Source organism: Anabrus simplex, chromosome 2 (genome assembly GCF_040414725.1).
Source record: "Anabrus simplex isolate iqAnaSimp1 chromosome 2, ASM4041472v1, whole genome shotgun sequence".
NCBI lineage: Eukaryota > Metazoa > Arthropoda > Insecta > Orthoptera > Tettigoniidae > Anabrus > Anabrus simplex.
The window spans coordinates 132,927,416-133,504,131 of NC_090266.1; the positions used below are offsets into that span (position 1 = coordinate 132,927,416).

Sequence of the window (576,716 nt, forward strand, 5' to 3'; positions counted from 1 at the left end):
GATTAACTCCTCGGAAAGTACATTGATTTCCTCTGATATCTCATTAAGATTATAAATCAGGTTGCATTTTTGATCAATATTTATAAAAATGTTTTCCAAAATATTCAATAGATTTCCTTTCTTACATAAATGGAGAATTTGAAGGTCTTGTTGTATGCCCGTGAATGTATGATTGGTATCATCCATATGAGAACCGAATGCTGAGAATCTGCCGTACTTGGACGCATTAGCATGTTCATTATACCTTATGTTAAAATTGCGGCCTGTCTGTCCAATATAACTGGCGGAACACTGCTGACACTTCAATTTGTAAACACCTGATTTCTTAAATTTGCTATTGCCGCTATTGATAGTGTGCTAATTAAAGAAAAGATGGGCGTTGTTATTGGTTATTTTAAAAGAAACTTTCACATTAAGGAATAATCTACTTAAATACAGTAACTTGAGTGGGCAAGAGATAGATAATTTTATTAATATTTTGGAGTTTGTCACCACTAATAATTACTTTACCTTTAATGGCCAAATATACAAACAGGAAGGTCTTCAGTGATGAGCTCTCACATGAGGGAAGCAGGACATAATTTCACATCCATAGACAATACCATTACTGCAGGTTGCGGGAAAGTTACCTGACGAATTTCAAACGTAAATAACTCTGCAATGCAACAAGCCATTTAAAGATTTATTGTTCAGCTGGAAATAGTAGTGTTTGAAATTTGCGTCATTCATACACACTAGGTTTTGAAAATAATGTCATCCAAATGCCGACCATCCTGTTCGATGCACCTATGAAGCCTCTCGATGAAGTTCTGCATGACTCGCTTGAGCAATTTCTTGTGGTATTGCCTAGATTTCTTCAAGGACGGCAGTTTTCAGGTCATGTAGTCTTTGTGGCTTGTGTCGGAGGACGCGATCCTTCAAATATCCTCAGAGAAAGAAATGGCATGGGGCGAGGTCAGGGGAACAGGCTGGCCATGGAACGTCACCCCCTAAGGAGATGAGACGTCCTGGAAACGTTTCTCTGATGAGACCCATCGATGCCCTGGCTGTGTGTGCAGTGGCACTATCTTGTTGGAACCACACAGCAGGATTACCTAAGTGTCGGCTGCAGGAAGTTGCGTAACAGCTATACATAACGATCCGATGTTACTGTTACAGTTCTGTCCTCTTCAAAAAAGTTAGGGCCTACAAATCCAAAGTCAGCGACGGCGCACCGAACAGTAACATGCTCGCTGTGGAGGGGTCACTCATGGATCTGTTGAGGATTGGTTGCGGTCTAGTACCGAAAATTTTGTATATTAACGTAGCCTGACAAATGAAAGTGTGCTTCATCACTTGCCAGGACACTGTTGTCAGCTGCTACAGCTTCCAGGATAGTCTCACAACACACTCTGCAGTTGGCCCGATCACGTTCACAGAGTTTCTGAACATCCACCATTTTGTACGGATGGAACTTCATGTCTGCGTGTAAAATCCTCCTTACGGTGCGATCCGAGAGTCCCAGAGCACGTGAATGCCTATGCACCGAACGTTGAGGAGATTGCGTAACGGCGTCTCACTGCACAGACAGTCTCTAGTTTTCGGACACGACGAGGCCTACAAGGCGGCTTCGTTTTCACTCTCGAACCACTGTTTCTCAAACTATTCACCCATAACAGATGGTGTTCCTGCTCGGAACTTTCTTAAGTGTCTGTGAAACAAACGCTGTGTTGTGGCAACAGAGTCGGCATTTTTTAAATAAGTCTCAATCACGAAACCTCTTGTGTTCACCACTCCACGCCATGCTAGTGACTGGCTGGCTGACTGACTAGCCTGGACGAGACAATGCACGTGTTCTCCACGGCCAAGACCGCGCGCACCACAACAATAACACCTGTTTGAAAGCTGTGGCCAATACAACCTTTAGTTTGCTCCAATCTACTGCGCAACAAAATTGTGAATGGCTTGTTTCATTGCTGAGTTATTTACATCTGAAATACGTCAGGTATTTCTGCTGCACCGTTTTATCAGAATAGGTAAAGGTAAAGTAAACTCGTGTCCTCATCCCGAGGTGGTGCAGCTCTTTTCAGGCACACCCACATTGGAGGTGAGCTAAATGTACCATTTCAACCACATACCAGCCCTCCTGCCATTCTTAAATTTCTGGCAGTACCGCGAATCGAACCCGGGCCCCCGAGGACGGCAGCTAATAACACTAACCGTTACGCCACGGAGGCGGACATAGGTAAAGGTAAACTAATGAATGAATTAGAAAATTTATACATCCTTTTAGACCAGGTCTACAATAAAAATAAAAATCTGAATGATGTTACCGATGTTAGCTTACTGCGCATTTTGAACTCGAAACAAATTCTTAAATATTTTTAAAAATCTTTGTACTGAAAAGCTCCCACTACCTCGCAAAACACTACGCCCTCCCCAGCCGCCCATAAAAACTCCCCCCCCCCCAGCCAATAGCACACACTTTCAAAGCTCCGCCTACCCCCTCTTCCCCTCCATGTTCCCCATCCTTACCTTTACACCGGTACAATACTAGAAGTAAAAGCGCCAGGCAGGCAGGCACAGCCAGAGCATCCAGGCACGCCCAGCACAATTGAAGGAGTAAGTAACACGCACACGGTGACCTCGTTCAAGTTTAGCTGTCTTGCATCACAAATCTAATTCTTCCATACCTTTCTTCACATTACAGATAATTTTCAATCATACTCCAGAAGTTATGATCCAACACCTAGCAACTGTGTTGAACGTCAATATTTGAATCTATGCTGTATGATTGGTTTAAGCTGCAGTCAAATTCGACGTTGAAATTGCTGTTATGTGTTTGTTGGACGAATCCAGCTTGCTGTCATGTGTTATGAATTGAACGAACAACAAATTCTCGAAAAAGCTTAGCTGGAATTGTTGCTCGACTACGAAGGTGCAACTGCTGTTTGAGATTGTAGCTTGAATGGTGACAGAGATCCATTTTAGTCATAGACATTCTACACTTCACAATAGATAAGAAAGGAATGACCAAATTCTAATTTTAGAAAAGTTTCTTTTACCATTAAGTTTTCTTTCATTAGTAATAATTTATACTAACCATCATTTTAGATGTTTTTATTTTATCAATTTTAGGATTCCATATAAGTACGAAATAATAAGAATTTTTAAATCTTTAACATATAAGGATCGTTCAGGATCAAGACAATGACTTTAAGGTTTGAGTCAAGGCTGATGATGCCCCTGAAGGAGGGCGAAACATGTACCGAATAAGACTTAATAATATTATGTAAATCTTTACTACAAGAACATGTTTTGTATTGAAAAGGTGGTCTTAATAAACGTCAAATTCAATACGGACCAAACATGAGAATTATCACATGTAACATTCCTGTTGGGTCGAATGCAGTGAGTTGTGTTCAGTGGTACCATCAGACCGAAGTTTAGTCACCTTGGGTGAGATTCAGGGTGGTGTGATAGGGCCGCTTCTGTATACAATCTCTATGCTGAATCTACCAAGTTGTATATCTTCTACTATGGCATGGTACACTGATGACATCACTGTTTACAGGACCATTTTGCAATGAGAACGATGTAAATAGGTTAGTCAGATCTTGATAATGTGGCTTGGTGGTGCAAAATAAATAGAATGTCTATAAATGTACAGAAGTGTAATTCTTTTGTCCGTGGTGAGAGTTCATTCCATAGCTGAGAAAAACAATGAAGCAAATTTGATAAGATGCTGTTCTTGCAAGTGGAGGGAAAAGGTGCACACCTCGACCTCTTTGAGATTTGACATTGGTATGGCCGATACTGTTGTACAGGCTTCCTTCCTGGCACCCGTCTACAGTAAAGAGCATGATGAAACTAGAGATAGTTCAACGCTGAGCAGAATGACTAATTGCTCAACACAGTCATTTAAATACAGCCAGGTCACTGCCCCCCCACAACAGCTCTCTTGTGAACAGATATTGCTTTTCTGTAAAAATCCCTCGCAGGTAACATTCACATCAACCCTTCCAGCAGCTTACAGCTGAACTACCATTCCGCTCAATGTGCCCCTTTTCCCTCCACTTGCAAGAACAGCATCTTATCAAAGTTGCTTCTTTATTTGTTTTGCTCAGCTATGGAATGAACTCTCCCCACAGACAAAAGAACTACCTACTGAAAAATTTTGTAATGAGGTAGAAAGAATGTACATATAACAAAACCTTCTGTACACATCATTTTCTACTATGTGATGATGCTTGTTGTTTAAAGGGGCCTAACATCTAGGCCATCAGCACCTAATGATACGAAATTAGACCAAATGTAATGACAATTTAAAAGTCCAAAATCATTCACTGACTAGAATTCAAAACATGATGACAAAGAATGAATGGATGGATATGAATTTAAAACAATGAGTGGATCCAACGTGTAATGCCCCATTCACAGAAACTGGTGATAAACAATAAACCAAGGGACTTCTTCTACAGCACATTCCTGAATCGATGATGCTTGTAGTCTACAGGGGTCCAAAATCCAGGTCATCGGCCCCTCATAATGGTACTTATCACTAGGAAAGTAGAACTATGGTGTTAGGCATGTTGCAGTACTAATCAAAAGTAGCGTAGACTCTTGGTATTCCACACATTAGGGTACCACTCACAGGTAATTTAACGCGCACATGTAACATAGACCTATGGTGTTTCTCACATGGCAGCGCCATTTACAGGCAATGCTAACCTATGGTGTTCCTCACATAGGTGTGCTAATCACAGGGACTCGTACTATCCCGTTGTGTTCCTCAAATAGTGGGTACTAATCATAGACAAGGTAGACCCATGGTGTCACTCTCAGAGTGGTACTAACCACAGGTACTCTCTAAAATTACCCTGATTCACGCACTGTCGCTAGTAATCACAAACCTATTGTCTACCTAACATAGTGGTATACACGCAAGTAAAAGCGACCCACGGTGTTCCCCGCGTGGTGGTACTAATCACAAGTAGTCTCATGGTTCCGATTCGATCATCCCCCTTGGTTGCCCCTTACGAGAGGCAGAGGATACCGTGGGTGTATTCTTCGCCTGCGTTCCCCACCCACAGGGGGATGAGTGTTTGGTCCGCGAGAGCTATTTTATTTTGCTCAAGTCCACCGGCAAGCCAGTTAGGAGCCCCCTACCCGCCACATGGGACACACCACGTGGGAGTATCACCTCTTCCCCTGCTACGCCAGCATAGTAGGTTCGTGGTTTCTACTATGTGAATGTTCAGTATACATGGGAGGATGGATGAAAGTTTATGCGATCCAAAGTGAGTAGGTCTCTTTGCAAGTATGAATGAGTCGGCCTAGCCGAAGTGTGTGTGGCGATTCAAGTGATTGAGTGTGTGAGAGTAGAATTACTTGAATGTTGAATGGGTCGTGTTAATATTATGTAAATAATATATCTATGTAAATACAGTAATTGTACATAAGCAGTGATGTATGGCCTTTCTCCATTCATTATCCATGAACTGTATCTATGAGGGCGAATCAAAAAGTAAGTTACACTTCCAAGTTATGGCCTTTTATGAAACCACCTACACATAGGCAACATGGCTGTGACAACATACAACGTAAGTTCACTTTTTCACAAGTCCCCAAGAGACTGTAAACATTTCTCAAAACGGTCAACCAACTTTTCGATTCCGGATGCGTAGAAATCACCTCCAACACTATGTAACCACCTGGAGACAGCTGCTTTCACCTTCTTATAGTTTCGGAATAGTCGCCCGAGATCCTTTTTCAGCTTACTGAACACATGATAATCACATGGCGCTAAGTCTGGACTGTATGTTGCCATACCTGCCACTTGAATCGCTGCAGCAGTTGGGATGTTTGGCGTACCATGTGAGGGGTTGCATTATAGTGCACAAAATCACCAGCTCGCTGTGGACGATTATTCCGAAACGATGAGGAGTTGAAAGCAGCTGTCTCCACGTTGTTACATAGCAATGGAGGTGATTTCTATGCATCTGGAACCGAAAAGTTCGTTCCGAGAAATGCTTACAATCTCTTGGAGACAGTGGAAAAGTGAACTTACATTGTATGTTGTCATAGCCGTGTTGTCTATGCGTAGGTGGTTTCATAAATGGCCATAACTTGGAAGTGTAACTTACTTTTTGATTTGCCCTCATACAATTTGTGGAAAATAAATAATAATAATAATAATAATAATAACAATAATAACAACAATAACAACAACAACAACGTTCAATTGCTTCTGAGAAAAGTTTACATGCATGGAATTGATGCAATACCATGTGCTCATATTTATTTTTCTTTTTTAGTGACTGTACATAACACACATCCTTGCATCTAATACAGAAGGATGGGAGATGAGAATTATGTGGGTAGAATAAAAAGTAACACAAAATTTCTGAAATAATGCCCGTGGCAGGTGTATTTATTTAGTACAAGTCACATATAGTAAAATGTGCTTTTCCAGCTATGTTGATTTATTAAATTGAATGCACATTCTCTTTCACAATAATAGGTTCACATTTTATAAAATTACCATCATATCGCACGTGGAAACAAATGATGCACGTTAAATTAGGAACGACCCTTTCTATCCTGATTTAACTCCAAAGAAAATTTTCATCATAAAATGGAAATGAACCTACATTCATGAAATTAAATGCAGTGCTGTACATGGTAGTAAAGTGGTTGTTTTGGAAGACAATGGGACTGTGCAAGTCAGAAATGTACAGGCAGGGAAAAGCCATACCTGAATAATACAGGAATAGTTGAATGAGAATTATTAATAAAGGTAGAGAAATTCAAAGGCACAGAAGAGGGAAGTTATTTCCCTCATGCTCATTACGGCAAGGGCAATCATATTTTTGTACAAAATTGCAACATTTTAGGTTGATTTCCTAATTATGAATGATATTTACATATGATGTGTCAGAATAGAGGAATGAAAGCTGCTTCATTCTGATGGGATTTAGCCATAATGATAGTCTTTCCTACTATATTACTATAAAATAACCTATGAACAATTAATGGAAGTACAATATTTGTAGCTGCAAGCAAACATATAAGTGTAAAAATATTCACAGGGCATCTTCCCTATTAAAAAAGGTCAGTGATAGACTTGCATTTAATGATTATGAAAATATAGTTATCTACAAATATTCACAATACAGCTCCATAAAAAAACCCTCTCCAATTAGCAGATGGAAATACAATCCAACATTATGAAAATATAACTATCTACAAATATACATATATAACTTCTCTTTAACAAAATAATACATGACTAATTCCAGAATCACATTCAACTTCTTGCCCCATTCTAAAAGGTTCTGTAATTAACTCACAACCATTCAACAAGTTTGGAACAATAATCTTGTAATGGAATTTTTATTAATACTGAAGAGTTAATGCAACTGTATTATACACTCATTGTAGACCGACTGTTGACATAAAACTGATGTCCAGACACCAGCAGTGTTATGACGTACAAACCAGCAGCAATCCAGCAGTTGTAGGCATTCTGTAACATTGACGACATGAAATAAATAAATATTGACTTTTGAGCTCCGAGAAACCAGCTTAACAACAATTAAATATACAGCATTCTCCCCTCTCTCTTTTCTGTGTATTTCCATGAAAGTGTACAGTTAAGGATGAGTGAACCTTAGCATTTAACACTGTATGGTGATTCAGTAAAACCTGTCTTAAAAGGGCCCTCTGTTAAGCGGAAAATTGCTTTTAACAGAAAATTACCTCAGTCCTCAATTTGGACATAATATGTAATGCGAATCACTCTAGATTAAGTGGAAACTGTCAAATATGAGAAAAGGAACCAAAACATGTCCTTAAACAGAAAATTTCCAATTCTCCTAGTGGACTGTTTAGCAATATTTTAACCATCTTATACATACTACATAGCCTGTAATACAAGGACAGGTACTGCATATGGCAGAGTACATCCTTCTTTCCCAGTCTTTGTTTTGAGGATTAGCTGCTTGATATTTTCTTTGGCCGATTCGACCGCCCAGACAATCCACTTTCCAAATAGTACTCTACTGTACAAACAGCTATCATCTGTGGTTCAGTAGTTCTCACTACAGGAAAAAGGGGGAGAAACGACAGTGCAGACTGAAGACTTACGAAGATATCAAAAGTTCAAAGGAGCTGCAGCAATTCGCCCCACGGCGCTGGTTGAAATTTCTGAGGATCATCATCATAATTTATTCGTCAACCTAATATAAATATGTCTTTTGGAATATCAATTGTGTCTTCTCGAGTGGCTGATTAGTCCAATTCTAGACCTACAGACTCTACTGCAGTGATAGCACACACTAGTAGTAGCAGCATAGGGTCGAAAGAGAACACCTTTCTTTGGTTTTGCTTGTTCTTTCCTGCAATTCAGTCTCTCTGATTCTACGGAATTTTATTCTCTCCTGATCAAAATTTTTAACTCCACCATATACAACTTGGTGCCATTTTGCCCTATCATTTGGTTCTACAGTAGTTTCCCAGTTGATATTTGACATTTCTCCAAATTGCATTTCAAAATATCCTGATGTCGTTTTAGCTGCCCTCCATGATAACGCAGTCCATTCTTCAGTTGGGAATATACGATTTGCTTTGAGAGGAGTGTTTTTGGCATGCGACTGATATATCCAGACTAGCATAGTTGATTCCTTATTATCTTCGCTCCATGCCTGTAGTGTTGAATTTCACGAGAATACCGACGTTTGCCACTTAATTTTCAATAGCCTCTGCAATCATCATTGATGGTATCCCTTCAGGCATTGCAGGTGTCTTCTATAAGTAGTCCAAGTCTTGCAGCTGCAAGTAAGTGTTGGAATTATGACAGCATTGTAGACATTGAGCTTTGTTGTACCACTTATATCTAGATTCCTGCATGGATGCGGATATCCGCAAAGTTAGTGTCTTGTTGGATCTAAACTATGTGGCAGCGGGGATAATTTTGCTGATAATTTATAAATAATGATGTTTATTGATTTTCACTATGCTCTAGAAATCTCGACAAGTCAGTATTTCATGCTGTTATTTTTGGTTTTGGTGAGGCGACCCTTGGTACTGGTGTGGAAGAATCTTCTTTTGCTACTGCTTCCCCCCCACACCTGTGGGGTTGCGAGTGTGAACTGCATTGCACAGGTGGATTTGGACCCTGTTTTACGGTCGGATGCCCTTCCTGACGCCAACCCCATATGGAGGGATGTAATCACTATTGTGTGTTTCTGTGGTGATTGGTAGTGTGGTATGTTGTCTGAATATGATGAGGAAAGTGTTGGGACGGATACATACACCCAGTCCCCGATCCAGAAGAATTAATTAGAAGCGATTAAAACCCCCGACCCAGCCGGGAATCGAACCCGGGACCCTCTGAACCGAAGGCCATTACGCTGACCATTCAGCCAACGAGTCAGGCTTGGTGGGGAAGAATGATGGTATATAAAGAGCAAAATTCCTAAGAACGATGAATGAAGTAAGACAAAGTGGTACTGCCATCGTGTATTGATTTTATAATGCCCCATTTTTAGGAACCAATGAGTAGGATGAATTGAATGCCGTTGAGAACTGTTACAATAGGTGCTTTCATTTTGACATGCATTTGCCACTTGCCTTTATTTTCAATGCCTAAATCCACCACATTTTGTGGAGAAAACATTACATTTTTATTCCATTTTAGCTGGCTGAAATGAGGAATTATTAAAAAAGAAAGCAATTTTTACAAGCCCTGTTGTCTTATCAGCTAATTCTTTCCTTTATTTTCTTTAATTAATAACAAAATTATTAGCGGGAATAAGCACAAAATGTCGTTCGTCACAGCTAACCGATTTGTATAGTGGCACAGCAAGTAGTGGAGACTATGTGCTGTGAGGAAGGGTAGCAGTGGTATATGTTTTAGCCAAGGTCATAGACACAGGTATGATTCACCCGCTTGTCGTGGGCATTCGTCAGTCTGGCAATCTCTTTAGTGTCAGTTAGTTTCTTAGTGTGTAGTCAGATATTAAACGATTTTTAATTGCATTATCACACCGTACTTCTATTTAATTGTAAAACATGTGTAATGGTGTTCCTTTGGAGAAAATTGTATTGTACAGTATTGAACCGAAATCTCAAAAAGCTATTATTACCACACTTAAGTTGGTAAACTGTCACCCTTTACCTCTCTGTCAAAATTCGCTCGGAGAGCATAAAAAACTTACCACTTTGTAGTTTTTTTCCAGTTTCGATGTATATAAACCCCTCCTTCCCCCGGGGTCACTATATGCCACAAACCCGGGTACTTTTTGTTGTCTGTACATTTTTTGCCCCCTTACTTCTAACTGCCAATCGCCGCTACTCCTAAATCTACGTAAACACATATCTAGTATGGGACAGGATATCGGAATAAATACACTTAAAGTTATGATGTAATAATAAATGCTGTCATGTATTAATTTACAGTCCGGTAGCAGATACTGTTAACAGTTCCCTGATACCTGTCGCTTCGCTATCAGCCGTGTGCAACGTAAGCAGCTTCCAAACTGGAGGCAAGTATCTCTCCGAGTGTCCACACGTCAAGTTATCTGCCGGTCAATATAGTAGTTCTTGTGAAGTCTGTATGTTATATTACCCTACGTGACAAGCACAGTCAACATTGCCTAGTGGTTTGGTGATCATTACTAAGTGAATATTTTTGCAAGTGTTCAGTCTAAGGTAAACGTATAATTATGGATCAAATATCCCACAGAGTAAAACTAGGCAAATATACATTACTGCGCGAAACAAAGTTTAAATCGTTGATGTGGCAGAAATTTAGTTATGTTTCTGACGGTAACGAGAAAGTGAAAGATGTAGTAGGGTGTTTTATTTGCAAGAAAGTGTATCATTACACAGGACATAAATCTGGAACTTCAAACTTAATAAAACACAAATGTGAAGGTAACGAAAAGAGCATAGTTAGTTTTTTTACTTCTAAAACAGGTATCAAGAAACCAGACATTTCATCGAATTTGAAGACACTTGCGACAAAACAACTGAAGTTTTGTGTCTAAAGATGTTATGCCTTTTGAGATTGCATCAGGGGACGGATTCACAGAATTAGCACAGTTCCTTATTGATGTCAGAGCAAAATACAGAGCAGTAACTGCTAAAGAGTTATTACCTCACCCAACAACTGTATCAAGGAATCTGAGGGTAACCGCTGATCTTCTTTGAGAAAGCGTATTGAAGGAGATACACAGTATATTTAGTGATATTGGAGGAGGAATAACATTGGAACTATGGAACGATTCATATTGCAAATGAAGTTACTTGGGCATGACTATACATTATATTGCTGATGGTAAACTTGAAGATCGTGTATTGTGTACCAGAGAGTTGGACAGTGATACAAAGAAAACCGGAGAACGTATCAAACTTGAGCTCGTAAAATAATATTGCGATTGATCAATTTATCTAGTGCCATGGGCAATATTGTATTTGCGACAAACAGAGGCTGGAATATTATAGCAGCTCTTCATCAGAGTTAAAGAATTTCATGCTCAGCACACATACTCAACACTGTGTTGGAGCACACAACAAGCGGTGATGGTGAAGTGTAAACAAGTGATGTGCAAGGATTAGTAAGTTCTTGTCTAGCGCTCACAACTTTCTTTAAAAGATACGGCCTTCAAAATCGTTTAGAGAAGTCTTTGAAAGGTGATGTAGACACACGATGTAATAGCAAACTTTGCAGGTTTGACTCCATTGATTCGCAGTGGATTAGAATGCTTGAAGTTCTAACCAAAAAGAATCATGAAAACTGATAGACTGCATAAAAAAAATGTTAGATGATGTCAGTGGCTTCCTAACACCTTTCAAAAATGCATCTGATGAACTGGAGTCTTCAAAAGCACCAACCCTTTATTTGACTATATTGTGGAAATTAAAAGTGCAATCGTTTCTGGAAGAAAAGGAGGATAATCCCAAGTTAATTTGCAGTTTAAAGGGCTGAACAAGATCTCTTGACTATCAAGTGGGAAACAACAGCAGTGCATAAGCTAGCTCCCTACTTACACCCTAAGTACAAGAATATAAAATTCCTCAGTGAAGCGGACAGAGACGAAGCGAGATCTGACACTAGGAAGATCAATGCAACAGGAAGTAACCAGCTCCAAGTTGCAGAAAAGTCCTACTCAGAGCCTCCAGCGAAGAAGAAGAAGAAAAGTAAGGGATTTTTTAGTGAATTTGAAAATTCGTCTGACGAACAAGCAATAGACACTAGTGCTACAGTGAATGAAGTTTCGAGGTACAATAATGAAGAGATCAAGTCCATGGACCTACATGATTTGATTACTTGATGGCGTGAACATGAAAACCAATATCCTCATCTTTCCAAACAGATCTATTTTATCCATTCCATTTCAGCAACTAGTGCTCCCTCGGAGAGAGCTTCTCCACTGCAGGGCAAATAATGCGAGATCGGCAGACGTCTCTCATACCAAAATCAGTTGACATCATATTCCTGAACAGCGATCTTCCACGCTAGCCAGGTAACTGCATAATTTCTTTCTTTCAATAACACAATTTTTAAATACAGTACTGTGTACAGGTAGCCTTATTGCAGAACTAAACTGAATATGAACTACAAAACAAAAATTCCATCGGTGGAAATTATGTATTATACATAGTTCACGACATTTCATAGATTTTGATTGTGCTATTCACAATATTTTTGTGGGTTATTTTATTCTATAGAGTATTAGAGTATTATGTACCTTTGGTTTTCATTTTGAATTCAGAATCCTCTTGGTCACTCACAGTTTGTGAACTGATGTGTTGAAAAATATATATAGACATTAAGGTAGATTATGTAAAAAGGTTTGTTTCCAGGTATAGTTTCACTTGACTTCGCAAATATTTTAAAAACATATCTGGAGAGTTTCTTTGTAAGCGCCGATGTTAAAAAAAGGTACCTCAGATTGTCATTCAAGTTTTGCAGCAATATTTCATGTTATCTTATAACAGGGCATGGTTTTTAGGTTTTAAACTGTTTTGTTCATTGCTAGCCTGTTTGAATACGTTAAAAGATTTATGCATTTCAATACATTGGCTGCAATATAGTTAAATAGTTGCAATATCCATGGATAACCATTCGCGGATGTGGATGAAGGTAGTGCGGATGCGGATAATATTTTGTATATCCGCGCAGGGCTCTATTTATGTCATGATTATCAAAGACTCTGTTTGGTGACATTCAAAACTGGCACTGGCACTACCACATCTTATGTGATATTGGATTTCTGTATCATTGTTTGTACAGTGTTAAAAGGTGGCTGCCAAGATAAGGAAAATAATTTATAATCCACAAAGTTTGATCACTAATTATTGTGATATTTGGAGTATTCATATAAGCAATGAATTTCAATGGAGTATTCTTATTAGAATTTGATGAAGTTTGGTATAGGATTCGAGTCTTAGCAATATTAAGCTTGATAATAATCGTATGGCCTCAGCTACCGTGTGCAGACATTTCAATTTGACGCCATCTGGCTGTCTGCTCGTCAATTTAGACGTTCCGTTTTACTCTAGGCCCCCACTAGATGGCAGACCGAGTAAACCGAAACTCTCTTGGGCGTCTATGGCTGAGATTTAATTAATTTTGTCGGGTAAACACCAAATGTGTCACCAGAGATCTTTTACATGCCGACATCGTACGACATGGAGTGTCGAATGGACCTTTTTCCGCCCTTCAAAAATCCGACTACCTCTGCCGGGTTTGAACCCGCTATCTTGGGATCCGGAGGCCGACACTCTACCGCTGATCCACAGAGGCAGCTATTAAGCTTGATAAACATTTGGGATAGTTTGCAGATCAGCTAAAATAACACTGTTCATCTTCATACTGAAGTTCTACAACCGTCACCGAGGACACTTTGGACTTAGCTCACAGTCTGCTAATATAAAACAGATTTCCGTCAGTTCTGTATGCATTTTATACTCCCGATGGCAGTTTATCATTTACAAAGTGGAGCACTGGTTCTTGCAAATACTGAAAATAATGTTGGGGCAATTACACAGCCCTGCCTGACTCCAGTTGTGATGCAGAAACGATCCCAGAAATATTACTGGAAAGAACAGTAGGTAACATGCCATCATCATGCAGCAGTCTCAGTATCTGAATGAATTTGTCTGGACATCCAATCAGAGATAAGACTTTCCAAAGAGCTTCTCGATTAACGGAGTCAAAAGCCTTAACAAGATCTATAAAATCCATATACATAGAAGAGTAGATTTTGTTCTCTAGATTCTTTTTGCATTTGTCTTGCAATGAAGATCATAGGGCCTACATCCATTGTGCTTCAATTGGGCCTAAATCCACACTGTGTTTTTGGTAGATATATTTCAGCTAAAGGCAGTAGACAATTGGACAATACTCTAGAGATTATTTTTCCTGTGACAGAGAGTAAGTATATTCCTCGATAATTGCCACACTGGGTTTTATCACTATTTTAAAGATGGTGATGATGAAAGTACCCCGTAGTTCCGCAGGGACTGTTCCTGTGTACGAAATTTTGGTAAATCAGCATTTGTGTATACTCTAGTAGTATAGGGCCTCCTTTCTTTAACAGCTCTGCTAGAATTCCATCTGGTCCACAGGCCTTATTATTCTTCAGCAGTTGAATGACCTTTCAGATTTCTTGAAGAGAAGAAACTTCACCTAAATGATCTTGAGTTGGTTGTCATGTGTTACAATCAAACACATTTACTTCAATAGGCAAATTCCTATTTACGAGGTCTTGAAATTGTTCTTTCCAACATGAAGCTATTGAGTCAGGATCTTTGGGAACTTGAGTACCATCCTTGGATTTCATACAGTTCAGACCTTTGGTAGAGGGACCATAAATAATTTTAGTGGCGCTGAACAAGGCGCTGGTGTTGTTCTATGCGATGAAATTATCTGTTACTTCTATTTGTGGTTTCTTAATCTACTTATCTGTGAGGGGTGCAGGGAAAGGATATCATCTTCTTTCTGTGGGGACATGGTAGCTGTGTGCTGGAATGATTCCGCCCCCAAGTTGTTTACGTCGCACTGGCACAGATAGGTCTTATGACAATGAGAATGAATGCATGCTAATAGCAGAAAAGGGAATAAATGGGTAGTAAGGATTCAAAGAGCACTTTATAAGATTTCATTTTTATTGATAAAACATAACATAACCTACACAAAGGTCTCTGTTTTGAATCACTGCCTAAATTCATTAAATTCAGTACTGATAAATATAACCTGGCCCACATTCCAGATGTACTATGTATCATAGTAACCACCAGTGGGATTCCTTAATAGCCAATGAAAAATCTTCAGGGCTGGCAAGAGCTCAACTTTGGTCTACTGTATAAAAAGTACAGCTATTTCAAAGAAGTCTTGTTCAGTCTGGAGGAAAAACTGACTGGCAAATAAAGTGTTCTTCAAATTTACTCACATTCCAATTGGGAAATATTTTACAGCCACTAAAATCTTACTAGTTAGCTCTGTAGTCTACAAACAAATTTTAGTCTGTCCTGAAATCATGAAAATGATAAGTAGATAACACTTCATTTTAACAGAAATAGGTCAATATCACAACTTCTTGATATTACAAATTTAAAGATAAGCATAATGGAAGAATAATTACAATCATGTTAAAAAATTTAAAGATAATTACAGACTTTTACTTTACTAATAGCACACTCCAAATATTTAACACCATTATGTATGTATATTTCTTTTATTTTACGAAAGGTATATACAAAAGCCATTATAGAAACATTAAGGCCTGGCACAATATTGTAAAAATGAAGCAGCACTTACATCCTGATGGAATGATGCAGTCAGGGGCAGCATGAAAGTGTAAGAAGACATATAAATAATTGATCCAAACACAGAAAAAGCTAGATAGAAAACCACACAGGAAAGAAATTAATGGAGGGCAAAAGTGAATGTATATTTTGATAGCCTACACAAAGTAAACATCGTTTCTGGCACAGTTTAAAATCAAAGAATCCTTCCGTTTGTCCTTCCGCCCATCATTACAGACTGTTATGCCTTTCAGAATTCAGCTGCAAGCCTATGTGAATTTACCAAATGGCTTCACAATCCTCTATTTGTAACTAGCTCTGTGGCCATGTTTAGTTCAATACCTCTTAACCTTAAATCTTTAGAAACTGAAACTAACCACAGTCGTCTTGATCTCCCTCTACTTCTCTTACCCTCCATGACCAAGTACATTATTTTCCTCTTTCATTCGCCTCACATGACCCCACCATCGAAGCTGGTTATGCATACAGCTTCATCAATCAAGTTCATTCATAACACTGCATATATCTCCACATTCAGAGTACCCTCTTGCCATTGTTTGAACCTGTTTGTACCAGCAACTTATGAATCAGAAATCCTGAGTTCACCCAGCTTTCACTCCTGTACAGCAAATGTTGTTCTGAAAACAGGCTGATGTAAAGACAGTTTTGTCCAGGACCTGACAGAATACTGTTGATCACAACTGCAAGCTCACAGCATTAACTTTGAGATAATCAATAGGGTAAAAATAAAATCACAGTGGAGAATTGTAAAGAGAGCAGGAGATACAACGTAATACAGCAGGGTTAAAATTGGTTTCAAAGTAAAATAGGATTGGTATTGAGTTTGACTGAGGTACCTTCTGATTGAATGCAGTAATTACATCAATCTTCAAGCAGTGAAAAAGAAGGTGACCAAAATCCAGTGTGATTTTAGATCACAATGAGGTTATAACCAGCAGATCTTCAGTATACTCTAGGTAAGTCAGAAATACTATGAAAGGGCCAATGATCTTTAAATAACAACACCGAGCTCTATAGCTGCAGTCGCTTAAGTGCGGCCAGTATTTGGGAGATAGTGGATTTGAACCCCACTGTCGGCAACCCTGAAGGTGGTTTTCCGTGGCTTCCCATTTTCACACCAAGCAAATGCTGGGGCTGTACCTTAATTAAGGCCACGGCCTCTTCCTTCCCATCAAATACTTCGAGAGGAATAAACAGCTATGTTTCATGGACATAAAGGTATAACAAGTACTAATAATAATATTGTGGGCTTTATGTCCCACTAACTACTTTTACGGTTTTCGGAGATGCCGAGGTGCTGGAATTTAGTCCCGCAGCAGTTGCTTAAGTTCATGAAATGGGCCCAAAATGTCAATTTTCAATTTATCTTTTATTTAATAGTAGAATTTATTGACAATATGTTCCCAAAGTTTCAAGGATGAAATTTCATCCAAACTGCCTGAAAAATAATAATTAAATATGTGACGCGACCTTACTGCCACGCCCACTTTTGAAGCATTACTTCAATACTAGCTCGGTGAAGAATGATTTCGTGGATTTCTTTCAAGCAAACTTGCACGGGATACATCTAGAAGGCTGTGATGCATACTCTTTGGTTTTTTATATCGTCTATGATTGTGTTCCGCATCTTAGAATCAGTACTAAACCAGCTGCTTTGTTTATGAAGAAGCAATAAATTCTTGTTTTGCGTTCTGCTACTGATGGAGATTTATGCAAGTGTTCGATTCTTTCATCATTCAATAATGCTATGGTCACAAAGAGTGTATAGAAGACCGGATAAACTGATTTTGCAGAAGTTAGTGAACGCAAGACATGAGAAACAAACCAGGAATGAGGTTAGGTCCGAAGTAAGAACTGTATTGGATACATATTTTACATGGTGTAAACAGATGAATAACCCATTCGTAATCTGTGCCTCATTAGCTGCTGTAAATATCTACAGGATCAGAGGGATAATAACCCCTATATCCACAAGCAGAGGCTTCCATAATGTATCCTAGATGTTGTCAAGCCCACTTACAGGTTTCTGGCCGATCCTGAACTTCTCAAAACGTGTGTTCTTGGCAAAGCCCAAATCCAAATGAATCTCTAAATTGACTCGTAACGAAACGATGCCCTAAAACCACATTTTCATCTGCTAGAGTTATCGGAATTGCAACGTATGATACAGTTCTTGTATTTAATGGTGGGAACTTAGTGAGGATGAAGGTATTAGAGAGAATGGGCTTTAAGGTAGGAATTTTCACTCAAGACATCTTGAGAAAAATAGATTTACAGCGCCTCTTTGTGGCTGAAAAGTCAGTTGAAGACCTGGTAAAGCAAAGAAGGCAGAAAACAAGAAACCAAAAGAGAAGTCTTGAAGGAAAGGAGGACACTTAGTACAGTTCTGGAGCCTTTTAATAAACAGAATTGCAAGGAAAAAGTAAGATCAACTTTAAAGTGCATTTTCTCAGAATCACCATTTCCGTTATTAAAGTACTCCTTTCTCAGAAACTGGAAAAGATAGAGCCATGAATTTTAGCATCCCCATTGCTGTGTGTATAACAAACATATACACAGGGCCAAATTTTAATATCATTCCTGTACGCTGAGATATACAAGAAAAATAGATTTTTATTGGATATTTTTTTCAGTTTACAAAATAATTATACATAAAATTAAATATCATTGTATTTAAAAATGCTTCTGTGGAGCTGTTTCTATACATACTGAGGTTACACTGTACAATTTTCCTGACAATTTGTTGAAAAGTGTATGAGAAAATGGTACCTTTGTTGATCACAGGGTCATAAAATTTATACATTGCAAAATGCTTCAATTTAATTTTGCTTAAGTTATGAAAAATAGTGAAGAGATGCACTTAACCATTCTTAACCTCTGTACTAAATTTCAATTATGTACCTTACAAATTATCGATTTGGTGAATGATTATATTTGCACATCTTTTTCATGCACGTCCCCCTTTAACGTGCCAGTAAATCTACCAACATGAGGCTGACGTATTTGAGCACCTTCAAATACCACCGGACTCAGCCACGATCGAACCTGCCAAGTTCGGGGTCGGAAGGCCAGCGCCAAAACCGCCTGAGCCACTCAGCTCGGCTATGATAAGCATCATGGAAAATGTTTGAGCTGTAATGTTCCAATTGTATAGAGACATTCCCAGATTTATCCCCTAATCCTGAAAATCTTTCTCGGGATGAAGAAATGTCGCTATTCTCAAAACATCATTTGATCCTTTTGAGAAAGTTTCTATTTACACAGAGTCGGTACACACCATTTTATGAACAATTCGCTCTATGTTGGTATTCCTGAATCTTAGAGTGTTGAGACGAAATAAAACTGGCCTGAATCAGCTTTCCTATTGGATGGCTGTCTATGGGAGAAACAATCGTTCCTTAAATCAACACCCGTCACCTAGAGACTGCCCCAGGATTCTTACTTATAGACACTGCAAAGCAGACATTGACAGGGAACTAGAATCTTTTCAAATGAAAGAGTTGGTCCTATGAGAGGAATACATGATATAAAAACTTTTTTTTGTTTTGTAGTTAGCCCCCATTTAAACCCCTTAAGGGTGAAAATGCTCTCAGATATCTCCACATCTTAAGACATAGAAGAGCAATCATTGTCTGAAATTTCAACCCATTACGGCAAACAGTTTTGGAGGAATGAATACTTTAATTTTTGGGGTTTAACCTCCGTTTCACTCACTTTTTCAAATACTTTAATTGTGAGCACTTCTAAGATATAAGGGCAACATATGAAATTTAACTTTCTACATTAAGGGGTGTCAGAGATGCAGCGATTGGTCAGCTAGTGCTATTCGACTCAACATTTTAATTTCTTAATTTTTAAAATTTATACATGAACATTTTCTGTTTTTAGCATTTTTTGCACAGTTCTTGAGTTAAAAATGAATTGAGTGAGACTTTTGCATCAGGACAGGTGCTGGAGTTTATTCATAATTTACCATACGCAATGAAATTAGATATATAGATAGAACATACAGTAGATGTGCAATGTAGATACTGTAACCTTTCGTGGTATCAGTACATCAATAGACCATAATATTCCCGCAACATGACGTTAAAAATGGAACACCTTGGATGAGGCCTTCGACCGGGCGCGGCGCCGAAGACCCCTTCTCCCCTACTAGCGTTACAAGGCACTAGCTGAGCCGGTAGAGACATACGGGTCGCAGTCTGTCCTTACTGGGCAGTAATCTAATAATTTACAGTAGGGGAATCATAATAATGAGAGGAATACTATTTACCTATGAAATGAGAAGAATGAATTACGTTTCTTTTTTTAAAAAAAAATTTAATGCCTGAGAAAACACGTAGATAATTTATACATGGATATGCCACCATATTAAACATATAAATTAGACACCGTAAATTTCTTGAGTGTGTAACTGTCCTCTCTAGTCCTTTCCCTAGAATTGCAATTCACTCTGAAGATATTCAAACACATTATGCACTAGTACCGTTGTACACAGAAATAATTGGATGATGGCGTATCTTGTATTACTCGCCTTATTTACATTATTACACTATATATTCAAATACCAAGTCGTCGTCCTATCGGCGAGAATTAACATTAGCTATCGAATGAACCAGGTGAGGCGTATTTGATATACGAGCTTGTCTAAAATACCTGAAAGTCGTCTCACTTATTAGAAAGAAAAACACCTATCTCGCTATCTCATGAGATAAACAAATAATACACATCGTATGTTCCAATGGGATGTCACTTAAATATATACACGAATTCGACACTCGTACAACGATGATGATGATCCTTAAATGAATTATATTTAGCGAAACAGAAAACAATACAGTGTTCAAATACATATCACACCTGTGGATAGAAGACAATAAATACACTCGACATTTACAACATAAATCACGGACCCGGGCATCCGCCCGTAGCTGGTGGCATCAGCATAACTGCCTCTGGTGCTGATGAGACATGAACTCATGTCCCATGACAATTGTGAAGTGTGACTTCCACTCTGAAAATCCCTAGTCGTTTAAATTACATAAAGAAATGGGGGAATTCTCTCATTTATTGGAATTGTAAGTCTAACCAACGGTGTTTATTTCTGACTGGTTGCATGTAATATCGATGCCGGAGAGAAAGAGAACGAGCCCTCTAACACTAAGTTCCTCTCACAGCGGTGATAGTATTTCACATCCCTCCTTACCTGGTCGGACTTTAAATCTCACCGGCCAGCTGTTTACACTGTCCTCACCCTGCGCTTTCACTTTCAACACAAGGGAACTCAGTCCCGTTATCTAGCCACCTCGGCATTTCGCTTTAAAATATCATTATTCACTGGATGCCACACGCATCAATTAAACACATCGGCTTGCATCTAGCCTACTTTATACCATTAGCACGGGATAAACAACCTTGCGCATACTTTGCTTATATTTCATCAACACCGCATTCGATCCATTCCTTATTGGCTATAGTAGCTCGATCTCATTTCTCGGCATAACCAATACACGCATATTTTGGAAGAAAGAAAGGCCCTAGCATTCGGGACAAAGCATGCTAACACTCGCGTTCTAAATAAATTCACACATTATCACACTTCACTTGTCATATCGAGGTTTCTTCTTCACCATACTTAATTTATACAAGGGGGTGACCTAACACATTACGTGAAGCATCTACTACAGAAAACCTTGAAATTTCTAGATGACTCATATTACTCGTATCTTTTTATCGATGGTACATGGAATGATTTTCAAGAATATTAAATAATCCCTTTTAATTCCCATAGTGCTCCACGGTAAATCAAATCTAAGGTCTTAAATTATCATGCATGAATTCCCATATTGAATAAAGAAATACGGTCCCCGACCGTGAAGACACATAAACACTAGCCCTATCAATAACTACTGCCATCCCTTTGAGGACAACGAAATCCTACCCTACATTTCTAAAGAATCTGCATGCATTAAATATTTACATTTTTACAGGAAATAGACTTTCAAATATTTTCACAATACTCATCTGCCTGGATCACCCCACAGCTCACCCAAGAAGGCACATCTAGTCGTTTAGTCGTCCATTACGACAGTATCAGCAACCTGGAGTCCGGTGTTCGGCTGCCGCTGGGTGGATGGCATGATGTCTTGGGTCCCCGTACACTGTAGGCAGTCCTTGAGGTTCCACGGCGTCTTGGTTATGTACGGACCTCCTGTTGATTCTCTTCTCCCTCGGAGACTGACGTCACTGGCACACAACACAATGAGGGGATCTGACTTAATTATAATCGTGATAACTGGCAACACATTATAATTTCTATGATCAGAGAGACTCATAGGCTCGAGTCCTCTAACCAAGCACCGGTAATGTTTGTAGCCCGTTGCTTTCCCTATTGGCTGTCTATCCCACTGTCGGCAGTTTAGGCCCTAATTATCACGTTCGCACTTTCACTGTTATTAGAAGTCCCAAAGCTACCCTTACGAACGTGGTTTGACCTTGCCTAATTCAGCACTAGTTTATATGGGAGTACAGATTAGCAACTACGTCTGGGATTTTTTTTCTTGACCGATATCGCCCTGAGTTTACGCGTCGCCACTGAGCCGCACTTTCTCCTACACCTGATCATCCATCATTATGTGGTTACTGGATCTCCCATGTTATTTCTTCGGCAGTTAATACACTCGTGAATTTACTTACACGATTTCACAGCCTACTAGCGTTTGATTTGCGTTCTCTTTACTCATATATTCGTACACATAGGCACTCTGCATATCATATGACCGTCATGGTTAGGGTTAAATACCGCACTCTGTTAGTATCAATAAATCTTCACTTCACTGTTACATATTCATATCACTGATAGAACTTCAGCTACATAAACACTATTCAAATGATTATTGACTGGTCACACTTTGTAGCACTGAAGCAACGAATACTGAAGAATCACTCACATTAGGTATCACCTCACTATGCCACTGGCAGAATAGAACAAGATGCTTGCCTCAGTTCGCACCCTCTTTTATCATGAAACGTGTCGGACTCGAAAGAGAGGGTAAGACTCCTCCTACCTGCAGAAAGCGGTCCGGTGGCACGTGGTTTCCAGGATCGATCAATGCATCAAATTAAAGCTCAATTGCGCGAGTTTCTACTGATCACTTATCATTTTGATCACTTCACGCGTTTTGCTTTAATCTCGAAAGCGTCCTTTGATATCCCAGTGAGGGAGGGGCTTGCAATTTGGCGGTTCCGTGGCTTCGGTCACCCTAACAGCTTTCTCCAGATGGTGAACACCTGTGGGATGTCCACAAACAGCGTAGATTATTCCATTAGAATCATGTAAAGGACTTCTTGGTGTCAAAATTTTCTATAAAATTCGCCGCTTTTAATGAACCTTGAGTCATGAAAATCTGCCTTGTAGTATGCGAGTTATGATAATTACTCTCCTGAAAACAATTGAAGACAGGTCTCTGGCAGCGGTGTTTTCGCGGGAAAAGGAGCGGAAAAGTGGTATTTGCCAACGCTGGGCACGACCTCCGTGACCTACTTGCTGTGGGAGTGTTTCTTTCTCTGTCGCGCCTGAGTGAGAGCGCTTCTGGCCGGAGGCGAAAATATGTCTCGGTACAGTACTTACGCGCAAAGAGAGTTTGGTGTGTGGGGCTGACAGCTCGCCACTCGCACCCCGTGGAGGGTGGACGTGCGCTGACTTCGGCGCTAATTAACGTATGAAAGCGCGGAAAACGGCATATTTGAGCGGCGGAATGCCACAATATAGTCTTGATGATGTGATGAACGGTCACATCACTTTGGCACGAATGTGACAAAAGGGTATTATTTAGCAGTGTGCTGCCAGCACTTATATTGAGCATACTAGTGTGTATCAGTCCATTCCAAAATTAAAGGTTTTATATTCTTTAAGTGTAAAAATAAAAATAGAATGTACATCGCAACTTGATTTATTCAACATTACATAGCAGGAGATTGGACATAGAGCACCCATGTTAATAAAAGGCAACAGAGAGGCAACTTCCGTATCAAAAAAAAAAAAAAAAACTTTTTGAATCAACTGTAAGGGAAAAACTAAAACTTGACATAGAAGGTATTCTTACATTTTACACAAACACAGTTTCCTCTCAATGTTTTGCACTTGCTCTTTCATTAGAAAGAGCTTTACTTGTAGTTGAGTAAATGTGAAAAATGTTTTAGTGAATGTGTTCTCTCCCATGTAATTACAGCAGTTATGAAAGAAATGGAATTAACTGATTCATCTGTATGAGAGCTCCAACCACCACCATACAGTTTTCTTTAAGTTCTTCCTGTTCTTGTAAGGTTCCTAATTTGGAATTAAAGTGAAGACAATTCAATTCAGTAATTTTAGATGTGAACTGATTGAAACCCAAGTACACAAGAACCTCGTTTATCCGGATTAAGCGGGACCGGAATTGATCCGGATTATCGAAAATCCAGATAATACAGAAAAAACAACACATACGGTACATGTTATATAATCTATTAACATAATTTGTACAGTAATACCTTTTTTCAATTGTACAAAAAAAATATAAGAACACTTTTTGAACATTTACGATTCTGTTTTATGCTCCAAAATAATGTGAGTTTTCTTCCTGTTTTACATTTGTATAGCGTTTGCGCGCAGCACGATCACTAAGACGTTTTACCAACAACAGTTCTGCCAAAGTGGTTTCAATGAAGGATTCTAAATACGCCATCAGTTTGTTCAGCATAGCCCTGGTGTAGGCACTCCACTCACTCCGCTTGCTGTACACGGAAGCTCCGCAGCCGGTGATGCTCTTATTTTTAGTTCACGGGATTGCCGATAGAAGCGTCCTTTATGATCTGCCAGCGATCTGGGAACTGTTGCCAACTGTTAAGGAAATATCCAGCGAACTGCTGTGAAATTTGTTTTAGGTTACAAACACTAAATTACTTTTTTTCTTGCCGTGCGGGCACTATGCGCCGCGGCGATAGTTATGAGTCTCTTGAAGGGAGTGTGGCCCCCGAAGGGGGCCACTGTTCTCATGACAGAGCTTGGCCTGGATTTGGAAAGATAGGTTACAGCTACTAAATTATATATTTTTCTTGGTGTGTTTCTTGCTGCGTTTTTATTCTGCGCGGGTTGGTAACGGAACCAGCGAGTTACGAATTATGGGAATGACGTCATGTCGGCCCATGGCCGTGCTCGTAGCTGGCCGGCCAATGGTCAATGGCGCATGAAAACTTTTGTTGTGTTATTAAAGTAAATATACACTTTTGGGCGGGTTGGTGGGTCCCTGGCATCGGTAATGAACACATCTCTCTTCTAAAAGGATTTTAAGGTACAATTCATATATATTTCTTTGCGAAGTTGTGTGTTATATACTGGAGTGCCTATGGTAGGGCGCTACTCTTTGTTCAGCTGCATTGTTGCCTTCCCATGAGTCATTGTTTCTTCTGATGGAGCACCGGTTTCATTTTTGAATTAATAGTGCTTTGCATTCAGAAGAGCGTGGGATCAAATCCCACCTCGACCGTCCTGGGAATGGTTTTCCATGGTTTCTCATTATCAATTCCAGGCAAACGCCAGAACGGTACCTTTGATAGACCGTGGCCGAATTACTTCCAATTCCTGTCCTTAACAATCCTTGCGGAAAAGACATTCAAGAAGACTCGACACCGTAAAAGAAATACTGTAGGCCTACGAGTAAAAATAAATTTTATTTTTGATCCGGATAAACTGGAGATCCAGATTAAGGGCCGGATAAACGAGGTTCTTGTGTACACTGTATTGTGAATATATTGAAGAAAAATAATTTGCTGGGCAAAGACATAGTATTGTCAGCAGTTAATACTAATATAAACTTTTGTGATGTGGTCAAGATGAGAAGAAACATTTTTTGCAAAATTGAAGAAACTGGCCGCCAATTAAATGATACTGGTTGTTGCATTCTCCCATACCCTTCACAACAGCATATTCTCTTCCAGTAAATTTTGAACACATTATTTATAAAATACTTCCAGAACTCCTCCCCTTTGAAACATGTGACCTTGCCGCGGTAGGGAGGCTTGCGTGTCCCAATGAAGCAGGTAGCCGAGCTGAAGGTGCAACCATACTGGACGAGTATATGTTGAGACCAGACCAACAAATGGTACATCGAAAGTGGGGAAGCAGCCTTTCGCAAGTTGCAAGGGCGGCAGACTGGATGATTTATATGGGCTTGTAATCATATTTAACATGGCTTAGCTGTATTGATACTGCTACACGGCTGAAAGTAATGGGAAACTAGAGCTGTAGCTAACACGCGAGTTAGGTCGACGCTAATTAGGAACTAATATTTAGAGGCCCCATGAAGAAAAGAAGAACACCTGAGTACGGTATATGCAGCTCTCTCTGTATGAACGATGTACTGATGACCTGGGTAAAATATTCCCCTATTCGGATCTCCAGATGGGGACTACACGAGAGGGGGCCATCATCAGCAAGATGGATACCGACATTCTGCGAGTCTGAGCATGGATTGTTAAAACTTTGATCGTTATGGTAGATTAGAAAATGTGAAAAGGGAAATTGATAGACTAAAGTTAGATGTAGTTAGTAGAGGCAAAGTACGTTGGCAGGAAGAGCAGGATTTTTGGTCAGGCAACTACAGAATTATTAACACAAAATCAAACGGGGGAAATGTAGGAGTTGGTTTAATAATGAATAAGAAAATGGGGAGCAGGTAAGATACTACAACCAGCATAGAGAAAGAATTATTGTTAAGTTAAGACACCAAACCAGTGCCTAGCACAATAGTACAGGTCTATATGCCTACTAGTTCAGTGGATGAAGATGATGATGATGCTTGTTGTTTAAAGGGGCCTAACATCGAGGTCATCGGCCCCTAATGGTGCGAAATGAGACGAAATGGAATGACAAATTGAAAGTCCAAAATTCTCCACTGACCAGAATTCAAAACGTGAGGACGAAGAATGAATGGATGGATATGAATTTAAAACAATCAGTGGATGCGACCCGCAATGCCTTACATTCACAGAAACTGACGTGAAACAATAGGATTACTGACCAAGGGACTGCTGCTATAGCATAACACTGAATCGATGATGCTTGCTGTCTAAAGGGGGTCCAAAATCCAAGTCATCGACCCCTCATAACGGTACTTATCGCTAGGAAAGTAGAACCATGGTATTTGTCATGTTGCGGTACTAATCAAAAGTAGCAGAGACTCGTGATATTCCACACATTATGGTACTACTCACAGGTTATGAAATTCGACATATAATACAGACCTATGGTTTTTCTCACACTGCGGTGCCATTTACAGGCAATGCAACCCTATGGTGTTCATCACAGAAGAGTACTAACCACAGGGACCTGCACTATCCCGTGGTGTTCCTCATATAGTGGGTACTAATCGTAGGCAAGGCAGAACCATGGCAGCTATCATCCCATGGTCCTGCTCATACGGTGGTACTAATCACAGGTACTGCAAAAGCCGACCGCACGGTGCTCCTGTGTGCTACTAATCGCAAACCTATTTGATACCTAATATAGTGGTACTACGCGCCAAGTAAAAGCGACGCATGGTGTTCTCCGCGTGGTGGTACTAATCACAAGTAGTTTCATGTGTCCAAGACAATCATCCCTTGGTCACTCCTTTTAGTCGCCTCTTACGACAGGCAGGGGATACCGTGGGTGTATTCTTCGTCTGCGTCTCCCACCCACAGGGGTTGGGAGTTTGGTCCACGAGATGTATTTTATTTCCCACAAGTCCGCCGGCAAGCTGGTTAGGACCCCCCTATCCGCCAGCGTAGTAGGTTCGTGGGGATGAAGAAGAAATCAAAATATATATGAACAGAGAAGATTTAATACAGTCTGTAAAAGGTGATAAGAATCTAAATTGTGGAGGAAGACTGGAATGCAGTGGTAGGTCAAGGAGGAAAAGGTAATGGAGGCAGAGAATTCGGACTGGAGAAAGGAATGAAAGAAGTCGTCTGGTGGAATTCTGCACAGATCATAATCTAATCCTTGTTAACACTTGGTTCAAACACCGCAGATGATGGCTGTACATGTGGAAGAGACCTGGAGACACGAAGATATCAAACAGACTTCATTATGATTAGGCAGAGATTCAGAAACTAGGTGTTGGATTGCTAGACTTTTCCAGGAGCAGAGGTGGACTATGATCAAAACTTGTTGTTCATGAAATGTCATCTGAAGATGAAGAAACTGAAGAAAGGAAGGAATGCAAGGAGATGGGATCTAGACAAGTTGAAAGAAAAGAGTCTGAGGGATTGTTTCAAGCAACATGTTACAAAAGTACTAAATGAAAAGGCTGAAGAAAACACGCAGACAAAGAATGGACAGTCGCGAACAATGATATCATTAAAGCTGCTGAAGAACGGCTAGGATGAAAGGAAAGAACAACTAAAAATCAGTGAATAACTCAGGAGATACTAGACTTTATTGACAAACAACAAAAGTACAATAATGCAAAAAAAAAAAGTGAAAAAGGCAGAAAAGAATACAGGCGATTAAAGAATGAAGTAGATAGAAAGTGCAGTACAGCTAAGGAAGAATGGCTGAAAGAGAAGTGCAAGGATGTTGAAGGTTGCATGGTTCTAGGAAACGCAGATGCTGCATAGAAAATCAAGGAAACCTTTGGAGGAAGGAAAACGAGGTCTATGAATATTAAGAGCTTTGATGGAAAACCACTTCTAGGGAAAGAAGGCCAGGCAGAAAGATGGTAGGAACATATCCAACAGTTGTATCGAGGTAAAGAAGTAGAGGACAGGGTTTTGGAACAAGAACCTGTTGATGCTGATGAAATAGGAGACCCAATTTTGAGGTCAGAATTCGACAGAGCTTTGAGGGACTTAAGAACACGGCACCAAGAAATGATGACATACTCTCATAATTACTGACGGCCTTAGGAGAAACCATTATGGCGGGGTTATTACATTTAGTGTGTAAGATATATGATACAGGTGAAGTGCCATCCAATTTTTGGCAGAACATTGTTATACCCATTCCCCCCAAAAAAAGCTGGTGCTGAAAAGTGTGAAAATTACCGGAACATTAGGTTAATATCTCATGCCTGCAAAATCTTAACATTATTATTTACAGAAGAATGATGAGACAAGTTGAAACCGAGTGGAGAGATCAATTTGGCTTCAGAAGGAATGAAAGAACACATGAAGCAATCCTTACTTTACATTGATCTTGGAGTACCGAATTAAGGAAGACAAGCCCGCGTACATAGCGTTTATGGATCTAGAAAAGATATTCGATAATGCTGAATGGTCCAAGCTATTTGGGATTCTTAAGGTGTTCGGGATCAGATACCGAGAGCGAAGAATTATCTATAACCTGTACAAACATTAGCATGCAGTGATCAGAATCGAGGGCTTTGGAAAAGAAGTAACAATCCATAACAAAGTGAGGCAAGCCTATAGTTTGTTCCCCCTCCTTTTCAATCTTTAGGCCTATATAGAACAGGCGGTAATGGAAATCGAAACCCTGAGATTTGCCGATGATGTTATTTTATCTAAGTCTGCAGAAGATCTGGAGAATTTGCTGAATGGTATGAACAGAGTGTTGGGGAAGGAGTACCAGATGGAAATACATAAGCCCAAAACAAAAGTAATGGAGTGCAGCAGAACAAAGTCAGGCAATGCAGGAAATATTTGATTATGAAGTCTATGGGTATTTTTTTTTTTTTTTTTTTTTAATGCTATTTGTTTGGGGCGTCGGCCCATGTGGATCTTTTGACCTTACTGGCACCATATTGTATGAACCTGCATGTACTTGGAATGGCAGTTTTGTGGAATGTTGTGTGTGAGGAAAGGAAGATTAAGGATGTCACAAACACACAGGCCAGGGATATTAATCATTACAATTAAAAACCCCTGACCCGGCCGGGAATCAAACCCGGGACTGCCAGGTGACAACTGGACGCGTTGCCCCCTACGCTGCGGGGCCGGACATGAATATTGTCACTTGCGTGGTAAAATAACTACCGTATTTACTCGCGTATAAAATCCCATTGCATGTAAGACCCTCCCCCATTTTTTGGGTCAGGAAAAAAGAAAAATAATTTTTGCCACGCATATTACACCTGAAATACAGGTAACCAATGATGCATGTTACTACAGAGTTCCTTTTACTAGGCACTGTATAATGGGAAATGATCAGATTGCTATTTTTGATATGGTATTCCGTACACATTCTTGCATTAAATATCAGGAGTGTACGGTACGAATTACTGTTACCGTAGATTACTTTGTGAGTGACAGCACAAGGAACTGCATTCTTTCATAACACTCCGGTGGTTGCGCGAAGTAAAGTCACGTCAGTGGTCGCGCAGATCACAATTGTGATCCGTACTTTCTTTGTGATATAAGGCTATTCTGTGCTATTTATTCAATGAATATGATTATGCATTGTGAAAAGAACTTTATTTTATGCACAATATAATATAATTATGCATGCATTTGTAAGAAATACCTGAAAAATTACCGGACATCTTAATTTGCCTCACTCCCTCCATAATGTTTTTGAGGTATCTCACTGCCTGGTGCATTCAGCCATCAATTTATATTCTCATAGTCATCCATTTTGTACTTATATGCCAATAATTAATATGAACTCATAAAACGGAGTAGATATATGCACATGAACTGAGATTAGACACCGTAATAAGAAAACAAACAAATTCAAAAGAAGTCACGCTAGTGGTCGCACGGATAACAGTTGTGGTCCACAAGAATAAATTGCTTTGTAACGCAACAACTATCAGTCAAGGTTAGCAGACTACTGCATTATCAGAGAGGGGATAGGGCGTGAGGAAGGTACACAGATGCTGAAGGTCAACAGTCATAAAAAAAAAAACAGGAGCGAAAAAATTAACGGCTGGATCACTATTGTGATCCGCACGACCACTGGAGTGATAACCAGCACAAAGGTTGTGGCTAGCTGGTGTAACAAAAATAACTCAAAACCTGCCCCAAGGCTGCTTTCCAAGCCAACCAGTCGGTATCTTCGGCTCTGCGGTGTAGGGGGCAATACGCCCGTCTGTCCTCCGGCGGCCCCGGGTTCGATTCCCGGCAGGATCACGGGTTTTTAATTGTAAACGATTAATATCCCTGGCCTGGGGACTGGTTATTTGTGTCGTCCTTAATATTCCTTTCCTCACATTCAACACTTTACACTACCGCAATTTCCAAATACACGCAGGTTCATAACATATGGTGCAAAGTAGGGCAAAAGATCTTTCTAGGTCGACGACCCGAATAAATAGCATTTAAGAAAAGAGCCCGCCAATCACCTGAGCCATCCCTCTCACACTTGCTTTTGTCAATACGCTTTATCAGGCAATGGTCATTCAGTCAAATTACACTAACCGGTTGGTAGTCAAGGAATGTTACGATATCATTGGAATTAGTTGTGATAACGTTAATACCAGTAAGCATACAAGTTATTGTGATTCTTTTAAACTAAATATTCTTAAGTTGTCTGATAAGAAGGGTGTGCGCGGTGCCGCCCGTGAATTCGCTGTTCAACCAAACATGATCTCAGATATTGGTGAAAACAAGAAAAACTTATGGTCGCAAAAAAGACTGTTTGATCTTCTTGCGGACCGCAAACGGGAAAATATTTTGAATTGGATAAGAAGATCTTCATGTGGGTACAAGAAACAAGGAACAGCAGCAACAGCTTGTCTCATGAAATGCTACAAATTAAGGCACGTGAAATCGCAGAGAGTTATGGAATCAGTGGAAATGGGTAACAACAGGTAAATGCAATTTATTTTTATTTAGAAACTGTCTCCCCTAATAATAATGAATCTAGTTTTAGTTTTAAAAGAAGATTATCCCTAACGGTATTTTCCGTTCATTTTAGACGCAGTGAACATGAAATTAGGCGTACCCCTACAACGCGCGGATACTTGCCGCAATTGTGGTAGATTTATAACAGGCTAATATTGTATAATGGTCCATAATTATACTTTCTGAAACCTGAATAACACTTTTTCTGTTCTGAAATATATTTTCCAGGACGTTTGTATGTACAGTATAGTTATTTATTGGATACTTTGATAGGTTTTATATTTTTGAGATAAGCGCGTATAAGACCATCTCAATTTTTCAGCATTAAAAACAGGATAGAAAACGGGCCTTATATGTGAGTAAATATGGTAATAATGGCAGATGTAAGGACAAAATGCAGACTAGCACAAGCAAGGAAGGCCTTTCGTAAGAAAATAAATTTGCTCACTTTGAACATTGATACAGGAATTAGAAAGATGTTTTTGAAGGCTTTCGTTTGGAGCGTGGCATTGTATGGAAGTGAAACATGGACGATAACTAGCTCAGAAAGAAAGACAATAGAAGCTTTTGAAATGTAGTGTTACAGAAGAATGCTGAAGATGGGTAGATCGAATCACGAATGAAGAGATACCGAATCAAATTGGTGAGAGGAGAACAATTTGGCTTAATTTGGTGAGGAGAGATGAAATGAAATGGCGCATGGCTTATAGTGCCGGGAGTGTCCGAGGACAAGTTCGGCTCTCCAGATCCATATCTTTTTTGAGTTGACACCCGTAGGCGACCTACGCGTCATGATGAGGATGAAATGATTATGAAGATGACACACACACCCAGTCCCCGTGCCAGCGGAATTAACCAATTATGGATAAAATTCCCGACCCTGCCTGGAATCGAACCCAGGACCCTGTGACCAAAGGCCAGCAAAATAACCATTTACCCATGGAGCTGGACATGAGGAGATATAAAATGATAGGGCACATCTAAAGACACCCAGGACTTGTTCAGTTGGTTTTTGAGGGAAGTGTAGGCGGTAAGAACAGTAGGGGTAGACCAAGGTATGAATATCAGAAACAGATTAGAGCGGATGTTGGATGTAGTAGTTACGCAGAAATGAAAAGGTCAGCACAGGATAGGGTGGCATGGACAGCTGCATAGAACCAGTCTGTGGACTGATGACTCCACCAACAACATTCCAGTACTTTAATACAGGATGTATGAAAATGTTACAGAATACTTATGGGCATAATTAACTCAATCATTTAAGGGAGGACCCATCATCCATTTTTTCCTGAATTGTTTGGTTAATCACCAGGGGTAACTGGTTCATACCTTGTACGTCCTGCAATGTAGTGCACTGAATTCGTAAAAGAACGTTAGTGGTGAAGAGTGCTAATACTGGAATTCAAAACTCCCATGAATCTGTATGGGTACATAGAAAAGTTCAGAACCTTTACTAGGGAATGGAGTACCTACAGACATGAACGCACGACTGAAGACCACATGCTACCTGTTGTTTATGTGTGTTGTGCAGTTGGCAAGAAATAGAGAATGTACTGTATAACTCAAAACATAGGGGAGGGAGTGGACAAGTGGGGCATTGGGAAGGAGAAATTTTCCTGTAAGATTTCACACTACAAAAATGAAATAAAAATATTAAACCTTTGCAGTCCAATTTTCTGTTGCATGTTCCAACAGTCTGGTCCAAATGAATTTTGCACATTTTTACCTAGTCAGATGAAACTCAGAACTTTTATTAGTAACTATAATTATATCGATATTATGATTATTATATTCTATAAACATGAGTCTAGTGAGTTATTTACAGCTTTACAAAAAAGTCTAACGTCTCTAGCAAACCATTTGCAGTGGCGGAAGGTCCCCATTTGACCTCGGCAATATGTCTCTTAGTGCTGTCCAGGAAATTGAACCGATGCAGGGACTAATGCCCTTCGAAGCCCTGAGGATACGCTACTGTCACTTATAGCTTGTAATCTTTGGTGGTATGGTATCTCTTGAAGCACTGGCCAACATGCATACGCAGTTTCCTATCGTATATCTCACAGATTAAGTTAGTTTCTCTTTTTCCACAGGGGACATTTCGCTTTGAGCACACCATTCAGTCTTTGTGCTTTCCTTCAGGATGTTGAATTATTATTTGGAATAATTTTATAGAGTTTGCTCTTCAGTCGTCATTCTTTGTCAGCTGCTGGAGGTTGCTCTCTGGAATTTCTGCTGCCTTCACGATAGTCACCAACCATTTCCATTACAAGCTGTCGTCAGAACTTTGTGATTCATGGGCTTGATGTTTCTCATCTTGGAACATTCCATATACAGTATGTAGGCATTGATAATGCAGATCTCCACGCCCCAGAAAAACAACATTCTCCACCGTCTCATGGAGAAAACAGTAGCTGGAAGCTAAGTGGTCACCAGTGTCGACACCACCCATGTGTTCTGTATAGTTGATTATACCACTGGGCTTTTCCACAACTTCTTCCCTTTGGTTTTCCTTTATTTTCCTCCTGACGGTCTCTGATGATGATGTGCTCCATGTGCTGAGCATAGTCACTACACATTTGTCATGCCAGACCAAAATTATTATACCGTTATACTAGTCTCTGATGATATGCTCCATGTGCTGAGCATAGTCACTACACATTTGTCATGCCAGACCAAAATTATTATACCATTCTTATGGTATGCCACTTTCTCACCTCTCTTCAGCTTTGGCTTCTTCATTTGTGAAGGAACATCTTACCTGTTAGGCATCAGTGTTGCAGTGAGGTGACAGTTTACACTAAGAAGTTCAGTGACTAGTGTAGAAGCGGTTTGTGAAAATGTGATGACGAGTTACATCAGGCCACACTTCTCTCAGGTTCTTGTACAGATGAAGCACAATTCTAGACGTAAAGGGAAGGTCAGGTTTGATAATGCTTTCCGTCATCAATTTTGCGTGCTAAGTCACAAAGGATACAAGGTATCCACAAAGAGAGTCCACCAAAACATACACACGGAGCCCCCGCTTAGTTGGTTTCTTGGGGTTGTAGATTATAAGGGATATTCTTCCCTTGAAACCAACAACAGATTCATCAACTGACAAGTTTGGCCCAGGTATGAAATATTCCCTACATTTACTGTCAACATATTTTAGAAAATTACTGACTTTCTGGTTCTAAGGCTGGTACCTTGATTTTGAGTGCTTTCTAAATGGAGCATCCAAAAATTTGTAAAAAACGTTTCCTGGTGAAAATTTCACTGAAGAAAGGCACACGACAAATTCTTTAGACCAGTAAGCTTTCATCTCTAGCAAATGAACAATTCCCATACTGATAATTAGGCCTAAGAATGCCCACATGTCTTGTTCAATTATATCCACCCAGTCATGGTTAATAAGAGTATTTAGACGAGTTTTTCTTACTAATTTAATTTCTTGCATAGGAATTAGTTTCCATAATAATTTTTGTCGTCAGTGCAGGAGTGAAAAATAACAAAAAATTGAAGTGGGGTGATGCCGCTAGGAGGAACCTGCGGTCCTCTAATTTTTTGACCTAATGAATAACTTAGTCTAGGAGGCTCAGTATCATGAAATGTTACATTGTAGTAAACACTACTGTCATTTGCATTCTCATTTCTACATGCGGAAGTATTTTCAGCATCACTGTTCCTCAAATTATCAACACTGTCCTGAGAAGCGTCACTGCCATGTGCCGTATCCCTTCCTCCACCCCAGCCCATTACCTTCGCGCGTTGTCTTTTTTTAGCAGTCACTGGAACTTCTCTTCTGAATGTTCAAAAACACTATATGATGGTCCGGGATCATTTCATACTACTTTTTTTTTTTTTTTTTTTTTTTTTTACGCATAGGTCCTGTAGCTGAAGTTTCACTTGCAATGATGGATTCCGCTCCACATTAATCTTCACTTGACAGTTCTCTAAAATCTTTGTCTAATTCAAAGAAATAATCGTCAATGCTGTCTAAATAAACTTGCATACGTTTTAATATCGCAATTTCAACCAAGAATATTCACCTTCACAGATAAACACGCCTAGTACAACAAGTGTGCAGCACTACTCAATGTACACACAGCTGATAGGCCCCAGATAACCATGACGATACACGGCTACATATATCTCATATTATTTCCACGGAGATAATAGAACGGCTTCCATTGTACACAAAAATTTGCTCTAGAAACTCCAGGGATATCGATCAACCTCAATCAGGTCAAAGAACTTCAATAAACAACTTCTCAAGTAGAAGGAAACAATGTCGAGGTGATCTCAACGTTGGACCAGGTACTATAAACCATGATGTAAAGGTCACCTTGACGTTGGACCGGAAAAGGTTAATGTACACAGACTATGTAAGATACATATATAAGTAAGAGAAATCAATTATCTCTAAATATATTTCCTCAACAGCCTAAGGACTCTAAAGCTGAGCTGTAAAGACCTGGCCTGTTATGTCAGGAGATCTAAATAACAAAGGGGTGTGTGGCATCAATAGTGGTGGACATTTTGGATTTAACACCTATTGTAACACAATGATAACTATCAAAGTAGAATGTATATATAACATCATATGTGCTTTTCCATTTTGGTTCTAGGTTACACTTAACGGCTGACAATAACCCAACTGTCGGGTCGAAACTAGTCCCATTTGCATATGTATATAATACAGTAGTTTGTATAACAATTTGGTACTGATTAGGTGGAACTAAAACACTTGCCATAGGCATAAGTGTAATAGACTAATATAACTTGGAAACAATATTCTTTAACCCATGGGTAAGTAATGCAAATATTATTATTATAATTTGTGAGGTGATTCCAGTTCTTTACACATATCATTTATATGGAAACATACAGGTCCTACTCTTATTTCTCAGAGTTCTATTTTCTAGAAATTTAGCCACCAATTCAACCACTCTTTTGTCTTTATTACAAGATATTAGAATCATTCCGTATTGACTGTTTTCACTTTACAAAGGAAATCTATTATGTCCTCCTATTCAATATACATATACGGTATCTCCATCATTAGATGGAGTATTATTGACACACTTTTTCTGGATAGATTTACACCCTGGTGCAGAATCTGTAGACCTCGGCAATCTTAGAGATTCGTACTGGCAACCTCTAAAACACAAACTATGAATCGCTTATGCATCACTGTGCGACATCTGGTGTACACTTTACGTACTAGTATTGTTGTTGTTTACACAGCAAAGCCGAACTATAGAATTCATGCTAGGAACAAGATTCGCATTGAGAAATGTTATATAATGTGTGTGTGACACAGTTGTTGGCTTAAGATAACGGTTTAGAAACTTCATATCCATCGATCATATTATTGATTCAATTCAGATTTAATTTCCATTCAGTTGGCAGCACTACCGGAACCGGGAGAGCTCCCTCCTTACTCCAACTCGTACACAAATCTATCCAGAAAAAGTGTGCCGATAATAATAATAATAATAATAATAATAATAATAATAATAATAATAATAATAATAATAATAGTCAAACATGTTTCAACTCGTTTGAGCCATCTTCAGTGAGTCCATCTGATCTCCTGAATCTAAAATATCTGCTATATCTTGCTGGAATCCTACAAGTTGAGCTTCACTGGAACAACCTTTCCTAAACCCGAACTGACTTCTATCAAACCAATCAGTAATTCTGCAAACGTGTCTAATATAATCAGAAATAATGATTTCCCATCACTTACAAACAACACACGTTAAGATGACTGGCTTGTAATTATCCACTTTATGTTTGTCACCCTTTCCCTTGCACACAGGGGCTGCTATTGCAACTCTCCATTAATTTGGTATTGCTTCTTCACGCAAACAGTAATCAAATATTTCAGATATGACACTATACCCCAACCCATAGCCTTTTTTATGCAATCCCAGTATCAGTCCCACCTTCTTTCCTAGCTTTCAACTTTTGTAGTGTTTTGTAAATGTCTTTATTATCATCGCTAAATTTCAATAATTTACCAGTAATAGTTGCCTCTTCTATATGGATAGGCCTATTATCCCTATGTTCAAGTACCTTTGCATACTGCTGACTGAGTACTTCTGACTTCCAGAATTCCTCGCATATACACTCCCCTTGTTCATTAATGATCCCTGGAATGTCGTTACGAGAATCTGTTTCTGTGTTAAAGTATCTAATATATCCTTCCATTGCTGCCAATTATGTTTGCCATCATGCTATCCTTAGTTAATTTTATTTGCTGAATTCAGTTTCCTTGTGAGTTCCTTCATTATCTCCTTACTCCCACAACCATTCTGAACTATTTATTTCTAATGTGCACTTCCTTCTTAATCTCTTTACTTCCCTGTTATAATATAATGGGTCCTTACTATTCCTTACCACTTTTAATGGTACATACCGTATATGTTTTCACACTCCTCATCAACTGCTTTAAGTCCATCCCATAGGCTGTTTAGGCTCCTGCTGGTGAGATGTAGTGTTTACACTGCACTATGTCTTCTGGTATGGGATAGAGCAATTTATGCCGGGCTGAGTGGCTCAAACGATTAAGGCGCTGGCCTTCTAACCCCAACTTGGCGGTTCAATCCTGGCTCAGTCCGGTGGTATTTGAAGGTACTCAAATACGACAGCCTCACATCGATAGATTTACTGGCACGTAAAAGAACTCATGCGGAACTAAATTCCGGCACTTCGGCGTCTCCGAAGACCGTAAAAGTAGTTAGTGGGACGTAAAACAAATAACATTATTATTATTATTATAGAGCAATTTGTTACTTTCAACATTCCTTATGCAGCCAGTTCCTGTTATGAATGGTGTGAAAATATCGCTCATAGGGTCGGTTGGTGCATGCATTTTAGTGGGCTTGGCAGGCTGATATGCACTAGCAACTACCGGCTCGGTGAGGAAAGCAACGGGAAATACCTCACTCGTCATTTCCCAAGTACGCTTCTTCAGTGACGCCTAGGCTATCTATTGATAGCTTTCAGTGGAACCGTGGAGGATCAAACCAGCCTTTGGGCTGAATACCCAACATACATACATATTATCAGCACACTTTATCTTGGTGCATTTGTGTACAGAGGTGAGGAGTAAGGAGGGAACTATCCCAGTTCCGATAGTGCTGTCAACTGAATGAAAATTAAATCTGAATTAAATCGAGAATATGATCGATCGATATGAAGTTTCTAAATCGTTATTATCTTAAGCCAATAACTTTGTCACATACACATTATATAACGTTTCTCGATGCGAATCTTGTTCCTGGCATGAATTCTATAGTTTGGCTTTGCTGTGTAAACAACAACAGTACTAGTACGTAAAGTGTACGCCAGATGTCGCACAACGATGCTTAAGCGATTCATAGTTTGTGTTTCAAAGGTTGCCAGTACGAATCTCGAAGATTGCCGAGGTCGACCGATTCAGCACTAGGGTGTAAATGCACCAAGATAAAGTGTGCCAATAATAGGCTGTTTACATTTTTATATACCATTTTCCATGGATAGGCCTCATAATTTCTTTTCAAAAGTTCTCCCTTTTCCCAATTGTCAGGCATATGGTATTGCTTAATAGTCCTACTTTTACAACTTTCCTTTCTAACATTTATTTTTAACTCTCACAAAGCTTCATGATCACTTATACCATCTATCACTTCAGTTTCCCTATAGAGCTCATCTGGTTTTATCAGCATCATGTCTACAATATCTTTCCCTCTAGTTAGTTCAATCATTTTCTGATTCAGCTGTCCTTCCCATAATAACTTATTCACCATTTGTTGGTCATACTTTCTGCTGTTCGCATTCCCTTTCCATTTAACGTTTGGTAGGTTCAGATCACCCGCTACAATAACATTCCTCTCAGTGTCGTTCCTCGCATAGCTGATTAAGCAAGCTGACCGCGACGTGACTATCACTGCACAACCATTTGCTCGGTTTAGTGAGTGCTCTGTAAGAAGAAAATCCTTACTGGACAACTGTAAAACTTAATGCACATTTGTGGGCAGTTCCTTTTATACTGTTAACCAGAATTCCTACTCAAATGTTTCACATTTCTGGAAAGTGCAACCTGCAGTCCTTAGGGCATGAATCGAAACGAAGAAGGGCCTAGCAGATACAATTTGTTAAACATCGAAAAGTTCATTATGACTAGAATGTATAAAATAAATAGTGATATTTACCTCAACTTCAACAGATGACAAACAATTAATGTAATTCACTGATACAGAACTAGATCGAAATTAATGTTCTCTTACCTTACCAATACCGTAGCCTACGATACGACATGGACTGATAATCACGTTATTTGATCCTTAAAAGAACAATATCAATCATCATCCAATTCCACGTATTCTAACCCCGCCCCCATCCAAAATCTTTGGACGAGGAAAACTCGTATAAAACGATGACAGGGAAGACATTAATTCTTTCACATGCAATGAAACTAGAGTCATCAAAGTGTCTCGAATGCGGGCACGCTATGGTAGGCCTACATACTTATATACTGTATACAAATCTATTCGGATGAATCCAAAAACTCACCATATCGTAACCATCATCAGCATGACGTAAAAAATCATTCATATCGGTAAATTTTGCCTCTTCGTCCACTCCAGGAAGATCTTCGGACAGAGCAACGCTTCTTATTTTATAGAATATTCCCATTAGTACCTGTAAATAAATAAAATTAATCTACAAGAAAACACACAAGGCTATTTCTCAAACAATATCAAAATCACCGAATTTCACACACCAATTGGAAAATGCCCCATACGCTGATTATTAAACCACACAACGATAATTTTGGACCACACACTTTCATTTTTATACAATTAAATTTTCTTTCCTAGAGCAAAGAGTTGAGAGTGTAAACTAGGTCGAGCAGGTCCAGTGTTACAACCTTCCTTCATCTGACAATCATGTGATCCTGATCACATGTGATGAGAACCTCCGTCATAACTACGTGAGAGAAACGAGGGAGTCGGCAGGGATCTAAACAGTTTACATACTTGTTTATTAAGCATGTATGAAGCTGTCTACTCTTTAGGACCACGTTTTTATTAATATTACTTTTTTTTTCGAGTTTAGAAAATCATAATACTGCCTCACAACGAAAGCAACATTTCTAATAATTCAGAGGATACATCTCTGCATCTTTCCCTGAATGTTATACTGCTCAACTGCCTGTGCACTGTGGCCGGATACTTTGCTGTTAACATGGTTGACAGATTAGGTGAGAAAATATAAAGATGTGTTTAATGTGTGCTAAAATGTCATACATTTGAAGTACACTGGTAAGTAGTATTGTGGATATTGTTAATAATTTGCGCAGCGTGACAGGTTTGTTTAGTTTGGATGTTGTGATTGACATCAGCGTTTCTGGTATCACCTAGGATATTCTCTTCTCGTTCCTGTATCTGTCATATGAATTTACATAGTTTTCTTTATCTGTCTTTTGATTTCAGTGAATAGTGAAGCCAATGCTCGTCGAATTGCTATGGTTGAGAGTTGCTTCGGGAGTTCCGGTCAGGTAAGTTTTTCAGAAAAGGAGAAAATGTTTAGAATATAGGTTATCCTATGTCCCGGACATCGTATATTTTTCATTTTCTTTCGTAACTTATTGTTCGTTTGGTGTTATTTGTAGCTTTATCTTCAAAAAAATTTATCTAGTGGTAAAAATGTGGTTGTCCCTGTGAGAATTCGGCGTATTACTAACAGATTCTGTCTTAGCCTTTAGGTGTGCCTGGGAGAGTTTTGGTTGGGGAAGGAGTTCTCACCAAAATGTGCAGAAAGAAACCAAAAGCCAGACAGTTCTTCCTTTTCAATGACATTCTCGTTTATGGTAACATAGTCATCAACAAAAAGAAAGTAAGTACCGTAATTTTAATGCAGAATATTTTATGGTACTTATAAATTGTCATCACCTCAACAGAATAACTTATATGATAAAACTAAGGAAACTTGCGTCGTAGGTTATCGACATATTGTGAATTTTCAGTAAGAGAGTAGTGTTAAAACCTGACTGTAAGGCTGTTCGACGGAGCACTTGTCTAAAGATTCACTGCTAGCTAGCTTAATTTTTAAGCTGTGTGAGTTGTTAAGTGGTAGTCCAGCAGTAACATGAAAACATTACAAAATGTGGTCTGCAGTAGTTCCATTCAGATGGGTCGTTCCATTCAGATGGGTAGGGGAATGCAGGGTATGATATGAAAGGTGCGGTATTAATCCGGCCTGGGGGCCACTACATTTGTAATGTTATAAGTGAGTGGAAATTAATGCAATCTTACTTGGAGAGCGTCTGAGAGGAGAGATGTGTTCATTGCGATGTCCAGGAACCCACTATCCCGCCCCAAGAAGTACATTTACTTTTATAACCTAATTAAGATTATTACACGCCATATTAATTTCTCAACTAGCTTCTTGTATTCGCATTGGCCAATGTAAAGTGGCACGTGATCTCCTTCCCGTGAAGGAACTTAATCATAATGCGTTACCAACCGCAGCACAATAAAAGCGCGTCTTCCGTCCAGACCAATAGTCTTTCCTCACGAAACTAGGGGCCTAACGCCGCTTCGCGGCTTCTAACCGTCCAGACCAATGGCCTTGTCCTTGGCAGGAATCCTAACTATCCAGACCAATGATTTTGTCCACGGCAAGAATCCTAACCGTCCAGACCAATCGTCTTTCCTCACGCAACTAGAGGCCTAATGCCGCTTCGTGGTTTCTAACCGTCCAGACCAATGGTCGTATCCACGGCAAGAATCCTAACTATCCAGACCAATGGTGTTGTCCACGGCAAGAATCCTAACCGTCCAGACCAATCGTCTTCCGTCCAGAGGCAAGAATCTAATAATCACCACCACCAGCTATCGAAGCATGCATAGTTCCTAACTACAGAGGTTGGCAGCACTGAGCACCGCTAGAGAACATCCTTTCCGAGTAGGCCGTGAGCGAGGAAACAAACGACAGTTGCTATGCGTGGGTTGCCCCCGGGCTGGACTAATGATAAAGGTGCATCAGTCTGATTGTTTAGCTGGCAACTGAAACAGCAGCATAGTTACGTACATGCACTGTGTATTCTTAAGTAAAATAACTTTATGTAGGCTACTTATTAAGTGCGTGCATGCATGCAAGAAGATACAAGACTATTTTTTATTATGTAGGAGGTGAACAAGTTCATAAACATTCAATAACTGAACGAGTTTGTGTCCCGTAGCTGTGAGTTTGGCATTTGGGAGGTGACGTGTTTGAACGCCACATTTGTCAGCCCTGGAGATGATTTTCTCACCAGGCAAATTCTGGGTCTGTACCTTAATTAAGGCCATGGTTGATTCCTTCCCAGTCCTAGCCCTGTCCTCACCCATGATAATCACAAAACCTGTCTGAGTTAGTGTGACATAAAACCGGGAGCAAAAAGAAAAGGTTTTGTTATGACCGTATATTTTATGTGAAAGTGTTCAAATTAGCCTAATTGGTAAAATGATTCAGTGTTGTTTAAGTTCTACAGATCAGAGGTTCAAATCCTGAATCTCTTCAGTTTTATTTTCTTGGTCCTGTCTTGTGATTCAGAAAATACTGGAATAAACTCAGTAATGGTAGTTGGGATTCAAGAGGACAAATTGGGGCAAATATTCATTTATAGGAAGGGGAGTTAGGGATTGGAATAACATACCAAGGAAGATGTTCAATAAATTTCCAATTTCTTTGAAATCATTTAAGAAAAGGCTAGGAAAACAACAGATAGGGAATCTACCACCTGGGCGACTGCCTTAAATGCAGATCAGTATTGATTGGTGTACTTCTGTTTCCAGGACACCTATCTCTGCTCCAGTTACAAATTTTTGGTTACATAATCCAAAGTACTACAGATACCTCAGAAAATGATCAAAACCAAGAGAATTGGCCACGCAGTTTGGGTCGTGCAGCTGTGATCTTGCATTTGGGATATAGTGAAGTTCGAACCCCACTGTCGGCAGCCTAGAAGATGGTTTTCCTTGGTTTCCCATTTTCACACCAGACAAATACTGGGCTTGCACTTTAAGGCCATGGCCGCTTCCTTCCCATTCCTAGCCCTATCTCATTATCGCCATAAGACCTATATATTTTGGTTCAACGTAAAGCAAATTGTAGAAAAAAGTTAAAAAGATCTACCACAGGCTCTGTGGCTGCTGTTTGTACGTCTGTATGATGTCATGTATGACGTGTTAGAAAGTTGAGGTTTGCAATCATGGCGGATAATTCAAAGGGACGTGTAGCGTCAGCTAAATGTATAAATTAATTTTTTCTGTTTGAGACGACATAACACTGTCTACAGGCACTAAATTTGGTTAATACTTGACTAGCTGGTTCATAAAAGAGACATTAACAATCCAATATGATGCGGCTGATGTGACGTGACTAAAACTTGACGAGTATGGGGTACGTCCAGTAAGTACGAAAAGCATTGGTCTTGTTTGGTTAGGTCTGGCTTGTGGCAAAACTATTGGTCTGGGGACAAGCAGAGGGGGTCTGGGGGCGTAAGCCCCAGTTTAGGGCTGCAAAGTGGCCAACAGGCCTCTAGCATCCCTTATGAAAACAATTGTGATCCACCGAAAACCACTGATAGTGTTAGGTTCTGATAGGTGCGACAGCATTGCTAATTGAGCGACTGTTGTTGGAAGTACACTTTTGGTGATCACATCACGAATGGGAAAGCAACACTATACATATGGATTATATTGCAGTCACTGAGACAGGATATGAATTTATGGGTACTCACCGTAAGTTGGCACAGGAGTGGACAGAAGATGGACTTCTTATGTTTGCGTAGTTGTATTCCCTCTTAAAATAATAATTATCAGTATGGATGCAGCACTGAACAGGAGTTTCAATTGTTTTGGCTAGTTGTACTTCCTCTTAAAACAATAATCAATACGAAGGGCGACTGGGCAGAATATCAAATTTTTTTTCTCAGTTGTACTTCCTCTTAAAACAGTAATCACCACCATCACAGAGCTGAACACACAAATGGATTATTCTCGTCTAGTTGTACTTCCTTTTAAAACAATAATCACCACTATCACAGAGCTGGAAAAATGACTCGATTGTTTTCGTCTAGTTATACTTCCTCTTAAAATATTAATCCCCACTATGACAGAGCTGGACTACAACTGGATTGTTTTTGTCTAGTTGTAATTCCTCTTAAAACATTCACCACTATCATAGAGCTGGACACACGACTGGATTGTTTTAGTCTAGTTGTACTCCACCTTAAAACAATAATCAGCACCGCTGGTAATGAAACTCGTGATTTCATTTTGATGTATTTTTGTTCCTCTTAGAAGTTAAGTCGGCAACAGTTGAGAGAGAGACGACAGAGTCATCTTTTGGGGTAAATATTAATTACTTTGCAATGCCATCTCTGTTACTGGTAATGTACTATCTGCATCTATATATACATCGTTTACACAGGTAGGGACCCTTTTCGGAGGCAGTCCTACCCAGGGAGTGGCGCCCCTGCCTATGTGAGTCCCAGATCACACTAACCTGGTGTGTAACATCTGGTAAGGGTCCCAGCTCAGGGTTATGAGTGAAGACCTCAACGACTTCTACAGCGGAGAAGGTGAACTTCGGTACGGTGGAGATGGCGGAAGAGGCAGCCCTGTATTCAGGGATTAATACGAGTACAACCTGCTTCCTTGCAGGTTGAGGTGACTGGACACCAAAGGCTAAGGGAGAAAACCCTGAAAGAAAATCTCCGTCTGTGTTAGGCTCAGCAGGTCAACAGAGGGATTACTGAAGAAGTTGCTTTCAAGAATAATACGAGCCTTGGATGTAGGAATTCACGACGACGATATCAGTTTGGTGCGAATGACGGTTTACAACCCGATGTTACACCAGCTACCCAAACCAAACGAAGACAAAGTATCAGAGTGGGAACATTAAATATCCTGACATTGACAAACAAAACTGAAGAGCTGGTCGACCTCATGGACAGGAGGAAACTTCTGATCATGGGCCTCCTGGCTCAGTCCGGTGGTATTTGAAGGTGTTCAATTAAGACAGCCTCGTGTCAGTAGATTTACTGGCACGTAAAACAACTCCTGCAGGACTTAATTCTGGCACCTCAACGTCTCTGAAGACCGTAAAAGTAGTTCGTGGGACGTAAAGCAAATAACATTATTATTGATCATGGGCCTGAGTGAAACAAAGTGGAAGAAAACTTGGAAAATGAATATCAGATTGGACTATAGTCTCTACTGGTCTGGAAATGAAGTAGAGTCTAAGAATGGAGTAGGATTTTTAATACATAAAGACATAGATGCTTGTAGTGAAGTTGACTTCGTCAGTGAAAGGATAATTAAATTATCTGTGAACTTAAGAGGAGAAAAAGTACAATGTGATCCAAGTCTATGCTCCACAGGTAGGATGCTCGAAAGGGGAAAAGGCCAACTTCCTTAATAACTTGGAAGAACACGCTGAGTATGACAATCTAATTGTAATGGATGATTTTAATTCACAAGTTGGCTCACAACGAACAGGATATGAATCCATACTGGGCCGTCATGGAATGGGAAGCAGAAATGAAGAGGGAGAATATATGCTAGATCTATGCATGAGAAACAACCTGTTAGTGAGTAACACTTGGTTCTAGAAAAGGGACTCCCATAAAATCACAAGATATAGCTGGGATGATAAAATAGGTACAGTAATAAATTATATTCTGATAGATCAAAATGTATGGAAAAATGTCAATAATATTAAGGTCATTCCAAGTGAAGACCAAAAATAAAAACTTGGCGACTAACCGAGCCAAGTGTAAAGGAAGAATTCAGGGAAGGTGTCTGCAGGTTGTTGCCAAGAGAAGAACTGAAATTGGTAGGTGAAGAATGGTATACTCTAAAGAAGGTTGTGGTTGGTACAGCAGAAAAAGTATTTGGACAACAGAGTCAAATAAGGAAACCTAAAGAAACTGCCTGGTGGAATGATGATATTAAAAAGGCTATCAATGACAGAAGTGAAAGAAGATCCTTATATCAAGCAAGGATGCGGGGAGATCAACATGAAATAGAGGAGAAGCTGTCACTTTACAGAAAGAAAAAATTACAGGTCAAACAGTTGGTTGTAGCTGAAAAGCAGAAATGCAAGGAAGATCTGGCTACCAAAATAACGCAGAATGGAAATAAAAAACTGTTATACAGTATTGTTAAGAATAGAAGAACTCAAAATGAATCTATCCAATCTGTAGAATTTCCTAATGGTGAGGTGACTGGGGAAATAAGACCAAAATATTACAGGAGTTCCAAAGGCACTTTGAAACTTTGCTGAACTGTTATGAAAATGTCACTCCAATGGATGACAAACCTTATGATTTTGGCAGCACAAATACCACTAGTCTGACATGGTTGGAAGTAGAGACAGCAATATCTAAGCTGAAAAACAACACATCAACTGGATCAGATGAATTAAGTGTTGAGATGATCAAAGCACTAGGAGAGGTAGGACAACAGTGGATGTACAGGGTACTAAATAGAATCTGGAAAGAGAATGTAATACCCAATGACTGGAAGCAAGGAGTCATCATCCCATCGTTGAAAAAAGGTGATAGAAAAAAATGTAGCAACTACAGAGGTATAACTCTGCTGTCACATGGCATCAAAATCTACGAATCCATCCTTGAGAGCAGGATTAGAAAATATGTTGAACCTACACTTGAGGAGGAACAACATGGATTTACACCTCATAGATCAACTATAGACCTCATTTTTGTCACCAGAATGCTCTACGAGAAGTATTGGAAGAAAGGTAAAACACTTATAACTGTTTTTCTGGACATCGAGAAAGCATATGACCATGTACCACGCAGGCATATGTGGGAATGTTTGAGACATAAGAAGGTGCCCGATGACATAGCAAGAGTACAACGATTATGTGACGAAACCAAGTGTTGAGTCCAGGTCCAGGATGGAAGGTGAGGTTGGTTTGAAACGAAGAGTGAAGTCCAGCAAGGAAGTTGTCTTTCACCACTTCTTTTCATAATCATAATGGATGAAGTTTTAAAAGTGGTTAAGAGAAAGGATCCAACAACTAATGCCCTGGTTTTTGCTGATGATGTAATGGTACGGGGTGAGGCAGAAGCGGAAGTAAAAACTAGACTAGATCTCTGGCATGAAGCTTTTACAACCTTAGGTCTCAAAATCAGCAAAACGAAGACATTTGGCTTGGTGATGAGTAGAAACTATCCAACTGTTCATCTAAGAATTAGAGATGAGGAGATGGATATTGTAGACAACTTCCAGTATTTAGGTAGTGTTCTGTCATCAGACAATACCGTACATCAAGAGATTAGTAACAGAATACAAAAAGCTTCCAAATTCTATCACGCTGTACGTCAAATACTTTGGGATGAAACATTTCCGGTAGTTTCCAAGATCAGCGTGTACAAAATATATATAGTACCTATATTGACGTATGGCCTGGAAGCAGCAACACTTACTGGACCAACAACAGAAATTAAGTTCCTCGATTCTTGTCTACAAAAAACAAAAATGGATAAAATAAGGAATGTGGATATCCGACAACAGCTTGGATTGGAAAGAAGCTTGCTGGAGACTCTAGAAGTGAAGAGATTGCAATGGTATGGTCACATTAAAAGAATGAAACCTCACAGGACTCCTCGAACATACTTTGACCACAATGTTCCTGGGCAGAGACCAAGAGGAAGACCTCGTGATGTTTGGGAAAAACAGATAATGAAGGACCTTGAAATTAGAGATGTGAACTGGTGTCGCATATATGAGCAGCATCTGTGGATGGATAGAACAAACTGGAGGAGGCTCGTACACAACCGCACCCGGCTTGCTGGAGCGAAGAAATGATGATGACGCCTCAATTCATCAAGTAACTTGTTTGCTGAGTGAATAAGCTGTTGAACTACGGAGTTAAAGATCGCTGGTTCAAGACGGCTGGTTGCCAGGAATTAACAGGTAAGTCAAATTAGTTTAATATGCAAATATGTAAGTGGAATAACTACGTATTCATTGGGTTAAGTGGATACCGGTGATGTACGGGTGGGAGGTCTTCTCCTTTTCCTATCGCTTTTCCCACGTGTGGGGTTGCGGGTGCGAACTGCGTCGCACAGGTGGATTTGGTCCTGTCCTTCCTGCTGCCAACCCTATTTGGAGGGATGTAATAATTACACAACCCAGTATTTTCAAACTATCTTAACTAATTTTGGGTCGCTGAACACGAATCTGTTGTCTGTTTCTATGTATCACGTCACGTTTTCTCGCAATAGGTATAACAAAGTAAGAGATAGACCTGGATATTGCATATAAAAAGTACTGGAAAATGTTGATAATTTTGGAAATATTTATAATTTTTTGTATTATTATATATTTTGAAATAGTTGATTATTGTCTTGAATTATTATATGCAATGAATAATTACTGGGTATAAAATTAAAATGAAATATTTAGCATTTATTGTAATATAATACTGATTTACACAAAAACACGTAAACAAACAACTCTGAGGCAATGAAAGCAATTTATTTTGATAATTAAACGTGATTTACAAGCAAACAATGCAACTTTTATTCTGTATCTTTATGAATTCATAAATGTGAACAAGATAAACTTTAACCCTGGAACCAGCAAGCGGTTTACCTTCAAGTGGCAAGCCTTTAGGCGAGTTTTGCAAGCAACTTTAAAAAAATTAATTAAAATGTTTTTCAATGAATTTTTATGTATAACAAGTCATTTTATTCAGAAAAGGATGAAGAATACTATAGTAGGAAATTAAACTTAACAATTTAGTATCCTGAAGCAGTATGGGCGAAGTATGCAACACGCACTAAGTATTCCAAAATAATCCGAAAGTTCTGGGCATCGTGTACGTAAAAAGTAATATTATATGATGATTTTACTATATACAAAATTTGCACAATTTTATGTTGATTAAAAATATGTAGAAAGGTTTCACTGCATTGAAGTATTGTAAAGTAAAATAGAACTGAAATAATACAAGTACATCACACCAAAACTAGAGTCTACTTAGTCAGATTCATCCTTGCTACCTTCGGGGTGGCTCCTCTTTCTTCCTGCTGTCATAAGCCTCCAAAAATGTTCTAATTTATGGTAGTACTCTTGATGGACACCACAATTACATCCTGGGCACAAGAAGTGGGTGCGTGACACTTCTTCTGCAGTCGAACAGACAGGGCACAACCGGGTTCTTTCCTGGGAGGCGTACCAGCTGATGTCCCATTTCTCCTGAAGGTCCAGGTGGAATGTTTTGAAGAGTTTCATCTTGAAGACCTTAGACAATACTAACCATAAATTCCTCATGTTCAAGGGGTCTGTCGGTGTTCAAACTATAGAGTATGTAGGCATCAAAAATTACCATTACCAACAGGTTATAGAATATTTCTTTCCAGTCAAAACGTTTTAGTGACATGACTTTAGAAGAATATGGAAATATTTGTGATTTTGAAGTGCACCACAATTTTTCAATGTTGTTATTAGGGTTCAGACCCATATTTATAACTAGAGAAATGAATTTTTTCCTTTCTGATACTGTAACCTCAACCTATCTTTGCAGACGAGAATACGGACTGACCCATATTTCCGGAATTCGTTTTAGTTCGAATAATTTCCTGTGTGTATTTATTAGTTTCAGTCGCTAAAAGATTCCAGATAACACTGGAGAAAAACAGTATCCTTTTGGATTATTTTGGAATACTTGGTGTGTGTTGCATACTTCGCCCATACTGCTTCATGATAGTAGAGGAGGACTGTTTCTCGGAGAGCAATTTCGTGTACCTGCGTTTCGAACTTTGAACTTCTCTTCCACTTTTATTTCTGGCTGTGGAGGATAAACTCTTGTCCACTTCAGTTCTGTTTGGCCAACTGCATTACCGTCATTTTTTATTATCATTATTATCATCAGTGGCTGGTTCATTGTGTTCCATATCATCGTGAATATCAGTGTTGAAATCACTTAACCTAGGCTCATATAACTCACCACTACTTTACGAATTATTGTCAAAATCATCGTCAAGTCCTTCTAAAAATACACGCCACTATCACCTTCGCCGCCCAGATCAAACAATTACGAATTTCACTACTTCCTGACAATTCACTCATTTTGCGCCAAGAAAGCTAATGCACAACGGACAACCACAGCAAGCACAACAGAATGGCCGTCTGCAAAGAGTTCTAATTTTTCCACGTGTATACTGCACATTCTGTCACACAAAACTACTTCAGAATTGTGCTGTATTTATAGAGTAGAGTTTCCTCTTCAACATGATGCAAGATATGTCCTAAAGATGTTGAGTGTCAAGGCGCTATCTTGAAATTAGTCAGCGCTGGCGTAATGCATGTCCATAGAGACTCTGTTGGTTGAATAACACGGAAATGAGTCGCGATCACGACGACTGCCGGTTCCAGGGTTAATAGTCCTAGATGTCCCCTTGGAATGAACACTTGGCTCCCCAGCGCCTTACTGCATCAAACTCTTTTCAAACACCAGCAGTAGTCGGCCATCATTGGTTCATCCCACCTCCCCTGGTATCTTTTTTCTGCCTCCTTGATGTCCTAGTGGAACCTCTCTCCCATCTCTTCACTAATAGCCCCAAGATTTTCCGGAAAATGATCGAGATGAGAATGAAGGAAGTGTAGTTTCAGACTCAGTTCTACACCCCAACTCTTTCATATCATCCAACATCGTTTTCTCTATTGTTTCGTATTGTTCATCCTTTCCATTTCGTAGGAACTGCGTTATGACGTCTCTTATTGAATTCCATGCAGAAGTTCCACGGCATTCATCGTCTGTTCAGAGTTTGTCTTTCAGAAGCTTTCTAATTTGTGGTCCATTAAAAATGCCTTCCTTGACTTTTGCATCAGATACATATGGAAATTTGCTTCAATGTACTTGAAACAGGGACTACTTTTGTCCAAGGCCTTAATGAACTGCTTCACGATTCCCAGTTTGATGTGTAGCGGTGGCAAAATAATATTTGTGAGTCAACTAAGGCAACATTTGTAACATTTTTAACACCAGGCATCAAAATTTGTCTCTTGGGCCAGGAAGGTGTAGACCAGCATTCATCCCTAGCTCTGCTGTCACATTCACATAAATAACAAGGGTATTTAGTGTAGCCTGCTTGCTGCCCTAATAGAATACCACACACCTTCGTGTCACTACACACATCCCACCAGTGCTCATGACTTTTTTAAAATCTAGAACAGTATATATTGTGATATAATTTTCTTTTAGTGAAACGGAATGTGCCACAGGAATCAAAGCTAGAATGTTTCTGTTATAAAGTAGTACAGCCTTCAAGCAAACAGCAGCCGATTCGCTGTTACCACAAAGCAGCATTGTGCCACAGTGGCACATTTTCATACAGTAAATGGCAAATAACATGAAAACTAGATGTGATACAATAGAACCAATGACATTTCTAAATTCAGGAGACCTTATTTAGCTACAATCACGTATCAGATGCTTTGCCACAAAAATCATGCTGGGTAGTGTTATTGCGTGTTTCTGTGGTGGTTGCTAGTGTAGTGTATTGTGTGAATATGAAGAGGAGAGTGTTGGAACAGACACAAACTCCCAGTCCCCGGGCCAGAAGAGTTAATCAGAATCGATTAAAATCACCAACTTAGCCGGGAATCGAAGCCGGGATCCTGTGAACCAAAGGCCAGTATGCTGACCATTCAGCCAACGAGTCGGACTGAAGAGAGAGAGTAAAAGGGGAAAATTCTTCAGTATCATTTAATTCCTCCTCTGCGAACCATGTAACCTTGCCGCGGTGGGGAGGCTTGCGTGTCCCAATGCCGCAGGTGCAACCATATCGGATGGGCATCTGTTGAGAGACCAGACTAACGAATGGTTCATCGAAAGGGGGGTAGCAGCCTTTCGGTAGTTGCAAGGGCGGCAGTCTAGATGATTGACTGATACGGCCTTGTAATAATACTCAACATGGCTTAGCTGTGTTGATACTGCTACACGGCTGAAAGCAACGGGAAACTACAGCCGTAACTAACTCCCGAGGACATGCAGCCCTCTCTGTATGAATGATGTACTGATGATGGCTTCCTCCCGGGTAAAATATTCCGGAGGTAAACTAGTCCCCCATTCGGATCTCCGGGTGGGGACTACACGAGAGGGGGCGATCATCAGGAAGATGGATACTGACATTCTGCGAGTCAGAGCGTGGAATGTTAGAAGTTTGAATCGTTGTGGTAGGTTAGAGAATCTGAAAAGGGAGATGGATAGGCTAAAGTTAGATGTAGTTGGTATAAGTGAAGTACGTTGGCAGGAAGAACAAGATTTTTGGTCAGGCGACTACCGAATTATCAACACAAAATCAAGCAGGGGAAATGCAGCAGTTGGTTTAATAATGAATAAGAAAATAGGGCAGCGGGTAAGCTACTACGACCAGCATAGTGAAAGAATTATTGTCGTCAAGATAGACACCAAACTAATGCCCACCACAATAGTGCAGGTCTATATGCCTACTAGTTCAGCGGATAATGAAGAAATCGAAAGAATATATGAGGAGATAGAAGATTTAATACAATATGTAAAAGGTGACGAGAATCTAATTGTGATGGGAGACTGGAATGCAGTGGTAGGCCAAGGAAGAGAAGGTAGTACAGTAGGAGAATTTGGATTAGGACAAAGGAACGAAAGAGGAAGTTGGCTGGTTGAATTCTGCACTGATCATAATTTAGTGCTTGCCAATACTTGGTTCAAACACCACAAACGACGGTTTTATACGTGGACGAGACCTGGAGACACTGGAAGGTATCAAATAGACTTCATTATGATCAGGCAGAGATTCAGAAACCAGGTGTTGGATTGCAAAACTTTCCCAGGAGCAGACGTGGACTCCGACCACAACTTGTTGGTCATGAAATGCCATCTGAAGTTGAAGAAATTGAAGAAAGGAAAGAATGCAAAAAGATAGGATCTAGACAAGTTGAAAGAAAAGGGTGTGAGGGATTTTATCAAGGAACATGTTGCACAAGGACTAAATGAAAAGGCTGAAGGAAACACTATAGAGGAAGAGTGGAGAGTCATGAAAAATGAAGTCAGTAGGGCTGCTGAAGAAATGTTAGGAAGGAAGAAAAGATCAACTAAGAATCAGTGGATAACTTGGGAGATACTAGACCTGATTGATGAACGACGAAAATACAAGAATGCTAGAAATGAAGAGGGCAGAAAAGAATACAGGCGATTAAAGAATCAAGTGGATAGAAAGTGCAAGGTAGCTAAGGAAAAATGGCTGAAGAAGAAGTGCAAGGATGTTGAAGGCTGTATGGTCCTGGGAAGGATAGATGCTGCATACAGCAAAATCAAGGAAACCTTTGGAGAAAGGAAATCTAGGTGTATGAATATTAAGAGCTCAAATGGAAAGCCACTTCTAGGGAAAGAAGACAAAGCTGAAAGATGGCAGGAGCATATCCAACAGTTGTATCACGGTAAAGATGTAGATAATTTGGTTCTGGAACATGAAGAGGCTGTTAATGCTGATGAAATGGGAGACCTAATTTTGAGGTCAGAGTTTGACAGAGCTGTGAGTGACCTCAATAGGAACAAGGCACGTGGAATTGATGACATTCCCTCTGAATTACTGACTGCCTTAGGAGAAACCAGCATGGCAAGGTTATTTCATTTAGTGTGTAAGATGTATGTGACAGGAGAAGTCCCATCCGATTTTCAGCAGAATGTTGTTATACCTATTCCCAAGAAAGCCGGTGCTGACAGGTGTGAAAACTACTGCACCATTAGTTTAGTATCTCATGCCTGCAAAATGTTAACACGTATTATTTACAGAAGAATGGAAAAACAAGTTGGAGCGGAGTTGGGAGAAGATCATTTTGGCTTCGGATGAAATGTAGGAACACGTGAAGCAATCCTGACTTTACGTCTGATCTTAGAGGATTGAATCAAGAAGGACAAGCCCACGTACATGGCATTTGTAGATCTAGAAAAGGCATTCGATAATGTTGATTGGACCAAGCTATTTCTGATTCTGAAGACGGTAGGGATCAGATACCGAGAACGAAGAATTATCTACAATCTGTGTAAAAATCAGTCTGCAGTGATAAGAATCGAGGGCTTTGAAAAAGAAGCAGCAATCCAGAAAGGAGTGAGGCAAGGCTGCAGTTTGTCCCCTCTCCTTTTCAATGTTTACATAGAACAGGCAGTAAAGGAAATCAAAGAGAAATTTGGAAAGGGAATCACAGTCCAAGGAGAGGAAATCAAAACCTTGAGATTTGCCGATGATATTGTTATTTTATCTGAGACTGCAGAAGATCTCGAAGTTGCTGAATGGTGTGGATGAAGTCTTGGGTAAGGAGTACAAGATGAAAATAAATAAGTCCAAAATAAAAGTAATGGAGTGCAGTTGAACAAAGGCAGGTGATGAAGGAAATATTAGATTAGGAAATTAAGTCTTAAAGGAAGTAGATGAATATTGTTACTTGGGTAGTAAAATAACTACGATGGTGGAAGTAAGGAGGACATAAAATGCAGAGTAGCACAAGCAAGGAAGAGCTTTCTTAAGAAAAGAAATTTGCTCACTCCAAACATTGATATAGGAATTAGGAAGATGTTTTTGAAGACTTTCGTGTGGAGCGTGGCATTGTATGGAAGTGAAACATGGACGATAACTAGCTCAGAAAGAAAGAGAATAGAAGCTTTTTGAAATGTGGTGTTACAGAAGAATGCTGAAGGTGAGATGGATAGATCGAATCACGAATGAAGACATACTGAATCGAATTGGTGAGAGGAGATCGATTTGGCTAAATTTGACGAAAAGAAGAGATAGAATGATAGGACACATCTTAAGACACCCAGGACTTGTTCAGTTGGTTTTTGAAGAAAGTGTAGGTGGTAAGAACGGTAGGGGTAGACCAAGGTATGAATATGACAAGCAGATTAGAGCAGATGTAGGATGCAATAGTTACGTAGAAATGAAAAGGTTAGCACAGGATAAGGTGGCATGGAGGGCTGCATCAAACCAGTCTATGGACTGATGACTCAAACAACATCATCATCATTCAATTTCTCCCCACCTGAAACCCCTCCTACCCAGGAGATCCCGTAAGTATGTTGTTATAGCTGTGCTGGTGAAGTCTGGCCTTGTTCCTACTTTAGTTCCGAATGAGTTGGTTTTGGTGTAGGTAGTTAGCTGGAACCTTTGTTCAAACGTGATGACAGTCTGTAGCCCTAAGACTGATTATTGTGGTTTCCCTTTTCCACATGAGGCTAACACTGGATTATACCATAAGGCCATGACTGCTACCTTCCCATTGTTGCCAAAAACCTGTACATGTTAGTGCTTAGCCTACAAGGAATACAAGGCCTGCCCAATAGCTACTCGTAGCTGTCCGCCCTGTGGATACTGTATTTGCCGCTAGAGGCGCTGCAATTCAACCTCACATGAACACCTCGGTTGGCGGTATTTCTACACGTTGTAAGCTTACTGGTGACGTCGTATTGTTAAAATTACATAAAATAAATTTCATTGTAACGCCCGTATAGTCGTACATATACTTTTTGAGGTTAAATCAATATTTTGTTTGTCATCAACAATTTGAATGTTATGCTCTGAACAATCTAGAACATTCTCACTATTTTAATTGACGTATTCGGCGGTACGAATTATTTTAATGTGTTATTTTGTCCTTGTCATTTTGTGCTTTTTCTTGAATATTTTACGGCTGAGAATGTCTACAAGTTAGACGAAACATGTCCCATCATATTTAAAAAAAATGTTGTTTAAATAATTAGACAATAAAAATTTTGGTATTGTAAAGGTGGAATATTGATTTAACCTCAAAAGGTATTGTTAAAATGCGTCAGTTATATTACAGTGGTGTACTGTTGCGTACCGTTTTGTAAACAAGGCTCTAGAAATGTTCCTGGAACTAGTTTTCATGAATTCCCTTGCCGAGAGCCAACTACAGAATTATGGATTAAAGCAATAAACAGACAAGGTATGGTACAGTAAATACGCAGACCATGTAACGGAAAAATTAGGTTACTTATTATTATTGCTCCTGTTCTGATGATAATATTATCTTCGAAATAAATCTTCTGGCCCGAGAGATGTGTCACAGTCTAGGAAGCCCGCCTCCCTCTTCAGGGGAGGAATGAAAATATTTAGTAGTTACGTGATCCGTCAACATTAGCACATTATTTGGGAAGGTATAAGCAATGCCAGACTCCTTAGGTGTCAAGGGCATCGTACCGTATTTCCCAGCATAATCGTCGCCACCGCGTAATCATCGCATCGTTTATTTTCAATACAAAAATCGGACTTTAAACATTTAATCGCATAATCGTCGCACGTCCAAATTTTGTTCACCAATCTGGTTAAAAGTTAAATGGAACTGCAATGTAAGCTGCACATGAATGCGCAATTTAAATACGTGTATGGTTTATGGGCAATTTGGCAACAGAGTCACATTTGCGAGATGTTGCACAACGTGTAAATAAATAATACCGGTATATGTACCTCGCATGGCTTACCGGTAGTCTATCGGCAGTTTGACAACGTGGTCGCGAGACAGTGTACAATTTATTCACCACCTACATATTACGAGTTCTCATTTGAAATACGTAAGGCTGTAAGTTATCGCTTATCGGCAACGTCGCCAGGAAATACCGGTACCAACACACACTTGTCTTCTAGTAGACAAGATGTCTGATAGAATTCTGCGTTATTACAACCACCTGCCCCCGGCGCAACAGTTGCGAAGGACCTTGGCCTAGCAAGCGACCACTGCTCAGCCCGAAGGCCTGCAGATTACGAGGTGTCGTGCGGTCAGCACGACGAATCCTCACGGCCGTTATTCTTGGGTCTCTAGACCGGGGCCGCCATCTCACCGTCAGATAGCTCCTCAATTGTAATCACTAGAGACGGGAATTATAGGCTCGAATAGGTTAGAATGCAGACGTATTTGAAGAAGGCGCAAGTGTAATGTAGCCGCTCTACAGTTATGTCGGGGAATTCCATAAATTTTTGGGGTTTTGTTTGTCCAGACCGATAATATATATGCAAATCTCACCGCAGAACCGTCATGCGGGTAACATGCACCTGCGCCTTGGTTAAATACGTTTGCATTCTAACCTATTCGTGCCTATAATTCCCGTCTCTAGTAATCACGTAGGTTGAGTGGACCTCGAACCAGCCCTCAGATACAGGTAAAATTCCCTGACCTGGCCGTGAATTGAACCCGGGGCCTCCGTGTAAGAGGCAGGCACGCTACCCCTACACCATGGGGCCGGCTCCTGCGTTATTGCGCACGAAGTGAAATCCAAGATGGTAACGCAGATTTCCACGAAATTATTCAGCTCACGGTCAGCCGAATTATTTACGATGTCTCAGTTGTCATCGCTAGACTCTTACCTTACTACTACGTCATAAGTGTCCAGGCATGGGGATGAAAACTTTTACCCAAGCAGTCAAGATAATTATTATCCAATGGTATTAAAGTTTTATTTTATAAACTTGTCAGTAATGTAATGTAAAATCATCAATAACTGGGAAGAAATATTAACCTAATTACTGTATGTTTTAAAGAAATTGAAAAAAATGAATGTTTGTTACTGACGTCTCGGAACACGGTCAACTACAGTAGATCTACACCGCGCTAGCTAGAGCGATGTATGAAGACATCCATGCTCCGGTTTGCGAGCTTTGCGCAATCGCACTAGTGTATCGCAACCAGTGAGCTCAACTGATAACAAATTGCTGCATGCTTCCTTGCTGCCTAACAGTACTGACCGCTCTGGAATGGACAGATCACAGATGCATTTATTTGTTTGTGACTGACGTGATTACTGTAGACATGTGTGCGTGAGAATTTAAGTTTTTAATTTGTGTTTTGGTGTGTTTGTAGAAATAATTTGTTTTAATAGTGAACAATTTCGGAAAGTCATTTATATTGCAAAACATTGTGTGAAGCATTTATAAGCGATTATGGGTAAATATAGAAACTATTCTGCGGGCTTCAAGCTAAGCGTAATTGCCTTCGCTGAACAGCACGGGAACAGAGCTGCAGAAAGAAAATTTTCAGTGAGTGAAAAGTTGGTGCGTGACTGGCGGAAATTAAAAAACAAGCTAAAAAGCACAAACCCTTCTAGACGCACGTTTAGAGGTCCTAAAATGGGGAAGTTTCCTACAATTGACGAAGAAGTGTTTATGTACGTCAATGAAATACGTAGCAATGGCTGCAGTGTACCATATGAAATGTTACAAATTAAGGGACGGGAGGTAGCGCGCAAACACAACATAACTCAGTTTAAGGCAAGTCGTGGGTGGATTAAGGGGTTCATACGACGACACAATCTGTCAGTGCGAAGGAGAACAACACTAAGGCAAAAGTTGCCTGTTGATTACACGGACAAGATTGTAAATTTTCACCAATGTGTCATACGTTTGCATCACTCCAGTCTTTTTTGATGTGCCTTGCAACAGCACTATTGTGCTAAAAGGATCACGGAGTGTATTAATGAAAACCAGCAGTAGTGAGAAGTTGCGATGCACGGCAATGCTAGCCATTACAGCTGACGGAAGAAAGTTGTCACCTTACATCATTTTCAAGAGGAAAACGATGCCTAAGAATATACAGTTTCCCCGTGGAATTCATGTACGAGTGCAACCAAAGTGTTGGATGGACGTAGAACTCATGCTGGACTTGGTTAAAACTGTGTGGGATAGAAGACCCGCTGCACTACTAAAAGAACCAGCTCTGCTTGTTTTAGATAGTATCCGAGATTACCTCGTGAACGAAGTGCAGCAACTTCTCAGTAAAAATAAGACACGACAGATAGTCAATCCTGGTGGCCTAACACCTGCTTTGCAGCCACGAGACGTATGTATTAATAAACCCTTTAAAACCACTTACGTTGATTTTACGAGTGAATGTTGAGCGGCGATCAGTAATTGACGCCTGCTGGAAATATCAGGCGTCCACCCTTGGACATGTTATGCTCGTGGGTGATGAAGAGTTGGGATCTTATACCACCTGAACTAGTCTCCAAGAGCTTCAAAAGGACTGGGATTTTGAATGCACTAGACGGATCCGAACATGACGCAGTGTGGCAGAGAGGCGAAGAATCTGATACTGGTATTAACAACGGCGAGGAAGGCACATCAGATACCGAAACCTGGGATAGCAGCACAGAAGATTTGGAATAAATTGTGTACCGGTAAGTCGTATTTCACAACAAAGCGATAATTTTTTGCAAGTGTAATATTTTAACTTTAATACTCAAATTAATGACAATTAACTTAATATGTTCATTTTTATTTTCAGGTTGGAAAAACGTTCGCCAAATTGTTGCGAATAATTATGAATTTTGTTTCAGACTATTTTAATTATTTTGATGTATAAACGCGATTATTACGTGTATCTTAAATTTGTATCAAATACAATTTAGTTATGCATTTTTTGAGTAATACAAATACTGGTATTAAATATTCTTCGTATAATGGTCGCACCCTACTATTTTTTCGAAAATTTTGGTATAAAAAGTGCGACGGTTATGCCGGGAAATACGCTATTTGACGCAAATATTGGAGTAGGTACCCGAGGACTTGAAGGTTCTCTCATACTTTCATTATATTTCCATGGTATACTCTATATGTACCTCACACTGAGAATTGCCAGTGTCGAAACTGTGATTTGAACCTTGGAATATTCGAAGAGTGCAGCTGCCCAATCTTATCACGGGGCGTAGGTTAATGTGATTGTCTACGCAGGAGAAAGAGAGGAATAGTTATGGAACGTAAAGGGACATAACGTATAAGTAGTACCTTTTTACCTTTCACTTGAACCCTTGAACTTTAGAATTATGGGTTCATACTTTTTCGTGAAAAATAACCACCAAGCTCGATAGCTGCAGTCGCTTAAGTGCGGCCAGTATCCAGTATTTGGGAGATAGTAGGTTCGAACCCCACTTTCGGTAGCCCTGAAAATGGTTTTCCGTGGTTTCCCATTTTCACACCAGACAAATGCTGGGGCTGTACCTTAATGAAGGCCACGGCCGCTTCCTTCCCACTCCTAACTCTTTCCTGTCCCATCGTCGCCATAAGATGTCTGTGTCTGTGCAACGTAAAAACTAGCAAAAAAGAAATCCTATTCTACAGTGTGGGAAAAGTGATCATCCTGAGGAACTAAGCAGAATAATACTGCATAAGTTTCTGCGCCGTCTGTCACTAATTACACTAATGGCATGACAGATGAGTAATTCCAACATAAATGGTCCGTTATTGGACATTATAAATTTTCCAGCTAACTCATTCCTGGTTGCCATAGGTTGGGCTCATCAGTTGGAGAAAGCCACTAGAAACCTAGCACACGAGGGCGAAACACTGGCAAGCAGGAATGAGTTAGCTGGAAAATTTATAATGTCCGATAACGGACCATTTATATTGGTATTATAAATTTACTCATTCAGGACAAATATTTCAGATTCCCTATGGTAATCAACATCTATATCATGACAGATGAGTATCGCCGAGAATACTTCTTGAGAAGAAAAACAATTTATGAGAAGAAAATATCAAGGGAAATGGTTAAAGTTCCTTTTCACTGAAAATCTATGGTGCAGTGGTAAAAATATCTAGTACAGACCTTATATCCTTTTAAACGCCAGACATAAATTTCGACAGTTATGTGTTTTATCCGAAATGAAAATCCACAGCTGAATTGAACTCCTAGGAGTAAAAGGTGACCATTGATAATTTTCTACTTCATTCTGCTCAGTAACGTATATAATATACAGTAAGTATAGCGTAGAGGTAAATTTGTGCTGGTTTAAACTCCCGTTAGCAATGCTAGTGAGTGCTGATGTGAGGTGGTATACTAACGCTGCAGTGGTCAAGACGCGCACTGCCAGGCGGACACTGTTTCTGAAGAGAGCACTACGAGTGAGCAGGCTTTGTATTCCTTGTAGGCTAAGGTTAGTATAACATTAAACTGCTATAAAATATTATTCATTAGTATGGGGTGGGTTCAATCTCAACTCAGTCTGATGGTATTTGAAGGTGCTCAAACATGCTATCTAGCCTACTGTATTGGGGTGTTTGGTGTTTTTTCTTTTTCTTCTTTTTCAAAACATTCATTATTGTGCATATATTATTGTTAGTATTAAGAAATCGCTCGACAACTCCTATACTGTTGGCATATTTCAAAATATGTACTTGTACAGTCTATGGAAGCTAAATAAATAATAGATTTAGTGGAATCATTAAAAGAACTACCGTTGAGCAAAATTTCTGGCCCTCAGGGTCTCGGAAAACCATACAAGTGTCAGCCTCGTGGTATGGGATTAGCGTCCGTGCTTCTTTCCCGGACGCTCTGGATTCAATTCCTGGCCAGTCTGGGGATCGTAATTCTGGACTAAGATCTGAAACTGGTTCATTTAGCCCCGTGAGACTTTCTGAAGAGCGGTCTGATATGGCAGGCAGGTACATTGTCAAGAAAGCGGTATGACTGAGGGTGTTATGTTGACTGGATAGTACTCCAGTTTCTGCTGGCCATTTGGTTGGGCAGCTGCCTTCATAGCAGGTCAAGGTCCTGAATAGGGTCGTGGTCGTATTATTATTATTATTATTATTATTATTATTATTATTATTATTATTATTATTATTATTATTATTTTATTATTATTATTATTATTATTATTATTTTATTATTATTATTATTATTATTATTATTATTTTATTATTATTATTATTATTATTATTATTATTATTATTATTTAAGTTCTCTTAAAATGACAATAACTGTAATATACTGTTGTGTAGAACTTCAAATTACTTCAGCACCTGTCTTTGTAGCTGAGTACACTAATGTGCAAGTGATTGTAGGATCAGCAAGTGGTTCATCCCTAGGCCACCAGGCTATTCTCAGTTCTGTTTTTTTGAAAGCCTAGAGCAAAGCACCCGAAAGATTTTGTTTCTTTGCCCTCAATCGGCTTAAATCTTTCCTCATATTTTTAATATGTAAAAAATGCTTTGACTTAACATGTCCATATCGTTCAGCATAACAATTTTCTGTATTATGTTCTCCTATATTTTCACATGTTTGTTTCCCCATTAAGTTTAAATTACTTCTTAAGCTTTCTCAAAACAGAAATTCTTTCACATGAATACCTAACTCTCGTAATTCTTGAATTGATGTTGGTGCTTGTTGAAAATATGTCTTTCGACATCTGGAAGAGTGTTTTGAATAATTAGTATAAGTAAATTTTGCTCTGTTCTTTCATAATTTAAATCATAATCATGCAACACTATTTTATCTACGAAGTCTTGCAATAATTGATTTTTACTTTGGAAATAGGCTAATTTCAGCCCTTCTCAATTCTTCTAATTGTCTCTTCCAAATTAATTCTTTAGGATAGCCTCCTTTTATTTTTTCCAAAAATCTACACCCTCATTAATAATTTCATGAAAAGGTTATTAACCTCTCTTGTGCCTTATTAAGAACATTTAAATGTATTTCTTTCTACAGGCATAATTGCACTCTTGATTACTAGTAACAATTCCATGTTTTAAAATGCTATTTATTCGGGGCGTCGACCTAAGAAGATCTTTTGCCCCACTTTGCACCATATGTTGTGAACCTGCGTGTATGTGGAAATGGCGGTAGTGTAAAGTGTTGAATGTGAGGAAAGGAACATTAAGGACGACACAAACACCCAGTCCCCAGGCCAGGGATTTTAATAATTTACAATTAAAAACCCCTGACCCGGCCGGGAATCAAACCTGGGGCCGCCGGGTGACGGGCAGATGCGTTGCACCCTACACCGCGGGGCCGGACAACAGTTCCATTAGATAATTAAATAATTCCTCCATATTATTCCCATTACATGTCTGAAATTTTGCGCACCAATCTCCACATACTTGCAACCTTGCCTTCATTCTAATGCTATTTATGATTTCCCCTTTTATTATATTTTCACATGCTGATACGAGAGGCAGGGAACAGGGTCAAGAAAGCAGTATGGCTGAGGGTGTTATCACGTTGACTGCGTAGTACTCCAGTTTCTGGTTTCCGTCTGTTGTGAAATGGGCCTTACTTGTAATTCAGATAATTGAGAAACTATGTTTACTTGCCACACCTCAGATATTCTTGCCCTGTTTTTAAGGAAGAATAGTTTCAGTTCTTCCTTCTTTTCTTGGTACCATAGAAATTTCTTGCAATTCTTCATCCCTTATCTAACCAAGTCAAAGTGATTCCTTTTTTATGCTTGTGAATTAAACTTTAATTTAAGACTATTAAACTACTCAAGACCAGGTTATACATAATTCATTTTACTTAAGCACCTATGAATTGGAGGTATTCTCTTCCTTGGCCGATGCACCATTCTATAATACAATTTTTTCAATAATAAAATATATAGACTAGTTATGTAAACTACCTAATTTCTTAAATCCATGCAGGTGGCAAAGGAAGGTACCAGGTTTATTGGGTGGCCAAGTCAACGCAAAGGGGTTTCCCATTAGAAATTGTGCTGTGTATGACCCCTAAGCTGCGGCTTAGTTGAGCAGTCTTGTCACAGACACCAGTGTGATGAAGATGGCAACGCATCACGAGTTAACTGACTTTGAATGTGGGATGCTCATTGGTGCACGGCGCATGGGTCATAACATTGCTAAGATTAAATGCGAATTTGGGTTTTTGAGGTCAACAGTGTTGAGGGTGGATCTTCATTATCGCAGAGAGAATGTTAACAGCTCCGTAAACCGCTGCACAGGAAGAACGCAGGTGTTTAACAAACGAACATCACGTTGCCTCTGCAGAACCATACTGGGCGCTCGGGCTACTGACAGTCAGATCACCACCCAGTTGAATGTTGGGAGTCAGGAACCAATTTCTACCAGGACTGTTAGGAGGCAACTGCACTGCATAGGCTTCACCGAATCTATTAATGAAACTATTTTAAAATATTTTATGTTATGTCTGCATTGTCAATACACTTTTAATGATTGAAAATTATTTATTCTATCATACATGTTTCAGGAGCAATATGTCATTAAAATAGTATTGACAAGGTGGACCCAATATAAACTATTTTAAGTAGTTTCGATTTAGACAAGTAAATACAGGATCACATAAAAAACCTATTTTGGTTAAGTTTATCAATAGGCTTCACCAGCCGACGACCAACTCGTGTCCCTCGACACAGAGCTGAACGTTGTGCATTGGCCCGCGAACATCGGCAATGGACTATAGAACAGTGTTTAGTTGTATCAAGTTGATGGGCGCATGAGAGTGTGGCATATGCCCCATGAAGCTATGGATCCTGCGTGTCAACAAGGTTGTGTCCAGGTGGATGGTGGCTCAGTTAGGGTTTGGGTGGCGTTCTTATGGTCACAATTAGGCACCATTGTCCGGCTGCAGGGAGCACTGACAGATGCACTTTATGTGGACATTCTTTCAGACCATCTGCATCCCTTTCTGGCTCTAGAGTACCCTAATGCAGATGCCACATTTCAACAGGACAATGTGCCATGTCACAGTTCTGTGGTGACATGCAGGTGGTTGGAGGAGCACGCCAGCAGTGAAGTTACGACCATGGTTTGGCCCTCCAGATCCCCCGATCTTAATCCATTTGAGTATTTATGGGATGCTGTCGATGCTGGTGTACGCTTCATGAACCCTGCACCAACTACACAAGACCAATTGCGGGTAGCAGTGCGAAATGCGTGTGTCCAGATCCCTCCAGAACGATTGCAACACCTTGTAGAGTCAATGTCTCGCCGTATTACTGGCGTTTTAGGGCTTGCGGTGGAACAAATCATTATTAACATCACATTCAGTGTCTTCTCATGAGTTTTGGCCACTCAGTGTAGCCTATATAAAGTTTAACCACACACATGTTTATTTGGGAACAAAGGTAAATAATACGATAAAGAGAGTGTTAATGTGTATGTGAATAATGTTGATTAAAAAAATGTTATACCTTTCCTAACTCTTAAAATAAATGAGAGCTGGGCTGAATGGCTCTGGCGGTTGAGACGCTGGCCTTCTGACCCCAACTTAGCAGGTTCGATCCTGGCTCAGTCCAGTGGTATTTGAAGGTGCTGAAATACGTCAGCCTCATGTCGGTAGATTTACTGGCACGTAAAAGAACTCCTGCAAGAGGACTAAATTCCGGCACCTCGGTGTCTCCGGAAACCGTAAAAGTATTTATTGGGACGTAAAGCAAATAACATTATTATTAAAATAAATGAGGAAAGGTCATAACTAAACCTTTCCTAACATTGCTTACATTAGCTAGCCACAAAGGAGCCGTGAATTGGTCAGAGGAGCGAGAAAATGAAAGAATACTGGGCCAACAGGAAGGCTCAAGAGGCTGCTAAGAACACAGTCCAGTACGCTAAAAGGGGCATATGACAACAAAAACACAGCCAGAACACAAGCACCGTGGTCCGCAGATGGCCTAAACGCAAAGAAAAAAATTAGGAAAGGACCTAAAGAGCGTTACTAACATGAGACTGATTTCACCAATATGAATAAATTTGTTTTAATAAAGGAAATTTGATATTTTTCACCAGCAGCATCTGCTTTTTTGATTTCTGTAATGATTGTAAATACCGGTATGTAGAATACTCAATAAAAAGGGAGGACATTTTAAATTGAGTTCACATTGCATTTTCTTATATACAGGTTGGGCTATATTTTGTACTCGCATGCCATGTCATAAAGACAATTCTACACTGATTCCTAATGAGAAAGGGATTGTGTCACATGTTCCTCTACAGACATTTACTTTAATTCCCATATATGAACCTAGAAGTAGTTTATTATTGTCGTGATAGATCAAAAGAACGCACATCCATCTAATTTCATAACATGTAGCAATATGGCTTCAATAATAAGTTAAGAAAGATTGTTTATTAAAATAAAAGATAAAAGATAAAAATACTACACAGCCACATAACTGTTTCTGACACTTGCAAACACCAGTCAGCTCATATTATTTAAGAGTTAAGGAAAATTTATCTCAAATTCTTAACCTGAATAACTCATTCTCCCTAGGAATCAGTTTGATTTTCCTGTTTAGTCCTGCCTTCAGATCAGTTTTGTCTTCGTTTTCACTTTCATATAATATACCTTTGTTAATTGCCTTTCAGCAATGCTTTTCCCTGTATGTGTTTGTTATTCCTCCTTCAATGATTGTGTAGCCTTTTCTTTCTGCAACTTTTGACTTGCTGAGAAGAGCAAGATGTTCCTTCAATAAGCTTACACAATACATCTGACTGTCCTCTGTCACTGCTTCTGAGTTATCACTATCTGGCTTTTTCAGAAGTGGCTTTCATGGCCGCAGATCTTAAAATCACAGGAATAGAATCAGCTTTCGGGGGATTAGACCGTGTGCATTTGCAGTTTCGCCCAGACGTGCCATTTTGGCTCATTTCTGGTCTGGGCGGCGTTCTCATGGTCGCAATTAGGCCCCATTGTCCTCCGGCAGAACCAAAGTTTTATCTGTGATAATGAAGAATTGCCTCTTGGAAAAAGAACAAACAATGTGCTTACAAAAAGTAACATTCACTATTTACTAAAGCAGAAGTAATAGCAAATGCTATGTTTTATCCACGAACCTACTACGCTGGCGTAGCAGGGGGAGAGGTGATACTCCCACGTGGCGCATCCCAGGTGACGGATAGGGGGGGTCCTAACCGGTTTGCCGGCGGACTTGAGGGAAATAAAATACCTCTCGCTGACCAAACACACTACGCCCTGTGGATGGGGGACGCACCTGTAGAATACACCCGCGGTATCCCTTGCCTGTCGTAAGAGGCGACTAAAAGGGGCCAAAGGGGCTTGCAACTTGGGAGTGTGGATTGGCGACCACGGGGCCCTTTGCTGAGTCTTGGCATTGCTTCCACTTACTTGTGCCAGGCTCCTCACTTTTGTCTATCCTGTCTGACCTCCCTTGGTCAACTCTTGTTCTTTTCCGACCCCAACGGTATTAGAGCATTCGAGGCCTAGGGAGTCTTTCATTTTCACGCCCTTCGTGGCCCTTGCCTTTCTTCGTCCATTACTTCATCTTTCGAAGCGACGGATCCCTTATTTCTTCCTCTTTTCTCTCGCTCTTTACCCCCTGTGGGTGGGGGACGCAGACGAAAAATACACCCACGGTATCCCCTGCCTGTCGTGAGAGGCGACGAAAAGGGGCGACCGAGGGATGATTGTATGAGAACCATGACACTACTTTTGATTAGTACCATCACGCGGGGAAAACCATGGGTCGCCTTTACTTGCGAGTAGTACCACTATGTTAGGTCTAAAATAGGTTTGTGCTTAGTAGCAGCTGTGAGAGGGTCACTGTGGGTTTCCAGTACCCGCGAGTCGTACCCATGTGAGCAACACCGCGGGTCTGGGCGTTGCTGTGAGTTGTACCACTATATGAGCGACACCGTGGGTCTGCGTTGCCTGTGATTAGTACCCACTGTGTGAGGAACACCACGGGATGTGTGGTTAGTACACCTAGGTGAGGAACCTCATCGGTTTGCGTTGGCTATGAGTGGCGCCATTGTGTGAGAACACCATAGGTCTACGTTACCTGTACGGCGTACAATACTTGTGAGTAGTACCATCATGTGTGGAACACCGTGAGTCATCGCTACTTTTGATCAGTACCCCAACATGACATATACCATGGTTCTACTTTACTAGCGATAAGTACCATTTTGAGGGGCCTTAGACCTGGATTTTGAACCTCTTTAGACATCAAGCATACTAGATTCAAGATTGTGCTTTATAAGTGGTCCCTTGGTCAGTAATACTACTATATATGATCTTTTTTTGAGTTGGATCCACTGTTTTTTGTTTTGTTTTTTCTGTTTTTTTTGGTTCATGTCCATCCATTCATTCTTTATGACATTTTTTATTTTTTTTGGTCAGTGGATGATTTTGAACTATTTGTTGCAATTTCATTTCGTACCATTAGGGGCCGATGACCTCGATGTTAGGCCCCTTTAAACAACAATCATCATCATCATCGCTATGTTTTATGCATGCTAGCTGTTATATTTCTTGTAGTATAGACACCGTAGAAAATTGTATGGGACTCATAATTAAAATAAAAATCAATACACAGGTGGAACCTTAAAGATTTTTATTTTAATTGTGATCTCAGTTCAATACGGGCAAATAAGATGAAGTTCCTCACGTTTAATGGGACTCATAAATCGGTGTCCAAACTACTGCTGTGTATTCTAATTTGTTTTGAAGTAGACTGTTTAATTATAATTCTAAAGCATATCTATCAGCTAAATGATTTGAATTGGGATTAAAATAACCAAAATCTTATTTGTGTGGTAAGTTTTTGTATACATTTACAAAAAAAAAAGTATTCTTCTTTTTCCTCTTCTTTGCAAATGGGTCACCCATGACCACGTGGAATCAACATTTCTCTGGCCTTTCTTCTTGTCTAGTAGTTCTTTATACATACCGTAACGATTGTGCAAGTTTCTGTTCTCCGACCATTTACCTTGTGTAGTTTCCTGTTGTTCCTTCAATACCCATGTTTGGACTATAATTCTGATTTCATTCAAATCTGGTAGGTTTGGTGAACCTAATTCAATAAGGCCGTTCTCCATTAGTTTATACCATTTTGGTCTAGTGGCCTTGTTTTGCAAATTTGTACATTTTATGGGAAACTGGTAGAATCCATTCTTTCAAAATACCCTGTAAAATGGATTCATCGCAGTTGCTTCATACAGGGTGGTGCACGAATACTTGACACATTTATTTTTGGAATAACTTTATTTTTCACAGAACACTAATGAAATTTTAAACACAGGTAGCTTGGACCCTGGAAATACATTTCACTATATCGCATGTTCAGTGTGGCCTCTACTGCGGCGGACAACCTCTTTCAGACGAGTGCGCATGTTTCTGACGACTTTGTGGCACAGGTCTCCATGAATCTCACTGCAGAACGGCAAAATCCAAGCGTGCATTTCCATGTGGCTTTGAGGTCTTGAAGCAAAGAGTTTTTCTTTCAACTAGCCCCATTAAAAGAAACCACAAGGATTTAAATCTGGACTTAAAGGAGGCCAGAAGAATCCGCCATTATTGTTGTACTGTGGGTAACGACGAGGCATTACACGATCCCCAAATACTCCCCTCAAAAACTTAAGAACATCTTGCATAAACCACTGCGGGTATGAATAGGGAGTTCTGTAGCGAGAAGTTGAGGCATGAATTTATTCTCCAGCATTTCCTTGTATCGCTGTGCATTAACTGTCTGACTGAAGAAAGAATGGTCCAATTAACCCATGACTTGGCAGAGCTACCCACTCACTCACTTTTTCCCCATACGTGCTTTTTTTCATGAATGATGTCTGGTTTTTCTGTAACCCGAAATCGCAATTTTGTTTACTAACTGCCCCGTTGAGATTAAAATAGGCTTCATCAGAGAACAAAGTGTTAAACAGTACTTCATCTTTACGTTGAGTCCATAAGGTGTACTGCAAACTCTTCTGTCTGTGAAGATCTGTTAACTTGTGTAGTTCAGTCATTTTGTACGGGTACAACTGAAGGTCACCGTGTAACATTCTTTGAACTGAACGGCGCGACATACCACTTCCTCCTGAAGCTCCCCTTGTTGACTTGTTTGGGCTGCATTGCATGGCAACCCTCAGCGCAGCGATGTTTTCAGGAGACCGAACTGCTGGTGGTCGCTTTTAATCCTTCTCACTGCCTTGTTTTTCAAAGTTTCTGTATAATAGAAGGATGGTGTTCCTTGCTGGTGCCCACCTAGTCTGAAATACAGCTCGAATCCTTTGTATCGCTGCAACACTTTTTGATTCGCAATAAATGATAACTCTTTTGGCGCGCAGGTGAACGGAGAGTCGGCCGTGGTCGGCCATGGCATAAAGCTCACTGGAATGCAGGCACTCGGATACAAAGCAGCAGTGTCACCTCTACAGTTATTTCCATCAAACAGGGAAGGTGTGAGCAAAGTTTAAACATGGTACATAAGTTTCATTTTATATTTGCTTTTCAAATGTGTCAACTATTCATGCGCCACCCTGTATATGTGATTTTGGAAAGATGTGTCTTTGAAAGTGGATCAGTTCTGTTTTAAATTGGGCTAGAATTTGTCATAGATTGAGATTGCTCTACTGAAATATGTAAAAAAGGGACAGTACATTTTAAATATATTGTAAGACAGATAGCCAAAATTTAAAGGTTTTATCATTGTAGCTGAATTACAAGTTTAATAACTTTAAGCTATCAAGTCCAAAGTTTTTCATTAATTTTCAACATTTGACTTCATTCATACACTGCTGTTTGTATAAAGTGAAACACCAAGACCGAGAGCTGTGATCAGTGCAATTTATTCCACATGTTAGGGACATGACAAGACACAAATGATTACAGTTACAGAACTGTACATGCACGGTGGCCGTGAGAATTCAGTACGGCGTAACGCCACCACGCGCTGCAATCAGAGCCGCTAGACGTCGTGGCATGGAATCAAAGAGCGTCTGAATATGCTGCTGGGGAATACTCTGCCACGCGGTTTGTAGGCACGTCCATAAATCATCAAGAGTGGCTGCAGGAGGACCTGAACGAACAAGTTGCCTTCCGAACATATCCCAGAAATGTTCATTGGGTAACATATCTGGCGAAGGGGCAGACCAGGGAAACAGTGGTATCCGTCGTTCTTCGAAGAAGGCTTGCACATTCCTCGCCACATGCGGCCACATCTTAGCGTAGGTCCCTATCTCCTACCCACCCATTAGGATCTAGAAATCTCACTCCTATTTTCTCACATAGCCATTCCATAGTCTCATTTAAATCCCCAATTACCCTCCATTCAGTATCCCTCCTACACAGTATCCCACTGATAACAATAATTGTTTCCTTAAACTTCTTCCGAGCTGCCGTAACCAGATCCCAAACATCTCCAGCTATGTTAGTACCAATTCCTGCTTGCCTTACATTGCTGGTAACAACATGGAAAATTACCACCTTCTCTTTACCCTCCTCTTTCCCTTCTATTTTCCTCAACATCTGCCTTAACCTGATTCCTGAGTAACAGTCTACCCTGCTTTTCTTTCCTCCACATTATTTCCCCACATGCCTGAGAGTTGACTCACCCATGACAAGAGCCTCAACCCCACCCTCATTCCTGATCCCTTTATTTTCCTGACACCTTCAGAGTTCACTTCCTCCTCCTCCTCTCACTACCCTGTTCCACCTCCCTCTTCGTATTCAGTGCTCTATGTTTTCCTTTCCTATTGGTCCCTTTTCTCTTGCCCTGCTTCACCTCTGTATCACTTTTCTGATCTCAATCTTCCATCTGCTGATCTACCTGCAGTGACTCATACCGATTCCTCACCGATACCTCTCCTGGGCCTACTTCCTGAGGAAATCCCTTTACCCTTGTTGTCCTTGACCTTAAGACGTTAGCCCATCTGTCTTTCACAACAACTCCCCTTCCATCACTTCCCTCTCCCTTACCTCCCCTATCCTGTACATTGAGAGAGACTTCACTAATGTCTTCCATTACAAGTCTTCCTTAAGCTTGCTATCTCTTCCTTCATACTCCTTAGTTCCCACTCACATCCACTGTCCTTACACCTACCTCTCTCAGCCATTCTTATATCTCTTCTAAAAAATGTGAAATAATATGAAAATATCAACAGAAGTAAAATAGCATATTCTATTAATAAAAGTAGGTGTATATGTCAGACAAAGGAAGTACATACTACACAAAGATTTCATGATAATAATACAATCAGAAAACAAACTCTCAGAATAACTACACTACAGTTATACTAGTTAATCGTATCCTAATTATAAAATACTAGGAATAAGAGGCGAACTATAGAAATGTACAAATAAACTAAATATGTATAATTCTGTACAAATTATTATTATTATTATTATTATTATTATTATTATTATTATTATTATTATTATTATTATTATTATTATTATTATTATTATTATTATTACTTGCAGGCAGAAAAGGCAAGCAAGATACTAATAGGATTAGTTATGCTACAATTCTAAAATGCAGCGAAGCCTTTCCTAAATAATAATTATTATTATTTTATCCTACTATGCTTTGATAGAAATGTTGTATGGAAGGGAATCTTTATGTGTTGTCGAAGTAGTTTCTGTGGTGGAAGTTTTCAGATTAAATATCTTAAATAATTTATTATTATCTGATTTGAAAGTTTGTAATAATGTTGGCAATTGCTCTATTAAAGGACTTTTTATATCGATCGCATCATTCAGGTTTTTTTCCTTATTAAAATATATATATTCAAATATATATATTAAAATAATTTAACAAGGAAAAAACCTGAATGACGCAATCGATATAAACATGCCAAGGCCCAACGCCCCGCCTACAGTCTCTTCCCCTACCCCCACCCCGACAACAGATAAGAACTCCTCGCCACATGATACGCCAATGTCTAACGCCCCGTCTAATATTTCTTCCCCTAAATCCCCTACCCATCCTCCACAACAGCTTTTCCATACGTATAACACAAGGAGTAGAACCACAACAGATAATAGTCACCGTAATGTAACAAAGTCCACAAGGTTTCGTAGTAGCAGTCAAAGGGGTAAGTGAATATATACCATCATATCACTGTAAAAGCACAATAACACAACATTATTCACGTAAATTTCCTTTGTTACAGACGCACCATCATTCAAATATTATGAATTAAACAAATCAACTCCTCAAGATTTTGGATTGACATACCTTTTGATTAAATACTTCATAAATACAAACTACTACCAATGGAAAGTCTGATCATGAAAACAAGACTAGTTCAATGAAACTAACTAATTCAATATTTTACTGTCCAAAACTATTAAATTACTGTAGCAAGCTTCAAGATTAAAACAAGAAGCTGAATTCCAAACGGATCCAAGATTTTAATTTTAAGACACCAATAAGTTTTAACTACGACTCAAGTTTTAACATAGAAGTCAAATTACAATTGTTTTTAATAAACTAGAACTTTGAGGAAACAATTTTAGCCAAATTTTCAACATTTGAAGACACTGTGTTTTGGATGTCAGTATCTTTAGAATTAACGGTTATTCCAATTTTAGTATAGTCATTCATATTGTTAAACTATTAATGTGTTCATAAATTCCTATGTTTATATATTTTATTACTTTATTGTTAGAATTATAATTAAGCACAAATTTGTCAAAACTAATCAAATACGACAGGTCTTAACCTTGAGACGATTATATAGGCTGAGGATGCTTGAAATTCAAGCGAAACATGTCCCTATAAAACAGTGTTGTTGTATTATGATCTAACAACATAAAACCAATTGTATTGAAAAGGTGGAAAATAAAAAATCACAATATTGTAAGCTTATTATAACAAATTCAATACGGGTCTAATCATGAGATTGGTTACATGTAAACTGTGCTTAAACGTAAATGTTTATTATGTTAGGGCAACAGATGTAAATAAGACAAGATTCTTCACCATATTGCTGACTAAACAAAGGACCAACATGGTCTCTAGGTAATCTCGCAGCCGGTCTGGAATACGAAATACTTTGTGGTTATTTGAAAAATAAATCAGATTTGTATATACCTTCAGCTACTTTTCCTTGCCATTTCATAGTTTAAATATTTGTCATAATGTGTGATAAGATTTTGTAGACCCTCTTCATTGGAATCTTATTGTATCTTATATCAGAACCATTGTTTCCACTTGATAAGGTAGTGAGGAAATGCTTGTTTTAGAAGAATCTCTTCGGCTGCAAGGAAACATGGCCATTATTAGATGCGAGATTATATTTCCAGATGCAAGAAGACATTTATTACATGCAAGGTTAGGTTTGTAAGGAAAGTTAATTCAGTTGCCAGCCAAATGATTATACAAGAAAACAATTATTATTATTATTATTATTATTATTATTATTATTATTATTATTATTAGTGTATGGTAACATACACAAAACAATACAAAGATTAAATATACTTGAACAGTAAGCACAAACTATTAAATACAAAATGACAAGATATACACATTATAACATTGAAAACAATCATGCAAGCAAAAGGGTTCAAAGAGTTAGATCTAAATTCTCAAGCCAATGTGTGGCCTCAGCAGAAGCCACCACATAGTCCTGACTGGATCCAGCAAATGCCCTTCCATTGCATTCGGTGACAATATGGTCGATAGTCTGCTTAACTGCACCATAGTCACAGGCTGGAGAAGATCTCGCACCCCATTTAAACATCATTGATCCACATCTCCCGTGGTTAGTACGGACTCTGTTGAGGATACAATTGAATGTATTATAATAACAAGAAAACAATTTAATATCCACTCTAACACTGCCTCTGATGGAATAAAAAAATCAGCCACCCAAGCAAGCACGTAGCATGCAGCTGCCGACGATGTGGGCGATGGTTTGCTGTGAGACACCCCAGTTGCATTCCGGCGACGTTATGTAGTTCCTCTTGTAGAGCGAGTCCCTGCATCTTCCATGGCCTGTCCAAACTCTGTTATGTGTGACCCATTGCCTGTGCGGTAGCAATTTGCGCACCAGAAAAAAATGTTGTGAAGGGACAAGTTTGTTGAAGATTCCCTGTGGTCTTACAAAACTTTCACAGTGTTAACGTTGTTGCGAGTCATGTCAGCAGCATCACGCAAAGGTGGCTGGCGTGACTTCAACCTTTGAAAATTGAGATCAGGGATGTCTTCTTGCACCTGGTAGTTGGAGGTTTTTGTAGATTTTACGGTACTCTCTTAAAAGGGTGTTCGATCTGCGCAAATCGGGTGGCATTATTCCCGTGAGATTGGCGCGGATCTGATTGTGCCAGAAATATGGTGCATGCTTTTGTTCAGCTGTGTATCAACATATTGGGCATATGGGCTAATAAGCCATACAGTAGAACAGTACTCTGCACTGGAATAAACCAGACCAAGGGCAGAATGTTGTAGAGTGCTTGCAGAAGCTTATGGTTTTTTTTTGTTGGCCAGTCTGTTATTTAAATGGAAGCATCACATTTCTGTTTTACTTGCACTAGGATTAAGCCTCAATTTCTTAAAATAGACCTCTAGAGTCGACAGGTCCCTTTTTAAGCTTTCTCTCTGTGCTCTGACTGTTGCCTGAGCACACCCAGAATCTCTTGTCACTTAGCATGTTGTTGATAACTTGATTGATAGTTCTGCGGGGTATGACTTTAAGGAGCTTATAAGTCATAACAGACTGTGGGATGGGTTTAAAGAAATTGCTGAGGAATGCGAAAACAGGTTTGTACCTTTAAGGGTGATAAGGAATGGTAAAGACCCACCTTAAATAGAGAAATAAAGAGACTAAGAAGCAGGTGCAGACTGGAAAGAAATATAGTTAGAAATGGCTGTGGAAGTAAGGAGAAATTGAAGGAACTTACTAGAAAATTGAATCTAGCAAAGAAGGCAGCTAAGGATAACATGATGGCAAGCATAATTGGCAGTCATACAAATTTTAGTGAAAAATGGAAGGGTATGTATAGGTATTTTAAGGCAGAAACAGGTTCCAAGAAGGACATTCCAGGAATAATTAATGAACAAGGGGAGTGTGTATGTGAGGATCTTCAAAAGGCAGAAGTATTCAGTCAGCAGTATGTAAAGATTGTTGGTTACAAAGGATAATGTCGAGATAGAGGAGGAGACTAAGGCCAAAGAAGTAATAAAATTTAGATATGATAACAATGACATTTACAATAAGTTACAAAAGTTGAAAACTAGAAAAGCAGCTGGAATTGATCAGATTTCTGGGGATATACTAAAGACAATGGGTTGGGATATAGTACCATATCTGAAGTACTTATTTGATTATTGTTTGGTCGGAGGAGCTATACCAGATGAATGGAAAGTTTCTATAGTAGCCCCTGTGTATAAAGAAAATGGTGATAGACATAAAGCTGAAAATTACAGGCCAGTAAGTTTGACATGCATTGTATGTAAGCTTTGGGAAGGCATTCTTTCTGATTATATTAGACATGTTTGTGAAATTAATAACTGGTTCGATAGAAGGCAATTCGGTTTTAGGAAAGGTTATTCTACTGAAGCTCAACTTGTAGGATTCCAGCAAGATATAGCAGATATCTTGGATTCTGGAGGTCAAATGGACTGTATTGTGATTCACCTGTCTAAAGCATTTGATAGGGTGGATCATGGGAGAATACTGGCAAAAATGAGTGCAATTGGACTAGACAAAAGAGTGACCGAATGGGTTGCTATATTTCTAGAAAATAGATCTCAGAGAATTAGAGTAGGTGAAGCTTTATCTGACCCTGTAATAATTAAGAGGGGAATTCCTCAAGGCAGTATTATTGGACCTTTATGCTTTCTTATATATATATAAATGATATGAGTTAAGGAATGGAATCAGAGGTAAGGCTTTTTGCGGATGATGTTATTCGCTATAGAGTGATAAATAAGTTACAAGATTGTGAGCAACTGCAACGTGACCTCGAAAATGTTGTGAGGTGGACAGCAGGCAATGGTATGTTGATAAACGGGGTTAAAAGTCAGGTTGTGAGTTTCACAAATAGGAAAAGTCCTCTCAGTTTTAATTACTGCGTTGATGGGGTAAAAGTTCCTTTTGGGGATCGTTGTAAGTATCTAGGTGTTAATATAAGGAAAGATCTTCATTGGGGTAATCACATAAATATGATTGTAAATAAAGGGTACAGATCTCTGCACATGGTTATGAGGGTGTTTAGGGGTCGTAGTAAGGATGTAAAGGAGAGGGCATATAAGTCTCTGGTAAGACCCCAACTAGAGTATGGTTCCAGTGTATGGGACCCTCACCAGGATTACCTGATTGAAGAACTGGAAAAAAATTCAAAGAAAAGCAGCTCAATTTGTTCTGGGTGATTTCCGACAAAAGAGTAGCGTTGCAAAAATGTTGCAAAGTTTGGGTTGGGAAGAATTGAGAGAATAAAGAAGAGCTGCTCGACTAGGTGGTATGTTGCAGGTTATAAACTTCATTTTCCTTGTCCGTATTGAAGATCTACTTGTGGTACAATTCCTTTAGTTTTGCCAATTTTATTGTATTGAAAAGGTGGCAATTGGCAAAACTAAAGGAATTGTATCATAAGTGGTATGTTCCGAGCTGTCAGCGGAGAGATGGCGTGGAATGACATTAGTAGACGAATAAGTTTGAATGGCGTTTATAAAAGTAGGAAAGATCACAATATGAAGATAAAGTTGGAATTCAAGAGGACAAACTGGGGCAAATATTCATTTATAGAAAGGGGAGTTAGGGATTGGAATAACTTACCAAGGGAGACGTCAATAAATTTCCAATTTCTTTGAAATCATTTAGGAAAAGACTAGGAAAGCAACAGATAGGGAATCTGCCACCTGGGCGACTGCCTTAAATGCAGATCAGTATTGATTGATTGATTGATTGATTGATTGATTGATTGATTGATTGATTGATTGATTGATTGATCGTCATACCTTCTCTCCAGACAGTATTGAAGGCAGCAGTGAGGTCTATAAATGCAGCAGCTGTTTTAAGCTTATTTTGGAACCCTGCCTCAATATGTGAAGTGAGCAATAGTACTTGATCACAGCAGCTGCGACTTGGTCTAAAACCTGCCTGATCTGCGGGAATGTGTGCTAAGAATGTGGGATTAATTCTCTTAAAGACAAGACTCTCTTACAGTTGTAGCAGCACCTGAGAAGAGCTATCGGTTGATAACTTTCAAGTCTATTGGTGGATTTTACCAGTTTCAGTTGCCTTCTTGAATTCTGGTGGGATTTCTCCAATGTTTAAAATGTCCGTAAAGAACTCTGCCAGCCATCTCTTGGCATTCTTACCCACGTGTATGAGGAATTCTGGATGAACTCAGTCTAAACCAGGAGCTTTACCGGACTTCAGGTCTTTCAGTAAGGCATCTATTTCATCAAATCTGAAGGCACGAGAGCAGTCTGATTTGTAAGGTGGTGTTAATTTCAGAGCTCAAAGCTTTACATGTTACAAATTTCATGTTTGGTCCATACTGAAATGTACATCAGTTTAAGATATTACCAAAATTTATTGGGATCAACCTATTCAATACAATTGAGTTTCCAAAGTTAGGATTTACATCTTATTACACTAAAATTTGAAGGGAGATGTTTCACCCTTTATAAGGGCATCATCAGCCTTTTTACACTCATACCTCAAAGATAAAAATCAGGATCCTGATTGTCATGGTAATAAATATAAAAATGAGAATATAAGATTGGAAATGAGTATTATACAATGTGAGAAATTGTTATGAGTTCTTAAATAATTATTTACAGTTGAAACTTCATTTAAAATTTTTATGAAGAAAAGGTTGAAGTTGGTATGATATTACACTAGTAATTTAATATATTTTATATTTTAAATGAAGTTTCAACTGTAAATTATTATTTAAGAACTCATAACAATTTCTCACATTGTATAATACTCATTTCCAATCTCATATTCTCATTTTTATATTTTTTACTATGACAATCAGGATCCTGATTTTTATCTTTGAGGTATGAATGTAAAAACTGATGATGCCCTTATAAAGGGCGAAACATGTCCCTCCAAATTTTAGAGTAATAAGATGTAAATCCTAACTTTGGAAACTCAATTGTGTTGAATAGATTGATCCCAATCAGTTTTGGTAATATCTTAACCTGGAGCTCAAAGCTGCCGTTTAATGAACTGTGTGTGTTTCTTATCTGCTGGTACTCTAGATGTTATAATGATATAAGACGTCATTCGATCAGGTGTCACCATATGCTGGTTTTTAACAACTGGTGCGCTTTCTCTCAGTTTTCTAAGGATGCTCCATGCCTTTTTACTGGAGTGAGTGAAGTCCATATTTCCTACAGTTTCAGCCCATCTTTGCCTTCGGTTAGCGTCCAAACTTGATAGGAGATCGTCAAAAACATGTAAGTCTCCACTTTGTTGGAAGTCATTGTAAAGTGCCTCTTTCTCTGTGCTCCAACCGGGGAATGATAAAGATGTTGATTCCCATAGGGAACCTGAAATATTTGTTCCAAATGAGTAAATTTATAATAACCAATATAGTTGGTTCGTTATTGGACATTATAAATTTTCCAGCTAACTCATTCCTGGTTGCCAGCCTTTTGCCCCAGCGTGCCAATTTGGGCTCCTCAGTTGGTAAATGGCACACCCACCAAGACGCATGGCTAGTGCATACCGTGGATGAAGTCTCTCATAGTGCATTGGCACTGCCGGTGGCTCAAAGTAGCCTACGCAGTGGCCTCCACGGTATAGTAGAAATTGGCATCTCAATCCCAATTGTAAGATCTACACCGCATGCCCCGTGGAATTTTCGGAAAGCTAATTGGGATATGTTGTCTGCTGAGCTCGATAGGTCTCTTTGCTGGATCCAGCTGAAGCATCAAAACTATGGAAGTTTTTTAGGTGCAGTAATGTCAGCAGACAAGAAAAGTGTGCCGAGAGGGATTACATGCTGGCTGTGAGGGAAGTTCCCAATCACTTTTCTTGTGATGCGCAGAGGTTAGCCGTTTTCATTACTTTTGGCAAAACAAATCAGGATTGGTATCTCTACCCCATGCAGCTGATTGGAAGGTGCCATGATCTTTGACATAAAAAACTAGATGAAGATTGTTGACTTCATCCCATTCTGAGAGTTTAACCCCGCATTCATTGCTTTTATTACTTCCATGACTCATGGTGGCTATTAAAATCACCCACATAGACCCCAGGATGTTCAATAGTTGATAGGACAGCATCGGCCCGAGATGTGTTGGGCGGTTTATAAGTGTTGACAAGGATGACATTATTCAGCAATATTGTTACACTGGGGATGTTTTCATCTGTACTTTGGGACAAAAGTGAAGCTCTTTGGATGTTATTCCGAGCATATGTAGCAACACCAGAGATATCATGGTAGTCACCCCAAGAGCTGCATAACCTGCATTGCGACCCCTCTTGTGGAGCTATTCTTCATTAGCAGTATGCGTTTCCTGAATGACAGCAGTATCTCACTTTCGAGAGGAGGTCACACTTGGCTTTGCTGTTACTTTCAATGTTGAGTTATAAAATACGGATGGAAGGTCCAATGTTTCTCCTTAAGGAGCTCTGAAAAGAGTTGTTTCCATTAGGTGTTCTTGACATTATATGATGGACAGGAGATCTCTTCAGATAGACAGGCTGCCGGAACATTGTTACCTATGTAGCACCACCTGGGGATCGCGTATAGGTTACTTTAAGGTTGTACCTACTTACGCGAGCAACATCAACTCCCAGTTTGAACAGTAACATGGGACCTCATATTGTCATGAAGCAACAAAATTTCAGCAGACAGAGGCTGTGGTGTTTAATCTGGGATCACCTTTCTCGCGGAATTGGGCCTAAAATAAAGATTTCCCAAAATTCTATCTTGAAATGTGTGGAAAATGTGACATTGTGAAAATTGTGTACATTGTGTTTTTACAAATGTTGGTGTCTGCCACACATTTGATGGTTACAGGCAGCTGGCTCAAGTTTTGTATCGTCGTTCAAGTTCTCGGAGCTTCCCTTGATTAATTTCACCCATTGTTGGACTTTGCCATCGCTCTTAAGTATTGGGGCCATACACATCACAAATGTTGTGATAAATGTCCACTGAAGTTGTATTTCTTGCGGTCAAAAACAAGATGAAACTTTTTTCACACACTACTCATCGCTCCATCAGGGTAAACATTTCATTCACGTAGTATGAAGCTGGGACTTGATACACATATGTAGAATTATGAACACTCAGGCTTTCAAAAGATTTTGACAAACAGTCCATACTTAAAAATTATCCTTTGTATGTGTGTATTGTAGAGAATTTTTTAGTTTTGAAATTTTTGAAGTGTACATTCCAAAGTATATACATTAAACAACTTACATAATAGTGCCAAATTAATTGCACTTAGTTTCAAATTTTTTGTGGTAAAACCTGCAGTCGAGTTATTTGAGTGGCAGGAATAAGTTGTCTAATTTCTTTATATATTGTGAGATGCGTCATGAAATTTGAATATTAAAAAAAGCCAGTCTTCGTACAATTTTGATAGAGTACTTTGTTTCTCTTCTTAATGACATTGCCTTTTAAGTTCACTTGATAACTTAAATATTGCTTAATTGTCTTCTCCTTTCTTTGCAGTACAACAAGCAGCACATAATTCCCCTAGAAGAGGTTAAACTTGAGTCGTTAGATGATGATGGCCGTAAGTATATACACACACGCACATATATATGCTCCTAAGATGCTTAAAAATCTCTGGATGAAATATGACTAATTATTTAACACATTTAATTTTTTTTTTTTTTTAGAATTTCGTAATGGGTGGTTGATCCGTACAGCTTCCAAGTCTTTTGCAGTATATGCAGCTACATCCACTGAAAAGCAAGAGTGGATGGCACATATCAATAAATGTATTGAAGATCTGTTGAGGAAAAGTAAGTCAGTAACAGTTGTTGAAGGGATCCAGAAGGACTAGTTTTGTGCATAACCTGCTGGTGAATTACTTCTTCACTTTTATTCATAGTTTAAGGGTACTGTACGTTTTCTTTGCAGCTAATTCCTTCGTAGTTCTTACTAAATATTTTCATCTAAATTGACTAATAATAGAAAAGGAAAATGGTGGGATCATTTAATTTAGAACGGAGATAGCAGAAAGAAATTTCAGGCAAATACTAAGTTTTGACATTGGTGGGAATGATATAATAATTTCTAGATAATGCATGAGAATTTTTTAAAATTAAGTAATTATATATTTGACGGGCAGTAGTGCATTAATGAACAATAATGTGGTGTGTTTAATATCTGTACCATGAAGGACATTCCAGGGATCATTAATGAACAAGGGGAAGGTATATGCGAGGACTTGCAGAAGGCAGAAGTATTCAGTCAGCAATATCTAAAGGTGTGTTGTTGTTTGAGTCGTCAGTCCACAGTCTGGTTTCATGCAGCCCTCCATGCCACCCTATACTGTGCTAACCTTTTTATTTCTATGTAACTACTGCACCCTACATCTGCTCAAATTTGCTTGTCATATTCATACCTTGGTCTACCCCTACCGTTCTTACCACCTACGCTTCCTTCAAAAACCAACTGAAAAGTCCTGGGTGTATTAAGATGTGTCCTATCATTCTATCTCTTCTTCTCATCAAATTTAGCCAAATCGATCTCCTCTCGCCAATTCGATTCAGTATCTCTTCATTTGTGATTCGCTCTATCCATCTCACCTTCAGCATTCTTCTGTAACACCACATTTCAAAAGCTTCTATTCTCTTTCTTTCTGAGCTAGTTATCGTCCATGTTTCACTTCCCTACAATGCCACGCTCCACTCGAAAGTCTTCAAAAACATCTTTCTAATTCCTATATCATTGTTTGAAGTGAGCAAATTTCTTTTCTTAAGAAAGCTCTTCCTTGCTTGTGCTAATCTGCATTTTATGTCCTCCTTACTTCTGCCATCGTTAGTTATTTTACTACCCAAGTAACAATATTCATCTTCTTCCTTTAAGACTTCATTTCCTAATTTAATATTTCCTGCATCACCTGCCTTCGTTCGAATGCACTCCATTACTTTTGTTTTGGACTTATTTATTTTCATCTTGTACTCCTTACCCAAGACTTCGTCCATACCATTCAGCAGCTTCTCGAGATCTTCTGCAGTCTCAGATAAAATAACAATATCATCGGCAAATCTCAAGGTTTTGATCTCCATTCCTTGGATTGTGTTTCCCTTTCCAAATTCCTCTTTGATTTCCTTTACTGCCTGTTCTATGTAAACATTGAAAAGGAGGGGGGGACAAACTGCAGCCTTGCCCACTCCTTTCTGGATTGCTGCTTCTTTTTCAAAGCCCTCGATTCTTATCACCTTCAGAATCTTAAATAGCTTGGTCCAGTCAACATTATCGAATGCCTTTTCTAGATCTACGAATGCCATGTACGTGGGCTTGTCCTTCTTGATTCAATCCTCTAAGATGAAACGTAAAGTCAGGATTGCTTCAAGTGTTCCTACATTTCTTCTGAAGCCAAATTGATCTTCTCCCAACTCAGCTTCAACTGTTTTTCCATTCTTCTGTAAATAATACTTGTTAACATTTTGCAGGCATGAGGTACTAAACTAATGGTGCGATAGTTTTCACACCTGTCAGCACCGGCTTTCTTGGGAATAGGTATAAGAACATTCTGCCGAAAATCAGATGGGACTTCTCCTGTCTCATACATCTTACACACTAAATGGAATAATCTTGCCATGCTGGTTTCTCCTAAGGCAGTCAGTAATTCAGAGGGAATGTCATCAATTCCAGGCGCCTTGTTCCTATTTTGGTCACTCACAGCTCTGTCAAATTCTGACCTCAAAATTGGGTCTCCCATTTCATCAGAATCTACAGCCTCTTGTTGTTCCAGAACCAAATTATCTAGATCTTCACCTTGATACAACTGTTGGATATGTTCCTGCCATCTTTCTGCTTTGTCTTCTTTCCGTAGAAGTTGCTTTCCATCTGAGCTCTTAATATTCATACACCTAGATTTCCTTTCTCCAAAGGTTTCCTTGATTTTCCTGTATGCAGCATCTACCTTTCCTAGGACCATACAACCTTCGACATCCTTGCACTTCTCCTTCAGCCAGTCTTCCTTAGCTACCTTGCACTTTCTATCCACTTGATTCTTTAATCGCCTATATTCTTTTCTGCCCTCTTCATTTCTAGCATTCTTGTTTTTACGTCGTTCATCAATCAGGTCTAGTATCTCCCAAGTTATCCACTGATTCTTAGTTGATCTTTTCTTCCTTCCTAATATTTCTTCAGCAGTTCCGCTGACTTCATTTTTCATGACTATCCACTCTTCCTCTATTGTGTTTCCTTCAGCCTTTTCATTTAGCCCTTTTGCAACATGTTCCTTGAAACAATCCCTCACACTCTTTTCTTTCAACTTGTCTAGATCCCATCTCCTTGCATTCTTTCCTTTCTTCAAATTCTTCAACTTCAGATGGCTTTTCATGACCAACAAGTTGTGGTCAGAGTCCACGTCTGCTCCTGGGAGAGTTCTGCAATCCAACACCTGGTTTCTGAATCTCTGCCTAATCATAATGAAGTCTATTTGATACCTTCTAGTGTCTCCAGGTCTCGTCCACGTATAAAGCCGTTGTTTGTGGCGTTTGAACCAAGTATTGGCAAGGACTAAATTATGATCAGTGCAGAATTCAACCAGCCGACTTCCTCTTTTGTTCCTTTGTCCCAATCCAAATTCTCCTACTGTATTACCTTCTCTTCCTTGGCCTACCACTGCATTCCAGTCTCCCATCACAATTGAATTCTCGTCACCTTTTACATATTGTATTAAATCTTCTATCTCTTCATATGTTCTTTCGATTTCCTCATCATCCGCTGAGCTAGTAGGCATATAGCCCTGCACTATTGTGGTGGGTATTGGTTTGGTGTTTATCTTGACGACAATAATTCTTTCACTATGCTGGTCTTAGTAGCTTACCCGCTGCCGTATTTTCTTATTCATTATTAAACCAACTCCTGCATTTCCCCTGTTTGATTTTGTGTTGATAACTTGGTAGTCGCCTGACCAGAAATCCTGTTCCTCCTGCCAACGTACTTCACGTATACCAACTACATCTAAATTTAGTCTATCCATCTTCCTTTTCAGATTCTCTAATCTACCACAACGATTCAAACTTCTAACGTTCCACGTTCTGTTTCGCAGAATGTCAGTGTCCATCTTCCTGATGATCGCCCCCTCTCGTGTAGTCCCCACCCGGAGATCCGAATGATGGACTAGTTTACCTCCGGAATATTTTACCTGGGAGGAAGCCATCATCAGTACATCATTCATACAGAGAGGGCTGCATGTCCTCGGGAGTTAGTTACAGCTGTAGTTTCCTGTTGCTTTCAGCCGTGTAGCAGTATCAACACAGCTAAGCCATGTTGAGTATTATTACAAAGCCATACCAGTCGATCATCCAGACTGCTGCCCTTGCAACTTCCGAAAGGCTGCTACCCCCCTTTTGATGAACCATTCCTTAGTCTGGTGTCTCAACAGATACCCGTCCGATATGGTTGCACCTGCGGATCGGCTATCTGCTTCATTGGGACACACAAGCCTCCCCACCGCGGCAAGGTCACATGACTCGCAGTGGAGGATCTAAAGGTAGTTGGATATAAAGATAGAGAAGGCGACTAATACTGGCGACATACTGAAATTTACCTTTGATATTAAAGACATTTATAAAAATAATAATGCTATTGGCTTTACGTCCCACTAACTACTTATATGGTTTTCATATTGCCAAGGTGCCTTAATGTAGTCCCACAGGAGTTCTTTTATGTGCCAGTAAGTTTACTGACACGGGGCTGATGTATTTGAGCAAATTCAAATGCCACCGGACTGAGCCAAGTTCGAACCTGGCAAGTTGGAGTTAGAAGGCCAGTGTCTGAACCGTCTGAGCCACTCAGCTCAGCCATTCATAATAAGATACAAAAGTTGAAAGCTAGAAAAGCAGCTGGGATTGCTAAGATTTCTGGGGATGTATTAAAGGCTATGGTTTGTGATATAGTGCTATATATGAAATACTTATTTGAATACTGTTTGCGTGAAAGCGCAATACCAAATAAATGAAGAGTTGCCATAGTAGCTACAGTATACAACGGAAAGGGTGACAAACATAAAGCGGATAATTACAGGACAGTCAGCTTAACATGTATTGTTTGTAAGGTATGGGAAAGCATTCTTTCTGATTTTATTAGATACATTTGCAGAATTACTGATTGTTTTGATAGAAGGCAGTTAAGGTTTAGGAAAGGTTATTCCAGTGAAGCTCAATTTGTAGGATTCCAGCAAGATATAGCAGATATTTTTAGATTCAGGAGGTCAAATGAACTGGCTTATCCAAGGCTTTTGATAGGGTAGATCATGGGAGATTACTGGCAAAAATGAGGGCTATTGGACTAGACAAAAGAGTGGTTAAATGGGTGGCTACATTTCTAGAAAATAGTCTATGAAAATTAGGGTAGGTGAAGTGTTATCTGATCCCGTAATGATTAAGAGGGGGGTCTCACAGGTCAGTATTACTGGACCTGTATGTTTCCTTATATATATGTAAATGATAAGCGTAAAGAACTGGAATCGCAGATAAGGCTATTTACCAATGATGTTATATAGAGTAGTAAATTAGTTGCAGGATTGTGAGTGACTGCAGGGGGCTTAAACAATATAGTGAGATGGGCAGCAGATAGTCATATGAATGTAAACAGGATGAAAAGTCAAATTGTAAGTTTCACCAAGAGGAAGGGTCCTCTCAGATTTAATTATTGTGTTGATGGAATGATAGTAACATAATGGGGAACAATGTAAGTACCTGGGTGTTAATATAAGGAATGATCTTCATTGGGGTAACCATATTAATGCAGTTGTTAAGGAAGATTACAGATCTCTTCCCATGGTTTTGAGGCACTTAGGGGTTGTAGTAAGGATTTAAAGGAGAGGGCATGTAAGTCTCTGGCAGTACCACAGTTACAGTATGGCTCCAGTGTATGGCACCCTCACTAGGACTACTTGATACGAGAACTGGAAAAAATTCAAAGGAAAGCTGTACAAATTTTTCTGGGTGATTTCTGACAAAGTTGTACTGTTACGAAAACGTTGCAAACTTTGGGCTGGGAAGATTTGGGAGTAAGGAGTCAAGATGGTAGACTATGTGGTATGTTTGTTAACGAATATAGCATTAGTGGTTGTTCCTCCTAATCAGTACAATGCAAAATTGCTACACAGTTATATATTAAATATACACATGGTACTGGTGATAAGAGGTATAGAACTAAATGAGGCCACAACACTAGTTGCAAATCAAGGATTGTGGCGACGTTTAGTAAATTCTCAGAGGCTTGCAGACTGAACGCTGAAAGGCATAACAGTCTATAATGATAATGTATGTATGTATGGTACTGGTATGGGACCCTCACCAGGATTACTTGATTCAAGAACGGGAAAAAATCCAAAGAAAAGCAGCTTGATTTGTTCTAGATGATTTCTGGCAAAGTTGTAGTGCCCAACAACAATAAAGGTGTTTTAATTTAATCCACCTATTCAATACTTTTATTTCCACTTATAGTGGTTACATAAATAGACTCACAGTTAAATGGGACATGTTTCACCCTCAATTACGGGCATCTTCAGCCTAAAAACAATCAAGAGTACAACTAATATTAAAAGTGGAAGCTAAAAGTTTAGCCAGTTGTTAAAATTCGGGACATAAAAATGTGAAAAATGATACAATATATAAAGATGCTAATGGAAACACTGTCAATGATTAAACTAAAATCTTGTCGGAGACTAAAACTTCTTCCATTAAAATTCCAATTAAAATGTTAGTGGAAAACCAAAGTGGTAATAATATAAAGCCAACGACATGAGGGCGTGAACATAAGCATAAACATGATTGTCATAAATATAATATGTCCAAGGCCGCTGATGAAATTCGTCAGCATGAAGTGAGACAGAAGCATCAGTTGAAAAATTGTAAGTGGCCCTTAGCACCGTAGGTAATACTATTGGCTGAAACCTTGCCAGGAAATGTCAGTAGATACTGAAATAATGTTTTCTGTAAGAGAAGGAAAAGATGAAATAAGAAGTTGAACGTAAGGAGAGAATTCGGATTACAAAAATTGAAACAGATGAGGACTTGCATGTTAGTTGAAAGTTATTTGTTATCTACTGTTGTGTTGGTTGCTGCCCTTCTGTTGGCTCTGAGTCTGGTGTTGTAACTGTGGGGCAGTGAACTCGGAGGGGAAGGAATAGGGGAGTGTGGAAGGGAGGAGAGGATGGGTGGAGTCAATTGTGACGAGGCTGACAAAGGGGCGGAGTCAACCGTATTGCTGGAAGTAGGCTTAATAGCTGTAGGTATGGGAGGAGTATTAGAGTATGAAGAATTAAATATATTAGGTATCCTAAATTTATTCGAACTAACTGACTTTAATAATTTCGGCATTAAGATTTTGTTGCTTATTGTACGTCTGATCTAAATAGATATATAAGCTTTCTAATTCGTTCAACATTCTCCCTTTTTCTATGTTTCTAATTATCGCTAGGTCTTTCTATGGATTCAAATCTGTGACCAGTCTCCCTCATATGCAAACTCATCGCTGAGTATTTCCTATGTTTTTCTGCGTTAACGTGTTCCATGTATCTTGTCATAAAACTTCTCCCAGTCTGTCCAACATATGAAAAATTACACTGAGTACATTTGAGTCTGTATACTCCTGATCCCAAATAACGATTTTTATCATAATTAACGTTTTTACGATTAAAGAATATGGACTGGTTAATATTAGTAGTACTGAAAGCTATATTAAAATTATGTTTCTTGAATAAGTTAGTAATCTGGTGTATAGCTGGATTTAAAAGTGAATGTAGCATACTCAGTTTTTTGTTTTTTTCTGGTATCAGATTTGTGGATAACTTGTTCTTAATTTATTGATTAATTTGTCGATCATTTCTATTTTGAAACCATTTTGTTTAGCGAGGTACCTAATATAATTTAATTCTTTTTTCAAATTTTTGGGAGATAGAGGGATTCTAAGTGCTCTATAAATCAGACTGTGAAAAGATGCTTGTTTATGTGAATTCGGGTGCAAAGAAAAATTGTTTATAGTTGTAGATGATTGTATCGGTTTTCTAAATATTTGGAAATCAAAAGTGTTAACCTTACGCGTAACTGTTACATCTAGAAAATTCAATGAGTTATCGACTTCGTCCTCTTTCGTGAATTTCAAATTAGGTTCGATTTCATTTAACTTATTTAAGATATCTTGACTATTAGTGACATCTTTGTTTATGATTACAAACGTATCATCTACATATCTCAACCATCAATTCCTTTAATTTTTGCTATTATTTCATTGTGTTCGATTGAATCCATAAATATGTCGGCAAGGATGCCCGATATTGGGTCACCCATTGCTAATCCATTCTGTTTATAAATATTATTGTTAAATGAGAAGTAGTTATTGTCTAACACGAAATTTAACAATCTAGTGAATTCTTCTACTTCCATTTTACTAAGATTACTGTGTTTACAAATATTATCATGAATGATATTAACAGTTTTATCTGTCGGAATATTCGGGAACATATTCACTACGTCAGCTAAAACTAGTATACAAAGTCATTTAAAATATTGACAATACTACATTAAAACTGTGATAGCATAATAGAATAGAACTATCTCATCGTCAGTCTAAAAGCATGCGTCTGAAACTAAAACTAGATCTTCATCTTTCTAGAACGTGTAGAACTTGTATATTCTCGAATATGTAATTCCAAGACAGTCACAAAAGATCTTGCCTAAAGCTAAAGTTTGTGTGTTCAAACTGAATAAAGATGATTGCATTTGTACAAGAATATACGTTTTTGAGTGAGTTCTGAAATACGTAGTTGGTGCTATCGTAAATAATATAATTGGTGAGTGTGCAAAGTTTGTCAATAGAGACAGTTATAAAATAAGGCATTAGCTGAATCGCTGCTTAGAATATCATAAAGGTGAACTGAAGATAACCGTGTAGTCACGTTGGATGTAAGGCCCTTTTGTAGAGAGTACTAGATAGTTTAATGGACCGTCATTTCTCTGGAATTAAATGAAAAGGAATTTTTTTAAAAAAATCCCTGCAAGAGCTAAAGGATCCCCTATTTAGCTGGACTAGAACTAGTAACTAACCAACTAAACCCATGGCACTACAGCCCTGAAGGGCCTTGGCCTACCAAGCGACCGCTGCTCAGCCCGAAAGCCTGCAGATTACGAGGTGTCGTGTGGTCAGCACGACAAATCCTTTTGGGCGTTATTCTTGTCTTTCTAGACCGGGACTAGAACTAGTACTTACATGTAAATCTAGATGTTATACACGTCCTCCTGATACGGCAGTGTTAGCTTGTCTGTTGGTCCTCCTCCTAGAGTTATATGTATGTGTTAGGGACGATGGGAAACATACAGTGGGTGGGGTTAAGGAACGTGGAGGGGAAGAGGGGGGGGGGGTAGGTGGAGCTTTATGCGTCAGAGCTGTTAAAGTAGGGGATCTGTTATGATTGGCAGGAGCGGGTCTGATATTTGGAGAGCTGGAGGGAGTCTTTGAATGTATAGAACTGAATATGATATAGATGTTGATTCCCATAGGGAATCTGAAATATTTGTAAATTTATAATACCAGTATAAATGGTCCGTTGTCTGACTGTTAGGTCATCAGCCCAGAGGCTGGTTGGATCCTCAAATCGCACCACCAAAGCTTATGTGGTTATAACGAAACCCAAAAACCAATGGCAGCACCGAAATGAGGCGTACTAGGCAAGATGAGGAGTGAGGTAGTTTGCCATTGCTTTCCTCACTGGGTCAGAAAGTACTATTGCAGTGTGACTGACCCTATGAGCAGCACCTTTCATAACACTCAGATGCACTAGTCATGCTCTGAATGTCATTACACAGCACTACCCATACCCCAGCAACTTCCATATTGTCACAGCCATGGATGTTGACTGGGACTTCGGTGGAAGCTACAATTTGCTCTGGCCTGTGTCAAGAGATGGATGCAAAAGTACTGTATCCATCAAGAAATGACAGCAGGCAGAAAATGGTCTGTTATTGGACATTATAAATTTTCCAGCTAACTCATTCCTGGTTGCCAGTGTTTCGCCCCTGCGTGGTAGGTTGGGCTCATCAGTTGGTACCTAGCAAACCCACCAAGACTCATGGCTAGTGCATACTGTGGAGGCCACTGCCTAGGCTACTTGGATCCACCGGCAGTGCCAATGCACTATGAGACTTTGTCTCTTACCAAAAATTGATGTTGCTTGGCGAATGCAATGCATGTTTTTAAATAAGCTGTTTACGCTTCACAAACTTGGCAAACATTCCTTTAATGACTAAACGATTCCAAACAACCGTTCTTTTTTCCCAGCATGTTTTGGTCTTTTTAGGACAAAATTCACGCATAATGCATATTTTGAAGATTTTGGATTTAATAGCAAATATTTGGATGTTTATATTACACAATGTGAATTTTTTCTGACTTCGGCACATGATTTGCATGATAGTGTCTTTTATGAATGTTGGTTTTCAGAATTTGAGACCATTTTTCGTTATACAGTATGTCTATTATTGAGAGGCGGAGATAATGTATTCCTGGCAGAATGTCTGTTATTGAGAGATGGAGAGAATGTATTCCTGGCATCCTATCTGACAACCAAAGTTAGTACATACGGTAGAGGTCCTATAAACCAATTAACCAAGCACTTTCTTATCTGTTGCTTGACTAAACAGTGACGTAAGGCGGAAGGCCCCCACGTTGATCTTTGTAATTCTTAGGAATAAGATGTCTCAGTATAAATTGCTATAAAGATATAAATTGAACCATAAATTGTGCATTGCTAAATTATGGCTCATTTTTCATCTCTGTTAGACGAACAAAACAAAACTTATATCACACTTCTGTGATGCTGCATTGCTGTGATAGCACCATACAAATCTTGGTTTTGCATTGACCCCGCTTCCGTTGTTATCCTGAAATTTCCTAACTGGAACTCTCACTTGTCACACATCTTTGTTATCGCAGTGAGCAATCATTAGCAGTTGTTGAAGAATTCATATGCAATCATCGCACGGAGAAGTAGCTGCGGAAGCTAGAGAGAAACTGAACATAGTGATCCATTCAAATCTTGATTTTGAATTCGTCAAGCTTATAAAAGACGTATTGAGGAAAAAAATGCAAAGACGTACAATTTGACCTCACTTTGTCCCAAATGTCCTCAATTAAGTATGCACCTGTAGCTTCTTACGGTGTAAAAGGGTCATTTTCTGTGCTTAGAATTTGCTGATAGACAAATAGATGAGCTTAAATAGTTGCAGAAATTAGTTGTTGCACAGTGTTTCAAAAAGAGCTGAACTTGGATAGTTTGTATTTTCCAGTTCATTGTGAATGTTTTGCCATATGATAGTGCATGAATGCATACATGTTTTTAGATTTGATAGTGCATGGAAATCTAGTCGTCACCATTGTTTTGCTCTTGTCCACACTGATTTTCAAACCATTCTTCTCAGTATTGTCATTTAAAGTCTCTAGTTGGATTTGCACTTCCCTATTGTTGAATCTCCAGATCAGTATGTCATCTGCAAACAACAATATTTTCATATCCCTTCCATATCTTGCCTTTGCTTCTTTTAGAATTCATCCATAACCATTATTAACATTAGTGGAGACAATACACTTCCTTGTTTTAGTGTAGTTTGGTTTCTAAACCAGTCTGATCTCCCCACTGGAGTCTGGACACAACTTGAACAATTCTTATACATTGCTCTCACCAGTTCCCTTGGTTGTATTCCACATCCATTTCTTTCCAGGGTTTCCTACACCTTTTCTCTGTTAAGACTATCGTATGTCTTCTCTAGATCAAGGAATACCATCACCATATCTTTTACATATTCCCACTGTTTTACCATCAGTAATCTCATGGTAAATACAGGCTCTGTCAAAATACATACTACTCTTCTTCTAAATTTCTTTTCACCATTCCTCTCATCCTCCTTTCTATTATCTTCTACAATATTTTGGCTACTTGTGACAGCAGTGTAATTCCTCGATAATTGTCATATACCTTCCTGTCACCTTTCTTAAATACTGGTATTATTACACCTTCACACCAATTATCAGGTACTTGCTTTTTTTCCTCCACATACACCTTAGCAGCCTATGTAATCAATGTTGACGAATATGTCCTGCTACCTTTCTCATTTCCACACATATTTCATCCATCCCTGCTGCTTTTCCTGTTTTCATTTGTTTAACAGCCATTTCCACCTCTGCCATTGCAATATTGCTCTCCATTTCTGGATCCTCCTGGTTTACCACTACACACCATTCTGCATCATTTCTCACATTCAGGAGTTTATCAAAATACTCTTTCCACCTATTTTTTTATCTCCTCTGGGTCTGATATTACATTTCCATTCTTTTCCTTGTTTTGTGTAGATTTTTTCTTCTCTCTTGTTTTTTATCAATCCATAAACATCCTTTTTTCATCATTTTCATCCTCTTCCAACTCTTGTGTGAATCTCTCCCAACATTTTTTGTTTACATTATTTACCACTTCTGTACACTTAATTTTCTGATACTTAATTTTACTTCCTTCTTTCCTATCTCTATTCTATTCTTGCCATGCTTTCTTCTGTTGTTTAACAACCTCCTTCACCTTTTCATTCCACCAAGGTGTCTCCTTTTCCTTCACTCTCACCATAGTTCTGCCACAAATCATCTCTGCACAGTTTACAAATGTGTGTTTAAATTTGGTCCATTCCTCTTTTACACTTTCAATTTCTGATATAGGAATGTGCTGTTTTAAACCCTCCTGAAATTTCTCCCGAGTTCTTTTATCTTTTAATTCCCATACTTTTATTTTCTCCCGTCTCATTTCTTCTACTCTCACAATATTACCTATTTTCAGTTTTCCTTCCACTACTCTCTATTCTCCATTAAATGCCTCACCTGGTAGTGCTGTTAGGTCCGTTAATAATTTACGATTTATTTTCTCAACCAAAAAATAACTGTTTTTGTCCATCTTTCACCCTAGCTATATTTAGTGATCTTTCTAATATTCTTTCTAAACCAGGTGTTACCCACAGTTATTCCATTTCTTTCACAAAAATCAATCAACTTATCTCCCTTGCTGTTTCATTCTCCATATCCAAATGGACCAATCACTTTTTCTTTACCACTTCAGTCATTTCCAACCTGCGCATTGCGGTTTCCCTTGACTATCACTTCCACATGGGTGCTTACTTCCTTGAGTGTCTCCAAGAATTCCTCTGTATTTTCCTCACTGTTTCCAGTTGGGGGTGCATGAATTTGGATGAAATCTTTCACTTCTTCCGTCCTCAGTCGTAGTCTGATTATTCTATCACTAACGTAGTCTACCCTATCCACATTTTTATCCAGGATTTTGTTAACACCTACTCCTATTACATTCTTTGCCTCGCCACCTCCACTCCAGTATAGGGTGTACCTTCTACTCATCCTCCTCACTCCCTTTCCCATCTACTTGACCTCATTCAGTCCATCATTGCAACATTCTCCCTCTCCATAAAATCATTCAACTCTTTTGATTTTCCTGTCGGGGTCATGTGTTGTTGTTTGAGTCATCAGTCCATAGACTGGTTTGATGCAGCTCTCCATGCCACCTTATCCTGTGCTAACCTTTTCATTTCTACGTAACTATTGCATCGTACATCTGCTCTAATCTGCTTGTCATATTCATACCTTGGTCTACCCCTACCGTTCTTACCACCTACACTTCCTTCAAAAACCAACTGAACAAGTCCTGGGCGTCTTAAGATGTGTCCTATCCTTCTATCTCTTCTTTTCGTCAAATTTCGCCAAATCGATCTCCTCTCTCCAATTCGATTCAGTATCTCTTCATTCGTGATTCGATCTATCCATCTCACCTTCCGCATTCTTCTGTAACACCACATTTCAAAAGCTTCTATTCTCTTTCTTTCTGAGCTAGTTATCGTCCATGTTTCACTTCCATACAATGCCACGCTCCACACGAAAGTCTTCCAAAACATCTTTCTAATTCCGATATCAATGTTTGAAGTGAGCAAATTTCTTTTCTTAAGAAAGCTCTTCCTTGCTTGTGCTAGTCTGCATTTTATGTCCTCCTTACTTCTGCCATCGTTAGTTATTTTACTACCCAAGTAACAATATTCATCTACTTCCTTTAAGACTTCATTTCCTAATCTAATATTTCCTACATCACCTGCCTTCGTTCGACTGCACTCCATTACTTTTGTTTTGGACTTATTTATTTTCATCTTGTACTCCTTACCCAAGACTTCATCCATACCATTCAGCAACTTCTCGAGATCTTCTGCAGTCTCAGATAAAATAACAATATCATTGGCAAATCTCAAGGTTTTGATTTCCTCTCCTTGGGCTGTGATTCCATTTCCAAATTTCTCTTTGATTTCCTTTACTGCCTGTTCTATGTAAACATTGAAAAGGAGAGGGGACCAACTGTAGCCTTGCCTCACTCCTTTCTGGATTGCTGCTTCTTTTTCAAAGCCTTCGATTCTTATCACTGCAGACTGATTTTTATACAGATTGTAGATAATTCTTCGTTCTCGGTATCTGATCCCTATCATCTTCAGAATCATAAATAGCTTGGTCCAATCAACATTATCGAATGCCTTTTCTAGGTCTACGAATGCCATGTACGTGGGCTTGTCCTTCTTGATTCGATCCTCTAAGATCAGACGTAAAGTCAGTATTGCTTCACGTGTGCCTACATTTCATCTGAAGCCAAATTGATCTTCTCCCAACTCAGCTTCTACTTGTTTTTCCATTCTTCTGTAAATAATACGTGTTAAAATTTTGCAGGCATGAGATACTAAACTAATGGTGCGGTAGTTTTCACACCTGTCAGCACCGGCTTTCTTGGGAATAGGTATAATAACATTCTTCCGAAAATCGGATGGGACTTCTCCTGTCTCATACATCTTGCACACTAAATGAAACAACCTTGCCCTGCTGGTTTCTCCTAAGGCAGTCAGTAATTCAGAGGGAATGTCATCAATTCCAGGTGCCTTGTTCCTATTGAGGTCACTCACAGCTCTGTCAAACTCTGACCTCAAAATTGGGTCTCCCATTTCATCAGCATCAACAGCCTCTTCATATTCCAGAACCAAATTATCTACATCTTTACCTTCATACAACTGTTGGATATGCTCCTGCCATCTTTCTGCTTTGTCTTCTTTCCGTAGAAGTGGCTTCCCATCTGATCTCTTAATATTCATACACCTAGATTTCCTTTCTCCAAAGATTTCCTTGATTTTCCTGTATGCAGCATCTACCTTACCCAGGACCATACAGCCTTCGACATCCTTGCACTTCTCCTTCAGCCATTCTTCCTTAGCTACCTTGCACTTTCTATCCACTTGATTCTTTAATCGCCTGTATTCTTTTCTGCCCTCTTCATTTCTAGCATTCTTGTATTTTCGTCGTTCATCAATCAGGTCTAGTATCTCCTGAGTTATCTACTGATTCTTAGTTGATCTTTTCTTCCTTCCTAACATTTCTTCAGCAGCCCTACTGACTTCATTCTTCATGACTCTCCACTCTTCCTCTATAGTGTTTCCTTCAGCCTTTTCATTTAGTCCTTGTGCAACATGTTCCTTGAAACAATCCCTCACACTCTTTTCTTTCAACTTGTCTAGATCCCATCTTTTTGCATTCTTTCCTTTCTTCAATTTCTTCAACTTCAGATGACATTTCATGACCAACAAGTTATGGTCAGAGTCCACGTCTGCTCCTGGGAAAGTTTTGCAATCCAACACCTGGTTTCTGAATCTCTGCCTGATCATAATGAAGTCTATTTGATACCTTCCGGTGTCACCAGGTCTCGTCCACGTATACAGCCGTCGTTTGTGGTGTTTGAACCAAGTATTGGCAAGGACTAAATTATGATCAGTGCAGAATTCAACCAGCCGACTTCCTCTTTCGTTCCTTTGTCCCAATCCAAATTCTCCTACTGTATTACCTTCTCTTCCTTGGCCTACCACTGCATTCCAGTCTCCCATCACAATTAGATTGTCATCACCTTTTACATATTGTATTAAATCTTCTATCTCCTCATATATTCTTTCGATTTCTTCATCATCCGCTGAACTAGTAGGCATATAGACCTGCACTATTGTGGTGGGCATTAGTTTGGTGTCTATCTTGACGACAATAATTCTTTCACTATGTTGTTCGTAGTAGCTTACCCGCTGCCCTATTTTCTTATTCATTATTAAACCAACTCCTGCATTTCCCCTGTTTGATTTTGTGTTGATAATTCGGTAGTCGCCTGACCAAAAATCTTGTTCTTCCTGCCAACGTACTTCACTTATACCAACTACATCTAACTTTAGCCTATCCATCTCCCTTTTCAGGTTCTCTAACCTATCACAACGATTCAAACTTCTAACATTCCACGCTCCGACTCGCAGAATGTCAGTATCCATCTTCCTGATGATCGCCCCCTCTCGTGTAGTCCCTACCCGGAGATCCGAATGTGGGACTAGTTTACCTCCGGAATATTTTACCCGGGAGGGAGCCATCATCAGTACATCATTCATACAGAGAGAGCTGCATGTCCTCGGGAGGTAGTTACGGCTGTAGTTTCCCGTTGCTTTCAGCCGTGTAGCAGTATCAACACAGCTAAGCCATGTTGAGTATTATTACAAGGCCATATCGGTCAATCATCTAGACTGTCGCCCTTGCAACTATCGAAAGGCTGCTACCCCCCTTTCGATGAACCATTCCTTAGTCTGGTCTCTCAACGGATACCCATCCGATATGGTTGCACCTGCGGCTCGGCTATCTGCATCATTGGGACACGCAAGCCTCCCAAACTTCCACAATTAGTTGGTGAACAAGTTGCGTCAACTGTTCACCCCCGTATTTAATCATCTCAGCTGAAATGTTATCACTTCCTGGAGCCTTATTATTATTCAAGTACTTAATTGCCGTCCTCACTTCTTCTATAGATGGTACAGGCACTGGTTTTAAATCTAGGCTAGGATCCTTCCAAGGCTGCCCATCGTCTTCTTCCAATCTCACCGTCTCTGCAGCCACATTCAACAGTTCACTAAAGTATTCCGCCCATCGGTCAAGAATCCGGTCTGTTCCCCCAATCATGTTTCCTTCTTTATCTCTACAGAATACAGCATGTGGTTGAAAACCTTTCTGTATGTCCTTTATTTTCCCATAGAACTTCCGTACTTCTTGCATATCATATTGTTCCTCCAAATCTGTCTTCTTTCTCCTACAAATTCTGTCTGCCTCTTTCCTCTTCTTCCTAAATTCTTCTACATATGTTCTTGTTTTCCTGCTAAACATTTTCTTCCTTGCTTCATTTCTTTCCTCAACTGCTCTTCTGCAATCATCATCAAACCATCCTTGCCTTTCAGTCTTTACCTCCGCTCCTAGTACTTCATCCGCAGTTTCCTGCAATGCATCCCTCAATAAAATCCACTTTCCTTCGATGTTTTCCACTGCCCAGCTTCGTTGTTTAGCCTCCAATTTCTTCTCCATCCTGCATTCATATAGTTGTGCAGTTTCTTTATCTTTCAATTTTGAGACCATATATCTCCTTGGAGCTTTCCCTTTCTTAGCAGATCTGTACGTTGTAATACGTTGCCTGTACGTTGCCTGTATTTTACCCGTACCAAGTAATGGTCCGAATCACAATCAGCTCCCTTACAACTGTCAACTTGTAGTATGTCAGATGCATGTCTCCTATCAATTACTGCATGGTCTATTTGATTAAAGGTGACACCATCTGGTGAACACCAAGTGGCTTTCCGTATATTCTTTCTCTGAAACCATGTACTCTTCACCACCATCGAGTTTCCCATGGCAAAATCAGTTAGCCTCTGTCCATTATCATTTGTCTCATCATGCAAACTTTCCTTCCCAACAGTCTCCCTATAGGCTTCTTCTTTACCCACTTTAGCGTTGAAATCTCCAAGTATGATTTTTTACATCTTGTCTTGGGATGCATTCTATTTCTTGTTCCAGTTGTCCATAGAACATATCTTTCTCTTCATCCTCAGCCTCTTCTGTAGGTGCATACACTCACACAAGGGTGATATTGAAAAAGTGGGCCTTCATCCTTAGAGTGCATATTCTTTCATTTATAGGTTTAAAATTCAAAACTGCTGACTTACATCTGTCATCCACTAGGAAGCCTATTGTACCTCTGGCTCCGCCACTATGCAGAACTGTATATCTACCACTTCTAAAAACTCCATTTCCTTTCCATCTGACTTCCTGAATTGCTGCTATTCTAATATTATATTTCTCCATTTCTTGTTTTAGATTGTTTAGGGCTCCTGGTTTATTCAGGGTTCGTACATTCCAGGTTGCTACATACATATCATATTTCCATTTGCATCTTCCATTTCCTCGCGTGGGTCGTTTACCATTATCATCAGTCCGGCTATTCTTGTCTGTGAGTTTTGTAACGAGTTGTTTTTCCGATATAGGGTTGTTAGCCCCGTGATTAACCCCCAACCTGGAGGACCAGGGTATCCCTCTTAGTCTGGCCTATCACCTTTGTCCTGTCCGGCTTGGGTGGCCCTACCAGGAGCTTATGCTCCCGCCGGCATAGCTCTCAGGATCACTTAGGCGCGCAAGCTCCCACATCGCGACAAGATGAAGATACCAGCGTGGGAGAATAAATATATATATATAGAAATAAATAAATCAACTAGGAAATTAAACTGAACTCACCAGTATTTACAGACGATGGTGAAAGTGATCTCCTTCAGCTGCAATACAAGCTTCACATCTTGTAATGAGATTTCAAAACACAGTTTGTAGTTCATGGACACCGATAGAACGCACAATGTTCCTAATTTCAGTTTTTAATTCTTCTGCAGTTTGAGAATTACTCCTGTAAACCTTTCCTTTATGATTTCCCCATAGATAAAAATCACATGTGCTTAAATCAGGCGAATGAGGGGGCTATAAACCTTTACTGATGATCTGATCATCATCGAACATTTCCCGTAACCGTCGCATAGAGCTACGCGGCCGTATGGGCCGTTGCACTATCCTGCTGGAAATAGCTGTACCCTTTCTCTTCTTCAGTCAGTTCAGCAAAGAATGGTTCCAGAATGTTGTGAATATAACTTTGCTTTCTAGATACTGTAACACCTTTGAAATCAAAAATAAAGACCCAACTAACAGTATCAAAAGAAATCTTAAAACATTACTAAAAAATACTCATTTTCTTCTAAATGAACAAGAAACTGCAAAACTTATCGCAATGAACCCCAGATTACCGACCGCCAAAGCCTACCCGAAAATTCACAAAGACAACGTCCCAATGAGACCTATAATAAACTACGGACAGAGTCCAACTTACAAACTGTCACAATTCATCCAAACATTCCTTAAAAAACACTATGTATTTTTAGCCAAAAATCATTATGAAATTCAATAGACTTCTGTAATATCACAAAAGAAATAAAAATCGAACACCATAAATTAGCATCATACGATATAATAAATATGTACCCAAACAAACCCACACCAAAAACCATAAAAATAATAGAATCTAATCTTAAAAACCACAGCAGACTCAGTATCCTTGAAATAGAAGAGTTCATAAAATTACTCCATTTCGTTATCAGTAATAATTACTTCAAATTTCATGATACCATATATCAACAACAAGGCTTACCAATGGGATCCCCAACACCAGGCATACTAGCCGAAATCTACATAGATTACTTAGAACACCAAGAAATCAATAAAATAGACAATATCTTTTCTGGTGTAGATTTGTAGATGATATCTTTGTCATAATAGACAATAGATATACTAATGAAACCAAAATATTAGAACAATTAAATGAAATAGATCCGCACATAAAATTCACCATGGAAACAGAAAACAACCATACTATAAATTACCTAGACATATCTATAACCAGGCACGAAAGTCATTTATCATATAAAATATACAGAAAGCCCACACATACGTCCAACACAATAAAAATAGATTCCTGTATTGAATACTCCTGTATTGAAAAGGTGGACCCTTTTAAGTTTCCTATCTCCCATTCTCAGTTCAATACGGACAAAAATGAAATTCTTAGATTTAAATCCATCCACCCTGACGCGCACAAGAAAGCAGCATACCATAGTATGATATATAGAGCTTTTAATATACCACTAACACAAGAAGAACTAAACAAAGAACTTAACCTGATTCACGAAATAGCCAGACAAAACAGATACAAAAAAGAAATGGTCAACAAAATCATATACAAAATAAAAAATCAACCCAAATCAAAACTGATCAGAACTGACGAAACTAAGAAAGACTACGTACTATTCACTTTCAACAACACCCACATATATCCTATAACGAACATTTTCAAGAAACAAAATCTAGAAATAGCCTACAAAACTACATATAACAATGCCAATATCCTACACAACTCCAAATCCATCAATAATAATAATAAATACAGTCACTCAGGAGTATATCGTATGAAGTGCAATAACTGTGAAGCCAGTTATATCGGACGTACTGGGAGGAACTTTCAGATACGTTACAATGAACATATCAATGCAATAAAACACAGTCATTTCTCAGCTATAGGCCAACACATTGAAGACTTCAAACATAAATTTACAAACATTGAAAATGATATGCAAATTCTAAGCACTAACCCCAAGAGCCCCTTACTCAATATAATGGAAGAATTTATATCAACCTAGATCAATACGCCAACCCAAGCTTCAGTTTAAATGAAATTACGGACAAAGTTAACATTCTTTTCGAATTAGTCATCCCGTTCCTAAAAAACAATTACCTAAAAGAATCAAAAAGTAAGACCCGATACACATAAAATAACCGCCAGAAGACACCCCCCACTCCAATCCTACTTCCCCAAAAGCTGCTCCTCCTGCCCCTCCGAACTTCCTCTCCGCAGCCACAAGCAGCAACTTCAGACAAACACGGAACAGTGCTCGACGTGCTGCCGAATAACACACATCAAGTGCATGCACACCCATTCCAACTTCAAAACAAACTTGGCAGACGCAACATTTCTTACACTTTATTTCTATTTACAGATATAAAATACGTCCAACAACACAAAGTGAAGAAAGAAGCTTTCACGCTAACAAAAAAACACAAGATATGTTGAAATCAAGTATTATAATTTATATTGACATTTGACAACATTATAACAAAGGGTAGCACATCGCCAAATCAACTTCTTATCTGCATTTATATACCGCATTTTATGGTCAAATCAGTCTTAGCATAAACTATAAGCTTTGTGTATATATCGACAAAGTCCCGCACTAAACACCGGACAACTACCTGATTTCAACATAAGTGTTCATATTACTTCAAGAAACTCAGACTATTATACCACCAGTAGATGAACACGGCTGATCATATAACATAGTCGTATATACAACACACCGCAATAATTAATCTGTACTTCAAAATGTTTTATTCATCTAACCATAAGTTTTAATGTGGAAAAGTGGACACTTTATAATTCAAGAATATTGTACATTTAACATAATATATCACCTGTGCACATAATAGTATTGCAAAGTTTTAATTCTCATATTGATTAACATAGACGAAGATAAGACGAAAAACATTTGCAAATTGATAACGTTGTTTTATCCACACTATATGACACCTATATAATTTAAGAAAAACGTATTTTAACATACATCATTCATGTACATATAGTAATGTTAAGTTTTAATTATTTTAATTATCATATCAGTTATTGTAGACGAGTATTTAAACCAGAACAATTGTAATGACTATGTTTTCGCCCAAATCATATGACATTCTTATTGTGATGTTTCAATTGCATATTGTGATTATCAGCTGAAGATGACCTTCACAAGGTCGAAACCGGTACTGTAGAACAATGGTGTGTAAATATGTATTGATTAGGTGGAAGCTTCTAAACTTCATATTTATGGTCAGAAGTAATCGTGTCCTGAAAAAATATCGGGACCGATAATTCGTCGGGCACTGATAGCGCACCACACACCCACCTTCACATCGCGCAGAGGTCTCGGCTGTAAAATGTGCGGGTTGTCTGTATCCCAGATTCTATTGTTCTTTGAAGTGACATATCCACTCAAATGAAACCAGGCTTCGTCGCTCATAAAAAGAAAGTTCGGATCCACAACACCGTCGTGGACACTATTTATTAGCCAATTGCAAAATCATATTCTTGCATTGAAATCTGTAGGTGGTATGTTATGGACTGAATGAGTTCGATAAGATCGTAAACATAACGATTTTGTTGCATTACGTGCTGAAGAAGGTGAAATGCCACTTTCCTGAGCTAATCTCCGAAGCGACTTATGTGGACTGACCTGGAGTCTTGCCTGTATATCTTCTAACCTCTCTTGTGTGAGAGCTGTTCTCCTTCACTGGTTGCTTACGGAACCAGTACTACGCCACTTGTAAACGAGCTGATGCACGTAACGTTTTGATGGTACTGTCGCACCGGGAAATTGTCTACGGAATTTTCGAAGGCACCTTTTAACTGGTTTCTTCTTCTTGTGCAAATAACACTCGACCAAAAATATTCTTTGCTCTATAGTGTATTTAACCATCGTGATAATAACCTCACAACACACCTTAAAAGTCCAATATTTACTAACTGAGGGACAGAGTGCTGAACAGTTGCACATTGCAGTGAACACTTCTTATCTTGCCGTGTTGACAGAAGCCATATGGCGCTCGCTCGGGACTTCCCACGGCATGTGAGAAGAACTGTAAATGTAATGTATTGAATAGGTGGAAATAAACAAAAGATATTATCCTATATACAGTTTATGAAACTTTCAATACGGACGAAAAATGATTTTCATCACTTGTAATGTGAGAAGAAGTCGGAACACTTAAAATATTCCGCCTGTATATTGTCATCTTATGATAATGATTATAGTATGAGAAATGTGCACATAGAAATGAAGTATGGTGATATTTCTAGAATGCTGTTTCCAAATGTGTGTAGGGGAAATTTGTCTGCCAAAATGTCTGGAACATTTGAAAATAGTTTGTCAGATTTTATTGAAAAGCACTCATAGGTTTAGAAGTATATTAACTGACAGTGCTGGAGGGTGATGTTCTCTCTCAGGCAAGGAGATGTGTTTAGGTCTGGTGTGAAGCAGGTGAGAGGGGAGCAGTCGTTGTCTCTAAGAGAAACTGTACTGGCATTCATCTTAGTGCAGAGAATGAAAAACCATTCTCAGGACTGCAGACTGTGAAACTAGCCCACCGCCTCCCGAATGCAGAGCTGTAAAGCCACGGTAAAGTCGTAGCCACAGTTACCTGAAGCTGCTCTGCTCAGTAACAGAACCAGTGATTCGCCAGAGAAAAATCTTGCCATTAAAAATATGAAACTGAGTATGCTATATGCGATATACATTTGGAAATCTTTGTGATGTTATCAGACTGCAGTCATAAGAATACGATTGAGTGTTTTAATTGAAGTATACATTTGTTGTATGCTTAGTACTGCTTCCTTAAGATCAGCATCCACCTTCCTCTCCTATATTATGATACAGGATCTCTACAAATGACTTAAAATCTGTATTTTGTTCTGTTTTTGGAGCCTAACTGCGTAGTGTATTAATAGCTTGTCTTGTTATCATCTCAAGCCACTAGACGGTAGCACTACATGTTGTCACTGCTACTCTGCATGGTAAGTGGGGAGAGTTTCCACTATTATCATATTAAGCTATTTGGTAAAGCACTATAATTCAAACTGCATTGAATTAGATAGCTTATTAATTCACTAATGCACATTAAACATCCCCTAAATAATTTCCAAATCAATTTAAAATACAAAACTACCGTTGCTGCTGCTGCTGCTACTACTACTACTACTACTACTAGACTACAAGTGCAGTTCGCAAAAGCCAATCACCAGAACTTGACATAATGGAAAGTTACTGATGAAACAAGCCAGCTGGCATAATGCCAATGACTGTGCATTGCACCACATTGCACTCCTCGCTGGACTCTTGAGGTGAGAAAAGCATAAGAGGAGTACTTCATTAGGATAAGTTCTAAGATTTCAACAATTATTACAAGGGTGTACACCAAATTGTGAACATAAATGTTTTTACGCTTGCTACTAATATTCATCAATTATGATGATGGTGGTGATAATAATTAAAAGTGTGATTTGTTAGAATGTGATGTTCTTTCAAGAACAGAAGATATCGTTCTGTTTTTAATTAATGGTATCTTTTTCAGGTGTTGTATGTCTACCCCTTAGTCCCGTTTCCTGATAAGGGGTCAGGAATGATGTTTTATGGCATGGTTTTTATGCCTGGGGATGCCCTTCCTGATGCCAACCTCAGTTGAGGAGCTAATGAAGATGAAAGTGACAGTGAATGAAATTGGGCAAGGAGGTGGAAGGAATTGGCTGTGGCCTATAAATAGAAACTGTCCCGGCATTTGCCTGGAAGTGAAAATGGGAAACCACAGAAAACCATTCTCAAGACAGCTGACAGTGTGGTTCAAACCCACTTGCCTCCCAAATGCAGAGCTAGGCTCCATAGCCGTTGCACATTAACACACGCAGCCACTCCGCTCGGTACCTTTTTCAGGTATAATGTGTTATTTGTTTTCTTTCTGAGGTATTTTCTAAATTTATTTTGTCCTGAATTAGTTTCTGATAGACTGAAGAAATTCACATTTATAGATTAACTAAATCAAAAATAAGTAAAGAACTGGAATCACAGATAAGGCTTTTTGCAGATGATGTTATACAGTATAGAGTATTAAATAAGTTACAGATTGTGAGTGACTACAATAAGACCTTAACAATGTTGTGAGGTGGACATCAGCCAATGGTATGATGATAAACAGGATGAAAAGTCAGGAGGAAACGCCCTCTCAATTTTAATTACTTCGTTGATAGGGCGATACATTCCAGCCCAGAATAAAGTATACCGAAACTTGACAATGCTTAATCACGAGAGAAGCAGGCATGCAGGTGTTCCATCAGGCTCCAGTTTGACCTTTACTTGACACCGAAGTAATCACACTGGTCAGTGGACGACAATGGCTACAAGTGTGCTACAAACCGTATTTGATGTGGAGCATTACTTCCAATCATATGAAATGATCAATTAGCAGAAACAAGTGTAAGGATTTTGCTCAAACATTTTCAAGAGGAATTCAATATACCACCTCGCATGAAGCAAACACTGCTACAGCTGGTCCAAAAAATAAATGTACCAGATTTGTTCCGTGCCAACGAAAGGATCGTCCATTGGAAAACGCATATACACATTTCCAAAACCACCCACATCATCTCCTTACGACCTGATTACATTGGCGTGCAATGTTTCCCCGGTTATGGTGAAAATGCATGGTTCATATGGAAAATGATGTGCTGATTTTGAAAACACCAACTGTTTAGCTGTGACACGTACACATTTTATGTACTTAGATATTTTATATATATATATATATCGATCTTTGAGATTTAATGTAAACTAGCTGATGTACCCGTGCTTCGCTACGGGATTCTCAGACAGACTGACTTGGTGGTTTTCCTAACTGAATTCAACATAGGTCATTACAAAACGTCAGTAGGAATGTAGGGATTGAAAGCAATGTTATCATATAAAATACTCGATCAAATGAAAAACCGCACATTTTCTCACTTTCAACGAACAGTACCGATCTAAGAGTCCAAAGTTCCAGAGATGGAATAACCAGGTCTCAGACTGCCGTGAACCCTCCTCTGTCATTATTCCGTTAAATATGCGCACTACTCATTCCAATCAGTGCCTCAGTGTAGGGATTGAATACCTCAAATACTGTGATGAACCAGTGTGTTACGTACCAGATATATCAGGAAATGTATGAACCAGAGGAATGGCATGCTAAAGAAGAAAGTTATCTAACTCCCCAGCTACTTCCCGCCAATATACAGGCAGGCTGTTACAGTCGGTACGACCAGGCGAGTTGCCCGTGTGGTTAGGGGCACGCAGCTGTGAGCTTGCATCCGGGAGATAGTGGATTCGAACCCCACTGCCGGCAACCCTGAAGATGGTATCCGTGGTTTCCCATTTTCACATCAGTCACACCAGGCTGTACCTTAAAGCCAAGTTTAAATCTAAGAATTTCATTTTTGTCCGTATTGAACTGAGAATGGAAGATAGGAAACTTAAAAGGGTCCACCTTTTCAATACAAAAATGTTATAGTTTATTTACAACATATATTTACACTTGGAACTAGTTTCGACGCTGTTTGGCGTCATCTTCCTCCTATAGTATGAAAACTGTTCTTAGATTTAAATGAAGCAGCCAACCAGGCAAAGTCGGTAGCCTATCATTACTTGGGCTTAAAAATCAAAATTGGGAAAGTAGGCAAGGATATAGCATTTATCAAACAGTGCATTACACAGAATTTAACCCCTATTTTTTTGAAAAGCGTCACGAAACAACGTTTTGTTCCTCCCCATCAACAGGATGTTCAGGTTAGGACAAACAAACTTTGGTTAGAAAATGAACTAAAATTTCTCTATAAGAAAAAGTCGTTTTTAAATCATCGCTTATATGAAACTCACTTAGAGGCAGCCACCTTACTCTCAAGTGCTCAGTGGAATCTTTTTCAAGACGAAGTCCAAATCAAGTTGTTCAATATTTTGTCCAAAAAACAGATAACACTAGAGAAAAAACTTGAAGCACTTAAAAATAAGGTAAAACACAGCAACTCCCCTCCAAAACCTAACAGCAAGCCTAAACTCGCTAATGACACTCTACAACAATTCCACCCACCAGTAATTAATCTTTCCACCACCAACTTAGATGAGGACGATATAAGAATTCTTTCGAAAGGTCCAAAGCACAACTGGCCCTGTTTCAACTCGGCCCTTACAGCCTCCAAACTCGTACTTGAATCAGAAGTTGCTATCAGCAAAATGCCATATGAACTACAAGACGAACTCAGAATGGACGTAAAAAAACAATTAAACAAAGATTTTTTCTCAAAAAATCGCACTGCGACCCCTATCACCAAAATCAACAAAGATTCCCTTACTGAAAGAAAACAAATTCTCAATCTTAAAAAGAAAGTCAAAGACAACCAACTCATCATTACAAAGGCCGACAAAGGCAACACAACAGTCATTATGGATAAAACAGATTACATTCAAAAAACCAAATTTTTTTTAGATAATGACTCCTTTTCGATAGTTAAGAAGGACCCAACACAATCAATTCAAAGACAATTGAAACAAATTCTAAAGAGCACATCTTTTCTCCTCACTGAACAAGAAAAACAAAAGTTAATTACTATGAACCCAGGCCTACCAACAGCTAAAGCACTACCCAAAATCCACAAAACCGTTGTCCCTATTCGACCCATAATAAACTACAGACCAAGCCCCTTATATAAATTATCTCAATTTATCCAACAATTTCTTAATAAACATTATAAATTCTCATCAAATAAATCCATCAGGAACACTGTAGAATTAGTGAACAAACTAAACAGTTTCAAGCTTCAACCATATCATTCAATGCACTCCTTTGATATAGTCAACATGTATCCCAGTATAAAAACCGACTCATTATTCCTGATCATCGAAAAGAACTTACTTTCTAACAATCAACTAAGTAAACTAGAAGTTCAAGACTTTATGACCATATTAAGATTACTAATTAACAATAACTATTTCACATTCGATAAGATCATTTACAAACAAGATGGTTTGGCTATGGGTTCACCAGCCTCAGGAATTTTAGCAGAGATCTACCTTGATTTCCTAGAGCACACCGCCATTGACAATAACATCAAATTTGCTAATATCCAATTCTGGGCTAGGTACGTAGATGACACATTTATAATCCTAGATGAACGCTCCATAGACGCGCCATCCACCCTCAAAAACCTTAATAACATTGATCATGACATTAAATTTACCTTAGAATCAGAGATAAACAACTCCATCAACTTCCTAGACCTAACAATCAATAGGCACCCCTCTTCGTTCACATATAGTATCTATAGAAAGCCCACTCAAACGGCCACTACTATAAGAAATGACTCACTACACCCCCAAACACACAAAGCGGCTACATATAATAGCTTAGTAGACCAAGCATTCAAAATTCCGATGTCAAGAAAAAACTTAAATAAAGAATTGAACACCATTCGCTCTATAGCAAAATTTAATGGATATAATGAATCCTTTATTGAAAGAATAATCAACAAATTCAGACACCGCCCAAAAACCACCCTAATAAAAGACAATACTAACACTGCCACGTTTTCCACATTTACCTTCAATAAAGAAATTTACAACGTCACTAACGTTCTTAAAAAACACAACGTTAAAATAGCCTTTCGTACTAACAATAGAAGCACAGAGATCCTACACAACTCTTCATCAATAAATAAAAGTAGTCCTTTTTCTAAATCAGGTGTATATAGGTTTTCTTGCCAAGACTGCAAAAGTTCTTACCTAGGGCAAACAGGACGCAGCTTTAAAATCAGATATGCAGAACATGTCAATGCCATAAAACACAACCGTTTTTCCGCGGTCGGCCTACATATAAAAGAATTTAAGCACAACTTTACTGAAATAAATCAAGATCTTGAGGTATTAAATATTCTAAACAAAGGTTCTTTCCTAGACGTCACTGAAAACCTCTATATTCATTTAGACCAATATTTAAGTCCCAACCTAAACTTAAATGATATCTCAGAGAAACCAAAGATCCTATTCGACTTTCTCATTGAATTTTTCAAAAACATGAATATCCCGAAAAACAGATCTGTCTTTCACATTATGCATAATACTTTGTCACGCCACACACTTTCACCACATCACCCTCCATATTTCCCCTCCTTCCACTCCTCCTCCCCTACCGCTCCTTCCCTCTCCCCTCCTAATCCAACAATGGCCGCTCCCCAGACCTAAACTATCCAACACGCTCTGTTCCTCTTCATCTCGCGCCATAGCTTTACCGCCTTATGTCCCGCAATAAACATCATAGAAACCTGCCCCCACCCTACACGTAACGCTACAACAATACACAACAAATACTGGCACAGTCAACCTCCAAACTCTCAGAAAACGTATTCCTTAATACCAATTCTATATTCTTGTCAAGCTGAATACCGGACCTGTGAAGATTACAAGATTATTTTGTGCATCTACAGAATGGTGGTGTTAATGAAGCTATGTAATATAGAGAGAGACTTTCAAAAGGTGGTTAAATGAAGAAGTTATATCATGTTCAAGATCATGCTTTCACGTCTCTGCACAGTATTTAAAATACAATTTACCGTTGGTCTTTATAGATATTGTTGAGAGTGAAGGAGAATTTCCTGTTGTATATGTTTATCGGGAACTCAAGGGAGACTTCATTAGTTAGTCGGAACATAGAAAAAATGATGAACTCTTCTCAGAAGATCTCTTAAGGTTTCACCTTACTTTTTCCTGCCTGCTGGCTCTTCAGAAGTGTGTGCGCGTGCATTTTGTATTCAGGAATCATTCAAGGCAAATATTTTCGCACTGCAAGATGTGTGGTTAAGGTTATTTTTGTAATATGTATAACTTTTGCTTTCTCAACGATTCATTTGTTTCTATATTCGTCCCTGTTTTTATCTCCTCGTAAGATGTGTATTGTTTAATGTAACACCTTGTGTAAAAAATTGGGTTAAATGAAGAAGTTATATCATGTTCAAGATCATGCTTTCACGTCTCTGCACAATATTTAAAATGCAATTTACCGTTGGTCTTTATAGCTATTGTTGAGAGTGAAGGAGAATTTCCTGTTGTGTATGTTTATCAGGAACTCAAGGGAGACTTCATTAGTTAATCGGAACATAGAAAAAATGATGAACTCTTCTCAGAAGATCTCTTAAGGTTTCACTTTACTTTTTCCTGCCTGCTGGCTCTTTAGAAATGTGTGCGCGTGCGTTTTGTATTCAGGAATCATTCAAGGCGAATATTTTCGCACTGCAAGATGTGTGGTTAAGGTTATTTTTAATATTTATAACTTTTGCTTTCTCAACGATTCATTTGTTTCTATATTCGTCCCTGTTTTTATCTCCTCGTAAGATGTGTATTGTTTAATGTAACGCCTTGTGTAATATAAATGTCTACATGCTAGCCTATTTCCCACATTTTGGCTGAAGATGATGCCAAACAGCGTCGAAACTAGTTCCAAGTGTAAATATATGTTGTAAATAAACTATAACATTTTTGTATTCAAGCCAAGGGCGCTTCCTTCACACCACTATTCATTTCCTAGCCCATCGTCGCCATAAGACCTACCTGTGTTGGTGCGACGTCAAACAAATTAAAAAGACCTCGGTACGCTGCAGTAATCCTATATATCGGGGATGAGAGGAAACAGAAGACAAAAAGCACATCACAGCAAACAATGGTCAATGTAATGTTATTGTTGATAAAGTTTGAGCTTTCTATATTGCAGGCCTTCCAATTAGTTTTCTTTCGACTCTGTGATATTAGGGTGTCCTACAAAATCATTTATATCGTAGACTGTAGTTCCTTATTCTCAGACTTTACATACCGATTTTCACTAAATTCTGTTTACCCATTTTCTCGTGACTCGGCGCTGATATGGACTTAGTAACAAAAATCCAAATTCATGAATATCTCTGATTATATGCGGTACAGTAACAATGTATAAGACATAAGTGATCGGAAATTTAATAACTTCTTACGTAACTACTACTAACTTACGACATAACTAAAGTTATGTTAGTTATGTAGTATTCATCAATACGACCACTAATAACATAAATAACTTATTTGAGAATTACATTTCAGGCCTTCCCCTAAACTACCATTTCACTCAACGTGAATAAAATAATTTATAGCCTAGATTGCAGTGGTTCATCACCCGACATTACATACCGATTTTCATTAAATTCTATTCAGCCGTTTTCTATTGATGCATGTACATACATACCTGCAGACAGACAGACCGACAGACAGAAATTACGGAAAAGTAAAAAATGCATTTTCTTGTTACTGTGGACATTATTTTATATATCGATTACATTTCAGGCCTTCCCCTAAACTACCATTTCACTCAGTGCGAATAACATTATTGATAGCCTAGATTATAGCGACCTATTCCCCGACTTTGCATACCAATTTTCGTGAAGATACGACCACTAATAAAATAAATATTTGACAATTAAATTTTAGGCCTTCCCCTAAACTACAATTTTTCTCAGCGTGTATAGCCTATATTGTAGCAAATTATTTCCCATCTTTGTCTAGCGATTTTCATTAAGACACGACCACTAATAACATAAATATTTGAGAATTAAATTCCAGGCCTTCCCCTAAACTACCATTTCACTCAGCGTGATTAAAATAATTTATAGCCTAGATTGTAGCGGTTCATCAGCCGACTTTACATTCCGATTTTCATTAAATTCTCTTCAGCCGTTTCCTCGTGATGCGTGTACATACATACACACAGACAGACAGAAATTACGGAAAAGTAAAAAATGCATTCTCTTGTTACTGTGGACATGACCGATACAGAAATACCATTATTTTCAAATTCTGAGCAATGTACAGACAAAACTCTTATTTTATATATATAGATTTACGGAAATTTGAATTCATTTCCTCATATATCCAAAATGTTTAGTAGTCATTATACTACATGAACATTGCTAATATTAATGTGTAGAATTCAGTGGAAAAGAAAATACTAATGCTTTATCATGTGTTGTTGTTTGAGTCTTCAGTCCATAGACTGGTTTGATGCAGCCCTCCATGCCACCCTATCATGTGCTAACCTTTTCATTTCTACGTAACTATTGCATCCTACATCTGCTCTAATCTGCTTATCATATTCACACTTTGGTTTACCCCTACCGTTCTTACCACCTACACTTCCTTCAAAAACCAACTGAACAAGTCCTGGGTGTCTTAAGATGTGTCCTATCATTCTATCTCTTCTTCTCGTCAAATTTAGCCAAATCGATCTCCTCTCGCCAATTTGATTCATTATCTCTTCATTCGCGATTCGATCCATCCATCTCACCTTCAGCATTCTTCTGTAACACCACATTTCAAAAGCTTCTATTCTCTTTCTTTCTGAGCTAGTTATCGTCCATGTTTCACTTCCATACAATGCCATGCTCCACACGAAAGTCTTCCAAAACATCTTTCTAATTCCTATATCAGTGTTTGAAGTGAGCAAATTTATTCTCTTAAGAAAGCTCTTCCTTGCTTGTGCTAATCTGCATTTTATGTCCTAACTTCTGCCATCATTAGTTATTTTACTACCCAAGTAACAATATTCATCTACTTCCTTTAAGACTACATTTCCTAATTTAATATATCCTGCATCACCTGCCTTCGTTCGACTGCACTCCATTACTTTCGTTTTTAACTTATTCATTTTCATCTTGTAGTCCTTACCCAAGACTTCGTCCATACCATTCAGCAGCTTCGAGATCTTCTGCAGTCTCAGATAAAATAACAATATCATCGGCAAATCTCAACGTTTTGATTTCCTCTCCTTGGATTGTGAATCCCTTTCCAAATTCTTCTTTGATTTCCTTCACTGCCTGTTCTGTGTAAACATTGAAAAGGAGAGGGGACAACTGCAGCCTGCCCCCACTCCTTTCTGGATTGCTGCTGCTTTTTTTTTTTTTTCGATTATCACTGAAGACCGATATTTATATAGATTGTAGATAATTCTTCAGTCTCGGTATCTAATCCCAATCACCTTCAGAATCTTAATAGCTTGGTCCAATCAACATTATCGAATGCCTTTTCTAGATCTACGAATGCCATGTATGTGGGCATGTCCTTCTTGATTCAATCCTCTAAGATCAGACGTAAAGTCATGATTGCTTCATGTGTTCCTACATTTCTGCTGAAGCCAAATTGATCTTCTCCCAACTCGGCTTCAACTTGTTTTTCCATTCTTCTGTAAATAATACGTGTTAAAATTTTGCAGCCATGAGATACTAAACTAATGGTGCGATAGTTTTCACACCTGTCAGCACCGGCTTCCTTGGGAATAGGTATAACAACATTCTGCCGAAAATCGGATGGAACTTCTCCTTTCTCATACATCTTACACACTAAATGGAATAGCCTTGCCATGCTGGTTTCTCCTAAGGCAGTCAGTAATTCAGAGGGAATGTCATCAATTACAGGTGCCTTGTTCCTATTTAGGTCACTCACAGCTCTGTCAAACGCTGACCTCAAAATTGGGTCTCCCATTTCATCAGCATCAACAGCCTCTTCTCGTTCCAGAACCAAATTATCTAGATCTTCACCTTGATACAACTGTTGGATATGTTCCTGCCATCTTTCTGCTTTGTCTTCTTTCCCTAGAAGTGGCTTTCCATCTGAACTGTTAATATTCATACACCTAGATTTCCTTTCTGCAAAGGTTTCCTTGATGTTCCTGTATGCAGCATCTACCTTTCCTAGGACCATAAAACCTTCAACATCCTTGCACTTCTCCTTCAGCCAGTCTTCCTTAGCTACCTTGCACTTTCTGTCCACTTCATTCTTTAACCTCCTGTATTCCTTTCTGCCCTCCATTCTTGTATTTTCGTTGTTCATCAGTCAGGTCTAGTATCTCCTGAGTTATCCACTGATTCATAGTTGATCTTTTCTTACTTCCTAACATTGCTTCAGCAGCCCTACTGACTTTATTTTTCATGACTGTCCACTCTTCCTCTATTGTGTTTCCTTCAGCCTTTTCATTTAGCCCTTGTGCCACATGTTCCTTAAAACAATCCCTCACACTCTTTTCTTTCAACTTGTCTAGGTCCCATCTTTTTGCATTTTTTCCTTTCTTCAATTTCTTCAACTTCAGATGGCATTTCATGACCAACAAGTTGTGGTCAGAGTCCATGTCTGCTCCTGGGAAAGTTTTGCAATCCCACACCTGGTTTCTGAATCTGCCTAATCATAATGAAGTCTATTTGATACCTTCCAGTGTCTCCAGGTCTCGTCCACGTATAAAACCGTCGTTTGTGGTGTTTGAACCAAGTATTGGCAAGGACTAAATTATGATCAGTGCAGAATTCAACCAGCCGAGTTCCTCTTTCGTTCCTTTGTCCCAATCCGATTTCTCGTACTGTATTACCTTATTACAAGTGATGAAAATCGTTTTTCGTCCGTATTGAAAGTTAATGTATTGAATAGGTGGAAATAAACAAAAGATATTATCCTATATACAGTTTACGTATTACCTTCTCTTCATTGGCCTACCACTGTATTCCAGTCTCGCATCACAATTAGATTCTCGTCAACTTTTACATATTGTATTAAATCTTCTATCTCTTCATATGTTCTTTCGATTTCCTCATCATCCGCTGAGCTAGTAGGCATATAGACCTGCACTACTGTGGTGGGCATTGGTTTGGTGTCTATCTTGAGGACAATAATTCTTTCACGATGCTGGTCGTAGTAGCTTACCCGCTGCGCTATTTTCTTATTCATTATTGAACCAACTCCTGCATTTCCCCTGTTTCATTTTGTGTTGATAATTCGGTAGTCGCCTGACCAAAAAACCTGTTCTTCCTGCAAACGTACTTCACTTATACCATCTTCATATAACTTTAGTCTATCTCCCTTTTCAGATTCTCTAATCTACCACAACGATTCAAACTTCTGACATTCCACGCTCTGACTCGCAGAATGTCAGTATCAATCTTCCTGATGATTGCCCACTCTCGTGTAATCCCCACCCGGAGATCCGAATGGGGGACTAATTTACCTCCGGAATATTTTACCCGGGAGGAAGCCATTCATACAGAGAGAGCTGCATGTCCTCGGGAGTTAGTTACGGCTGTAGTTCCCCATTGCTTTCAACCATGTAGCAGTATCAACAGAGCTAGGCCATGTTGAGTATTATTACAAGGCCATATCAGTCAATCATCCAGACTGCCGCCCTTGAAACTTCAGAAAGGCTGCTACCCCCCCTTTCGATGATCCATTCCTTAGTCTGGTCCCTCAACAGATACCCATCTGATATGGTTGCACCTGCAGCTCGGCTATCTGCTTCATTGAGACACGCAAGCTTGCCTACCGTGGCAAGGTCACATGGTTCGCAGGGGAGGAAAATACAGTGTATGATTAAAAAAAGGAAAGTACTGTACAGTATGTCAATAAAAAAAGATAAAAATAAGGGTGATCATTTTTGGTGCACGATATATGTGGGGATTTGTGTGCGGAAGATAGTATTCCCAAAAAACGTAAAAGTTGCAATAGGTTATTGAAACAAGACAACTACTAGGCGAGTTGACCGCGCGGTTAAGGCCGTGCAGCTGTGAGCTTACATCCGGGTGATAGTTGGTTCGATCCCCACTGTCAGCAGCCCTGAAGTTGGTTTTCCGTGGTTTCCCATTTTCACACCAGGCTGTACCTTAATTAAGGCCACGGTCTCTTTCTTCCCTCTCCTAGGCCTTTCCTATCCCATCGTCGCCATACGACCTATCTGTGTTGGTGTGACGTAAAGCAAGTTGTTTGAAACAATGCTACAGGCTTTTACATCGCACCGACACAGATAGGTCCTACGGCGACGATGGGATAGGAAGGGCCTAGAAGTTGGAAGGAAGCGGCTGTGGCCTTAATTAAGGTACAGCCCCAGCATTTGCCTGGTGTGAAATGGGAAACCACGGAAAACCATCTTTAGGGCTGCCGACAATGGGATTCGAACCCACGATCTCCCGGATGCAAGCTCTCAGCCGCACGCCTCTACGCGCATGGCCAACTCGCCCGGTTGAAACAAAGCACCTGGCATACTTACCCTATTAATTGTCACAGCCTCCAGTCTCCCAGCTATTCTTGCGTGCATCATTTGGGTCACCATCCAATCCTGCATCATCCTGACTTTGATTCAACGCATTTGCGATGCCTATCTTCAAGAAATTCTTCACAATAATGTCTGTCGACACCATAACCCATGCCTGCATAACCCAATCACACACGAGTGCAGCTGACGGTATCTTTATTTTGCCTGCTGGCGTCAGCTCATGCTCCCCACCTGCCATCCATTTGGCGTAGAATTTACGTATGTTGTCCTTGAACGGGTTGTTGATGGAAATATCTAAGTGCTGCAGACAATGTGTGAGTCCACAAGGAATTAAAATGAGGTCAGTTTTCATTTCCTGAAAACGTTTCTTCGTTTCTTCCATCAAGGGTCTGCACAAACTGTATACTACTAGCATTGCTGAACGACGAAGTAATGCGCCTGGCCGTGCTCCCCACACCGTACGGACCCAGTCCTGGACAACAGCTGTATCCATCCATCCTTTCTCTTGAACCCGTACATGAATGCCTTTGGAAAACTTGGCTGTAGGCACTGTTTCTCCTTTGGAAATAATGTACGGTGGCAATTTTCTTCCGTCTGCGGTTATTGCTGGCATGACAATGCAACACTGTTTTTTACACCCAGTTGACGTACAAGCACGCTAGATTCTCCCTTCTTGTTGATGGTTTTTTTGCATGGCATGTCAAAGTTTATCGGAGTGTGATCTGCATTGCCAATTTGAGACAAGTGGTAATTGTTTTTCCATCGCATTGGTATCACATATAATGGGGTTTGAGGGATGTTCCACCATTCAACACAATGTAAAAATATTTGAAATTTATTAAGCGAAGACCAGTTTCGACCCCCTTGGAGTCATCATCAATTCTTGTAGAATAATTAAATCAAAGGGAATCTGATAACAATCTTCATGAGGATTGCCTACATACATCTCAATAGGTGGACATAAAACATAATGACAAAATTATATACACAATGACATGAAACGCTTGACACTTTAAAAAAGTTCTTGGATCTGGGTTAAAAATACTGCTGTGTGTTTGTAGAACACAGAACAGACTTGTTGGTCTTGTTTCAATCAACTTGAAAATATATGAACTAGTTGAAATATACACATTGACATGAAACGCTTGGCACATTAAGAAAGTTCTTGGATCTGGGTTAAAATTACTGCTGTGTGTTTGAAGAACACGGAACAAACTTGTCGGTCTTGTTTTAATCAACTTGAAAATATATGAACTAGTTGAATTAAAACAAATTTGACAAAGAAACATCCGACAAAATAGAAATTGCTTTGCTCTAGGTCACGTAATCTTGCAGTGCTTTTGTACAGTATGGATCAAACTTGTTGGTCTTGTGGAGAGCTGATGTTAAGAATGATTGGTAGATTAAATTATCTGAGGATTTGGGGGAACATCCTTCATTATGGAGCATCTGCTTTTGAAGTTGAAGCTGTAATCTACTATTGTTGTTGATGTAGAATTCATGATGGTATGGCTTTTGTTTATGGCATCGTGTCATTAAAGGTGGATGTCTGAGGAAAAAGAAAAGAAATGAGAAACTTATCTGTGTGTTCAGGTTTGATTGTAAAGTGATTAGAATAGTACTTACTCACCCTTATTCCCGCTCACATTGACCTGCCGTTAGAAGAGTAGGATGCGGTCTGTTCGACTATGTTGGTGTGTGTGTGTGGTGCTTATTGTTGGCTAGGTGAGGGGGGGGAAAGGCCGGTGGCTTTCTTTGGGTTGATTGAGGTGTGGAGGGGGTGTGCGAGAGTGGGGGAGTGATTCGTTATCATGCCGTTCTGCCTAGATATGTCTCGAGATGGGGGGATGTATGGCCTTGTAAAGAATCTTTGTTTTTTCGGTGCAGATTATGATTAAAATTGACTTGTTGGTCTAATGATGTGTAAAACATTTCCTTGATATTGAATAGAGGTTCCTTTTCCATAGTTTCAGTAATTTGTAGGTCCTTGTCTATATCGGAAAATTGATAATTGGACTCGTGCATGTGTAGACCCATGGCTGAATGTCGGTTATGTTTGACTGCATTAATATGTTCAATGTACCTGGTGTTAAAGCTCCTTCCTGTCTATCCAATGTAGCTTGCTAAACAAGACTGTCACTGTAATCTGTAAATGCCTAATTTGCCAAACTTGTCCGATTTATTCCCAGTCCCTGGATTGCGGAAATGAAAACGATTGTTGTTGGTTGTCCTGAACGCTATTTTACCCCGTGTTTTTAAATAGGTTGGTTATTTGGTAAACAGAATCGTTGTTGAAAGTGAAAACTGAAAAACTGTCGTTTTGCTTCTTTTCTTTCATAAGAGTAGATTTAGGTTTGTTTTGAATTTTAGATATAATTTGGTCGATGAACCTTCTGTTGTAACCATTAGAATAAGTTATTGCCCTGATGGTGTCTAGTTTTTTTTTTTTTTTTTGGTAGGAACGAAATAATGGAATATTAAAAGCCCTGTGGACAAAGGTACAAAAGGCTGCTTTTTTATGGGAGCTAGAGTGGATGGAGAGTTGTTTTATAGTATTGATAGTTTGTGTAGGTTTCCTGTAAATGCCATAAGAGAGGGAGTGTTAATCTCTTGTGACTGCTAAGTCCAGAAAATTTAGATAACGGTTGGATTCTGTTTCTAATGGGAACTGTATGTGGGGACTCAGTTTGTTCAATTCCTCAAGAATGGTTAGGCTGTTGGTGTGTCTTCCATCTAAAATTGTGAAGGCGTCATTGACAAACCTAGTCCAGAAAGAAATTTTTTAAATTTTGCTGATAGGTGTATGTTCCAGGTGGTCTAGGTAAATGTCTGCCATGATGCTCGATGCGATCCAAGAACTTTCTTAAAGTGCAGAGAGTTTCATGACGTGTGTATAATTTGTCATTATTTTTATGTCATCCTATTGATATGTATTCAGGCAATCCTTATGATGGTTGTTATCAGATTCCCTTTGATTTAATTATTCTACAAGAACTGTTGATGACTCCAAGGGTGTTGAAACTGGTCTTCACTTAATAAATTTCAAATTTTTTTTACATTTTGTTGAATGGTGGTACATCCCCTCAAACCCTACTATATTAGTTACACGTCACCACGGAACTGAAAATCATAACTTACGATATGATAGTATGGCCAACCAGGCACACAAGTATGCGTAACTAATATTTAAATCTTAGGAAAAATATAACGATCATTAGCAAAGATATCACCTTTTTGAAAGAATGCCTTCTCAATAATTTAACTCCTAGATTTATAAAAGCCTACGACATAAACATAGGTCAGCATTCCAAACACGAAACACCCATAATAAAACCAACAAAATTTGGCTGAAAGAAGAAATACAGTTCCTTTACAGGAAAAAAAAAAATTTTTTTGAACACTCAGCTGTATGAGGCTCACTTAGATACAACTCGCAGCCTTCCTCCAACTTATTGGGACGATCTTCTCAGACACACACTTTCCGTGACAGAAAACATTGTCGCTAAGAAACTAGACAATCTCAGCAAGAAAATAGATAACCTCAAAAAAGCGCATGTCAGTAATAATCTGTATACATCACCTAAGTATAATAAGAGAGGTATCACACCAGACTCGAACACTAGCATTGAAATATCCATTGAGCATACGTTCAATCCCCCAATCGTAAGTATTTCTGTAACATCTTTCAATGAAACTGAAATGGAAATATTAAGCAGAGGTCCAAAATTCAATTGGAGTCCGCAATCCAGATACGCGGAATTAAACACCCTGGTTGCAGAAATGGAACACGCGATTAGTAAACTCGTTAAACTCCAATAACGGACCAACTACATCGGTATTATAAATTTACTCATTCGGGACAAATATTTCAGGTTCCCCGTGGGAATCAACATCTGTATCATCTGATGGCCAGGCAGGCATCAATTTTTGGAAATGAGACAAAGTCTCTCATAGTGCATTGCCACTGCCAGTGGCTCCAAGTAGCCTACGCAGTGGCCTCCACGGTATACACTAGCCGTGCGTCTTGGTGAGTGTACTATTTACCAACTGATTAGCCCAATTTAGCACACTGGGGCAAAACGCTGGCAACCAGGAATGAGTTAGCTGGAAAATTTATAATGTTCAATAACGGACCCATGCCATTGGTATTATAAGTTTACTCATTCGGGACAAATCTTTCAGGTTCCCTATGGGAATCAACACCTATATCATCTGATGGCCAGGCAGGCGTCAATTTTTGCAAATGGGACAAAGTCTCTCGTAGTGCATTGGCACTGCCGATGGCTCCAAGTAGCCTATGCAATGGCCTTCACGGTATGCACTAGCCATGCGTCTTGGTGGGTGTGCTATTTACCAACTGATGAGCCCAATTTAGCACACTGGTTCGAAACGCTGGCAACCAGGAATGAGTTAGCTGGAAAATTTATAATGTCCAATAACGGACCAACTACGTTGGTATTATAAATTTACTCATTCGGGACAAATATTTCTGGTTCCCTGTGGGAATCAACATCTATATCATAGTAAACTCCCCACACAACAAGAAGAAATTAGATATGTAGCCAGAAAAAGATTAACAAAACTAATTAACAACCAAAAAACAAATCTAATAATAGCTCCAACCAACGCCAACAAATCGGCCAATTAAAAGTGAAATTAAAATCTAACATTCTCATAGTTACACAAGTGGACAAAGGAAATAATTGAAACTTTTACTTAGGAACACTTAATTTATTCTCAGTGAAAAATATTCCAGTAAATTAATAAACATGAACCTCAAGCTTCCAACAGCAAGGGCACTCCCCAAAATCCATACAGAAAACACCTCTGTAACACCAGTAGTTAATTTCAGACCCAGACCTACCTACAAACTAGCTCAATTCATCCAATGATTTCTCAAACACTATGTCCTTCGAGCAAAAACTTCCAATAAAATCACATTAGAATTTTGCAGCAACACCAAAAACCTCAATTCAATCTTATCCTTCAGTAGCATCCTTTGACATCAAGAATATGTACCCGAGTATTCCTTTAGACGAGACCATTTCCATCATACAAAGGAACCTGCAACAACATATTAAACCGAGTAAACTTGAAATAGAAGAATTCATTAGTCTGGTTAAATTTCGTGGTGTGGGTTACTGTAGTCACATCCTACTTCGTGAACCATGGGCAATGGCTGAGTGGCCTAGTAAGTGGTCCTGAACGTCGGGATACCAGTTGCTATGGAATGGGAGTGGCCATCCCGGACACATTCTGAATCATGGCCCTCCATGTGCTCAGGCAGCTAGGTCTATAAAATCCAGCATGGTTCCTAACCCGCTAGAGGACAGACCCTCATTTGGACTGTGTAAGTAGGGTAGCATCCTGCTTCATGAATTTACCAAGCTCAGAATATTTTAAGCAAGCCTCGGACCTATGGGAATAATGGAGTCTCACTCTCATTTGACAGGCGAGGGACTCCTTGGAAACAACTTGGTGAACGAAATGGAATTCGATGGGGAGCTATCAATATTAATGTGGCTTATGGAAGAAAGAAAGAAAGAAAAAAAGAAAGAAAGTAAGTAGAACTGGCTGAGTCAAAGAGGATGCATCTGCATGTACTAGGAGCAAGTGATATTTGGGTAAGGGGAGAAAACGAGGGGATTTTTTGATGATACAGTTCACCATCTGATCTGTAGTGAACTAAGTACCTCTAGGCCTAGGAAAGAGAAAGTTAAATATTTCTGCAAATGAGTAAGGGTAGAAAATCTTCAGGATATAGAAAGAGAATGGGTGGCATACAGGGATGCTGTAGTAGGAACAGCAAGGGAATGCCTACGAATAACTGTGTGTAAAGATGGGGGGGGGGAAAAAACCATCTTGGTGGAATGATGAAGTGAGAGCAGCTTGTAAACTTAAAAAGAAGGCTTATCAGAATGGCTCCAAATAAAGGCCGATGTAGATGAAAGAAACAGAGGGCCTATGACCTTCGATGTTAGGCCCCTTAAAACAACAATCATCATCATCAAGAAAGAAACAGAGCAAAACAAATCGTTGTTGAACCCAAAAAAGAAGTTTTGGGAAGATTTTGGTAATAACCTGGAAAGGCTAGGTCAAGCAGCAGGGAAACACTTGTGGACAGTGATAAAGAATCTTAGGAAGGGAGGGAAAAAGGAAATGAGCAGTGTTTTCAGTAATTCGGGTGAACTTATAACAGATCCCAGGGAATCACTGGACAATAGGAGGGAATTCTTTGAAAATCTTCTCAACGTAAAAGGAAATCTTCATGGTGGTGTTGCAAACAACCAAGTTCGTGGGGAGGAAGAAAACGATGTTGGTGAAATTACGCTTGAGGAAGTGGAAAGGATGGTAAATACACCCCATTGTCATAAAGCAGCGGGAATAGATGCAATCAGACCTGAAATGGTGAAGTACAGTGGGAAGGAGGGATGAAATGGCTTCATAGAGTAGTAAGATTAGCATGGAGTGTTGGTAAGGTACCTTCAGATTAGAAAAAAACGGTAATTGCACCTATCTATGAGCAAGGGAACAGGAAGGATTGCAACAACTATCAAAGTATCTCATTGATTAGTACACCAGGCAAAGTATTCACTGGCATCTTGGAAGGAAGGGTGCAATGAGTGGTTGAGAAGAAGTTGGATGAAAACCAGTGTGGTTTCAGACCAGAGACAGGCTAGGCTGTCAGGATCAGATTTTCAGTATGCGCCAGGTAATTGAAAAATGTTACGAGAGGAACAGACAGTTGTGTTTATGTTTCGTAAATCTACAGAAAGCATATGACAGGGTACCGAGGGGAAAGATATTCCCCATACTCGGGGACTATGGAATTAAGGGTAGGTTATTAAAATCAATCAAAGGCATTTATGTTGGCAATTGGGCTGCAGTGAGAATTGATGGCCAGAATGAGTTCTTGGTTCAGGGTAATTACAGGGGTTAGACAGGGCTGTAGTTTTTCACCTTTGTTGTTCGTAGTTTACATGGATCATCTGCTGAAAGGTATAAAGTGGCAAGAGGGGGTTCAGTAAGGTGTAAATGTAGTGAGCAGTCTGGCTTATGCTGACGACTTGGTCTTAATGGCAGATTGTGCCGAAAGTCTGCAGTCTAATATCTTGGACCTTGAAAATAGGTGCAATGAGTATGGTATGACAATTAGCCTTTTGAATACTAAATTGATGTCAGTAGGTAAGAAATTCAACAGAATTGAATGTCAGATCGGTGATATAAAGCTGGTATAGGTAGATAATTTTAACTATTTAGGTTGTGTGTTCTCCCAGGATGGTAATATAGTAAGTGAGATTGAATCAAGGTGTCGTAAAGCTAATGCAGTGAGCTCGCAGTTGCGAACAACAGTATTCTGTAAGAAGGAAGTGAGCTCCCAGACAAAACTATCTTTACATCAGTCTGTTTTCAGACCAACTTTGCTTTACAGGAGTGAAACCTGGGTGGACTCAGGATATGTTATTCATAAGTTAGAAGTAACAGGCATGAAAGTGGTAAGAATGATTGCTGGTACAAACAGGTGGGAACAAGGGCAGGAGGATACTCGGAACGAGGAGATAAAGCCTAAGTTAGGAATGAACTCGATGGATGAAGCTGTACGCATAAACCGGCTTCAGTGGTGGGGTCATGTGAGGTGAATGGAGGAGGATAGGTTTCCTAGGAGAATAATGGACTCTGCTATGGAGGGTAAGAGAAGTAGAGGAAGACCTAGACGACGATGGTCAGACTCTGTTTCTAACGATTTAAAGATAAGAGGTCTAGAACTAAATGAGGCCACACCACTAGTTGCAAATAGAGGATTGTGGTGACGTTTTGTAAACTCACAGAGGCTTGCAGACTGAACGCTGAAAGGCATAACAGTCTATAATGATTAGGTATTTATGTAATAATTATTTTGTTTTTAACGGAATAATACATCTACAATACGGCCTCCCAGTGGGATCCCCCGCATTGAGCATTGTGGCAGACATTTACCTAGACCACCTGGAACATACACATATCAGCAAAATAAAACACATTTATTTTTGGACTGGGTTTGTTGATGACACCTTCAGAATTTTTGATGGAGGATACACCAACAGCCTAACTATTCTTGAGGAATTGAACAAACTGAGTCCCCACATACAAGTTCCCATTAGAAACAGAATCCAACCATTCTCTAAATTTTCTGGACTTAACAGTCACAAGAGATCAACACTCCCTCTTATGGCATTTACAGGAAACCTACGCAAGCTATCAATACTCTAAAACAACTCTCAATCCACCCTAGCTCCCACAAAAAAAGCAGCCTTTCATAGTTTTGTCCACAGGGCTTTTAATATTCCATTATCTCGTTCCAACCAAAAAAGAAAAACTTATTCTAATAGGTATAACAGAATGTTAATCGCTCAAATTATATCTAAAATTCAAAACAAACCTAAAATATACTCTTATTAAAGAAAAGAAGCAAAAGGACAGTTTTTCAGTTTTCACTTTCAACAACGATTCTGTTTACCAAATAACAAACCTATTTAAAAACACAGGGTAAAAATAGCGTTCAGGACAACCAACAACAATCGTTCTCATTTCCACAGTCCAGGAACCGTGAATAAATCGGTGAAGTTTGGCAAATCAGGCTTTACAGATTACAGTGACAGTCTTGTTTAGCAAGCTACATTTGACAGACAGGAAGGTGCTTTAACACCAGGTACATCGAACATACTAATGCAGTCAAACATAACCGACATTCAGCCGTGGGCGTACACATGCACGAGTCCAACCATAAATTTTCTGATACAGACAAGGACCCACAAATTATTGAAACAATGGAAAAGGGACCTCTACTCAATATCAAGGAAATGTTTTCGATATTGTTGGACCAAAAAGTCAATTTGAATCATAATCTGAACATATCCACTGAAGAAACAACATTCTTTACGAGGCCATCCTTCCCCTCATCCTCGAGACATATCTAGGCAGAACGGTGCAACAACAAATCGCTCCCCCGCACCTCAACCAACCCAAGGCAAGCCACTACCCGCCCCCCCCCCCCCCTCTCCCCGTCCCCCTCTCCTAGCCAAGAATAAGCACTACACACACAAACACAGTCCAACAGAGCGCATCCTACTCTTCTTACGGCAGGTCAACGCGAGCGAAAACAAGGGTGAGGAAGTACTATTCTAATCACTTTACAATCAGACCCGAACACACACATAAGTTTCTCATCTCTTGTCTTCTTCCTCAGACATCCACCTTTAATGACACGATGCCATAAACCTAAGCCATACCATCATCAGTTCTACATCAAAAACAATAGTAGATGACAGTTTCAACTTTAAAAGCAGATGCTCCATAACGAAGGATGTTCCTCCAACCCCTCAGATAATTTAATCTCCCAATCATTCTTAACATCAGCTCTCCACAAGACCAACAAGTTTGATCCATACTGTACAAAAGCACTGCAAGATTACGTGACCTAGAGCAAAGCAATTTCTATATTTGTCGGATGTTTCTTTGTCAAATGTGTTTTATTTCAACTATTTCATATATTTTCAAGTTGATTGAAACAAGACAGATAAGTCTGTTCCATGTTGTACAAATACACAGCAGTAATTTTAACCCAGATCCAAGAACTTTCTTAAAGTGCCAAGCATTTCATGTCATTTTGTATATAATTCGTCATTATGTTTTATGTCAACCTATTGAGATGTATGTAGGCAATCCTCATGATGATTGTTATCATATTCCCTTTGATTTAATTATTGTACAAGAACTGATGATGACTCCAAGGGAGTCTAAACCAGTCTTCGCTTAATAAATTTCAAGTATTTTTACTTTGTGTTGATTGGTGGAACATCCCTCAAACCGTATTATATTAGTTACAAGTCAACACGGGAATGAAAATCACAACCTATGATTGCTATCACATGGCGATGAAAATCGATGATTTGTCGCTGAAATCGCTTGGCATTCTCTGACAGAGAGATGTTCGCCTTCGCAGACGCAATCTCTTTCGTGTCATGAATCTACAGATTCACCCCCCGCCTCACTTACCGATCCAAACAGCCGATTCCTCCTTTAATCGCTAGTTCTTGCACTTTGAAATGTAACATCTCGTGCGAGATACTAAAGCCATCATTTTGCAACTCTGTAACGTAATGAAGCAACTAGTCTTCCAACTCAGGAAACTTACCAGTTTTCGGCCCTCTGAATGCCTTACGTGTTCGGTTGGCGGTATCTAGTGCAGTTTTTAACCCAGTCACAGTAATTCTCCACCGGCAACTCTGTTACCATGTTCATCAACATATTTTACCATTTTTAATTTATACCCAGCCATATAACTCCCATTTTTATCCATAACTTAAAGATCGACCTACTTAAGAAAACTTAACTGCCGGGCTGAGTGGCTCAGACGGTTAAGGCTCTGGCCTTCTGGCCCCAACTTGGCAGGTTCGATCCTGGCTCAGTCCGGTGGTATTTGAAGGTGCTCAAATATGTCAGCCTCGTGTCGGTAGATTTACTGGCACGTAAAAGAACTCCTGCGGGACTAAATTCCGGCACCTCGGCGTCTCCGAAAACTGTAAAAGAGTAGTTAGTGGGACGTAAAACAAATAACATTATTATTATTATTATTAAAACTTAACTGAGGAACAACAATGAAATGTGAAGAGAGAATAGTGGTACTTGTTGATCATACAACAGATGGATGATACCTAGTACTGTTATCACTTAACTGCCTGGACAGGGAAACACTCCCAGTTAACGTGATGAGCTCTGCCGGATGTGTAGCGAAAAGCATATTCACAAAGACAGATGAGTGAGAGAGAGATGGCTGAGTGTGACGACTGCCTAGGAATGCGGCCTTGGGGCGGGGGTTTGCGAGTTAAATATTTTTGTTACAACAGCTAACCTCAACCATTCTGCTCGTAGAAAGAAATGCAGCTTCTTCTTTTACTGTCACATACAAAGTACCGTAAGAGCAATTGGTACATTGGCAAATACGGTATTCAAAATTCTCGGAGTGTTGGGTGATTCGACAACACAAGACCAACATGATGAAGGGAAGTAATAAGTCATGTCAGCACTGATAACCTTGAAGAGAAGAATGCCAAAGCATATTTTCTCACCAAAATATCTGAGGAAAGAAAATGTAAGGTAAACACAGCCCCAGATAAATATATCTTAGCATAGTACCACCAGGGTGTGGGTTACTGTAGTCACATCCTAGTTCGTGAACCATGGGCAATGGCTGAGTGGCCTGGTAAGTGGTCCTGAGAGTCGGGATACCAGTTGCTATGGAATGGGAGTGGGCATCTTGGACATATTCTGAGTCATGGCCCTCGTTGTGCTCAGACGGCTAGGACTATACAATCCACCGGTGGTCCATAACCCGTTAGAGGAGAGATCCTCACTTGGACTATGTGCAAGTAGGGTAGCATCCTGCTTCATGAATTTACCAAGCTCAGAACAATTTAAGTAAGCCTTGGATCTATGGGAGTAACGGAGTCCCACTCCCATTTGGCAGGCAAGAGACTCCTTGGAAACAACTTGGCGAACAAAATGGAATTTGATAGGGAGCTATCAATATTATTGTGGCTTGTGGAAGAAAGAAAGTAGAACTGGCTGAGTCAGCAAAGAGAATGCATCTGGATGTGCTAGGGGTAAGTGGTATTCGGGTAAGGGGGGATAACGAGGAGGAGATACAAGATTATAAAGTGTACATGACGGGTGTTAAAAAGGGAAGGGCAGAGTATAGGGTAGGTCTGTTTATCAGGAATACTATTGCACGCTACATAATTTCTGTTAGGCACGTAAATGAGCGAATGATGTGGGTAGATTTGGGATTTGGAGGAATTAGGACGAGAATTGTCTCGGTGTATTCATCATGTGAGGGTGCAGATGAGGATGAAGTTGACAAGTTTTATGAAGCACTGGGTGACATCGTAGTCAGGGTCAACAGCATAGACAGGGTAGTGCTAATGGGCAATTTCAGTGCGAGCGTTTGAAATAGAACTGAAGGATATGAAAGGGTGATTGGTAAATGTGGGGAAGATATGGAAGCTAATAGGATTGGACTTCTGTGCTAGTATGGGTTTAGCAGTTGCGAAAACATTCTTCAAGCATAAAGCTATTCACCACTACACCATGGGAGGCTAGGGGTACCAGATCCATAATAGACTATATCTTAACAGACTTCAAATTCAGGAAGTCTGTTAGGGATGTACAAGTTTTCCGGGGATTTTTCGATGGTACAGACCACTATCTGATCTGTAGTGAACTATCTCTAGGCCAAAGATAGAGAAAGTGAAATCTGTCCACAAACTAATAAGGGTAGAAAATCCCCAGGATGAGGAAATTAGACAGAAGTACATGGATATGCTCAGTGAGAAGTTTCGATCAGTAGACTGTAAGCATATTCATGATATAGAAATAGAATGAGTGGCATACAGGGATGCTGTAGTAGAAACAGCAAGGGAATGCCTAGGAACAACTGTATGTAAAGATGAGAAAAGGCGAACATCTTGGTGGAATGATGAAGTGAGAGCAACTTGTAAATGCAAGAAGAAGGCTTGTCAGAAATGGCTCCAAAGAAGGGCTGATGCAGACAGGGAACTGTACATAGATGAAAGAAACAGAGCAAAACCAATAATTATCGAATGCAAAAGGAAGTTTTGGGAAGATTTTGGTAATAATCTGGAAAGGCTAGGTCAATCAGCAGGGAAACCTTTCTGGACAGTAATAAAGGATCTTAGGAAGGGAGGGAAAAAAGAAATGAACAGTGTTTTGGGTAATTCAGGTGAACTCATAATAGATCCCAGGGAATTACTGGCGAGGTGGAGGGAATATTTTGAACATCTTCTCAACGTAAAAGGAAATCTTCCTGGTGGTGTTGTGAACAGCCAAGTTCATGGGAAGGAGAAAAATGATGTTGATGAAATTATGCTTGAGGAAGTGGAAAGGATGGTAAATAAACTCCAAAGTATCAGGAATAGATGAAATCAGACCTGAAATGGTGGAGTATAATGGGACGGCAGGGATGAAATGGCTTCATAGAGTAGTAAGATTAGAATGGAGTGTTGGTAAGGTACCTTCAGATTGGACAAGTGCACTAATTGCACCTATCTATAAGCAAGGGAACAGGAAGGATTGCAACAACTATCGAGGTATCTCACTGATTAGTATACCAGGCAAAGTATTCACTGGCATCTTGGAAGGGAGGGTGCGATCAGTCATTGAGAGGAAGTTCCATGAAAACCAGTGTGGTTTCAGACCACAGAGAGTCTGTCAGGAACAGATTTTCAGTACGTGCCAGGTAACTAAAAAATGCTACGAGAGGAATAGGCAGTTTTGTTTATGTTTCGTACATCTACTGAAAGCATGTGACAGGGTACCAAGGGATATGTTCGCTATACTGGGGGACTATGGAATTAAAGGTAGATTATTAAAATCAATGAAAGGCATTTATGTTGACAATTGGGCTTCAGTGAGAATTGATGGTAGAATGAGTTCTTGGTTCAGGGTATACTTACAGGGGTTAGACAAGGTTGTAATCTTTCACCTTTGCTGTTCGTAGTTTACATGGATCATCTGCTGAAAGGTATAAAATGGCAGGGAGGGATTCATTTAGGTGGAAATGTAGTAAGCAGTCTGGCCTATGCTGACGACTTGGCCTTGATGGCATATTGTGCCGAAAGCCTCCAGTCTAATATCTTGGAACCTGAAAATAGGTGCAATGAGTATGGTATGAAAATTAGCCTTTTGAAGACTAATTTGATGTCAGTAGGTAAGAAATTCAACAGAATTGAATGTCAGATTGGTGATACAAAGCTGGAACAGGTAGATAATTTTAACTATTTAGGTTGTGTTTGTTCTCCCAGGATGGTAATATAGCAAGTGAGATTGAATCAAGGTGTAGTAAAGTGATTTTGCAGTTGCGATCAATAGTATTGTGTAAGAAGGAAGTCAGCTCCCGGACCAAACTATCTTTACATTGGTCTGTGCTCAGACCAACTTTGCTTTACGAGAGTGAAAGCTAGGTGGATTCAGGATATCTTATTCATAAGCTAGAAGTTACAGACATGAAAGTAGCGAAAATAATTGCTAGTACAAACAGGTGGAAACAATGGCAGGGGGGTACTCAGAATGGGGAAATAAAGGCTATGTTAGGAATGAACTCGATGGGTGAAGCTGTACGCATAAAGCAGCTTTGTTGTTGGGGTCATGTGAGGTAAATGGAGGAGGATAGGTTACCTATGAGGATAATGGGCTCTGTTATGGAGGGTAAGAGAAGTAGAGGGAGACCAAGGCGATGGGGTAGGCTATAGAACTAAATGAGGCCACAGTACTAGTTGCAAATAGAGGATTGGGGCGACATTTGGTAAATTCATAGAGGCGTGCAGACTGAACGCTGAAAGGCATAATGGTCTATAAAGATGATGTATGTGTGTATAGTACCACCATAGTCTTCAGTTGATTTTCTTTTTTCATTGTTGTTGGAGTGTTTGCTGGTTTTTAAGTGTTCCTTAATGCTGTGTATAGCGATATGTTAATGATTCGAAGGACTAAGACAGTGGTTTAGTGGAAAACCGAAATCCATGCCATTTGGTTTTCCCATGGTTTGGCATGAACCAGAAAATCATAATGATGACTTCTGTCAGTACAATGTATCGCGGTACAACAAAGTTAATCCCGTTACAGTGCCACCAAAGCAACTAGGGGATGTGGAGCATTTAAGTTCATCTGAGTCTACAGAACATTTTGAAGCTGATGAGGATTTCCTCCCTCTCACTTCAGAAGACAGACCGCAGCTTTTTACTCAGGCAGAGTTGAATGATTTCGTAAGGCTTTGGTCTTACCAAGGAAAAGAGTGAGATTGCAGGATCAAGAATGACAGAATAGAAAATGGAAATGCTGGCACCAGGAGTGGTCTTTGCTTGGTACAGGAACCGAGAGGAAGAATTATGTAAGTTTTTAAATATGGAAAAATGGGTAGTTTATTGCCGTGACATATTGGGTTTAATTCTTCACTTTGGTGGTGCAGATTATGATAGTAATGACTGGCATTCATTTATCAGTGCATTGAAGAGAAGTCTGAAAGCAGTGTTACTACATAATAGAAGCAAATTTCCTTCGATTCCCATTGGGTATTCTGTTTTTCATTAGAGAAACTTAATTGTTTCTAGAACAAACTGAAATTTTTGGTAACTACCAGGAACATCAGTGGCTATTGTGTGGAGACCTAAAGGTAACATCTCTCTTGCTAGACCAGCAACCAGGTTACACAAAATATCCTTGCTTCTTGTGTCTTTGGGATAGTAGAAGTAGAGATAAACATTAAACAACAGAAGAGTGGCGTAAGAGGGAAAGTTTAACTCCTGAGGAGAAAATTGTAATTCTTGCTAGTCTGGTTAATCCTAAAAATATACTACATCCCCCTTTGCATATCGAACTTGCGATAATTAAGCAGTTTGTTAAAGCACTGGGCAAAAGTGGTATGTGCTTTGAGTATTTAAACTAAACTCTTGTCAGAAGCTAAAATGAAAGAGGAAGTATTCCATGGACCACAGATTAGGCTCCGTATGAAGGACATTGCATTTTCGATTAACTTTTGGGAAACGACGTGAACTAAAGACAGTTGTGAAAAATATGATGAAACGTTTTCAAGCTCTCGGTTGCAATACGAGTTCAAAACTAAATTTCTTGAACAATCATCTGGACTATTTCCCTGATTATTAGGGAGCCCTAAGTGATGGAAAGAAGATACCAGGGACAATGGAACATAGCGATGTAGACTGACTACTGCTGGTCCACAAACCTACTACGCTGGCATAGCAGGGGGAGAGGTGATACTCCCATGCTGCGTGTCCCGGGTGGCAGATAGAGGGGTCCTATTACATGTCATATACCTCATGTTTTATCTGTATTGAAAGTTGTTGTAACTTAAAATCCAATGAAAGTATTTATTAATCCACCTATTCAATACTTTTTGTCCTCTTATATGTTGTTACAAATACAATCAATCATTTATAACTTTCGGGACATGATTGTTTGTATTTGAAACCACATATAAGTGGACAAAACGTATTGAATAGTTGGATTAATAAATAATTCCATTGGATTTTAAGTTATAGAGGGGTCCTAACCAACTTACCAGCGGATTGAGCGGACCAAACACACAACCCCCTGTGGGTCGGGAACGCAGACGAAGAATACACCCACGGTATCCCCTGCCCGTCGTAAGATGTGACTAAAAGGGGCGACCAAGGAATGATCGAATTAGTACCATCATGCGGGGAACTCCATGGGTTGCCTTTACTTGGGAGTAGTACCACTATGTTAGGTACACAATAAGTTTGTGATTAGTAGCAACAGTGTGTGAATCAGGATGTGTTTTAAAAAGGTACCCATGAATTGTACCACTACATGCGGAACATCACGGGCTTACGTTGCCTGTGATTAGTACCACGATATGAGCGACACCATGGGTGTGCGTTGCCTATGATTAGTACCCACAATGTGAGGAACACCATAGGCTTGTGTGGCCTGTAAGTGGCGTCGCAATGTGAGAAACACCATAGGTCTGCCTTACATTTGCATATTACATTACTGTGAGTAGTACTATAATGTGTGGAATATTGCGAGTCTACGCTACTTTTGATTAGTACCGCAACATAACAAATACCATGGCTCTACTTAACTAGAGATAAGTACCATTATGAGGGCTCAATGACCTGGATTTTGGACCCCTTTAGACAACAAACATCATCGACTCAGGATTGTGCTTAGAAGCAGTCCCTTGGCCAGTAATACGATGGTTTCTGGGAATGTGGGGCATTGTTGGGCCGATCCAATGATTGTTTTAAATTCATATTTATCCATTCATTCTTTTTCATAACATTTTGAATTCTGGTCACTGGATGATTTTGGAATTTTAAATTGTTATGTTTTGTCTCATTTCGTACCATTAGGGGCCGATGACCTAGATCTTAGGCCCCTTTAAACAATAAGCATTATCATCATCACCATCATCATCATCATCATTACTGCTGGTGCTTGAAAAGGGAAACTAAGCAACATGGCTATAAACGTCAATCAACATAACCCACCTTCCAGGCAAAGAAAAATAATTTTTCTTCAAGCCTTCTTTGTAAAGGTCTGTTTTATGATGTACAAGGTCTTTCTTCTATTTTCCAGTGCACTTTACTAAAAACTAACTTTCATGACGTTAGTTTTGTATACTGTAAGAAATCTGGACTCCGCGCCGAATTCAGTGTGTCAAAATTATTTACAATCACCTATAACATCTCAGACTTTGGAAGAAAGTTTATTTTGCTGGCAAGTCATTTACAGTCTCCTATTTTTTTTTTTCCAGATCTTTAAGGGGTGTCAAAATTTAGCAAAATATGACTAAAATTGTGATATTTAATGAAATGATGAGGCTACTGTGAAAAATCCTTAAATGACATGTCTTTTACAGGTCAGTGGTGGTTGTGATTGTTCAATCAATCAATCAGTAAATACTGATCTGCATTTAGGGCAGTCGCCCAGGTGGCAGATTCCCTATCTGTTGTTTTCCTAGCCTTTTCTTAAATGATTTCAGTGACATTGGAAATTTATTGAACATCTTCCCTGGTAAGTTATTCCAATCCCTAACTCCCCTTCCTATAAATGAATATTTGCCCCAATTTGTCCTCCTGTTTTCCAACTTTATCTTCATATTGTGACCTTTCCTACTTTTAAAGACGCCACTCAAACTTATTCGTCTACTAATGTCATTCCATGCCATTTCTCCGCTGACAGCTCGGAACATACCACTCAGGCGAGCAGCTCGTCTCCTTTCTCCCAGTTCTTCCCAGCCCCAACTTTGCAACATTTTTGTAATTCTACTCTTTTGTCGGAAATCACCCAGAACAAATCGAGCTGCTTTTCTTTGGATTTTTTCCAGTTCTTGAATCAAGTAATCCTGGTGAGGGTCCCATTCACCGGAACCATACTCTAGTTGGGGTCTTACCAGAGACTTATAAGCCCTCTCCTTTACATCCTTACTACAACCCATAAACACCTTTATAACCACGACAAATGTGGGCCACACTAGAAAAAGCTAAATCTACATTAGCAGTATAGTGTATGGCTAAGAAAAGACCTGTGGCAATTTGGATTATTAAACAAAGACCGAGGAGTGATCCGAAGTTTCATCAAGCGGAGATGTTTGAGGGGGCAGGCAGATCTACTAAGGCGTTATTGGCAATTTTAAAAAGAGGATGTGTATCCTTGACTTACAATCCCATTTATGTGATTACTCCAATGAAGATCTTTCCTTATATTAACACCCAGATACTTACTGTGATCCCCAAAAGGAACTTTCACCCCATCAATGCAGTAATTAAAACTCAGAGGACTTTTCCTATTTGTGAAACTCACAATCTGGCTTTTAAAACCGTTTATCAACATACCATTGCTTGCTGTCCTTCTCACAACATTGAGGTCATTTTGCAGTTGCTCACAATCTTGTAACTTATTTATTACTCTATAGAGAATAACATCATCTGCAAAAAGCCCACCTCTGATTCCACTCCTTCACTCATATCATTTATATATATAAGAAAACATAAGGGTCCAATAATTCTGCCTTGAGGAATTCCCCACTTACTTATTACAGGGTCAGATAAAGCTTCACCTACTCTAATTCTCTGAGATCTATTTTCTAGAAATATAGCAACCCATTCGGTCACTCTTTTGTCTAGTCCTATTGCACTCATTTTTGCCAGTAGTCTCCCATGATCCACCCTATCAAATACTTTAGACAGGTCAATCGCGATACAGTCCATTTGACCTCCAGAATCCAAAATCCACGAACCTGCTACGCAGGCGTACCAGGGGGAGAGGGGATACTCCCACGTGGCGCATCCCAGGTGACGGATAGGGGGGTCCTACCTGGCTTGCCGGCGGACTTGAGGGAAATAAAATACCTCTCGCGGACCAAACACACTACCCCCTGCGGGTGGGGGACGGACATGTAGAATACACCTGCGGTATCCCCTGCCTGTCATAAGAGGCGACTACAAGGGATGATTGAATTAGAGTCATGAAACTAACTTACTCTTGATTCGTACCATCATGCGGGGAACACCATGGGTTGTATGTACTTGCGAGTAGTATCACTAAGTTGGTACGAAATAGGTTTGTGATTAGTTGCAGTAAAAAGCCTGGCCTGGTGGTTTCCAGTACCCGTGTGAGCAACACCGCGGGTGTGGGCGTAGCCTGTGAGTTGTACCGCTATATGAGTGGCACCGTGGGTCAGCGTTGCCTGTGATTGATACCGACTATGTGAGGAACACCACGGGAATACCGGCGCCCGTGGCTAGTACACCTAGGTGAGGAACCTTACCGGTTTGCGTTGGCTGTGAGTGGCGCCATTGTGTGCGAAACACGATAGGTTTGTGTTACCTGTACTAAGTACAATACTTGTGAGTAGTACCATCTTGTGTGGAACACTGTGAGTCTTCGCTACTTTTGATTAGTACCCCAACATGACAAATACCATGGTTCTACTTTACTCGCGACATGTACCATTCTGTGGGACCTTAGTCATGGATTTTGCACCCCTGTAGACATCAAGCATCATTGTGCTTTATAAATGGTCCCTTGGTCAGTAATACTATTATTCACAACCTTTTTTTTTGTGTCTGATACACTGTTTTTGTTTGTTTGATTTTTTTTTTTTTTTTTTTTTTGTGGGGTACATATCCATCCATTCATTCTTCATGACATTTTTTTATTTTGTTGAGTGGATTAATTTGAACTTTTGGTTATTTCATTTCGTACCATTAGGGGCCGATGACCTCGGTGTTAGGCCCCTTTAAACAGCAGGCATCATCATCATCATCAGAATCCAAAATATCTGCTATATCTTGCTGGAATCGTACAAGTTGAGCTTCAGTGGAATAACTTTTCCTAAAACCAAATTGCCTTCTATCGAACCAGTTATTAATTTCGTAAACATATCTAATACAATCAGAAAGAATACCTTCGCAAAGCTTACATGCACTGCATGTCGAACTTACTTGCCTGTAATTTTCAGCTTTACGGAGCTTGATAGCTGCAGTCGCTTAAGTGCGGCCAGTATCCAGTATTCGGGAGATAGTAGGTTCGAACCCCACTGTCGGCAGCCTTGAAGGTGGTTTTCCGTGGTTTCCCATTTTCACACCAGGCAAATGCTGGGGCTGTACCTTAATTGAGGCCACGGCCGCTTCCTTCCCACTCCTAGCCCTTTCCTCTCCCATCGTCGCCATAAGACCTATCTGTGTCAGTGCGCTGTAAAACAACTAGAAAAAAAAAATTCAACTTTATGTCTATCACACTTTCCTTTATACTCAGGGGCTACTATAGCTACTCTCCATTCATTTGGTACCGGTATAGCTCCTTCAACCAAACAATAATCAAATAAGGGCCTGTACTACGACTGTCAGATAAGCAGCCAGATATGTAGGCTGCGGTTTTGCACACTAGAAGTTAAATATTTTCTTGTGTACTACCAACGTACACTGACTGACAGAGCAAATGCAACACCAAGAAGGAGTGGTCAGAACTTTATGCCAATTGCAGGGTAGACTGACGTCACTGAGGTATGTTCATGATGTGAAATGCGCCGCTGTGCTGCGCACGTAGCGAACGATAAATGGGACACGGCGTTGGCGAATGGCCCACTTCGTACCGTGATTTCTCAGCCGACAGTCATTGTAGAACGTGTTGTCGTGTGCCACAGGACACGTGTATAGCTAAGAATGCCAGGCCGCCGTCAACGGAGGCATTTCCAGCAGGCAGACGACTTTACGAGGGGTATGGTGATCGGGCTGAGAAGGGCAGGTTGGTCGCTTCGTCAAATCGCAGCCGATACCCATAGGGATGTGTCCACGGTGCAGCGCCTGTGGCGAAGATGGTTGGCGCAGGGACATGTGGCACGTGCGAGGGGTCCAGGCGCAGCCCGAGTGACGTCAGCACGCGAGGATCGGCGCATCTGCCGCCAAGCGGTGGCAGCCCCGCACGCCACATCAACCGCCATTCTTCAGCATGTGCAAGACACCCTGGCTGTTCCAATATCGACCAGAACAATTTCCCGTCGATTGGTTGAAGGAGGCCTGCACTCCCGGCGTCCGCTCAGAAGACTACCATTGACTCCACAGCATAGACGTGCACGCCTGGCATGGTGCCGGGCTAGAGCAACTTGGATGAGGGAATGGCGGAACGTCGTGTTCTCCGATGAGTCACGCTTCTGTTCTGTCAGTGATAGTCACCGCAGACGAGTGTGGCGTCGGCGTGGAGAAAGGTCAAATCCGGCAGTAACTCTGGAGCGCCCTACCGCTAGACAACGCGGCATCATGGTTTGGGGCGCTATTGCATATGATTCCACGTCACCTCTAGTGCGTATTCAAGGCACGTTAAATGCCCACCGCTACGTGCAGCATGTGCTGCGGCCGGTGGCACTCCCGTACCTTCAGGGGCTGCCCAATGCTCTGTTTCAACAGGATAATGCCCTCCCACACACTGCTCGCATCTCCCAACAGGCTCTACGAGGTGTACAGATGCTTCCGTGGCCAGCGTACTCTCCGGATCTCTCACCAATCGAACACGTGTGGGATCTCATTGGACGCCGTTTGCAAACTCTGCCCCAGCCTCGTACGGACGACCAACTGTGGCAAATGGTTGACAGAGAATGGAGAACCATCCCTCAGGACACCATCCGCACTCTTATTGACTCTGTACCTCGACGTGTTTCTGCGTGCATCGCCGCTCGCGGTGGTCCTACATCCTACTGAGTCGATGCCGTGCGCATTGTGTAACCTGCATATCGGTTTGAAATAAACGTCAATTATTCTTCCGTGCCGACTCTGTTTTTTCCCCAACTTTCGTCCCTTTCGAACCACTCCTCCTTGGTGTTGCATTTGCTCTGTCAGTCAGTGTATTTTAACGATGGTATTGTAATGCGGAAGATGTAGTAACATTTTTATCGGGTTGGTAATAAGGTTACTGAAAATATGGTGAAATTTAGCGTGGTGGTATACGTGTTCCCTGGTGTTTTAGTTTGTTTAGCTTTATTCCTTTTGAAATTGTATTACTAGAATCCAATATCAGACTCATATTAAGCTATAATGTGGAAGTTCAGGTCAAAAACAGAATTAGGACTGAAATCTACACATACGAAGAAATGTTAGAATTAATTTACTATATAACGAAACTGAAGCTGTTATAGAAAATAATCAAACTAAACCCCATGGCACTACAGTCCTTGAAGGGCCTTGGCCTACAAAGCGACCACTGCTCAGCCCGAAGGCCTGCAGATTACAAGGTATTGTGTGGTCAACACGACGAATCCTCTCGGCCGTTATTCTTGGCTTTCGAGACTGGGTCCGCTATCTCTCCGTCAGATAGCTCCTCAATTATAATCCCGTACCCTGAGTGGACCTCGAACCATTCCTCAGGTCCAGGTAAAAATCCCTGACCTGGCGGGGAATCGAACCCGGGGCCTCCTGGTAAGAGGCAGGCACGCTACCCCTACACCACGGGGCCGGCTATAGAAAATAAAAAGACTGAAAATGTAACCTGGACGCAAAAGTTGAGATTCAGGCTATGTATCTTTTTTTGTCTAGTAGTATTTACGAGGATGCGCGTTACGGCGAAAGTAAAGGTTATATTCTTAATTAATGCCACTGATGCAGCGTAGGATCATTAATTTTATTATTAATTCAATTTTTGTTTGGTCATTGAATAAGTAGGTAGTTAGTTAGTTTCTTTTCAATATAATGTGAGATTAGTAACTGGCAAGCGTTTATCTCACTTTAGTGTAAATACTTTCAGTAGCAAGTTGTTATAAAGTCAAAGAAATATAACCTCCTAAACATCCTCATTCGACGGACAAATCGTCATGAACTACGTTGCATATACCTTTACTCCATATGTGCGTCGCGAATAGATTTGGAATAGAACACACGCTTTTGACACGCATTCTGATGATTAGGAAATGTGTACGATCGCCTCTAGTACCCTACCGACTAACATTTAAAGGGTAAAAAAATGTTGGACTATTGGGACTCGAACCCACAAAGAACTGCATAACAGAAAACGATGTTGCCCTAATGACCATGGCTATGCATAAAACTTGCTGTTCACTTCCTTGTGTGCAAGTCATATAGTCAATAGAAACAACAACTTGCTAACTTAGGAAATCTTCAAGGATTATGTGATAGCTGGACAGAAAGCATGACATACTTTATAAATATATACATAGATTACATTGTAACAACTTAATTTCGTACAGGATCATGCAGATGTAGATTCATCTTGATGTGTAGCCATTTGATTCTTACAGTAGCGTCCCCGATAGGAGCGAAGTCCCAGATAAGAGCGTTAACTGCCGCTACAACTTCAGCATAGCTAACCTCGAGAATATTTTCCCAGATTGTACATAAACGAAAGTCGTAGTACGCGTTTTCAAGCGAACTTCCAGATAAATGTGCAAACTGCCACATAAATTTAAACCGCACTTTTATCTGGCTGTCATAGTACAGGCCCTAAGTACTTCAGATATGGTACTATATCCCAACCCATTGTCTTTAGTATATTTCCAGAAATATTATCAATTCCAGCTGCTTTTCTAGTTTTCAACTTTTGTATCTTATTGAAAATATCATATGTAAATTTTTATACTTCTTTAGCATTTGTCACCTCCTCTATCTGGACATTTTCCTTGTAACCAACAATCATTACATACTGCTGACTGCCTTTTGAAGATCCTCACATACACACTAAAAGAAAAACAATGAAAGCATCATCTTTAAAAGAACTGGATGCTGCGTTATTCACGTGGTTTCAGCAAAAGAGAGGCGTAGGTGTACCTATTAGTGGTCCTATGATAATAAGGCAAGCGCAAATTGTTCTCGATAAGATGGGGCTCACCAGCGTCCAATGGTTGGCTACAGAGGTTTTTTCAATCAATCAATCAATCACTACTGATCTGCATTTAGGGCAGTTGCCCAGGTGGCAAATTCCCTATCTGTTGTTTTCCTAGCCCTTATATCCTCCACATGCTTGTTTATTTATATTGCCGCGAATATGAATGTCAATATGTTTTATTTAGGTGCAAGGCATTTATACCACACAGTGAAACTTGATGTCATAATGGTGGTCTGGTTCTACTCAAGCGGATACAGTATATTTAAACTTTTGTACATTTAGACACATTGTATGTGCATTGCACGACAGAGCCACATTATCGAGATCTGATTGTAACCTGTTTACGTCCTCATTTCTAATGGCTCTTTAAGCGATGGTGTAATGAACGTACTGCGCCAAAGTAGACGATAAACACTTTCGTAAATGCAGCAGAAATATCCTGTACAGAAGCGACCCTATCATATTACCCTTAATCACAACCAAGGCGACTGACCTGGCCCTACTGAACACAACAACTGTGTACGACAAACTAAGAATGAACTCGGCCACGCCAGCATTTTACCTTGAATGCCATACTTGGTATGTTTTAACAACGGTCGTTGATAAAGTACCTGATTGTGACGTTACCGATACACGATATTCTTTGTTTTCCATTTTCCTGTATACTCCTTGGTTAACAGGAGAAAATCCTTGGTTAACAGGAGAAAATAGAAGAAAGTTTAAACGTGATGTTAATCAATTTGATACATTGTATACTGCTACGGAAGTGAGAATTATTCACTCTCTTAAAACCTGTAGGTACGCGCGTAGCGTAAGCAATATGATGTAATATTGTGGTGACCGTGATAGGATGTGTGTTCTGATGTAATATTGTGTCTGGAAGGAAGACTTTGTTTACATCATGGAGCAAGAATTGGAAAGTTCATTGAAGTTATAAAAGGTTATACGTATGGCTTTTACAAGACAATTGGACATTCTACAAGGAGATATTGAGGATTCAAATCATGAGGAGAGAAGAAGAAATGTTCAGGTGTCATTCTCTTTGCTGCAAAAGAATAATGAAGATAAACTTTCGATAGACAGTCAGATCTTAAGCTTGAAAATAGACATCGGGCAGGAGGACTTGGAAGACGAATGCCGGATTGCTGACGACTATCAAAGAGAGTTCCTGGACGCGGAGGTAAGTGCAAGTGAAGACTTAACCTCCAAAATTAACTTACCTGATACGGAGAGTGCCAGTAGGGTGGTAGGGTGACCAAACGTCTTAATTTATCCGGATACATCCTCCTTTTTAGACCATTGGCCGTGGTCTGGTGGATTATTTTAAAAACCCAAAATGTCCTCTGTTTTTAGTGAATCTGCTTATTTTGGGATAATCTGTTTTACTACTTCGTTTTTACAATTATTCTTAATTACGCGACGGCATCATAGATATTGCATCGATAGTAATAGAAATAATGCGATTGTAGATATACAGTACATATGATTATTCTGTACATGCCTTGTATTGTGTTAATATATGCTATTTACCACTCTGTACTGCAAGCTTTACCTTCAGATCACTGCTATCTTAATCTGTGACGGCTGGCAACGTTTCAAGCGACAGGTGATCACCGGAATTTGAAGGAAGCCTATTTTAAACGGACAGCTTTGAAAATTGATATTGATTATTGTGATGTTGAAGAATGTATTTTGTATTTGCAAGCTAAGTCTAAATCATTTCAAATTGATGATGTGAAATATTTTGATGAGTTCTGCAATTCGAAATAATTCCTAAATGAGAGTAGTAATGACCCTTGAAATAACAAGTTACCTTGTTGTCAGAAATGGACAAAATATTACAATTCACGTAAGTCGGTTGCAGTTTTAAAACTTTCAGAATATTTTTTCTAGAGCAGGGCACAATGAAAATGTGGAAACACTAATTTTATTGATCTTAGCACAATGTACTGATAACAGGAACCATTTCAAAGTAGAGTCTGTGAACATTTTATTTTGGTTCAATATGATCTAAAGGAATGCTTGTATCTTTTTTAGTATACATTAGACACGCCAAAACTCCTGAAAGCAAATCCATCGCCAGAAAAGTACAAGCAAGGCGTGTAAATTAGCTTCATTGTTTAAATTTTATAAGAATTTACAGCATAATATGTAAGAGGAAATTTATTTTATGTTTGTGAAAATTAGAATATATATCTAAATTCAAACTCTCAACGGAGGATTTTTGTGTTGTCCTTTTCTCCAGCATTGTTCTTTTTAAAACAATTCTGTCCTCTTCTTTATCTCTTTGCATCTGGCCACCCTAACCAGTGATGGTGAGGATATGGCAAGTAGTCAAATTTCAAACTCCCAACGTTGGAACTTACAAAATTTGACGGAGAAGTTGGACAGTGGTTAAAATACTGAGGTCAATTCGAAATAAATGTAAAGACCGACATATTATACCAGAAGACAAATTTCAGTATCTAGTGCAGCTACTGCGTGCTAGAAAACTAGTGGAAAGTTTTCCACCTATTGGTGAAAAATATTGCAAAGCAAAAGAAAGTCTGAAAAACAGATTGGCAGGGAATATCTGCTGTTGAAGTTTGTTATAGAACTGTTGACTTTAGTGTTGAATTCTTCCTCTGTCAGTGGTACCAGTTAATTGTATAGCTTATACGACAGTTTTAATCTCAGATACAGTCATTGGAAGCACTAGGTTTTACCTCTGATCAATGTGCTTCGAACATTAAGTTGAGTCGTGTTTACCTGAGGAACTTCTCAGGGCTTGCCAAAGAAGACCAAATTTTGTAACTATAGGGGACTCTAAAGACAGGTTAGAAAACATCATTCAATTTCTAAAGCTACAAGTAGAATCAGAAGAAAGGGTTTGTTTGGCTGTAGCAGGTTTTGGTATGTAAGACTATTCTAGCATGTCGTAAGCCTGCAACAGCCAATATACTTTCTCAATTCCTCCTTTAACCTGGGGGCTTACGCCCCCAGAGCACCTTTGCTTTGCTGGAATAATAATGTACAATGCAAACATTATTTACATTCCACAAAAAAATCACCCATTAATACTTTAATGGAGAGGAGAGTACAGTACATCGGCAGTGCACCAAGGGAAAGGTAAATTTAAACAGGAACTCCGCCAGGTAACCTACGAAGTGGTTTTTCTCCTTTCGTTCCAAATCCTGGAATTGAGTGGCTTCCGCGTTTCATTTGTCGAGACCTGTTTTATATTTCTCGAGTGTGAACAGACGGCCTATCATTAGGCATCGCCCTCCTTTTGCCTCTGTCCACGTGCCCACTCTTCCGGCTGTCAATAAACCGAAGGGGGTGGTGAACTCGTTAATGTACGTAACCTTCGTCCTTGAGTTAATCATAATATGTGTTCCAGCAGGCTGAAATGATAACAGTTTGTGGCAATACCTAACCTTTGATCACTGCCAGCAGCATATAATACTCACGTCTTTCAACAGGAGCAACAAAAAACGCTTTTGCAATTGCCCCTTTCCACACCTCCAAACACTCACTGACCCTCAGTATGTCGACCTTATTGGCACTTAAATATCCCAAACTTGCCTCCATCGATTTCGACAACACCTGGACCATATATTTTTTTCTTATTGGCTTCTACCCAAGCAATGCGCGACAAAAATTACTCCAATCAACAATTGAATAAGGAGAGACATGGCATTCGAGAATTAAACATTGAAGGAGAAAACCTAAGTGGTGACAGCAGTGCAGCAGAAAACTTTAGATATGAGTTTAAGCGCATAATTCAGAGATACAATTTCATTCCAAGTCAAGTGTACAATGCCGATGAAACTGGACTTTATTGAAAGTGCTTACCCAGTAAAACATTAGCAGCTGCTGAAGAGGAATCGGCTCCTGGTAAAGCTCTAGTAAAGAGCGCATTACCATCTTGTGCTGTGCGATTGCTAGTGGTGACCGTAAATTAAATTGAGCTGTTGTTGGTAAAGCAAAAAATCCGCGTTCTTTCAAAGGAACAGTGACGAAATATTTCCCAGTAGATTGTCATCACAAATCTGCATGGATGACATGCGATATCTTCAGGACTTGGATCCATAATAAGTTCGTTCCGCGGGTTCCAGATATCTTGGCCTTCTTTTTTCTTGATTATGCACCCTCTCACCCTGTTGATGCAGAGTTGAAATCAGAAGATGGAAACATTTTTGCTTCCTATTTGCAACCTAATGTAACTTCATTAATTCAGCTGATGGACCAAGGCGTCATGCAATCTTTAGGACGCATTATAAGCGGGAACTGCTAGGCCTCTTAACTTTCTGAAGAAACATCGATGATTGACTTCTGGAAAAAACTCGATCTTAAAGAAGCGCTTTATCTTGCCCAGAAATCATGGGATCTAGTAACCGCTCAGAACATCACTCAGTTATGGAGAAAATTGTATGTTGACGTCAACGGTGAACGGTTTGCTGTTGAGAGAGCTCTTGCATTATTGTAGTGATAAAGTAGTTAAACTCTATTGAAATTGTTTAAATTTTATGTGTGTGTGTTCCATTTAGTGCTATTTACATATTGGTGTTTAGTACTTGTTGGTAGAAATTGGGAGTAATATTTATTTGAATTTTATAACAAGTAATTCATTTGGTGTGCAGTAGTTTACATTTTCTAGGTTAAGTTAGGCTAGCTAAGTGTACCTTGTTCGAATTTTAGGTTTAGGAAATACTTAAGGTAATATTAACTTTTAAAACAATATTTTTTAATATCTGTAGGTTCGTTGGTACAATACTTACAAAGGCAGATTATCATAAAGAGTTGTAACTCATAGTCCTCCTCTGCGAACCATGTGACCTTGCCGTGATGGGGAGGCTTGCGTGTCCCAGTGATGCAGATAGCCGAGCCGCAGGTGCAACCATATCAGATGGGTATCTGTTGAGAGACCAGACTAACGAATGGTTCATCGAAAGGGGGGTAGCAGCCTTTCGGTAGTTGCAAGGGCGGCAGTCTAGATGATTGGCTGATATGGCCTTGTAATAATACTGAACATGGCTTAGCTGTGTTGATACTGCTACATGGCTGAAAGCAACGGGAAACTACAGCCGTAACTACCTCCTGAGGACATGCAGCTCTCTCTGTATGAATGGTGTACTGATGACGGCTTCCTCCCGGGTAAAATATTCTGGAGGTAAACTAGTCCCCCATTCGGATCTCCGGGTGGGGACTACACGTGAGGGGGCGATCATCAGGAAGATGGATACTGACATTCTGCGAGTCAGAGTGTGGAATGTTAGAAGTTTGAATCATTGTGGTAGGTTAGAGAATCTGAAAAGGGAGATGGATAGGCTAAAGTTAGATGTAATTGGTATAACTGAAGTACATTGGCAGGAAGAAAAAGATTGTTGGTCAGGCGACTACTGAATTATCAACACAAAATCAAACAGGGGAAATGCAGGCGTTGGTTTAATAATAAGAAAAACCGAGCTCGATAGCTGCAGTCGCTTAAGTGCGGGCAGTATCCAGTATTCGGGAGATAGTAGGTTCGAACGCCACTGTCCCTGAAAATGGTTTTCCGTGGTTTCCCATTTTCACACCAGGCAAATGCTGGGGCTGTACCTTAATTAAGGCCACGGCCGCTTCCTTCCAACTCCTAGCCCTTTCCCGTCCCATCGTCGCCATAAGACCTATCTGTGTCGACGCGACGTAAAGCAACTAGCAAAAAAAAATAAGAAGAAAAAAAGGCAGCGGGTAAGCTACTACGACCAGCATAGTGAAAGAATTATTGTCGTCAAGATAGACACCAAACCAATGCCCACCACAATAGTGCAGGTCTATATGCCTATTAGTTCAGCGGATGATGAAGAAATTGAAAGAATATATGAGGAGATAGAAGATTTAATACAATATGTAAAAGGTGGCGAGAATCTAATTGTGATGGGAGTGCAGTTGTAGGCCAAGGAAGAGAAGGTAGAACAGTAGGAGAATTTGGATTGGGACAAAGGAACGAAAGAGGAAGTCGGCTGGTTGAATTCTGCACTGATCATAATTTAGTCCTTGCCAATACTTGGTTCAAACACCACAAACGACGGCTGTATACGTGGACGTGACCTGGAGACACTGGAAGGTATCAAATAGACTTCATTATGATTAGGCGGAGATTCAGAAACCAGGTGTTGGATTGCAAAACTTTCCCAGGAGCAGACGTGGACTCTGACCACAACTTGTTGGTCATGAAATGCCATCTGAAGTTGAAGAAATTGAAGAAAGAAAAGATCGCAAAAAGATGGGATCTAGACAAGTTGAAAGAAAAGAGTGTGAGGGATTGTTTCAAGGAACATGTTGCACAAGGACTAAATGAAAAGGCTGAAGGAAACACTATAGAGGAAGAGTGGATAGTCATGAAAAATGAAGTCAGTAGGGCTGCTGAAGAAATGTTAGGAAGGAAGAAAAGATCAACTAAGAATCAGTGGATAACTCAGGAGATACTAGACCTGATTGATGAACGCTGAAAAAACAAGAATTCTAGAAATGAAGAGGGCAGAAAAGAATACAGGCGATAAATGCTGGTAAATGCAGCACGGGTGAAGTTTAAGAAAGCGGAGATTGTTATTAGTGGAATACTGTGTAGGAGGGATACTGACTGGAGGGTGATTGGGGATTTAAATGAGACTATGGAGTGGATATGTGGGAAACTGGGAGTGAAATTTCTAGATCCTAATGGGTGGGTAGGAGATAGGGATCTGCACTCGGATGGCCTTCATTTAAACCGCAGTGGTACGTATAAGTTAGGAAATTTGTTTGGAAGGGTAATAGGGAGGTACATTCAGGGAAACGGGATGGCCTAGGGAGCGGTGATAAGGGAACAGGGAACTGGAAATCAAGTAGGGATGACATAAAAGTGTTAGTGTTGAACTGTAGAAGTATTGTAAAGAAAGGAATAGAATTAAGTAATTTAATAGATATATATTTACCAGATATTGTAATAGGAGTTGAATCATGGCTTAGAAATGATATAATGGATGCAGAAATTTTCTCACGGCACTGGAGTGTGTATCGTAGAGATAGGATAGGAAAGGTGGGAGGGGGAGTTTTCATTCTGGTGAAAGAAGAATTTGTAAGCTACGAAAAAGTTAAAGATGAGACACATGAAATTCTAGGTGTAAGGCTCATTTCTAAAGATAATAGGCAACTTGATATATTTGGAGTGTACAGATCGGGAAAGGGTAGCACTGATGCGGATTCGGAATTATTTGATAGGATAGTCAGCTATGTGGGAAACGACATGGAAAGAAATGTGATTGTAGCGGGAGATCTGAATTTGCCAGATGTCAATTGGGAAGGAAATGCGAACGACAGGAAGCATGACCAACAAATGGCAAATAAGTTAATATGGGAAGGACAGCTGATTCAGAAAGTGATGGAACCAACCAGAGGGAAAAATATCCTGGATGTGGTGCTGATAAAACCAGATGAGCTCTATAGGGAAACTGAAGTAATAGATGGTATTAGTGATCATGAAGCTGTTTTTGTGGTAGTTAAAAATAAATGCGATAGAAAGGAAGGTCTTAAAAGTAGGACTGTTAGGCAGTACCATATGGCTGATAAAGCAGGCAAGAGGCAGTTTCTAAAAAGTAACTATGATCGGTGGAAAACGGTAAATAAAAATGTAAACAGACTCTGGGATGGGTTTAAAGAAATTGTTGAGGAATGCGAAAACAGGTTTGTACCTTTAAGGGTGGTAAGGAATGGTAAAGACCCACCTTATTATAATAGAGAAATAAAGAGACTAAGAAGGAGGTGCAGACTGGAAAGAAATAGTTAGAAATGGCTGTGGAAGTAAGGAGAAATTGAAGGAACTTACTAGAAAATTGAATCAAGCAAAGAAGGCAGCTAAGGATAACATGATGGCAAGCATAATTGGCAGTCATAAAAATTTTAGTGAAAAATGGAAGGGTATGTATAGGTATTTTAAGGCAGAAACAGGTTCCAAGAAGGACATTCCAGGAATAATTAATGAACAAGGGGATTGTGTATGTGAGGATCTTCAAAAGGCAGAAGTATTCAGTCAGCAGTATGTAAAGATTGTTGGTTACAAGGATAATGTCGAGATAGAGGAAGAGACTAAGGCCAAAGAAGTAATAAAATTTACATATGATAACAATGACATTTACAATAAGATACAAAAGTTGAAAACTAGAAAAGCGGCTGGAATTGATCAGATTTCTGGGGATATACTAAAGACAATGGGTTGGAATATAGTACCATATCTGAAGTACTTATTTGATTATTGTTTGGTCGAAGGAGCTATACCAGATGAATGGAGAGTTGCTATAGTAGCCCCTGTGTATAAAGGCAAGGGTGATAGACATAAAGCTGAAAATTACAGGCCAGTAAGTTTGACATGCATTGTATGTAAGCTTTGGGAAGGCATTCTTTCTGATTATATTAGACATGTTTGTGAAATTAATAACTGGTTCGATAGAAGGCAATTCGGTTTTAGGAAAGGTTATTCTACTGAAGCTCAACTTGTAGGATTCCAGCAAGATATAGCAGATATCTTGGATTCTGGAGGTCAGATGGACTGTATCGCGATTGACATGTCTAAAGCATTTGATAGGGTGGATCATGGGAGACTACTGGCAAAAATGAGTGCAATTGGACTAGACAAAAGAGTGACTGAATGGGTTGCTATATTTCTAGAAAATAGATCTCAGAGAGTTAGAGTAGGTGAAGCTTTGTCTGACCCTGTAATAGTTGAGAAGGGTGTTCCTCAGGGCAGTGTTATCGGACCTTTATGTTTTCTTATATATATAAATGAAATGAGTAAAGGAGTGGAATCGGATGTAAGGCTTTTTGCGGATGATGTTATTCTCTATAGAGTGATAAATAAGTTACAAGATTGTGAGCAACTGCAACTTGACCTCGAAAATGTTGTGAGATGGACAGCAGGCAATGGTATGTTGATGAACGGGGCTAAAAGTCAGGTTGTGAGTTTCACAAATAGGAAAAGTCCTCTCAGTTTTAATTACTGCGTTGATGGGGTGAAAGTTCCTTTTGGGGATCATTGTAAGTATCTAGGTGTTAATATAAGGAAGGGTAATCACATAAATGGGATTGTAAATAAAGGGTACCGATCTCTGCACATGGTTATGAGGGTGTTTAGGGGTTGTAGTAAGGATGTAAAGGAGAGTGCATATAAATCTCTGGTAAGACCCCAACTAGAGTATGGTTCCAGTGTATGGGACCCTCACCAGGATTACCTGATTCAAGAACTGGAAAAAATCCAAAGAAAAGCAGCTCGATTTGTTCTGGGTGATTTCCGACAAAAGAGTAGCGTTACAAATATGTTGCAATGTTTGGGTTGGGAAAAATTGAGAGAAAGAAGAAGAGCTGCTCGACTAAGTGGTATGTTCCGAGCTGTCAGCGGAGAGATGGCGTGGAATGACATTAGTAGACGAATAGGTTTGAATGGCGTTTATAAAAGTAGGAAAGATCACAATATGAAGATAAAGTTGGAATTCAAGAGGACAAACTGGGGCGAATATTCATTTATAGGAAGGGGAGTTAGGGATTGGAATAATTTACCAAGGGAGATATGCAATAAATTTCCAATTTCTTTGAAATCGTTTCGGAAAAGGCTAGGAAAGCAACAGATAGGGAATCTGCCACCTGGGCGACTGCCCTAAATGCAGATCAGTATTGATTGATTGATTGATTGATTGAGTGGAAAAGAATCAAATGGATAGAAAGTGCAAGGTAGCTTAGGAAGAATGGCTGAAGGAGAAGTGCAAGGATATCGAAGGCTGTATGGTCCTGGGAAAGGTAGATGCTGCATACAGGAAAATCAAGGAAACCTTTGGAGAAGGGAAATCTAGGTGTATGAATATTAAGAGCTCAGATGAAAAGTCACTTCTAGGGAGAGAAGACAAAGCAGAAAGATGGCAGGAACATATCCAACAGTTGTATCAAGGTAAAGATATAGATAATTTGGTTCTGGAACATGAAAAGGCTGTTGATGCTGATGAAATGGGAGACCCAGTTTTGAGGCCAGAGTTTGACAGAGCTGTGAGTGACTTAAATAGGAACAAGGCACCTGTAATTGATGACATTCCCTCTGAATTACTGACTGCCTTAGGAGAAACCAGCATGGCAAGGTTATTTCATTTAGTGTGCAAGATGTATGAGACAGGAGAAGTCCCATCCGATTTTTGGCAGAATGTTGTTATACCTATTCCCATGAAAGCCGGTGCTGATAGGTGTGAAAACTACCGCACCATTAGTTTAGTCTCTCATGCCTGCAATATTTTAACACGTATTATTGACAGAAGAATGGAAAAACAAGTTGAAGCTAAGTTGGGAGAAGATCAATTTGGCTTCAGAAGAAATGTAGGAACACGTGAAGCAGACTTTACATCTGATCTTAGAGGATCGAATCAAGGAGGACAAGCCCACGTACATGGCATTCGTAGATCCAGAAAAGGCATTCGATAATGTTGATTGGACCAAGCTATTTAAGATTCTGAAGGTGATTGGGATTAGATACCGAGACTGAAGAATTATCTACAATCTATATAAATATCGGTCTTCAGTGATAATCGAAAAAAAAAAAAAAGCAGCAGCAATCCAGAAAGGAGTGGGGCAAGGCTGCAGTTTTCCCCTCTCCTTTTCAATGTTTACATAGAACAGGCAGTGAAGGAAATCAAAGAAGAATTTGGAAAGGGAATCACAATCCAAGGAGAGGAAATCAAAACGTTGAGATTTGCCGATGATATTGTTATTTTATCTGAGACTGCAGAAGATCTCGAAGTTGCTGAATGGTATGGACGAAGTCTTGGGTAAGGACTACAAGATGAAAATGAATAAGTTAAAAACAAAAGTAATGGAGTGCAGTCGAACGAAGGCAGGTGATGCAGGATATATTAAATTAGGAAATGTAGTCTTAAAGGAAGTAGATGAATATTGTTACTTGGGTAGTAAAATAACTAATGATGGCAGAAGTTAGGAGGACATAAAATGCAGATTAGCACAAGCAAGGAAGAGCTTTCTTAAGAGAATAAATTTGCTCACTTCAAACATTGATATAGGAATTAGAAAGATGTTTTGGAAGACTTTCGTGTGGAGCGTGGCATTGTATGGAAGTGAAACATGGACGATAACTAGCTCAGAAAGAAAGAGAATAGAAGTTTTTGAAATGTGGTGTTACAGAAGAATGCTGAAGGTGAGATGGATAGATCGAATCAGGAATGAAGGGATACTGAATGGAATTGGTGAGGGGAGATAGATTTGGCTAAATTTGACGAGAAGAAGAGAGAGAATGATAGGACACATCTTAAGACACCCAGGACTTGTTCAGTTGGTTTTTGAAGGAAGTGTAGGTGGTAAGAGCGGTTGGGGTAGACCAAGGTATGAATATGACAAGCAGATTAGAGCAGATGTAGGATGCAGTAGTTACGTAGAATTGAAAAGTTTAGCACACGATAGGGTGGCATGGACTGCTGTATTAAACCAGTCTATGGACTGATGACTCAAACAACACAACTCTTAGTAACTGCCGCAACATTTCCGATATTTCGTATAGATATCCGTTCAAACTATCACGAAAGTAATAATTTATTAAATTAAATAACACGATTCACCTGTAAACTTCGATTTAAAAAGAAGTTAAAGAGAATACACGGTAATTTCTCTGCATAATTACGGTACTTAACGGTTTTTGGTTTGTTGAAGTTTCTATTAGAATTGTTGACGATTGTTGCTACATGCACATGGTAGTTGTGTAAATAAATACAAAATCAGCTGATTACTATATTCCGATAATTTGTAGTCTTAGTTCCCTGCATACTTTGTACTTTCCACCTTTGTTTTTAATCAAGTAAAAGTTAATAATCAAATTCCTATATCCCAATAATATTGCTGTTTAACCCCCGACGTAGTTTTGACAGAAATTATTGTAGACAACCTCATATTTTTCAGCATCTAAGGACACTTTAATTCTCCATCCCGCGTAGTAGGGTAAGCAATAGTAATCCACCAGCGGTAAAAATTCATATAACCACATTTCAGCTGAGAATTGTAGTGTATATAGATACAGTATATTTAGATAGTTGCGTATCTTGCCTGCTATATTCGTGTGTATCTTTTGTGTGAATCTAATAGAGCATAGTACTAATAATAACCTGTCTAAGCATTTAGCTTTGTTCGTAATCTTTGAGTACAGTAGTTCTTGCAAATTTCAAACTTGCAATTTTCATTTCTGTTTATGCTTAGTAGTGACATACTGTACCGGTATTGTAATTAGGATACGTCTGAATGCAGTTTAAACTTATTGTAGTGTACTGTACAGTAGTATACAAGTAATATCTTATTAGAATTTAGCAGGCTTATTTTATTTTTGTAAAATATTTGTATAGTACCGGTATAGTAGAGGTATCTGCAGAAACTCTTTTACTAAAACGCTGTTGCTGTAATTAGGATAGGCTTAATTGCAGTTTAGATTTGTGTAATTCTTCTGTATGCCTTTCGGTTTTCAGTAATTAACAGGATAAAAATAGAGTTCGACTAAGTAGTATTGTAGTGTAGTCGTATATTAATAACCTTATTGTTGTGTGATCTTTGAGTACTATCCCAGATAAAATATCACTCCGTTAATTTTTTTGCACATAAGTTATTTTATTTTTCCTTTTATTTTGATATTTTTCTGTAAAGAATGGCTAAGGAGTTGAAGTGTAGGGACTGTGGGTGTGGCGAGGCATTGAGGGGTATGAGGGAGGAGATGGAGAGTTTGAGAGAGATAATTAGGATTCTCATGGAAGACAGGAAGAAAGATAGGCCTCCCTCAAACAATGTACAGGTTACAGTAGGTGTACAAGGGGGAGAGGAAGGAAAGGGGGGAGTTGTAGAAGATAGGTGCTCTAATGTTCTAAGGGGACGGAGATTGCAGGCTAAGGGCTCTATTCAGGATCAGAATTCAGGACAGGTACCTGTGCGAAATCGGTACGAGCCACTCCAGGTACAGCAACAGAGGGAAGATGAGGAACAGGGATCTGTTGATGAGATGTGTGGAAGTAGGAGGAAGGGAAAAGGTAGGAAAGGGAAATGTAGAGTAGAAGATAGGAAAAGACAGGTGAAACAGCGTCAAGGGAAGGAGAAAAGGGAGGAGGAAGTAGCTTCTTCAGCTATCAGGAAAGATAGGGCTGACCAGGAGGGGAGGGGATCAAATGAGCTGGGTAGTGTTGAGGCTCTGGTCATGGGGGATTCCATCGTTAGACACGTGGGGAAAGTGTGTGGAGGAAAGGGAACCAGGGTAGAATGTTATCCAGGAATTAGGTTGAGGCAGATGTTGAGGAAAGTAGAAGAGAGGGTGGAGGGGAAGGGGAAGGTGGTAGTGTTTCACGTTGGCACCAACAACGTAAGGCAAGCTGATATAAGTACCAACATAGTTGGCGATGTGTGGGATCTGGCAAATCCAGCACGGATGAAATTTAAGAAAGCGGAGATTGTTATCAGTGCAATTCTGTGTAGGAGGGATACTGACTGGAGGGTGATTGGGGATTTTGGAGTGGGTATGTGGGAAACTGGGAGTGATATTTCTAGATCCTAATGGGTGGGTAGGAAATGGGGATCTGCGCTCAGATGGCCTTCACTTAAACTGCAGTGGTACGTATAAGTTAGGAAATTTGTTTGGAAGGGTAATAGTGAGGTACATTCAGAGAAACGGGGTTGTCTAGGGAGCCGTGATAAGGGTACAGAGATCTGGAAGTCAAGTGGGGATGACATAAAAATGTAAGTGGGATTGAATCAAGGTGTCGTAAAGCTAATGCAGTGAGCTCGCATTTGCGATCAGCAGTATTCTGTAAGGAGGAAGTCAGCTCCCAGACAAAACTATCTTTACATCGGTCTGTTTTCAGACCAACTTTGCTTTACGGGAGCGAAAGCTGGGTGGACTCAGGATATCTTATTCATAAGTTAGAAGTAACAGACATGAAAGTAGCAAGAATGATTGCTGGTACAAACAGGTTGGAACAATGGCAGGAGGGTACTCGGAATGAGGAGATAAAGGCTAATTTAGGAATGAACTTGATGGATGAAGCTGTACGCATAAACCGACTTCGGTGGTGGGGTCATGTGAGGCGAATGGAGGAGGTTAGGTTACCTAGGAGAATAATGGACTCTGCTATGGAGGGTAAGAGAAGTAGAGGTAGACCAAGATGACGATGGTTAGACTCGGTTTCTAACGATTTAAAGGTAAGAGGTATAGAACTACATGAGGCCGCAACACTAGTTGCAAATCGAGGATTGTGGCGACGTTTAGTAAATTCACTTAGGCTTGCAGACTGAACGCTGAAAGGCATAACAGTCTGTAATGATAATGTATGTATGTATGTATGTATGTATGTATGTATGTATGTATGTATGTATGTATGTATGTATGTATGTATGTATGTATGTATGTTGAACTGTAGAAGTACTGTAAAGAAAGGAATAGAATTTAAGTAATTTAATAGATATATATTTACCACATATTGTAATAGGAGTTGAATCATGGCTGAGAAATGATATAATGGATGCAGAAATTTTCTCTCGGAACTGGATTGTGTATCGTAGAGATAGGATAGGAACGGCGGGAGGGGGAGTATTCATTCTGGTGAAAGAAGAATTTGTAAGCTACGAAGACGTTAAAGATGAGAAACATGAAATTCTAGGTGTAAGGCTCATTTCTAATGATTATAGGCAACTTGATGTCTTCGGAGTGTACAGACCAGGAAAGGGTAGCGCTTATGCTGATTCAGAATTATTTGATAAGATAATCAGCTATGTGGGAAACGACATGGAAGGGAATGTGATTGTAGCGGGGGATCTGAATTTACCAAATGTCAGATGGGAGGGAAATGCGAACGCCAGAAAGCATGACCAACAAATGGCAAATAAGCTAATATTGGAAGGACAGCTGATTCAGAAAGTGATGGATCTAACTAGAGGGAAAAATATCCTGGACGTGGTGCTGATAAAACCAGATGAGCTCTATAGAGAAACCAAAGTAATAGATGGCATTGGTGATCATGAAGCTGTTTTTGTCATAGTTAAAAATAAATGTGTTATAAAGGAAGGTCTTAAAAGTAGGACTATTAGGCAGTACCATATGGCTGATAAAGCAGGCATGAGGCAGTTTTAAAAAGTAACTATGATCGGTGGAAAACGGTTAAAAATGTAAACAGCCTCTGGGATGGGTTTAAAGCAATTGTTGAAGAATATGAAATCAGGTTTGTACCTTTAAAGGTGCTAAGAAATGGTAAAGACCCACCTTATTATAATAGAGAAATAAAGAGACTAAGGAGGAGGTGCAGATTGGAAAGAAATAGTCAGAAATGGCTGTGGAAGTAAGGAGAAATTGAAGGAACTTATTAGGAAATTGAATCTAGCAAAGAAGGCAGGTAAGAATAACCTGATGGCAAGGATAATTGGCAGTCATACAAATTTTAGTGATAAATGGACGGATATGTATAGGTATTGTACCAGTAAAACAGCCCAACTTTATGAATTAATGTTAAAATTTGCATGAAGTAGCTCTCAGGGCAATACTGGGCGATTTCTAGCTAGGGCTTGTTACAGGAGGCAGGGTCCTATCTACAAGAAAATTTTAATTAGATTGAATAATAGTTTGTTATTCAGAAAATGCATTTTAAAGTGGACATCGCCTTATTGTTGATAGTTGCTGTCTTCAACATCGCCTTTTGATGACCCGTGCTCCCAGTTCACCAGGCTGAACGGGGCTGGAACGCGTTCTGGAAGTTGCCGATATTACGTTGAGATAAGGCTGGATCACCCAGGTTGGTTTGATATGGGTTTGAGTCTTGAACTTTCGACGTTCTGGATGATCTCCGATGATGTTGCGGGGTAATCACTCGTCACATAACTTACACGAGTGTCCAAATTTACACAGTCCCCCAGCACTTTGGTTTAATAGCACTGTTTCATTTAATGTGGTTGGGATATGCCTTCGAATTCACTCTTAACTCTGTAGATAGAATTTTCAAGTTCACTAAAGGTGAAGATGCGGGTAGCATCGAGATTGGAAGAAAATAAGCACGGTTCATGAATAGAAATAATGAATCTGAAAATTGTTGATGCACTTGGCACAGTTCATGGTGATTTTCCACTAAATAAAGTAGCACTTGACATTGAAAGAAATGTATGACTGCTCTAGAGTTTATCAAAGACACTGCTGTCAGTCATGAAATAATACTAAACATTTTTACGAAGAAATAAGGTTGAAGTGAAAAGCACAGTTCATTGTTAGGTGCACTTGACATTAAATAAAATAGGTGACTGTTCGAGAGTTTATGAAAGACACTGCTGTCAGTCACACACGAATAATTTACGCACTGTTCAGAAGTGAATACACAATTTTGTTTGAATTGGATAAAGAACACAGTTTGAGTTCGGAGTGAAACCTTGGGGTCGTAGCACACGATTATGGTAATCACTTGCATTAACATTCATGTGAAAGTTCAAACACTTTCATAAATACCTTTTTTTATTAACGAAATTACACTGACTGAGATTAAACGAAAATGTCACAGTTAATACTATAACGTAGTAGTGTGACATTGAAATTAATGATATGTGTTCAGAGATTAAGCTCTGCTGACTGATATTTAAAAAGAAATATCACAGTTCATAGTATATCGCAGTAATGCCACATTGAAATTAATGTTGATTCTGAGACTGTTTCACACAGGTAACGTGGTAATAAACTCAGTTCTACAAGAAGAAATTAAGTTATATCGAGAAGTTTCTACATGCGCACAGAATATAAGTTCGACTTGACTGTTGTTACCTAAGTCCAATACACGACTTTTCATAATCAGAGTTCAAACACGCGCACAGATTATAAGTTCAGCTTGATTGATAGACTCAAAGTCCATTATAAAGACTTTGTTGTACATTTGAGTTCACACGTGCACAATTTATAATTTCAAAACGCCTGTCAGATTTTAAGTTCCACATGAAACCTTTGAATGTTCGAAGATAGCCTCTGTCAACACTTCGACGAACACTGCAGCGTGGAGAGTCAGACTGGACACTCAGCTATGACTGTGTGATCAGGGTAAAGTGAGCTCTTTTTATATTCAGTTTGGGGCTCCTACGTCATCAGATAATGTGATCTCTTTGAGGCTGATTATCTCGAGAATCCCTCGACGGATTTTCTCGAGATTCACAATTTGGGACGTTCATGTTATCCTCTTCAGAATGACATATCGCTCAAGTCGTTGTGATTATTATTATAGAACTTTTAATTTTTTTCAGTCGAATGTTCGCGAAGGCGTGACGTTCATATCCAGAACGTACCAGGCCATGCAGGCTACACGTGGCGTCAGGCGGGTAGTCTATACTGTCCCTGCAGCTACGTCACACACTCAGCAATCGCTGGCTCGCCTGCTCGCTCCTACAAACGTAAACAAACCAAGTTCACTCTGAACGTCTTGCGCGACGAGGAAGTACAATTAATAGTAAAAAAATATGGCATGTACGTGTCGTAACCGGTACAGTAATTTAAGGCAGAAACAGGTTCCAAGAAGGACATTCCAGGAATAATTAATGAACAAGGGAAGTGCGTATATGAGGATATTCAAAAGGCAGAAGTATTCAGTCGGCAGCATGCAAAGAATGTTGGTTACAAGGATAATGTCCCGATAGAGGAGGAGACTAATGCTAAAGAAGTATTAAAATTTACACATGATAACAATGACATTTACAATAAGATACAAAAGTTGAAAACTAGAAAAGCGGCTGGAATTGATCAGATTTCTGGGGATATACTAAAGACAGTGGGTTGTAATATAGAACCATATCTGAAGTACTTATTTGATTATTGTTTGCTTTAAAGAGCTATACCAGATGAATGGCGAGTTGCTATCGTAGCCCCTGTGTATAAAGGAAAGGGTGATAGACATAAGGCTGAAAAGTACAGGCCAGTAAGTTTGACATGTGTTGCATGTTAGCTTTGGGAAGTCATTCTTTCTGATTATATTAGACATGTTTGTGAAATTACTAACTGGTTCGATAGAAGGCAATTCGGTTTTAGGAAAGGTTATTCCACTGAAGCTCAACTTGTAGGATTCCAGCAAGATATAGCAGATATCTTGGATTCTGGAGGTCAAATGGACTGTATCGCGATTGACCTGTCTAAAGCATTTGATAGGGTGGATCATGGGAGACTACTGGCAAAAATGAGTGCAATTGGACTAGACAAAAGAGTTACTGAATGGGTTGCTATATTTCTAGAAAATAGATCTCAGAGAGTTAGAGTAGGTGAAGCTTTGTCTGACCCTGTAATAGTTGAGAGGGGAGTTCCTCAGGGCAGTGTTATCGGACCTTTATGTTTTCTTATATATATAAATGAAATGAGTAAAGAAGTGGAATCAGAGGTAGGGCTTTTTGCAGATGATGTTATTCTTCATAGAGTAATAAATAAGTTGCAAGATTATGAGCAACTGCAACATGACCTCGATAATGTTGAGATGGAGAGAAGGCAATGGTACGTTGATAAACGGGGTTCAAAGCCAGGTTGTGAGTTTCACAAATAGGAAAAGTCCTCTGAGTTTTAATAACTGCGTTGATGGGGTGAAAGTTCCTTTTGGGGATCATTGTAAGTATCTAGGTGTTAATATAAGGAAAGATCTTCATTGGGGTAATCACATAAATGGGATTGTAAATAAAGGGTACAGATCTCGGCACATGGTTAGGAGGGGGTTTAGGGGTTGTAGTAAGGATGTAAAGCAGAGGGCATGTAAGTCTCTGGTAAGACCCCAACTAGAGTATGGTTCCTGTGTATTGGACCCTTACCAGGATTACCTGATTCAAGAACTGGAAAAAATCCAAAGAAAAGCAGCTCGATTTGTTCTGGGTGATTTCCGACAAAAGAGTAGCATTACAAAAATGTTGCAAAGTTTGGGCTGAGAAGAATTGGGAGAAAGAAGACGGGCTGCTCGACTAAGTGGTATGTTGCAAGTGATAAATATCATTATTAATCCATATTGAAGATACTGAATGTAGGATGCTAAAGGGTTTTATTGTGTCACCTATTCAATACATATACATTTTTTTTAAACACTTAGGAATTTATTATTATTTCCTATTGAGACATGTTTCGCCCTTCATTGAGGGCATCATCAGTCATAGTACCTTCTCAAGGCAAAAATCAGGTACCTGATTGGTAATTAAATTGTAAACACTAAGATACAAACTTAAGATGTTACAATGGGAAAGTCAAGAAAAAAAAAAAAGAAAAACATGTTCAGTGATAATACAGTTAAACAATATATGTTTATAGACGCAGTAGTCGGCACCAATGCGTAAAATCACAGGGTATTTAGCAGAATCCAGCAGTGGTGGTCTGAAGAATAATCAACGCTACTCTGTTATGAAATCATAGGAAATTATAAAGTTTATACATATATTTACATGGAGACAGATAAGGGAGAAAGGGTATAAAGTGTCTAGCATCAATGTTCATATACATATATTTACATGGAAACAGTTAGGGAAGAAAGGGTATAAAGTGACTGGCGTCAATGTTCATACACTAATTACTGCCGTTGGTTAAACGATTACAGGTTGACAGGGTAACTATACAGTAATTTTACGATAACCAGTTGAACAGTTGAGAAATTACAAGCTTATAGTATATATTTACAAGGGAGCAGCTTGGGGAGAAAGGATACAAAATGCCTGGTATCAAGTGAGTCCTGTTGTTTTAACCGTTTGGCCGCTGGTTGACGATTGCAGCATTAACACTATCAGTAATATGCAGAGTGGTCCAACCTCAGTTCATAACCATAGGGGGCAGGGAAAACTATTCCACCGCTTATTCAAGAATGTCAAATGAGGTTCTATAGGCGTAGTTATACTGGAAGTTGTCTGGTTGAAGTCCCGGGTTCATGAATATGGCTCAATAAGTACGTTGAATTTGGTTGGCATGGATGGAGACTCAATGGGTGTCATTGAGTACACAGTTTATTATGAATGGCAACAATGATGGCAGTTATTTTTTGATAATTGTATTTTTTAGGGAATATGTTGTGGGTTAGAATCTTTCACTTTTAGTTCTGTTAACTCCCCTGCGAACCATGTGACCTTGCCGCGGTGGGGAGGATTGCGTGTCCCAATGAAACAGAAAGCCGAGCAGCAGCTGCAACCATATCGGATGGGTATCTGTTGAGAGACCAGACTAAGGAATGGTTCATCAAAAGGGGGGTAGCAGCCTTTCGGAAGTTGCAAAGGCGGCAGTCTAGATAATTGACTGATATGTCCTTGTAATAATACTCAAAATGGCTTAGCTCTGTTGATACTGCTACACGGCTGAAAGCAACGGGAAACTACAGCCGTAACTAACTCCTGAGGACATGCAGCTCTCTCTGTATGAATGATGTTCTGATGAATGGCTTCCTCCCGGGTAAGATATTCCGGAGGCAAACTAGTCCCCCATTCGGATCTCCGGGTGGGGACTACACGAGAGGGGGCTATCATCAGGAAGATGGATACTGACATTCTGCGAGTCGGAGCGTGGAATGTTAGAAGTTTGAATCGTTGTGGTAGATTTGAGAATCTGAAATGGGAGATGGATAGACTAAAGTTAGATGTAGTTCGTGTAAGTGAAGTACGTTGCCAGGAAGAACAGGATTTCTGGCCATGCGACTACCGAATTATCAACACAAAATCAAACAGAGGAAATGCAGGAGTTGGTTTAATAATGAATAAGAAAATAGGGCAGCGGGTAAGCTACTATGACCAGCATAGTGAAAGAATTATTGTCGTCAAGATAGACACCAAACCAATGCCCACCACAATAGTGCAGGTCTATATCCCTAATAGCTCAGAGGATTATGAGGAAATCGAAAGAACATATGAAGAGATAGAAGATTTAATACAATATGTAAGGTGATGAGAATCTAATTGTGATGGGAGACTGGAATGCAGTGGTGGGCCAAGGAAGAGAAGGTAATACAGTAGGAGAACTCAGATTGGGACATAGGAATGAAAGAGGAAGTCGGCTGGTTCAATTCTGCACTGATCATAATTTAGTCCTTGCCAATACTTGGTTCCAACACCACAAATGATATCTGTATACGTGGACGAGACCTGGAGACACTGGAAGGTATCAAATTGACTTCATTATGATTAGGCAGAGATTCAGAAACCAGGTGTTGGATTGCAGAACTTTCCCAGGAGCAGACGTGGACTCTGACCATAACTTGTTGGTCATAAAATGCCATATGAAGCTGAAGAAATTGAGGCAAGGAAAGAATGCAAAAAGATGGGATCTAGACAAGTTGAAAGAAAAGAGCGTGAGGGATTGTTTCAAGGAACATGTTGCAAAAGGACTAAATGGAAAGGCTGAAAAAAACACAATAGGGGAAGAGTGGATATTTATAAAAAATGAAGTCAGCGGGACTGCTGAAGAAATATTAGGAAGGAAGAAAAGATCAACTAAGAATCAGTGGATAACTCGGGAGATACTAGACCTGATTGATGAACGACGAAAATACAAGATTGCTAGAAATGAAGAGGGCAGAAAAGAATACAGGAGATTAAAGAATGAAGTGGATAGAAAGTGCAAGGTAGCTAAGGAAAACTGGCTGAAGGAGAAGTGCAAGGATGTCGAAGGTTGTATGGTCCTAGGAAAGGTAGATACTGCATACTGGAACATTAAGGAAACCTTTGGAGAAAGGAAATCTAGGTGTATGAATATTAAGAGCTCAGATGGAAAGCCACTTCTAGGGAAAGAAGACAAAGCAGAAAGATGGCAGGAACATATCCAACAGTTGTATCAAGGTGAAAATCTAGAAAATTTGGTTCTGGAACGAGAAGAGGCTGTTGATGCTGATGAAATGGGAGACCCAATTTTGAGGTCAGCGTTTGACAGGGCTGTGAGTTTCCTAAATAGGAACAAGGCGCCTGGAATTGATGACATTCCCTCTGAATTACTGACTGCCTTAGGAGAAACTGCATGGCAAGGCTATTCCATTTAGTGTGTAAGATGTATGAGAAAGGAGAAGTTCCATCCGATTTTCGGCAGAATGTTGCTATACCTATTCCCAAGGAAGCTGGTGCTGACATGTGTGAAAACTATCGCACCATTAGTTTAGTATCTCATGGCTGCAAAATTTTAACACGTATTATTTACAGAAGAATGGAAAAACAAGTTGAAGCGGAGTTGGGAGAAGATCAATTTGTCTTCAGAAGAAATGTAGGAAGACATGAAGCAATCCTTACTTTACGTCTGATCTTAGAGGATCGAATCAAGAAGGACAATCCCACATACATGGCGTTCGTAGATCTAGAAAAGGCATTCGATAATGTTGATTGGACCAAGCTATTTAAGATTCTGAAGGTGATTGGGATTAGATACCAAGAATGAAGAATTATCTACAATATAAATATCGGTCTTCAGTGATAATCGAAAAAAAAAAAAAAAAAAAAAGAATGCAGCAATCCAGAAATTAGTGTATGAACATTGACGCCAGTCACTTTATACCCTTTCTCCCCTAACTGTTTCCATGTAAATATATGTATAAACTTTATGTATATGAACATTGATGCCAGACGCTTTATACCCTTTCTCCCCTATCTGTCTCCATGTAAATATATGTATAAACTTTATAATTTCGTATGATTTCATAATAGAGTTGGGTTGATTATTCTTCGGACCACCACTGCTGGACTCTGCTAAATACCCTGTGATTTTACGCATTGGTGCCGACTACTGTGTGTATAAATATATATTGTTTAACTGTATTATCACTGAACATGTTTTTCTTTTTTTTTTTCTTGACTTTCCCATTGTAACATGTTAAGTTTGTATCTTAGTGTTTACAATTTAACTACCAATCAGGTACCTGATTTTTGCCTTGAGGAGGTACTATGACTGATGATGCCCTCAATGAAGGGCGGAACATGTCTCAATAGGAAATAACAATAAATTCCTAAGTGTTTAAAAAAAATGTATATGTATTGAATAGGTGACACAATAAAACCCTTTAGCATCCTACATTAAGTGGTACAGAGTTCGATAGTTGCAGTCGCTTAAGTGCGGCCAGTATCCAGTATTCGGGAGATAGTAGGTTCGAACCACACTGTCGGCAGCCCTGAAGATTGTTTTCCGTGGTTTCCCATTTTCACACCAGGCAAATGCTGGGGCTGTACCTTAATTAAGGCTACGGCCGCTTCCTTTCCCCTCCTAGCCCTTCCCTGTCCCATCGTCACCATAAGACCTATCTGTGTCGGTGCGATGTAAAGCAACTAGCAAAAAAAGAACCTTTAAGTGGTATGTTCCGAGCTGTCAGCGGAGAGATGGTGTGGAATGACATTAGTAGACGAATAAGTTTGAGTGGCATATTTAAAAGTAGGAAGGATCACAATATGAAGGTAAAGTTGAAATTCAAGAGGACAAATTGGGGCAATTATTCATTTATAGGGAGGGGAGTTAGGGATTGGAATAACTTACCAAGTGAGATGTTCAATAAATTTCCAATGTCTTTGAAATCATTTAAGAAAAGGCTAAGGAAAACAACAGATAGGGAATCTGCCACATGGGCAACTGCCCTAAATGCAGGTCAAGATTGATTGATTGATAATGAGCTCGCCGACAATTTTCTTGGATTCACTGATGAAAACGAGGGCTTGATGATCAAAGATATCCTGAAGACTATTGAAAATAACATTCATTTTGTAGAAGTGGATGAAAGTAACATTGAGGAGTTGAATCATACTGACGATGTATTGCCTGGGCATCACATTTTAACTGATGATGAAATAGTAAATAAAACCGCGAACAGGAACTCGGCAGTCAGCTGCGAAGTGACGAGTGAAAATGAGGGGGATGGGGAACAGGAGTGCGTCCCAAACCATCGCGCACCGCTTCAGACCGCACTGGAGTCGGTTGAAACGTTAATGGAAGACAATACAGATTTTTCAGACATTCTTGTAATTAGAAAGCTCAGAATGGACATGAAGAAGAAAATAAGTTGTAGGAGAGTGCAAAGAAAAAGTAACTGATTTTTCTTTAAAGCAGGTTAAATGACACCAGGTAAATTATTTATGGTCTGCTGGTAATTTAGGTGAATATTTCATAATGTATTGTTATAGCTTTGACTACATTTTGGTTTTAAAGAAGGTTTAATGCACTGCATTTTAAGGTTATATGATACGTATTTTATGTACTTTAAAGTCTATAGAATTAGTAGTATGGATTATTCGTTTTTTTTATTTATTTATTAATTGTTCATCCACTGGCAGCCCACAGAACTACTTCCATAGGACGAGTCACACGTGCCTCTTGACGCACACCAGCAAAGTACAGTACGAGACATCGGTGACTCGTGACGCACTCACACTTCATGTCAACAGTGTAACAATAGCAGTGAACGTGTGAACTGAGTGGTATGTTTCAAGCGGTCATTGGAAAGATGGTGTGGAATGACATTAGTAGACGAATAAGCTTGTATGGAACTTTGATTGATTGCTTGATTGATTGATTGATTGATTGATTGATTGATTGATTGATTGATTGATTGATTGATTGATTGATTGATTGATTGATTCTGGAGAGAGGTGGCTTCTACTGTATCAGATTTTATAAAATATTTCAACAGTATTTCAACAGCAGTATTTTATGACTGCACAGGCAAGCTTCTAAAGATCTTTCAAGGTTCGGTTCCATCTATGTTTGCAAATGTTTGTTTTTCTTTTATGGAATTGATACATTCCCAACAACTGGAGGTCCGACTAGCACAACTCTGTGCAGTTTGTTGTATCGCAAAACCTTGTTCCAAACATAGAATGTATTTCAGTCCAAATTAACACACGTCCCATCTTAGACCAGAATATTCTGTTTTGCTGAAGAGAATCTATACATACTCCTGTGTGCAAGGTGTATTTTATAAAATACAAAATATGATTTTATAACTATAAGGTTCTTAAAGAGGTAATGATAGAATTGGCTGATGATGATGATGATGATGATGATGATCTTCAGTCTGTCGAAATTAAATTATGAATAAATTTATGAACTTCCTGAAAAAGAAAATGTATAACAGAATTATATCTGAAAAAGAACCAACTTCATTTTCAGGTATAATTAGTTAAGTTTTGACAGACTGGAGAATCTAACAATTATAAATTAAGTAAGTTGAATCTGAAAAGAATGGCTTCGGATATCACAAAATATTATTTTTTCATGTTATTACCTTTAATTACGAAGGCCATGAACTCTGATTTAGCTTCATCAGTTTGATTTCACTTCAGATATCTTCCACTTAGCCCTCGCATGCTGCAGCTGTCGGCATACATCTGTCTCCCTCACACATTTTCACTGAATATTGCAGGCATGGGGGAGAGCCACCACTATTCTCGTGCACTTGCTTTTCTCTAGGTTGTCATTGTCATATACAGAGAGAACCATGGAAAGGAACACTCAATAGAATAAACACAATGACAGGCCAGTAGGGGAAGGAGGAGTCTTAATCTCATTGTTTGTCCCTTTCCATTGCTTTTCTATGGAGTTACCTTGAAAGAGACTCCTATTTCTTTGTGAATAGTTATAAAATTGAAATAATTGCAAGTATTTTTTGTGTATTGCTGTCTTATGTGTATGTCTGCCTAGACTTCTTCTCTGTAATTTTCTAATTCAGTTTGGTTTCTGTCTATTTCAACAGCAGTATTTTATGACTGCACAGGCAAGCTTCTAAAGATCTTTCAAGGTTCGGTTCCATCTATGTTTGCAAATGTTTGTTTTTCTTTTATGGAATTGATACATACAGACGGAGTAAACAAATTCAAACATGTTTCGGCTTGTTTGAGCGATCTTCAGTGAAAAATAAGGGGGGTTGAAATAATTTACATAATACAAGTTAAAAATGCCAAAATAAGGCGGGTTGAAATAATTTACATAATACAAGTTAAAAATGCCAAAAAACATAATGAAGGAATAAATGAAAAACAAACAAAAGAGAGCCTAGACAGAAACTAAATTAGCACAAATGGATACAGATGGAAATGAACAATAGGTGCACATGGTGAGGTTGCGGACCTCATAGTTTACAAAATATTGCTTTTGTAACAATGACAAAACAGGTTGAAATCACTGTTGAAAGTTCAGGCAGAATCATCCTTGTAGAAATCCATACTGTTTAGCATCAGTAAAATATTTTTTGAAAAAATAAAGAAAAACAATGACCCTTCATGCATGACAACATAAGGCAGATTTACAATCAACAGCACTTGTTTTCTTAATTAAAAAAACCATCATTACCTGAGTCTAGGTTTTATAAATATCTATCTTCATCTGTTTCAGGTGGAAAGAAGGCTGTTGAAGTACATGCTGCTGTTTGGGTACCTGATTCTGAGGCAGCTGTTTGCATGCACTGTAAAAGGACTCAATTCACAGTGCTCAATCGACGGGTTAGTTCAACCTCTATACTAGCTGTATTTGAAATAGGGTAATATTGCGCCCCAAAAGAAAGATATGTCAGACTTAACTGGAGACCCATCTTTGTCGCCAACTTGAGTAATTACGTATGAAAATCACTTCACATTACCAAAACAACTAGTACCTCATTGCAAGAAGCAGTAATGGAGATTCATTTACCTGAATACATTATTCAAGTCATAAATAGAATGGTTCAAACATGCAATAAGATAAACACAAGTGGTCATTGGATATAGAGAAGTAGAAAAGGAGACAACAATGAACATGAAAACACAGTTTACAAAGGTGAAAAAATGAGAGTATCCTCCTAATTCAATACATCATATATTCCATCATTAGACGGAGTAAACAAATTCAAACATGTTTCGGCTTGTTTGAGCGATCTTCAGTGAAAAATAAGGGGGGTTGAAATAATTTACATAATACAAGTTAAAAATGCCAAAATAAGGCGGGTTGAAATAATTTACATAATACAAGTTAAAAATGCCAAAAAACATAATGAAGGAATAAATGAAAAACAAACAAAAGAGAGCCTAGACAGAAACTAAATTAGCACAAATATACAATATTTACATCATTATGTGGAGCAACAAACAACTTGCTGCGACAAAATTCACTGAAACAGGTGTTAATAAAAAATAATAAATGAAACAAAAAAACTGTGTTAACTTAAGAAGAAAAGAAATGAAAACGAATGATACAGATGGAAATGAACAATAGGTGCACATGGTGAGGTTGCGGACCTCATAGTTTACAAAATATTGCTTTTGTAACAATGACAAAACAGGTTGAAATCACTGTTGAAAGTTCAGGCAGAATCATCCTTGTAGAAATCCATCACATCAAATTGGTTAGGAGGGGAGCGGGAGCAAAAATTCTTTCGAAACCAAGTCTGATATAACGTGCAGGCGAAAAGCCTCTGACAAGGAAAAACACCGATGAAATTTAAAGCTTTAGAAACAGCAGTATTCTCAATCTCTTTTTTTTTTTTTTTTTGCTAGTTGCTTTACGTCGCATCGACACAGATAGGTCTTATGGCGACGATGGGACAGGAAAGGGCTAGGAGTGGGAAGGAAGCGGCCGTGGCATTAATTAAGATACAGCCTGGTGTGAAAATGGGAAACCACGGAAAACCATTTTCAGGGCTGCTGACAGTGGGGTTTGAACCTACTATCTCCCGAATACTGGATACTGGTCGCACTTAAGCGACTGCAGCTATCGAGCTCAGTCTTCTCAATCTAGCGGTCTCTTTCTTGATTATTGTTTCTTAATGTTGGCTGGTTGGTTTGCCTTATTATAAAGGGTCGGAAGGGCCACGACATAAAATTGAGAAGCTGTGTTAGGTGGATGACAGAGACATGGTAAACTGTAAGTGACCTAGTGGAAACCGTCATTGAAGTTCCAATCTGTAATGGAAAAAATGTGGTTGTGTGAGAAACGTGGGCTGATAAGTAAAAAGTGTGGAATGGGTGTGTAGAAAGCTTAAATTTACGATGTTTCGCAAGGTGGTTGTCCTCTTGAATGGCCTGGCCTTCTCAAAGTAACGGTCTTGTTCGCGCGATCGAGTGTATTGTTGGTTCAGCTGTTTTTGCAAGGATGGAAGGAGCAGAGGGAGAAGTGGTAGTGCAGGTCTGGTGTGAGGAGGGGGGAGTGGTGGTGAGATGGAGGTGGGGTTAGTTTGTGTTATCGAATTTCTGACAAATATATGGAATGAATGATTCAAGTAGAATGTTCTTTTTCACGTTGACTTCATTTAAATTGTGAGAGGGGTTCATAAACTGATCTAAATCGATATGGATGCTCTCAAGGACGTTGAGCAAGGTGCCTTTTTGCTCATAATGCAAGATCTTAAGATCTTTATCTATTGAAGTGTAGTCTTGCCTGGGATGCTTTATGATGTTCACTCATAGCTGAAAAATGATTATATTTGGGAGCGTTGCGATGTTCGGCGTATCTTATGAGAAAATTGCGGCCTGTTTGACCATTATAGTTGGAATTACAAGATTGGCATTTTAATTTGTAAACTCCGGAGTTCAAATATTTGTTGTTAATGTTGTTATTGTTGACAGTGTTTGGATTGAAAATGAGTTTGGAGTTGGTGTTGGAGGTTCTATATGCTATTTTGATGTGTTTCTTAAAAATATTAGAAATTTGGTAAATGCTACTGTTATTGAAAGTGAATGTGGAAAACTTTTCTTTAGGAGGGGAATCTTTTTCTTGGGTAGTCCTGGGTCTGCTCTTATATCTATTGATGATTCTGCTGACGAAGGTTCTACTGAAACCATTGTGGTCTGCAATATTGTAAATAGTATTAATTTCTTTTTTTTGCCATTCTTGTGGGATAAAGGAACAGTTAATGCTCTGAGGACCATGCTATTATAAGCTGCTATTTTATGTATGTCTGGGTGCACAGAGGTTTAATGGATGGTATTGATGGTGAGGGTGGGTTTCCTGTATATATTGAAGAATAAAGTGTTGTTGCTGTTGTGCATAATGGTTAAGTCCAGGTAATTAAGAGCATTATTGTTTTCTGACTCTATGGTGAATTTTATATGTGGGTCAGTGGAGTTGAGAAATTCAAGTACTGTGCTGTTGTTAGTAACATGGGAGTCTAAGATAACAAACGTGTCATCTACAAGGCTTGTCCAGTGTTGAATGCCGTTAATCTTGCCAATGATGAGAGAATGCTATAAATGATCGATGTAGATATCCGCAAGGATTCCTGAAGCTGGTGACCCCCTGGGAAGACCTATCTGTTGGTAAATGACCTTATTGAAAGTGAAGAAATTGTTGTTCAAAGTAAACTGCAAAATCCGAACAAATTCATCTATTTCGCCTATACTTAAATTGCTGAATTTGGAAAGATTGTTCTCGATCATTTGTACGGTGCTCTTAACAGGGACGTTAGCATACATGTTAGTAATATCAAAAGAATGAAGAATGTGGTGTTTGAATAAATTAAAGTTGCAAAATTCTCTGGAGTTCTTTACTGATGTGTTGGCTTGAAAACGATAGTGTGACTTGAGGAATTTGTGAATGAACCGAGATACCTCATAGGTCGGACTGTTTCTGAAATTGATAATGGGTCTTATGGGGATGTATGGATTTTGGGTAGCGCTTTGGCTGTGGGAAGCTTTGGATTCACGATAATCATTTTGGATTTTTAAGGTCATTAAACAGAAATGAAACGTTCTTAATGATGGTTTTTAGGTCACATTGTATTTTATTAGTTGGATTTTTCTTAGAAGTTATGAAGTTGTCTGCAAAAAATGTGTGTGCTTTATTAACATAAGTCACTTTTGTCCATGATTACGGTAGCGTTCCCTTTGTCGGCTTTTGTTATTATTAAGTCGTCGTGTTTGACTTTTTTCTTTAGTTTGTTTACTTTAGCTATGTGCTCTGTGTTGGGTTTAATGGTTTGTTGTTGATTAAGAATGGAAGATAACTTGCGTTTGACTTAATCTCGGACCTCTTCTTGTATGTTACTTATCAGCCCACGTTTCTCACACAACCTCATTTTTTTCCATTACAGATTGGAACTTCATTGACGGTTTCCACTAGGTCACTGAACAGTTTACCATGCATCTTTCATCCACCTAACACAACTTCTCAATTTTATGTCGCGGCCCTTCCGACCCTTTATAATAATTCCAAATGGAAACTCTAAATTCCCATGGAGGGAATTAGATATTTTTCCTCCAATAGAGCATATCAAAAATCAGATCAAAATTAGATGTATGGCTTTTCAGGCATTTGCTCTATTAACCAGCATTTCATCTTAGGTCTGACACATCCCACTCTGACGAGTCTAGTGTCAGACCTAAGACGAATTGCTGGTTAATAGAGCAAACGCCTGAAAAGCCATACATCTAATTTTGATCCTTTATAATAAGGCAAACCAACCAGTCAACATTATGAAACGATAATCAAGAAAGAGACCCCGCTAGATTGAGAAGATATTGAGGATACTGCTGTTTCTATAGCTTTAAATTTCATCGGTGTTTTTCCTTGTCACAGGCTTTTTTGCCTGCACATTATATCAGGCTTGGTTTCTAAAAAAATTTTTGCTCCCGCTCCCCTCCTAACCAATTTGATATGATGGGTTTCTACAAAGATGATTTTCTGCCTGAATTTTCGACAGTGATTTCAACCTTTTTTGTTATTGTTACAAAACCAATATTTTGTAAGCTATGAGGTCCGCAATCTCACCATGTGCACCTATTGTTCATTTCCATCTGTATCATTTGTTTTCATTTCTTTTCTTCTTAGGTTAACACAGTTTTTAGTTTGTTGTTATTTTTGTATTAACACCTGTTTCAGTGAATTTTGTCGCAGTGAGTTGTTTGTTGCTCCACATAATGATGTAAATATTGTATATTTGTGCTAATTTTGTTTCCGTCTAGGCTCTCTTTTGTTTGTTTTTCATTTGTTCCTTCATTATGTTTTTTGGCATTTTTTAACTTGTATTATGTAAGTTATTTCAACCCCCCTTATTTTTCACTGAAGATCGCTCAAACAAGCCGAAACATGTTTGAATTTGTTTACTCCGTCTAATGATGGAATATATGATGTATTGAATTAGGAGGATACTCTCATTTTTTCACCGTTGTAAAGTGAAAACCGTCAATACGGATTCTAATATCTTGTAATACATGAAAACACAGTATAAGGACAATCTTCATATCTACGTACATAGGTGGTTTGAAAAGTTCTCGGAATGTACCAGAATTAAGTATATTACCTCGGTGGAACTGCTTTTATTTTTCAACATAGTCTCCCTGTAGACTAATGTATTTGGTCCAGCAATGTTCCTATGCCTTGATCCCATCTCGAAAATGAGATTCCTCCAGTCCTGCAAAATACCTCTCCAATTCGGTTGTCAATTTTTTCCTTGTAGAAAATCTCCGTCCACCGAGGAAAATTTTCAGTTTGGGGAATAGATGAAAGTCTAATGGTGCCAAATCAGGTGAATAAGGTGGATGTGGCAACAATTCGTACCCCAGTTCATGAAGTTTTGCCATGGCAATAACACTTGTGTGCGGCGAAGCGTTGTCCTGATGAAAGATGACCTTTTCCTTGCCAAACCAGGCCTTGTTTCACGTATCTTTTCCTGTAGTTGGTCTAGGAGGTTTGCATAGTATTGCCCCGTAATTGTTTGGCCAGTAGGAAGATAATCTATCAACAGAATGCCTTTTGCATCCCGGAAAACTGAGTCCATGAACTTTCCGGCCGAACGCACTGCCTTTGCTTTCTTTGGTGGTGGTGAATCAGCATGTTTCCACTGCTTTGCTGTTTTGTCTCTGGGGTATAGTAGTGGACCCAAGTTTCATCTGTAGTCACAAACCGGCGCAAAAAATCTTGTTGGTTGCACTGAAAACGGGCCAGACTTTGTTTGGACATTTCCAATCTGGTGGTTTATTGTCCAATGTCAAGAGCCGCGGCACCCATCTTGCGGATAATTTTTTCATACCCAATTCTTCGGTTAAAATATAATACACCCATTCAGAAGACATCCCTACAGTTTCAGCAATCTCCCGCACTTTCAGTCGACGATCCTCCATGACCATTTTATGCACTTTTGCGATAAATTCTGGGGTCGTAACACTTTTTGCCCGTCCACTACATGGATCATCATCCAAGCTCTCCCGACCAAATTTAAACTTGCTGGTCCACTTGGCAACAGTTGAAAATGAAGGAGCAGAGTCCCCCAGTGTGTTCTGAAAGTCGGTATGAATTTCCTTTGCTTTCATACCTTTCTTTACAAAGTTTTTAATCACTGCTCGAATCTGTTTTTTCCTTGTCACAAATGACTACGCGTGAGCAACAACAAAGAGTCATCACTACCACACTCCTGCAGCTAGAGCACTGACGCACCACGTGTTCACTCACGAAGGATGTGTGATTATTGCGCGGGAACCTCATTGCTCTTGCACTGACATCTAGCGGTGATTCCGAGAACTTTTCAAACCGTCCTCGTATACTACTGTCTTTAAATAGATAAGACTCCCTCTTCATCAGTCCAGTTCTTTTGCATTTTTTATGAACTTTAATATCTGCTCTGCAGGGTCAGTATGTGTGTGGCCTTCAGTTCACAAAATAGTGAAAAACATCCCACCATATAAGGTTGGCATCCTTAGGAAATGCATCCAGAAGCTTAAGATGTGTCCTTCATTCTGCCATATGATATAAATTATGGTATTCCTAATTAAGGCAATATTCGAGCCAGCTCAAGGAGAGGGGGGGGAGGGGAGAGAGAGAGAGAGAGAGAGAGAGAGAAGGTTATTTGTCACCCAAGTTGTCACAGCCAAATAACTTGAGATGCAAACTATGCTGATTTTCATATTCTTAAATGATAGTAAGATGCTCATAAAACACAGTGCTACATTTTCTAGTGGAAAGAACTGAGATATCAGTACCAAATTCATTTTCTTTCTTACAAATGGAGCTATAATAATAAGGACTGGAAAATTTAGCATTTACGATAACTGCAAATTTTTGTTTTATGAGTTAAAAATCAGTTCGTCTATAGTTGTGAAGTGTGGTTAAGCATTGTTACCAAAATTTAAAATGTTACAGAAATGAAATTTTGACTCAAAATGAGAATTTAACAAATACATGCAATATTGTACTTCATTATAAATTATCATCATTTTCATTTCCCGTTGTCCAGCTCCTGCCAGATCAGCGTGTTGATGGTATACTATCACTCCTTTTTAGGCTATTGTTACGATGAGGTCGCCACTTCTACACTTCCAAAGTGTACTTAAATATAAAAGTGCTATTTTATTTGCAAAAATCATGTTTTTCAATAGAAAAATGGGGGGTGAAAATGGGGCATTTTGTTTTTCTATTTATTTTCCAAATTCCAGCCAAATCCGAAAGGAAGCCGTTTGTTGCTGTAGTAAATTTTCTTGAAGCAGGAAATGCTAGAAACTGCTCCCATGCGGCTCTGGATGCACTATGAATGTACTGTGTACTGTATGATAGGTACTCAGTTGTTGATATAAGGAAAGATCTTCATTGGGGTAATCACATAAACAAGATTGTAAATAAAGTTTACAGATCTATTCATGTGGTTATGAGGGTATTTAGGGTTGAGTAAGGATGTAAAGGAGTTGGTATATACAGTAGAACCTCGATAATTCGAAATCGGTTAATTCAAAATCTCGCCTAATTCGAAGCAGCTCTCATTCCCGGAAACATGAGGTATGGTTTTGCATGCTATTTAAGTCGTTTAATTCAAAATACGGATATTTCATAATTCGAAGAACAATGTCGGTCCCATTACCAAAATTCAGACTTTTAATTCAAAACTGCCTTTACATTTTGAAAAAAACAATTAATATTTTACAGAGTAATTTAAATTCAAAATTTCTCCGCGTCATGACAGAACGCGTCTTCCTGAACGTGAAGGGGTAACTTTGCGCACTTTCACCTATTTCGGCTTGTCTACAGTGTTCGAGCGGAATCATAATTATTTTGTATTCGGCGATTTTAGGAACGGCACAATATCACGTAGCAGGCAGTGTGCAGAGTGGTAGAATCCGCGAACACTGGCGATGCTGACAGTTGGCCAGAAAGTATGGCTTATAGCCTACAATCAATTTGTATGCACCAAAAATGCCAATGCCGATGAAACTGCATTGTTTGTTTGTTTTATTTTTTTAAATGCTGAGGCCAAACGGACTTACAGTTTTAAAGCAGAGAACTGCCAGCCGGGAAATGTACTGTATTGCTATGCAGTGCACACTGCACCCGGAAGCGAGATACTTCCTTCCCCTGTCATAGGAAAGTTCGAAAAGCCACGATGTTTTAAGGGCGTCGGGCATTTTCCATGCCAGTACAAGGCATCTAAAAATGCAAACAGTATTGTAATCCAAAAGATAAAGCATTTGCACAGGGGAGCCAGCATAATTTTTCCTCGTCTTTGAATCGTGTTTTTCTTCCCGACGTTGCGTGGGGTTATGTTTGTCATTGTTTTATACAAGTGCATTATTTGAATAATGTAAATGCACCTTGTTGGATAAATTTTTGAAATACGGTAGTATTTTCCATGGCATTTGAAAAGTTTAAACTGAGAATCAAGGTGATTGCATGTATTCATGGGTCTTGGAAGTGCCATGGCTGGAAATCGTACAAGTATAGTCACTGTAGTGTTGTAATATGGACAGAAGCGAGAGACTTTCTCCCCTCATCATAGGTAAGTTTGATAAGCTGCAATGTTTTAAGGGCATCGGGTACATTCTGTGCAACAAAGAGAAGAACAAGGCATCTAAAATGCATACAGTACAATAATCCACTGAATAAAGCACTTGCACAAGGGAGCCAGTATAGATTTCTCCTCGTCTTAGAATAAAGTTTCCTTTCTTTTGATTTCATTGCGTGAGGTTATGTTTGTCAGTGAGTTAGCCTATCCAAGTGCATTATTTGATTACTGTAAATGCACCTTATTGGATTCATTTTGGAAATAGTTTTTTCCATGACATTAAAGATCTTTAAACTGTGAATCAAGGTTAATTCCATGCATTAACGGGTCTTAGAATATATAGTGACGCCTCAGGGGTTGGCATTTCCGAAGTATGTGTTGGCGGTTAATTCGAAATCACGTAATTCAAAGTCCGATTTTTGCATCCCAACGACTTCGAATTAATGAGGTTTTACTGTATGTCTCTGGTAAGACCCCAATTAGAGTATTGTTCCAGTGTTTGGGGCCCTCACTAGGATTACTTGTTTCGGCAACTAGGAAAAATCTAGAGAAAAGCAGCTCGATTTGTTCTGGATGGTTTCCGACAAAAGAGTAATGTTATGGAAATGTTCCCAGGTTTGAACTGGGAAGACTTGGGAGAAAGGAGACTAACTGCTCAACTAAGTGGTATATTTTAAGCTGTCAGTGGAGAGATGGCATGGAATGACATTACTAGACAAATAAGTTTGAGTGGTGTTTTTAAGAGTAGGAAGGATCACTAGACAAATAAGTTTGAGTGGTGTTTTTAAGAGTAGGAAGGATCACAATATGAAGATGAAGTTGGAATTCCAGAGGACAAATTGGGGCAAATATTTGTTTATAGGAAGAGGAGTTAGGGATTGGAATAATTTACTGAGGGAAATGTTCGTAAAATTTCCAAAGTCTTTGCAATTATTTGAGAAAAGACTAGGCAAACAACAGATAGGGAATCTGCCACCTGGGAGACTGCCCTAAATGCATATCAGTGGTGTTTGATGATGTCGTGAAAGTGTTCATCAGGGACAGTGCTCCATACATTTGTGCAATGCAGGGCACAGCACCTCAGCTTAGCTTAGTTGGTAATTGTTGGGTCTCAGTGGTGTCTGATTTGAATCATGTGGTAACAGTGGTGAAGTCTGTATTTTTAAATACAAGTATTTACACTTCATAATGTCTCAGTATGGAAATTCAAAGGAAACAAAAAAATTTCCTTCATATGTTTTTAGTGGGTGGATCTGTTTGTTTCATGCTGTGTTGTATTTAACTGGGTACTTTAAGTTATTATCACGTTTTTCAAGTTACCTGATATGAAAGATTATAACAACTGTGGCGTTAATTACCCGAAAGATCTGATGGGGAAGTGCATGCATAGTCTTCATTCACTTATAGTTTTTGTCAAGGATAGTTGAGCTTCCTGGCAGTAGGTATAAAATGCCTTTCGGTGTGGCGAGCCCATCGTAGCATGCCTATATGGAGAAAGCAGATATGGTGCCTCGGAAAAGGTTAGGGCGTCCCCTGCTAAAAGCGACGCGCAGCTCTTTGGGTTCTGGGAGAACTGTGAGAAGTGGGCAAGCAGCAACAAACTACATCAAGATTGCGATGGTAAAGACAGAAGAACTGGTTGACTTCATGAAAGAAAAAGATATAGCCATACTTGGACTATGTGAGACCAAGAAGACAGGTATAGGAGAGATTCCTCTGAAAGAAGGATACAGGCTGTATTACAGCAGAGGACCAGAAGCAAAAAATGGAGTGGCCATCATACTTCGAAAAGAAATCCTACAAAATGCGTCAAAATAGGATGAGACTCCAGTTTGAAAATGGCATGAAAGATCTATTCCAGTTGTATGCGCCACAAACGGGTTGCATAGATGAACATCTAGAGGACTTTTTAGAGGAAGTGGAGAGAAAAATGGAAGATAAGGAAGTGCTATTGATGGGAGATGTTGTAGGGCCCTTTGGATACAGAAATGTAAATCCAGAAGGCGAGTTACTGGATTTTTGCATGAGAAACCAAATTATTGTTGGAAACACCTGGTTTAGGAAGAAGAACAGTGAAGATTACAAGGTATGGTTGGGGAGACAGACGAACAAAGACCATGATTGATTTTATAATCATCGATAAAGAACACCGGAAGAACCTTTTAGATGTTACAGCCATCCCTGAAGAAGCCTTTGGTGGAGATCATAAAGTTGTGATAGGAAAACTGAAAGTGGGAAAGATTGTAAAACCCCATTAAGATGAGAGAAAAGAATTAAAGTATGGAAGTTGAAGGAGAAAAGCATACAAGAAAAATTTCAAGGGGAAATAATACTCTTGGTACCCAAGACAGAGATGGGGAATGTTTTAAGGAAGCGCTGGTTGGATGTGCAGAAAAGGTGTGTGGTAGAACATCAGGAAATATGAAAGACAAAGAGAAACACTGGTGGAATGATAGATTAAAGTGTAAAGTGAAGGAAAAGAAAATGGCATGGAAAACATCTAAGACTGAAGAAAGTAGAAGAAAAAATGTGGAGGCAAAGAATTTGACCAAGAAAGTAGTGGAGGAAGAAAAGAGGAAAAGCTGAGCCTTATTCACACAGAAATTGAGAGATGATATGCAGGGCAGCAAGAAATTATTGTATTGTATCTTAAGAAACAAAAAGAAGAATTTTAAAGGGAGATAATGCCCTTGGTGCCCAGGACAGAGATGGGGAATGTTGAAGATGAATGGAAATTGTGAAGGATGAAGATGGCATAATATTAACAAAGCCAGAAGAAATAAAAAATAGATGGAGGGAGTATTTTTAGAAGTTGTTGAACATTTGAAATAATGACAGTCATTCAATAGACCAACAGGAATGGCAATTAGTTGGTGAAGAAATGGATAAAGAAAGTACAATGAATGAAATTAAAGTAGCAGTAAGAAAGATGAAGAATGGAAAAATAGCTGGAATAGACAAAATTTCAGTGAAGATGATAAAAGCAGCTGGAACTGTAGGCCTGCAGTGGACATATCAAGTTCTCAGGATTATCTGGGAGAATGAGGTCCCTGAGGATTGGCAAAAAGGAATAATCATCCCAATTTCCAAGAAAGGCAATAAGAAAGTATTGGAGAACTACAGGGTAATTACTCTGATATTCCAAGTTGCTAAGATAATGGATAGGATCCTGGAAAGTAGGATAAGATTGAGGGTTGAAAATCAGATACAGGAAAATCAGTTTGTTTTCAGAAGTGGAAGATCAACAATAGAGCACATTTTCATTATGAGACAACTAATGGAAAAGCAATGGGAGTATGGAATGATATGGTGACGACATTCATTGTCCTTGAAAAGGCATATGACAGTGTCCCCAGGACTAAAGTTTGGGACAGTCTGTTGCAAAAAGGAATTGTACAGGGATTAATAAAAATGATCATGTTAGTGTACAAGGAATGTTGTAGTTGCATGCAAACACAAGTTGGCTGGACAAGTTGGTTCATAATCACTAATGGGCTGAAGCAGGGAAGTGTTCTATCACCAATCCTGTTTACAATAGTAATGGATGACATCATGAAAACAGCAAACGCAGCATATGGAGGAAGAGAAATGAACATCATATTATTCGCAGATGATATTGTGATTTGGGGAGAAGAGGACATGAATGTTCAAGAACAGTTAGATGTGGTGAATGGAAAGATCGAAGAATGTGGATTGAAAATAAGCGTAGAAAAGAGTAAAACTCTTGTTATGACTAGAGGGGAGAAAGAAGGGAAAGGTCACATTAGACTTGCAGACAAGCCCCTGGAAATAGTGGAGACATTCAAATACCTGGGGAGTGAATTAATGGAGAATGCTTAACTGGATGCTGAAATTAGTAAGAGGATTCAAGCTGGAAGCTCTTTCTATCATAGTGTGAGAAACATGTTACGGGACAAAGATGTGCCAATGGAAGCAAAGGAAACTATGTACAAGATGTATTATATACCCATAACAACTTATGGAGCAGAAACTTGGACTATGATAAAGAAGGCTGATAGTCGAATACAGGCAGCCAAAATGAAGTTCTTGAGGAGTATGATACAGAAGAGACAGAATAAGGAGTGTGAAAATCCGGGAAGAAATTGGAGTGGAAAAAATGAACGATAGAATGGAGAAGAGCCGACTAAGATGGTTTGGGCACATAAAGCAAATGAATGATGAAAGAATGCCAAAAAAAGTGATGGAAATGCAAATGCAAGGAAGGAGAGACCACGGACGACTACGATTGAGATGGAAGGACACAGTCCAACACGAGAAGGAAACCTGGACTGGAACACAGTGTTGGAGGAGTAGTGGTGCAAAGACCGAAGAAAGTGGAGAGGAACCATATTTGCCCCTACCCGGCCACAGCTGGATAATGGGAAATGATGATGAGTTGAGCTTCTTACTCAACTGAGAGGCCTCGGTATCCAGCCTCTCATTTGCTGTACCCAAAAGTTTACAAGCTTCAGGTAACTTTTTCTGCAATTTGTGAGGGGAATTATTCTGCAGCTGTAGTTAGATTTACTCCTTTGGAGCAAGCTTCGTGCAAAGACATTTTTGTCAAAGCAGCTTATTCTTCATACAGCAAGCTGGAGACTTCGAAAGTCAAAGACACCAACTGCAATAATTTTGTTGCTGGGCTGAGTGGCTCAGACAGTTGAGGCACTGGCCTTCTGACCCCAACTTAGCAGGTTAGATCCTGGCTCAGTGCGGTGGTATTTCAAGGTTCTGAAATACGTCAGCCTCGTGTCGGTAGATTTACTGGCACGCAAAAGAACTTCTGCGGGACTAAATTCCGGCACCTCGGCATCTCCGAAAACCGTAAAAGTAGTTTGTGTAATGTAAAGCAAATATTATTATTATTATTATTATTATTATTATTATTATTATTATTATTATTATTATTATTATTATTATTATTATTATTATTATTATTATTATTATTGGAGTTTTATAAGCTGTGTATCCTAAAACTCTCATCTTGAATAATTGAAAATCAGCTGAGCTTGAGAAACTGTTTGGTGCATAAATTCTTTCACAAAAGGAAATCTGGTCTGGTTACAGTTCCCTTGGAGATGCAATTCAAAATCAGCTGAATGAAGGTGTGAAATGTGACATGTTTCCATTAACTGAGGTGCAGTCAGAGTTCTCAGCATTTGCTGAATTTTGCTTTGATTTATGTAGACCCAAACAAACAATGTTAACAGTGAGCTTGTTTTATTTGATTATAGCACAGTGGTTATAAACAGAAAGTGTAACTTGAATGAAAGCAATGCAAAACTTCTTACAGTAGTTTCATTTGAATAGTTAATTTTCTTGTGGATATGAGCATCCTGATTTGTTGTGGACTCCAACAAACAATGTTGACAAGCATGTTTTATCACATTATAGTGCATTGGTTACAGGGAGAAGGTTCAACCTGAAGGGAAGCAATGCAAATTTCTTAAAGTACTTTCATTTGAACATTTAACCTTTCTGTACATTTGAGCATTTATTGTGTTATGTTCTGTAATCATTCAGTTTTAGAAGAAAGGAATGCTACAAGTACTTACTTGATTTTTTAAAAATAAATGCTGATTCTGATTATTTTCATTAAAAAGAAGATGCTAATTTTTCCAGTCCCTACTAATTAACAACACTGGCACGAAAGTTCAGATTGTTACGAGTTCAAAGGTGTATCATCTGCATTTATCTTCATATTAGTCCGTATTGATATAATTACAGTAGATAGACAAATCAATAGATATTTATTTATATGTGTCTGTATATATACATAAAACAATGATAAAACTTATGCATTAAAATTTGGGTGATATGCTCATGAGTTGTGTTGTGATGATTGATGTATCCTAAAAGAAGTAAAATTTGCATCGGTGACATCACAACGGGTATAAATTCTAAAAATTAAAATTACTTGTAATGACATTCACATGGGATAAAATAGTATATTGATGAATGTCAATAATTCATCCCATTTCATTAGTTGACTCCGTGAAAAGTGCGTCTATGAGAATTTGAGCATTTACGTAATCATGAATGTCACACGAGTACTGTCAATTGAAACCCATAAATTGGGTAATAAGATGATGCTGAGGAGAAATTTTCAGTTTTTCCTTGAGAGAACTCCAATATAGTTGATTGCCTGTGTTTAATTTGTGAACTTCTATTGTTTTCCAGAAGTTAGAAAACGGGGTGTGGTTAGTTTACATTTGTAGAATCTCGTAGCTGTATATGAATTTGTGAATAGTGCCAATACAGGTTGTTGAATATAATATCTCCGGTAGCACTGTCACTGCTGATTGTACACAGCATATGCTTGAATTTTGTTTCTATAGTACATTTAAACATTTAACTACTTTCCTTCCACAACAATGTACTGTTTCTATAGTTTCTACAACTTTCCAAATCTGAATTTCCACCATTCCTTCCTTCCTGTTTTAAAATAATGGATGACTTCAGATGCACACGATCTGAAGAAGGACAACGCAAGCCAATATATGGTGGTTTCATGTATACCAAGCATAGAACTGCCAAAACTGGGATAGTGTGGCATTGCTGTTTACGTGCAAGTGTAATTCATTGCTAACAGTGGCGCATGGTGGGACCAGAATCATAAAGGGACCTTCAGATCATTGCCATACTGCTGATTGGGGAAGAATTGAAGCACAAAAAGAGTGTATTGAGTCTATGAAGGAAACAGCAACAAGTACTTCCAGAGAACCAGTTTCCTCCATTCTTCAAAATAAATTGCAGAGAATATCAAGTGAAGGCAATGTAAAACTACCAAAAAATTAACCATTAAAAGGACATTGCACTTCACTAGGAGAACACATCTACCTCCAGGACAGACATCGATCAACGAACTGAATGCCATAGCTGACAGTTACACTAAAACCTAAAAAGGTGCTAGATGGCTCTTACATTTTGAACCAGATAGTGAAGAAAAAATTTTAATTTTTGTAACTGTACTAACAACAGTAGGCCACGCACCACATGCCACAGCGAAAGGTTAACTTCATGGGCATTGAATTGCGAATGTCTACCAGCTGCAAATTAAGAACATGCCAGTTATTTAACCATATCTTCGTGTGCCGTCCTTGATTCAACTATTGATAATGTCCAACAGAGGAACTTTTCAGCATTTTCATGATATTTTAACAAGCACTAATGGAACATTTTAACATGATGCAACGCATTTTAGAGCCTGATTTTAATTTTGTCATATTTTACATGTTGTGCACGTAGTACATCTCAGATATTTTTAACACTTTTAACCATTTGTGTGTGTTTGTATATTTGTTTTAGTTACTGGATGTGTTTGTACTGTTTTGCATTAAGGCTGATGATGGCCAGCCAAGGCCGAAACTAGTTCCCAGATAAGAAACGTAATGTAAACATTGCATAATATACAACCTGTCTGAAAAGTTCGGTGAATGGTCACCTAGGTTGTACACCATGCTAGTTCAGACGATGCACTCACGCATACACATTGCAAGACATGACACCAAGTGCCCCCTATCGGTCAACTCAACACGGTTAAACGGAGTTGAGCGCTGGAATACATCGCACGGAGTCAGTGTGAAGACTCTTGTCATTGTACAATGGAGTGCAAAACGGAGCAGCGCGTCAACATGAATTTTTGCTTCCACCTAGGCAAAACGGCAACGGAAACACACACAATGTTAATGCAAGTTTACCACGCTCAAGCAGTGAGTAGAAAGTGCGTTTTTGACTGGTTTAAATGCTTTTGAGATGGAAAGGAAGGTGTTCAGGATGAGGCGCGTTTGGGTCGACCAACCACAAGCACATCTCCAGACAACATGGCAGGATTTTAAAACAAACGTTTGTAGTTCACCAAAAAATAAGCTAAAATCAGGAGAAATTATTCAATTATTTCTCCTGATTTTAGCTTATTTTTTGCCATTTCAGCTTAGTTTGTTACTGGCTGGAAGTCTTTTCGCGTTGGCCGCTTTCAAATGAAATATCGACGTTGATTAATGCGAGAAATCCTTGCAAATATGCAATGTTTATGGAAACCTGTTTATTACGGGTACATCGATTGTCAGTCTCTCATTCTCGCATGCTATGTTCGTGTTCGTTCACATCAGTCTTGCCAATTCTCGAGATATAAAACACTATTGTTTGTAGTTGTACTGGTAGCATTCTTGATTGTTATTAGAAGTGTTATTGAATTTAATGTGTGATTATGTGAAAGCCATTATATGTACAAAGCTACGGAATCGGACTGAGAGAGTTGGCACCGTGCTGTTAGAGGCACATAGCTGTTAGCTTGCATTCGGGAGGTAATGGGATCGAAACCCCACTGGCGGCAAATTCTGGGGCTGTACCTTAATTAAGGCCATGGCTACTTTATTCCCACTCCTAGCCCTTTCCTATCCCATCGTTGCCATAAGACCTATCTGTGCCGGTGTGACGTAAAGCAGATTATAAAAAAGCAACCTAAGGAATTGGCATAAATGTTGAACTGGCCAGGGATTTGTACATAGATGAAAGAAACAGTGCGAAACAAATAGTTGTTGAATCCAAAAAGAAGTCGTGGGAAGATTTTGGTAACAACCTGGAAAGGCTAGGTCAAGCAGCGGGGAAGCCTTTCTGGACAGTAATAAAGAATCTTAGGAAGGGAGAGCATTTTTCAATTACCTGGCGCATACTGAAAATCTGATCCTGACAGCCTCTCTGTGGTCTGAAACCACACTGGTTTTCATCCAACTTCCTCTCAACGACTGATCGCACCCTCCCTTCCAAGATGCCAGTGGTACACTAATCAGAGAGATACCTCGATAGTTGTTCCAATCCTTCCTGTTCCCTTGCTTATAGATAGGTGCAATTACTGCTTTTGCCCAATCTGAAGGTACCTTACCAACACTCCATGCTAATTTTACTACTCTATGAAGCCATTTCATCCCAGCCCTCCCACTATACTTCACCATTTCAGGTCTAATTTCATCTATTCCTGCTGCCTTATGACAATGGAGTTTATTTACCATCCTTTCCACTTCCTCAAGCATAATTTCACCATCATCATTTTCCTCCTCCCCATGAGCTTGGCTGTTCACAACACCACCAAGATGATTTTCTTTTACATTGAGAAGATCTTCAAAATATTCCCTCCACCTCTCCAGTGATTCCCTGGGATCTGTTATGAGTTTACCTGAATTACTCAGAACACTGTCCATTTCCTTTTTCTCTCCCTTCCTAAGATTCTTTATTACTGTCCAGAAAGGTTTCCCTGCTGCTTGACCTAGCCTTTCCAGGTTATTACCAAAATCTTCCCATGACTTCTTTTTGGATTCAACAACTATTTGTTTCGCTCTGTTTCTTTCATCTACGTACAAATCCCTGTCTGCCTCGGCCCTTGTTTGGAGCCATTTCTGATAAGCCTTCTTTTTACGTTTACAAGCTGCTCTCACTTCATCATTCCACCAAGATGTTCGCCTTTTCCCATCTTTACACACAGTTGTTCCTAGGCATTCCCTTGCTGTTTCTACTACAGCATCTCTGTATGCCACCCATTCACTTTCTATATCCTGAACCTGCTTACTGTCTACTGTTCGAAACTTCTCACTAATCATATCCATGTACTTCTGTCTAATTTCCTCGTCTTGGAGATTTTCTACCCTTATTCGTTTGCAGACATATTTCACTTTCTCTACCCTAGGCCTAAAGATACTTAGTTCACTACAGATCAGATAGTGGTCTGTATCATCGAAAAATCCGCAAAAAACTCGTACATTCCTAACAGATTTCCTGAATTGGAAGTCTGTTAAGATATAGTCTATTATGGATCTAGTACCCCTAGCCTCCCATGTGTAGCGGTGAATAGCCTTATGCTTGAAGAATGTATTCGTAACACCTAAACCCATACTAGCACTGAAGTCCAGCAAACGCTTCCCATTCCCATTAGCTTCCATATCTTCCCCACATTTACCAATCACCCTTTTGTATCCTTAAGTTCTATTCCCAACTCTTGCATTGTAATCGCCCATTAGCACTATTCTATCCTTGCTGTTGACCCTGACCATGATGTCACTCAATGCTTCATAAAACTTGTCAACTTCATTCTCATCTGCACCCTCACATGGTGAATACACTGAGACAATTCTAGTCCTAATTCCTCCAACTGACAAATCTACCCACATCATTTGCTCATTTACATGCCTAATAGAAACTATGTTGCGTGCAATGGTATTCCTGATGAAGAGCCCTACCCCCGACTCTGCCTTTCCCTTTCTAACACCTGTCAAGTACACTTTATAATCTCCTATCTCTTCCTCGTTATCTTCCCTGACCCGAATATCACTTACTCCTAGCACATCCAGATGCATTCTTTTTTGCTGACTCAGCCAGTTCTACTTTCTTTCTTCCATAAGCCCCATTAATATTGATAGCTCCCCATCGAATTCCATTTTGTTCGCCAAGTTGTTTCCAAGGAGTCCCTCGCCTGTCAAATTGGAGTGATACTCCGTTACTCCCATAGGTCCGAGGATTGCTTAAAATGTTCTGAGCTCGGTAAATTCATGAAGCAGGATGCTACCCTACTTGCACATAGTCCAAGTGAGGATCTCTCCTCTAACGGGTTATGGACCACCGGTGGATTGTATAGTCCTAGCCGCCTGAGCACAAGGAGGGCCACGACTCTGAATATGTCCGAGATGCCCACTCCCATTCCATAGCAACTGGTATCCCGACTCTCAGGACCAGTTACTAGGCCACTCGGCCGTTGCCCATGGTTCACGAACTAGGACGTGACTACAGTAACCCACAAACATGAACCTATTATTATTATTATTATTATTATTATTATATATAATTCGCTGGGGCCATCAAGGACCACGTTAAGTCTTGTTGCATTTGACACTGAACTTGGCCTTCTTTAGAGCCCAAATTTCCCTCATTCTTTGTGAGTGGGCCTGCTTACGCTCCTCTGTCCAAGGGGCACCGTGTCTTCTCTTCGGTTGCTCGTCTCGGTTTAGCCCGTTCGTCAATATTTTCTTGCGGAAGAGATCTCTGTTAAGGGCGTCTTCAGCTGAGATATGTAGCATTTGCAGGTCATCTTTGGTATTTCTAAACCAGGGAATTGTGGTTTTGGGGTTTGAATAAAAAAAGTGAAATATTTCTTTAGTTAACTTTCTTTCGTCCATTCTTTTCAGATGACCGTAAAATCGTGCCCGTCTTTTTCTGATTGTGTCGGTAATTTTGTCTATTTTGCTGTAGACTTCCTTGTTGGATCCCTTTTGATGGATTCCATTTCTGTACTTTGATCCCAAGATTCCTCTCACAATTTTGCGTTCTCTTTTCTCCAGTTCTTCAAGGAGTCCTTTGTTGGCATTTAGAGACAGGGTTTCGGCTGCATGTAGGACTACTGGCTTCAGAACTGTTTCATAGTGACGTATCTTGGTGTTTTGGGAAAGGCATTTTTTTGTTGTAGATTGTGCGGGATGTTTGGTAGGCAATTTCCAGTTTGCGTACTCGCTCCTGAAGTGCTTCTTTGTCCAGTCCATTTTTCATGATGATCTCACCCAGGTATTTGAATTTGTCTACTCGGGTGATGTCCCCATATTTTGTATGGAGTTTTGGTGGAGCCTCTTTGATGTTAGTCATTACTTCTGTTTTCTCAAACGATATCTGCAAACCAGTTTGTTCGGCAATTTCCTTTAAAATTTCAACTTGAGCTCTAGAGGTTTCTATGTCGTTTGAGAGAACAGCAATATCATCGGCAAATGCTAAGCAGTCTGTTGCGATCCCCTTGGATTTGGTTCCTATTCTCAATGGACTGTAGTTGGTTTCCTGTAATCTCACCCGCCAGGTTCTGATGATCTTTTCTAGAACACAGTTGAAGAGTATCGGGGATAGCCCATCACCTTGTCGGACTCCTGTTTTGATGTCAAAGGAATGCGAGAGACATCCATGGAACTTCACCTTGGATTTTGTATCGGTCAGGGTGGCTCTAATTAATGCCAGCAGTTTCAAATCAACTCCAAATTCATTTAAGATGTTTAGCAGGACTTCCCGGTCAATGGAGTCGTATGCTTTCTTAAAGTCCACAAAGACAGACACATACTGCTTGGACCTCAGTGCACAATATCTGATGATCGTTTTGAGATTTTGGATCTGTTCAGCTGTTGAGCGACCTTTTCTGAACCCTCCTTGGTATTCACCTATTTGATGTTCGACTTGTGCTTCCAAACGCTCCAGGATGGCAAGTGATAGAATTTTGTAAGTCACGGGTAGCAAAGATATTCCTCTGTAGTTGTTGATGTTCTTCATGCTGCCTTTTTTGTGTAATGGATGGATCAAAGCTATTTTCCAATCTTCGGGTAGGGTCTCCTTGATCCAAATTTCTTCTATTTGCTTTTGCAAGATATCAAGTGATTCCTCTGGGGCATATTTCCATAGTTCTGCTACTACTGAGTCTTCCCCCGGCACTTTGTTATTTTTGAGACGGGCAATGTGGCGCTTGATTTCATCTCTGTCTGGTGGTCTGGAATCTGGGTACCTGAGTAAGGGTTCCTTGGTCTCAATGGCGCTTTGCGGTTTAGAGCAATTAAGTAAATTCTTGAAGTAGTCTGCCAGAATGCTGCAATTTTCTTCATTTGACGTCGCCAGTGTGCTGTCCTTTCACTCAAAGCATAGAGATGGTGGTTTATAGCCAGTGAGTTTCCGTTTGAAGGCTCTGTAGTACTCTCTGCTTTCATTCTTCCTAAAGTTTTGTTCTATCTTTTCAATGAGAGATTTTTCGTATTTATGTTTCTCAGTTCTGAACACCCTAGCTGCTTGGGCACGTTGGGTTTTGTAGGTTTCCCAATCATTTTCTGATTTCGTAGAGTAGTACTGTTTCCACGCATTGAGTCTTTCTTGGAGGACTGATTCGCAGGTACCATTCCACCAGGCATGCTTTTTGCTTCTCTTGATTTCTGCAACGTCTTTGGCGGCCTCAACAAGGAGACTTTTGGCGTTGTTAAAGTCACAGTCATTTGGTCTAGCCTTCTCCTGGAACTCCTCGACCCTTTGCCGAAGTTTATCATTGTTGAAGCGTGTGATCTGTTTGGTTGTCTTCCTTGTGTTTGCGGGAATTGGTTTGAATTTGATAAGAGACATATAATGATCTGAGGCCACATTGATGCCTTTCTTTACCTTGACATTCATAATCTCAGGGCTGTTTCTCCTGGAGATTGCAACATGATCAATTTGGAACTCTCTGAGAGCTTAGACGGGAGAACGCCAAGTCATTTGCTTTCTGGGTAGATGGCGAAAGTGGGTCGACATGACCTGCAGGTTGTGATTTTCGCAAATGGACACCAGTCTTTTGCCATTGGGATTGGTTTTTTTGTGAGCAGGGTAATTTCCTATAACTTTCTTGTACTTCTGTTCACGACCTAGTTGGGCATTGAAGTCACCCAAAAGAAGCTTGACATGGTGTTTTGGGATTTTGTTTAATTTTTCATCCAGTAGGTCCCAGAAATTATCAACTTCGTCTGGATCAGACTTGTTCTTATCGTTTGTAGGAGCATGTGCGTTAACTAGAGCGTAGGTTTTGTTCGCGCATTTAATTGTGAGTATAGACAATCTGTCATTCACTGGTTCGAAATTTGCAACCGATTTAAGGATGTTGGTTCTAACAGCAAACGCGGTTCCAAGCATCACAGCTCCATTGAGGATTCCTCTTTGCGCTTTGCTCTTGAAAAATCGGTAGCCTTCGGATTCAAAAATCTCTTCATCTGGGTACCTTGTTTCCTGTAGGGCCATTATGGATATCTGATTTTCGTGAAGAGCTTTGGTGAGGGTTTTCAGCTTGCCAGTTTGTGTAAGTGAATTTATGTTGAAAGTTGCTAGAAAGGTTTTAGATTTTGGCCTGAGTTTTTGACTCTTCGGGGTACACCGAGATGCTCCGACTCGTCTCTTGCATGATGTCGAGTCTCCCCCAGAATCCGAACGAGACTCGTGCGCCGCGGCGTTCACGACGAGGGATTTATCCGAAGATTTACCCCCTGGGGTATGTTTCTTGAAATGTTGTGCCATCATGCTTTTTGACTTGACTTTGCTTTGGACGGGTACCCATCCTTTTACAACTAGGGTTGTTAGCCCTAGAGGTTGCCTCAAGATGTTTTCTGGCTTCTGGTCATTTACCAGTCTTCGCCATAACCCTGGCAAGGGACCAGTTTTTTTTTCACGGTGGTATTTTATTTCCCTACTACTCTCTGACTCTGCTATCGGCAGAGCCAGCGAGCTTCCCCAATTCCAATGGGACGCGCCCGATGGAGGTAACCGGTAAATCCCCACACGGGTATTATTATTATTATTATTATTATTATTATTATTATTATTATTATTATTATTATTATTATTATTATTATTATTTATCACCATCATCTCACCCTACCTGTGGGTTTTCTCGAAGATGTTACCTTATCAAAATCAGTCCAAATAGAGAATTCACTCCTGTTGTCATCTCTTTCCAGAACTTGTTCACCATCATCAGCGTTAGCTATAACCTGCCTCGTTTAATTTTGACAGCAGATCGTTTGCACGCTTCTTTGCTAGTTCCACTGCAGTCTTGTCTGTGAATGCCAGTATCATGAACCTAGGATCGAGGAACGTACATAAGGCAATCGCTTTGTTGTACTCTAGATTTTTTTTTTAGTGACTCCCTCACATAATTTGTCTACAATGCCAATTACTGTTTCACTGAAGTGCTCAATTAACAGTTTTCACCAAACATTTTTGAAGCCATTTGTCAAAATATGTACTGTGGGGCGAGTTTGCCATCCGGTTAGGGGTGTGCGGCTGTGAGTTTGCATCTGGGAGATAGTAGGTTCGAATCCCACTGTCGGCAGCCTTAAATGTGGTTTTCCGTGGTTTTCCAATTTCACACCAGGCAAATGCTGCTGTGGCTGTACCTGAATTAAGGCCACAGCCTTTCCTATTCTATCGTCGCCAGAAGACCTATCTGTGACGGCGCGACGTTAAGCCACTGGCAAAAAAATAAGTACGTACTTGGCTGGCTGTTACATAATTATGGCCACTCATTATGGGAGTAACCTCTTCATATGGTTGGAGAACTGTACAAAGTTCTTTACAAAATGTGTATTCCTCTTGTGAAAGGACCGGGATGTCTCTATTTATGAGAGCTATTGAAGTTTTAATTGCATCCTCCAATTCACAAAACCTTTTGTAACATATGGTTGGTAGAATTCCACCTTGTGGGGATTTCCTGGATAAGTTTCTTGGGATGAAAAGAACCTATGTTCTTCTGTGCTGTCTGCAGCTTCTCCATGCCCACTGTGTTTCTCTTAAAATATGCCACTACATGTTTTACTTTCTCCAGTAATAATTGTATCTGTTTCAATGTGTCCTGGATGGTCAATTTTAAGGTGTGTGCATGACGGGGAAAGTGCTTCCATTGAAGTTCATTTACAACAGCATTTTTTATATTAGATGCGTTGTCCGTTACGACTGCAATTTTTTCGGAGAAATGATATCTGAAATACACTTAATTTCAGCAGCTATAATAACACTTGTGTGGCAGTGAGGCAAAATTGAACATTCCAGCAACACTGACTCCAGTTCGAAATCTTCATTTATGAGTCCAGGAGTCTGTAGTGAAACAGACGTTGGAAGCCGACATGAAATGTTGACGAGCAGCCGTCATACACTGTTCATATGCTGCTGGAACAAGTGATGACGAAATAGTCTTCCTATCAGGCAAAATGCAGGCAGGGTTTAATCCAGTACAAAACACTGCAAAACCTTGTCTTCCCCTATAGGAAAAGGCTGAAAATCCATTGTAAACAACTGTAATAGTAGCTTATCCAGCTTCTTTTTCTGTACATCACTCACTTTTCTTTGCACTGGTAAAAATGATGTCAGCAACTGTTGCTTCACTGCTTCACAGGCTGCAGGTAATGATGAAGATTCAGGAGGAGGATGGTTGTAGGAGGTGGCACTTGCGATGGCTTTCCAGGACCTGTTATTTGAGTATTATGAACATTATCAGACCCACATCCACTGATAGAATTTTGAGAGTTTTACATGGAAGTATTTATTGTTGGGTGCCTTCTTTCATTGTGTTTCTTCAAGTTAGAAACTCTTCCCCTGTAACTAAATTTTTGCCCACGTAAATCACATCAGGCAGATTTATTTACATCATCTGTGAAAGTGAAATAACACCACAGAGGGCTAATCTTCTGTTGTTTACTCATCATGCACAGCACAACGTTGAACACAAAATATTAGCAGGAAAGACCACGCGGAACTATTTCAAGAAATTACGCGACTGTGTGTATTACCACTTGTAAGCCTAATAAAACACTCTTGAGAGAACTAATGAATATCTGTAATGCTGTAACCGGCTGACAACATTGCAGGAGTGTCGGTACTGACTCTAAACGGTTACAAAATTATCACTCGCACCTGCGCAGGAGTGCACGTTTAAGACTAGCTGCCATGCTTGCTTGCAGTCTCACATCCGTTAACCAATCAGGAGCTCCCTTGGTTTTGCTGAGACAGTTAATTTTGTGTTAGGGTTATGGATGGAACATAATATTTCTGGAACAGCTTACTGCGATGGAACAGAATACAGTATTATGATACGATAGGTAACTCCCATCTGTATTAAAATTTTATTTTACCAGAAAGGAGTATCATTATTAACCACTAGCTTGGGACTTGTTCTTTGGATAAACAAATGTTTAGTTTACATGCTAAAGACTGTTTAATTATTGAACCAGTTTAATAGATACACTTTTGATGAATGTGATTTTAACCAATGGTACTTGTTATGGACTACCCCTAATAATAATGTCAGAATGCAACTTTTTACATTTTGAAAACCATTTGGCACCACACTGGACATTGAGAACAAAGCAAATGCCTGTATTTGATCAGAAAATTGTGGTTGGTTTTTTTATCACTGATTTACCTGCAATGCAGGCAGCTTGAAAAATGTTTAGGGATACTGGGAGGCCGTGGAGAGAAGGGTGGAGTTTAGTTTCTTTCTTAATACAATGAACCATTACCATCTGAAGTAGGTAGTCTAATAACAAAAGGAACCGGGCATGATCCTTTGTAGCAAACTAGACATAATTGTCCTTTAATTATTTGTGAAAACTGTAATATGTCCTACCGAGCGTGTTAGGGTAGTCTTGAAGATGGTTTTCCATGGTTTCCCATTTCCACGCCAGGCAAATGCTCGGGCTGTACGTTAATTAAGGTCACGGCCGCTGCTTTCCCAATCCTAGCCCTTTCCATCCTTGCATCACTATAAACCTTTGGTGTGTTAATACGACATTAAACCACTAGGAAAAGAAGAAAAACCTGTCTACTATGTATTCTATTTATGTTCCTGTTATTTTGCTTTTATCAGTATTGTTGTTTGCTTTATTATATTTTTCAGCATCATTGTCGCAAGTGTGGAGCAGTTGTTTGTGGACCATGCTCAAACAAAAGGTTTCTTCTACCAAGTCAATCGTCCAAACCTCTACGGGTATGCCTCAATTGCTATGACACACTGTCCCGAGCCAAAGCCCAACAGAATAATGTCAACATGAGTGATACGTCTTTTCCTAAAGGTGAGCTTAATTGCTAGTCAAATTAGTTGAAATCCTTGGCTCTTTTTGCTGCAATCGTACATGTTTTTCACATTTTTCTTTTCATGGAATTATATATATATGGAAAGTGCTTAATGTTCTAGTTTTACTGTTTCTTTCATGATTGTATTCGTCATGATCTGAAGCCTAGGGCGTATCTTGATGATTGTAAGTTCCTGTCTTGATCTACTCTGTTTAAATTTAAGTGTCAGTTTTGTAACAGAAATGAAATGTGCAATGTTTGTTAGTTATCGTCTTCTCCTAAAGCTTTCACTATTTTTCTATTTATCATGTTGCTATCTGCTTGCATTCAGGAGATAGCAGGTTTGAAACTCACTGTCAGCAGCCCTGAAGATGGTTTTCCATGGTTTCCCATTTTCACACCAGGCAAATGCTGGAGCTGTACCTTAATGAAGGCCATTGTCGCTTCCTTCCCACTCCTAGCCATTTCCTATCCCATTGATAACGTAAGACCTATCTGTGTCAGTGTGTCATTAAAAAATAATAATTCTTAACAAGGATCTTCCAATGATCTCTTACAAATTAGTTTCATTGTCAATTTTATTATTTTCATAATTTTATTTTAGTTGTAATTCAGGTTGTGAGATGCACACGTTTGATGTTTTCTGTACCTATCTGTTTTGTTTGTTGTGGTTCTTTGCTGAAATATTCTCGTGTTTTGTATATTGCCCATTAATTTTGATCATAAACTTACTCATAGCATATTTACTTTTTACTACTTTGGAACTATTTGAATATCATTCACATAGCTTAGACATTAATTCCTATTTTTTTTCTTTCTTTTATTTCTACCCTCGATATTGCAGTTGCTTCCTGTATAATCATTTTGAAAAAGGTGAAAATGTACAGTACTCTCAAATTGCTTCTATAATTTTTTTTGTGTTAATTTTATTCTTTTTCTTCATTTCAGTATACCATTATTGTCATGTTTCAACACATTTTTCTCTTTGGAAATGTTTGTGCAGGATGCATGGTCTCTTAAGTATTACTCTCCCTAGAAGTACTTGGTGTTGTATTAACTAATGGTGAAAATCCTACACTAGATATTAGCTTGCCAGTTTGTCATAATATGCTGAGGAAAACTGAAGTAAAAGGGGTAGGACAGTTCTTCATTAGCAGTTGATTCTGATGATTGTGCCAGCAAATGAATTAAATTACCACTTGACGAGGTATTAAGGTAAGTGTGTGTTTTACTTGCTAGCATACAACACCATCAGAGGTGCCAACTATTACGGGTTGTCCGTAATTATTACGGATTTCATTTCATGATTACGGCATTACGGTCAAAGGGAAAATTATTACGGAAAAGCGACATTATCACGAAAGTCATTTTCTACGAAGAAAAGAAATAAAGAAGCAAATATGTTCAATCCTTTCCAGCTTGTCTGATAAATCCTCCTCGTTTCATTGCTTGTGAGTTGGCAACGATACTTATTCGATCGTAAGCGTTGTGAAATTCATTGTGTACCGAGCTCGATAGCTGCAGTCGCTTGAGTGCGGCCAGTATCCAGTATTCGGAAGATAGTGTGTTCGAACCCCACTGTCGGCAGCCCTGAAGATGGTTTTCCGTGGTTTCCCCATTTTCACACCAAGCAAATGCTGGGCCTGTACCTTAATTAAAGCCACGGACCCTTCCTTCCCACACCTAGCCCTTTCCTGTCCCATCGTCGCCATATGACCTATCTGTGTCCGTGCGACGTAAAGCAACTTGCAAAAAAAAAAAAAAAAAAAAAAAAAATCATTGTGCGAATGAAGGAGTTACTCTGCTCTTTTCCTGAACAAATCCTTAAGAAATGTATTTACAGAATTGAAAGCCGCATTAAGGACATGTACACTGGAATCGTTTATGGTTCAGAAGACGAAAATGTCATCACAGGAGGAACGGATGTTTCAAGAATAATTACACTGCAAACAATCTGCTGGATGCGAAACAAGTTACAAAGCATATTTTATTATTAAATTAAAAGGTACTGTGCAAATGTTATTTCGTAATATGATATACTTAATAATATATTGTGTCGGGAAGGAAAAAGGGGGTATTATCTTCGAGAATGGAGGACATGCTCTGGACTTAAACTCGAAAATTTTTGAGGGGCGGAGGGCGATTACTGATAACCCACTTCAAAAGTTGGCACCTCTGCACCATCAAATATTGTTAATTGCATATGATAAATATCATTATGGATCCGTATTGAAGATACTATACTGTAGGATGCTAATTAGTTTATTAATAATATCACCTATTCAATACATTAAAATTTTAAACAATTAGGATTTTATCATTATTACCATATGCATGTGAGACATGTTTCGCCTTTCATAGGAGGGACTTCAACCAGATAGCTTTTTCAGTTTACGACTATGTTCCTGAATGGGGCCTCATTTGGCAATCTCTCAAAGTGCTGGATGTTTTTCCTAGCATTCCAAATAATGTAATATTTGAATTTTGAAGTCAGACCACTGCTGCTAGACACCATGTAGTTACCTTGTCACAACTGGTGATCATCAGCCAACGGCAGAAATAGAGTTATACACATTGGTGCCGGACATTTGTAGGCCTATTCTTTTTCCTTAGACTGCTCCCATGTTAATATGTTAGTATAAATCTTAGTAATTACTTTTCCTAACATTTCCAATAGTGTATAGTGTCAAAGTTTCATGTCGGACCACTGCTGCTGGACGCTGTTATGTGCCTTACACAACTAGCAATCAACAGCCAACGGCTGATAAGTTGTAATACACATTAATACAGAGTATTGTACCTTTGTCACAACTAATGATCAGCAGCTACGGCTGATATTGTGGTGTTACGCATTGGTGCTGATTACAGTAAAATGAAAAATGTGAAAGGTCCACCTTTTCAATACAATGAATGTTTATTGATGTGAGTATATATCACATAATATTTACTCGTATCTTTTTCCTTAGACTGCTCCCATGTAAATATGTTAATATAATATAAATCTTTGTAATTACATTTCCTAACATTTCAAATATTGTAGTGTCAGAATTTCAAATCGGACCTCTGATGGACGCTGTTATATTCCTTACACAAGTAGTAATCAACAGCCAACGGCTGATATGTTGTTATTCAAATTAATACCGAACAGTGCTTTTCTTGTTAGACTGCTCCTACTGTAAATATGATAATATTAATTCTTAGTCATTATAATTTAATTATAAATCAGGTACCTGATTTAACCTTGAGGAGGTACAGTGACTGATGATGCCTTGTATGAAAGGCGAAACATGTCTCACATTCATATGATAATGATAAAATCCTAATTGTTTAAAATTTTAATGTATTGAATAGGTGATATTATTAATAAACTAATTAGCATCCTACAGTAAAATATTGTTAAGTCGAACAGTTCTGTCATATTTTCTAATTTGAATGTGGGTCAGTACCATTCCTTTGGTGTTGCTGATTGAGGATTCAGTCCGCCGTTTGGTTGTTCTGTGGGGTATACAGGGTTATTCACCTAACATGTTACACGGAAATAACTTCTAAACCATTAAAGATATCAGCATTCTGTTTTCATATTCGTAAATGGCACCCAGGGTCTTGTAAAATAACGTGCTACTTAATCTCATGGGATGATTAATAACAGAGATATTGATACTAACTCCATATTTTTAAATGGAATGGCACAAATTGATATAGCCAGCGTAAAAGTTCAACTGCATACAAGTTCAAATATGTAAGTATTTTCAAAATCGCACAGTTACTTTTTGAGATCGATAAAAACTGTATTTGGGCTTTTGCGTGCCGCATCAGACAGCGTGCTGTTGACCAAGGACGTATTGACACGCAAGCTGCTTCTTGACATTGGTTCCAGCCACAGAATGGTTACCAGGCATGTACTATAAACATAATGTGCTGTACCGTAACATACCCTGGGTGTGCAACGTTATGGTATAACTGGCAAACACACAACGGGGGAGGGAGATTAAAGTTGTTTTGTTTCCTTTTGTTTTGACATCCCTTTGTAATAGGTTGCGCTCAGTTTAGAGTCGTTTCCCACGGATAGGAATGGGAAGGATTTGGAAAGGACATCGGCCATGGCCTATCCCAAAGGTACCTATCCGACATTTGCCTGGTGTTGAACATGGGGAACCATGATCATCACTTTCAGGTTGGGCGAGGCAGGACTCGAACCTGCGCTCTTCCGTATGCTCGCCACTTCAGTCACGCTTGAGCTCCGCGGAGATTAATTCGTGTCAAATAAATAAATAATGGTGTTGCTGTCATCACACCATGATCAGCTCTGAACATCCCACATAATAAGTCGAGTTGTTTGTCTCCTAATATCTAACCTATCTCAACCCAAGTAATCCAGCATTGGTAACACTGCTCCTTCGCCTGAAATAACCCAGCACAAAACGAGGTGCGCTTTGTACTACACATACACCCAAGCAAACGGGGCTACACGACCAAGCTGTCAAAGCCCCGGAAATGAAATAACAACAAATAGCCACTCCTCTCCGCAGCCTGTAGAGTTTCTTAATCGCGTGTAGCGGCTAGCATTCGTAGCTGTCGCCGCAGTGGTCCGGGTTCAATTCCCGGCTTTGATAAGCAATTTAATTCTGATTGGAGGGCTGCAACGAGGTACACTCAGCCTCGTGAGGCAAAACTGAGAAGAGGTGGGTTCAATACCCATCTCAGCTATCCTGGAAGTGTTTCCATGGTTTTCCACCGCTACTCCAGGCAAATGTCGGGATGGTTCCTTACTTACGACAACGGCCGCTTCCGTCCCAATTCCTTACCTGAATTACAAATACAGTACACTACTACAAACACCAGAATAACACAGGTTATCAGACACATTCTAACAGACATACAGTGCGCGCACACGCGGAGACACACACACACACACACACAAGCATATGGGGCTACATGACCACGATGTCCAAGCCCCGGAAATGAAATAACAACCACTATTCTCTGTATCCCTTCGAGTGTCTTGATTACGTACATCTGGAGAGGAACCCGAACAATAAGATGCATTACTGGAAGTGCGACCGTATAAGCATTACTGTTCTGGAGTAGACTTAGGGTTTGAAAATGTGGATGTTGTCATGCAATCGCAGTGTGAATGATGCACGTCCTGCAAACAAATGGAAATAGTAAGGTAAGGTAGTATAGCTGCTATTAGAGGGCGTAGGAGTGGAAGGTCTTGTCCGCCCTGTCATGGAAATAGTAAGGTAAGGTAGTGTAGCTGCTATTAGAGGGCGTAGGAGGGGAAGGTCTTGTCCGCCCTGTGTCGCACAGGCCTCGTGTTACGTACAGTAGAGTTTTGGAGTACGTCTGGAGTACTTACGCAATGCCCTACACAAACCAAGAGAAACTGGACATGCTTCTCCTGTACGGAGAGTGTGGAAGGAGTTCTAAGAGAGCTTCGCAGCTGTATGCTGAGAGGTATACCGGCCGGGATCATCCGTCACATATGATAGTAAGACGCCTTTGCCGCAAGTTGTTGCAGAACGGACACTAGAATAATAATGTGAAGAGAAACAGGAGCACACCAGCGACAGGGGAAGAGAAGGCAATAGATGTCTGGCGGCTGTCTCCCATAATCCATGTACTACCTCATACGCAATTGTGCGTGATGCTGGGATAAGCCAGGCAAGTGTTCATTCGCATTTTACATTGACTTAAGTTTCATCCCTATCACGTATCTTTGCATCAACAACTTGATGAGCAAGATTATGGACAACGTGTGGATTTCTGCCGTGCTGTTCTTTTGCGAGTACGGGATGACGGAAACTTCCTGCAGAGACTTCCCTTCACTGATGAAGCGACCTTCAGCAAGCATGGAGATATCAGTCTACAGAATATGCACGATTGGTCTTGTGAGAACCCACACTTGCTCAGGCAGGTGGATCGTCAGCAGCAATAGAGTGTCAGTGTGTGGTGCGGGATAATCGGTGACCAGGTAGTAGGGCCATATTTTCTTGAAGGTACTTTAACGGGGAACAGATATGTCGAATTTCTATCAGAAGTGTTACCAGTTCTCATGGAAAACGTACCCATTAACATACGACAGGATATATGATTCCAGCACGATGGGTCTCCTGCCCACCATTTGCTTGTGGCCCGGCAAGTCTTAAACGAGATATTCCGCAGTCAGTGGATTGGACCTGGAGGTGCCATCAGGTGGCCAGCACGGTCACCTGATTTGACACCGCTGGACTTTTTCCTCTGGGGTACGTGCAAGGAAATAGTCTACGCACAAGCTCCAACAACACCACAAGATCTCAAGCAACGTATCATCGTAGCATGCACTGCAGTATTGAGGGAAACTCTTCGGTCTGTGACATCATCCCTCACAACACAACTGCAAATGTGCATTGTTGTTGATGGTCAACATTTCAAGCACGTAATTAAATAGACACATTGTACAGTATATGCGAATCACTGAGACGCATGTGTTCAAACATTACCTAACTCGTATCTTTATTGTTGTGATAATTCAGCCTCCAGTCAATGAACAATTGGCCACGAGTGGCTTTGCCACATAAAGTACTGAACTCGTTGCCAACGCGGTCTCTACATACAAAATGTTCGCCTTATAACAATTACACTGACGAGAAGTTATGTTCCCGTGCCTACGTCCTTAAGATCATTTCCAATGAAGTCTACCGCGGACATTATTCATTTGCTTTTCTAGAAGGAGCTTTTCCGGTGTTTTGTGTTATGTTTATTTCTCAACTCATACAGTAGTATGTACTGTACACTAAAACCAGTGATAATTATAGCTTTCGTTATGTTCCTTTCAAGCCTAAGTACTTATTTTATTCCTTTTAAACACATCAACCCTTCCTGCTCTGTCATGAGTTCGCCTGTCATACACACTTTGCAAACCCATCACATGTGTACGAGGTGCTTACATGCCTGGTATCCATTCTATGGCTGAACTCACTTCCAGGAAACTGCTTGCGCGTTAATGTCCTTGCCTGACTTCACGCCATCTGATGCTGCATGCAAAACCGTGCATGCTGTTCTTATTTATATCTCAAAAAGTAATTGCCCAATTTTGAAAATAATTACACATTTGAACTTGTACGCAGTTGAACTTTCATTCCAGTTGTATGAATTTGTGCCATTCTATTTAAAAATATGGAGTTAGTATCAATATCTCGGTTATTAATCACCTCGTGAGACTAAGTAGTACATTGTTTTACAAGATCCTGGGTACCATTAACAAATATGAAAACGGAATGCTGATATCTTTAATGGTTTAGAAGTTATTTCCGTGTAACATGTTAGGTGAATAACCCTGTATATTGGAACCTTATCGGGCGGTTGGCTGATATCACCCATGCAAGGTTCTGCCACACTCGTCTCCTTGCTTTCTCTCTAATCATACAGCTTCATCAGGGTCATGCTCTGTTCCAGTTAAAATAAATTGTATTAACTTACAGGCTTAATGGCAGGAGAAAAAAAATGCTTTACACCACTGCAAATGAGAACTGCTAAGACAAAAAAAAAAAAAAAAAAGTTTAAAACTTGGTGAAAATGTGAATAGAATCAAGCAATGTGCTAGAATTTGAATGCAGTAATCGCGAATGCTCAGGGTAATCTCAACTCTCCCTCTGAAACCGGGAGAAAATCTTACAAAAAATTAAGCCATTTGAGTGGTTATGCCTAACCTCTAACATTCACACATCAAGGCCTGAAAATCTGAAGTCAGTCACAAAGCAATGAACCCAGGACATATTGAACACAGGCAGGGCAGAACCAGCTTCAGGCACAACAAATAAAATACAAAGACAGTACACAAAACAAATAACACTTGATGAAAACATATGTGTGACCACAAGATCACCATGTGTGAGTACATTCAACCCCCTATGGGTGGGGGATGCAGACGAAGAATACACCCACGGTATCACCTGTTTGTCGTAAAAGGTGACTGAAAGGGGGTGACCAAGGGATGGTGGATTTAGAACTATGAGATCACCTGTGATCAGTACCATCATGCGAGAAACACCATGAGTCAACCTTACCACAATGTACCACAATGTACCACAATGTGAGGAACACCGTGGATCTGTGTTACCTATGAGTGGTGCCAGTATGTGAGGAACACTATAGGTCTGAGTTACCTGTGAGTAGTACATTGGGTGGTGTGAATAAAAATGAGCACGCACTCTTTACTCGCAAATTTTGAGCAGGCACTCGCAATGAGGTGAATAAAAACCGCCTGTTGGAAGCAGTGACTCACAGCAGACCTGTGACCTTGAGCACACACTCCAGTCGCTCGAGTAGCAAAGTGGGCGCTCCAGATTTTGTGAATAAAGATAAAGCAGGCACTCTTTCCGGTAAACGCCTGCTCATGTTTCCTTGAGCTAACTCAGTAGGTGTCTCAAAATGATAGTGTCAAGTTCAATAGCATGGCAGAGGTAATGGTGGTGGTTAATTGGAAAAGAAAATTATATAAACTTCGTAGAGAATCATCTCAACTTGACTACAGAGTGTTATATAGGTCCAGTAAGGAGCATGCTGAAGAGCCTCCATAGCTCTCACGGCAGCATGCCGGCCCTTCACCTTTGAGTTCCGTGGTTCAAATCTCGGCCACTCCATGTGGGATTTGTGCTGGACAAAGCGGAGGCGGGACAGGTTTTTCTCTGGATACTCCAGTTTTTCCTGTCATCTTTCATTCCAGCAACACACCCCATATCATTACATTTCATCTGTCAGTCATTAATCATTGCCCCGGAGGAGTGCTACAGGCTTTGGCAGCCGGCACGATTCCTATCCTCACCGCTTCATTCACTCCATTCCTGACCCGGTCAGATGACTGGAAACAGGCTGTGGATTTTCAAGGAGCATGCTGAATGGTTAGCGGAGCATTTCCTTGGGCACTCCAAAGAAACAAGAGGTGGTGCACTAACAAATGAAGAAAAAAATGTAAATCTTCTTGCGTTATGTTGGTGACCCTGGGTTTCAGAGTGGAGTTGGTGATGATATCTCAGAGAACTGTGTCAAAAACATTTTCCTAGGTTTTGACATGAACAGAAATGAAAGCAGATTATTATATAAAATTCCAACAAATGTTGCTTAGATGCAGGAAGCACGGGCTAAGTGGCAAGAACATTTGAGCTTCCCTTATGCTGTCGGAACTGTAGACTGTACTCGTGCACACATTTAGAAGTCACATGTTCGTGGGAATGACTACATTTACAGAAAATGCGTCCCTAGCATTAATGTATAGGCCACTTGCAATGGAAAGGAAGAATTCAACCAGTGTACATGTATCACGGCCTGACTCTGTCTATGACTCCCGAATTTGGAGGAACTCCGATGTTTGCAGAGTTATGACGCCTCTGTAAGAAGTCGAAGGGATGACAACTTCTGCAGATCTTACAACTTGCTTACGTCACGCCGACACAGATAGGTCTTATGGCGACAATGGGATAGGAATGGCGTAGAAGTAGGAAGGGAGCCACCGTGGCCTTAATTAAGGTACAACCCCAGCATTTTCCTAGTGTGAAAATGGGAAACACGGAAAACCATCTTCAGTGCTGCTGACAGTGGGGATCGAACCCACTATCTCCCAGATGCAAGCTCACAGCTGCGCACCCTTAACCGCACGGCCAACTCATCCGGTCCTGCAGATCTGGCTTCTTAAATTTCATTCAATTGTCAATATATTATTTTCATCATAATTAATGTTTGTTATTTACGTTATGGGGCTACCATTTTCCTCAATTTATTAATGTCGTAATATTCAGGCTATGATTTCCTACCTTTCAGACGGCCGATGGTAGGGTTATTCTCCCCCTGCATCAGATTCATCAGCTGCTTCTCCCATTATTTTAAAGATATGCATTTGTTTCTCGTACGTTTTAATTCTACTTTATATTTGTCTTGTTTTCATGTTTTGTAATTTTTTACCAACAGTTGTTGGACGGAAATTCTTCTTCTCCTTCTACAGCTTTTCACACCTCTGTGGAGTCCTGGGTGCGAATTGTGTCGCACATGGGGATTTGGCTCTGTTTTACGGCCGGATGCTCTTCCTGGTGCCAACCTTAGATAGAGGGATGTAATCACTATTGCTTGTTTCTGTGATTGTTGGTAGCGTAGTGTGTTGTGCGAATATGAAGAGGAAAGTGTTGGGACAAGCACAAACACCCAGTCTCCGGGCCAGAAGAATTAATCAGAGGTGATTAAAATCCCCGACTCAGCCGGGACCTTCTGAATCGAAGGCCTCAATGCTGACCATTCAGCCAATCAGACCATTGTTGGACAGAAATGTTTAAGTTAAATTTAGCGAGTAGTTCACAGTGAACTGCATTTATTGCACTTGTTTTCTTGTGCTTCTTATCCGGTAACTGTGACTTTGAAAACATAATTGTATGTTCCTTTAAAATGGAGATAAAAGCGGACTGGAATTCCACACTGTCGTCTGCCATGTTAAGCATTGAACTACCCGGAAGTCATTGAAGTGTTATCACAGTCCAAGGTGGTATATACATGGCACGTGCACGACCTTGATCAGTGACACTGAGTGGCTGCTCCAGACACTCGAGTGTACGCTGTGCTTCTGCTCTGTATTTTTATTCACCGCAAATGTGGACTGGAAGCTCATCAGCAGGGAGACACTCAGGCACTCAGCGAGCACACGCTCACTCGCTCACTCATTTTTATTCACACCACCCATTGTCTGTGTTTATTACCGCTATGTGAGGAACGCTGTGAGTCTACGGTACTTGTAATTAATACCGTTAAATGAGAATCACCATGGTTCCTACATTACCAATGATTAGTACCACTATGTGAGGGGCCAGTGACCTGGATTTTGGACTCCTTTAGACAACAAGCATCATTGATTTACGATTTTGCTTTGGGAAGCAGTCCCTAATTCAGTTTAAAGTTACTTTATAGGAAGGTGGGGCATTGCTGGTGGGATCCACTGATCGTTTTAAGTTCATAATCATTGTTCAATTTTATTACAAGTAACAACTCTCATTATTGTTCCGTATTGAAGATGACGCTAGGCATAGAATCTCAAGGATAATTTAATAAAACTACCTATTCAATACTTTCCACGTTTAATGTGGTTTGAATCTACATGAATTTATGTAGACTTATCAGGTCAGGTACATGTTTCACTCATTATTTGGGCATCTTCAGCCTGTAGACAACCTTTAGGTCAAGGTTTAGGACCTTTTTAACCATATATAGTATAATGTACGAACGTTAATAAGCTCTTAAAACGGACATTCTAACATTCACAACAACGTTCTTGACCAGTCTATATATAACAATCAGTTTTAAATCTCCACTAGTCTTTGACAACACATTTCAACATTAGTTATGTCAAGAACATGTAAATGAAATATGTGGGTCAAATAAGCCCCAGTATCAATATCCTCTTTTCTCAAGACTTATGATAGAGGAAGAAGATCCATTTTAGTTTTGGACATATTTTTTAGTTAGAATAGGACCGACACATTTTAATTGTGTTAAAACACCATTAATTTATGTTACCCACAGTTATGTTTTCTTCACATTTTTAAAATTATTATCCTGGCATGTTAGTCTTAAGAGATTATTAACATTCATATATTATACTATATATGATTAAATAGGTTCCAAACCTTGACCTAAAGGTTGTCTACAGGCTGAAGATGCCCAAATAATGGGTGAAACATGTACCTGACCTGTTAAGTCTATATAAATTCTTGTAGATTCAAACCACATTAAACGTTGAAGGTATTGAATAGGTGGTTTTATTAAGTTATCATTGAGATTCTATGCCTAATCATTGTATTCTAGTCAGACTTTCGAATTATTTTAACCTTCAATATTGTGAATTGGCTCTGCTGATTATTTTAAATTCATATTCATTTGCTCTTCATCATGTTTTGAATTCTGGTCAGTGGATGAATTTTCAACTTTAATTCTTACATTTCACCTCATCTCACACCATAAGGAGGCAATGACTTAGATGTTAGGCCCCTTTAAACAACAGTTATCATCATCATCATCATCATCATGACTACATCCAGGATAGCCCCGGACTTCAACCGACAGTCTTCCACTATCGCACTTGGGTCCATGAAAATCCTACATAATTTAATAGAAATGGATGAAAAGGGCTCCTACTGTGAACGTTCACGATCAGCCATTAGCTACGTTGTATTGGATGACTGTGTCTTCCTACATTTGAGATATTTAAAAAAGATTCAAGTCTACCTCTCCTTGTTTACTTCCCCCACCCCCACCCCCTCCTTCCTCTACAGGGGTTCCATTTGCACACACACACACACACACACACACACACACACCGTGCAAATTGCTTTTAAGAGCTGAGTACCGTGCTATCCTCTGTAAACTACACTTTCTATGGCATACGCTCGTGAAGATACTATTCATCATGCAATTATAGCGTATCTCCCAATTACTAAACTTCCAGGGCTCTATTACTGACCATCCATGGTTCCTTCCAGTGATTGCTGTCACAAAGGAACACTGCATTAAAGAAATGTCTCCTACGGTCAGTTATACCGCTGGCATACACAATGATATGGGGAATGAATATTTCCTGACACTGAATTATGGCACGGTCTAAATTTTAAAATTCTCATACTTTTCTGACCAAGCTTGATAGCTGCAGTCGCTTAAGTGCGGCCAGTGTCCAGTATTCGGGAGATAGTAGGTTCGAACCCCACTGTCGGCAACCCTGAAGATGGTTTTCTGTGGTTTACCATTTTCACCAGACAAATGCTGGGGCTGTAACTTAATTACGGGCATGGCCGCTTCCTTCATACTCCTAGCCCTTTCCTGTCCTATCGTCGCCATAAGACCTATCTGTGTCGGTGCGATGTGAAACAAGTTGTGAAAAAGAATAATTTTCTGAGTTACTTTGAACTTGTTTGTTGGCACTATTATCGAAATATCTAGAACACCTGGTCTGTTGTCTGTTAGTAAGCAAACAGCGCAATTTATCATATGAATATCACTGATTTATTTTTTAAACTGGCACAATAATTATCTTGGTTTTTAATTGTGTCTTATTTACAGCCAAATATTGATGTTCCTCTTAGGATCTGCTTGGCACATATCTCATATTTGTTTCTTCTTGTACTGTTCATGGTTGTTATGATCATAATAATATAATAATAATATTTTTCACTGACAAGAAAATTCCTCAAAATTCACTCGTGAGTGCGCAGTTTCAACATGAAGAATACCGTACTGCTTTGAAATAAGTATATGAAGGGTGTAGGGTTCGTGTTTAACCTGCTAATTTTGCCACAGTGAATAGTTGTGATGGAGCAGAAATAGAATTTGGCATACATAATAACCCAAGACGATAATCCACACAGTGGGCAGAATCCAGTGGAAGCATGAATATAAGCTAGTGGAGGTCCAAGTGGATGGTACAAGAAATGTGAAAGGTCGCCAATATTAGCTATCCACACAAGGAAGCCTGGTTTCATACCAAACCTAATTTAGTCACACAAATTAAACTGAATACAAACATTATAAGGTGTGTAAAACTCGGAGAGAAAGCAAAAGGGAGAAAAACTAACCTCACAGAGATAAACAAACTTCCAAAATACAAATGTATTCACATTCTCAAAACAACAGAATATCCACTTGCATATCACGGGATAAATCAGGTATAGTATTATACCAGGAATGTCTGTACTTAGCTGTCTTGGAGAGCATGGATTTACACGAAGCGTGTACGATCCATGCTTGGAATGTATACAAAGAGCGAGGTTTTTGAAATGAACTTTTTAAATTGAACTGTTTGTTTATTTATAAAAGAAGATAAGATGCATATCAGCCGGAGTTGGAAAAGAGAAGTGAATGACTTTTGTGTTGTCCCTCGCTGCTGGTACTCCTTTCCCACACCATAATTCAGCTGTTTGTACCATGAAAAACCAAACCAAACCTCATGGCACTTAACGCCCTTGAAAGGGCTCTGGCCTGCATATTACGAGGGGCCGTGTGGTCAGCACAACGCATCCTCTCGGCCGTTATTCTGGGCTTTCGAGACTGGGGCCGCCATCTCACCATCAGATAGCTCTTCAATTCTAATCACGTAGGCTGAGTGGACCTCGAACAAGCCCTCAGGTCGAGAGAAAAATCCCTGACCTGGCCGGGAATCGAACCCAGAGCCTCCAGGTGAGAGGCAGGCGCGCTACCCCTGCACCACGGGGCCGGCTGTCTGTACCATGGGCCCACGTGAATTCCCACGACGACTAGAAGTTTTGGAATTTCTGGCAGATTGCAGACTGTCTGGGAGTCTTAAGTTCCAGGGTTCACTCATTCGGTAGAACTGTGTACACTCGACTGATTATTGGTCCAGTTTGAAATTAAATTGAGTGGTTTGGATGGTTCCCATGAAGGGAGTAAAGGAATGTGGTTATACCATGTAGAATGTGAATAGAATATATCACAAACGCTTCTTTACTATAACTGCACTATGAAAACAGAGATTGAGTGTTAATAGGATCAAACTTGCATTCAAAAGCAAAATTCACTTGAATCAGTCTGTAAAGATTTTCAAAAGAAACATTTCACTTGGCACAGTTTGAAAATAAATCATTCACTTAGCACAGTTTTGAAAACTTCACTGGGCACAGTTTTAAATAAATTCAAAATAATGATTCACTTGTGCGTTTCACAGTACACGAAGTAAGAGGACACAAATGCATAAGAAGTTTCGTTACATCCTACTATTGTCAGAATTATTTACAAGTCGGTGAGACTACAACATGTCAAGTACAGACGTACGAATTTAGTTCCGTTCACACGCTATTATAACATGACACTTGATATTTACATAATGTGCATTTTGTTCCATTCACACGTGATAATACGGGGTACTTATTCCACTGAGAGCACTTTGTTGTGTCTAATAGTACAGATAGTATTGTCATGATCTTCAACCACTTGTACGAGAAAGTAATTTCTCTTTACTAAAGCTGCTTGGTTGAGTCTATTCAACTCTAATGTAGAATAAATGTTAATCAGCTTTCTACCTGTATTTACGAACTCCTAGTCTTATGCACTGTCATAAAGACTAAGTCAACATCCCCACTCGAAGGAAGAAATAAAGAATTTCAATTACACTTGGAAATACACGTCCTATGATTAGCACTCAACATTCAACTAAGTTTGAATTCACAGTTCCAGAATCTAAGTTCAGTTGCACAGTTCTAGTATAACCTGAAAAATGCAAACCTGACGTACACTACTCAAAATATGAACTGGTAGAAAATATTAAGTCATCTTTATACGATCGATTTCTGTCGAAGTTCACAGTGACACACTGGTAGAATTCTGTCATCGACCATCCTACAGTCAGCCAGCGTGGCTAGGCTGTGGAATCGCACACTATCGTGTTGCCTGGTCCTCAATTTATACAAATCAGGTGGTCGCATCACGAGTTTTCCCTATAATTTCAGCTTGCAATAACTTTGCCAATTTCCATGGATTTGCTTGAGACTTGATAATTATGCATAGTTTAGCATTGGCTACACGGTGATGTAGAGACATGGAAATCTTTGAAAAAATAATAGATTATACTCATAAAAACAATAATAATGATATGGTAATAATTGGGGGAGATCTAAATTTGCCTGAAGTTGAATGGAAAGGAGCTGCAAGTGAAGCTCATGAACAGAAACTGGCAAATAAGTTAATTTGGGAGGGAGGATTTACACAAGTAGTACAAGAACCGACTCGTCTCAATAACTTACTAGATGTATTCTTGGTTAAACCATGGGAAATTGTTGATAAAACTGAGGTAATTGAAGGAATAGGAGACCATAAGGCTGTAATAATGGATGTAGGACTCATACCAAAAAGGCTTAATAAGAGGGTTACACAAGACAAGAAATTGTACAGAAATACTAAAGTTGATGAATTTGGGACTTACCTTAAATCACAATTCAGTTGTTGGATAAGTGAAGGGAGTAACGTGGATACACTTTGGGCTAAATTTAAAGGAATTATTTGGGAAGGAGAGAAGAGATTTGTACCTGTTAAGAAGGGTAAAATGACCTCAGACCCTGTTTATTATACAAGGGAAATAAGAAAATTAAAAAGAAAATGTAGAATAGTAAACAGGAAAATCAAAGAGGGTAGGGAGAGTAGAGAAAATAGAAAACAGCTAATGAGGGAACTGAATAGAGTGAAAAAGGAAGCAAAAGAGAATTATATGAATGGCATACTTCAAGAGGGTAATGACCACAAAGGGAAATGGAAAAAGCTGTATTCATATATCAGGAATCAAAAAGGAAAAGGAGTCCAAATTCCTACAATGGTGGGAGAAGGGGGTGAACACTATTTAACAGATACTGAGAAAGCAAACCTATTTAGTAGGGAATTTAGAGATTCAGTAGATGATTGTCAAGAGTTGGAAACCGAAACAGAAGATAGAGAGGGAGAGAGACAGAGGGAAACAAGAAGCTTCTCATTCACAAACGAAGATATTTTCAGAGAAATCCAACTGCTTCAGCAAGGAAAAGCTGCAGGAAGTGATCAAATTACTGGGGAGGTATTAAAGACAATGGGGTGGTACATAGTGCCTTATTTAAAATTTCTCTTTGACTATGTCATAAATAATAGTGTAATACCAAAGGAATGGAAGGAATCTATAATAATACCAATTTATAAAGGAAAGGGTGATAAAAGGAAACCAGAGAACTACAGACCAATCAGCCTGACCAGTATAGTTTGTAAAATTCTGGAGAGTTTAATATCGAAGTACATCAGAGGGATATGTGATGATAAAAATTGGTTCATGAGGAGCCAGTATGGATTTAGAAAGAAATTTTCTTGTGAGGCACAACTGGTGGGATTTCAGCAGGACATATCAGATCAGTTGGATTCAGGAGGTCAGTTAGATTGCATAGCCATAGATCTTTCCAAAGCCTTTGATAGAGTGGAACATGGAATATTGTTAAAGAAATTGGAGGGAATAGGATTGGACGTAAGGGTTACACGTTGGATAAAAACATTTCTAAATTCAAGGGTTCAGAAAGTCAAAGTAGGAAATAATGTATCGCAGGAAGAGAAAGTTTGGAAGGGAATTGCACAGGGTAGTATAATCGGTCCGTTACTTTTCTTAATATACGCAAATGATTTAGGGAACAATATAACATCAAAAATAAGATTGTATGCAGATGACATAATTGTTTATAGAGAAATAAACAACATTGAGGATTGTTCAGAATTACAAAGGGACCTTGAAAGTATCCAACAATGGGTTGAAGAAAATAATATGAAGGTTAATGGAGGCAAATCAACTGTTACAACTTTTACAAACAGGAGCCTTAAAACTGAATTTGAATATACTTTGGATGAGGTAGTTATCCCAAAAGATGGCAAGTGCAAATACTTAGGTGTGAGATTTGAAAGTAATTTGCACTGGAAGGGTCATATTGATGACATTGTTGGGAAAGCATACAGATCATTACATGTCATAATGAGGCTACTTAAAGGATGCAACAAAGAATTAAAAGAAAAAAGTTACTTGAGTATGGTTCGTCCATTATTGGAATATGCAAACAGTGTTTGGGATCCTCACCAAGAATACCTAATAAAAGAAATAGATAGTGTGCAGAGGAAAGCAGCAAGATTTGTAACAGGGGATTTCAGGAGAAAGAGTAGTGTATCAGAAATGTTAAAGGAACTTGGGTGGGAAACTTTAAGTAAGAGAAGGGAGAAAACTAGACTTACAGGATTATATAGAGCCTATACAGGAGAAGAAGCATGGGGAGATATCCGTGAGAGGCTTCAGTTGGAAAATAATTATATCGGCAGGACTGACCACAAATATAAAATTAGAAGGAATTTTAGCAGAAGCGATTGGGGTAAATTTTCATTCATTGGGAAGGGTGTGAAGGAGTGGAACAGTTTACCAGGGGTAGTGTTTGATCCTTTTCCAAAATCTGTACAGATATTCAAGAAGAGAATAAACAGCAACAGAGAAAATAAATGAAGTATTAGAGGGCATTCGACCGGTGCAGGTTATTGTAAATAATAAAAAAAATGTGTGTGAATAAATTAATTCCATCCCCTGGTCTAAGGAGTTTGGACAGCCAAAGTAGGGGACTGCCTGTAGGGGTGAAGTACAGTGGGGACTTCGAGGGCCCTGGGACCGCTACGGTAGCTGTGAAGGCCCTTCAGGAACTCTGAAAAGTGGTGGCAAAAGGGGCTCTGCTTAAGACGCAGCAGGTCGTTATGCTACTCAGGATCCAGAACGGGTAAAAAAAAAAATAGTAAATAAATAAATGCAATGTAAATATTAATGTTATACCAGTTTTATAGTATCATTTGAAGCAATTCCACATACTGTATATCAGTTGACTATATTTGTAAGTAGTACAGGAGATATTATAATTAGAATTTTGTAAACAATATAAATTTATTAAGGATGAGCTGTGTGTTTAATAGAAAACATTGTTAGCGTAAATTGTATAATATTGTATTATAGGAAAAATTTTCTTCTCTTGTTAATTTAATATTTAGTGCTTGACAATAATGTATTTTAGTGTACCATTTGCCACCGAGGTAGACACCTCATTTGCAAATAAAGAGATTTTGATTTGATTTGATTTAGTCCAAATCATGCTAATTTTATTTATTGAGTTATCAGACGTGGTACTAAGCCTGGCCTTGACCTACCAGCACCGAGCTCGCTCCTCGCTCACCAGCTTCGGTCGGCTAATCTCGTGCGTAGCGGGTATTTAAAACTTTAAATACTTCGAGACGGGGTGCTGTGTTAGCGTTCCTTGTTCAGTATGCAAGAATATACAACAGCAGTCTGAATCAGTGAACCCACACAGGAATGTAGATGTAACAACCATTAGCAAAGGGATATTTTCATCCGGGAGATAGTGGGTTTGAACCCCACTGTCGGCAGCCCTGAAGATGGTTTTTCATGGTTTCCCATTTTCAAACCAGGCAAATGCTGGGGCTGTACCTTAAGGCCACGGCCGCTTCCTTCCCACTCCTAGCCCTTTCCTATCCCATCGTCGCCATAAGACCTATCTGTGTCGGTGCAACGTAAAACAGCTAGCCAAAAAAGAAAAAACCTCATTACAGATTAGGTACATATTGAAAGTCAAATTGAAAGACAACACACAAAGGACGACAGGCGTCCAGATAGTATCATTCTCAAATAACACCAAAATTTGTAAACAGGATAACTTCCCAACCATTTTTACACTAGAAGTAAACATTACATCAAAGAGGAGGTAACGATGCAGAAACAAATATTTAGAATCATACCAACATCGAAAATCGAAACTCAAAAGAAGTTTAAAGATTAGAAATACAATCCCAAGGAATAAGGTGGAAAAATATTTACAGGGTATCGCAGTGTTTCAAATCCTCAGATCTGCACAAGTGACAAAAAGGGGAACAAGGGATATAAGATCCTTCCACATGAATCGTGGACGAAAATAAGTGACGCAGAAGGCGTTGTAGAAATGCCCTAATTAAATAAGTTAATCATTGTTCTTTCACATAACCTGTCATTTTAAACGGTGAAGTGTAGAGCATAATTTTTATGCTTCCAATACCAAAATTTAGTTGATACCAGTACTTCAATCACAATAACTGCTATAATGTCTGAAGCTTCCCAATTAGTACTATTATGGAGCAGTAGTCCATCATAACAGGAAAAGTGCGGGGTAAAAGGGGAAGTAGAAATACGTAAGCACTCGCAGCATGTCGAGAACTTGCCAGAACCGTGTAATAAGAATTGGGTGGTTGTGGTGTCATCTGATGTGAAGCACAGCTGATCCAGAGGCAGTACGTAGATGGACGTGACGGAATGCAGAGGCCTAAAGTGGAACAGCAATGAGCAGAAAATGCATCAGAGGTGAGTCGAACATATTTCAGTAGCAGTTCTTGAATTATTCAGAACACGGTTCTTTTTTAGTTATTTCACGCTAATAGCATTCAGTGTGTATCACTACCACACAAAGCAAAATTACGTTACACGGACAAGTCGCCCAAACAACTGGTTGAAGAGTCTTTTCTGGAGGAGGCACACCATCCATTAAGTAATGAACCCCGAAACAATAGAGCATCACAAGCTCCATCCCCGCTACAAATTCAGGTTACCCCTTTTCCCGGGTTATTACAATAGAAACAGTGCAACCAGTAGGTAGCTCTGTGTTCTTAGACGCAAATTGTATGGCGTGAAACATGATTTACTCACTGTATAATTAATGAGACCTCCAGCATCCTTTCTGGTTTCAGGTTATTCCCCATTCTGAAGTAGATAATGGAGGGCTAACATCTGCCTTTCTGGAAAATTTCAGATGGAGTTAATGCGTTACTTCTCAGTACTTAAATTTTTAATGCTGAATCTGGTGTAAATTTTTATGATAAATCTGAATATTGCTGTTCTGGACTTTTATAATAGTGAAATATGATGAGATTTGGAAATAATTGAAATGTCGGACTTTTATAATAGTTAAATATGAGATTCGGTAATAATTGAAATTCCAGGTTATAAATTTCATCTCCTTTGTCCGTATTGAAGATCTACTTGTGATGAAAATTCTTATAATTTTGTTAATTACCACGTATTCAATACAATAAAAACGTAGTACAAAATTACATATTTATTAAGATGTTTATATAGTACATATTTCGCTCCTTTTTCATGAGCATCATCAGCCAACTATTATTCACTTAAGGTTGTATAAGATCATGAAACAATTCTTTTGGATTAAGATTATTCCTATAAAACTAATTGACAAATCTTATAATATTTTACAAGTCATATAACAATAAAATTATGTCTTTAAGTTAAAACTTTTTGTCTAAAATCTATCTAAGTCTAACATTTTATTGACGAAACTCATCTGGTGAACATCTTTTAAATTGTTTAAAAAATAAATAAAAAATAAAAAACTTTTGAGATCTGGCTAATTGTATTGATTCATGTTGCTTAACTTGTATGATTGTCGTTAAAACTTCGTAAACTATATTGACAATTTTCTGCAGTTGATGATTGTCTATGTTATGGACATTTGACTTGTTCTCGTTGCTGGAGTAACATTTATACAAATGTATTGGCATTAATTTTATATTGTCAATAGGATAATATTGTTCGTGAACAAACTTTCTAATGTGATATTGGATTTAAAATGTTCTCGTATGTTCCAAAATGGCTTGTTGGTATATATATAATGAAAGATAAAAAATTATATGTTTATGGTTTTGATTATAATTCTGTATAACTTCTTATTGGAAGGATTGTCACTTACTTTTCTCTCTGCTGCGTAATTTGTTTTTTGCTAGGGGCTTTACGTCGCACCGACACAGATAGGTCTTATGGCGACGATGGGATAGGAAAGGCCTAGGAGTTGGAAGGAAACGGCCGTGGCCTTAATTACGGTACAGCCCCAGCATTTGCCTGGTGTGAAAATGGGAAACCACGGAAAACCATTTACAGGGCCGCCGATAGTGGGATTCGAACCTACTATCTCCCGGATGCAAGCTCACAGCCGCGTGCCTCTGCGCGCACGGCCAACTCGCCCGGTACGCGTAATTGTTTAGTGTTACTCCCAGCCTCTTGAGAACTACTTGTTGTTCTGTTTGCACTTCTTGTATTATATGAGTGAGTGTGGATGAGTTTACGTTTTGGCAGGGAGTGGGAATGGGAAGTAAGGTAGGCGGTGCATTGATAGCTGCAGTAGATTGTGGAGGGGATTGTCTACGAGAAGTAAGGGGAGGAGTTGAGTTTGTTTGCGTCAATAAGCCATTAACTTTTGTCGGATTAAAATGTTTATAGAATTTATTTATATCTGATTTAAGCATTTATATTAGTTCCGGTAATTGTACTAAGATGGGGTTCTTTATTTCAATTTCGTCATTTAGGTTTTTAATTTTTGTTGTATTGTTGATCTAAATGAATATATATGTTTTCCAATTCCATCATTTCTTTTCCTTTTTCTACTCTTCTTAAAATTTTTAAATCCCTTTCAATAGTTGTAAAACTGTGTCCAGTTTCTAGCATGTGTGCACCCATTGCAGAATGTTTCTTGTGTTTGGCTGCATTTACATGATCGAAATATCATAAAGCTTTGGCCAGTTTGGCCAGCCTACGAAAAATTGCATTCTGTGCACGCGAGCCTATATATTCCAGATCCTTGATATTGATTACTATTACTATTTCGGTTCGTGTTTTGGGTTTTGAAGGCAATGTTAATATCTCGTTTTTTGATGGTATTAGTGATTTGGTATATAGCTGGGTTAGTAAATGTGAAAGTTGCAAATTTGGATTCCTTATTTTCATCTGGTATAAGATTAGTGGCCAATTTTATTTTCACCTTATTAATGATCTTGTTAACCATTTCTATTTTATAACCATTATTGAGTGCCAGATCCTTTATGAAATTAAGTTCTTTCTTTAAACTCTTACTTGTTAGTGGAATTTTTAGGGCTCTATAAACCAAACTCAAAATTGCTGCCTGTTTGTGAGAATTGGGGTGGAGTGACTCGTTTTTAATCATTATTGGAGTAAACGTCGGTTTTCTATAAATCTGGAAATCAAATTTATTTCCTGCTCTCTTTACATTTATATCTAGAAAACTTAGCGAATTGTTCCTTTCATCTTCTTTAGTGAATTTTATGTTACTGTCTAATTTATTTAAAAAATCCAAAATATTATCACTATTGTTCAGTTTACTATCTATTATAACAAACGTGTCATCCACGTATCTCAGCCAAAGGTTTAGTCCATCTATGTTATTCAAAATTTTAACATGTTCCAAATGATCCATATAAATGTTAGCTAGTATACCTGATGCAGGGTCACCCGTTCCCAAGCACATTTGATGATATATCTTTTGATTAAATGTGAAGTAATTATTATTTAAAACAAATCTCAATACATTTATGAATTCTTCTATTTCACACCTACTTAATTTGCTATGATTGAATAAATTTAATTTGAATATATTAATGGTTTCATTGATCGGTATGCAAGGGTACATGTTAGTTATATCATATGAACACATTTTATGATGTGGTTGCAGTTCGAATTTATTAAGCTTATCACAGAATTCTATTGAATTGTAGAATTATTGTAAAATTTATAGTGCTTTTTAAAAAAATGATGTATAAATTTAGCTTATAGGTTGGGCTATTCACGCAGTTGATTATAGGTCGCATAGGTATATTAGCTTTATGGACTTTGGGCATGTTTCTGGCTGTCAGTATCTTGGGATTCATATTTATCAGCTTCTGACACTCTAGTTCATTAAAGAGGAAAGACGAATTTTTAAGCAATTTCTTTAGATTCCGTTGAATTTTGACTGTAGGATCTTTCTGTATTATCGAATAGGCTCCATTTGAAAAAAATTCTTCTGTTTTCTTAATGTAATCATACTTATATAAAATAACTGTAGTTTCCCCTTTATCAGGTTTGGTTACTGTTATATTGCTTTCGTTGATTTTAGTCTTTAATTCTTCGATTTGTTTAGTGAGGTCGGGATTTAAGTTGTTATTTATTTCTTTTACTAAAGTTGGAAGTTTCATTTTAACCTCGAATCTTGTATCATTTTGCGATTCTAAAGGCAATTTTCCTATATTAGATTCTACTTCAGCTACAGTCGTTATTACGTCTTCTATTTGATGATGGTTAGGCCAATTAAATTTTGATCCTTTATTCAGTAAGCTCATTTCACTATCCGTAAAGGTGATACCTGACAAATTTACAGTGGTTGGGATGTTTTTAAGGTCTGAGTTAGTCTGTTTTATTCTTGTATTACGTTGTTCGGATTTTGTTTTGTTCTCTCTTAAATGTGATATTTTGTTTTCTATAGTTTTTTGTTTCTTTTCTAATACACCAACGAGTTTCTCATTAGTAAATTGTTGTACTGATTGCCATTCTAACGGGGTTAAAAGCTCAGATTTCTAAGTGTGTACGATAAAGTTGTAAGTTTAAAAAAGACTTTTTTCTGTAATGTGTTTTTATCTCGCTCTTTAGCCAGATTTCGTTTACTTTTTTTTTTTTTTTGAGTGTAAACATCATCAAATAGAAGACGTAATAACCACTGTAGCTGAAGTAGAATCTAATATAGGAAAATTGCCTTTAGAATCGCAAAATGATACAAGATTCGAGGTTAAAATGAAACTTCCAACTTTAGTAAAAGAAATAAATAACAACTTAAATCCCGACCTCACTAAACAAATCAAAGAATTAAAGACTAAAATCAACGAAAGCAATATAATTTTTTTTTTTTTGCTAGGGGCTTTACGTCGCACCGACACAGATAGGTCTTATGGCGACGACAAAGCAATATAATAGTAACCAAACCTGATAAAGGGGAAACTACAGTTATTTTAAATAAGTATGATTACATTTAGAAAACAGAAGAATTTTTTTCAAATGGAGCCTATTCGATAATACAGAAAAATCCTACAGTCAAAATTCAACGGAATCTAAAGAAATTGCTTTAAAATTCGTCTTTCCTCTTTAATGAACTAGAGTGTCAGAAGCTGATAAATATGAATCCCAAGATACTGACAGCCAGAAACATGCCCAAAGTCCATAAAGCTAATATACCTATGCGACCTATAATCAACTGCGTGAATAGCCCAACCTATAAGCTAAATTTATACATCATTTTTTTAAAAAGCACTATAAATTTTACAATAATTCTACAATTCAATAGAATTCTGTGATAAGCTTAATAAATTCGAACTGCAACCACATCATAAAATGTGTTCATATGATATAACTAACATGTACCCTTGCATACCGATCAATGAAACCATTAATATATTCAAATTAAATTTATTCAATCATAGCAAATTAAGTAGGTGTGAAATAGAAGAATTCATAAATGTATTGAGATTTGTTTTAAATAATAATTACTTCACATTTAATCAAAAGATATATCATCAAATGTGCTTGGGAACGGGTGACCCTGCATCAGGTATACTAGCTAACATTTATATGGATCATTTGGAACATGTTAAAATTTTGAATAACATAGATGGACTAAACCTTTGGCTGAGATACGTGGATGACACGTTTGTTATAATAGATAGTAAACTGAACAATAGTGATAATATTTTGGATTTTTTAAATAAATTAGACAGTAACATAAAATTCACTAAAGAAGATGAAAGGAACAATTCGCTAAGTTTTCTAGATATAAATGTAAAGAGAGCAGGAAATAAATTTGATTTCCAGATTTATAGAAAACCGACGTTTACTCCAATAATGATTAAAAACGAGTCACTCCACCCCAATTCTCACAAACAGGCAGCAATTTTGAGTTTGGTTTATAGAGCCCTAAAAATTCCACTAACAAGTAAGAGTTTAAAGAAAGAACTTAATTTCATAAAGGATCTGGCACTCAATAATGGTTATAAAATAGAAATGGTTAACAAGATCATTAATAAGGTGAAAATAAAATTGGCCACTAATCTTATACCAGATGAAAATAAGGAATCCAAATTTGCAACTTTCACATTTACTAACCCAGCTATATACCAAATCACTAATACCATCAAAAAACGAGATATTAACATTGCCTTCAAAACCCAAAACACGAACCGAAATATTTTCTTCAACCACAATAAAGTTAATATAAATAGTAATCAATATCAAGGATCTGGAATATATAGGCTCGCGTGCACAGAATGCAATTTTTCGTAGGCTGGCCAAACTGGCCGAAGCTTTATGATATTTCGATCATGTAAATGCAGCCAAACACAAGAAACATTCTGCAATGGGTGCACACATGCTAGAAACTGGACACAGTTTTACAACTATTGAAAGGGATTTAAAAATTTTAAGAAGGGTAGAAAAAGGAAAAGAAATGATGGAATTGGATAACATATACATTCATTTAGATCAACAATACAACAAAAATAAAAACCTAAATGTCGAAATTGAAATAAAGAACTCCATCTTAGTACAATTACCGGAACTAATAGAAATGCTTAAATCAGATATAAATAAATTCTATAAACATTTTAATCCGACAAAAGTTAATGGCTTATTGACGCAAACAAACTCAACTCCTCCCCTTACTTCTCGTAGACAATCCCCTCCACAATCTACTGCAGCTATCAATGCACCGCCTACCTTACTTCCCCTTCCCACTCCCCGCCAAAACGTAAACTCATCCACACTCACTCATATAATACAAGAAGTGCAAACAGAACAACAAGTAGTTCTCAAGAGGCTAGGAGTAACACTAAACAATTACGCAGCAGAAAGAAAAGTAAGTGACAATCCTTCCAATAAGAAGTTATACAGAATTATAATCAAAACCATAAACATATAATTTTTTATCTTTCATTACAGATGTACCAACAAGCCATTTTGGAACATACGAGAACATTTTAAATCCAATATCATATTAGAAAGTATTTCATCAACAAGTTTGTTCACGAACAATATTATCCTATTGACAATATAAAATTAATGCCAATACATTTGTATAAATGTTACTCCAGCAACGAGAACAAGTCAAATGTCCATAACATAGACAATCATCAACTACAAAAAATTGTCAATATAGTTTACGAAGTTTTAACGACAATCATACAAGTTAAGCAACATGAATCAATACAATTAGCCAGATCTCAAAAGTTTTTTATTTTTTATTTATTTTTTAAACAATTTAAAAGATGTTCACCAGATGAGTTTTGTCAATAAAATGCCAGACTTAGATAGATTTTAGACAAAAAGTTTTAACTTAAAGACATAATTTTATTGTTATATGACTTGTAAAATATTATAAGATTTGTCAATTAGTTTTATAGGAATAATCTTAATCCAAAAGAATTGTTTCATGATCTTATACAACCTTAAGTGAATAATAGTTGGCTGATGATGCTCATGAAAAAGGAGCGAAACATGTACCATATAAACATCTTAACAAAATTATAAGAATTTGTATCACAATAATTGAAATGTCGGAACGAAAGTCGCAGTTGGTAGTGGTATTTTCACTGCTCTTGGAATGTTTGTCTACAGGTTTCTTTTACCCCACTCTGAGACTGAGGTTCACGTTCTCCTGTTCAAACTCCCTGGCTAGGAACACCCATTTCAATTCTTTCCCTTCCCTCGTCCACTTCTTTGTCTTGCTCCAAGATGTGGCTTGAGGTGGCACGCTAAGAATATCTCCACTTCAATTCTGTGTGCTGTACTCTCTCTGAAGTTGCACAACATCTCATAATACACCTCCTGTTATGCTCCTCATGGTTGCAGTATTTAAGTTGCAAATTCATAGAAATACATAAACCCTGTCCAATATCACTCAATACATTGGGCTCACTTCAGACACTTGTGTTTTCCAATAGATATCCAATTCTTTCCTTTTGTTGGGGCGGTTTGGACAAGTAAAATTTAAAAAAAAAAAAAAAAAAACACATTCATTAAAACAGACTAATATGGTCATATAAGTAATGAAAACAATATATAGCAATCGAGATCTGTTCATATAAGTAATAAGGGCCTTTGCTGGTGGACCTAGTGTTTACAGTCCACTATATCTTCTAGTATAGGCTAGAGCAATTTTGTTACTTTCATTGATCTGTCTCTGTCTTATACTTGGCTTTGACAATATGAAAGTGACTGAGGTATGAGCGATGCTAGTAATGCCATTCCTTATGCAGCCAGTCCCTGCTATGTGGTGTGAAACTATTGCTCATAGGGTCGGTTGGTGCATGCATTTCGGTGGGCTTGGCAGACTGATATGTAATAGCAACTTCTGGCTCAGTGAGGAAAGCAACGGGAAACTACCTCACTCCTTATTCCCCTAGTACGCCTCTTCAGTGATGCCTAGGCCATCTATGACAGCTGATGGTGGAGCTGTTGAGGATCCAACCAGCCTTCGGGCTGATGACTAAACAAACATACATACAAGTAATGAAAACAATATATAGCAATCAAGGTCTGTAATACTAATTAATAGGACGGTGAGCATTGGATGGTGGGAGAATTTTGAGTGTACGACATAGATTTGTAAAGTATTGCACTACATCATTTCACAAGGGCATGACACCTCTTTCTCTTTCTCTGAGTCTGACTGATGTAATTTCAGAATTCCATTTGAGAAATTATAGTGACCTGGAAAATTTTTGCTAAATTTACTTTCATTTCTCTCATATTTGTCAGGTATACTTTAACAGTGTATCTGGTACCCCATGTTGTGGAAGAATGCAGTATGCAGAATTTAGGATGATATGCAGTAGGTTTTCCTCTTCAGTAGACAAAACAGGCTCTTGGGGTGTTTCCTATTTACCTTACTATCTAGAGTTTACTTAGGAATTTGGTACAGCTCAGATGCTTTCCTGTTTTAGAACTTCCATGCCTGTACAGCCCTGATAGCAATCTCAAGCTGTTCTATCATTATTGCCTTTGGGCTGCACACCAAACTTTTATAATTTTGCAGCACGTCTGATTTCACCCCTACACACCCCCTTTTCCATGAAACATTAAATAGTGTAACGACTACCAGCAACAGTAGACTCGGTTACAGACTCCCAGATCAAGTAAGTCGGTTTACAACAGTTGCGACTTTTCTCATTCACTTGTCAGTTGCTACTGACGGCACATTAGGTTGGTGACATTCAACACGTACCATGAATGTGCAGCTCCACAATTTGAACAGCAATATACCTAAAGCGTGGGACGTAATTCATATGCGCCTAGCAGCTGTCAACCTAGAAAGGTAAATACACTGCTATTGTCTGACCGAGCTTGATAGCTGCAGTCGCTTAAGTGTGGCTAGTATCCAGTATTCGGGAGATAGTGGGTTCGAACCCCACTGTCAGCAGTCCTGAAGATGGTTTTCCATGGTTTCCCATTTTCACACCAGGCAAATGCTGGGGCTGTACCTTAATTAAGGCCACGGCCACTTCCTTCCTATTCCTAGGCCTCTCCTATCCCATAGTCGTCATAAGACTTATCTGTGTCGGTGCGACGTAAAACAAATAGCTATTGTCTGAAATCATCCTGCTGTCCAAAATCACCTCATTCGACGGTACTAATTACTTCCCATGTAATTAAATGACTGATGTTCTGATGTTTTCGTGACTAATGAGTGAATTATTTATTTTTATTACAAAGACTACAAAAATTGATGTTGAGCTATTGAAGTATCACAGAGTATATGATTGCAGGGAAGTAAGTGCCTTATGACATACAGACATTTATACAAGATTTTGAGATGCAACACACTTTGTTATATCGATTGTGAACAAGACAAGATACAGAAGAATTGAGCATGATAAGTTTGTGCATTAGAAAGTATTTGTGTTATTTTAATGTTTTTTAAATGCTATTTGTTCTGGGCTTCGACCTAGAAAGATCTTTTGCCCCTACTTGCACCCTATGTTAGAAACCCGCGTGTGTTTGGAAATTGTGGAAGTGTAGAGTGTTGAATATGAGGAAAGGAACGTTAAGGACGACACAAACACCCAGACCCCAGGCCAGGGATATTAATCATTTACAATTAAGAACCCCTGACCCGGCCAGAAATCGAACCTGGGGCCGCCGGGTGACAGGCGGACCCATTGCCCCCTACACCGCGGGGCCAGATTATTTTAATGTTTAAAAAGCTTTCCTAAAGTTGATTTTACTCGCCTCTAAAATACATATATGAAAAAAGTTTTGCATCACTCACTATACAAAAGTTCTAAGGCATTCCATGCAATGTTGATGTGATACTGCAGACGTAATACATCTGCCAGTTTATTGACAATAAAAACCAAACTAATCACGTCAACTATAAGCTAACAGAAACACAAATCACTTTTCTTGAGGTAAGCCCACTGTATAGCAACCTCATTCAGTAAAGAGTCGCTTGCACCCTATGTGGCATGCTGCCCACGAGTTCACTTAACCACTCATTCTTCAGTGGCAGTCCTGCATAACTCCCGTAGATTTCGTGGTGGGGCAGGACGCGTTTGCACAGCTCTTTTCATTTGATCTCAGGCATGTTCCATGGGATTCATATTGGGGGAAATGAAGGCTCATCCAGTCGGGCAATACCAGCTTGATTGATGAAATCATTGAATAAGTTTTAAGAGTGTTTGAGTAAACTCCATTACAGTATTTAAAAGCATTCTTTATTTCTGTGTTTTTTTTGTTTTTTTTTTTTGTTTTTGTTTTTGTTTTTTTGTTTTTTGGGAAAGGGTCATGTTTTGTCTCTATTTTGGAGATATCTTCAGCCTACTAACAAAAGAGTGTAAGATTCATGACATTCCTAATGAACTTCCGCAACAAATAACACATCCAAAATTTCTAGAGTTAAACATAACTCTGTCAAATGCACAATTTAAACATGCACTTAAACAGTCCTACTTACATTAGAAAATGTATTTGTATATATAATGTTGTGTCTTCAGAGATGACGTAATGTTAAAATACAAGATTTTTTAATAGACCCTTACAATGTCCAATAAGAAACGTTGAAAGATAGTCCAACACTTGGCTGAGTGAATGTATGAGTCACGAATGTACGACATAAAAGCTTACGATCAAATCAATCAATCACTACTGATCTGCATTTAGGGCAGTCGCCCAGGAGGCAGTTTCCCTATCTGTTGTTTTTGTAGCCTTTTCTTAAATGATTGCAAAGAAATTGGAAATTTATTGAACATCTCCCTTGGTAACTTATTCCAATCCCTAACTCCCCTTCCTATAAACGAATCATCTTCTTCTTCTTTAGCGTTTGTCCCGCCTGGTGGCAGGGTCCGCTGTGTGGATTCGTTGTGTCCATTTAATTCGGTCACGGGTCATGTCAGGATGTAGTCTTACAGCTTTCAGGTCGTTGTGCACTGTATCGATCCATCGCTGTCTTGGTCGTCCCTTGGGCCTCTTTCCAGCGACTTCCAATGTATACGCTGACTTTGCCAGTGTATTGTCTTCTAAACGCAACACATGTCCAAACCAGCGCAGACGGTTTTCCCTGGATCGGTGCAACACCAAAGCGTTTCCTAATATTGTTGTTTGAAATATGATCCAGTCTAGTGATGCCAGCTGTCCACCTAAGCGTCTTTGTCTCCATGACGCTTAGTCGACGTTCTACCTCCTCCGTAGCAGGCCAACACTCAGTGCTGTAGAGAGCGACGGGACGGATAACAGTCCGGTAGATCTTAGATTTCAGATGGTCCTTCATCCGACGGTCGCAGGTGACGCCCGTTGTCATTCACCACTTCAGCCAGGCTGCGTCCATCCTTATGTTGACCTCATCAGTAAGTCTGCCATCGTCAGAGAGTGTGGAACCAAGATATTTAAATTTCTCTACTCGTGGTAGATGTTCACCATCAACGTGGATAGTTTCAACTTCTCGAGGATCTAATGTCATGTACTCTGTCTTCTTTTTGTTGACGCGCAAGCCGTATTGTGCTAGTCGGTTGTTCCACTCTTCTGTTTGGCGCTGGAGATTAGACTTATTCTCAGCAGCCAACATGACATCATCAGCATGGAGAAGTGTCCATGGTATTGGCTTGTGCAGGTCTGATGTAACAGTGTCCATCACAAGAATGAACAGCCTTGATGTACTTCTACAGTGATGCGGAAATCATCGGACGCTCCTGCGGCAACTTGAACATAACTCCTTGGTTCTACGTAGAGCATCTGTACCCACTTAACAAGATGCTCTGGAATGCTATGTTCTCGTAGCGCTAACCAGATTAGGTCATGTGGCACCCGATCAAAGGCCTTCTCAAGATCCAGAAAAGCGAGATGAAGAGTCTTATGTTTTTCATGGTGTTTCTCAACTAATAGCCGTGCAGCGTGGATTGCATCTGTTGTGCCACAATTTTTCAAAAATCCAGCTTGGTTCGTTGTAAGTTTGGCTATCTGGCGAATCCTTTTGTCGAGAATATGTTTGAAGATCTTCATCGCCTGGCTCAGAAGTCTGATCAGGCGGTAATTAGAACAATTGGCAGGACTTCCCTTCTTCTTGAAGATTGGTACGGTAATGCTCCGTCGCCAATGTGATGGTATTTGACCTTCTTTGATGATCTGATTGAAAAGCTGTGTTAGCCATATTGCCGCATCCCACCATTCAGAGCATGAGGACTCTGCCGGAAGATCATCGGGGCCAGTGGCTTTCCCTGGTTTCATCTCCTTCAGAACAGCCTGAACTTCCGTGCCGTCAATTTCATTCACTGGGCCTTCAATAGTGGAGGTGGTTAGGATTGGTGGGTGGGGAAATTCTTCTGTAGAAAGTTTCTCAAAATAGCTCCGCCAGCGTTCTCGCGCTTTCTTCCAATCGACCAGCAGGTCACCTTTTTCGTCATTGATGCCGTAAAAACATTGGATGTCTTCCGTTTTGCGGTGCCTCGGTTTGAGTAGCCTGTAAATGTGTCGCTCGGCTTCGCGTGTGTCGAGTTTTGTATATAGGTCTGCATATCACTTTACTTTTGTTACAGCAATGACCTTCTTCGCCTCACCACGGGCTGTTTTGTAGGCATTCCAACGAGATGGTGTTTTATTTGAAAGAAACTCATGGTACAGCGGTTTCTTCTTCTGCACTGCATCTTTTAACATCATCATTCCAAAGCCACATGTCTTTGTCAATCCTACGTCGTCCTGTTTTAGTTCCAAGAATAGAGCGTGTGGCTTCATGACCGGCGTCTTTCAGTTTAGTCCAGCTCTCTTCAACCGTGGTGATTGGTGGCACTGTAATTTTTGTAACAATGTCGGCCTCCTTCTCCTTGTAGCACCACCATTTGATTCTTTTAGGCCCATTTCCGGGTAAGTATTCGGCTCTTGGTGACTTAATCCTTAGCTTACAGATGACAGGTCGGTGTTGCATCGCGATGGTTTCGTAAGGGACAACTTTTGTATCTAGAACAACTTTGAAATTCCGTCGTCTCACAATGAGTTGCATTGGAGCCACTGTAGTATGTGATTAGATGAGTATCATGCTTTTTGAACCAGGTGTTCATGAGTTTCTGCATAATCAAGAATTCGTTGGCCGTCGCTGTTCTTCTCTCCATATCCATGTCCACCATGGGCAGTGTGGTCTCCTTTCCTGTGTCCAATGTGTCCATTCAGATCACCGGCAGCGATAAGGTAGTCTCCTGGTGGCACTTCAGTAGTCTTCTCATCAAGCAGTTCCCAGAAGGCATCTTTTGTTTCCGCGTCTAGGCTGGTTTGTGGAGCGTAGGCACTGAAAAAATGGACCTTCCTTCTATCCGCGACATATACGATTTTCATCAATCGATCATCGTAGCGTTGCACCTCAGAGACAGAACCATCAAATTTTGCGGATATAACAATGCCAACACCGTTAGTTGTTCTTCGGGTTCCGTTGTATATGAGTTCGTATCCACACCCAATGTCGCGTGACTTTTCTCCGCTACATCTTGTCTCCTGCACCGCGCAGATGTCTATATGCCTTCTTTCAAGTGCTGTGGCCAATTCACTGCTACGACCAGACATAGTCCCGATGTTCAGTGATGCTATACAGAGTGTGGGGGCTCGCTTGTTTAGCCGTCGCCGCCCGTGCGACGGTAACCCTTGCATACTTTTCGTGCTGGCTGGGCCCTGCCAACATGCGTCGCTTTTAGCGGGGTATGTCCTAGCCGTGGTTCCGATTCCATGAGACAACATTTCCATAAAGATGTAACGGTATGTTTTTACGGCCGGCTTGTCATGGAGGCTGTTACCAAGCATTTTAGAGCTGCTGCCAGCAAGTAGTTAGGCCGCTCCTGACCTGGAGAACAGACGCCTTTTGTAACCGCTCCTCTGGAGAACAAACGCTACGTTCCTCTCTGCATTAACTCCCAGAAAGATAGTGCCTCATCTGCCAACTACACCGTACCAATGGTCTCCATCTCCGCCGAAGTTGCCATTAAGGACTTTGAAACACTTCCATCACTGATGAAAGTTATTTCTACTGTGGCCTGAAGACCATGAAAATACAACCAGGATTGTGAGTCCTGGAGGCAGCTCTTCCACTCTCTCTGCCGTTGGGAATCTGAAACTCCTATTCCGTCTTTGAGACTGTTGGCCAGGTTTCACCTAGTAACCCTAGGGAGGGGCCCTTACAGGGTACTACCATCCTGAGCCAGATGGATGCAGGTTTTTTAATGAGGTGTTACTCCTCCCCCTCCTCCTTCCCCATCACTTGCGAGATGGGGCCCCGGACTTGGGACCGGCCATGGTGTAATTCCTTCCTATAAACGAATATTTGCCACAATTTGTCCTTTTGAATTCCAACTTATCTTCATATTGTGATCTTTCCTACTTTCAAAGACACCACTCAAACTTTTTAGTCTACTGATGTCATTCCACGCCATCTCTCCACTAACAGCTCAGAACATACCACTTATAATACCAATGTAGTTAGTCCATTATTGGACACTATAAATTTTCCAGCTAACTCATTCCTGGTTGCCCCAGTATGCCAAGTGTGGCTCATTAGTTAGTAATTGGCACACCCACCAAGACATGGCTAGTGCATACCGTGGAGGCCACTGCGTAGGCTACTTGGAGCCACCGACAGTGCCAATGCACTTTGAGAGACTTTGTCTCGTTTTCAAAAATTTATGCCTGCCTGGCCATCAGATGATAAAGATGTTGATTCCCACGAGTAACCTGAAATATTTGTTACAGATGAGTATATTTTCAATACCAGTATAGTTGGTCTGTTATTGGACATTATACATTTTCGAGCTAACTCATTCCTGGTTGCCAGCGTTTCGGCCCAGTGCGCCAAGTTGAGCTCATCAGTGGGTAAATGGCACACCCACCAAGACCCATGGCTAGTGCATACCGTGAGGCCACTGTGTAGGCTACTTGGTTCCCTATGGGATTCAACATCTTTATCATCTGATGGCCAGGCAGGCATCAGTTTTTGAAAATGAGACAAAGTCTCTTAGTGTGTATTGGCACTGCCTGTGGCTCGAAGTAGCCTACGCAGTGGCCTCCACGGTGTGCACTAGCCATGCGTCTTGGTGGGTGTGCCATTTTCCAACTGATGAGCCCTTTCTCCCAAGTCTTCCCAGCCCAAACTTTGCAACATTTTTGTTACGCTTCTCTTTTGTCGGAAATTACCCAGAACAAATCGAGCTGCGTTTCTTTGGATTTTTTCCTGTTCTTGAATCAAGTAATCGTGGTGAGGGTCCCATACAATGGAACCATACTCTAGTTGCGGTCTTACCAGAGACTTTTATGCCCTCTCCTTTATATCCTTACTATAACCCCTAAATACCCTCATAACCACGTGTAGAAATCTGTACCCTTTGTTTACAATCATATTTATGTGATTACTCCAATGAAGATCTTTCATTATATTAACACGTAGGTATTTACAATGATCCCCAAAAGGAACTTTTAACCCTGTTTATCATCATACCATTGCCGACTGTTCATCTCGCAACATTATTGAGGTCATTTTGCAGTTGCTCACAACCTTGTAACTTATGGATTACTCTGTACAGAATAACATCATCTGCAGAAAGCCTTATCTCTGATTCCACTTCTTTACACGTATCATTGATACATGTAAGAAAATATAAAGGTCCAATAATACTGCCTTGAAGAATTCCCCTCTTAATTATTACAGGGACAAGTAAAGCTTTGCCTACTCTAATTCTCTGAGTTCTGTTTTCTAGAAATATTCAGGCCTGGTTTTATCAACACATGTTAGTACTTAACAAGGTGTTAAATCATTTTAACATACGATTTAAGAAAATTTGTGTTTCATCAACAACTGTTAACATTAACATATGTTAAACTACATATTAAAGTTAACATCAGCCACTTCCAATGTTAAATGGCTAACATTAGCATTTAGCAACCTGTTCCAAAATGGCTGCTGTGAATCTCCCTTTAGATGCGGACTTGGTCTATTTAGATCTTTTACACAATAATCCTGATCGAAGAAGAGTTCAGCGACGTAATGGCTTTGAAAATTTGACGGATGCAGAATTTCTTCAGAGATACAGGTCATCGAAAATAGTCGTTGCTAAGGGGCCTGACGAAATTTGAGTGAGGTTGGAATATCCTACGAAGAGAAACTTACCTCTTTCTCCAATGTTGCAGGTAGTGATAAAATTACAATTTTTTGCTGCTGGTTCTTTTCACATAATGGTCAGAGACAATGCTGGAATATCTAATGCCACTGTTAGTCGAGTTTTTTATCGAGTGTCTGCAGCAGTAGCATCCATGAGGAGGTATGTAACATTCAGTAGAAGAGCGTCAGCAAATTAACCGCGACTTCTATGAAATAAGCCTTTTTCCTGGGGTGCTAGGTGCAATAGATTGCACACATGTAAGAATTCAATCACCTGGAGGCACTAGGGCCGAAAGATATGTAATCGGAAGGGGTATTTCTCTGTTAATGTTCAGGTGATTAGTGACCCTAACCTCCAAATCAGGGTTTTGATGCTAGGTGGCCTGGTTCTGTACACGACAATACAATATTTAATAACTCCCATATCGGAGCACAGATTGAAGTGGGGACAATTAACTAAGTGATTTTGTTAGGTGATGGTGGATACCCGCTAAGAAAGTATCTGTTAACCCCATTGAAATCCTCCCGGACTTTCTCCCACGCCTCGGCCATTTCTTTTATCGTCAAGCCATCAGTGTGCTTGCACTGAAAAACTTATATATATTTACTAATAATAATAATAATGCTAATTGCTTAACGTCCCACTAACTACTTTTATGGTTTTCGGAGACGCCGAGGTGCCGGAATTTTGTCCAGCAGGAGTTCTTTCTACGTGCCAGTAAATCTACCGACACGAGGCTGACATATTTGAGAACCTTCAAATGTCACCGGATTGAGCCAGGATCGAACCTGCCAAGTTGGGGTCAGAAGGCCAGCGCCTCAACCATCTGAGCCACTCAGCCCGGCAAATATATATATATATTTACTAACTAATTCAATTAACAACTCTTTTTCGAAGGAGGAAAAATTAGAACTACGACTCCGTTTCACTTCACGCGCCATATTTAACAGCTGTACTCAAACAAAAGCGCATCGGAGCGCGCTGTAAAACAGCATGTTCATACCACTGCCTCCTTGATTCGCACCAGTTCGCAATAATGGGAGAGTTAATAGTTGATTAGTTAACATTTCACAAGAAAAGTTTGATGAAACGCAAGAAACCTAACAAGATGTTAAAATTTTAACTCCGTATTAACTAACTACTTGTTAGTATATATTTAACATGTGTTGATGAAACCGAGCCTCAGTCACTCTTTTGTCAAGTCCAATTGCACTCATTTTTGCCAGTAGTCTCCCATGATCTCCCCTATCAAATGCCTTAGAGGGGTCGATCGCAATACAGTCCATTTGACCTCCTGAATCCAGGATATCTGCTATATTTTGCTGGAATCCTACAAGTTCAGCTTCAGTGGAATAACCTTTCCTAAACCCAAACTTCCTTCTATTAAACCAGTTATTAATTTCGCAAACATGTCTAATATAATCAGAAAGAATGCTTTCCCAAAGCTTACATGCATTGCATGTCTGTCTGGCCTGTAATTTTCAGCTTTATGTCTATCACCCTTCCCTTATACACAGGAGCTACTGTAGCAACTCTCCATTCATTTGGTATAGCTCCTTCATGCAAGCAAAAATCAAATAAGTACTTCAGATATGGTACCATATCCCAACCCTTTGTCTTTAGTATATCCCCCGAAACCTTATCAATTCCAGCTGCTTTTCTAGTTTTCACCTTTTGTATCTTACTGTAAATGTCATTGTTGTCATAGGTATATTGTTATACTTTTATAGTATTAGTCACCTCCTCTATCTGGGGCATCAAAGTTGGTGAAACTCCCTATAGCTGGTTCACACCTGAGCCTCGCTCTGACTAGTTTCTCGCCACACTACTGCACGTGTTGTTATGTTTCCTCTTGCCCGGTGGAAATTGGCTAGGGGCAGTAGTGTGGCAGCATTGCTATTAGTAGGGAAGGGGAAATAGCTTGGCCTATATGTAGAACGGGAGTGTGGGATGTTTGTTTTAGAGAAGATAACTTCAAATTAATTTTTCGTGACGACAGAAGCGACGGTATCTGTTCATATAACAGATTTTTGTTCTCTTGTACGTCATTCAAATTTTTATTATGAAAATATATATATTCGTAATTTCTCATCAGGTTCCCTTTGCTCACTATTTTTTTAAATGGTCATATCTCTATTTTTGTCAGTATACTGGTGACCAGTATCTCCTATATGGACACTCACAGCAGAATACTTCTTGTGTCTGTTGGCATTGACGTGTTCGAGATATCTAGTTTGAAAACTCCTACCCGTATGCCCCATATACGTGACCAAGCTTTGATCGCATTTAAGTTTATAGATTCCTGAATCTAAGCAATTCTCTTCATTGTAATTTACACTGTTATGGTTATAAAACATATGACCATTATTGTTCTTTGTTGAAAATGGGACTTGATAGTTGTGTTTCTTAAATACTCTTGTGATTCTCTGGTGTTAGTTTTATGTTGTTCTTTATTTTTACTTTAATTGTAATTTTATTCATGGTATTACCACTGAACCCATTCATAATGGCTCTCTTCTGTATGTACCGTAATTTTTTTTCTCTTTCCGTATGAAATAAAGGTAAATTGAAGGCTCTATAAACCATTCTGAAATAAGCAGCCCTCTTATGACTCCCAGGATGTAAAGAATCATTTTTAATGGTCACCGGAGTAAACGTATCCTTTCTATGTACTTTATAAGAGAACTTACTGGGTTCTCTCTTAACGGTCACATCGAAGAAATTTAAAGCATTGTTCTTCTCATTTTCAAGTGAAAATTTTATTCTTTCATCTAATGAATTTAAAAATTGTAAGATATTGTTACTATTGTTATGTTTATCTATTATTACAAGGGGTCGTCTACGAATCGTGTCCAAAAATCCAATCCGTGAATATATCCAATTATTTTGCGGTGTTGTAGATGGTCTAAATAAATATTGGCTATGATACTCGAGGCTGGAGTTCCCAGTGGTAATCCCTCTTGACTACAAATAATTTTGTTGAATGTAAAATAGTTGTTTTTTTGTGACGAACTCTAAATTTTCATAAATTGTTCAATTTCTAACTTCCCTAGGTGACCTTGAGTAGTTAAATTTGTTCTAATAATATCTATTGTTTTACTTGCCAGGATATTTTCATACATATTAGTTACGTCATATTAACATAAGTAATGATGTGGCAGAAGTTTGAAACTTTCCAAACTTTTACAAAAATCTACTGAATTTATTATTGATTTATTGTGAAACCTATAGTTGTTAGAAATCTGTGTATAAATTTGGAGATTTTATACATAGGACTGTTCTTACAGTTAATACTCTGTGTATATAGGAACGATTATATCGAACAGAATATTAGATTTTTCATTTATTTCATTAATATTATGATTAGGGTTAAAGTACTGTTCTAAATGAATGTAACAGTTCTCCAATATGTTGAACATAGTGCCCTTCCTATCCACTTTTAATATGCTTAGATCTTGGTCAATTGATGTAAAATTATTTTTTAAGTCTGCCATGTATTGTGCCATGGCAGAGAAACGATTTTATGTTGAAACATTGACATGTTCCCTGTATCTTACTGAAAAATTGTGTAATGTTTGTCCTATATATGTACTTTCACAGCTATTGCATTGCAGTTTGTGGACACCTGATTGAGAAAACATTAATTTCATTGATAGTACCTGTATTAAAGAAATTGGAAGAAATATTATTTGTTTTAATAGCTATATGTTGGTATGTTTCTTGAAAATATTAGTAATTTTATGTATGTTTATATTATTGAACGTGAAAGAGGAGTATGTTTTTATGTCTATTGATTGTCTGTTTAAAGTAGAAATTTGACGGTTTTTGTTGTATTGATGATTTTATTGATAAATTGTGCATTATACCCATTTATTTAGCTATTGATCGTGTAACATTTAGTTTATTTGAAAGTCTCTTTTAGATAGTGGGTTGGTGAATGCTCTATTTACCATACTATAATATGCTGCTTTTTTATGGGATTGGGGGTGGAGAGAATCATTTTGGATTGTACTAACTGTTTGAGTTGGTTTTCTGAAGATACGATACAATAGTCAGTTGGGATGTCTAGTAATACTTAAATCTAAATAATTTAGATTCCGTTGGCATTCAGATTCCAGTGTAAAATTTATATGTGGATATTAGGGCATTGAAACTGGATAGGGTATTGACCGCATTTCCAAGGTCTTGATTTAATATAGCCAGATCATCATCCACATAGCGAGGCCAGTAGCAGATATTATTGAATAAGGGTTTGTGTAAGATCTTTGTGTATTCTAAATTATCTAAGTAAATGTTTGCTAATATCCCTGAGGCTGGTGATCCCATAGCTAAACCATTCTGTTGGTAAATGACATTAGTAAAACTGAAGTAGTTGTTATTTATGACCCAATATATATGTGGTCGAAACTAGTCCCAGTTTTATAAGACATTATACAAGCTAATGGTATTGAATAGGTATACCCTTTCTACCCTTTGATAGTGATCAATTGTCAGTATGGACCATAATGAAATTCATAACTCAAGTATGGTGCTTAAAGGATACCAGATGAATATACCCGTAGGAAGAACTATTTACTTCCAAGCCGGGCTGAGTGGCTCAGACGGTTAAGGCGCTGGCCTTCTGGCCCAAACTTGGCAGGTTCGATCCTGGCTCAGTCCGGTGGTATTTGAAGGTGCTCAAATACGTCAGCCTCGTGTCGGTAGATTTACTGGCACGTAAAAGAACTCCTGCGGGACTAAATTCCGGCACCTCGGCGTCTCCGAAAACCATAAAAGAGTAGTTAGTGGGACGTAAAAAACAAATAACATTATTTACTTTCAATGCATGCTTCTGTCGTGGATTCGATAGAATCTGACATAGGAGGAAACTGTGTCTGGATATCAGTATATGAAACAACCGATTCATGTGGTTGATACATTGCGAATTTCATAGTGGGTAAATTGTGTCCAGAAGAACACGGCAAACCTTATTTACTTTCGTACAAGGTGCGAAAAAAACCAACCACGCTACAGTTGCAAGATTTGTTAACGATTCCCAGCGACTTTCGTGGCTTAGTGAATCAGAGAGTGATTGTTACAAATTGCGCCTTTTAGTCACAGATGCAGCTTTGTGTATGTTGAAAGTTGGTCAATCTTTTTGAGTATTTATTTCCAAATCTCATCAATGTTACATGTTTGGCGCATGGATGGCATCGTATTGCTGAAGTGATACATACCCTCTTTCCATCTGTCAACAAAGTAATTTCAAATGGGAAAAAACTGTTCCTAAAAGCAAAGGCTCATGCACAGTTGTACAAAACTCATCTGCCTCAGGTTTCTCTTCCATCGGAACCTGTTCTCACAAGATGGGGAACTTGGTTATCGGCAGTATTGTTCTACCAGAAGAACTTTAATCAAGTGAAAAATGCAGTTAAAAGTATTGATGATAGTCACACTGCATGTGTTCATGAAGCAAAGTGCGCTTTTGAATCTAAAATTGTATACTGTATAATGATATGTTTCACCATGTGCATTATTTGTCAGTTTCATAGGCGATTAAGGGCCTAGAAACTTGCGGTGCACCCCTACACGAATCCCTTCAGTTAATTCAGAACACCATTAGTTCCTTAAATGGTGTTCCTGGTGAAACTGGAGAAACAGTTAAAGGAAACTCAGTGCAGTGTTGGACTCAACCCCGGGAATGAAGAAGAATCCATAAACAACTACATAATTGGAATCGGGCTGTCTCTGTCAGAAGAATGTTCCGAACAGTCAGTAACAGTGTAAACGTATTCCCCAGTTACATCTGTCGGCATAGAATGATCATTTTCAACGTATATATTCATTCTGCCCAACAACAGAAAGTCATTGACCACTGAAAACATTAAAAAACTATTGATAACCAACTGCCATGTATAATTTTGCAAGGAATGAAACACGAATATCAGTTTAACACAGAGTTAAAATTAAATAATGCGTTTCATAAGTGTATTTTGCTTTAGTCCTAGTGCATATTTCCATGCATATTTTCAACATTTTTAGTGCATATGTGCATGCATATTTTTGGAGTTTTTAGTGCATATGAATCCAGGCCCTAGTCATCAGGTGTCGGACATATGTGGTATTCATGTGTGAAGAGAAATTTGCGCCAGTTTTTCATAGTCCATTTTTGGTGATTTTTTGCCCATCTGTATCATTTAGCATGGTGTCTTGGTTTGAGGGATGGGCCTCTCCATGGCCGTCTAGAATACGGAGAGGTATTGTGGAGTCTGTTTCACACAGTTTGGTTGGACACGTGCCTCCCGGTGGTCTTCCATAAAGTTATTGTTAATCATGGTGGCAGTGTGCTCGAGGTTCCTGCGGGCTAGAAGTCGCTGATACTGGTCCTCTACCACAGTTGTTTCCCTTGGGCGACCAGTGCGGGGAAAGTCGTGAACACATCCTGTATTTAAAAACTCTTCCAGTTCCGTACCACATCGCTCTGGCTCACTGCTATTCGCCTCGCAACGTCTCTTGTTGGCATAAAGCAACACTCCATGTGCGATCAAACGTTCATCGTCTTGTAATCGCAGAATGTCCATACACAGATTACAAAGGCCCTATACTGTTGTATGAATGAAAGTACACATGTAACTGCCTCACTGTCATTCAACAAAATAGGTTTTTTTAGAATTTGCTTTTGTTTTGCACCGACACAGATAGGTACTGTGTAGAGATGAGAAGAATGCAAGAATGAGGAATGTGGCCTGCTAGCAAGAACTTCCTGTTCTTCCCAGACAGATCGATTCTTATCTTCTCGTATCTGCTACATGAAAACATTGACTCACACTTTGCAGTTTGCTGGATTACAACTGACACGAGCGAAGAGCTGCCAGTAGAAGATAATTTGAAGTCGCCTGGGTAGTAGCGGAGTTGCTATGGTAACCATTGCGTCACTGGCACTGCTGGTGAAAACCCCTTCGCCCCGTGCCTCACCGGGCATGTGCATTCTTCTGATCTCCCAACAATATTATGCTAGCAATGGGATAAGAAAGGCCTAGGAGTGGGAAGGAAGCGACCATGGCCTTAATTAAGGTACAGCTCCAGCACTTGCCTTGTGTGAAAATGGGAAACTACGGGAAACAATCTTCAGGGCTGCCAGCAGTTGGGTTGGAACCCACTATCTCCCGAATGCAAGCTGATAACTACGTGACCAAAGCTGCGTGGCAACTTACTCGGTGAAATAGGTATGCTTGCGATAGAAGGGCCTATATGCAAGTTTGTTTATGATGTTCAGATATTTCAAAGGATGAGGTGTTTTGCATCATGTCAAAAAGGGATGTATTTGTGGCATACAGACGTGATGCATAACATTTTTTTATATTAGGCTACATTTCTGAAGAAATTTGTGTGTAGTGTGACATTATATGGAAGTGAAACATAGATAATAATTGATATAGAAAGATAAAAGAATGCCAGCTTTTTAAATGGGATGTTGTGGAAGAACATTGTAATGTGAAATGTAGATTCACATAAATGAGAAAAGAGATTGAATGGATACATGTTGAGACAGTCAGGTCTTGTTCCATTAATTTTTGATAGAAGTGTAAAATTTAAGGTTAAGGGGAGAGTGAGAGGCAAAGCATGAAAATGTTCTTATTATATAAATGCCATTGGTTTCTGGTGCAGTAAGGATCTCGTGCAGGAAAATATTCCAACATCGTGGTATCTCTTACAATCTACTGCCGTTGAAGATATGTTAAACAGTTGTTGTTGTTGTTGTTATTATTGTTATTATTGTTATTATTATTATTATTATTATTATTATTATTATTATTATTATTATTATTATTATTATTATTATATAATTGAATGTTGGATGTGTAGGAAAGCAATTGACATTGCACAGTTTGACAGATTCTAGGAAGAAAAAACACTAATGAAAGTTTTGTAATCTCCCTTTGCATTTTAAATGAAGCAGAATGCCCGTACTGCTCACACTAACAATTTGGTTTTTGCTAGACTCACAAAATTGTTTTGTTGGTCAGTTTGTACCATAACAGAAGAAAGTAAAAGTTCAGTGGTACTATGTAACATATTTTCAAGGGAAGAAATTCCACAACATATTTAATCTCTTTTAAAGATTTTCCTTGTGATTTGCTTTTACTATTAACTCGCTTCTCATGGATCGTATTATGAAGTTGTACTAAATGGATCATGTATTTTCATTGAGATTAACATCTACTAATGTGGATATTTCCTTTATTTCTACTTTCCTTTTTTAAAACTTGGCTCTCTTTGAGAGCTATCATAATTGGGTATGGACCTATAAGTAGGGATGGTGTTCACAGTTCTGATTTTGGAGAACTGTCTATAGTTAAGGGTATAATAGTAGACTCATGGTGTTCTTGGGGCTGCAGCAAAATAGTGATATGGAAAATACAAATTTTGGTTTTAATCCTGCTGTCGAAGGCTTCATGATCAGTCCTAAATAAATACATTTAATGTGAAGCTTTATAAAAAGGAGAAATGATGGAACATAATCGATCACTTTCATTCTTACAGCAACTGACTACTTCGTAAATGCAGACCAGTCATCAGATTCTGAATGATCCCATTGATGAGTTTAATGACAGATTTCAGCTTTTGGACAAACTTCATCAGAAGTTTGATCTCTTATGCCATTTGGATTCAGACCAAAAGAGATTCGGCTCGCTGATTTCAAATATCTGGCATATGATAAAAAATACAGAGGTATTGTCAAATTTTACAGGATGATAGTTGTAGCATGCTTTCAGAATCCTAGTAAATTTGCAGTTCAACCCTTTTTTCCATTTGAACATATGTTCTGCACCTACCCCCATAATGACTTAGCAAACAAAGTATGTGATCCTAGCTCTCGCTTAACTGTCTATGGACAACCCATCATACCCTAACATATAAACTTTTAAATACTCTTCTAGATATTACTGTAGTTGTTGCCAGCATTCCCCTATTTCATTGCAGTTGAACCACAAACATTTATTCACCAAGGATGTGTCCACTTACCTTCATCTATGTAGCAGCCCTTTTGTTTTAATGTGGGCATTTGTGGCTGACACCTAATAGCAAACTGTAATCTTCTGGGCAGTTAGGCCTACTTGCACATGTAATTAGTGTCCATATTTTACCTATGATATTGGGACACTCAAGATAGTCTGGCTGTTGTTGGATTGACCTCCTATATAGGTGGATACATCCTTGTTTTATGTGCGGTCCATCGTTCACAAGGAATGGAACTGTGACTAGGATGCTGCCTGATATGTTTGAGAGCTGGTGTCATACCCTGTTAAAGTATAGGCATCTTTTTCCTCGCTGCTGAAGTTCTATTTTTAAATACCTCCCATTGTAGGTAAGCAGGGAATCAAAGATCATTGATTTGAATTCAAAGCTGTTGCCCAGCTGGCAGATTCCCTATCAGTTGTTTACTTAGTCTTTTGTTAAATGATTTCAAATAACTTGGAGTGGTAGCTATAACATGGGCCTCCTCAAACTTGATATTTTGAATAGGTAAGTGCATCTCATTTGCATCTGATTTAGTCTTTGTTTACTGTCGCACTCCTTTATTCTTGTGTTTATACTGCACTTCATAATTCATATTACACAGTTTCACACAAAAGCAATGAATGTGGTTAATATGCTGAGCTGGAATGAGATTCCCATGAGTCCTGAACTGTACATAAATTTCTGTTAGAAACAGTGATGAAAACAATTATTATAATGTAATCAAGTATGTGTACTTAGTTTTAAAATATTTATTATTACCTGTATTGATGCTGAATCTCTTGATGTATGAACTTGATGAATTACGCATGAACTGAAATTATTTAGTGTACAAATACTTGGTGTGTTAAGAAAGCTACTGCTGTTGGCATAGTTACACATAGAGAGAACTTTTAAAAGTAATATTAAAGGCCATGGCAATGTAAAAAAATTATCCTACAAGAATGTCAGGCACAAAAAATTCTTATGGCAAGGATTATTCTGAAAAATTTAAGCATTGATTAGGATACTTTGATGGCACTTAAACAGCTTTGTTGATTGCATCAGTTGATAATGATAAAGATGATTTTCTCCAGGGTGCACTGATCTTCCTGAGGCCAATGTAAGAAAACAGTTTACCTTTAGATGCCAACTGCGAAAGCCTATACTGGTATACTGATTGAATATTTTTCGTCCAAAATGGATCCAGCTTGCTGTCATAACTTGTCTTCTTCATTTGATATGAAAGCCAGGATGTCACACCAAATTGTTTTTCTAAGATACGATGAACTGTGCAGAACAAGCAGAGAACAGGGAGAGTCTTTTTTTACATAGCGTTAAATTGGGTTGTCCAGAAAGTTCTGAGGCTCTGATGAGCAATTGAATTAGAGATATCTTTTTGGCAAAATGGTGCTGTGGCCTGCTCGACAAATGTAATATTTCAGTATGGTACATGACTGCGATGTCAGACCTCATGCTGGCTTCGTAACAAGTGAACACAGGATGGGTAAGACATGAGATCACTGTATGTTTGATCACAGCCAGATTTTCAGTGCCATAAGATAGGCTATTCCATCTCCAATTATGGCTGAATTTATCCAATGATACACTTTGTTTGTAGGTTTGACTTTAAATCCTAAATTATTTAAAATTAAATTTACACCTATATTTGTAGGGATAAACTTAATCTTCTTTCCACAGCTTTTTTAGGACTAACTGCTCATTAATTTCAGTAGCCCAATAATTTACATCTAATTCCCTGTTGATGTAGTATAATATCATGGTTATGCTTGAGTAAGGAAAGGAATAGTTCAACACTTGTAAACATGTCAGTTTTATGTGGGTTTTTTCATGTAGTTGCAATATTACCCTAAGAATGTTGTGTACATAAACAGTAGATACCTGAACTGGTATGTTGGTTTATCTAGTTTACAACCGAAAGGCCCATTTGATGCACCGCTATTGTTCCCTGTAGTGTTGTGATGTCTGCAGTGTACTTCAAGCATTGCTAAGATACATACTCTTTGGTTCCTGCATTTCAGTTCCTTAGTGACAGTTGACAATGTGCACATCGTTATTATGGCTCCAAGAGTGGAGACATCCATAGAAAAGCACTCAGATAAGCAGGTTTATCAATGTGCCAAATAGCAAAACAATGTATTGTTTCTATAGGGGGTGTGTGATACGCCCTTCACTGCCAAACGACAGCAGGTAGCAATAAGGACAGACCACGACCAGAACAACCTCGTTAAGCAACTAAAAGTGATGATAAATTTGTCAGAATTACTAGTAAGAGAAATAGGTTCAAATCAATGCTACAAATTTGTGCAGAATTGGTAGAAATGAACAAGAAACAAATATCTGATTGAAGCTGGCTTGAAAGGGTGTATGACAACAATGAAACCCCATCTGAAGCCCATAAATAAAAAGAACCTCAAGTGGGCTAGGAAACATTTTAATTGGATACATGAAAAGTGGAAGAAAGTGTTATTCACTGATGAATCGAAGTTCGAGGTTTTTTGGAAGCAGGAGGACATTTGTTCACCGTTTGAAGGTGAAAAGGTGGCCCAGTAGTGCGTTCTACCTACAGTTAAACACAGTGGTGGCTTTGTTACGGTTTGGGGGTGTTTTGTAGGAGATAGAATTAGAGACGTTGTGAAAACAGAAGGATGTATGGATCAGAAGCACTATCACCACATCTCATTGTAATGAGTTGGCGGGGTAGTATGATCAATTAACACTAGACTGGTAGCTCCAATACTAAGATTTGTTAGCTACGCACTAAACTACACAAGACTACATAAAACGTTTGCTCATAACACAAACTTACACAGTTCGCGCGCTCTCTCCCCCTTAGTTTCTCACTTGTTCTCACACTACTCAGTTTTACACCCACACGCAAGGTCCTACGTCGCCGACAGTCCGCACTGTAGCACACTAGACCGATAACCACGGCAGTTCACTTACTTCACTACACTGGCAGTTGCTCACGACTGAACCACACCAACTTCTAACTCAGTCTAACTCTCACTAATTCCAGGCAGCTTGTTCCCCTCTTATATATCTGCGCTGGCCCTTCGAGAATAGTCCAGATGCTCGATGGATCCAGGAATCTCACGAGATGGAACACTCCAGATTAATCGTGGAGTCATTTCCGTACTCCTCTGTTACGGGACCGTGACAAAAGCGAGTGGGGCTGGCCTAGCACTTAAGTGCTGCTAGTGATTGGCGCAGTTGAAGTGTAAGGGGAGAGTCTATACGGTGCCAGGCCGGGCCCACTGCCAGTTGGCATGGCGGACGCTATGACCATTACACTGCCCCCTCCTCAAGGCTGCTCGTTCCGAGCTTCTCTACGATACGGTGCCAAGCGATCCAGGTGAACAACCATCATCTTCCCTCGGGGAGGCCGCCGGATCCGGTAGACGACGTCGTTGATCCTGGTGACGATTGTATATGGGCCTTCCCATTGTGGCTGCAGTTTCGGTGACTTCCCTTTCGACCGCACCAGACGGTACAGCCACACTCTGTCACCTTCTTGGAAACCCGCAGAGTGTGCGAGCACATCGTAGCGGGCTTTCATCCGGTCGCTGGCTACTCTTAGATGATGTCGGGCATAATTGTGGATGTCGTTGAGCCGATAAACCAACTCCCATGCATAGGTTGCTGCTGGTCTGGTGCAGACCCGAACATTAGATCGCAAGGCAGGCGGAGCTCCCGTCCGAAGACCATGTTGGCAGGCGTCATGCCTGTCGTCCCATGGGTGGACGCTTGATAGGCCATCAAGAAGAATGGGACCCTCTCGTCTCACTCCTTCTGGTGCGCTGAAACCAGCTTCCTGAGGTGCTCCTCGACGGTTTTCACAAAACGTTCCACCATACCATCTGACTGAGAGTGGAGAGGTGTCGTACGTGTCTTCCGCACTCCTAAGCGTTGCAGAACCTCTTGCATCAACCTGGACTCAAAGTTTCTGCCTCGGTCGCTATGGAGTTCCCTTGGGACACTGAATCGACAGAAGAAGTTCTTGACCAAGACGTCGGCCACTGTCGATGCCTCTTGGTTCGGGATGGCGTAGACCTCCGGCCACTTGGTGAAGTAGTCCATAGCCAGGAGTAGGTAACGATTCCCGGCGTCAGTTTCGGGGAATGGTCCAGCGACATCAATGACGATCCTCTCAAATGGTGCTCCAACGTTGTACTGCATCATTTGGCCCCTACTCCTGGTACGTGGGCCCTGGCTCGCCGTGCAGATGTCGCACAGCTGGCACATCCTCTCAACATCGTTCCTCAAGTGCACCCAGTAGTAACGATGTCGGGCACGATCTAGCGTCTTATTTACTCCCAAGTGGCTGGCAGTAGCGCCCGCATGAAACTCAGTCAGCACCTCTTTTCTCATGCTCCTGGGGATTATCAGCTGTGCAATGTGCTTCTTTCCGTCAGTTGATTCCCATGTGTGGGTAAGTACCCCGTCACTAATCATGAGAGACGACCACTGGGCCCAGTACGCCTTATAGGTTGGACTGCGTTCGGTGATGTCTTTCCATTCCGGCCTCTGCCCCGACTCTACTTCTCGTAAGATCAGCCCGATGTCGTCCTTCAGCTGCTCCCTCCTGAGGGCGTCTCGATTCCATCCTTCAGGGGCAGTGGCCCTCACGGCCCGGACGTCCACGATGCCTGCCTGTCTCTCCACTTTTTTGGCAGTGTGTACAGTTCGCAGGGCACGGTCTTCTTGACAGAGCGTGGGCATTGCAGTGTTTCTTTCCTTGTCGGTGCTTGGTGGTGAAGTCGTACTCCTGAATGCGTTGCACCCAGTGAGCTGTCTGTCCTTCCAGGTTTCTGAAGCTTAGGAGCCAGGTCAGTGCGGAGTGGTCGGTGCACAGGCGGAAAGGCTGCCCATACAGATACTTGTGGAAGTGCTCCAAGGTCTTCACAATGGCCAGCAATTCCTGACGTGTCACACAGTAATTTCTCTCAGCTCTTGAAAACATCTTGCTGAAATAGGCGATCACCTTCTCCTGGCCGTCTTGCGCTTGTGACAGTACCCCACCAATTCCCACGTCACTGGCGTCTGTATCGACGATGAACTTCTCCCCAGGCTTGGGGTACCCGAGGATGGGTGCAGTACACAGAGACTCCTTCAGCTTCCGGAAGGCAGCCTCCGCCTTGCTTGACCATTGGAAAGACCTCCTCTCCTCGGTGAGCCGTGTAAGAGGCTTTGAGATGTGTGCGTAGCCAGCTATAAATCTGCGGTAATATGTGCAAAGGCCGAGAAAACTCCTTAGTTTTCGCTTGTCCTTTGGCACCGGCCAGTCCCTGACAGCTTCTAACTTCTCCAGATCTGTGGCTACTCCCTCCGATGACACGATGTGGCCCAGGTAGCGGACATCCTTCTGGAACAGCTGGCATTTTCTGGGATTTAACTTTAGGCGAGCCCCACGTAGCCTCTCGAACACTTTCCGCAGGTTCTCCACGTGCTCCTTGAACGTGCGTCCCACAATAATTATGTCATCCAGGTATACGAGGCAAGCGTCGTGAGTTAGCCCTCTCAGCACGGCCTCCATCGGTCACTCGAAAGTCGCCGGCGCGTTGCAGAGGCCGAAGAGCATCACGGTGAACTGGTAGAGCCCTCGGCCGGTTGAGAACGCCGTCTTCTCCTTGTCTTCCAGATGAAGCGTTACTTGCCAGTATCCAGACTTCAGGTCCAAAGTCGAAAACCACTGGGCTCCAGATAATGTGTCCAGGGTGTCATCTATCCGCGGTAACGGGAAACAGTCCTTCTTCGTGACGTTGTTCAACTTCCGGTAATCGACACAGAAGCGGAGTTCACCATTCTTTTTCTTCACCAGGACGACTGGCGATGACCATGGGCTGTTCGACTCCTCGATGACTGCCCGCTGCTTCATGTCGTCTAGAATCTGGTCGATTTCCACCTTCTTTGCCAGGGGTACTCTATGAGGTGGCTGTCGGATTGGAGCGGCATCACCGGTGTTAATGCGATGGTACACTCTGTCCGTCTTTCCGTAGTCACCTCCGGTAGCAGTGAAAATGTCCTGAAACTCATGGATTAGTTCCTTAACCTCCCTGAGCTGTCTCGCCTCTAAATGTTTCCGGGCGTCGGATATAATCTTCCGGACCTTATCCAATCCTTCGCCTGCTTCCAGGGTCTGTGCGTCTTCGTCGTCCACTGGCACGACGCACGTGACTGGTTCACAAGTCCCAAGCTTGGTCTCGCTGGGAACTTCGTGCCGGAACGAGCGTCCTGGCCAGGTAGAGTCCTTGATCGGTGGTCGGCGAACCGGGTTCCACGAGCACGCTGTCCCCTTGTATGGGTTCCTCTATCGCGCCATAACCATCACCTCGCTGTTGGCTGGTATCACTTCGTCGCTGGCCAACGTTAAGCGCACTACTCGAGGTTGCGTCCCTGGGCGTCGCAGCATTACCTCTTATTTGCCAGCCACAATACAAGTCGTCCCACGTCGACAGCCGCCTCGTATTTCCGTAGCGCGTCTAGGCCCAGGATGACCTCATCCGTGATGGTGGCGACGAAGGCCCAGACTCGTAGGCGTCGTTGTTCCAGCGTCAGTTGAAGTAGCGCCTCCTTCAAGACAGAGATGGTGTCTCCTGAGGCCGTTCGCAGCAGATAAGGGTGGTGGGGTTCCCTCTCTGGCTGTCCATCAGCGATGTCCTGCCTGGCGATGGTCAACGCCGCCCCCGTGTCTATCGTGACTCGGCACGGCCTGTCTCTGAGCCACCCGTCGGCGATCAAGTTGTCGTCGCTCCGCTCGGTGACCACATTTAGCATGAAACGATGGGACGGTAGTGACTGTGCCGACGAGCCCCTCTCCTTGTCGGCCCTTACTCGTTTCCCTGATCAGGGGCCACCTCCATACGGCAGTTCCTCCGCAGGTGGCCACGTTCACTGCAATTCCAACAGGTGATCTCGTTGGTGCATCGGCGTCTCAGCGGCGGCGTGCATCGTTCTCCTGTACCGGCGCGGGTCTCCGGCGTATCCTTTCTTCTCACGGCTTGTATTCTTGGTGATGGTGCCGCTGTTCCCTTCACTGTCTCTACCCTCAGGGCTAACGTCAGGGGCTCTCTGAGGTCAGCTTTTGACGGATCTCAGCGTGACGGAGCCCATCAATGAATGTATAGGCTGCCTCCCGCTGAATGTGGTCTTGAGGCAGCCCATCCAGAGCCTTGTGGGCTAGCTGCTCCACATCTTGCGTGAATTCTTGCAGCGTCTCATTAGTGCGCTGGATCCTCTTCATCAGCTGGACTCGGTAGGTGGCTGCCAGCTGGTGGTCACCGTATTGGCTGTCGAGCGCTCTAACGATCTCGTCGTAAGTGGCACCCGGCTGAAGGCTGTGTAGTACTTCTGCTGCTGGTCCTTGCAGTCCGACGATTAGGTACACGGCCCTTTCCTCCGATGTCCAACCGTTGTGCCTGCACACGGTCTCGAATTGGGCCCGGAAGATCCGCTAAGATGTTGTCCCGTCGAAGCGCGAGGGTTTTACTTTCCCAGTGCTGGAGCCGCTGTCGCTGCAGGTGGCCCCACCACGAGTCTCCATGACTGTCACTCTCGTACGCAGGGCACTTACTTCTTCTTTCAGATCTCAAACCCCTGACTCCACAACCTGTGGTATTTCTTTGATCTGTTTTTCAACCAGTTCCTGTACGTCCTGCATAATGTCACTCTTTAATTTTCTTTCCAGGGAGCGCATTTCGGGTTCTAATTTACCTTGTCCACCCTTAAGTTCATTTAATTCCAGTTTCAGTTCGCTCTTGATTTCGTCCTGTTTGGATAAGAGTTCAGTGAACTTACTGAGGAGAGCCTGAAACTGTTCGCTATCCATTTTACGATTCCCTAGAAATTCCTAATTACGAAATTACTGCTACCAGTCGATCCCGATTTTGACACCAGTTGTAACAAGTTGGCGGGGTAGTATGATCAATTAACACTAGACTGGTAGCTTCAGTACTAAGATTTATTAGCTACGCACTAAACTACATAAGACTACACACAACTTTTGCTCATAACACAAACTTACACAGTTCGCGCGCTCTCTCCCCCTTAGTTTCTCACTTGTTCTCACACTACACAGTTTTACACCCACACACAAGGTCCCACGTCGCACGGCTACATGTTCTCTCCTTCTCCGACAGTCCGCACTGTAGCACACTAGTCCGATAACCACGGCAGTTCACATACTTCACTACACTGGCAGTCGCTCACGACTGAACCACACCAACTTCTAACTCGGTCTAACTCTCACTAACTCCAGGCAGGTTGTTCCTCTCTTATATATCTGCGCTGGCCCTTCGAGAATAGTCCGGATGCTCGATGGATCCAGGAATCTCGCGAGATGGAACACTCCAGATTAATCGTGGAGTCATTTCCATACTCCTCTGTTACGGGACCGCGGCGAAAGTGAATGGGTCTGGCCTAGCACTTAAGTGCTGCTAGTGATTGGCGCAGTTGAAGTGTAAGGGGAGGGTCTATACGGTGCCGGGCTGGGCCCACTGCCAGTTGGCATGGCGGACGCTATGACCATTACACTATAGTATCACACAATACCATGTGTATTACGCTTAATAGGGAAAGGGTTCATCTTACAGCAGGATAATGACCCAAAACATCAGTCAGCATTGTGTAAGAAGTACATTGCATCACAGGAAAAAAACAGAAACTATTGAAAGATATGATCTGGCCATCCCAAAGCCCGGATTATAATCCCATTGAAATGGTCTGGGATGAAGTGGACAGACATATCAGCAAAGTTCATATATCCAGCAAGGAACATATCTGGAACATTTAAGGATGTGCGGAATCATAGACTAAAAACGCCTACAAAAACTGATTGACCGCATGCCCGAGTTTGTGAGGCAGTCATTAAATCCAAGGGAGGATACTTTGATGAAAGTAAAATATAATTATTCTGTTGTATTATATATGTTTGTTTAAATAATTATATTTTTGGAGAAATAAATTTTATTTTGTGTTAATATCTGAAATACCATATAACAGTCATGGTGTATTGAAATTAATGAGCAGTAGGGTATACAATGTCGGTACTCTAGTTATCCAGACAGATACACTTCTTGAAATGTCGTCTCAAGGTTGGGGTCTGTTACCTCCTTTATTGGAAATCATGGAGGCAATGGGCCTTGCATGGGCCACAGTGTTCAGAGTTTAACATGAGTAGTAAGATTTGGGCAAACCACCATCACTAGAGTCAACTGCCGTGGAGTAAAACTTATTTTTGACAGGGGCTCTGTTGACTGTTGTGGTTGGTAAGAGGGGATAGACAGGTCACAGTGCAACAGATTACTCACAAATTCAATGCTGAATAACAACAAGATTTGAGTAGCCATACCATGCAGGACCACTTCCTCACAATGAAGTACAGAAACCACCAATTCATTTGGTTACCACTGCTTGTCACAAGACACACAGAATGACATTGGCACAGGAACACTACCATTGACCTCTCAAAGAATGGAGAAAAGTTGCTTGGACGAATGGGTCATGGTACCAGATTTTACATGCCGATGGCAGGGTACTGTTCAGGCTTTAGGCGGTTGTATCATTGTATTGGGACTATTCTTGTGGAATGAAATGGGGCCCCTCATACATCTGACAACATCTCTCAGCAATGAACGATACAGGAACCTGCTGTCAGATCACGTCCACCCATTTGTTCACCTGCAGCACACTACACAAGACCTGTACTTAGGGTAAGACAGTGCACCGTCCAGTCACTCCTGAATTGTGGTTAATTCGTTCAGAGACCACTCCATGGACACGAGGATGTTTGTATGGTCCCTAAGGTCACAGTGAGAATCTCTTGGCCCTCAAAATTGCTTTATGAAGGCCATCCACCTTTTGTCTGATCTCCAAGTTGTTAAGCATGGTAACATGTACAGTCATTTCACGGGACTCCCCGGCAATTAAGTTTATGATATTCCTTATTCTTTTGAGAAAGTGATAAGAACTACTAAACACTTTATGAACACTAGAGTAAAGAAACATATCAATCACTTTCTCTTAACTTAGTTAGAGAAGTCTCTCTGGCCACTGTCCATAAATTCCATGTTTCTGAGGCAAATAATTGAAATGGAGTAAACATGGCAATCTAACGTCATGTACGAAGCAACAGCTGAAGTGCATTTTCATTTTCTCATAGAAGACAGCCGCTTATCCTTGGAGTCCTGTGGGGATAAACAAAATAATATCCGCTCCGCATCCACACTTCCTATCTGTGTCAGTACGACGTAAAGCAAATAGCGAAGGGAAAAAAAAAACATAATACAATAGGCCTGACACCTGGCAACAGAACCGCTACAGTCACAGGTTTACGAGGGATTTTCTCTTGCGACAACTACCGACGTATTGAACTTTGTTCCTTCCTTCCATTAATTGCGGGCAGGAGCCAGGTAGGCTTAGGTCAGATTTATGGCTTTATGGTCTCACGGCTCTTTATATGTCAATATTCTCCCATACCAATACCAAGGGTCGCCTAACCGCAAGTGAAAACAAGAGTGAAAATCAATAAATGTCATTATTTAGAAATTATCAGAAAAATTATCCGCACTGCCATACAGTTTGTGTCTGCCAAGACACTAACTTCGTGGATATCCATGTAGGGCTCTACTTATCAGAATGAACAAGCCTCAGCTAATGTGGAACGTCAATCTAGGTAGCCCCTCCCCAGAATCTTAGGTGAAACATTGAATATTGTTTATAAAAAATATGACCATAGCCTGGCATTCTTTATTTTCTTTAAATTCTGAGTCCTGAAGTGAAATATTTTCAACTTTTATCATTGAGAACATAATCATTAAATTGTATTAAAAGAAGGCATGTGATATCACTGACATTGACATCTGTCTTCTGTGTTGGCACGGATGGTACTACTGTACTGCCAAGAAGAATGTAGGGAGTGCTATGCCTGAAAAGTTTGAGCAACTGCATTTATATATTCTGTGATATTATTCAGCTAGGGTTGCCAGATTTCCAGATGGTAGATAAGATACACTTGACAGATTTCCAGATGGTAAATAATAAACCCTTCAATTTCTTTGCCATATAGCATTAAAATAAAACACCATAGCCATTTAATGATTGAGAGAAGAGATCAAGGTTGTATTAACTAACAAATACCAGTAATAATATACTAGCATGAAATATTTATTTTATTTATTCATCATCATAATCATCATTTCCACTTCTCCAGCTTACACTGAGTGGGGGGCAAATATGGTTCCTCTCCACTTCATCCTGTCTCTCCACCATTCCTCATCCAACACTGTGTTCCAGTGCAAGTTCTGTTGTCCCCTGCTGTTCTTTACCGAGTCCATCCAGTGTAATCTTAGTCTTCCTTATTCTCTCTTCAGTGTCCTCTGTCTTTCCAGTGCTTGTCTTGACAGTGTTTCTTCTCACATCTGGTTGACATGTCAAAACCATCTCAATCTGTTCTGTTCCGGTTTGTAACTTTGTGCACATTTAGCTCTTTTTGTGTCTTGATTTCTCACTCTATCCCTCCTTGTCTTCTGTACCATGCTCCTCAGGAATTTTATTTCAGCTGCCTGTACTCTACCCTCATCGCTCCAAGTCATTGTCCAGACTTCTGCTGCATATGTCATAGGTAAGTAATATCCCTGGTACATTACTCCTTTAGCTTTCATCGGTACATCTTTATTCCATTTTAATCTCTGTACCTGATGGCAAAAGGCACTCCCCAGTTGTATCCCTCTAACTTCCATTACCAGTCTTCCATTTTCTGTTGGTTCGCTTCCAAAGTACTTGAAGTGTTCTCATATTTCCAGTTTCTTGTCTCCAATTTTGATAGCTCTTTTCTCTTTTTTTACTTATCATCATTGTCTTGCTCTTCTCCACGTTGATCCTAAATCCCCATTGTTCAGTCCTTCTGCTCAGTACATTCAGCTGTTGTACCACCTCATCTTCTCCCCAGATATCATAATCTTTAAACATCATTACATTCATTCTTTCCCGTCTATAATCTTTCCTTACTGCCTTTACGATGTCATCCATCACCATTATGAACAGGAAAGGTGACAGCACACCTCCTTGTTTAAGCCCATTGTCGTCCGGCTCCATGGCTAAATGGTTAGTGTGCTGGCCTTTGGTCCAGAGAGCCCTGGGTTCAATTCCCACCAGGTCAGGAATTTTAACCTTCACTTGGTTAATCCCAATGACTTGGGGGTTGGGGGTGTGTGCCACCTCTAGTATTAGAATTCATTACAGGTAGGGCCTCATTCTCACAGACGTGCAGATCACCTATACGGCGCAAACTCGAAAGAGGCCACACGCCATTATTACCCATCGTCAATTTCCTACCATTCTGTTCTACCAAATGTTGTCTTCACATAGCTGCAACAGTTATCATATATTGGTTTTATCATTGTTATTACACTCACAGTCAAAAAAGCAAAATGCTACGTATTTCAGACAAAATTTAATGCCAGTCCATTTGAAACCTTGTATAAATGAAATGTTAAGACATTACAACAATATGGCAATGTATTGTAAGTTAATTAACCCAGTTGAGAAGTTTCAGTACAATAATTGATAAACATTATAAATCGTAGCACTCACAACACCAGTACTGCCATTTCATACCGTTTGACAAGAACAACCACAGATGGCTGTCTTAGGGTTTGTGTTAGGCTTGAAGAATGTTTTAGCAACTGTTAATCTCATATTAGCACACAAGTCCGGTAAATGGTTCTTGTTCCTGTTGGATTTCATCTCAAAGTTACTCATTACCATTTCATACCCTTCAATTCTATTTCTAATCCACAGTGTGAAATTGCCCTTTAACACTGTCCTATCTACTCTGTTGATTCTGACATCACTTAGTACTTCATAAAACATGTCTACTTCATCCTCTTCTCGCTCAAATGGTGAATACACTGACAGTTCACATCCTAGTTCTTCCAACTGCTGAATCTATCCACGTTATTTGTTCATGTACATGCCTAACAAAAAATGTGTTGTGTTCTGTGGCTTTTCTAATGATTAATCCCAGCTCTCACTGTGTCCTTTCCCTTTAAACATTCGTTAAAAATATCTTACCACTCATCCCTTCCTTGTCAACTCCCCTTACCTAAACATCATTAATTTCTAACACATCCTGATACATTCTACTTGCTGACTCACGCAGTTCTACTTTCATTCTTCCACAAGCCTCATTAATATCAATAGCACATCATTAAATTCCTTTTTGTTTTTAGAGTTGTTTGCAAGAAGTCCCTGGCATGTCGTGGAGTTATGAATTCATCTCTCCCATAAGTCCGAGAGTTGCTCTAACCATTCTGAGTATACTCTAAATTTCTGTGAAGTAGGTTGCTGGCCTTACATTGAGCAGTGGCCCTGGGAATATTTGTGCTACCACAGCAGATTTAGTCCTAACTGCCTGAACACTGCCTGATAGAGAATCTGCCACCTGGGTGATAGCCTTGAAGGCAGAATAGTGGTGATTGATTGAATACAAGGAGGGCCACGACTTGGAATATTACATCCTAGATCATCATCATTGTACAGTTCCAGTTTCCTGGGTACTATTAATGAGCCTCTTCCACTTCTTCCTGTCCATATACAACTTGTCATGGAGAACGTCATCCACTGTCCATCCTCTGGTAACTAGATCAACCTTGATCATGTCCATCCATTGGGTTTTAGGTCTTCCTGCAGGCCTTTTCCCCTCCAGTCTTTCCAAATTTATTCCGGCTGTTCTTGTAGGCTCCATCCTCATCGCATGGCCATACCACCATAGTATGGATGAACCAATTCGGTCTAATAGGGATGTCTTTATTCCGGCTTCTTTCCTCACCTTCTCATTTCTTAACTTATCCATCTTGGGCTTCTGGATGGTGGATCTAAGAAATTTCATCTCCGATCCTTGCAGTCTTGATGAATCTCTTTTTGTGAGAGTGCACGCTTCAATACCATAGGTCAGTATTGTTAAACATGATCAGTTTGGCTGGTTTTGGAATCATGTCATCCCATAAAAGTGTTCTTACTTGTTAGTAGAATTCTGATCCCATTTGCACTCTGTTTGTAATTTCCTTTCTGACCAAATTATCACTGGAGATTACACTTCAAAGGTAAGGAAAACTATCCATACCCTGTAGCTGGTGGTCTCCTAGTTTTACACTCGCTGGACGACCTTCTCTGTTGACTGCCATCACCACTGTCTTGGTCTTGCTGATGCTGAGGTTATATTCCTGGAACTGGGATTTCCATACTTTGAGTCTGGTCTATACTTCATCTTCTGTTTCACCCCAGATCATGATATCATCATCTGAATTTTCCTTATGACTCCTTGAGGCACATTTCTTTTCCTCAGGCACTCCCAGATCTTATCTGTTATAACACGATCATAGGCCTTTTCTATATCCAGAAATGCAATGAACAGGTTCTTGCCTTTCTCACAATACTTTTCCATCAGCATGCAGGTGCTAATAATTAAATCCATTGTTGATGTGTTACTTCTGAATCCATATTGCTCCTCTTCTAACTGTAGTTCAGTGATGGTTCTCAATCTCCTTTCTGTGATCTTCTCTAGAATTTTTAGTCCATGAGACAGCAGTTATCGTTGGTGGGTTGCCGTCTGCTGCCTTTCTTAAACAGGCGAATTATAACTCCCTTGCTCCAATATGCAGGTATTTTGTTGTCTGTTTGTACAACATTTAGTACTCTGTGCAGCCATTATATACCCTGGATGCCTGGTGCTTTTATCATGTCCGCATTCACTTCATCTGCACCTGAAGATTTTTCCTTTTTGGCATAGATTTTAAGGCTGTTTCAGTTTCTGTCCAGGTGATGGGAGTTTCCTCATTGTAGACTTGGATGTACCAGTACTTGTGTTCTAAGTTTTATAGTATGTGTCTATGACAAAGACAGTATGTGAGAAGAAAGGCACGGTATGAGCCAAGCAACCGAACAAGTAGGCAGCATTGCTGGATTTAACACAAAGGTAGTGATGAATTAGTTTCCTAGAATTTAATTCTCAAAAATTAAGGTGGGTTCTACAGGCGGTGGTGTCCTATAGCAGAGTAAATACATTATTATTTTCACACTAGAAAAAACTTTTCCCTCAATATTTCATTGATAGGTCGATACCTGGAAGACAAGTGACCTCAAACAATATAACAAACTGAATTATTTTTACATTTACTTCGTACAGTGGTTCATGGTGTGGGTTACTGTAGTCACATCCTAGATGGTGAACCACGGGCAACGGCTGAGAGGCCTAGTAAGTGGTCCTGAGAGTCGGGATACCAGTTGCTATGGAATGGGAGTGGGCATCTCGGACACATTCTGAGTCGTGGCCCTCCTTGTGCTAAGGCGGCTAGGACTACACAATTCACCGGTGGTCCATAACCCGTTAGAGGAGAGATCCTCACTTGGACTATGTGCAAGTAGGGCAGCATTCTGCTTCGTGAATTTACCGAGCTCAGAACACTTTAAGCAAGCCTCGGACGTATGGGAGTAATGGAGTCCCACTCCCATTTGACAGGCGAGGGACTCCTTGGAAACAACTTGGCAAACGAAAAGGAATTTGATGGGGAGCTATCAGTTTTAATGGGGCTTATGGAAGAAAGAAAGTAAAACTGGCTGAGTCTGCAAAGAGGATGCATCTGGACGTGGTAGGAGTAAGTGATATTCGGGTCAGGGGAGATAACGAGGAAGAGATAGGAGATTAAAAAGTGTACTTGACGGGTGTTAGAAGGGGAAGGGAAGAATCTGGGGTAGGGCTCTTTATCAGGAATACCATTGCACGCAACATAGTTTCTGTTAGGCACGTAAATGAGCGAATGATGTGGGTAGATTTGTTAGTTGGAAGAATTAGGACTAGAATTGTGTCCGTGTATTCACCATGTGAGGGTGCAGATGAGGATGAAGTTGACAAGTTTTATGAAGCATTGAGTGACATCATGGTCAGGGTCAACAGCAAGGATAGAATAGTGCTAATGGGCGATTTCAGTGCGAGAGTTGGGAATAGAACTGAAGGATACGAAAGGGTGATTGGTAAATGTGGGGAAGATATGGAAGCTAACGGGAATGGGAAGCGTTTGCTGGACTTCTGTGCTAGTATGGGTTTAGCAGTTACAAATACATTCTTCAAGCATAAAGCTGTTCACCACTACACATGGGAGGCTAGGGGTACCAGATCCGTAATAGACTATATCTTAACCGACTTCGAATTCAGGAAATCTGTTAGGAATATACAAGTTTTCCAGGGATTTTTTGATGATACAGACCACTATCTGATCTGTAGTGAACTAAGTATATCTAGGCCTAGGGTAGAGAAAGTGAAATCTGTTTGCAAACAAATAAGGGTAGAAAACCTCCAGGATGAGGAAATTAGACAGAAGTACATGGATATTTTTAATGAGAAGTTTCGAACAGTAGACAGTAAGCAGGTTCAGGATATAGAAAGTGAATGGGTGGCATACCGGGATGCTGTAGTAGAAACAGCTTTGGAATGCCTAGGAACAACTGTGTGTAAAGAAGGGAAAAGGTGAACATCTTGGTGGAATGATGAAGTGAGAGCAGCCTATAAACGTAAAAAGAAGGCTTATCAGAAATGGCTCCAAACAAGGGCTGAGACAGACAGGGATTTGTATGTAAATGAAAGAAACAGAGCGAAACAAATAGTTGTTGAATCCAAAAAGAAGTCGTGGGAAGATTTTGGTAAGAAACTGAAAAGGCTAGGTCAAGCAGCAGGGAAACCTTTCTGGACAGTAATAAAGAATCTTAGGAAGGGAGGGAAAAAGGAAATGAACAGTGTTTTGAGTAATTCAGGTGAACTCATAGTAGATCCCAGGGAATCACTGGAGAGGTGGAGGGAATATTTTGAAGATCTTCTCAATGTAAAAGGAAATCATCCTGGTGGTCTTGCGAACAGCCAAGCTCATGGGGAGGAGGAAAATGATGTCGTGAAATTACGCTTAACCCTCTTGGGGCCAAGAGCCGATCTGGTCGGCCGCTCCCCATTAGCTGGAAGAGGCCAAAGCCTGCCTCCCCTCTACTACTGTAAAGTGCCAGGCCGTTTTCAGTGGAAATACATGTATTTTGAAATTCGCGTATATCTACCGGTGTGTAGCAAATACCGGCATGAAATTTTCTACATATCGACTACGTAGAATAAGAATCTGGTTTGGAGTGATATAAAGAGGCAAAAACGTTTTATTGTTGATTTATAGTTGTCGATAACGTGTATTTTTAGGAAGAGAAAAATATTTCCGCATTTTCTCTCTCAATATCTACTTTGAAAAAATAATTTACGATACAAAAGCATATACGTAATTATGTATAAAGTACTGCTAAATACAATTCTACAGAATAACTAATTTGAACGAGATAAATAAAAACATAAAAAATAAAAATTCAAACATATGTCACCAGTAAAAACAAGACTATTTTACTCGCCGATAAAATTCGCGTGCATGTATCGATGTTTGGCAAATACTGACAACAAATTTTCTACGTGCGGACAACACAGCATAAAAATAATTCTGAATTATTAAACAAGTAAAAAATAATAGTTGATATTACAGTTTTTTCAGAAAAAAAATATTTCGTTTTCGGTTGTAGTATATATTAGAACAATAATTTTGCAATACAACAGAATTTACTAAATTAAGAAATGTAATGCACTTAAGCCGTGATTTGCTTTGACTTACTAAGCGACCGCTGCTCAGTTCGGTACCTGCAGTTTAAGAGGTGAATCATGGTCAGTGAGACGGATCCTCTCGGTAATTATTCTTGGTTTTCCAGACCGGGGTCGCCCTCTCACCCTCGGATATCTCCTCAAGTGCAATCACTTAGGGTCACTTAGATTGAGTGAACCTCGAACCAACCCTCAGGACCAGGCGAAAATTCTTGACCTAGGGGGAATCAAACCCATGACCTCCGAGTGAGAGGCAGGCACGCTACACTTGGCCCGCGGAGACTGGCATTTAGGTAATGATAGAGGACTATATGTGACTATAAGGTTTAGCAGAGAGTAAGTGAAAAGTAAATTGAATTATGATATGGGCGGAGAATCAGACGGCACGGCATGTATAGGTCCAAGAACTTCCTTGAAGTAGACAGGAGGTTGAGGAATGTTGTCCGGTTAATTGGGACAAATTTCCACAAAATGTTCTCCAGGGACATCATCATCATATTCGTTATCACTAGTTTCATCTACCACCATATTCATTTAGTACCGTTAGAAACAATTAAACGTCTTTTCTTTAGCTGCGGTGATTCCGCGGACGTGTCCGGTATAATTTCGTCACTACTCTCTGAACTAAATTCCCTATCACTATCCGATAAATCATCCGCGTTAACTTCGCATTGTTCCAAATACTGCATTAATTTATTGTCATCAATACCTGCTGAAAAAGTATCACGTGAACAACTTGCCATTTTCCTGTCACAAATCCACTCACTGCAAGGAGCAATCTTGTACTGATCGGTTAGCGGTATTTGTAAACACAGGAAACAACTCTTGTGAAAGGTATAACACCCTCTTAGAACTACTAAAGCAATAACTTGTTGCCCCTTTACTACAAGTTGTAACAAAAGTATGCACGTTACTATAGGTTGCCTCAAAATTATGTATATCACAGAATTTTAAGCCGGCCGATGTAATCGGCTCTGGCAACTTCCGACTGGATTGTTAAAGGCCAACCAGATCGGCTCTGGCAATTTAAAGGGCGGGTGCTCGTACTACCGCCTGGCACCAAGAGAGTTAAGGAAGTGGAAAGGATGGTAAAAAAAAACTCCATTGTCATAAAGCAGCAGGAATAGATGAAATTAGACCTGAAATGGTGAAGTATAGTGGGAAGGCAGGGATGAAATGGCTTCATAGAGTAGTAAGATTACCATGGAGTGTTGGTAAGGTACCTTCAGATTGGACAAAAGCAGTAATTGCACCTATCTATAAGCAAGGGAACAGGCAGGATTGCAACTACTATCGAGGTATCTCATTGATTAGTATACCAGGCAAAGTATTCACTGACATCCTGGAAGGGAGGGTGCGATCAGTCGTTGAGAGGAAGTTGGATGAAAACCAGTGTGGCTTCAGACCACAGAGAGGCTGTCAGGATCAGATTTTCAGTATGCGCCAGGTAATTGAAAAGTGCTACGAGAGGAATAGGCAGTTGTGTTTATGTTTCGTAGATCTAGAGAATGCATATGACAGGGTACCGAGGGAAAAGATGTTCGCCATACTGGGGGACTATGGAATTAAAGGTAGATTATTAAAATCAATCAAAGGCATATATGTTGACAATTGGGCTGCAGTGAGAATTGATGGTAGAATGAGTTCTTGGTTCAGGGTACTTACAGGGGTTGGACAAGGCTGTAATCTTTCACCTTTACTGTTCGTAGTGTACATGGATCATCTGCTGAAAGGTATAAAATGGCAGGGAGGGATTCAGTTAGAGGGCAATGTAGTAAACCTATGCTGACGACTTGGTCTTAATGGCAGATTGTGCCGAAAGCCTGCAGTCTAATATCTTGGAACTTGAAAATAGGTGCAGTGAGTATGGTAATAAAATAAGCCTTTCGAAGACTAAATTGATGTCAGTAGGTAAGAAATTCAACAGAATTGAATGTCATATTGGTGATATAAAGCTGGAACAGGTTGATAATTTCAAGTATTTAGGTTGTTTGTTCTCCCAGGATGGTAATATAGTAAGTGAGATTGAATCAAGATGTCGTAAAGCTAATGCAGTGAGCTCGCAGTTGTGATGAACAGTATTCTGTAAGAAGGAAGTCAGCTCCCAGACAAAACTATTTTGAAATCAGTCTGTTTTCAGACCAACTTTGCTTTACGGGAGTGAAAGCTGGGTGGACTCAGGATATCTTATTCATAAGTTAGAAGTAACAGACATGAAAGTAGCAAGAGTAGCTGCTACAAACAGGTTGGAACAATTGCAGGATGGTACTCGCAACGAGGAGATAAAGGCTAATTTAGTAATGAACTCGATGGATGAAGCTGTATGCATAAACCGGCTTCGGTGGTGGCGTCATGTGAGGCGAATGGAGGAGGATAGCTTACCTAGGAGAATAATGGACTCTGCTGTGGAGGGTAAGAGAAGTAGAGGTAGACCAAGGCGAGGATGGTTAGACTCAGTTTCTAACAATTTAATGATAAGAGGTCTAGAACTAAATGAGGCCACAACACTAGTTGCAAATCGAGGATTGTGGCGACATTTAGTGAATTCACAGAGGCTTGCAGACTGAACGCTGAAAGACATAACAGTCTATAATGATAATGTATGTAATCTATGTAATGTTACTTCGTACATGAATATATTGGCAGATGTGAAAATCCTAAATCAATCTCGATGGCCGTCACTGGATAAGAGACAATTACTTCATGATTTTGATAATACCTCACATGTTTTGTTGAGAGATCTAAGTGTTCTAAGCACACACATTGACTGAAGTGTTTTGTGATGCAAACTGTTTAGTCAAAAGCTGACCAAAATATGTTACACTTGTTATATGTCACTGTTTTTGGGGCTAAACATCCTTTTTTAAGTTTTAATCGTATATACCTGAACCTCCATGGCTCAGGTGTCAGCGTGCCTGCCTCTCACCGCTGGGTACCGTGGTTCACATCCCAGTCACTCCATGTGAGATTTATGTTGGACAGAGCAGAGGCAGGACTTTTTTTCTCTGGGTACTCTGGTTTTCCATGTCATTTTTCATTCTAGCAACACACTCCAGTATCATTTCATCACTCAGTCATTAATCATTAGCCCGGAGGAACCTTTGGCAGCCGGCACAATTCCTGTCCTCACCGCTAGATGGGGCTTCATTAATTCCATTCCTAACGCAGTCGAATGACTGGAAACAGGCTGTAGGTTTACATTCTCAATCCTACATACAATTTTTAAACTCATTTTGTATCTACTCTTAATGAGTTTGCTTTCTTGTTTAGTGCGTGTGAGGGAACAATATTCTGGACGTGGTGCTGGTAAAACCAGACGAGCTCTATAGAGAAACCGAAGTAATAGATGGTATTAGTGATCACAAAGCTGTTTTTGTCGTAGTTGAAGATAAAGACCAGGTGAGTTGGCTGTTCGGTTAGGGGCGCGCAGCTGTGACCTTGCATCTGGAAGGTAGTGGGTTCGAACCCCACTGTTGGCAGCCTTGAAGATAGTTTTCCGTGGTTTCCCATTTTCACACCAGGCAAATGCTGGGGCTGTACCTTAATTAAGGCCACGGCCGCTTCCTTCCCATTCCTAGGCCTTTCCTATCCCATCGTCACATAAGACCTATAAGACCAGGATTACTTGATTCAAGAAGTGGAAGAAATCCAAAGAAAAGCAGCTCGATTTGTTCTGGGTGATGTCCGACAAAAGAGTAGCGTTACAAAAATGTTGCAAAGTTTGGGCTGGGAAGATTTGGGAGAAAGGAGACGAGCTGCTCGATGAAATGGTATGTTCCGAGCTGTCAGAGGGGAGATGGTGTGGGAGGACATCAGTGGACGAATAAGTTTGAGTGGTGTCTTTAAAAGTAAGAAAGATCACAATATGAAGATAAAGTTCAAATTCAAGAGGACAAATTGGGGCAAATATTCGTTTATACGAAGGGGAGTTAGGGATTGGAATAACTTACCAAGGGAAATGTTCAATAATTTTCCAATTTCTTTGCGATCATTTAAGAAAAGGCTAGGAAAACAACAGATAGGGAATCTGCCACCTGGGCGACTGCCTTAAATGCAGATCAGTAGTGATTGATTGATTGATTGATTGATTGATTGATTGATTGATTGATTGATTGATTGATTGATTGATTGATTGATTGAAGCTGTGGGGAAAGCATTCTTTCTGATTATATTAGACATGTTTGCAAAATTAATAATTGGTTCGGTAGAAGGCAGTTCGGGTTTAGGAAAGGTTATTCCACTTAGGCTCACTGCGTATAATTAGACCAGACAAATGAGTGACAATGGGTGGGTATATTTCTAGAAAATAGAACTCAGAGAATTAGAGTAGGCGAAGTTTCATCTGACCCTGTAATAATTAAGAGGGGAATTCCTCAAAGCAGTATTATTCTACCTTTATATTTTCTGATGGTTCATGTTTGTGGGTTACTGTAGTCACGTCCTAGTTCGTGAACCATGGGCAACGGCTGAGTGGCCTAGTAAGTGGTCCTGAGAGTCGGGATACCAGTTGCTATGGAATGGGAGTGGGCATCTCGGACATATTCTGAGTCGTGGCCCTCCTTGTGCTCAGGCGGCTAGGACTATACAATTCACCGGTGGTCCATAACCCGTTAGAGGAGAGATCCTCACTTGGACTATGTGCAAGTAGGGCAGCATTCTGCTTCGTGAATTTACCGAGCTCAGAACACTTTAAGCAAGCCTCGGACGTATGGGAGTAATGGAGTCCCACTCCCATTTGACAGGCGAGGGACTCCTTGGAAACAACTTGGCGAACGAAATGGAATTCGATGGGGAGCTATCAATATTAATGGGGCTTATGGAAGAAAGAAAGTAGAACTGGCTGAGTCAGCAAAGAGGATGCATCTGGATGTGCTAGGAGTAAGTGATATTCGGGTAAGGGGAGATAATGAGGAAGAGATAGGAGATTATAAAGTGTACTTGACGGGTGTTAGAAAGGGAAGGGCAGAGTCTGGGGTAGGGCTCTTTATCAGGAATACCATTGCACGCAACATAGTTTCTGTTAGGCACGTAAATGAGCGAATGATGTGGGTAGATTTGTCAGTGGGAGGAATTAGGACAAGAATTGTGTCCGTGTATTCACCATGTGAGGGTGCAGATGAGGATGAAGTTGACAAGTTTTATGAAGCGTTGAGTGACATCGTGGTCAGGGTCAACAGCAAGGATAGGATAGTGCTAATGGGCGATTTCAATGTGAGAGTTGGGAATAGAACTGAAGTATACGAAAGGGTGATTGGTAAATGTGGGGAAGATATGGAAGCTAATGGGAATGGGAAGTGTTTGCTGGACTTCTGTGCTAGTATGGGTTTAGCTGTAACGAATACATTCTTCAAGCATAAGGCTATTCACCGCTACACATGGGAGGCTAGGGGTACCAGATCCATAATAGACTTATCTTAACAGACTTTGAATTCAGGAAATCTGTTAGGAATATACAAGTTTTTCGCGGATTTTTCGATGATACACACCACTATCTGATCTGTAGTGAACAAAGTATCTCTAGGCCTAGGGTAGAGAAAGTGAAATCTGTCTGCAAACGAATAAGGGTAGAAAGTCTCCAGGATGAGGAAATTAGACAGAAGTACATGGATATGATTAGTGAGAAGTTTCGAACAGTAGACAGTAAGCAGGTTCAGGATATAGAAAGTGAATGGGTGGCATACAGGGATGCTGTAATAGAAACAGCATGAGAATGCCTAGGAACAACTGTGTGTAAAGATGGGAAAAGGCGAACATCTTGGTGGAATGATGAAGTGAGAGCAGCCTGTAAACGTAAAAAGAAGGCTTATCAGAAATGGCTCCAAACAAGGGCCAAGGCAGACAGAGATTGGTACGTAGATGAAAGAAACAGAGCGAAACAAATAGTTGTTGAATCCAAAAAGAAGTCATGGGAAGATTTTGGTAATAACCTGGAAAGGCTAGGTCAAGCAGCAGGGAAACCTTTCTGGGCAGTAATAAAGAATCTTAGGAAGGGAGGGAAAAAGGAAATGAACAGGGTTTTGAGTAATTCAGGTGAACTCATAATAGATCCCAGGGAATCACTGGAGAGGTGGAGGGAATATTTTGAACATCTTCTGAATGTAAAAGGAAATCATCATTGTGGTGTTGCAAACAGCCAAGCTCATGGGGAGGAGGAAAAGGATGTTGGTGAAATTATGCTTGAGGATGTGGACAGGATAGTAAATAAACTCCATTGTCATAAGGCAGCAGGAATAGGTGAAATTAGACCTGAAATGGTGAAGTACAGTGGGAAGGCAGGGATGAAATGGCTTCATAGAGTAGTAAGATTACCATGGAGTGTTTGTAAGGTACCTTCAGATTGGACAAAAGCAGTAATTGCACCTATCTATAAGCAAGGGAACAGGAAGGATTGCAACAACTATCGAGGTATCTCATTGATTAGTATACCAGGCAAAGTATTCACTGACATCCTGGAAGGGAGGGTGCGATCAGTCGTTGAGAGGAAGTTGGATGAAAACCAGTGTGGCTTCAGACCACAGAGAGGCTGTCAGGATCAGATTTTCAGTATGCGCCAGGTAATAGAAAAGTGCTACGAGAGGAATAGGCAGTTGTGTTTATGTTTCGTAGATCTAGAGAATTCATATGACAGGGTACCGAGGGAAAAGATGTTCGCCATACTGGGGGACTATGGAATTAAAAGTAGATTATTAAAATCAATCAAAGGCATTTATGTTGACAATTGGGCTTCAGTGAGAATTGATGGTAGAATGAGTTCTTGGTTCAGGGTACTTACAGGAGTTAGACAAAGTTGTAATCTTTCACCTTTGCTGTTCGTAGTTTACATGGATCATCTGCTGAAAGGTATAAAATGGCAGGGAGGGATTCAGTTAGGTGGAAATGTAGTAAGCAGTTTGGCCTATGCTGACGACTTGGTCTTAATGGCAGATTGTGCCGAAAGCCTGCAGTCTAATATCTTGAACTTGAAAATAGGTGCAATGAGTATGGTATGAAAATTAGCCTCTCGAAGACTAAATTGATGTCAGTAGGTAAGAAATTCAACAGAATCGAATGTCAGATTGGTGATACAAAGCTAGAACAGGTCGATAATTTCAAGTATTTAGGTTGTGTGTTTTCCCAGGATGGTAATATAGTAAGTGAGATTGAATCAAGGTGTCGTAAAGGTAATGCAGTGAGCTCGCAGTTGCGATCAGCAGTATTCTGTAAGAAGGAAGTTAGTTTCGTCTGGGAGCTATCTTTACATCGGTCTGTTTTCAGACCAACTTTGCTTTACGGGAGCGAAAGCTGGGTGGACTCAGGATATCTTATTCATAAGTTAGAAGTAACAGACATGAAAGTAGCGAGAATGATTGCTGGTACAAACAGGTGGGAACAATGGCAGGAGGGTACTCGGAATGAGGAGATAAAGGCTAATTTAGGAATGAACTCGATGGATGAAGCTGTACGCATAAACCGGCTTCGGTGGTGGGGTCATGTGAGGCGAATGGAGGAGGATAGGTTACCTAGGAGAATAATGGACTCTGTTATGGAGGGTAAGAGAAGTAGAGGGAGACCAAGACGATGATGATTAGACTCAGTTTCTAACGATTTAAAGATAAGAGGTATAGAACTAAATGAGGCCACAACACTAGTTACAAATCGAGGATTGTGGCGACGTTTAGTAAATTCTCAGAGGCTTGCAGACTGAAGGCTGAAAGGCACAACAGTCTATAATGATAATGTATGTATGTATGTATATATTTTCTTAGATATATATGTGCGTGCGTGCGTGTGCGTGCGTGCGCGTGCGTGCATGCACATAAAGATGTATAATTAGAGATAAGGTATTTTGCAGATGATGTTATTCTGTACAGAGTAATAAATAAGTTACAAGATTGTGAGCAACTGCAAAATGATCTCGATTAAAGTTGTGAGATGGACAGTAGGCAATGGTATGATGATAAACGGGTTAAAAGTCAGGTTGTGAGTTTCATAAATAGGAAAAGTCCTCTCAGTTTTAATTACTGTGGTGATGGTGTGATAGTTCCTTTTGGGGATCATTGTAAGTACCTAGGTGTTAATATAAGGAAAGATGTTCAGTGGGGAAATCACATAAATATGATTGTAAATGAAGGATACAGATCTCTGCACATGGTTATGAGGGTATTGAGGGTATGTAGTAAGGATGTAAAGGAGAGGGCATATAAGTCTCTGGTGAGACCCCGAAATAGAGTATGGTTGTGGTATATGGGACCCTTACCAGGATTACGTGATCAAGAATTGTTAAAAATCCAAAGAAAAGCTGCTCAATTTGTTCTGGATGATTTCCGAAAAAGAGTTGCGTTACAAAATTGTTGCAAAGTTTGGGCTGGAAAGACTTGGGAGAAAGGAGACAACTTACTCGACTAAGTGGTATGTGATCGAAATAATAACAATAAGTTAATTTATTAATTTGACCACCTAATCAATACAATAAGTCTTGTCTTTGTTGATTTACATTGGCATGTTAATTAAAATGGTGCATGTTTCGCCTTGTATATAGGCATCATCAGCCATAGCCTTTACCTTGAAATAAAATCAGGCACCTGATTTACATATAAATAAAATAAAACTAATTCATAAAAAGCCTTGAAAAGACTTGAATGAAAATTAACATATGGTAAAAGACTAGTACAATGTTGGCTTTAAAGATATTGCAATGAGTGAGGAGTTTACAATTGGTATTTGCAATATTAACGTTGGAAGACTACTATTGTAAGTAAAATAAACAAAGCAACAGTCTTTTATAAACAAGAGGTAAGATTGCTATGAAATGATGTTGACTGACCAGCGGTTACAATTATACAATGACGAGAATGACGATCAAAATCGTAGTTATTAAAAAATCATGATGTTGAATAAAATAATGTCGAAGGATGGTCAAGTGGCCTGTAATTATTTGTTTACATGAGATAAAAGTCGAAAGTCCATAGCATATGGTGAAGTTGTGGTTTACTTTGATGAAAAAAACACGAAGTTGTAGTGATGTTTAAATTGGACCTCTATGGACCATCTCAATTTGATACTATGCTAAAACGTTGTTAAGAATATGGGTTTATTGACATGCTGGTCGAAAAGGCAATGTGACCGTTGAATCTGTGAAAGGAAACCAGAAGCGTGGTGGTTAATTGTACGAAAAAATCATAATAAAATGTTTAGGTGGAAATCGTGTACACTTACCATTTGACGATGGTGAGGGTAACTTGTTACATTATGAGCTAAAAGTTATTGACAACTGTTGAGTTCTTAATACGAGTGTTATAGCTGTAGGTTTGTGTTGGAGGGGGATCTGTTTGCCAAGGCGTGACTATGGGCTTGTTTGTAGTACTTGGAGGGGAGCTACTATTGGTGGGAGAGAAAGAGGAAAGTGTATTGCTGTGCGTATTGTAACAGTGAGATGCCGTTGGTAGGAGTGATATTAGAGTGGGTGTGGCTACGGGTCTATTGGTTGCATTTGAATTAGAGGTACTGGTAGTGAGGGGAAGGGAGGGGAGTTTATTAGTTGTAGAGGAGGTGGGAGTGCTTATTAATTTGAGGTTGAAAATTTTTAAGAATATATTGGTGTGGGGAATTGATTCTTGTAATGGAAATAAAATCTGTTCGTACAAGGGGCTTTTATTTATATCAATGTCGTTGTTTAAGTTCTTATGATTAGTGTTTTTTGTTGTATAGGATATTTTTACATCATGCTTCAGTAATGAATTGGTTATTGAACGTGAATTTAGTGTATTTTGGTTTGACGGGTTTCAATGGAGTTAAATTTGTAGCTAGTTTTAATTTGGTTTTGTTGATGATTTTATCAATTATATCTGTATTAAATCTGTTGAATTTAGGTATTTCTTTAATGAATTGTAATTCCTTCTTTAAATTACTAGAGGACATAGGGATTTTTAATACCATATATATTAGACTGTGGTAAGTGGCTTTTTTTATGTGAGTTGGGATGTAATGAATCATTTTTTATGGTTGTTGGAGAAAAGGTAGGTTTTCTGTATATTTGGAAGTCAAACTTGTTTGATGCTTGTGTGATTTTGATGTCTAGGAAATTTAAAGAGCTATTGATCTCATCTCCTTTAGTGAATTTGATGTTATCTAAATTGTTAAGGAATGATAATATGTTATCACTAGAGCCCGGAAGTTCAGGCATTTAATTTTGCTAAATAGGCAGGAAAATAGGCACTTAAGATTTAGGAAATAGGCAGTAAAATAATTAAAATAAGCATTTATAATGAAAAAAATTGGGCACTAAAATAATAAAGATTCCTTGATGTAAGCTATGTAACACACATCTGCATCACATTTTAGTACTTAATTTTACATCCCCCTGTGGGTGGTGACGATTGAATAACGTCAACGGTACCCCCGGTCTGTTGTAAGATGAGGCGACTAAAAGGGGGACCAAGGCCCCTCAACTTGGGAGTGTGGGTTGACGGTTCCTCTAGCTGAGTCTGGCATTTTTTTCACTTACTTGTGAGAGGTTCCTCGCACTTACCTTCCCTTGGTCAATTCTTGTTCTTTTCCAACCCCGATGGTATTTGTAGATTAGCGAGGCCTACTGAGTCTTCTATTTTAGTACTCTTCATGGTCCTTCCCCCTTTTTTTGCCAATACCTTCATTTTAGAAGTATCGGACCTCTTTCATTTTCCTTCTGATTGGTGTTATCTGATGATGGTTACCAAGTTGTTCTTCCTCTCAACACAATAATCACCACCAGCGCTTAATTTTACATAGCAAGGGCATGATCTGACAAATCTCACATCATTTATGTAAATGTTACTTTGTATCTATTAAGCTAAAATGATTTTTTAAATTATTAATACAGTACATTGGAATTATGTATTTTTTCTTTCCAATGATTAATTTTAATACATAAATAATAGCAGAAAATATCTACAACTTAAAAAGGCAAAAAAATGCATTAAGCCCCCAAATAAGCTACGGAAGCTAAAATAGGCAAAAAAGGCAAAGGGACTTCCTTTTTATGAATTTTGGGTAATGATCTTACTGTAGGTAATTTTGGGTTCATTATAGGTAATTTCTGATAATCTTGATCATTTAGAATGAAAGTAGAATTTTTAAGAAGGTTGCACTTCGATATATCCACCTAGATAGAAAAAGGCATTTTGCCTAACTTGCAGGCTCTAGTTATCACTGTTGTTGATTTGTTTATCTATGATTGCTATGGTATCATCGACATAGCAATGCCTAAGACAGAGTCCATTGATGTTATTAATTTTCTTACTGTGTTCGAGGTTATCTAACTATATATCTGCTAATATTCCAGATAACGGGTCTCCCATCGCCAAACCTTCCTGTTCGTAAATTTTTTTATTGAAGGTGAAGTAATTGTTGTTTAAAACAAAACTAAGTCATTTTAGCCATTCATCAATTTCGATTTTACTTAATGTGCTTTGTTTTGACAGATAGTTCTTTATGATGTTAATATTATTATTGATAGGGATGTTTGTATACATGTTGGTGATGTTGAAAGAACATAAAACGTGGTTTGGTTTCAAACTGAATTTATTTAGGGAATTGCAAAGTTCAATCGAGTTTTTTATGGGGTTGGAGTTGTGGATGGAATTTGAAAATTTTTTTTAGGAATTTGTGTAGGAATTGAGAAGTTAGGACTATTTATGCTATTAATTATAGGTTGAATGGGTACTTCCTTTTTATGAATTTTGGGTAATGATCTTACTATAGGTAATTTTGGGTTCATTATAGGTAATTTCTGATAATCTTGATCATTTAGAATGAAAGTAGAATTTTTAAGAAGGTTCTTTAAGTTGCGCTGTATTTTGTTTGTCGGATCTTTATTAATTATGGTATAGGTTTTGTTTGAAAAAAATGTTTCTGTTTTATCTATGTAATCTTGTTTGTTCATTATTACTATGGTGTTGCCCTTATCTACTTTTGTTATTACTACGTTGCTATTTTGGATTTCAGGTTTAGAATTTGTTTCGAGATGTTGCAGTTGTTGGAAGTTTCTTTTTTACTTCATAACGTACATCATTTTGTTTGTCGATCGGAATTTGTTTATCTATATTAGTTTCGGTTTCAGCGATGGTAGTGATTATGTCCTCTGCTTTTTTGTGATTAGGCCAATTATGTTTAATGCCCTTATCCAATAGATTCATCTCTTGATTAGAGAAGGTTGTATTGGATAGGTTAATTGTAGTGGAAATGTTAGTCAAATGGGAAGGGGACACTTTGTTGGTTGTATTTTAGTCAGATGTTTTGCGTTTGTTTTCTTGTAAACAAATTAATTTATGGTTTAGTGTTTTCTGTTTCCTATCTAATATGTATGATAGTTTAAGGTCAGTGTACCTTAAAAATGAACTCCATTCAAGTGGAGATAATTTTTGAGAGATGGTCAAATGTGTCCTATATAATTGTAAATTTAGTAAAGATTTCTTCTTGTACAAGAGCTTGATTTCATTTTTTAACCATATGCTGTTTACTTTCTTTTGAGTGACATTATATTCTGAATGGGGAAGACCTTTTCTTTGTAAAGATTTGAGAAACTTAGGTACCAACTCTAATTTCAAACAATCTTTAAGAAACTTAACATCTCTAGAAATCTTGCCTATTTTAATTCTCAGGTTCAAATACTTGTTAGGTTTTACCATTGCCTGATTGGCATTAATATTTATCACATGTATGTGGTATGTTCAGAGTGTCGTGATCCTAAGGACTGGACAGACTGAGGACTCGGGTTCGGAATTTTCGGGGGCTTACTCTAGGCCATGACAAGACTAAAGTTTCCATACACGCACAGCTCCCTTCACCTGTATTATTTAAAATTCAGCACATAACACAAATGCACAAATTCTGCAAATGACTTGATCTTTTTACAATTATGTACAACTTTAAGTTTGAGGCAGACTCTTTCAAGTCCTTGTCTCCCTAGTTTCTCTCTGCACTCTTCACTTCAAAAATGCTAAGCTTTGGGAAACTTGGTGAATACTTAGCTTGTGTTCGTGGGGCTTCTTTTTCCTCCTCCTTCCATCTTCTCTCTTGATTCTTCTCTCCGAGACACCATAGTTGCCTTGGTCGTCGCGATGACTAGTGAACTGACACTAAGAACACGACGAAGACACAATGCGGTGGATTTGGTCAAAACTAGCAAAGACTGCCGGGAACTGGACCCGGGCCTCTTGCACAGATAACACATATAAGAGACGCAAAGAAATAAAAATATAACAGGAATAAGGGCAAAAATATAAATTTATTAATGAAGAGAAAATTTAAAACAATGTTGCATAGGCAAAACAAGGGGGCGGAAAAGCAAATAGATTATATATTAATCATACGTGGCCCATAATCGGAATACACAAGATTCACTGTATATCACACCTTCACACTCGCTTACCTTGACAAAATACGTCATGAAAAGTTAGGTACAAGGGCTTGGCATCTACCATCATAAAATGAACATAAATTCAGGTGGGTACAAAGTATTTCTTTTATGCACATCAGGTCTAAACAGCCATAAGTTTAGGGAGAAACAGCACATTATCATAACATTCTTCCTTGCAATTCATAAGGTAAGACAGAACGCTCTCAACAATAAAAATCCACCTCCCCCGAGGACACAAGATCATTGAGTAAAAGAGCTTAAAACAGGAGAAGAGAGAAGGTGCACCGAGCTCATAAAATCAAAGCGAAGAAAAAGGAGAAAATGGGAAGTTACCAAGGTTTCACGCCAAATAACTAAGATAAAATGGAAAGGCGTCTCGTAAAGAATAAAACATATTAAACTAGAAAATAGGTAAAGAAAGCCAATGACGGCAATGTGAAACGAACAATAAATAAAGAAGCGTGTAGAACCAAAGTTAACACAAATAAATTAGAAACACATGTAATGAGAGAAACCTCCCAACCATGGTGAGCACAGAATGAAGCAATAATAAAACCAAGAGAAGATTAAAGAAAAATAAATATCTCATATACATAGGCAAATAACATTCTCGAAAGGTCGAGATATGTACAAATACATCTTGAATCTGTTAAAATATCCTTTATACGCCACAAAGGCGACTTCGAAATCCAGTGCTTCCATCTTCTCAAGTCAAAACTCCCCACACAACCAACCAGAAAGATAACCCAACAAGACAGGGCAGAAAAGAAATGCTTTGACCAATGCTAACGCATGAGATGCCATCTACCGCAATAAGGAAAGATTACGTAGTGATAACAACACATGTGGGGAAGAGTAACCGTTCAAAATAGATACAAGAGTTCATTAGGAACGTGAAGTCTTCAGAACAGGCAAACGTACCATAAAATGATATGGTGCAGTTGACTAGTTGAATTGGAAGTGCAGATCCAGAACTCAAACTCAGCACCTTCAAACTCTGTTGTTAGTCAGCTTGACCAATCTCCCTCCACTGTTGATTGCAAGTTTAAGTTGTCATGAGGAAAGGCTCACGAGCATTAGTCGAGCCTTTCTAGCAATTGGATCGATGGTCGTTTTCAGTCTCTAGGCTCTTGGCTACGACAGGTAACTTAGTCGTTGCGGCTCTAAGTCTTTCTCCGACAACCTGCTACCTACATCTTACACAGTGGTCCCCCACTGGCATGCGCATCCTTCACAATATCTGGACTGGTTCTCTCAGTGGCACCCGGCCACATTTGATGTGCTCCGTGGCTCACTTGCCCATGCATCTCCCACAGATTCTGCATTGATTCTCTCCCTAGTCTCTCTAAACCTCTGCCTATATCCTCACTTCGAGTTTTTGAGAACATCATCAACCACTCTCCCAGAGATGTGTTGTATCAGTCTGATTGGCTCACGTGTTCATCCCACTAAACAAATGGGGAGTGTCATGGAAGGCTCTCGAACAAAGTATTTCCCTATTTCGTCAAAATCACTGCATTGGCCTACGTTATATTTCCTTCCACTGGCTTCTCGAAATACCCTTAGGGCTCCTATTGCGCTTCTGTTTTTATACTGACACCATGCTGTCCGATATTTCACAATACTGCACACGCGGTGGCTTTGCTTTCCACTCAACTTTACTTTGTTAGACTGGTATGGAACCTTATGCCTTGAATGTTTCAAATTTTCACTCAAATAAAATTATCACTCAAACATTTGAAGCACTGTAACTTCTTACCATTGGTATACATTCACTTCAGTTCTAGACTAATACTCCCAATCTCTATTCTCGGAGGTCACGGATTTGAGACTCGCTTGAGTCTGTTCGCTCGACACTGAGATGTGAAAGGGGCGCGGCGCGACACGCGGTCATGACACGAGCTGTCAGTGAAGAGATGGCGTGGAATGACATCAATAGACTAATAAGTTTGAGTGGTGCCTTTAAAAGTAGGAAATGAACATATGAAGATAAAGCTGGAATTCAGGAGGACAAATTTTGGGCAAATATCGAATATTCCTTTATAGGAAGGGGAGTTACGGATTGGAGTAACTTACAAAGGGAGATGTTCAATAAATTTCCAATTTCTTTGCAGTCATTTAAGGAAAGGCTAGGAAAACAAATAGCGTATCTTCTACCTGGGTGGCTGCCTTAAATGCAGATCAGTAGTGACTGATTGACCACTGTAGTTTTCATTAAATATGTTTCTTGTTTCTTGTGCCAGGTGGTCGGAATGTGAGAATGACTCCTGACTGTAGTAGTCAGGTTGTAGCTCTTGAGAGTTGTGGAATTACTTCTTTATTAGACCTTCTGGTCTGTGTGAGATTGAAAATCTTATGATTTCTTGTTTAACAAAGAATATTATTGAGAACTTGTACAGGCCATTGTCATTTTGCTGTGAATATGATTTACTTCTTTTCTGTTGTATCTTAATGATTTCTTACTTCTGGGAACTTCGTTCTCTGCTCTTGTTTACAGTGTTAAGAAAGCATATCAGCTCTTGAGTTTGTCAGATGGATAAAACTGTTGCCTGCAGGATAGTAGTCTCCATCTTCTGAATCATGTGTATTTACTTCGTAGTTATTTTGTGGGATTCATGGTGCAGTGGTCTTTTTCTTTCCTTTCATGTTGATTTGTCACTGCTATAGGGATGGTTATAAATATTACTTGTTGATCAACTCTCACCTGATCAAGTAAACTGTTGTATATCTGCCCTTAGAAATGTGCTAGTCATACTGGTTATAGAGGGGTGCATTCTCAAGAAACGATTCAGTCACTTTTCTCTTGATTTTCACACCAGGGAAATGCTGGGGCTGTACCTTAAGGTCACGGCCGCTTCCTTCCAACTCCTAGGCCTTTCCTATCCCATCGTCGCCATAAGACCTATCTGTGTCGGTGCGACGTAAAGCCCCTAGCAAAAAAAAAACTTTTCTCTTGGCAGTCATTTTGGCACCAAGAAAAAGAAAGTATTTTGTACTGGGTTTACACCCAGTAGCATTTATGGGAAGAAACGGTGGACCAAGGGAATGGGGCGTAAGGCCACATTTTGACAGATCACAATTTATTACATAAAGGGTACCCATTGCATTACTTCGGTATACTATTTTTCAAACAGCACAGGGACATGTCACATTTTAAAAAAAAAACAATTATCTAAAACACTATAAATACATGTGCCTAGCACGATTTACTAGTTAACGTGCTATTCACTAGGGCCTAGCTGTAAAAACATAAGACATTGCCTTCTCACAAACACCAAACTATAGAGTCTCTTGGTATCCCAGATTTCCGGGATATTAACAGATAGTTCTGGGTCATGCCAGAATAATTTTAGACTTAGCAATGCGACATGAATGCATATGCCTCCTAAGAAAACACATTACAACTAGAAATTTAAACACTGTAATATTTGAAAATCAGATCAAAAAATCAGATCAAAATTTAGATGTATGGCATTTTTCAGGCATTTGCTCTATTAACCAGCATTTCGTCTTAGGTCTGACACTAGACTCTTCAGAGTGGGATGTGTCAGACCCTACCCACTGATGCTGGGGTGTATGCAGGTGTTGCAGGAATTGCTAGGCGGGCATTAATTCCATTGTGGAGTCTTATCTCCCGTATGCAGTTATCAGACTGTGCCTAATAAAAGGCTTCTGATAAGTTCACCTGCATACACCCCAGCATCAGTGGGTAGGGTCTGACACATCCCACTCTGAAGAGTCTAGTGTCAGGCCTAAGACGAAATGCTGGTTAATAGAGCAAACGCCTGAAAAAAGCCATACATCTAAATTTTGATCTGATTTTGATATGCTCTATTGGTGGAAAAATATCTAATTCCCTCCATGGGAACTTAGAATTTCCATCTATAATATTTGCCCGATTTACCATAACATTCTGGTACTTTCACGTACTTAGTAACTGCACTCATTTACACAGATCCTTTAAACGTCTAAAAGGAAAGACTTTGCGTGACCTTAAAATGTACAAGCGCCGGGCTGAGTGGCTCAGACGGTTAAGGCACTGGCCTTCTGACCCCAACTTGGCAGGTTCAATCCTGGCTCAGTCCAGTGGGATTTGAAGGTGCTCAAATACGTCAGCCTCGTGTCGGTAGATTTACTGGCAAGTAAAAGAACTCCTGCGGGACTAAATTCTGGCACCTCGGCGTCTCCAAAAACCTTAAAAGAGTAGTTAGTGGGACGTAAAACAAATATAATTATTATTATTATTATTATTATTATTATTATTATTATTATTATTATTGTTATTATTATTATTATTATTATTATTATTATTATTATTATTATTATTATTATTATTATTATTATTATTATTAAAAATGTACAAACAGCAATTAAGCTTGATCTGTCCAAATTCAATAAGACAAAACATGTTGACCATCTGTACAGGTTCAGTCCTGTTACAGAGGACATAGACCATACTGTTGTTATCTTACAGTAAATAAAAGGATTCAAACTCGGACAACATAACTAACCAGATACATTGGTCGTAAGACCATAATATAAATCTAACATCCGTACCGTATTTAAGAGTGAAGCATACACGGTGCAAGAACCCTCTTAAAACTTATTAACTGGGGCTTTACACCTACTCAACATATACATGGCTTAAAGACTGCGATCCGCTTCCTCAAACTCTCTATATCGAGCTTCAGAAGGGGAAAAATCTGTAAGTCTTACCTCCACGTCTGAGAGTGCTTGGTACGACACTATGGCAGGACCAGCCTGCAAGTGTGCAGCGAACGAGCTGATAAACCAGAATGACTACAAGGTCTTGCGAGCGCTGCCCTGTCCGAAGCGGACAAGGTCACGCGCTAGGTGTCCCGCCTCTGATTGGTGCACCAAAAGGGATGGGGTGTTTCTCACCGAAGCGTAGAGCCAAGAGGAAGATAGCCAACTTAAAGCGGGCAAATACTGCAGGGCGGGAAGAAACTTCCCTTTACCCTGAGGCCATAAGGGGATGAGGATTGGACTTTATTTAAGGAAGAAAAGGGAAATTCCAAAGAATACATACAATATAACATGTACAAATAAGAGCACAATTAAAACGCAGCTTGCAAGCACGATCACAAAAGAATACGGATGAAATAAGATGAAGGGGGAGGAGAGAAGACGTTCCTTATGGCACAGATCAATCAATCAATCAATACTGATCTGCATTTAGGGCAGTTGCCCAGGTGGCAGATTTCCTGTTTGTTGTTTTCCTAGCCTTTTCCTAAATGATTTCAAAGAAATTGGAAATTTATTGAACATCTCTCTTGGTAAGTTATTCCAATCCCTAACTCCCCTACCTATAAATGAATATTTGCCTCAGTTTGTCCTCTTGAATTCCAACTTTATCTTTATATTGTGATCTTTCCTACTTTTATAAACGCCATTCAAACTTATTCGTCTACTAATGTCATTCCACGCCATCTCTCCACTGACAGCCTGGAACATACCACTTAGTCGAGCATCTCTTCTTCTTTCTCTCAATTCTTCCCAACCCAAACATTGCAACATTTTTGTAACGCTACTCTTTTGTCGGAAATCGCCCAGAACAAATCGAGCTGCTTTTCTTTGGATTTTTTCCAGTTCTTGAATCGGGTCATCCTGGTGAGGGTCCCATACACTGGAACCATACTCTAGTTGGGGTCTTACCAGAGACTTATATGCCCTCTCCTTTACATCCTTACTACAACCCCTAAACACCCTCATAACCATGTGCAGAGATCTGTACCCTTTATTTACAATCCCATTTATGTGATTACCCCAATGAAGATCTTTCCTTATATTAACACCTAGATACTTACAATGGTCCCCAAAAGGAACTTTCACCCCATCAACGCAACCCTAAATAGGGTGTAAAGTTCCATGGAACACTGGTATATGTTGAAGTCATTTTCGTCCAGCAATATGTTCCAAATAGACATAAAAGTGGTCATTCTTGATACGAGCACACCGACTCGCCAAGCGGGAATATCTCCCAGGATACCATTTCACATGCTGATACGATGAATGAGTGCCAGCAAGCGGGATAATAAGGGCCTATGCCCAGCAGCGCCGAGCGATGTAATTGTGCTTAATATAATGGCACGGTTGCAGATTCCATCGGGATCCAAGGAGCCTGAGAGCCAACCAAAGCTCCGTCTGAAGAACAGTCCAGGGACCATGGTAGTCCTCAGGCTCAATACATAAGGAAGTGTCCATCACTAGCCGTAAGGAACGGGTGCCGGAGACGTAGAGCCGACAAGAGGCTCAACTGAGAGGCCCTCTCAGAGAGCAAACGGCAAGGCAGAATACCCTGGACCACTGGAAAATAAATGCAGAGCCAACATTGTTTCACCATCATCCCAATTCAAGGGAAGGACGGGCAGAGAGACAGGAGAGCCCCCGCACAGGATATTACCAAGCACAGGCATGGAGGTAATGGCCATATGAAAAACTCAATGGGGAGGGGGAGGGTGGTACAGGAAAAGGATGAGGTAGTGGAAGCATAACAAATTCAAACAACCACTTAACTTAATGCCCCATGAAAGTAAACACATTCACATAAGTAATCCCAAGAAACCCTTCTTTATAATAAAGAAGCAAGGAAAATTTGTTCCACAGTAATCAGGAGGTTTAACCTCCGAGAGGTGGACCCTAAAAATTCTCCCGCCGAAGAGGTCCTTGAGAAGTAGAGTGACGGGAGTAAGAAAATCCACCACCGCACAGGGCCCCCGAAACCGAGGAACTAATTTACCAAGAGGGGATGAAATTCTTCATGAATACACTGTCCTCGACGGCGATGCCCGAGGGGCTATGCCCCTAGTTATAACGCTTCTCTTTCTCAAACGGTAGATCTGAAGATTATTCAAAGCACACTTCCACGTGGCCCTAATGTTAGGCAATAATTCACTAATGTGACACAAGTTGGATAAGGGAGAATTAGGGACTAAAGAAAACATTAGAGAGTAAGGCATCATCTTATAGGCCTCGTGATTTAGCCGTATTAAAGGCGAAATCCGGCAGGAAATCCAGGTATCCTACCTCAAAACATCCTCATCGTGACGGTTGACCCTCTCAGCGTATGAGGGTTGGGGATAGTACGCTGAGGTGGTAACGTGATATGGAGAGGCTAAAACAAAACTTCCTAAATAGGTTTGAAGTAAAGGCCCTAGCGTTATCCGAAACTTAAACCTGGCAGGGACCAAAGACGGAAAAAATTGATTTCAAGTATCTTATCATGGTGTCAGCGGTAGCAAGTTTAGTCGCAAACAGCCACGTAAAACGAGTAAACCAGTCAACACAAACTAAAAGTAACCTGTTCCCTATCTCCCTTAGATTTAGGAAGGGGCCCCACGAAATTGATGAAAATACGCTCCAAGGGGCGCGTAGCTTGAGTGGAGGAGAGAAATCCTACCTTAGTATTCAACGCCGACTTACTGACTCTGCAGATCTTACAAGCCTTATCCAATACACGTACTTCACAATCTAAACCTTTCCAAATGAAATTTTCCCTGATTTTCTCTCTCGTTTTGAACACTTCCAGATGACCTGCAAGTGGAGTTTCATGATAATACTTAAATATCATCAGTACCAATACGGCGGGTACTACCACCTTCATCTTTTTTTTCATGACGAGCGGGACAACAGAGAACCCCATTTCTCAGAACATAAGGAGGGAGGGAGTTCCCATTCTTCAAATCTTGTACGATAGGACCCAACACCGGATCTTCGTTTTGGAATTTGGCAACATCATGGTACAAAAGCGGAGTATCAGACAATATCACGCCTGTTAGAGTTGGCGAGCTAGGAGCAAGGGGGGTGGAAAGGTCATCTTGAACCACCGGATGACCATACATATGACTTAGCAAGTCAGCCAACACATAGTCAGCACCTCGAAAATGACGGACATCAAATTGGAACACCGAAATTCGAATCGCCCACCAAGCTAACTGACCAGTTTTCCTTGACCGACCCAAGACCCAGCTCAAGGCCTGGTTATCCGTCTCGAGCTCGAATTTTACATGCTCTAAGTACATACGGAATCTTTCAAGGGTGGATAATACTGCCAACTCTTCCAGCTCATAAATGGAGTACTTAGACTCAAGGAGCAAAAGCGTCCTAGACGCATAAGCAATCAGACGTATCCCAAGTTTGGAATTTTGCAACAACACAGCAACCACCGCAGATGAAGAAGGATTGGTTTGGGTGATAAAGGTTTTAGAGAAGACCGGGGCATTCGAAATAACTAACTTAAGATCGTTGAAAGCAGCTTGTTGGGATGGACCCCACTCAAATTTCACCCCGTTATGACGCAACAAATTAAGCAGAGCCGCATGCTTAGCCAAATCCGGAATAAACTTCCGGAAGAAATGAATCATGCCCACAAATCGAGCAACTCCTTTCACATTGTTCGAGGCACCAAACTCACGAATAGCCTGAGTACGAGACAAATCAACAGAAACGCCCTCAGCTGACACAATACGCCAAAGAAAGGACATCTGAGAGTTCGCGAAGAAAACCGTAGACAGCTTGACAGTCAAGCCGGCATGGCAAAAACGGGTCAAGACTTCACTAAGGTGTAGGAAGTTGTCTTCAAATGTTTCAGAATAAATAACCACATCATCCAAATAGTGGTAAAGATAGTTGAACTTGATATCAGAAAAGAGCTTATCCAAGAGTCTCGTGACAACGAAAAGCACGAGTTTAAATCTGGTAGAAGAACCGACTGTAATACAATCTTCTTACTCAGGACCCTGTAATTCTGAACACGCTTAAACCCACCCTCAGTTTTAGGGACGAGAAAAATAGTTGATGAATAGGCGGAGGTAGAAGGCCGAATAATTACCTCCCAAAGCATATTATCGACAATCTCCTTCAAAGCCTTCGTCTTAAGACAGGAGAACCGATAAGGGGAAATTCTGACAGGAATCAAATCCGAGATTTCAATTTTATATTCCAAGATGTTAGTCATGCCTAATTTTTCTGTGAATACATCAGAAAAGGTATCACACATCTGCCTAACACTCTGTGCCTGATCCTCAGGCAGATGGCTAAGATCACACACCATCTCACACTGAGGGGCGTAACAGAAAATACCGAAGCAGAATTAACGATAGTTAACAGAATTTTCACCATATCACAGAACCTGAACCAGCAGGAATGGTCCTGGAGGTCCTAAACTAAACCAGAATAGGAAAGAAAAATTGTCCCCAAAATAACAGGGCACGATAATTTTTTTTTTTTTTTTTTTTTTTTTGCAAGATTAAAGGGAAACCTCCAAGTAAAATTGGAGACACGGACTTTACATTTAACCAAACCCATAACCTCAACTTCAGAGGAATTGGCAGCAACACAAGGAATGGAACTAGGATCCAAACTGGAAAACTTACATATAGTTTTATGAACTACATACCACTTCTCACTAACTAGGGAGACTACACTGCCAGAGTACAGGAGCGTGGAAACGGGCTCGTTCCCCAAGTTCGACCTTGGTGAAAGGGACACATCCTCCAACATCAGTGGAAATCCGCGAACACTCCACCGGACGCGTAATGGAGCACTGATTTACTGGCACAAATTTACTCCCGTTATCCAAGGGTGTTCCGTCGGTGGTAAAATCCACGCCTGCCCCCTGTCTTAGTCAACTGGAACTCGGGGTTCCCGTACAATGTCTCGCCACATGACCAGTGAGCCTACAGCGAAAGCAAATAACATTACCAAGGCTAGCGGAAACTTTCGCATCAGTTGCCACACGTTCGAACCCCACTGTCGGCAGCCCTGAAAATGGTTTTCCGTGGTTTCCCATTTTCACACCAGGCAAATGCTGGAGCTGTACCTTAATTAAGGCCACGGCCGCTTCCTTCCCACTCCTAGCTCTTTCCTGTCCCATCGTCGCCGTAAGACCTATCTGTGTCGGTGCGACGTAAAACAACTAGCAAAAAAGTTGCCACACGAGGTGGCCGCACGCCCGATGGCCGAGAAGGACAGCAGTTTTGTAAATGATCAGTGGACCCACAGGCATAACATTTCCTGGAAGGAACCGGCCTTAATAACATAGGACTACTAGCAACATTGGCTGGCAGAGACCCACTCCCCATACGTAAAGTGACCACCCCTTCGGCTGAGACGACCATAGCCTCCAGTTCAGCGAAGGTGTGAGGGTGAGCCACGAAACATAAACAAGAATGATAGATGGGTGAAATCCCCTCCACAATTGTAGCAACCATCTGCTCCTCCTAATAATCCAGAGCAAACACCCTCGCATAAAATCTAATATCTGAGATAAAGGCAGATAATTATTCCTCCGTACATTGTACCCTAAAATGAAACTTCTGAACAAAAGAATTGAGAGCCCTTGCTGGAATACAATGGGTCAATAGGTATGCGTGAAACTGCTGAAGGGACATTTGTTCGGCAAGAGCACTGACGATTTTTTTGAGAAGGAACCCCATCCGTATGCGGATATATAATCTGTAAAACCTGATCATGCGATAACCCGAAGACTGATGCTTGATCCTGAAATTCAACGAAAAATTGAAGAAAGCACACCGCGCCACTAGCCAAATTGATGGAATACCTGAGAGCTCCCTTTAACATTAAAGTCAGAGGGTGGAGAATGCTAGAAAAGGCAGGCACATAAGACGGTACAGTGGGACGTACGGATTGCTGTTCTGTAAACACAACATTCCCCATAGGTTTAGTATTCCTCTCCAAGTAAAATAGAGCTGGAAGGAATTGACTTAGTTGCAAGAGATAATACTGTAATAATTAGGTTTAGTTACCAAATTAGAAAGCCATAGGTCAATTTTCTCTAAAAGATTAAGCGCTTTAGTCTCCAGTCCCTTAACCTGGCTTCTTACTTCCTCTCCTAACTCTAAGGACAGAAGGTCTCCAATATGATGCACATAGTGGGTCAGCCAACCTTGAACTCTTCGAAGCTGGTGATGTGAAAAATCAATTACCAAAAGAATATTAGAAAGATTCGCATCAATCAGGGCCGCAGCATTCCCGGCCCCGTCGTTAGTATATCGAGGGACAGAAATAGCCCTATCTAAGCTTGACCTTAATAACGCTTCATCACCCTTCACGGTATCTGGATTCCACGTTGCAAATGTTTAGCTCATATAGCAGCTCCTCCTTTCGGAGCGATGCCGGGTAGGCGACGTCACGAGTAGACATTAAAAAAAACCAGATCAGATGTAAGACTTTTCAGGCGTTTGCTCTGTTAACCAGCGTTTCGTCTTAGGTCTGACTAGACCCTACCCACTGACGCTGGGGTGTACGCAGGTGAACTTATCAGAAGCCCATTATAAGAGGCACAGTCTGATAACTGCATACAGGAGATAAATCTCCACAATGGAATTATTGCCCGCCTAGCAATTCCAAATGGAAAATTCTAAATTTCCATGGAGCGAATTAGATATTTTTCACCAACAGAGCGTGTGAAAAAACAGATCAGATGTAACGCTTTACGATTTACTAGTTAACATGCTATTCACTAGTAATGGGGCCTAGCCCTAGAAACATAAGACATTGCCTTCTCACAAACTCCATACTATAAGGTCTGTTGGTATCCCAGATTTCCGGAATAGTACCAGATAGTTTTGGGTCACGCTAGAATAATTTTAGACTTAGCAATGCGGCACAAATACATATGCCTCCAAGGAAAACACATTACAACTTGAAATTAAAGCACACCTTGTACTCTTACACGATGATAGTCTATTTTTTGCCACCACTTTAATAGGTATTTTCTGGGTTTATGCTAAAGGCACAGCTATTATTCTTGTAACATATAATAAGCAGTACATTCTGAGCTGTTCATGACCAGTACTACTTTGCTTTCATAGGATGTGTGAAATGAATACAAATTTGGACAGATACATTTTTAAAAGATTGTTGTATAAGTTAATTCAGGTACACATTTCTCAGTTGTTTTTCAATAAAATACTCTCAAATTTTGTTCACATACTGGGAATGGATCATGGCAGATGAGTAACCAATTTGTTTCATTATTATTGGGACAGAATGCAAGAAAAATATCCAAACTCTTTCTTTTTAAATTTATTCAAAAATATTCATCAATTTTTCTCTTCCCAATCCAGGCTTACTATTTTTTGGAAATGAAAATAGGTTAACATTAAAGTACTCCATTAGACAAGCTGATGTACAAAAAATTAGCTCTCTATCTTAAGTGGTTTTTCTTTGTTATTGGTACCTAAACATGAAAAATGAGTATTAACGGGAAACAGCTGGCAAAGTTAAAAGTATACTTTTCAGAGAGTTACTTGTATTTTAGAACATCCCAGCTGCATAATAATCATCTTTCTCCAGTTCTGATTCTTCCCTCTTCCTCTTTATATTCCTATTTCTCATCCTGGCCTCTTTGGTCATCTCTTCAGAATAATTTTCGGCATCCTGTACTCTCACCTTTTCAACAGTGAAGAGACTATTTATCATGTTAGGTGCACATTTTATTCCTAAAGTTCTTCAAGACATTCATTCTAGCTGTTACACCTCCATTGAAACAGATTACTGCATCTAAAACACTCATCCTGGGAGTATTATACCAACAAGAACATTTTTGTCGCTCTTTCCCAAATACAATGGTTCAAACTTTCTTTAGGATTCTGAGTGCCACCATGTAAACACTTGGCGACGAGTTTTGTGTCACTCTGATCTCTGTAAATTGGTTTAATGTCAGCCATTACCGCTGCAGGAAGAGAATTTTTATGAGTGTAGGGCTCACCAGATACCAGTGCTCTTTGATAACCACACCAATACTCACTACCCTTTGGACAGAGCTTGTGAATGGGTGATCATCTGTGGAACACTTATGAAAGAATGTGGTCTACACTACCCTTCTCATTACCTGTACATCATTCGATGATGCAGTTCTTCTGATAGCTAGACCATAATCATTTTGAAGTAGATCTATTTCCCCATCAGTCAATCTACCTCGTCCTGACAGTGGCTTCCCATTTGTAAGTTCTTTCCCTTTTATGTCCTTCCGCAGCTTCCTGAGCCTCGTACCCACCCTCTTCTGAACATGACCACAGCACTCTAGCTTAGTGACAGCAGTGTCACCATACACTTTAGCCTCAGTTACATTGTTGAAGGCTTTGGAAACCCCATCACCTAGATATTTGACATATCTAACATTGCCTCGTGCCACTGACCTTCGAAAAATTCTCAAAGCACCCTCATTTTCCATTCCTCCACTGTACCCATCATATTTTTTAGCACACTCATGATTACTATTTGTTTCTTTATTACCATGACAAATATGGCAATACTTAGATAAACATTCCACATCTATAACTTTACCATTATCTACAGAGGTGGCAGTGACAACGCCATTGAGCGAACGATGACCTCTACGCTGCCATGTCCCATCAATGGCCACAGGAATATCTCTGGATGATTAATTCAAAATCACTGCTTCCTCAGTTGCTTGTTTCATTGAAGCTTCAGATACTTCAGATAAACAAGGTACCTTCTGTGTTATGCCTAATGATAACCAACAGTACACTGATGACATCAAGTGGGCGTGACGCATGGGATGCTCATTTATAAAAGCGAATTTAAAGTACTTGTAGACATCTAAACCCCAACAAACTATATATATTTGGATTCAGAAAAGAATGAAGAATTTTATGACGCCAAAATAAAAAAAATAGATTTTTTTCATCATGCAAGAGTACATGGTGTCCTTAAACACCGTAATAATCGCCCGATTTACCAAAACATTCTGGTACTTTCACATACTCGGTAACTAGACTCATTTACAGAGGTCCTTTAAAGACCTAAGAGGAAAGACTTTGCGCTACCTTAAAATTTACAAACAACAATTAAGCATGATCTGTCCAAATTCAAGGGACAACATAACTAACCATATGCACAGGTTGTAAGACCATAATATAAATCTAACATCCGTACCGTATTTAAGAGTGAAGCATACACGGGGCGAGAACCGTTTTGAAACATATGATTAACTAGGGCTTTACACCTACTCAACATATACATGGCTTAAAGATTGCGATCCGCTTCCTCAAACTCCCCATATCGAGCTACACAAGGGGGAAAAATCTATAGTTTTACCTCCACGTCTGGCGAGTGCTCGGTACGACGCTGCGGTAGGACCAGCCTGCAAGCGTGCAGCGAATGAGCTGATAAACCAGAATGACCACAAGGTCTTGCGAGCGCTACCCTGCCCGAAGCAGACAAGGTTATGCGCTAGGTGTCCCGCCTCTGATTGGCACAACAAAAGGGGCAGAGTGTTTCTCACCAGAGCATGGAGCCAAGAAGAAGATAACCAACTTAAAGCAGCAAATACCGTAGGTATTACCCTGAGGCCATAAGTGGATGAGGATCAGACTTTATTTAAGGAAGAAAAGGGGCAATCCAAAGAATACATTATACAATATAACACGTACAAATAAGAACACAATTAAAACACAGCCTGCAAACACGATCACAAACGAAGAATACAGATGAAATAAGACGAAAGGGAAAGAGAGATGACGTTCCTCACGGCACAAAAACAAATATTTGTACAATATTTTCTCATAGATAAGAACAGTAACATACTGAAATATTTTATAATATTTAGTAAGATGTATTCGATCATTTTGACGTTATTTGGGAGTTGTGTAGGTAATTTAATGTCATTCAAGTTTCTTTTAATACCAGGCCCTTTTCTTTTCAAAAGTGAATACCACTTAAAATTAATTGAACTCTCTTCAGCTTCAGCTGTATGAAAATATGAAACCAATACAATGAAAATAAAGCATGCTCTGAAATTAAATTTTCCGTATGGAAAATCGCTGTTATGAAGATTTTTGCCAGAAATTCTGGCACTTGTGTGGAGAATCATTATTTAGAGACTCAGTTGTTTGTTCTAATCTAAACTGCTTGGTATGGGAATAAAATATCTTAAAACCTGTACTTCTGGAATAGTGCTTGTGATCTGCTTTCACATCTATGTTGACCATGCACTCATGGCCAGGCTGGACCAGCTGCACAGTGTCAAAGGAGAGCGAGACTCAGCATGCAAGTTGTCGGCATGGCTGATATGATGAACTAATTTACAAGGTTAGAGAAAGATAGGCTGCATTTCTATGTATATGTCTGAATGTTTTAATCACTCCTGTTTTATGTACAATGTATTGAATCATGGTTGAGGATGGAATATTTTTGGTGTTAATTTTTAATTAGCTAAAAAAACATTTTCTGCGCATGTTCATCTTCATAAGCCCACTTCATATCTTTGTTTGCAGTTAGCCTCTTGTATGTTCAGATGTACTGTGATTGTTCCTGTTACAAGCACAACGCACTCGCTACTTTATTCCATAATGATTTATGCTAACCATATCGATATTTAGATGTGTGTGTAATGATATATGTTCCTCATTGCCTAAATACTTTTCTTAGTTCTGTTTCTCATTTAGGTTGCAGCCTTTCCTGATATCTAGTAACTCATAATCATCTTGTTTAGAAATTAATTTTTCCATTAACCCAATGCTACTTGACTCATATATCTGAAAGGCGTCCTAAGGAATTGTCTATGGCGTTCGGTTATTAGAAAACAGATGTGAGTGGAAGTTCACTTTTAATGGCAATATAAGAAAGAAAAAGAAACAAATCATTTATTGGAATTTTATTCATCAGCCATTTTGAAACCTATAAAATCTTAAGTAAAATATTAGCAGCAAGAATTAATCCGCACCTGCACCAAATAATAGGACACTGGTAATCCTGTGCAATAACAGGGTAGAACATCATCTTCAACGTGCTGGTGCTCCGAGAAGCCATCCTTTAACACAACAAGAACTCTTCATTCCTTCTGCCTGCTACAGTTGTGAGCCTCAATTTCCAGAAAGCCTTTGACCAAATTTACCTGTGGTCAGCAGTGAATACCTTTGGGTTTGCTAAACAATTAATTGAATATGTAAGAGCGCTATACTCTACAGCGACATCAAAAGTCCTGATTAATGGTTACCTTACACCCAAAATCCCAATATGTAAATCAGTACTTCAAGGTTGCACACATGATTCTCTTCGTCATCGCTTTGGCACCCTTTCTCCGTTAGATACATGCAAATATCACAGGACTAACAATCAGTGATCAGAAAATAGTGGCCACTGCGTACGCCAATGATGTTTGCATGATCCGTACAACTCCTTCAGGTGAACTCTCTATGATGAATACAATCTATGAATTCCACGATGTACAGCAAACTCTTGATTATCTGGGCTAATCACCGAACACATTTGTACGGATAACTGAAATCACGGATAATGTTATTTTTTGCATTTTAATGCACAATGAAACTGTTAATAATACAGAACATACAACACGGTTTGAAAATGCATTAACGTCAAACAGTTAACATATTCAGTAACCACTTTTATCAATAAAGTATGCCAACATAACAAGAACTTACAACGTTTATTGTTGGTAAAACACTTCAGGTACAAAAAGTGTACGAAACATCAGTTTTTGTCGTTGGGCAAAAAATAAATCAGTAATGTTCTTTTGCTTTTGAGATTCAGTTAACTTCCTTTGTATACAAGTACGAATGAACAACATCACCTTAATTTAAATCTCCCTGTTCAGCATGACTTTTAAAGTTATAAGCACTTTTTTTTTGTTCCGTAGCCATGACTGCTATCACAGAACACCAACCAAGAGCTGCTATACAGTACATTGTTTAGTATTTAGTTCTCAACAGAGCATGTTGCCAGCACACTTTCAATCCAATCAGTCAATCAATCATCAGTGATCACCGAGGTGGCAGATTCCCTATCCATTGTGTACCTAGCTTTTTCTGAAAGTCGAGAGTGCACTGGAATTTCAAGCGCGCATTTTACACGTATTCAAAAGGCCGTGACAAAAATGAAAGAAATAAATTAAAAATGATAATACAGTAAACCTCGGGGGTGCACGGATAACCTGCAAACCGTATAATCCACACCCGGATAATCAGGAGTTTGCTGTATCTGGATTTCACCTTAATGTACAAAATCTGGCAGTGCTTGTACTCAGCCACCCTTTTCATCCTGCACCAGAAAGATCGCTACCAATAGTAAATAAAGTGAAGATTCTTGGCATCATATTTCATAGAAAATTTCATGTAGTAGTATTTAGGAAAAAATCCTTCCCACAATGAAAATCATGAGACAGCGATTGAAATCGTGTATCAGACATCACCTTTGGAGAGGAAGCCTGTATAGAGTAGCTCGGCACCAGTTTTATTTACCATCCAACCAAAGAGGTCTGGATCTCACATGCTTCGACTTGATATGCTGTGCCCTGTTGGGGAGTACAGTTCCTGGAGTCACGATAGGACCGTCTAATCAGTTTTATTTTTACATCTCTACAGTCACATGTTACTTGTCCAATCTTTTAAGAGATTCAGCCATATTCACTCTGCCTTCCGAACAATGATGGGCATCATTGAAAGTTTGCCACAAGAAAGGAATGAGCAGTAAGAATCCCATGTAATAAAGAAACTTTACAAATAAATGCTGCAAGAACAAAGGAAGAAGCTTTTCTCATGATAGAAATGAAATTCCCACAAAGGCAGTGGAAATTAATCTGGCAAAAATACTTAAGGTACATGTGAATTTGTGTATGATGGAGTAGTAATGTTAACCCATTGAGCCCTGCATATATTTCGGTTTGAAACTGCATTGGGACTGAGGATTATTTTGAAGGATATACAGTAATGCTTCACTTGATGAGAAATTTCTTATTTACAAGAGCATTAAGGAGTTAATTATACATGAATACAACATATTATGAATTAATAAACGCTACATCACTCCTAACATTCTCCTCAGTAGTTCAAAAGTGTGTGTTAAGCCTGAAAATACTTTTCTAAATGTAGTGGAACGTAGCAATTTTGACACAACCACCTAACTTCAGCTCTCTTCTTAAGTTTTGTGCAAACTTTACAGGCTCTGGAGGGGAACTGCTTTGTTGCAGTGGGTGGAATAGGAGTAGGGAAATGAGCCCAGTTCCTGGATTGCAACCTAACAGGGTCATTAGCCAGTGAAAATCAACCTGATATTCTCCGCTGTGGAAGACTGACACTGCTGATAATTCCTTCAGCTACAACTACTATGAAATCGATGTAGTGCATCTTTCTCATAATAATATTCTGGTACACAACATAAGAATTGAATAAGGTCATGTCCACCACATAAAAGAACAGTTTCTGGTAAATCTTTACTGTATGACGCATTACAGGAAAGCTAGCAAGTACTTGATCTTGCCTGTCTACTCCAGGCATTCCCTTGTTGTAGTCTACGATTGGAAGAGGCTTCTCAATCATCTGCTCACCACCATCCATAAGCTTCCTCCTCTTCCTGGCCTGTTGCATAGAAATGTCAGTAGACATTATTGTAGATAAAACACACACACACACACACGTACACGTCTCTACGGTCCTTCCATTTCACTGCCAGTATGTTCCTACTACTCTGAGCAACTGCATCCCCTGTTTGTAGTTGAACTATCTTGAAATCTGGTGGCATGTTCTTTCTGCTTATCCTAACAGTAGCTTATGAATCAGTTGTGCAAATGAGTACCGCTTATCCAAGTACACCACATGACCTACGTTCATAATGGGATGTACTAAGTCCAATACTACTGATTCACTAACCGGAAGTCCGCCTCCGTAGCGTAACGGTTAGTATTATTAGCTGCCGTCCTCGGGGGTCCGGGTTCGATTCCCGGTACTGCCAGAAATTTAAGAATGGCAGGAGGGCTGGTATGTGGTTGAAATGGTACATGCAGCTCACCCCCAATGGGGGTGTGCCTGAAAAGAGCTGCACCACCTCGGGATGAGGACACAAGTTTACTTACTTACTAACCGGAAGATTAGGGCTCTGGGCCTTGTCATCCCCTGTATAAATTCTAAATGCACAGCAGTAGCCTGTCCCACTCTCACAAAGTTTGTATATGTTGATCCCAAACCTGACCCATTTAACTCAGATGACCACAGACCTTGATAAGGCTCTCATCCACAGCTATATCACGTCCCATGTTGTAAATTCACATGAATTCTGTTTCTAAATAGCTTATGACATGCCTTACCTTCTGGAGCTTATTAGTTACAATCTTGAAACTGTCGTCAGAAAAGTGAAGGAGCCTACTTATCAGCATAAACCGTTCATAACTCATTATGGCGCTATATTTAGGAGTTTGTCACTTTCCTTTTACTCCAGTATGACTTTATTTTGGACTTATTCATTCGACCCATAAGAATATGCAAGGCAGTGTAGGATTTCATTTCATCCACAGTATGTTCTCGCCATGCTAAGTTGGACTGTAGTGTCTTTTGGTTTGGATCACTCAACAACTGTTTAGCATAGTCAGTAGTTTCCACAGTTACCATATAATAAGATTAGTCACCAAGGAACTTGGATGCTACTTGTATAACTGAAGATTATTACCGAGCCTCCTGGACACAAGGACATTCACACCACGAATCACGGAACAGGGAATACTTTCTATTTTGTTAGCATCACGGGTCCTTACCCAGTCCGCCTGCTGAGCTGTAACGTGGTCATCTTCTTGCCCTTCCTCTTCGATTTCCCCATCGCTTTGTTCCTCAGAACTATTACTAGAACTACTAACACTATTACTATCACTGAAAGAACTACATTCTTCATCATCATCACTTTCTAAAAGGGATTGAATATCGGTAACTATGAGTCGTATACTCACAGCCACGTTTACAAATGAAGCTCTATATTGAAAGACAGCCCACTTCATTTTAATATTATCAAGCACACTATCAATGTATGTTAGCAAAGAACATGTAACATTGAAGGCAAAGAGATTCTGCACGCATTACAAATGCAACATTCTCTCCCATTTCTTGAGGGAAATTTGAATTATGAAGTAAAGTGAGACACTGGAACAGTTCCGTGGCTCAGGCCCAGTGGGTTAAACTAGTTTTAAGTTTAATTCATTATCATTCTACTATAAGTGATCATTGCCACCGGGATATTTCCCAATTGTGAGGTATCTGTTAATAATAATAATAATAATAATAATAATAATAATAATAATAATAATAATTATTGTCAGCCACTCCAGCTTACCACACAATGGAAGGCAACTTGTACTCCATTGTCAACAAAATCTTTCCAACTGCCAATAAGAGGTTTCGTCACCACATGGCTGAGAACGAAATCTGTCTGCGCTGTGAGGGAGCAGTACAGTTTTACATCATGTCGCAGCATTCCAAAATGCTGGGACTAATTGGACTTGGATGATGACTGCAGTGCACAAACTACATGGTGGCACTGAAGGATTAAACAGTGAGAGAACTATGATATAGATGTTGACTCCCATAGGGAACCAGATATATTTGACCCTGAATGAGTAAATTTATAATACCAATATAAATGGTCCATTATTGGACATTATAAATTTTTCAGCTAACTCACTCCCGGTTGCCGGTGCTATGTACCAACTGATGAGCCCAACTTAACACACGGGGCGAAGCGCTGGCAACCGGGAGTGAGTTAGCTGGAAAATTTATTATGTCCAATAACGGACCGTTTATATTGGTATTAATGGGAGAACTATTCGGTGTGAATTGCTTTTGCCTGATGTTACTACATAGTGCAAAATACTGTGGTTGATCGTGTCGACCACTGATCGGAATCTTACCAGCTATGACAGAGATAGAAGTGCCTAAACAGACATCGTTAAATTTCTCCGAACAGCCGGGTAACAGTACAACTACACTTCGAATGACAAGTTCGTATTTGTATAGTGTTGCTCTCCAAATTGCCAGGGACCGGGCGAGTTGGCCGTGCGGTTAGGAGCGCGCAGCTGTGAGCTTGCATCCGGGAGCTAGTGGGTTCGAACCCCACTGTTGGCAGCCTGAAGATTGTTTTCCTTGGTTTCCCATTTTCACACCAGGCAAATGCTGGAGCTGTACCTTAATTAAGGCCACGGCCACTTCCTTCCCAGTCCTAGCTCTTTCCTCTCCCATTGTTGCCATAAGACCTATCTATGTCGGTGCGACGTGAAGCAAATAGCAAAAAAAAAAAAAAGCGAATTGCCAGGGAATGTGAAGATCACATTTTATTTTGACTTGCTTCATCTTTCTCATATGAATGTGCGTTCTGTTTGTTAAGGTGTTTGATTAAGGACGTTGAAGAGAAAGTTTAAGAAGAAAAATCACTCGAACTTTGTAATGGCAAAAAATAAAAGAAGAAGAAATGGCTTCTATCTTTCAGGGATTTATTAATATAGAGTTCTAACAAGCATATGATGGTATATTTTGTAAGTCAGCATTCATGCTGTCAGTTGCTAAGGAAATATCTTCCAGGTTTGTGTAATGCCTATTGCTCACGGTAAAATGTTTTGTAAAATTTGTTGTACAATTAATTTTATAAAAATTTGGTGAAAATAAGTTGTGTTGCTCACGGTAAAATTATTTTATAAAATCCGTGGAAACATCGGGATGACCATCTATGAACTCGCTTCTGAACTGAGATGAATATGTGCTGCCATCTATCGATAAACTTATATACCAAGAATCAGCTGTTCAACTTACAGTGTGTTTGAGAGTATGGTTCCAACAAACAAAGCAAAACTTGCTGCTTTAGCTGCAATTATATGTTGTACGGTGGTAAAAAGGAAGAAAAGAAATGCCAGGAAATGCTGGACTCGGGATTGGATCAAAAGAAGACAAGAAGGTAGAGGATTGCTGTCCTTGGTCGAAAATTAGTTGAGGTTAGAAGACCAGCATTCATATAGGAATTCGGCGATTGTGTTTTCTGCCTCTCTTCGTGCATTTCTATTGTGGTAAAGTGGCGTTTTAACCTCGTACAAATATGGATATTTGTAGTATTCGTCCAGTAAAACACTAACAGCTTCCTTAGTCCACCCGGGTCCTGCCATTTTACAAAGAAGTGTTTGTTTACTATCGAGCTTCACATCTTCTCACGACGTAGTGCCAGCATCATCGTGATGTCAGCTTCGCTGATTGGTTCATTTCGTAAAATTAATTTTATTGAATAGAACGTCCTATTTTATGAAAAGTTTTATCAAAGGTTTTTTAAAACTTGAATTTGACCGTGAGCAACAGAAATTTTATAAAATTAAATTATTGTACAATAAATTTGACAGAAAATGTTTCCGTGACCAACAGGCATAATACTATATTTGAAAGTCATTTGCTTATAAATGGTAATTTACAGTATTTCAATTGGGATGTCATTTATGCACAAAATGAAAAGTACGAGCCCAAGCACAGAGCTTTGTGGTCCTCCTGTTTGTTTCATTGCCCGTTGAAAGTTTTTATTCTTTACAACTACTTGCCTGCAGTTAGTGAGGTAAGAAATAAAGAGTTGTAAAGCAGTCTGATTCAGATGAAGAGATTTCCAGCAGTATGTCTATATTTACAGTGACACAAGTACTACTAAAGTCAAGAAGAGTACGTAATTTGACTTGTTCTTCACACATTGCATATCTAAGGTCTTCTGTAACTTTCAATGGAGCAGTGGTGTCCCTTTTTGAAAAAAGACACTAAAGCGTCAGAAAGGAATATTTAACACTAGAAAGATGAAGGGGTCATTTTTTATCCTTGTATGAATTCAACACTCTACTGTTGCCTTAGTTTATGGTAGATTTTATTCAGACTGTATGACTTTTCATTACTTAGGCTTTATTTGCTGTCATTAAAATTCGGATTCCTCAGCCCTAACATCTTGGCCCCTATACCTAGAAAGGTCATTTTTAACCCATATTAGATTTTACAAGAACTTGCATCGTATTTCCATAACTTTGCTTCTAATTTGTTTCCTATGTGTGATGCAGACTGTTAGCTTCTTCCCCAACTCCACTCCATCTGCTACCTGTACTTATTTTCCCCTCCTCACTCCATCAGCATGAGTCAAGGTTAGAACAAACCTGCCATTCTCAGTAACGAGCTTGTGAAACTTGTATTATTAACAGTTTGTTGTAGTTCGTTTTTTGAGCTGTTTGTTGTGGTTGTTTTACAAATGATTCCTCAGATATGGAGCACAGAAGGTATTCGAGACCAGATGATATAATAGTTTCTATCCAGGAACTAGGTGAAGATGACTCTGGGGAGGAGTCAGGTCCAGCACCTCATGAATAATGAAATATTGTTGATGGGTGCATCACAAGTGCATGGATGAATTGATTCTCGAAAACATACAGAAATGTATGGAAACAGAGGCTGAAAGTTAGCTACAACCTAAGAACTGGTCTGGGTATATGGTATGTTTGTGGGGGCAACTTCTGCAAGAACCCTGGATTTGAAATCACTCTGGTCCAAAAAGTAGGAACCAATCAGTCAATAACGATCTGCATTTACGGCAGTCGCCCAGGTGACAGATTCCCTATCTGTTGCTTTCCTAGACTTTTCTTAAATGATTTCAAAGAAATTGGAACATCTCCCTTGGTGAGTTATTCCAATCCCTAACTCCTCTTCCTGTAAACGAATATTTGCCCCAATTTGTCCTCTTGAATTCCAACTTTATCTTCATCTTTCCTAGAAAAGCAGCTGGAATTGATCAGATTTCTGGGGATATACTAAAGACAATGGGTTGGGATATAGTACCATATCTGAAGTACTTACTTGATTATTGTTTGGTCGGAGGAGCTATACCAGATGAATGGAGAGTTGCTATAGTAGCCCCTGTGTATAAAGGAAAGGGTGATAGACATAAAGCTGAAAATTACAGGCCAGTAAGTTTGACATGCATTGTATGTAAGCTTTGGGAAGGCATTCTTTCTGATTATATTAGACATGTTTGTGAAATTAATAACTGGTTCGATAGAAGGCAATTCGGTTTTAGGAAAGATTATTCCACTGAAGCTCGACTTGTAGGATTCCAGCAAGATATAGCAGATATCTTGGATTCTGGAGGTCAAATGGACTGTATCGCGATTGACCTGTCTAAAGCATTTGATAGGGTGGATCATGGGAGACTACTGGCAAAAATGAGTGCAATTGGACTAGACAAAAGAGTGACTGAATGGGTTGCTATATTTCTAGAAAATAGATCTCAGAGAGTTAGAGTAGGTGAAGTTTTCTCTGACCCTGTAATAGTTGAGAGGGGAGTTCCTCAGGGCAGTGTTATCGGACCTTTATGTTTTCTTATATATATAAATGATATGAGTAAAGGAGTGGAATCAGAGGTAAGGCTTTTTGCGGATGATGTTATTCTCTATAGAGTGATAAATAAGTTGCAAGATTGTGAGCAACTGCAACGTGACCTCGAAAATGTTGTGAGATGGACAGCAGGCAATGGTATGTTGATAAACGGGGTTAAAAGTCAGGTTGTGAGTTTCACAAATAGAAAAAGTCCTCTCAATTTTAATTACTGCGTTGATGGGGTGAAAGTTCCTTTTGGGGATCATTGTAAGTATCTAGGTGTTAATATAAGGAGAGATCTTCATTGGGGTAATCACATAAATGGGATTGTAAATAAAGGGTACCGATCTCTGCACATGGTTATGAGGGTGTTTAGGGGTTGTAGTAAGGATGTAAAGGAGAGGGCATATAAGTCTCTGGTAAGACCCCAACTAGAGTATGGTTCCAGTGTATGGGACCCTCACCAGGATTACCTGATTCAAGAACTGGAAAAAAATCCAAAGAAAAGCAGCTCGATTTGTTCTGAGTGATTTCCGACAAAAGAGTAGCGTTACAAAAATGTTGCAATGTTTGGGTTGGGAAGAATTGAGAGAAAGAAGAAGAGCTGCTCGACTAAGTGGTATGTTCCGAGCAGTCAGCGGAGAGATGGCGTGGAATGACATTCGTAGACGAATAAGTTTGAATGGCGTTTATAAAAGTAGGAAAGATCACAATATGAAGATAAAGTTGGAATTCAAGAGGACAAACTGGGGCAAATATTCGTTTATAGGAAGGGGGGTTAGGGATTGGAATAACTTTCAAAGGGAGATGTTCAATAAATTTCCAATTTCTTTGAAATCATTTAGGAAAAGGCTAGGAAAGCAATAGATAGGGAATCTGCCACCTGGGCGACTGCCCTAAATGCAGATCAGTATTGATTGATTGATTGATTGATTGATTGATTGATTGATTGATTGATTGATTGATTGATTTTAAAGACACCACTCAAACTTGTTCGTCTACTAATGTCATTTTACGCCATCTCTCCACTGACAGCTCGGAACATACCACTTAGTTGCGCCGCTTTTCTCCTTTCTCCCAAGTCTTCCCAGCCCAAACTTTGCAACATTTTTGTAACGCTACTCTTGTGTCGGAAATCGCCCAGAACAAATCAAGCTGCTTTTCTTTGGATTTTTTTCCAGTTCTTGAATAAAGTAATCCTGATAAGGGTCCCATACACTGGAACCATACTCTAGTTGGGGTCTTACCACAGACTTATATGCCCTCTCCTTTACATCCTTACTACAACCCCTAAACACCCTCATATCCATGTGCAAAGATCTGTACCGTTCATTTACAATCCCATTTATGTGATTACCCCAGTGAAGACCTTTCCTTATTTTAACACCTAGGTACTTACAGTGATCTCCATAAGGAACTTTCACCCCATCAACACAGTAATTTAAATTGAGAGGAATTTTCCTATTTGTGAAACCCTCAGCCTAACTTTTAACCCCATTTATCATCATACCATTGCCTGCTACCATCTCACAACATTATCGAGGTCATTTTGCAGTTGCTCACAATCTTGTAAGTTATTTCTTACTCTGTACAGATTAACATCATCCGCAAAAAGCCTTATCTCTGATTCTACTTTTTTTTCCCCCCGACAAAGATAGGTCTTATGGCGACGATGGGATAGGAAAGGCCTAGGAGTTGCAAAGAAGCAGCCGTGGCCTTAATTAAGGTATAGCCTCAGCATTTGCCTGGTGTGAAAATGGGAAACCATCTTCAGTGCTGCCGACAGTGGGATTCGAATCCACTATCTCCCGGATGCAAGCTCACAGCCGCACGCCTCTAACCGCACGGCCATCTCGCCCGGTATTCCACTTCTTTACTCATATAATTTATATATAACAAAACATAAAGGTCCCCTCTTAATTATTACAGGGTCAGGTAAAGTTTTGCCTACTCCAGTTCTGTGTGATCTATTTTCTAGAAATATAGCAACCCATTCAGTCACTCTTTTGTCTAGTCCAGTTGCACTCTTTTTTGCCAGTCGTGTCCCATGATCCATCCTATCAAATGCTTTAGAGAGGTCAATCGCGATACAGTCCATTTGACCTCCTGAATCCAGGATTTCTGCTATAACTTGCTGGAATCGTACAAGTTGAGCTTCAGTGGAATAACCTTTCCAAAACCCGAACTGCCTTCTATCAAACCAGTTATTAATTTCACAAACATGTCTAATATCAGAAAGAATGCTTTCCCAAATCTTACATGCAATGCATGTCAAACTCACTGGCCTGTAATTTTCAGCTTTATGCCTATCACCTTTTCCTTTATACACAGGTCTACTATAGCAACTCTCCATTCATTTGTTATAGCTCCTTCATGCAAACAATAATCAAGTAAGTACTTCAGATATGGTACTATCCTCCCCTGTGAACCACATGACCTTGCCACGGTGGCAAGACCTGCTCTTGGCAAGCCGAAGTCCTCGGACACATCCGACATTAAAAGCCATATGCCATTTCATTACCAAGAGAGCTAAGAGCGAACATGTGATCCATTAGTTGCATTGGGCTGGATCAACCCTTCACACACGACTGTAAGACAAGTTTTGATGATCAGCTGTCCAGGTGACGAGCTGTGCTTCCGATAGGTATGAGCGCACACAGAAAAAAATTTTCTCGGAAGTTCCTCCCTTTGCGTCTTCCTTCCGGTAAGTGTAAGTGGGCCTTAATGCTGCTGAATAAAATTTGGGAAGGTAAGAAAGATCACCTAAGGAACAATGGATAACTCAAGAGATACTAGACCTGATTGACAAACGACAAAAGTACAAGAATGCAGGAAAATGAGGGCAGAAAGAATACAGGCGAACAAAGCATGAAGTAGATAGAAGGTGCAGGACAGCTAAGGAAGAATGGCTCAAAGAGAAGTGCAAGGATGTTGAAGGTTGTATGGCCCTAGGAAAGGTAGATGCTGCATACACGAAAATCAAGGAAACCTTTGGAGAAAGGAAAAGTAGGTGTATTGGTATTAAAACCTCAGGTGGGAAACCACTTCTAGGGAAAGAAGACAAGTCAGAAAGATGGCAGTTGTATCAAGGTAAAGAAGTAGATGATAGTGTTCTTGAACAAGAAGAGGCTGTTGATGCTGATGACATGGGAGACCCAATTTAGAGGTCAGAATTCGACAGAGCTTTGAGAAACATAAGTAGGAAAAAGGCACCTGGAATTGATAGCATCCTCTCGGAATTATTGACTGCCTTAGGAGAAACCAGCATGGAGAGTCTGTTCTGTTTAGTGTGTAAGATATATGATACAGGAGAAGTGCCATCTGATTTTCAGCAGAATGTTGTTATACCTATTCCCAAGAAAGCCGGTGCTGATAAGTGTGAAATCTACCGCACCATTAGTTTAGTATTTCACGCCTGTAAAATTTTGATACTTATCATTTACAGAAGAATGGAAAGACAAGTTGAAACTGAGTTGGGAGAAGATCAATTTGGCTTTAGAAAATATGTGGGAACACGTGAAGCAATCCTGACTTTACACCTGATCTTAGAGGACCAGATTAAGAAAGACAAGCCCACGTATATGGCGTTCGTGGATCTAGAAGAGGCATTCGATTATGGTGATTGGACCAAGGTGTTTGACATTCTGAAGGTGATCAGAATCAGTTACCGAGAAAGGAGAATTATAATATAATCTAGAAGTTTCATGTCCGTATTGATTTTTTATATTCACAGATACAAAGTTTTGAAGCTTCCACCTAATCAACACTTTATTTATGTATTGTTATTTTACAGTACCTGTTTCAACCTTGTGAAGGTCATCTTCAGTTGACTAACGCAACATGTAATTAAAATATAACTGATACAATAAGAATGTCACATAGTATAGGTAAAAACATTGTCAGTGTGCAAATATTCTTCGTCCTAGCTTAAGCAATCATCTACATTAAATTATATGAGAATTAAAACTTAACATTACTATTATTTACATGATTGATATATATTTGAAATACAATGTTCTAAATTATAAACGTTCACTGTTGCACATTAGAACTTATAGGTAGATTGAATGAAACATTTTGAGGCACATGAGTTCATACGGCATATTGTACTCATGTAACTGTTATATCATGTGGTCAGCAGTGTTTGTCTAAGGATGGTATAATGGTGTAAGTTTCTTGAAGTAATATTAACAGTTATGTTGAAGTCAAGGTTGTTGTCTGGTATTTGATGATGTGTTTACCATGAAACCTAGTAGAATTTGTGTAAAATTATGGATAGATTGTTAGTCTTATGACGTGCTTCCCTTGATCTTTGTTATCTATTTTTGTTAAAATGTCATTACATATTGCTTGATTTTGACATCATATACATTATACGATTAGCGTGAAGGCTCCTTCTTCACTTTGTGTTGTTGGATATATTTAGTATCTGTGAAAATAGAAAATGAACTGTAAGAAATTTACGCCTGCCAAGTTGGAATGTCTATTCAACGTGGGATAGGTGTGTGTGTTTTTGCTGTTGTTGACTCTTGGTATGTGCTACTCGGGAGCACATCGTGCACTGTTTCATGTGTGTCTGGAGGTGAAGGTTGTGGAGGGGAAGGTTGGAGGGGTAGGAGGAGCAGCTGTTGAGGGAGTAGGAGTGGAGCGGGGTGTGTCTTCTGGCGGTTCTTTAATGTGTGTTGGGTTTTGTTAAGTGTTTTTTAGGGAAGGGATAACTGTATTGAAAAGAATATTGATTCAGTCTGTAATTTCACTTAAATTGTTTGGATTGGCGTATTGATCTAAATTGATGTAAAAATCTTCCATTATGTTGAGTATGTCGATTTCAATGTTTGTAAATTTATGTTTGTAGTCTTCAATATGTTGACCTATGGCTGAGAAATGATCGTTTTACTGCATTGATATGTTCATTGTAACGTATCTGAAAGTTCCTTCCAGTGCTCCCGATATAACTGGCCTCACAGCTGTTACACTTCATACGATATACTCCTGAATGGTTGTATTTATTGTTGTTGATAGATTTGGTGTTGTGTAGAATGTTGGCGTTATTATGTGTAGTTCTGTAGGCTATTTTTAGATTTTGTTTTTTGAAAATGTTCCTTATAGGATATATGTGGGTGTAATTAAAACTGAAAAGTACGTAATCTTATTTGGGTTGATGTTTTATTTTATGGATAATTTTATTGATCATTTCTTTTTTGTATCCATTTAGTCCAGCTATTTCGTGAATCAGATTCAGTTCTTTGTTTAGTTAGTTTGCTTAGTTCTTCTATCAACAAGAACAATTAATGCAACCGTTCAGGAGTATATCATATGAAGTGTAACAGCTATGAGGCCAGTTACATCGGGCACACTGGAAGGAACTTCCAGATACGTTACAATGAACATATCAATGCAGTAAAACAATCATTTCTCAGCCATAGGTCAACATATTGGAGACTACAAACATGAATTTACAAACATTGAAAACGACATGCATATTCTAAGTATAAACCCTAAGGGCCCCTTACTCAACATAATGGAAGATTTTTACATCAGTTTTAATCAATACACCAATCCAAACTTCATTTTAAATTAAATTACAGACAGAATCAATATTATTTTCAATACAGTTATCCCTTCCCTAAAGAAACACTTAACAAAACCCAACACACATTAAAGAACCGCCAGGAGACGGGCCCCGTTCCACTCCTACTCTCTCAACAGCTGCTCCTCCTACCCCTCTAACCTTCCCCTCCACAACCACAAGCATCAGCTCCAGACACACACGAAACAGGGCAAGACGTGCTCCCGAGTAGTACACACACACCTATCCCATGTTGAATAGACATTCCAACTTGGCAGCCGTAAATTTCTTACACTTCATTTTCTATTTTCACAGATACTAAATATATCCAACAACACAAAGTGAAGAAGGTGCTTTCACGCTAATCGTATAATGTATGATTGCCAAAATCAAGCAACGCGTAATGACATTTTTGTTACCTCTACTACAGTGGTAACACCAAACAAGGCACAAACACAGTTAAAAGGGGAAGGTAAGAGTACAATACACAATATAAGAAAACACTACACACTCGGAAAAACAGTAGCTAGCATACGCGGATCTCCAACAAAACAAGTACGTAACTATCAGTAGGGCCAACTAGTGAACGACAAAACGGGAAGATGGAAGGGCTGGGAACCTACCAAAGGTATGGACATGGCTTAGATAGCGGATTCCGAAATGAATCACCGTGATCCTTAGTTTTAAAAAATATTATTTACAAGATAATTCTACAAATACATTCCAAGTTATGAGCTATAAGTTCAGTGATATACATAGGTTATTCGTAGCAGTGTAAATTCAAATTACAAATCAACTGTACATCTAGTTACCAATGCAGTAGTACAATGCAATTTACAGGTTATCCAAAATCTAGCGTACCTAGAGTGATACAGAACTATCAGAGGCAAACCCCAAGGGAAATACTATTAAACTACAATATACATATTTTAGTGAAACAAAACGGGAATGCCTCGGAAACGAACAGGTAAGTCCAGCAGAAAAACTAAGGCGTCATAAGTAACTAATTTGGTGAATCTAGGCGAGGTTAGGGCAGACTCCTGTATGAAAAGCAAATCGGAACATTACGGAAATTTTAGCAGGAACGAAATTCAAGAGTGCTTACCCGAGGAGAGCACCATCCCGAAAACCGGGGGACGTCAACCAGATAGGCTGCTCGCAGACAGATGGAACAAGACCGACAGAATTCAGGATACAGAATTAATTCGAACACTGCCTCGCTCACTATATATAGGAAGTACTGGCCTTGGAGGCAGCCAATCAGTGTGCACGTGTTCCCTATCGCCACCTAGACTCACCAATCACAACCTTACTTTCGATCGCGAACTTTGACTAACATTCTAGAATACGCATGATCGCGAAAGTCGTATTTTCCCAGAATGGACAGAACACATTTTCTAGAACACATACCAACAAAGTAACACACCCTGTACAAAAGTTATGTAATGTTCTGGATCTTTCCAGGAACTATAGACAGAATTCTACTATTTACAAATGCCTATGTTACAACATTATACAGTACAGGTTAGGTCAATAAAAATAAATCATAATATCGTAGTTCACCTGTAACAATTTTAACAAAAATAGATAACATAAAGACCAAGGGAAGCACGTCGTAAGACTAAAAATCTATCCATAATTTTACACAAATTCTACTAGGTTTTATGGTAAACACATCATCAAATACCAGACAACAACCTTGACTTCAACATAAGTGTTAATATTACTTCAAGAAACACCATTATACCATCGGTAGACAAACACGGCTGATCACGTGATATAACATAGTTACATAAGTACAATATGCCGTATGAACTTAATTGTGCCTTAAAATGTTTCATTCAATCTAGCTATAAGTTTTAATGTGGAAGAGTGAACTTTTATAATTTAGAATATTCTATTTTAAACATATAGGGCCGATTGCAGAAACGATGACTAGTTTTAAGCCTTGGACGACGTCTACCTAAACAACTAAAACGAGCATGATCTTCCATTGCCTAAACAATGTTCAGTCGATTTTTAACTAGACATCGCTTAACGTTTCAATATTGGCTCAAAAATGGAGATAGAATTATCTTTCATGCAACTCTTTGATTGTCGCAACCAATGAAATTCGTCGGTGCGCGCGCCGAAAGCCAGTCAGCTGTTTGTCTTGCTACACATTACTGAGCATGAGCATGACTTGCCCACAGATAAGAGTATCGTTTTTGGTGGAAATTAAAATTCATAATATTATCGACACTAAGCGACATGCCACCGTACGGGGAAGTGTAGATTTGATTATAGCATTGTTACAGTGAGTGTAATCTACTCATAAATTCGGTAGCTTCGACGAAGGGAAGATGAAGCAATAATAATGTGTAACCGAGTGTGTTGTACGGGCCATATAGATGTAGCTTGCATTCTGGAGATCGTAGGTTCGAAACGCATCATCGGCAGCCCTGAAGATTGTTTCCTGTAGTTTCCCTATTTTTTACACCAAGCAAATACTAGGGCTCTTATTATGGTGTGAGATTAGGTGTGAGATTTGAAAGTAATTTGCACTGGAAGGGTCATGTTGATGGCATTGTTGGCTACTTAAAGGATGCAACAAAGAATTAAAAGAAAAAAGTTACTTAAGTATGGTTCGTCCATTATTGGAATATGCAAACAGTGTTTGGAATCCTCACCAAGAATACCTAATAAAAGAAATAGATAGTGTGCAGAGGAAAGCAGCAAGATTTGTAACAGGGGATTTCAGGAGAAAGAGTAGTGTATCAGAAATGTTAAAGGATTACAGCAGATATAGGTTGTAGTAGTTCTGTAGAAATGGAAAGTTTAGCACAGGATAGGGTGGCATGGAGTGCTGTATCAAACCAGGCTATGCACTGATGACTCAAGCAACTTATGATACTATATCCCGACCTATTGTGTGTAGTATATCCCCAGAAATCTTATCTATTCCAGCCGCCTTTCTAGTTTTCAACTTTTGTATCTTATTGTAAATGTCATTTTTATCATATTTAAATTTTAATACTTCCTTAGCAATAGTCACCTTCTCTATCTGAACTTCAACCTTGTAACCAACAATCATTACCTACTGCTGACTGAATACTTCTGCATTTTGAAGATCCTCACATACACACTCCCCTTGTTCATTAATGATTCCTGGAATGTCCTATTTCAAACCTGTTTCTGCCTTAAAGTACCTATACATACCCTTCCAGTTTTCACTAACATTTGTATGACTGCCAATTATGTTTGCCCTTATTTATCCTTAGCATTTACCGTTTTCCACCAATCGTAGTTACTTTTTAAAAACTCTCTCATGCCTGCTTTATCAGCCATATGGTACTGCCTAATAGTCCTACTTTTATGACCTTCCTTTCCCTCACATTTATTTTTAACTATGACAAAAGCAGCTTCATGATCACTAATACCGTATATTACTTTGGTTTTTCTATAGAGCTCATCCGACCGGGCGAGTTGGCCGTGCGTGTAGAGGCGCGCGGCTGTGAGCTTGCATCCGGGAGATAGTAGGTTCGAATCCCACTATCGGCAGCCCTGAAAATGGTTTTCCGTGGTTTCCCATTTTCACACCAGGCAAATGCTGGGGCTGTACCTTAATTAAGGCCACGGCCGCTTCCTTCCAACTCCTAGGCCTTTCCTATCCCATCGTCGCCATAAGACCTATCTGTGTCGGTGCGACGTAAAGCCCCTAGCAAAAGAAAAAAAAAAGAGCTCATCCGGTTTTATCAGCACTACGTCCAGGATATTCTTCCCTCTTGTTGGTTCCATCACTTTCTGAATCAGCTGTCCATCCCATATTAACTTATTTGCCATTTGTCGGTCATCCTTTCTGTCGTTCATATTACTTTCCCAATTCACATTTGGTTTGAGATCTCCCGCTATAGTCAGATTCCTTTCCATGTCTTTTCCCACGTAGCTGATTATCTTATCAAATAATTCTGAATCAGCATCATCGCTACCTTTTCCCGGTCTGTACACTCCAGAGACATTAAGTTGCCTATTATCTTTAGAAATGAGCCTTACACCTATAATTTCATGTTTGTTATCTTTAACTTTTTCGTAGCTTACAAATTCTTCTTTCACCAGAATGAATACTCCCCCTCCCACCATTCCTATCCATTATATAATTTATCAGCCATGATTCAACTCCTATTACAATATCTGGTAATATATATATATCTATTAAATTACTTAATTCTATTCCTTTCTTTACAATACTTCTACAGTTCAACACTAATATTTTTATGTTATCCCTGTTTGACTTCCAGATCTCTGTACTCTTATCACCGTTCCCTAGACCACCCTGTTTTCCTGAATGTACCTCCTTATAACCCTTCCAAACAAAATTCCTAACTTATACGTACCACTGTGGTTTTTCGTGAAGGCCATCTGAGTGCAGATCCCTATCTCCTACCCACCCATTAGGATTTAGAAATCTCACTCCCAGTTTCCCACATACCCACTCCGTAGTCTCATTTAAATTCTCAATCACCCTCCAGTCAATATCCCTCCTACACAGTATTCCACTGATAACAATCTCCGCTTCCTTAAACTTCACCCGTGCTGCATTTACCAGACCTCACACATCCCCAGCTATGTTGGTACTTATACCAGCTTGCCTTACATTGTTGGTACCAACGTGAAACACTACCACCTTCTCCTTCCCCACCTCATTCTCTTCTACTTTCCTCAACATCTGCCTCAACCTAATTCCTGGATAACACTCTACCCTGGTTCCCTTTCCTCCACATACTTTCTCCACAGGTCTAACAATGGAATCCCCCATGACCAGAGCCACAACCCTACTCACCTCATTTGATCCCCTCCCCTTCTGGTCAGCCCTGTCTTTCCTGACAGCTGCAGAAGATACTTCCTTCTCCCTTCCCACTCTCCCATGACCCTGTTCCACCCATCTTTTCCTATCCTCTGCTCTACATTTCCCTTTCCTACATTTTCCCTTCCTCCTACTTCCACAGTTCTCATCAGCAGATCCCTGTTCCTCATCTTCCTTCTGTTATTCTACCGGTAGCGACTCGTACAGAATTCTCGCAGACACCTGTCCTGAATTCTAATGCTGAATAGGGCCCATAGCCTGCAATCTCCGTCCCCTTAGAACATTAGACCACCTGTTTTCTACAATTTCCCCCTTTCCTTCCCATCCTTCTTTTACATCTACTGTATCCTGTACATTGTTTGAGGCAAGCCTATCTTCCTTCCTGTCTTTGGAGAGAATCCTAATTATCTCCCTCAAACTCTCTTAAACTCCTCCCTCATATTCCTTAATGTCTCGCCACACCCCACAGTTCCTACACTTACACTCCTTAGCCATTCTTTACTATGGAAAATGAAAAGAAAGGGTAAAAAATAAAATAACTTATTAAGTTCAAAAAAAGAAAAAGAAATATTGTGTAGGATAGTACACAAAGATCACACAACAATAAGGTAATTAATATACTACTACACTACAATACTATCTAGTCGCACTCTTTTTTTATCCTATAGCACCCTAAGAGGATAAAAACTGCCGTTAATACTGAATATCGAAAGGAATACACAAGAATTACAAAATTCTAAACTGCAGTTAAGCCTATCCTAATTGTAACAACAGAATTCTATTAAGATAGTTTCTATGGATACCTCTACTTTACTGCACAAATATTTTACAATAATAGAATAAGCACACTACTCTCTAATAACATATTACTCTTACACTACAATAATTTTTAACTACGTTCAGATGTATCCTAATTTACAATGTTACTACTACGCACAAACAGAAATGAAAATTGCAAGTTTGAAGTTTGGAAGAACTACTAAAAGATCACCAACAAACCTAAATGCGTAGACAGATTATTAGTACTATTTTATCTTACTGTGCTCTAATAGATACACATGAAAGATACACAAAGTTACACACAAATATAGCAGGCTAGATATGGCACTATCTGAATATACCATATCTACACTACAATTCTCAACTGAAATGTGGATATAAGATTTTTACAGCTGGTGGATTACTATTATTTTTCCTATTCGGCAGGATGGAGAATAAGTGTCCTTAAATAGTGAAGAATAAGAGGATGTCTACAATAATTACTGTCAAAACGATGCCATGGACTTGAACTGCAATATAATTGGGGTATAGGAATTTAATTATTCACTTTTACTCTATGAATAAATGAAAGTACAAAGTATACAGGGAACTTAGACTACAAATTATCGAATACAGTAATTAGCTGATTCTTTGTATTTGTTTACACAACTACCATGTGCATGTACTCTTTGATCTCGTCGGAATGCAGCATTGAATTTTGTAAGATTGTTATGTCCCAAGATTGGTTTATAAAAATTTTGAGATTCTTGAGTTTCGATATCAGATCCCCAAGGTCAGAGAAACTTAAAACCGATAACTTTGCCCTGATATCAGAAGTATGAGAAAGGTTTATTTCAAATTGTTAGATTTGCTATAAACCTGGAGTTTGGATTACAGTTGATGAGCAACTGTTCTCCTGCAAAACTCGCTATCACTTTTTTGCAATTTATGGCATCCAAGCCCGACTAATATGGGCATAAATTCTGGACGGCCATGGATAAAGAATCAAAATGCATCTTCAATGTATTTCCTTATCTAGGAAGGGATGAACAGCGCCCTGAAAATGTGCGTTTGGGTGGTTTAAATTGTTGAGAAGTTAACCCGCGAGTGGTCGCTATATGAGATTTTCTCTCACATTATTTTTTATTGTGATATTACTTCACATTGATGAAAGGGAGAGGACTGTTCCCTCTTCTATCTGAGTTTATAACTGTCGCGAGTAGAGTGATTCACATTTGAAGGGTAAACACCCCCTCTCCTAGTCAGAACAAAGGTTCTTATATGCCCGTGTGTGTTGCGCGCAAGTTTCTCTCATCGCGCGACTAATGACGTTGGTGTTATTTTGAAGTGGAGCGGGGAACTTACTCCTGTTGTACGTGTTAGTATTTGTATTATGAGCACTTCTTGTTTTTGAAAATGTTATTGTGTTCAGAAACCTTGTTTTATACGTAAATATTACTAGACATATTGCATGTGTGAGATTTTATTTTTTACAACTTCGGGACGGAAGTTATTTTTATGTACATGGCATATGTTACTTTAGGTAGTAATTTGTGTCTTTAATAAACAGCTAATCATATCCGGCTCCATGGCTAAATGATTAGCGTGTTGGCCTTTGGTCACAGAAGTTCTGGGTTCGATTCCCGGCGGGGTCGGTAATTTTAACCTTAATTGGTTAATTTCACTGACACGGGGGCTGGGTGTATGTGTCGTCTTCATCATCATTTCATCCTCATCATGACGGGCAGGTTGTCTACGGGAGTCAAATCAAAAGACCTACATCTGGCTAGCCGAACTTGACCTCGGACACTCCCGGCACTAAAAGCCATACGCTATCTCTCTCTAACACACAGCTAATCATTTCATTTTTATCTAAACGATATAAGGTAGAACTTGTGTTTCATTTCAGTAGTAAATTTCACCCTTACGCCCCACAAAACTGTGAAAAATGTAATATTTATTTTACTGTGAGAGAAAGTCTCACGCGCGACCACTCACGTTACATTTCGGTTAGCAACCACTCGTGGGTTAATGGCCCCTTTCATAAACAAGGGTAGGAATGTTACTTAAGACAGTTTTTTTGCATCGCTTCGGTTAGCTGAAAAACTGAAATCCGAGGAAACCATTTTTCTTGGTACAATAAATCGGGTAAGATGGGAGGTTCTGCCGGAGGTGAAAACTTCCCAAGCACAAGTTATAAAAAGGAACAACATAACTTGCGAGTATTCATCAAGGCAAGGTCGGTAAGAATGTACATCTGCTCAGTTCACTTAATCCAGATGATCACGTGGGAAGGGACAGAAAGAAGAAACGAGACACCATAACACGTTACATCGGAGCCAAGTATGGAGTAGACATTGTGGGCCAAATGGCCAGAAAGTATATCGTCTAGCCAGCTGCATATAGATGGCCGTTACACACATTCAGTAATGTTCTTGAATCAGCAGGAATAAACGCTGGGTGTTGTACAAATAAGTTACAAATATCAAGATCTCGCGAAGAAACTTTCTTCTACAACTTGCTGAGGAATTTACTGCAGCAGGCACTCAAAGTAGAAATAAAAGGACCGATACTGTAATGTGCCCCAGACTAGTCAGCGGTTCCCAGGTGTGCACAGTTCCAACGCCACTAAAAATAGATCTGTCTTAAAATACACCCTGGATTTTGTGATGGGGAGCATGTTGTTTGAGTCATCAGTCCATCAACTGGTTTGATGCAACCTTCCATGCAAGCCTATCCTGTGCTAACCTTTTCATTTTGTACATAACTGCTGCACCTGACATCTGCTCTAATCTGCTTGTCATATTTATATCTCGGTCTACCCCTACCGTTCTTGCTGCCTACACTTCCCTCGAAAACCAACTGCACAAGACGTGGATGTCATAAGATGTGTCCTATCATTCTCACTCTTCTTCTGGTCAAATTTTGCCAAATCGTTCTCCTCTCACCAATCACCAATTTGATTCAGCATCTCTTCATTTGTGATTTGATCTATCCATCTCACCTTCAGCATTCTTCTGTAATACCACATTTCAAAAGCTTCTATTCTCTTTCTTTCTGAGCTGTTTATCACCCATGTTTCACTTCCATACAATGCCACACTCCAGACAAGAGTCTTCAAAAACATCTAATTCCTATATCAATGTTCGAAGTAAGCAAATTTCTTTTCTTAAGAATTGCCTTCTTCGCTTGTGCTGGCCTACATTTTATTTCCTCCTCCTGCCATCGTTAGTTATTTTACTACCCAAGTAACAATTTTTACCTACTTTAAGACTTCATTTCCTAATCTAATATTTCCTGCATCATCTGACTGTGTTCGACTGCACTCCATTACTTTTGTTTTGGATTTATTTTCATTTTGTACTTCCTACCCAAGACACTGTCCATACCATTCAGCAATTTTCTAGACCTTCTGCAGTCTCAGATAAATCATGAGCAAATCTCAGGGTTTTGATTTCCTCTCCTTGGATTGTGATTCCCTTCCCAAATTCCTCTTTGATTTCCTTTACTGCCTGTTCTATATAAACATTGAAAAGGAGAGGGGGGGACACTGCAACCTTGCCTTACTCTTTTCTGGATTGCTGCTGCTTTTTCAGAGCCCTCGATTCTTATCACTGCAGACTGATTTTTATACAGATTGTAGATAATTTTTCATTCTCAGTACCTGATCGTGATCAGCTTCAAAATGTCCAATAGCTTTGACCAATCAACATTATTGCTTTACATGTCCCTATGTTTCTTCTGAAGCTAAATTGATCTTCTCCCAACTCAGTTTCAACTTGTCTTTCCATTCTTCAGTAAATAATAGGTGTTATAATTTTACAGGCATGAGATACTAAACTAATGGTGTGGTAGTTTTCACACTTGTCAGCACCAGCTTTTTTTGGAATGGGTACAACAACAGTCTGCCGAAAATCGGATGGCACTTCTCTTGTCTCATATATCTTGCACACTAAATGGAATAACCTCGCCATGCTGGTTTCTCCTAAGGCAGTCAGTAATTCAGAGGGAATGTCATCAATTCCAGGTGCTTTGTTCCTATTTAGGTTTCTCAAAGCTCTGTCAAATTCTGACTGCAAAATTGCGTCTCTCATTTCATCAGCATCAACAGCCTCTTCTTGTTCCAGAACCTGATCATATATTTCTTTCCCTTGATACAACTGTTGGATATGTTCGTGCCATCTTTCTGCCTTGTCTTCTTTCCCTAGAAGTGGTTTTCCATCTGAGCTCTTAATATTCATACACCTAGTTTTCCTTTCTCCAAAGGTTTCCTTGATTTTCCTGTATGCAGCACATACCTTTCCTAGGGCCATACAACCTTCAACATCCTAGCATTTCTCCTTCAGCCATTCTTTCTTGGCAATCCTGCACTTTCTATCCACTTCATTCACCTGTATTACTTCCTGCCCTCTTACATTTTTTGCATTCTTGTACTTTTGTCGTTCATCAGTCAGGTCTAGTATCTCCTGAGTTAACCATTAATTCTTAGTTAATCTTTCCTTTCTTCAGCAGCCCTAGAGACCTCATTCTTCATGACAGTCCATTCATCCTCTGTTGTTACCTTCAGCTTCACCGAGCTTGATAGCTGCAGTCACTTAAGTGCGGCCAGTATCCAGTATTCTGGAGATAGTGGGTTCAAACCCCACTGTCGGCAGCCCTGAAGATGATTATCCATGGTTTACCATTTTCACACCAGGCAAATGCTGGGGCTGTACCCTGATAAAGGCCACGGCCATTTCCTTCCTATTCCTAGCCCTTTCCTGTCCCATCATCGCCATAAGACCTCTCTGTGTCGGTGCGACGTAAAGCAACTTGAAAAAAACCTTCAGCCTCTTTATTTAGTTCTTGTGCAACATGTTCCTTGAAACAGTCCCTCACACTCTTTTCCTTCAACTTGTTTGGATCCCATCTCCTTGCATTCCTTTCTTCAATTTTTTCAACTTCAGATGTCATTTCATGACCAATAAGTTGTGGTTAGACTCCACGTCTGCTCTTGGGAAAGTTTTGCAATCCAACGCCTTGTTTCTGAATCTCTGCCTAATCATAATGAAGTCTTTTTGATACCTTCCAGTGTCTTCAGGTCTCGTCCACATATACAGCTGTCGTTTGTGGTGTATGAACCAAGTATTACCGAGGACTAAATTATGATCTGTGCAGAATTCAACCAGCCTACTCCTTCTTTCGTTCCTTTGTCCCACTCCGAATTCTCGTACTGAATGACCTTCTCTTCCTTTGCTTACCACTGCATTCCAGCCTCCCATCACAATTCGATTCTAGTCACCTTTCACATATTGTCCTCACTATTGCAAACTAGCGAAAGTGATGAACTGTCGAATCTGTAGTTCTGAAATTTTGGTCTAGATTTTATTATTTATATAGCTTCTACCTTCTGACAAAGTCTCACATCTGCAGCTCGTTCTGTATGGCTAACATATTAAACCAATCATTAAATATAAAAATTAATCTGACATGAGTAATCACAACTTCTTTCAGCTGTCCTAATTTTTTGACAATTTGCAGATTTGTTAGTTTGCTAGAGGGGGAACAGTATATTTCTATTATATGTTTCTATTATCTATTAAATCAAATACCACTGGAGCTGATGAATCATCCACCACCATCATCATTAAAACTATTCTAGATATTATTTACTCAGTAACTGCTGACAAATTTAATTTCTGCCTCAGTTCTGGAACATATCGAAGGATATGGCAAGATGCCGTCATGAATCCAGTGCCAAAAATGTTCCCATTCTATTCTATTATAGACAAGTTAAACTATAGCTATGAATGATGTTGGCAGAAACATGACATCAAATTTGAGGAAAATCTTTATTCATATTTAAGCAAATAAATAAAATTGACCATCATTCAAAGTATGTGTGACAAAATACAAATTTAAAAGTTGTCTCAAATTTATTGAGTTCATCTTGAGATGCTGTTTACAAAGAAGAATAGCCACCATACGCCAATCCATCCACTTAACATTTACACTGAACGCTTGAAAATCTTTAACATCTTAAGGACTTGGGCCCGCACACTCACACCACACACCTGGCTTGTTTCGTTAATTCATTCCACTATAGATGAGTACATCCCTTGCTTGCACATTTGACATTGCAGTAGGGGCCCTAACGTTATATGTTATCTAATGTGCTTATGGGGGAAAATACCTAATCCAACTGTACACATAACATTTCTGAGTGGTAAAATACCTCCTGTTATTATACAACGTGCAACAAGAAAGAAAATAAATAAAACCGTGGATCGGAACCTCACACACAAAAAAATCACATGAAAAGAAACAAATTTTTACACAAATCAAAGAGCATAACAATTTCTTCAACTTCAGATATCATTTCATGACCAATAAGTTGTGGTTAGAGTCCACATCTGCTCCTGGGAAAGTTTTGCAATCCAACAGCTGGTTTCTGAATCTCTGCCTAATCATTATGAAGTCTATTTGATACTTTCCATCCCCACATAATAAGAATGTCACATTCAGTCTAATTCCACACACACACGCGCACGCGCGGCTGGGAGCTTGCATCCGGGAGATAGTAGGTTCGAATCCCACTGTCGGCAGCTCTGAAGATGGTTTTCCATGGTTTCCCATTTTGACACCAGGCACATGCTGGGGCTGTACCTTAATTAATGCAATAAACACACACACACACACACACACACACACACACACACACACACACACACACACATTGATGGAAAAGATATCAAAGCAAACAATTTACATTTTACACAGTTCACTCGCTAATCAGCGTTGGTTCCTGGAAAATCAGCCCGTGACACAAATAATGGCAGTGTGGACCTTAGAGTTCACATATAAATTCAACGTGGGTTCCTGGAAAATAATGACTTGATACAAATTCAAATAAACAGAGTGGACTTTATCTTCAAACACTTAATTCAACTTTGGTTCTTGGAAAAGAGTACATGACACAAATAGAAATCATCACTGATATTATAACATCAGGACGACACAAAAATATCGAGCTATTTAAAAATCTCTTCTGCAGCGATCTAAAACCCAAAATCCCTCCTCGGCAGATACAAATAAATAACCCTTGTGTATTACACTGCGGAATAGCACAAGAACAATGGAGATTCAATGCTCGCAAAGTACAGTGAAATCCTCATGGGATCCTAGCCTTAGCCACTCGCTGCATACAAATCTACCTGAGGCAAGTTACAAAAATTATCATAAATGCAGACCTTCACTGAGGAGCTTGTCTCCTGAACTTAACACTAAAATATAGTCCCATGTCCAAAATATTGCTAACACTCGACATCCAAATAGATGATCAAAGACCGGGCGAGTTGGCCGTGCGGTTAGGAGCGCGCGGCTGTGAGCTTGCATCCGGGAGATAGTAGGTTCGAATTCCACTGGTGGCAGCCCTGAAGATGGTTTTCCGTGGTTTCCTGTTTTCACACAGGCAAATGCTGGGGCTGTACCTTAATTAAGGCCACGGCCACTTCCTTCCCACTCCTAGTCCTTTCCTATCCCAGGGTCGCCATAAGACCTATCTGCGTCGGTGCGACGTAAAGCCACTAGCAAAAAAAAAAAAAAAAAAAAGCCACTAGCAAAAAAATAAAAATAAAAATGGAAACATCCTGATTGGAGAAAAAGGGGAATGGCAACTGGATCATGTATTTATGGACAAATCCTTCCACAGAGGAATCTACAATGTTAAAGTATTAGGAGGAGTAGATACAGTTTCAGATCATTACATAGTCAAAATCAAAATTAAGTTCACACCACTAAAAAAGAAACCAAAATGCAATAAACAAAAGAGGAATTTTGATCCACACCAATTAATTAGAAATGATAAATATAGAGAAGTCACACAAAACATAAAACCGACAGATAACTTAGAAGAACTGGTTCCAATTCTCAGGCAACAAGCTGAAAATTTAGCCCCATTGATTGAACCACATAAAAAAGACAAGCCTGGTGGATCTCAGAATGTGACAAAATTTATGAAGAAAGACATTAGGCATGGTTAAAATTTCAAACACACAAAACAAAATAAAATGCAACTAACTTCAAAAATATCAGGGAAAAATTCACACAAATTATCGGGCAAACCAAGAGACAATTGCAGAAAGATCTAATCGACTCAGTAGAAGAAAATTACCACAGGTCAGGGGGCACTACGTGTAGGGGGATTGTCCTTTTCCCTGGCCTTCCATAGATACAGTAAAGGTTAATGGTAAATAAATAATGAATGAATGAATGAACGAACAAAACCAATTCCAGAGACTTTTACAAAATGTTCGGAAGACATATACAAAAATTTGCTCCTCCCACATTAATACTGAAAAGTGAGGATTGAAAAACAACACCTAATGACAAGGAAAATGACAAAATCATGGCAAATGCATTCATTAAACTTTTGAAGTGTGAAAAACCCCATGAACTTTTACCAATTCATACAAACATGCCCATCAAGACCCCTCCTGAACTCATAAACCCCCCAAACAATCCAGGAGGTGGAAACAGCACTCGGAGAGTTGGAAAATTACAAGGCACTTGGAGAAGACCATGTTTTTGCAGAAATCTGGAAATATGCCAGTGATACAGTTCGAACGTCCTTACACACGGCCCTAACAAAAATCTGGATAACAGAAAAGTCCCTGAACTTTGGACCACAGCCATAATCCACCCACTCCACAGAAAAGGATATAGAAGCAATCCAGATAATTACAGAGGTATCTCTTTCTTAGACTGCACATACAAGATTTCTCCAGAATCCTATACAGGACGATCAAAGAGCAACTAGAGGAAGAATTAGGTGAATATCAAGGAGGCTTCAGACCTTGGAGAAGCTGTGCAGAACAAATCAGCACTTTAAAATTAGCTATAGCATATTACAAGAAACAAAACAAACCTCTTGCAGTACCCTTTGTGGACTTCAAAAAAGCATTCGACTGTATCCATAGACCTTCAGTGTTAAAAATCTTTTAAAAATTAGGACTCCATCCAAAATTAATCAGATTCATAGAACTCACCTTAACTAACACTAAATCAAGTCAAGTTCAGAGGGGAATTCTTTGAGCCATTCATCATAAATAAACAGGTTCAAGACAAGGAGATTGCTTGTCCCCACTGCTGTTCAACTGTGCCTTCAAATATATAATAAAGGAATGGTACAAGATCATCCGAATTGAAAGACTCAGAGACAAAATAAGTTTAAATTGCCTAGGATTTGCTGATGATCTTGCTCTCTTGTCCAACAATAGTCAACAAGTTATATCACTACAGGAAATAGCACAGAAAATTGGTTGTGGGATATCTTTTGAAAAGACAGTAATCATGTTAACTGACCAACCACTCATAAACAAAACTCCCATAGGAAACCAAGATATCAAAATTGTAGATAAATTTAAATATCTGGGAGAAATCATAACATACAACCTCAACAAAAAGCCAACATGTCATAACAGAATAAATAAATAATAACTACAACATAAAGGCAATAGCAACAAAATTAAAACACTACAAAACAGTCACTCAACCAGAAATAACATACGCAAGTGAAACCATCTTCAAAACAACTAACACTGCACAAATATTGAGTGTTAAAAACTTCATACTGGTCCGTATTGAAGAAAGATTTACATTCAAATTAAAGGTTAGGTTTTCCACCTTTTCAATACCATTTACAATGTGTAATTATAAAATATCACATCTTTATTATTCTATTTGGTGGGTACCGGTTTCGGCATTATATAATGCCATCATCAGCCCAATATTAAAGTAAACAAGGACCCTTAATAAAATACATATATGTACAAAGATGGCTAACAATGTTGATCACATTACATCATCTATCACTTGACCACATGATATCCCTAAAGAACACTAAAATTCGGAATTTCTTAAATTCTAGATTTAAAATAGGATTTTTTATATACAATTTGGTATATTCTTATTATCTACTAGTGTTGACTAATGATTTCCGTGTATGTGTTTACTATTGCTGCTAAGTTACGTAAGACCTTCTTTCCTTATTTACCATCTGTATAGTTAAAAGATATTCTATTGTTCTTAAACACCATATATGGTCCTTTGAGAATGTTCTTGCAAGGTCATATCCTATCTACATAATTATCACATTTTGGAATTACTGTACATTATAAACAGAAAAGAGGACCATTGTACATTTAAAGTAATAAAAGTTTAAAAATAAGTCCTTTTTGGTAAAACTCAGGTAGCCGTTGTAAATTGGTTAGATATTTAGAGCAGGTGAACAGCTTGTTCTAAGTGTTGTTGGGATGCCAATGATGCGTCTAAATTTTTTGCTTAATCATATAATAATAGAGGTTAAAATTGCAGTAATATCTTCAAAATATGTGGGTTGAGGTCGAAGGCTGACTTATTTGAAACTCGATGTTGTCATTAGTCCGATTGAACTAAGATCCTATAAGGTTACGTTTGACTAATGACAACATCGAATTTCAAATAAGTCAGCCTTCGACCTCAACCCACATATTTTGAAGATATTACTGCAATTTTAACCTCTATTATTATATGATTCAGCAAAAAATTTAGACGCATCATTGGCATCCCAATAACACTTAGAACAAGCTGTTCACCTGCTCTAAATATCTAACCAATTTACAACGGCTACCTGAGTTTTACCAAAAAGGACTTATTTTTATACTTTTATTACTTTAAATGTACAATGGTCCTCTTTTCTGTTTTATAATGTACAGTAATTCCAAAATGTGATAATTATGTAGATCGGATATGACCTTGCAAGAACATTCTCAAAGAACCATATATGGTGTTTAAGAACAATAGAATATCTTTTAACTATACAGATGGTAAATAAGGAAAGAAGGTCTTACGTAACTTAGCAGCAATAGTAAACACATACACGGAAATCATTAGTCAACACTAGTAGATAATAAGAATATACCGAATTGTATATAAAAAATCCTATTTTAAATCTAGAATTTAAGAAATTCCGAATTTTAGTGTTCTTTAGGGATATCATGTGGTCAAGTGATAGATGATGTAATGTGATCAACATTGTTAGCCATCTTTGTACGTATATGTATTTTATTAAGGGTCCTTGCTTACTTTAATATTGGGCTGATGATGGCATTATATAATGCCGAAACCGGTACCCACCAAATAGAATAATAAAGATGTGATATTTTATGATTACACATTGTAAATGGTATTGAAAAGGTGAAAAACCTAACCTTTAATTTGAATGTAAACTGCACAAATAGACAAAATACTCAAGATAAAGTGAAGAATCATTAGAACGTGCATCAACAAATCATACCAAAAGGATGGACACTGGAAAGTAGCTTGTAATGAAACAGTCTACAAGGAAATAGAACCAGTAATGAGCACAATCGAGAAGAAATACATTTCATTTTTTGGGACATCTAATCAGGACACCAGAGAACAGGATTATCAGGAGAATAATAGAAAAATTATGGAATAGTAAGTGCAACATTAAGTGGATTACAGAAGTCAAGGAAGGTATGGATGAACTACAAATTACAGTGGATGACCTAAGAAACAAAACCAACAAAAATTGGGAAACTCACAAACAAACCAGGCTGCAAACCAGAATCAACGAACAGACAATAGGAAGGGTGATTTCCGATGAAGAAATAAAGATGATCGGAGAGAATGAAGAAGTACTGGACTGACAGGAAACTGAAAAAATATTTGTATAAAGTTGGCTAGAGTGGTCCAATGAAGGCCATAAAATGTAAATAATAATAATAATAATAATTTAAACATTCTGAACTCCCAAAGCCAGAACATGAAACTTGAAATTGCAGTACAAAATAGTTAATCAACACCAGCTCTGCACTACATCATGACAACGCACTCTTGATGCCACACAATTAATCATGTACACACTTAGAAAATATACAAAGGGATGAGATAATGGTGTGGATCACAGCTCCACCAGCATTCACACTCATTCTCACTTCATGCACAATACTAGGAAAATGTGACTACATGTTCTCATGCCCTTCAAATCACCTTATATAACTAACCTTTTCTTTTAATAAATTACATCTTAATCCCCTTTTAATTTACACATTTACCCCAAGATGTGCATTGCATCTCAAAGTAAAACATGATAAACACTAATGGAAGGAAAATAATATTTATAAAATGATGCTAAACACTCAGCTAATAAAATGAAAAATAAATGGCAAACTGTGACTTCATGCATGAGTCCACATGTACTTTACAATATTCACAAATGATTGCAGAAGCTATCCTACATTTTACTGAGAAATTCAGACCATACTCCTGTGGAAAAAATGTAAACCTATCAAATTTACATGACAAAACTAACCTTTTCTCTCAGCAACTTTAGACAATAATCTCATGGTCATAACTTCATCAAAAATCTGGTACTCATCTACTTAGAAGAGCCTTCGCATTCGCCTCTTGCCAGGCTTCTCCCATCCTTTAGTGACCTCCCATGATCAATGTGTTGTCGTCAATGATGATGTTGAAATCTTCACAGGTCTCCATCCTTGGCGTAAACCACGTTCCCGCAGGTCATCTGCTTCTTGCTGTGTGGAATTTTATTATGACACACCGTTCATTCACTTGTTAGAAAATGGAACAGGGAATTTTACCAGTTGTGCTACTAACATTGGCCTGTGGCCACCCTTGACCCAGAAACCAGTTTATATTCACAATCGGGCTACTATCTTACTGTGTAATTGACATTGCAATTCCATGCTTGCTTTCCCTCTCACCTTGACTGAACTCGTGTTGTTGAGTCATCAGTCCATAGACTGGTTTGATGCAGCCCTCCATGCAAGCCTATCCTGCGCTAACCTTTTCATTTCTGCTTAACTGCTGCATCATACACCTGCCCTAATCTGCTTGTCATATTCATACCTTGGCCTACCCCTACCGTTCTTACCACCTACACTTCCTTCAAAAACCAACTGCACAAGTCCTGGATGTCTTAAATTGTGTCCTATCATTCTATCTCTTCTGCCCACCAAATTTAACCAAATCGATCTCTCACCAATTCGATTCAGTATGTCTTCATTCGTGATTTGATCTATCCATCTCACCTTCATCATTCTTCTGTAGCATTTCAAAAGCTTCTATTCTTTTTCTTTCTGAGCTAGTTATCGTCCATGTTTCACTTCCATACAATGCCATACTCCAGACGAAAGTCTTCAAAAACGTTTTTCTAATCCCTATGTCAAAGTTCGAAGTGAGCAAATGTCGTCCTCACTTCTGCCATCGTTACTTATTTTACCACCCGAGTAAAAATATTCATCTACTTCCTTTAAGACTTTATTTCCTAATTTAATATTTCCTGCATCACCTAACTTCGTTTGACAGCACCCCATTACAAGTGATAAATTATGATTATATCACAGTCATAAAGACTGTAAAGTATTCAGTAGGTGGTTTTCAATAAATTAATTGTAAAAATTGAATATAATGCACTGCATTACTTTTGCTTTGGACGTATTTATTTTCATCTTGTACTCCTTGCAGTCTCAGATAAAATAACATCATCAGCAAATCTCAGGGTTTTGATTTCCTCTCCTTGGATTGTGATTCCCTTCCCAAATTCCTCTTTGATTTCCTTTACTGCCTGTTCTATATAAACATTGAAACGTAGGTGGGGGGGGGGGGGACGGACAAACTGCAACCTTGCCTCACTCATTTCTGGATTGCTGCTTCTATTTCAAAGCCCTCGATTCTTTTCACTGCAGACTGATTTTTATGCAGATTGTAGGTAATTCTTTGTTCTGGGTATCTGATCCCGATCCCCTTCAGAATCTCAAATAGCTTGGTCCAATCAACATTATCGAATGTCTTTTCCAAGATCTATGTTTGTTTAATTTAATATTTTATTATAAAATGTAGTTAGTGTGTTCATAAACCTGTATTGTATTATACAGAGATGCTACATAAAGGGCCTTTTCAGCCTCAGTGGCATGTAAATCATCATCATCAATAAATTCAATTCAATTCAACGCCGTGTCTGTGAGCTTGTCGTCCTTAATTCGATCCTCTAAGATCATAGATGTGGATTCCCATAGATCAGACGAAAAGTCAGGATTGCTTCATGTATTAATCCATTTCTTCTGGAGCTAAATTGATCTTCTCCCAATTCAGTTTCAACTTGTCTTTCCATTCTTCTGTAAATAATGTGTGTTAAAATTTTGCAGGCATGAGATACTAAACTAATGGTGCAGTAGTTTCCACACTTGTCAGCACTAGCTTTCTTGCGAATAGGTATAACAACATTCTGCCGAAAATCAGATGGCACTTCTCGTCTCATACATCTCACACACTAATTGGAATAACCTCGCCACGCTGGTTTCTCCTTAGGCAGTCAGTAATTCAGAGGGAATGTCATCAATTACAGGTGCCTTGTTCCTATTTAGGTCTCTCAAAGCTCTGTCAAATTCTGACCTCAAAATTGGGTCCCCCATTTCATCGGCATTAACAGCCTGTCCTTGTTCCAGAACCATATCATCTACATCTCTACCCTGATACACCTGTTGGATATGTACCTGCCATCTTCCTGCCTTTTCTTCTTTCCCTAGAAGTGGCTTTCCATCTGAGCTCTTAATATTCATACACCTAGTTTTTCTTTCTCCAAAGGTTTCCTTGATTTTCCTGTATGCAGCATCTACCTTTCCTAGGACCATACACCTTCAACATCCTTGCTCTTCTCCTTTAGCCATTCTTCCTTAGCTCTCCTGAACTTTCTATCCACTTCATTCTTTAATCGCCTGTATTCCTTTTTTTCTTTGCATTTTTTGCATTCTTGTACTTTCGTCGTTCATCAGTCAGGTCTAGTATCTCCTGAGTTATCCATTGATTCTTAGGTGATCTTTCCTTTCTTCCTATCATTTCTTCAGCAGCCCTAGAGACCTCATTCTTCATGACTGTTCATTCTTCCTTTATTGTGTTTAATTTAGTCCCTCTACAACATGTTCCTTGAAACAGTCCCTCGCACTCTTTTCTTTCAACCAGTGTTATGTTACCCAAAATATTCTGACAAACTTCATTTATAATTCTGAATTTACTTTGTATGTCTTTGCCTTGTTTGTATTCCATGAAATCAATTATGTATTTCACACAGCTAGCTAACTTGTAACTGGCATGCTACTTTCTTATTGTATATGTCCACTGTTATGAATGTTTATCCCACATAGCTTTTTCAGTCTCTAGGCATAGAACTTGCTACAAATCTAGCTTTGTAGCACTCATTCGCACTCAATGGATCCAGCTCTATGTGCTTAAATTGTTCATTTAGGCCTATCACGTACAAAAATGTACACAGTTCAGCACTTCCCATTTTAAAAAATAATTTACTAAATCTGTGTTGGATGATAACTGTCCTAGAGCACACGACGTAACTGAAAATACCTTCTCTTCATGAACACAAGACAAATAGGCAATTTCACTCCAAACATAAGACCTTCACTTTTCAAAACTCCAGCCAAATAGATCTTACCTTTTCAACAGCTCCAGGTGAATAGATGCTCCTCCAGCCAGTCTCTTCACAAGATAAAAATGATGCTATCATTTCATTGGGCTATATCATCATTTCCCTTTATCCAGCTGTAACCGGATATGGGAAAATATGGTTCCTCTCCAATTTCTTCGGTCTTTCCACCACTCCTCCTTCAACACTGTGTCCCAGTCCAGCTTTCTTTTGATAATACTGCGTTGGATTGTGTACTTTCATCTCGATCGTGGTCGTCCATGGCCTCTCCTTCCTTGCAGTTGCATTTCCGTCACCTTTTTTGGCATTCTTTCATCACTCATTCGTTTTATGTTCTCTATTCTATCATTCATTTTTTCCACTCCAATTTCTTCCCGGATGTTCTCATTCCTTATTTTGTCTCTTCTACTCTTCTGTATCATACTCCTCAAGAACTTCATTTTGGCTACCTGTATTAGACTCTCATCCTTCATTGTTATTGTCCAAGTTTCTGCTCCGTAAGTTGTTATGGGTACATAATACATCTTGTACATAGTTTCCTTTGCTTCCATTGGCACATCTTTGTCCCATAACATGTTTCTTACACTATTATAGAAACAGCTTCCAGCTTGAATCGTCTTACTGATCTCAGCATCCAGTCGAGCATTCTCCATTAATTTACTCCGCACAGGTATTTCAACGTCTCCACTACTTCCAGGGGCTTGTCTCCGAGTCTAATCTGATCTTTCCCTTCTTTCTCCCCTCTAGTCAAAACAAGAGTTTTACTCTTTTCTACACTTATTTTCAATCCACATTCTTCGATCTTCTCATTCACCACATCCAACTGTTCTTGAACCTTCATGTTCTCTTCTCCCCAAATCACAATATCATCTTCAAATAACATGATGTTCATTTCTCTTCCTCCATATGTTGCTGTTGCTGTTTTCATGATGTCATCCATTACTATTGTAAACAGGATTGGCAATGGAACACTTCCCTGTCTCACGAGGGAACGGTACAAAGTCGGACGGCGAATTTCGATTCGATTTTTACATATTCGTGAAGGTCCTTTCTAAGCAGAAACAGGTAGTGGAAGTCTAATTTTTCGCTGGTCTTTTTTAAGGGGGCATTTGGGGGCTCAAAGTTGGCGGTGCGCGCCCTGAATTGTACAGTACATGCTGGAACACATCAGCGCTCACGGCCAGCGGCTGCCCTGCCTCGCCTTCTCTCCACTCCTTCGGTTCTCCTCTGTCCCCCACCACATATGGCTGCCAACAGTTGTGTATATGAGACGGCGAGTCCTATTCTATTCGGTCAAGTTCTCCACGACTGATGGCTATTCCACATACAGGAGATCGCATTGGTACTTTGTTATGGCCGCTTGCAACATTATTGCAGCTCTTATTAATGCCTTCGGTGTTAATATTCAGGAAGCTACAGAACTTTCTGATGAAGAGAAAATCATGTATATACAAATAAAGACAATGTTTGATGCAATTTTGGACGGAAAATGCGAATTTATTTAGGAGGAAGAAGCCGTTTTCTTTGATTCAGAAGACGAAGATGGCGTTCAGGATGGGACAACAACATCGAAAAAACGCAAACACGGAGATGAGTTTAACGAAGATAACAAGTCTTGTGATGGCCGAGGAAGACCCTATAAGTCAGTGGAAGATTATGATTCCGAATCATTGTTGGACATGTATCAAAAAAATAAAGCAACAAGGACCTATGTACGCTGTACGGAAGTATAAGAAGACTCGGAGACAAATTTATGGAATCGTCAACCATGTTGAACACAATGGAGAAATTAGGAAATGTGCGATGATTCGAGCTTATGTGAAAGAAGAGTCCACCAAGGCAAGGATGCGTTATTTATTTGTCACAAAATCGGACATTGAGTGTTGGATTGGTGAGGGTAGAGAGTTGTATTGCCCCAAACACTCTCTCCAAAGCGAGTCATACTTGACAAACCTTAAAAGGCGTTTGAAATTTCGGTTCCGAAATGTAACCAAACTAGTCAGAACAATGTTTAAAACAGACGAAGAAGTACGACACGAAGTGGCTAAAAAGTTTGTAACATTCGTTAATGAAGTGCAAGAAAAGAAAGAGATCCTGGATGCCAATATCTGGAATTCGGACCAGTCCCGATTTGAGTACGAAATGGCAACACAGAGAAGTTATGATTTTCGTGGTGTGAAAGACGTTCTTGCTATGCTTGTTTGCCGAAATAGTTTTACACACTCCCACAGAGTGCAATATCACATTTCTAAAGCCGGAGAAATGGGACATTTGTTCTTGATCGTTTTCCAAGAAATTAATGGAAAGTTGGACCTAGAGTACAAGAAAGTATCAAAGCCTACATGGATGCCTTTAAATATGTCGTAATTGATTATTCATCTTCCGGGAAAATGGGGAAAGGGCATGTACGTGACTGGTTTCAAAACGTTTTCCATCCGCAATTACAGGAAGACGGAAGAAATCTTCTTCTCATATATTCATTCAGTGGCCAGGGCAAAAATGCACAACTTGAATCCCTGACGAACAAACATGTACAAATTGAATACATACCGAAAGGAACTACCGTACGTATCTTTGCCAGCTGTGTGATCTTGGATTCTTCCGGCAACTAAAATGTTTAGTCCGTCGAATGGACAACATTTGCTGGGTAAGGAATTTACACGGCCATTCAAAATTAAAACCCAAAAACAGACCTTTCATTTTTTTCTAGTTGCTTTACGTCGCACCGACACAGATAGGTCTTATGGCGACGATGGAACAGGGAAGGGCTAGGAGTTGGAAGGAAGCGGCCGTGGCCTTAATTAAGGTACAGCCCCAGCATTTGCCTAGTGTGAAAATGGGAAACCACGGAAAACCATTTTCAGGGCTGTCGACAGTGGGGTTCGAACCTACTATCTCCCAAATACTGGATACTGGCTGCACTCAAGCGACTGCTGCTATCGAGCTCGGTAGACCTTTCATTATAACTTGTCAAATACTAGCGCATAACCAATTACAAGCTGATTGTTTTGTACCAATGCTGAAATATGCTTCTAAAGCAGGTGGTTATTCCATTAATGACAATATACCACAATTTCATACTGTCTTGCAAATGAATTTTCATAATTTGACTGATACAATGTGTGCTGGAAATGATTGTACCAATTTTTCGTTTATAAGGTGCGCATATTGTTGTCTTGTGTTTTGTTATTCACATTTTGTGTTAGATTTTTACTATCGTGCCATGAACAATTGACCAATGCCAGACTGTGTTAGAATAAAGTCATTTCTTGAACACTTTGAATGTCATGATGATGCAGATGATATTTGATTATGTATTATTTGTATGTTAAGTAGTGATTTGTAAATAATTTTTGTTTATTTATTCCATAATGAATTCTTCGTAAATAAAATGTCCCAACTAACGTCAGTCTTCACCCACAAACACCTGTACACAACTGTAGGCAGCCCTATGTGGTGGGGGAGAGAGGAGAACCGAAGGAGTGAAGAGGGAAGGCGAGGCAAAACAGCCGCTGGTTGTGAGCGCTGACGTGTGCCGGCATGTACTGTACAATTCATTGTGTGCACCACCAACTTTGAGCTCCCAAATGGCCCCTTAAAAATGACCAGCGAAAAATTAGACTTCCATTACCTGTTTCAGCTTAAAAAGACCTATACGAATATGTAAAAATCAAATTGAAATTCGCCGTCTGACTTCGTACCGTTCCCTCGTCAGCCCACTAGTTATTTTGAACCAACTTGTACTGCCAACTCCTGTTTACACGCAACTACAACATTCCTTGTACATTGCCATGATCATTTTTATGAATCCCTGTCCAATTCCTTTTTGCACCAGACTGTCCCAGACTTTAGTCCTGGGGACACTGTCATATGCCTTTTCAGTGTCAATGAATGTCTCCACCATATCATTCTCATACTGCCATTGCTTTTCCATTAGTTGTCTCATCATGAAAATGGGCTCTGTTGTTAACTTTCCACTTCTGAAACCAAACTGATATTTCTGTATTAGATTTTCAACCCTCAACCTTGTCCTACTTTCCAGTATCCTCTCCATTATCTTAGCACCATGGGATATCAGAGCAATTCCCCTGCTGTGGGAAATTTGGGGTTGAAAATGATAATCCACAGCCTGTTTCCAGTCATTCGATCGGGTCAGGAAAGGAATGAATGAAGCCCCCATCTAGCGGCGAGGCTAGGAATTGTACTGGCTGCCGAAGCCTGTCCCAATTTTCTCTGACAGCTTATGTGATGAGAAGGAGAAGGACTGACTGTATCACTCATTGTTTGTGCTTAATAAAAGTAAATAACAATGCAATGCAATGAAAAGTCTACACCACAATTTTCATTCCTTGAGTTATAATGGTTAAAAGCACAAATTAAAATACACAGCACTATATACACCAAATAAATATTACTGCAAGACCTGCATGATACTGAGAATGAGTGTTATAACTAGCTTTTTTAAGCAAAATACTGGGATTAAAAAAATAAAAAAATGCTGAACTTTCAAACAGATACCATTATACAAGAAAGATTAAATCTAAGACAACAAATATCCATTAAAGTGCTTAATCAATTTATGAGGGTTGAAGGGCTGAAAACAAAGAACAACCTCTATTAAGGGATTTATTGCCCCGTGCTATTAAGTACATAGTAGCTATCGCAGGGCAGCGACCGACCAGCGGACTGGCTCATACGCCTTTGCTATTCTCGAGATTGAGCTGCAGAATGTAAGGTCGAACAGCATGCTGTATTCAAATAGAGGTTTTGTTCATAACCAAGGCATATCGACCATTCACACTTGACAGCCATATGTTGCAAGAAAAAAAAGAAAGAAAAAACAAAACATACTTCGGCGCATATGTGTCTTCTATTCTGAGCAAGTCAATTGAGGTTTGATGAATAGCATAATCTCATGTTTGCAAGTGAAACATGGATATAACTTATGCCAGGTACACAACGACAAAGTGTGTGGGGACGTAAAGGACGTGGTGGAAAGTACCAGCATGCACAAGAGGTATATGTTTTGGTCTAGGTTATGCTTGGCTGTCATACACCTTTGATACCAATTTGAGGAACGTTAACTGCTCAGCAGTATAGCAATGAAATTCTTTGACCATTTGTACAACCCTTTGTGTTGAATATGGTGCTGAATTCATTTTCGTTGATAACAATCCTTGTCCTCGTCAAGGTACATCAGTGAGGAAATTTGTGAGAGAGGCAGGTATCAACCATATGAATTGGCCAGCAAATTCACCAGATATGAACTGCATTGAGCATGAACAGGACAGGTTGTAAACAGCTGTTTTTGCTTGTCCATAACCCCACACACTCGCCGGGCTGAGTGACTCAGACGGTTGAGGCACTGGCCTTCTGTCCCCAACTTGGCAGGTTCGATCCTGGCTCAGTCCGGTGGTGTTTGAAGGTGCTCAAATACGTCAGCCTCGCGTTGGTAGATTTACTGACACGTAAAAGAAATCCTGGGGGACAAAATTCTGGCACCTCGGCGTCTCCGAAAACCGTAGAAGTAGTTAGTGGAATGTAAAGCAAATATCATCATCATCATAAGCCCACAGATACTCTCAGACCTCATTAGAGTTGCTCAGATGGAATGGGACTTTCTTCATCAAGATGACATCTTCGTACCAATCGCAAGAGCATGCCACAGTGTATCAAGAGACATGAACTATGCCAGAGGAGGCAGTGTGCTGTACTAAGGCAGAGTGAAGAAGGGACAACTTTCACTTTTAAAAAATACACACATATATATCTTGTAACCTTTTAATTATTATTTTTTTTATTAATACGACTTCCCCCATGCGGAGGCTGCCACAAGGACAAAGTATGTTGACTACAATTTGTTGATTGTTTATTTGTTTATTTTATTTACTGTTTATTTGTGTTTAGATATTGAAAGAAAAAACATTTGAGTTTGTAAAAGATTACATTTCCAGGTTGTGTGTGTCTGTGGTATGATGAACAACATTCTGGTAACTTTATTAGTGCATTTCTTCCGTGATATTCCCCCAAAAAAAAATTGCAGGGCATGTATACCCGCATACCTTTTTTTCCACCCAAGCAGTGATAATTTCTGCCATATTTGCCAGGAAACAGGATACTGCTGATGAACACAATATTCAATTTATTCTGCAATATACTTACAAGAGTAATATTTATGAAAAATTGTGTGAAACATAATTTCTGTTTGCATCAACCACACCAGATAACAGATACTGTTTTGTACCTTTGGCAGTGTCATTTTAAATCTTTGAAACAATAATCATTGGTGTTTTGGGAATGCCTTCTCTTCTTGTTGCCAACCCAGTCGACACACATCTGCACTTCTTTATTTCTGTACTTGTGTAATACACACAGAAATTATGTTTCATACAAATTTTTGTAACATTACCGCAGTGAGTATATTGCAGAATTAACTGAATATTGAATGTGTTTACCTGGACTGGACTATTTAATTTACAAGAAAGATTTTCTGCCTGCTTTCCTACTGCAATATCACAGCAGTATCGTATTTCCTGGCAAATACGGTGGAAATTATCAATGCTTAGGTGGAAAAAGTGATACATAAGTATGTATATATTGGCATTATAAATAAATTTTAAAATATAAATTCAACATTTTTTGTTTGCCCATCCTGTTTGCTTGTAAGATGGTACTAAAAGCCTTTGCACTCAATAGTATTCTTAAATTTGTTTGCTGTCATTTCACTATGATCATAAATCAGTAAATGTGGTATCTAGCCAGAACTAATTTCCCAGTATCCAAGTATTATTCATTCCTTGAACAGCAATGTGTTTTATTCCTGGTATTTCATTCAGCATAAGGTTACTGTCATATCTAAGCATCCTGTCAACACTTTCCGTGTTGAGTTTTCTAGACTGTAAAAAGCTTATTCTTACAACATTAATTTGGCAGTGTTATTCTGTAAATGCTTCACTCATCTTCTCAAATTATTGATGAATATGCTTGCAACACTGTATATTCACTTAATTGTACAGTTATTATTATTATTATTATTATTATTATTATTATTATTATATATAATTCGCTGGGGCCATCAAGGACCACGTTAAGTCTTGTTGCATTTGACACTGAACTTGGCCTTCTTTAGAGCCCAAATTTCCCTCATTCTTTGTGAGTGGGCCTGCTTACGTTCCTCTGTCCAAGGGGCACCGTGTCTTCTCTTCGGTTGCTCGTCTCGGTTTAGCCCGTTCGTCAATATTTTCTTGCAGAAGAGATCTCTGTTAAAGGCGTCTTCAGCTGAGATATGTAGCATTTGCAGGTCTTCTTTGGTATTTCTAAACCAGGGAATTGTGGTTTGAATCAAAAAAGTGAAAGATTTCTTTAGTTAACTTTCTTCTGTCCATTCTTTTCAGATGACCGTAAAATCGGGCCCGTCTTTTTCTGATTGTGTCGGTAATTTTCTCTGTTTTGCTGTAGACTTCCTCGTTGGATCTCTTTTGATGGATTCCATTTCTGTACTTTGATCCCAAGATTCCTCTCACAATTTTCCGTTCTCTTTTCTCCAGTTCTTCAAGGAGTCCTTTGTTGGCATTTAGAGACAGGGTTTCGGCTGCATATAGAACTACTGGCTTCAGAACTGTTTCATAGTGACGTATCTTGGTGTTTTGGGAAAGGCATTTTTTGTTGTAGATTGTGCGGGATGTTTGGTAGGCTATTTCCAGTTTGCGTACTCGCTCCTGAAGTGCTTCTTTGTCCAGTCCATTTTTCATGATCATCTCACCCAGGTATTTGAATTTGTCTACTCGGGTGATGTCCCCGTATTTTGTATGGAGTTTTGGTGGAGCCTCTTTGATGTTAGTCATTACTTTTGTTTTCTCAAACGATATCTGCAAACCAGTTTGTTCGGCAATATCCTTTAAAATTTCAACTTGAGCTCTAGCGGTTTCTATGTCAGTTGAGAGAACAGCTATATCATCGGCAAATGCTAAGCAGTCTGTTGCGATCCCCTTGGATTTGGTTCCTATTCTCAATGGACTGTAGTTGGTTTCCTGTAATCTCACCCGCCAGGTTCTGATGATCTTTTCAAGAACACAGTTGAAGAGTATTGGGGATAGCCCATCACCTTGTCGGACTCCTGTTTTGATGTCAAAGGAATGCGAGAGACATCCGTGGAACTTCACCTTGGATTTTGTATCGGTCAGGGTGGCTCTAATTAATGCCAGCAGTTTCAAATCAACTCCAAATTCATTTAAGATGTTTAGCAGGACTTCCCGGTCAATGGAGTCGTACGCTTTCTTAAAGTCCACAAAGACAGACACATACTGCTTGGACCTTAAGTGTACAATATCTGATGATCGTTTTGAGATTTTGGATCTGTTCAGCTGTTGAGCGACCTTTTCTGAACCCTCCTTGGTATTCACCTATTTGATGTTCGACTTGTGCTTCCAAACGCTCCAGGATGGCAAGTGATAGAATTTTGTAAGTCACGGGTAGCAAAGATATTCCTCTGTAGTTGTTGATGTTCTTCATGCTGCCTTTTTTGTGTAATGGATGGATCAAAGCTATTTTCCAATCTTCGGGTAGGGTCTCCTTGTTCCAAATTTTTTCTATTTGCTTTTGCAAGATATCAAGTGATTCTTCTGGGGCATATTTCCATAGTTCTGCTACTATTGAGTCTTCCCCCGGCGCTTTGTTATTTTTGAGACGGTCAATGTGGCGCTTGATTTCATCTCTGTCGGGTGGTCTGGAATCTGGGTACCTGAGTAAGGGTTCCTTGGTCTCAATGGCGCTTTGCGGTTTAGAGCAATTAAGTAAATTCTGGAAATAATCTGCCAGAATGCTGCAATTTTCTTCGTTTGACGTTGCCAGTGTGCCGTCCGTTCGCTCAAAGCATAGAGATGGTGGTTTATAGCCAGTGAGTTTGCGTTTGAAGGCTCTGTAGTACTCTCTGCTTTCATTCTTCCTAAAGTTTTGTGCTATCTTTTCAATGAGAGATTTTTCTTTTTTACGTTTCTCAGTTCTGAACACCCTAGCTGCTTGGGCACGTTGGGTTTTGTAGGTTTCCCAATCATTTTCTGATTTCGTAGAGTAGTACTGTTTCCATGCATTGAGTCTTTCTTGGAGGACTGATTCGCAGGTACTATTCCACCAGGTATGCTTTTTGCTTCTCTTGATTTCTGCAACGTCTTTGGCGGCCTCAACAAGGAGACTTTTGGCGTTGTTAAAGTCACAGTCTAGCCTTCTCCTGGAACTCCTCGACCCTTTGCCGAAGTTGATCATTGTCGAAGCGTGTGATCTGTTTGGTTGTCTTCCTTGTGTTTGCGGGAATTGGTTTGAATTTGATAAGAGACATGTAATGATCTGAGGCCACATTGATGCCTTTCTTTACCTTGACATTCATAATCTCAGGGCTGTTTCTCCTGGAGATCGCAACATGATCAATTTGGAACTCTCCGAGAGCTTGGACGGGAGAACGCCAAGTCATTTACTTTCTGGGTAGATGGCGAAAGTGGGTCGACATGACCTGCAGGTTGTGATTTTCGCAGATGGTCACCAGTCTTTTGCCGTTGGGATTGGTTCTTTTGTGAGCAGGGTAATTTCCTATAACTTTCTTGTACTTCTGCTCACGACCTAGTTGGGCATTGAAGTCACCCAAAAGAAGCTTGACATGGTGTTTGGGGATTTTGTTCAATTTTTCATCCAGTAGGTCCCAGAAATTATCAACTTCGTCTGGATCAGACTTGTTCTTATCGTTTGTAGGAGCATGTGCGTTAACTAGGGCGTAGGTTTTGTTCGCGCATTTAATTGTGAGTATAGACAATCTGTCATTCACAGGTTCGAAATTTGCAACCGATTTAAGGATCTTGGTTCTAACAGCAAACGCGGTTCCAAGCATTACAGCTCCATTGAGGATTCCTCTTTGCGCTTTGCTCTTGAAAAATCGGTAGCCTTCGGATTCAAAAATCTCTTCATCTGGGTACCTTGTTTCCTGTAGGGCCACTGTGGATATCTGATTTTCGTGAAGAGCTTTGGTGAGGGTTTTCAGCTTGCCAGTTTGTGTAAGTGAATTTATGTTGAAAGTTGCTAGAAATGTTTTAGATTTTGGCCTGAGTTTTTGACTCTTCGGGGTACACCGAGACGCTCCGACTCGTCTCTTGCATGATGTCGAGTCTCCCCCAGAATCCGAACGAGACTCGTGCGCCATGGCGTTCACGACGAGGGATTTATCTGAAGATTTACCCCCTGGGGTATGTTTCTTGAAATGTTGTGCCATCATGCTTTTTGACTTGACTTTGCTTTGGACAGGTACCCATCCTTTTACAACTAGGGTTGTTAGCCCTAGAGGTTGCCTCAAGATGTTTTCTGGCTTCTGGTCATTTACCAGTCTTCGCCGTAACCCTGGCAAGGGACCAGTTTTTTTTTTTCACGGTGGTATTTTATTTCCCTACTACCCTCTGACTCTGCTGGCGGCAGAGCCAGCGAGCTTCCCCAATTCCAATGGGACGCGCCCGATGGAGGTAACTGGTAAATCCCCACACGGGATTATTATTTATTATTATTATTATTATTATTATTATTATTATTATTATTATTATTATTATTATTATTATTATTATTCGTAGTGGCGAAGTTAGGACTCATGGTCCTCTCTTACTCTTAACCACAATAAATGCTAGATATGAGAATCTACTCTTTAAAGTAAATTATATGTCTGCATTCCGATGGCAATTTATTGTCTGTCTCTGTCTTTACACGATTAAAGCCAAATGTGTCAGTCACTCAAGGTTGTAATGCGAGGTGACACTACCTGTGAAATAGCACATCTTTGCCTGTTGCTAATGATTTATGTGAAATCTGGTATTGCTAATTACAGTATATAGTCTATGGTAGTTAACATTCAAATGGCTTTCTATTTTTTAAGAATAGAAAAGAAAAAAAGGCAAGACTGAAATCAAGTATTAACATATTAAAAGAGTAATTTGCTTTTGAATTTGCAGTGATTCCATGCATCTTCCTTTTATTGCAGATCAAAAAGAAAGAAGTGGATCTGGTGATTCATCTGGGGAAGAGGACTCTGATGAGGATGATGAAGCCAATAGGTCAGCTCAAGAATCTACTCATGATGAGGTGAGTGGTACTTTGCTTTGCTGTCAAGAATATTTGCCCTATTGCCCTAGATACATAGTTGGTTTGAAAAGAAAATTGTAAGATGACTTGGGAGGCAAACATTGATTAACTGAAATCGAAACCTTTTTGGTGTTGAATTCTTTGGGATTAGAATAATGATGGAACGGAAACATAGTGAGGAAAGTAAACATAGAATAGAGTATAAATTGCTGTACCATAAGGCAACGGGAATAGCTGAAATAAGGCCAGTAAATTCTCTTCAGGAGTTACACTTATCACTATGCTTTTAATTGTTAAAGATGCTTAGATTTTGCTAGATAATAAAAGTAATATCATTAATTGCTCAACTACTTAAATATTTCAATCTTAAGACAACCAATAATGCAGTATTGTGAATATTTTGAATCCCAGCATGTTTCCCAAATGTTATAGTGTCGCCGGTCTGAGTGACATGTTTGATCCTGACTCAGTCCGATGGTATTTGAAAGTGCTCAGATACGTCAGCCTCATGTCGGTAGATTTGCTGGCACATAAAAGAACTCCTGCAGGGAAAAGTTCCGGCACCTCATCATCTCCAAAAGCCGTCAAGGTAGTTAGTGTGACGTAAAAACAGTAACATTATTACCGTATATTTTTATAGTGTCAAACCTTGATCTACATGTTATAATACTGATCTGGTGGGACCAGTTATCTAGAAAGCATGTAGCAAGTAGGTGAAGAGCAGTGTGAGCCTGCATTGCATGTGCAGTCTAGCCAAACATCACTACTGAGGGAGCAGGGTTCGGAGTGGGAGTAGGGGCGGCGGCGGTTATGGTCGTGTAGCTGTAAGCTTGCATTTGGGAGATGCTGGGTTCAAATTCTAGTACTACATAATAATTTCGTGTGGCTATTACCAGCCGATTGCAGCCCTTGTAAGGCAGACCCTCCGATGAGGGTGGGCGGCATCTGCCATGTATAGGTAACTGCGTGTTATTGTGGTGGAGGATAGTGTTATGTGTGATGTGCGAGTTGCAGGGATGTTGGGGGCATCACAAACACCCAGCCCCCGGGCATTGGAATTAACCAATTAAGGTTAAAATCCCCGACCCGGCCGGGAATCGAACCCGGGACCCTCTGAACCGAAGGCCAGTACGCTGACCATTCAGCCAATGAGTCGGACATTCTAGTACTTAAAAGGTATGGTCAGATGTTCCACCTTTACAGTACTATAAGTTTTTTATTTAATTATTTAAATAACATTTAAAAAAATAACGGAACATGTTTCATCTATTTTGTAGATATCATCAGCCGAAAAGTTTTATGATTAAGCACCAAGGACAAGGACAAAAAAACATTAAAATAATTCGGACTGCCGAATGCGTCAGTTAAAATGGTGAAGAATGTGCTGGAATGTTCTGAGCATAACACTTCAATACTGTTAAAAGTGAAATTAAAATATTGTACACATGAGATGGTTCAATAAAATTGGTATTAGAGTACTTCTCAACTTAATGATGCTGTGTTGACATACAGTTTGCCGATGTGTCGCCACCTAATTGTTCCTTACTAAGGCCTAGGAGTTGGAAGGAAGCGGCCGTGGCCTTAATTAAGGTACAGCCCAAGCATTTGCCTGGTGTGAAAATGGGAAACCACGGAAAACCATCTTCAGGGCTGCCGACAGTGGGGTTCGAACTTACTATCTCCCGAATACTGGATACTGGCGACTGCAGCTATCGAGCTCGGTAGTGGATATGTTACTTCACAGAACAATAGAATCTGGGATACAGACAACCCGCACATTTTACAGCCGAGACCTCTGCACGATGTGAAGGTGGGTGTGTGGTGCGCTATCAGTGCCCGACTAATTATCGGTCCGATATTTTTTCAGGACACGATTACTTCTGACCGTTATATTCACAACATTCTGGAGTCATTTTTTGCTGAACTGACTGAAGAAGAGAAAAGGTACGGCTATTTCTAGCACGATAGTGCAATGGCCCATATGGCGCGTATCTCTATGCGGCGGTTACGGGAAATGTTCGATGATGATCAGATCATCAGTAAAGGCTTATGGCCCCCTCATTTGCCTGATTTAAGCACATGTGATTTTTATCTATGGGGAAATCTTAAAGGAAAAGTTTACAGGAATAATCCTCGAACTACAGAAGAATTAAAAACTGAAATTAGGAACATTGTGCGTTCTATCGGTGTCCATGAACTACAAAGTGTGTTTCGAAATCTTATTACAATATGTGAAGCTTGCATTGCAGCTGGAGATCACTTTCAGCATCGTTTGTAAATACTGGTGAGTTCAGTTTAATTTCCTAGTTGATTTATTTATTTGTTTATTCATTTACTTATTTGTCCAGAACATCTATGTAGCCAGTGAGTTCAGTTTCGTTTAGTTTCTATAGGCGTAATCATGCCGCTTCTCTGAGCCGACTATGCCTGCTTGTCATTGCGGGCACTGCGCTCTGCACTTTTAAATTAATCACCCTGTAGAAAGGTTATATGTCAATCAATACTGATCTGCATTTAGGGCAGTCGCCCAGGTGGCAGATTCCCTATCTGTTGCTTTCCTAGCCTTTTCCTAAATGATTTTAAAGAAATTGGAAATTTATTGAACATCTCCCTTGGTAAGTTATTCCAATCCCTAACTCCCATTCCTATAAATGAATATTTGCCCCAGTTTGTCCTCTTGAATTCCAACTTTATCTTCATATTGTGATCTTTCCTACATTTATAAACGCCATTCAAACTTATTCTTCTACTAATGTCATTCCATGCCATCTCTCCGCTGACAGCTCGGAACATACCACTTATGTCTCAAATATTATTACAATATTATAAGTTCACCTGTTCAATACAATACAATTTGATCCACTATTTCATATGGTCAAAATTTTATACATAATACATAAAAGTCAATGGTACATGTTTCACCCTCCTTACGACTATTTTATGCTGATACTTATCGACTGCACCCCACTGTTTCAGTTTCTCCGAGAACTTACATTTCCTGTTTTGTGCCTCGCCACTTTTGAGTGATGACATACTGATATTATTCAAATTTCATAATAAAATCACAAACACTCCACTCACTCAGAAGGTCCAAATCCAACTAGCACAAAAACAAATCTACGTAATACCGCAGCCAGCATTAGGCCTACTTGACTGGTGAATCCCCGCCGAGAATTCCCTGGCCAGACCGAGCACGTTCAGATTACGTCGGGCGGTGTCACCACATTGGTGACAGGCCTTTCGGACAGCTCTAACTTAAGATATGATTTATTATTAAGTAAATGACGTAGTCTGATAGGGTATGCAGAATATGGACTGAGATAGAGGAAGTGCAACAAAATAGCTTTTCAGAGAAAACAATAGGAAACTGAACGACTAAGAATACAATATACAAAAAGCCAGACATTTAATAGCAAATAAATGCTTGCCGGACAGAGGACAAGCGCGAAAAAAGGAGGACATGTCCGGCAAGCCGGACGGCTGGTCACCCTACCTTCACTTGAACCGCAATGGTACTTGTAAGTTACAGAGTTTGTCTAGAAGAGTTATAGCAAAGTACATTCAGGGAAATGGAGCGGACAAGGGAGCGTTGATGTCCATATAGGAAGCCTGAAGTGAAGTAGGGATGACATAAAATTGTTAGTGTTTAACTGTAGAAGTATTGTAAAGAAAGGAATGGAATTAAGTAATTTAATAGATATTTATTTACCAGGCTCGCTTTTGCTCATTGGTGACTCTACCCCCAAACCCCTAGTGGCTCTTCATTAGAAGTGCTCATTTGGAAAATGACTGTGGCAAAGCAGTACGTCGTATTAACAAACGGACTGCACCACCAGACGGCCCTTTTAGTGGCCTACATGTTTGTCCATATCACACTTTTTCGTACATTGGTGATTTATAGCCTAGAGGTAAATGTTTTGATCTGGGTCAAATTTTGTTCATTTTTCACAAGTTCAGAAATTATTTTTCTTGCTTAACGGATAGCTACAGCATTGAAACTTTGGAGGCATATCAAGGATGAAACAATCTACAGCTTTGGTTCTTTGACGTTTTGTCGTACCTCCATCAGGTTCCCACCTTAGATTGTTTTAGAAACTTACATTAGGTTGAAATTTGAGTAGTTTCCACACATTCCTTTCATTTTTCCATGCTTACATGGCAGCTACAATCATGCAATTTGGCTTGCGTATGGCCCATGGATGTGGCAGTGAGTTTGTCGATTTTTCTGATACTATCAACCTTATAAGTGGGCCAAACAGTAAAATTAATTACGGAAAATTTACAAAATTCACATAAAATTGGAAAATGCAGCTCTAAGTTATAAGTGATTGAGATACGATAAAAAGTCATAGGACTATAGGTGTACATTTCTTCATGATTGGTGGAGAATGTGTTGTCCGTTTCGCAGTACGACTTACCGTTCAGCCACAAAATACCTCGAAAGGATGGCCTGCACCTTCGATCAAAATGCCTCTATCTATATATATAAAATAAGAGTTTTGTCTGTACATTGCTCAGAATTTGAAAAGAATGTTATTTTTGTATCGGTCATGTCCACAGTAACAAGGAAATGCCTTTTTTACTTTTCCGTAATTTCTGTCTGTCTGTATGTATGTATGTATGTATGTATGTATGTACACGCATCACAAGAAAACGGCTGAAGAGAATTTAATGAAAATCGGAATGTAAAGTCGAGTGATGAACCGCTACAATCTAGGCTATAAATTATTTTAATCACGCAGAGTGAAATGGTAGTTTAGAGGAAGGCCTGAAATTCCTAGTTCGTGAACCATGGGCAACGGCTGAGTGGCCTAGTAAGTGGTCCTGAGAGTCGGGATACCAGTTGCTATGGAATGGGAGTGGGCATCTCGGACATATTCCGAGTCGTGGCCCTCCTTGTGCTCAGGCGGCTAGGACTAAACAATTCACCGGTGGTCCATAACCCGTTAGAGGAGAGATCCTCACTTGGACTATGTGCAAGTGGGACAGCATCCTGCTTCATGAATTTACCGAGCTCAGAACACTTTAAGCAAGCCTCGGACGTATGGGAGTAATGGAGTCCCACTCCCATTTGACAGGCGAGGGACTCCTTGGAAACAACTTGGCGAACGAAATGGAATTCGATGGGGAGCTATCAATATTAATGGGGCTTATGGAAGAAAGAAGGTAGAACTTGCTGAGTCAGCAAAGAGGATGCATCTGGATGTGCTAGGAGTAAGTGATATTCGGGTAAGGGGAGATAAGGAGGAAGAGATAGGAGATTATAAAGTGTACTTGACTGGTGTTAGAAAGGGAAGGGCAGAGTCTGGGGTAGGGCTCTTTATCAGGAATACCATTGCACGCAACATAGTTTCTGTTAGGCACGTAAGTGAGCGAATGATGTGGGTAGATCTGTCAGTGGGAGGAATTAGGACAAGAATTGTGTCCGTGTATTCATCATGTGAGGGTGCAGATGAGGATGAAGTTGACAAGTTTTATGAAGCATTGAGTGACATCGTGGTCAGGGTCAACAGCAAGGATAGAATAGTGCTAATGGGCGATTTCAATGCGAGAGTTGGGAATAGAACTGAAGGATACGAAAGGGTGATTGGTAAATGTGGGGAAGATATGGAAGCTAATGGGAATGGGAAGCGTTTGCTGGACTTCTGTGCTAGTATGGGTTTAGCTGTTACGAATACATTCTTCAAGCATAAGGCTATTCACCGCTACACATGGGAGGCTAGGGGTACCAGATCCATAATAGACTATATCTTAACAGACTTTGAATTCAGGAAATCTTTTAGGAATGTACGAGTTTTTCGGGGATTTTTCGATGATACGGACCATTATCTGATCTGTAGTGAACTAAGTATCTCTAGGCCTAGGGTAGAGAAAGTGAAATCTGTCTGCAAACGAATAAGGGTAGAAAATCTCCAGGACGAGGAAATTAGACAGAAGTACATGGATATGATTAGTGAGAAGTTTCGAACAGTAGACAGTAAGCAGGTTCAGGATATAGAAAGTGAATGGGTGGCATACAGGGATGCTGTAGTAGAAACAGCAAGGGAATGCCTAGGAACAACTGTGTGTAAAGAAGGGAAAAGGTGAACATCTTGGTGGAATGATGAAGTGAGAGCAGCCTGTAAACGTAAAAAGAAGGCTTATCAGAAGTGGCTCCAAACAAGGGCCGAGGCAGACAGGGATTTGTACGTAGATGAAAGAAATAGAGCGAAGCAAATAGTTGTTGAATCCAAAAAGAAGTCATGGGAAGATTTTGGTAATAACCTGGAAAGGCTAGGTCAAGCAGCAGGGAAACCTTTCTGGACAGTAATAAAGAATCTTAGGAAGGGAGGGAAAAAGGAAATGAACAGTGTTTTGAGTAATTCAGGTGAACTCATAACAGATCCCAGGGAATCACTGGAGAGGTGGAGGGAATATTTTGAACATCTTCTCAATGTAAAAGGAAATCATCATGGTGGTGTTGCAAACAGTCAAGCTCATGGGGAGGAGGAAAATTATGTTGGTGAAATTATGCTTGAGGAAGTGGAAAGGATAGTAAATAAACTCCATTGTCATAAGGCAGCAGGAATAGATGAAATTAGACCTGAAATGGTGAAGTATAGTGGGAAGGCAGGGATGAAATGGCTTCATAGAGTAGTCAAATTAGCGTGGAGTGTTGGTAAGGTACCTTCAGATTGGACAAAAGCAATAATTGCACCTATCTATAAGCAAGGGAACAGGAAGGATTGCAACAACTATCGAGGTATCTCATTGATTAGTAGACCTGGGATTTTAAGGCAAATGCCTACTTCGTTCCTTACGAAATAACATGATTTTTTAAAAATATGTTGACGTTTCATGATAAATACCTTACATTAACAGAGTTTTATAGTGCCCTAAAATGCCTAATTGGACCTTTAGAGCCTATTTTACTATTTTAGTGCCTAAAAATGCCTATTTTCTACATTTAAAATAAAATTCAACTTCTATAATTTTTACAATCACACAATGGACATCCTGGAACGAGCAGAACAGGAGAGGGTGGGTTTTTCACAGAAATGTGCTCTTCCCAGACAACTGTCACCAAAGGAATGCTGAGTGAAGGGTGGAGGTTGAGGATTAGCTCAGAAGAACAACGAGCAGGTAGTAAAGGACGTACTGTGTCGAGTGACGGGGTGAGGGGGGAGATTATCTAGGAAGAACAAGGAGCAGGTAGTAAGAAGGGACATTCTGTGTCAAGTCTCCAGTGAAAGAACATTTGTTTAAGTGAATATAGTTCATCATGCCTAAAACAAAATCATCTAAGAGTGCACTTATACAACAATGGCTTGTACAATTTCCAGGGATGACTTTTGATGGCAAGATTATTTTCTGCCAGTACTGCAATAAATAGGTATGTGCATATATCGTAAATTTCATATTAATCTAAAACTAAGGTTTTGATATTGGCTCCTCTAATTAATTGTAGAGACCTAGTCCAGACGACCTGGGTTCGATTTCTAGTACCGGCAGTAATTTAGAAATCTATGAGGTCTGGAACGGTGTTGACCCAGCATCGTGAGTACAATTGAGAAGCTACAGTGGATTATCTGCAGGCCATTAGCTGGGCAGCAACCGTTATTGAAAGCCAAGGCCCTTCGGGGATGTAGTGTTCTTGTTCTTAATTAACTTTAGAGTAATAATGGCTTAATTTAAATAGTACAAAATTACAAATTTTATTCAATAGCTCACCTTTTCTATTCCTCATCTTAGTCTCTAATTGACATCACTTTATTGTGTTTTAGATTTCACATGAGAAAACATGCCACCTTCAGCAGCATGCAGATACTGCCAGTCACAAAGCGAAAGCAGCCATGAAAAGTAACATTAGACAGACTCTGCTCACACAAACTATATCTCCTACAACCCATAATGGTTTCTATGCTGATATGTGTACAGCCCTAGTTGCAGCAAATATCCCCTGGAATGCTGTGCATAATCCAGTTTTCAGAGATTTTTTAGAGAAATACACCAAGCAGCACATCCCATCAGCATCTACATTAAAGAAGAACTACTTAGATATTTGTTACAATGAGGTCATTTTGTCAATCAGGGAGGATATTGGGGAGTCTTGCATATGGTTGTGTGTGGACGAAACCACCGACTATGTGGGCAGGTACATTGCTAACCTTATAGTAGGAAAACTGGAACCCAATCAGGCATCTACCGCTCACCTTCTTTGCTCTAAACAGCTTGAGAAAGTCAATAGTCAAAGCATTGCATACTTCATCAACAAGGGGTTGCAATTGTTGTATCCTGGGAGTGTTGATGATTCTAAAGTCCTTCTCCTTGTCTCCGATGCTGCTTCCTACATGATTGCCACTGCACCTCTCCTCAAAACTTTCTATCCTTCTTTAATTCATGTTACTTGCATGGCCCATGCCTTGCATAGACTCGCAGAAACAGTTAGGGCCGAGTTTCCTGCAGTAAATACTCTCATTTCAACAATGAAGGAAGTGTTCTGTAAGGCACCATCAAGAATAGCCATCTTTCGAGAGAAACTCCCCTCTATTCCCCTTCCACCACAGCCAATCATCACCCGTTGGGGTTCCTGGATGGAAGCTGCCCTGTATGATGCAGAACATCTTGAGGAAATCAAGACTGTGATAGACAATTTGCCTTTAACGGACAACTCTGCATGTGTGTCGTCTGTCAAAGATCTGTTAAATGATTGTTCCAGTGTTCAGAGAGACATTGCGTATATTCAGGCAAATTTTTCGTTTCTTCCAGTCACCATTACAAAAATGGAGAAAAAGGAAACAGTCTCAAACAGCAATTTTCTGTAATTGAGGAAGCTGAGAATAACATACAAAGTGCTAGGGGCAAGGTAGGGGACAAAATAAGAGACAAGTGGTCTAGTCTACTGCAGAAGAACTCAGGTTATTCAGTGCTGAAAAGGGTACATCAGGTAATGGATGGGGAAAAGGTAGACTTACCAAGTGAAATTGAATTGAAAAATGTAGATAAATTTTCCTATGCCCCTCTAACATCTGTGAGTGTGGAGCGCACTTTTTCTGCTTTCAAAATGATTTTAACAGACAAAAGACACAGCCTGACTGTGGAAAATTTGGAGAAAATTATTGTTATGTACTGTAAAGCAAACTACGAATGAAAGTACTGTAGGAATGTTCCTCACAAATAATAAACACATACTCCATTCGCGTTTATGCCGTTATTGGATGCCTACAGTGCTGTAATTGTGGACAGTGATTTTAGTATTAAGGTTTTAGATCGGTACTGATAATGGTATATCATATAATCCATAACTTTTTTTGTCACATTACTTTTTATATTGTTTTTGATAAATGTCTTTTTTATTATGTCTTAATTTTGCAGTTATTTCGGTTAAGAATAGGGATACCACGTTTGTTAAAGTAAAAAAGTATCACGTTACAGTTTAAGTGTATATTGTAATATTTTAAACTCTATTTCCTGCCTATCCACACATTTTTAAAACATATTCTAAGTGCCTATTTTCTCTTTTAAAAGCCTATTTACTTGTTTTAAAAGCCTATTTTAGGCGCCTAAAACTAATTTTTTTTAGAGCCTAAAATCCCAGGTCTATTGATTAGTATTTTTTTTTGCTATGGGCTTTACGTCGCACCGACACAGATAGGTCTTACGGCGACGATGGGATAGGAAAGGCCTAGGAGTTGGAAGGAAGCGGCCGTGGCCTTAATTAAGGTACAGCCCCAGCATTTGCCTGGTGTGAAAATGGGAAACCACGGAAAACCATTTTCAGGGCTGCCGATAGTGGGATTCGAACCTACTATCTCCCGGATGCAAGCTCACAGCCGCGCGCCTCTACGCGCACGGCCAACTCGCCCGGTATTGATTAGTATACCAGGCAAAGTATTCACAGGCATCTTGGAAGGGAGGGTGCGATCAGTCGTTGATAGGAAGTTTGATGAAAACCAGTGTGGTTTCAGACCACAGAGACGCTGTCAGGATCATATTTTCAGTATGCGCCAGGTAATTGAAAAATGCTACGAGAGGAATAGGCAGTTGTGTTTATGTTTCGTAGATCTAGAGAAAGCATATGACAGGGTACCGAGGGAAAAGATGTTCGCTATACTGGGCGAGTATGGAATTAAAGGTAGATTATTAAAATCAATCAAAGGCATTTATGTTGACAATTGGGCTTCAGTGAGAATTGATGGTAGAATGAGTTCTTGGTTCAGGGTACTTACAGGAGTTAGACAAGGCTGTAATCTTTCACCTTTGCTGTTTGTAGTTTACATGGATCATATGCTGAAAGGTATAAAATGGCAGGGAGGGATTCAGTTAGGTGGAAATGTAGTAAGCAGCCTGGCCTATGCTGACGACTTGGTCTTAATGGCAGACTGTGCCGAAAGCCTGCAGTCTAACATCTTGGAACTTGAAAATAGGTGCAGTGAGTATGGTATGAAAATTAGCCTCTCGAAGACTAAATTGATGTCAGTAGGTAAGAAATCCAACAGAATTGAATGTCAGATTGGTGATACAAAGCTAGAACAGGTCGATAATTTCAAGTATTTAGGTTGTGTGTTTTCCCAGGATGGTAATATAGTAAGTGAGATTGAATCAAGGTGTAGTAAAGCTAATGCAGTGAGCTCGCAGTTGCGATCAGCAGTATTCAGGAAGAAGGAAGTCAGCTCCCAGACGAAACTATCTTTAGATCGGTCTGTTTTCAGACCAACTTTGCTTTATGGGAGCGAAAGCTGGGTGGACTCAGGATATCTTATTCATAAGTTAGAAGTAACAGACATGAAAGTAGCAAGAATGATTGCTGGTACAAACAGGTGGGAACAATGGCAGGAGGGAACTCGGAATGAGGAGATAAAGGCTAATTTAGAAATGAACTCGATGGATGAAGCTGTACGCATAAACCGGCTTCGGTGGTGGGGTCATGTGAGGCGAATGGAGGAGGATAGATTACCTAGGAGAATAATGGACTCTTGTTATGGAGGGTAAGAGAAGTAGAGGGAGACCAAGACGATGATGGTTAGACTCTGTTTCTAAGAGGTATAGAACTAAATGAGGCCACAACACTAGTTGCAAATCGAGGATTGTGGCGACGTTTAGTAAATTCTCAGAGGCTTGCAGACTGTTCGCTGAAAGGCATAACAGTCTATAATGATTATGTATGTATGTATATTTTTTTATTAGTGGTCGTGTCTTAATGAAAATCGCTAGACAAAGATGGGAAATAATTCGCTACAATATAGGCTATACGCGCTGAGAAAAATGGTAGTTTAGGGGAAGGCCTAAAATTTAATTGTCAAATATTTATTTTATTAGTGGTCGTATCTTCACGAAAATTGGTATGCAAAGTCGGGGAATAGGTCGCTATAATCTAGGCTATCAATAATGTTATTCGCACTGAGTGAAATGGTAGTTGAGGGGAAGGCCTATAATGTAATCTATATATATAAAATAAGAATTTTGTCTGTACATTGCTCAGAATTTGAAAAGAATGGTATTTCTGTATCGGTCATGTCCACAGTAACAAGGAAATGCCTGTTTTACTTTTCCGTAATGTCTGTCTGTCTGTCTGTCTGTCTGTACACGCATCACGAGAAAACGGCTGAAGAGAATTGAATGAAAATCGGAATGTAAAGTCGGGTGACGAACCGCTACAATCTAGGCTACAAATTATTTTCTTCACGTTGAGTGAAATGGTAGTTTAGGGGAAGGCCTGAAATGTAATTCTCAAATAAGTTATTTATGTTATTAGTGGTCGTATCGATAAATACTACATAACTAACATAACTTTAGTTATGTCGTAAATTAGTAGTAGTTATGTTAGAAGTTATTAAATTTCCGATCATGTATGTCTTCTACATTGTTACCATACCGCATATAATCAGAGATATTCATAAATTTGGATTTTTGTTACTAAGTCCATATCAGAGCTGAGTCACGAGAAAATGGGTAAACAGAATTTATTGAAAATTGGTATGTAAAGTCTGAGAATAAGGAACTACAGTCTATGATTTAAATAATTTTGTAAGACACCCTAATATAACGGAGTCGAAAGAAAACTATTGTGAAGGCCTGCAATATAGAAAGCTCTTAAATTTTATCAACAATAACATTACATTTACCATTGTTTGTTGTGATGTGCTTTTTGTCTTCTGTTTCCTCTCATCCCCGATAGATAGGATTACTGCAGCGTACCGAGGTTGTTTTTTAATTTGCTTGACGTCGCACCGACACAGGTAGGTCTTATGGCGACAATGGGATAGGAAATGAATAGTGGTGTGCATGAGGCGGCCTTGGCTTTAGGGTACAGCCTGGTGTGAAAATGGGAAACCACGGAATACCATCTTCAGGGTTGCTGGCAGTGGGGTTCGAATCCACTATCTCCCGGATGCAAGCTCACAGCTGCGCGCCCCTAACTACACGGGCAACTCGCCTGGTTGTACCAACTGTAACAGCCTGCCTGTATATTGGCGGGAAGTAGCTGCAGAGTAAGGTAACTTTCTTCTTTAGCATGCCATTCCTCTGGTTCATACATTTTCTCATATATCTGGTACGTAACACACTGGTTCTTCATAGCATTCGAGCTATTCAATCCCTACTTTGAGGCACTGATTGGAATGAGTAGTGTGCAGATTTAAGGGAATAATGATAGAGGAGTGTTCACGGCAGTCTGCGATCTGGTTATTTCAGCTCTGGAACTTTGGGCTCTTAGATCGGCATCGTTGTACTGTTCGTTGAAAGTGAGAAAGTGTGCGGTTTTTGATTGCATCGAGTATTTTATATGATAACTTTGCTTTCAATCGCTACATTCCTACTGACGTTTTTGTAATTACCTATGTTGAATTCAGTTAGGAAAACCACCAAGTCAGTCTTTCTGAGAATCCCGTAGCGAAGCACGGGTACATCAGCTAGTATTTAAATATATTTCAGGGGTAAAAAGTTAAACATTGTAACTTTTTGGAATCTGTTCTTTACAAGCCAAGAGCTATAATTTTGCCAAATTTCAGTTTTCTAGCACACATGGAACTTGCGTCCGCCATTTAGGTTTTGGAGGAGTTGGGTGGGGATCTAACATTTGATTTTTTCCATTAGTTGCAGGCTAACAGCTATAAGTTTGCCTCGTCTCAAGTTTCTAGTTAATCTGGAAGTGGGTAAACATTAATGTCAGTCAGTCAGCCATCCATGCAGTTTTATATAATATAGATATGGAGAGCAAGAAGAATTGGTGGAGGCAAGTTCCATGTGTGCAGAAGATGTGTACAACTGGTAGATGCCATTCACCCTCATCGGAGGGACTGCTTTACAAGGGCTACACCCAGCTAGAGATAGTCGCACAAAATTATTTTTATTATACTTGATGATTGAGCTTGGTTTCATCAACATTGCTAACTTGGTTTCTAGCTGTTCTTTGACATTTGCCATAACGCAGCGACTAGTAACTTAGAACGCTCACCTTTTCTCATGTTAATATGACTATGTTTGTTAATCTTTTGCCAGCCCCGTGGTGTAGGGATAGCGTCCCTGCCTCTTACCCGGAGGCCCCGGGTTTGATTCCCAGCCAGGTCTTTTGAGTATTAACCATTCTTCGGGCTTACCTTGTACCTTAAATGGTGAGTGGATACAGTGGCGTACCCACGAAATAATTTCAGTGGCCAAGTCTGTGCCAGTAGCGTGGATACAACTTTTCCATGGAAGGGGTTGTGAAAAGATGTTTTATTTTGTATCTAGAATTTGCTTTACGTCGCACCGTAGGTCTTATGGCAATGATGGAAAAGTTAAGGGTTAGGAGTGGGAAGGAAGCGGCCGTAGCCTTAATTGTATGTTGTATGTTCAGTCTTCAGCCCTAAGGCTGGTTGGATCCTCAACAGCTCCGCCATCAGCTGTTATTAAGGCATGAAAATGGGAAACCACGGAAAACCATCTTTAGGGCTGCCGACAGTGGGGTTCGAAGCGGATGCAAGCACACAGCTGTGCGCCCTTAACCGCACGGCCATCTCGCCCGGTGGATATGAAAAGAAAGCCGGTCCTACCGAGTGCGGTGACGGATCTTCTGTAGATATTGGTTTTGATTGTTGCCATGTAATTATATCCAACAATCGAAATCATAGCTTCTGTACTCTAAACCGGCTGCATTATTGGAACTGTTCGTAAAATTGATATCGTTCTTCGTTTGTGAGGAAGTAGAATCTTCATTTTTTTTTTTCTAAAAAAAGGAACCACTTTGGTACGACGCCCCGTGAAGGTGACTACCTGCCAGGACGTAGATATTTCGATCACGGGAGACTCATGGCCAACTCTATTGCACCCACAAACAAGGCTGTATCTTCCCGATCCCATGCCTTTCTTAACTCTGTCAGTGGCAGGCATCGAATGCAGGATGCCTTAAGTCTAATTCTAAAATAAGGTGACCTGAAAGTAACAAGCCGACCCCGCGGTGCAGGGGTAGCTTGCCTGCCTCTTACCGGAGGCCCCGGGTTCGATTCCCGGCCAGGTCAGGGTTTTTACCTGGATCTGAGGACTGGTTCGAGGTACACTCAGCCCACGAGCTTATAATTGAGGAGCTATCTTACGGTGAGATAACAGCCCCGGTCTAGAAAGCCTAGAATAACGGCGGAGAGGATTCGTCGTGCTGACCACAGGACACCTCATAATTTGCAGGACTTCGGGCTGAACAGCGGTCGCTTGGTAGGCGATGGCCCTTCGGGGCTGTTACGCCATGGAGTTTGGTTTGGAAAAGTGTACAGAGAAGGAAGCGACACCCCTGCAAGGCTCTTTAGCTTCCAGCTAGTTCTTCCGTCCGGTCTCGTGCATTTAGGACAGTTGGAAAACGTACGCCTTAATAAATGCTCTTCATAAAACCTGTGTAAACATACTAACTGAATCTATTTATAACAATAATCACAAATGCCTCCTTTTCATGTGGTTCGGTTGGTTGAGTCGCTGTCCTTCTGAGTCCGAGTTCGCAGGTTCAAATACCGACTTTGGTCGGTGGCCCTCAAAACGGTGTTGAAATGGCAACAGCTCCATGTCATTGGTTTCTGGCACGTTAATAAAAATTATACATACGATTATTAGCGTCATAAAACTGTAACTTAATGCTACTATATTCTGCACCCCAGGCTTGCGAGGGAAACGAATTAACAATTTGCTTTACGTCGCAATGACACTGATAGGCCTTATGGTGACGGTGGGATAGGAAAGGCATAGGAGTGGGATGGAAGCGGCCGTTCCCTTAATTAAGGTACAGCCCCAGCATTTGCCTGGTGTGAAAATGGGAAACCACGGGAAACCATTTTCAGGGCTGCCGACAGAAGGGTTCGAATACACTGGCTCCCGGATGCAAGCTCACAACTCCGCTGCCCTAACCGCTAGGGAAACTAATAGGACAAGGTAAACACTCCCTAGCATATGTTGTGACATATATTTTTCTTTACCCACTAACAAAATATCTATACCCATACCCCTTACATTCTGTATTTACTTATTTATTAGTGCCTTTTTTACAGTGGCGAAGTTAGGGCTCGAGGCCCTCTCGTATACTTAACCACATACTAATCAAAATCTTAAATAAAATACTGAGATACGTAAAACAGTTAAAACTACAAAAAATAATAGTTTTAAAAATAAGTTTAAATACATTACTAACTAAATTAATATTAAAACTAATTAATATTGAAAAGTATGGCTGCATGGTTAAATGGTTAGCGAGTTGGCCTTTGGTCACAGGGGTCCTGGATTCGATTCCCAGCAGGGTCGGGAATTTTAACCATCATTGGTTAATTTCGCTAGCACGGGGGCTGGGTGTATATGTCGTCTTCATCATCATTACATTCTCATCCCGACGCGCAGGTCGCCTACAGGTGTCAAATAAAAATACCTGCACCTAGCGAGCCTAACATGTCCTCGGAAACTCCTGGCACTAAAAGCCATACGCCATTTCATTTCAATATTAAAAACTCTTAAAAATGACATCCTCAGGCACGCACACATTCATACTTCAACCATTCAGTCAGCTGTCCTCAGCAGGTAGTCTCGACAGGTTTAATTTAATTTCGTGTGGCTATTTCTAGCCGAGTGCAGCCCTTGTAAGGCAGACCCTCCGATGAGGGTGGGCGACATCTGCCATGTGTAGGTAACTGCGTATTATTGTGGTGGAGGATAGTGTTATGTGTGGTGTGCGAGTTGCAGGGATGTTGGGGACAGCACAAACACCCAGCCCCCGGGCCATTGGAATTAACCAATGAAGGTTAAAATCCCCGACCCGGCCGGGAATCGAACCCGGGACCCTCTGAACCGAAGGCCAGTATGCTGACCATTCAGCCAACGAGTCGGACGTCTCGGCAGGTGACCTTAAATCTTAGTAAAGAGCTAGTTTCTCTGACCTGAGCTGACAGGGAATTCCATAATGTGACGCCGGTCACCACAAATAATCTATTAATTGTATTTGTGCGGTGCAGTGGAATAGAAAGATAGGATCTAGAACGTGTATTTAAGTTGTGAAATGATGATAAAAAGGTGAATTTAGAAGAAATATACAGTGGCTGACTTTCAGCTAACACTCCTAAACACCATCGTTAAAGTGTGTAGCTGCCGACGTTTATCAGGCTTCAGCCATGAGACAGCCTGATAGTATGGGGTGGTATGAACATCGTACACGATGTTGTAAATAAATCTCAGGCAGGAATTCAGTGCTCGTTGAAGTTTAAGTGTTTCTTCTATCGTCATATCAACTAATACAACGTAACAGTAATCAAGAATAGGGGGAATGAGTGTCTGTATTAGTTTTGCCTTTAGCTGAAATGGAAATATATCCCTCTGCCGTTTCGTGTGACCAGAACAATCAAGTGTTTCATTCATAATTAAGCCAAGATTTTTAACCGGTTTACTGTGGGGAATAATGTTCCCATTCAGTAGGATAGGCGGGATTGCGACATTGTTTGAGCAGCTCAGTAATTTTCGTGGTCCAATTATGATTGCCTGAGATTTTGTGGAGTTTAGTATAAGAGAATTTCGTTGTACATATATACTGAGTCATCAGAGGTCATTGTTAATATCTTGTCTTGCAGTGTCAATATGTTATTTCCTGTCACAGATGGTATGTCATTGATATAAATACAGACAAGTAAGGGCCCTGGAATACTGCCCTGCGGGGCACCACTAAGTTTCATTTTCCATTTAGAGGCCTTGTCGTGTACTGTTACACGCTGTTGATGGTTACTCAAACAATAACTAAGGAACTTAAGCGCAGCCAGGTCGAAATTTAGCAGTTCCATTTACTTTATCATAGTCGGAATTTCTATAGTGTCAAAGGTGCTACTGAAGTCAAGAATGATAAGTTTAGTGTGCAGTCGTTTGTCTATAGCGTTTCTTCTTACCTTCAAAAGTGCTGTTGCGGTACTGTGACCCTTCTTAAATCCAGATTGCAAAGGGTCCAAAGGAGCATTTTTATTTAGGTATTCCAGAACTTGCTCATATACTAAACGTTCAAAGGCTTTAGAAAGCACAGGGAGTATGAACACAGGACGAATGTCAGAGAGGGATTGTGGGTCTAAACTCTTAGGTACCAGTATAATATTCAATATTGTCTGTTTTCCAGACAGTAGGGAAAATTCCGTTTAGTAAACAGTAGTTCAGTATGTGCGGCAGTATAGGCAGGACAGCACCAATAATGTTATGTATAAAAGTAATAGGATTATCATCTACACACGTGGCCTTTGATTTAATCGAGTACAAAACCTTTTTAACCTGATTTTTTGTGACACTGTGAAATGTGAATGGTGGATTGGCTGGAGGGGAGGGCGGTGATTCGGTGCAGTTAATTGGGGTAGGTTGAATATTTATTCTACTAGAGTAATCGTTCAGTTCGTCAAGTAGAATGTCAGGAGTTGTCTGGCTCTGTTGATGTTTTCCTATTCCCAGAGCTCTAAATTGGTCCCATGCACGATTGGAATTAAAGTTGTTAGCTAAATTCCGGAAATATGCACATTTTTTATTTCTGATTAACTGCTTCGTGCGATTTCTTAAGATGCGGTAAGATTCGAAGTCTGTGTCATCTAAGGTTTGTTTATAATGTCGAAATAACTAGTCACGGTGGGCCATCATTCTCTTGGTTTCAACATCTAGCCATGGAGAAGGGCGAGAAACCTTTATTTGACGTGTATGTGGGTGTTTCTTTGCCGCATTAATCGTATAAAATGTCACTTCTTTATAGCTTATCACATGACCATTATTATAATAAAATTACCGTATTTATATTCTGGCTTGGGGACTTGGTGTTTGTCCCAACATTTTCCTCTTCATATTCAGACAACATTCTACATTACCAGGCACCAAAGAAACACACAACAGTGATTACATCCCTCCATATAGGGTTGCGTCGGGAAGAGCATCCGGCCGTAAAACAGGGCCAAATTCACATGTGCGACACAGTTCGCACCCGTGACCCCATGATTACTATTAGATTCCGGAATCCGCACGAATCCACCACTCTTACTTGGATCCAAGGACACTAATTTCCTTTTTAGGTATTCTATACCACCTAAACTCTGGAAGTTTGGTCACCTATCAAAATAAATGCCCCACCCCAAGCTGAAATCCTGGCTACGCTACTGTATGGCAGAGTACATCACTGATTTCAGTGGATAGTTCATATCTTCTCGCGTCTACTAGTTAAATTTCGAAGAGGCTATTTACATGTAAATTTTTAGCGAGTAGTTTATCATTCCTCTACAAGCGTTTCAAATATGTTTTCATGATACATATACGGTTAGGTTAGGTGACGCCGTTTGGAAAAGAAAACTGAAGTGTTTGCCACAGAAACCACTGGAGTGATACCGTATTTCTCCGAATCCAAGACTACGTTTTTTTTTTTTTTTTTTTTCCCCTTCACAGAATCACTGCGAAAACTCAAGGGCTGTCTTGTAATCGCGGCCTAGCAGTCAACTACCGCGGTCACTACGCTCCTTCTTTTCTTGCCCCCATCACGCGCACGCACACACAAAACTCGTTGACAATAAAAACGACCGCCTCTTTATTATTTATTGTACAGCTTTGTGTGTAAAGTCACTGGATCTCGGGAAATAGTGAAGAGAGAATGACGTTCAATTAGCCTCTACAAAACCGTTTCTCAAATCTGCAGAACGGCATCAAAACATGCGAGCCTTCTAATTCTTAGAAAGGCCGGCTACTCAGGGGCAGAGTTATAACGCGTCTATTGTACTTAACACTTAGTAAAATTAAGTTTTATAGGCAGCAGGAATATTTTCGTGATGTAAAGACACGTAAAAAGGTACGGTATTGCCGGCAAATTTTCAGCGGGTTCTCGTCGATATTATGATTCCAATTTTAAGTTAATGGTTAGTAAACACTCGGAAATGTAGAATAATTGTGCAGCCGCAAGAAAATACGGCATAGGCCTAACTAAAGCCAATATTTGGCGTTAGCGTGAAGACAAAGATCTAAAAAATGCGTACGGTACCGTACTGTACAAAAAATGCATTCAATGGTCTGCAACAAGGACGCATTAAAGAAGTCAAAGATGAAATTGTGAGGTATGTGCACGAAAAACGCAAGGGCGCAATGGCCATGCCGTGGCGCAGTAAACTCGTTCGTTGACTTTCAACGTCCGCTATTAGGCCTATACATCGCCAGCCGGCAAATGAGACGTGCGTGTAGCGGTAGCCGGTTATATCTGACGCTGAGCAAAAGTAACAGTTTTATAGACAGCAAGAATAACTTCCTGATGGATTGTCGTATTGTAAAGACGCATGGAACAGGTATTGCTGGCAAATTTTCAACGGGTTCTCTTCGGTATTTTAAGTTAATGAAGTTAATGGTCGTTAAACCCGCGGAAATAAAGAAAATTGTGCAGCCACAACAAAAGGCATCACGAAAGCCTATGTTCGGCATCTAAAAATAGTCTAATAATGCGCAATCCTAATGTGCAACAGAGGCATTCATATGATTTTACAAAGTACTTTTTGTCCTGATTTAAATTTTTTGAAGGAAAAAATGGTGATCGTCTTGATTTTGGAGAAATTCGGTACTACATTTTTTCAGAATGAAATTAAACATACACTTTCATGTAGTATCGGAATTAGAAAAATAACAAATAAGTAAGCCATAGCGTGGATATCATTTGCAGAAACGCAAGATTTGAAAAAACTGATTGCTGTTTCATACCGATTTTTAATGTGTATGGTTTTTTCATGGATTTTATTAAAAATCGGATATAACGACAATCCGTTATAGCGAGTAAATTTTTCGCTGTTATGAACTCTCGCTATAACGGACTTCTACTGTATATGTTTTAACAGCTACATCAACCATGACAACACCAAAATGGATTGTTTTAAAACTCATAATGCATTTTATAAATGATATTTTAATTGTAACACAATATTAGCAGTATGTCTTCATAATTTTATCAATAACCCACTGAAGATGACTCAGAATGGAGTACGAACATGTTTGGGTGAAGTAATCCCATTTTAATAGATGGTTATATGTATTGAATAGGAGGACTGTTTATAGTTTTTCTTGTCTTAAAGTGTAGCCATCAATACGAAATGAAATTCATAATCTCTAATGTGGTTACTGATCTCTACGCTCGTATGGTGTTTTGGCAGCTGAGCTAGATAACCTGATTATGCCAGCAGTGACCAAACCCCAATTATATTTGTTACCTGGTGTGTATAAAAACCCCACCCCCAATACATCTCCTGTACCCACCCAGTCACGTATGTTTTCATATCTGATTCTGTCCCTCCTTGGCATGTCACATACCCATTGCAGCATTTTTATGTCTGCCACCTCCAGGTTGTGTACCTAACCTACAGAAACAATATTAATCTGATTTGATTTGAAATTAAAAACAAATCCATAAAAAATAAAGAAATGCTGTAATTATTGTAGCTAGGCCATTTGTCTTTCTGTTAGAACTCTTTTTAAGTTTTCTTGTACTTTTTACTTTCCCAATTTGCTTTAAGTTGCACTGATACAGATGGGTGTTACGGCTATGATAGGGTAGGAAATAGCTAGGAGTGGGAAGGAAGCAGCGTTGGCCTTCATTAAGGTACAGCCCCCCAGCGTTGGGTGGTGTAAAAGTGGGAAACCACAGAAAACCATCTTAGGCTGCCGGCAGAGGGGTTTGAACCCACTATTTTCCAAATATGTACAAGCTGACAGTTACATGACCGAAAGTGCTCAGCTCCCAAATTCTTCATTCTTTTGTTCTGCAACTTCAGTGATAGATTTGCTTTGTTTCATATGCTGCCTTTAGAGAGGGAGGGTGCCATTTTTTTGTTAATTATGTAACTGTTAGGTTGTTAAGTCTGCTGGAACCTATTTTGAATAAATAAATTTACAAACTATCTTAAGAAGAAAACATATGGTAACACAGTTATAACCTAAAAAAGAAACAACTGAATAAAACTGGAGGTCCCATATCCTTCATCACAATATTAACATTTGTGTAAAACTTCAAACCTGCTTCTTTTTTTTCTCTCTCTCTCTCTCAAGAGATTGAAAATACTTTATGTATAATCTTAAGTGCATGTTTTTTACTGCTCCAAGAATTATGCAAATATCATGCCAATTTTTCATCCAAAAATACTAATGCAGTTTGGAGTTCCATGTTTGAATGGCTGAGCATATCCTCACTTTTTGTACTTGAGAAGTATGCTTGCTGGTTGACACAGCTGAAAGGTGTCACATTTTCTGGGAAGTATCTTTTTTCTGGGCAGATTTCTTGGCTACTTCTTTACTACTTGTAAACTGTGATAAAAATGCAATTGATTAGTGTCTGATATTCTTGAATTTGTTTGCAGCCGAAGTTCTATGGCATGTCCGAAGGCAATGAAGATAAACAATAGGATATCTTCAATTCCTGCCTCTTGACAGAAATGGGACGTTCCTGTGGAGCCTTCTATTTGACTCAAGTTGGTTACTGTATGAACTCTGAAATCACTGAAGTTACTGTGTTATTTGTTTGAAGTTATTAATTTTATATGACCCTCATTTCATAGAAAAATTAGTTTATAAACACAACTCTCAAATTTATTTGGTTTTGTCTTCATATATTTTGTTCTTACGTTCGTTGAAGACAGACCTTTATCAGGGAAGAAGAAAATCCTTTTTGTCTTTAACTCTTGCCCTGTCCCTATTCTCTTGTCAAGAGAAACTGCATAGGGCCATTATATTATAATTAATCTGTTATTCATCTTGTTGCAACAACATTTTAAAGGAATTTTGCATTGGACTTGAAATTCAGATTTCTTTGGAATTATTACTGATCGGTATGAATTAAACATTGGGATAGCAATTTCAACTAAATGTGATACTGTTCTCAGTTCTTTGTCCAAGGTGAAGAAAAGTTTGCACTTTTGTAGAGTTTCCTGAGTGCCACTAAAATTTGGTTTTATTTTGTTTTGATTTGTTATGTAGCCTTGAAGAAATTTCAATTTTCTTATAAAATATTTCTTAAACATAATATTCAAATACTGTGATTAAAGGTAAAGAAATGCATGATATCCCTCATAAGATTAATAATATGTTATTTTGATAACTGAAAAGAAATGCTCTTGTTGAACTCCGGGGTACAGTGAAATGTTCCAATAAGTTTTCCCATTATTTCTGTAGTGGATGCAGGTATCATTGTCAGTATACTTTGTCAAGCTGTCTGGGTTTGGAAATGTTATATTTTTATGTAATTTATAGCTGTTACATGATTGTTGAAAGCATGTGGACAGTTGTGAAAGGAAGCAAGGCCACAGTGGTAAATGCAGGTAAATATTATGATAAACTACACTTCCAGCTGTATTTTTACTAGACTCGTGTTCAACCAGCAGCATTTTGTCCCTCTTATAGCTGCTGATGCTTGTGATATACATCTTTGTTCATTATTTTGGAATATTTAAAACAATTCATTTCCAGTTACCTAAAATGATTTTTGTGACTTTTCCTGGTAAATTTTGAAAAGTGATATTTAAAATTAAAAGTTTTGATGTTGTCATTGAGCAGAATATTATTTTAATTCAGAATTGAATCACATACAAACTTTATTTTCCATTGTGATTGTACTTGTTAATAGTATCTCTAATATTCAGTTCCAAAACTCAATTTGTTCAAATGTTACAATATTTTTTCTTATGTTGCTGGAATTCAGAATGACTGTTAAAATGTATGTGTGAAGTCATACTTCTGGAGGTGATATTCATTATTCAGTGTTGTTCTGGTAGCATATATACTGTTTCTGGAGATTGAAAAGGGGTAATACAATTCTGACAGAATGAGGCAGATAATCTATGACATTTGTGATCATTATACTGATGTCTTTTGCAACTTGTATAATGCATCAAGTTACATTTCAAGTGGGAACAGAATCTAAGCAGTTACTTGGCAGCTACTTGTCTTGAACACGGTACTGATAGTGCTATTAAAGTACGCCTGTTGTGGGAGGTGCTGTTTAAAATTGCAGTGTCTTTTCGAGATTTTCCACTTGTAAACCTTCTGTTGTATTTTGGTAGTTTATTTATTTTATTATTGAATTGAATAATGTCCTTGTTGGTAAAATAAATATTTCCAATTTCTCACATGTTGCCTCTAAAATTTCATACTTCGAAGCATAGAAGTTCGAAGTAGGTAGGTTGTAGCTGACTCACGATCTGACATATACAGGATTTGTAATAATTTACAGTTTTCATATTATATCCTAGTGATATATTCCATTAGATTTTAAAATGCATGAGTTTTTCTATTTTTCTAATAGTTTGTTTTTATATTCTCTTTTGATGCATGAAATTTGAATATTAGTTTTGTAAAGGGTAAAATACCCACTTCTGACCCTATATGGATATAGAGACCACTGAGCTTGCAAAGCTTTTTCAATCGCAACATTGCATATTAAAAATTTTAAAAGACAGTAAGGTAAAAGACACAGTAGCCTACACCTTAAGTCATATTTTGAGGCTTAATTTATTTTAAGCAATACAAGAGAATTAGTTTCACATAGCATGTCGTAATACATTTGTCATCCAGTTCCCACCAGGGTGGGATGTATATGGCACCTTTCCATCTTCCTCTATCCAAACAACATTGTTCCTCCTTAACTGTTCCAATCCAGGTTTCTCCTGATTATACTAGTGTATTCTTGATCATCGTCAACCACCTTAGTCTGGATCTCTCTTGTGCCCTCCCTCCTTCTATCTGCGTTTCCAGCATCTGCTTCGGCAGCATCCTTCCCTCTTCCATCCTCTCAACCTGTCCAGACCATCTAAGTCACAGGCAGGCACAATTCGGCCCAATGAGCAACGCTGCAGCTCAGTCAGGAAAAAAAGCAGAGTATGTGCTCTGACGGAAGTTAACCTTGTAGCTGCTTGCACAGCTTGCCGTTGCAACTGGGGATAGATAGATAGATAGATAGATAGATAGATAGATAAATGTCTTTATTGGCGTAATTAAGGCCATTGGGCCTTCTCTTACACTAAACCAATTAGCATACATTAAAGTCATAATAATATTACCGTAATTAATACTAGAAAACACAATTTAAACATGATCAAAATATAACTGAAATAAAATTCCACCACAGTGAGACATACATACAACAGCAATAATGGTAATAATAATATAATAGTAATGATAACAATAATAATAATAGCTAGTAATGATATTGTAGTAGCACGATCACTGAAAGGCCAGAAATTCACAGTTCACTCGCATTCCGCTGTACCTCTTAACACTCTTTTAAATGACACTGTAGTTGGTATTCCTCTGACGTCGTCTGGTAAACGATTCCATTCTTGTTCAATGGTGAGAGATGATGAGCAGGTTGCGTATCAAAACAGATTTAAACTTTTGACATTTTTGTTGTGTTTAATGTCTCGTTTTACTGAGTGCGTTAGATTATGGTGCTAAGTAAACACGTTTAATTATATTCCTTTCATAAGATTATACGTAGGAAATAAAATTAATTACTTTGACATCTGATAACTAAATACTCCTATGGTTACTACTTATCGTCCTGAAAATACAAGAAGCCAACATAAAAACTTGTTTAGAATACAGCATAAACAATAAACAAAAAACTAGCTGTAGGTTAAGTACAGAAATAAATACATGAATAAATATCATTCACCATAAATAAAACATAGGCCTGTGTGTTGTTATATATCTGAAATTTCATTCAGCAGATGAAGAGGAGTGTGTATCTTTTCGCTGAAGACAAGTTATATTCAGTGGGCTCGATCTTGCAATTTGAAGAACGACAGTGAGATGTGCATCAGAGTGGCTCTTCGTGGAGATTTTATTTATCCTCATTAGAGAGAACATGTTCTCACACATATATGTTGAGCCAAACATTGATAGAAGTTTGGCAGCCATTTTATGAATATTTGGGAAATCTGTTTGCAAAAAATTTTCATAACAATGTGATAGGCTTGTTCATGATTCATATGTAGCCCTCAGTTCACTATCACATCAAATTGTGATGCACTTTAGATCCGACGGAACATCATCAATTATTACATCAATGTAAAAGGGCACAGCAGACACTTTCAGATCAATTGATAAATTGTCCAGATCTCTAAATCAGATGGAAAATTATTTCACAAGACTCGCCTTTCAATCATCTGACACTGCCAAAGCTCCAACATTTGTTGGAAGGCAGTAATACAATCTACAAAATGAGTAAAAATATGTTGCTTCCCTGCAACTTAACATTAAGTTTATTCACCTGGGATGCGATGTTGGTGAGAAATGCTAATTATTAATCCATTTAGGACCAGTGAATTCATGGACGGGATGCTCCTTCATTTCCATGAATAAAACTGTTTCATCCAACAAATCAAAAAAGCGATTCAACACATTACCTCTACTGAGCCATCGAACTTCAAAAATGTATGCAATATCACCAAATTCACACTCAATATGCTTCAGTAGAGCTTTAAATGTATATGGCTCAGTCCATGGCTGTTAGTAAAATGAACTGTTCTCACTGCTATGGTTATGACATTTGCCGTTATGACTTTTTTTTTTGCGTGCAGGTTTTGTTGATGAATCAAGCAATGCACAGGTATGAACCTCACTCCGTGTTGCAGTTGTTTCCCAGTCAACCTGTAAGCCCTGCTCTACATTCGACCAATGCAACTGAAATGAGCTTTTCCCACAGTAGACCAAACCTGATAAATACATCTTCCATGCATTGCAGTATGTCATCACCTGTCATGGTGTCTTTGAGAGGACATAAATCAAGGAGTTCCTCCCTTACTATAAAATTTTTGTTAACACTTCCAATAAATATTATCAGCTGGGCTGTGTCCAATAAGTTGGTGCTCTCATCTGATGCGATAGAAAACGCTATGAAGTTCAAAATGTGATCCATTAGTTGTTCCAAATATCACCCGACAAACATTCGATACGACGCATAATAGTGCGCCATGAAAGACTCAGACGTGCAAATGAATGTGGTAATTGTGGACACAGTTTGTCTACTATGACTTCTAAACTCTACTTCACAAATTCGCCATCACAAAATGATTGGGTTGAGCAGGCGATCAGCAAAGCTATTCTGCAACTAGCACGAACAGCTGCATCAGAAAAGGAGGCATCACATTCCCGTGTAAGAAATAAACAGATTTGTAATTTCAAAGGAAATTTTTGTTTATCAGGCACCATAATTAAGTTGCATTGTATGTAGGTACAGCATTATAATACGTACCACTACTTTAGTTCCTTCCTCGCATAGATTATTGAGAAGAGCAAGTCTCATTTCACCCTCTACACTTCCATGCTGGTTGAAGTGATTGTTCTGTAGTGACATTCTAAATTGTACTTTTTTATTCCTAATATTTTACCATGTACCAAACATTGTGCTGATCCTTCAATTTCAGTAAAGAAGTAATCACATTCCCAACTGGGGTTGAACTGTAAAATAGAACGCCGCTTTACCGCATTGCTTTGACTAGCCATTTTAACTACACAGTGTACTGTACCATACTTGCTATTTTATTGCATAAACATAATATACTCAGCCTGGTACAGTGTTGTAGCTTGTGCTTTGATTGCGCATATTGCATCTAGTCTTTACAGCACAAACTATTAGATAGAAGTCAGTTGCTCCCTGCTCCTCGGCTCTGCCCTCGCTCATGCAGTTGGCTGAAGGAGCAGGGCTCTCATTGCCCACCTGTGATCTAAGTTTATCCCTCCCCATTCTGTCAAAAAGCTTTCTCACTCCAATTTCCTTCCTGATGTCCTCATTTCTTACTCCTGGTCCTCTCTTACACTTAACCACACTTCATTAACAGTGTACATCTGTGAATAATATTCAGAATCTTATCTTAAATATACCATTACAAACTAGAAACAAAATATAAAACAACATAAACTCTATAAATATTCCTAGTCATGTCTTAAAACTATCGTTACAAATTAAAAGTTGAATGACTCAAAATAACATAAGCACAGTAAACACACATTCACTCTACCAGATTCATTCAGCCTGGCGGCACACATCGAGATGCTCACGGCAAGACGACTTAAAGGAATTTAAGGATTTTATGGCTCTAATGTTGTGGGGGAGAGAATTCCATATTCTGGCTCCATTTGCAATAAAGGAACTGCTAAATGCTGCTGACCTGCTGAGAGGGATAGCAAGTGTACTGCCGGAACGTGTGTTATGCCGGTGGAAAGAAGATAGGAAATTGATTTGTGAAGATAGGTAGTATGGGATATTCTTGTTTAATAATCGAAAGATTAATACTGCCACATGGAGGTTTCTATATTGTTCAAATTTTAGAAGGCAAAGTTGACAATAATAAGGGGTAACATGAACATCATAGCGTAAGGATAAGATAAAACTAATACATTTGTTCATAGCCCGTTGTGATTGGTTTAGTTGTTCTCTCGCGGCATCAATTAGTACTGTGTCACATTAGGAAAATATAGGTGGATAAGAGTAATTTATAAACCTAATTCTCATATTTAGTGGTAGCATATTTTGATGATATTTTAGTGGGTGAAGGGAGATGTACACTTTTCTACAGATATTTGTAATGTGCTCTCCCCAGTTAAGATTCTTGTTTATAATTACACCAAGATTTCTTACCGAGTTTTCGTACGGAATAATTTTACCAGATAAAGTTAGTGGAAGAATGTTTTTGTTTTTTGCCACAGTGACTTGTTTCATCTGCCCAACAATAATAGCTTTAGATTTTGATGGATTGATTAAAATATAGTTTTCATGAGCATATGCACAGTTATTATTTTAAGTCAGAGTTCATATAACCTATTCTTGATTGCCATGTCTGAAATTTTGAAATGATAATAGATTTGTAGATCTTCAGCATACAAGTGGTATTTACAGTGTCTTAGCCGTGTCGATATATCGTTAATATGGATAACAGAGAGAAGTGGTACAAGTACTGAGCCTTGTGGTACTTCCGAATATTTCATTACCCATTCAGATGACCTATTCTGAAGAATTACGTGTTTTTTTTCGTTCGGTAAGATATGAGAGAAAGAATTCTAGAGCTGTTTGTCCAAGGTGATTTCAATTTTTCAGCAAGTACTATTATTACTGTTATTACTCCAGTATTATTACTCCTTTACTCCTGTGATTGATTGATTTAGTACAGATTTTTCTTTCTAAATAGATCTACATAGTCTATACAGCCATTGTAGACCAGCATGTCCTGCTGCTTTTTATCATTTCTGCACACAATTCATCTAATCCTGCTGCTTTTCCCACTTTCATTCGCTTCACAGCAGTTTCCACTTCTGCCATTGTGATTTCACTCTCTGATTCTGTCTCCCCACACTCTGCCTCTATCATCTTGTCTACAGCTGATGGATAGGTTCCACTGTCAGACAATCCTCAGTCAGGTAATGGGTTTAGGTTGTCTACAACCCTGAGAAGAACACAAAGGCTTCAGAGTATAATGCTGTAATTTAATTATTTAATATTTAATCTGATGAAAAGTTGTTTACAAGCCTGCATCCCAGTACCTGATTCCATTTATTTAACATTTGTTTCGTTTATACAGTTTTCATTCAATACCTAATGAAAGTTTCCATATCTTCCAAATTTTTATGACTTATTCAAGTTGTGTTGGCTCTGATGTTAAGACATCCTGTGCAGGATATTACAATCCCTCTTCCTCCAACTACTTCATAGTGCTTTTGCAGAAAAATATCTCCCTTCATTTAATATCACTTATTTAATACCTCAGACGATTATAATTTATATGTATACAGGGTGGTTGGAAACAACGCAAACCGAATATATTAGCATTAGAAGGTTGGTCATACTGATAAATAATTTGAAAAACACAATTCGATGTTCTGGCACTGCTGTCATTTTATCAGCTGCTGAAGTTAATCTCAGGTTGTGTCAGCTACTAGGCAACCTCACAATTTCTGTACCCAAAGGCTGACATCCCCATTCTAACCACCAGAATTTGCCATATGTAGTTACAAATCTGAATATGGTTTATTATACTTTAGGAACAATACTTAGCACACAGGCTTGAGTTTAAAACTGAGCGAAATATTAATCAAGATTAGTTGTAAAATATGTACTCGCCAAAATGCCCATATACAAATATAAATCTTTATAGACTGTTATGCATTTCAGCATTCAGTCTGTAAGATTCTGTGAATTTACTAACTGCTGCCACAATCCTCTGTTTGCACTAGTTCTTCGGCCTCATTTAGTTGTATAAGTCTTATCTTTAAATTGTTAGAAACTGATTCTAACCATCGTCGTCTTGGTCTCCCTCTACTCCTCTTACCCTCCAAAACAGTCCATTATTCTCCTAGTTGAACTATTTCCTCCATTCGCCTCACATGACACCACCAAAGAAGCTGGTTTATGCGTACAGCTTCATTCATCGAGTTCATTCCTAACATCCTTTATCTCCTCGTTCTGCGTACCATTCTGCCAATGTTCCCATCTATTTGTACCAGCAATCATCCTCGCTACTTTCATGTGTGTTACTTCTAACTTACGAATGAGATAACATTAGTCCATCCAGCTTTCACTCCTGTAAAACTAAGTTGGTCTGAAAACAGACCGATGTGGAGAGAGTTTCGTTCACCATCCTGGGAGAACACATCCTAAATTCTAGCTTTTTATCCCCAATGTGACAACAGCTGCATTCACAGTACATATGTCGCACTTGCCACAACATAATAATAATAATAATAATAATAATAATAATAATAATAATAATAATAATAATAATAAAGTTTCCTGCCAGAACATAATATCAGTTGAGTAGTCCAATTGTACTAAATTTTTTAAAAAAATTCATGTGCATTGGGGTAAAACTACTTTTGACACATGTATCTCAAATAAAATCCTAATAATTATAAAAGTTCATGTAAATATCAGCTACTGAATAGGTGCCAGCTGCTGGGTCTTTTACCTTATAAATTTTTTGAAAGAAGGATTTTTTCCATATCCATTTTCAGTTGAAATAAAATATTAATTCATTAATGCTAATAACATTTTGTATTGTCCACCCATGCTAAGAATGAAATGTCTTATGGTATATGCATATATTTCTTGCTTATTATTAATAATCTGTTTATGAATATCATGTTTTCAAATGAAGATGGTAATCAGGATCCTGTTTCTTCGCGAAAGTGCAAGCGGATGCAGTGATTCCGAAGAACTTGGTTATAATATGTATTTGATAAAATATTATATGTATTAATGAAAATTACACCATTATGAAAATTAAAGATATATTTGCACTTTTTATGTACTTTACAGGTAACAAATTTGTTACAGGTATTGACTATGGAAATTATAGAAACTGGTGAGAAACTGTAGAAATTGATAAGTGATGCTCAGTTTAACATTATACCAGAAAACTGCTCTAATTCGTACAGTGTCATTCATATGATTGTGACTGGCAGGTTTCCATCACTAATTTCTGGATTGCAGAATAAAATTACATAACTAAGACCCTAATAGTGCTGGAACCCAGTGTACCACCAGACTCAACCTGTCAACAAGAGAAATATTCAGTATTCTTATGTAATGTTCTAATTCATCCCCTCCAGTTACTTGAAGAATGAGTGGTACTCATCTTTGTAATAATCGACTTGGTTATGCAGTAGAGGTTATGTAGTTTGTGAGCTTACATTTGGAAGATAATGGGTTTGAAGATGGTTTTGTGTTGTTTCACATTAGGCAGATGTGTACATTAATTAAGGCGAAGGATGACACTTTCTCTGTCCTGTTCCTTTTCAGCCCCATTATCTTTGATAACATATGAATAAGTGTGACGTTAAACTCATAGTAAGTAGCCAGGCTGAATGGCTCAGACAGTAGAGCACTGGCTTTCTGAGTGTGAGTTGGCATGTTCGATTCTGGGTCACTCGGATGGTATTTGACGTGGCTGAATTCCAACAGCCTCAAGTTGATAATTTACCATCATGTGAAAGAATTCCTGTGGGACAAAATTATGGCACTTCAGCTTCTTTGAAAACCATAATAGTAATTAATGGGACATAAAAACAATAATATTACTGAACCCATAGCAAAAAAGTTGTGTTCTGAATTGAACTCTACAGAGAATGTGAATTTTCTGACTCAGTCAGAAAACAGACTGTTTTCACCTAACCTGCAGAATAGAATAACACAGCTCGTTCAGGATCTAAGAATGACACCCATACAAATATTCTGATCTGCTAAGAGCAAGCAAATAGTGAAATTGTTGTAGGCACGTACTGTTCCATACAGCTAGTCTCTTTCTTTCTAGCTACTAATTGTAAGAACTACCTGATGGGCTGTGTACTACTGGTTACTGCTTCTTGGTACTTCGGGATTAACTGAGACTATTCTGTGGTCCTAACCTTTATTGTATTGGATCACCCTATACCTGCTGGGTTAAAATATATTTTACCTCTTGGACTAAACAGTACACACATGCTTGCATACAAACATATGCAGGAGTTCCTCACCAAACCCTAACCAGAGCAGAAATTAATTGGCAGCAGTTTCAAAACTGTGATATATATGTACTGATATGTTCGATTCGTGGCCACGTCTGAGATTTTATCCTTAAATGGTTAATTCCCCTGGTTAGGGGATTGGGTGTTTGTACGGTCCCCAACATCCCTGTAACTCGCACATCACTCGCAACACTATCCTCCACTACAAATAACACTCAGTTTCCCATACACGGCATACACCCTCACTGGAAGGTCTGCCTTGGATGGACTGCACCAGGCTATTAATAGCCACAAGAAATTATGTAGGCCTACTGTTATGAAGAGACTTCAACACATTGGAGACGGCCATATTTGAACATGCTATCCCCCAGAAATCGCAGGTTGTTTTTTTTTTGAAAGTTTTTTCATGGTTAGGTAAAGCGATGGTTGTAAAAACTGTTGGAATAATTAGAAAGACCTGACTTTCCTCTTCACAAAAATATGTTTTATTATTATAATAGTACAGCGGTTTATTTTTTATATATTTATGAACATGGTATGTTTTACAAGCAAAACATTTTTTTCCTGATTTTGTTATGGATACCAGTCAGGTTAATATTTTAAAATTTTGCAAATATTGAGAACAAATCAACTAAAACTTACTACTGATATATGCATAGTCTAGCTTACAAGGTCTACTGGCATGGGTATCATTGTTTACAAGCAGTAATTAGCTTTAGTGTGGTAGGCCTTGAAACAATCCGGCATATACAAACCAATATATCACAAATGCTGCAGAACCATCGCGTTTCCCTCCTAACTCTCTTTCCATTATTCTTTAGCCCTTTGTCTGAACATACTTTACAGTACCTAGATGCATACTGCTTCCCTGTGGTGGGCAGAATTCTTTCAGCAAAATGCCTCCCAGTCAGTTGCGTACCAGATGATGTAATATTACTCGCGCTGGGTACTGGATTGTCAATGCCGCCCATTTCCACTAACGTATTTGCTAATTCAGTTGTAGAGTCCTCTAAATGTGCTTTTTTTGGATTTGACCGGATTTTCTTGGAAATTATGAAGGAATTTACAATAGCCATGCAAAAGGTATGGAAAAATACTCTCAAATACCCTCAATGTAACTGCAGTCCAGGAATTTACAATAGCCATGCAAAAGGTATGGAAAAATACTTTTTTCCACCATTTCAGTTGCTTACGTTGGAATGGATAATAACTAAGGAACTGATCCTTATGATCCACTCTAGTTTTATTTTTACTGTAATCTAATACTAGATCGGGCTTTTCTTTGATTATGTTTCCTCCCTTACATTTTACTTGAACACTTGTCATATTTTCCCCGTGTCTTGATGAAAGATAATAAACATCCCTTGTGTCTTTCCACTTGAGTGCAAGTAAATGTTGTTTATGTCTGAATAACACTTCACCCTTTCTCAATTTAGTTGTTTTCAAAATTGTCAGTAGGTTTTTCCTATTTTTTTTTTTGAACAGTGCCAACTGCCATTGTTTTTCTGCTCCACAAATGATGAAACGATGACACATTGGTAAAGAATCTATCCATATAAATAGTGTGACCCTTGTTGAAATAAGGACCACATAAACGATTTATTAGTTCCTGAACCATGTTATTTGTTCCCCCAGCCGACCCTCTTCGCAGTTGCAAATGTAACCAGATTCTGCATCACTGACATTGTAAAACATTATTCCATATTTGTTTGGCTTATTCTTTATGTAAACACGGAAACCTACCCACCTCGGAAGGGACACATGCCCTCATTAACTGTCAAATTTTCAGTGGGATAGAAATTTTCTTGATATTTTCTAATAAAATGGTCATAAATCGGTCTAATCTTATGCAGGGAATCATGGTTGGGTTGACCTTTTGGAACATACGATCGATTGTCATTCAAGTGTAAAAATGACAAAATCGCTCGAAATTTGTCCCTAGATAGAAGTGACTTCAGGAAAGGAGCTTGAAGAATCAGTGATTTTGCCCAATAATCTGTCAACTTTGGCTTCACAACCAAACACATATGAATGATTATTGCAAAAAAAGTGATAAATCTCCCTCAATGTAACTGCAGTCCAGGAGCCAGAGAGAGATCTTTACTTTATCTGTTCACTGTGATTTATTTTTTATTACATCGCTTGCATAACGATTTGTTTCTGATTTTATGTCCCTAAAAATATCTACGTTCAGATAATTACTAAAATATTCCCATGTATCACTGTTATTATCCACTGGAATTCTGACTCCACTTTTTTCTTGAAATACCGGTAATTGAGGAAGATTGTTGGTAGATGACCACCCAACATCAGTAGCGGGTCTCTGAACTGCACGCTTCCTCCCTTTGTTTTGATCTTTATCCTGCAGTTCGTAACTTGACGACAGGCTTACATCGGGTTGCTGCAGGTTGTCATCTGTACACAGAAAAGAACCCAATATATTAGGGACCCGGAATAAAACTATATTACAGAACCTACTTTGTACCTATTTGAAATTAGCTAAATAATAAGTGTACTTGCCTGAAGCGTCAGAACATCATGGTCACTTTGTATGAAATCGTCACCATCGTCCTCCATTTCAGAATCCGAGTCTTCCATAAGAACATCCAATATGTATTCATCGTCTAAAGTTTGTGCGCTTGAATTAGACATAATAGCCACAAGAATGACACAAACAAGCCAAGCTCCCGAAACACACTCTCTTCCTGTCCATACGCACGTACTTTCCCACTTGTTTCACAGCTGAGAGTGAGCCACAGGCTATATCAGAACGCAGCTGTGTTATCAATGCTTTGAAAGGAGAGCTCTTGGCTTCAGCTCATAACTAGGAAACTGTATGCTCACTAGAAGCATCAGACAGTGTCCTGGTGAAGTAAGAGCTTGCTGGAACAGCGGCTTCTCTTTCTAGCCACAGTGAAAAACATATGCTCGTAGATTCTCCGAGCGCCGTCAGTAGCAATGAAATCATGTGCCCGTAAAAACTACCGGCAGCATCTGCAATGTGTTAATTACACTCGGTAGAACTTCTAAATGCAAGTGAGTTGGGTTGTACATTTAGGATTCCGTAGCTGTGAATTTGCTTTCAGGAAATGGTGAGTTCAAATCCCACTGTTGGCAGCCCTAAAGATAGTTTTCCTTGGTTTCCCATTTTCACACAAAGCAAATTCTGGGGCTGTAGCTTAATTAAGGTAATGACCATTACCTTTCCAATCCTAGCTATTTCCCATCCTTGCATTGCCGAAAACCTTTGATGTGTTAGTGTGACATTAAACCACTTCAAGCTTAGCTTTGTACCATATACAGGATGGTCAGAAATATGAACTGCATATGTGAGCATTCGTGGGTTGATCATAGTGATAAATAATTGAAAAAACATCATTTGATATCTCATGCTGTTGTCATTTTATCAGCTGCTGAAGTTAGCTAATCAAATCACTTTGCAGGCAAATTCAAATGGGCTTTGCAAGGCGGTGTTGCCAAATCTTCATGTGGCTTAAGACAGGATTGAAAGCACCATTTGAAGGAAAAACTACACCAGGGGAGGGATTTGAACATGGACCTCCAAGCTAACAGGATTGCGCCGTAGTAAGTATGCTATGGTGACACTGGCTGAAACCCATGGTATGTTTATGTTTGATGCTGATTTCTCGGTGTGAGTCTTAAGCCACATGCAGATACCACAACACCGTCTCGCCTAGCTCATTTGAATTCGCCTGGCAGGGTTATAGCGATCTACATTCAGGAAAATGGGGTGGTCTAGGGGGTGGTGATAAGGGTTCAGGGATCTGGAAATCAAGTAGGGATGGCATAAAACTGTTAGGGTTGAACTGTAGAAGTATTATAAATTAAGAAATAGAATTAAGTAATTTTAAATATATATATTTACCAGATATTGTAATAGGAGTTGAATCATGGCTGAGAAATGATATAGTGGATGCAGAATTTTTCTCACGGAACTGGAGTGTGTATTGTAGATATAGCATAGGAATGGTAGGAGGGGGAGTATTCATTCTGGTGAAAGGTGAATTTGTAAGCTACAAAAATTTAAAGATGACAAATATGAAATTCTAGGTGTAAGGGTCATCTCTCAAGATAATAGGCAAGTAGATGTCTCTGGAGTGTACAGACCGGGGAAGGGTAGCGCTGACGCTGATTCAGAATTATTTCATAAGGTAATCTGCTATGTGGAAAAAGATAAGCAAAGGAACGTGACTGTAGCAGGTGATCTCAATTTACCAAATGTCAGTTGGGAAGATAATACGAACTACAAGCAGCATGACCAAAAAATGACAAGTAAGTTAATATGGGAAGGACAGCTGATTCAGAAAGTGATGGAACCAACTAGGGGGAAGAATATTCTGGACGTGGTGATGGTGAAACCAGATGAGCTCTATAGATACACCGTAGTAATAGATGGTATTAGTGCTTACGAGGCTGTTTTTGTCATAGTTAAAAATAAATGTGATAGAAAGGAAAGTCTTAAATTAGGACTATTGGGCTGATAAAACAGGCATGAGGGAGTTTTTAAAAATTAACTATGATTGGTGGAAAATGGAAAAAGAAAAATGTAAACATACTGTGGGATGGGTTTAAAGCAATTGTTGAGGAATGTGAAAAGAGGTTATACCTATAAAGGTGGTAAAGAACCACAATATTATAACAAAGAAGTAAGCAGAAATTGAAGGAATTAGTAGGAAAGTGAATCTAGGAAAGAAGTCAGCTAAGGATGACATGGTGGCAAGCATAATTGGCAGGCATATGAATTTTAGTGAAAAGATAGAGGAGGTAACTAATACTAAAGAAGTATTAAAATGTACCTATGATCACAGCATTTACATCGAGCTACAACATTTCAAACGTAGAAAAGCAGCTGTAGTTTATAAGGTTTTGGGAGATATACTGAAGACAATGGGGTAGGATATATTACCATATCTGAAGTACTTATTTGATTATTGTTTACAGGAGGGAGCTGTACCAAATGAATGGAGAGTTGCTATGTATAAAGGAAGGGGTGATAGACATAAAGCTGAAAATTACAGGCCAGTCAGTTTGACATACATTGCATGTAATCTTTGTGAAAGCATTTTTTCTGATTATATTGGACATGTTTACAAAATGAATAGCTGGTTCGATAGAAGGCAGTTTGGGTTTAGGAAAGGTTATTCCACTGAAGCTCAGCTTGTAGGATTCCAGCAAGATATAAAAGATATCTTAGATTCAGGAGGTCAAATGGGCTGTATCACGTTTGACCTACATAAGGCATTTGATAGGGTACTGATAGATCATGGGAGACTACTGGCAAAAATGAGTGCAAATGGACTAGACAAAATAGTGACTGAATGGGTGGCTATATTTCTAGAAAATAGATATCAGGGAATTAGAGTAGGCAAAGCTTTATCTGACCCTGTAATAATTAAGAGGGGAATTCCTCAAGGCAGTATTATTGGACCTTTATGTTTTCTTATATATACAGCATGATTCAGCCACCCCTCCCAATGTAGTTTTTTTGCAACCCACAATATTCATTCCGTCCTGAAAACATCTGCCCTGCTGGTATGCTGAGACAGCACAACTGGATATCTTGGTATTTACCGCCTCACCATGATAGGACACCATAATTTTATACTCGTATTAAACACTGGAAGGCATGCGTGTGCCTTCTAGATCAGATGAAAATGACATGCCGGCGAAACACTACATTGATATTGTGACCGCAATAAACCTGATCTTGCTATAAACTGCCCAGTGTGCCATATGGAACCGTAGTGTAGTTGGTAAAGGCGTGGCGTGGCGTGGCGTGGCGTGGCGTGGCGTGGCGTGGCGTGGCGTGGCGTGGCGTGGCGTGGGGGGCTTGCATGTCAGGTTGGAGGTTCGAGTCCGTGGCGAAGATCACAAATTTTTCAAACATTTGTTTAATACGTACTGTACGCAATGTAAGTTCATTACCCGCTTTCATGCAAATTGTGTGTGAATGAATGTGTTTATGGCCCTAAGAAGGGCCAATTAGTTAGCAGGCTGGACACAGACAGACTAGAAATAATAGGAACACATCTGCACTGATAATGTTCTGTCGCAGCAAATGCTCCATGTTATGACTGTTTAGGTTTATGTACATTCGACCTGGTGTCCAATGGATCGCCTTGCGCACTGAAGCATTCCAGGTGTAATTGCTCGGCAGGCGTCCATGATGAGTTGCTGGAGTTGGTCGGGGTTTTCCGGCGCTTCAGTGTAAACGACGTTCATCAAATGTCCCCACATGAAGTCTAACGGCATTAAATCCGGTTTATCTGGCGGGCCAAGAAACAGTGCCTTCTCGTCCTATCCATTTCCCAGGCAGTTCCTCGTTCAGATGGTTATGAAGGGCAAAGATGAATGTGGTGGAGCTCCATCCTGTTGCAACCACAATGTGGAATGACCGTGCAGGGGCACTTCCTCCAGCAGCAGTGGGAGTTCCTGACGCAAAATGCCTAGGTAGCATGGACCCGTCCAATGACCGTCAAAGAAATAAGGTCCAATCTGGCGATCCCCAAGATTCCACACCTAACATTCACTCCCCATCGTACTTGAGGGGCTGCCCGTCGCTCCCAGTAAGGATTGTCCGGACTCCATTAGTGCGTATTGTGGCAATTGACGTTCCCATTATTGTGGAAGCGTGATTCGTCCGAGAACAAGATATGCGATACGGATGCTGCATTTTTGCCCATGGAGCTCTTTGTGTAGCTCAAGATGATATGGGTGAAATTTATGTTTATGCATTGTTCACCAGATGGACGGCTGGCTGGTGTTCACCTGTCTGAAATCGCTCTTTTACTGATATTTGGATTATTACGAGCTGCCTCCAGAATGGCCTCTTCTGTTTCACCATATGTAACAGGCCTATCACGGACTGGTGGCTGCTTGGAAATCACGCCTGTTGTCCTTAAGCGTCTTTCAACATGGCGGAATGTCGTAGCAGCCGGGTGTCGCCTGTCGGGATACCGTTCCTGGGAAAGACGTAGTGCCTTGCACGCGTTTTGTCTTGCTTCCCCATAAATGAGGAGCATGTCAACATATTCCTCTGTGGAAAACATGCCGAATGACAGCAGAGAATACAGTACATTCATGCTCAAACCTGCGGAGTATGCGCAGAGCACAAGATGAATAACAGCGCCATTCTACTATTTGAACGTGGCAAACATGGGCCTGTGTTTACGTATTCAAACATCACACCCATGCAGAAATATTTGAACGATGCAGGATTCGAGCCACCGCTAGCACATTCCGTCGATTGCTAGACGAAGCCTAACCACGTACGCTATGCTACAGTGCTGGAAACATGCTGGTAATACGACGAGAGCAGAGTAAATACGCCATCCGGTTCGGTATTTAAGATATTAATTACTACACTGTTACCTAGTTTTATGCATTGATTTGGTATTGGTTCGGTATTTAAGATATTAATTACTACACTGTTACCTAGTTTTATGCATTGATTTCCCTCTTCATTACACCCGGTCACAAGGCACGACATGTTAACATAGCTACATGGTAAAAGGACGTTGCTACATGATTTCAAGGCGTCATGTTTTGCGAACGGATTATATAAACATTTCGCTAGGGTTCAGAATCATGTGCGAATTGTGCTCACTGGACATTAGGACCATACAGTACGCCTGCAGGGGAATAACACCCCTATAACCATGTGCGCGCTAGTTGGGCTGCAGCAAACTATATTGAAAGGGGCTGCTGAATCACACGGTATATAAGTGATATGAATAAAGAAGTGAAATCGGAGATAAGGCTTTTTGCGGATGATGTTATTCTGTACATAGCAATAAATAAGTTACAAGATTGTGAGAAACTGCAAAATGACCTCTATAATGTTGTGAGAGTGACAGAGGCAGTGGTATGGTGATAAACGTGGTTAAAAGTCAGGTTGTGAGTTTCACAAATAGTAAAAGTCCTCTCAGTTTTAATTACTGCATTGATGGGGTGAAAGTTTGTTACGGGTATCACTGTAAGTACCTAGGCACTAATATAAGGAGAGATCTTCATTGGGGTAATCACATAAATACTATTGTAAATAAAGGGTACAGATCTCTGCACATGATTATGAGTGTATTTAGGGGTTGTAAGGATGTAAAGGAGAGGGCATATAAGTCTCTGGTAAGACCACAACTAGAGTATGGTTCCAGTGTTTGGGACCCTCATCAGGATTACTTGTTTCAAGAACTGGAAAAAAAATCCAAGGAAGAGCAGCCTGATTTGTTCTGGGTGATTTCCAACAAAAGAGTAGTGTTACAAGAATGTTGCAAAGTTTGGGCTGGGAAGAACTGGGAGAAAGAAGATGAGTTGCTCGACTAAGTGGTTTGCGTATTTACAATTCTTGTATTTATTATCCACACCAATTCAATACATAAAATGTTTATTGTCCTAAAGGGACATTACATTACAAATGTTAATTGGTACATGTTTCGCTCGCTGTATTGAGCCCCTTCAGCAAGTTCAATACGAGTAAAAACATGAAATTGGTCTTGTGCAATAAATGGTATGCTCCGAGCTGTCAGTGGAGAGACGGCATGGAATGACATCAGTAGACGAATAAGTTTGAGAAATATTTTTAAAAGTAGGAAAGATTACAAGATGAAAATAAAGTTGGAATTCAAGAGGATAAATTGGGGCAAAAATTCTTTTATAGGAAGGGGAGTTAAGGATTGGAATAACTTACCAAGGGAGATGTTAAATATATTTTCAATTTCTTTGCAATCATTTAAGAAAAGGCTAGGAAAATAACAGAAAGGGAGTCTGTCCCCTGGTCGAATGCCCTAAATGTAGGTGATTGATTGATTGATTGATTGATTGATTGATTGATTGATTGATTGATTGATTGATTGATAATAATTAAAACTGAGTTGGATAAAGTATTTGTGCGAGAAACAATACCATGCGCTCAGTCCTTTTTCAGTGACTACGCTACAACACAAAAATTGTGACTTTGTTTGAATATATGACTATAGGAAAATAAAATATTGTTTAATATTGAACGCAACATAAATCAAACACCAATATTTGAAAAGACAGATTTTTAACATTTAATGGCTGATGACCTAGATGTTAAGCCCTTTAAACAACAATCATCATCATCATTTTTCAGAATTACAGAGAGTACTCCAGAGTACAGTACTCCATCATTTCATTGAAAATTGTGAGAAGAAAGCTTCATTGCCACAATATTAAGACAATTGCCCCTGTGCCGTGCTGAGTAAGTTCACTTCCTGGTATGGCTCTGATGTAGACTTGGCTCGTAAGTAGCCTGCATTCGACTCAAACCAGTTCAGTCAAACTGGTCTTGTCTCAGTGGGTGCCCAGCTGCGCAACTCTCATCTACAGTCGCAATGGGAATCTATTGCTAAAGACGCAACTGTTTAAGTAGGATGTTTCTGACACTTCTAATACCGAAGACATTGTGTCCCCTGTGCTGTCTGGTACTCCATTTCATCTAACCCTCCTCTTTCGTACCATGATATTGCTAAATATCAGAAGAAATATCTGGAACTTGGACCAGTTATTAATATCTCTTCTTGCGAGGTAGGTAATCCTTAATCCTTGAAAAATTGTGTTCTTTGAGGCTTCTCAACAGAATCAAAAGCAGACGATTGTAATTCTTTCGTATTAGTTCCTATAATTTTTAAATATTATGAAACTGCAGTCGATGGTCATAAATCAGTCACTACTGATCTGCATTTAGGGCAGTCGCCCAGGTGGCAGATTCCCTATCTGTTGTTTTCCTAGCCTTTTTCTTAAAAGATTGCAAAGAAAGTGGAAATTTATTGAACATCTCCCTTGGTAAGTTATTCCAATCCCTAACTCCCCTTCCTATAAACGAATATTTGCACCAATTTGTCCTCTTGAATTCCAACTTTATCTTCATGTTGTGATATTTCCTACTTTTAAAGACACCACCCAAACTTATTCGTCTACTGATGTCCTCCCACGCCATCTCTCCCCTGACAGCTCGGAACATACCACTTATAATACCAATATAATGGTCCGTTATTGGACATTATAAATTTTCCAGCTAACTCATTCCTGGTTGCCTGTGATTCGCCCTCATGTGCTAAGTTGGGCTCATCAGTTGGTACTTAGCACACCTACCAAGACGCAAGGCTAGTGCATACCGTGGAGGCCACTGCATAGGCTACTTGAAGCCACCAGCAGTGCCAATGCACTATGAGAGACTATGTCTCACTTCCAAAAATTGATGCCTGCCTGGCCATCAGATGATATAGATGTTGATTCCCATAGGGGACATGAAATATTTGTCCTGAATGAGTAAATTTATAATACCAATATAATGGTCTGTTATTGGACATTATAAATTTTCCAGCTAACTCATTCCTGGTTACCTGCATTTCGCTCTCAGCACCAAAGTCCCTGGATCACGTCTAGTTAGGTTGAGCCTCAAACTTGAGACTGTAACGCCCTTTGGCAACAAATGCGTGGGTTAACCTAGCACTCCTAACCATAATCACGTTGGTAGTTAGCTTTCTAATGTTCTAAACAGTGTTCGCAACAGCAGCTTTGTAAGTATGTGGACAAAGTCTTAGAGTGTTGAAAACCGCATCTTGGTTTTAAATTCCATACCAAAATAGCAGTAAGCCATGTGCATGCAGTTAAAGATGGTGGCTGACAGCTGTCAGAAAAGCACGTGGAATTTCTTCAAATTGCCCGCCACCACATTTCAAAGGTAGTAGCTAAGGATAGCTGCACGATGCTCTGTTGATTAAAGATGACCGCTGTCAAAAAGCACATGGCTTTGTTTACAAAAACAAGAGCACGTGGAATTCCAAATTGCCCTCCTCCGCATGCATAGGGATCTTCATAACAGCAGCCGCCATCTTGTGCAGTAGCCTGTAAGCTAGCTTTCTTCATAAGAGCCTGCATATAGCCACCATCTTGCACAAGCTTCCCTAGGCCGTCTCATAAGAGCCCATGTATAGCTGCCATCTTGTGCAAGCACCCCTAGGCCGTCTCGTAAGAGCCTATGTATAGCCGCCATCTTGCGCAAGCGTTTCTAGGCCGTCTCATAAGGAGCTGTGTATAGCCGCGATCTTGCGCAAGCACCCCTAGGGCGTCTCCTAAGAGCAGCAGTCATCTTGCGCAAACGCCCTTAAAGCGTCTCATAAGGAGCCGTACATAGCCGGCGTCGGGAAGGGCACCCCGCCGTAAAACTGAGTTTAGGGTCCTCCATGCGGTTAGGCATGCTCTCTTGTGCTAATCTCCATTGCCCTACTACTCAAAATAACGTCTCGAGAATACCCATTGCCCTACTACTCAAGATGGCGTCGGGAAGGGCATTCGGCCGTAAAACTGAAGTTAGGCTTGCTGTCTTGCGCGTAAAAAGTAAGGTTAGGCCACTCCAAGATAGCGGATGTGAAGTTAAGCTCGCTCTCTTGTGCGTCAGAAAGGGCATCTGGCCGTAAAACTCAGGTTAGGCTTGCTGTCTTTCGCGTAAAAAGTAAGGTTAAGCCCCTCCAAGATGGCGGATGTGAGGTTAAGAATGCAGTCTTAGCCAGCGCAGTCACTGAAGTGGAGGCCTCTCCCGAGAGAGTGTGGTGGCGGCGGCGGCCGAAGCGCAGTCAATGTGCTGGAGGCCTCCCGAGAGCGTGCGGTGGCGGTGGCTGCAGAACCATCCACTTTTACTACTGCCCTCCGTGCAGGAGCTGAATGTCTGTCGCAAGATGAATGGCATGTTCTAGATGAAACCCTCCAACTATTACAGCCATTTGAACACATCACCACAGAGATGTCAACAGAACATCATATTTCGATATCTAAAGTCATACCTATCAACTGACAACTTCGTTTGGCGCTGTCAATGGGAGGCTGGAAAACAGAGGCAGCGCGGCAATTCGAGAGCGACATGCGGGAATCCGTAAGTATAAAGCTGGGTGACCCTGAAACCAATCTCCTATTCGCCACCGCGACCATTCTCGACCCTCGTTTCAAAACGTTGCCATTCACGGACGAACATCATGCGGCAAGCGCAGTGGAGTATTTGACGACACAGTGTACGGCTTTACTGACCAATACATCGAGTCATGTATCAGATACCTCAACCAGTGAGCAATGCACACCGTCATCATCCGACGTATTTTCAGTATGGGCATCATATGATGCCGTAGTAGCAGCAAGAAACAGAAGTCATAACGTTGCAGCCGATGCTGCTGTAGAGATGCAGCTTTACCTTGGTGAAGCCTATGTTCAGCGCACAGACAATCCTCTACAATACTGGCGCTGCTGGCACATTTGTGTGTTTGCTACATCAGTTCCGAGTGAAGGGATTTTTCCAAGACTAGTTTTCTGATTAATAAACACAGAAATAGGTTGCATGGGAATATCGTTGGTAAACTTATATTTTTGAATAAGGATCATGTGGCTGAGACGGTGTAACCAACTTGCATTGTGATGAAGAAGCCCACATTGTTGTTACTAATTAATTTTTTTTTTTTTTTTTTTTGCTAGTTGCTTTACGTAGCGCCGATACAGATAGGTCTTATGGTGACGATGGGACAGGACAGGCCTAGGAATGGGAAAGAAGCGGCCGTGGCCTTAATTAAGGTACAGCCCCAGCATTTGCCTGGTGTGAAAATGGGAAACCACGGAAAACCATCTTCAGGGCTGCCGATAGTGGGGTTCGAACCCACTATCTCCCGGATGCGAGCTCACAGCTGCGCGCTCCCAACCGCACGCCCAACTCGACCGGTATTATTATTTCCAATGAGCAGTTTGGTCGCACAATTTATTGCAGATGTTTGGAGCATATACAGTACAAATTCATAAGTACCGGTAGTTTTCAATTAAATTCACGAGAAAGTTATTTACGGTAGGAGGTATATTGTACAGTAAATATGTTATTGTAGTATTATAATACAAAGAATATTGTATCTGGTCTCATGTAGCCGAGTAAACTAATAAATAATGCTTTCGTACCCTATATTCCTCAACGTAAAACTAAGTTGGCCGTAATACTATTATTCAAGTTTATTCAGTAATTTAGTGATATATGTAGGATTACTTTTGGAGGATAGAGGTTGTCCTAATGCCACATTACATCATGACTAGAGGCCGGGTATGGAGGTACAGTAGTAACGATAGTCGTGATTTATTTGTATTTTATACCAAGGGTATATACAAGGGTACGGCGGCATTCAGTTTGGCCTCAGTTCTTACGTCATAAATTCTAAACATTTATCGTGGTTATACTGTAGGATGAATAACGATTCAGGACTTAGGCAGCAGGATTTTAACAAAATTTGTTGGCACACACATTTCCATATGAGAACATTATTTCCCGCAATAGCTGTTTATAATATACTATCAAGTTTACACTCGTACTTACTGGAACGTCGCATAGATCTCAGCACAGGAGAATCGGTCTCGAGAGCAATCCTGTCGAAAGAATTATGAGCAAACTCGGGCATTTTAGATTACACGTTCAGCTCATACGTAATGTTGGTTGCATGTGCAGCAAGATACATCTTGCCCTGTCTAAAGATCGAGTAATGCATGCCTCTAGTACATCCTATTTACCGTACAGTTATTCACAAATTATGCATGGTTATTCAGTTAAAATGCCACATCGAATGCCTTGTGAACAGTTCTAGATACTGACATTCGGTTTTCACTTTCGTTAATGGGTTCATAGTTGAACATGCACGACTTATCCAGGCTTTTGACAAAATTTGTAGGCACACACGTTTCCATATGAGAACATTATTTCACGCAATAACTGCTTATAATATACAATCAAGCCTACACTCGTAGTTACTGGGACATGTCACAAATCGCATCACAGGAGAATCTGTTTCGAGATTCTCGTGAGAGTCTCGAAATCTCTGACGTCAGTCTCGAGAGTCTCGAGCGAGAGCATTGCCCATCACTAGTCTACAGTTCTAACCCATGATATTCTGAACTAGGAGTGACCGGAGTGCGCAAACAGGCGTCTTAATTGTGTGCATAAAATTACTGTTATTGGCAGTACGGTAATCTACGACAAGAGCTGTTCGAGCACGAGACCTTCCTACAATCCAGAATTCAAGCAGATGGCATCACGATGGGCCATACAATGGAGCTGAGGCTGAACCGAGAACCAGCAGCCCAGAACGACGCTAGTGAAATTTTGGGCTAAATCCATATACCATAGTCCAGCATGGAGGAACCGTGAGGTCGCAATGTAACAGATAAATTTGAACAATTTCTTTAGCATGAGAGAGGGACAGTTAAGCTTCGCGTATTTTTCTTTGTAAATATATTTTTTGCTACTTGCTTTACGTCGTATCGACACAGATAGGTCTTATGGCGACGACGGGCTAGGAAAGGGCTAGGACTGGGAAGGAAACGGCCGTGGCCTTAATTAAGGTAGGTACAGCACCAGCATTTTCCTGGTGTGAAAATGGGGAATCACGGAAAACCATCTCCAGGGCTGCCGACAGTGGGGTTCGAACCCACTTTCTTTGTAAATAAAAGTTAATTATGCCTTAATGGCCATCATGTCTGTCTGTCTGTTAGGTCTGTTAGGCTGGTTGGATCCTCTAGTAGCACCACCAAAGGTTATGCGGTTATATGGAAACCCTAAAAACCAATGGCAGCACCAAAATGAGGCGTACTAGGCAAGATGAGGAGTGAGGTAGTTTGCCATTGCTTTCCTCACTGGGTCAGAAAGTACTATTGCAGCACGACTGACCCTATGAGCAGCACCTTTCATAACACTGAGATGCACTAGTCGTGCTCTGAATGCCATTACTCGGCACTACCCACACCCCAGCAACTTCCATATTGTCACAGCCATGGATGGTGACTGGGACTTCGGTGGAAGCTACACTTTACTCTGGCCTGTGCCAAGAGATGGATGCAAAAGTACTGTATCCATCAAGAAATGACAGCAGACAGCATGGCGATCATATAATTATGCTTAGGACTAATGCATGTGTACTCAGTGTTATTAGCTTTGTGTCATTTGCGTATGGTAATGAGGGTGTTCGGATTAAATTAGGTTTGTTCCATAGTCATGTAAAGTAATATTATTCTCATAGAGGAGCTAGGATCATTAAAATATAAACGACGGAGATGCCTTATAAGTATTGAAGGGGGAGACTCCTACTGGAAGTGCCAGGCGACCTAAAGAATAGGAATTGCGTGGTATGTAATTGTGCATGAGTTTTAACAGATATGCAGAATAAGCCGAGGACAGTGAATCCTAACGTTGCAGTAGAAAGGGTTTTCGAAATAATTCCGGCAAGCTCTCACATGACTATGCACGTGGCATGAACCGGGGTCCACTGCATGAGGAGAGAAGAATTACGGACTGTATTCAGGATATTATGAATTACGAGTCTGAAGAAATGGTTCCAGAACAGAGAGATATGCCTTTTCATTGGGCGTCAATGAGATGCCAAAAGCGCCCGCAGTCTGTCCCGATTGAAGGGATGAAATTTCGCTCAGCTGAGAGCTGCCTTCGACTGTTAGTTGGAGAGGGGGCCCATTTGCCATGTGACGAAAACCAGAAGGGCGGCTTGTACGTGTAGGTATGTGTATCTGCAGACAGACGTATGTTTTTGTTTGAAACAGCGAGGGTAAGACGACTTTGCCACTTCCCCAAGTAAGGGAAGGTCGATGAACGTCACCTAGTAAGACGACCCAGAGACGCAATTACATCACCAAGCTCGCAAGACCAATGCATTTCTTTTTGTGTGTTTATTTCAGATCCTGTGGAATATTTGTGATTTGTTTATACTTGTTCTTTATTTTTTGTCTGTCATTTGATTTTTCATTGCTAGAGGATTGTGAGTTCTATCGTCGTCTTTGATTATGAGCTCGGGTTCATATTAGCTTCTGTTTCTTTTGGGGGTATCAGAAAGTCCTATATAAGCATTCGTGTGGATTTTGTATCCCAGATTTATGGGAAAAACTTTAATCTTAGTTTCTTTTACATGCGAAGTGATCTGTTGCTTATCTCTTGTACCACGATGTTTAAGTACGACGCAAATAGTCGAGTCTGTTCAAACTTATTTAAATACACAGTGTAGTGTTTGTGTAACGCCCCCACGGTTTCCAAGATAATTGGTGTTTGACTTGTTGCCACTTGATGGCTATCAACGATTATTGTAATATACTTTGTATCAAGTTAACTAAGGGAATTTGATTTTTTAAATCCAACTTTTATGTTTTAGCACATTAAAATTTTGTTCTAAGTAATATTTTAATCCTTATCAATCAATCAATCAATCAATCAATACTGATCTGCATTTAGGGCAGTCGCCCAGGTGGCAGATTCCCTACCTGTTGTTTTCCTAGCCTTTTCTTAAACGATTTCAAAGAAGGAAATTTATTGAACATCTCCCTTAGTAAGTTTCTCAATTCCTGTCCTACTTATATCTTTAAGATTTTATTTAGTGATACTTTGGAGACCAAGATTACGGGCATTCCGCGGTCGGTGCCGCTTATCTAGCCAGGTCAAGGGAGGACAGGAAAATTGGTAAATTGTGGCTTTTTACGTGATGTCCCACCGTTTGTATTATTATTTATTTGTTTGCCGACCTAAGGTACAATATAAAGTCTGGGAATAAGGGAATACAGTCTAGGCTATAAATATATTCACGCTGGGTGAAATGCTAGTTTAGGGATGGCCTAAAATTTAATTCTAAAATATGAATGTTATTAGCGGTCCTATAGTTTCCGTGGCTCAGGCAGCAGCGCACCGGCATCCTACCGTCGGGTTCCGTGGTTGAAATCCCGGTCACTCAATGTGAGATTAGTACTGGACAAAGCGGAGGCGGGACAGATTTTCTCCGGGTACTCCTGTTTTCCCTGCCATCTTTCATTCCTGCAACACACTCCAATATAATTTTATTTGCCAGTAATTAATCATTGCCCCAGAGGAGTGCAACGGACTTCGGCAGCTGGCACTGTTCCCATCATCGACGCTAGATGGGGGCTCCATTCATTCCATTCCTGACCCGATTAAATGACTGGAAGCAGGCTGTGGGTTTACATTAGTAGTAATGTTGATACATACTATATAACACAAGTTGTAGGGAATGCAACTTCCGGTCCTCTCCGCCTTATACAGTTTTACAGTATCACCTATAACGGAGATTTCATAATTTAGATTTTTGTTGCTTACGAGAGAACGGTGCGAAGTCGGACGGCGAATTTCGATTTGATTTTTACGTATTCCTGAAAGTTTTTTTAAGGTGAAACAGGTAGTGGAGGCCTAATCGTTCGCTGGTTTTTTTAAGGGATTTCCAAGTTGGCGGTGCGTGCCCTTGAATTGCACAGTACGTCAGCGCTCACAGCCAGGAGCCTTCCCTCTACACTCGTTCGGTTCTCCACTATCTACCACCACATACGGCTGCTTACAGTTGTGTATATGGGACGGCGAGTCCTATTCTATACGGCCAAGTTCTCCATGACTGATGACTATTCCATATACAGGCAATCGCATTGGATTCTTTGCTTTGTTATGACCGCTTGCAACATTATTGTAGCTTTTATTGATGATGATGATGATGATGATGATGCTTGTTGTTTAAAGGGGCCTAACATCGAAGGTCATCGGCCCCGTAGCTCTTATTAACGCCTACAGTTAATATTCAAGAAGCTACAGAGCTTTCTAATAGAGAGCAAACCATGTGCATACAAATACAGACAATGTTTGATGCAACTTTGGAGGGAAAATGCGAACTTATTCAAGAGGAAGGAGCCGTTTTCGTTCATTCAGTAAACGGAAGATGGCTGACGAGGGAACATCATCGAAAAACGCAAACACGGAGATGAGTTTCTTTTTTCTTCTTCTTCTTGTTGATATTGATTGGGCTTATCTGGCTTTGCCCATTAAGGTAGCTTTGGTAATTTGATAGTCTTGAGATAAACGACGTAAGTTCTATAAGTCAGCTCTTCGAGAAGGAGAGTATTCACATTAGGAGTTCACCAGGACAAGAATCACAACTTCTCTGCAACACTGATGCTCTGCTCGACATACAAGACTATAAGGATAAATACTGTACCCGTAAAAATGTGTTCATATCTTTAAGGCGCTTGATATTAAATTAACGAGCATGATTCTTAACCTAGGGAGTGGCTTTATCATTGGAGCTGGTACAGAGAGAGGTATAGTCATCAATTGAGTTTATTGATCATCAAAAGCAAGTTCATATCACCTTCGTACAGCAGCGTGGAAGTGTCGTGGCTGGTTGGTACCTCCAAGTCCTGGGATGGTGCTGGACATCGACTGGGCAGGGACTACACCTGATCGGATGAGGAGTTCTGGAATGCCCCGACGTTCTGGAATGTCTCGAAGATTGGCACACGTTCCTGGGTTCGATTCGAGACGTAATTCACACTTGAATTTCCTGCACGGCACTCCACACATTCAGGGCACTGTCTGAACAGATATGACCTTTTAATTATGGTTACTTCACTCTAGATATTAAATCAAAACGTTCTGGAATAATCACTCGAAGAACAAGTACTGGTAGAAATGCAAGTTCATAATGCAAGCTCACTGTAAGTCAGAATGTTCTAGAGGATTACTGTCACTGCAGTCCTAAACGCATAGTTCTGAAGATTTAAAACATGTTGGCAATGCACTGAATAAGTAGCACTCGGAAACTGTCCTGTTCCGTCAATAGGCGAAGTGAATAGCCATTAAAGAAAATAATATTTGAAAGAAAAAGTCTGACTTCATAAATTATGGATCACTCAAAATACTGGAAAGTTCTAGGCTTTCTGGGAACGCGATATGCGTATTGTGAATTGTCACAGTCTTTAAGAATCAAAACATAAGTCCCTGTGCAGCACTTGGAAAGTATTGCATGTTTCACAATTAAACGTAATGTTGAATGTCCCCTAAGTTTCGTAGTCTTTACAAGGCGTAAATTCAATGAGGCACTTGAGAAAACAAGTCACATCGTTCACACGAGAGCTTATGTTGGTACGGCGCAAGTTCATCCTATACGCTCAGAAAGTTTCAATGTTCCAGAAATTGATTCAAAAAATACAAGTTCCAATAAGTTCGAAACGTAAGTCCCTATGTGGCACTTCAAAAAAAAAAAAAAGTTCCAATGTGTAGAAATAACAAAGTTCCAATGTGCAAAATATTAAAGTCCCAACACGACACTCGAAGAAAATAAAGTTCCAACGTGTCGAAATATTAAAGTCCCAACATGACACTCGATGACAATGTTCCAGTATGTCACCTTAAGAAAATAATAAAGTCTTATCGCGACACTTGGAGAAAATAACTGTGGCACTTCAAAAAAAAAACAACAAAGTTCTTATATGGCACTTTAAGAAAATATCGAAGTCCAATCACAACACACGAAAAAAAACAAAGTTCCAATGTGTCAGTATGACAAAGTTCCAATACGATGCTCGCAGAAAATAAAGTCCCATTCAGGCACTTCAAGAATATGATAAAGTCCCGATACAACACTTAGAGAAAATACCGAAATACTTGTATTTCGCAGACTGTCAACTAGAAGTTCGACACACACACAATACTTCTCCTGTCACCCGTGTCACAGAGACGGCGGAGTGACAGACACTGAATTCGTAGGTCGGGTGGTCCTCCTTTTATACACGTTCGCATGGAAGTGTCTAGAACTCGGGTACTATCTACCCTTATAACTTCTATAATACTCGGTGGATTTTCTTGAAATCTTAACAGATGACGTCCATTGTAAAGGCTTTTAAGATGGCAGTTTCAAAATAGCGATAAAGTAGCTCAAAAGGTACTTTTGAGGATGAGATGGAACATTACCATATATGGTAGCGGATAGCTGGCTTACGGCGGCCACGTCAATCGCTGGGTACGTAACTGGCGTTCGGCGGGCTGCCTACCTTCCACCTCGCGCGAAGTTCAACAAACATACTTCGGACTTCTCTCGTAGCGGCGTTCCCGGTACATATCCCCCCCCCCTCTTAGGGCAAAGAAAATTCGACAAGGATTTTCTTTAGGCTTCTCTCTCGAAGTATGTTTTAGGCTAGAAGCATTATATATTCCCTGGGCGGTTGCATGATGTGTGTTCCTGCTTATGCTCTGCATCTCCATACCATGGAATAGGGACGTCTTTTATAAGTGGAAGTATCTTTGACATCCAGATGATATCTACAATCTGGGATCTCTCCGGGTTTATCATTGAACACGTCTGGATAAGTTTCGAATATTTCCTTGACTGAATCCGCAACGTCTTTGTTGGCCACTGGGTCTTCAATCACACTGATTATGGAGCTGACATAGTCTGGATCGTCGTCGTACATCTCATTTATCAGGGGTACATCTTCGACGGGTCCCACTTCTTCGGGATCACCCTCTTCATCTCCGACTGGTGCAGCATCGTTATTTCCACCATCGAATTCTTCTTGCGGGGTATCTATCCCTTGTATCCGACCATCGTCTCCTTCGATCAGCTGTAATTCTACAGGGTCAACGTTATAAAATGTAATGACATTTGCTGTGTAATCAATCACTCCTCCATATTTGATGAGAAAATCCGATCCAAGGATAACATTGAATTTCATCTGAGAAATCACTAGAAAAACGTGCTCAAATTGAACATGTCCCACGACGAATTCCGTAAAAGTCTGTGGTTTACATTTAATGCACTTATCTGGAACAATCCTTTTGATCCTAAGTTGGGAAACAGGCATCACAAGTACATCACGTCTCTCCTTTATGGCTTCTAATGGTTTAGCTGAAATAAGTGAGGCTTGAGCTCCTGAATCTACCAATGACATAACTTTAATATTGCCAACCTTAATGGTGATTACTGGCAGGCTACGTTGGTTTCTTGGCCTAGACGGTGTCATGTTTTCATGGAGTAGTTCCGAGTCCTCTACGTGCCAATAATGTACCTGAGTTACGCAGAGCGGCTCTTCCCTCCTTCCATTTTCAGGCAATCTCCTTAAGAAAACATTGGAGTTTTTTTTGCACCCGTTGTGTTAGGGTTCGGGGCAGGCGTTTCGTTTTTCTTACCAGCGGCTTGCTGATACTCTAGCGAGGCGGCTCCTTCTTGATCCTCACTTTTCCGCTGTTCTTTCAAGTACTCTTGAGTATCTCGCCATCGTCTAGTCAATTCATCTCGATAAGAAACCCTATCCTCTACTTGTTGGGCCTCTGTTGGTTTTTCCATGTTAATCTATTTTGGTACGGCACTTTCCCTCGGTCCGGCCGTCCTTTATACCCTCGATATCGGGTAGGTGTGTTTCGTGGTGTAGGCCGTTCCTCTGGTACTTCCGGGTCTGGACGTCCTTGTGTCACAATGGCGACAGGACTGGTAGTCATTTCTTTAGTCTTAGTCCCTTTCGGAAAAGATTGAGCGTGGGCTGTGTCTAATCTACGAAGTATCCCATCCATTTGTTCTAAAGATTGTATGTTAGCAGCTACCAAAATCTCCTGAACTTGGGCTGGGAATTGCAACGTGATCGCCTGGATCAGCTCTTGCTCAGGCAATGGTGGATCCAAAAATTGCATCTTCTTAAGTTGCCCGATGAAATAATCTGAGTAACGGGATGTGTTTATAGAAGTATTGTACTTCTTAGCATACAACTGCAACTTAATTAAATGTTGCGTCTCTGAATTCCAAAAGCGCTTCAATAAAGCTTCCTTGAATTCAGAATAAGTGTTAAAGCAAGATTTAAAAGCGGAATACCATGATAGAGCGCGTCCCTCTAGTAACTTGGAAACGACACGAAGCTGTCGATCAGGACTGATTTTATTTTCTTGAAAATATTCTTCAGTGTTGAGTAAAAATTCCCTAGCGGTGTATTCCTCCTTCCCAGAGAATTTAGCAGGTTTTTCATCGGCCATTCGGATGATAGTGGTAATGTTTGCGTTTTCATTAGTTTTTAATAGACTAGACGAAAATAAGGGAGTAACCTTCAGTTCTAAATTAGAGACTTAACTACCAAGGGTTTCTATCTGTCCTTGTAGTTCTGTTTTAACATCCTTCACCTGTTGTTTAATAGTATCTTCTACCACCTTAACTTCATCTTGGAGATCCTTTTTTAATTCGGATACGTCTCGACATATACGCGTAACCTGAGTGTGCGTAGTATCTAATTGAGACGAAAACTTTTTATCAAACTCTCCCTGTTTACTCTTTATAAGACTGACTTCATTGTTTACTCTTTGAATGTCATTTTTAAGCGTATCTCTACGATTCTCCTGAATAGAGGCTATTTTAACCTAGGCTAAAGATAATTGTGAATGTGAGTCCTGTAACTGAGTTTTAAGCCTTCCATCTCTTTAGCAATTGCCTGAGAAGTGGGGAGAATGGCTTTGAAGTCATCTTTAAGAAGAGCTACAACATGGGTTTTAATTTCTTCTTTCATGACCTCCATGTTACTTTTCAATTGGTCATTGATTTCGGAAAAATTTTCATCTACCCTAGCGTTGGACTCTTTAAATTTTTGTTCAATGCGAGCACCAGCCTGAGTAAGCCTTTGTTCTAGGTTGGCATTCGCTTCTACAAACTTCTTATCTACTTCAGCATTAATTTGAATTACGGATTCCCTAAGTTGACGTTCAAGATTAGAACTAGATTCATTAAGTTGATGTTCAAGATTAGAATTAGACTCATTTAATTGTTCTGTCAATGACTGTTCAAGATTAGAACTAGACTCATTAAATCTGCATTCGAGATTAGAACTAGATTCGTTAAGTTGACGTTCAAGATTGGAGCTGGACTCAGTAAGTCGGTGTTCTAAGTTTTCAGTTGCTACTTTCATACTGAGCCTAAGGGCTTCAATCGCTGCCATAATCTCGTCCATTTTATTAAAATATATAACGCTAGTACCAAGTACAGAAATAATGATTGACACACTTCAAAAAAATTGAAAGATTTTCGAAACTTGCATTCAGTCAAAAGTTCAAAGTCTTAAGTCCTAGTGCCAATGTTTCAACACAAATTAATTAAACCAAGTCTTTGCAGATCACCTCTACCAAATCACTTATATTATGCACTTATATTTCAGTTAAGTTAGTGTCCACTGAAATTTGCAAACACTCCTATTCTGATTGAATTTAGTCACCATAGTTTGAGCTGTATGTAAGTCTTTCATGTTAAGCTCCAATGAAATCTTGGCCCCTAAAGGTGGGCGCCACGTATACTACCTCCTCTCTGTACCCGTAAAAATGTGTTCATATCTTTAAGGCGCTTGATGTTAAATTAACGAGCATGATTCTTAACCTAGGGAGTGGCTTTATTATTGGAGCTGGTACAGAGAGAGGTATAGTTATCAATTGAGTTTATTGATCATCAAAAGCAAGTTCATATCACCTGCGTACAGCAGCGTGGAAGTGTCGTGGCTGGTTGGTACCTCCAAGTCCTGGGATGGTGCTGGACATCGACTGGGCAGGGACCACACCTGATCGGATGAGGAGTTCTGGAATGCCCCGACGTTCTGGAATGTCTCGAAGATTGGCACACGTTCCTGGGTTCCATTCGAGACGTAATTCACACTTGAATTTCCTGCACGGCACTCCACACATTCAGGGCACTGTCTGAACAGATATGACCTTTTAATTATGGTTACTGCACTCTAGATATTAAATCAAAACGTTCTGGAATAATCACTCGAAGAACAAGTACTGGTAGAAATGCAAGTTCATAATGCAAGCTCACTGTAAGTCAGAATGTTCTAGAGGATTACTGTCACTGCAGTCCTAAACGCATAGTTCTGAAGATTTAAAACATGTTGGCAATGCACTGAATAAGTAGCACTCGGAAACTGTCCTGTTCCGTCAATAGGCGAAGTGAATAGCCATTAAAGAAAATAATATTTGAAAGAAAAAGTCTGACTTCATAAATTATGGATCACTCAAAATACTGGAAAGTTCTAGGCTTTCTGGGAACGCGATATGCGTATTGTGAATTGTCACAGTCTTTAAGAATCAAAACATAAGTCCCTGTGCAGCACTTGGAAAGTATTGCATGTTTCACAATTAAACGTAATGTTGAATGTCCCCTAAGTTTCATAGTCTTTACAAGGCGTAAATTCAATGAGGCACTTGAGAAAACAAGTCACATCGTTCACACGAAAGTTTATGTTGGTAGGGCACAAGTTCATCCTATACGCTCGGAAAGTTTCAATGTTCCAGAAATTGATTCAAAAAATACAAGTTCGAATAAGTTCGAAACGTAAGTTCAATGCGGTACACAACACTCGTGAAAATTCAAAGTCCTTTCAATCGTCGTCGAATAAGTAAGTCCCTATGTGCAAAATATTGGTCCCAACACGACACTCGAAGAAAATAAAGTTCCAACGTGTCGAAATATTAAAGTCCCAACACGACAGTCGATGACAATGTTCCAGTATGTCACCTTAAGAAAATAATAAAGTCTTATCGCGACACTTGGCGAAAATAACTGTGGCACTTCAAAAAAAAACCAAAGTTCTTATATGACACTTTAAGAAAATATTGAAGTCCAATCACGACACACGAAAAAAAAAACAAAGTTCCAATGTGTCAGTATGACAAAGTTCCAATACGATGCTCGCAGAAAATAAAGTCCCATTCAGGCACTTCAAGAATGTGATAAAGTCCCGATACAACACTTAGAGAAAATACCGAAATACTTGTATTTCGCAGACTGTCAACTAGAAGTTCGACACACACAATACTTCTCCTGTCACCCGTGTCACAGAGACGGCGGAGTGACAGACACTGAATTCGTAGGTCGGGTGGTCCTCCTTTTATACACGTTCGCATGGAAGTGTCTAGAACTCGGGTACTATCTACCCTTATAACTTCTATAATACTCGGTGGATTTTCTTGAAATCTTAACAGATGACGTCCATTGTAAAGGCTTTCAAGATGGCAGTGTCAAAATAGCGATAAAGTAGCTCAAAAGGTACTTTTGAGGATGAGATGGAACATTACCATATATGGTAGCGGATAGCTGGCTAACGGCGGCCACGTCACTCGCTGGGTACGTAACTGCGTTCGGCGGGCTGCCTACCATCCACCTCGCGCGAAGTTCAACAAACATACTTCGGACTTCTCTCGTAGCGGCGTTCCCGGTACAATACTCATTAAGACAATGACCATTTACTATTTATAACCACCACAGGCAGACCATATAGTGAGTTTTATTCCCACAATCGGGATAGGAATATGAAAAAACTCTAAAAGAGGCACGCAGGGACACACGGTACAAATCTTCACGCCAGAGTGATCCGTCTCGGCGCCTTCCTACTTGACGAACAGGACCGGATCGACATATAAGGAATTTAACAAGTAAAGGAGGAAAAAAAGTAGTGGGATAGATGCTAGGGGGAAGATATCAAAACATGGTGGAGCGATGAAGCGTTACCAATACAAGGAGAATTACGGAGCGACGACGAAGAAATGAAACGACGAGCTATGCATGACCGGCATCTGTAAAACAATTGAAAGAAAATCGAGGACCAAACCAGTGGGAATATTCTACGGAATGTCAAAGTGACTGCGGGCAAGGGGATCTACGAAAAAACCCTATGACGTAAAGCAACCTATTTTTTCTGCGTCATATTGGTAGCAGGGATCTTACTAAACGGTAAACTGAACTTGGTCAAGATGCGATTAATTACATTAATGATGGACGTAGAATGTTGATGTAGCAAACATGATATAGGCCTACTGGTCCGAAACGGAATGCGTAATTGTAGTAACTTTTGCACAAAATTCTTGCGAAGGGCATCAAACAATTTACAGTGAAAAAAAAAAGATTTGCATCGGACTTGCAACATCACCGCATAGATACGCAGCGGAAGTTTGGAGATTAAATCTGTGTTTATATTGTTGTGTGAGTGCATGATTAAATCTTAATCGGATAATATTTGTTATATGGCGACGTGTATAATGCCCTGTGAATTACCAAGATTTAGTGCAGACCGAGGATTGAAGTTTATAATAATATCGTCCCTTATGTTTGGAAGTGGATTGCCAAAAATCACTCCACTGCTTATTGCTATCTTGTTTAAGTAAGGTTGTAGTAAATCACTAAACGGGTGGGCGATGTCAAATACTAAAGCTGAATCTAAGGCCGCTTCTTTGGCCAATTGAACTACAGTAGTGTTACCGAAAATACCTTTATGCCCAGGAATCCAAACTAATGTAATATATTACCCAACCATTTCCAGGTCATAAATTAATTTTTTTAAATTATAAACATACCAATTGAGAGATGTATTCAGTATAAATAGTATATACTCTTTTTGTGATGGGAATCCTTAACAAATAAGAGCCTGCCGAATAGCAAAAATTTCTGCTGTAAAAGTACGGTAGACAGTGTCGACGATAATGACAATTTATGCAAGATTGCAAGTTGGGGAATGTAAATGGCAGACCCTACTCCCGCCCTAGTTTTAGATCCATCAGTATAAATGTCAAGTCCAATATCCAAATTGGATAATCGAAGGCACTTAATAGTTGCCAAGGCAGTTTGATGCATAGTTATACCATTATTGAAGTAATTTAAAGAAGGGATAATGATTTGTGTTTTGTAATATTATATATCGAGTGGAAAAGCTAGATGGGGCAGGGTAGTAATTTGAAAAATTTTATAGGGCAAAATTTGCTTATATTCCGTAACCATGGCGGGCCGTGACATAGTGCGCTTGATATGTTGTTGGAAATATTTATATAAGAGCTGGAATTTGGGGATGATCACACTTCGTGCCATGGAGATTTTCTTTAGTAGGATTTTTTTTGCTAGTAGTAATTTTCGTATATGCAATGGTTGCTCGCTAGCTTCTGCTGGTAACGCATTTATTGGAGTTGTTTTTAGGGCACCATATTGGTTCGTAGCTGGGTCCCAGAAGAAGTGTCAAAAAGATGAGCGCCGTAATCTAATTGCGCCCGAACCATAGCTTTATAGAATGACAAAGCGACAACTGGGTCTGCTCCCCATTGGCGCCGAACGACTGATTTAAGAATATTGACATTATTATTTCTTTGTTGTTTTAGCTTCTGAAAATGAGATTTCCAAGATAATTTATGATCAATAATGCACGCATAAGCGAATGTGCATAATGCATAATTAATGCATAAATTAAATGTTTAATAATTCGCGTATGGGAATACAGCAGTAGGCTGGAAAAAGATTGGAGTCTAACAAAGCAACTGCCAGGCGCCGTTCAGACTGAAAGTATATCCACAGAATACGTTTTAAGGCACGAACAGTATGTAGCTAGCCTGAGTGGTACGTCCAATTATGTTTTATGATGCCGACGGGAAGTGAAAGCTTTCTATCCAGTTCCCACGTGAATCCGCACGATTGGAATGTGGCGTGCCCAGGAGAGTGAGTGAGACACGAATAATACCCGTCATCCCTTAGCAGAAAATGGAAGAACCCAAACTACCAAGAGCGCGAACGTCTCAGCCAATCACAAAATTGCAAATTTTGATGTCTTGTCATAGCGGGAATCTACAGCTAGTTTTTCGCGATTTGATGCCCGATGTAGCTGTGAAATATTGTGTCCTAACTTCCAAGCAACATTTAAGGATTTATCAGTGCAAATGTGTGGTTAATCAGTGGTTAAATAAGAAATTTTCAACTTTACATGGAAGGGTGGTATCGCCCAGGAAGTGAACCGTCATGGCGGGAAGGTGCCATGCTCTGACAGAAAATAGAGCCAGTGACGCGCGCCGTCGTATAAATTAACCTGTGATCGTTTCTCATAACGCAATGTGACACATAAGTCGGACCAAAACTAGGAATGTTTTGAACACATTTTCTAAAATTCTAACCTACGGACACATGATAAATCGGTCCCAAGTGCAGGATTATTACGCCACATCCCTTCCACAGAACTATTTTCGAAGTGGGGGGAGAACTGTTTACAAAAAATAAGACACAAGTGTGGTGAACCTCAGTCTCGTGGTAATCCTCAGTAGTCTTGTACGGAATCTCAGTCTTGTAGGAGATCAGTAGTCTTGCACGAAATCTCGGTCTGGTAGTGAATCGCAGTCCTGTGAGAATTCGCGGTCTTGTAAGAATCTTCACTGTCTTACACAGTAGTTGACATCCGAGTGAGTAATGTATTTATTTGTGTGAGTAATATCTTAGTCGAAATGAACACTTTGACAAACTTTTATTCAACTTTAGATTATGCCGATATAATCAGGCAATTAAATTAACAAATGACAATGGTAGTCACATTCTCAATACTTGCCATGAATGAACTTAAAGTACTAGGACCGAGGTGAACATTGAATCTTGTCGTAGCACGTAGCTGCATAACATTTTCACCATTTCACGTGTAGCTTGTATATTTCGTGGAAAAGTCACATTTTGGAGGACGATTATTATAAAATTCTCCACATCATTGGGAACATTACATGCAATTTTTCCACACTCTCATAGAACTATTATTGCAAGTGAAATATTTGGGAGCAGAATTAGTCAAGCCAGCTACAGGGAGAAACACTTTGTTTTCATAATTGGAATGCTGCCGCAGTAAGACCTTGAGTCCAGTGTCATGGTCAGAGAAGGTGAATAACCAATAATCCTTTACACAAACAAACTGAGAGGGGTGAGAGAGAGAGACGTCAGCAGGCAGGTAGCGGAGTCCAGACTTTCGACTTCACTTCAGGTGGTCAATACAGCAGTGTCATTGAATATTCTTCGTAGGAGTGTTAAAAATGCGACGATATTGTAGAAATGCATCAAGTTTGCGTGTGTGACCTCTTGGATAACATCAGCTTGAAGATGAAGTACTAAATTCATCATGACGGGGTCCGGAGGTTGATCTGACCTGCCTCCAGCACAACTAAGGTAAATGAGCAAAATGTAAATATGTAAAAAAATGTAGGGCTATGAACAGTCGATGATCAAAAATGTAGTTTAGAATTTTAGATAGGATTGTAAATAATTCACGGATCGGATGGTATTAATTGTAGTTTGATATCATTTTTATTTTGAGTTAAACGTAAGACTATGACAATTATATTTGGCGACTCGGAATATAAATGCCATAGTGTCATAATTATAGTAATTATATAAAATTAGGATAATAATAATAATAATAATAATAATAATAATAATAATAATAATAAAGAAGTCTTGGCGGGTGTTACTTGCGTAGTTTCCTTTTGAAGTAAGTCATTTTGACATATGAGAATACTATTTTACTAAGAAATTTACATACGGTGTAGTGCAGATTTTAAAGTGATGATAATAATAATTGTGGTAATAGGTGTTATTTTGTTGACGCTTTGATTTTGTAGATGCCGTCGTGTTAGTTTAAATGTTTATTTTTGCTATTAGCGCATTTAGTTTATTATTTTATGTTCTGTAATCATTATCCAAACGACCGTTTCCAGTAGCTCTCATACTTTGTATTTCGTGACGATATGGTTGATACGCAAGATTTAATTTATTTATGTAACGTGGTTACACATTTCAGTAGCCGTGTTTTTGAGAGGCAATCTCGTTATTTCAGTTAGTTAATTAGTGACAGGAAGCCATTGATAAGTTAGCTCTGATATTTCATAATATGTGAAACGGTGGATGATCAAAATAACGAGCAAAGCAATAGTAATATCCCTGATGTTCTGTGCTGAGAAATGGAAAATGTGATATTTGGACCATGTCATTAATGGTGTCGTATAAATGAATGTGTGAACGACACAGTTATTTTGCCCGCCGGATACGAGCGAGGCCGTATTATGAGTTACTACGTCGAGAATATTGATGAATAAATAGAATTGAGAGATGAATAATTTAACCGAGAGTGTTAAATATATGACGACATGTGTTATGATTGTAGGCGGAAAGCCTGTATTGCTTCAAATAATTTCCAGGGAAAATAAATGCTCGGAAAATAAGCAATTAATAGTCCGAGGTAAATTGTGAACAGAGCGACTGATCAATGCGTGTTTCGACAGTCAAGTATAATTATTGATGACATGTAATACCAATAATTATTGTCCGTAAAGATTGAATAAGGTCATGTCCAGACATTTTAGTCTGAGGTTAGAAGATTGCCATCAAATTCACGTAAATTTTCTACTTGAATCAGGGTAATATTTTATGCTTCTACATTGCACATTTTTTTGTTTTAAATTTTATTAGGCAGCGATTTTTGGGATATAGATTTTTATTATTATATCATTTCTTCGTATATATTTTGTCACCGTATTATTTAAATCTGATACGTGAATTGTGTTTGATTTAAAGTCTGTAAATAAAATAAAATAGATGTAGTCAGGTTATTTTAATTTCAGTATTTGTTAGGAGCAGTGTTTCTCCATTAACATGTTCATTTATGTAAATAAGATTTCATGTGTTAGGGTAAGAGATCATCGATTAGTTCATAGTCAAAAATATAGTAGTGGGATGCTCATATAAAAAGGCAGTCAGTAATCACCAAGTCTTAGAAATCCACTACATTTCAGTTAGGCAAATGAAGCGATCTTTAATAGCAGTTGTATCACAAGTGCCGCAAATGAGTGACATAAATTAGATGTGATATGCCTCCATCTAGAGTTGGTACCACACAAATATGCATTCACAATGAAAATGCAGATTGCGGCAAACTAGGTAAAGTTAACGATGTAAAGGGATCGCTTTCATTTGAGATGTAAACCTGAGGCACTTGGCCTAATTAATTTAAGTAAATTTCAGCGTCCGGACTATCACAATTGAGTAAATAAGGTTTAACAAACAAATAAGTGGTGGTAGCACTCAGGTGTTCAGTTCAATAAATTTTCTTGTTTTCAGCTACGAGCAGTTTAAATGTGGCAAAGGTTATATAACGGAAAAGGTACTATGTTCATGGTTGTTTTGTTTTTCTCTCCTTTTCGTTATTATTACACATGGTTAGTGTATTCTAGTATTACTTTAGAGTTGGGTGCTTCCCAAATGAATTTATACATGAGTTAAATATTTGACAGACACCTTAAAGTCAATGTCGACTGGATGAATTAATAAATTAATTAATTACTGAATTTATTTGGAGAGGATATTTTTCCAAGGCATTGTAAATCATTCATTCAAATGAGACTATTTCTGACCAGTGTTTAAATGTGGTCATGTCATCGTCATGGAGACAGTGGTTCGATGTAATTCAGAACACTAAAATTTAATCGACCGTCAGTCAAATTTATTAAGGCAGATAATTAATTTATTGTAACGCAGATCTTTCAATTGTTTTAAAATTTTAATTTCATTTCACATCATTTTACTTTACACCAGTTTACTTTCATTTACATTTTGCAAATTTTTGTTAAATAAAACATTTTATTTATTTAAATTTTAATTCAGTCTTTGGGTACCGTCATTTAATAGTTTAGTTTACCCCATCTTTCATTTCCTCACCCCCGATCGTCGTGTGGCCCATCAACCCGAGGGATCGAAGGACGCACCACTTCTGAGGAAGAAGAGTCTACATGCAGCGGTAGGTATTTTTTAAATGTCATTATTTTCAGGAGCATCCGGCGCACATATCAAGAAAGAAGACCACCGCATTTGGGTGCCTTTAAAAGGTCACAATAAGTATTCCTAAATAACGATGAACGTTGCGAATAGGAATTGCAAGTGAATCCATCATAATTGGGGAGGTATCATACTGTCTGTGATGTGTAAAGATCATGGCTGAACATTTATCAGGGGAAAGTTGAAAACCATTACCCCAAAACCAGCCATAAACCTCTCCCAAGGAGGTCAATATATTGTGCCTACATACCGGTATACCTATGTTTGCATTGCTGGTGTAAATAAGTATATCATCTACAAAGGTGATGATTCAAGCTGTCCTGGTAACCAAATGTTCCAAGTCCTGTAAGTATAATGCAAAAAAATAGACCACTCAATATATCCCCTTGAGGGAGGCCTTGCGAAGTAGACCTAGTGTGCATGGGGTGGCTGGAAGTTTTGACGAATAATCGGCAATCAATGAATAAATTGCGCACTAGAAGTAGGAAGCTATGAGGCATTTGTTTAGAATGGAGTTTCCGTAAAAGGAGACCAATAAGGACATTATCATATGCTCCTTGGATGTCTAAAAACGTTGCTATCAAGCTATGCTTTCTAATCTTTGCGAGCAGAATATCCGTGATAAAAATGTTATGGGCATCCTGTGTACTTTGGCCTGGAATGAAGGCATATTGGTATTTAGGTAAAAGATTATAATAATCCAGGCACTATGAGACGATCCACAAGTATTTTCAAACAGACTTTTCGAAGACAAGATCCCAGAACAATGCCTCGATAATTGTGTGGAATCGCGGGATGAATATTATTTTTTTGGATTGGGAGTAAGAAAAATCATTCCATTCCCGAGGGGTCAGAGTTGTAAGCAATACATTACTGAAGAAGCCGACAAGAATTTGTTTAGCTGGTGAGGGCAGGGCATGTGTCATGGAGTAAGTGATGTAATCGGATCCAGAGGACGTAGATTTTCTTGTTTATACAAAATTCCAGTTCCCGTAAATGAATGAGCTGCATTAATGTGCTAAAATGAGGACTATATGTTTCATTAATTAATGGGGAGGCTGGAAGAACAGTACCTGGCGTTAACTGATTATAAAATTCCTGGAGGGTTTCTTGATCCATAATAGCTGCTCCATTGTTATGATGGAATATGGCCTGCCATATAACCTTGGAATTTGTAGTCACAGTTAAATCGGAAATGAAAGATTTCAATACTGCTCTTAGTTTGTTATTAAAAAGTTGTCTCATGGTGGCAGTATGCTTTTTAAGAGTGAAATAATTTTGTGGTGTTAAGGCACGACAATAGACCTTAAAATGATCCTTTCTCATCAATGCCACTAATTGCTTATAATGTATTTTAGCTATGGTATGAATAAATTTAGGTATAATCACTAATAAAGGATGATACATAACTATTGTTTTATAAGGGTCATTAATTGGAGATATGTTAGCGGGGTAGCCCCATGATGTTGCATGTGGGCCAAAATATAATTATGAAAGGTAACGGGGTAAAATTTTTAAGTGTTAGATGGGAGGATTTGTACGTTTGACACACCTGAATCCAGTTTGGTTTACTGACCCCGACTGTGAGAAAGATGGGGAAATGATCACTCAGGTGTGTGTCCTTGATGGTTTGCCAGGTCATTTTATGAGCTAATGATACACTACACAAAGATAAGTCTACTGCACTTGGAGAGGCTCCCGGAGCAGTTAACCTAGTGGGTTAATCATTCAAAATTAATAAGTGATGCTCGTAGGCAGCATGAAGTATGTTGTTTCCCTTAGAAGAGTCGATGTCACAACCTCCCAGGAGGTAAGGTGAGAATTTAAGTCTCCTGGTGTGATTAAAAATGGGTACTCTGCAAATTGGTGAAGAAGTGTAGTTCACTGCAGTCAGGGTGGACAGGAGGTAAGGTGAGAATTTAAGTCTCCTGGTGTGATTAAAAATGGGTACTCTGCAAATTGGTGAAGAAGTGTAGTTCACTGCAGTCAGGTGGACAATATATATTGACTAAACACATATTAAAAAAAGGTGACAGTGAGGGCATACAAATTGGGGATATTATGATGGACTGGAACTAGCTGATATGACACATTAGAGGCAAGCAAAATGACTATACCATCGTAGCCATCTCCATCAAGTCTTTCAATGTTATAGCCATTTATATGAAAATGAGATGTATGTTTAAACCATGTTTCTTGAAGGATGATTATATGTGGCTGATATTCTTGTATTAATAAGAGTAATTCATGTTTTCTGTTGAAGATACTCCTGCTATTCCACTGTGGGATTCTTATCATAAAATTTGAAGAAACTGGTTACATTATCCCTTAAATTATACACCATGTGGGACCATTGAGGATTGGGCCCTAAAATTTGTAACAGTTGTAAGACATTATTCATTTCTGTTTGAAGTTGGTTCTTTTGCACAAAAAATGAGGGTGAATTCACACTAGTGGGTGATGGAACACGTTGAGAGGGAGAAGCAGCCTCTCTAGGAGGTGTGGGACTCGCTTCATTTATGGATGATGCAAGGATACTAGCAGTGGGTGCATGTACAGTGTGGCTACGAAGGATGTTGAGATACCCCTCTCGATCATAACCTGGTAAGGGTGGAACGTGGGTCCCAAAAGGCGAGTGAAGTAAACGTACTTTTTCTAGGGGTTTCAGGCGATGACGGTGGGTCAGGTACTGAAAATGGAGGGAAGTGTTGTGGGTGGAGTTGGGGGTTATACGGAGGAGGGTTTAATTTCTCATTGGCTTCTTTAAAGGAAATATCCGTACACAAGTTTGTTGACATTCACTTGATATTCATGCATAGAACAATTGGCAGAGCCCACTTTATGATTACCCTGAGAGTGAAGACATAGGAGTAATTCCTGTTGACACTCTTTAGTGAGGTGCTGTAAGGAACATCTCCCACAGTGAGGGGTTTGTGATCGGCAATGAACCGCTAAATGTTCATAATGTTGGCTAGTTTGACATATGAACGGGTTAAAAATGAAAGGCTGGACATCCAATACTACACTGAAAAGTGAAATCTGGTGGGGCAATTTTTGGGAGCGAAAAGTCACTTAAACTGAACCCGTAGGCAAATATTCTGTGCTGTTTTCAGTGACAACCCGTCTATTTAAACGTTGCACACTTTTAACAGGGAAAATAGACTCAATGTAATCCTGAATTTTGCTGATGGTTAATGATTTGTCTACACCTCTTATTAATTCAATTCACAAGACATTTGAGGTTGGAATGAAGGCCTTTAGATTGTTGGCCCGTAAGATTGGGTGAGTTAGGAACTCATTAGCCTGAAGAGCATATTTAAAGACCTGTACTCTATTCCGTCCTTTCCATACAATAGATTTAATTCTGGGAATTTTGTAAAGAAAATTTCCTAAGGCCATAGGATATAGGCTGGCAACGTTTTGTTAGCTGAGGATTCCACATTGACGAGGAAAGGACCAAAATGCGTGCGTGAATAGAGTTCTCCTACAACGGGAGGAGTGATCTCCTGTTCCATATTGGTAGATTGGTCAGTACTGCTTAGATTGTTAGTAGGAGGCAAGATAGGGTTATTAAGTTTTAAACTGGTATTCACTACTTCTTCCCGTTCAACTACAAGATTCGGCGGTCTATTTGAACCTCCTCCTCCTCCTCTTTCAGAATCCTTCTTGTAAAGCACAGCAAAAAAGGGCTTTGTCACACAAATCCAACTGCAAGGAAAGAAAAGTACACTATTATGCGGCAAAACCACGAGAGAGAGGAGAGAGAGAGAGAGAGAGAGACACACACACACACACACACACACACACACACACACACACACACACACACCCCCCATTCTCTTCCAGAATACTCGGAGAAGTAGGAGAGGAGTTTAACGAAGATAACATGTCTTGTGAAGGTTGAGGAAGACCCTGTAAGTCAGTGGATGGTTATGATTCCGAATCATGTTGGACATGTATCAAAATATAAAGGAACGAGGACCTATGTATGCTGTACGTAAGTATAAGAAGACTCGGAGACAAATTTATGGAATCGTCAACCACGTTGAACACAGTGGAAAAAATTAGGAAATGTGCAATGGTTCGAGCTTATGTGAAAGAAGAGTTCACCAAGGCAAGGGTGCATTATTTATGTCACAAAACCGGACATTGAGCGTTGGATTGGTGAGGGCAGAGAGTTGTATTGCCCCAAACATTCTCTCTAGAGCAACTATTTGACAAACCTTAGAAGGCATTTGAAAATTTGGTTCCTTAAAACTAACCAAAAGTTTGTAACATTAATTAATGAATTGAAGAAGAGGAGATCCCGGATGCCACAGAATCGGACATTGAGCGTTGGTTTGCTAAGGGTAGAGAGTAAGTAGTATTGCCCCAAACACTCTCCGATTCAAGTATGAAATGGCAACAGAGAGAAGTCATGATTTTCGCGGTGTGAAAGACTTTCTTGCTACGCTTTTTTGCCGAAATAGTTTTACGCACCCCCACACAGTGCACTATCACATTTCCGAAGCCGGAGAAATAGGACATTTGTTCCTTGATAGTTTTCCAAGAAATTAATGGGAAAGTTTGGACCTAGGATACAAGAAAGAATCAAAGCCTACATGGATGCCTTTAAATATGTCATTGATTGTTCATCTTCTGGGAAAAGGTGGAAAAGGCATGTACATGACTGGTTCCAAAACGTTTTCCATCTGCAATTACAGGAAGACAGAAGAAATCTTCTTCTCGTAAATTCATTCAGTGGCCAGGGCAAAAATGCACAACTTGAATCTCTGATGAAAAAACTTGTACAAATTGAATATATACCAGTACCGAAAGGACTCTTCCGACAACTAAAATGTTATAGTCCATCAAATGAAAAACATTTGCTGAGTAAGGAATTTACATGCCAGTCAAAATTAAAACCCCAAAACAGACTTTTCATTATAACTAGTCAAATGGTAGCGCATAACCAATTACAAGCTGATTGTTTTGTACCAATGCTGAAACATGCTTGAAAAGCGGGTGGTTATTCCATAACTGACAATATACCACAATTTCATACTGTCTCGCAAACTCATTTTCATGATTTGACTGATAAAATGTGTGCTGGAAATGATTGTAACAATTTTTCGTTTATAAGGTGCGCACATTGTTTTCTTGTGTTTTGTTAATTCACATTTTGTGTGAGATTTTCATTATCGTGCCATGAACAATGAACCAATGCCAGACTGTGTTAGACTAAAGTAATTTCTTGAACACTTTGAATGTCATGATGATGCAGATGATAATGTATTATTTGTATGTTGAGTAGCGATTTGTAAGCCATTCTTATTGTTTATTTATTCCATAACGAATACATCTTTGTAAATAAAATATCCCAACTAACGTCAATCTTAACCTGCCATCCCGTGTACACAATTGTAGGGAACCGTATGTGGTGGGGGATAATGGAGATGGAAGGCAAGGCAAGGCAAGGCAGCTGCTGGCTGCGAGTGCCGACGTGTACCGACATGTAATACACAATTCAGGGCGCGCACCGCGAACTTGGGGCTCCCAAATGCCCCCTTAAAAAGGACCAGCAAAAAATTAGACCTCCACTACCTGTTTCAGCTTAAAAAGACCTTCATGTATATGCAAAAAATCAAATCGAAATTCGCCATCGACTTAGTACCGTTCCCTCATTACTCCATGTCAATGCCTTGCATCGCTAACATGGAAATATTCTTACAATTACAAGTAATAAACTTCATTCCGGTTCCGTATTGACTTTGAATATCTAAGACGAAATTCTAAAAGAACTCAATTATATTAGGTCCACCTATAACAAACAAATAAATATAAAATAACAAAGAAGAAAGACGTACGACATAAAACAGTGATACATAAAATTCAGAGATAAAACACAGTCAACAAATGCAATGGAAGTTTGGTTAAAACTGTTAAAAATATTTTTCCATTGTACTTGTTGAATATATTTTTAATAGTGAAGCTATGTACATTGTAATGTAAACTTCCATTGCATTTGTTGACTGTGTTTTATCTTTTTTTTTTATGCATCACTGTTTTATGTCCAATGTCTTCTTTGTTATATTTTTGATGATGACCTCTTAGTCAGGTCGAAACATGTCCAAGGTATTTCAAGCTACTATACAACTTTCAAATAGACCATTTAATAAATGGCAGAAATGTATTGAATAGGTGGACCTAATATATTTGAATTAGAATTTCTTTTTGGAAATATTGTTAACTGGCGATGGATTTCTTTCTGTCAATTGTATTAAGATGAAAAACCGCGTGCTCATCAGCCCATATCGCCAAGGAAAATTGTAGATTACTATAGATATGAGAGAGTTGTGAAGGAACGTCATGAAAGCACGAAGGTCTCCGCTTACTACAGAGAACGAGTAAGAGGCGACTCTGAATGTTATTTTTCACTTCTGTACGCAACAGCTGCCGCAGAGATTGCCAGGAATTGCATGCTAGCTAGCACCTCTGGCCATCGGAGGCCTAAACTAAAATTACCGGGCGAGCGATTTAAATCGTTTAGCGCGGTGTGTCCCCAGGTTCTCATTCTCTCTCCAGTCTTCAGTATATTCACTTCTTTCATATCTTTATCTTTTTCTGAAATACTTCATTCTGAACAATGATGCACCTGGAGGTTGGCCTTTGTGTTTTTATTATTAATTCTTTTTTGCTGGAAAAAAGAAGCTTACAGCCTGTGCTGCCTTTTTTCTTTTTTTTTCTGCTGAGGAAAAAAGAAGCTAACTCACAAAGGAAGGAAGGTGAGTGGGATTCGCAATCCTTCTCGGATTAAGAATATGACAGAAAGACACACTAACATCACCTCGTACGTCAGTCCTCTTTTAACACTAAGCCAACCTCAACAGTCAAAATAGTATCAAGATATACATACCACTTATGCAGGAAATTAAATATAAATACAATGTAAGAAAGAAAGAAAAAGCCATACACAGGAACCAAAATGATTAAAGGAAACTCATATGCTAAGGAGGGAGTTTGTAGGATTAAAGGTAAATTGAAATGAAACAATCTTTTGATTTATGCAGCTATATTCTATCTACTATCCACAGTATTACAGGTATAAAAATTGTGTAGAAATATTCACAAAAGTTTTAGTGATCATAGTATATCATAATTTCATATTACATTCAGTAGTGTTAATCATCAATTAATATTCATCAGCCAGAAAACAATACAACACAAATACAAAACCATTTATTTATGAAAGAAAGACTGGAAATGACAAGTACAACATAATAATTTTCTCTCTTTTTGCGGCCTTACATTGCACTGACATGTCAAAAGTTTTGGCAACACCATTTGTTTCCTCAAGGAACTTGCTATATGATGCATCTTTCAGTCTGTCAAATGAGGCACCTATGGCCACACACTGAGAAATATTGAGATTTCTACTTCTTTTGCATCTGCTAGAGGATGGCAAGTCTCTGGCAGAGTAGTGTTTGAAGAAACCAAGACATGATAGCACGTACTCTGTTCCTACATATTGAACCAAAACACAATATATCATTCAATCAATCATCTGCATTTAGATGATAATGTCAAGCTACAAAACTGTATGCATCTCTTGTATTTGTTCTGCACTATTTACAGTACTTAAAAATGTTCTATTTCATGTGACAGTAGGGTGTACCTAAATTTCTCTGCTATACGGAAAATGATAGAACCATGAATATGTTTATGGGAATAAAAGACAAGAGTGCGATTACAGATTCTGTAACACAATAATACAGCAGCTGATCCAGCACAAAACATTCCCATGCCACGTTACAAGATAGCTCCACGTCCAAGGAATTGGTCGCTAATTTACGTACAGTATTATGAACAATATTCTGCTACATTCCGCGACATTATCGTGTGCAAGGGACTTTGCTGTGAAGTGAAACCATCTTCAAGGTTACCGACAGTGGGGTTCGAACCCACCACTCCCCGAGCGCAATCTCACAGATACGTGACCACACTGTGTAGCCTACTTGCTGGGTGTTTTGCAATACAAAATTAAATACATGAATACCCAATCATTAGGATTTTACAAATTGAAACTGTTGAATTTGAAGTCTTCAACAATATCTAACCCATACACAGTGTTCTCCCTAGGACCTTTCACAAACCACCCGGCTATCATAACCTAGATATGTGCTAGTTACATAATATTTCAAGTGGCTTTACAATGCACCGACACAGATAGGTCATACGGCAATGATGGGATAGGAAAGTGCTAGGAGTGGGCCTTAAGATACAGCCCCAGCATTTACCTGATGTGAAAATGGGAAACCACGGAAACCACCATCAGTGCTGCCGACAGTGGGGTTTGAACCCACTATTTCCCAAATGCAAGCTCACAGCAGCGCGCTCCTAACACACACTGTTTACGCAATATTAATACATATTTCAGTCATTGGAAACCTACAACCTGTTTTTCAGTCAGTGACCGGGTCAGGGATGGGGCCTCATCTTGTGGCAAGGATAGGAATTGTGCCAGCTGCCGAAGCCTGTCACACTTTTCAGGGGCAATGAATAATGACTGACAGATGAAATGATAGTGGAGTGTGTTGCTGGAATGAAAGATGACAGGGAAAACCGGAGTACCTGGAAAAAAACCTGTCCCGCCTCCACTTTGTCCAGCACAAATCTCACATGAGTGACCAGTATTTGAACCACAGGACCCAGTGGTGTGAGGCCGGCGCGCGCCGCCTGACCTACGGAGGCTACACATATTTCTGTCATTACGTGTTCCAAATTAAAATGTAAACGCTGTAAAACTGTTTATTTAAATCAAAAATCTTCATTATTGTCAGCATAATTGAGCGAGTTTGTGATAGTACATATATCACATCCTCGCACTGTATGTAGATGTTATAGATATTATTGTCAGTATTCGATTTATTATTATTTATTACTATTATTATCAGTATTTCATTTGTATATTTTATCATCAATCTTTGTAAGCTGGAAGGTAACCATATATGTAGTATGAGTAATTTTTTTTTCTTTTTTTTTTCTGTTATTTGCTTTAGATCGCACTGACAGATAGGTCTTATGGCGACGATGATGCAGGAAGGGGGCTAGGAGTGTGAACGAAGCGGCCTTGGCCTTAAGGTACAGCCCCAGCATTTGCCTGGTGCGAAAATGGGAAACCACGGAAAACCACCTTCAGGGCTGCCGACAGTGGGGTTCGAACCCACGATCTCCCGAATACTGGATACTGGCCGCACTTAAGCGACTGCAGCTATCGAGCTCGGTTATATGAGTAATTTGTTTTGCATGAGTGGGAAAACATTGCTATCTTGGACTCTGGTAATTCGTATGACTCATGCGGACATCCCAGTGTCTGATGAGATGTGTTTGTTGATGATGTACTAGGAAAGTTCTATGAGTCATGTATACATCCCAGTCTAATGAGAGGAGCTTATTATTGTACTAGGAAAGTTCTATGACTCATGTGATATACCCCAGCATTTGTTTATGTTTTTGGAGCATGAAGAAGTTCAGGGCATGGTCATGACTAGAGGATCACTCATGATTGGCTGGCAAGGACCAATCCAGACATATTATGTGAAAGGGAGGGGAATGCTGATGCCTATAAAGGTTGATCAAACGGCGGGAACCTCACTCGGTACGGACAAGAAGGAGTACCGACACACTGTACGAGAAGGAAGTAGTGCTGATATACGGTTTTCGAGTGACACGGCTACAATGGACTGGACTTCAAACGTTCGTGGAACGTAGTCTTATGTTCGTGGAAAGTGGCTGATCAACAAATTGCGGAGGGCGTATGCATTAAGTGTTGTAGTACTTGTGGTCTGGCATTATATGTTGGTGAAAGCTATCTCAGACTTTCCATAATTTATGTTGAGGATCGACAGGCGTGTGTTGCTCAAATGTATATATCTTTACAACAAGTGTTAAAATATGTGAACACAGTATTACAAGGTACAGTATCTGTGTGATGTGATAACTGCCGATTATGAGAATCGGCAAGTAGTATTGATACAGAGACAGTGAAGGGTATTTATCTACATATATGTACATTGTTCATCGGACTATCTACAAATGGTAGTTTAGTTCTCGCTTTCGTTTTCCCACTGTTTTCATTGTCGTTGTTGTAAATATGGAGTCTTCCAGCAATATTTTATGTGTGTATTGTATGTATAGTTTTGTTTGTTGATGAGGCGCTCATGCACGGATTTTGTTAAGAATGTAGTTAGCTATTTTAGAATCAGTGGAGTTATTGATGAACCTAGGTGCAGTTCCTACCTATTTAGTCGTTTTCAGGAGGTTAGGTAAAGCCTGCAGCAGATGTAGCAGTACACAGCATTATGTACACGCCCTGGGATATAAAGTTTATCATGCTCTATCAAAATTTGAGGGATCCATTCTGGTGAACTCTGGGGCCCATACTACGGGCATTTCGATCAATTTTTATTAAGTTTTATATATTTTTATTTATGGTATATTTTATGATATTCAAGAAATTATTTATTGGTAGTCATCGACAGTTACAAGTTACATCGGAGTTTAGCTTATCACATAGTGTCATGCGCGAGCGGTGTCCCGAATAGTGTGGAATCGCATGCGTGCACTCGATTTCGCGGGACGTACCGAATGATTATGAACGAGCAGTAGAACACTAGGGCCCGGTTGTATAAAGACATCTGACTGGAGATCAATTAAGAACTTAGTTCTGAAAATGAACTGAGATTACGACTTCATCGCGTTGTATAAAACTGAACTCGGTTTACACATGTGTAGTTCAAATGTAATCGGAGTTCAAAAAATTAGACGTGGCAACACCGCAAAACAAATGAAATACGAAATAGCTCGGCCCGTTGGATAATACTTAAATAGTGGGATTGACCTGGCCGTGACTGTCAACAACTGAAATACGAAATTGCCGTGACTGTCGAAGAAGGAGAAGAAGATAATATTGTAATCTCGCGAAGTAAACATGGAAGGAACTTCACACAGAAAGAAAAGGGCGATCTGGTGGATATTGTACTATCAAGGTACAAACATATAATAGAAAATAAAAGAACCTATATGGTGACATCAAAGTTGAAAGAGAAAGCCCTTGACTTGTCAATGTTAAAGAGCTCTCCAACAACCATGTGAAAACTTACTGTAGCATAAAACCTAAGAGTTGTTAGGAACATACACATGGGTGACAGGGGATAATTTATTTGACTAGGTTTTTGTAGTGTGTCCCTTAACTTTAGTTCCAGTCGTTCCACAACATCTTTCGATAAACGAAATCTTATTTTGAACATTTCACACAATTCAATAATCGGATTCCGTCTGTGCCGGAAGACGCGAGGAGCTCGTTGTAAAATCAACTCTTCATCAGACGAAAAGTCGGAATAATCTGACATCCCTGCTAAAGAAAATATATATGCTTTGTTTTGTAAACTTGAAACATAATGGAAAACTAAGTAAGAACATGTTGGTATAGCAGTAGGCTATTGTTTATATGATATTCACATAACCTCACTTCTGAAAAAAATCGAGCGATCTTTAGCATTATTTAACTACTAGCATTCAATATATTTATAACGCACCTCGATATTATTAAGGTACGGTATTCTTACGCATATACGATACAAGGAAACACTTCTCAAGTCTTCAGGTCTAGTTCAATGTTTAATATGAATGATAATGATCTAAGTTCAAGGAGATTAACCGACGAATATTCGGCAGTCAAATCTGAACTTAGATCAAGACGAGATGATCTTAGGTTAGCGTTTATACAACGGAAAATCGAAGTTCAACTTGACTGGCAGCCATTTTTCTTCTTTAAACTCAGATCAAAAGTTTTATACAACCGGGCCTAGAAGTTCAAACTACTCTGTTACGTCTTCTTCGTGATAACGCTAAAATATGAACTTCATGTTGTTGGTCCGTATTGAACTGAGATAACATATACATTATAAATTGAACAGGTGGATACCTCTTCCTGTTTATAATTTATATGCAACACTAAAATAGCCGATTTTTGCAGTTAATGTTTACCTGTTTAATATTATTGTTAATGGCCTGAGGTGAATGAGTTGAAATTTTATATTTAATTTTTACGTAGTATTCCCCGCCCGGCTACTCATTCCTGCCACCCAGGTAACAAAAAATTTCTGGGGAGAACACTGCATATATCATTAATGAATTTGGACATATGTAATAACTAGCTGATGTACCCGTGCTTCGCTACGGAATTCTCAGGAATACTTTTTTTTTTTGTGGTTTTCTCAACTGCAGTCAACATAGTACAATGACTTCAGTAGGAATGTAGCAATTAAAATCAACGTTATCATATAAAATACTCGACCAAATGAAAAGCGCACATTTTCTCACTTTTAACAAACAGTTCTATGGGTGCCGATCGAACAGTCCATAGTCCTAGTGCTGTAATGACCAGGCCACAGACAGCCGCGAACACTACTCTGCAATTTTTCCGTTAAATGTGTACACTGCTCTTTCCAATCAGTGCTTCAGAGTAGGGATTGATTAGCTGGAATGCTATGATGAACCAGTGTGTTACGTACCAGTAGTATCAGAAAATATATGGCTGGGCTGAGTGGCTCAGATGATTGAGGCACGGGCCTTCTGACCCCAACATGGCAGGTTCGATCATGGCTCAGTCCGGTGGTATTTGAAGGTGCTAAAATACGTCAGACTCATGTCAGTAGATTTGCTGGTAGGTAAAAGAACTCCTGCGGGAGTAAATTCCGGCACCTCGGTGTCTCCGAAAACTGTAAAAGTAGTTGGTGGGACGTAAACCAAATAACATTATTAAATTAGAAAATGTATGAACAAGAGGAATGGCATGCTAAAGAAGAGAAAGATCTAACTCCCCAGCTACTTGCCTCCAATATTCAGGCAGGCTGTTATACTCTGTACACAGCAGTAATCCCATCTATCGGAGATGAGTGTCACCATAAGAGACTAAGAACATCACAACAAACAATGGTCAATACAATGTCACTGTTGATCAATTTTATGAGCTTTCTATATTGTAGGACTTCACAATTAGTTTTCTTCCGACTTTGTGATTTAGGGCATCTTATAAAATTATTTATAGCGTAGACTGTAGTTCCTTATTCCCCCACTTTACTTACCGTTTCATTAAATTCTGTTTACCCATTTTCTCGTGACTCGGCGCCGATATGGACTTAGAAACAAAAATACAAATTCATCAATATCTCTTATCATAGCCGGTACGGTAAAAATGTGTAAGACATAAATGATCAGAATTATAATACTATGTAACTTTATGTAGTATTTATCGATAGGACCGCTAATAACAAATATTTGAGAATTACACTCTAGGCCTTCCTCAAAACTACCATTTCGCTCACCGTGATTAAAATTATTTATGACCTAGATTGTAGGAACATACCGATTTTCATGAAATCTCTTGATGCGTGTACATACATACATACATACATGACAGAACTTACGGAAAATTAAAAAGTGCATTTCTTTGTTACTGTGGACATGACCGATACAGAAATACCATTCTTTTCTAAATTCTGAGCAATGTACAGACAAAACTCTTATTTTTTAAAATATATAGATAGGTACTGAAGTTTGTACAACTCTTTCCATCATATGATATGAATGAACATCACAAAATTCAGAAACATAAATTACTTGGAAACTGAACAGATACTACTGTGTAGAAGGACATGCTTACAAACTATTGCTGTTCCCTCTTTTGTACATAATGTAATATTTATTTATTGTTTACTGTACTATACCGTTACGTATGTGTTATGTCTGTATTTGTCTTACTGTGCCTAGCTATAAGTTGTTCTATTCGTTTTACGTTCAATTCTCAGTTTTCCTTGTAGTTTCTTTTGCCTTTATGTTTTGTTGTTAATTATTGTCTCTCTACAGCTATTTTGTTAGTTTTTAATTTTTCTCTATTTTTATCATTAGATGTTTTTCCTTCATTGTTCTTACACTTATTTTTTTTTAAGTTTGCCTTATGCTACTCTATTGTAAATATATTTTTCATTGCGGAACTCTGTAATTCGGCTTCTCGCTGTTTTAGTTTCCCAAATAAATAAATAAATAAATAAATAAATAAATAAATAAATAAATAAATAAATAAATAAATAATTTTTTTGCTATTGGCTTGACGTCGCACCGACACAGACAGGTCTGATGGTGACGATGGGATAGGAAAGGCCTAGGAGTTGGAAGGAAGCAGCCGTGGCCTTAAGGTACAGCCCCAGCATTTGCCTGGTGTGAAAATGGGAAACCATCTTCAGGGCTGCCGACAGTGGGATTCGAACCCACTATCTCCCAGATGCAACCTCACAGCCGTGTGCCCCTAACCGCATGGCCAACTCGCCCAGTAATAAATTAAATTTAAAAAAAACAACTGCAAATAGAGTAAGAGCATAACACGTATTTCCTGGACTCTGGGTTGGACATCCAACAATGATTCAATAGTAGCTGCTACTGCATGACTTAATACTTAGGCTCCCAATTTCACTCGCATGGCCCTATAACCTGTGGAGTGAATGTGGTCTTTTGTGAGCCTGTGACAAAAGCAGAACGTCCCCTGCGAGTCATAATTGAACAATATGACTAGACGTTTCCATTCCGCTTTCTTCCCAGGTTCATAAAACACTCCATGGAGAAACAGGTTATTTCCAGTTGTGTTCAGAAGGTGGGGAGGATCAAAGATTGTAACAATCTCCTTACCTTCCACTATGAAGAACGGACCAGGACGGCCAGAGCGAGTCTCGCTGCACAGCTCTCACATTACACTGCTGTTTGTGGGACCCTCGTAGCACACATTTGCCACAATTTCCAAGCCAGTTTTCTGCAAAGCACGACTGACATACTTTAACAAAACTTTCAAGTTTCTCAGTGGATACAGTGTCGCTGCAGAAAAAGTAAGCAACAGGTTGCTTCCAATTTCTGAGGAGACCTCTAACCATGAACACCAAGGCATGATCAGCAAATCTGTTGGTACGTCCCAGGTGTTCATAGTCTTTGTACCCATCAATTTAATCCAAAGTCACATTGTAATGAAGTCCAGCAGACAAAGAGACTTCATTAATTATGAGGGACCTAACTTTTTGATCACTAGACTACTCACAGTTCTGACTCAAGATTCTAACACTTTGGAGAAAGCCTTGCCAATGCCTGTAGGAAATGAAAAGGAATTAAGCATTTTGGTAAGGGTTCAACAGTATCACTATTGGCAGAGGTAGTAGAAACAGCAATACAACAAGTGGTAGTAACAGTAGCAGCAGCAGTGGAAGCGGTGGGAGCAGCAGCAGAACTCTTAGCAGCTGAAGGACCTGACCGAGGACCAGACTCATGTCGAGGCACATCTATATTGAAAAAAAAAAAAAACACAAAACCACTAAATAAGGTATGTATTTTCTCCTCCCCTACTGCAGTGAATGCAGGGTATTGATTTTCAAATCTCATTACATCATCCTTCATTCATAAACTTCATGGTTATTATATGGCCCCCCTACAGTTCTTAAGGTAGGAAAAACAGGAATATAATTACATTGAGCACGTTTGTCCACCTAAATTTATTAAGCATTTGACTGTATTGAGGGATATTAAAGGACTGATTTTGCTCTGTTCATGTTTGGTTGAAATTAAAGAAGAAATTCTTACTTTTATTGCAAATTTGATATTCACAGACTCCAAAAATAGATCCCTACATGCTGAGAGGAACATGGACAAAAATTTCAAAAGGTACACTACCGCTCATTAATTTCAATACACCCTGGTATTTAAGATTTACAACACAAATCTAAAGTTATTTTTCACGAAAGATAATAATATTAACTTACACATATTTAATACAATCACAAACATTATATTTTACTTTCATCAAAGTATCCTCCTTTGGATTTAATGACTGCCTCACAAACGAGGCATGCGGTCAATCAGTTTTTTTTTTAGGTATCGTGAATCTATATGATTCCACACATCCTTAACAATATTCCAGAGATGTTCCTTGCTGGATATATTAATTTCCCTGATAAGTCTGTCCACTTCATCCCAGACAATTTCAATGGGATTACAATCGGAGCTTTGGGACGGCCATACCTTATATTTCAGTACTTTCTCTTTTTCCTTTGATGCAATGTAGTTCGTAAAGTATGCCGACTGATGTTTTGGGTAATTATCCTGTTGTAAGGTGAACCCTTTTCATATTAAACGCAATCCACTTGGTATTGCATGATACTGGAGTATGCGGTGGTACTGCTTCTGATCCATACATCCTATTCCCACAATGTCGCCAACGCTATCTCCACCAAAACATCCACAAAACATAATAGAACCTCCACCGTGTTAAACTGTAGGCAGAACATACTGCTGGGGTACCCTTTCCCCTACAAATCGGTGAACAAATATTATCCTTTTGGTTCCAAAAATTTCGAACTTCGATTCATCGGTGAATAACACTTTCGTCCACTCTTTCGATGTCCAATTACAATGATTTATAGCCCATTCAAGTCTCTTCTGTTTATTCATGGGCCTTAGAAGGGGTTTTCTTGCTGTGAAACATCATTTCAAGCCAGCTTCTATCAGTCTCCTTTTTACTGTTGCAACAGATATTGTCGTGTTCATTTCTGCCAATTCTGCACGAATTTGGGGCGCTGTTTTGAATCTATTTCTCTTACTGGTAATTCTGATATATTTATCATCGCTTTTAGTTGTTTTACGAGGTCGTCCTGGTCGTGGAATGTCCTTATTGCTGCCTGTTGTCTTCTGACAGTGAAGGGTGTATTGCACTCCCCCTAAAGACACACTACACTGTTTCGCAATTTGGCGAACAGATAAACCTGCTTGGCTAAGTGCTACAATTGCAGCACGTTTTTCTATGGATATCTCCTCTCGTGGAGCCATACTAGCGATGTGCACACTTCAACTGTCACGAAGGAACTGATGTGCAGGAACCACGTGTTATGTATCGTGGCAATGCCTGCCGTTCGCTGCAGATATCACATCTCTACAGGGAACAACACAGGTGCACCAAATGCGGCGTCTGTCGGCAAATAGGTAAACAAACATATCCGATAGGTACATAACATTTATGTACACAATGTTGTTTGTTGGATACTGTTTTATCTTGATGACCACAAACAAAAATCATGACCTGTGTACAACTGTTGTACTATTCCTTTGCTTCCTCAACCGTACCCACGGTATCAGACCTTATCTATAGAAAAGTAGTTGTCAGTTATTGGGTGTACTGAAATTAATAAGCGGTAGTGTACATTCAAAAGTTTGGAATTTCAGCTACACTCTGCCTCTAAGAGATGTACAAATGGTATTAAATCAGGCCGGTCGACATCATATTTCTAGTGTTATAAGTGAAAATTAATGACATCTTTCTTGGAGATATCAGATGTAAGGCTTTTCAGGCGTTTGCTCTATTAACCAGCGTTTCGTCTTAGGTCTGACACTAGACTCGTCAGAGTGGGATGTGTCAGACCCTACCCACTGACGCTGGGTGTATGCAAGTGAATTTATCAGAAGCCTATTTATGAGGCACAGTCTGATAACTGCATATGGGAGATAAATCTCCACAATGGAATTATTGCCCGCCTAGCAATTCCGAATGGAAAATTCTAAATTCCCATAGAGGGAATCTAGGGAGTCTAGTGTCAGACCTAAGACGAAATGCTGGTTAATAGAGCAAACGCCTGAAAAGCCTTACATCTGATATGTTTTTGACATGCTCTATTGGTGAAAAATAACTAATTCCCTCTATGGGAATTTAGAATTTTCTTTCTTGGAGAGCGTCTCAGAGGAGATATGTGTTCACTGCGATGTTCAGAAACCCACCATCCCGTCCCAAAAAGTACATTTACTTTTATAACCTAATGAAGAGTATTACACACCATTTTCATTTCTGAAGTAGGTACTTGCATTCCCATTGGCTAATGTAAAGTGACACATGATGTCGTTCCTGTCGATAACGTTAATCATAATCCGTTACCAATCTCAGCACAATAAAATGTAACGTTGCTTGTCCCTATATCACAGGTCTTGTACAGATCTTATTCTCAACGACCGCACAGCAAGATCCACTCCAGACCAATGGTTTTATCCACGTCCTATCCTAACCGTCCGCACGGCTAGAACCACTCCAGACCAATGATCTATCGTGTAACAATAATCACCACCACCAGCTATCGAAGCACTACTCACTCATTAGTTCCTAAGTACAGAGGTTGGCAGCTCTGAGCACCGCTTGACAACATCCTTCCCGAGAAAGCCGCGAGCATGAAAACAAACGACAGTCATTACGCGTGTGTGAAAGTCTTGTCGACCGGGCTGAAGTAATGATGACAAATTTCAACTTACTAGGTAAGGCAAGACTAGGTGTGGTGGACATTATAGTAACTTTCATTAAGAGAAGTGAGGTTCACCCTCATCTGCCACTGATGAATTTATCGTAATTACATCTGGAGAGCAATATGAAATGAACCACAGAAAAATTTGTTAGGTCACAGTACTGTGAACATTAATAAAATGAATAATGATAATAATTACTTACTTCTATCTGGGACAGTATCTTTGATAGAGGTCCTGGATAGCTGGAGCAGTGAAAATGTCTCAAACACATATTGCGGTTCCTCAGCTGTGAAGAAAGCTGCCGCAACCTTTGGATTCCCACATTGTCCAACCACTCTTTGCAAATATCACATCAGGAACAGGAAAATGGTGAAATACGGCAAGATTTCCTGCTGCCGGACCTCTTCGCTATCGGTGTATATCCCACAAATTTGGCACTTTCCATGCACGGTCTGAGGCATAAAAAGATATAGAAGAAAATAATTAAAGGCACTGTCATCAGTTTATATTTTTACTGCCAATTTCAATACCATCAAAACGATAGTGGCTTATCAGAAATAATATAACATTGTATCAACTGAATTTAATTAAATTAATTAAGAATTTATTTCAGCCGAAAGGCCATAACGTGACATGAATATGTATGATACACATGTCGTTATTAATAACCACCAGCACCACCACCACACAAAAAAAACTTTAAAAAAGGATGTTTTAGTGCATGACATACTTTTTTGTGCTTGTGTTAACGCCTTTATTTTGTTGGCAATATGCGCAATCTCACATTAGGTGAAACCACAAAATTTTTAATGAACCATTTTAATTAGAACTATGTAATTGAGGAAGTTTTAGTCTCGAACAAGATAGTTTTAGTATGATCATTGACAGTGCTCCATGAACATGTTTGATTAATGTATCAATGTATTATTCACATTATATGTACCAAGTTTTAGTAATTAGGCTACAATGCTAATCTTTTAGCTTCTCTTTTCACATTATGTGTACTTTTGAAGATTATATTTTAGGCTGAAGATGCCCTAAATTAAGGGCGAAACATATTCTGAATAAGTGTTATTATGTTTATGTAACCACTTATAAGTGGTATGTTCCGAGCTGTCAGAGGAGAGATGGCATGGGAGGACATCAGTAGACGAATACGTTTGAATGGTGTTTTTAAAAGTAGGAAAGATCACAATATGAAGATAAAGCTGGAATTCAAGATGACAAATTAGGGCAAATATTCATTTATAGGAAGTGGAGTTAGGGATTGGAATAACTTACCAAGGCAGATGTTCAATAAATTTCCAATTTCCTTGCAATCATTTAAGAAAAGGCTAGGAATACAACAGATTGGAAATTGCCACCTGGGCGACTGCTCTAAATGCAGATCAGTAGTGACTGACTGACTGACTGATTGATTTTCATGTCACATATACGGTTAGGTTAGGCGACGCCATATGAAGAAGAAAACTCTGGAGTGATTCTGTATTTCTCCGAATCCAAGACGACACTTTTTTCCTCAGAATCTCATGCGAAAAATCAGGGGTTGTCTTGCATTCGTGGCCTAACAGCAATGAATAACACTGGCAACTACCATGGTACTCATGCTGCTTCTTTTCACCCTTGCACGCATACACAAAATTCACTGACAATAAACGACCACTTCTTTATAATACATCGCTAGCAGTGAAAACCTGTTGTACAGTGCCTGTGCGTAACGACACTGGATTTCGGGAAATAGTGAAGAGAGAATGACATTCTATTAGCCTCTACAAAAATGTTTCTCAAATCTGCAAAATGGCCTCAAAATATGCAAGCCTTCGAATTCTTAGAAAGGCCACGGCTACTAAGTGGCAGAGTTATAACCAGTCTTCTTCTTCTTCTTCTTTTATGACCACATAGGATCACTTTAGTCAGTCCGTCGTTCAGGTCTCTTTGAAGGGATTGTTCGGGCTTTGCGGTCCTCCCAGTACTTCTTCAGACGCTCCGATCTTCGTGCCCTTTCCTCAGTTGAAAATGTGCGTGTTGTTGGTTTGTTTTGTGTAAGGGTAAAGCGGAGGTTTGTATTCTTGAGTTTTGTATTCAATTTTATCTTATTTTTGGTGTCTTCTGTTGTAAGGCCTATTTCCTTCAGATCCTCTCTTACTTCTCTAATCCATTTACATCCTGTTGTGGTATTTTTTGAGACGAGATTGTGTTGTACTAGTTGTTTCAGAAGTCTCTAGTCCTGCATCCTCATGATATGTCCAAAGAATCCTAGTCTCCTCTTACGCATAGTATCTGTAATGGGTTCTAGCTCTTTGTACACGACTTTGTTAGGTATTAACCGCCACTGTCCATCTTTCTGATATTTTTTGTTGATACAGGTTCTTCCAATCCTCCTTTCAATTTTCTGAAGTCTGTCAGTCTTTGATTGTTTATTCAGGTAAAAGAGTGTTTCTGCTGCATATGTAGCTTCCGGTTTTATAACTGTGTTGTAGTGTTTTATTTTTGTATTTATTGATAGACATTTCTTTTTGTAGATATCCCATGTTAATTTTTGTGCTTTAGCTAATCTATTTGTTCTTACTTGGATTGAGATTTTTTCATTTAAGTTATGTGTTATTACTTCTCCAAGATATTTAAACTGAGTTACTATTTTGATTTTATTACCATTTATGGTGACTTCTTTTAGCTGTGTTGGTTTTTGGGGCATAATTTCTGTTTTTTCAAATGATATTTTGAGGCCAATTTTATTTGCAATGTTTTGAAGTTCTGATATCTGAGTTTTTGCTTCTTTTATGTCCACTGCTAGTAATGCTAAATCGTCAGCAAAACCCAGGCAATTTGTTTTGATTTTTCGGCCAATCTTTATTTTGGGGGGACATTTTCTAAACCATTCCCTCATTACCATTTCTAGAGCACAGTTAAATAATAGTGGTGAGAGCCCATCTCCCTGCCGTAGTCCAGTTTTAATTTCAAATGTCTCTGATGTTTCACCTCTAAACTTCACTTTTGACTTGGTATTGGTGAGAGTCAATTTTATCATGTTTATTAATTTGGGGTGTAGTCCAAGGTGTCTTAAGATTTTAAACAGAGATTCTCTATGGATGCAATCATAAGCTTTCTTGAAATCTACAAATGTTATCACCATATCTCTGTTTCTTCTCCTGTTATAGTCCATTATCAACTTAAGACTCATGATCTGATCAGGACAGCTCCTCCAGGGTCTGAAACCTCCTTGATATTCTCCTAGTTCTTTCTCAAGTTGTAAACTTATCCTATTAAGGATGATTATTGAAAATATTTTGTATGTTATGTCTAGGAGCGAGATTCCCCTGTAGTTATTAGGTTCGGTTTTGTCCCCTTTTTTGTGCAGAGGATGAATGAGGGCTGTTGTCCAGTGTTCTGGTAGTTCTTCTTTAATCCAGATAGAGACAAGTTGTTGATGGAGGGCAACTTTTGCTGAGGTTCCTGCATATTTCCAGATTTCCGCAAAGGTCTGATCTTCTCCTGGCGCTTTGTAGTTTTTTAATTTATTCAGAGCTTGGTAGACTTCCTTTATTGTGGGGGGATTGATGTTTTCTGGTGATGTTTTTATCGGGGTGTTGGTGTCCAAATGAAGGAGTTCTGTAGGTTCCTCACAATTTAAAAGCTTGTTGAAATGTTTAGCCAGAATTTCTGCATTGTCTTTATTGTTATGGGCCAGCTTACCATCTTCATCCTTCATCAGTAGGGTCGGGGGTTCATATTTTTGGAGCTGCTTTCTGAAGGTTTTGTAGTAGTCCCTTGATTTAGTTTTACTGAACTGTTCTTCAATTAACTGCAGGGTGTCCTTATGATGTTGTCTTTTTATTCTTCTTAAGACTTGGGTAGTTTCTTTTCTCTGTTTTACTAGCTTTTGATAGGATATTTCTGTCTTTTGGGACTGATGTAATAGCCATGCCTGATGTCTTTTCTCCACTGTTTCATCACATTCACTGTTCCACCATTGGTGTTTTTTACGTGGTTTAATTGGAGCTAGGTCTTCTGCAATTTGTTTAAGGTTGTGTACTAAGTCTTCAAGTTTGTCTGTGATTTTTATTTTTTCAGTTGCTTTCTGGTAATTTTTGTTGTTGATTAGCTGGGTAGGATCTATTTTTCTTTTAGTTTTAAGGGCTTGCTTTTGTTGTCTCCTCTGGGGAGTGAGTTTAATTTTAATTTTAACTACGTAGTGATCTGAACCTGTGTCTATTCCTCGGAGGACTTTGACGTTATAGATCTCTTTGTGGTGGTATTTGTCCATGCAGACGTGGTCCAGTTGCCATTCTCCTTTAGTGTAGTCAGGGTGTTTCCATGTTTTGAGTTTTTGAGGTTTCCTCTTAAAACATGTAGATTTTGAGATTAAATTATGGTTTCTACACAGGTCAACTAGTCTCTCTCCATTTTTATTTGTTTTCTTGTGTGCTGGCCATTTTCCGATGATGTCACGGTATTTTCTTTCTCTGCCTAGTTGAGCGTTGAAGTCACCTATTAATAATTTTATATGGTGTTTGGGGATGTTATCTATGGTCTGGTCCAATAGGTCCCAAAATTCTCCTGTTTCCTCCTGGTCTTTTGAGGAGTTGTTTTTATCATTAGTGGGAGCATGGGCATTTATTATAGTATAGATTTTATTAGATGCCTTTAAGGTGAGTGTTGAGAGTCGTGGAGACTGTGATCCGAATTCTTGAACTGAGTTTATTATTTTAAGGCTGACCAAAAATCCTGTTCCAAATTGTGGGACATTCTTCATCACTCTCTTCCCGGGTATACCTTTATAAAGTCTGTACCCTTGAGATTCCAAGGCATCCTGGTCAGTGTTTCTAATTTCCTGTAATCCCATGATAAGAATTTTGTGTTGGTCCATTATGTCGGTGATCACTTTTAGTTTACCGGTTTGCATGAGTGAGTTTATGTTGTGTGTAGAGAAGTATGTTATCTGCTTTGGTTTGATTCTTGATTTTGTCTCATTCGTGTATGTAGTACTGGGGTATTTCCGTGCCTCCGACTTCACGGTATCTTTCAGGTGGCAGCCCACCGTATCCGAATGCTGCCTTCTCTGAACTCTTGGTTCAGCCGGTGGAGTATTCTAACCAGTCTACTGTACCCGATTTAATAAAATTAAGTTTTAGAGACAGCAGGAATATTTTCGTGATGGATAGTTGTAAAGATACGTGGAACAGGAATTACCGGCAAATTTTCAACGGGTTCTCGTCGTTATTATGATGCCAATTTTAAGTTAATGGTTATTAAACACGGAAATGTAGAATAATTGTGCAGCCGCGAGAAAATACGGCTCAGGCCTAACTAAAGTTAATATTTGGTGTCAGCGTGAAGACAAAGATAGCTAAAAAATGTGTACTGTATAAAAAATGCATTCAGTGGTCCGCAACAAGGACGCTTTAAAGAAGTCGAAAATGAAATTATGAGGTCTGTGCACAAAAAACACAAGGGCGGAATGGCCATACCATGGTGAAATAAATTTGTTCGATGACCTTCAACGTCTGCGATTAGGCCTATACACTGCTAACCACTGAAGTTGGTTAAACCCGGCAAGTGACACGTGCGCGTAGCGGAGCTGTTTATATCTGACGCTGAGTAAAAGTACCATAACAGTTTTATAGACAGCAAGAATATGTTCCTGATGGATCGTCGTATTGTAGAGACGCATGGAATAGGTATTGCCAGCAAATTTTCAACAGTTTCTCTTCGGTATTATGATGCCAATTTTAAGTTAATGGTCATCTAACCAGCAAAAATAAAGAATAATTGTGTAGCCACAACAAAATGCGGCATAACGAAAGCCAATATTTGGCATCTAAAAATGCGTACTCGACAACAAAGACATTCATATGATTTTACAAAGCATTTTTTGAGCCTGATTTAAAATTTTTGAAGGAAAAAATGGGGTTAGTCTTTGATTCGGAGAAACACGGTACCGGTACTGTAATTTTTTGAGAATGAAATTAAACACACACTTTCACGTAGTATCGGATTTTGAAAAATAACAAACAAGCCGTAGTGTGGATATCATTTGTGGACACACAAGTTTTGAACAAACTGATTGCCGTTTCATACCGATTTTCATGTGTATGGTGGTTTTACAGACTTTTATACAAAAATCTGATATAACGACAATCCGCTATTGCAAGTAATTTTCCGTTGTGAATTCTCGCTATAACAGACTTCTACTGTATTTATAACACTTATGGTCTCAAAGCCTGACTGTTGCTATACGAGGCTACAAGGCTAAAATTTAAACATCTCTATTCCCTCACAGGAAGTATGAGAGTGAGATGATCGGTCTCTGATAAGCCTACCGAAAATAGTATAAACTCATGCTCCATATGCCATTAATTAGCAAATGCATAGATTAATATATTGCATCAAGCTCCTGCGCGATTATGCGAAGCGCAATGCTATTTGGATCAAATAACTAGCCGATGCACCCGTGCTTCGCTACGGAATTCTCAGAATGACTGTACTTACAGTTTTCCCAACTGAAGTCAACATAGGTCATTACAATGACATCAGTACGAATGTTGCGATTAAAAGCAATGCTGTCATATGAAATATTCAATAACATGAAAAACAGCACATTTTCTGCGGTGTCGATCTAACAGTTCAAAGTTCCAGAGCTAGAATGACCAGGCTGCAGACAGCCGTGAACACTCCTGTGCAATTATTCCGTTTAAGTGTGCACACTGTTCATTCCAATCACTGGCTCCCAGTAGGGATCGAATAGCTCGAATACTATGATGATCCAGTGTGTTACATACTAGTAGTATCAGAAAATTTATGAACCAGAGGAATGGCATGCTAAAGAAGAGAGAAATCTAACTCCCCAGCTACTTCCCACCAATATTCAGGCAGGTTGTTATACTAGATACGCAGCAGTAATTCCATCTAGCAGAGATAAATGGCAACAGAATACATAAAGCACATCACAACAAACTATGGTCAATGTAATGCTATTGTTGATCATTTTTATGAGCTTTCTATATTGGAGGCCTTCACATTTAGTTTTCTTCCGACTCTTGATATTAGAGCATCTAATGTAAAGTGAGTCGTCCTTTCTTTGAAGACTCCCTCTTGTGTTATTATTCAAGCGATCGTTCCTTCATGACTTTTTTCTCATTCTTATAATCATCTTCACAATTTAGTCACCATCACCACCAATATTATTATAGTCTGTGCGGTAAAACTGAATAAGACATAATCAGAAATTGTATTCTCTATCACTTTTGTTATGTAGTACTTTTTGATATGATCAATAAGATAGGCGATTATAAATTCAATTTTTGGCACCTTCCCCTAAACTACCATTTTGATCAGGGTGAATAAAATTATTTATAGCGTAGACTGTAGTTCCTTATTCCCTGACTTTACACAAAATTCTGTTCACCCATTTTCTCGTACCTTGGCACTGATAAGGACTTAGCAACAAAAATCCAAATTTATGAATATTTCTATCATAGCTGGTACGGTAAAAATATGAGATATAAATGATAGGAAATTTAATAATATATTAGTTATGTAGTATTTATTGATAGGGCCAGTAATAACAAATATTTGACAATTAAAATTTAGGCCTTGCCCTAAACTACCATTTCACTCAGCGTGAATACAATTATTACAGGCCTAGATTGTAGAGACTTATTCTGCGACGTTACATACCGATTTTCATTAAATTCTCTTCAGCCGTTTTCTCATGACGAGCACACATACAGACAGAAATTATGGAAATTTAAAACCTACATTACGAATTGTTACCGTGGTCACGACCAGTACGGAAATATCATTCTTTTTCAATTTTGTGCAATGCATAGACAAAACTCTTTATTCCCCGACTATACATAAAATTCTGTTCACCCATTTTCTGGTACATCTGTGCTTAGCAATAAAAGATTTATATTTATATTGAGATAAATTAAAATTAGTCAATTGTCTCCAAAAATCTCTAGAAAAGTCACTAGTAGTTATCTTTGAAATTGTCACTAAATTACTAAGAAAGACTCCATATCCAGCGAATAGTCTCTGGACTCTCTAGAACTGACTAGACTGATGTGAACAAACACAAACGTAGAACACGAGAACGAGAGATTGACAATCGATATACAGGTTTCAATAAACATTGCACATTCGCGCATGTATCTCTCAAGAATAAACGTCAATATTTCGTTTGAAAGCAGCCAATGAGCGAAGAACTTCTGCCTACTGGCGTAAAAAAGCTGAAATTGCAGGATATGAAAACAAATGTTTGAAGTTCACCAAAAAATAAGCTAAAATCGGGAGAAGTAATAGAATAATCAGGAGGCAGGAAAAACAGTCGAAAATCAGGAGTCCCCTGCCTAAATAGGGAAAGTTGGCAGGTATGTATAGGTCAGCTAAGTTATCTTAGTCAGGGGTTGAACCCGAGACTTGAAATGTGAAGCTACTGGTAAGTTACTGGAGAACTAAACGAATGATGGTGAAATTATACTGATCTGTCAAAGCGACTGTCCTTTATAGAGTTTTCCAGCCTCAGTGGTAACAATCTTACATGGTCTGACAAGGGTGGGGGTGCACGATGTAGTCGTTATTGAAAACGAGACCAATCATATTCTCCGAAACAGAGGACGAATATGTTATCAAGGCTTCTTTGTTATTTAGAATATGGGGACAAGCCAAGAGTCTTATTTTCGGGAAGAGAAGACCAATTTGTTACTGAAGGTTCTTGGCAACTACCTATATTCATAGAATTTATGACTTGTTACTTATGAAGCAATATGAACCAACTTGCTTGAGAAGCAAGCAGATCTAACCAGTGAATTACACTAGAATAATACTAAGCAAGGATAGGGTAGTACTAATGGGCGATTTCAATGCGAGAATTGGAAATAAGAACTGAAGGATATAAAAGAGTGAGTGGTAAATGTGGGGAAGATATAAAATCAAATTACTTTATTTGCAAATGAGGTCTCTACCTCAGTGGCAAATGATACACAAAAATACATTCTCAAAAACTGCATTTTAAGTTAAAAAGAACAGAAGCCATTTTACCTAAAATACAGTATTATACAATTTATATTAACATTTTTTTCTATTAAACACATATGGAAGCTAATGGGAATGATAAGCGTTTGCTGGACTTCTGTGCTAGGATGGGTTTAGCAGTTACAAATACATTCTTCAAGCATAAGGCTATTCACCACTACACATGGGAGGCTAGGGGTACCAGATCCATAATAGACTATATCTTAACCGACTTTGAATTCAGGAAGTCTGTTAGGAATGTACAAGTTTTCGGGGGATTTTTCAATGACACAGACCACTACCTGATCTGTAGTGAACTAAGTATCTCTAGGCCTACGATAAAGTGAAATCTGTCTCAAATGAATAAGGGTGGAAAATCTCCAGGACGACTAAATTAGACAGAAGTTCACTGATGTGATCAGTGAGAAGTTTTGAACAGTAGACAGTAAGCAGGTTCAGGATATAGAAAGAGAATGGGTGGCATATAGGGATGCTGTAGTAGAAACAGCAAGGGAATGTGTAAAGATGGGAAAATGCGATTATCTTGGTGGAATGATGAAGTTAGAGCAGCTTGTAAACATAAAAAGGCGGCTTATCAGAAATGGCTCTAAACAAGGGCCGATGCAGTTGTTGAATCCAAAAAGAAGTCAAGGGAAGATTTTGTTAATAACCTGGAAAGGCTAGGTCAGGTAGCAGGAAAACCTTTCTGGACAGTAAAAAACAATCTTAGGAAGGGAGGGAAAAAGGAAATGAACAATGGTTTGGGTAATTAAGGTGAACTCCTGATAGACCCCAGGGAATCACTGGAGAGGTGGAGGAATATTTTGAACATCATCTCAACATAAAAGGAAATCTTCCTGGTGGTGTTGCAAACAGCCAAGCTCAAGGGGAGGAGGAAAATGGTGAAATTAAGCTTCAGGAAGTGGAAAGGATGGTAAATAAACTCAACTGTCAAAGCAGCAGGAATAGATGAAATTAGAAATGGTGAAGTACAGTGGGAAAGCAGGGAAGAACTGGCGTCATAGAGTAGTAAGTAGCATAGAGTGTTGGTAAGGTACTTTCAGATTCGACAAAAGCAGTAATTGCACCTATCTATAAGCAAGGAACAGGAAGCATTGCAACAACTATCAAGGTATCTCATTGATTAGTATACCAGGCAAATTATTCACTGGCATCTTGGAAGGAAGGGTGCGATCAGTGGTTGCGAAGAAGTTGGATGAAAACCAGTGTGGTTTCAGACCAGAGAGAGGCTGTCAGGATCAGATTTTCGGTATGCGCCAGGCAATTGAAAAATGCTATGAGAGGAATAGACAGCTGTGTTTATGTTTCGTAGATCAAGAGAAAGCATATGACAGGGTATCATGGGAAAAATGTTCACCATACTGGGGGACTCTGGAATTAAAAGTAGATTATTAAAATCAAAGGCATTTATGTTGACAATTGGGCTTCAGTGAGAATTGATGGTAGAATGAGTTCTTGGTTCAGGGTACTTACAGGAGCTAGACAAGGCTGTAATCTTTCACCTTTGCTGTTTGCAGTTTACGTGGATCATCTGCTGAAAGGTATAAAGTGGTATAAAGTAAGGTGAAAATGTAGTAAGCAGTCTCGCCTATGCTGATGACTTGGCTTTAATGGCATATTGTGCCGAAAGCCTCCAGTCTAATATCTTGGAACCTGAAAATAGGTGCAATGAGTATGGTATGAAAATTAGCCTTTTGAAGAATAAATTGATGTCAGTAGGTAAGAAATTCAACGGAACTGAATGTCAGATTGGTGACACAAAGTTGGAGCAGGTAGATAATTTCAAGTATTTAAGTTGTGTGTTCTCCGAGGATGGTAATATAGTAAGCGACATTGAACCATCGTGCAGTAAAGCTAATGCAGTGAGCTCGCAGTTGCGATCAACGGTATTCTGTAAGAAGGAAGTCAGCTCCCAGATGATACTACCTTTACATCTGTCTGTTTTCAGACCAACTTTGCTTTACGGGAGCAAAAGCTAGGTGGTTCATAAGTTAGAAGTAACAGAGATGAAAGTATCAAGAGTGATTGCTGATACAAACAGGTGGGAACAATGGCAGGAGGGAATTCAGACTAAAGAGATAAAGGCCAAGTTAAGAATTAACTCAATGGATGAAGCTGTACACATAAACCAGGTTCGGTGGTGGGGTCATGTGCGGCGAATGGCGGAGGATAGGTTACCTAGGAGATTAATGGACTCTTATGGAAGGTAGGAGAAGTAGAGGGAGACCAAGATGACGATGGTTAGAGTCAGTTTCTAATGATTTAAAGATAAGAGGTATAGAAGTAAATGAGGCCACAGTACTAGTTGCAAATAGAGGATTGTGGTGACGTTTAGTAAATTCACAGAGGTTTGCAGACTGAACGCTGAAAGGCATAAGAGTCTATAATAATAATGTGTGTATGTAATAATACTAATAATTAAAACCTGAAGTTTTGGGCCGCTGAGGACCAGACTTCGACTTCTGGTTTTGGGATACGTAACTCCTCCACAGTCAGTTGGTTACTACCGTCCTCGGTAATACTTTTCCTATATTTGCGTTTTACATATCCTAATAACTATCAAAACAATACATAAAAGTTTCATTTACACACAAGAATTGCCTTGTTATTGTGTTCAATCTTCCTTAAGAAGAAGAAGAAGAAGAAGAAATTAACAAAGAAGTAGAGGAAGAGAAAAAGAACTGGACGAAGGATGATTGTAAGACCCTTGTGTATGTTTTCTCGTCCTGTTCTCCGATCTTCCTTGAGAAGAAAAGAAGGAGAGGAAGAAGAGATTATTTTCAGGACTAGGTTTGAGGTCTAATTTCATTTTCTAATCAAGGTGGGAGTAATGGAAGTTTATTTCATTCTTTATGCAAGGTCTGTTTTGAATTGGTGGGAGTGGGAATAAGTGTACATTATTTGTTGGGTGTTGTAAAGTTATGCCCATACTAGAGGTAGGGAAAAGTTCCTAGAAAGTCCAGACATATTTCTAAAATTACATGAAGTATTTTACTGAAGAAAATGTGCTCCTTGTTATGGGATTGAAATGAAAATTGCATATGGCTGTTAGTACAGGGAGTGTCCGAGTACATGTTCGGCTTGCCAGATGCAGGTCTTCGATTTGACTCCCATAGGCGACCTGCGTATCATGATGAGGATGAAATGATGAAGATGACACATACACCCAGCCGCCACGCCAGCAAAATTAACCGATTATGGTTAAAATTCCCGACCCTGCCGGAAATCGAACCCGGGACCCCTGTGACCAAAGGCCAGCAAGCTAACCATTTAGCCATGGAGCCGGACTGTTTAGGGATTGAAAGAGTTGTACATCATTCCTGACTGGACCATTTCACGGTAAGCCCTTGTAAACAGTCTTTCGGAATGAATTAAAACAAGATTATTAATGATGCTATGTACAGGTGAAAGTGAATACAGTTGGTATTGATATGCATATGTGATAGGCATAGCAAAAATTACCATCATCTCTTCATCCATCAAAAGAACTTGAGTTCATGATAATTTGAGGTTTTCAAACTGATAGTGAATTAGCTGGAAACAGCTATGATGATGATGATAACGATCAGTATAAATTATAGTTTTTGTGGGATAAATTGATTTTGTTAGTATGACTTTTAACAAATCTAACAGACTTTGGAGATCATTTTAATCTAAGAGTCCAGAGATGAATTTGATCAAGTTACCTGAACCGTTTATTAAATGTTTTTGTCCTATTTGTGGTAGGTAATAATCAAGTCTTTTATTCCTTAAGAGTTTCATTTAATTCAATTAAAGGCTGCTTCTACCACCTACTGGTAAAGTAGCGCGTAACTTGCCCGCCACGTGAAAGGATGTTTCTGTTCGACCACTCCCAGGTAGCGCTATTGGCAGCATAAATCGTAATTACCCGCTGCGTAATGTATCGGCCACTTTGAGGGCCCAATAGGACTTTACCTGCTCTGCAAGTTTTGAGAGCTTAACATTATTAGCTGTATTTCTGATGATACACAACTTAAATTAGCTTAGTATACTGATAAAAGCGCGAGACCGTAACAGTGATCGAGATTGTATTGCAGGATTTTGCTTCCCTTGAGTTGCAATGGTCACACTAGCCTCTCGCATCGACAGCGCAGGGAACACATTTTGTAAGTCAAGCTTTCGCAAAGAAACTATACAAGAATATAAAATCAAAACCTATTTGGAAATCATCTCAAATGGGCTTTAATTTTCTAATTTTTCAGACACCAGGCATACCTTAGTATATGTATACTAATTATCCTAAGCGTTCATGCAGCGTAATGGCTAACGCTCACTTCATAATATGAGGTATGCAGGTTCGAGTCTTCATTATGCCGAATCTTTTTTATTTTCATTATTAGTGTTTTATTAATCTGTATGCCTCTTTTCATATGTTCTTTTGTTAATAATACATTTCATTGAAATGTTTAATCACAACATTATGTCTACTAGGAAACTGCTTTATGTGTGTGCTACTTATAGAAAGTGATGTTATGATTAATGTAGCAGGTAGGAGATTCCCTATCAGTTGTTTACATTTGTTTTTGTTTTAAAAAAATGCTCTTTGTTCGGGGCGTTGACCCATGTGGATCTTTTGCCCTTACTGGCACCATATTATGAACCTGTGTGTAATTGGTATGGTGGTAGTGTGGAATGTTGTGTGCGAGGAAAGGAAGATTAAGGACGTCACACACACCCAGTACCAAGGCCAGGGATATTAATCATTACAATTAAAAACCCCTGACCCGGCCAGGAATCGAACCAGGGGCCACCGGGTGGCAGGCTGATGCGTTTCCCCCCACACCGCGGGGCCAGACAGTTGTTTACATAGTCTTCTCATAAATGATTTCAAAGAAATTGGAAGCTATTCCATTCCCGAATTCCTCTCCTACGAATGGATATTTACCCTGATAAGTTCTTCACATTTACAGTATCTTCCAAATTTCTTTTCATAAAGTTAAACATTAGAATGAAATGCATTATCAATAAATGGAAGCATGTGGAACTAAACAAGGTCACAGAGCTAGTTGCAAATAGAGGATCGTAGAGATACTTAAGCCATTCACAGAAGCCTGCAGATAGAATGCTCAAAGGCAATAAGTCCGTAAGGAAGACGAGTGTATACGTATATGGAAGCGTGTAAAAGACAGTTAAAAACAACGGCAGGAATGAAAATAAAATAAATTAGAAAGACGAAAAAGAACCTGCGTACCTTCTATTGCGGAGCGAGCGCCTTGACCAATCTACTACGAGAATACTTTCCAAAAACTTTGCCTTACATGACAGGTTCACAGGCAGTGGTATAACTGGTGTAAGGAAATTTTAATCCCAATTAGGTATTGATTTTGAAGCTCATAGATACAAATCACGAAAGCTTGACATAAATCGTTGTCCAAAACTCTTAACACTCGCCTCATTAGGCTTTTTGGTGATAATCAGCAGATGCAAGCACAGGAAACTAAGACAATCGAACTGAGCTTCATACATCTAACAGATAGCACCACACTCGAAAGCGAGAAGTCTAGCCAACGCCGTATATCTAAGTGTAGCTTTGGGTAGCTACGAAAGCTTGCACGGAGGTGGTTGAACGCAAGCCAAAGTACCAGCTGATTTACATCCCTAGGTAGTTTAACTCCCGGGCAGCTGCCAGACACTTTACCAGCAGATGGTCAAACCAGCCCTAAATAAGGGAAGGTACTGTCATTTTGTAATACAAGACTAGAAATTTTGTTTTACACTCTGCTCTACGTCGCACTGGCACAGACAGGTCTTATGGCGACGACGGGATATGAAAGACCTAGGAGTGGGAAGGATGCAGCTGTGGCCTTCATCAAGGTATAGCATTTACCTGGTGTGAAAATGGGAGACCACAGAAAACCATATTCAGGGCTGCCAACAGTGGGGTTCAAACCCTAAACCGCACAGCTAACTCGCCTGGTAAGGCTAGAAACAGCGTTGTGATGATGATGATGATTATTATTATTACTACCATATTTACTCGCGTATTAGACCCCCTTTTCCCACTTTAACAGCCAAAAATAGTAAAGGGGGGTCCAATATGCGATAACCTCAAAATTTTGTGCAGCGAACACATGACTTTAGGCTATAAATTGTACATATAAACATTCTATACTATTATTTACCAAACTTAGAATGTATTTAAGTTATACTGGCTATTTTCGTCGGAAGGCAGCATTTCTAAACGTAAAAAGACGATAAATGGTGAACACGACTTTTAGGACTACGGTACATATAAAAGTCTGTTTTGGTTACTTATATCACGTTATTCGTTACATCTCATCAATTCTTCTGGTGAGGTTGACCTCAGGAGGGGCATACTGCCGTAAAAACTTGCTACGAAGATTCGTTTCACTTCATACTAAACCCCGTAGAAAAAAAGTGGTAAGGATATCGTGTTATCATAAATTATATATTGATACAAAAGAACTTAACGGCCAGTCATTTGTCTGCCAGTTCAGCAATAGGCTTACCACAGTAAACCTGATCAATGCTTTTATTTCAATTATCACCTTGCGCCGCCAACTTCCCTGCCCTGTTTCAGCATGCGGCATTCGAAGTGACGTCATCTTCACTGCCATTTCGTCAGTCGCGTCAGCCACGCTTTATTCTCTTTGAGCCATGCACTGCAATATAGAGCATACGAGGTCCCGTCTTTTTGAACCTTTTAAAAATTCCCAAATGGTTTCTGGAGATGGCCTCCGATATTCCCAGTTGGTGTATATGTAGCAGAAGCCACTCCTTCCGAATAAAGCCGTGCTGTAGAAGGCATGCCAAACCATCAGCTGATAACTAGCATATGTTACGAGTTGTACTCCCGAATGTAATACATAGTAACTGGAAACATTCTTTTGATAACTGCGGCTGTTGAAACACGGGCCCTTATTTTTAAGTACATTTCATCCTTTTTCTCTACATTTATCATATCATGATTTATGTAAACAGCTGTCCATGAGATAAGACAGACCACATGGTTTAGGTTAGGTATATTATCGCCTCTGATAGTGCCAAAAGTTCCTCGACGGAAAGAATAAAAATAAATAACAGGAAAATATACCGCATTTATGGAAATCTACAGGTGCGGCGGTAATGCGTTTTATTATCATAATGTTTAATTTTGTACGTTCATTGTCTTTTTTATTAACGCATACCCTAGTATGGTTTGTTTGGTGTCTCCGAAAATCGTTTGAAGTACGTGGGGACATAAAATTATTATTATTATTATTATTATTATTATTATTAGGTACGTTGGCGAGTAAAACAACTATTTTAATTGGATAGCTTTTATCACGTTTTAAACTTACTTCTCTCCAAATATACACCTATACTGGCCCGAGTTACGAGATATTAAACGACCACTTTGTTAATGATCTCGCCTGCTGTATAAATAGCAACAACCGCGATATTTCTCAAATAAAGTAAACTCGTTTCCTCATCCCGAGGTGGTACAGCTCTTTTCAGACACACCCCCAGTGGAGGGGAGTTACATGTACCGCTTTTACCGCACATTCGTAAATCTCTGGCGGGACAGTACCGGGAATCGAAGTCAGACTCCCGTGAACAGCAACTAATTGTGCTAACCATTATGCTGGCGGATATTATTAACTACACAACACAGACATATAGCATGACTGATGCATGCTTGCTATGCACGGGCCGGACACGAAGCAGGGCCTATTCACTTATTTGTGCTACATCATCAGAGCTGCAGCAGACATACGCTACGGAGGCGGACATTTCTTAACTAAGAAACACAGATGTACCGCATGGATTTGATGAGTTTTCATTGCCACAGATCGTACGGACGAAACTATTCACAAATTTGTGTGATGTCATCAGAGCTGCAATAAGACTTGTACCCGCTTCGAAGCGGAATCGTTCCTCTTCTCTGATGAACTACGTTGGGGAGGGGTCTAATACACGAGTAAATACAGTATTAGTTTTTCTTAAAATGGCAAGGTTGAAATGAAACATATACTTGTGGTGATCCTTAATTATTACAGCAGAGTCCAATGAGTCAGATTAGTATTTTATGGGCTGGATGTGGATTAAGTTTTTCTGCTCGCGTGTCGATAACACGTAGACAGTTGCCATTCAACACTAAGGCTGCGTACACATGGAGCACGCTTCGCATAGTGTGTAGCGTGAAATGCTATGCATAGCGCAAGGCGTGCTTGCTGTTTACATCGAAAACTCGACGCTGTGCTCTCAGCTTAGTTTGGCAAGAGGCGTTTTAGGGTGGTTACAAACTAATGCCGTTAACCAAGTACACTAGAAACAGTTTACTGATGGATAACAGTTACCTAAAATTGAAAATTAGAAAGAAGAATCGAAAGTGGGTTCATGAATTTAATGAAGAACAAATTACTTTCGGAGAATTCCATCGTTTGTACAGAGATGCAAGACTTCATCGCGATAAATTTTATGATTACTTAAGAATAACAAAAAAATACCTTTGACCTTCCAAACCCTGCGACAAGTAGCAGAGAAGTATTGGGAGAAATTCAATTTTCCCCAATAGTCTAGGAGCACCAGGCAGCAAACACGTGGACATTATTTTTTCGGCTAAAACACGCTCTTTATATAATAATTATAAATGGTATTTTGCAATATAGTTACAATTAGCATACACAATTTATCACTGTAACAAAAGTGGAGTAAATGTGTGACAAATATAATTCATAAACAGAAATATTTACTTCCAAGCCCAATACTAGCCTGCAGAGTGATATTCTTCATGTGACCACCCTCCATTGGCAAAATTATAAACTGATATAACAGAGTCTGGGAGATTCTATGCACTTTGTCACAAAGTGTCTGGCTACATGGCTAAAGGGTTACCGCACTGGCCTTTGGTCACACGAGTCATAATTAGTAAATTCCATTGACACGGGGGCTGGGCGTATGTGTGTATTCATAATTACTTCATCCTCATCACGACGCAGTCACCTACGGGCGTCAATTCGAAAGACCTGCACCTGGCAAGCCGAACTTCTCCTCGGACACTTCCGAGGCTAAAATCTATACGCAATTTAATCCTGTCACAATGTTAAGCCCATTAATGTGCGACAGTAGAAGTGATATTACTGTATATGTTTACTGTAGGAATGCGATAAAAGTATTGTAAGATACTTAAGTCCACTTATTTTGCAAAAGATTAACATTTTTATAGCTTTTGTATCTTGGGTTCCATATTTCTTCTCTTTGAAACACTGCATGAATAATTTCTTCTTCCATAGCTTCAGAACCAGCTAGGTAACGCTAAAAAATTAACCAACACTGCAAGTTGTCTGGCACTTCGCTTAGCTGTAAGGTAGACATTCAGTGCAGCAGAGCGCGGACTGTGTGAACATCTGGATTAGGAACAAAGCACTGGTTATGCTTAGCGTGACGCTTAGCGTCGAGCAACAGGCGACACACTATGCGAAGCGTGTTTGGTGTGCACGCGGCCTAACGCTTGTGCATCGACCTCTGGTCGACACACGGTTTTGCAATACCAATAAAATGGTCTGTTATTGGACATTATATTGGTATTATAAATTTACTCATTCAGGACAAATATTTCATACTCCCTATGGGAATCAACATTTATAACACACGGTTTTGCGTCACACAGCTACTCTGTGGAGTACATTACGACTTCTGTTTATTCAATGAGTGCTGCTATCTTCTGGGCACAGAGAATGAATTTCAGACCAACTCTTTTAGAATGTGATTACAATATTACTCTGCTTCCTTGATGATTATATGCTCAATGGAAAGCGATCGCAGGAAAATGGTGGAGCCCGGCTTGACGGAGGATGAAATGCTGGCAAAAAAATTTTGACTGAATTTACGGACAGTGACCACGAAAGTGATGAAGTATTCGAGGCATATGACGAATGTGATGTTTCAGAAAGTGATCTGAGTGATGATAATAATGACAGCAATGCGTGATGCTGGGGGAGGTGATAATGTGTTGCAGCAACCCGGACCTCACTGGCGTGTAAAAAATTCCAACACTGCTTGGAGATCGTGGACTAGAGGTGATGTAGGCATGCCTAAATTCCCTTTAACCATCTTCAGGGCTACCGACAGTGGGGTTCGAACCCACTATCTCCAGAATACTGGATACCGGCCGCACTTATGCGACTGCAGCTATCGAGCTCGGTACTACAATTTTATGACCAGCTTCAAAATCCCCTCTTAGCGCACTGTAATGTCTTCCAGCTGCCTCAGTTTCTCCCTCCCCAATGAAGTTAGATTGATTGTTGTTTCAGTCCTCCTTTCTTCCCATCCATACCTAGTTCATTGGCTGTTCTTTCCGATCAACGCTTTTCCCATGACTAGACCTCAGTTTACACCTTCAGAAATTGGAAAAATATGGCATCAGGAGTAGGGTGCTGGATTTACTTGACAGTTCATTTACAATACATCAAAACTAATCAACTTTTGAGTGCACTGATGAGGATAAAAAAAGTATTAGTAAATATAAATACATGTTTTTTACCAGAAAAAAAGAATCTGAAATATAGTCTATCTGCAGAATGACATGGAAAGGAATGTTATTGCAGCTGGTAATCTAAATATATCAAATGTTAACTGCTCATGACCATACTTTCCAGCAAGCCCTGTAATAAGCATTCTGACCAATGCAAGAGTACTATTTTTTTTCTTTTAGAGACTGTTTCACTACAGAAAATATTGATAAAATACCAGTTTATTTTGGTACCTCAGCGATGTACTGGTACAATACCAGTAAAAGCATCCAAGATTAAAAAAGGAAAACCTGAATACTTATGAAGGTATATTAGTAGTTCTGATAGACTTAGTCATTATGTTTACATGGTAAAGAAATAGCCCTTCTGAGAGAGTGCATGTTGTTTCTTTGAGGTAAGCACTAACCTGCTTCATTACGTAGAGGGGCCATACAGCAAACTTTAGTCGGGCTGCAGACGTAACACGTGTAGTAAGAAAGTTAAAAATGGTAGGAAACAATATCCTATATACCCGTACTTTGAATACTCGAACATCAAACACAGCCATAATAAACAACTGCTCGCATGCTGTGAAGGTTTGTAGATTAATAATATAAATTCAGGTTCGGATGTTAAGGAAAATTAAAATTTCCTTCCGAGCTCATTTTACCCAAAATCTGAAAAAATAACCGAATGATAGGCCCCTGACCCTATTTAAAGCAATTTTATGTTGTATGTAAGGCATATTTTGGCCATTTTTATTGTTTATGCCATATTTTGCTCAATTTAGTGATATAAGGTCATATTTGGTTATAATTTGAGAATTTTGTTTAAACTGAGGCATAGTTTTTAATAAGCCACATATTGTGTGTCTAGTTTCAAACATAAGATTTCCAAATACAGTAGTGGATGCATTTTTCTTTCCAGAAAAAGATAGGTGGCAGGTTTACAAGACATGATTCCAAGAAAGAGATACTGTATGAACAAACAGCAAGACCTGGATGTCTATCACTGTCTATTCTATGGTCAAATTTTGCCAAATTGTTCTTACCAATTTGATTCAGTCTCTCTTCATTAGTAATTCAGTCTACCAATCTCACCTTCAGCATTCTGTAACACCACATTTCAAAAGCTTGTATTCTTTCTTTCTGAGCTAGTTACCATCCATGTTTCACTTCCGCACAAAAGTCTTCAAAAAAATGTCTTTCTAATTCTTATATCAACATTCGAAGTGAGCAAATTGAATTTCTTAAGAAAGGCCTTCTTACTTCAGCTGATTTTACTACCCAAGTAACAACATTAATCTACTTCCTTTCAGACTTCATTTCCTAATCCTGCTTCACCAGACATGATTTCATTGCACTCCAATACCTTTCTTGTGGTTTTATTTCTTTTCATCTCTTACTCCTTCACCAAGACTGTGTCCATACCATTCTGCAATTTCTCCACATCTTCCACAGACTCAGCTAGAATAACAACATCATCGGCAAATCTAGTTTCGATTTCCTCTCCGGGCTGATTAGCGACAATACAGTGGACACATTTAATAATGTGAACTGACAGAACTGCAGTAGATACATTAAAACTGTATGCATTCATTTAGCATTTAGCCCTTTTCAAATTCCTCTTCGATTTCCTTTATCGCCTGTTCTACGTAAACACTGAAAAGGAGGGGGACAAACTTCAGCCTTGCCTCACTCCTTTCTGGATTGCTGGATTCTTATCACTGCCGATTGATTAATGTATATATTGTAGATGATCACCTTAGAATCTTAAATAGGTTGGTCGAATCAACATTATCTAATGAGTTTTCTAATCCACAAATGCCATGTACGTAGGCTCGTATGCTGTTAAAATGGCACATGCAGCTCACCACCTTTGGGAGGGTGGGAAGGAAGGGGTGGTTGAAAAGCGCTGCACCACTTCAGTATGAGGGCACACGATTACTTACCAAAATGCAAGCTAACACCCTTTTTTCCTTCCCATTTTGGAAAATAGTGAGAACTGCGCCTCAGGGCTATGATGCTAAATGAATGCATAAAGTTTTAATGTATCTACTGTAGTTCTGTCATTTCACATTATTAAATGTGTCCACTGTATTGTCGCTAATCAGCAACTCTGAATCGCTTGCACATTCTCGCGTAACGGGTTGCTGCTATTATACGCTATGAGTAGAGCCCGGATTTCCATGCAAATGCACGTTTTTAAATAAGCTGGTTACAGTTCTCAAACTTCGCATATATTCGTTTTATGGTTTAACGATTCCAAATAACCGTTCTTTTTCCCTGCATGTTTGCATGTTTTGGCCTTTTTAGGAGAAAATTCATGCAAAATGCATATTTTGAAGATGTTAGATTCAACAGGGAATATTTGGAAGTTTAACATTGCCTAATTGACTTTTCTTCTGACTTTGGCGCATATATAATAACTTGCATGATAGTGCCTTTACTGAATGTTGGTGTGCATAATTTGAGACCATTTTTTCATGTTATATAGTATGTCTATTACTGAGACGGCAAGAATGAATTCCTGGCATCCTGTGTTAAAACCAAAGTTAGTACATACGGTAAAGGTCCTATAATCCAATTAATCAAACACTTTCTTATCTGTTGCTTGAGTAAACATTGACGTAACCCGGAAGTCCCCACATTGATCCCCGTAATTCTTAGGTTTAAGGTGTCCCAGTTATACATTGCTATAGATTGTACCTTAAATTGTGTATTACTCATTCAAGACTCATTTGTTCATCTATGTCTGTGACACTGCGTTACAGTAGTAGTTGTACAATGTTTCAAAAGGAACAGAGTTTACAAACCTTGGTTTTGCACTGAACCCTCTTCTGTTGTTATCCTGGAATTTCCTACCCGGAACTCACTCGTGACACATCTTTGTTATACCAACAGGCAAGCGTTACCAGTTATTGAGGACATTCATAAGTATCTGAAAACATCGCACAAGAGAAGTAGCTGCAGCAGCTAGAGATAAGCTGAACAAAGTCACCCATTCAAAACCTGGCTTCGAATTCGTTCAACTATATAAGACGTATTGTGGTGAAAATGCAAAAGACGTACAATTTGACCTCACTTTGTCCTAAATGTTTTCATTTAGTATGCACTTGTCACTCCTTGTGATGTAGAAAGATCATTTTCTGTGTTGAAGAATATGCTGACAGATAAACGGGTGAGCTTAAATCAAGACAATTTGGAGAAATGATGGTAGTTGTAAGTTTCAAAAGGAACTGAGTTTTGATAGTGCATATCTTCCAATTTATTGTGCATGTTTTGCCATATGATAGCGCATGAATGCATGCATATTTTGAGATTTGATAGTGCATGGAAATCCAGGCTCTAGCTAGGAGTATTGAGCAGTCTCTTTAAATTCAAAATCTTTTGGGGATATTTTAATTACGTACAGTCTATCAATGCAGGAAAATTGTGGCCGAGGACAAATAATTTTTTGATGATCGATGCGATAAAACGATATTTCAAGGAACGATAGATGCGGGGAAATTTAGCATTTGTTTATACGGAACATTTTTGGGACCGAATAAATTGAACGCTGAATACGGGAAAACGACAGTTCCGGGAAAGATGCATAGAGGTTCTACTGTAATTTATTAAATGATCCAGATGCTCCAATTTTGGTGAACTTTGGGTCTTGTGGCTTGCATACTGTGCACAATTCATTTGAACTGTCAGTAAAAGAAACCCACCAGAATACTACAGAGTTTCTTCATGCTCTTCACTTTTTCTTTTGCTACGTTCTTGCAAGATGTGATTATTCAGCTTCAAATGCATTTCCTTTGAAATATTGTTCTATAAAATGGCTTGAAAATTCCAAGGTCATTGAACGTGCTATAGATGTCCTACCTAATGTTGACAAATGTGTGGAAGGAGCAAAGAGACAAGAAAATCCCAAACTAACAGCTTCAAAACAGTATCAACTTCACTTAAAGATAGGAAGCCTAAGGTCAAGTTAACAATTTTATTATTACTTGTTGGAGATTTGTGACCATTCCTAAAAGTTTCAGGCAGATCTTCCATTTGCACCACTACTGTATGAATCTCCGACAGCAACAATGAAAAATGTAATGACAAGGTTTGTTAAGTCGAAGTCATTGCAGTCTTCATGAAACTTAGTCAAAATTAATTTAGACAGCAAAGATAATCTTTTGCCTGCATCTAAAGGGTTATGCTGCTAGAGCAGCACTTCATGGCACTCCTGGATTAAATGATAGGTGTTTCGCACAGACTGTCTAATAAGAATGATAGCTTTTTTTAAGAAGTTATTGGAACAGTCACCTTCGTAGAATGTTTCTTTAATTTAAAAAAATTTGGTTTTTGTCTTAAAGGAATAAGACAATGTCCGAGTCTTTCTCGTGTAATTAACACACATTTGACAAAAAATAAAGGCGAAAACTTGGGATGCATAATTTATTCAAGGAATTCAGATATTTAAAAATTATTTACAATTTACATTTAAAGAATACATCAAATATTAAATAAACTCAATTGGTTCAACTCATTTGCAGTTATAGTCATTTGGCATAAACTCTCTTCTGAAAAGTCAAGTAAGGTACATCAGGCAAGTTGGACACGTGGGTTTGAAGTACCGACACTGGAAAATATTCTCCCTGTTGCAAGCTGACAGTACGACCTGTAGCGAAATAAACTTGAACTAATAAAAGTAGAATGCATGCAAGTACTTAATAACATACCACCAAAGAACTGCAACACGAGAAGGGCCGGCATCGAAGGAGGGAACATGTTAGATTTCCCTAAATCTTTCATATCCAATCTTGTACGTGTGGTATATCTATCCACCATTTTTCTTGGCTAGAACGTGGATCCGTACTGGAAATTTTATTTTAGGCATTATTTTTCGTTCTATAACAACGTAAGGTGGAAGCTTTCTGCCATCAGCTGCTACAGCAAGCATTACAGTAAATCATTTCTCGCTTTCGTTAGTGCGTACGATAACACTATGTCCCTTTCTTACCGATTGTTCGACTTTGTGGCATGTGGAAACTGACTGGTGTCTGACTTGTGGTTCCTATTTGGGAGATCAAATATTACTTTACGTTTCTCGATCACAAAGCGATGAAAATCAATTACTTTTTTTTGGTTGAAATCATTAGGCACTTTTTGGCATAATATTGTTCTTCACTGAAGAGAAAGTCCCATCTCTCTTCATAAAATTAATCATCCAGTTGCGGCTAACCTTCAAATACGAGACACTGATTCCATGTGCAGCAGCTATTTCTCCTCCTAAAAATATAGCATTCATGAAAAACGGCATATCCAACGTTGCATAACAAAATCATATATTTAAGCAGATCCTCCTGTACTTGCAGAAGCTTACTTGCCACTTTTTGTTCCGGGAAATGCTTTGCGAGACTTGTTGGTCGCTTTAAGTGCACTTCTTTGTTACCGCGGTGGCGCACGTTTCATTCGAACACTGAATACTTGCAGTCCACTGCCCTATTCCCGTATGTTTCGGCGTAACTGATCACTGCGAGTTTACGTGATGCAGCATTACTGGAATAATTTCTCACTGTGGACTAAAACAATTTTGAGGTCATAGGAAACGCGTTCCGTACCCGAAACACTAGTAAAGTATCTTTGTATCAGAGTGGAATGGAGCGTCACTAGTCCCTTCTGCGCTATCTAACTGAATTAGTGCAGTGGTATTTCCTATCGACTGGTAACAGCACGTTGCAAAGTATTTTAAATGCCTGATTTCGCAATAGGAAGGCTGCTACTCGAGTAGATAACATCTAGAGCAGCACTTCATGGCACTCCTGGATTAAATGATAGGTGTTTCGCACAGACTGTCTAATAAGAATGATAGCTGCGTGACGGATGTTCGAAGAAGTGGGTGCGTCAAATACATGAACATTCCTTTTCTCCAATTTTGATCCAAAAATATTTTTTTTTTTTGCTAGGGGCTTTACGCCGCACCGACACAGATAGGTCTTATGGCGACGATGGGATAGGAAAGGCCTAGGAGTTGGAAGGAAGCGGCCGTGGCCTTAATTAAGGTACAGCCCCAGCATTTGCCTGGTGTGAAAATGGGAAACCACGGAAAACCATTTTCAGGGCTGCCGATAGTGGGATTCGAACCTACTATCTCCCGGATGCAAGCTCACAGCCGCGCGCCTCTACGCGCACGGCCGATCCAAAAATATTGGAATGCATAAATTGTGCAACGGCGTTAATTATGCGAGAAAATACGGTAGGTGTAGACACACAGAAAGATGGAGCAGGAACAAAGGAAAGGAGAAGTTTCGAGAAAAAAAGAGCTGACAACAATATTAACACATCTAGTTATTTTATTATATATGTATTTTAGGTTCTTTACAAGACGACACTAGAAGTTTGTAAATTAATGAACGGTTTTAGACACGGAAGACGTTAGTTTTTTTTATAACATTTTGAAATATTTTTCGTTATTCTTATTATTCTTATAAGATTGACTGATCTCATAAGGGGAGATGTTTTGGAGTTGATCAATATTTTAATAGTGTTATGGGTGTCTAAATGATGATAATAAGGTAGGACTAAGAACTAACCATTGTAAAGTTGTAACAAGTCCAAAGTACTTCAATGTTTTGCACCGCTGAAGAACAGATAATTTAGAACCCTTGAAACATGACGATAGTAAATTGAACTGGTAAGAATTGACAGGGTGGAATGGAGTGTTATATATTGAATGTAAAAATACAACATGAACCTCTTGCGACTGGTAACAGACTCAGGTTACCCCAAGCTTTGCATTTCATTGCAACCTGCACAGCCCTTTTCTCACTAGCAATGTACTTGGATTAGTTATCATTGGTCTCCTTGGAGTGGGCAATTCATTCCAAACATTGAGTATATTCCATTGTTTATAGAGATTTTACATACCAAGGACTAGTTTTATGGCTTCAAGATGCAGAAGTGCTGGAATTTTGTTCTGCAAGACTTCTATAACATGCCCATGTTGACAATATTTATTCAAATGTTAAGAATAATCACAATCAACTCAAGAATATTCATATCCAAAGGACACTTCTCAGAAACAACTGAACCTAAAAATAAGTTTGTTGTGGATATCCAATGTGTGTACGTATATGGGAGGTGAATTATATTCTGATAATTAAAATCAAATCTGATAAAACATTACATCCAAAGGATATACAATCCCACATGTTTTTTTTTAAAGTCATTTCCCCCATTCAGCTCCAAAATCTACATGCCCTTTAAAAGGCTGCCACTAACCTGTGGTACAGACGCCGCCTGATGTGGGTTCCAGAGGCTTTCCTCCATGTAGGGACCATCCTCCTCAGAAGAGGACTCGTCTGCCTGAAGCCGTTGGCCCTCTCAGGATGTCTGTTTATTTCCTGCTGCCCAACAGTTGGTGTTGAGTCGCTGGTTATATAGTCTTTGCAATTATCATAGCAGGGTCACCTGGTCAGATGAAGACCACCTACATTTCATACTCCTGGTTTGCTCTATAGCATATCAATCATCAAGTGCACAGGAAGACTAAAGATGTTAATGTAACCATACATACATCATACATACATTATCATTATAGACTGTTATGCCTTTCAGCGTTCAGTCTGCAAGCCTCTGAGAATTTACTAAACGTCGCCACAATCCTCGATTTGCAACTAGTGTTGTGGCCTCATTTAGTTCTATACCTCTTATCTTTAAATCGTTAGAAACAGTCTAACCATCATCGTCTTGGTCTCTCTCTACTTCTCTTACCCTCCATAACAGAGTCCATTATTCTCCTAGATAATCTATCCTCCTCCATTCGCCTCACATGACCCAACCATCGAAGCCGGTTTATGCGTACAGCTTCATCCATCGAGTTCATTTCTAAATTAGCCTTTATCCCATTCCGAGTTCCCTCCTGCCATTGCTCCCACCTGTTTGTACCAGCAATCATTCTTGCTACTTTCATGTCTGTTACTTCTAACTTATGAATAAGATATCCTGAGTCCACCCAGCTTTCGCTCCCATAAAGCAAAGTTGGTCTGAAAACAGACCGATGTAAAGATAGTTTCGTCTGGGAGCTGACTTCCTTCTTACAGAATACTGCTGATCGCAACTGCGAGCTCACTGCATTAGCTTTACTACACCTTGATTCAATCTCACTTACTATATTACCATCCTGGGAAAACATACAACCTAAATACTTGAAATTATCGACCTGTTCTAGCTTTGTATCACCAATCTGACATTCAATTCTGTTGGATTTCTTACCTACTGACATCAATTTAGTCTTCGAGAGGCTAATTTTCATACCATACTCATTGCACCTATTTTCAAGTTCCAAGATGTTAGACTGCAGGCTTTCGGCACAGTCTGCCATTAAGACCAAGTCGTCAGCATAGGCCAGGCTGCTTACTACATTTCCACCTAACTGAATCCCTCCCTGCCATTTTATACCTTTCAGCATATTATCCATGTAAACTACAAACAGCAAAGGTGAAAGATTACAGCCTTGTCTAACTCCTGTAAGTACCCTGAACCAAGAACTCATTCTACCATCAATTCTCACTGAAGCCCAATTGTCAACATAAATGCCTTTGATTGATTTTAATAATCTACCTTTAATTCCATACTCCCCCAGTATAGCAAACATCTTTTCCCTCGGTACCCTGTCATATGCTTTCTCTAGATCTACGAAACATAAACACAACTGCCTATTCCTCTCGTAAAATTTTTAAATTACCTGGCGCATACTGAAAATCTGATCCTGACAGCCTCTCTGTGGTCTGAAACCACACTGGTTTTCATCCAACTTCCTCTCAACGACTGATCGCACCCTCCCTTCCAAGATGCCTGTGAATACTTTGCCTGGTATACTAATCAATGAGATACCTCGATAGTTGTTGCAATCCTTCCTGTTCCCTTGCTTATAGATAGGTGCAATTACTGCTTTTGTCCAATCTGAAGGTACCTTACCAACACTCCACGCTAATTTGACTACTCTATGAAGCCATTTCATCCCTGCCTTCCCACTATACTTCACCATTTCAGGTCTAATTTCATCTATTCCTGGTGCCTTATGACAATGGAGTTTATATACTATCCTTTCCACTTCCTCAAGCATAATTTCACCAACATAATTTTCCTCCTCCCCATGAGCTTGACTGTTTGCAACACCACCATGATGATTTATTTTTACATTGAGAAGATGTTCAAAATATTCCCTCCACCTCTCCAGTGATTCCCTGGGATCTGTTATGAGTTCACCTGAATTACTCAAAACACTGTTCATTTCCTTTTTCCCTCCCTTCCTAAGATTCTTTATTACTGTCCAGAAAGGTTTCCCTGCTGCTTGACCTAGCCTTTCCAGGTTATTACCAAAATCTTCCCATGACTTCTTTTTGGATTCAACAACTATTTGTTTCGCTCTGTTTCTTTCATCTACGTACAAATCCCTATCTGCCTCGGCCCTTGTTTGGAGCCACTTCTGATAAGCCTTCTTTTTACGTTTACAGGCTGCTCTCACTTCATCATTCCACCAAGATGTTCGCCTTTTCCCATCTTTACACACAGTTGTTCCTAGGCATTCCCTTGCTGTTTCTATTACAGCATCCCTGTATGCCACCCATTCACTTTCTATATCCTGAACCTGCTTACTGTCTACTGTTCGAAACTTCTCACTAATCATATCCATGTACTTCTGTCTAATTTCCTCGTCCTGGAGATTTTCTACCCTTATTCGTTTGCAGACAGATTTCACTTTCTCTACCCTAGACCTAGAGATACTTAGTTCACTACAGATCAGATAATGGTCCGTATCATCGAAAAATCCCCGAAAAACTCTTACATTCCTAAACGATTTCCTGAATTTAAAGTCTGTTAAGATATAGTTTATTATGGATCTGGTACCCCTAGCCTCCCATGTGTAGCGGTGAATAGCCTTAGGCTTGAAGAATGTATTCGTAACAGCTAAACCCATACTAGCACAGAAGTCCAGCAAACGCTTCCCATTCCCATTAGCTTCCATATCTTCCCCACATTTACCAATCACCCTTTCGTATCCTTCAGTTCTATTCCCAACTCTCACATTGAAATCGCCCATTAGCACTATTCTATCCTTGCTGTTGACCCTGACCACGATGTCACTCAATGCTTCATAAAACTTGTCAACTTCATCCTCATCTGCACCCTCACATGATGAATACACGGACACAATTCTTGTCCTAATTCCTCCCACTGACAAATCTACCCACATCATTCGCTCACTTACGTGCCTAACAGAAACTATGTTGCGTGCAATGGTATTCCTGATAAAGAGCCGTACCCCAGACTCTGCCCTTCCCTTTCTAACACCCGTCAAGTACACTTTATAATCTCCTATCTCTTCCTCCTTATCTCCCCTGACCTGAATATCACTTACTCCTAGCACATCCAGAGGCATCCTCTTTGCTGACTCAGCAAGTTCTACCTTCTTTCTTCCATAAGCCCTATTAATATTGATAGCTCCCCATCGAATTCCATTTCGTTCGCCAAGTTGTTTCCAAGGAGTCCCTCGCCTGTCAAATGGGAGTGGGACTCCATTACTCCCATAGGTCCGAGGCTTGCTTAAAGTGTTCTGAGCTCGGTAAATTCATGAAGCAGGATGCTGTCCCACTTGCACATAGTCCAAGTGAGGATCTCTCCTCTAACGGGTTATGGACCACCGGTGAATTGTGTAGTCCTAGCCGCCTGAGCACAAGGAGGGCCACGACTCAGAATATGTCCGAGATGCCCACTCCCATTCCACAGCAACTGGTATCCCAACTCTCATGACCACTTACTAGGCCATTCAGCCATTGCCCATGGTTCACGAACTAGGACGTGACTACAGTAACCCACAAACATGAACCATTAATGTAACCATGTGGAAAAAAAATACTTGAACAGCAAAAGTGTAAAAATAGAAAGTATAACATTTTTTTGAATACACAAAGGATACAGCAGTGAACATTCACGAGAGGAAAAAAAAAAAAAAAAGAGCAACTTATACAACAATTTTTGAATTGTAGGGTTATCATGTACTTTGAACCATTTCAAATACCAAAAATTCTCATGAACCCTTCCATTTATTAATACACTGATAAAAATTGTCTCAAACAGTTTGTTCTATAAATAGAGAAGTGCATAATGCAACTTGTTTCAACACAATTAGGTGAATAAATAGTGTAAAATGTAAGTCTTGAATAACAATGCATGAAATAAACCAGAAAATAAATTAAATTAACCAGATATGTAATAAATATAATCTTTCTTCATCATTCATTTCCCTCTTCCAGCTCCTGATGGATTGGGATGTTCATAGGACTTTCCACTGACCTCTATCCGACCACCATTGTTCGTCCGTAAGTGTGTTTCAATCAAGATCTCACTCTTTGCCACCCTGTTCCTCCTTAAGTGTGTTTCAATCAAGATCTCACTCTTTGCCACCCCCTTCCTCCGAACAGGGGTTCAAACATCTGCTTTTGCATCCTTTCATCCTCCATCTCTGTCCAAAGTACCTAAAGTTCATCCCCCTCCATTCTGTCGCAAAGCTTTTCCATTAAAATGCGTCTCCCTCTTTTTGCAGGGAAAGAGAAGTTGCAAGAACATAGGTAGGACTTATGGCGATGATGGGATAGGAAAGGAAGTAGCTGTAGTCAAGATACAGCCCCAGCATTTGCGTGGTGTAAAAATGGGAATCTATAGAAAGCCATCTTCAGGGCTGCCGACAGTGGGTTCTCCTGAATGCAAGCTCTCAAGCTGTGCGACCCTAACCGTATGTCCACCTCGCCAGAAAATTTCCTTCCCACATGCTCATTTCTTACTCTGTCCTGTCTTGTCTTTATCATACTTCTTAAAAAATTCATTACAGTGGTCTGGATTTTATTCTGCTGTCTTTTTAGTCAGTGTCCAGGTCTGCCGCATAAGTCAGAATTGGGCAGGAGTATATCTTATACATCACCTATGTACACTTCGAAGTTTACCTCTTCCACACTAGGTTTCTGACACACTGGTGGAATACATTTCCTTGTTGAATCCTTTTATTGATTTCCCTGTCCAGCCCTGCATCCTGAGGTGAGTTTGCTTCCCAAGTGGTTGAAGCTCTCCACAACTTCAAGGTTTTATCTCCCTATATTTCCCTTCCCTTTCTTATCAACACCACTGACATTCCTTTCCACGCATATTTTTAAATTCGCTGAATATTTCAAGTTGCCTTCGTACTTTCTCTCTTTTTTGCTCCTCACACCACAATATCTGCAAACAGTTATTAGCATTTATTACTATTTTACCTTTGCCTCCTCCACTTTATCTTCTACAGTCATTATGAATAACAGTAACAGTGGTGACCGCACACTTCCTTGTCATAATCTAAATTTCATTTCAAAACTACTGTAGAAGTCCGCTATAACAAGAACCCCATTCTAACGACAGTTTTTGTCTATCCCTCCAAAATTCCTATATTAAATTGTATTATCCTTCAGTTACAGTAAGATGCATCCGTTATTACGAGCGATAAAGCGAGTGCGCTCTTTTTTTTTTCCGTTGCCAACATTTATGCACCCAGCAATTATATTGTATGCGATCGATCATCTTCGGCATAATTTCCTCGCTATGTTCACTAGCGAGCTCTCTCTTTGACATTCAAAGGTGATGTCCGAGTTAATTAATGATGCCCGTCGACTGCTGTTCTCTAGAAGAAAATTCAAAAGGAAAGAGGATAACATGTTTTCAAAATAAATGCATAACTAACATGGCCGATAGCAGATGTTAACTTGTTAGAAATAGAGGCTGAAGTAAACTATCGCTTAATTTTTAATGCTATGTACTGAAATTAAGTTATTAATTCTCACTATAACAGACCTCTACTGTACACCGTTCTCCCCATGTGTCTGGACACTCCAGCAATAATTTCTGTACATTACTTGCGAATACTATCATTTGTTTTCCATACCTTTGCTCTGGGTAATCCTTTTCTATTTCAGGGAATGTCACCATATCTCTTCCCTTTTCTCAATGTTTTTCCATTACCTACCCTCATAGTGAATATGGGAACAAGTGTTAAGCTTCCATTTCAAAATGCATATTGCTCTTCTTGTAACTGTCCTTCCACCTCCTCATTCTCTTTTCTAGCATCCTTTCAATTAATTTTGCTGGCTGATATACAGTGGCAGTCACAATAATAGAGCCACCTCTATTGACGGGATTAAGAACTAGGATATCTATTAGTTCGCAAAATCTCAACGAGTGCCGTGTTGTCAGTCCCTTTTAGACATCAGGGAAGACGTCGTTGCTATCTGTAGTCCTGTGAAAGAAGCGTTTGAGTTAGACGTGCGAAAACAGGCATAACGGTAAGAATCCTATGGGTCAAAATAACAGAGCCGCTTTACAGAAGCCCTGTTCAAATTGATGTTTTGCAGTTGTTTTGGGGGCTAGTGATATTTGTCAACAAACCTCCACTCAATATTATTTTGTATGTAAATTGGTGTTTGGTTTTGTTTACGTTCTTCTAGATGGGCAGAGCAAAGCATACAAGTGATGATGAGCGTATAGTAATATTCTGGATGTTAAAAAGTGGGATGTCCATGAATTTACACATTTTGTGAAAACTAGTCCAGAACGCCATGAGACTGGCAAAACAAAGAAAGCCACAGGTGGAGAACAGGAGGCGACCTCGTGTAACTACTCCTCGTGTAGACAGATTCATCACTAGGGAAGTAAAGAAAGACCCATTTTTGTCAACACTACGACTGAAAGCCATTTTATTTAGCGACAAAAATGATGTTCAACCATCAACCTCAACGATTCAAAGACTACCAAGATCTGCAAAATTGAATGGGCGCACTGCGAGACAGAAGCCACGTGTTTCAAAAGCTAACGCTCGGAAAAGGTTGGCCTTCGCCCGGAGAAATTAACAAAAACCTAATATTTGGTGGAGGAACATCCTTTGGTCCGATGAATCCAAGTATAATAGGTTTGCCTCAGACTGAAAAGAGTATGTGCGCCGACCACCAAACCAGGAATTTAATCCCAAGTACACTTTAAAAACTGTGAAATATGGTGGCGGAAGTGTTACGGTATGGGGATGTTTTTCATGGTCCAATACACTGTATCAACGGCATAATGAACGCAGAAATGTACAAAGACATCTTGGCAAATGTGTTGTTGCCTTATGCTGAAGAGGAAATGCCGCTGAAATGGAAATTTCAGCACGATAACAATCCAAAGCATAATGCAAGGATCATAAGGCCATTTTTTCAAAATCACCATATCGAAGTATTAGAGTGGCCACCTCAATCCCCTGACGCATCACCCATTGAGAACTTATGGGAGATCGTAGACAAGAGAATTGACCGCTCAAAAGCTACATCTTTAGATAAACTTTGGGAAGAAATCCAGAGAGCATGGTATGCTAACAGCAGCGACGAATTCAGGCGTTTAGTTGACTATGGGTAAGAGGTGCAGGGCAATCCTCAAAAATAGGGGTTACCTCACGAAGTACTAATGCACTCCTATGCAAAAACGACTGTTCCCGTAAATTTCATAAGACTGAGATAAAGTACAAAATATTTGTGTCAACTGGCTCTATTTTTTTTGACTCTGTGGTCTGGCATTCTTTTGAATATTATTGATTAGTTTGAGTTGTTATCTATATAACTGTGATACAATGTGACTGTAAATGGTTCCTGTACAATGTAAAATTTTGTTTCCATCATAGTACAAACATGTCCAGTAATAAATTTGCACTTTATTCCAAACCTTTGCCAGGTGGCTCTATTATTGCGACGTCACTATATGCGAGAAATTCTTAAGTAATAATCAAATATCTTCCTGCTCCCCTTCTTAAATATAGGTATTATTACTCCTTTATTCCAGTCATTTGGTACAGGTCTTTGGTTCCAAATACATCTGAACAGCCTAAACAGTGGAACCTCTGTTCTCAGTTCTTGGAGGGACCATGGAAAAAAAATGTACAACACGGGAAAACAGAAAATTTGGGAAAGAATAAACCATCAACAATTTGGCTAAACATCACAAAAAAAAAAAAAAAAAAAAAAAAAAAAAAAAAAAAAAAAAAAAAAAAAAAAAAAAAATATATATAATTATAATCTTACAGACACTCCTAAACCAAACCAAACTACAGCCCCAATGGGCCTTTTGCGTACCAAGCGACCGCTGCTCGGTCCGAAGGCCTGCAGATTACAAGGTGACGCACAGTTACTGTGACTAATACTATCGGCCATTATTCCTGGCTCTCTAAACCGGGGTCGCCATCTCACCATTCGATAGCTCCTCAATTAAAAGTAATTGTAAAATCGAACCCGGGCTCTCCGCGTGAGAGGCAGGCAAATTAGACCGCGGGGTCGACTTCAAACATTAACTACCGGTACGCAACTTAATCTCTATAACCTTTACATTCAGTTTTACCAAGAAAATTTTGTCAGTTTCCTATGAAAACTTTTTCAATTTAGCAACTTTGATCAAACTCTTTGAAAAATGTTATACTGTAACGTCATGCCAAACAATAATCAACTACAAGAATTTTTTTTAATTTCCTAATCTCAAAAACAAAGCACATTATATACAAAATACACGATGGCAAAATCCCTTTGCTTAATCTTCCAGTGTAATTTGGTCACTGATATACTGTTCGTAGTGAGTTTATGGAAATCTTTTACAGCGAAAATTAGGCCTACAGCAACTTTTAAAGGTTATGTTGATCTCGAGAATATGGTTTCGAATGCAAGTATCGATTCTCAAAAGTTCTCAAACGCATTATATCAATTCTGCCCGTCACTAATCACAATCAAATTGGTAGGGAAAAAATACCAAAACTTCAGAAGTTACGGTTATTCGTGACCTTGAGCTAAGCTGTAAGCGTGCTCACTGTACAAAAAGAATAACTAAGAAACATGTTAGGTTTGGTCCACCCAATCAACACTGTTTCTTAGTTTTAACTGTATCAATACGGACCTATACAATGAAGTTTGTAAATTGTACTCACTGTACAAGTCGGTACAAGTGCAAAATGATACAAACTTCTTAAATGTAATGCGTGCAATAAAACTACTGGTTTTTATAACATTTTAACACAAAAACGTGAAATTCCCCATCTCCGTAATAGGCTCCCAGGGCTTTATGTATGTAAAGTGCAACATCTGTTCTAGTCTTGATAATCCTATACGATATCAAAATACTAAATTTGTGTTACATAAGGAGCAGTTTCGATTTCTGCCTGAAAGCCCAGTGACTATACAGTGCCCTGAGGGAAGTACCGATAACCTCTTCAGTGATACAATAAAATTTTCTTTAGAAAAATAGCCTGGACATAATTTAGACGTTTTGCAAGTATGAACATTTGATGAAACTCATTCCATCTTCAAGTAGAAGTGTCAAACTGCTCCCCATCTTCTTCCAGTTGTTGGGGCCACACTCTGCTTAATGAATTCCGAGGTTTCTCTAAACGATACCATCCGAATGCGATGCTGAGATGGTCCCTTATGAAAGTTCACCGCCAATCGCTTTTCCAGTACAGTACTTCCTTTAATTACCACAATGACGAGACATTGACACCAGGATCCACAAGCATGTCTTAGCTGTCCTTTTGTGAGATAGAGTTCCTTGAAAAACGCGTGACCGAGGATTTAGTGTTGATGAGACCGAAATTTCTGGAAGTTTGATCCGGGAAATAGTTTCTTCGAGGAACGGATAAGGGATTTTTATGTGACTCAATTAGGATGCTTGCGGGATCATGCAATTTTGAACAAATAATATGGGAAAACTTGGTTTCTGTGAACATATAATGGAGATTCTACTGTACAGCAAATGTAGACCAACAGGTCCTGCTGCTTTTATAATTTCTACACAGAATTCATCCAATCCTGATGCTTTACCTATTTTCATTTGTTTGACATCAGTTTCCACTTCTCCCCTTGTGATTTTACTCTCTTGTCTCTACTCACACACTACCTCTCATCCCACATACACCCCTTCCCACATTCAGGAGTTCAAAGTAATCCATCCATCTTTTCCTTATATTCTCTGGTTGTGTTATCTCTTCCTCCCTTTTCATCTGTTTTTGGTAGACCTTTCACACAAGTCCTTACAGAATTCTTTTACCATTATATATATCTTCTTCCAACTCTCGCGTAAATCCTTCCCAGCTACTTTCTCGCACCTTCTATACATTTCCTGATACATGCTATCTTTCCCCTTATTTGGTTAAAAAAAGTTATATTAAGGACACCTTATGTAAGATCTTCTCTGAAGGTTATAATTTTCAGCTGCAGATATGTAGGGCAGAAGTTGATTTGTCCATCAGTAACTGGTACAATGGAAGTGTTTAATTCTAGCTTACAAGGGCAAGAATAAAAGAACCAGCTAAAATTTCATAAGGGTTAAATACCAAGCCAGTCATAGACAAACACTGAGCTCCAAACTTTACAACAGCTCCAGGAGTTTCCCTGGAATTGTTTAATCAATGACTTACCTCATTATCTGTGATCTTGAAAGCCACCACAGGAGAGATACGATCCATTATCTTATACTACTGACAGGCTCGAATGTAATATGCCACAGAAGACTGCAAATACTAGGAGTGTCGATCAATACTACACCTTACAGAGGTGTTAGTAGAATGCATCTAATCTGTATGAAAAAACAGGTGGTTCCAAGATTCAACTGATAACAGTTTCCTTATTCTAGTAAGCAGAAGTGACTGCATAAAAGTGAAGAGGCAATATCAAGAATCAAGAACAGCACTGAAGCAGTGTATGTGAAGCAATGACTAGATATTTATAAATTTCACTCCTCAAGTTGTTAGTAATATTAGGTTCTTAATCTCGTGTGAACCATAAATACTCATTTAAACCTACGTAGGCATACAATTTCTTTAAAATATTCATATACTCAATTATAAGTTACTTTTCCGTATTGATTGGATGCACTATACAGACAAGAAATGTGTTCTGCCTATCAATACTTATTTCTTATAAATGGATTTACATTAGTACCGGTTTCGGCCTTCCACGGCCATCATCAGCTAGTACATTCTTATATTACAGCCATTAGACAATATCACAAAGATGTTATGTTTAGATCATCCGGATGTCTAATAGGGATGAAAATATCTATGATCAATGTGGTAATGAAGGCTACAGTAAACTAAAACCTATTAGGTGTACATTGGATATATTGAGTACAATAAACACATTAAAATACATAAAGCACAGTATAAAACACTTAATAAGTGAAACACACCAAAATGTGGTACAAGTATATCAAAACATTTGTAAAAATTTTAAAGTTTGTGTTGCGTGGAGTTCCTTCTTCAATCTTCTTTATAGTTCTTGTGCTTCTGTGTTAATTTAGTTGCATAAAGTGATCTTCGAGAATATTCTATGGCTGATATGTGTCATGGATTCGTAGTGAAAACCCGTGTCGTATAGAAGCACAAGAACTATAAATAGAAGATTGAAGAAGGAACTCCACGCAACACGAACTCTCAAATTTTAACAAATGTTTTAATATACATGTACCATATTTTAGTGTGTTTAACCTACTGTTTCATACATTGCTTTATGTATTTTAATGTTTATTGTACTCAATATGTCCAATGTACACTAAATAGGTTTTAGTTTACAGTAGTCTTCATTACCACATTGATCATAGATATTTTAACCCCACACAGACAAAAATACTACTTCAATATATTTTATTTTCATCCCTATTAGACATCCGGATGATCTAAACATAATAACATCTTTGTGATATTGTCTAATGGCTGTAATATAATAATGTACTAGCTGATGATGGCCGTGGTAGGCCGAAACCGGTACTAATGAAAATCCATTTATAAGAAATAAGTATTGATAGGTAGAACATTTCTTGACTGTATATAATAACCCATTGAGCCCTGCATATTTGTTGGATTGAAATTGCATTGGCGCTGGGATTATTTTGGAGGAAATATAGTGTCGCTTTATATCATGAGAAATTTCTTACTTACAAGACCATTAAAGATTTAAATATACATGAAAACAAAAGGCTTTCATACCACAAACTGCGGAACAAGGAATACTGTTAAACATTTTATTTTATTAGCATCACGGGACAGTGTTCAGTCCGCCTGCTGAGCTGTAACAGTCTTCTCTTTGCACGTCCTCTTCGATTTCCCCATCTATTTGTTCTGCAGGAGCGTTGCTCACACTAGTACTAATAGTACTACTAATTTTACTGAAAAAATTCATTCCTAATCATTACGTCCTAAAAGGGGTTATATATCGGTATCAGTTCTATACTGGCAGCCATCTTGTTTACAAGTGAATCTCAAAGCTAGAGATAGCCCACTTCAAACTAATATTACCAAGCACACTATCGATATACACTGACTGACAGAGCAAATGCAACACCAAGAAGGAGTGGTCAGAACTTTATGCCAATTCCAGGGTAGACTGACGTCACTGAGGTATGCTCATGATGTGAAATGCGCCGCTGTGCTGCGCACGTAGCGAAAGGTAAATGGGACACGGCGTTGGCGAATGGCCCACTTCGTACAGTGATTTCTCAGCCGACAGTCATTGTAGAACGTGTTGTCGTGTGCCACAGGACACGTGTATAGCTAAGAATGCCAGGCCGCCGTCAACGGAGGCATTTCCAGCAGACAGACGACTTAACGAGGGGTATGGTGATCGGGCTGAGAGGGGCAGGTTGGTCGCTTCGTCAAATCGCAGCCGATACCCATAGGGATGTGTCCACGGTGCAGCGCCTGTGGCGAAGAAGGTTGGCGCAGGGACATGTGGCACGTGCGAGGGGTCCAGGCGCAGCCCGAGTGACGTCAGCACGCGAGGATCGGCGCATCCGCCGCCAAGCGGTGGCAGCCCCGCACGCCACGTCAACCGCCATTCTTCAGCATGTGCAAGACACCCTGGCTGTTCCAATATCGACCAGAACAATTTCCCGTCGATTGGTTGAAGGAGGCCTGCACTCCCGGCGTCCGCTCAGAAGACTACCATTGACTCCACAGCATAGACGTGCACGCCTGGCATGGTGCCGGGCTAGAGCGACTTGGATGAGGGAATGGCGGAACGTCGTGTTCTCCGATGAGTCACGCTTCTGTTCTGTCAGCGATAGTCACCGCAGACGAGTGTGGCGTCGGTGTAGAGAAAGGTCAAATCCAGCAGTAACTGTGGAGCGCCCTACCGCTAGACAACGCGGCATCATGGTTTGGGGCGCTATTGCGTATGATTCCACGTCACCTCTAGTGCGTATTCAAGGCACGTTAAATGCCCACCGCTACGTGCAGCATGTGCTGCGGCCGGTGGCACTCCCGTACCTTCAGGGGCTGCCAATGCTCTGTTTCAGCAGGATAATGCCCGCCCACACACTGCTCGCATCTCCCAACAGGCTCTACGAGGTGTACAGATGCTTCCGTGGCCAGCGTACTCTCCGGATCTCTCACCAATCGAACACGTGTGGGATCTCATTGGACGCCATTTGCAAACTCTGCCCCAGCCTCGTACGGACGACCAACTGTGGCAAATGGTTGACAGAGAATGGAGAACCATCCCTCAGGACACCATCCGCACTCTTATTGACTCTGTACCTCGACGTGTTTCTGCGTGCATCGCCGCTCGCGGTGGTCCTACATCCTACTGAGTCGATGCCGTGCGCATTGTGTAACCTGCATATCGGTTTGAAATAAACATCAATTATTCATCCGTGCCGTCTCTGTTTTTTCCCCAACTTTCATCCCTTTCGAACCACTCCTCCTTGGTGTTGCATTGTCACTGTCAGTCAGTGTATATTAGCAAAGAGCATATAACATTGCAAAGAAAGAGTCTCTACACAAATCACAAATGCAACTCGCTCTGCCATCTCTTGAGGAAAAGTTGAATTACGTAGTAAAATGAGACAACAGAACAGTTCCGTGGTCCGGCGTTTGGTCCACCGAGACCAAGCACGGAACGGTTCTGTGGCTCGGGCCCAATGAGTTAATATACTCTTTGAATTTGAACTCTGAAAATCATTTTAATAAAAGCAACATACTAAGAGCAATATCCACTTTCAACAAAATATTTTACTTCTCATGTTGCAATTGCAATCCTACTATTCTGCCATCATCGAGAAAACCAGTCCTGCTGTAAACATGAGCACATGCTCATGTTAATGGTTATTGGTTGACACTATGACAAAATACCTACATACAGGGTTGCCAATTTAGCCACTATATGGCTAGATTTGGCCATTTTGAGTATGAACCACTTCAAAATCTTGAAAACGTCACTAATGGCATTTTGGCCACTTTCTTATCCAAGCTATATTTACTTAGGATGTTTAACTTGTGATTTTCAAGGTAGAGATTTTAAAACTGCCAGTTTGTACACCTTACCAAGCTACAAGGAGAATGCACCTCCTAAACATTCAACAATGTTTAAAAAACTGTTTTATAGTACATAATTGTTACTTGAAATTGCCAGCATTGGAAGGTTTAATTGTACAGTTGAACCTGGAAATCTTGAACCTCCATTACTCAAATTTTCATTATTCCGAAGTAACTTAAATTCCCCGGCCATTTGTCCTGTCCTTCACATGTATTTATTTATTTATCTATTACTCAAAATTCGGTTACACAAATTTCTCGAAGCAAACATTTCCTCCCTTGAAGCAACAAATACTCAATTCGAAATTTGTGCAACATTAACTGTGCAATATGGCATTTGTGAGGAACAGTTAACAAGTAGAGAAAGGTTTACAGTGATGCTGGGAGCTAATATGGCAGGAACAGGAAAACAAACTTCTAATGATCGGAAAATTGGCGAAGCCTCACCCTTTTTTGGGTGTGAATGAATCATACCAACATAAATGGTCCGCTATTGGACATCACAAATCTTCCAGCCAACCCATTCCTGGCCGCCAGCGTCTCACCCCCATGTGCCAGGCTGGGCTCATCAGTTGGCACCTAGCACACCCACCAAGACGCCGGACAATGCACACCGTGGAGGCCACTGCGCAGGCCAATTGCAGCCACCGGTAGTGCCAATGCACTACGAGAGACATTCTCACTATCAAAAACTGATGCCTGCTTGGCCATCAGATGATGCAGATGTTGATTCCCATAGGGAATCAGAAATAATTGTTCCGAATGAGCAAATTCATAATACCAACTCACGTATGAAAGCAACCCCCCGAAGTCGCAGATAACAAGCTCCATTTACAAATCTCGGCTGCATGGTATTGATGAGAAGTTTCAATGTGAAGAGAGGAAAGTTTAACAGTAAAAAACAGAAGACACTAATGGATTTTTTCCAAAGGTATTAACTGAGATATGTTTCTCGTTCCACTACTGTATGTAGTGTATCCTGTCTTCTAAAAAGTTATTACAGTGAAACCTTCTTCCTTATTCTTAAGTAAGATTGAACAAGTAGAGAACATATACAGGAGGGTCTTAAAACGTTTCCTTCCTCCTTATCCTTTCTGGTTCACACTCTTAGACAATGAACTGAAGGTTATACACGACCATCCGCAACTGCGATGAATGACTTTGGCTGCCATTTTGAATCAAACAAAATTTCAACCAACTCGAGCGATCAAGTCAAATCTCGAAGGTGCGAGTTTCAACATTCGCGACCTCTGCGCGCTTATGCCAGTCCACTTTGTAACATTTTAATCATGTCTTCATTAAGGAATTTTACAAACATTTCCGAATCCATAACTATGCTATCACACGACAAATATGCACCATGCTAGTCAATTTCACACGATTATGCTCCTAATCCAGATATAGGCTATTGGGCGACAAATATTAGCTACACTTCGCTGTACCACTCGACAAAAAATCCATTTTTACCTTCCGAATGGAACGCAAAATACAAGTACAAACAGGCCTACTCTGCTATTCACCAATCTCGCTGTTAACCGGCAAGCAAAACTGAACATTCCTGAGTCTAACAGCTAGCTCCCCGTAAGTGGAAATTATTCTTTCAAGTTCAGGAAGGCCTTTTCCCGTAATTATGCAACTGCCGCGATGGCTCTTACCTGACTTGGCAATCATGTTTCTTTCAGAAGGGATGGCAAATACAGTAACATTTTTCAGGTCTAGGAAAAATGTGATTGTACTAAGCAGTAACAGCGAAAAATTCGTGACGCGATAACCTAAGAATCTTTTATATAGATTTCACACATTGGAGACGGCCATATTTGAATGCGCTATCCTCCAAAAATCGCGGTGTTTTTAATGGTTTGCGAAAATTTTTCAATGCTAGGGTAAGCCATGATTATAACAACTTTTGGAATGCATAGAAAGATCACACTTTCTTCTACACAAAAATGAGTTTTAATTATTATAACAGTGCAGCAATTTTAAAATATAAATTTATGAAAATAACGTTTTACAAACGAAAAAATTCTGATGCAGCTATGGATGCCAGTTCGGTTAATATTTCGAAATTTGACTTTGTGGGCACACCTACTGAAACACACTAATGCAGATTCTAACCTAATTAATCAATTGACACCGGTATTCTGGTTTACAACAAGGAATTTGCATTCCCACTGTTCTTTGTTTGACAACGGTGTTGCATCGAGTTGCTGCAGGTACACTGGAAACACCCACATTTTTAGGAAGCGGTAAAAAATAGTATTACAGAACCCACTTCAAGGAAGCGATGTAAAACTACGTTACACTTCACACCAATTTGAAATGAGCTCATTTATTACATTTACTAACCTGAAGCGCCAGAATCATCATGTTTACTTAGTGTGTAATTGTTATCCTCATCCTCATTTTCAGAAATCGTATCTTCCATAAGAACATCCATTATGGATTTGTTGTCGAAATTTCATACACTTGAATTAGACATGCTAAATATTCACAAGAATTATGCAAACAAGCCTGCCTCTCGAACACACACTCTTCCTGACCGCATGTACCGTACATACTTTCCCGCCCATTTCACAGCTGAGAGTCAACGATGACGCAGCCTTAGGTTATGTAGGAACGTGGCTGTTTTATCAAAGCCTTGAAAGAAGAGCTCTCGACTTATACTCATAACTAGTATATTTTATGCTTATAGAAGCATTCAGCAGTATCTTATTGAAGTCACAGCTCGCTGAGACGGCAAATACAATTTTTTAGCTACAGTGAAATCATGCCCGTAGATTCTCCGAGCTCCGTCACCAGCAATGAATTAGCGCGCCCGTAGTTTCTAGAGAGCGGCGTCTCCAATGTGTTAATACGATAAGAATCGGGACTTCGAATTTACAACGTGCTAAGCAGGAAAACATGTTACCGAGGAACACACCAACAAGGTTTCACTATACAGTCTGCGGCCAAATTAATAGACTGTCAGATTTTCTTTCATTTATACAGTTTGAAGCACCATAGAAGCCTAGTACATGCTCACAGGAGTAATTTTGACTGCATAGGTATTAATTTATAGTTGGTAATATGACTAACATGTGCGTTATGTTAGTTGTTTCTTGGACTGCTGATGTGCAACTGTTGACAGCTGGGCAATATTAGGTGCCAAAATAGGTAACTCCTTACAAGTGCTTCCACAGTGTTTTTCATCACAGTAACTGAGAGGTAAGTTGTACTGCTCTGTTTACTTTCTTCTTTATACAAGAGTTAATGATTTAGAAATATTAAGCTTTAAAAACCAGAGAAACGTTGGTAATATGACGATATTTTGATATTTTGGGGTTAAGATGTCTGGAGACATAACCCCTTGAAAAAGGGCACAGCTAAAGATCCTCACCGAGATGAACGCATTCCCAGTGTGAGATTGGTAAGAATGTTGGTGTTTCACAATCCACAGTGAAGCGCATTGCTAAGAAACTGGCTTTTGGAGAGGACTTTAATGTGAAACGAAAAGGTTACTGTGGCAGGAAACCTCTCTTCTTCACTGGCAAACATTTGCAAAAGAAACAGACATTGTATGGTGAAAATCGTAAACACTGAACTAGAAGCATCTGGGGTACATTTCAGAAAGAAGGCGGCAAAAGCTGAAGGAACTGGACTCCATGGCTCATAGGCCATGTAAAAACCCAAGGCTTACTCCTTGGTATGATGGCTACGAGATTGAAATGGGCAAGGGAATACAAGAATCATGGTATGAACTACTGGAAATCGGTAGGCAATAACATAATATTTATCAAAGAGTGCTGAAGGGGATTTTGAGGTTACGTGAAGTATTTACACTTTTCTCTATTTTCAGGTACGCTTCTGTGATGAGAACTTTTGAAGTTCTTTCCCAGAATGTAGCATTTGTTTGTCGCAGGTCAGATGAGAAATACCATCCAGACTGTCTTTCTCTGACAGACAAACATCCAGATAATGGTGTGGTCAGTAATTAGCAAGGAAGGAATAGGACCTCTTTATTCTGTTGATGGCATAATGCGCCAGGACCAGTATAAGGAAGTTTTGCACACTCAGCTACTGCCACAGATGTGCAGGACGGAGCACCCTGCCACATAGCTAAATCAGCTAAGTGTTCCTGAAGAAAAAAAATGCACCTTTATTGTCATGGCCAGGGAATTCTCTGGATATGAATCCGATTGAAAATGTATGAGAGATGGCCAAGAGAGAAATAGCAAGCAAAACCATCACAACAAAAGCCAGACTCATTGAAAAACTAAAAGTAGTTTGGCATCATAATCCATTAATAAAAGACACTGTTCAAAGCTGTATTGAAAGCATGCGCAGAAGGATTAAAGCACTAATAGATGCAAAAGGTGTACCTAGAAAATATTTAAATTGTGTACATTTGAAGAAAAGTGGCCGTTTTATTTTTTAATGCTATTTGTTCAGGGCGCCAACCTATGAAGATCTTTTTCCCCTACTTGTACCATATGTGAGTATCCTGCGTGTATTATGTAAATGGCAGAAATGTAAAGTGTAGAATGTAAAGAAAGGAATGTTAAGGAGGACACAAACACAACAGTCCCGAGGCCAGGGATATTGAATCATTTACAATTAAAAACCCCTGACCTGGCCAGGAATAGAACCCGGGGCCGCCGGGTGACAGGCGGACATGTTGCCCCTACACCGCGGTGCCGCACAAGAAAAGTGTTACTTATCACCCAAAATTTTGTAAAAGAAAGGTAAAAGAATGTCTGTACCTGCCAATAAACATCCATTCTGTAAATAACTGCAATAAATAAGTTGTAATTCTAAGAAATTTGGTAATTAAAGTAAACGTGAAAAAGTAGTACAGAGTCTATTAATTTGGCTCGGGACTGTACTGTACAATAAGGGTTATAATCAAAGTGATGCTGTAAAATAAGTTTGTATATTTTTAAATACTGTTACAAATAATGTATTCGGTATAAGCCCATAGATACATGATTCAATTATGTGCTATACATGCTTGAAAACAGTATTCTCTATATCTCAAAAGTAAAATTTAGCTCCCAAGGTGATTTGAGATAAGAGGTTCCACTGTATTTTAAACTTTTGACTACAATTTTGAGGAACATGCTTTTATTTTGTTATACTGGATGTATTTGCATGTCAGAGCAGTATGGCATCAGTGTCCAGCTCCATGGCTAAATGGTTAGCATGCTGGCCTTCGGTCACAGGGGTCCCAGGTTTGATTCCCAGCAGGGTCTGGAATTTTAACAATCATTGGTTAATTTCCCTAGCACGGGGGATGGACGTATGTGCTGCCTTCATCATCATTTCATCCTCATCACGACGCGCAGGTCGCCTACGGGTGTCAAATCAAAAGACCTGCTGATGGCGAGCCAAACCCCTCCTGGGATCTCCCGGCACTAAAAGCCATACACCATTTCCATTTCATGGCATCAGTTTCAAATAGTGAAACCATTAAATTTCTGCAGGCAATAACCAGACACATTAAAGACTTGAAATAGCTATGAGAAGATTTAGCAAAGGCTCAAACCAAAAATACTGAACTGAAAGGAAAATTAAAGCAAGACATTACAGATGTGTGAAAATAAATATTGGCAGCCTGTTGTAACATGTATACTAAAAGAAGGGCTTAGAATCTTAATGATACCGAATTCTCTGTTCCACTGGAAAATAAATTTAGTGTTTTGTCGACAGCAGTCAAGAGAATTTCTGTTCCTAATTGAAAACCTACAACTTGTTTACCAGTCAGTGACCAGGTAAGGGATAGGATGAATGAAGCCATCATCCTGCGGTGAGGATAGGAATTGTGCCGGCTGCCGAAGCCTGTCGCATTCCTCTGGGGCAATTATTAATGACTGACACAAGAAATGACAGGACAGTGGAGAGTATTGCCGGAATGAAACACGACAGGGAAAACTGGAGTACCCGCAGAAAAACCTGTCCTGCCTCCACTTTGTCCAGCACAAATCTCACATGGAGTGTCCAGGATTTGAACCACGGAACCCAGTGGCGAGAGGCTGGCGCGCTGCCGTCTGAGCCACGGAGGGCTTTTCTGTTCCTGATTAAAGCGTTAAAAAAAAAGAGAAACTGGGCCCCAAAAATACTCCTAATGATACAGAGTTCTCAATTCCATGAGGGATATGAGAGGCAGAAATAAATGACATACAGAAGTGAATCAAATGGTGATGCAAGCTAAAAATTCTTCTACCAAGCCTAACAGCAACAAATGTAATTTGAACGGGTATTCCTCACAGATATTTAATGCACATGTCGTGCGTTCAACAAAAAAGTTAGGGCTCTAGCATCGAAATACTATAATTGTGCTCACGCTGATATAAAGGGACTATCACACCAACACATGGTCTCCACATCAATGAGAAAGGTAAAAAGGAAGATAGTAAAACAGTCATGTTGTAAAGCAACCCGAAACAAAAGTATATAAGTATTGCAATACCTCTAACGCATTCTGAGCATAGTATACTGTAAGAATCTTGGCCTTCACCAAATCTAAAGAGCTCATCAAATTTTGAGATAAAGACTTCATATCAACAGACATCAGAATCTCCAGCATAGCAGAGTCATGTTCTGGTTATAGGCGTGAAATTAATGACTAGTTTAATAGTGAAAGTAATAGGGCTATTAGTTCTGGTAATCTGGGCCATACACCAGTAAATTATAATTATTAGGTAAATGGACTTAAGACAGGAAAATGACAGTGACATTTGAAATGATGAAAGTATCGGTAATGAGTAGAAAATGTACATTATTCATTTCTTTAATTTTATATCATAAAAATACTTTTTACAGAAATGAACACTTGGTACAGCATAATTAAGTCTTTTGAGGATAGTATCAGAATGTCAATGGACTTAAGATCATGAATGGCTGAATTTAGGCTATCCTCAAACATTGGCAATCATGATTTCATAATAATTACAAAAACTAATTTATCCAAATATATTAGTGATAGCAAACTCGGGCTACATTCATTGGATATCTTCGGACAAGATTGTTCTCCTTTGAATAGCATGAAAGAATCACACGGGGATGTGATAAGTATTAATAGTAAGCATGACTCTTCCATCAATGTCTTAACACAGTTGAGCAGTTGTTTGAATGAGTGAAAATTGGTGCAAACAAGTTCATTACTGGAGACTATTATTCCTCCTAAATTCTTCACTTCAGAAATATGAAGACCATACAAATTCAGTTGAAAACACACCATCATAGAATGGTGATCATTCTTATCCTTGCAGGTGAAATCTGCCACAACTTAGTTGGTACAGAAATATTCCTCTTCCAGTGTCTCATTCAGGTCAGTCGTGTAAATTTTTTTTTTGCTAGTTGCTTTACGTCACACCGACACAGATAGGTCTTACGGCGACGATGGGACAGGGAAGGACTAGGAGTGGGAAGGAATCGGCCGTGGCCTTAATTAAGGTACAGCCCCAGCATTTGCCTAGTGTGAAAATGGGAAACCACGGAAAACCATTTTCAGGGCTGCCGACAGTGGGGGTCGTACCTACTATCTCCCGAATACTGGCCGCAGTCCTGTAAAGACACCTATACCTTAATTCCCCAATCATATATTAGATCCAGACTTTTATAATTCACCTGAAGTTGAGAATACTCATAACCCTTGGTAGAAATCATTCCTCCTATCTATGAATTGTTCTCAACTTAAATGAAACAGAATTATTATTACGAATTTCAGAATAGAGATTATGAAAGTTTAAATCGGTATCTTACTTCTTTTAATTCGATAAAGGTATCTGACAGCAAATCAATACATTCAGTAGTCAACATATTTTATCCCAATTTGTATAATTGTGCGAGTTGGGGACGCAGGCATTATTTTGGCTCTCAAATCAACGATGAGCTCAGCTCTCAATGATTCAGCATCATGCCTATCTTCGTACATTAGATTCAGTTTCCAATGTAAGTTCTCAGAATACACAAGGTAAGCAATTCATCCGTTGAGGCATGTACTGTTGGTAAACAATGCTGCCTGTATTCCTGCGTGACACTAAGATTTTTCAACAAGTTTATTTTGCATCGGTATTCAATATTCATTATGCAGTTGAACCAGCATCGCAGTAATAACGAGAGTTTGAAAGCACTTGTAGACAGTATTTTAGATGGCAATGACATTTCGGAAAATGAATCCGAGTTTGAGCGCAGTGACAGCAACAGCGAAAGTTACTTGAGCACTGAAACAAGTGAGTTAAAGTGCTGCGTCAGGCCCTTCCAGATGCACGTGGCCGATGACACAAAAGAACCGCAGTGATTGGAAATTGAAGAATAAAGAATCCTGATATATACATATATATCAATTTTGTGGATACAGCGGTGCTTCAGAAATACTTGCAAAAAATTTAATGTCTGCGCAGCATCCAAACTTGCGATGTTTTAAGAGTACACAGATCCACTCTTTTTGAAATTATTTCAAATGAAATATCTATACCACAGCAGTGTTCTCCCCAGGACCATTTTACTGGGAGCACCTCCCTGCCATTTTTACAGACCGCCCGCACGACATAACCTATAGACATGCTAGTTACATATTGTTAAATACATACGAGTAATTTGTGGTGTTTCTAATCAAAATTGAAATACTGTGAAACTGTTTATTTAAATGATAAATCTTCAACACTCTCAGCATATTTGCAGCGATACATTGCAGCTGAAAGGTTTTGCTCGACTATCACGCAGTGTGCGCGAACAGTCCTGCCATGTAAGCTTATACACTAAGGGTTCAACTTTACTCTTTCTCCCCAGTTAATACTGAAGGTCATGATATGTAGTTATTTTATAACAACTGTTGGGTTCGATCCAGAGTCATTAACCATACAGTTTAAGGACCCTACTTGTTGATACATCTTACAGTGACTGTTAATCTTGCATGTTGGCACTATTTTTATTCATGTTTTTTTTGCGACTTGCGAGATTTATGTATTGCCACTGCCGTTTTATGAAAATTACTAGTTAGGGAGGATCGGGAAGAATCGGATGGTGGCTGGTGTCGGGCAATCGCAGACTTCCTTGTTAGCAGCATGTGGTAGAACCTGTTTAGTTACTCACAGGTCCGCCTACATGTTTGCTAGTTGCTTTACGTCGCATCGACAGATAGGTCTTATGGCGTCTATGGGACAGGGAAGGGCTAGGAATGGGAAGGAAGCGGCCATGGCCTTTATTAATGTACAGCCCTAGCATTTGCCTGGTGTGAAAATGGGAAACCATGGAAAACCATCTTCAGGGCTGCCGACAGTGGGGTTCAAACCTACAATCTCCCAAATGCTGGATACTGGCCGCACTTAAGCGACTGCAGCTATCGAGCTCGTTGCCTGCATGTTTGAAGAGTGGGAACATCCTGTTCAGTCGAGAGGCAGTGTCGTTTATGAGTGGTGGTGTATTTTTGTTCTTTGTGCAATTTTTGGTCTGCGCAGATTTATTTTTACCAAGAAGTAGCAGCAACAAGGGCAAGTTGAATTTAATTTTAAGTACATTAGCAGAAACAGTATTCGCTACTCTCTAATATAATGGTTTTACAATCAGTTTATTTTCGAAAGTTCTCGTTCAGTTCCTGTTTCTTAAGGGAGTCATTTGGGCGGTATCGGACATCATAGCTTGCAGTTCTCCCCAGGTTACTGATGGGACTATCCTTTTAAGTAAACATGGGAAAGATACGAGGACAATGGGAAGAAGGCATTATGATATTAGCAGTGAATAGTATCAGGGACAATAAAATGAGTACCAGAGAGGCCAGTGAACGTTACTCTGTTCCAAAAAGCACGTTCGGTGATAGAATTAAAACTCTGGTGCTCGTGAAGAGATTCCAATAAAAGTTTGTATGACAGACAGTGGGAATTATCAGAGAACATTCTCAAATGAAGAACAGAATTACCTTCACATGCATATCAAGACCCCAAGACAGCCAGTTCATGCCAACTTAACAAAACAGAATTTTTAAAACTTGTGTATCAATTTGCTGAGGAATTGAGAGTTGAACATAGGTTTAATAAAGCTAAAATGATGGCAGGAAAGAACTTTCATTATGATTTTATGAAGAGGCACCAGGACCTCAGTTTGAGGATGGCTGAGTCTACCATCCTGCAGCGAGCGGTAGGCTTCAACAAGGAGCAAGTGGACAATTTTTTTTGATAAATTACATGATCTTATGACAAAATATTTGTTTAGTACATCAAGAAACTTCAATGCTTATGAGAATGGAGTGTCTTGTGTGCATACAAATCAGTTAAAGAGTTTGTCATTCAGGGTTAAGAAAAAGGCAGGAAAATTTACATCTGGAGAAAGAACATCACTGTTTTACTTTCAATTAATGCCTCTGAAGATCAGTTCATTCATCCACTATTTGCCTTCCCAGGATTAAGAGTAGACAACAATTTGAAAAAAGATGCACAATTTTTAAGGGACAACCAAGCAGGGGGATTACGAAAGAATGCTTCCGGAAATGAATGCAGACTTTGGTTGAGAGGGTAAATCCTTTACAACAATATCCTGTTATGTTGACTGTAGACGGGCAAGCTAGCCATAAGAATTTGGACGTCATTATGTATACAAAGAAGAATCATGTCCATATGCTGAGCCTACCACCCCACATGACACACAAATTGCAGCCATTTGACAGGGTGGTGAAGAAGGCCTTCAAACATGCATATGAGGAGTGTATATTATGGATGAGAAAGTATCCCAAAATGAAAATGGTCTTGGGGATATTGCTGGACTTTTAAACTTTGCAGTGACCAGTGTGTGCCAAATGGAGCTTGCTCAGTCTGCTTTTGCCTGTATAGTAATCTACCCCTTCAACCGTAATATTTTCATGGACCTGCATTTTCTATTGCCCCCTGAATATCCATTGGCTTCTATTTTAGAACCTTCTCCACTGCCTCGAACTTCACTTGTACACTCAAATCAAGATTCCCCATCAACATCAAGACAAGTCGCATCACCACTTGAAGATATCAACAGCAGGATTTCTACATCCCAGGTGCTACTGGAGAAAATCTCGCCCCTTCCCAGCACTGCAAAGGAGAAATTAGATACAAGAAAACTGTGTAGTGACGTGGAGGAGAAACAAGCTTGTTTGTGTGAACAAGAGGCGAGAAAGGGCAAAGTCACCAAAAAAATATTAAAAACAGCAGAGAGAACCCCTTACATTCACTGAAGAGACTGCAGGAAATTATATTGAAAAACTGATTGCATCATTTGCAGAGAGAGCTTCAATGAAGATTGGATTCACTGGAGAGGCTGGGCTCATGAAAACATGCAAATCTTGTGGGAGAAGCATTATTTTACAAGTGTGATATTTGTAGAATTGCTAAACGTTAATGTGAAAAGTGTCCTTTTTGTTAAAAGCACTGACCATCCAATACCACCCTCCATTTTTCAAACATACAAGAGTGCAAGGACCTAAATTTGTTAATAATGTCCACGTTTTTAATTGTGATTTAATATGTTCTAGTGAGTACGTTAATGTAAGAATATAGATGCTTATAAAATGCATTACATGATTTAGATATTTTTCACCCGTTTGACATTTTTGACAGGCTCTATTGGTGAAAAATATCTAATTCCCTCCATGGGAATTTAGAATTTTCCACCCATGGAGACATAAAAAGACCTTAAAAGTTGTTAAAAACAACACCTAACACCTTGGTGCGCTAGGTACCAACTGATGAGCCCAACCTAGCCCACGAGGGCGAAACGCTGGCAACCAGGAATGAGTTAGCTAGAAAATTTATAATGTCCAATAACGGACCATTCATATTATTATAAGTCACGTGGCTTGTACCCCTCCAGTAGCAAAGGCAGTCTCTCGATACACAAAAGCACTTTCTCCTGAAACCTTCTCGAAGCCTAGTCCATGTCTCACTTTAAATCGAGCGATCATCCATTTGATGCAGTAAAATGATTAGTTTTCAATCTTGCAGCTATCTTCTTGGCTTTGTACTGTAATATGGTTCCATCTATTGGGATATCGGAAGCCCTTGCTTGCTGTTACCAAGCAAAAAGGATATTCTCCAGCTGAGCAAATGTAGATTCTCTTCCCGTTTTCCTTTTTTCTACTTGAACTGTCACATTTATCAATTTCCTCTTATCTCACATCCTCCTTAGCAAATATGGAGTTTAAAGTTAAAGATGCTAACCCAAGACTTTTAGCAGTATCTACTAGTTTTCTGAACGGATTCAATTCACTTAGATAATTTTTCAGTCGGTCTTCCAGAGTTCTTACTTTTCACGGGACATGACGTCATGAATAACAATACACAGGAACTAAAATGAGAAAAAACAATATAATTACGAACGATAGGTAAAATTGTAATCGCCGCACACAACCAAGACAGGACCATTCAGAATGAAACTAACAGCACAATGATGGCTTTGGCACTTCGAGCAGAAGCCTTGGCGCCAGGAGGCTCGTAGGCGTGGTTAGGCCTATATAATGTGGTTGTGCGTAAATAATCTGAGCGCTGCAGTCCAGCCTACATGAACCTTGCTCCAGTTGAGAAGCTCCTAATTGCTTGTAGCTTGTACATTGTCGTGAACAGATTGCCGCTATTCCACGCCGCTTTAAATTCAAATGAACATTTGCATATATTTTCCGCAAAATCTCTCTCCAGTGCCAACTTCCGCATTACTGGAACAACATTGTGTGCCAGGTATTTTTCGTTAAGAGGAAAAACATTAAAATCAGTTTGTTCAAAACTTTTACTCTTTACTTATTTTCTGATACCATGTGAACGCGTATGTTCAATTTCATTCTTGAAAATTGTAACAGCAGGCTTCTGTGACAATCATTTCATAGCATGTATCATGATAAATTTCAAGTCCCAGTAGACTAATGCTAACATTTTCGCTAATACTTTACATGGGAATAGTCCTTCTGAAATTTAACCAGACACGAGAATATAACCTAATCTCGCAAATCCATGATGCACACCGTCGTATACTGAGAAGTATGACAAGCTTCTTTAACTTCAGTACATAGTATTAAAATTGAGATACCGTTTACTTCAGCCTTTATTTCTCAAAAAGTTAACTTCTATTGGCCATGTTATTTACGCACTTATTGCAAATACAGGGACTCCCCCCCTCAACCTGAATGTATGTTTTCACCAGTCAAAGTCATGAGTCTACAGATATTACTAATCTGACTTTGACAGCACCTTTGAATGTTGGCAAATATGCTTGCTGGTGCAGGAAGTGAGAAATCTATATGGAAGATCATCGATCACATTCAATACAAACACTAGAGTGTATAAATTACCGGTAACAAAAAAAAAACCTTGTGCTAAATTGCTGTGTTCTGTGATCACTCTTAATAACAAATGAATCAGTGAAAGGGTTCTTAATGCAACCAAAGGATATTGCACAGGTTAATATAGGAATTTTCAAGGCACATCAAAAAGTCACTAGCTTCTCACTATATACCATACTCACTACAGAGGACTCCTACTGTGCGTGGCATTTTTATTACTTGTAAAGGGTTCGAAATCAGCAATTTTGCATCTTTTGCAGAAATTGAATTTTTCACGCGAACACTCAACACTGGCTTTAGTTATGCCGCATTTTTTTGGGGCAGCACATTCCGAGTTTAAAATAACCATTAACTTAAAATTGGCATCACAATATCGTCGAGAATTCGACAGCAATACCTGTTCCACTTATCTCTACAATACTAAGGATCCATCGCAAAAATACTTCTGCTGTCTATAAAACTGTTTATTTTACTAAGAGACAGGTTCAGTTGATATAGATGTTGATTCCCATAGGGAATCTGAAATATTTGTCCCGAATGAGTAAATTTAAACTACCAATATAAATGGTCCGTTATTGGACATTATAAACTTTCCAGCTAACTCAATCCTGGTTGCCAGCGTTTCGCCCTCGTGTGCCAGGGTGAGCTCGTCAGTTGGTACCCAGCACAGGTTCAGTCGACGCGTTAGAACTCTGCTACTGAGTAGCCGAGGCCTTTCTTAAGAATTCTATGAGTCGCATCCTTTCTATTCTAATTCAAATTACATTTCCTGCACAGCTGGGTCTCTGAAGTATGGTACATTATGGTTGAACTTGCAGTTCAATCAATCAATACTGATCTGCATTTAGGGCAGTCACCCAGGTGGCAGATTCCCTATCTGTTGCTTTCCTAGCGTTTTCCTAAATGATTTCAAATAAATTGAAAATTTATTGAACATCTCCCTTGGTAAGTTATTCCAATTCCTAACTCCCCTTCCTATAAATGAATATTTGCCCCAGTTTGTCCTCTTGAATTCCAACTTTATCTTCATATTGTGATCTTTCCTACTTTTATAAATGCCATTCAAACTTATTCGTCTACTAATGTCATTCCATGCCATCTCTCCGCTGACAGCTTGGAACATACCACTTAATACCAATATAAATGGTCCGTTACTGGACATTATAAATTTTCCAGCTAACTCATTCTTGTTGCCAGCGTTTCGCCCCCATGTGCTAGGCTGGGCTCATCAGTTGGCACCTAGCACACCTACCAAGACGCTAGATAGTGCCTACCATGGAGGCCACTGCATAGGCTAATTGTAGCTACCGGCAGTGCCAATGCACTAAGACAGACTGTCTCATTATCAAAAATTGATGCCTGCTTGGCCATCAGATATAGATATTGATTCCCATAGGGAATCTGAAATATTTGTTCCGAATGAGTAAATTTATAATACCAATATAAATGGTCCGTTATTGGACATTATAAATTTTCCAGCTAACTCATTCTTGTTGCCAGCGTTTCATCTGATGGCCAAGCAGGCATCAATTTTTGATAATGAGGTCACGTTGCAGTTGCTCACAATCTAGTAACTTATTTATCACTCTATAGAGAATAACATCATCTGCAAAAAGCCTTACCTCCGATTCCACTCCTTTACTCAAATCATTTATATATATAAGAAAACAAAGGTCCGATATTACTGCCTTGAGGTATTCCCCTCTTAATTATTACAGGGTCAGATAAAGCTTCACCTACTCTAATTCTCCGAGATCTATTTTCTAGAAATATAGCAACCCATTCAGTCACTCTTTTGTCTAGTCCAATTGCACTCATTTTTGCCAGTAGTTTCCCAGCCAGCCTCTGTGGCTCAGGCGCCAGGGCGCCGGCCTCCGTAGTTCAAATCCCAGTCACTCCATGCGAGATTTGTGCTGGACAAAGCGGAGGTGGGACAGGTTTTTCTCTGGGTAGTCCGGTTTTCCCTGTCATATTTCATTCCAGCAATGCACTCCAATATCATTTCATCGGTCATTCATTAATCATATCCCCAGAGGAGTGCGACAGGCTTTGGCAGCCGGCACAATTCCTATCCTAGCCGTTAGATGGGGGCTTCATTCCATTCCCGACCAGGTCGAATGACTGGAACAGGCGGTGGATTTTCAGTAGGCTTAATATTTTTATGCCATTCTGTAGATTAGAAAAGTTTTTTAGTGGCCGCTAGACGGTTGTTCTGTCTTCAATGTTTTCCGAGAACTAGTAATGTTAAACAGAGGCACTGTACAATCTACTGCTGCAGCTAGCGTTAAAGGTTTAATTTTGAGTGCGTGTGTGGGGGTGAAGGGAAGCAGTGTGGAAGTGGCCAGTGGTGTTCATTACCATTACGTCACAAATGCAAGACGACCCTCGACTTTTCACACGTGATTCTAAAACAAGTCTTCTTTGATTCAAAGAAATACGGTACATGACAGACCTGAAATACCAATCAAGAATTAAGACAGGAGCATCCAGGATTAATTGGAGACCATTTTTAGACTCATCGACTTTGAAATAACCTGCAGTGATATTATTCCTCTGAATAAACAAAGAATAAAATTATAATTGTGCACAAATATGTATAAATAAACACGATAAAGGTGACAGAATTTAGTCTCGCAGGAGTTATTTTACGTGCCAGTAACGTACCGACATGAGGCCGACATATCTGAGCACCTTCAAATACCACCGGACTGAGGGAGGATCGAACTTGCAAAGTTTAAGTCAAAAGGCCAGCGCCTCGAACTTCTGGGCCACTCACCTGGCATAAACAGGGTCCTTAGTGTGCGATTCTGTAGCGAGTTGTCACTTTGTGCAAGTTTTCTTTCCATTACATTGTTATGTGGCATTTTGTTTGTGAGTCATTGGGTGGTATGAATAAACGAGTATTTAGTATATACTCAACATTTCCGAGTAGAACCTGGATAATTCAAAATGGGTTAATTCAAAATCACATCTAATTCAAAGAAGCTCTCGTTCCTGGAAACATGAGATATGGCTTTGTATGTTATTTAAATTGTTTAATTCGAAATATGGATAATTCGTAATTCGAAGTACAATGTCTGCCTCATTACCGAAATTCTGACTTAATTCAAAACTGCCTTTCCATTTTCAAACAATAGTATGTTACAGAGTAGTTTAAATTCAAAATGTATCTGCGTCATGATAGAACGCATCTTCTGGAACGCGCAGGGGTAGCTTTCTGCAGTTTTACACACTTCGGTGTCTACAGTATGCTTCATAATTGCTAAGTTCGAGTGAAATCAGAATTCTTTTGTATTAAACATTTTTAAAGAACGCCGTAATATCACGCAGCAGGCAGTGTGTGGAGAAACAGAATCTGCGAACACTGGCGATGCCGACAGTTGACGAAAAAGTGTTGCTCATGTAATCAATTTGTAGGCACCGAGTAATATTGTCATTGCCGATGAAACTGCATATCTTTTAATGTCGAGCCCAAACGGTCTTACAGTTTTAAAGGAGAAAGTGCCAGCCATGAAAACATACAAGGGGGGGGGTCATTGTACTGTGTTGCAATGCACACGGAAGCGAGAGAATTCTTCCCCTCGTCATAGTGAAGTTCGATAAGCCACAATGTTTTAAAGGTGTCTGGACCGGGCGAGTTGCCCCGCATGGCTGTGAGCTTGCATCCGGGAGATAGGAGGTTCGAATCCCACTATCGGCAGCCCTGAAGATGGTTTTCCGTGGTTTCCCATTTTCACACCAGGCAAATGCTGGGGCTGTACCTTAATTAAGGCCACGGCCGCTTCCTTCTAACTCCTAGGCCTTTCCTATCCCATCGTCGCCATAAGACCTATCTGTGTCGGTGCGACGTAAAGCCCGTAGCAAAAAAAAAAAGGTGTCTGGCACTTTCCGAGCAAGTACAAGGCATCTAAAAATGCAAACTGTAGAGTAATAAAAAAAATAATGCATTTTTCTTTCGTTGCGTGAGGTTATGTTTGTCAGCGATTTTTATCCAAGTGCATTAATATTAACATTGTAAATGAATGCACCTTGTTGGATACATTTCGGTAATAGTTTTTTCCATGGTATTTGAAAGGTTTAAACTGTGAATTAAGGTGATTGCATGCATTAATTGGTCTTAGAATACTTTGTGACGCGGCAAGTGTTTCCATTTCTGAAGTACGAGAGAAGTGCCATGGTGGGAAATTGTACAAGGATAGAGTGACTATTGTGCTGTCATGCAGGATGATGATGATGACTGTTGTTTAAGGGGGCTTAACATCTAAGGTCATCAGCCCCTCATGCAGAAGGTAGTGAGGGATTTGCTTCCCTTCGTCACAGGAAAGTTCGATTAGTCATGATGTTTCAAGGGCATCAGGTAATTTCTGTGCAAGTACAGGACATCCAAAATGCATTCAGTACAGTAATCCAATGAATAAAGCACTTTCATATGGGAGCCAGTATAGATTTCCCCTCGTCTTTGAATCGTGCTTTTTTCTTTCTTTCGTTGCGAGAGGTTGTTTGTCAGTAAGTTATCCAAGTGCATTATTTGAATACTCTGAATGCACGTTCTTCGATGCATTTCGGAAATAGTTTTTTTTTTTTCCATGCCATTTGAAAGGTTTAAACTGTGAATCAAGGTTAACTGCATGTAGTACCGGGCCTTAGAATATTTTGTAATGCGGCAAGGGTTGGCACTTCTGAATTACGAATTGGCGATTAATACGAAATCCAATTTTTCAGTCCCAATTACTTCGAATTAACAAGGTTTTACTGTATATACTCCACTTCATAAGAATAAAGTTCATGGGAATATACTTGCTGAGTATATATGGAGGTGGTGTAGTGTAAACTCACAATTGTAAAAGTCAGAGTAGATTCTCATTTGTGGTATGAATAAGAGTACACTCTCAGATTGATGAGTATAATATCAGTCTGTTTTGAGTAGGGCTGCTATGTGTCTAGTATGGGCATTTACTGATTTATTGCTCTTAAAAGTACTATGAAAATGGCCGAGTTTATTAATATGTGGGAATTGCTTCCAGGAGAGACATGGGTACGTGAATTCTAAGAATCTTAATTCTATATCATTTTTGAAAATTGTATTTGGACAAAGAAAACAAGAGGTGCTATTTAGAATATACAGTAGAACCTCGATAATTCGAAATCTCGTCTAATTGGAAGCAGCTCGTTCCCAGAAACATGGGATACTGTTTTGCATGTCATTTAAATCACTTGATTTAAAATACGGATAATTCGCAATTCAAAGAACAATGTCGGCCCCGTTTCGGAAATTCAGACTTAATTCAAACCGGCCTTCACATTTTGAAAAAATAGTATTTTACAGAGCAATTTAAATTCAAAACTTCTCCGCGTCATGAAAGCACGCGTCTTCCAGAAGGTGAAGGGGTGACTGCGCAATTTCACCTACTTCGGCTGCTATGTTCAAGCGGAATCATGATTATTTTATATTCGACGTTTTCAGGAAGGCCACAATTCACAATATCACATATGCAGTGTGTGGAGAGGTAGAATCCGCGAACACTGGCAATGCAGACAATTGGCGAAAAAGCCTGCCTTATAGCCTACAATCAATTAATACGCACCAAATAACATAGTCAATGCCGATGAAAATGCATTGTTTGTTTTATTTTTTTAAATGCTGAAGCCAAATGGACTTATGATTTTAAAGGAGAGAATTGCCAGACGACAAATGTACTGTGCACACTGCACACGGAAGCGAGAGACTTCCTTCCCGTCATAGGAAAGTTCGAAAAGGCATGATGTTTTAAGGGCTTCGGGCACTTTCCATGCCAGGACAAGGCATCCAAACATGCAGACAGTACAGTAATCCAAGAGATAAAGCAATTGCACAAGGGAGCCAGTATAATTTTTCCACGTCTTTGAATCGTGTTTTTCTCCCTTTTGTTACGTGAGGTTATGTTTGTCATTGTTTTATACAACAACATTATTTGAATAATGTAAATGCACCATGGTTCATGGTGAGGGTTACTGTAGTCACGTCCTAGTTCGTGAACCATGGGCAACGGCTGAGTGGCCTAGTAAGTGGTCCTGAGAGACGGGATACCAGTTGCTATGGAAGGAGAGTGGGCATCTCTGACATATTCCGAGTCATGGCCCTCCTTGTGCTTAGGCGGCTAGGACTATACAATTCACCGGTGGTCCATCACCCGTTAGAGGAGAGATCCTCACTTGGACTATGTGCAAGTAGGGTAGCACCCTGCTTCATGAATTTACCGAGCTCAGAACATTTTAAGCAAGCCTCGGACCTATGGGAGTAACTTTTTTTTTGCTAGGGGCTTTACGTCGCACCGACACAGATAAGTCTTATGGCGACAATGGGATAGGAAAGGCCTAGGAGTTGGAAGGAAGCGGCCGTGGCCTTAATTAAGGTACAGCCCCAGCATTTGCCGGGTGTGAAAATGGGAGACCACGGAAAACCATTTTCAGGGCTGCCGATAGTGGGATTCGAACCTACTATCTCCTGGATGCAAGCTCACAGCCGCGCACCTCTACGCGCACGGCCAACTCGCCCGGTGGGAGTAACCCGAGTCCCACTCCCATTTGACAGGCGAGGGACTCCTTGGAAACAACTTAGTGAACAAAATGGAATTCGATGGGGAGCTATCAATATTAATGGGGCTTATGGAAGAAAGTAAGTAGAACTGGCTGAGTCAGAAAGAGGATGCATCTGGATGAGCTAGGAGTAAGTGATAATTGGGTACGGAGAGATAACGAGGAAGAGAGAGGAGATTATAAAGTGTACTTGACGGGTCTTAGAAAGGAAAGGGCAGAGTCTGGGATAGGGCTGTTTATCAGGAGTACCATTGCATGCAACAGTTTCTGTTAGGCACGTAAATGAGCGAACGGTGTGGGTAGATATGGCAATTGGAGGAATTAGGACTAGAACTGTCTCCATGTATTTGCAGATGAGGATGAAGTTGACAGGTTTTATGAAGCATTGAGTGACATGGTTGTCAGGGTCAATAGCAAGGATAGAATGGGCAATTTCAATGCGAGAGTTTAGAATAGAACGTAGGATATGAAAGGGTGATTGGTAAATGTGAGGAAGATATGGGAGCTAATGGGAATGGGAAGCGTTTGCTGGACTTGTGTGCTAGTATCGGTTTAGAAGTTATGAATACATTCTTCAAGCATAAGGCTATTCACCGCTACACGTGGGAGGCCAGGGGTACCAGATCCATAATAGACTATCTTAACAGACTTCGAATTCAGGAAATCTGTTAGGAATGTACGAGTTCTCCGGGGATTTTTCGATGATACAGACCACTATCTGATCTGTAGTGAACTAAGTATCTCTAGGCCTAGGGTAGAGAAAGTGAAATCGTCTGCAAACGAATAAGGGTAGAAAATCTCCAGGACGAGGAAATTAGACAGAAGTACATGGATATGATTAGTGAGAAGTTTTGAACAGTAGACAGTAAGCAGGTTCAGGATATAGAAAGTGAATGGGTGGCATACAGGGATGCTTTAGTAGAAACAGCAAGGGAATGCCTAGGAACAACTGTGTGTAAAGATTGGAAAAGGCAAACATCTAGGTGGAATGATGAAGTGAGAGCAGCGTGTAAACGTGAAAAGAAGGCTTATCACAAATGGCTACAAACAAGGGCCGAGGCAGACAGGGATTTGTACGTAGATGAAAGAAACAGAGCAAAACAAATAGCTGTTGAATCCAAAAATAAGTCGTGGGAAGATTTTGGTAATAACCTGGAAGAGCTAGGTCAAGCAGCAGGGAAAAAACTTTTTGGACAGTAATAAAGAATCTTAGGAAGGGAGGGAAAAAGGAAATGAACAGTTTTTGAGTAATTCAGGTGAATTAATAGATCCCAGGGAATCACTGGAGAGGTGGAGGGAATATTTTGAACATCTTCTCAATGTAAAAATAAATCATCATGGTGGTGTTGCAAACAGTCAAGCTCATGGGGAGGAGGAAAATTATGTTGGTGAAATTATGCTTGAAGTGGAAAGGATGGTAAATAAACTCCATTTTCATAAAGCAGCAGGAATAGATGAAATTAGACCTGAAATGGGGAAGTACAGTGGGAAGACAGGGATGAAATGGCTTCATAGAATAGTAAGATTAGCATGGAGTGTTGGTAAGGTAACTTCAATTTGGGCAAAAGCAGTCATTGCAGATATCTATAAGCAAGGGAACAGGAAGAATTGCAACAAGTACCGAGGTATCTCACTGATTAGTATACCAGGCAAAGTAATCACTGGCATCTTGGAAGGGAAGGTGCAATCAGTCATTGAGAGGAAGTTGCATGAAAACCAGTGTGGTTTCAGACCACAGAGAGGCTGTCAGGATCAGATTTTCAGTATGTGCCAGGTAACTGAAAAATGCTACGAGAGGAATAGGCAGTTTTGTTTATGTTTCGTAGATCTATATGACAGGGTACCGAGGGAAAAGATGTTCGCTATAGTGGGGGACTATGGAATTAAAGGTAGATTATTAAAATCAATCAAGGGCATTTATGTTGACAATTGGGCTTCAGTGAGAATTGATGGTAGAATGAGTTCTTGGTTCAGGGTATACTTACAGGGGTTAGACAAGGCTGTAACCTTTCACCTTTGCTGTTCGTAGTTTACACGGATCATCTGCTGAAAGGTGTAAAATGGCAGGTAGGGATTCAGTTAGGTGGAAATGTAGTAAGCAGTCTGGCCTATGTTGACAACGTGGTCTTAATGGCAGATTGTGCCGAAAGCCTGCAGTCTAATATCCTGGAACTTGAAAATAGGTGCAATGAGTATGGTATAAAAATTGGCCTCTCTAAGACTAAACTGATGTCAGTAGGTAAGAAATTCAACAGAATTGAATGTCAGATTGGTGATACAAAGGTAGAGCAGGTCGATAATTTCAACTATTTAGGCTGTGTGTTCTTCCAGGATGGTTATACAGTAAGTGAGATTGAATCAAGGTGTAGTAAGGCTAATGCAGTGAGCTCGCAGTTGCAATCAACAGTATTCTGTAAGAAGGAAGTCAGCTCCCAGACTGTTTTCAGACCAACTTAGCTTTACGGAAGCGAAAGCTGGGTGGACTCAGGATATCTTATTCATAAGTTAGAAGTAACAGACATGAAAGTAGCAAAAACGATTGCTGGTACAAACAGGTGGAATCAATGGCAGGAGGGTACTCTGAATGAAGAAATAAAGGCTAATTTAGGAATGAACTTTATGGATGGATGAAGCTCTACGCATAAACCAGCTTCGGTGGTGGGGTCATTTGAGGCGAATGGAGGAGGATAGGTCACCTAGGAGAATAATGGACTCTGCTATTGAGGGTAAGAGAAGTAGAGGTAGACCAAGACGACAATAGTTAGACTCCGTTACTCACAATTTAAGAGGTATAGAACTAAATGAGACCACAATCCTAGTTGCAAATCGAGGATTGTGGCGACGTTTAGTAAATTCACCGAGGCTTGCAGACTAAACGCTGAAAGGCATAACAGTCTATAATTATGTATGTATGTAAATGCACGTTCATAGATAAATTTCTGAAATAGTGCTTTCCATGGCACTTGAAACGTTTAAACTGAGAATCAATGTGATTGCATGCATTAAGGGTCTTAGAAGTGCCCTGGCGGGAAATCCTACAAGTATAGTCAGTGTACTGTTGTAACATAGACGGAAATGAGGGACTTCCCCTCATCATAGGAAGGTCCGATAAGCCACGATGTTTTAAGGACATCGGGTACATTCCATGCAAGCACAAGGCATCTAAAATGCATAGAGTACAGTAATCCAATTAATAAAGCACTTCCTCATGGGAGCCAGTACAGATTTCTCCTCGTCTTTGAATCATGTTTTCTTTCTTTTGATTTCATTGTGTGAGGTTATGTTTGCTGGTGAGTTATCCAAGTGCATTATTTGAATATTGTAAATGCACCTCGTTGGATACACTTTAAAAAGTTATTTCCATGACATCTGAGAGCTTTAAACTGTGAATCAAGGTTAATTGCATGCAGTAACGGGTCTTGGAATATATTGTGAGGCTGCAAGGGTTGGCATTTCCGAAATACGTGTTGGCGGTTAATTCGAAATTACATAATTCGATGTCCGATTTTTGCATCCCAACGACTCTGAATTAACGAGGTTTCACTGTATTTAAATTAAACGCATTTTTAAGACTATTAGCTCACCCTGGATGGATATCAATGTGGCATAGAGGATTTGGTACCCAACAAGAACTTGAGTAAACTTATTGTTGAGGTTATGCACGGTACTTTGTGACTAAAGCTGCAGTGTGAATTGCATTTCCTTAAAACAAACCAAACCAGTGCGGCAGAAAGTATAGTTATCCAGCAGCAATGGCTGCTCTTGACTGCACTCATAGAAAGGTAATAAATGTATTTTCCCTCTGGACCTTTATGATCACCCAGAATGCCAGGCAGATGTTTCATATGGAACATTCAGTACACAGATCTATACGTAAGACAAATTTCCTTTTTACTCTCACTTTCACATTAGGCCCATTTATCTACCGAGCGAGTTCGCTACGCGGTTTTGGTCACATGTTAGTTAAATCTAGTTCTGGGGTTCGGTCCCAACTGTCGGCATCTCAGAAGATGGTTTACTGTGGCTTATTTTCTCACTTTCTCTGATAAGCCTTCCGAAAATAGTATGAACTTCTGCTCCACACGTGTGAACCGGTCATGCATTTAAACACCATTACTTTGCAAATGCATAGATAAAATACTGCATCAAGCGCCTGTGCGATTACGCAAAGCACAATGCTATTTGTATCAAATAACTAGGTGTTGTACCCCCCGCTTCGCTACGGAATTCTCATAAAGGCTGTCCTTATAGTTTTCGCAACTGAAGTCAACACAGGTCATTACGAATGTCACGATTAAAAGTAAAGCCGTCATATGAAATATTCAATACAATGAAAAACAGCAGATTTTCTCACTTTTAGAGAAAAGTACTACAGTATCGATCTAACTGTTCAAAGTTCCAGAGCTAGAATGACCATGCCGCAGACACTCCTGCTGTGTCATTATTCCATTTAAGATGATGCTTGTTGTTTAAAGGGACCTAACATCTAGGTCATCGGCCCCTAATTGTACAAACTGAGACTAAATTTAACGACAAGTTAAAAGTCCAAAATCAGCCATTAGCCAGAATTCAAAATGTGATGAAGAATGAATGGATATAAATTTAAAACAATCAGTGGATCTGACCCCCAATGCCCCACATTCTCACAAACCAGCAGTAATCAATAGTATTATTGACGAAGGGACTGCTTCTAGACCACAATCCTGAATCGATTGTCGAAGTCTAAAGAGGTCCAAAATCCAGGTCATCGGCCCCTCATAATGGTACTTATCGCTAGGAAAATAATACCATGGTATATGTCATGTTGCGGTACTAATCGAAAGTAGCATAGACTTGCGGTATTCCACACATTATGGTACTACTCACAGGTAATGCAATGCCCACATTTAACACAGACCTATGGTGTTTATCACACTGCAGCACCGTGGATATATTCTCCACTTGCATCCCCCATCCACAGGGGAGTTGGGAGTGTGGTCAGCGAAAGCCATTTTCTTTTGCTCAAGTCCGCCAGCAAGTGGGTTAGGACCCCCCTATCCGCAACCTGAAATGTGCCACGTGGCAGTATCACCTCTCCCCCTGCTCGCCAGCATGGTATGTTCATGGTTATTCCATTTAAGTGTGCACACTGCTCATTCCAATCACTGTCTCACAGAAGGGATCGAATAGCTAGAATACTATGTTGATCCAGTGTTAGGTACCAGTAGTATAAGAAAATGTATGAATCAGAGGAATGGCATGCTAAAGAAGAGAGAGATCTAACTCCCCAGCTACTTCCCGCTAATATTCAGGCAGGCTATTGCACTCTGTACGCAGCAGTAATCCCATATATCGGAGATAAATGGCAGCAGAATTCACAAAGCACATCACAAACAATGGTCAATGTAATGTTATTTCGATCAATTTTATGAGCTGTATATTGCAGGCCTTCACATTTAGTTCTCTTCCATCTCTGTGATATTAGAACATCTAATGTAAAGAGAGTCCTCCCTTCTTTTACGACTCCCTTGTGTTATTATTCAAGCGATCGTTCCTTCATGACTTTCTCATTCTTATAATCATCTTCACAATATTATCATAGCCAGTACGGTAAAAATGTATAAGACATAAATGATAAGAAATTTAATAATAATCCTTTCCTACCGGGTGCGAATTGTGTTGCATGTGGATTTGGCCCTGTTTTACGTCCGGACACCCCTGCTGATGCCAACGCTGTATGGAGGGATGTAATCACTATTGCACGTTTCTGTGGTGGTTGGTAGTAGTGTGTGTTGTGTGAATATGAAGAGGAAAGTGTTGGGACAAACACAAACACCCAATCCCCGGGCCAGACGAATTAATCAGAGGTGATTAAAATCCCCAACCCGGACCCTCTGAACCGAAGACCTCAATGCCGACCATTCAGCCAATGAGTCGGACACGACAGGAAATTTAATAATATATAACTAACTTTCATTATGTAGTATTTATCGATAGGGCCAATAATAACAAATATGAGAGAATTAAATTTTAGGCCTTCCCCTAAACTACCATTTCACTCAGCGTGATACAATTATTTATGGCCTAAATTGTAGAGAGTTATTCCCCGACTTTATATACCGATTTTCATTAAATTCTCTTCAGCCGTTTTCTCGTGATGCGCGTACGTACGTACATACAGACAGACATTACGGAAAATTAAAACGTCCATTTCTCCTTGCTACTGTGGTCACGACTGGTATAGAAAACTCATTCTTTTTAAATTCTGAGCAATGTACAGACACTGTTTTATTTATATTGAGATAAAAATTAGTCAGAATTGTCTCCAAATGGCACCTAAAATCTCTAGAAAAGCCACTAGTTGTTATCATTGAAATTCTGTCACTAAATTAGTAAAAGACTCCATATCTAGTGACTGGTCTCTAGAATAGACTATCGTTGCCATAAGACCTATCTGTGTCGGTGCGACGTAAAGCAACTAGCAAAAAAAAGAATGGACTAACTGATGTGAACGAACACGAACATAGCACGCGAGAACGAGAGATTGACGATCAAGATACGTGGCGTGATATACAGGTTTCAATGAACATCGCACATTCACGCACATCTCGCATTAATATATGTAGATATTTCGTTTGAAAGCGGCCAATGAGGCCACTAGCGTAAAAAAAAAAGCTGAAATGATGGGATTTAAAAACAAATGTTTTAAGTTCACAAACAAATAAACTTAAATCGGGAGGCAGGAAAAACTGTCAAAAATCGGCAGTCTCCCGTCTAAATCGGGGAAGTTGGCCGGTATGCCTATTCCATGTTCGCCGTACGGTGCGATGTAAAACGAATAACAGTAAATATAATTTATTTATTCTTTCGTTCCTCCTGCACATTACTTGTAATTTGGTTTGAGTTAAGCCTAATCCCAAAGCCACAGACATTTCTTTCTGAGATTTATTAAAATATGATTAGTATAGCCTACAAAGAAGGAAGGTACCCCAGGATCATGTAAGAGAAGGTACCAGTAATGAAAGTATTAATATGCAAATTTGTTTCACTCTAATTTTGTTATTTATCATGAGTCATCGTGCACGTTTCTACATTCTGCCCACATATGGCTTGTATTTCGGTTTAAATTATTAAAAGCGCTGGATATTATGCTAACGAGGATATACTATAAAACTTAACGTACCGTAAGCTACATGCTTTAAAATGATATTTTTTATCACACTCATTTTCATATTATTTACCTTTCACGTTATCGCACATGTTTCTACCTTCTATAGGACCGGTACATTGCTTATAATTTGTTTCAAACGGACTCTGGAGCGTTGGACCTTAGGAACAGAAGAGAATATTCCTGCAAAATGTTACTGGTGGAATATTTGCCATTGCTACGAGTAAAATACAACTTTATGTGCATGCAGACGGTACGGAAATCGAATCTTGGTAGTTGAGGTTATGTGTGATAATCTTACGCAGCACGAGTACCTACTCAATTTCAAATGATCCACATGGCGGTGCGCGTGAGTACCTACTACATGGGCTGAAAATATACTCCTACGGAGTGCTCATATTCATCAGCATATACTTTGAGTATGAACTCAGGTTTTATTCATACCACTCATTTTCTGCAAAGCTGTCCAGTGTTGTGACTTTTGATCTTCAGAGATAGATAATTTAAATACATTGTTACTTCTGCACAAGGCAAGATCATTAATACTTTGAACATGCCTTGATAATTCACACCAACACTTATTCTCAAATACTTTAAACAATGCGATTCAAGAATTAAAACTGAAGCTTATGTCATACTTGAGACTGACTCACAGACGTAACCTGTCATGATATTCCCCTGAATAAACATAGAATAAATAACTGTAGACAAATGTGTAAATAATGATGTAAATTAACAGGATCCTTAGTGTGACTCTGTAGCGACTTATCTCTTGTGCAGGTTTTCTTTCCAGCATATAGTTATGTGGCAGTTTGTCAGCGAGACAACTTCTGCAATGCCTACCATTTTCATTACGTCCAGCATTATGATTTTTGATCACCAGAAACAGAGATAATTTATATGCAACGTTATTTCTTAAATTAGCTCTGAATGAAATTTAACGACACACAAGGCGAGATCATTAATAATGTCTTACAATGCTTTTAATGTTCCTCTATAAATAGTTGAAGCTTATGTCCAAATAAAGATATGATTTGTAACTGAGCTGGAGTGAGTTAACAAATAATTAAGCCAGAATGCATTTGTAAAGAATTTGGCAGAATGTTATAATTTTGGTGGATAACTTGAGTGAGGACTATGTAATGATTGTAAAATATGTATTATGAAGGACTCAAAAATAAAAATGAGTACTTTGGAAGTCAAGCAACTTAAAAAAAGCATTTTGCCATGTGAAATGAAGTTCACTCACAAGAACACTTATTACCGTAATTACTCGCTTATTAGACCCCCCCCCTTTCACAGCCAAAGATAGTAAAGGGGTCCAATATGCAATAACCTCAAATTTTTTTGCAGCGAACACATGACTTCTAGGCTATAATGAGCTATAAATTGTACGTGTAAACATTCTATACTATTATTTAACAAACTTAGAATGTATTTAAGTTATACTGGCCATTTTCGTCGGAAGGCAGTATATCTAAATGTAAAAAGACAAACGGTGAACATGACTTAGGCCTATGGTACATATAGAAGTCCGTTTTAGTTACTCATATCACGCCATTTGTTATACCTCAATCCCTCTGGTGAGGTTGACGTCAGGAAGGGCATACGGCCGTGAAAAAAACTCGCTACAAAGATTCGTCTCACTTCATACTCGACCCCGTCGAAAAAAGGGATAAGGGTATCGTGTTATCATATAATTAAATATTGATACAAAAGAACTGAATGACCAGTCATTTGTCTGTCAGTTCAGCAGTAGGCCTACCACACAGTAAACCTGATCACTTCTTTCATTTGAATTATCACCGTGCGCCACCAACTTCCCGGCCCTGCTACCGGCATTTCAAGTGGCGTCATCTTAACTGTTATCTCGTCAGTCGCATCAGCCATGCTTCATTCTCTTTGAGCACAGCAATCGAGAGCATACGAGGTCTCGTGTTTTTGAACCCCTTAAAAATAATTTTGTTCCCGACTATAGAGTCTAAACAGTGTGAATCTATGCTCAAATGGTTTCTGGAGATGGTCTCTGATATTTCCAGTTGGTGTATATGTAGCAGAAGCCACTCCTTCCGAATAAAGCCATACTGTAGAAGGCATGCCAAACCATCAGCTGATAACTAGCATATGTTAAGAGTTGAACTTCCGAATGTAATACGTAGCAACTGGAAACATTCTTTTGATAGATGCGGCTGTTGAAACACAGACCCCATTTTTAAATACATTTCATGCTTGTTCTCTACATTTATCACATCAGGATTTATGTAATAAGCTGTCCATAAGATAAGACAAACCACATTGTTTAGGTTAGGTATATTATCGCCCTGATATTGCCAAAAGTTCCTTGACGGAAAGAATAAAAACAAATAACAGAAAAATATACCGCATTTATGGGTATCTACAGGTATGGCGTTAATGTGTTTTATTATCATAATATTTAATACCGTACATTCGTTGTCTTTTTTAATAACGCATACCCTATTATGTTTTGTTTGGAGTCCCCAAAAATCGTTTAAAATACGTGGGGACATAAAATTATTATTTGTTAGGTACGTTGGCGAGTAAAACAATCGTTTTGACTGAATAGCTTTTATCACGTTTTAAACTTCTCTCCAAATATATACCTATATTGGCCCGAGTTACGAGATATTAAACGACCACTTTGTTAATGATCTCTCCTGCTGTATAAACAGCAACAACCGCGAATATTTATCATCTACTAAAGTAAACGCATTTCCTCATCCTGAGGTTGTACAACTCTCTTTAGACACACCCCCAGTGGAGGGGAGTTACATGTACCGCTTTTACCACAAATCAACCTTCCAGCCATTCGTAAATCTCTGGCAGTACAGTACCGGCAATCAAAGACTCCTGAGAACAGCAACTAATTGTGCTAATCATTATGCTGGCGGACATTATGAACTACAAAATACAGACATATAGCACGACTGATTCATGCTTGCAATGCGCGGGTCGGACACGAAGCTATGCCCATTCGCCTATTTGTAGGTCATCAGAGCTGCAGTAGACCTACGCAACGGAGGCGGACATTTCTTAACTACGAAACACAGATGTACCGCATGGATTCGATGCGTTTTCATTGCGTAGGTCATACAGACGAAACTATTCACAAATTTGTGCCATGTCATGAGAACTGCAATAAGACTCATACCCACTTCGAAGCGGAATCATCGTTCTCGGACGAATTACATTGGGGAGGGGGTGTCTTATATGAGAGATTAATATTTTTCATTTTCTTCATCTCGAAAAGCCGGGGGGGGGGGGGTCTAATACACGAGTAAATATGGCATTTCAGAGCAATTTTTTTTTTTAACTCTAGTGATTTTATGCATTTGTTAATTCAAGTTTATCAAGGTATAGTTTTTCTTTCTCAATTTGGGATTTGTTAACACAATTGAGTGCCCTATTTTAATCTTTTAGATTATTTCAAGGATTGTTGTTCCTTCACAATACTTTCCATTCTTTTACTCACCCATCAGACACTTGGACATTCCAACCGTGGTGGTGTCTTGTGCGATCTGCTGGATAGTGGGTGCAATACATACAAGCATCCATCATTCATTATACAGTTATGCCTTTCAGCGTTCAGTCTGCAAGCATTTGTGAATTTACTCAACCTTCACAATCCTCTTATTTGTAACTAGTTCTGTGGCCTTGTTTATTTCCATACCCCTTATTTTTAAATCATTAGAGACAGTAACCATCAATGACTTAGTCTCCCTCTATTTCACGTACCCCATGATAGAGTCCATTATACCCCTAGGTAATCTATCCTCCATTCACCTTGCATGACCCCACCACCAAAGCGGGTTTATGTGTATAGCTCCATCAAGAAAGAACATTCCTAACATAGCCCTTATGTCCCGATTCTGAGTATCCTCCAACAATTGTTCCCACCTGTTTGCACCGGCAATCATTCTCGCTACATACAAGTCTGTTACATCTACGATATACCAAGTCCACCCAGCTTTCACTCCCGTATGCCAAGTTTGCCTGAAAACACACCAGTGTAAAGATCGATTTGCCTAGGAGCTGACTTCTTACAGAATATTATTGATCACAAATGCAAGTTCACTGCACTAGCATTGACTCGCATTGATTTGATCTCGCAATACTACCACCCTGAGGAAATCCACATTCTAAATACTTGAAATGTTCTACCTCTTCCACTTCATTTGCAAACCTGGCATTTAAGGCAAATTTTCCTGTTTTACTCAATGCACCTATTTTCCAGTTCCAAGATATTAGACAGTAGGCTTCTTTATTACAGTCCAAAGCCTTCCCAGGTTATTACTGAATTCTTCTCATATCTTCATACAATTCACTGTCTGCATCAGTTCTTGTCTAAAGCCATTCCCGATATGCCTTATTTCTTAGTTTAAATGATCCCCTCACTTCATAATTCCATAAAGATGTGCCCTTTCCTCCATTCACCGTCGCTAACTAACGTAAGTTGCTTTTATTTAATGCATTTACCCTCCAGTTAGTTTTCCCCCCAGACACGGGGAGGGATCCCACCTCTACCGCCTAAAAGGCAGTGTCCTGGAGTGCGAGACATTTGGTTAAGGACAAAACAGGGGAGGAGGACCAGTACCTTGTCCAGGTTATGGTGAATTGGGGCCTTGCAGGGGATGGGTAGATTGGAAGGGATAAGCAAGGAAGAGGGAAGGAACCAGCTGTGGCCTTGAGTTAGGTACCATCCCAACATTTGCCTTGAGGGGTAGGAAACCACAGAAAATCACTTCAATGATGGTTGAGGTGGGAATCTCACCCCCCACCCCATTCCAGTCCTTTTACCACTTTTCAAATTTCGTGGTAGAGCTCGGAATCAAATGCAGGCCTCCAGACATGGCAGCTAACCGCATTAACCACTACACCAAACAGGCGGACTAAGAACAAGTTATGGAAAATGAAGGTCTTGTTAATAAACTAAAGTATAGTGAAATGCAACAGATTCTTCATGCAAGATGAGGTAAATCATGCATTACTTTTCAGAACATTTCTCTGGGGAGAAAACCCACTTCATACCTAAATGTAAAAAACTCTACCTTCTGAAACATTCAGTAATTCAAATCTAAATATACAACAATTCATTATACACATTCAAACAAGTTAACTACTTTTTTGCAGATGCAGCCACACTACTAAATTATTTTACAGTATCGAAGTAAAACTTCAAGCTTGAGCTTGTTATATCAAATGATTGTGTGTGGTGCTTTCAATACAGTAACATAAGTAATACTACCAAGTTTTCAAACCTCAATCAAAGAAATTTAGCCTTTCATGAACTATACATCTCGGAAACCATTAATAGTATCTTTTTCACTTAATATTGGAGCAGGCAAGCTATGATATGACTGCAGAGATTTTGAAGCTAACATCTCCCTAAATTACTTCTTTCTATTAATAACTGCAATATGTATTTTCCATTTGCTCCCTTTCTGATCAAGCATGTAAAACCTGTGTGAAACAGAAGGAACGGGGCAGGCAAGGGTTAAAGTTAGTTTTTATAAAATTCACACAAAGGTATTTCATCCGAATAAAGAATGCAACGGTTATCTTATTATCAACTGCACAATGGGAATAACTACAACTATGTGTTTTCATCACCTCGTAAAATGTACAAGACCAGAGGTCCAGCTCATCTCAAGTCTACAGCTGTCCACTTTGGCGAGATTGGTAGACCAATTGTGCCGAACATCCTCTTCTGTCCCCTTAAGGTTCAAGGTGCTGAGGAAAATGGCACACTAGCACTACTGTGCAAAATAGCATTCATTTCTGGAACAAGTAACATCAAACCTTGTTAGCAAGCACTAAAATAAGCTAATGTCACCAGGAACTTGCCATGTAATCAATATATATATATAAAATGAACAGCAGAGTTTTCCCATTCATTTCACTGTCAAAATACCCCTACATAATCATTCTACTAACATGGCATAATATGATAAATAAGGGGGAAAACTTGTGATTAATTTAGAGAATGGCTGATTTATCTGCAATTCATCCCTATCCAGGTGATAAGAGATCAATTCGTTCTTTCACATCACATGAATAATTATTGGAAGAATAATTCTCACAAATCTGTTGTTACCCTCTATTACTGAGATTTGTTAATGCACAAGTAATATTATCATAGTAAAACCTACTTGGACAAGTCATCTGAGTCCTTGATTCAATTGAGGATGATTCTTGATAGATATTTACATGGGATGGACAACAGTATGATGCCTCTTCAATTGTTGCATTTAGAGATACAGTTAGGTATTTGGCTTATTGGTATTATATCAAGTTAGAGTAGTTATGGGATAATCGAATACAAAATTGCTTATTCAATCATTTTAATTTTATTCGATTAGTTTTTCATTAGATTATTCATCTGAAACTCCATGAGAATGAACGAGGCAATCTAATAGCGAATGATTTCAAAATTAACGAATCCAAATGTAATCAACTCATCTCACTACAGGGAAATTATAATTACCTAACTCCATTCTCTTACAGGAAGTGTGTGGGTGGAAGGATCAGTCTCTAATGAACCTTCTGAAAATAATAAAAACTCATCTTCTACACGTGTAAATGAGTCGTGCACCCTGATTCTCCAAAATAATGGCGCCATCACTAGCCACCATCTTTGAAATTCTGTCGCTAAATGACTTCAAAGAAAAATGTTTAAATGGTCAATATAAACCAATAAGGGTTGAAAATAATGGACAGGTGGCAGTAGTGATTACCATTTTAAGAGGAAGTATAACTGGGCTACCATCCTCTATAATACTAAGAGGGAAATAATGGAATGCGTCAGACACTTCGAAAAAGGAAGGTGCCTGCTAAAGAAAGACAAGGGCCATGAAGGGCATATAAATCAAAGAATCCCTTGGCCTCGGAAACCTAATACTGTCAGGGTTGGAAATTAGTTGACTAAGGAAGGTTGCTTAGGATAGACTGGCACAAGTGAGTGGAAGCAATGCCTTAATTCAGCCCCATGGTAGCCAACTCATGCTCGCTCAATCAACTGATCAATGAATCGCCACTGATGTGCATTTAGGGCAGCTGCCCAGGTGGCAGATTGCCCAATCACTTGTTTACGTAGTCTTTTTCTTGAAATAAGAATTGAAGAGCCCTGGGGCCCCTTTCAGTTTCCTCTTATGACAGATACCGTGGATGTTATTCTACCACCACAGCACACAGGGTAAAATAATGGTTGGTGAATGAGACAGCTGTATCATCATTATACTTTGCTGTGATCTTAAAAGCTAGCATAATTCATTTTTTTCACACTGACGTACAATTAAAGAAATTAATTAAAATTAAATTAATTTCCTGCTGCTAGCTCTAAGATATTGTCAATGAGTAGTACTGGGGCTAACATATTACATGGTCAGAAGACTGCATTTACTTAAATAAGGAACTTTATTTTACAGATATTGAAGATTCAGACAGTTCATTTTCTACATTTGGTTCACTTGCAAAAAAGTAATCTATTCACTATTTCACTTGCTTGTCCTTCCGACACAATTGACCCAAAAACTTTATTCATGACATATCAACTGCTGGAAGTTTTCACAATGATATTTGAAACTCATTTGATTATTTAAATGTCTACTGAGCAGAGGGACCTAATACAGCAGGCCTGAACAACATCTATAAGAAAGAAAGAACAACCATACAAAGATATTTTCAAAATAACTATGTTGTGTGATTTAACGACATTAGATGTTCCCTTCCCTGCTTTTAAACCATGCCAATGTGACATTTATATCAAATTTTAACCTACTATACCCTCCCTTATTTTTGAAGTTTTATATTAAAAGAAAAAAAAAAGAAAGGAGAAAGGCAGGGGTGTTATAGGCAAGTAAAAATATGGTATCTATCGTGTAATGAAACAGTAAAACACAACACACCTATCATGCTTATCCTATTCAGGTTACAATCTTTCTATATATCATGCTTATCCTATTCAGGTTACAATATTTCTCAATATTGTTTCACATATTACTTCCACACAAAGCTATTATTTGTGTCCATTTTCCGACAATGCAACTGTTTGGATGAAGGCACCTAACTTTAGGAATGAGCTCACAAACTAGGTATAATTTAATAAACTGACCATAAAACCTAAATATCCACAAGATATATTTTCCATATCAATATCCTGCAATAAACTTCAAAGCATTTTTTTGCTTACTGAGCAGAAAGAAAGAACAAACAACCACACAAAGATTTTTCTTTTTACAATTTGCTATCCATCGCACCGACAGTTAGGTCTTATGGCAATGACAGTAGAGGGGTAGGAGGAGGAAGGAAGTGACCGTGGCCATGATTAAGGCCTGGTGTGAAAACTGGAAAGCACTTTCACCCAGAACCTACTCTCCCTTTCCCAACTGCCACACCCCAAAGTCGCTGACCTAATGCCAAACTGAGTTGGGAAAGGTAGGTGCACCGGAGATGCATAGACAGTGCTAACAGTACAGTTAAAAAGTGTGAACATATATTCAAAAGGCTTTCTGAACTTTCAAATCAGTCAGTTGTGACAGTTTTCAACTGTGATTTGTGGCTGTCAAGTTTTCAATACGAGTGGTCGTAAAATGAAATGTGGAAGGTTAACCATCAGTGAAAAACTGAAAATTATACAAAGACTAGAGAATGGCAAGTCAATATCCAAACAAGCTGGCAAGTTTGGTGTGGGTGAAATGACTGAGCGATGAAAAAAGGAAACCCTTAACAAATTTTCTGCTAGGTGTGATGGTTTATCACCTCGAAAATCAACGAGAACATTGGAATATGAAAATCTACACAAAGCCACGATACGCGGTTATTCGAAAATGAGTGGAAGGTATTCCTGTGCCTAGCCCAATGTGCTGAACAAGCAAAAAGTTTTCTCTGCTCTTAGCTCAGTAGATTTTAAAGCCTCATCTATCTGGCTGGCCTACTGAATATGAGAAACTACGATTCAGAGGGAACTTAGCACAGACTGCTGGAAGTTTTCACAAAAATTTCAACTGTTCATTGAAAAAGAACAGGTTGACTTGACAACTTTACAATACAAGATAGGATTGTACCGGAAATGTTTAATTATTATTATTATTTTTTTTTTTTTTTAAGTATACCACCTAAGAATCTACTATTTTAATATAATTTAAATGTATTGTATATTTTCAATGAAATGATTTTATGTGCCTTCCACTATGTATTTAAAATCTAATATTGAGTAAGGCTTCAAGCCATCATCTGTACTACTGTACCATCTAATGAAGTCCTATTGATCAAGTGAACTACACATGAGTATCATTATATTAGATTTTTAGTTATTTCATGAACATTTTTATAATAACTGTAAAATGTTTGGAAATGTTGTCTGACAAAAATAAGGTTTTGATTAGTGACTGAAGATGCCTCACAGTAAGAGGTGAAACATATCTCACATTTGAAAAATGTTTTAACTTAAATGCCAACATCTTGTATTGTATTGTATTGAATAGGTGGAAATAAATATTACATATTTTCCTATATACATTTTAATGTTTACAGTCCCATTCACTAATGGTGCAACAAGAAATGTGCTAACGGAAATCGTGATTTTAAACTAAAATTATTACAAAAGCAAAATATAAAACTCCCCATATTTTTAAAAATGATATATCCCACTGAATTACGACAACCAAAGGTAGTGTGGATGGAGAGAGAGATAATGAAGGACAGGTTTCACAATCATTCTTTGAAAGAAATGACATAAGTGCAACAACTTGGATAAATGCCAAGATGCAGAAGAAAGCGAGAAGGATATCGTGCAGAATTTGACTGTTGGTGAGGAAGATTAGGATCCAGACAATGTCAAGTGAGGGAATGATTCACTGGAATTTGCAAAAGTTTCACGCAACCGAGTTAAGTGTCGCTATACACAAACTTTTTCATGGTAAGGTAAGGGTTATTCTGCCCGAAGGCAGGTCCGAACCTCCGCAGAGGTGTTCCGGAGCCGGAGTTTACGTGCGGTAGGGTGGCCAGTTCCTTTCCGCTCCTCTATTCCCTTACCTGCCACCAACAGCGTGTGGCAACCCATCCAACTCCTGACCACGCCCAATGTTGCTTAACTTTGGAGATCTCGCGGGATCCGGCGTTTCAACACAGCTACGGCCGTTGGCCACTTTTTCACATGTATAGAAAATTAAGATGACTTCTCAGATTATTTTCTTAAGAAATTTATGATCCAAAATTAGGATCAATCTCTGTAAGCGTGTGCCATATTCAGCTTTAGAATTCATCATAGAACCCCATCCTCAGCCCCGCAGGTCATCTATATGTTGCCAACTCTAAAGACCTGCATAAAGCCTCTTCAGAGACCACGTCATTGTTATTTCCAATATTTTAACCCAGGGTTGGTTTGTTTTGTTTTCACTAGATACAACAGAATTATTTTTGGATAATTCTCAGAAGTACGTGCAATAGTTACTGTGAATTATCGGGAGTGGATTGTAAGAAGGCCCTCTGCAGGGAATGAAGTACTGTATCATCCATTACCAATTCCCAAGAGCTCCAAGTAAGAAAAGACTGGCTAGAATACGACTCCCTACTGTTACAGTAGGGAACATTTCTGCTGTGTTGTCAGATCATTCAACATCAAGTAAAAACACCTGACTTAAGAGTTTATTCGAAGGATTCATATAATTTATATGACTCTTGAAAATGGAAAAATCTGTCTTGATGACCATGGTCCAAATGGGTTCCCAGCCCTCTTTGTTTCACCAGAAATGGCACCTGATGTTTCAAACGATTTGCTTTCTCTGAAGAACAGTCGCTCTGCGACCCCAATGCGCATGGCAGTGGCACGTTATCTGTGCAGTCTGGACTCCGGCTTTGACGAGGGGTTTTTCTGCTGGCCGGTCTACTATGGTGGCTAGCGGTCGCTAGACGACTGTCCTTTCACCTAGTTCTCAACTCCTGCATCTACCTGGCTTTTTTTCTTTACCTTTGCTCTTTAAGCGTGCGGGTATCCAGTCTCTTGTTTTACCCGATTAGCTTTGTCCTACCAGTTGATATTGTTGGGTTATGTTTGAAAATTCCTGTAGCCTCCCGTTGTAATCAAACATAGATGCCGATGATGCTTCTTGTTTAACGGGGCCTAACATCTATGTCATCGGCCCCTAATGGTACAAAATGAGACTAAATGAAACGACAGATTAAAAACACAAAATTCTCCACTGACCACAATTCAAAACGTGAGGACGAAGAATGAATGGATGGATATGAATTTAAAACGATCAGTGGAACCGACCCACAGTGCCTCACGTGCACAGAAACTGGTGTAGAACAATAGTATTACTGACCAAGGGACTGCCTCTATAGCGCGATACTGAAACGATGATGCTTACAGTCTAAAGGAGTCGAAAATCCAAGGCATCGGCCCCTCGTAATGGTACTTATCGCCAGAAAAATAGAACTGTGGTATTTGTCATGTTGCGGTACTAATCAAGAGTAGCGTAGACTCACGGTCTTCCACACATTATGGTACTACTCACAGGTAATGAAATTCGCACATGCATTACAGACCTAATGTGTTTTGCACATTGCAGCACCCTTGAGAGGCAAGGCAAAGCTATGGAGTTAATCACCTAAGTGTACTAACCACAGGGACTCTTACTATCCCGTGGTGTTCCTCATATAGTGGGTACTAACCGTAGGCAAGCCAGAACCATGGGTTCCTTCATCCCATGGTGTCTCATATAGTGCTACTAATCACAGGTACTGTAAAAGCCGTCAAGCCCTCACCTGCTACTAATCACAAACCTATTTGGTACACAACATAGTGGTACTACGAACAAGTAAAAGCGACCCAGGGTGTTCCCTGCGTGGTGGTACTGATCGCAAGTAGTTTTATGGTTCTAATTTTATCTTCCCTTGGTCGCCCCTTTTAGTCATCTCTTACGACAGAGGATACCGTGGGTGAATTCTTCGCCTGCGTCCCCCACCCACAGGGGGTATCAAACTTAGAAACATACTGTGATTTGTGATGTACGTTCAATGATAAACGACTTCTACGCCTGCCCTAATAGACTGTTCCTTGAGTGTGATAGCAATACTGCTCTTTGGAGTACATATGTGGACCTGGCAGCAGCTGCATGGGACTCTAGACTTGTAAAGCTGCACGAGGATGGCGTATATTTTTCACGACTCTCACGAGGTCCTAAATCGTGATCACATGTTTGTGCACGATTTTTACCCCATGCTGCAGTTTCCCTAAACAATCTGCTCCTTTCCCAGAGTGGCATTTTTCGATCTGTGAACTATAATTAATTTTTAAAATATCCATACATCAATCAAATAATTTTGCTTAAAACATACTCCGTATAAAATTTAGAAGTGGGAACAAAACGACACCTCCATAATACATACTGGGAGCAAACAGCTGTTTCACTCCACGACTGACATTTGGACAGAGCAGACCTACTGAAAGTTCTAAGCCTAGTTTCCAGCGAAACACTAGGAGCTAGAAACCCAATTGCAGCACAGTCAACAAGCCCAAAAAATGTCTTCTATAATTGAGACAGCAGTCATGAAAACGAAAGTAGTTCTTATTCTGTTGCACAATAATGAAAACTGCAGTAGAGTTACCAGAACTAAAACTACATTTTCTTCAGCAGACCTGATCAAATCGTCATACTGGGTCACAGAAGTTTCATATTAAATAATATCTTGCTCTAAACAAGTGTTCCGAAGGTTTGACGTACGGAATTTCTCTTCAACAATGCAAACCTTTCTTTGTGACAATACTACAGATTTCGCTAGGAAAAAGTAGCGCATTTGGTCACACTTGGAGAGATTCCCTTACATTAAGTGAATTAGCAAAAAAATATATATACAACAATTTCCACAAGTTTCATACAGTAGTAAAGTTATATAAAATAAGAAAATGTGGAAACCGAGGAAAACTATGATATGCAGTTTCAATGCTGACAAAACATCAATAGCAATAGAACAGGCTTATACAACAGGAATTGATGGTAATGCAAATTAACAAATGCAATAATTTCCATACAAGCTTATAACCAATATACAGTATTCAAGATGCATAAAATGTTTAAAGTCTGAAAATAGAAGAAAACAGTGATAATTATTGTTCAAAACTGACAAATTGCAACCAACAGTACACAAGTTGCCTAAATGAGACAGACTGTCTATTTATTTCTGTAATGGTTTAGTGTTTGGAATACATGTACGTAGGAAGTTGTATGTGCAATACATCTGCATAAATATAGTTTCCTAGATTCAAGCAAATGACCCACCAGCCCACTCTGACTTATACCCCAAGCAAACTTGTGGTTGGTGGTGAAACTATTCTCCAATGGAGTCTTCAAATCACAACTGCCTTTAAATCTTCACCCCCAGTTTCTTTTCTTTAATTTTCTCACTGTGCCCGACCTGGTTTTGCCACATTCTTACTCGCCCACAATGAAATTCCCAACACTATCTAAACATTGTAGAGCACAACACATTTTTTTTGCTATTGGCTTTACGTCAACCGACTCAGATAGGTCTTATGGCGACGATGAGAGAGGAAAGGCCTGGGAGTTGGAAGGAAGCGGCTGTGGCCTTAAGTTACAGAATTTGCCTGGTGTGAAAATGGGAAAACCACCTTCAGGGCTGCCGACAGTGGGATTCGAACCCACTATTTCCCGCATGCAAGCTCTCAGCCGCGCGCCTCTACGCGCACGGCCAACTCGCCTGGTACACATTCTTTATAAGGTGGCAAATATCTGCTTCACTAACACCATCTGTCACCATAAATGCTGGGCAATTCTTGATGAATTCATGGTAAAACCGTACCAGTCACTTTGCTTCCAAACCAGCTCATGTCAAATGTTCTTTCTTTGGATAACAACACTTGTACTAAAGTCTGTTTCAATTGGTCAACTGGTAAAGCTTTGATATCTAGTTTGTGAAGTATAGATTATAGATTCAACATGGCAGCAGTTCTGATGACCTGACAGATTTGCCAATGTTGGCATTATACATAGGTTACAGCTACAAAATATTGGTCTGGCAAGTGAAAAGACCCTTGAGCTGGGGGGGGGGCAAACAAAGGAGATCTGGATCTGGGGGCATAAGCCCCCCATGTTAGGGCCGTGAAGCAGACGACAGGACTCTATACTTCTTTTCACAAGAGATTAATCCTGATGTAAACAAATAGGTGGAGCACCTTGCCTTTGGACGTAGACATAGGCATACTTCATTGGAGAAGCAACCATCACACACTTTACTGTATGCGAACTCTAAGAAAAGTAGTATGTTATAGACAAGAAATTTTCCACCTTTTCAATACAAATTTATTTATATAAAAATTCAATCTATTCAATATAAATTTGTATTGAAAAGGTGGAAACATTTTTGTCTATAACATACGATAACTGTCAATACGGAAAATGAAACTGATAAATCAAGAAAAGTAGTGTCGCATTAATGCTATTTTCTTACATTTAGAGAGTTTGGAAGAGTACGTAATCAAATTAAAATATGGTTATCATACATAACGGAGTGTATATATATGCTTGTTTACAAAATAGTGATTAAATAACGAGAAATGAAGGCACAAGGCGTGGTGTAATACAGGAAGTCTTCTCATAGTGGGGGAAAGTGCCAAGCTGTACAGTGGGGAGAAAAGGTGTTTCATCTTGCAGATGCCAATCGGTATTCATAGTGAGAGTAACTGAGCAAGAGGTAAGATCATCGCGTGTAGTGAAGAACAAAAGAGGAAAACCGCTCAGAAGTCACCATAGGCAGTGCACTATGAATGTGTTTAATGAACTACGTGAACAGAATCCAAGTTTATTTGTTTATTCAGAAGTTCAGATCTTCGCACTGTTGTATGCGATGCACAGCCCTGTACGTCCGAACATGAGACGTTGACGGGGTGGAGGTCGGTACTACAAGCTCAGCAAATCACAACTCTTTATTTGGCAAAGGCGTAGACATAGTATGTTTACATCAAGATTAAACTCCCATGAAAATTATAGTCACCTGGAGTCCAGCTAAAATGCAACAAAAATTACAGAATAACAAGTAGCGTTATCTGTTACAAGCTTTAATGATCAACGCCAAGTCTGGCTGAAATGCCGCTCTTTATTTTCACAGAACGTGGTACCCTGTGTTCTTTATTGGGAACAATATGAACATTGTTTTTATTGGCAAGCTGTGATGAAGGCAAAGACAATGGTGGCAATCTATAGTTCAGGCAGTCTCCATTTTAATTCTTCTAAATAAGAATACTTTTTGGGGCGGGCAACAAGAAAGGATCTCCTCTCTGCTATTTCAGGTTATCATAAAACATTTTTAAGATTCAAACATCCGAACTGGGTACATAAATTCCAACAAGCAGCAATAAAGTAGAACTACACAGCCAGAATTGAGGATAAATTAAAAATTGGCAGAAAAACCCATAAAGATTACACTGGGGATACCCAAAAGATCGGTTACAAGCCCAATATGGAACAGCTCAAATGATGTCTGAATTCAGCAAACAGGCCAAACAACATTGGCCGCATTAACCTACAGAGAAAAACTGCACAGCATTCTATGTACCAAAGTGAACAAAAGGTGAATTACACCTGAACGGCCCGCAAGTGGTGTGGCACGAGCCCTCATGAAACAGTAACCAGACCATTCATGGTACGACAAGTGTTAGGTCACGCGAGATTAAAGACAATTTTTTCAGGTCCAGTGAGTGACAAGAGCATGGGTCTGTTAAAAAAGTGACAGCAGTATATTCTGTCAAGACTGGATGAAAATCACAGTGAACTATGACTTACCGTAATTCTTGTGGGGGGATTAAAGTTGCTGGTATCTTTGGGGCATGATAATATTAATTTTGTTCCGAAGACTTAGTTCCAGATCTAGGGTGTACCACAAACAAACGAATCTTATTACCTGTGTGACCAATTAAAAAGTCTATAAATTTCACTAATCACTTGTTACAGTCAAATTGTCTAGGATTCCGTAGTCTCATACCGCGCATCCATGACAATTTAAAATTGGGTACATCTCATATTTTGACTGAATGTGGCAGCTCAAGAGGGCAAACTTAAAGAAATGGTCTCTTCTCTACTACAGCCGGTATTATTTAACATCACTTTTTCAGTTTCAGAAATATGGGCACCTGCAAACCAAATCTCTAACAAATAATAATAATAATAATTTAAAAAGTATGGTGTCACATGAGAATTCCCAACAGATAGCTCAGGAACTCAGAAAAAACCAAATGTGGATGGTCGCATAGTGAAAAAAATCTCTTGCAGATAGTGCAAGGGCTTAATGAGACCACAATTACAGGCTCGGTAAACACTATTCATGAAAGGTTTTATGAACGAATCTTATCCATGAAATTTCACTGTAATTTTGTCCTAAATGGAGTATAAATGCTTTCACACAAATCAACAGTAAAATTAGCAGTAAATTAATAAATACCATTATTACCAGAGAAATGTACATATGTACATACGGCGACTATTTCGCTGTAGACACGACTCTCTTGTGGCATTTCGCTTCATTGTACCGTCCTTTGTTTCCTTCCTGAGGTCCTGGGCTAGCACAGATAATTGGAAGTGCTGTGTGTGCGAATTCTCAATATCTTTGTCCATCATGACAAATGCGGGCAGTTCAGACGGGAAAATGGAGGTGAAACGAATATCGTAAATAACACAAAAATGATTTTTGTTGAAAGAAAAATAGAATGACCCATGGACCAATAATTATAATAAATAATGAGTTATGAGCACAAATCAACAACTCGCCCCACCAAGCAAAGTAAAGAAGTTCAAAGAAGTGAGCAAAGACTTCACACACAAAACTGTTCCATGAACAAATGACATACTGAAGGGCTGTGATGTACAGGCATAGTAGAATTCATAGTCTTAATGTAGCAAAGTAGGTATGTATATATTTCTGTAATAATCGTATATATTAATTTACCGCTAATTTTATGCTTAACTTGCTTAAAAGCAATTATCTTCCATTCAGGACAAAAATTATAATGATATTTCACGGATAAAATTTGTTCATGTACCCTCATGAAATAACACCACCTTGTAACAAGTCAAAATTCACTATGATAAAAAAAATATTCTGAATCAACACCACCTTGTACCAAGTCAAACTTCACTTAAAAAAAAAAAAAAAAAAAAAAAAATATGAATCAAAATAAAAGCAAAGATGCATTTTTCAAAAAGGTGAGAAGGAAATGCCTGTACGGCGACCACCAATCGGGGAAAACGTGACAAACGTGACTATACTCCCATAATGCATTACAGTATCTTTAAAATATTATCAATGGTATTTATGACCATTTACCTTTCATGGCAATGCTGAAATCATTACATCATACGTCACTGCATGTTATGGACTGACATATAAGTCAATGAAATTCGAACATTCAAAGTACTGTAGAAGTGATTGCTCACTGGCCATCTACTTCAATATAATAATCGAAAGTGCTATGGAATAATGTGAACCTTTAAGTAGAACTCTCAAATACTTCAACAAATTTAACAGTGAAGCAGAGATAACAATTGACTGAAAATGTAAAATAGGTTCAAATTCACCATACACCAAAGGTATGAGAAATGGACATACTAGGTCCAAGTTTAGTAGCATTAGTACCAGAAAGTAATGCAGAAGATTAAGGAAAATAGGATTAAAACACTTATTAGCATTCCATCCTGAAAGAACCACTAACCAAGCTACTACTCTACATAGCCTATGTAAAGATCATAGCTGTGCTAAAGGAATCTCAGCCCATTCAACAGTTTACAAACAAAGCAACCACAAAGACAAACGTCATGACACTGAATATACAACTACTTTCCTGGTCTACACCAACTGAAAGCATTTAGAATGAAAAAGTGTAAGGTCACATTAAGGCCATATCATTTCCTGTTTTCAAAATGCAACCTACACATTTATTCAAAGACTAATATTACAGTCAATCATGATACAATAACAAGAATTACTTCTCTCTGCCAGTCTCCCAACAAGACTGATTAATACTGACAGAGGAAAGTATCTGTTTTTAAAAAGTACACCCTTAACATTGCATACCGTTACTCCACATTATTCAGACTGTTATAAACCTAGACTCAAAGGAAAGAAAACTATCTTAGAGTAAAACAGCAACACTTACACAGCAGATGTTACAGCACACACGATTATGAGCAATACACTCTTAAGCTATCACAGCTGAGGCTGGACCCTAATTCCACAAGGCATCTTCATGTATTGGTATGATAGAGTACCAAACCAGAGCCTTAATCAATGCAGTGATAGCCTGTAATAATGAAACACCATCAAAATAAAATGCCCGGTCATGTTTATAATAAATCCCAATCCAGCTTATAAGCAATCACTTAACTCTCTTTTAGAATTCTTAATACTTATATATGAACTCTTCACTAAACCTTACTTTAAATTGTAGCAGTAGCATTGCTGACAACTATGAGAACTGATCATGACAGCAGCATGAAGAACTGAAAACATCAGAAAATGGCATAAGCAAACATTAAATAAATCACACTTTACTGAGCTCTGCAACTTGATTTATTACAAAAAGATAAAACAAGCACATCAGAAACAAAAATTTCAAGTTCTTAGGGGAACTGAAAGTTCAGGTACTATGAATCATATATAAGCTAGGTACTAGCTTTTGCTGCACGAGGAACATCATTTACACAGATTCAGTATGAATTAATAACACATTTGATACAAATGATTAAACAATGCCTTCTTGAATGTTTACAAACCAATTCCATGTTCTTCACCTCACCCTTACACATGGTACCTCAAGGCTTCCCCTTACTGGCATTCCTTCTTTCATATACAGATACTGAAATGAGAAAATGGCTGAATATCACAGATTGCAGTACAATCCCGAACAATTTCATCTTTGATGAGAAACTTTCACTTCCTTCAACATGGACATGAAACTATTAATACTGTTTAGATCTTCGCAAGTCTTTTCATCCAAAGCATTCGTATGCCCAAGTTCTTGACCACACGTACCAAGGGGATTTTTAAACAAATCCATCTTCACCTGCTGCCACCTCTCGTACCGCTGCTGCTGCTTGACTTTGAGGTCTCTAATTGCCCTAGATAAAGCACATGATAAAACGGCTTCAACTCTGTAATTCTTATAACGTTTCTTTTTAATACTATTTTTCTTGCATCTGATCTTATTAATCCACGACACAAGTTCCTCAGTTTGTCCTTGAAGTCTTTTGAAGGATCCATTAGAACTTCTAGATTCTAGAGCAAGACCCATTGGCAGTAACTAGGCCTACTTGCAAAAAGCAAATAGCCCACAAAACCAAACTCCTAAAAACAATCTAAGTAACAAACAAAGCAATCAACACACCTGTATGCACAATGCTTAAGTGTCCACTGCCTTATCACTTGATGATAGGCGAATAGATCAGGTCACGATGTAGACAATCAGATCTTCAAACACATCCGCTACGCTACAGGAATATACTGCAAAACCTTTGTTGCTACACTCAATTCAAGTATACAACAGCAAAAATGGATTATCACAATTCACAGCAGTATAACATACAATACTAGCGAGTCTGCAAGTATCACAAGCAAGTCAGAAGTAAAGTAGATGAGTCACAAACCGCAAGGAAGCGTATTACGCAGCAATAAGGAAAGAAGCGCATCTATGTAATACTGTGTACCTCCGCTACAATTTAAGAAAATAGTTCTATTGAAAAAGAACACTTCCTACGACTACATTGCATATACAAGAAATATTAACAAATGCTGCGTCTTATTAACCGATTATTGTATCAGTTGCGGCGTTCTGCTAAATACAATCCCGGCAAGAATAAAACATGGGTCAGTAAGTTAATAAGCCATCTGCGGATGAAGACAACCTTCGTTATCGATCAGGGAGTATTATCGGCTATGCTGTTCAAGGAATATTTATCACAACGAAAACCAACGAGCACAGAATAATGACCTTATTAAAAAATTCCAGCAAGCAAACTTAACCCGTTAACTGGGGAGCGCGCGATACGGTAACTCTGTTCTGGTGGGGACGAATTTTCGTAACTCGAAAAATAATCAAATAAATTCAAGAAACCTTCCAAATGTTGATATACTTGATAATAAAATGCTACGTATATCCTAACTCTGATATAGAAAGTGATTTTTTGCCTATTTGTTAATATTTGTGGGTGTTATAGTTTTGGAGTAAAAACGACCTAAGTCTCGTACTAACTTCTGTATATTACAAATATAAATTTCTTTTCGGAATATCTATATTTTCATATTAATTTCAGGAAAATTAAAAGCCTATACACTGCAAATACACTTTATCATTAACTAATCTACAATTTCTGAAATAAATACCGCAGTTGAGAGAAATACATTTCATTCTGGGTTTGCAATCGCAGTAATAAGTTGAGAGTAACTTACAGTGGTAGCCTGGTTCTAATCCCCTTCTCACAATAATTACTTCTTTATCGAAATGAATTTACACATCAGGACTGATTTCACTAATTATATTATTTACACTAGTCACACAGTTTACATCTCACGCACTGTTTTTACACATCTTGCATGTGATAAGCACGGAAACACGGAGCTGCACAGAGAGCGACGTCGCAGTCACTGCACCTGTAGATTGTTTCACGTCTCCAGACCACTGATCTCTATACATGGATCGCTGATGGCAGCTCTCCGCTGCAGGAGAAAGTACGCCAAGTTGAGCGCGCGGTTCGCCATGTTGGCGTACCCATCCTAGAGCTCTCCTTATGGGGAAGCAATGATAATATAGTCAATTTTAAATCTCAATTAATGGCGCATTGGAATAATTAAAAATATAGAGACATGTTCACGCAAAGCATCAGGACATTGGGATCACAGACACGTCATTCCGAGGTCAGTAAATCTCCGGGATAGCAATAAACATTGAGTGTATAATAACGGCCGACAAATATTAACTTAAGTACTGATTACATGCAATTAGCGATCGATAACACAATACGAGCGAAAATCAGTTTCTGGAAACATTGCTGTAAATTGTATACATGTATGCCACGAAATTATGCATTCTTAAAATGAAAAAATAAATGAAATGGCGTATGGCTTTTAGTGCCGGGAGTGTCCGAGGACAAGTTCGGCTCGCCAGAAGCAGGTCATTTGATTTGACACCCGTAGGTGACCTGCACGTCGTGATGAGGATGAAATGATGATGAAGACGACACATACACCCAGTCCCGGTGCCAGGGAAATTAACCAACTAAGGTTAAAATTCCCGACCCTGCCGGGAATCGAACCCGGGACCCCTGTGGCCAAAGGCCAGCACGCTAACCATTTAGCCATGAAGCCGAACATTGTTAAAATGATGTACCTATAAACGTAGCTCACCATACAGGCCTAGATTCGACATATCGTAATCGGTGCTTGATAATGAATTTCTGTTTCCATGAAATAACGAGCAGTTTATCAAATAAAAAAAATATAATTGAAGCAAATGTACACATTTATAAAACCAGCAAGTATTAAAAACTTGTCAATATATCACATTACCTACAGCTTAATTTACTATTACAGACCTCTTTAATTAAATTCAGCTAGCAAAGCAATATTGATAGTCATCATCAGAAATATGTAACACCAGTTTAAATAGTCCCAAATACCACGAATAGTATAATGGGATAGCCTAAAACACCCACCACACTTTCCCTTCTCCCACCACTCCAGTGTCTGAAACCCATAATTATTACTGATGTAAATAAGGTCTAGAATTCCTCCAGACTTCATTTTCTAAGATTGTTATACGGTCACGTCAATTATTTCATCAAACCCGTCAGTTAAATTATGACAAATAAATAAAAATATAAGTAAATGTTTACTTGCAGTTAATGTTCAGTAAAATTGAAAACAGCTGGCTGTACATCACTTCTAAGGCGTACGGTTTGTCCATTTCTATCAAAACAATCTTCCTCTAACATAAGTGATCCGAGCAGAGAACAGCTGGTTTAGAAGGCTCCCAATTCTCCCGCCTGATAATCCTAATCGATGATCTTAGATGTTCGGGTCTCGAGAAAGGAAACCTACAAAAATTAATTGCCATTTTGCTCCCAGAATAGGCGAAATAAGATAAAATAAGCCTAAAACTCAAAACACTACCCTAGGAAGATTCTTATGTACAGTATAAAACTCCCCGATGAAATGATTTCTCCTTCTGCTGATCGGTTCTGTTTGTACAACGATAAGCTGAACACTGCGGTATGTTAATACCCCGTATGTTTCTTCATTCATATTTCAAATACACACATACATATTTAAATTGAATCTTGTAATTCACAAGCATACTACAAGGCAACGAACCTAAATTCGTAAAATACGCTACTATTTACTTTGCAATAACACAGCACAGAACACACGTGGAACTATAATCAAGAAGCCTGGCGTCACTGAACTAAGCATAAACAAAAGAAGCGCGCTCCTCTTGGTCTATTGCACCGTGCGCTCACTGCCATCTTACTGCGCCAATCATCTTCTAATCGGCTTACTGCTACCCAAGCTACCAGCCATCCATGTATAGAGATCAGTGCTCCAGACACACCACGCACCTCTTCACACCATGCTGCCTTCTTCCCGATGGTGGATTCACATCAGGAAAATGCCTACCGCTGAATCTTTCTGTGGGAGCAGCGGGAAGTGGTCTAACTGAAAGGACAGGCATTGCTTCAGTGGGGGTTGAACCTGTGTACTTTTCGAGGATTTTATCGATGAGGTGAATTCTGAACTGCAGGTGATTGCATTTTCCTCCATGTTGCCGGAAAATGATGAATGAATTGAATACCACGATGTCCAGAAGTTGCCGGAAAATTTTCTGGTAATATTTCTTCATTCGCTTCCTTGCTGTGGAGTACATAATGACGTACTGATCGGAAAGGTCAACTCCCCCCATAGAATCATTGTAGTCTATGCAAACTACAGGTTTCTCTTTGGTTTCGTCCTTTCCTTTGATAGGGACAGTTCGCATTTCAGCATCGTGGATACTACTGAGTATGCAAACATCTCTCTTGTCCTTCCATTTTAGAACCATGAGTTTCTTTCGATAAGCAGCCGTTACCTCTCCTTTCTTCAGCTTTTTACTCATAAGTTCCTTAGGGAGATTTTTCCGGTTGGTTCTTACTGTACCCACTGCGTCAGTAGCGAGGTCATTTAGCAGGTCGTATAATTCAGGGCTGCTATAGTAGTTGTCCATTCCTATCAGGTATCCTTGTTTCAGTAGATTATCTGCCAGAGTACACACAATTCTCGTCGGCTTGGAAGACTGTGATAGATCGATGCATGGACTTCACTCTTGAGTTCTGTTGATTTTCCCGTGTACCACAACATATTCCACACGTAACCCGTTTTCGCTTCGCAAATTTTGTAAGAATCCATTCCGAACCGGGATCTTTTCTTTGGAATGTATACCTTCCAACCAAGGCGACCTTTCCATAGAAGAAGGCTTTCGTCTATGGATAGCTGGTCATCCGGAATGTAAGCCTGTTGAAACATTTTCACAAAGTGATCGAAGACTGGCTTTACCTTGTATAGTTTAGGAGGCATCTGCCCATCGTAGGCCTCATTGTCAGAAAAATGGAGAAATTTCAAGAGAAGGAAAAACCTCTTTTCCGTCATGGTCTCGTAAAATATGGGCGTGGCCAGTAACTTGTTACGAGAAAAATAATGCCCCATTGTAGGTTTGTGGATAATCCCTTGAAGAAGCAAAAGTCCGAATAAAAGTTTTATTTCATCCTTATTTGTAGGTATCCAGTCTTTTTCCCTACTCCTCCCTTTCATTTTGTGAACCAGTGTTTTCCCACGAATTTTCTGTTGCGCATAAATATTAGTTTGCTCAGCAATATACTGACAGATAGTATCGTCCACAAACAGTTCGTAAATATCCTCTGGAGTCTTTACATCCATAAACTGTCCTTTTACTCCAGGAATGAACTTTGTTGGAAATCTACTCCTTTTCTGTCCATCTTCTACCCACGTAATAGGCCCTGACATATCAATGCAGTTTGAATCTGCCTGTATCTCTCCATCGTCACTGTCGTCACCCGAGGTGTTACTTTCGAACCCGCGACCATTCGCTGTGATAGCACCAGAATGCTGTCCTGTACCACATGTGCCTCCTTCTCCAGAGAACGAATTATCTTCACTATCTGAATGGAAGTCACTTAAGTCATCGTCCTCGTCGCTAAACTCCAACATTTCATGTACAAAAGAACGCAAGCTGTCATCACGTAATTCTTCAACTCGATGTCGTTTAGAAGACATAATTATACTGAAAAGTACTCTTATGAAACAACAGAAGTGCAACGCATCTATAAGTTCAAATTCACTCCTCCCCGAAGTTACAGTACTCCTTTTCACACTGATATACTATACAGTTCCCAGTCTCATAAAACACTAAAGTTTTCGAGTAGACACATAGCAAGGACGCAGCTGATTAGCCTAGTTCCCGTGCGAGGCGAACACATAGCGCGCTTTTGCACGGAAGCGAATTATGTTGAATGATATACAGCTCTCTCTGATCTGTTTCTGTTAAGCGGAAGTACTTACTAAAAATACCACTTGATGACAGGGGTATGCAGATAACGAAGACTGAATTTCAAAACTCTGGTTAAGCTGAGAGTCGAGGAAAAAAATAAAATAGCAGCGTACGACTGAAGTCGCTCTCCCCACCTGGCTGGTTATTTCCTCGAGCGACTTAAGTCGCGCTCCCCAGTATACGGGTTAACACAGAAGTTTAAAATTGGGGAAAATGTTTATGTTAATTTGCATCATGTAATTAATTGACTATAAAAGAAAAATATTGCTAATGTTACCGGTACCTAGTTATTGTATTCCCTGAGTGGTAAGAATGCTCAGTACTATCTCCCTTCAATTAATCCTAAACAATACTACGTCTGCAGATATGTCCGTGCAATTCCAACTTATCTGTGCCACATTTATTATGATCTAGCATTTCTAGTCTCTTTATGTTTGTGAGTACTTATAGGTTTTGAATACAATACCTAGAACGCCATTTCATCATAGTTACCGTAGCCTACTCAACATACGTTGACTAAGACCGTGGATGAATGTTGTAGATTTTGTTCATTAATAATTTAAGCCAACTATCTCGGGGGGGGGGGGTTAATTTATTACTGGCACCGGTACAGTCTAACCACTCCTCACCCAGTCTAGTTATATAAACGTGAATTCAGACGAAAACTAATTAGGGGAGTAGCGGTAACAAGAATATGGAGTCTTGGTTGTAGGTGGCTCCACATCGTCCATAAATAAATCAGCCCTCGTGGATAATAGATTTATTTACACCACATACAGTTTTAGTACACCTTTGCATGTGAGATAGGTTACACTGATTACACCAACGAGACACAAAGAGACGTGATGCTCATGCTCACTCCACGCCGCCGAATGACGCTAGCTTAGCAAGCTAAACCCTGATGCAATGTTAAGTCGTGCACAAGGGTGCGTTCTGTATGTGGGGCAAGTTCATTCTTCCCGATACCGCCACATCATCCCCCCACGGAGAAGGAAAGTTCACAAATCGAATGGACGGACAAAGCGAACTCCTCGTCCTAATCGTGTTGTGTACTATCTGGGTGGTGATGACGCATCATGTAAGTCAGGTGTAAAAGAAGTGCTAGGTTGACTGGATGAAATGGGGGTAGCAGATGTGTCAGATGTGTTGGTACGGGTAGGAACAGCAAGGTTAGTTTCTATGTATGCAGGTTTCACACGGTCTGTACTCACTACTACTTCCTTGTTTCCAATCATTAGTCCGACTCGTTGGCTGAACGGTCAGCGTACTGGCCTTCGGTTCAGAGGGTCCCGGGTTCGATTCCCGGCCGGGTCGGGGATTTTAACCTTAATTGGTTAATTCCAATGGCACGGGGGCTGGGTGTATGTGTTGTCCTCATCTTCATTTCATCCTCATCACGACGCGCAGGTCACCTACGGGTGTCAAATAGAAAGACCTGCACCTGGCGAGCCGAACCCGTCCTGCGATATCCCGGCACTAAAAGCCATACGCCATTTATTTTTAGTGCCAAAGTCTTCCCATTGCGGCTGACTACAGGGTAAAGACCAGAGTATGGGGGTTGCAAAGGAGGCTTCACATGGTCAGCCCTCAGGAATACATGGGAGGCAGTTGCCAAGTCTTTGAAGACGAATACTTTCTCTTGACTATGGCGGGAGGCAGGAACAGGTCTTAGTTCTGCCATTACCTTCCTTAGGTGATTTACAAAATCAGAAGGGTCAACTGGAGTGGAAGAACTGGGCGAAGAAGTAACCATTTCTCCAGGGAGGCGTAGAGGCTCCCTAAAAACTAGTTCGGCGGGGGAAGCTTTCAGATCTTCCTTTAGAACCGCACGCATGCCAAGTAACACTAGGCGTAAGGCTTTCATCCACGTTGCACTGTGACACGTCAGCGAAGCTTTTGGCTGTCTATGAAGACGCTCCACCATACCGTTAGCGGATGGGTGGTAGCTGGTTGTACGAATTTTTGCTGTACCAAAGTGAGTCATAAGTCTGCGAAACAGTGTAGACTCGAATTGTCTTCCTTGGTCAGTAGTTATACGAATAGGGAGACCAAATCGGGAGATCCAACCACTTATTAGGATATCGGCTGTTTCTTCGGCAGTGACGCTGCGCATGGGCCATGCCTCTGGCCAGCGAGTAAATCTGTCAACAGCAGTGAGGATATAATTATAGCCTTCGCAGACAGGCAGTGGGCCAACAATATCCAAGTGAATGTGGCTGAAACGGCCTGTGGGTGCTCCGAAATTCCCCAAAGGAGATACATTATGCCTCGTCACTTTATTGCGTTGACACAACAAACAAGCTCGAGTCCAGGCACGAGTGTCTTTCTGAATAGATGGCCAAACAAATCTATCTGAGATTAGACGAGAGGTGGCTCGAATGCCTGGGTGGCTTAAGTTATGGAGCTTGTCAAAGAACTTGCGTCGAAAAGGAAGTGTCAGGAACAGACGCGGTTTCCCTGTTGATGTATCGCATATAATGGCAGTCGTGGTGCCCGGGAGGGTTACTTTTTCTAATGTCAGCGACGTACCACCATGCAATAAGGCTTTGAGTTCATCATCGTCCGCTTGGGATCGAGCCAGCGCAGCGTAGTCATCTTCTAGTGAGATGGCTTCAACACGAGACATTGTATCGGCGACAACGTTATCTGCTCCCTTTATGTGCTGAATATCCGTTGTGAACTGGGATATGAAGGACAGCTGATTTAGATGGGCTGGGGGTAGTTTTTCTCTGCGTTGAGAAAATGCATAAAGCAGAGGCTTGTGGTCCGTGTATATGGTACAGTGTTGTGCTTCCAGTATATAGCGGAAATGCTGGACAGCCTCGTGCACAGCTAACAGTTCCCTGTAATAGGCCGGCCATGTTGTCTGATGCGCTGAAAGCTTCTTGCTGAAAAATGCTAGGGGCTGCCAATGGTGTCCAACTTTCTGTTGCAAACATGCTCCAACTTGAGTACCGGTATTTGATGCATCGGTAAAGAGACCTAGAGGCGCATCTGGCAATGGATGAGCAAGTTGAGTGGTTTGTGCTAGGCTTTCTTTGCATTCGTGGAAAGCACGTTACAATTCTGGAGTCCAGGGGACAGGTTTGGAACCCTTAAGCTTAGAATTGGCTAGGGCGTTCACAACGGCACCTGCAATTCAGTTGCATGTGGTGGGAAACGTCTGTAGTAGTTGACCATGCCCAGGAACCGGCGGAGGCCCTGGACAGTCTTCAGTAGAGGGTATTCCAGGAGAGACTGGATTCTCTCTGGTGGAGGTTTTGTACCGTCCTTTGAGAGCCGATAGCCCAAGAAGGTTATCTCACTTGCACCTAATACGCACTTGGATGGATTTATGACTACAAGGTAATCAGCTAATCTCTGGAAAAGTACGCGGAGATTGTGCATATGCTCTTCAGCATCCCTTGAGAACACCAGGATATCGTCAATATACGGGAAACAGAAGTTTAGATCCCTAGTGACCTCATCCATAAAACGCTGGAAAGTTTGTCCAGCATTTCGTAACCCAAACGACATATAAGGAAATTCAAACAGCCCAAAAGGTGTCGTTATGGCTGTTTTGCAAATGTCACTGGGGTGAATTGGGATCTGTTGGTAGGCCTTGATAAGGTCAAACGTACTGAAAATGGTTGACCCAGCAATGGTAATGCAAAAATCTCCCATGTGTCGTACCGGGTAGCGGTCGGGTATTGTCCTTGCGATCAGTGCCCGGTAATCGCCACATGGATGCCATGAGTTGTCCCGCTTAGGTGCAAGGTGCAAAGGTGAGGACCAGGGACTATTAGAAGGTCTCGCTCTACCACACCTTACCATGTCCTCGAATTCTTTCTTCTCTATCCGCAATTTTTGAGGTCCTAGAGGACGAGGTCGACAAGAGACCGGTTGGCCTTTGGTTGTCCTAATGTGATATACAGTATTGTGTTTTATATCACGTTGGACCCCAGGTGGGCGAGTAATGGACTGAAACTCAGCGAACAACATGCTGAAATGTGAGTCGGTGAATACTGCAGCAATCTTTCCGCTGGCCTGTTCGATAGAGGCTACAGATGCCTTAGCGTGTAGGCCGGTCCAGTCTAGCTCGAGCGGTCGAGGAGAGAGGTCGTGTAGAGTAGTGCGTGCGGTGAACATGGTTGGCATCGAGCAGTACCGGGCCGCTATTGGCAAATGGCAGGCGAAGAGGAAGAAGGAGAACAAGAATGGATTGGTGATAAGTAAGGACGGATTAAAAATGAGTGAAGCGGTGCTGGTAGTGGCAGTGATAGCGGTGCTACTGGTTATTGGGGGGATGGAATTAAACCCAGGCCCAAATACCAGTGGAAAATATAACAGAGAGGATTTGGCCGCACTCAGGGTGGTTGTGAGTGAAGTCATGCAGGAGAAATGCCAGTGGGAGAAAGTGCAGGAAATAAAGGACATGATGGAGGAGCAGAGAAAGGAGATAGGCAACATGAAGAAATGGCTGGAAACGAGGACGGAGGAATCAAGCAGAAGAGTTGATAATAATGAGAAAGAAATCGAGTTATTGAGAGGGGAAGTGAAATATTTGAAAGAGGAGATGATGAGGATGAAGAAAGAAGGGGAGGAGTACAAGCAGGAGAGATGGAAGAAAGCCATATTTATATATGGAGTTGAGGAAGATGTGAGGGAGGACAAGATGGAACTGATAGACAAGGTGATCGAAGTCATACGTGATACAATGAAGATAAATTTCAGTAGTATTGACATAGACGATATAGAGAGAATTGGTAAAACAAAAGGTCGGAGGCCAATTAGGGTAAAATTTTTATCTACCCTAATGGCAGAAATTGTGTTAGGTAACAGTAAGAATTTACAGGGACAGAAAATAAGGGTGAAAAGAGACATGGGAAGAGAAGGAAGTGAAAATATGAGGATCTTGAATAGGCACCTATGGAGAGCGAGGAACCAGGGGCTAAAGGCTAAAGAGGTCTGAGGTTGGAGGTGACAAACGGGCGATGGGTTAGAGTACATTCAGTGACGAAGCTAAAGGAGATGGACGAAAACGAGAGGGTTGGGGGTGGTGAGATGACAAGGCAAGTTGGGAAGAAGAAAGAAGAAAAGAAGAGGAGGAGAGACGTGGCAGGAGAGGAGAGCATCTTAGAAGAGAATGGGCAGTGCAGCCGGGAGACAGAAGATCAAGATAGTGAAGTGGTCGGTGGGAGTGAGCAGCAAGAAACTGGGAGAGTAGAGTGTAGTGCTGCAGTGAGCAAGAAAGGACAAGGGAAGGTGGATTCAGAAGTCCAAAATAGTGAGGAGGTGAGTGGGGGTGAGCAGCAAGAATCGGTGAGAGCGGAGTGCAGTGGTGTAGTGAACAAGAAAGGACAAGAGGAGACAGATCGACAGGAAGGTAAAAAAATTATGAGTAAAGTCAGAAGTAGGAGCTTAAAAGACATATGGGGAAAAGTACGTAAAGGGATGGAAGATACAGAGGGTATGGAACGGTATAGGTTGGTTAAAGAAGGAGGAATGGAGATGAGGGATGAGAGGTCGATAACTACTAGAAGTAAGAATAGAGGGGGAGACCTAGAAGGGAGGGAGGGAAAGTTATAACTATATTGGAAAATAGGATGTGTGAATATTGAGGGACTAAGGAACAAATTAGGAAACAAGAAAGTTCGGGAAGTAATTGAAAGTTTTGATGTTGTGGCACTCTTGGAGACGTGGCTGGAAACAGGGAGGGAGATTTCATGGAAAGGGTTTGTGATAAAATATAAATATAGAAGAAAAGAGAGGAATAAGGGACGAGCACCAGGAGGGATGATAGTTCTAATTAGGGAAGAAATTAGTGAAAGAGTAGAGGATATAGAGACCGATATGTTGGAAACCATATGGTTGAGATTGAATATGGGAGGGGGTGAAGGAAGGAGGAAGAAAATAAATCTAGCTTTTGTTTACTGCCATCCTAGTAATTCAGCATATGCAAATAAATAATTTTTTGAAGAGTTATTGGTAGATATTGGTAGGATAAGCGGAATGTTTCCAGGTGAAGAGGATATGTTGTTATTCGGGGATTGGAACGCGAGAATAGGGGAACAGAGCCCAGTGTATTGTAGGGAGGATGGAATGTGTTTGTTGGAAAGTAGAAGGAGTGAGGACAAAATTACAAATAGTTATGGAGAGAAGCTCCTAGAGATGTGTGCTGTGGGAAATTTGTATATTCTGAATGGGTGGATAGAGGGTGACAGGACGGGGAAATTGACATATGTTACTGAGAAGGGTGGTAGTGTGATACATATGGTTTTAAGTTCGGAAGGGATGATTGAGGAGGTTGTATGAATGGAAATAAGAGACTGGATTGAATCACACCATTTCCCGGTGAGGGTTATGTTGAAAAGGGGGGAAGAGAAGTGTACAATGAAGGAAGATGAGACAAATGATAAACGAGGGAGTGGTTATAATAAGTATAAATGACAGAGAAGGTGGGCCGGGATTGGAATAGGGTAGTAAAAGAGGAGTTACAACTCCTGAAATATGGGTGGGAAGGGGCGTTAGAAGAGAATAATACTGATAAAGCCTTGGAATTGCTGCTACATCCAATAAAGATAATAGCGCAGAAGGCGAAAGCTAGAAAGGGAAATAAGAAAGAGGGAGAGGAATGGTTTAATAGGGTGTGTGAAGGAATACGGAGGAAGGTGATGGACGCGTTAGGAGAATATAGAAGGAAAGGTGGGAGCCAAGAAAGGGAGTTTTTCTGTAGATTGAGGAAGGAGTATAAAAAGAAAATTTGTGAGACAAAAAAGACGTGGTTAGAGGAACAAATGGAAGCCATAAATAGTGACTGCAAGACAAATAATTTTGAGAGAGTTTGGGACAAGATTAATAAAATTATTAAGGGTGGAAGGAATATAGAGAAAACGAGTATTGAGGAAGTGCAATGGGTCAGACACTTTGATGAACTACTAGGGAAAAAGGGGGATGAAAGTTGGAGAGGTTCGGGAGAAGAATTAATTTGGAGGAATAGGAGAGTGGCAATTTATGGTCTGGATAAAGAAATCACAAGGGAGGAAATCCTGAGAGTGATAAGCAGAGCCAGAGTGAAGTCGGCCGGGGGATGTAATGGTATAAATAACAAGTTTTGGAAGGAAATTAGCAAAAATGAGATAATGATAGAGGGCATGGTTAAACTATTCAATAAGATATTTGAGGGAGGTAATTACCCTAAGGAATGGGAAACAGGAATTATATGCCCTATATACAAGGGGAAGGGTAGTAGGAACAATGTGAACAGTTATAGAGGTATATCTCTGTTGGATTCTTTGAGTAAAATATATACTTGGGTGTTAGCGAACAGAATAAGCGGGTGGGCGGAAGAAAATGAAATTTTGACAGATTACCAAGGGGGATTTAGGAAAAAGAAAAGAACAGTGGATAATATAATGATAGTAAAGACTATTCTAGAAAAGTATAAGAATATGGCTAGAAGTACGGTTTATGCAGCAGCAATAGATTTTGAGAAAGCTTATGACAAGGTGAATAGAGAGGCCCTATTAGAGAAATTAGGCAGGCTAGGGATTTCGGAGAAGATGTTGAGGGCAGTGGAAGGAATATATAGGGTTGTCAGGTTTTGTGTAAAATTGGGAGAAGAGAGACTGAGTGGACCCTTAGAGTCCAAGGTGGGTTTAAAACAAGGATGCAAGTTATCGCCAATACTGTTTATTTTATTTATCAACGATATTTTAGAGGGGTTTGGGGCAGAAAATTGGGCTGTGCCGGTGATTAATGGTTTAGAGGTACCAGGACTGATATTTGCGGATGATGTGTTATTGATGACGATAACTTCAGGGGCGATGAATAGGGCCCTGAAGTCAGTGCCGCTATTTGCGAGGAAATGGGGACTGAGAATTAATGGAAATAAGTCTAAAATATTAGTAGTCCAGGTGGACAAAAGAAGAAAGATAGAAGGTAATTGGGAAATTCAGGGAGAAAGACTGGAACAGGTAAGGAAGTTGGAATATCTAGGAGTTATTTTTAATGATAAAGGAACGTGGAATGACCAGATCAAAAGGGTGAAATATAGAGGATTGGCAGCCTTAGCCTCAGTCAGAAATTTGCTAGCCAAGTACCCGGGGATCAGTTATAAAACACTGAGGCTAGTGTTGAGGTCGGTAATTTTTGGGAGGGTATTATACGGCGCAGAAGTTTGGGGGCTGGATGAGAAAAGAGAGGAACTAAGAAGGATTGTTAGTAGTTTTGCTAAGTTAGTAATGGGCTTACCGAGGTGTACAGCAAATGTAGGGGCGGAATTAATGTGTGGGGAGAATTTGGAATCAGAGGGTGTGAAAAGAATAGTTAGATACTGGATGAATTTAAAAAGACAGGAAGGTGGGAGGGTATTACAGACAGCGTATGAACAGCAATGTAAGAGCATGTATAGGGGTGGATGGTTAGAAAAAATAAAGGGATATTTGGAGAGGATAGGATTAGGACACCTGTGGGGGAGGTTTGGTCGAAGACAGAAGTGAGAGGGATGAAGATACTGGAAAGGTTAATTAGAGATATCCATAGGCAGAAATTATTGGGGGAAAGCAGACTAAGAAACTCGCCGACTGTTTTGACGAAAATAGAGGAGATAGCAGGGTTGAATATTAGATACGTTGATAGGTCAAAACGGTATGGGATGATGTGGTGGCTTTTAGGTTTGCAAAGGAATACAGGGTGGCTACAGGCGAGGGATAAGACAAGGTGTGTACTTTGCGGAGATGTGAATGGTGATTTTCACTTGCTAAGAGACTGTGAGGTAACGAGGGAGATAAGATATGGATTATTGAGTGCCGAGCATCGGGAAATATTGGGGAGAGGGAATGAGAACGTAATCCTGAGATGGATTATTAAACAATGGGAAAAGGGGGTGAATTGAACAGGTATTTATGTGCGACAAAAAAGGCCTGCGAGAGTAAAATGAAGGAGAATGAGTTAGAGGGTGGGCAGGGGAATAGGGGGTGGAATAGTTATGTATATAAGGGAAGGGGATAGTATGATAAAATTCTAATGGTTTGGAGAATATAGGGGTCGAGTACTTAGTTATGTGGAGTTGGGTAATGATACGGGATTGCATGGTCTGTTTGTTTTAAAGTTGGCTGGAATGCAAGTGCTGAAATGCTGAGTGTTGTTGTTTGATTTATTGATTAGGTGTAGGTCAGGAACAATAATGTGACGCAAGTACAGAGCATAATAAGGACACTGGATGAGCATGTTTGAACATTGAGTGAGTGACTGCTACAGCTAATGACTGCTAGAAGAATACTATATTATTATTATTATTATTATTATTATTATCATTATTATTATTATTATTATTATTATTATTATTATTATTATTATTATTATTATTATTATTATTCTTTATTATATATTTTACTCTGCATGTGAACATGTATAGGGGCGAAGTCGCCTGTTATGTTCAATAAATGTATGTATGTATGTAAAAAAAATGTAGGCCGGTGGTGCCGCCGAGGAGGCATCTGTTACGGCAGTCAGGGAGTAAGTTATAGTAAGCCAGAACATCAGAACCAATGACGGCTGTGCTAATATCAGCAACGACAAAGTGCCAGAGAAAGTCACGACGTAAACCAAGGTTGAGGTTCATGGGAAGGCTACCATATGTCCTGATTGTACTACCGTTTGCAGCGCTCAGCTCATACCCAGAAGGTTTGCAAGTGCTTCCCAGAAGCTTACGCGGGAAACAGCAAAGGTCAGAACCGGTGTCAATCAGAAATTTTGCTTTGGTATTCTGATCAAAAATAAACAGACGGCGGTCCGATGTAGAACAGACAGTTGCCGTCTTCACTGACTGTTCGTTCCGTTTTCCGCCTGCCAGGAACAGGGACTAGTACATTTTACAGCTTTATCTTGGAACTTTTTGTGGTACCAACAAAGCCAGCTCTGTGGCGTAAGGGAACGGTCACGGCTTTTAGATCTCCTCTTACTGTGACTCCTGCCTCGGGGCTGGTTACGGGCCAGGGCATCGACTTTACTTGTCAATTCCTCCATCTGGGCAGCTAAAGTGTTCGGCGCAGCTGTAGCATGTACGGCGAAGTGGCTATATGGTGGTGTGACAGTAGGGGAAAGTTCCAAGATCTTGTCTGCGAGATCTGCTATATCAGCTAGAGGCATTAACTGGGCCGCTAATATAGCCTGCAAGTGCTGGGGTAGTCGACGAATGAAAAGTTGTTTTAATATACTTTCGTCATGAAGTGAGCTACCGGCTAATGATTTTAAGTGACGTAAAAACTGTGATGGTTTCCTATCACCGAGTTCTTTGTCACCAAGAAGTTGGCGAACTCATTGCTCTTCAAATATGGAAAGACGACGGACTAATTCAGATTTTAGTTTTTCGTAACGTCCTGTGGCAGAGGGGTTAATGACACTGTCTTCTACCTCGGCTATGACCTTGGTTACAAGTAACAACTCTCATTATTGTTCCGTATTGAAGATGACGTTAGGCATAGATATCAAGGATAATTTAATAAAAAACCACCTATTCAATACTTTCCACATTACAAGTAACAACTCTCATTATTGTTCCGTATTGAAGATGACGTTAGGCATAGTGGAAAGTATTGAATAGGTGGTTTTTATTAAATTATCCTTGATATTTATGCCTATGACCTTGGTGTCAAGCTGTGAAATTACATTATCAAATTTAGTCTGGTCGGCCGTGATGCCTGCGAGCCTGAATTGAGTCTCAACCTGGGCGAACCAAACAGTTGGTCTGTCATACCAAAACGGTGGTAGCTTTGCAGAGATTTTGGCGACTTGGCCAACATTGCTAGATGTACCATCGGTACCAGAGACTCATGATCCTGGAACCGGGCTAGTAATGCTTCGTTCTGCTCTTGCAAAGGCTTCGTCAAAGCAATAAGTTGTTGTAGTTGGCTGTAAGTTGTTATTTTGTTCCTCTAAAGCTTTTAATCGATCCTTCGCCATAATCAAGTTGGGTACACAACACAGGGGCAAGGAGAAAAAAGAATTCTGAAAATACCGGACAAGATGACAAAGAAGTAGTCAGAGGTACGATGTTTAGTTGTGTGTGTAAGTGAATGAAGGTGTGAGGATGAGCAACACAAGCACAAATTTACAAATAGTTAGAAACAATCTTATAGGTTAGCTGGAAACTAAATATTATGCGGGTAGACTTAGGATATGATAAGAAATTCACAAACATATGAACTATCTGTCTGTCTGTTAGGTCATCAGCCCAGAAGCTGGTTGGATCCTCAAACAGCACCACCAAAGGCTATGCAGTTACAGGGAAACCGCAAAAACCAATGGCAGCACCAAAATGACGCGTACTAGGCAAGATGAGGTGTGAGGTAGTTTGCCATTGCTTTCCTCACTGGATCAGAAGGTGCTACTGCAGCATGACTGATCCTATGTGCAACACCTTTCATAACATTCAGACATTAGTTGTGCTCCAAATGTCATTACTCAGCACCACCCATACCCCAGCAGCTTCCATATTGTCACAGCCATGGATGAGACTGGGACTTCCGTGGAAGTTACACTTTGCTTTGGCCTGTGCCAAGAGACGGATACAAACATACTGCATCCATCAAGAAATGGCAACAGGCGGGATGTAAGCTATAAGTTAACAAAATAATCTTGCAGATATTGCACACTGGTTTTGGTTATATATGGAAATATTAAGCATAAACCATGGGTACCAATGTCCATTTTAAGTCTTGAGGAATGTCCATATAATGCAACTGTATGTTAGACCTGTAATGTAACAACTTAGAAACCACTAAAAGGCACGATTACGATTTATATATAAAGTACAACAATTCAATCAGTTGTAATGCATGAGAAGTAGGTTATTCTGAAGTAATTTTAGTTGTCTGAACAGCAAATAAGGTAGGCCTATATTGTGGAGTAGTCTGTATCTTAGGTCTCAACTAGCAAATGTTACGTTCTTGAAGAGTAGCAGATGCGGCGTAACAAAGAGAAGCGGCATAAAGTTGCCGCGTGCGGACTGAAGCGATGAGTATCACCGACGACCGTTAGGATTCTGGCGACTGTTTTTGTCGTTTGTCGAACTGGTTTCATAGTCGGAAGACGTGGTAGTTCTAATGAAGTAAACAGTCTAATGCCTCTTTGAGATAAAGTGTGGTAACATACCGTGATCTGTGGTGAAGCACGTGGTCCAAGATAGGTTATGGTATGAGCGTGTTCTCCATACTCGGGGTCACCATTTATGGAGTCTTGGTTGTAGGTGGCTCCACATCGTCCATAAATAAATCAGCTCTCGTGGATAATAGATTTATTTACACCACATACAGTTTTAGTACACCTTTGCATGTGAGATAGGTTACACCGATTTCACCAACGAGACGCAAACAGACGTGATGCTCATGCTCACTCCACGCCGCCGAATGACGCTAGTTTAGCAAGCTATACCCTGATGCAAAGTTGCATCGTGCACAAGGGTGCGTTCTGTATGTGGAGCGAGTTCATTCTTCCCGATGCCGCCACTAGAATTTAGTAATTATAGTGAATTTTAATTGTTTTTAATGAGAAGAACTAGATTAGTGTGTTATACTGAGATTTAGTGAAATTTAAAGTTGGCAGTGAAATTGATGAGTTTGTTACTATTTATTGGATACCAATATTATTTGGCAAAGCTATTGTTCTCCGAATAGTAGCTCAATTCTTGTTTTGTTTTATTGTTGCTTTTGCCTTTCTTTTGTTATGTACTTTGTGTTTACGAGTTATTTAACAGTTTAGCTGCGTAAAAGCGGTACGATTAGGAGCTTAATTTTCTTTCGCTGTTGTTGCTTTCGTTAATTTTTCTTGCTACTGGCTTTACATCGCACCGACACAGAAAGGTCTTTTGGCGACGGTGGGAGAGGAAAGGGCTAGGACTGGGAAGGAAGCGGCCGTGGCCTTAATTAAGGTACAGCCCCAGAATTTGCCTGGTGTGAAGATGGGAAACCACGAAAAACCATCTTCAGGGCTGCCGACAGTGGGGTTCGAACCCACTATCTCCCGAATACTGGATACTGGCCGCACTTACACGACTGCAGCTATCGAGCTCGGTGTTAATTTTGTAGCTTATTCTTTTCTATATTGTTTGGGTTGGAGCGTTGATGTCTCTCCGTAATGATCGAATTGTTTAATTACTGCAAGATCGGGAGGAAATAAATAAATATGATTTGGTATATTTAAATGCATCATTCAGGCATTCCTTGCAACAGCATGGCTGGCACAGATTTAATGTTGCAGACATGTGGTAGTGTTGTTAGTGTAACCCATCCAACTACTGACCACGCCCGATTGTTACCTTAAGTAGGTAACAGGAGATTTATCTGTATTTTTGCAGGGACTACACATTTACTAAACTGTGGTTGATAATTAATGTGAGTATGCAGATGAAATTTTGAAAGCAGCATAATTTTGGCAAGTGCGTCGCATCGTACCTCGGCGTACTGTTGGCTTCTAGTGCTTCGATAATCGGTAGATGCAGAGTGGGCTGTTGTCCCATAAGCTCTGTACTCTGACCGGCCAACAGAGCAGAGGAGAGGTGGCCACGGCTCTACCGTGGCTCTACGCCTCTGCATTCGGGAGACGGGCCTGGAGCACAGTGCTGCATTTCTCGCCTGGCCTCGCCCGTCGGCAGTCCTGAGAATGGTTTTCCTTGGTTTTCAATTCTCCTGCACTAAGGCGAATGCCGGGACAGTTCGTAGTATAGGCCACGGCCGCTTACCTCCTTACCTTCTCCGCACATCTCCTTCACCGTCACATATCTCCCGGCCTGAGAGACGGTGTAACCATCTAAGAGGCCCGCCTTCCCCTACAGGGGAGGAATGAAAACGTTTCGTGGTAGTAGTAGTAGTCGCTGTAATAATGAATAGAACATACAATACAACATTTATTGTTGAGTGGTGGCGTGTTCTTTGTGTGTGTGCGTGTAATAGACGCCTTAGAAGGAGTGGGTGTGAGCCCATTATATTTTCTTCCTGTGGCTGAATAGTATGTGTTTAGGCGTGGTGTATTTACTGTTTTGTGAGAGTGGCATTGTTTTGTTTGTGGAAGTTAAGGCTAGAAGTTTGACAGGTAGCATCATTAGTACCGAGTATTGTACGGTACAGGCACTGCTGCTATATTTTACGGTATTGTCAAATTCATTACGTCGGTCGTTATGTGTATTGTTGGTATACCACAAAACCATAGCGTTGAATTTGTTTCCCGGAGGGGGGAGGGGCAAAGCCCGTTCACCCACCCCGCGGCGATCAGCTCAGATGTACATCACCTCCGACATGCCGTTAGTTCTAAGAGCAAAGAGACAGCAGGGAGGATGGGGAATTTTTATATTGTTGGAGTATCTGCTATGCTATGCATGTTACCTGGCCAGATGTGGCGATCAAGTATCATAGCGGTGTAATCGGGCAGTAAGGATCAGGACAAAACCACATCGGCGGAAAATAAAATGCCTACATGTAAAACCAGACACATCTAAATGACACATGCAAGGATGTGGGCTGAAAGTTTCCAGGTTATGTTAGTGAGGGGTATGCATTATGCACAACTCATGTCCATTTTCCTGCAATGTTCGTTTGTTAAGAGAGATCAGCCTTCTTGACACTGCGGGATTCCATATGCGGGTCCAGTGGCGTCCGAGCTGTGGGACTACAGGATAAGTTCCATTGCCCAGCTGCCAGTGTCCCTGGCGGCTAGCCTCCGCATACGGAGAAGCAAATAGTACAAGCCAAGCCTGCAGTGATGCTAGGGTTATCGTCTTCTTTAATGCCTTATTCTTCTCCTTCCCTTGGGTGTCCCAGCGTTGCGGTGGTGGTCACTCATGTCACCTCTATTGTAGTAAATAAAGACAAAAGCATACATGCAAGTATAACAATGAGTCGAGTAGCAATGATACTTACAATGTACAAATTATGAGTGCGGACTTTATGTTCCGCTCTCTTGTCTCGAAGGCCAATCGTATTTGATTGTTGTTGGTCTGATTCTTGGAGAGTGAGTCGCCTCTTCGTCCCTCGCGTCACTGTAATATTGGACAGCACATACAATACAACATGTTCTAATTATTTTTAGTGTTGAGTGGGTGTGTGTTCTTTGTGTGTGTGTGTGATAGACGCCTTAGAAGGGGTGGGTGTGAGCCCATGATAGTTTTTCCTGTGGCTGAATAATATGTGTTTAGGCGTGTGGTATTTCTTGTATAGGTCGGGGTCGTACCGCTCAATGCTCCTGATAAAGGGATTGACCCTGTTACCCTACGCTTTGGTGTACATTCGAAGCGTTTGCTTTCTAAGATTGTGTAGTATATAAAGCGAGTATTTGTGAGGATGCTAAGGGCCCTTATAGCTGTTTCGTAAGAGAGTAACGCAGCTGCCAGTAGGCATTTGTAGTGTATGTTTCCGGGACTGTGTCAGGGTTAGTTTTGGCCTTGTACTCTCAAACTGGGGCAGCATATATGATAATTGGACAGATTAAGTCTTTATACACGTTGCCGGCTGCCTTACTGTTTATACTGGATCTACTGTTCAGTATAGGTCATAGTTTGATAATTCTTATGAGCCTTTCGCCTTATGTGTCTGACGTACCTACATAGTAAGTATTAAAATTAAATAATTATATCTAATATATAATAAACTACTCCCTGAAGTATGAAGAAAGTTCGTTCTTCATAGACCGTGACATATTCTTCAATTCTTTAAAAAAGCCAAATATAAGCTAATGGGTTCATAATGTGTATAAAGGATAGTCCCCCATTTATATCTCTATAAATCATTACAAGATTTTGTTCACGGACCTCTACTTTAGGGTTACAAACTTTTATCCCTGCTATCTTTACCAAATGATTAGGGATTTGAATACGATTAGAAATTCGCTTATTAACGTTCATTATGTTAATAAATAATATTATATCAACAGAGGCATTATTAAAATATTATTTAGTTTAACCTTTACCATCCGCAATATTACTATTTTAAATTATCCTTATATTCACATTCTCGAGTATATCATTAAATACAGAAAATAACATTTCCCACACCCTTGTTTGTTCTGCTTTGTTGTTAAAAATGGCAACCGCCTCCTTTTTGATACCCAGGGACAATAGAAAGATTTAGATTTTTTTATTCTAACAACTTAACAAAAAGTTCTTCTCTCATACTAAATCCATACGTAATCAAAATACACACATAAGAATACATCACCTCGGATCAATGTGTTCCTGACTACTTACAAAAAAGATAGAGTGTCAGACAGAGGTAACATATCAGGGTTATATATTGCCCAGTGTCCGGCTCCATGGCTAAATGGTTAGCGTGCTGGCCTTTGGTCACAGGAGTCCCGGGTTCGATTCCCGGGAATTTTAACCATAATTGGTTCATTCCGCTGGCACGGGGCTGGGTGTATGTGTCATCTTCATCACCAGTTCACCCTCACCACGACGCGCAGGTCGCCTACGGGAGTCAGTTCAAAAAGAGCTACACCTGGTGAGCTGAACTTGTCCTCGGACACTCTCGGCACTGAAAGCCATACGCCATTTCATTTCATTTTCATTGCCCAGTAAAACAAATGAGAGCCTCTACAACAATACGGATTTTCTCTCTCAGTTTGAGTTAGTGAATACAACACACACACACACACACACATTTAATACTGGGTAACAGCAACTTTACATGGATGCATGCCTTATTTAGTCTTAACATTCTTTCCACTAGAACATCAAGGTAATGTTGGTCAAAATTGTGCCACTCCTCAATAGTGATTCGGCGTAGATTTTGGAGAGCGGTAGGTGGGTCGTGACGTCTATAAACAGCCTTCTTTAATTTATCCCAGACATGTTCGACAGGATTCATATCCGGATAACACAGCAGCCTCTCCACTTGAGCGGTATCGTGATCGGGAAGGAAATCATTAACGAGAACCAAACGATGGAAGAGCGCATTGTCGTCGATTAAGGCAAATGCACCTTCAAAATATTGCCGATAAGTTGGAGAATAAATATTATATAGTTTTTTTGTGTTTACACCATGTCAAGAAAATAAGGTGAAATTCCTCACGATTCGCAGAGAACTACTTCAATTACGGACCACATATCTAACAAGTGCCCTTGACATAATGTTGTAATGCGTACACTTCACATCATTATCAATAATCAATACTAATCTGCATTTAGGGCAGTCGCCCAGGTGGCAGATTCCCTATCTGTTGCTTTCCTAGCCTTTTTCTAAATGATTTCAAAGAAATTGGAAATTTATTGAACGTCTCCCTTGGTAAGTTATTCCAATCCCTATCTCCCCTTCCTATAAATGAAATGTCGACATTGCATTTCGTGCCATCCTAGATGTTCACTGTGCTGCTTAAAAACCCTCGTCTAATATTTCCACAATAATCCTTCAACTTCAGCCGAAATAATGCAGTCTACCTTCGAGATTTAGACCTCGTCATGGGCGTCGAGAGTGTAGTTGTACTTCATGCAACTTGTTTCTTGCAGTTTGAGTTGAATTGGTGCTTCCTGTGGCTGCCCGAATTTCATTATTCAGAATGGTGGCATTGCGTTCAGGGTTTCACCGAGCTGAAATTTTTAGGTAACGGTCGTCGATTGCAGTCGTTGTTCTTGGACGACCTTTGCGAAGCAAGTCATCAGCAGTTCCTGGCTTCTTAGTCCGCTTCCATCTGCGAACAAGACTACTTCAATTACGGACCACATATCTAACAAGTGCCCTTGACATAATGTTGTAATACGTACACTTCACATGTCGACATAGCATTTTGTGCCATTCTAGATGTTCACTGTGCTGCTTAGAAACACTCGTCTAATATTTCCACAATAATCCTTCAACATCAGCCGAAATAATGCCTCCCATTTGAGCGTGACTTTCGGCCTGCGGGTTGTGGTACACGCAGTTGTATGTTTACAGATACCGGGCGAGTTGGCCGTGGGTTAGGAGCGCGCAGCTGTGAGCTGGCATCCGACAGATAGTGGGAACGAACCCCACTGTTGGCAGCCCTGAAGTTGGTTTTCCGTGGTTTCCCATTTTCACACAAGGCAAATGCTGGGGCTGTAACTTAATTAAGGCCACGGACGCTTCCTTCCCATTCCTAGGCCTTTCCTGTCCCATCGTCGCCATAAGACCTATCTGTGTCGGTGCGACGTGAATCAAATAGGAAAAAGAATGTCCACAGACATCCTAATGGTCACTCCAATCCCACAGGGGTGTTGCATAACATTTTTATGTGTGAAGTTATTTTCATCGAAATTATTAGCTCTTTTATGTTGCTTGATTTGTTAGGAGGATTAAATCAATGAATAACATTTACAAGAAACGAAATAAAAACCTTTGAAGGAGGTATTACCAATAAGAACGCAGCCAATGAGACACCAACGCTCTTTCCAAAGCTATTTCCTAGATATTCAACATGTTCAAATGTTTATAATAACACAATTAACAATAATCAATATTTACAGGAGAAAAATGTATAAAGGAGGTACTAACAATAAGTATATGACCAGTGAGACGTCAACGTACTTTCTAAAGCAATTGACTAGATATTGAGGTTTACGAATTAATAATATTACTATCACCAACATTTCTTCATGTATTCTTCAGTACTATAGAAAAAGTTACCCAGAAGGAGATTTTTAGCGCTGTGGTGAGTGAACAGAAGGGACTAATTCCAACTGCGTCTACATGTCTGAAGGCAACTGATTTACTATTCTGATAAATAAAGAGGTTATTTCTTATTCGCATCTGGTAATTTAATTGACACGGTTCTTTCTGAAGCGACTAATATTTTGTTTGACGTGTAGAATGCTTTGCATGATGAATATGCTTGGTACTGGGAGTACTCTTAGCCTCTTAAATAATGGCCTGCAATGGTCTAACCTGTTACGTCTCGATCTAATTCGGATGGTTCACTTCTGTATTCGAGAGATATCGTCAAAATTTAATTTTAGCAACCCCAGAGACCAGTAGCCTGCGAGATGATTGAACGCAAGTATCCAAAATATTCTACTCAGTCATATTCTTCACTACAGCTGTTAGACAAAATCTTTAATGTAAAGCAAAAAAGAACTCAGATATTCCCTATTTTTAATGTGACAATCTCTTTTTGTGGTCACCGGCTTTTCAATTACATTTGCGTTTAATGTAAGTGGTATATTCCGAGCTGTCAATGGAGAGATGAGGTAGAATTAGTAGACGAATACGTTTGAGTGGTTTCCTTAAAAGTAGGAAAAATCACTTTATGAAGATAAAGTTGAAATACAAGAGGACAAATTGGGGCAAATATTCGTTCATAGGAAGGGGAGTTAGGGATTGGAATAACCTGTCAAGTGAGATGTTCAATAAATTTCTAATTTCTTTGCAATCATTTAAGAAAAGCCTAGGAAAACAAGAAACATGGAATTTGCCATCTGGGCGACTGCCCCAAATGCACATCAGTAGTGACTGATTGGTTGACTGATTGATTGATTGATTTATTGATTTATCACAGTTTCATAATTATCAAGGGCATTTATCACTAACTCAGTAAAATGCGATAAAGCAGACATAGTACTCCTGCCAGCTCCGAAACTACTGTATGCTGTGCATTATTTAGAAATTAAAATTTAGTAAGCCGATCTTTCATGGCACATCTAAACATTTTTGAAGTAACAATTAGCATTGTTATACGTCTCTAATGATACGGTAAGTGGTATGTTTGGAGCTGTCAGTGGAGACATGGCGTGGAATGACATTAGTTGACGAATACGTTTGAGTGGTGTCTTTAAACACTGGAATAACTTAAGGTGTTTTTAAGAGATTAGGAAACTGAGCATTAGAAAATTATTCATTGAATAAGATAATTTAATGGCTGAATTAGAAAAGGAGCATATTTTAATTAACTTTGTGGGGATTTCACCTATATCTATGGAAGATTTATTTTTCAAAGACTGTGTGATTTTAAAAATGTCCAATTATGTTACTGGAGTTAACTGCACAAATGTTTGCACAAGTGTTGGGAGGTCTGGTAACATATCTGATCAATTTGCATTAGAAAGTTTGTATTGCAATGATATAAAGAAGTCATTTGTATAATTGCAACGAGGATAATTCAATTGCATTCTCTGATCATTTTCTCCGTTGATTACATTTCATATGGTTCGTGACTTATTGTACAATTTTTAAGTTCCTTGTTCAATAACAAGGAACTTAAAAATTGCATTTTCTTAGCTGCTCTAAGGACTCCTCGATAGACTGATTTTTAGCTTTTAACATACTCGCAATATTCTGGCTTACAACTGTGATATGCTAACCAACTTATTAATTTATAATTCTAGCTTTAAATCTGAATACAATTTGTGATCCATTGCTTTTATGAGTTTTCATGAATTACAGTGAATTCATTGGAAAATGTAATTCGTAATGGCTTAAATATACTTAAAAAGATTCTATACTTATCGCCAACACTATGACCGATTTTTATTGTAGCCCAGGTCTGAAGTTTAGGACTATGAATGAAGTTGCTGTATGCAGCTTCAGAGAAAATGCGAGTGAATTGTGTCAGTTTAATTTTGATTGGATGCTTGTATACATTCTCAATTTCTAATTTCAAAATTTGTGCGTTATGATCTGATAATACAATATTTGTATTGAAGGCTTGCATTTTAGAACAATTTGAAATTATCGTTGTAGCTGAGTTCGCAGTTACTCGAGTAGGCGTAAAAATTAAGTGTCCTAAATTACCCTTTTGAAGAATATGCGATAGTTGTAATGTTGACGGAAGGTTTTCTGCAGCGAAGTCTATTTTGAAATCACCCCAAATTATTACTTCTGTGTTTCTATTCCTAATGAAAATGCTGTTAAGAACTTTATCTAATTTTCCTTGGGAAGCCTCAGCATCAGCATCCGGTGAACGATACATGGTTAGCAGAATTACAGTTTTACCACAAGGAAGCTTAAGTCCTATTGAAGTTAGTTCTAATTGTAATTCAAAATTACGCACTCATAATGCCCATGTAAGTATATGGCGTCACAACGATCTTTTTGCTATCCCATAAAAAGGGATTTGAATCAGTTATAGGCAATTCCCTGAACTCTATGTAGGTATAACGTTCCTAGAAGTAAGTTGTGGTCAACGATATCAAAAGGTTTCATTAAATGTAATTCCAGTCTTCAGTACGCAGTACCCAGTACCCAGCGAAGTTAATGAATGCTGTGGTGGACGGTGAAAGCCCTTTCGACAACGTACTAATATATTGCGTTTCTGTAGTAATTGTAGTAACCTATCGTACATAATTCTTTACAGTATTTTGGAGAAAAAGTACGTTAGAGAGTTCCCAGCAATTTAATTTTTTGTCGGAACAACTTCAGTTATCTTGAATTTGTCTGGAATTTGGCTAGTAGATAGTGAAAAATTAATCAAATAATACACTGGCTTGATTATATACTGGTACTGTAACGGCTTCTTGTAAGGTAATATGAATAACCATCTAAAACAGAAGATTTCTTTTCATTCGTTTGTTGAACTACTTTCTCTATATCTTGCTCAGTCACAGGGGTAAGACATATGGATGCTATGTTCCTGTGAACTGTATTCACATTTGTTCGTATGATTTACACTGACTGACAGAGCAAATGCAACATCAAGAAGGAGTGGTTCGAAAGGGCTAAAAGTTGGGGAAAAAACAGAGACGGCACGGACGAATAATTGATGTTTCTTTCAAACCGATATACAGGTTACACAATGCGCACGGCATCGACTCAGTAGGATGTAGGACCACCGCGAGCGGCGATGCACGCAGAAACACGTCGAGGTACAGAGTCAATAAGAGTGCGGATGGTGTCCTGAGGGATGGTTCTCCATTCTCTGTCAACCATTTGCCACAGTTGGTCGTCCGTACGAGGCTGGGGCAGAGTTTGCAAACGGCGTCCAATGAGATCCCACACGTGTTCGATTGGTGAGAGATCCGGAGAGTACGCTGGCCACGGAAGCATCTGTACACCTCGTAGAGCCTGTTGGGAGATGCGAGCAGTGTGTGGGCGGGCATTATCCTGCTGAAACAGAGCATTGGCAGCCCCTGAAGGTACGGGAGTGCCACCGGCCGCAGCACATGCTGCACGTAGCGGTGGGCATTTAACGTGCCTTGAATACGCACTAGAGGTGACGTGGAATCATACGCAATAGCGCCCCAAACCATGATGCCGCGTTGTCTAGCGGTAGGGCACTCCACAGTTACTGCCGGATTTGACCTTTCTCCACGCCGACGCCACACTCGTTTGCGGTGACTATCACTGACAGAACAGAAGCGTGACTCATCGGAGAACACGACGTTCCGCCATTCCCTCATCCAAGTCGCTCTAGCCCGGCACTATGCCAGGCGTGCACGTCTATGCTGTGGAGTCAATGGTAGTCTTCTGAGCGGACGCCGGGAGTGCAGGCCTCCTTCAACCAATCGACGGGAAATTGTTCTGGTCGATATTGGAACAGCCAGGGTGTCTTGCACATGCTGAAGAATGGCGGTTGACGTGGCGTGCGGGGCTGCCACCGCTTGGCGGCGGATGCGCCGATCCTCGCTTGCTGACGTCACTCGGGCTGCGCCTGGACCCCTCGCACGTGCCACATGTCCCTGCGCCAACCATCTTCGCCACAGGCGCTGCACCGTGGACACATCCCTATGGGTATCGGCTGCGATTTGACGAAGCGACCAACCTGCCCTTCTCAGCCCGATCACCATACCCCTCGTAAAGTCGTCTGTCTGCTGGAAATGCCTCCGTTGACGGCGGCCTGGCATTCTTAGCTATACACGTGTCCTGTGGCACACGACAACACGTTCTACAATGACTGTCGGCTGAGAAATCACGGTACGAAGTGGGCCATTCGCCAACGCCGTGTCCCATTTATCGTTCGCTACGTGCGAAGCACAGCGGCGCATTTCACATCATGAGCTTACCTCAGTGACGTCAGTCTACCCTGCAATTGGCATAAAGTTCTGACTACTCCTTCTTGGTGTTGCATTTGCTCTGTCAGTCAGTGTATGTTTGAATGATATTTGTTAAACTCGAAAGTGCTTCATGAATATATATACCGGTACTGAAGTTTTCAGCAACTTCTTCTGGATCACTGAGGACCTTATCCACGTTGGTAAGAGAAATATTCTTTTTTTCGTTAGCGCCTGAATACTTTTCTCCCTTTTAACAATGCTCCATATACATTTATACCTGCTTAAAACATTGTAGCTCGAATTTATTATGCAGTCTTGTGGCAGCCTTCTGATCTGCATTATATATTTGTTATAATATTTTATAATTTATTTTATTACATTATTATAATATATTTTCATTATGCGCCAAGCAGTTGAATAATGCTACGAGGGGAACTCTATGGCATGTTGTAAAACTGGGCAAGTTTCTAAAAGTCTTAATATTTAGCCAATCTAAAATGAGAAGAGAAACGGAAGACTACTATTTAAAATCTACGACGCCAAGTGTGGATTTGAAATGCATAGAAAACAAATGTAACACTTATGTCCTATCTTCGAGCCATCAATGTTGTTATTGTCAAGTGAGATTGTCGTCTAATGGAGTGCGCGCTGTTGCTTGGCCTTAACTGTTACTAGTGACGGGAAGCATGTATGAAGGGGAAGTTGTAGCAACCGGAGCGCAGAACATGACTTGTTTGGCGCATGTTGCGAATGTTTTAGCGTCTCTAGTTGATTGCTGATGTTTATAAATTTCTTGAAGTATAATGCTAAAGTTGTGCCTTGAGTTGTGCTTCCGATCGAAATGTATATGTAAATTGTCAAGGGTCCTTCTCTTCTTCTTCTTTTTAACTACCTCTTCTTCTTCTCTTCTTCTGCTTAAGGAAGACTGGAGAACAAGAGGAGAAAACGTACACGAGGGTCTTAAAATTGTCCTCCCTACAGCTCCTGTTCTACTTCTTTGTTAACTTGTTCTTAAGGAAGACTGGAGAACAAGAAGAGAAAATATACAGGAGTGTCTTAAATTTTCCTTCCTCTTTGTCGTTTTCTCTTCTTCTCCTTCCGCTTCTACATTTTCGTTAACTTCATCATATTCTTTTTAAGGAAGATTGGAGAAGGGAAAATGTACAGGAGGGTCTTAAAATTCTGCTTCCTACATGCATTTTCTCTTCTTCTTATTATTATTGTTTTCTTCTCAAGGAAGTTTGGAGAACAAGACGAGAAAACATACACGACGGTCTTACAATCGTCCTTTGTCCAGTTCTCTTCTTCTACTCCTTTGTTAATTTCTTTGGTTTGCGACAGCAGGCTTCTACATTTCCCCGACTTTATGCCTTCATAAGATCCATAAAGACGGTGTTTCCCTTAGACCTATTGTTAACAGTATACTGTAGGTTCCCCTACATACAACCTGGTCAAATACCTTGGAGAACTTCTCAAACCGTACATAGGTAATGGGGCATCCATCAGGAATTCATCGCAGTTTATTGGCATTTTATCCAATCTGCATGTTTCTCTTGTTGATATTCTAGTCAGTTTTGATATTGTGTCTCTGTTCATTAGGGTTCCAATCATGGGCACCTTGCCTCTGTTGTATAAAATCTTTTCTGGTAACATTGTTAATCTGTTTCACCTTGTCCTAACCACCACATATTTCAGTTTTCATGGTACAATATACGAACAAATGGATGGCGTTGCCATGGGATCGCCATTGGCACCAGTCATCGCTATTTTCTATATGCAAGATTTTGAAGAGCGTTGTCTTCAATCTTGCACGCTCAAGCCTTCTATCTGGTTGAGATATGTCGATGACACATTTGTTATCTGGCCCCATGGTGAACACGAATTATCCATATTTTTGGATAACTTGAATAGCATACATCCAAAAATTAAATTTACCATGGAGACTGAACGTGGAGGATGTATGTCGTTCTTGGATATTTTGGTTTCTAAGAAATCAGTTGGAACTTTAGGTCATTTAGTTTACCGTCAACCTACCCATACTAATAGATACCTTCATGTGTCCTCTCATCACCATCCTTGCGAAAAGCGTGCTGTACTTAACACCCTAATCAGCCGAGCAAGGGAGGTTTGTGAGGAGGATAAATTAAACTTTGAACTTGAGCTCCTGACCAGCAATTTCTGAGCAATAGCTATTCAAGGAAATAGCTTGGCGAAGTGCTACATCCTAAGCCAAAAGACAGATTGTCACATGATTCTCGTCGTTTGAGTCTGGCCTTCTTGCCATACGTACAATCTGTCACGGACAGGTTTGGCAATATTCTCAGAAAGCACAATATCAAGACCATTTTAAAGCCTAATATCATCATAGGCAATTGTTTGCGATCTGTCAAAGATCCTATTGGTTTGAACTGCGCTGAAATATATATGATTCCTTGCTTCTGTGGATCGGTTTATGTTGGTCAAACATGAGGGAACGTAGCAACAGGGGTTAAAGAACATCGCAGGCACTTACGTCCTTGCCAGCCAGAAAAGTCTGCTGTGGCAGAACATGCCATACATAATGATCATCAAATACATTTTGATGCAACTTCTATCATTTGTAAAGAGAAACATTTTATTCCTAGAATCATTCGTGAGGCGATATAAATTGCTAAACGCCCGAATAATTTCAACAAAGGTGACGGCTATATACTGAGTAGATCACGGCTGCCCTCCATAGTTAACTCGTCACCATCTTTCTCCGCTGGTCTGAAGGCCCTGGAGTGAACTATATTTCTAACAGGGTCTCTCTATCTTGGGTCTTGTTACTATGGAGCGACAGTGGCCATTATGCTTAGTTACTGCTCTGAAGACGATCCTGGTCACAGGATCGAAACGCATCAGCTGGTATATAATATTACACGGCCTAATATCCCCAAATAATTATCGTAATGTCATTTAGTGGTCGTGAAAGATTAAGATTACCCAGAGGGATGTTCAATAAATTTCCAATTCTCTGCAATCATTTAAGAAAAGTCTAGGAAAACAACAGATACGGATCTGCCACCTGGGCGACTGCCCAAAATGCGGATAAGTAGTGATTGATTTATTGATTGATTTGTTGATTGATTGATTGGTTGGTTGATTGATTGATTGATTGATTGAACTATCTTTACTTCGGTCTGTTTTCAGTCCAACTTTGCTTTACGGGAGTGAAAGCTGGGTGGACGCAGGATATCCCATTAATAATTTAGAAGTAGCAAGAGGCATGACTAGCGAGAATGATTTCTGGTACAAACATATGGGTACAATGGCAAGAGGGTTTTCGGTAAGAGGAGATTTAGGAAACGGTAGGAATGACCTCGATGAATGAAGCTGTATGCACAAACCTACCTTGGTGGTGGGGTCATATGAGGCGACTGGACGAGGATAGGCTATCTAGAATTATCAGGGCCTGCCTTGTAGAGGATGAAAATAGTCGAGGGAGACCAAGACGACTAGTGTTATGTGTCTTTTCACGAGAGTTTAATCCTGATGTAAATATGGTATGTCTACGACTGCGCCAAAGAAAGCGTGTGATTTGCTGAGCTTGTAGTACCTACCTCCACCTCGTCAACGCCTCGTGTTTGGACGTACAGTATTGCGCATTGCATAGGACAACAGTGCGAAGATCTGAACTTCTGAATAAACGAATAAATCTGGATTCTGTTCATTTAGTTTAATGAAAACGTTCACAATGGACTGCCTATTGTCGCTTCTGAGCGGTTTTCATCTTTCGTGCTTCACTACACGCGATGGTCCTACCTCTTGCTCCATATCTATCACTAAGAATACCTACTCACTGACTGCTGGAAGATGCAACACCTTATCAATCATCAATCAATCAATACTGATCTGCATTTAGGGCAGTCGTCCAGGTGGCAGATTCCCTATCTGTTGTTTTCCTAGACTTTCCTTAAATGATTTCAATGACATTGGAAATTTACTGAACATCTCCCTTGGTAAGTTATTCCAATCCCTTCCTATAAATGAATATTTGCCCCAATTTGTCCTCTTGTATTCCAACTTTATCTTCATATTGTGATCTTTCCTACTTTTAAAGATCCCACTCAAACGTATTCGTCTACTAAAGCCATTCCACGCCATTTATCCGCTGACAGCTCGAAACATAGCACTCAGGCGAGCAGCTCGTCTCCTTTCTCCCAGTTCTTCCCAGCCCCAACTTTGCAACATTTTTGTAACGCTAGTCTTTTGTCGGAAATCACCCAGAACAAATCGAGCTGATTTTCTTTTGATTTTTTCAGTTCTTGAATCAAGTAATTCTGGCGAGGGTCCCATACATTGGAACAATACTCTAGTTGGGGTCTGACCAGGGACTTATAAGCCCTCTCCTTTACAACCTTACTACAACCCCTAAACACCCTCATAACCATGTGCAGAGATCTGTAACTTTTATTTACAATTCCATTTATGTGATTACCCCAATGAAGATCTTTCCTTATATTATCACCCTGATACTTACAATGATCCCCAAAAGGAACTTGCACCCCATCAACGCAGTAATTAAAAATCAGAGGACTTCTCCTATTTGTAGATCTCACAACCTGACTTTTAACGCCGTTTATCATCATGCCATTGCCTACTGTCCATCTCACAACATTATCGAGGTCATTTTGCAGTTACTCACAATCTTCTAACTTATTTATTACTCTATAGAGAATAACATCATCCGCAAAAAGCCTTAACTCTGATTCCACTCCTTTACTCATATCATTTATATATATAAGAAAACATAAAGTTCCAATAATACTGCCCTGAGGATTCCCCTCTTAATTATTACAGGGTCAGATAAAGCTGCACCTACTCTAATTCTCTGAGATCTATTTTCTAGAAATATATAGCAACCCATTCAGTCACTCTTTTGTCTAGTCCAATTGCACTCATTTCTGCCAGTAGTCTCCCATGATCCACCCTATCGAATGCATTAGACAGGTCAATCGCGATACAGTCCATTTGACCTCCAGAATCCAAAATATCTGCTATATCTTGCTGGAATCCTACAAGTTGAGCTTCAGTGGAATAACCTTTCCTAAAACCGAATTGCCTTCTATCCAACTAGTTATTAATATCGCAAACATATATAATATAATAGAAAAAATGCCTTCCCAAAGCTTACATGCAACGCATGTCAAACTTACTGGCCTGTAATTTTCAGCTTTATGTCTATCAACCTTTCCTTTATATACAGGGGCTACTAGAGCAACTCTCCATTCATTTGGTAAAGTTCCTTCATGCAAACAATAATCAAACAAGTACTTCAGATATTGTACTATATCTCAACCCATTATCTTTAGTATTTCCGCAGAAATCTTGTCAATTTCAGCCGCTTTTCTTGCTTTAACGTTTGTATCTTATTGTAAATATCATTGTTATCATATGTAAATTGTAATACATCTTTAGCTTTAGGCACCTCCTCTATCTGGACATTTTCCCTGTAACCGACAATCTTTACATACTGCTGACTGAATACTTCTGTCTTTTGAAGATCCTCGCATACACACTCCCCTTGTTCATTAATTATTCCTGGAATGTCCTTCTTGGAACCTGTTTCTGCCTTAAAATACCTATACATACCCTTTCATTTTTCACTGAAATTTGTATGACTGCCAATTATGCTTGCCATCATGTTATCCTTCTTTGCTAGATTCAATTTCATAGTAAGTTCCTTCAATTTCTCCTTATTTCCACAGCCATGTCTAACTCTATTTCTTTCCAATCTGCACCTCCTCCTTAGTCTCTTTATTTCTCTATTATAATAAGGTGTTTCTTTTGCATTCCTTACCACCTTTAAAGGTACAAATCTCTTTTTACAATCCTCAACTGTTGCTTTAAACCCATCCCAGACTCTGTTTATATTCTTATTTACCGTTTTCCGTCGATCATAATTACTTTTCAAAAACTGCCTCATGCCTGCTTTATCAGCCATATGGTACTGCCTAATAGTCCTACTTTTAAAACTTTCTTTTCTATCACATTTATTTTTAATTACGACATAAACAGCTTCGTGATCACTAATACCATCTATTACTCCCGTTTCTCCACGCTGTACAGCTTGGGACTTTCCCCCAATACGAGGAGACTTCCTGTATAACACCACGCCTTGTGCCTACATTTCTCGTTATTTAATCACTATTTTATAAAAGAAGCTTATGCATTTACCGGTATAGAATACAACCATATTTTAATTTGATTACGTACTCTTCCATACATTCTAAATGTAATAGACTAAACTAAATTAAAATTAATGTGACGTACTATTTTTCTTCGAGCTAGCATACAGTCATGTGAGTGCGTCGGTTGCTTCTCCAATCAACTACGTCTATGTCCACTTGCAAAGGTAAGGCACTCCGCCTATTTGTTTACTTCAGATTTGAAGTCTCGCTAAAAGCGATTTAGACTCAGTTTCGTACGATTTAAGGTAAGAGGTGTAGAACTAAATGATTCCACAGAACTAGTTACAAATGGAGGACTGTGGTGGCGATTAGTTAATTCACAGAAGCATGAAGACTGAACGCTGAAATGCATAACAGTCTATAATGAAGTTGTTTGTAAGTACTGTACAGTGTGACGGGATGTGCAGTGAATCGTTCCATTTAAAATGTGCGCGTGTTTCAAGTGGTGTTTTTAAGGCAATGCTGTCAAATCCAGGGGAAATTTTGTGGCATTGTAAACAATGTAAACGTAACCCTACTTCTGCTAAACCGCCTTCATACACTTTTCAGCACAATAAAATCAAAGCGGACAATACAAGCCTATGTGAAGCTGTGAACAACATGCAGCATATCCTCAAAAGTGTCTGCAGTTCACTGGGGTTTCAGTCCAGAAGATTTGATGAACTGCAACAGCAGAACAATGAACTTAAAGAGTGCATAGACCATTTAACCAGCGAAGTGAAAAACAGCAAGGTTGAAAATAGTGACCTCAAAAAACAAAATAATAATTTGAAGGATCAAATCAATGATCTTGAATAGTATTCTAAGAATTATAATTTAGAAATCGCCGGCATACCAGTCTCGATGGATGAGAATGTGTATGACATTGTAACTCAAATTGTAGGTGCAATTGGAGTGGAAATTTAACCTGACCGGGACATTGAATATTGCCATCGACTCCCAGCGGCTACAGATAAGGACGGAAGGAAGAAGATTCCTCTCATAATCGCGAAATTCTATTTGCGTAAAACAAAAAACATGATCATGGACAAAGAAAGAAAGCATGGAAAACTTATCTGTGCAGATATTAAAGTCAGTGGGGACACAACTGTATATGAGGCGTATAGTTTCAAACACGACCAAGTCCATCTTTTTCACGTTCTGATGTGTTGGCTTCCATGGATTCCTCTTTACAAGATGAATACAACGGGAACGAAAGTGGTTCTCAAATCCGGCCAGATCACATTTAAAATTGCAGCAATGAATGAGGTCCATATCAAAGTCGTCCAAGTCTCTGTTAACCCGCACGGGCCATTAATCCTGCGCTACCCAGTCACGTGTTTTCCTCTGGAAATATGGCGGCCTGACGTTTGTTCCAGTCACATGTGGTGGTTTTGTTTGCGTGTGTTTTAATAAATACACTGACTGACAGAGCAAATGCAACACCAAGAAGGAGTGGTCAGAACTTTATGCCAATTGCAGGGTAGACCGACGTCACTGAGGTATGCTCATGATGTGAAATGCGCCGCTGTGCTGCGTACGTAGCGAACGATAAATGGGACACGGCGTTGGCGAATGGCCCACTTCGTACCGTGATTTCTCAGCCGACAGTCATTGTAGAACGTGTTGTCGTGTGCCACAGGACACGTGTATAGCTAAGAATGCCAGGCCGCCGTCAACGGAGGCATTTCCAGCAGACAGACGACTTTACGAGGGGTATGGTGATCGGGCTGAGAAGGGCAGGTTGGTCGCTTCGTCAAATCGCAGCCGATACCCATAGGGATGTGTCCACGGTGCAGCGCCTGTGGCGAAGAAGGTTGGCGCAGGGACATGTGGCACGTGCGAGGGGTCCAGGCGCAGCCCGAGTGACGTCAGCACGCGAGGATCGGCGCATCCGCCGCCAAGCGGTGGCAGCCCCGCACGCCACGTCAACCGCCATTCTTCAGCATGTGCAAGACACCCTGGCTGTTCCAATATCGACCAGAACAATTTCCCGTCGATTGGTTGAAGGAGGCCTGCACTCCCGGCGTCCGCTCAGAAGACTACCATTGACTCCACAGCATAGACGTGCACGCCTGGCATATTGCCGGGCTAGAGCGACTTGGATGAGGGAATGGCGGAACGTCGTGTTCTCCGATGAGTCACGCTTCTGTTCTGTCAGTGATAGTCACCGCAGACGAGTGTGGCGTCGGCGTGGAGAAAGGTCAAATCCGGCAGTAACTGTGGAGCGCCCTACCGCTAGACAACGCGGCATCATGGTTTGGGGCGCTATTGCGTATGATTCCACGTCACCTCTAGTGCGTATTCAAGGCACGTTAAATGCCCACCGCTACGTGCAGCATGTGCTGCGGCCGGTGGCATTCCCGTACATCCAGGGGCTGCCCAATGCTCTGTTTCAGCAGGATAATGCCGGCCCACACACTACTCACATCTTCCAACAGGCTCTACGAGGTGTACAGATGGTTCCGTGGCCAGCGTACTCTCCGGATCTCTCACCAATCGAACACGTGTGGGATCTCATTGGACGCCGTTTGCAAACTCTGCCCCAGCCTCGTACGGACGACCAACTGTGGCAAATGGTTGACAGAGAATGGAGAACCATCCCTCAGGACACCATCCGCACTCTTATTGACTCTGTACCTCGACGTGTTTCTGCGTGCATCGCCGCTCGCGGTGGTCCTACATCCTACTGAGTCGATGCCGTGCGCATTGTGTAACCTGCATATCGGTTTGAGATAAACATCAATTATTCGTCCGTGCCGTCTCTGTTTTGTCCCCAACTTTCATCACCTTCGAACCACTCCTCCTTGGTGTTGCATTTGCTCTGTCAGTCAGTGTATCAATCAATCAATCAATCAATCAATCAATCAATCAATCAATCAATCAATACTGATCTGCATTTAGGGCAGTCGCCCAGGTGGCATATTCCCTATTTGTTGTTTTCCTAGCCTTTTCCTAAATGATTTCAAAGAAATTGGAAATTTATTGAACATCTCTCTTGGTAAGTTATTCCAATCCCTAACTCCCCTTCCTATAAATGAATGTTTGCCCCAGTTTGTCCTCTTGAATTCCAACTTTATCTTCATATTGTGATCTTTCCTACTTTTATAAACGCCATTCAAACTTATTCGTCTACTAATGTCATTCCACGCCATCTCTCCACTGACAGCCCGGAACATACCACTTAGTCGAGCAGCTCTTCTTCTTTCTCTCAATTCTTCCCAACCCAAACATTGCAACATTTTTGTAACGCTACTCTTTTGTCGGAAATCGCCCAGAACAAATCGAGCTGCTTTTCTTTGGATTTTTTCCAGTTCTTGAATCAGGTAATCCTGGTGAGGGTCCCATACACTGGAACCATACTCTAGTTGGGGTCTTACCAGAGACTTATATGCCCTCTCCTTTACATCCTTACTACAACCCCTAAACACCCTCATAACCATGTGCAGAGATCTGTACCCTTTATTTACAATCCCATTTATGTGATTACCCCAATGAAAATCTTTCCTTATATTAACACCTAGATACTTACAATGATCCCCAAAAGGAACTTTCACCCCATCAACGCAGTAATTAAAACTGAGAGGACTTTTCCTACTTGTAAAACTCACAACCTGACTTTTAACCCCGTTTATCAACATACCATTGCCTGCTGTCCATCTCACAACATTTTCGAGGTCACGTTGCAGTTGCTCACAATCTTGTAACTTATTTATCACTCTATAGAGAATAACATCATCCGCAAAAAGCCTTACCTCCGATTCCACTCCTTTACTCATATCATTTATATATAAAAGAAAACATAAAAGTCCGATAATACTGCTTTGAGGAATTCCCCTCTTAATTATTACAGGGTCAGATAAAGCTTCACCTACTCTAATTCTCTGAGATCTATTTTCTAGAAGTATAGCAACCCATTCAGTCTTATTTTATAAATAAGAAATTTATACATAATTAATTGGTCATTTTTAATAGTATTCATACTTGTTGGGCAATAAAATGGAGGAATTTAATAAACGCCATACCAGAAAGCGGCAACGTGATCTTTCCACCTTGAAGCGCACGAGGGAAAGACAGGTGAGATGAGTATAATCAACAACGTGTTGTTAGTGGTGATTCAATCAAGGCTCGGTGATGTGTTTCGAAGGCGCGATGGTATTGAATAGGTATAATATGAAGAATATACATTGAAGTAGCTACATGAATCCATATATTTGCAAAATATACACTATTTAAATGTTAATTAGCCTCTACAATGTTGGGTAATTTTACACAAACATAATGTTTAAAATAATAATCTTTAAAGATTTTTCACTAAATCATATATCAATTTTAATCATATTTGTTCTAAACAAAGTCAAGATGAACACAGTTGGACAATAGGCCTAATCTAGATATCTTTTTTCTTTAGGTATTAGGCCAAATTTTCTAATCTAAGTTTCAAAGATGGCCAAGTCCTCTTACGTAAGTTTCAAAATCGGCCAAGTCCCACAGTTAGTTTCAAACATGGTCAAGTTCAAATTTTAAATACATTTTTCAATTCATGTAATATATTTAGATTGTAAAAAATGTATAGAAATGAATCAGAAGCCTCTGCTAAGCAACATAATGATTAAAGTGTTGGAATATATATGAATTAATACCCTAAACGAGTTTTTTGCTTCTCCTGAAAAAAAAAACAGCTCAACGGACTTGGCCATGTTTGAAACTATACGCCTCATATTTAAATGAACATCTAAAACACAGAACCAAAATCTATATTCGCTAGCCAGAAGTACGAAACACTGCACGAACTACAAATTCGCTTGGACCAAGAACGGGAAGATCTTGATGATGATGATGATGATGATGATGATGATGAAAATGCTTGTTGTTTAAAGGTGTCCCAACATCGAAGGTCATCAGCCCCCGGGAAGGTCTTCATGAGGAAAAATAACGACAGCCCGATACAGCGTATCAAGATTGCAGCTGACTTACCAGCAGCTCCTACGAAGCAGAGAGACTGAAGATTCAAGTTAGGGTGTGTATTCCTGAGCCAAGTGATTCATAAATATACTTACATTGAAGTTCTCTCTCGAAGTGTGCACCAAACAATTACAAATATCAAAAGTACACATTAGGCTTTGGCTATGATACCAGATCATGAGATAGGGCTTACCTTACAAGATGATATCACCGCAGGCATTGTAAACACCCCTCAAGACTTGAACAAATTAATTAACTATACTGCAGGAATGAGAATTACGCACCTGAATATAAGTGGGATCTTAACAAATTTTGAAAGCATGCTAGTTATGGTAAATCAACTGGACCATAAACCAGACATTATAATACTATCTGAAACCCAACTCATTAGGGATATGCTCTTATCTATTTTAAGATATAATGCGTACTTTATACCCCCACAAAATTCTACACATGACAGTTTAAAAATATGCACACATGTAACCCTCAAACAAAGTGTTGCAATATCTACTGTGAAAACCCTAAAAGCAGCAAATGGTAGCCTACTCAACTTAAAATATAATAAAGAAAGTTGCTTGATACTTGCTAGGTACAGATCACCCTCCACAAGTCCAAAGGTATTCATAGAAGAACAAGGAAAAACATTTCAGCAGCTACCTGCAGCCACACATTGTATAATAATAGGAAATATTAAGATAGATATTTTAAACCCAACTGGTCAGTACGCTTAAATATTAAAAATTAATATATAAACACCTTATGTGCAAATGGTTTCATTTCATACATCAGCTCTGTAACAAGAATAACCCCCAAATCTAGAACCTGTATATATCACATACATGTTAAATCCCATAGAAATAACAATTTTGAGTCATATGTTCTACATACTAGTATCACAGATCACAGTCTTCTTTTTCTCATACAGAACCAATCCCAGAAATATCATATACCACAAATGGAAGGAAAAATACTAAACAACACCAGAATAAATTATGAAGTTTTAAATAAAGCCTTAAAAAAGGAAAATTGGGAATCTGTCCTGAATGAACATGATGTCCACAAAGCGACCGGTAGTTTTATTGGGCTATTAACTCAACATATCTCTGAACACTCTACTAGCACAAGACGTGTAAGATCAAAATTCAGAAAGATAACACCATGGATCACAACTGGAATCCTAACTTCCATTAGAATAAGGGAAACATCACACCAGACAATTGTAAAACAAAAGATGAGGTCCTCAACTAATGACGAGATCAGAAACACTAGTAAGAAACATAAAACGTACCGAAGCTAGATAAACAGGCTCATTAAAGTAGCAAAAGAGAAGTGCTATTCAAACAGAATTATGTCAAGCTCAAACAAATCTAAAATTCTATGGAAAAGCATAAATGATATAACATGTATGAAGGAGAAAATAAATACAGATATAGACAGCCTAAATCTTACATACTCACAAGAAACAACCCAACCGACTATCATTGCAGAAAAATTTGTAGGTTGCTGACAAAATAATGAATACCAGCGAAGAACCTAATGACACAAGTACATATGACATTCATGCAATACCTCAACCACAATTATTTTTTATTCCCATAACAGAAACATACATAATGAACCACATAGCTGTACTAGGAGAAAACTCAGCCAATGGCTATGACAATGACCTCCTCCTTAAAAATGGCGGCAGCGACTAGTAATGTTTGTGCTCGTGAGAACTTGTGAGGAATTCGTTAATTGTGAAGGGGATTGTGGACGTAATTTTGACAAGGAATGCACACGAATGTCAAAGAAGGCTTACGAGGCGGTAAGAAGTGACCCGGAAAAGGTGTGGAAATGTAAACGTGACGATTGGAATCCGCCACCTAACCTAAGCGAATGTGACGTAGTTAAGGAGGTTACGGTGAAGATACAATTATCTGTTACAGAACTGAAAACTGTATTCATGGTTGAACTCAGTGCTATTAAGGAAGCGACATAATTTATAAATGACCAGTTTGAGAAGTTCAAAACTCTCACAGCTGAGTTGAAGAAAAGAACATCTGAAGTAGAAAAATCTCTGGCGAGTGTAAGCAATTTTACCAAACAGGCTTTAGATGGGTCAGAAGACCTTAAACAGTACACCCGAAGGAACAATTTGTTAATCAGTGGAATGCCAGAAATGGCCAAAGAAAATGTGTATGACTTGGTAATACAAACAGCCGGGGCATTGGGGGTTGATTCGGATATTCAGAAGATTGACGTCGCTCATCGTCTGCCGTCAAGAGGTGGGGACGTTGGAAGAATTGTGGTGAAATTCACTAACAGGTGGAAGAAAGACGAAATAGTTAATGCAAGAATGCAGAAAAGAGTGTTGAATACCCAGGATATTGGACTGAACTGCCCATCACGCAAAGTCTTCATTAATGACCATCTTTCGCCCAAGAATGAGAACATCGCAAGAAGGTGCAGGCTACTGAAGCAGAATGGCAAAATATTAGCCACATTGACAAGAGACTGCAAGATCAACGTCCGCGAAGCTAGGGATGGACCAAGCATGCTCATCAGCAACGAAGAAAAGATCGCACACCTCGAGAATAAACTCGGACAGTAAACACTGCAGGTACTATATTCACACGAATTTATACTGATTTTAAGCGGTGCAGGACATCTATAGCAGTGAGGAAATAATAAGTTCTGTTGAGATCCAGTGTGATACTATAGAAAACTATAAATTTCAACCTAAGAATCAAGTTCTAAATACTAAATTTAAATGTATCTGTACCAATGCACGAAGTGTTAGGACCAAGTTTGAGGATATTAAGCTTATGCTTATTATTGATGAGGTTACAGAACTTGACATTATTGTTATAACAGAAAATTGGCTATCAGATGAAGAAACATCCTATTATAACATGCCTAGGTTTGTATCTTACCATCTAGCTAGAGAGGGTAATGGAGGAGGACTGTCAGTGTATGTACCAAGAAAATGGTCAACTAAAGTCATTAAGATCATTAACAGTTATCACAGTATTCTCCAAATAAGAGTATTTAGCAAAAACCGGAGATATAACGTAATTTCATATTACAACCCAAAGGAGAGTAATATTACTAACTTTATGATAGACCTTTAATTTGTTTTGTGCAATACCCGAAAATCAAACTCATTACTTATAAGAGACGATAACGTAGATTTTCTAAAAGATAGCAATATTTATAGGAACTATACATCCTTATTGAATTGTTACAATTTTTACCCCTGCAATATAAGGCTACCAACAAGAATAACACCCACATCCTCAACTTTAACTGATCATATACACTCAAACTTTGGCACTGCTGATTACTGTGCATATAATGTAATAAGTGACCATATTGATCATAATATTCTAATTCTAGAAGTAACAACACAAATGAAAGAGAGCTAGCTCTCCATTCAGTAGTGACGCAAATATACAAACACACATGAAAATAAATTACACGAAGCTAAATGATTTTTTCACAAAAATACATGTAAAAATCTATCTACTGACGAGAATGAAGCCTACGACAAGCTCTGTGCTTTTATTACTGAGGGACGTAGAGTAGCTAGTTCAAATATTGGGCAAAAACCACCACGAAAAGATACACATAAGCCATGGGTAACACAAACATTCCTAGAAGTGGTAAAAAGAAAGAATATCCTATATGCAAAACTAAAGCTAAAAACCCTTCAACTGAAATAATCGAAGAGTACACAAGATGTTGCAAGGACGTAATTAAAATGAAAAGATTGCTAAAAAATTCGTATTATAATCATGTAATTAGGAAAGGGGATACTAATAAAGAAATGTGGAAGGCAGTAAACCAGATACTTGATAGAACTAATAGTAAACCAAAAGTTACAGAACGTGTGTATGAAAATGTTCAACACACTTTTAGTCAAGATATTTGTAAAGCTTTCAACACATTTTTCGTTAATGTAGTTGAAAACTTGGTTAAAGATCTTGGTCTATGTAACCCACATTTGCTATCTAATCATACGATCTGCAACTCTGTGTACTTTAGGCCAACAGATGTGAAGGAAGTTACACAAATCATAGAGGCATTAGCCAGCAAGATGACGGAATAAATAAGATACTCCTCAAGAGGTGTGTAAATCATCTGGCCCCCTTGCTCATTGAGATAATTAATTTGTCATTGCAAACATGAGTAATACCAGATACCGAGTTCGATAGCTGCAGTCGCTTAAGTGCGGCCAGTATCCAGTAATCGGGAGATAGTGGGTTCGAGCCCCAGTGTCGGCAGGCCTGAAGATGGTTTTTCTTTTTTTCCCATTTTCACACCAGGCAAATGCCGGGGCTGTACTTTAATTAAGGCCACGGCTGCATCCTTCCACTTCCTAGACTTTTCCTATCCCATCGTCGCCATAAAACATACCTGTGTCGGTGGGACGTTAAGCAAAATAGTAAAAAATACCAGATAAATGTAAAATTGTAAGAATGGTACCAGTTCTTAAGAAAGGAACACAATCTGTCCCCAGTTATTACAGGCCACTATGTATAGTATCTTCACTAGCAAAAGTACTTAAAGTAGTAATAAAAACAAGCCTTGAATTTCCTAATAAAACACATTTCATCTTCAAATTTCAGTATGGCTTCCTACCCAAACATAGTACACTTTCAGTTGCTTTCAACACAGTTTCCGTCATGTAGAATGCATTAGATAGTAATAAAATAGCAGCTGGACTTTTCATAGATCTTGCAAAGGCATTTGACACAGGTAACCATATCCTACTCCTTAATAAACTATCAAATGCAGGAATTAGAGGAATAGCCTTTGAGTGGTTTAAAAGTTACTTAACTGATAGGAAGCAATATGGTAATATGAATGGAACTGAAGGGCCCATCTGCAATGTAAACATGGTGTCCCACAAGGGTCAGTGCTGGGACCTTTTCTGTTTTTAATATTTATTAATGATATAGGTCATCTTGAGTTTATTGGTAAGATATTCCTGTTGACAGATGATATATTTATATTTTATGACAGCAGTTGTGAACAAACAATTATGGAGTATATGCAAAAAGGTCTGGACGTACTAACATCATGGCTGAACAAAAGTAACCTAGTTATAAGCACCTCAATAATAAAATACATGATATTTCATAAACCAGCACAAATTATCAATACCTGTAATGTAGTAAAAACTGGCAATGAGCCCGTTGAAAGAGTAAAGCTGTTTTCATATTTAGGCCTGGCTTTAGACAATAACTTAAGTTGGAATGAGCATATCTTAAATGTAAAGAAAATATATTCGTGTAATTGGAGTACTAAAAAGATTCAACGGCTATGGAATAAACAACCAACACTTAAGAAACACATATACCTCCCTCATACATTCACACCTTATGTATAGTTGAGGACAAAACATGACGACCTCAGTTCCTAGAAGCGAGCTGGAAGCCAGCTGTAAATCCCACCCTGCACCCTGCTGAGTTAATGAGCTCTAAGTGATCCTTGTTTGTTTTGGAGAGGCTGCCAAACCACTCTCTGTAACATTTACCCTTTCTTCGTGTAGAGTGCAGTAGCCGATTTGGCATCTATGGCTGCAGCAGAGGTAGTAAATCCTATTAGTCACTAATAGATACCGAGCTGCCGCTGGAAAGTAGTGGTGTGAGGCGAGGTCGTTATGATTTGTCCCCAACTATACATGGATATAATATGGGGAAATTCTACACAGGAAGCTGTAAAGGGACTAGAAGTACTCCAAAAGAGAGCTTTAAAATTATGTATGGATATGATTTACTAAAACCATCTGTGGAAGTTTTTCAGGAAACAAATATATTAACAGTACAATTCCAGATTAAATACTCTCAAGCTTTATTTATGTTCAAGTATAAAAATAATATGATTTCTGTTAATACAGAACTACGATGCAGCAAAGACATTCACACCCATAACACAAGATCAGCAAACCAGTTTTACAAAGATTCCACTAACACTACCAAATATGGTTTTAAATGCATTTCTTATTCAGCAAGCACAGCCTTTAACAATCTACCTCCCAATTAAAACAAATCAATAAGTTTTACAGATTTAAGCAAGAAGTACACAGGTACATCCTTGAACAGTATGTTGGAGAATAAATCGATAACCACTGTGTAGCTATTTTTCCACCTAAGTTTAGTTTATTTTTAATATCTTCTTATTCCATGTAAAATAATGATATTATGATGTAAATCAATAATTGTAAATATTCCCTGTTATATATGTATGCCTATGCCTTATCTGTTAACTGAAACTTAAAAGCTTTCAAGCTGTGATTGTAAAGGACAGTCCCTCCTTGAGCCACTAGCTCACTGGACATTCTGTAACCAATAAATAAAAAAGGATCTCAAGAAAAACACTTAAAACAATTAGTTCAGATATTCTACAAGCTCTGCATTATATTTTTTAATCTATCACTAATGAAAGGACCGTTTCCAGACACGTTAAAAATTGCTATTATAATCCCAATCAGGCGATACGAGAGAGTTAAACAATTATCGCCCAATTTCTCTCACAAACCACCTTTCAAAATTACTAGAGAAATGCATTAAGACCAGATTACTTAATTACCTGAATAAGTATAATATATTATCCCAAAATCATTTTGGTTTTAGACCAAAAGTTAGCACTCAAGATGCAAATTTCTCCTTAACTGATTATTTGTATAAAACCACTGATAGCTCCTAAAGGACTATTTCTATATTTTTGGATTTAACAAAGGCATTTGATACCGTAGAACACAATATAATCCTTTGAAAACTTGAAAAGTAGGCATTCGTGGAATTCCTTCTAACAGAGTACAAAAGGTAAGAATCAAGGATACGCTAAGTAAAAGTGCTCAAGTAAAAATCGGGGTACCCCAAAGAACAGTGTTAGGACCAAATCTTTTTCTGTTAAATATCAATACTCTGTGTGAGCTAAACTGTAATGCAAATATTAACTCATATGCTGATGACATGGTAGTCACATTCACGGGAGAAACTTGGGAGGACACCTTCAACAGAGCTCAAGAAAGCCTAGTCATAATTCAGAAGTGGTTAAACAACCACCTACTTACTTTAAATGAAAATAAAACAAATTTCCTCTGCTTCTCGCATAACAAAGCAATGCAACCCTCAGACAACCTAACATTAAGTTTCCACACACCAACTTGCAAAAATATTGAAGGCTGCAACTGTTGTACTTTACAGTAATCAATACATGGTTCATGCCTAGGGATAATAATAGATAGTTATCTGAAATGGAATTTTCATGCATCAAATTTGGTCATTAAACTTTCGAAACTTAATTATATATTTTACAGAATTAGAAATGGTATTTCAACAAAAGCCTTGAAGTCTGTATACTTTGCCTTAGTTTAATCGCAATCGCAATATGAAATTAACAGTTGGAGTGGAATACTTGATTCACACTTGGCTCAGGAAAATACATGCCAGAACTACATACTGAAAGTCATGTACAAAAAGCCACTGATGTTTCCAACATATGAACTGTTCCAGCAAAGCATGGTACTTGACATACGGCAGCTATTTGTGCAGTCAGTGACCATATACATGTATAAAAATTTAAAGCTCTTCTGCAAAGAACACAAGTCAAAAATGTACACTGGGCTGCAAGACAGAACTGGGATAAGTATACCACACCGGTACACTTTACTTGGACAAAGAAATCTAAGTTGTCTAGGGCCACGGATATACATTGTATTACCTATGGGCGTAATCAGTGGCAACCGGAATACCCTGAAGAAAAGGATATTCACATGGCTCATTAACAATTATTACAAAGTAGATCAACTTATAAATTTCCAGTATAACATTTAAATCAACTAGCACACTATTCCTCTCTACTAAGAAACCAAACTTCTCCTTAACCCATGCCTCACATTTCCAGCTTCCTGTTTATTACGCCAAATGCAGAAAAACAGTTCATAAAATTACTGTAGTACAGTATCAGCAAAATGATAATGGAGTAAATGATATTCACTAGATTCTTCTAGGCTCTTCCCGAATTCCGCACCGTGCACCCTTGCTAAACTCTAGGAACCTACAGAGGGCTCTGCCTGACAGACCATTCTAACCTTGCAGACTATACACCCGCCTGCACTCTTCCTTCCCCTGACAAGCCCACATCGCCGTTCCAGGCTCCCCCGCACCCCGCACACTTGCAAAAGTGTTGGACCTACTCAGGACTCTGCTGCCACAGTCCGAACGTCTCACGACTAAAGGGAAAACATCGAGCGTGCTGGACAGCAGCCACGGTCTGAAATCCGTCGCCATTTTCTTGAAAATAGAAAAGCAACATGTTTACACCCGAAATAATAAAGGTAGCATTGGATAACATTAATGAATAGCACACCAATATACGTTCGGCTTCGCTACATTTGTCCATATCTTTATGTAATCAATTACAGAGTGAAATAACGTTAAATGTTTTCGAAAAGACGTAGGGGCGGCGTCCAAAAGCCCTTCATGCACGAACCGCCACTGAAATGCTTGCACTTGATCTACAGGCCTGTACCTTAATACAGTATACACTTAGGTTGAGCCTACGATATCGTTCCTGAGGTCAAAATATTTACAGAAAATGATTCATTTTTAAACTGTGACTTATATATTGTATTTGACTTTATCTATTGTAACTGTATGTTGTCTAACAGTAATAAACTATATCGTATTGCATTGTACATTTCCATGTGATTTCAGTCAATAATTCTGAATATAAATTATATCGTCTCCTTGTTAAGTTGCACTAGTATTTAATCCTCAGAAAGGCTTCTCTCCGACTTAAAACAATTCTCAAGAGAAAATAATCTGAAAATGATACTGTATAGTCTTTTGGGCTTATGCCGTGTCAAGAAAATAAGGTGGAATTCTATAAGTTTCGCATAGAACTGTGCTCTGCGTCATCAGAAGAAATCTCGACTGTCCACGAGAAAGGCTTCTTAAACAATGACTCTTTTAAATTTGGACATTACAATAGAAGTGGAAATGGTACGTTCATTCGGCACTAGATGGCTCCGCAGACGTGGCACAGCGCTAGCGTTCGAAGCGGAAGCTGACCGAACCATCAGAATCAGTCTAAGAGGTTCATATAACAAGTGTACGTAACATATGGCATTGACACAAGCCTGGAATGAAGCATCTGGCGATGAGGAACGTACGAATTTGGAAAACACCGACGAAATAACAATTGTGAATTGACAGAGAAGGGAACTACCTACGTAAATTCTTAATGTCTGACAACCAGGTATTACTTAATTGACAGCCAGTGTCCCTGTTGAAATTGTTAGGATTTCCACGTACTTCCACTGCTTCTCGTATAATGACCTGTAGTGTCTAGTGTGGGTAAGAGCTCGAACATCTTGGAACATGACATCATGACCCGACGGTAGAGCGTGCTCAGCTATTGCCGATTTGTCTGGTTGGTTGAGATGAATATTACGTTTATGTTCCTTAAAACGGGTACCAATGGACCGGCATGTTTGGCCGATGTATACCTTATCATAAGTACAGGGAATTTCGTATACCCCAGGATGTAAAATTGGGGACAATTTATTCTTGGTTTTACTCAGACTGTGAGCAATTTTATTGGCGGTGCCAAACACGGCTTTTATATTGTGTTTGCGGAGGACCTTGGCAATTCGATCTGTGGTGTTGTGAATGTATGGCAAGCATCTCCACGTGGATATTAGATGGCTCACATATTCGTCTTGCCCTCTTGGCAAGTATCGTGAGAATGCCTTGTTTTGTGCTGGATGGTGGTGAGAATCTGCATAAAGATAGCGATTTGTGTGGGTAGGCTTACGATAGACGGCATGTCCTTAGGAGCCGTCCGGTTTCTTTCTTGCTAGAACATCCAAGAAAGGAAGGCATCCATCCGACTCCATCTCCTTAGTGAATTTTATTGAAGGATGTTGCTGATTTAGGTGGTTTAGAAATAGATGAGGTTTCTCAGGACCTTCTGTCCAGACCACAAATAAACCATCAACATACCTCCACCATATCATAGGTTTGACGGGCGCCGAAATAATAGCCTCCTTCTCAAAATGATCCATAAAGAAATTAGCCACTACGGTCGAAAGAGGACTTCCCATAGCCACTCCGTCCGCCTGTTCGTAAAAATTCCCACCCCACAAGAAAAAGCTGGAAGTCATGCAGTGGAAAAATAGCTTAGTAATGTCCTCAGGGAACAGGTGCTCAATGAGAGACATGACCAAGTCAATCGGCACTTTAGTTAACAAGGACTCCACATCGAAACTCACCAAAAGTGCATTAGGTTGACGGGTTATGTTTGCAAGCTTGTTGAAGAAATACCGAGACTCCCTGATGTATGATTCAGTACATCCTATGTGTGGCTGAAGCAATTTCCTTAGGTATTTAGCCAGAGCATACGTAGGAGAACCTATCGCACTAACAATAAATCTGAGGGGAACACCTTTTTTTATGGATGTTGGGCAGTCCATATGATATACGTGGCACTGCATCCTCCGGGGACAGATATTTATCCACCTATTTTCGAATTGAAGATTGCCTTAAGAGCTTTAAGGTGGCGTTGGACATCAAAATCAAAATCAAAATCTCTTTATTTGCAAATGAGGTGCCTACCTCGGTGGCAAATGGTACACTAAAATACATTATTGTCAAGCACTAAATATTGAATTAACAAGAGAAGAAAATTTTCCAAAAATATAATATTATACAATTTCCGCTAACATTTTTGCTATTAAACACACAGCTCATCCTTAATAAATTTATATTGTTTACAAAATTCTACTTATAATATCTCCTGTACTACTTACAAATATAGTCAACTCATATACAGTATGTGGAATTACTTCAAATGATACTATACAACTGGTATAAGATTAAAATTTACATTGCATTTATTTACTTTTTTACCCATTCTGGAACCTAAGTAGCATATCTACCTGCTGCGTATTAACCGGAGACCCCTTTGCCACCACTTTTCAGAGTTCCTGAAAGGCCTTCACAGCTACCGTAGCGGTCCCAGGGCCCTCGAAGTCCCCACTGTACTTCACCCCTACAGGCATTCCCCTACTTTGGCTGTCCAAACTCCTTAGACCAGGGGATGGAATTAATTTATTCACATGCATTCTTTATTTACATTAAGCTGCACTGGTCGAAAGCCCTCTAACATTTAATTTATTTTCTCTGTTTATTCTCCTTGAATATCTGTATCGATTTTGGAAAAGGATCAAACACTACCCCTGGCAAACTGTTCCACTCCTTCACACCCTTCCCAATGAATGAAAATTTACCCAAATCGCTTCTGCTAAAATTCCTTCTAATTTCATATTTGTGATCAGTCCTGCCGATATAATTATTTTCCAACTGAAGCCTCTCACGGATATCTCCCCATGCTGCTTCTCCTGTATAGGCTCTATATAATCCTATAAGTCAAGTTTTTTCCCTTCTCTTACTTAAAGTTTCCCACCCTAGTTCCTTTAACATTTCTGATACACTACTCTTTCTCCTGAAATACCCTTACAAATCTTTCTGCTTTCCTCTGCACACTATCTATTTCTTTTATTAGGTATTCTTGGTGAGGATCCCAAACACTGTTTGCATATTCCAATAATGGACGAACCATACTTAAGTAAGTTTTCTCTTTTAATTCTTTGTTGCATTCTTAAAGTAGCCTCATTATGACATGTAACGATCTGTATGCTTTCCCACCAATGTCATCCACATGACCCTTCCAGTGCCAATTACTTTCAAACCTCACACCTAAGTATTTGCACTTGCCATCTTTTGGGATAACTACCTCATCCAAAGTACACTGACTGACAGAGCAAATGCAACACCAAGGAGGAGTGGTTCGAAAGGGATGAAAGTTGGGGAAAAAACAGAGTCGGCACGGAAGAATAATTGATGTTTATTTCAAACCGATATGCAGGTTACACAATGCGCACGGCATCGACTCAGTAGGATGTAGGACCACCGTGAGCGGCGATGCACGCAGAAACACGTCGAGGTACAGAGTCAATAAGAGTGCGGATGGTGTCCTGAGGGATGGTTCTCCATTCTCTGTCAACCATTTGCCACAGTTGGTCGTCCGTACGAGGCTGGGGCAGAGTTTGCAAACGGCGTCCAATGAGATCCCATACGTGTTCGATTGGTGAGAGATCCGGAGAGTACGCTGGCCACGGAAGCATCTGTACACCTCGTAGAGCCTGTTGGGAGATGCGAGCAGTGTGTGGGCGGGCATTATCCTGCTGAAACAGAGCATTGGCAGCCCCTGAAGGTACGGGAGTGCCACCGGCCGCAGCACATGCTGCACGTAGCGGTGGGCATTTAACGTGCCTTGAATACGCACTAGAGGTGACGTGGAATCATACGCAATAGCGCCCCAAACCATGATGCCGCGTTGTCTAGCGGTAGGGCGCTCCACAGTTACTGCCGGATTTGACCTTTCTCCACGCCGACGCCACACTCGTCTGCGGTGACTATCACTGACAGAACAGAAGCGTGACTAATCGGAGAACACGACGTTCCGCCATTCCCTCATCCAAGTCGCTCTAGCCCGGCACCATGCCAGGCGTGCACGTCTATGCTGTGGAGTCAATGGTAGTCTTCTGAGCGGACGCCGGGAGTGCAGGCCGCCTTCAACCAATCGACGGGGAATTGTTCTGGTCGATATTGGAACAGCCAGGGTGTCTTGCACATGCTGAAGAATGGCGGTTGACGTGGCGTGCGGGGCTGCCACCGCTTGGCGGCGGATGCGCCGATCCTCGCTTGCTGACGTCACTCGGGCTGCGCCTGGACCCCTCGCACGTGCCACATGTCCCTGCGCCAACCATCTTCGCCACAGGCGCTGCACCGTGGACACATCCCTATGGGTATCGGCTGCGATTTGACGAAGCGACCAACCTGCCCTTCTCAGCCCGATCACCATACCCCTCGTAAAGTCGTCTGTCTGCTGGAAATGCCTCCGTTGACGGCGGCCTGGCATTCTTAGCTATACACGTGTCCTGTGGCACACGACAACACGTTCTACAATGACTGTCGGCTGAGAAATCACGGTACGAAGTGGGCCATTCGCCAACGCCGTGTCCCATTTATCGTTCGCTACGTGCGCAGCACAGCGGCGCATTTCAAATCATGAGCATACCTCAGTGACGTCAGTCTACCCTGCAATTGGCATAAAGTTATGACCACGCCTTCTTGGTGTTGCATTTGCTCTGTCAGTCAGTGTATATTCAAATTCAGTTTTAAAACTCCGTTTTGTAAATGTTGTAACAGTTGATTTGCTTCCATTAACCTTCATATTATTCTCTTCAACCCATTGTTGGATACTTTCAAGGTCCCTTTGTAATTCTGAACAATCCTCAATGTTATTTATTTCCCTATAAGCAATTATGCCATCTGCATACAATCTTATTTTTGAAGTTATATTATTCCCTAAATCATTTACATATATTAAGAAAAGTAACAGACCCATTATACTACCCTGTGCAATTCCCTCGCAAACTTTCTCTTCCTGCGATACATTATTTTATACTTTGACTTTCTGAACCCTTGAATTTAGAAATGTTATTATCCAACGTGTAACCCTTACGTCCAATCCTATTCCATCCAATTTCTTTAATAATATTCCATGTCCCACTCTATCAAAGGCTTTGGAAAGATCTATGGCTATGCAGTCTAACTGCCCTCCTGAATACAATTGATATGATATGTCCTGCTGAAATCCCACCAGTTGTGCCTCACAGGAAAATTTCCATACTGGCTCCTCATGAACTAATTTTTATCATCACATATCCCTCTGATGTACTTTGATATTAAATTATCCAGTATTTTACAAAGTATACTGGTCAGGCTGATTGGTCTGTAGTTCTATGGTTTCCTTTTATCACCTTTTTCTTTATAAATTGGTGTTATTATAGATTCCTTCCATTCATTTGATATTACACTATTATTTATGACATAGTCAAAGAGAAATTTTAAATAAGGCACTATGTGCCACCCCATTGTCTTTAACACATCCCTCACTTCCTGCTGCTTTTCCTTGCTGAAGCAGTTGGATTTCTCTGAAAATATCTTCATTTGTGAATGAGAAGCTTCTTGTTTCCGTCTGTGTCTCTCCCTCTCTATTTTCTGTTTCGATTTCCAACTCCTGAAAATCTTCTACTGAATCTCTGAATTCCCTACTAAAGTGTTTTGCTTTCTCAGTATCTGTTAACTGGTGTTCACCCCCTTCTCCCACCATTGTAGGAATTTGGATTCCTTTTCGTTTTTGATTCCTGATATATGAATATAGCTTTACCCATTTCCCTTTGTGGTCATTACCCTCTTGAAGTATGCCATTCATATAATTCTCTTCTGCTTCCTTTTTCACTCTATTCAGTTCCCTCATTAGCTGTTTTCTAGTTTCTCTACTCTCCCTACACTCTTAGATATTCCTGTTTACAATTGTACATTTTCTTTTTACTTTTCTTACTTACCTTGTATAATAAACAGGGTCTGAGGTCATTTTACCCTTCTTAACAAGTACAAATCTCTTCTCTCTTTCCCAAATGATTCCTTTAAATTTAGCCCAAAGTGTATCCACATTACTCCCTTCACTTATCCAGCAACTGAATTGTGATTTAAGGTAAGTCCCAAATACATCAACTTTAGTTTTTCTGTACAATTTCTTGTCTTGTGTGAACCTCTTATTAAGCCTTTTTGGTACCAGTCCTACATCCATTATTACAGCCTTATGGTCACCTATTCCTTCAATTACCTCACTTTTATCATCAATTTCCCTTGGTTTAACCAAGAATACATCTAGTGAGTTATTGAGACGAGTCGGTTCTTGTACTACGTGTGTAAATCCACCCTCCCAAATTAACTTATTTGCCAGTTTCTGTTCATGGGCTTCACTTGCAGCTCTATTCCATTCAACTTCAGGCAAGTTTAGATCTACCCCAATTATTACCATATTATTATTATTGTTTTTATGAGTAAGATCTATTATTTTCTCAAACATTTCCATATCTCTTCCAGGCCTGTATGTTCCTATAATTCCCACCTCCTTCATATTATCACAAACTAATTTTATCCCTAATATTTCATCCCTTTCATCAGTAAACCATTCATGTGAACAATAAGTTTCTTTCACCAGAATAAACACCCCCGTTTTATCTCCTCGGTCTCTACGATAGACTGCGTACCCTCCTGGAAATACTTCTCTATTACCCACCCCTTCTCTCAACCACGATTCCACTCCTAACACCATATCAGTCTCATAAGATTCCATCAATGTACCGAATTTTAATTGTTTATTTACTACACTCTGACAGTTTACCAAAAGCAATATCAGACCCCCTTCCTCCCTAAAACTTGACTGTTGCAATTGGGTAACTTGAAATTCCTTACTTTCTCGAGTTTCATTTTCTAGTTGGCAGAGCCAGCTTGAAATACAGCTGGCCCCTTCTACTAATTTTCCTGGTCAGTATTATACCTCAATGGAGTTGCATTTTTTACAGTACATATCTTATGAGTAATAAAATCTGGAATAATATTTGCTATCTTTCGTTTACCTGAATTGTTTAGATGAAGGCCATGCTTTGTGTGACAGTGTCTCTCGAAACTGCTGCTTTCAATTACCTGTGTATTACGAAAATGTTTACAAATTTTAACCATATCTGTATTAACGTTGTCCACTTCAAAGTTCAAAGACGAGTCTCTATTCAAATCATGCCTGTGGGGCACGTTCACTACAAATATGTTAGTGTGAGTCAGCTTACCTAGTGTACATTTAAGTTGAAAAATGACATTCCTCGTGTCATTGTGAGCTACGTCGTTCGTCCCGCCGATGATTACTACTGAATCACGACTTCCGAGATTTCTTGTTGTCTGTTCCGTGTTTTCCAATACCTTCTTGATTGGGGCCCCAGTATAGATGACGGCCGATGCTGCAATATACATACGAGTGGTGGGGTCACGTGAGCTCAGTCTGTAAACAGGCTCTGACAATATAGCCGAGATTTATTCTTATACTCGTCAGTGTCCAGAACCACTGTCGCTTTACCCTTATCAGCTGAGAGAATGGTAACTTCAGAATCATCTCTAAGTTCCTTCAGAGCTCTCATTTCGCCTCTTTTTGGTACAACCGCGGTCCTTTAACTAAATGGCCTAAAGTTCGACCTGATTTCTTAGAAATCAAAAAATCCAAGAACGACAAACATCCTCCACGTTCAGTCTCCATGGTAAATCTAATTTTTGGATGTATGCTATTCAAGTGATCCAAAAATATGGATAATTCGTGTTCAACATGGGGCCAGATAACAAATGTGTCATCGACATATCTCAACCAGATAGAAGGCTTGAGCGTGCAAGATTGAAGACAACGCTCTTCAAAACCTTGCATATAGAATTTAGCGATGACTCGTTCCAATGGCGATTCCATGGCAACGCCATCCATTTGTTCGTATATTGTACCATGAAAACTGAAATATATGGGGGTGAAACAGATTAACAATGTCACCAGGAAAGATTTTAAACAACTGAGGCAAGGTGTCCGTGATTGGAACCCTAATGAACAGAGACACAATATCAAAACTGACTAGAATATACCAGGAAAAACTTGGAGATTGGATAAAATGCCTATAAACTGCGATGAATTCCTGATGGATGCCCCATTACCTATGTACGGTTTGAGAAGTTCTCCAAGGTATTTGACCAGGTTGTATACCTACAGTATACTGTTAACAATAGGTCTAAGGGGAGCTCCGTCTTTATGGATCTTAGGAAGGCCACAAAGTCGGAGAACTATAGAAGCCTGCTGTCGCAAACCAAAGAAATTAACAAAGAAGTAGAAGAAGAGAACTGGACATAGGACGATTGTAAGGCCATCGTGAATGTTTTCTCGTCTTGTTCTCCAAACTACCTTGAGAAGGAAACAATAATAATAATAAGAAGAGAAAATACCTGTAGGAAGCAGAATTTTAAGACCCTCCTGTACATTTTCCCTTCTTCTTCTCCAATCTTCCTTAAAAAGAATATGATGAAGTTAACGAAAATGTAGAAGCTGAAGGAGAAGAAGAGAAAACGACAAGGAGGAAGGAAAATTTAAGACATTCCTGTATAGTTTTTCTTCTTGTTCTCCAGTCTTCCTTAAGAACAAGTTAACAAAGGAGTGGAACAGGAGCTGTAGGGAGGACAATTTTAAGATCCTCGTGTACGTTCTCTCCCCTTGTTCTCAAGTGAAAAAGAGAAGAAGAAGAGGTAGTTAAAAAGAAGAAGAGGAGAAGAACCCTTGACAATTTACATATACATTTCGATCGGAAGCACAACTCAAGGCACAACTTTAGTATTATACTTCAAGAATTTTATAAACATCAGCAATCAACTAGAGACGCTAAAACATTCGCAACATGCGCCAAACAAGTCATGTTCTGCGCTCCGGTTGCTCCAATTGCCCCTTCATACATGCTTCCCGTCACTAGTAACAGCTAAGGGCAAGCAACAGCGCGCACTCCATTAGACGACAATCTCACTTGACAATAACAACATTGATGGCTCGAAGATAGGACATAAGTGTTACATTTGTTTTCTATGCATTGCAAATCCACATTTGGCGTCGTAGACTGTCTTTGAGACAGTAAGGAGTGCGGATGTGCTGAGTAGTGCGCGGAGCAGCGGAGCAATGGGTAACACGATGACCCAGTACAGGATAGCGATTGGGAGATGGAACGGCATAAAGGGAAGCAAAATGGAGACAAGAATGGAGCTGAAAAGTGAAAAAAGAAGGGTGGAGGCTACTCTACTGGTAGCGGCGGTGGTGATGGTGATATTGATAATAGGAGGGGTGGAAATTAATCCTGGCCCAGGACCAGTGGGCTCCATTGGATGGGAAGAATTTGAAGCAATAAGAGAGATGATAAGAGAGGCTTGTTAGACAGAACAAATAAAGGAAATGTTTAGAGAGCTATCCAAGGACTTTATGGACTTAATGTCTAGTATTAAGGAAGACGTAAAGAAGATATTAGAAGAGGAAGGATGTAATAAAGACGAGTTGGACGTGTTGAAACAGAAAGTAAGAAGTTTGGAGCGGGACCTGAGAAAAACTAAGAGACTAGTAGGGAGGGGTGTGCAAGATAGTGTGAGAATTTTTTATATATATAGTGTCCAAGAAGAAGAAAATGAAACAAAAGTGGAACTAGTATATAAAGTGGTTGAAGTGATCCAGAATAGAATGAAAATCAATTTTATTGAAATAGACATAGACGATGTGCAACGTGTGGGGAAAATGAAGGGAAGAAGGCCAATCAGAGTGAAATTATTATCCACCCTGATGGCTGACATTGTGATAAGAAATTCGAGCAATGTGAAATCAGAGAAAGTGTGGATACGAAGGGAGATGAACCGAGAAAACATCGAGAAGAACAGGATCCTAAACAGACACCTAAAAGTTGCAAAAAAACAAGGACTCAAAGCATATATCAGAGGACAACAATTGGTGGTTGGAGACGGAAGATGGAATCGTATATGGGGAGTAAACCAGCTAAAGAAACTGGATGAGGAACACCAACAACAACAGAAGGAGTCCGGTACGACAGAGGGAGCAGCAAGGAAGAGCGCTAGGAGAAGTGGTAGTGACGTAGTGGAGAGTGATATTACGGAAGTGAGCGAAGTCCACACCAGATCCGGTGCAGAAAGTAGAGAACTGCTGACCAGCAGAGCCAGCAAACAGATGGTCGAGACTGCAGAGACCTTGAAGTGTCAGCGCAGTGTAGAGATGGAAGAAGCAAGTAATGTGTCACCAGTGGGACAGAGCGAAATGAAAAGTGCAGTTGAAGACAATAGGAGACATGGTGAGGATTCATCCTCACCGAATAAAAGGAATTCAGAAAATAAAATAGAGAGAAGACAGGTATTAAGTAAGGAAAGATCATTAAGTGTGAAGGATTTATGGGGAAAGAAAAAAGGCGTAGGCACGGAGAAAGGGAAGGAGGATGAGAGAAATGAAGGAGGGGATAGAGATGGAGAAGATTTACAATAAAGAGTGACAAGGAATAAGGGTGGAAGTGGAGAAGTACAGAAGCAGAGAGGGGGAGGGAAAAAATAACTAGAGATGATAATAGGGTTGTGGAATATTGAGGGGTTGATGGGGAAACTAGGAAATAAAGAAATAGAGAAATTAGCCAAAGAGTTTGAGATCATTGCCCTAGTAGAGACTTGGCTAGGGAAAGGGATAGAAATCGAATGGGATGGGTATAGAGTAGTCAACGTCACAAAGAAGAAAATAGGGAGGATGGGAAGGAATCCGGGAGGGATAACAGTCTTAATAAAAATGAGATAGTACGGAGAGTAGAGAGAATACAAAATGAGGTAGAAGGGGTGGTGTGGTTTAGAGTTAAAATGGGAAGAGAAGAGAAAGAGGAAATTTGTATAGCTCTTGTACAACCATCCTAAGGATTCAGTTTATGCGAATAAAATTTTTTTCGAAGATCTGATTGAAGAAATAAATAAAATTAAAGGTACATATATGGAAGATGGAATGATACTAATAGGAGATTGGAATGCAAGAGTGAGTAATAGGGTACCGAATTATGGGAGGGAGGATAATGAAGTGAGAGGGTACAAAAGAAACAGTAAAGACAAAGAGATAAATAGTAATGGTGTAAAGTTCCTAGAGCTATGTGCTATAGGAAAATTATGTATTTTAAATGGATGGATGAAGGGAGACACTACGGGAGAACTGACATTCACCACATCAAAGGGAGGGAGTGTGGTAGATATAGGAGTAAGGTCGGAAATGTGGGTCAACAGATCACATGCCCATTAGGATAAAATTAAGAGAGGAAAATGGTGAAGCAAAGAGAGGGTTACTAAATAGGATGAGGCATACAGAGAGATGGAAATATATTTGGAATGAAACTACGATTGAGAAATTGAGATTGGAGTTAAGTGAGAGGGGAGATAGTATAAGAGTAGAAGCTGAAAGAGTGCTAGAAGAAGAGGACATAGATAAAGCCTTAAAAATAATAGAGCGTCCTGTATGGGAGGTGGGAAAGAAAGTAAAGATAAGAGAAGGGGGAAACAAAATCAGAGCCACGGGATAGTTTGATGAAGATTGTAAGAGGAAACGTGAGATAGTTATGTCAGCACTAGCAGAGTTTAAGAAAGGAGGGAAAGAAAAAAGAGAGGAATATTGTAAACTAAGAAGAGAGTACAAGAAGCTACTGAATGAGAAAAAGAAATGCTGGAGAGAGACGGAAGCAGAAAGAGTGAACAGATATTGCAAAGAGAAAAGATTTGAGAGGATATGGGAAACCATTAACAAACTTAAGAGAACTAGGCCTACGGGGAAGGGAGCAAGCATAGAAGAAAACGAGTGGGTAGGATATTTAGCAGGTCTTTTGAGTGGGAGAGGAGATTGGCATGTGGAAAAAGTAGGACATTTATCCGAAGAGATTTGCAAGTAGGAGTACAGTTACTAGATGGGGAAATAACAATCCAAGAAATAATTAGTGTGTTAAGTAAAATAAAAACGAAAGTAGCGGGTGGGGCGAATGGTATTACCAATAGAGTATGGAAGGAAGTAGGGACAAACGAATCGATATTGAAGGTGATGGTAAAATTTTTTAACAAGATATGGGAATCGGCGAAATTTCGTAATGAATGGAGAAAAGGAGTATTATGTCCTTTATACAAGAATAAAGGTAGTCGAAGTGATCCTAATAACTACAGAGGAATAACACTCCTTGACTCGTTATCGAAGGTATACACAGGAATTTTAGCCAATAGGATTTTAAATTGGGCAGAGAAGTATGGAAGGATTTCGGAGTATCAAAATGGGTTCAGAAAAGAGAGAAATTCTGTGGATAATATATGGATTTTGGATACTTTAATTACGAAATATGTCAAGATAGCAGGGATGAGATTATGTGTAGCAGCAATAGATTTGGAGAAAGCCTTCGATACGGTGAATAGGGCGGCGTTGTTTATTAGGTTAAGGGATATCGGGCTATCAAAGAAAATGAGAATGGCAATAGAAGGAATATACGAGGAAGTAATGGTGATGATTAAATTACAAGGGGGTGAATTGAGTAAGTGTATTGAATCCAAGAGGGGTGTAAGACAAGGCTGTAAATTGTCACCGATACTGTTTTTATTGTTTATAAACAATATATTAGACGGTCATGGAGGCGAGGGCTGGCAATGTCCTTGGGTAAACAAACGGGAAATACCTGTATTGCTATTTGCGGATGATTTATTGATTTTGGCACTAACAGCAAGGGGGTTGAGAAAAGGGCTAGCAGAGGTGGTGGAATATACAAAAAGATGGGCACTTAGAATAAATGTACAGAAGACACAGATAATGGTATGCAGGAAAAGGAAAGACAAGAAAGAAAATAAATTTTGGATAGTAGAACAAGAAGAAATCAGAACAGAAAAAAATTGAGTACTTAGGAGTGACAATTAGTAGCAATGGAACATGGAAATACCAGACCAAAACAGCTAAATTAAAAGGGAGAGGAGCACTGGCTATAGTGGGGGTATTGGAGAATAAATTCCCTAATATTAAATAAAAAAATCAGAGAATGGTGTTCCAATCAATGGTTAAAGGAAAAGTGTTATATGGGGTAGAAGTGTGGGGATTGGAGGAGAATATAAATGAATTAAACCGAGTGGTGGCAAAATTTAGTAAGATTATGATGGGGGTTCCTAATTGTACTGCTAATGTGGGGACTAGATTAGTTTGTAAAGAATCGATAGATATTATTATAGCAAAGAGGATAATGAAATATTGGATGAGATTGGAAGAAGGAAAAGGATGAGATTTAATACAAGAGCTGTATAGGTTCCAGAAAAGTATGGAGAACGAAGAGTACTGGGTGAATAAATGCAAAAACCAATTACGAAAGATAGGATAAGAAGAATGGTGGGAAAGACGGGGAGAGAGGAAAGATTGGGTATTGAGAAAGTTAGAAAAGAGAGTGGCTGATATAGAAAGACAGAATTTAATAATGGAATGTAGGGAAAGAGATTCATTATCAGTATTAAACAAATTAGTGGAAATTACGAACCCAAGAACAGGATTTGAGGGTAGAAGGGGTAAAAGAGGATTGTACTGGTGGGTTATGTGAATCCCAAAAAATTTAGGATGGATAGGTCGAGAAAATAAGGATAGATGTATTTTATGTCGATAGGTATGGTCGGATATACATATATTTTCTAAATGTAGTGAATTAAAATATATAAAAATGAAAGTGTTGAATAAAAAGGAGATAGAAAAAGTAGAAAAGGATCATAAGATGACGACATGGTTATGCAGAGAATGGGAAGGAGGAACAAATATATCAAAATATTTAAATTTGGTTAGAGCTAGGTTTGTAAAGAAACTAAGTGAACAATACGAAGGTATTATGATCCAGATAATGAGTACCTAAAGAAAAGATTGTACTATAGCGTTGGAGATAATGATATTTAGGCTAAGTGATGCAGATTAATAAAAAAAATGTGATTAATATTTCTAGGTCAAAGGGACGAAAGTAAGAAAGAAATGTGCTAACTACAATGGGTATGTATAGAAAGGTGTAATAGTGAGTGGTTTTTTAAACTAAGTGATGCAAATATGAGGAACAACAATGATGAGTAAGATAACTGTTGATATGTGGCCAATTTCAGTAAAAAAACTGAAATAGATTAACATTAGATCATAGTGGATAGAAAAAATTAAACAGGGTAAACAGGTGTATTGAAACTGGTAATTTAAAGAAATGTGTAATTAATTAGTGGGTAAAAAATCTAAAAGAGATAAATAAGAGGAAAGATCTGTGAGGAATATGGAAACTGTAAAACTGTTGACAGTCCAGTGTTGTTAAATGGTGTTTAAAAAAACTCTAAGACATAGTGTTGACAATATAGTGGATAAGTTATTATGAGGTAAATGAATAGGTGTACAATATAGTGGATAAGTTACTATAAGATAAATGAAAAGGTGAAAGCGAAGAAGAGAGATGAAAAGATTTGGAAAAGGGAGGGAGGGGGGAATATAAGATGGAAGGATGGGTTACGAAGGACCCATCCCTAGGTGAGTAAAACAAACATGTCCGCACGTAGCGATAAGGAGAATCAAGATGGGAGCAGGCAATGTGTTTTATGACGACTCAGATTAGTAGGCGGGACAATAGACAAGAGAATGACGAATCGCATGACGGTCAGGTATCCTCCTCGGCGATTCGTCAATCAATGAATGGGAGGAAAATACGTTGCCATAGAGGTTTAGGTGGGGATGTCATCTGAACCACGGGTGTGGCTGGTAGTTGTGTCATGGGCGGAAGGGATTCTCTCTCTAGCAAGGGATACCACGATCAGCCAGTTGTCGTTTTTTTAAAAAAATCTGTTAGTTAGTTGCAGTAGTAGATTATTAGTTTTAGTGTAGGGTGGTGATGCTTACGGTCCGGAAATCCGCCTCTGCAGCGCCACCATACAAGTTAGAGTTTGGAGTAAGTAGTTTTAAGGGTAAATAGTAGATATTGTTTGATTAGTGTAGGGTGGCACAGCCCAAGGTCTGGTGTTCCGACTGGGGGATGCCACCAAATTAGTTAGGGAAGGTAGTTAGTAGTTTTAAGAAACATACATTAGATATTGTTTGTTCCAAGTTTTTTTTTGGTTTCTGTATGTTTTGTTGTCTTTATTACCTGTAAGCCGATGGTGTACACTAGGGTGGGCAATAAAGAGATGTTCTATTCTAAAAAAAAGTAAATATAGATTTTAAATAGTAGTCGTTCGTTTCTCTTCTCATTTTAGATTGGCTAAATATTAACCGTCTTACTAATACACGGTGTATAACATTTATTCAAGGTCTATACACCGTTTATGTGAAATTCGTTACTAATAAACCGTGTATAAGCCTCCTGTGTATATATCTGTTGTAGTTATTCACTGAATTCCTTATACAGTCCAGGACCCTTGTATAAGCGTTGTATAGCAGCGAGTAGCGGAAAAATAAACGAGTGAGCAGTTTATTTTCGTGGTATTTATTGTCTACAGTAATATAATCGTTGTGAAATATTCGACTTCTCCATGTAACATTGAACGCACGTTGAAAGAATGGACGATAACGTTAATGATCTTCACGATATTTTAAACATAGAAGACATACACCATTCAGAGGTTATGGAAGCTCGCTCAGTGCGGAAGCTAGACATCTTCGTAAAATAAAACACTTTAAAGAGACGAAATGACAATGAATAACTATAAAAGAAATGATGGTTGGGCGTATTTTTGTGTAATAATGGTTTACAGCTTAATAGACCTTTGATATTGCGAGTTTATTATACACTATCTGCCCCTACAAAGATCTTTCTCAATTGAGTACCTACCGTATAAAAGGGGGCATATTCCTCGAGATAATAAATGGCATAACTTGAAAACCACGCGTAATATGATTTCCATACTTTGTAGTTGAATACGCAGAAATATGATGTATAAATGCCTAATAGAAACTTTTTTGATCAAACCTTTCTTTTAAGCTACAAAACAGTTTTTCCCTTCACCTGAAAAGTAAGGATTTTGGAATGTGTACCCTTTTCAACTCGCCGATTCAAGTACAATTGCTTACGTTTTCGGTACTACCACAGTTAGGAACTTCTGATATTTTCTTAAGCTTTTCCATTTCTTTTTTGGCGTTCATTACACAAGCAAGCTGAAGAAATGTTGATATCAATATAAGACAATTTCCAGCTGTCTCACGGAATGACAATGAATAACTATAAAAGAAATGATGGTTGTGCGTATGTTTGTGTAATAATGTGTTACTGTTTAATAGACTTTAAATTGCGAGTTTATTATACATTATCTGCCTCTACAAAATCTTAGATCTTTCTCAAATTTCAGTATAAAAAGGGGCATATTCCTTCACATAAAATATGGTATAACTTGAAAACCGTACGTAATATGATTTCGATACTTTATAGTTGAATACGCAGAAATATGATGTATAAATGCCTAATAGAAACTTTTTTGATCAAACCTTTCTTTTAAGCTACAAAACAGTTTTTCCTTGCTCTTGAAAAGTAAGGATTTTGGAATGTGTACACTTTTCAACTCGCCGATTCAATTACAATTGCTTAAGTTTTCCGTACTATCCCAGTTAGGAGCTATTGATCTTTTCTTAAGCATTTCCATTTCTTTTTTGGCGTTCATTACACAAGCAAGCTGAAGAAATGTTGATATCAGTATAAAGCCCCATTCACAATGTAAACGTAACGTAACGTACTCTTAAAATTAACGTTAACTTAGAAGTTAGCGGCCATCTTATCTAACGGAACCATTCACAATGCGCCGACGTAAACTTAACTGCGAGTCCGTAAAATTAAGGGATTGCAAACTCCAAGCTCTTGCGGTTAATTTTACGTTAACTTTAAGAACCAGCCAATCAGAGCAGAGGTAAACATTGTGGTTTGTGCACGATATAATGACTTCTTTCGACAAAACGCTTGTACTGTACTTCTCTTTCAAAATAATCTTTGTGTGTATGTATGATAGAAGGAAAAATAATCACAAATATGCTGTACCGAAAAAGTAATAGGTGGAAATAAATATCTTCTGGCAATGAAATGTGACGGTAAATGGGGTGAGACAAGCTCGCAGCTCTGGCGAACGGACGAGACAATCCCTGTCATAAATAAAACAGTGTCCCTGTATATTTCTTAACGTTATGACGCACTACTAGTTTACGAAAACGATATCATCCAAACAAATAGATTCAAACATCTCATCGGGGTGTGATTGATAGGGTCATAGATGTCGATAAGGAGACCTTACATTTCTTTTTATTAGAAAAGGGGTAGCGAATCGTAAGACAGGCGAACAGTTCAGGTTTCATCCACATGTCCAAAACGAACTGATGAGGGTCATTTCTTACAGTAGATTACCGATATTGCCCTGAGATAACCTCCTTTGATTCAAGGGATGAACCCATTTTCTGCACCGTTGTTAGATCGCCTTTTCAGGTACCGTAGGCCTACACAGCTCCCAGGAGCAAAGCAATATAGGTTTGAAGTAATATGAATTCCGCTACCACGTTGTTTGATTCCATCGAGGTATTGAAATATAAAACTGCGAGATAGCCCAAAACCCGACTTCCGTGCTAAATAACCTGACAGTGTTTTGATTGGTTGCTGTGTACTCTTTACGTTAATGTTACGTTCCTCCATTGTGAATACCACAAATGTTACGTTAATTTTACGGTTACGTTACGTCGTTAAGTTTACGGTTACGTTTGCATTGTGAATGAGGCTTAAGCCAATTTCCAGCTGTCTCACTTAGTGTTGCCACTGACTTTTCGATACGCCGTGCCACTGTGCGACTTTCCGGAAAGGTTTGTTCGTAGATAACCAGCAGAAGCGATCATAAAGGCGGTGAACGTGCGAAATACGTCAGTGAACTGCAGGAAGAGACTCCTACGCCTTGAAACGAGTGTATACGTGCTGTATAGTAATACAATGCGTATACATCGTTTATTAGTAAGAAAAATTTGAAACGCTTATACAGGGTTTATTCACTGTATAACAATACAAGAGTTAAACGACTGTATACAGACTTTTTATTAGTAAGACGGTAGGACTTTTAGAAACTTGCCCAGTTTTACAACATGCCATCGAGTTCCCCTCGTAGCATTATTCAATTGCTTGGCGCATAATGAAAATATATTATAATAATATAATAAAATAAATTATAAAATATTATAACAAATATATAATGCAGTGCAGAAGACTGCCACAAGACTGCATAATAAGTTCGAGCTATAAAGTTTTTAAGCAGGTATAAATGTATATGGAGCATTGTTAAAAGGGAGAAAAGTATTCAGGTGCTAACGAAAAAAAGAATATTTCTCTTACCAACGTGAATAAGGTCCTCAGTGATCCAGAAGAAGTTGCTGAAAACTTCAGTACCGGTATATATATATTCATGAAGCACTTTCGAGTTTAACAAATATTATTCAAACATAAATCATACGAACAAATGCGGATACAGTTCACAGGAACATGTCATCCATATTTCTTACCCCTGTGACTGAGCCAGATATAGAGAAAGTAGTTCAACAAACGAGTGAAAAGAAATCTTCTGTTTTAGATGGTTATTCATATTACCTTATAAGAAGCCGTTACAGTACCAGTACATAATCAAGCCAGTGTATTTTTTGATTAATTTTTCACTATCTACTGGCCAAATTCCAGACAAATTCAAGATAACTGAAGTTGTTCCGACAAAAAATTAAATTGCTGGGAACTCTCTAACGTACTTCTTCTGCAAAATACTGTAAAGAATTATGTACGATAGGTTACTACAATTCCTACAGAAACGCAATATATTAGTTTGTTGTCGAAAGGGCTTTCGCTGTCCACCACAGCATTCATTAACTTCGCTGGGTACTGGGTACTGCGTACTGAAGACTGGAATTACATTTAATGAAACCTTTTGATATCGTTGACCACAACTTACTTCTAGGAACGTTATACCTATATAGAGTTCAGGGAATTGCCTATAACTGATTCAAATCCCTTTTTATGGGATAGCAAAAAGATCGTTGTGACGCCATATACTCACATGGGCATTATGAGTGCGTAATTTTAAATTACAATTAGAACTAACTTCAATAGGACTTGAGCTGCCTTGTGGTAAAAATGTAATTCTGCTAACCATGTATCGCTCACCGCATGCTGATGCTGAGGCTTCCCAAGGAAAATTAGATAAAGTTCTTAACAGCATTTTCATTAGAAATAGAAACACAGAAGTAATAATTTGGGGTGATTTCAACATAGACTTCGCTGCAGAAAACCTTCCGTCAACTTTACATTTATCGCATATTCTTCAAAAGGGTAATTTATGACACTTAATTTTTACGCCTACTCGAGTAACTGCGAACTCAGCTACAACGATAATTTCAAATTGTTCTAAAATGCAAGCCTTCAATACAAATATTGTATTATCAGATCATAATGCACAAATTTTGAAACTAGACATTGAGAATGTAAACAAGCATCCAATCAAAATTAAACTGACACAATTCACTCGCATTTTCTCTAAAGCTGCATACAGCAACTTCATTCATAGTCCTAAACTTCAGACTTGGGCTACAATAACAATCGGTCATAGTGTTGGCGATATGTATGGAATCTTTTTATGTATTTTTAAGTCATTACTAATTACATTTTCCAATGAATTCACAGTAATTCATGAAAACTCATAAAAGCAACGGATCACAAATTGTATTCAGATTTAAAGCTAGAATTATAAATTAATAAGTTGGTTAGCATATCACAGTTGTAAGCCAGAATATTGCGAGTATGTTAAAAGCTAAAAATCAGTCTATCGAGGAGTCCTTAGAGCAGCTAAGAAAATGCACAATAACAAGGAACTTAAAAAATTGTACAATAAGTCACGAACCATATGAAATGTAATCAACGGAGAAAATGATCAGAGAATGCATGAATTATCCTCGTTGCAATTATACAAATGATATCTTTATATCACTGCAATACAAACTTTCTAATGCAAATTGATCAGATATATTACCAGAACTCCCAACACTTGTGCAAACATTTGTGCAGTTAACTGCAATAACATAATTGGACATTTTTAACATCACACAGTCTTTGAAAAATAAATCTTCCATAGGTATAGGTGAAATCCCCACAAAGTTAATTAAAATATGCTCCTTTTCTAATTCAGCCATTAAATTATCTTATTCAATGAATAATTTTCTAATGGTCAGTTTCCTAATCTCTTAAAAACACCTTAAGTTATTCCAGTGTTTAAAGACACCACTCAAACGTATTCGTCTACTAATGTCATTCCACGCCATCTCTCCACTGACAGCTCCAAACATACCACTTACCATATCATTAGAGACGTATATCCATGCTAATTGTTACTTCAAAAGTATTTAGATGTGCCATGAAAGATCGGCTTACTAAATTTTACTTTCTAAATAATGCACAGCATACAGTAGTTTCGGAGCTGGCAGGAGTACTATGTCTGCTTTATCGCATTTTACTGAGTTAGTGATAAATGCCCTTGATAATTATGAAACTGTGATCAATCAATCAATCAATCAATCAATCAATCAATCAATCAATCAATCAATCAATCAATCAATCAATCAATCAATCAATCAATCAATCAATCAATCAATCAATCAATCAATCAATCAATCAATCAATCAATCAATCAATCAATCAATCAATCAATCAATCAATCAATCAATCAATCAATCAATCAATCAATCAATGTAATATATCAAAAATTAATCTAATAAGTTTCACATTAATGTAGGTCCGACGACAATCTCTTTGATTTAAAGATTTATCACCGATTTAATACTCTTCCCTGTACTAATGTCCAAAGATTTAATCTGTTACAAATTAGTCCTGACTTGATTGAAATCCCTTTGATAAAAATATTTTTTGAGTTACCTTGCTATAAGATTGTACTTCGGTCCCAATATCTCTCTCCCTAACTGTACAAGATTAAATAAGAAAAGCAAGGCTCATTAAATTGGCTCCATATTATAAAATAAATATCACTGCAACACATTTTCCATTTTGAAAAATAGCATAATCAACACTGAAATGATCACCACTGTGGCAGAACATAGGGCAAACCAACTCCCAAACGTCACAAGCGAAGAAAAGCAGTATATTATATACAATCAGCAACATGCAAAAACACACAAAATCAGTCACACGATTTTATTCTCTTATTTGCGCAGTCATGAATTTCTCTAAGGCCCGGTTTCATCAACACATGTTAGTACTTAACAAGGTGTTAAATCATTTTAACATACGATTTAAGAAAATTTGCGTTTCATCAACAAATGTTAACATTAACAAATGTTAAACTGCGTATTAAAGTTAACATCAGCCATTTCCAATGTTAAATGGCTAACATTAGCATTTAGCAACCTGTTCCAAAATGGCTGCTGTGAATCTCGCTTTCGAGGCGGAATTGCTCTATTTAGATCTTTTACAAAACAGTCCTGATCGAAGAAGAGTTCAGCGACGTAATGACTTTGAAAATTTGACGGATCCGAAATTTCTTCATAGATACAGGTTATCGAAAACAGTCGTTGCTAAGGTTGTTGACGAAATTCAAGTGAGGTTAGAATATCCTACGAAGAGAAACCTACCACTTTCTCCAATGTTGCAGGTACTGATAATATTACGAGTTTTTGCTACTGGTTATTTTCACATAATGGCCGGAGACAATGCTGGAATTTCTAAAGCCACTGTTAATAGAGTTGTTTGTCGTGTGTCTGCAGCCATAGCATCCATGAGAAGGAGGTATATAACATTCCCTTCAGTAGAAGAGCGTCAGTAAATTATCCGCGACTTCTATGAAATAAGAAGTTTTCCTGGTGTTTGTTCTACATGCAATAGATTGCACACATGTAAGAATCCAATCACCTGGAGGCAATTGGGCCGAAATATATCGTAATCGAAAGGGATATTTCTCTGTTAATGTTAATGTTCAGGCGATTAGTGAGCCTAACCTCCAAATCAGGGATATACTTGCTAGGTAGTCTGGTTCTGCACACGACAATACAATATTTAATAACTCCCATATCGGAGCACAGTTTGAAGTGGGACAATTAACGAATTGGTTTTGTTAGGTGACAGCGGATACCCGCTAAAAAAAGTATCTGTTTACCCCATTGAAAACCTCGCGGACTTTTCCCGCGCCTCGTCCTTTTCTTTTATCGTCAAGCCATCTGTGCGCTTGCACTCAATAACTTATATATATATTTACTAACTAATTCAATTAACAACTCTTCTTCGAAGGAGGAAAAATTAGAACTACGATTCCGTTTCACTTCACGCGCCATATTTTACAGCTGTGCTCAAACAAAAGCGCATCGGAGCGCGCTGTAAAACAGCATGTTCGTACCACTGCCTCCTTGATTCGCACCAGTTCGCAATATTAGGAGAGTTAACAGTCGATTAGTTAACATTTCACAAGAAAAGTTTGATGAAACGCAAGAAACCTAACAAGATGTTAAATTTTTAACTCCGTATTAACTAACTACTTGTTAGTATATATTTAACATGTGTTGATGAAACCGGGCCTTAATTTATTTACCGTACTGAATTTTATGTAACCTCACATCATATCATCGAAAATAATCTATACTCCTCTATAAGCATTAAATCAATATGGAGTGGTGACAGAATTAGACTAAGTCACAACGCTGATCTATTCCCATAAAATTACAACGATATACCGTGAAACACAGTTTGAAGAAAAGAAGGCTAAAGTTACAACGATTACGCATTAACATCTTATCACCCATGAGTTTAAAGTAGTGTTAAATCACCTAACTAGTTGAGTGTGAATAATTACACATTCAGTTTTACTTGAAATCCACAACGTAGTGATAATCAACACCATCGCATTATATAAGTGCTTCTCCATTAACATTAAGAGACATCAGCTCCTACCGTATATTCCACCGGCCCATTTATCAAATAGTCGAGCACACTTCGCATTTCAAAATCCTGTCTTAAATGCAAGTTTAAACACTCAACCCTCCCTTAAATATGATATTGATTTCGGCGATTGGACTTAATTTTTAAGTGGTTAATATAGCTCCTACCACTCATCTAGATTAAATTAAGGAAAAGCGTAGATGATCCCTTCATTACGTAGTGAAATAGTTTCTGGAAAACCTTAGCTCATTTCCTTGAAATAGCAATCGTCATCATCATTTGCACAAATAATTTAGTTATTTAAGTCTTAATTACCGCGAGAGAGTCTTATTTTTATGTCAAGATTATTAGAAGCAACGTTGCATTGAATTACATTTGACCACGGAAGACCACACTCACACAGAAATGTACAAACTACCACCACATTCTAACATTACCAGGGTAGAAGAAATAGGAAAGAGTACTACATTCGAATACAGTACTATCTAATAGAAACGTACTTGTTAACTAGAAGAATCATACTACAGTCTGAGAGACTGAAAGATAATTATATACAAGAGTATTTCTATTTTCAGGTGACGAGACTCGATCCAATGTCCAACGTGTTCTGGGTTCCGCTAGGTTCATCCTTGCATTTAGAAGCTCATGATATAGGCGTTGAAACAGCTGGGATTCCTCCTCATTGCTGTGCTTCACGAAATTTTTTGAATTATTGTATGATGTTCGTTGGCACTGCTGAAGTCTTCTTATTCCCACGTTGCGCACTGAATTCCTCGTACACTGGAAACTAACAAAATCAATTACGTTCGGCACATAGAGATGTTAGGTTCAACACTTCATTTTCAGTATGTAATTGAATAAGCCATGCGACTCGTAGATAATGATCTGCTCGTCGAAACACTGGAATTTCTAGTTGAGAATTTCTAGTCAAGCTCTGAACACTCTGATCTGGTAACGTAACCAGCAGAGAACAGCAAATTGCAGAAAGCGATAGGAAAAGCCAAGAGAGAAAAACAGTAGAGGGAGAGAGTTCTAAATATATCGGCTTATATTAACTCGTATATGACGAAGGTGTGTCTATATTACGTTCACTATTGGTCAGTCAGAAGTATTAGGAATTAGTAATTAATGATTGGTTCCTGCCAATTGTTCCAAAATGTCCCAACGTTCATTTGCGAGGACGGCCGTAACCCTGAAACTTTCCAACTAGCCACATGTGTCACCTCCCCTCGGGATTATTAGACATCACATGAAAGAAACTGGTTTCTGCTCGCTATTGTGGTGGGTTACCATTCCCTTACTTGCAGTAGATAGTAGTAAACAAATGTATACAGATGACAAAATCCATTAAATGTTACACATTATCTCTATAATTAAAACATGTCCATTAATGTGACGGGGACACTACATATAACCACAATACTCCGATATTTGTCGTAATCGATATCTAGATAGCAGAGGTTACGTAACAGAACTGCAAGAGATAGGGTTCTACCCTCAGATGGCCTTCACTTCAACCGCAGTTGTACGTAAGTTAGAAGTTTATATAGAAGAGTTATAAAGAGGTATATGCAGAGAAACAGGGTGGACTAGGGTGCTGCGATAAGGGTTCACGGATCTGGAAGTCAAGTAGGGATAACATAAAAATGTTAGTGTTGAACAGTAGAAGTACTGTAAAGAAAAATATAGAACAAAGTAATTTAATCGATATATTTTAATAGGAGTTGAATCATGGCTGATAGATGATATATTAGATGCAGGAATCTTCCCACGTTCCTGGAGTGATTTTCGTATAGACAGCATAGGAATGGTAGAGTGTAGATTATTCGTTCTGGAGAAAGAAGAATCTGTAAGCCACGAAAACGTTAAAGATGCCAAACATTAAATTTAAATGTAAGTCTCATCTCTAAAGATAACAGGCAACTTGACGTTTTTGGAGTGTACAGAGCAGGAAAAGGTGACGAAGACGCGGATTCGGAATTATTTGATAAGACAATCAACTATGTAGAAAACTGTACGGAAAGAAAAATGATTGTAACACGCGATCTCAATTTACCAAAATCCAATTGGGAAGGTAATGCGTATGACGGGAATCATGACTAAGAAATGGCAAATATATTAATGTGGGAAGTACAGATGGATCAGAAAGTGATGGAAACAAATACATTATAGACAATACTGGACATTTCCGTATTCTCCAGTACTAAACGGAGAGACATGTTGACAGCAGCGCACATGGCGGCCCGACCTTAAACATCAAGCGGCAGTATTGTAACTACAATAGCTGCATGTTAAAATTGATAGAAATAATGGAAATAAATAATTATTTTCCTTTGTTCTTCCGTGAAAGTTGAATGTTAATACTGATAGAAATAATGAAACTCAATAATGAGATCCTTTTGTCCGAAAACTTGGCTGAATGGTCAGCGTTGAGGCCTTCGATTCAGAAGGTCCCGGATTCGAGTCCCCGTCGGATCGGGAATTTTGATCGCGTCTAATTAATTCCTCTGGGTGTTTGTATTTGTGTTTGTCCCAACACTTTTCTGTTCATATTCAGACAACACACTACACTTCCAACCCCCACAGAAACATGCATCAGGGATTATTAGACCTTGGTTTCTTAGGTGCTAAAATATTAATTTAACTACCTAAAATAGATCCTCAAATAGGTTTTAAAATATTTTTAGGTAGCTTCAATTTTACGTATTATATATGCATCAATTAAAACACTATGTTCATTTTGTTAAATTGATAATAACTCATTAGGGGGAAATATAAAACAAATTTGACTCACTTCTTTGCTGCAAATGTCACAGAATATAATATTACCATCCGATCTGAAATGGGGAATCTACTGTAACCACGTTTTCAAAATTAAAGACCACTTGTAAGCTGAAACTTTCTGTATAATTCACACAATGAGAGAGCGGGAATACCGTAATGTTTACACAGAATTACAAGGTATTTTTAACCAGCAGGTTAATGGATACTATCTCCTGCCTCGTGACAGTCTACGGGAGTGGGCGTTGCGGGAGATTTCTTAAGGCTTTCCAGAGAATGTGGTTTACAGCTTTCCGGTTTTATGATTTTGTTTAAAATACTGAAGAAGAGTCAGAAAATATTTTATTTTCACGGAAAAGATTAAAAGTATTTTATCCAATTTAGCGATAAAATACGAATTATAGGAATATAGACAAATATAGGTTCTAACGTATATTCGTGCACTTTTAAACACTATATAACCACTTTTTCTAACATTATAAGTACATGAAACATGTAAATAAAATTTCATTATAAGTTACCTTTTCGGGAAAAATAGGTCTTTCCTTAAAATCTGAGGTCCAGTGATTACATCCCTCCATACACTGTTGGCGTTAGGAAGGAGAGCCAGCCATAAAATAGGGCCAATCCCACATGTGCGATACAGCTCGCACCCGTGACCCCACAGATGTGGGAAAAGAGGTAGAAAAGGAATAATATTTGTTTTATATACTTTGTTTTAATTGTCTTCACCAAATAACAATATATTAACACACATTTCTTAATATTCACAAACAATAGGACAATAATAACAACTCAGTAGCTAACAAACAATTTAACAACCTAAAACAAAAAATTAAAGACAAGGGCCTAATGTTCACCAAGGCAGATGAAAGCAACATTACTGTACAGTATTCATTTATAAATATGAATACTTTAGGAAGACAGAGAAGTTTTTCACAGATAATAACTTCCCTATCGTTAAGAAAGAGCCCACTGTTTTGTTTTGAGGAAAGCGGAAGAATGATTTCGATAGATGAACAAGTTCAAAGTTATTTCAGCCAAAAACAGCACAAACCTTATCATACATGGTTCAATGCTTGTATGATTGTAAATCCAAAAACTTCTGTCATCGGATAAATCCAATTTTCAGGAAAATTTTCTTAGCGCAAGTACAAGAACAAAATTTCACACTGCATCAGCTTATCGGTAGTACTACTATATTCAGTTCCAGGGCCGTCTCGCTAAGTGCGCTGGCAATACATGTTTTGCGTTATCTCGCAATGTTGCACGTATTCTCTATAGTGTATTTGGTGGAACCAACTAGAGAGGAGAATATTCTGGACGTGGTGCTAGTAAATCCAGATGAGCTATATAGAGAAACTGGAGTAATAGGTGGTATTAGTGATCAGTAACCTGTTTTCCTCGTATTAAATGTAAATGCTTAAGGAAGAAAGATCGTAAAAGAATGACTATTAGGCAGTACCATACGGCTGATAAGAGAGGCATGAGGAAGGTTTCAAAAAATAATTACGATCGGTGGAAGACGGTAAATAAAATTGTAAACAGACTATGGGATTTGCTTATAGCAATTGTTGAGGAATGTGAAAAATGTTATGTACTTTTATAGGTGGTAAAGAATGGTAAAGACCCACTTCATTATGACAGAGAAGTAAAGAGTCTAATAAGGAGGTGCAGGTTGGGAAGAAATAGAGTAAGGTATGGTTGAGGAATTAAGGGGAAAATATAGGAACTTACTAGGAAATTGAATCTATCTAAGATGTTAAGTAGGGATAATATGATGGCAGGCATAATTTTTTTTTTGCTATGGGCTTTACGTCGCACCGACACAGAAAGGTCTTATGGCGACGATGGGAGAGGAAAGGCCTAGGAGTTGGAGGGAAGCGGCCGTGGCCTTAATTAAGGTACAGCCCCAGCATTTGCCTGGTGTGAAAATGGGAAACCACGGAAAACCATTTTCAGGGCTGCCGATAGTGGGATACGAACCTACTATCTCCCGGATGCAAGCTCACAGCCGCGCGCCTCTACGCGCACGGCCAACTCGCCCGGTACAGGCATAATTGGCAGTCATACAAATTTTACTGAAAAATGGAATGGTATGTATAAGTACTTGAAGCAGAAACAGGTTCCAAGGAGAACATTCCAAGAATCATGAGTGGACAAGGGGAGAATGCAGAAGTATTCAGTAAGTAATATGTAAATGTTGTTGGTTATAAGATAGGGGAGGTGACTAATACTAACGAAGTATTGAAATTTACCTACGATAAAAAAAATACATTTACAATAAGATACAACATTTGAAAACTAGAGAAGCAGCTGGAATTGATAAGCTTTCGGGGGATATACTAACAACAATGGGTTGATATATAGTACGATATCTGAAGTACATGGTTGATTACTGTTTGCTTGAAGGAGCGAAAATTACAGGCCAGTCTGTTTGCATGTAAGCTTCGGGAAAACATTATTTCTAATTATATTAGATACGTTTGCGAAATCAATAACTGGTTTGAAATAAGGCAGTTCGGGTTTAGGATAGGTTATTCCACTTATCTAAGGGATTTGGTGGGGGTAGATCATGGGAGACTACTGGCAAAAATGTGTGCAGTAGGACTAGACAAAAGAGTGACTTAACGGGTGGCAACATTTCTAGGAAGTAGAACTCAGAGAATTGGAGTAGGTGGAGTATTATTTGATCCTGTAATCCTGTATACCGGGTGAATCACTTACATACACATTAAAGTGTTTGGTTGCCTCATCTGCTGGGCGTTTAAGAATTGTACTTCCGTGTGTAATGATCTGAAGCGGAACAACTTAATTGTCTAATCTATGATTGTGCTCATCTGTGTATTACAGTGTGGCGGCACCAGGAAGAATGAACTCGCCCCAC

The 576,716-nt window shown here is 39.5% G+C and overlaps 2 protein-coding genes across 3 annotated transcripts; one reads left to right on the forward strand and one right to left on the reverse strand.

The window, feature by feature from the left end:
* Window positions 1-6,382: 6,382 nt before the first annotated feature.
* LOC136863935 (ribonuclease kappa-B) lies at window positions 6,383-40,579 on the reverse strand. The gene is made up of 3 exons (XM_067140380.2): window positions 40,394-40,579; window positions 40,183-40,311; window positions 6,383-7,507 (listed from the first exon to the last, which is right to left on the reverse strand). The coding sequence occupies exons 1-3, from the start codon at window positions 40,460-40,462 to the stop codon at window positions 7,406-7,408; spliced, it is 300 nt and encodes a 99-aa protein (XP_066996481.1). The 5' UTR covers window positions 40,463-40,579; the 3' UTR covers window positions 6,383-7,405.
* Window positions 40,580-40,603: 24 nt separating this feature from the next.
* On the forward strand, window positions 40,604-361,998 carry rush (rush hour). 2 transcript variants are annotated; one of them, XM_067140378.2, is made up of 9 exons: window positions 40,604-40,873; window positions 41,106-41,170; window positions 41,371-41,508; window positions 81,816-81,879; window positions 81,986-82,111; window positions 167,314-167,420; window positions 193,071-193,245; window positions 331,171-331,271; window positions 353,081-361,998. In XM_067140378.2, exons 1-9 carry the CDS (start codon window positions 40,858-40,860, stop codon window positions 353,123-353,125), a joined length of 837 nt encoding a protein of 278 aa, XP_066996479.1. In that variant the 5' UTR covers window positions 40,604-40,857; the 3' UTR covers window positions 353,126-361,998. The 2 variants fall into 2 exon arrangements, with proteins under 2 accessions (XP_066996479.1, XP_066996480.1); XM_067140379.2 differs by having other exon boundaries at window positions 40,834-40,934.
* Window positions 361,999-576,716: the final 214,718 nt, after the last annotated feature.

Bases quoted from the DNA above. Each gene is read 5' to 3' on its own strand.
- rush (XM_067140378.2), top strand. The intron at 41,171-41,370 runs GTAAGTTTTTCA...ATTCTGTCTTAG, and splicing joins GCTTCGGGAGTTCCGGTCAG to CCTTTAGGTGTGCCTGGGAG. The intron at 41,509-81,815 runs GTAAGTACCGTA...CTTTCTTTGCAG, and splicing joins TAGTCATCAACAAAAAGAAA to TACAACAAGCAGCACATAAT.
- LOC136863935 (XM_067140380.2), bottom strand. From the start codon at position 40,462: ATGAAAGTGTGTGGTCCAAAATTATCGTTGTGTGGTTTAATAATCAGC. The intron at 40,312-40,393 runs GTGTGTGAAATT...ATTTATTTACAG, and splicing joins TATGGGGCATTTTCCAATTG to GTACTAATGGGAATATTCTA. The intron at 7,508-40,182 runs GTGAGTTTTTGG...TCAATGTTACAG, and splicing joins CTGATGATGGTTACGATATG to AATGCCTACAACTGCTGGAT.